Genomic DNA, 574,689 nt, shown 5'->3' with positions numbered 1-574,689 from the left:
TGATTTATAGTTCCCCAAGGAAGCTAGAATGCAAGCTGAATCTAAAGGGAGGAGTGAGTTTGCAGATGAAAAGAAAATAGAAAAAATGAAAAGGAAGAAGATGCCAGGCAGAAGAATTAGGATGGCACCTTTTCTTTACCTGTCATTTTTAATGTCACTTTCTGCTACCATCAGGACTCCTTCCTAGGGGATTAAGAGCAAAGAACTGACAATGCTTTAACAGTATCACAGTAATTTTTTTTTTTTTTGACAGGATCTCACTCTGTCTCTCAAGCTGGAGTGCAGTGGTGCTATCACGGCTCACTGCAGCCTCAACCTCCCCGGCTCAAGCGATCTCCCCCCACCTCAGCCTTTGGAGTAACTGAGATTAAAGCATGTGCCACCACACCCAGCTAATTTTTGTAGAAGTACTTTTATGTTCTATAGTGAAGATTTAGCAACTCTATTTTAATGGGCTATTGCTATTTGTATGAAAAAACATAATAGACTTTGAAATATAATAGACTACAATAGACTTTTAGGACTTACACCTTACTCAGAATTTCCTCCCTTCTGGATGTTTTGGTTTTGTTAACCTAGTTCAAACCCATCCCACAATCTTTTTTTCTACCTTGATTCTCATAGTCCCACCTTTTGGCCACCAAAGAGATAGACACGTTTCCCTACAAATCTGTTCTTTCCCGTCTCAGTGCATGGAATTAAAATTCTCCTAGTCACCCAAGCCAGAAGTGTGAGAGGACCTATGATTCCTCCCTCCCTCTCCCATCTCAACAGCCAATCTATCATCAGCTCCTAGAAATGGTGCATTTTAATTGTCTTGAACGCAGCTCTCTCATCTCTGTTCCCCATGCCAATGGAGTAATTTAGCTCTTCATGAATTCTTTCATGCTTGGATTATTGTAATAGCCTCTTCTGGTCTCCAGCTGACATCCTCTCAATCCATCCTTAATCCAGTGACCTCAGTAAACTTTTAAATATGCAAATCTCATTTTGGCTTCACTCAGGCTTAAAATTCTGCCCTCTACATGGAACCCAGTATCAATCCCATTGGATGCACATTCCCCAGTCATCTGGACTAAGGAAGTCACCCTGACCTTTAGTATGCAAATAAAAATGTCTCAAGCTCCCATCTCCCGGTGATGGAAAGCCAGTGTTCATCACCAGCTGACCCCACATTCTTCTCTCCAGGGCTTCCCAGAAGGCTGATGTCTCTCCTGGTCCCCAAGTGTTCTGATTTCCTGCTTCAACTGAGTCTCTATCTCATTTGTGTCTCTGTAGATATCTCTCTTATCCCCGCTGTAGATATCTCTCTTATCTCCATGGCCCTAGAGATTGGTGGAAAGAGAACAGTGCCTAAGAATTTGACCCAGATACAGAAAAGATAATTAATTTCAAGGTTTATATCACTGCTGTTACTAAAAGGTAGAGTCTCAAGTCAGAGACTGTTTACATAGGGAGGCTCTTCCTGCCTTTTGGGGCACCCAAAGTCAGACCTAAAGTAGTTTGGGGAAGGGGTAGAGAGAAAAACCTCTATGCATAAAAGATACACAAAGATGTTATTATTGGAAGCCCTCTTCTAGTAAAAAGAACAAGAGTTCCAATAAAATCATGGGAAAATGGAGACCAGGGATAAACACAACTCAGGAACAATTCCCTTGGTGGAAATGGTGGGGACTTTTAAGTGCAGACACGCTCCAAGTACAGCCTGAAGTCATTGCTGAGTATAAAACACACTCCCACTCTTTGACCTCTAGGTATCTCCAGCACAAGGCGTTAGTGTGTAGTAGAATTTTCCTGAAGGTTTGGGACAATGGAGGAAGATTGCATTACTCTTAAAGCAATGACTTCAATGATTCTTGTTCCTTCCCAATGTGGTGAATAACTCCTAATGCACCATTTCAGTCTTACTTCTGCAGGGTGTTTTAAGGTCAGTTCAAACCCTCAAAGGGCGAAGTGCAGAAGTTAACATTTTAACAGCTTTGAGTTTTCAAGTTCCTGTTACTGAAGTTGGCAATGTGTGTTGATGTCCAAATTGCCGTGATAGACATACAAACATAGAATGATTTTTTGGATTTTATTTTATTTTCTTTTTTAGACAAAGTTTGCTCTGTCACCCAGGCTAGAGTGCAGTGGTGCTATCTCACTGCAACCTCTGCCTCCTTGGATCAAGTGATCCTTCCACCTCAGCTTCTCCAGGAGCTGGGACTACAGGCACATACAGCCACACTCAGCAAATTGTTTTTGTATTTTTTGTAGAGATGGGGTTTCGCTATGTTGCCCAGGCCAGTCTCGAACTCCTGGGCTCAAGAGATCCACCCACCTTAGCCTTCTAAGTGCTGAGATTACAGACATGAGCTGTTGAAGTGCTGGGATTACAGGCATGCGCCACTATGCCCAACCCAGGATGATTTATATCATTCACTTTTATTTAAAAAACTAGGCATTTGAGCTGACAACATTTCACACAACATGGAAATTTTCCTGTTATACGTGTTTGAAAATAAAAAGTGAGAGCACTTTATACAATGTGGTTTTGACATACTTCAATGGAAGGCTCCATGTCCATTCTAAAAGCCTGGAAACATTTCTATTTTCCAGGCTTTTTTCATCCATGATCCTCCTGGATGGTTCCTTCGCTATTCTGGGAGCAGCTTGAGGGCAAGTAGAACATCCTGGTCAGCTCTGGACTCCATAGATAGTAAATTCCCTTCCCTGTCAGTGCCTCTCAACCTACGCATGTAGATTTTCCAGAAATCTCCCCCAACTTCTGAGCTTCAAACTCCAAATATCTTGTTCTTTATTTCCCTTCTATACCTCCTCTGCTTTCTTTTGTTCATCTTCTTCATCCTAGAAACATAACTCAGACCTGGATTCAACCTCACCTTAAATAATCTATTTCTTCTTTGGTCCAGATGCCTTTGATCTAATTGTATATTATGTTAAATTGGAAGTTTTGACTGAGGCGCCCAGATACAATCGAGACCAAGTTCCGAGTGAAATAGACAACCTGGGAAGACTTGCAAAAATCATGAACCAAACTGGCTGCAGGACTCTCAAGTCCCTTCCTCACACCGAAGCCATAAAATAAGTCAGAAGTGGATTTGGTGAGGAAGGATTTGTGAGACCAGTTTCTCTGGAGAGAGCTGTTTTAGGAGGACCTCCCCGCCAAGCAGGAAAATGGGAGATGTACTTGCATCAGCTTGAGTCAAGAGAAGGTGGCTTCAGGTGACCCCTTGGAGGCTTTAAAAGGTGTCCCTGGATATAGGAGGGTGGCAGACATAGCTGACTAAACTAGTGTTTGACTCTCTATTGAGAAATCTAAATGAGAGTGACAGTCTGGCCAGCTACAGTTGGACAGATCGAAACAAAGGAAGAGGCCCTGGGACCTGTCTGCTAGTCTAGAGTTTGTTGGAGCAAATGAAACGACACACTTGCCAGGGCTCTGAGCCAGTGAAGTCACCCTAGAACATGTGAATCAAGCTGCCAGAGGGGTGCGCTGGCCTCGCTTTAGAGGCTATGGAAGGAGTAAATGACCAGTTAAGCCAGAGGACGACCCACCCAGGTGAGAGATCTCTGGAACTTGGGGGAGGTGGGGAAATAGGGCCTCCAAATAACTCACAAAAGTGTGCCACAAGATAAAGAACTTTGAACAACTGCCCAAATTCAGAAAGCCCAAAGCTGTATGATGACCCTGTTGGTAAAGTAATAACTTTCTTGCTTCTCTGACCTGTTCTCCACACTCCCACCCCTGACCCCACACCAACCCCAGAATGACAAAAACCAGAGTTAGCAAGCTGGGGAAGAAAGACAGAAGAAACCATTTCCCAAGAGGCAGGAAACCAGCAGGCCCTAGTTTTCAGGGGAGAAAGGAATTATGACTTGGAATGAAGTTGAAATTTTTTGCTATTACATGAGTTTGGACTTCTAGAATGGAGACCGTATTTTATAACTTACTGTGAATATAGGAATTTTATTATTTAAGAATAATCTTTAAAAAGTCATGAGATAGCTCAAGTTTTAATCCAGCAATTGAACATATTTTAAAATTCTATGGTGGTTATATGCCATAATCCTATTTGTTTTATATCTAGTTACATAATATGCCCATTACATAATCCTTCTCATAGGACCTCCCCCTAGAATGGTGGTTGGCAAAGTTTCTTGGTAAGAGGCCAAATCAAAAATATGTTAGGTTTTGGGGACCCTAGACTGTCTTTTGCTACTACTCAACACTGCCATTTTAGTGCAAACACAGCCACAGACAGTAATTCAATGAATGGGTGTGGCTGTGTTCTAATAAAACTTTATTTACAAAAACGGGTAGAGGGCCAGATGGGCCACAGCTGGCTGACACCTTCTCTGGACTCTAGGCTTCTGGAAGGCGGGAGCTCTGTACCGTATCTGAAACACTCTACACATTGTAAAATAATGACTAGATAAAATATTGTAGCTTCTCCCTCACCCATAGTGCAAATTCAGTTCATTTCAAAAAATGCTTTTTGTTGTCTTGTCATGAACTCCCAAGAGAAAAGAACTGGTATCCTTAGGGAGAATAACCTGAACAAAAAGGCATTTGACTGAAGTTAGAGGAGCTTATTTCTACGTGAGTGAGCTGCGGAGAACAGTAGCACCTCAGGGTATCTAAGCTTATATAGGTTGCCAAGAAGGCATATTCCAGTACATTAAATTCTATGCATATGCATTTGCAACTAGATCATTAAAATGCAAGTTTTGATTGGATATGCCTTCTCCTCTTTATCATTTTATGATTGATTTGATATGATGTCCTGGACATAGGGGATATAGTTAAATGTTTCTTAAATAAAGGAAGGGCAATTTTATTCAGTAAACAGCTAAGGGGATACTCAAAAATGCATATTTAATGGAAGACATATCTTTACTCAGAAGATTCTGTTAATTAGATGATATACTATAGGGGGCCAAGGGATACAGAAGTTGTGATCAAACTAGGAGAAAGAAACCCCTGATGCTCAAAAAGCAGTTTTATCTTTGATAGTTTATCGTGAATTTATTTTCGTCTAGGTGTGACAGCATGACATTTTGTCAATGTTGTATACATTTTATTGCAATTTTGTTGAATCTTAACAGCACAGGTATTACTGATATTGAGCCGCTAAGGCCTCAGGGCTATACAGAAATGCTGGGTTTGTGCTTGAATTGGACAGATCCAGTGAAAACTAATCAAATACCTACTATGTGCCAAGCATTGTGTCAGATGCTCTCACATGCATTATCTTGGAAGAAAGTACATGATAGTGAATTGGAGCACAGTCCTGAAGCCACACTGCCCAGATCTGGCCATTGGTTCCGTCACTCGCTAACTATGAGACCTTGAGCAAGAAACTTAACCTCTCTATGCCTCAGTCTCTGTATCTGTAAGATGATGAAGAGTAATAGTTCCTACATTAGAGGATTGTTGTGAGGATTAAATGCTAGAATATATTTTAAGCCCTCAACACAGTGCCTAGCACATACTAAGCTCTCAAAAAATATTAGCTATTATTATAATCCTATTGAATGTATCCTTACAGCACTGTGGTGAGTTTGGCCTGATTACCTTCTCCTACCAAAGAGAAAACTCATGTCATAACTTCCCCCAGGTCACTCAGGGCCAGAACTCAAGTGAGCCAAGCTCCTGACTGTATATCCAACGTTCTGTTCATCTCACCATGAGGCCTTCTCAAGGAGCACTGGGTCGAGGTGCCTTCCTTCAAGCACTTACTCATAGCTTTAGCTCCAAATATGCTTTAGAAAAAAAAAAATCTAATCCTTAGACTGCACCATTTCCACTTCCAAAAGCTAAAATTATGTTTATGATGAGAACCTCTGAGTAGAGGTTCCATAAAAATATTACATTTTTCTTCATCATAAAAAAGGTGTTTTGTAAAAATAGTATTACTTTGTTAGGAAGTGTAATAATAGCTGTCTTTTTGTGTAGTGTCCCTGGCTATTATTCAAAGCCAAGCCCACGATCCCTTCATTGTTGTTTTTTTTTCCTTTAAATCAGGAAAGACCTAAAATTTGGCTCTGAAAATGTCCTCAATTTGGAAGAAGAAATAATCCCCTGGAAGTCCAGTTGGTATGACCAGAGGAAAAACAAAGCTCTAACAAGAAATGAGCAAAATTGAAACCACGGGGTTTTCAGAATTAAATTGTTGAATTTATGTCACATCCTTTCTTGGCCATCCTCTAGATATATCTGCCAAAAGTAACAAAAATTGTTGCTGCAAGCAGAAATCTTTGGTAGTGACACTGATCATACCTCCCCCTGCGGAGCCTCGGGAAGCATCTGGAGGGAGCTTAGGGGCAGGCATGCACTGAGTCATTCCCCGGGGGAGGGGGATTTCTTTAAAGCCATTTCAGACAGAAGAATGGTCACTCTCTGACCGCCGAACAGCTTTCTTTGGCAATTTCCAGAAAATCTGCTTCCAGAAACAATTTTTTCTTTGTTTCCTCTCCACCACCAAGCATTTATAGGACACCTACTCACCTCTGGGGAGGCATCCAAGATGCGTGGGGAAAAATAATACATAAGATACCTATAGCCTTGAGAACTTACAATCTAAGATGCGGACATACAGAAAAGGTGCATAGGGCCCGGCGCGGTGGCTCACACCTGTAATCCCAGCACTTTGGGAGGCCGAGGCAGGGGATCAGGAGTTTGAGACCAGCCTGGCCAATATGGTGAAACCCGGTCTCTACTGAAAATACAAAAATTAGCCGGGCGTGGTGGCGCGCACCTATAATCCCAGCTACTCAGGAGGCTGAGGTAAGAGAATCACTTGAACCCGGGAGGCGGAGGTTGCAGTTAGCCAGGACTGCACCACTGCACTCCAGCCTGGGCGACACAGTGAGACTATCTCAAAAATGAATAAATGAATAAAAAGATAAAAATAAAAAAAAGAAAAGGTACGTAGGTAGGAAGAATCATTATGTCAATACATGGCCAGACGTAAGTGACAATATTTATATCATCACTGCCTGAACCACTTACACTCTTCCAGCCTCAGTTTCCTCTTTATTACTGGGCAGAAATAAATAAAATAGAAGCTAAAAAAAAAAATACAAATGACCACAAAACTAAGAATTGTTTTAAAATCTAAATAAAATGGACAAATCCTTAGCTAGACTAACAAGAAAAACAGATGACTCAAATAAATAAAATCAAAACCAAAAGAGGAGACATTACAGCCGACAGCACAAAATACGATACTATGAACAACTATATGCTAACAAATTGGATAACCTAGAAAAAGTAAATAAATTCCTAGACACGTACAACCTACCAAGACTGAATCAGGAAGAAATCGAAAATCTAAGCAGACCAAAAATGAGTTAAGGAGATTGAATCAGCAATAAGAAGTCTCCCATCAAGGAAAACTCCAAGACCAGATGAATTCACTGCTGAATTCTATCAAACACTTAAGGAAGAGCAAATACCAATTCTTCTAAAACTCTTCTAAAAATGTGAAGGGGAGGAAATACTTTCAAACTCATTTTATGAGGCTGGAATTACCCTGATGCCAAAGCAAGACAATGACACTACAAGATAAGAAAATTACAGGCCAATATTCCTGATGAACATAGACACAAAAATCCTCAACAAAACACTAGCAAACTTTATTGAAAAATACGTTAAAAGGATCATTCACTATGATCAAGTTGTATTTATTCCAACTCAAGGATGATTCAACACATGTAAATCAATAAATGTGATACACCACATTAACAGAATGAAAGACAAAAACTATGTGATCATCTCAATAGATGCAGAAAAAGCATTGACAAAATTCAACATTCTTTCATGATAAAAACTTCAACAAATTAGGAATAGAAGAAATGATTCCCCAACACAACAACATCCATGTGTGACAAGTCCATAGCTAACATTACACTCAACAGTTAGCAAAAAGTTGAAGGTCCTTCCTCTAAGATCAGGAATAAGATAAGAATCCCCACTCTCACCATTTCTATTCAGTATTATACAAGAAGTCCTGTCCAAAGCAATTTGAGAAGAAAAAGAAATAAAAGACATTCAAATAAGAAAGGAAGAAGTGAAATTTTCTCTGCTTCCTGAAAACATGATCTTACATGTAGAAAACCCTAAAGATTTTACCCAAAATTGTTCAAATTTATAGATAAATTCAGTAAAATTATAGCATACAAAATTAACACAAAAATTATAGTGTATCTATACACTAGCACCAAACAATCTGAAAAACAAATTAAGGAAACAATACCTTTTACAAAAACATTTTAAAAGTAGGATAAATTTAATCTCTTTATAACTGAGGAAGATGGGGATTCCACTGAGCTCTAAGGTTGTATGAGAGGAGGCTGAGTGAATCTCGAAATTGGTACAAGCCACATAAACTCAAGTTTTCTCTGTCCGGGCAGGTAAAGGAAATCTACAACCTTCACTGATCATGGAAGAGGCAAGGCTGTCCAAATTGTCAAAATGATGTGGGGAGAAGATGACCTCTGGACTTGAAATAAGAGACAGAGAAAAAATTTTTTCCAAATATCACAGTAAACGGCCAGGTGCAGTAGCTCACATCTGTAATCCCAGCACTTTGGGAGGCTGATGCAGAAGGATTGCTTGACCCCAGGACTTTGAGACCAGCCTAAGGAACATAGCAAGACCCCATATCTACCAAAAGATTTTAAAAATGAGTCAGGTGTGGTGGCATGCGCCTGTAGTCTCAGCTACTCAGGAGGCTGAGGTAGGAGGATTGCTTGAGTCCAGGGGGTTGATGTTGCAGTGAGCTGTGATAGCACCACTGCACTCCAGGCTGGGCGACAGAGCAAGGCCCTGTCTCAAGAAAAAAATAAATTTACAATAAACATATGTCAAAGCTTTGCTTAACTCATTAATGAGGGAATCAATAAGAAAGTAAAAGCTAGTTCAAATAATATTTAAGGAACTGAGTATAGAACTGAAGGAAGAAGTTTGGAATCAGATTACTTAGATTAGATTCAAAAGTGGTTTTTCCTACAAGGTAATCAAATTATGGTATTTAGACTTATTTTTCCTATTGTATAAAAATAACTTACATCTTTATCAAGCAAAAATCTGCAAGTTAACACTTCAGAATTTAGGGCCAAATCAATAATAAATAGTGAACCAAACATAGGGAAATCCCAAAGGAAATTAATCTTTGAGTGATGTCTTAGTCCATTTGGGCTGCTGTAACAGAATGCCATAGACTAGATGGCTTTGAGATACCATAGACCTCAAAGTTCAGGAGGCTGGAAAGTCCAAAATCATGATGCTGGCAGATTCAGTGTCTGGTGAGGACCCACTTTCTGGTTTCATGAAAAGCCATCTTCCTCACATGGTGGAAGAGAAAACGGAGGTCCCCAGGGCTTCTTATGAGCAGTCATCCCATCCATGAGGGCTTTGCCCTCATGACCTAATCATCTCCCAGTGGCCCCACCTCCAAATACCATCGCACTGGGGATTAGGATTTCAACATATGAATCTTGGAGGGACACAGTGGAAGCACATGTGGACTTTCTTTGCTCATTCCCAAGTTTTGGCTAGAGCTGGTAATCACAAATAATCTATAAGGATGATTTTTGATCACCCTTACCAAAAAACCCCAAAACCTTCTGTCCTTATATTTTTGGTTTGATTAATTTACATAAGTGCCATAAGAGATGTCAATTAAATTTATTGAGTATGGTCAGCAAATATAGTTATAGAGTACTGAGCAATTACTACAGACAAAAATTGGCATATGTCTAGCAATGGCAAACAGAAGCTAGAATTGCATTGTGAATAGCCTCTGGTATTCCAGTAATTTTCTTTTGTTCTTTTTCTTCTTATGGGTTATTCTATTCCAAGCTAGGAAATCAAACCTAAGAAATTGATCTCTGCCAGTTTCACATGCAGTGCCTCCACGTTTGGGTGAAATCCTCTCTCTAGATCCGTCAAATCTCTTAATGTTTCTGGCTGCCATGCAGTGACTTTCTTTACAGGTGACGACCTTGCAGGCTGTAGTACAGGTACCAGCGAGTGTCCTAGAAAGGTATTGTGTGGGATCTCCTGGCTGGAGGCTAGCTGGCTACAGCGTCAGGAAGAGCCTAAAGATTAGATTGTAAGAGAGAAAATAGAGGCCAGGCGTGGTGGCTCATGCCTGTAATTCCAGCACTTTGGGAGGCTAAGGTGGGTGGATCACTTGAGGTCAGGAGTTCGAGACCAGCCCGGCCAACATGGCGAAACCCCATCTCTACTGAAAATACAAAAATTAGCCAGGCATGGTGGTGCATGCCAGTAGTCCCAGCTACTCTACTTGGGAGGCTGAGGCAGGAGAATCCCTTGAACCAAGAGGCAGAGGTTGCAGTGAGCTGAGATCATGCCACTGCACTCCAAGCCTGGGCAACAGAGAAAGACTCTGTCTCCAAAAAAAAAAAAAAAAGAAGAAGAAGAAAAATAAAAGAAAATAGAAGCCATTTTCAAAGACCTACAGGTTTGGAAGACCTGGGTCTGAAACAGCTAGCCATTTGGTTCTTTAAAGATCCCTGAATGATGTGAGTTACTTGGGCGAGTGGGTCAGGACCCTGTTATGAGGCAGGTGATGGAAAAAATCCATTCACAATATTTTCTCTAGCAACAAGCCAGATATGGTGATCAGGGGACTGTGAAGTTTACCAAATGGGGGATGTCAGTCAAAAGAAAACATGGCATAGATTATCAGTATTCTGGCCAGGCCTCAGAGATGTGGCATAGCAGTATGTGAAAAAGGGATCTTGAGTTTATGTGGAAGGGCAAGTAGACTATGGTGAATATATGGATAAAAATAATGTGAGGTGGCAAGCAATGACTATCATAGCTGATAATATTATACTTCTAAGAGACCAGGCAAAAGAGAAGGCGTGGAATGGATGATTCTTCTTTGGCCATCATTTGGTACAGCCTCATTTCCAAATCATATATAATCTTTATAGTTCCCAATGACAAGAATTAAAATACTCTTATACATTAAAAGAAAAAAGGTTTGTGTGCATTAATCCCCACATGAGAAGCACAATCCTTATTCCTTAATGGTGAATTTGGCATACTTGATTAAATGACATTTATTTTTAAAGATGATAGTCCAGGTATGACTTTAGTTGTATAATTATTTTGTCTGATTATATTCTGGTTAAAAAAAGAAGAGGTCAGATTCTTATCTGACCTATGTAGCTCAGATAAGATTATGTAACCTATGTAAACCAAAGAAGCTCAATAAACTTAGGGGTAACTAATTGAAAATTCTGTCATATCCAGATATTTTAGCAGGTCAGGTCAGCAAACCTTGTAAGCACAAATAATAGAATCCCCTGGAGCCTCATACATCCCTCTCACACTCTTATAAACAGCAGAAAGTGAACATGTGTGATAACAAAACCCAAAGGACTAGCTTCTCTATAATGTATAATAATAAGCAAAGATATGTCTACACATACACATACATTTAGGACTGGCTACATAGTTTGCAGGACTCAGCACAAAATAAAAATGCTAGCCCCTTGCTTAAAAGTTACATATATATGATTAAATAAAATGTATTTTTTAAAATGACATTTCATGTATAACCTTGGCTAAATAATTATTTTGTCTCATTATATCCTAGTAAAAAAGTCATTCTAAAATGTAGTTGGATGAATATTTCAGCAGTCTACTTTTTTTTATCTAAAAATTGTTGAGGTATCTGAAAATTGTCCATTAATTACCATGATTTAATATTAATTTTAAGTGAACTCAGATTTTGGGAAATTATATTTAAGCTGATACACTACAAAGAATTATTGTTGATATAAAAATTATCAGAACTCTATAGGATACAAAATAGTTGAAGACATAATTTTACATTTTCTTAATTTTAAACATTACATAGAAGTAATGAATGTTATTTTGTCTGATTAGTAAACGAGTAAAAAATATATATAGCTTGGAAAGTTTAGATTATAATTAGTCTCTTTATGAGAAAACAAATTCTAGTCTTCAAATAAGGTAAAATGTATGTTTGTATTATAATGTATTCCACTCTTATAAAATCTGGGAAAAGACATGTAGCTGTTTTTTTTTAGACCAGTTTGATTTGTTAAACAAATCTCCTTGCTTATATGAACTTGGATTCTTGTTTGTTTGTTTGTTGAGACAGAGTCTGGCTCTGTTGCCCAGGCTGGAATGCAGTGGTGTAATCATGGCTCGCTGCAATCTCCGCCTCCCAGGCTCAAGCAATCCTCCCACCTCAGCCTCCTGAGTAGCTGGAATTATAGGCATGCACCACCACACCTGGCTAATTTTTGTATTTTTAGTAGAGACAGGGTTTCGCCATGTTGGCCAAGCTGGTCTCAAACTCGAGGCCTTAAGCCATCTGCCCAGTGTGGCCTCCCGAAGTGCTGGGATTACAGGTGTGAGCCACTGCCCGGCCTGAAATTGGATTCTTAATTAAAGACTTCTGAACTTGCGGTTTATGTAAGACGGCCTTTTCATTTCTTTTTTATGCTTTGATTTAACTTTTCTTTTTTTATGTATATAAATTTATGGAGTGCAAGTACGATTTTGTTACATGTGCTATGGTCAATTAGGGGCTTTTCGGAAGTCGATCACCTGAATAATGTACATTGTAGCCATTAAGTAATTTTTCATCGTCCTTCCCCCCAACCCCTTCACCCTTCCCAATTTCCATTGTTCTTTTCCTTAGAAGACAAACAAAGTATTAAAATTTCCGTTTATTTATTTTCTAGAATTTCAGGGAATGTTAGGTATAGCTAAGCACTTAAAATTCTCTATAAACCCAGTGGAATAAATTCTGTAAGATAATTTATCATCTAAATTATTCATATCCTCCAGAATACATTTCACATGGACACAATGAAAGAGGTTGGTCTCATTTCCAGACCCACAGACCCACTGAGATCTTTTAATTGCTATTCCGCAGTCTGAGCTGAAGGTCCTAAGTAAGCACAAAAATAATAAAACTCAGTCTTCGAGATTTCGAAGAGCCATTCTCCTCTCTAGCAGGCATGAAATGCTTTCTTAATCTATGCGACTCCAAATAAACAAACAACAAAAAAGACTAACAATCAGATTCTCGCGTCATCCACCTAACTCAACAGACATCAAGTAGTTAAACCATAAAGCCAGACTCCCAGTCCCTGCTCTCAGTGAGGGGCATTCACTCAGCAAGCTGTGCACAAACTAGATTCACATCTAGTTTACAAAGGGGCTCCCTCAACTGTGCAGTAGAGACCAGACCACTGGCCAGATACCTATTCTTCCTGGACACAGCATGGCCCACACCATCAGTTTCTAATACACAGGGGGAATCTCAACTCTCAGTCAAGGTGGCTTTCCATCCAAGATGAGAAACAGACCTTTCAATCCCTGGAACCAGCTGCAGAAAGAGACTGCAAGTTATATGGACTGATGGACTTGGCCAAGGACCAGAAGCAAGAGCAAAAGCACAGCATCAGAATTTGAAACAGATCAACCCACAAAAAACCCAGAGAAACCAAGAGACAGCAAAGGTAGTGTTCTGTTAGTGCTTGGGACTCATTCTGGAACCAGGAAATGTTGTACCTGGATATCTGTAGCACGTGGGGCTGTTCTTGGGCAACACAATTTAATCAGCTCCGACAAGTGAACCTGTTTGGATCTTTCTGTGAGACAACAAGTTTCTGAAGTGTTAAAAACATGAATGCAGAAAAACAGAATAAACATCTGCCAAAGATTTATTTAACCCATTAATGAGGGAACAGCAGATGGAAAAGCTCAATCAGGAGCACTGAAAGTGCAAGTATTTGCAGCCATTGAGGAAAGAATATAGAATGACACAGCTACCAGGTTACATGTGAAAAGTTGGCTTATGTCCTGCCATAATCATACCTTTTGAAGTTATCTTTTTCTCCCAAACAGAAGTAATGTACATCTCTCTCTCCAGCACAAATCTCCAAGTAACTTCTGACTCTAGGTCTTTTTTTGTTATTTTCATTATTTTTTAATTGACACATAATAATTGTACATATTTACAGGGCACAATGTGATATTTTGAAATGTATTGTCGTAGTCTGTTTTGCATTTCTATAAAGGACTACCTGAGGCTGGGCAATTTGTAAAGAAAAGAGGTTTATTTGGTTTATGCTTCTTCTGGCTGTACAAGAACCATGGAGTCAGCATCTGCTTCTGGGGAGGCCTCAGGAAGCTTCCACTCATGGTGGAAGGTGAAGGGGAGCAGGCATCACACAGCAACCCAGAAAGGAAGCAAGAGAAAGAAGGAGGTGCAAAGCTCTTCTCAACAACCAGTTCTTGCGGGACTGCTTGAGAACTCACTCACTCCTACGAGAATGGCACCGAACCATTCATAAGGGATCTGCCCCCACGACCCAAACACCTCCACCAGGCCCTACCTCCAACATAGGGATCAAATTTCGCCATGATATTTGGAGGGGACAGACATCCAAACTGCATCACATGTATACAATGTGTAATAATCAAATCAGGATCTTTAGCACATCCAGAACCTCAAAACATGTATCATATTTTTGTGCTGGGAACATTCAGATCAGCTCTTCTAGCTATTTGAAAATATGCAATATGTTGTTAACCCCACTATGTAGTGCTGTAGAACACTAGAACTTATTACTCCAGGTCCTGATCAGTAGTAAATGGTGAGTCAAGCAAAGGCACAGGTAATGGAAGGATCCTTGGATGAGCGTTTTAGATCAAATCCAGCGTGACATTGAAGGGACATACATTTCTCCTTTTGCCTTGTTTTTGCATTTTTGGATAGCTACTCTTAGCAACATAGGCAGATGGTACAATTGGGAACATGGGGGATTTGAGCAGGTGAGTCTCTTATGGGAAGCAAGATGGCCGAGAAGGTACAGAAAGAATACTGGTGTCCTCATGTGAGTTCACATGGAAAAGGGGATCTGCATGGCCAAGAGCAATGAGGATTCCTTGAAGAGGAGTTGGGCTGTCAGGACTGGTGGAAAAGGTCGTAGCTGATTAGCACAGGGTTCCTCAGTCAGGTCATTCTTAACTGCCTGTGGAGTTTTCCTACCCCCATCTCCTTCCTCTCTGGTCTGAGCCGTTGGTGCAGCTCCCCACTCTTGGTGGAGACCCTGTGAGCCTTCCCATCTTTGAGGAGTGCTGTCCCCAGGATCTTTTCCCTGTGCATCTCTGCTTCCTGATTCTGTCCACACCTCTACCCTCACCACAGTACCTGGCCTCACCAACACAAGGTGACCATTCTGCAGTTCAAATTCACCAGCTCTGCAGTGGAGAGGTGACTCTCTCTCCTCCCCGACCCCATACCAGCTCACCCCCTGGCCTCCGCTATGCTATCTGCCTGCCTGTCTAACACTTTCTGTCTCAACTCAGGCCACAGCTCTCCATAAGGCTCTCTTTCTAACAATGCAAGGTCTGTTTCTTCCTCTTCCGAGCAAGGCCAGCTGCATTCCTCCACCAGCTGAGGCCTCTGGATTGTGGGTACCTCCCCTCTTAATAACTCCCTACATGGTGTGACCTTGTCCCATCTCTTCTCAGCTGTATCCCACTGCCCTGAAGTACTTTGCTTCCAGCTTCCCTGGGTTCTAAATCTTCCTTGGCTCTAAGCCTTGAGGCTGCCCCTCCACTCTGCTTTAAGACCACATCCCACTTTCTCAGAGCATTCTGACACATCCCAGATGGCCTGTGGGTTAGACCCCTTGTTCCCTGGGGTTATCTAGGACTTTGGACCACAGTGAGATTATCTTTGCAGCTGTAGCCTCCCCAGGTTTACTTCAAGGTCCCCCATGGCCCAAGGCTGGGGTGAGATTAAATGTAGAACACCCCCCTCCATGGGCCCCACATCCACCTGCATCTCAGGGCCCTCAGCCTCGATCCCTGGAATCAACTCCTCTTTGGACATTCTCCGAATCCCAGAACAGCCCCGCATGAGCCTCAAAACAGCCTTAAAATAAATCCAGGGTTTTTTCAATTTGCCTTTCTGATTTTTGGAATAGCCTGAGATATAATTAGTGGAGGTATTTGTGCCTATCCTTCAAAGCCTTTAGAAGAACCTATGTGAGCCAGAGCTCTGTTACCTGCTTTAACTTGCTTAGCAGGAACCAAAGAGGCAAATGTGAGAAGAAGGAGATGCCCTCTGGTTCCCTTCTGCCCTCCCAGGCATCCCCAGCTCTGCAGGCTCCTAGGGGCACTCTCAAGGACTGAGCTCTCACCAGCCTCATTAGCTCTAGCTCTGGGCAACATGGAAAGCCCAAGTGCCTAGTCAAGGGCCTGTGAGTCTTTCCTCTGACCTTTCCCTAAAGAATCCAGAGGCCCTGACCCTCTTCTTCCAGACGTAGAACCATGGAGCTGCTGCCTCCTCCTAAAGATAGAGCCGCTGCCTCCTCCTAAAGATAGAGCCAAAGACATAGAGCCAGGTACCCAGGGTTTGAGTCCAGGGCCCATTATCTACTGGCTGTAGGAATTTGAGCAAGTCACTCTCTTAGCTTTTTATCTCATCTACAGTTGTTAATACTACTATTCACTAGCAAAGACATGGAATCAACCTAAATGCCCATCAGTGATAGACTGGATAAAGAAAATGTGGTACATACACATCATGGAATACTATGCACCCATAAAAAAAGAACAAGATCATGTCCTTTGCAGGGACATGGATGGAGCTGGAGGCCATTATCCTTAGCGAACTAATACAGGAACAGAAAACCAAATACCGCATGTTCTCATTTATAAGTGGGAGATAAATGATGAGAACACATGGACACATAGAGGAGAACAAGACACAGTGGGGTTTACTGGAGGGTGGAGGGCAGGAGGAGGGAGAGAATCAGGAAAAATAACTAATGGGTACTAGACTTAATACCTGGGTGAGGAAATAATCTGTACAACAAACTCCCATGACACAAGTTTACCCATGTAACAAACCTGCACATGTACCCCTGAATTTAAAATAAAAGTCAAAAAAGACCCGTCATCTCACAGAGCTTTTCGGAGGACCAAAAGAGATCTAAATAATTTTCCCAACAATGAAACATCAAATAAAAGAATAAATGTTGCTGTTACCATCTATAGTAATAATATAGCAAAAAGTAATAGTAAAATTTCAGATGTGTGATTAATACACCTAACCGTAATAACACCTGTCATCATACACCTATCATAATAATAGATCTTTCTTAATGGCGTTTCCCAGTCTCCCTATAGACTATCTTTTCTTAACCTCATAGAGTAGGACACCATTTCCCCCATTTCTCTTGCCCAGGCAACGCATACATTACTACCTAAGGATTTTTTTTTTTTTTTTTTACCATCTTTTTCACCTTCTTCCAAAATTTCCTCCAAAGACTCACACCTTGAATTGCAGGGCAGTGTTGTGTACAATGGAGGCACACTTCACCGTCTGTCCATCTGTTCTGTCCAGCAAGCGGCAGACTAGCTAATCCTGCAGCTTTGATAGCTCCTTCCTAAGCCAGCTGGGCATTAATTCAGTTCCATAAACACCAGTGGCACATCCAAGGACACAGGCATTCTATGAGCAGTGGTTTCTGTGACATTTGCTAAGTGCTTGACAAAATTAAAATGATTTTGTTTCCCTTTTTCTTTTTCTTTTTTCTTTTTTCTTTTTGACAGGGTCTCGTTCTGCCACCCAGGCTGGAGTGCAGTGGTGCCATCTCGGCTCATTGCAACCTCTGCCTCCTGGATTCAAGCAATTCTTGTGCCTCAACCTCCCTAATAGCTGGGATTACAGGTGCCCACCACCACGCCTGGCTCATTTTTTTTGTATTTTTAGTAGAGACAGGGTTTCACCATGTTGGCCAGGCTGGTCTCCAATTCCTGACCTAAAATGATCTGCCTGCCTCTGCCTTCCAAAGTGCTGGGATTACAGGCGTGAGCCACCGTGCCCGGCCAGTTCCCTTTTTCAAGTGTAAGATTTTTCAGACTTTATTCCTTTAACACGCATTATAAATTTCCAAGTGGCAGATGTAGCATGCTGTTTCCCAAATTTAGCTAGCCATGGAACCCTTATTTCCCGCATGGCACCTCCTTGGGTTAGTGCCCTGTAGAGTGCCTTGTCTTCACCTAGCATGTGGAATCCGCACACAAAAACCCTTTCTCAAGGCATCCCAGCCCTGGGACAAGAGAAGAGCCCTTCCTGAAGCTTCTGTTATGGACAGCTCCTTCACTCCCTTCTCAGCCTTCTCCACATCAATCTTAAGCACTTTTCTGATCTTCTACTGGACAGCATTTCATCCCATAGAGGTTTCCTTCTACACACTGACTCCCTGGAGCCACTCAACGTGGTAGTGCTGTTAGCTCATAGAACCAAGGCCTTTGTCTTTCTCCCTCTCAGCATGGAACATACCTGGTCTACACGCAAGAGTGAGGGACTCAGCATGGGAGAGGCCTTCTTGGCCAATTTCAGCAAAACAGCCAGGGACGATGTGGCTAGAGCAGATGAATGGCCATGATTAAACCTGGCTGGGTGTGGTGGCTCACACCTGTCATCTCAGCATTTGGGAGGCTGAGGCTGGAGAATTGCTTGAGGCCAGGAGTGTGAAACCAGCTGGGCAATGTAGCAAGACCTTGTCTCTACTTTCAAAAAAAAAAAAAAAACAAGAAAAAAGATTAAGTCTACAAGTGTCTTCAGTACAAACTTCTCTAGAGAGAAGAAGTACAGGCCTCCAGGCCAGAGGCCCCCAAGTAACTCCCGAGACCAACCCAGAGGGGCCCCTCTTTGTTGACAAAAAAGGAGCGACTTATTATTCCTACTCCAGGCAAAGCAGGAATATACTCATGTCCTAGGTACAGGAAGGGAATTCCCCTTTGCCTTTGAGCCCACTTTAGGAATTTCAGATTCACTTGGGGATCTGTTTTTTGCCTTCAGTTTCATTCTTCACTTCAGCATTCATTTCAGCATGGGCTGGCTGTGGGCCACAAGCTTCACCAGAACCCAAGGCAAGGCTGCGAGGAAAACGTCCCTGGGGGAGCATGGTCGCGTGCTTGGAGGACCATGCTTGGAGGACTGTTGGAGGACATGGGACACATGCCTTCTTTGTTTTGTTTCCTGTAGGACACGTTCTAGGAGGACTGTTAGTTGGTGGGGGAAACAAAGCCCACTCAGGCCACCAAGGGCCGTTGTCCCTGCCTGAAGTATGCTAGGACCCCATGCCCAAAGGGCAGGCTTGCTGTGAACAGCCTGACTACCCTCTGCTGATAACCCGTGGTGGGGACAGAGACAATTCACTACTGTGAAGTTAAAAGAGCTTAAGTTTCAAGGCCTCTGCCCTGCACAGCCTCTTTCCTGTGCAGGGCCCTGTCCCTGGTTTCGCACTTGTAATTTAGTATTCTTTTCCAGATTCTCAGGTGGAATAAGGTTTGGCCCCAGAAATCCTGGATCCAGTCTTGGTGGATAAGAGGCACATGCCTCTCCAATGACATCACATTCTGTGGAAATTTACAGGACCAGAAGTGGGTTCTGAACTCAATGGAGTGCAAGAAAAGCTCCTAAGACCAGCTCTCAGGCTTGGTGCATTTGCAGAGAAAATGGCTTCCTAGGCAGATGCTGGAGTTTCTGGATCTGAATTGCTGAGATGGCCTCAGAGAAACTCCTGTAGACACCTGACAATGCACAGAGCCCAGGGGCCTTGAACCAAGCTGGGGGATGAGCCATTCTTTTTCTACTACGGTTCTTTTTCAGGAAAACTCTAGGGAACATCACGAGGCTTCTAGCCTTCTCAGTTTGTTACTAGACTGGCTATCTCCCCACCATGTTTGATTAATTTTTGTCTTTAAATCAGAGCAACTCCTCGTGGAGCTACTACATCAAGGCAAGTAGCAGATCGAGATGGAAGTCATAACCAATGTTCCCAACAACAAGACTTCCCAGCCCAGCAGCTGCTCTGTCTCAGGGCGGACTCAAGCCCTTCGGTTCCAACATTCCCATCAGTTTCAGGACCCCTTCTGTGTCCTGAAACTTCAAAGCAAAATGCTTCCTTTTCTCAGGATGGTCAGAAGTCACTGGATTCCCTTTAAAGTCCTCTAGAATCCCATTCTCCCACTTATTGCTTCTAAGATAAAACAGAGTGTTCCATTCTTTTGCTGTAAAGCATGTTGGACAAGAAAATCCAACTGAAGGCTTCATGGCTGTAATTTATTTGTGCTTTTTTTCTATCCCCTTGAGAAAAAAGAGAAAAAAAAAAAAGCACAGGCATTGCCCAACCGTGGACACAGCCTCATAAGAGTGCGATGTGTGTGCGGAGTAACAGTGCCTGGGAGACAGGCTGCGCACAGATAAGCCAAGCCAACACCCATAAAATAAAAGGGCAGCCCTAATGAAAGGGCAGACTTTGAAAGAGAAAACCTGAGGCCAAGCCCACTTGGTGGGAAACAGATGTGCCTATGACCTAAGATGAGATTTGTGAGCCTGACTTTCTCCCCCGCAGTTGCTGGCCACGTTCAAGGTAAGCCCCTTCTGGAGCCAGACAGCCGTGGGCTCGCTGCAACGGAGGGCTGTTCAGTCCAGCTTTCAGTCATCACTGGGTTGATCAGAAATTCCCTGCACTTGAGACACTAATACAAATGTTCTTCATTAAAAAAAAATACTAAACAGTGAACATGGAAGTGACCTCAGAGCCAGAACTTTGAGGGAACATTAAGATAAAGTATTTTACAAATGGGTCCTCCTCTGCCTTGGAGAAAAAGGAATTGATAACATTCTCGTTACCATTCAAGTTCTCTCCTTACAGAAAAGTACAAGGTTTATTGTATGACTTCTTCCCACACCCATCTGTCTCCTGTCCACTCCTTATCTAAGCAATGGGCCACATTCATCCCTCAGCTGTTCTCAGGCCACTAAGAGATGTAGGCTTCTTACTAAGTCAGTCCTGAAGGGTCTGGGACTTCCCTGCACACTGGTGAATGCGTGCCACTGCTGGCAGCTGTGACTGTATTTGAAAAGCGTAATTCTGGTTCATGTTCTCTTTACGACAGACTTTGTTTCCTTTTTTATTCCTTTTTTTTTTAGTGATAAGGTCTCACTCGGTCACCTAAGCTGAAGTGCAGTGGCACAATCACAGCTCACTGCAGCCTCGAACTCCTGGGCTCCATTGACTCTCCTGCCTCAGCCTCCCAAGTAGCTGGGACTGCAGGCATGAGTCACAATGCCCAGTTAATTTTTTCATTTTTTGTTGAGATGGGGTCTCACTATGTTGCCCAGGCTTGCCTTGAACTTCTGAGCTCAAGCAACCCTCCCATGTCAGCCAAAGTGCTAGGATTACAGGCAAGAGACATCGCACCTGGCCAAAATTATCTTTTGATAAGAATGCTGACATTCGCCTTGTTTTCTCCTGATATTGCATCGCTGAGATAAAGTCTGGGTCTCCATCTTGTCTCTATCCATGAGACAACAACATGTATGCTGAGTCTGCTGAAGTGGGGCTTGGTACATAGTCTGGGGTTGGCCTAAGCCCCCTTCCCTTTTTTCCTACTTTTTACCTTTGACCTTTTGTTTTCTTTGGACTAACATATTGTAGGTGCATGCTCTGAGGCAAGCACTGTGCTAAGTATTTCACATGCATTAGCTCATTGGGTGCTCCCACTGCCTTCCATGAGAGAAGCAGCCTTCTGAGGTCAGAGCGGGCCGAAGATGTGCAGCCTGACTTCTCACCCAGGTCTTTCCAAAGTCTAGGGCAAAGCTCTAAGTACTTCCTGCCCCTTGCTCAGCAATCGCCCTGCTTATAGCAGAAGAGAATAGAGTGTCTAGAAAGCATCACACAAGTCTCTTCTCTGGAGAGAATCTCACAATGTGAGTCCTGGAAGAGATTGCCAAGCCCCCAGAAGAGCACCACCCTCATTACACAACTGGAAAGAGTGAATGCCAAATTGCCTAGCTCGAGGTCAGCCAACTCATTAATTGAAGACAGAAAGATAATGTGGAAATCAAGCAATGTTACCATTTTGTGATGGCTTCAGACAAAGATTTTACAAGGAAGATGTTGGAAACCGCGAGTGAAGTTTGGGACTGGGCATTATATATGAATTGAGTTTTTCCCTGCATTCGACAGGGTGGAACACTTGACAGGTGACTATGGGTAAGCGAGAAATACCAAGAATAAAATAATTTACACATTTGGGATGCAAGAGGCTTTGTAAAGGGACCACAGAACATCATCCATTCCAGACCTTTGAGATGAAGTGGAGCCAGCCACTGTGTAGGAGGCTTTGGAGTGGGGGTGTAGACATAGATGTCACCTTTCAGGTCCAGGCTGATGGACATAAAGAGACTCGTACTTTCTGTCTTAAAATATAATCAACAGGCCTAGTAGAAGGAAGCAGGGCTCTTGGAAGGAATGGCTGCTTCCAAATCTAGGTGATTCCTGCTGTGATGGTGAATCAGGAGGGAAGGCTGCTATTGGTTAGCCTGGTGGCTTTTCCCATCTTGTCTCCTGTCCTACCTTGTGAACAGCTGAGGTGACAGTAGTCCCATCTTAACTCAAGGTTTGGATGCTTATTCACAGGACCTGACCTTTGACTTCTGGGTAACCCCATAGCATGGTTGACTGTGGCCAGAAACCAAAGGTATGTGTTGAGACCAGAATCAGCCTGGATCCTTTCTGTGGCATCATCAGATGGGACCACTCAGATCCCATCTTCTGTAATCCTGGCACCTCACAGCAAGGTTGCTTAAAGCCAAAGGAAGTTCTCTAGACACCCACAGAAGAAATCCATGAAGTCTAGAAGCCAGTTAGGTCATGGTCCTAATTCTGGGCATGGTGTCTTGATTTCAGTCAGGACTCCTCTCCTCCCTAGCTGATCCATGGATGGATCATTCCTTAAGATCAAGCTCAAGTTCTTCCCATCCTGGCTCCTGGACCTTTTGCTGATAAGCCAGCCACATACATCTGCCAGTCTTCAGCTCCTACAACAAACACTGTCTCCCTGAATTGCACTGGCCTCTAGCCTGAGCTAGCTGAAAACATAACTTATTTATTTATTATTATTTATTATTATTATTATTATTATTATTATTATTATTGGCCGATCTCATTCCTCTGCTTAAACTTGAAGCTCCCTGAGGACTGGGACTTGATGCACGTAATTCCTGGTGTGTCTTATGTTAATACCTAGCAATGCTGTGAAAGGTCCCTGAGGATGATTTGTCAATGGCAACGAAGCCATCTGTGCCGTGGTTCCTGCGTCTTGCAAGAGGAAGCTCATGAAACGGGTTGTAAAGTGTCTGTCTCTCCCTAGAACATTAGCACCTGCAAGGCAGAGAAGGCTTTTTATAGATGATGTGGCATCTGTGAGAAGAGCCACGCCTTGGTGGCAGTGCTGTTTGGGGCTGGCAAGTGGGGCCTGGGCTAAGGGAGGAACAGGAAGCGCTTTGACTCTACCGCAGGTCCCGAAATTCCTCTTGTCCTTCTTGCCTGTGGTTAGGAGAAGTCATTTACAGCCATGTCAGGCCATCTCCTTCTGGCTTCCGACTGGAACACGCAGGCCGACTGTCCCCAGGGGAAACCGAGATTGCTGCTGGGGCTGTCAGGGCAAAGCTTTTGTTCCTTTAATAAACCGTGTGGTGGATCTCAATCCTGCTGACATTTGTCGGGAAAACATTTCTTAAAAAGTCCCAGTCAAGAAGGAATGCCGGCTGGACTCGAGCCACTTCTGAAAACACAAGCATCTACACAAAGCCCTTGTATTGTTCCTGTCCTGTGACCTCATGGGTTGGTCACAGGCTGGTCTGGGGAGACCAGGCGCTGAGGGAATGGACTGGGCAGGTCACCAGTGGCCTCTGGCCTTGAAGGATGGCCTAAGTGGGTGCTCCAGTTTGGGAGGAAAAACATCTGAAATGTTCCCAGTACAGCTACATTAACATTATTTGGGTTTGTGGATGTGCAGTGAGCTCAGCGCTATGTTAGGTGACACAACTAAAAAAAATACTGATTAGTGCCAGGATAAGTATTTATGTGGCAGGGTTCCTTGGAGCATTCCTATGGAAAGAGACAGATGTAACCAAACATGGTCAAAAAAGGCTTGCGGAGTGTGTGAAGTCCACTAGGATAGTAAACTAAGTACAGGTGTGTGTGTGGTGGGGGAGAGGATGCATCCTAGGACCCGAGGATGGCATGAAATGTACAGGAGAAAATAGAGGCACTGTGTTGGGAGTACCGAGTCCTGTAAGAAGGTTTCACCAGCTGGGAACAGATGTGAGACCGGTAGCAGATGGGACTAGGAAGGCAGATTGTCTTCATAATGGGGCCTTGAATGCTAAGCAAAAGAGTGTGGTTCATAATCCCACAACCAAAAATGAACCGCTAGACGTTTTGGCAAGTGGGATGGAATGACAAGATTTTGGAGAGCTGACCCCCATGGAGGGGCCAGAGTTTCACAGCAGAGGGTTAGGGGCCTGCTGCCATGGTTCAGGCAGGACATTGGGAGAGCAGAGACACGCTGCCGGCCATGAGGAGGCTTAGCAAGGGAGAGGGACAGTAGAGGGGATCCATCTCGTAGTGGCCCTTCCTGCCTGGCAAATGTGTTTGCTCCTCATTCCAGGCAAATGAATTATCGGAAGAATGGTTCTAACAAAGCGTCACTTTAGTCTTGTTACTCTTCCATCAGGATCTGCCCCCACCCCCGGCTTCCCCGCTGCTGGCCGTAGAAAGCTCATATGCCTCAGCTTGCCTTCAAGGCCCACACGACAATGCTCATGCTTTGATAAAGCAGCAGAACTCTTGCTTCAAAGGAGATCTCACACAGAAACCCGAGATGCGGAGCAGATCACAGGAGAGCCACTATACTTGCCTCTAAACACAGCCCGGCAATCCTCCCGCTCCAATCGGCCCACCCTGCACACTTTGGTTTCCAATCCTTCACCCACCCTACCTCAGCCCCACCCGAGTAGCCTTAGAGACCCGTTGAAGAAAACCCCATGGCCTTAGGGAGCACAGTTTGAACCATTTCCCTACGAGGTCAGTTTCAGTCTGCCTTCTCTCCTGCTATTTTTCATCCCCATCAGAGCTCTCAACCCTCCACCCCAAACACACCTTGAACCTTGGCCTTCTGTTGTTATTGCTTGTCCTGAAGCCCTGACAAGATGTCCTGATAGCATCTCAAGGGCTTCCAGATGTCACTGGTCACCAGGCCAGCCCATGCCTCTCCCCTGCCACCATGTGCAGCAGCAGCAACCATGATTTACTGAACACTTAATATATCCATTTTATAGAGATCATCTCATTTAATCCTCAAACCAACGCACCCAGATAAGTATTATTATTTTCTCACTTTACAGAGCAAGAACTTAAGTATCAAGAGGTTAAGTAACATACTCCAGGTCACGCAGGTAGGAAGCTGCTGAACCAAGATCCAAACCCAGGCAGTCTGACTCAAGAAGCTCCATTCTCAGTCAGTTCCCTTTACAGCCTCCCCAAACATATACGTGTAGACTGGCTGATGGATTCATGAACTTTATGCCTGAGGGAATGCGGGTAACGAAAGAGAACCTTCACTCGTTCATCCAGCATACACGTATTGCATTCTTAGTATGCGACAAGCCCTGGGCCAGGCCCTGTGGAGATGGTGGTTGAGAGCGGTGGACACTACCCCTGTTCCTTTGGACCTTGAAGTTCAGGAAAAGAGGGCAAAGATGACTCTGAGTTCGCCAGTGTGAGTAATTCAGAGATGAAATGATAGCTCCATGGGGACAGACGTCAGGAGAGGGAGTCAACGTGGAGGCAGGAAATTGATCTTGGCAGGTGGTCTGTGGAGCTTCAGGTGCCAGGTTGAAGCAAATTTAACAAGTGGAATTGTTCAGAAGGTGATGGAAATACTGGCTGGGAACTGAGAGAGAGACAGTGTGGGAGATGTGGACTGGGGAATTGCATAAATAATGTTGACAGCTGAAGATAGGAGAATAAGCCAAGATTAACATGGAGAAAATTAAGTCTAGAGACAAGAGCCAAGCCTTGGAGAACACCCCAGAGAGAATGGACCCCCCTCGAGAGAAGACATGGCCACAGGGAGTGCAGGAAGCCCAGGCACTCGGGGGTCTGAAGGAGAGAAGGCGCTAACAGGGCCAAGGGTCTTGGGAAGAGCAACGAAAAAGAATACTGGAGAAGTTTCTTTGGTTGGCCTAAAGGAAGTTCTTGTGATTTCCAAGAGCACAGTTTCAGTAGAGGGGTGAGGGTAAATTACAGATTATAGGAGATTTAGGGAGAAAACGGGTGATGAGGAAAAGCCATTTACTAAATACACTTCACATGGAAAAGCTGGCATTACTAGGGAGCGAGAATGGGCAGTTAATGGAAAAAAAATGCCGAACAAAACCAGTTTTATGGATTATGTGACCTGGACCAAATATAAATATGTTCAAATGCGACAGTCCCTGGACTTAAAATAGAGTGGTAAAGCCAAGCCAGCTGAAAGAAGACCTCCAGAGGTGACCTCCCTGAATCCCAGAAGATCCACCCCAGATGAATGGTGGTCTCGTCTCTCTGTTTCCTGTTTGGGATCACGACTTCATTTGGTTCAGCAGATTCTTTCTTATTTTTATAATTAAAATTTTTTGAAATAAAAGAAACTACCCAGTTAATCCCCCAAATGTATTTTTTTCCTTGGGGAAACATTTACATTCTTAGGACCCCAAATGCTAAGCCAATAAAAGCAGCAGCAGAAACCATTTTTCATTATTATCCACAAAAAAGCAGAAGGAAGTGAAAGCCTCAAAGAATTTCAGTGTTTCGGGGGGAGAAAAAATGACTTTTTTGCCTTTGGATTTTTATCTTTTCTGCCACCATAATTTAGATAGACAAAGAACAGGCCTGGCAGTGAGGCCAGTCTCCATAAGGTCAAATAGCTGATTTCCCAGAGGACTTGAAGAAAAGATTATCAAGAGTATCTTTGTAAAAGCACAGCGAGCTCAGATCTGAGATCATGGGAGATCATAGGAGTGAGCTGTTTCTTGTTGAAAGCAATTGTTAAATTCAGCACCAGAGCGCATTAATTTGTGAATCATAGAGATACCGTTCTTCCTAGAAAACTCATCACCTACTGACCTCGGGTGCAATTCACGCCCAAATACTAAAGCAAAGGGCAAATCAGAAGAAGTGAAATAAGAAAAGCCTCAGGTCACAGCTACTCCGAGGAGAGGCTAAGGCAACTGGGTCATGCTGGCTTGAGAAAGAGGAAAGGGAAATGGAGAAAAGATAGGAATCACAGGAGTTAACTGCCGGCTCTTTGTGTTAGGAACAAGACAAGAAGGAATGGTTTAAACTCCCACATGAGGACTTTAGTTTGAGAATAAGAAAGAACTGTTGACCAATTGGTTTGTAAAACATGAAGTGTGTTCCTAAGGATCATTGAGATCATTTAGTTCAAATCCTACATCCTCCTACCTGAGCTTCAGCAAGTTAACTTAACTTTTCTGTGCCTCTGGGTTGGCTCATATCTATAATCCCAGCATTTTGGGAGGCAGAAGCAGGAAGATCACTTGAACCTAGGAGTTCAAGTCTAGCCAGGGCAACGTAGTGAGATCCCATCTCTACCAAAAATATAAAAAATTAGCAAGCATAGTACTGCATGCCTGTGGTCCCAGCTACTCAGGAAGCTGAGATAGGAGGATTACTTGAGCCTGGGAAGTTGAGGATGCAGTGAGCTTTGATCATGCTACTGCACTCCAGCCTGGGAGACAGAGCAAGTAACTTTCTTAAAAAAAAAAAGAGAGAGAGATTTCATAGTATCTCTCTGTTGTAAGAATTTTGAGTTTGTTCATATAAAGTGCTTAGCAGAGAAGCAGACATGACAAATGCTCAATGAATGTGAGCTCTTATCATCTGCATTGTGGTCATTGGTGGCATCATTACACCCAACAAGCACTCACCTCAACCCACACAGCCAAGTGTGAAAGAAATGTCACATATTTATTCTAAAACTGCATTCATTGTCTGTTTTGAGCCCCCCATTTGGAGGCATATTTATCCCAAGCAATTCAGAGTCACTTCCTTTCCTTGAGTGGGGGAGAGTTGGCTTCTGTAAGCCAAGGTGGTGGGGACGAGGAGAGTGGGCAGGTCTGGTCCTGGGGACATTGTCAGTCCATGTCAGCATCCTCTAAGAGCTGAATGCAGCCTCAGGCCTCAGTCTGCACAGATAGCTACCACTCTCCAGGGTTCCTCAGCCAAGCTCTCTCTCCCCTGCTTTCAGAGCCAGCTTGGGTTATGGCCATGGGACCCCTGAGAGGCTGGATAAACCCTGATGCGACTCAGGGCCTGAGCAGCCATTTCTGTCCGGGGATCTTGTTACCGCCCAGAGCTGGGCCGAGGAGTGGGAGACCCAGGATTCCTCTGTTGATTGATTTCCCCAGAACTTTTTTCCCCCTACCGGAGGCTTTGGCCCAGAGAGAGCAACACATGGGACCTCCCTTGGTTGAATCCTCAAAATCTATGAATACTCCTGACTTCTTTTCTGGCTGTCTATCCACTGTCAATTACAAGGACAGATGAGGGACTAAATGTTTGGTTAGTTCACAACATTATCCCACTGCACCCTGAATAAGTTACTCTTCCACTTCAGCCCCCGATGGAAGGCTCCTATTGGGCATGGTGGTCTTGCTGCTTCTCTCAAATAACTTCCTTCTGCCCGCACAGAAAAGCTGCAAGAGCTCCTCAAAAGAGCCCGTGGCTGTCATCTGTGTCCTTCTGCAAGGGCCCGCACAAAGGTTTGTGAAGCCAGCCATTTACCTTCGAGAGAGGGAATTTTGAGAGGCTTTCACGGGCAAACAAGCAAAGCATTCCACTCCCATCAAGTCTCACAACTAGGGTAACTTAGGGCTCAAAACATAGCTTAGTTTCATCCTATTAATATGTCTAAATAGCTTACAGAAAATACGGGTAGGAAAATAAGACGAAGCAGGAAGAGTTTACTCCACGTGCCAGGGATCCATACTTGCTACAAGACAACCCCAAAGGGGACCCACCTTTCTAATAGCCCAGGCAAAGGAAGTCACATCTCTCCCCAGCAGGGAGAGAAATTCCCACCATGGGTCTCAGGAGGGGGACACTGTGTAAGGCAGTGAATGAAATTTCAACCGTGTCCTTCCAGGAACAGATACAGTGAACTTCCCACATATAACACCCTGGGGGGAGTTGGACAGTTGGGGGAGGGGGTGAAAAAACCACCCTGGGTACAGACTGAGAGCATCTTGACAAAGGGAATTCATGTAAAAATCATTCCACAAGGGTCGGTATTGTCAACCCTGGCACACATCTCGCTGCTACTTAAATACATAATAAATAATCTAAATACACCTAAAAGAAAGTTTAGTAGATAGAGAAGAGAATAGACTACCTATTATTAGGGCAGTTCTTCCCAGATTGTTCCTTTCCAGTATCCAGTGAGTTCAGGTCAGAGTGACCAACTGTCCCATTTGCCCGGGACTGAAGACCTTCCCAGAATGTGGAATTTTCAGAGTTAAAGCCAGGATAGTCCCAGGGACACCAGGATGGTTGTTCACCCTAATTCAGGATGACAATGCATGGTACCTGGATCATAGCTCTTCTGTGTTGCTGGGTTTTTGTTTGTTTTGTTTGTTTGTTTGTTTGTTTGTTTGTTTGTTTTTAAGAGACTGGTGTTACTCTGTAGCCCAGGCTGGAGTGCAGTGGTACAATCACAGCTCACTGCAGCCTCCAATTCCTGGGCTCAAGTGTTCCTCCCACCTCAGCCTCCTGAGTTGCTGGGACCACACCCAGTACAGAAGGAGTCTTGCTATATTTCCCAGGCTGGTCTTGAACTCCTGGCTTCAAGTGGTCCTCCCGCCTCCTCCTGAAGTGCTGGGATTACAGGGGTAAATCACCCTGGCCAGCCCTGTGTTGCTGACTTTAAAAGTCGGACAAACCGAGGTAGGGAGGAACCCAAGAGGAAGTAGAGAGCTGCCAGATCTGTGCAGGGAAGGGGACTGAGAGAGTATGTGGCAGGGCCTGGATTCTCCTCCCGAAGTCTTCTCTCCTATAATGCACAGGTCAAGGCCCACAATATGCCTGGCCTGGTGCTTTGTCTGTTCCAGGTGCTCAGTCAATGCGAGGGTTCAAGTTGAATGGAAGTGACTTAGGGGAAAGCGTTCCTCAGCCTGTCCCAGCTCCTTTTGCTTCATCTTACCTTGAATCTTCAGCTTCTGTTCAGGGCTGAGCTGTGTGTCCTGGAGGCTGGGCCCCTAGAGATGGAGAAGCACAGTCCTCTTCTACAGGGACTGATGCTCTTCACCTGGCTGCCCAGATACTGAACTAAGTAACCTGCCCCCCCGCATCCTGCTCTGGGTAATGTTCTCACTGGGGCTCCCCTTTCCTGAGAAGAGACTGTGACCGGCATCTGGGGCTCTTTTCTTCTTAACATTATCACCTGTTTCGCATCTCAGCCACCTCAAGGACCCAGGGTGCCAGACTTATGGCACTGGGATTTTAGACAGAAATAACATCATCTTTGCCCATGGGGGTCTTGTGATGTAGTTGATCAAACAAATAGGTAAATTGGGAAATGTAGTCTTGTCAACTTTATTTTGGAGGCTTTAGAATTGATATACAAATTAAAGCAAAAATAAACAAACAAACCCACTCCCAGAACTCAGCTCTTAGACCAAAATTAAATCAAAATAATTTAGGCCTCTGAAAATTATCTCCCACTTCCTACCTCTGGCTCTCCTCCTTCACTTTCTGGGAAAGAGAAGCAAACAATCAAAGAAATAGATTCTCTAACTCCTGATTTATTTATCCTAAACCTATAGGTGGATCACTTACCTTTTCTGGGGCTGAGTTACTTTATCGATAAATACAAATAGTAATAACAACAGCAACAGATGGATTGATGAATGGATGGATGGGTGGTGGATGGATGAATGATAATAGATAAATGGATGGATGGTAGATGGGTGGATGGATGGTGGTAGATGGATGGATGAATAAATGGATGAATGGTAGGTGGATAGATGGTTATGGATGGATGTGTGGTGAATGGATGATTGGATAGTAGATGAATGGATGGATGGTAGATGGGTGGATAGATGAATGGATGGATGATAGATGAATGAATAGATGGAGGGATGGGTGGTAGATGGATGGGTGGTGAATGGATGATAGATGAATGGATGGATGGTAAATGGGAGGATAGATGTGAGTGGATGAATGATGAACAGATGGATGAATGGGTGATGGATGGTGGATGGTAGATGGATGGATGGGTGGATGGATTGGTGGTGGATGATAATTGGGTAGATAGATGGTTGGATGGGTGGTGGGTGGATGTGGATGGTAGATGAATGGATCGATGGTAGATGGGTGGTGGATGGATGAATGATGGACAGATGAATGAATGAGTGGATGGTAGATGGATGGACGGATGGATGGGTGGTGGATGGTAATTGGGTAGATAAATGGTGTTGGATGGGGGGTGGATGGATGTAGATGGTAGATGAATGGATAGATGGGAGATGGGTGGATGGATAGTGGATCGATGACGAATAGGTGTATGAATGGGTGGTGGGTGGATGATGGATGGATGGATGGATGGATGGATGGATGGATGGATGGATGGATGGTGGATGGTGGATGGTTAGACAGATGGTGGTTGGATGGGTGATGGATACATGAATGGGTGGTGGATGGTCAGATGAAGACACTGGGCCCAGCTATTACTCAGATACCTCTCTGAGGTAGATACAGCACTAACATTTGAAATGCATGCTATTGGCATAAATTGTGGTTGCTATTCTTCCAAATTAAACAGAGGGGTATCCACTGGGAGCAAAACAGACAAAAAATGGGTCCTCCAGGACCCTTTTAAATATCTGTGGAATGGAAGCAATGAAGTTATGTTTCTCCAAAATGAATTAATCTGTGAAGAGTTCCTTGAGAATCTTGGATTAAAATTGCTCTTTTAGAGCCAAGACTAACACATATCTTACATAAAAGTGAAAAGAATCTTTTCAGCTCCCCCCTCCCCAAATAGATTACTGTATCCAGTCAACAAAATCTTATCTTAAACCTCCAAAGAATTACATGAGCTCTCCTTAAATTTTACTCTTTAATTAAGAGACCAGTTTGAGGTTAGCCAGATCTGGGGCTTTGACGTAGCAGTCGCCAAACCTCAGCGACAGGCCTGGTTTCCATCTCTGTGATATTAATCTTTTGAAGGCCAAACATTCTCCTTAATAAAAGCATTTCATGTGCCTTACTCTTAGCAGATGCCTAATGACTGCTTAGAGAAGGAAAGAAGGAAAACCCAATGAATCTAAAGAATCGAGATAGACTGAGTTCCCTACACCAAATGGCTCACGTACGAAAGGAACCATTGTCTTCTAAAAACTGACCCTTGGTAAGATTTTGAAAGACTTGGGTTTTTCTTGTGATTTTGCTCAGAAGATGATTGTCTTATTTTCTTTTTAGTTGTTCAATTGGTAGGTCTAATTAATGCCATTCACTTTTTCCATGAGATCTGGGATTTAAATGTGCCTATGTGAATTTCATCCTTATGCCTCCATTTGAGTTAGTTCATGTTGTTGGGAATTCTGCAAAGTGAAAAGCTCTGGACAGGAGATTGGTATATTACTTGGGCTCTACTATTCTGAGCCATGAAATTCTATGCAAGATACTGAACTCTTCTTGGCCTCAGTTTCTCAGCCTCATCTCCCTTACCTGTAAAATGGAGATAATCCTATCCACCATACCCTCTAGGCATTGTAAAGAATGCATCTTGACCAAAGCTAATCGCAAGTGTAGCAGTCAATTATAGTTGGGGAAACAATAAGAAAAGTTATCTTGTTAAGAAGAAGAAATCATGATAAAGTAACATTTGCATTATTATATGAACATGGCTTTGAATGTCCAAAGTTAGTTTATAACCAAACTTCCCGTACTTAACAAATCCCTCTGATATTACCAGTGAGGCAAACATCAAGATAACTTACCCTCATATAAAAAATAAGACCAAAGCGGGGATACAGAGTTTGATAGAGAGTTTGTCTAAGGGGTGGACTCAGAGACCTTTGAGGTCCTTTTGAATGGGGACACTGAGATTCCAAGTTTTTGTTTTTTGTTTTGTTTTGTTTTTTGAGACAGAGTCTCGCTGTCTCCCAGGCTGGAGTTCAGTGGCGCAATCTCGGCTCACTGCAAGCTCCACTTCCCGGGTTCTCGCCATTCTCCTGCCTCGGCCTCCTGGGTAGCTGGGACTACAGGTGCCCGCCACCACACCTGGCTGATTTTTTGTGTTTTTAGTAGAGACGGGGTTTTACCATGTTAGCCAGGATGGTCTCGATCTCCTGACCTCGTGATACGCCCGCCTCAGCCTCCCAAAGTGCTGGGATTACAGGCGTGAGCTACCGCGCCTGGCCTGAGATTCCAAGTTTATTAATGAGTTTCCTCAGATCTGGGAATTCCTCATAATTTTTCAGTGCCCTATCTCTCCCTTTGGTCTTTGGTCTTTTTAGCATTATTTATATTATAAATTTAGCATTCTTTATGTTATAAATAAGGCTAAAAGTATAAGTTTCCAGTAACAGAAATGCTAGGGTCACATTAGTAGTCTTTTCTCAATTTCAGTTCTTTACAAAATATAGGGAAAAAAATAATTTATGACAATGAACGAACTAAGATTTATGGTGGTTGTTTTCATGAGAGTTGAGAGCATTAAAGAATCCATAAGCTTTGCTGCGGGAATGGTGGCTTACACCTGTCATCTCAGCACACTGGGAGGCCAAGGTGGGAGGATCATTTGAGGCCAGGAGTTTGAGGTCAGTTTGGGCAACACAGTGAGATCCTATCTCTACAAAAAAAGAAAAAAGAAAGAAAAGAAAAGAAAAAAAAATTACGTAGCTTCCAAAAAACAAGCTACTTTTGGGGAACATGAATGGAGCTGGAGGCTATTATCCTTAACAAGTTAAATGCAGAAACAGAAAACCAAATCCCACACGTTCTCATTTATAGGTGGGAGCTGAATGATGAGAACTTATGAACACAAAGAAGGGAACAGCAGAAACTGGGGCCTACTTGAGGGTAGAGGATGGGAGGAAGGAGAGGAGCAGAAAAAAATTAACTACTGGGTACTACACTTAGTACCTGTACCTGGGAAATGAAATAATTTATACAGCAAATCCCAGTGACACGAGTTTACCTATATAACAAACTTCACATGTCCCCCGAACCTAAAATAAAACTGAAAATAAAATAAATTAATTAATAAAATACAACAAAATAAAATGAAAAGGGAGCTTGCTGCTTTGAAAAAAACACCATGATAACCTCGAAGTCTATGTTCAAATTTAGAATTCTCGACTGTCTGGAATTCCGCAGTGGAGTATGGTGGTGTGGGGAGAGAAGGCCCTGGCTCCAGGCCTTTGTACCATAACTCACCCTCTGTTCTCTCATTCCCTCCATGTTGCGGGGAGACTCATACTCACCTATGTGGACATCCCAGCACACACATCCAAACTCCAGTCACCAGCACATGCAGGGGTGTGATCCAGAAAAAGGAAAGCTATGGCCCCTTAGCTCTGGGGACACCTTGTCCCAGGGGGAGGCACAAAATTGGATAAAGAGGCTTGGTGCAATGGCTCACACCTGTAATCCCAGCACTCTGGGAGGCTGAGGCAGGTGGATCATTTGAGGTCAGGAGTTCAAGACCAGCCTGGCCAACATGGTGAAACCCTGTCTCCACTAAAAATACAAAAATTAGCTGGGTGTGGTGGTGGCCGCCTGTAATCCCAGCTACTCAGGAGGCTGAGGCAGGAGAATCACTTGAACCCGAGAAGCGGAGGTTGCAGTGAGCCGAGATCATGACACTGCACTCCAGCCTGGGTGATAGAAGACTCCATATCAAAAAAAAAAAAAAAAAACCTCGATAAAGAGTCAGAGTTTATTTCCCTAGAGTGAAGGGCTGTAACAGAGTTTAGCAAACTGCAAAGTCTAATGGAACAGTCCCTTACTTCAGACAATAGTTGCAAGTTTGGGGGTCTTCAGGATCACCCTCAGATTCCACAAATCAGCCAGGCATGGTGGTGTGCACCTGTAGTTCCAGCTACTTGGGAGGCTAAGGTGGGAGGATCACTTGAGCCTGAGAGGTCAAGCCTTCAGTGACCTGTGATTGCACCACTGCACTCCAGCCTGGGCAACAGAGCAAAACTCTGTCTCAAATAATAAAAATGAAATTCTCCCCAGAGATGGCTGTGTACATTGCCTAGGTCAAGCATGCTACTTAGAGCAATTATATTTGCTTCCCAGGTACTTCTTCAGACACCACAGCCTGGCCTTAAAAAGACTGTTCTGAGTGTCACAAGCGCTATATAGGGACTCAAATACCAGCCAGATGATCCCTGACCCCAGAAACCTCTTCCATTCCAAAGACGCTTTGTCCACATCCTAATGGCCACAGGAGAGGCCCCAGCCCCTCTTTCAAAGTTTCTTGTGACTTCAGTGTGTGTTTATTAATAATGGCTCCTCTGAGCAAGCCTCCAGTGTCTCCAGCTCATTCATTCACAGTTCCCCTTGCTCCAGCTAGGATAGTAAAGCATTTGGAATCATGACATGTAAGGGAAGCTGAAGGAGCAAGACAAGAAAGTCTTAGTGGAAACAAGGTTTCTGATTTTAGAGATGAATGCTCCTATGAAAGAAATACCAGATTTATTGTTCATGACTTATTATTCCTGACCGGATTAGTATTCATGACATCCAAGGACTGATCTGGGACCCATGAGTGGACATAGAGGTAGATTCCTGGCTTGGTATGAGGAAGAACAGTCTGTTTAGCACCAGAATCGGCTGCCTCATGAGAGAGAGAGTTCCCCTGCATTCAAAGTGTGTGCAGGCAGAAGTAGTCTGTTTAACAAATTAACATTTGTTAATAGGACATCTTGCTTCCAATAGAGAGCTTGTCTAAGGGATGGACTCAGAGACGTCCGAGGCCCTTTCAAACGGGGGCACCAGGATTCCAAGTTTATTAACGAGTTTTCTCAGATCTGGGAATTCCCCATCATTTTTCAGGCCCTATCTCTCCCTTTGGTCTTTGCAGAAAGCCTGCAGTAAAAACACTTCACATTCCCCAGATATCATTCTCCCCACCCAGTTGAAAAGGTGAAAGTGACATACTTCAACCTGAGAGACTGCATTCTTATCAATACTGCTCAGGGCAGAAGTGTGTGAAGCCACTGAAGTCTGAAGTTCACATTTCCCTCTTTTCTCAGAAGCCCCTGCTTTTACAGAAACTTCTTTCTTCTCTTAGAACAAAGCAGTTTATTGAGCTCATGACATCTTCATCAATATATGAGAATATATAAAGATTAAATAGGGCCTGGGACATAATAAGTGCTCAATAAATCTTTGTTGAAAGAATCAATAAATACATTTTAAAAGCAAGAGAAGAAACAGGACAACGCTCAACCCAAAAGGCAACTATCTTAGCTGTCCCAGGCCCATCTGTACGATAGGATGAATATACTAACGGTGCTTTGCTCTTGGGTTAGTCTGTGGATTGGATAATATAATGAATGTAACATGCTTAGCAGAGTGTTTGGCACATATTCAAGGCTTACCAAATGCTGAGGCTGGGTGTGGTGGCTCACGCCTGTAATCCCAGCACTTTGGGAGGCCGAGGCAGGCACATAGCTTGAGCCCAGGAGTTCAAGACCAGCATGGGCAACATGGCGAAACTCTGTCTTTACAAAAAAATTTTAAAAAATTAGCCAGGTGTGGTGGCAGATGCCTGTGGTCCTAGCTACTCAGGAGGCTAAGGTGGGAGGATCACCTGAGCCCAGGAGGAAGAGGTTGCAGTGAGCTGTGATCACGTCACTACATTCCAGCCGGGGTGACAGAGCAAGATGCTGTCTTAGAAAAAATAAAATAAAAGTAAATTCGCGCAAGTTCTCTTCTCTGTTGTTATAATTATTATTATTATTGTTGCTTTAAACAATGTGATCTGAAACAGGGTGGACAAGGGAAAGAGCTGTTCGGGATTAGAACAGGGCTTCTTCCTGGCTATCCCCCCCACCTTTTTTTTTTTTTTTTTTTGAAATGGAGTTTTTCCCTTGTTGCCCAGGCTGGAGTACAACGGAGTAATCTCGGCTCACTGCAACCTCCACCTCCCAGGTTCAAGTGATTCTCCTGCCTCAGCCTCCCAAGTAGCTGGGATCACAGGTGGCAGCCACCATGCCCAGCTAATTTTTGTATTTTTACTAGACACGGGTTTTCACCATGTTGGCCAGGCTGGCCTTGAACTCCTGACCTCAGGTGTTCCTCCTGCCTCGGCCTCCCAAAGTGCTGGTTACCCCTTTTATCGCATCACACCACGTCTTATCACATCATCTGGGATTGGCAAACTATTTCATGCAGATTTTAAGGAGAGAAAAACAGACCCTCACTTGGCAGAGGGGTGCATTTTCTTGCTTCAGAGGGTTGGATTGCCGAGAGAACCAGGGACTTGTGCTCATTGCCTTGGTAATTACAGAACCCTCTGTAAGATGGTAGATGTCAGAATTACAGATGCAAATGAGCCCTGGGCTTCAGAGGAAGTTAAGGGTAGTCTGAGATTTTATATTGGGAACGTCTGTTGGAAAATGTCATAAAAGAATGAGTCTATGATTTAAATTTTCAAAAGTACTTACCAACAGGTGGGAGAATTTGTGAAAACCAAAACATATATGTTTTTTTAAAATCTTGTCGATTCAGGCTATGTGTGCTGCCAGTCACTCCTGGGGGTTGGGGCAGACCAGGCCCACTGCTACCTCATCTTCCTTCTAGCCTGAGCTTCTGTTGATGTCATCCCTGTCGGACCCTGGATGAGAAAGAAAACGGGAACAACACGAGGAAGACGAGACATCTTCCCCAGTGAGAAATCTGCAAGTGTGCCATTTTAGAGTTCGTGGTAACATCTTTTCTTTGTTCTTTTTTTTAATTTAATTTAATTAATTTTTTTTTTTTTTTTGAGACGGAGTCTCACTCTTGTTGCCCAGACTGGAGTGCAATACCATAATCTCGGCTCACTGCAACCTCCGCCTCCTGGATTAAAGCAATTCTCCTGTCTCAGCCTCCTGAGTAGCTGGGATTACAGGCACCCACCACCACGCCTGGCTAATTTTTGTATTTTTAGTAGAGACGGGGTTTCACCATATGGGCCAGGCTGGTCTTGAACTCCTGACCTCAGATGATCCGCCCACCTCAGACTCCCAAAGTGCTGGGATTGCAGGCATGAGCCACCGCACCCAGTCATCTTTTCTTTGTTCTAACAGTTCTAGCAAAGCACTGTTCCTCTCTGCAAGCAGGGAAACTCCTAGAGTACTAGGCTATGTTTGGGAGGCCAAGGTGGGAGGATCAATCTGGGTCAGGAGTTTGAGACCAGTCTGAGCAACAGAGAGAGATCCTCCCCATCTCTTCAAAAAATACAAAATTATCTGGGCATGGTGTTGCACACCTGTAGTGCCAGCTGAAGGAGGGACTAAGGCAGGAGGCAGGAGGATCACCTGAGCCCAGGAGCTCAAGACTGCAGTGAGCCACGATTGCACCACACTCCAGCCTGGGCAACAGAGCAAGACCCTGTCGAGAAGGAAAGGAGAGGAGAGGAGAGGAGAAGATTTAATGTAGGGTCGAATGATTTATTATCATTTAATTTTTAAAAAGACAAAGGTTAAAAGAGATTCTATTGTTCAGTATGATTCACTTGCTAAGTGTTGTGAAGGGCCTGTAATTCAGGTCCCTAATGACCCATGAAACCAAATGCCCTGGTGAGTCAACCTCAAAAATTACCTAGTCATCTGATAAGTATTAAGCACAAACAAAAAACACTTGTTAAAAGCTGCAGACAGTATCAATGTGTATTATTAGCCAGTTATAACTCAAGCCTTTAAAACCAGGCAAGTCACAATAGGCTCTTCAAACACCTTTCTGACATAACTAAGGCAATCAGCCCATTGCGCCATAACCAGAAGACAATATCTAATGGCAATTGCCATGTATAGTGTGAAGGCCTTTCCTTGTGGATTCAGAATGGAGCATGGACCACAATTCTCAGAAGCGACTTCTAGAGAGGTAAACTATGTTCTTCCCATTCCTCAGATAGAGAAAGATCAAAGCATGTATATAAGTAATTTGCTTATTTTCAGACTATGTTACATAATTAAACTATATCCCAGGGCAGATCCTGCATGATAACTTTTGTGGGGGGAGTGGGGGACAGAGTCTCACTGTCATCTAGGCTTGAGTGCAGTGGTGCGATCTCTACTCACTGCAACCTCCACCTCCCGGGTTCAAGCGATTCTCATTCCTCAGCCTTCTGAGTAGCTGGAATTACAGGCGCGTGCCACCACGCCTGGCTATATAGTCACCTTTTATTAGGTGTAGGAAGTCATAACCTTATTGTTCCAGAAGACAGAAGTTGTCTTTTTTTACCTGAATTTCCCAAAGATTGCTTCTCAGAAACGACTGCTTTAATAGTCCCCAATTGGTGTGAATGGAATAGTTAATTAAAATTCTATGATGAAGTGCATTAGAATTTGCAATAAGCCTCTTGCCTTTTATTCACTCCAGATGACTGCCTTCTGACATCATTGTTTTTTTTCTTCTAGATGTTGGGTGTAATGCCAGCCATTGTTACAATAGGACATTGCATTTTATACCTGAGATCACTGACTGGTTGTCATCAGATAGAATCATGTAGTCCCCTGTTGTACAAACAGAACATTCTGATGACTATTCATTAAGTGAAATATAATGGAACACTTAAAGTGACCCCAAGATTAAACCCTTATTTGGGGTTTGTCTAATGACTAATGGTCACTACCACCAGTTTGGAGACATTACAACAAAACTCTGCTGCTGACAAAAATATTAACCATAAATGATGAGAAATTTTCAGTTGGGACCAAAAGAACATCTGGAGGCCATTAAAGCAGGAGAATTTTCCCTCTATGTCCTGATTGCCAAACTTAGAACCAACCACCCAGAAACTGTGGCCCTCATGCTAACTCAATGTTTATATTTCATTAAAAACGATTTCAAGGGTTTGCGTCTTGCACTTCATGGCCCAACTCCCATGCATACAGCTTTTCATCTCACTGAGCATGTCCTGGAGCAGACGAGCATTCCTCACCTCTTGGTTTCAGAAGAAGGAGCTTCTTGGGGAATAATTCCAGGTTCTTTTTTTGCATCTATAATCTAATCAAGAATCTGTAGGTCCTACCATCCTAGGATAAATGAGGAGAAGAAAACAAGGATGCAAGACCCAACAATAAAAATATTAGAATTTTAAAAATACTATACTAGAGTTTGCTTTTAAATACCTAGTAAAGCTACAATAAGTCATGAAATTGATGAATGGAAAGTTATATAATTTCAGCTGTATATTAGTTGCTTTTTGCTGCTATAACAAATCACCACAAACTTTGTGACTTAAGACAGATGTAGCCAGGCACGGTGGCTCATGCCTGTAATCCCAGCACTTTAGAAGGCTGAGGCAGGCGGATCACCTGAGGTCAGGCATTCAAGACCAGCCTGGCCAAGATGATGAAACCTCATCTCTACTATAAATACAAAAATTAGCTGGGCATGGTGGCACCTATAATTCCAGCTACTCGGGCGGCTAAGGCAGGAGAATCAGTGAGTCGAGATCACACCACTGCACTCCAGCCTGGGCAACAGAGCAAGACTCCATCTCAAAAAAGGAAAAAACAAAACAAGACGGATATATTACCTTACAGTTCTTGAAGTTAGAAGTCCAACACAGGTTGCACTGGACTAAAATCAGGGCATCAGCTGGGCTGCATTCCTTTCTGGAGGTTCTAGGGGGAAATCTATTTCTTTGTCTTTTAGCTCCTTGCAGCTGCTCCATTCCTTTGTTTATGGCCTATTCTCCATTTTCAAAGCCAGCAAAGTTGCATCTTTTTAACTTTTCTTCTGCAGGAATATCGCCTTCCAACTATGGCAAGAAAAGGTTGTCTGATTTTGAAGATTTGTGTGATTCATTTAGGCCCACTAAAATAATCCAAGATAATCTTCCCATCTCAAGATTCTTAATTTAATCACATCTGCAAAGTTCCTTACAAAAGCAACATATTCACAAATTGCAGGGATTAGGACGTGGACATCTTTGGGGGATCCATATTCTGCCTATCACAAGCTATTTCCAGACTCCAAGTAGTAAAGAGAGTTGAAATTCAAAAGCTCATCAGTCACCTTTTTTCACTGTCATTCCTTTTAGCATTGAGTTTTACCTTAGGAAATAGGACAGATGTTTTCAATACCTAAAACCTTAAACATAGAACAATTTTACAAATGTCATGAAACCAGAATGAATCTCTTGGCTGAAAGTTTTTCAATTTTCAAAGAACTAATTTTAATTTTACTAGTAAATTTGAAATGGATCCAGCTTGCCTGCTGTACTTTTATATGAGACACTAAATCACGGTTCTTTGGAAACGGCAACATTGAAAGCATAAACTGTCATTTTCCCAGAATGTGTGGAAGGGCGGATGTGGTTGATATAATGTGTTTCTTAACACATCTTTTCACCCTGAGCTCACTCCCACCATGTGTTTATATGCACTGCAGGGCATACAGCAGCCTTGGTCGGTGCACGTGTTCGCAAGTAGTTTCGCCTATTTCTCAAGCATATATTCCTACGGGTGCCTAGCAAATGCCTTAGCTGAGGACAAGGTGTCCAAGGAATAAGTACTTGCTGCTGTTTTCCAACACACACCACAATTTCGGCTGATTCTCAGCAAAGGGCATTTCTTCTACTCTGGGATCTGTGAATTTGCTCATGGTTTTTAACAACCTGCAGCCCGGCTCAAGTCATAGTCTGGATCCCAATTTGAAATTAGCTACATTTTATTAGTAAGTGTCCAGAAATGGCTTGGCGGGTCATTTTCTGTCTTGTAAAATGTGGTTCTTATTGGCAGTAACATGCTTTTTGGGCACTGACTCATGTTCTCTCTTCAAGCAAATGATTCCTTCAGGAGGCACACGCTATATCTAGGTTTGCTGTGTGCAACACATCAGATCCTGGCCATAGGGTGACTTAGCAAAGGTACAGGCAGTTTATTGCACACCTATGTACACTTCAGGTCCCGTGCTAAGAGTTTTAAGGGCATTATCTCATTTAACTTTACAAAACCCTGTAAGATAGAATCTGTTAATCATCCCATTTTCAGACGATGAAAGCAAGATTTAAAATGACTTGCACAACCTCATGAAACCGACATGCTTGGGCTGGACTATATTGAGACTAGGTGAGGTGAGTGAGCACTCAGTTTGGTGCAAAATGTAAAGGAAAGCCAAAAGGCTCAGTAAGCAAGGTAAAGGATATTTCAGTGCAATTTTTTAAAAATGCAAAATTAGTGAAAACATTCCATAGTAAAATATTAAAATGTGAAAAAAAGACAGACTCTGACCTTATACTGGGACTCAGCCTTAATCACCTGACTCTAATCCTGGCCCTGCTGAATCCTGTCCCTTCCCTGGCTGGAATTTGAACCCAAGGCTGGCTGAGGCTGAAGCCCATGTTTGTACCCACTACTCTATAGGATGCATCTGCCTCCTCTGCCAGCAGGGCAGCTGGGAGGTACTTAAAATGCTTTTCAACAATGATGACAGGCTGGGTGCAGTGGTTCATGCCTGTAATCCCAGCACTTTGGGAGGCCGAGGTGGGAGGATTATTTCAGGCCAGAAATTTGAGACCAGCCTGGGCAACATAGCAAGACCCAGTTTCTAAAAAAAAAAAAAAAAAAAAAAAATGTAATTAGCCAGGCACGGGGGCATGCACCAGTAGTCCCAGCTACTCAGGAGGCTGAGGTGGGAGGATACTTGGAGCTCAAGAGCTGGAGGCTCCAGTGAGCTCCACTGCACTCCAGCAGTGATTGCTCCACTGCACTCCAGCCTGGGCAACACAGCAAGACCCTGTCTCTAAAAGAAAACAAACAAAAAAAACAAAACCAAAAAAATAATGATGAAAACAGAGCTGATCCTCTCTGCTACCCATCCCTGTGAAAGGTACATTGCAGCAGGACTAAGAGTGGCATCAGTGATGGTGAGAAGTCATGTGAAGTAGCCTCTGATCCTTATATCAGCCAAGGAAACTCTTGGTAGAGTGAGTCCTAGTTTAGGGAGAGGGACTTTTCCCTGAGCAAATCAGTAGTAATCAGTCTGTGAGTAGATTTGCTTTAGTGCAAGTGCCGTGACTCAGTTCAGATGGACCCAGGGCCCCCTGGCAACTAAACTATTCCCGAGTGATTTTGTGACTTCTTCCTCCCTGCCCAGCTGGCCCCCTGCAGGTGGCACTGTGGACTCAAGGCCTCTGTTCCTCCTAAAATAGAAATTCCTTTGCACAAGTCGATTGGAAAGCCAGCGTCCTGTTTAACTTCTTGTCTCCTGCAATTTGAGCAGCTGTCGAGCCGCTGCCAAACAATGCCCACAGCTCTTTTGAGTGCATCTCTCACTGCAGCCCTGCCTGTCCAGCTTCCACGGCTGTGGAGGGGACGCACGAACCACACTTCTGTCAAAGAGGGTACTCCATAAAGTTGTCATTCCTCCTGCCTCTTTCTCCTTTCCCAGCCAGATCTGAACTTCATATTATATTACTTCTTGTAGCATCTTCTTGTATATCTCAGTTTAAACTTTTGGCCATAACTTCGGTACCCAAGCTTTAAAAAACATGTTGCTTTCCTTAAATGTCATCTTGAAATTGAGCAGGATGCTTTGCTCTGAGGAAGCCGTCCTTTTCCTGGGATCCACAGTGATATCTGTCTACCCTCTGAGCTCTCCCTGGGCTCAGGGTACTTGCTCTACTTCATGTTCAACTCAAAGTCACTTTCTCTGTTGGACATTTTAGTTGTTCCAGTTCACAAATGGATTGTGCAATTTTTTTTACTTTTTAAGAATTCTTGCTTTTTCTTCCTCTACTTTTTAAAAATTTTCTTTAGAGACTAGGTCTTGCAATATTTCCCAGGCTGGTCTTGAACTCCTGGCCTCAAGCGATCCTCCCACCTTAGCCTCCCAAAGTGCTGGGGTTACAGGTGTGAGCCACTGAGCCTGGATTTCCTCTTTCTTCTTAAGACACAAACATAATTTTCTCTATGTTTTCTTCTGCTAAGAGTATTAACAAATATATTCTTCCTTTATCAACAACAAATACATGTCTGTCACAGCCCAGGCTCCATATCATCTCATGGATTTTCCTTACTCTCTGAGAGTTCGGCTGAGACTCTTCCCAAAAATTCCTCTGAACTTAGCTATTTGCTCTAGTCAAGGGGGATCTGGGTAGTTGAAAAAAAGAATGTCTTAATCTGTCCTGGAGACAGCTGAGTTTAATAACAACAATCAAAAAGGAGAATATTCTTCTCTGAAGACAACTGAACAATCGTTCCAGCAAATACCATTATATTTTATTAAAAAATAAGACATGAAATGTAGGTAAGGAATGGAGGTACTCATATTTCCAGACTGCATTTTCAATTAGCGTTTTCTTTTTTTCTTCTTTTTTTTTTTTTTTTTTTGAGACAGAGTCTTGCTCTGTCACCCAGGCTGGAGTGCAGTGGCACAATCTCAGCTCACTGCAACCTCTGCCTTCCAGGTTCAAGCAATTGTCCTGTCTCAGCCTCCCAAGTAGCTGGGACTATAGGTGCATGCCACCACGTCCAGCTAAGTTTTATATTTTTAGTAGAGACAGGGTTTCACCATATTAGTCAGGCTGGTCTTGAACTCCTGCCTTGGCCTCCCAAAGTGCTGGGATTATAGGCATGAGCCACAGTGCCTGGCCTCAATTAGCATTTTCTGAAGACTACTTTATTGATGTTTCTAATGAAACAATAATAATACTCAAACAGAACATCTGAAAAACTCAGAAGAGCATTCTAAAAAAACAGTTACAAAACCAACCATCCAAGGTAACAACTGACAACATATGTTTTTTGGTTTTTTTTTTTTGAGACGGAGTCTTGCTCTGTCGCCTAGGCAGTGGTGCGATCTCGGCTCACTGCAAGCTCCGCCTCCCACATTTAAGCAATTCTCCTGCCTCAGCCTCCTGAGTAGCTGAAACTACAGGCACGTGACACCATACCCGGCTAATTTTTGTATTTTTAGTAGAGACTGGGTTTCACCATGTTGGCCAGGATGGTCTCGATCTCCTGACCTCGTGATCCACCTGCCTCGGCCTCCCGAAGTGCTGGGATTATAGGCGTGAGCCACCCCGCCCAGCCAACAACATATGTTTTAAAGTAAACTCTTTCAGTATTTTTCCCTACACATCTGAAAAATGTATGTATTTTTAATCTGAAATTAACTCTTACTTTTCCTACTACAGTATTTTCTGTTCTGGTTAACATGAACGTAAATGTAAGTTAATGATTACATTCTCTCATATGAATACACTTTCTCAAATATTTGCCAAGTTGCCTCCAAATTTTGCTGTCGTAAGCAATGCTTTCATGAACTTCCATATATACGTCTTTGAGCACAGTTTTTAATTCCTCTGGAATAAAGTCCTAAGAATCAAAATGCTGGCCAAATAAATATGCAGTTTATAAAGTTTTTAATAATATAGTAACAAGTTGTCCTAAAAAGAAAATTATGCTAATCAACACTTTCACACTATGGTGTAAAATCACCAGAGAAATGAGCCTTCCACCAAAGGAACCTCAGTTAAGAATGAGAAAATTTGGCCAGGCACAGTGGTTCATGGCTATAATCTTAGCACTTTGAGAGACCAAGGTGGGCAGACTACTTGAGCTCAGGAGTTTGAGACCAGCCTGGGCAACATGGTGAAACCCAGTCTCTACAAAAAATACAAAAAATTAGCCGGGTGTGGTGGCATGCACCTGTAGTCCCAGCTACTCAGGAGGCTGAGGCAGGAGAATCGCTTGAACCTGGGAGGTGGAGGTTGCAGTGAGCTGAGATTGTGCCACTGCACTCCAGCCTGGGTGACAGATTGAGACTCAGTCTCAAAAAAAAAAAAAAAAATTACCCAGGCATGGGGCATACGCCTGTGGTCCCAGCTACTTGGGAGGCTGAGGTGGGAGGATCACTTGAGCCCAGCAAAAGGTGGAGGCTTCAGTGAGCCGTGATCACACCACTGCACTCCAGCCTGGGCAACAGAGTGAGACCTTGCCTCAAAAAAAAAAAAAAAAAAAAAAAAGTCCAGGCACAGTGGCTCATGTTTGCAATCCCAGCACTTTAGGAGGCCAAGGCAGGAGGATCACCTGAAGTCAGGAGTTTGAGAACAGCCTTGCCAACATGGTGAAACCCCATCTCTACTAAAAATACAGAAACGTTATCCAGGCGTGGTGGTGCACGCCTGTAGTCTCAGCTACTCGGAAGGCTGAGACATGAGAATCACTTGAATCCAGGCGACAGAGGTTTCAGTGAGCCAAGATTGCGCCACTGCACTCCAGCCTGGGTGACAGAGCAAGACTGTGTCTCAGTTAAAAAAAAAAAGAAAGAGAGAGAGAGAGAAATTTTTTTCTGAGAGCATCAGAAGAAATTCATCAGTGAAAAGGATTATTGAGAAAGGCCATCTAATCTTTATCTTTATCCAGCCTTAGTGATTATACACCAGGATCCTCTGGTGAGCTTTTAAAACCCCCCACCCCTGGAGATTCTGATTTTATTAGTCTTGGGTGTGGCCTGAGCATGGTACTATCTTAGAGCTTCCCAGATAGTTTTAATGTCAGCCAAGGTTGAAAGCCACCAAGCAAAAGCATGTTTTAAGTGGAAGAAATTTCCAGAAGTTTGGTGAGGTTCAGGTGTGTGTCTGCTCAAGGGATGACCTGAACAAGTTCTTGTTTTTTCCCTTAATTCTTTGACTTTATGAAAAATATTTCTGAGAAAACTTTGACAATTTATAAACCTCTGAAAATAAATCATAAAAATGTCCAAGTTAGGTTCTTTTCGTGGTGTTCAGATGACCGAAAAATGAGAGACTTAGAGGCATCAGTAAGTTTGCAGTCAGAGAGAAGAAAGTCACACTGCAGGGATGGCTTCACAGTTGTAACTTGGCCAAAGGTGGAGAAAGTCCCTTTCTGGACACAGACGAAGACAGGGCAGTATGGAAGAAGGAGAAAGGGCGTGGCTTTGGGGTCACACAGACCTATGGTTGAATTCAAGTTCTGTTATTTATTAATGTGTGGCCTGGAACAAATTCTTAACTTTTCTGGGTCTCAGTATTTTAGTTTTTTAATCTATAAAATAGCAACTATATAGCAACTTTCTCATAGGGTGGTCATGAAGGTTATAGTGGGATAATGTATGTATGATTCCTAAACACTGGTCAAAGATAACTGCATTTTTTAAAACTGATACCAGCAGTTCTTCATACATGGCCTTTGCAGCATACTTACTTCTTGATTTGCTTTCACTATAAGGGACCCACCTATCCTAACTATACTCCAAGTTAGGGCAGGTGGATTCTAAGACCAGCCCTGCCACTCCCCAGAGGCATGACTTTGGGCAAGTCACAGCTTTGCAGAGCCACAATTTAAGCCTTGTTTAAACACTTGGAAGCCTCTCCTAACTTCAAAAATCTCTAAAGGAGATCTTTTTCCTTGCTTGGAATTTTTGATATTCAAATTAAATACATCACGAGAACATCTCATATCATGATTTTTAAGAGCTGTAATTTATAGTGCCTATTATGTGCATATGCATGTGATAGCATTTAAAGTTCCCAACAACTATGGGTAGTACAGGGTAGTCGATATTCCTATCCTCAGTAATGCGTGAGGGAACAGATTCAAAGGAAAATAATTTATCCAAAGGTACACAGTTGATACATTGCACAACTGAAATTTGAACTTGATTCCAAAGCTCTTGGTCTCAACATGCCTGATTCCAGAGCACTGCTGGTTGTTAAAACAGCCCCGATTATGCAAAGGTAAACCCTTCCATTTGAGGACCATGCAAGCTTTTTCATTTTCCTCTTCTTTCCCACTTCCCAAATTCTCGCAATTGTTTTGACTCAATAACTCCCCACCCAGAGTTTTGGCAGGAATGGGAAAATCCTACACTCTTAATTTTCTAGAGTCCTTTGAGTGAACCACATCAATATAAGCTACCAAACCCAAAGTAAATGCATCCCCAACTCCTCTTTTATTAACTGGATCTTATAAACACCCACAATCATCCCAACACTACCCAAGAGAATGGGAAACATGAATGAAAGGAGATGGCAATCGTAACAGATTACAGCTACAATAGCATACGTTTTAAGATTATGAAATATATGAACATATAACCGCACTGCTAAAGTCCATCCCAGGCCCTTGGAAGGGGCACATTCTTGAGGGATACCAAAGTGTTAGCTTCATCAGTTACAGGTAAATTCACCTCTAGCCCTGCCTCGCTCAATTTTATTTTTTTATATGAGACTTGTTTACAAATAGCTACAGAGGCATTATGAGTTTTAAAGAAAAATAATGAAGGCTGTTAAATATGGTCTATTTTTTCTATTGCTATCATACATGATGGATTTCCCTTTTTAACCTTAAAATAGAGAATTATTTGATTCTAATTATTTTCATCCGTCACATAATTACAGAACTTCAGAGCTAGAAAGAACAGAGTTAGAAAGATACAGAGCTCATCTATCCACAGATATCTGGGTTTTCAGGATGAGAAAACAGGCCTGCAAAGGCTGCATGACCCAGGCATACTCTACAAACAGAGACAGGCTCTTGTTCATAAAACAGCAGCGACAATCACTCCAGCCTGCATCTGTTGAGAGTTTATTCTGCCCAAGACAGGTAGAAGCACAAGGCACGCTCTCTGTTCCCAGAGAATTTTGCTCTAGTTGGGAAATTTATATATAATTAATAATGAGATAGTAGCTGATAATAATAAATAATGATATTATTATTAATATCATAAATAATAATGATAGTATCCGATAAAGTGAGATTACTGTCAGAGGAAAGAAGTGTGATCTCAACCCATTTAACACTTATAACGCTCAATATGAGAAGTTTAGCAACTTCGATCAAATGTGGGGTTCTATCACCTTGCCAGTCAGCCTCTCCTGAACCAATGGGGTTGTCAATTCCGTTAAGAAGCCCCTTGGGGGCTGGGGATTCTATGGCCGAAAGAAACTACCAAAGACTCCATTTTTATCCACATTTTATTGGTTTTGGCTAGATGCACCATAAAACTCTCTGCAATAGACAGGTACAGTGTATTCTATAAAGTACGTATGTGTGTGGGTGGGTGTGGGTGTGGTGTGTATGTTTCAATGGAAAAGAATACAATGTTTCTGGGAATATAAATACAAAATAGTTGAGTTAATCCTAAACCTAATATACTATGTTTCAAATTAACTGCTTCCTCTGAAATAATATTTGGATCAAGTTTTTGAAGAAATCTTCACAAATACAGGAACTCCAGATGGTAAGTCCAGGTCAATATTCAAGCACAAATGACTTCTTGCTTCTAGTTGTGGTCTTAAGTGAGAAGGAATCTTGTCCAAATGACTTCCAGGAGATGTGCTTCCCTCACCCCTCCATGTTTTTGTTCCTGCAGCCCCTAAAGTACAGTTAATCCCTAGGAGCCCCTAAAGTACAGTTTTTAAAACCTAGCTAATGAGTACAGCAAGTAAATACAAGTTCCAGAGCTAAAAGTGTCCAGTAATACCCACCTGCACTCATAGCCATGGCCAAGATGTGGGACAATATTTTGCAAAAGCTTACTTAAAATTAGGAAAGGAACCAAGCATAGTGGCTCATACCTGTAATCCAACACTTTGGGAGGCTAAGGCAGGAGGATTGCTTGAGGCCAGGAGTTCAAGACCAGGACTGGCAACCAATCAAGACCACATCTCAAAACAACAACAACAACAAATTAATCAGCTAGATGTGGTGGTGCCTACCTGTAGTCCCAGCTACTCAGGAGACTGAGGTGGGAGGATTCCTTGAGCCTAGGAGCTGAAGGCTGCAGCTCAAGTCTGATCACACCACTGCACTCCAGCCTGGGTAACAGAGCAAGACCCAAATGCTAAAAAAAAAAAAAAAGAAAAAAAAGAAAAAGAAAAAATTAGGAAAGAGCAAAGACTAAAGCAGCACTATCTAATGTAACTTTTTTTAAGGGTGGAAATTCCCTATATCTGGGCTGCTCAATGCATTAGCCACTCACCTTATTAGCTATGGAGCCCTTGAAAAGTGGCTGGTGAGACTGGGAACTGAATTTTTAATTTGAAATAGTTTTGATTCCTCATATGGCTACTGGCACCATTCTAGAGCATTTTGCTTCTGCAAGTAAAATTACAAGTACAGAATCTGCAATGAAATGGATGTCTACCCTTTTGGTGGAAACATCTAAGGAAGCAGACCATCCCCTCCTCTTACTCTTCTCCCTCTTCCACCAAAAGGAAAGTTCAAACAAGAACACTTTTGTATTAATTTCCTGTTCCTGCTGTAACAAATTACCATAGACTCAGGGGCCTAAAACAACACACATGTATTATCTGACAGTTCCGGAGCTCTGAAGTCGAGAATAGGTCAGCCTGGCTGCGTTATTTCTGGTGATTCTCAGGGTGATTCTGTGGTCTCGACTTTTCCAGCTTCTAGGGCTTGGCTGTATTCCTTGGCTCATGGCCCCTTCCTCCATCTAACTCCTGTCTCTCTTTTATGAAAATCCTTTCTGATTAACTGGAGCCCGACTGGATAATCCAGGTTAATATCCCACCTCAAGATACTTAACTTAATCACATTTGCAAAGTCCCTTTTGTCATGTCAGGTGACATAGTCAAAGGTTTCTGGGATTAGGACATGGACATTGTGGGGGCGTGGGGGATCATTCTGCCTACTGTACCTTTGCTATAGATGAACTTGAAGTAAGGCCATTATCTCTCAGTGGATTCATGAAAACTCAGCTTCTAGATTCTAGAAGGTAGCCCTGGCTGGTGAGGCTTCACTACAAGTGAGTTGAGGTTTTCTTAGTGTCCTTTTGTCCAACCTGGTCGTTCCCCAACTTTAGCCAGCACCAAAATCACCCAGAGGGCTTGTGAAAACAGACTGATGGACCCAGCCCCACAGTGTCTGATTCAGTAGGTCTGGAGTGTGGCCCAAGAAAGTGCATTTCTTGGCCAGGTGTGTAATTTTTAGAATATGTCCACAACCTTTTTCACATTCCTGCCTTCAAAAGGTGGAGACTTCTTTTCCTCCCCTTAAGTGTGATCTAGATTAAATGACTTGTTTCTAACTATGTTTGATGTTAATAGATGGCCATGTGATTTTAAGACAAGGCTCTAAAAGGCACAGCAGTTTCCACACCCTCTCTCTTGGATCACACCCTCTGGGAAAGGCAGACCTTCGTGTCTGGAGGACACGTGAGCAACCTAGGGAGGAAATGAGGCATCTCACCAACACCTGGCACAAATTTGCCAGCCGCCTGTGTGTGCCACCTTGGAAACTGATTTCATAGAGCCTTCAGATGAGACCACAGCTCTGGGTAACATCTTGTCTGTAATCTCATGGGACCCCAGCCAGTTAAGCTAAATTCCTGACCCACAGAAACTGTGAGAAATAATAAATGTTGACTGGTGTTTAACACCACTGAGTTTTGGGATACATGCGATGCAGCAATAGATAACAATATGCCAGGTGACACTGATGCCACTGTCTAAGGATTGCATTTTGAGAACCGCTGGTCTAGCCTTTATACTGTGTAAGGCAAAGGATATTTCCTTGCCACCTGCACTATATACTCCAGGAAGCCAGAGGAGGGAAAATGTTCTCATATTGAAATGTACTGCATATTTATTTTCTTTTTTTCTGCAGACATATTCAGTTACCACCAGTTGCTCTTTTGTGGAAGTGTTTTTACTGGGAAGAATAACAACAATATGTCAAATGATAGCTGGGCTCCAGAAGCCCATTTCTGTCTACTCAGTCATAAAAAATGTTCCGCATATGGATGAAGAACCAGACAGGTTTAGCGAGAAGAAGAAATGATGAAAAGACTAGACCATCATTCTCTCTCACACTTTCTTAAATCTGAAGGTGAACCAGATGAAGAAAGAAAACAAAACCCTTGAAAAAAGAGGGAAAGATAGCCCTAGGATCCAAGAGAGCAAGTGGGTGTCCAACTGTTAAATAATGAGAAACTGAAGCTTCCTTCATTGTGTCAGAGAGGCCAATTCCTGAGCCAGCTGTACAGGAAGTGGGGAGTTTACATTATCTGGGATGTCAGTGAGAACTGAGGGGACATGCTTCCTGTGTGGTTCTCCACAAAGATTAGCAGACTCTCCAGGAAAGATGCCTTTCCAGCGGTTTCATTTTCTGTTTTCTTTTCCAGTTGGTAGATGTGGGCCAAGAAGGGAAAGGCAGCTCCAAAAGCGAGGGAGAAATCGCCGTGAGTACAGAGTGCCACAGAGAGAAGCCTGAGCTAGAGTGTGGTGGGACCGTGAGCCAGGGAAGAGCAAGAGCTGTGCCTATAGGATAGTCTATCTCCAATTTGAGCAGTGCCAAGAAAAGCTGGCCAAGCATATCCAGATCCACACTGGTAGACCCCATTCCAATGGATGGGGTTTCTCTGGCTTTTCCATTTGTTTTACAGAAGCTTAAAATATGACATATGATTCCATTTATAGGAAATTCTTGAAAAGGCAAAACTAATCTGGAGTGACAGAAAACAGAAAAGTGGTTGCCTGGGGCCAGTATGGGTGGGGAGGTGATTGTAGAGGGACATGTGAGTGTTCTGCTTTATTTATTTATTTATTTATTCATTTTTTGAGACGGAGTTTCGCTCTTGTTGCCCAGGCTGGAGTGCAATGGTGCGATCTCAGCTCGCTGCAACCTCCACCTCCCAGGTTGGAACAATTCTCCTGCCTCAGCCTCCCAAGTAGCAGGGATTACAGGCATCCGCCACCACACCTGCCTTTTTTTTTTTTTTCCAAGATGGAGTTTCACTTTTGTTGCCCAGACTGGAGTGCAATAGCTCAATCTCAGCTCACCGCAACCTCTGCCCCCTGGGTTCAAGTGATTCTCCTGCCTCAGCCTCCTGAGTAGCTGGGATTACAGGCATGCACCACCACACCTGGGTAAATTTTTTTTGTTTTTTTTTTTTTTAGTAGAGACAGAGTTTCTCCATGTTGGTCAGGCTGGTCTCGAACTGCTGACCTCAGGTGATCCACCCGTGTCCACCTCCCAAAGTGCTGGGATTACAGGTGTGAGCCACTTCACCTGGCCTAATTTTTGTATTTTTAGTAGAGACAGGGTTTTGCCATGTTGGCCAGACTGGTCTCGAACTCCTGACCTCAGGTGATCCGTCCACCTCAGTCTCCCAAAGTGCTGGGATTACAGGTGTGAGCCACCATGCCCAGCCATGTTCTGCATTTTGATTGTGGTAGTGGTTACACAAGTGGAGATGTTTGCCAAGATTCATTGAACTGTACACTTATAATGGGTACATGTTATTGTATATGAATTATATCTCAGTGCAGTTGATCTTCAAAAAATATACATGACATATGAGGAGCCCTTCGATGGGGTTGTCAACGACTGGTTTGCAAAAAAAAACAAGAGTTATCTGGTAGAAGAAGGATCCGACTTATTCATTGCAGCCCAAGAAGTGGAACTAGAACAAATGCACATACACTATAGGAAGTGGATTTCTACTCAATGGATTTTTTTATGAATAGTCTTGCTCTGTCTGCCCTTGAATTTGTTTCGAGCCAGTGATCTGAAGGTTTTTTGTCTTTGTTTTTGTTTTTCTGCTGTCCTGGAAATTTTGCAAAGGTGTAGCCTTCAGCCTGAAAGCAGCAGGAGCTCTGCTTCCATGTGAGCTCCTTGGTGAATTATAATATCTCAAACAATTCAGAGAGGAAAGCGATCTTATTCCGAGTGTCATTTACCAATGAGGAGACTAAGGTTAAAAAGTTGATAGTTTTGACTCTTCCTGAAAGGTAGATGGGGTATATCAGGTACCAATTACGATGCTTCAGGTTGGAAATAATAGAAATTCTAACTCAAAAATGGCCTAAAATGGGAGGCTGAGGCAGGAGGATCGCTTGATGCCAGGAGTTCGAGACCAGCCTGGGCAACATAGCAAGACTCTGTCCCTGCAAATAATAAAAAAAATAGCCAGGCATGGTGGTTTGCACCTGTAGTCAGCACCTGGGGAGGCTGAAGCGGGAGGATCGTTTGAGCCCAGGAGTTCAAGCCTGCAAGGAGCTATGATCACATCACAGGACTCCAGCCTGGGTTACAGAGGAAGATCCTAACTCTATTTTTTTAAAAAAATGTTTGAGAAAATGAAAGAGCTTATCAAGCTCAGAGGTCCAATGGGCTTCCAGTTTGTATTGATCACGGCTCTGGCCCCATTTTTCTGCAATTCTCTGGTCCTCTTCTCTTCCATATGTTGCCTTATCCCTTAGGTTGGTTTCCTTTCTGGTAGCAAATGGCTGCAGTTAACCTAAGTCTCATATCCTTATACTTACCATACCACACAGAAGAAGAGAAATCTTTTTTTACCCCAAGAACTAGAAAAGAGTTCTGAGTTGCAGTCTGATTGGAACAATTCAAGCCACATGTCTTCCCCTGAACTGATTGGTAGGATTATCCTGATTGGCATTAGATCAGTCAAGGCCCACCCTGGAGCACAGATGGGGTCCAATCACCAAACTAAATGTGGCTCCACCCAAAAGGGGAGAGATGGAATTTTTGCAGAGGAGGCCACCGTGTCTCACTACTACCCCCTCAACCAAAGCAACCGATGTTCCTCCTTGGTGAGAATTTCTTCCTCTAGGTGTGCATGAGTATTTTTACTATCTTCAAAGGTATGAAAGGAAAATAAATATTGGGCCCCCAAATCACTAAGCTAAAGAAAAGTCAAGCTGGGAACTGCTTAGGGCAAACGTGCCTCCCATTCTTCAAAGTCACCCCTCTGCTCACTGAGATAAACCCATATCTGATTGCCTCCTTTGGAAAGGCTAATCAGAAACTCAAAAGAGTGCAACTATTTGTCTCTTATCTACCTATGACCTGGAAGCTCCCTCCCTCTTGGAGTCTTCCTGCCTTTGCTACCAGTTGTCCCACCTTCCAGACAGAAACAGTGCTCATCTTGCATATGTTGATTGATGTCTCATGTCTCCCTAGGATGTGTAAAAGCAAACTGTGTTCTGACCACCTTGGCCCCATGTCATCAGGACCTCCTGGGACTGTGTCATTGGGCACGTGTCCTCAACTTTGGCCAAATAAAGTTTCTAAATTAACTGAGATGTGTCTCAGATTTTTGGGGTTCACAATGGATATTTACTTAAGGTGTCTACAAGAAAATTACATAGTCACACAGTAAATGTCCTAAGAATTTACTGTTGAAATTTTTAAAAATTACATGATCCAATAACCTGTGATCCTTTCAAAATTACTTTCCTCTGATCTGTGGCACAGAATAATGAAGTCCCAGAGCCTCAGCGTGTTTAAGAACATGCTTTTGGTTTCTGTGAATTTTGCCCATAAGAGTAAACATCTTGCTAAAGTTGCCTGTAAGAGGTAATAAGGTGAAAGAACAACACAAAATTAAACAAAATTAAAATTAACCCAGTGGGAAAAACTGAGGCTCAGAGGAATTAGGTTGGCTGATGATGATGTTAGTGGCAGTAGCTGGATTAAAATGCAAGTCTCTTTATTCTCTAGTCTGGTTCTCTCTTCAAAAATCAAATACTGACTTCTGAGTGAAATCAAAGAAAACCTATTTTCTGCCAATGGATGGTGTGAAGGTTAATTTTATGTCAACTTGTCTGGGCTGCAGTGCCCAGATATGTAGTCCAAACATTGTTCTGGATGCTTCTGTGAGGATGTTTTTGGATGAGATTTGCATTTAAATCTGTGAACTTTTAGTAACATACATTGTCCACACTATGGGTGGACCTCCTCCTATCAGTTAAAGTCTAGAACAAAAGGCTGACCTCCAGAGTTTGAGACCAGCCTGGGCAACAAAGCAAGACCCCTATGTCTACCAAAAAAAAAAAATTAAAAATTAGCCAAGTAGCACAAGCCTATATTCCCAGTTACTGGGGAGGCAGAGGCAGGAGGGTCACTCGAGTCCAGGAGTTTGATTGCGCCACTGCACTCCAACTTGGGCAACAGAGGAGACCCTGTCTCAAAAAAAATAAAATAAAAAAAAAATTGCTGAACTCTCTCAAGCAAGAGCAAATTCCCCATCAGACTGCCTGCCTTCAGACTTCGTCTGCAACACTGGCCCTTCCTGATTTTTCACCAGACTGTCCTTGGACTCAAACTGTAATTTTTTCCTGAGCCCCCAGCCTGATGGCCTCCCGCATCAGATGTTGGACTCACCAAGCCTCCACAATTATATGAGCCCATTCTCTAAAGTAAGTATCTTTTATACACACACACATTCTATTGTTTCTCTTTCTCTGGAAAACTCAGACTTATACAGATGGTCATATATGCAAATGTCCATGTTAGAGGTGAAGCTACAATATTTGTCCTGAGAACTGGGTTGTTTTGTCATAACAAACTACACCAAAACTCAGTGACTTAAAATAACAGTTCTGTTACTATTTCTTGTAATTCTTCCATTGTGGCTGGGCTTAGCTGAATGGTTGTTCTGCTGATCTTACCAGAGGTCACTTGTATCGGTGCATTCAGCTGAACAGTCTGCTAGGGCCTGGGCTCAGTTGGGGTGCTGGGATGGTTGGTCTTTCCATCCATTTTGTCTCAGGGCCTCTCCCTTCCTTCTGACCTCCCTGACTGCCCCTCTAGGGGTCTCTCCATGTGATCCCTTCATCAGGGTAGGTGAACTTCTTACATAGAAGCTCAGGGTATCAAAGTGCAAAAGCAGAAGCTGCAAGGCTTTCTTAAGGCTAAAGCCCAGAATTGGTATAGTGTAACTTCCATCACAGTTTATCGGTTAAAACAAATCACAGAACCAGCCCAGATTCAGGATGCATCCAAGAACATGCATACTGCAAGGCATGGTTTATCAAGGGCCATGGCCTTATTTAACAACAACACAGCCTGAGTGTACCCTTATGCAATGGCATCCTTCAGTTCTATCACCACAGAAGGTAAATTGAGGTCCACTGACTTTAAAATGATGCCATATGGTAGCCAATGGAAAACCAGTGTGGTGAGATGGATTTCCTCACTGGACACAGACTCAGTCTCACAAAATCCTAGTGGCATTGTGAATGGTGTTTTCTCATTAGCTCTCATCAGCACCTAGCATCTGTATATTTATCATTTTACTCTCCCTGCTCAGATTGGTCTGTTGACTCTCATTTCATGATTGACGATAACCAGATTCTCACCAATAATGGGGCATAGAGGATTAAAGCAATTAACCTGATAGTTCATTCCAACAGCATATTTCCTATAGTATCTATTAATGTCTTCATTTTATCACTCAAATAATCAAGTGCAAGTTGGAACTCTGGATAACTTATCGTAAGACAGACTTGATGCTCCATTGGCTTTAGTAACCCGGCTCCCTTGCCTGGTGTTGTCTGTGGAACCCCATGTACTTTGCAATTTCCAAAAAGGTGAAGCACTTTTGAGCCACTGTGAATGTCATCAGCAGTCCCTAAGAAGAGCATCTGGGAGCTGCTGAAGGCAAGAACAGTGCAGGAGAGCCAGGCAGGGGAGCACATAGCGTGGAGCATCCCAGGCCAGGCTCTGTGGGATGTTTTGGGCACTAGACCCTCTGGGTAGCTGGCTTGGCAAGGCAAGAAACATGGCAACCAGAACCTTCTCCAAGACTCCAAGCCAAAACCTGCCCCAGACTTGGCTACTTGGTTGTACCTGTAAGAGCCCAGGAGTACATTTGATATAGTTTGGATTTGTGTCCCCACCCAAACCTCATGTTGAGATATAATCCCCAGTGTTGCTGGTGGGGCCTGGTGGGAGGTGACTGGATCATGGGGCTGAATTTTCCTCTTTGGTGCTATTCTCATAATAGAGTTCTCACAAGATCCAGTTGTTTAGAAGTGTGTGGGACCTGCCCCCTCACTCCCTTCCTCCTGCTCCAGCCATGTGACATGCGTGTGCTTCCCCTTCACATTCCACCATGATTGTAAGTTTCCTGAGGCCTCCCTAGAAGCAGAAGCCATCGTGCTTCCTGTAAAGCCTGTGGAACCATTTGCCAATTAAACCTCTTTTTTTAATTACCCAGTCTCAGGTATTTCTTTATTGCAGTGTGAGAACTGACTAATACAACATCTCTTTTTTTTTTTTTTTTTTAATTTGTGACAGGGTCTTGCTGTCCACTCCAGGCTGGAGTGCAGTGGTGCAATCTCAGCTTACTACGGCCTCCACCTCCTGGGCTCAAGCAATCCTCCCACCTCAGCCTCCTGAGTAGCTGAGACTACAGACATGTCCTGCCATACCCAGTCTTTTTTTTTTTCCATTTTTTGTAGCGACAGGATCTTGCTGTTTCCCGAACTCATCTAGAACACCTGGGCTGAAGCAACCCTCCCTCCTCAGCCTCCCAAAGCACTTGGATTACAGGCTTGAGCCACTGTGCCTGGCCAGGAATAAATTTCTAACCCATCCCATGACTCCCAGCAGAAGGAAAGTCTAAATTTAGCCATAGTTTCAGAAACAATGCCCTTACATGACGTGAAATAAACAGGTCTTTAAGAGAGAGGTGCCAGCTCCTCGTTCGTGGATGCATTTGTCCACCTAGGAATAGACACACGCTGCACATTTCCTGCATGCTGGGCTCTGTAAGGAGGAAGGGAGAGGCCCCTGCTTGGAGAAGCTTTCCATCCAACAGATGTGGATGCTACCTATGCCACCAGTGTCAAACATAACTTCAGGATCACAGAAGAGGCCGAGAGTGCTAAAAGGTCACGCTGGAATGAAGCATATGAGGTAATATTAAGAGAAGTAGCGAGAGTCGGTGCTAGGGTCTGAATGTCTGTGTCTCTCCCGAAATTCAGACATTGAAACCTAATCCTCAAGGTGATGGTATTAGGAAGTGGGGAATTTGGGAGGTGATTAAGTCATGAGGGCAGGGGTCTTGTGAATGGGATGAGCATCCTTATAAAAGAGACCCCAGAGAGCTGCCTGGTCCCTTCCACCAGGTGAGAACATAGCAAGAAGCTACCATCTGTGCACCAGGAAATGGGCCCTCACAAGACATCAAATCTGCCAGCCACCTCAATGGTGGGCTTTCCAGCCTCCAGAACTGTGAGAAATAAATTTCTGTTTTTATAAGCCACCTGGTTTATGGTATTTTGTTACAGCAACCTAAACAGACTAAGACAATTGGCAAGATCAGATGTATTTGGCAAAGATTTGCATAGACTAGAGTCCCGCTGTGTGGCTGGAGCAAGGGAAGCTTGCGCTGTGCCTCAGGTTGATCCAGTCCTTACCTTGTGGCCTTGCCCGATCCTCACAGCACCCCTCGGTGGTGAGAATGATTATCTCCATTCTATGGATGAGGATATGGATAACCAGAGAGGTTAAGTGAACAGCCTCAGATCACACAGCCAATTCAAGTCAGGGCTGCTGCAGAGAGCCTGAAACAGGGGGATCCTGGGAGGGAAGGAAGAGCATGCATCCTCTCACCCAAAACAGATGTCTGGCTGAGTTCCAAAAGCAAAAGTACTCTGAGTGGGTCCCACCCCTGATGGGGAAGGCAGCCCCCTGGCCACCAGCCTGGGGAGGCCACACAGTTGCTGCTATCCCATGGGCAGCTGGCCCCTTCCTCCCACAAACAGCAGCACCTGCTCACCAGATCACCAGGCAGAGGCAAGATGAATGTTCGCAGCACCACGTCCTGCTGAAGCTCTACACAAACACAGCACCCATGGCAACCAAACAGAGGGCAAACACAGGAGCAGGAATGCCGCTGTGAGAACAAGGCCCAGGAGTGACAGCCACGAGCCACCCACTTTATGGGCACTTACTAAGTGCCAGGCGCCACATCAAGGATTAAATACCTTATTTAATCATCGATGCAGCCTGATGAGGAATGTGCCATTGCTGCCCGCTTTAACAACAACGAAACAGACATGAGCAGAGTTGATGGAAGCTGTGTAAGGAGAGAACCAAAGGCTCTGTCTGAGCCCGGGTGTCTGATGCCACAACCCAGCCACAATCTCCATGCTACCATTTCCCCTGACAGACACCGAAGTAACACAGCCCCTCGGGAGAGCTGGGCCCCCAAGTTAGGGACAGGTAAATGGCGACACAGAATATAAGCTCCTCCAAGGCAGGAATTTTGTGTTTTGCTCATTGATGGGAAGCAAGCTTCTACAATAGTGCCAGGCAGGTGGATGACTTTGAATAAGTATTTGTTGGCCAGGGGCGGTGGCTCACACTTGAAATCCTTGCACTTTGGGAGGCTGAGGCAGGTGGGTTGCTTGAGCCCAGGGGATTGAGACCAGCCTGGGCAGCATGGTGAAACCCTGTCTCTACAAAAAATACACACAAAAAAATTAACCAAGCATGGTGGCGGTTGCCTGTAGTCCCAGCTGCTTGGGAGTCTGAGGTGGGAGATCTCCTGAGCCCGGGAGGTCATGGATGTGGTGGGCCATGATCACGTCACTGCACTCCAGCCTAGGTGACAAAGACCCTGTCTTAAAACAAAATTGTATTTGCTAAGGAAAATCAAGATCCAGAAAGCCACCCTGAGATGTAAACGCTCAATTGGTCAAGTGACTTGATCTCACACATTAGCCTCGCAGTTTGAAATTCAGATTTTTCCTTACTAAGGCCTAATAGTAAAGTCCCTTAAAAATGTCATTTTAAATATAGTATAATTGGTCAAGGAACCACATCTTTAGCTCTGTTCTTATTCCACACGGGAGAAGGTTAGGGGAGGAAAGTGACACATTTATTGTCCTAGAAAGCCGCTGGCCCGAGAAGGACTTTGACCCCAGCACCTTCCTCAGCCAGCCACACAGGCTCACCCTGGGTCATCTCATTTAATATTCAATAATGCAACCCCTGCTTTAATGACATGGAATTTTGGGTTCTCATTTACTGTATGATGGTGGGATTTTCCATGTCGCCATGTGTCGCAGATGTTTCGTTTCCATGTAAACAATCACCCACATATTGCATCTACTCATGACAAAGCCAGTGGCCCTCAGAGGCTTTCCATGGTTTCTGCCCACAGCCCCAGGGGTCAGCCCTGACCTCCCCTGCTCAGGTATGTCCTGGTGACAGCAAGTGTAGAATCTGCTGGAAATAATAAATACTATGAAGCAGCAGAGAGGGTTTCTGCCACACTGGCGTTTTATTAGACCTGCAGGATCTGTCAAGTGCGTCTGTTTTGCTCTCTAGATAAATGTGGAGCCAAAGGGTGTTTTTCTGACCGTGAATTCTTGGCATTTGTTCAGGCTTCTAAATAAGCAAAGTGAACACTGCCAGTCTCCTCTGGCACTGCTCGGGACCATTTAATGAATAATAGGATCATGGATGGGACCTGATGCAGGGGCTTCCAAACTTTGCAGGCAGTGGAACCCTTCTTTCCCTTACCCTGAAGTCCATCATTGTATTATAGTATCACATCATATGTATTACATCATCTTATAGAGCTGGCAGTTCTGTGGATGAAGCCAGGTGGCATCTGGAGATTCTCCGTCTGAGCCCTCCTTAGCCTTCCTTCCTCTAGCCCTGGGCCACGGCTTCTCTGGAATATCCGGGGCCTCAGTGAGCACATTTCCAGAAAACTGGTCTAATCCAACCCCTTCATTACAATGGTGGTAAACAAAGGGCCCCAGAGGCCAAGAAACTCAGCCAGGATCACACAGTGAATTCATGACCAAGCTGGGGCCAGCACCACGTCCCCGACTCAGGAGACAGTGCTCTCTGTATAGTCCATCACCAGTCCAAACCTGCTTTGTTTCTAACCTGCGGCGCTGGGAAACACACCTGCCTGGGACAAGTGCCTGGAAAGAATGCAGCTTGCCCTGGCCAGAAGGCTCCCGGCAGGTCTTGTGCAAGTGGGTACATGCAAATGATCGCACCTGGCTTACCTGTGAAATGTGTAGATTGTCAGAAAGACAGCTTGCATGTAAAACCTGAATTCCAGGGTTGACTGCCCCACCCCCAAACCCATCCTGGTTTAGATGTAAGAACCTCTCACAGGCAACAAAGCTCTCCCTGGCTGGCCTGACTTCCCACCTCTCAGTGAACATTTTTTCTTCCAAATGTGTTCTTTAATGCTCTCCTTCCTTTCCTCCGCAAAAAACAAACTCAAAACCTTCTGTTTCAGCCGTTTATTTACTGGAGGCAGATCAGAGATGCACCTCGCAAAAATGACACCATGAAAGTCGAGTTAGAACCGGGAAGAGCTTATTCAGTACCAGGGCCTGTGTTCACCAGGGCAGCCCCTCATGGAGGCCCTGGCGTCCTCATCATCTCGAAGCTCCCTCCCAGCTTCAGCATGCTAAGAGCCTAAAAGAAATTGGAAACAAACCAGTTGCCCTCTGTCCAGGTGGAGGAGTCCCTCTCTGGCCAGGAAACAGGTGCCACCCATGAGCCCCCAGCCCTGCTGCAGGGGCAAATGAGCTCTTGGAAGAATAAGTGCTATGACTGATACAAAAACACAACAGAAATGCCTCCAATCCCCACAGAGTTTGTGGTTTATCCTCTGCCTCCTACACTAAAATGTCAACTCTTTGAGGAAGGCATTGTGTCCCACAGAGCACACCTATTTCAGTAGTCTTTTATTTTCTTCACCTTCTCAGTTACCTTTCTCGTTAGCTTTAACTACTTTAGGAAAGCTGGCCAGATACAGCTGGGCCCTAGCATTTGTTCTGATCCCCCTCTCCTGTCCACCTTGTCTCAGCTGATAGCCTGGTGCCAAGGCCTGAAATGGGAAGCTCCTTCTCCCTCCCTACACCCTCCTTCTCCCTCCCTCCCACACCCTTCCCTTTCTCTCCCTGCACCCCTTCTCTTCCCTTTTGCAATCTTCTCCTCCCTCCTGTATGCCTCTCCCTCCCTCCCTCACCCCTATCCGCTCCCCATTCCTCCAGCACCATTACCTCTCCCCCTTCCTCCTTGCACCCTTCTTCTCCCTCCAGCACCCCTCCCCTCCTCCCTCCTGCACTCCTCCCCATCTCTGTATCTCCCCCCTCCCTCCCCCCTTCCCCCTTCACCCCTCTCCCTCCCTTCCTTCCTGCACCCCTCACCCGTGCTTGGAGGAAAGTCACATGGGGTCTTTGGCTGGAACACTCAGTGGCGCTCAGAAATCCTAAACACTGTGGGCTCTGCAGCGCCTGCCAGAGAGAACAGGGAGTCCTCTCGGAGGCCAGACTCAAAGCAAGCAAGATGGAAGAAGCCTTATTAGGTCATCCAGCTAGAGCAAGGGATGAGCCTCTTTCTTCTGCTCCCCAGCCCACAAGAAACGCCTGATCTGGCCATCTTTGTCCCTCTATTTGCTACTAACTCCCCTTTGGGAATGTGCCCTCCTCCCAGTGACCCACAGTCCTTCTCTGGCTGCATCTTGTCCTTCTCCAGACCTGGAAAGGAAACCCAGGGAATGACTTCTGCCCCAGAGCCTGAATCCTCTTTGTTCCCATCCTCCTGACCTCCCTTGCGTTATCTCCAGCACTTAGCACCTTTTACCTTCCATGTGGCTACTTTATTTGTTAGGTTTGTGGTTTATCCCCTGCCTCCTATGCTAAAAAGTAAACTCCTTGAGGAAGGCATTGTGTCCATTTGGGTCAGGCGTGTATCTTAAGTGCAGTTTCCATAAATATTTATTGAATGAACTTCTTAGGCACTAAGATAACCTTCAATGCATATTCTCTCACCCCCTACCCTGTGCTGCTGCTTCTCAGCTCTTCCTGCACATAGAGCCATTTATATGACATGCCGTGTGGAAGGACGGTATCCTTGTCATTTCCTAACTCATTCTATCTGGAGGGCAACAGCTCCCTTCATCTTCTTGGAGCAGGTGAACTGATCTGAGCAAACCCTGCACTCAATTTCCCCATGCCATGAGCAGGTGAATTTCCAAAGGCTACTAACAACTGTCAGAACTCAAGGGGCTAAGAAAGCATCAGCAAGCCAGCAATGAACAATACAGCCCAGCAATTCTGACAGCCCCCAGTGCCGCTGTGACCCTGGCCTTGCCTTGACCTCTTCACCCAGCTTCCTTGACCCATCACCTCCCATCTACTGTAATTGCTCTCAAGGAAGAATCTTCCAACCTCTGCCACACTCATGCATGAACACTCAGTTAGACTTGGCATGCTCCCTCTGTGAGAGCAGTTGTACTTTCAACAGTCAAGCTCAAGGTCAAGAATGGACCCCTGCCAGTAAAATGTGAACATCTATTGGTGGGCTGGGTCTGGCTGATCAGACAGCTTAGATTTTTGGTCCTTGAGTCCACAAACCTCCAGGGATTGAACCTACTCTTTCAAAATATTAATTTGTGATTTCTTATTATGAAAATAATATATCCTTATTGAAAGTGTTGTTACAATTTTTTTTTTTTTAGAGTCTCTGCCAGTAACTATTCATCGATAACCCTGTGTATTAGTTCGTTTTCATGCTGCTGATAAAGACGTACTTGAGAATGGGCAATTTATAAAAGAAAGAGGCTTAATGACTCACAGTTCCACGTGGCTTGGGAGGCCTCACAATCATGGCGGAAGGTGAAAGGAAAGGCACATCTCACATGGTAGCAGACAAGAGAAGAGAACTTGTATGGGGAAACTCCCCATTATAAAACGATCAGATCTCATGAGACTTATTCACTATCATGAGAATAGCATGAGAAAGACCCGCCCCCATGATTCAATTATCTCCCACTGGGTCCCTCCCACGACATGTGGGAATTATGGGAGCTACAATTCAAAATGAGATTTGGATGGGGACACAGCCAAGCCATATCACCCTGTAACATTTTATAATTTTTTTTTCTCCCTGTTGCACAATCATTACCATTTTTCTTGTTTTCTCCTTCAGGGAAAAAGAAATTTTTTAGCCTATCTTTTTTAATGGTGGTGGCTCACAGCTAACTCTGATTCCTAGGAAGTGTGGAAGAGCTTATAATGGTGGAATAGCCTGAAGGCTAGCATGAACCCCTGAGGACAGGGCCTTGACGTGGTTTCCTTAATGACATAGAACAGGCCCTAAATCAATGCTGTGGACTAAACACATCTTTGGACAAGTCCACAGCAAAGTGCAGCAGCATGGGTCACTCTGTATGATTTCAAGGGATATGAAAGTTATCTTCCTTGGGTTAGAATTCCTCCTCTACCCATTTGCTAATACCTACGATTCCACCGTGAGAACCGTATTTTGGAAAGGCCAACTCTATTTACAAGTGATAAGACTGAAATCCCAGAAAGGTGAAGTGACTTGATAAGCTTTGACATATGTTTAAATATCCAGGGAAGGGAAGTACTTGAAGCTGTCATTCATTAGTCAACACAGTAGTCACAATGATGGTGAATGGGTCTTTCTTAAACACTAAAGGGCAATGGGAAGAGGAGGAACCTGGAGGGCTCAGCACTGGAAGATTAGGGTGGGAGTGGGAATTCAACCAAAGAAGTAAATGCGGATGACTGGAAAGGCAGGTGACACCAACAACTAACTTTATCCTCTTCCCTTCTGGGTTAGTTGTATTTAAAAAGGACACACCTGAAGATTCTACCGCCAATCTGGCCCTAGTTAACTAGTCGACCTCAATACGTAAGATAAAGGGATTGGACCAGAGCAGTGATTCTTTGATCTTAATGTACAACAGCATTACCTGGGTAGCTTAGAAAATACAGATGCATGGACCCTACTCCCAGAAATTCATATTCAAATGGTCTGGTTTACAGCTCAGGTATTGTTTTTTGTTTGTCTTTTGTAATGCTCCCCAGCAGATTCTGACATGCAAGAAGGTCATTTCTGAAGTCGCTTTTTAATTCTAAATTCAGATGACATAGAATTTGAGAACCAAAAAGCCTTGTGTTTGGTTAATTTTCACTGCCAGGGGGGCCACCCAGTCCACCTACACATATCTCTAGCCTTCACAGATGCACACATGTGCACACACATGTATCTGCACACAGTGGGGCTGTGCTCATAGAGAGCTGGAAGTTTCTGTGATGCCACATTACAAGACAACTTCCAATGGCAATACCTGCATGCTATCCTTATTCTCTCTTCATCTAAGGGTTGAACAAACAAAGTGGAGACAAGGGAGTCCCTCATGGGTAAACTCTTGATTGACCTTTTGAGAAGATACAGTACATTTCCCTCCTAGTACCCACCAAGAGTTCATTGATTTAGTAAAACACTCTATGTGTCATCTATGAGGCTGTCTCTTTCTCAGATGACTAGAAATTTGTAAAACATTGAAAGGACATTTTTAAATGTAAAAAACAAAACAAAAAAGAGTTGGAGGGGGTGATAACAGTAAATGCAATCATAATTTATCATATTGCCAACACCATAAACCTCATTTTGATGCAGTAATGTCAGCTAATGAAGAGAGTAGGCTCTGTCTTCATCTGAGTTTGGAAACAGCATTATCAGCACGAGCATAATCTACTGATTTTTCTGTTGACCTCTGAGGATTTTCTGTGCATATGTCTACCAGAACCCTAACAGAGCACATGCATTTATACAGTTAGGGAAAAATGAGTCACATTCTCAGAGAAGTCAGCCTTGTAAGTATTTGGGAAATACTTTATCCATCCCTGCAGGCCCTAAAACACCCAAGAGCTTTCTTAAGTTTATGCAAATTTATATATTCTCATGTTGCCTCTGAAAGTGTCCATTTCACAATAATTAGCATCTTAGCCTGAAGGCACAGGCATCTATTGTTGTTATTTTCCCATCTCTTAAGTAAAACTCTATTGGCAAACTACCACTTATGACCTCAAACTCCATCTGATTCTCATCAAATGTACCCTTTGCAGTGAAAAGAAAAGCCAAGCTGAACTTTTACAAAGTCAGCACAGATATATCTTTGCAGGTGCCACATCTTGTATATGGAAAATAATAGAGGCACAATTTCTAGAAAATAGCTGGTTTTTATAGCTGCTATGAGTTTTATAGAGGAATGAGTAAAAGAAGGCAGCCCCTGGGCCATCTCAACATCTCATCAGCCACAAATAGGAGACCATGAGCAGTGCAGATGTTTGAAACATACAAAAAAATTCCAATCCAGGAAAAAGGAAGAAGGACGTGGGCTTTCTGCACACCTGACCATATGGAAAGTGAGTTAATTTTATTCCAATTGCATTACAGTCAAATGAGAGTGTGTTTTTGCCAATGTGAAAAGCCAGAATCTCAGTCCGGGTGCAACAAAGCTATTGATTTATTACAAACCTTTAAGACTAAAGGGGAAAAGTAATCTAGTTCTGGGACCAGAGCCATCCCTTCGTTACTGCAGGGGCAGCCGACAGTTGCCTTCGTGGTCTAGTTTGATGAGCACTGCAGCCTGCCACCATGCTTGAAGCTTCCACCATTAGGAATCCTCCATCGTATTCAGATATTGTATCTCCCTGGATTCCAAAAACCTTCTCTGCAATATCCCTGGTGGACACTTCCAGGGATGGGAAGCTAACTGCTATATAAGGCATGAATTTTGGAGACTTCTTCCCTGTATTGAGTTGAACTCTCCCTGTAGTCTTCATTCATACATCCTAATCTTGCCACTCCAGAGTTCCATAGAATAAATCTACTACCCTCTCCCTGTGACAGCCCTTCAAATATTACAGGGCAGCCTGCAAGTCTCCTCTAAGCCTTCTCTTTCCAGACTCAAAACCTTGAGCTTTTTCAGTCCTAAATGATGCCATTTCCAAAGTCATTATCATTTGAACCACCTCTCTCTGGACCTGATGGTTAAAATACAAAGCCAAAATGCTAGTCTTCCAGAAGGTGTCTGACTATAGTAGGACTGCTAGTACTTTCATTGATTTATTGGCTTTATTTCTCTCAATGCATTCTAAGGTCCTGTTTATACTTTGGAGTAACTATATTGTGGGTTCACACAGAGCTTAAAGTTAACTAAAAACCCCTCAAGGTTCTTCACACAAATTCCTATTAAGCCAGGTCTCCCTGCTTGCATGTATAACCTAAACTTGTATGTACATAACATATATATATGTTTATGCAAATTTATATATTCTCATGTTGCCTCTGAAAGTGTCCATTTCATAATAATTAGCATCTTACTTTAAAATCCATTTTAAATTAGCCATTTGAATTTAGAATTTTATGTATGTATATATACATATATATACATATATATACACATATATATACATATATATACACATATATATACATATATATACACATATATATACATATATATATATATATATATATATATACAAACACACATACACTAATGACAATTAAATTCCCTTTGTTGTTGTATTACATTCTGCCAAGATCCATCTTTTTTTCCTTTTTTGAGATGGGGATCTCACTCTGTCACCCAGGCTGGAGTGCAGTGGCACATGCCATCACGGCTCACTGCAGCCTCCCATTCCTGGGCTCAAGAGATTCTCTCGCCTCAGCCTCCCAAGTAGCTGGGACTAAAATTGCATGCCAACACATCCGGCTAAATTTTTAAAATTTTTTGTAGAAATGGGGTCTTGCTATGTTGCCCAGGTTAGTCTCAAACTCTTGGGCTCAAGTGATCCTCCCACCTCGGCCTCCCAAAGTGCTGGGGTTCCAGGTGTGAGCCACTGAACTCAGCCTATGATCTTCTTGAATCTTGATTCTTCTACCCGGGTATCAGTGATCCTTCCCAGCTTCATGTCATCTGTGCAGTGATAAGGATAGTTTCAATTTCTTGATCCAAGTTGACAATAAAATAAGGAATTTAAACAACCAACAGAGGAGCCCTCCAGGTGGACACCTTTGAGCATGGTGCTCTACAACCAGATGTGACTCTCCTGCCAATTCTCTCTCCTACTTTACGTTTCCCCGTCTTACTCTGAAAAGATGCAATAAGGGAGCTTTGCAGATTCCCAGCCAAATTCAGATGGGCTGCAAACATTTGACCTTCCCTCCTTAGCCTCTTGCTCTCTTTGGCTCTGATTTTCTCATAGCTTTGTTGCTTTTCTAACTGGGTAAGTGACCAGATACCTCTACTTCGTGGAGCTTTCTGGGGCAAGAGAGCCAATTTCCCACAGTGCTGCATCACACCATCACCCAGAGAAGACCTTTCTTGGTGTTTCTTCTTGGAATGTTGCTAAAAAGCCCATTTTGGGCCAGGCCTGGTGGCTCACACCTGTAATCCCAGCACTTTGGGAGGCCAAGGCAAGAGGATCACTTGAGTCCAGGAGTTCGAGACCAACCTAGACAACATAGCAAGACTCCATCTGTACAAAAATTAAAATTAAAAAAAATAGCCGGGCATGGTGGCATGCACTTGTAATCCCAGCTTGTAGTCCCAGTTACTCAGGAGGCTGAGGTAGGGAGGATCACTTGAGCCTGGGAAGTTGAGGCTGCAGTGAGCCATGATCATGCGGCTGCACTCTAGCCTGGGTGACAGAGCCAGACACTGTCTTTCCCCCTCCCCGCTAAAAAAAGCCCATTTGGGCTGGTGCTTTTCACAAGCCTTAGCTCATCCTGGCTTTCCCAATATTCTCCCTGCTAAGCACTGCCATTTTTTGCATCTCTTCTTGGACTGGGGTTCTCCTTCCATTTCTTCCATCTATTTAAATGTAGACTCCTTGGAGAGTTCAATATGCAGCCACATCATTTCTTCTGTTGTCTTGCTCACTTTGGGTTTATGTCAATCATTGAGAGTATTTCTGATCAATATCATTCTAGAGCTAGGCAGGAGGGGCGCAACCCTGGGCCCTGGGGAAGTGAAGGATTAGCCTTCCTGAAAGAGAAGTTTGGCCTTTGCTCTCGGCTACTGAGTGGTGATCTCCAAGCCCCTGGAATGTCCTGCCCAATAAGAGGGACTTTGTTTGCCTGGGGACTTTAGCCACTGGATAGTCTAATGATATGATTTATGATGGGGTTTTGGAGACACATCATATCAGTTCCAACTTCCAGAATTATTAGCCTGAGCCTCTTAAAAGGGGCTGCAGACTGAAGGTCACCCACATGAGCAGTATGCGATAGACCCCAAGCAAAAACTGTGGACAGCCAAGGCTCAGGTGAGCATCCTCGGTTGGCTGTACCCTGTGTACATTGTCCTGGCCAGGAGGAGGCAATGCTATCTGATATGGTGTGGAGCTGCCCAATTACAATTCATGTCAAATTGTAATTCCCAGTGTTGGAGGTGAGGCCTGGTGGGAGGTGATTGGATCATAGGGGTGGTTTCTCATAGTTTAACGCCATGCTCCTTGGTGTTATTGTGGCAATAATGAGTGAGTTCCTGTGAGATCTGGTTGTTTAAAAGTGTGTTGCACCTCCCCTCTCTCTCTTCCTCCTGCTCTGGCCATGTGAAGTGCTGGCTCCTTCTTTGCCTTCCGCCATGACTGTAAGTTTCCTGAGGCCTTCTCAGAAGCTAAGCAGAAGCCAGCATCATGCTTCCTGTACAGCCTGCAGAACTGTGAGCTAATTAAACCTCTTGCCCTTATAAATTACCCAGTCTCAGGTATTTCTTTATAGCAATGTGAGAATGGACCAATACACTGATCATAAATGCATGGGAAGAGAACCAAAGGATCTTCTTCCTTTGGATCCCAACTGGACTTTGTCCTGTGTGTCTCTTCCCTTGATTGATTTTCTTGTGTAACTTTCAACTGTTAAAACAAACACACACACACATTCTCATGCTATGTATAATGCTTTCTTGGGTTCTCTGAACCATTCTAGAGAATTATTGAACTTGAGGGTGGTCCTGGGGACCCCTAAACTTGCAACTATTGTCTGAAGTAAGGGACTATTCCATCAGACTTTGCAGTTTGCTAAACTGTACTACAACCCCTAACTCTAGGGAAATAAATGCTGACTCTTATCCAGTTTTGTGCCTCCCTCCAGGACAAGGCATCCCCAGAGCTAGAGGGACATAGCTTTCCTCTTTCTGGATCATACCCCTGAGTGTGCTGGTGACTGGAGTTTGGTTGTTTGTGCTGGGGTGTCCACGTGGATGAGAATGAGTCCTCCCACAGCACAGAAGGAATGAGAGAAGAGAGGGTGAGCTATGGAACAAAGGCCTGGAGCCAGGGTTAGCTCTCCCCACACCACCATATTCCACTGCGGAATTCCAGACAGTTGAGAATTCTAAATTTGAACTTGGACTTCAAGGTCATCATGACAGTATTTTTTTCAAAGCAGCAAGCTACAGCATATTTTGTTTAATAGGTTGTTAGCTTGATTTACAGCCTTTAAGTATCTAAACATGTGGTATGTAGGTCTCTATTCGTACTCTTGCCTCATCCCCCGAAGTGTCAGGAGCCAGCCTGTTGCTGATTGTAAAGATTCTGTTTTTAGAGGCTTCTGCTCGACGATAGTGTCTTTTAAGACAGGCTGTTAAAGGTTAACAAAGCATCACATGTACATTTTCACAGATGATCTTGAAATATATGTAACAGGATGTTAAAATGGGATTTTACTTGTCTCATTTTCTGCTGAGGTTTCAAAAGGCTAAGAATAAAGCAGTAAACTAAGTACTCCCACATTCCAAAATGAAGTGCTAGACCACTGCTCTAGGTTATCTATTGCTACATAACAGCATGCACCAAAACTTCACAGTATAAAATAGGTCTTTTATTTTCTCAAAATTATTTGGCTCAGAAATTTGTACAAGGCACAGAGGGAATGGCTCACCTCCATGACTAAATTCTGGGACCTTACCTGGAATACCACATAGCAGGGAACCTTACCTGGAATACCACATAGCTAAGGTGGCTTAACTGGGTCATATGGCTGGGGACCTGATGCTTCTGTTGGTTTCGTTCCTCAGCTTTCCTTTGTGTGCCATTTCCATGTGGCTAGCTTGGGCTTCCTCATAATATGGTGGTCTGATTCATCAGCCTTCTTACATGCCTGCTGCATTCTCTCCTGAGAGAGAGCTGAAGATGCCAGGCCTCTCAAAGGCCAGGCTAAGCACTGGCACAGTATCACTTCCTCCATGTCCAATTGGTCAAGGCAAATCACAGGACTGGCCCAAGTTCAAAGAGGAAGAGCAGGAATCGCCTCTACTTCTTGATGAATGGAGCCAATAGAGAAGGAAATCACATATAGGGAGAGAAGGAAATGATGGTGGCCACCTTTGGAGATAACATACAACTATCCACACAGACTTGCAAAGGAGGGAAGTGACAATGTTCTCCAACCCTTAGCTCTATGCCAATCAAAGTTTTAAAAGGTTTAAAGTTGGAAATGAGAAAGAGGGCTTCTTTGGAAAAAGTTGTTGGAGCACTGAGGCACTTTTCTTCCTGTGCTTCTCCTTCACCTCAAGCCTAGTAGGAGGGGCTTCAGGGAGACATCACGCTTTGATCCATCTTTCCAGTTTTGACTTTACTGTTTCTCATAATGCAGCTTTTGGCATTTTCCCTCCAGCTACATACACCATGGTTGAGGAGAACTAGCCTTTTGTCCACCCATGTTTGTAGCAGTGTTGATGTTGTCCACAACACCCTAAAGGTGGAAGCAATCCAAGTGCCTGTCAATGGGTGAATGGATAAATCAGTTATGATAGGAATCTCTCCAGCCCATGTGAAGAGTGTGAACCTTGAAAGGCCGGCTCTCTCAAGGTTCACACTCTGGCTAACAGGGCCTAAATTCAATTTAGAGCCAAGCGGCAACTTGCTGACTAGAAGTCACACATGTTTTTGAGTTCCCAGAAAACCCACATCTGCTTAACTTTGGGACTTTCATAGCTTCCTGTTCTTGTTTATGTTGCCGGAACCAACCAATAGACTATGACCTGTGTCAACAAATCAGAACTCAGCAAGCATCAACCAATCAGATTAAGCAAGTTTGAATCCTTTATTTGCATAAGTGGACCTGAGTGGGAACAGGGCAGGAACTTTCTCTATAAAAGCCCAGCCCCTCCTTTGTTGTCTGGAAAGCACCTTCATTTTACACTGAAAGCTGCATTCCCCTAGTTTGAAAACTGTTTACAGGAATAAAGTCTCTTTCCTCCAAATACCTTTTCAGAGAATTATTGTTCACAAGGGTTATCCACCAAATCAGAGGATCCCAGATCTGTGTGCTCGGAGCCTTCAATACTAACAAGGCTGAGAGCTGGGGCACTCCCCTATGCACTCCAGGTCTTATTTATGTAACATGAATTTCCTGCTGGACCTCAGTTCCCTAATTGTGTTTTTATTTCTTGTTGCACAATTAGGCCTCTGGGAAATATCAGTGTAAAAAGTTGGGTTTTTCATGAGGGTTCTGAGTCAGACAGCAGTAGGAAGTGGGGAGGTTAGGGACAAAGGAGAGAAAGGACCCGTCCTCCCCCATTTCACTTTTGGCCCAGGCCCAGCACCATCTGGATCCCTTCCCACTGGGGCTCCCCCAGGCCTTGCAGAGCACAGAATGGCATCCTTCATTAGGTTACGATACTTATCAAGTCCAACAAGGTATGGATGAGCCAGCATGGCAGTCTTGAGAACACCGCATTCTGCCCTGGCTGCCTGCAAGGAAACACAAGGCAGTCTTTGTTTTTTGTTTGTTTGTTTGTTTTGTTTTTTGTTTCATTTTTTTGAGATGGAGTCTCACTCTGTCACCCAGGCTGGAATGCAGTGGTGGTAATCTCTGCTGACTGCAACCTCTGTCTCCTGGGTTCAAGCAATTCTCCTGCCTCAGCCTCCCAAATAGCTGGGATTACAGGTGTGCACCACCACACCCAGCTAATTTTTGTATTTGTAGTAGAGATGGGGTTTCACCGTTTTTGCCAGGCTGGTCTCGAACTCCTGACCTCAGCTGATCCATCCGCCTTAGCCTCTAAAAGTGCTAGGATTATAGGTATAAGCCACTGTGCCCAGCCTCTTGAAGAGCAGTCATCTGAGAGCTGTATTTGAAACCCAGATGATAGATCCATTTGTGACAAACGCTTAGAATGACTGAATCTGGGCTTCTTCAAGACTCTCCTCCTCCCTTCACCCATAAATCTCCCAGAAAGCCATTCACTAGCCTGTCATGGTTTTAAATGTGGCCCACAGTTCCCTGTTACTGACTCCACCTTGGGAGGTGAGGTCTATACCCCTCATTTGAATCTAGGACGGCTAGGGACTGCTCCCTCCAATAACATATAGCGGAAAGTAAGTCAAGGTGATGGTAGGGATACGGTCTATAAGGCAGGCAGTGGGCACCGCCTCCCCCAAGGACTGCCCCTCTGGGCTCTTTAGCTGTCAGTTTGAGCTTGGCCCTCTGGCTGTCCCTGTTCCTGCCCGGTGCATAACCACGTGCATGAACAAGCAAGCCATCTGGAAGTGTGTCCTCCTTCCTCCACTCTCTCAGCCCCCAGCCCTTTGAGTTATCCAAGAACCATAGAGCAGGGACAAGCCACTCTTGCTTTGGCCCTTCTGAATGCCCCAGCCCCGATCAGCCAGCATCTTAAGATAGTTGTTTCACCTACGACCTTCTGGGGTGCTTTCTCACACAGCATTAGCAACTAGAACACTGTCTCTGCATCTCCCCTTCAACTAGAATTAATAGAGCACTTAGTTGGCTAAATAAATGTTTAAAATCGAGAACAAGGACTTACCCCTAGTGAAGATCCAGGTACAAGTATTCTCCTGAGAGAGAGCTGAAGATGCCAGGCCTCTAAAAGGCCGGGCTAAGCACCGGCACAGTATCACTTCCTCCATGTCCAGTTGGTCAAGGCAAATCACAAGGCTGGCCCAAGTTCAAAGAGGAAGAGCAGGAATCACCTCTACTTCTTGATGAATGGAGCCAATAGAGAAGGAAATCACATATAGGGAGAGAAGGAAATGATGGTGGCCACCTTTGGAGATAATGTACCACCTTTGGAGACAGGCCAGGTACAAAGGCAGGATCCCTTGTTTTGTTTTGGGGTTTGTTTGCATGAGAACATGTGTTTCTCCAGTCCTTACATAGCTTCCACAAAGGCAGCCTGGCCCTGGAAAATTTCCTGAGCCTGGTTTGGATGGGGGTGATGGCAGCAGATTCCCCCACCTTTTTTTTTTTTTTTTCTTTTGCTTCCTGGAGCTGCCGGGAGATGAAAGAGTCAGCAAGAGTCAGGTCTGACAGGCTTCCTGCTACTAGGACACAGATCACAGCCCATCATTTTTGTCAAAGGCTTGGGGCGGGAGAGGGGGAAGGAAAGCAACAATATGAGGAAATTTACATGGCAGCCTTGGGATTTAGCTCAGATTTCCTTTACAGGAAGGAGGGGACAATATTATTACTGATTCATTGATTTTTCCAATGGGAGAGAGTTGAAGACACACGGGCAGGAGCTGATGGTGCCTGTCAGCATTCATTCTGCAGTTGGAATTGATTCTTTATACAACATACATCTTTAAGGAGTCTCCAGAGAGTGTGTGAAGCAGCGTAAACTCAATCCATCTCGCTCGCCAGATTGGGAATTTCCTATTTGCCAATTTGTGTGATCAACTCCATAGGACAGGTTGTGTCCTGTTTGTTTTAGGGTTGAGTGAAGTGAGTTTTCAAGACCACTCAGCTAAGGCGTGGCAGCCCCAGGGTTTAGGCTTCAAGTTCTTTGATGGCAAGTAATAGACAGAGAGTCTAGCTAAGTTAACCACAAAGTCACAGGGGAATTTATTGGAAGAGTTTGAGGGGGCTCCTAGGATTTTAGAACCAGGCTTACAGAGGACAGGGACCGGGTGCTTTCTTGGGGTTTTAGGATATGGGGGCAGTCTTATCCAAGAACCACCACTCGAATGAATGAACTCTGATGGCTTTCTGTCTTTTCATCACTCTGTTTCTTGTCTTCCTCCACACAAGGAGGGATTGTGATTCAAATCCCAGAGAGGCTCCTGGGTTAGGAAGAGCTCACTTGGTCTTGCTTGTGTCAAGTGAATATCCCTTAACCAGAGAAAGGCATGGAGCCTTGAGTAAAAATCTCCTCCAAACTCATCTCATAAGGGAGGAATAATTCTATCCTCCGTCCCCCAAATTGGAATGCAACTACCAAAGAAGGAGGAGTGGATGCTGAATGACCACAAGAACAAAACCTGCCCACTCCGTCAGCACTATCCAATGCCCAGTCCAGTCTTCTCACTGCCTTAGCTCCATAGGGTACTTTGTACTCCTACAGAGCTCTGTACCTAAGATGATATTACCCTGCCCCTCCTTGAAATGTATTCCAAGAGGGAAGAATGCCTAAGGGAACAAACAGAGGGGCTTCTTCTCTGGGTTACATGTGGACTCAGCTGGAATAAACTTTCGAACCCCAGGCAGATTAGAAGTGCATCTTATTTATTACCTTCTAGGCTGCTCTTTGTAAGGCATTTTTGCCTGAGCCACAGGCTTGATAACAAATGCAGTAAAAGTGGGGAAAATGCTGATTTAATGTAACAATATGGGATGGTGATGTATTCTATGTAGTAAACAAGAGTAGCTATTGAGTTATAAATAATCATTTTATAGCAATCTTGAATATCTCTGATACCAGATGTGTAGTAAATACAATCACTTTATAGAACTTCCTTTCCTTTGAAAATATGAGGAAATGATTTATAATATAAAGTTACATGTGTGCCGTGTGCCGCTCACATGGGCTTTATTTTGTGCTTGTGGTTGGATTTGTTTAACTCTTCTTTGATCACCCCAGTAGAATAGGCCTGGTTAAGTGTTCCCTGGTTTTGTGTCCCTAAACCATGGTATAGAAAATTGGGGTCATTTTGCTACATCTAGTCAGTCCCAATGCTGGCCTATTGCTTTGGGAATCTAAGTTGCATATCCACTGAATGAAGTGTCACCCTAAAAACTAGCTTTGTGAATCTAGATTGCATACTCAGTGAATGAAGTATACGAAGCATATTGTCCAAAAAGTTCATTGTTTTTTTTTTGTTTTTTTGTTTTTTGTTTTTTTTGAGACAGAGTCTTGCCTTATCACCCTGGCTGGAGAGCAGTGGTGCCATCTCGGCTCACTGCAACTTCCACCTCCCGGGTTCAAATGGTTCTCCTGCCTCAGCCTCCCAAGTAGCTGTGATTACTGGCGTGCACCACAGCCCCCAGCTAATTTTTGTATTTTTAGTAGAGACAGGGTTTCACCATGTTGCACGGGCTGGTCTCGAACTCCTGACCTCGGGTGATCTGCCCGCCTTGGCCTCCCAAAGTGCTGGGATTACAGAAATGAGCCACTGCGCCAGGCCTCATTGTCTTTTCTTAGACCTGTGATTTTTGAAGAGCTCAAGAATTTTCCCCACCTGGGCTTTAAGTCTTTTAGAGGAAGCCTTCATAGAATTTTGAAGGCAGAATTTCTAACAGATTTTGATTCATGACACCCTCTAAGAAGGCTAAATCCTGGACATTCCCTCTAGCTCTGTGATCCTTTTTTGTTTCCTTGCTTTTCCACTCAGCATAACCACCATCCTGAAGTCTGTGTTCAGGATTCTCTTACTTTCCTTTTTATGTATTGTTATTTCATCAAAATGCCTTCCAGGAATTTTTTTTTTTTTTTTTTTTTGAGACAGGGTCACACTCTGCTGCCCAGGCTGGAGTGCGGTGGAGCAATCGATCATGGCTCACTGCAGCCTCCACCTCCTGAGTGCAAGCCATCTTCCCACCTCAGCCTCCCGACTAGCTGGGGCTGCAGGTGTGTGCCACCACACCTGGCAACTTCTAAATTTTTTGTAGAGATGGGGTCTCCCTATGTCACCCGCCGGTCTTAAACTCCTGGACTCAAGTGATCTGCCTGCCTCGGCCTCCCAAAGTGTTGTGATTACAGGCATAAACCACCTCGCCCAGCCTGAAAAATATGTTTATATTTATTGTTTTTAACCCTATAAAATTAAACTGGTTAACAGCTACATGGGTGTATTCATTATATTATTTTGGCTCCTTTTGAGTATCTTAAATATTTGATACATTTTTACCATTTGCATATTTCTAAAAAAATTGTTTCTAAAAATTCTTCTAAATATTTCTATGGTTTAAGAAAGAGAAACAGTGGTTTTGAAAGTTGATGTCCAGGAATATCTGTGGACATATGTTTTTCAAGATAGCATCACATGGTGAAAATTTGGCTCCTTGTAAAACTGGGATTTCCACTGAGATCATTTAGAAAGTCTTTATAAAGTATAACGGCCAGTGTGGGAAGAGATTCCACTATAAATGTATCAGGTTTATCATCCACCAAACAAATGGTGTGACATCAGAGAACAAAGCCACGCCAACTTTCCGAGGCCTGTGCCTCGCTTTTCTGACTTCTTGTCTTTCCCCATCTCCTCTCTCATCCATCAGCATTTTATCCCTAGCTCCGCTCAGTCTTCTCAGGAAGTCAGGCACTTCCAGGGATTAGAAAAGCACATCCCAGACATGCATCCCTATGTGGCGCCGGGAACTCAACATTCTTTTTCTCCTAGGAGAATTTGCACTTCTGAAAGAAGACCTAATTCCATTAGGGAGGTTAGTGCTCATAGCCATGATTTTCACAAAGCTGGATAAGGACTTGGGAAAGCATGTCTCATTACCCGGCTTGAGGCACTTGGGAAGTTGGGAGGACAGTTAGGTAGGTTTAAAAAAAAGTCATTGCGAAGGGCCGGGCGCAGTAGCTCACACCTGCAATCCTAGCACTGTGGGAGGCCGAGGTGGGCGGATCACTTGAGGTCAGGAGTTCGAGACCAGCCTGCCCAACATGGTGAAACTCTGTCTCTACCAAAAAATACAAAAAAAAAGTTAGCTGGGAGTGGTGGCATGCACCTGTAATCCCAGCTACTCGGGAGGCTGAGGCACGGGAATCACTTGAACCCTGGAGGTGGAGGTTGCAGTGAGCCGAAATTGGGCCATTGCACTCCAGCCTGGGTGACAGAGTGAGACCTTGTCTCAAAAAAAATGGTGAAGCCCTCCTTTCTCTTGCACATCTCCGTGGAGAATCTTTGATGCCAATAAAGAGAGAATACTTCCCAGCACCCAACACCATGGCAGGCACAGAATTAGGAGCTTTTCGGATGTTCCCATATGAAATCAACAAACTTTTGCAGTGGACTTTGCTATTTCCGTTTTACAACTACAGAGGCTGGGATTCAGAAAGGATAACTTCCTTACCCAATCTCACAGCTTGCAGGTGGCAGCATTAAAATGCCCACTTAGCTGTCCCTGTCTCCCAAACCCACGTCCCTGCCAGTATGCTGGGATATACTGCATTTCCTTTGTCTAGAGGTTGCGTGAAAAACACCTTGCTCTGCTTCCAAAATAAAGAGAGAGATGCTTATCGCTTCTGGCCAGAATAGCCTTCTTAACAGTGAGGGGCGGAGTAATCTTTGCTTTGCCCTTCAGAGAACCATTGAGTTCAGTTTTTGCCAGTTATCAAGGTTCTGCCAGCAGGTGAGTGAATGACAGGTAGCAAGTTGAAATACTTAGCGGCTCAAGCCAGTAGCTTCTGGGCCCATTAATCTATCTTGGTCTGGACCTGGAATGATGTGTCCACACTTTGTAGGACCCTTTCTTCAAGAAAGCAGCTAGAGGCCGGGCACGGTGGTTCACACCTGTAATCCCAGCACTTTGGGAGGCTGAGGTGGGTGGATCACTTGAGGTGAGGAGTTCGAGACCAGCCTGGCTAACATGGTGAAACCCTGTCTCTACTAAAAATACAAAAATCACCCAGACATGGTGGCGCATGCTTGTAGTCCCAGGTACTTGGGAGGCTGAGGCATAAGAATTGCTAGAATCAGGGAGGCGGAGGTTGCAGTGAGTTGAGATCATGCCACTGCACTCCAGCCTGGCTACAGAGCAAAAGAAAAGAGAAAGAGAAAAAGAAAGAAAGAGGGAGAGGGAGGAGAGAGAAAGAGAGAGAGAGAGAGAGAGAGAAAGCTAGAACTTGCCTATTATTCATTTAGAATACACCTCTGAACCTCCAGAAATGTTTCCCTCGTTGCAATAGTATTTTACCTCTTCATCAAATCCAACTGTACTCAACAACCTTGGATACAATTAAAATTGGATGACAACAAAGGAGTTCAGGAAATGCCACCCCAAAACATGATGCTTTGGTATGCTGAGTACTTTCAACTGAGGGCTCTTGGGGAACAGCAGATGCCGGCAGACGTTTCCCTGAGCTCCCCTTATCTGCCAAGAGACAGATCCTCCCAAAGGAACTCGAAGGTCATGAATCCCCTCTGGGAATCTTACCAACTAGAGAAGAAAAACTCAAATCATGAGAAAGGAGAATGAAGGTTGTGTTACCACCACCCTTAAGAAGCCCCAAGCCCCTATTCCTTTCAGTCGCTCAGGATGCTAAATAAAAGCTTCAATCATCTGACCCTTTTTGGAAGCTCCTAACTTTGGGGACTCCCAGGCATAATTAACTATGGTTTTTCCCTGTTCATCTGGCTTACGTCAATTGAACTCATAGCCCAGCCAGGGAACCTAGAAGGGTAGAGAAAGGCATTTTCTGCTGTTCTACAATACTTACCTCTGTTATTTTAGACAGACTGGCAGAAGTCTGTTGGATAAATTTAAGGTGCTGGAGAGGCTGTATCCTTGGAAGCTTTGTCTTGACAGCACTGTCTGTCCCAGTTAAAGAGTCAAGTTTCTGCAGCTCAAGACAGACACACTGTAGCCCAGCTCGGCCCTGCTTCAGGCTAGATGGGATGAGGACTGCAGAAGTAGGGGGTGGAGAGACAAGGAGAGCAGAGCTACTCCCTGAGCCCTTCAAGTGACAGAGTCGTCGCGCCCCTATGACTCACTGTGGCCCTGCCTCCCTGTGGGCATTGGGGGCACCACCCCAAGGAGACACTGCCCTGGGCCCTGCCCGGGAAGATTGGCCCAGCTCAGAACCCTGGCCGAGGACAGTGTGCATTCGCGCTCCATTGGAAAGCGGCAAGGAGCTTACAAGCATGACTCGGGCTTGGAATCAAGGCCTTGTTTTCCACTCCTCCCTGCCAGGGCCCCTCAATCATGATCCTGGACACCCCTGCACAGCCCGTCCCAGCCCGTCTGTGAAGAGCTGGCAGGCAGCGGCCGATTTCATGGGGCTCTAGGAGTGTGGCCAGCAGAGAGGAGGGAGAGATGGCAGCCTTCTTTGTCCCTGGAAGCCGAACTGTGCTCTAAGCTACTTCCCAAATGGAAAACACCCCCAACCAGGTGGCTTCTCAGGGCCACCCAGCCTTGCTCAGGTGCAGGGTATGAAGGGTTAACGGCCTAAAGAGGAGGCCTTCTTGCATTAATCCTGACCATCCCAGTAGAGGCTGAAACCAGGCAAAGCAAAAGGAGAAAACGGAGGATCAGTCACAACATGAAAACTCAGATATTTTATCCTTGATTTAAAAAAAAAAAAAAAAAAAAAAAAAAGACAGCAAAAACCCTCCAAAAAATCTCTCCTTGCTGGCAAAATTTTGCTTTTGCTCAGAATGTCCTCTTCTGGTCCATTCTCAAGCAAAACCTCGAAATCCTGTAATTAGGTACCAAAGAGGTAGAAAAAAGCATTAAACCCAGAAGTTACAAAAAAAAAAAAAAATAGCAAGGCTGGACGCGGTGGCTCACTCCTGTAATCCCAGCACTTTGGGAGGCCAAGGTGGGCAGATCGCTTGAGGTCAGGAGTTCGAGACCAGCCTGGCCAACATGGTGAAACCCCATCTCTACTAAAAATACAAAAATTAGCCAGGTATGGTGGCGTGTGCTTGTAATCCCAGCTACTTAGGAGACTGAGGCAGGAGAATCGCTTGAATCCAGGAAGTGGAGGTTGCAGCAAGCCGAGATCATGCAACCGCACTCTAGCCTGGGCAACAAAGTGAGACTCCATTTAAAAAAAAAAAAACGGCAGCCAAGTACTTCCCTCTGAAGCAGTGCCTTCTCACACTTTCCCATGCATAAGAATTCCTAGGGGTCAGAGACGAGTACTGATCTGATTCAGCAGCTGAGGCTGAGGGTGACATGGGTACAGTCATAACAAGATCCTGCCTTTCTAAGGAGCTCTTGCATGAGACCATTGCTGCTGGTCCTCAGACCACACTTGGATAGAAGGGTCTAACATATGATGGTTTTGAATGTAGAACATTTTAGCAAACACAAGTGTTTTGAAAGATATATGGATATTTACTCATTAGTTCATTCATCCATTCATCCAATATTTACTGACTATGTGCAACATGACTTCTGCGCTAAGCACCAAGGAAATAGATGACCCAAATATAGACCTCAAGATGCCCAGAGTTCTGCTGTGAACCCTTCCACTAACTTACCTTGAGCACTCAGGTGTCTTAAGCTCTCCTAATTAATAGGTAAAGCGGGCACAGAACAAGTGTTGTTAATCAAACAAATGGCGCAGTCCAAAGCAGGTGTGTTAGCAAGCATCGCTGGAGCAACTTCTCAGTCAGTTAACTGCTATTTGATACTCCATTCTTGATGTTATGCTGGGAACTCTGCAGGATAAAGAATACCTATGGGGCAGGCACAATGGCTCACATCTGTAATCCCAGCAATTTGGGAGGCCAAGGTGGGAGGATCATTTGAGGCCAGGAGTTTGAGACCAGCCTGGGCAATGGAGCAAGACTCCATCTCTATAAAAAATAAAAAATTAGCTAAGCATGGTGGTATATGTGTGTAGTCCCAGCTACTTGGGAGGCTGAGGCAGGAGGTCTCTTAATTTTAATTATATGAAATTTTATTTTATGACTATAAAAATAAAGTATATTCAGTGCAAAATAACTTAAACAATGGCACATAGAAAATAAAAGTAAAAGCCCCCCAAAATCCCATATACCAAAGAACAGTAAGTTTTGTGTATATTATTCTATAATTTTTATATACATATGTGTATATATGTGTATATTATAGATGCTAAATACTCTACATACTGAGTGAACTTACTTTATTCTCTAAACAAGATACAGTAGACTTTTTCAAAGTCAATTTTTTGCTCCTTATATTTTAGTCCATTTGTGCTTCTTTAACAAAATGCCTGAACTAGGTAATTTGTAAATAATAAAAATGTATTTATCACAGTTCTGGAGGCTGGGAAGTCCAAGGTCAACGGCCAATAGGTTTGGTGTCTGGTGAGGGCTGCTCTCCACTTCCAAGATGGCACCTTGAATGCTGTGTGTTCTCACCTGGCGGAAGGGACAGAAAGACAAAGAGGCCTATCTGGTTCTCTCCAGCCATTTTTAAGTGACCAATCCCATCCTGAGGACAGAGTCCTCATGGTCTAACCACCTCCTAAAGGCTCTACCTCTTAATACTATCACACTGGCCATTACGTTTCAATATATGAATTTTGGGCACACATTCAGACACACAGCAGTCTCTATATGTTTAACATTTTGCATTGAGTTTCATTTTGTAGTTTATATAATTTGTCACCAGTGCCTTATTGGTGGACATTTGGACAGTTTCCTTTTTTCTATAATAAGGAATGTGATGACAAAACCTTTGAATGTATATCTCTGCATGTTTCATTTCCATTAAATACATTTTAAAGAGGAATTATTGGGTAAAAGGAGATGACCTCAAATATTGCCAAATTGCTCATTACAAAAGCTATAGCAGTTTTAGCCAGGCATGGTGGTGGGCACCTGTAGTCCCAGCTACTCAGGAGGCTGAGTGAGGCAGGAGAATCGCTTGAACCCGGGAGGCAGAGGTTTCAGTGAGCAAAGATCAGATCGTGCCACTGCACTCCAGCCTGGGCAACAGAGCAAGACTCAGTCAGAAAAAAAAAAAAAAGGTGTACCAATTTAAACTCTGACAAAGTGTATGACAGCAGCAACTCTCAGTACGTTTTTAATCTTCATGAATCAAATAGGATTTTATTATTTTTGTAATTTGCATTTCTTACATCCTAGTGATGCTGAGAATCATAGTTTTAGCCATTTGTATTTCCTTCTTTAGCGCCTTCCCTGTTTGTAGCTTCTTGCTTATTATTCTGTTAGGTTCTTCCTTTCCTTATTGATTTATAGGAGCTTTTAATAATCCGTGCATATTCAGTCTTTTAAAATTGCCACATATGTTGTAAATATTCTTTCCAAGTTGGAAGAAGCATTATAACTTAGTAAAAAATATGAACTTTTAAGTTCAAATCTTGTACCTATAGTAAAGTACTATACAGAGGATTAAATCAAAATAATGCTTATAAATTTCTTACTGCAGGGCTTGAACTTAGTAAGTGCTTTGAAAAGTCATTTATAAAATAAGTGTTTGCTTGCAATTTCCTTACAGTATCTTTGGCGTGTGTGTGCATATACACATATGTATTTAGTTTAGCTGAATAGCTCTCTTAATACTTCCTCCCACTGTGACTTAGTTAAGAAAGGTTTTGTTTGCCCAAAAATTGTAATTATACTCTGGTATGTTTACATCAGACTTTTCTCTTTTTTGTTTTGTTTTGTTTGTTTTTGTTTTTAAGAGCCTGTGCCCTTTGCTCTAATTATTTCCCTACATATTCCATGCAGTCCCTTGCCTTCTCGGCCTCCTTTCTAGTTGGGTCAGCTGTGTCTGCAGCTGCAGGTGGTTGGGGACACATGCCACCCTGCAGTGGCTGCAGATCTGCAGGGAGCCCACACCAGCCCACACAATCCCACATTTCACTTCCCACTCTATAGATCGCTACGTCATCCTTTCTCTTCTTTCCCACCTCACGCTTCCCACTCTCAACTAATAACCTGGCTCTACAAGAAGCAAGCGGTGGAGAGCCACGCCCTTCCCACCATTCACCAGCCTCCTGGCCAGTGACCCTCTCTCCTCTCCTTCCTGGCAACTCGGCACCTGGGATCTGCCCTCCCTCCTGAGCCATCCATTTCTCCCTCACTACTGGATCATTTCCGCATATAAGAAGCTGTATCTTTTTAAAGATTGCCTGTCCCAACCAGGGACAGCTAACCCAAATCCAACTCCTCCTTTTCTCTCTTACCCTTTTGATCCCAACATCTGAAAACGGCTGCCTCTGTTTTCTTCTCTCTCCCCAGCCCTCTCTGCTCAGCCACCCACTCCGTTTCCAGCACCCTGCGCCCCAGCATCTCCGTCTTGCCAAAAGCTCTGCGCATCCTCATCTTACTCCAACTCTCACCAACATCCCACGGAGCCCATCTCTACTGCTTAACACATTTTCTCCACTGATTTCTAGGTTGTTACTTTCCAGGTTATCCTCCTATTTCACCAACAGCTCTTTCTGGGTCTCTGTAGCATTTTCTGCCTCCTCCTACTTACTAAATAGCGAAGTGTCTCAAGCTTCATTGTCAGCCCCACATGCGTCCTCATCCACACTCACAAAAAGATCACCTCCGCCAGGCGCGGTGGCTCCTGCCTGTAATTCCAGCACTTTGGGAGGCCGAGGCTGGTGGATCATGAGGTCAGGAGATCAAGACAATCCTGGCCAACATGGTGAAACCCTGTCTCTACTAAAAATACAAAAATTAGCCTGGCATGGTGGTGTGGGCCTGTAGTCCCAGCTACTTGGGAGGCTGAGGCAGGAAAATCGCTTGAACCCAGGAGGCAGCAGCTGCAGTGAGCCAAGATTATACCACTGCACTCCAGCCTGGGTGACAGAGCAAGACTCTGTCTCAAAAAAAAAAAAAAAAAAAACTCAAAAAACAAAGAGTACCTCATCCAGTCACCTGTTAAGCTCCACATGCTGTTAGGATTCCTAAATTTATATCTCTAGCCCCATTTCTCCCTGACATCCAGACCCATATACTCAGCTATCTAATTAACATCCTCATGTGGATGCCAAGTAGGCATCTCAGACTTAATATAGCCCAGACCAGGGGCACCACGTCTTGTTGTCCAACCTGTGCACTGCCTAAAGGCGGCAGCCATCCATGGAAGGAAGAGGGGCTGAGATCCAGCCCATATTAGGTTTGCAAAGCCATGAGCTCTGGTGTGGGGCTTTATCCACACTGTGGAAAAGGTACCTTTTGATATAGGGAGTGCCTTCTCTAATTTTCAGGAAGGTGCCATAAAGGCTTGCTGTAGTCCTGGCCAAAATACATCTTTTGATTTTCTTTTTTCCCTACCCTGTATCTGCTACGGTCAGAATATGGCACCATTCCATTGTGAGGAGGAAAAGAGACAGAAAAGGAGAAGAAGAAAGAGGAGAGAAAGCGGAGGGGAAGGGGGACATGGGGGAAGAAGAGAAGGGAGAAGGGAAGGGAAGGGGAGGGAAGGGTGGAAGAGGGGACAGGAAGGAAATTTAGCTTCTTTATTTTCATTACATCCAATGTGATTCTCAAAGGTAGACTGGGTCTGATTCTTCCCCCATCTTCTGCTACACTAATGGTTTAAGCCACCCTCACCTCTCCCCTGCAAAGTCTCCCTCTCTGCAATTCTTCTTCCACTACACAGACAGATGCTTGCCATTTTTTTTTTTTTTTTCTGAGATGGAGTCTTGCTCTGTTGCCCAGGCTGGAATGCAGTGGCATGATCTTGGCTCACTGCAACCTCCACTTCTTGAGTTCAAGTGATTCTCCTTCCTCAGTCTCCCAAGTAGCTGGGTTTACAGGCATGTGCCACCACACCCAGCTAATTTTTCACAATGTTGGCCAGGCTGGACTCAAACTCCTGACCTCAGGTGATCCACCCGCCTCGGCCTCCCAAAGTGCTGAGATTACAAGTGTGAGCCATGGCACCTGGCCTTTTTTTTCTTTCTTTTTGAAACAGGGGTCTGCTGTGTCACCCAGGCTGGAGTGCAGTGGTGTAATCATAGCTCACTGCAGCCTCAACCTTCTGGGCTCAAGCAATCTTCCCATCTCAACCTCTCTAATAGCTGGAACTATAGGTGCTTGCCAGCACGCCCTGCTAATTTTTAAATATTTTTTGTAGAGACAGGGTCTCTTGGTTGCACAGGCTGGTCGGGTCTGGAACTGCTGGCCTCAAGCAGTCCTCTCACCTTGGCCTCCCAAAGTGCTGGGATGACAGACATGAACTACCATGTCTGTCTCACATGCTTTCTCAGATGCAAATAATAGCTTACCATTCATCTGCTTGAAAACCCTCAATGTCTTCCATTTAAACCAAACCAAACCCAAGCCCTTTCCTACAGATTATAACTTATCCAACTGAATCTTCTACCACTGTACCCTAGGCCATCTGAGCTCCAGCCACACCAGCCTCCTTCCTGTCTCAAATGTGACAAGCCGTCACTGCCTCAGGACCTTTGCACTTGCCACACCTTCTCCCACATCTTCACAGCCACCTTCTTTTCAATATTCAAGTCTGAAGTTAAAAATAAACACTTTGGCCAGGCACGATGGCACACGCCTGTAATCCCAGCACTTTGGGAGGCCGAGGCGGGTGGATTGTCCGAGGTCAGGAGTTCGAGACCAGTCTGGCCAACATGGTGAAACCCCGTATCTACTAAAAATACAAACAAATTAGCTGGATGTGGTGGCATGTGCCTATAATCCCAGCTGCTCGGTAGGCTGAGGCAGAGGAATTGCTTGAACTAGGGAGGTGGAGGTTGCAGTGAGCCGAGATCGCGCCACTGCACTCCAGCCTGGGCGACAGAGCAAGACTCCGTCAAAAAAAAAGAAAAAAAAAGCCTTATTGACCAAACTGGCTAAAACAGTGATTCCCTCTCCACCATCACTTTCTGCCCCATTTCTCCATTTTATCTTCCCTACTGCACTACCCAGCTCTGAAATTACCGTATCTACCTCTTTGCCTCCTTATGAGCAGTCTGTCCCAACATCTCACCACATCAGTGGAAGTCCACGATCTCTTTGCCCTGTTCCCATTCCGTCCTCCAATGTTGGGAACAGGGTCTGGAGCTAGGTGAGTTGATTGAGTCAGTGGCCTGGGAGGCAGAGATGGTGCCGGCTAGAATGATCCCAAGTACACAGAGGGAAGGAGGAAAGAGAAGGGGAAGGGAAGGAGACAGGAAAATGAAGACATGGAGCAGGTTGCAAGGAGCCTGTGGTGGGGCAGGACCAGAAGACAGAAAACCCAAGCAGAGGAAATGAGCTTGCACCTTGGCACCAGACGGTGAGATCCACTGAGCCTACATCTGATGCCCTTCTGCCAAGGCCCTGCCACCCATGTTTACAGAGCTAGGGGCTCTCGGCTCTACCGCTATGGGGTACAGTCTTAAAGCCCTGGAAGGCAAGTGGTTGGATGCACCTATGATCGCTAATTCTTTTATTTATTTATTTATTTATTTATTTATTTATTTATTTATTTATTTTTGAGATGGAGCCTCACTCTGTCACCTAGGCTAGAGTGCAGTGGCACGATCTTGGCTCACTGCAACCTCTACCTCCTGGGTTCAAGCAATTCTTATGCCTCAGCCTCCCAAGTAGCTGAGATTACATGCGAATGCCACGACACTCGGCTAATTTTTGTATTTTTAGTAGAGATGGGGTTTCACCATATTGGCCAGGCTGGTCTCGAATTCCTGACCTCAGGTGATCCGCCCACCTCGGCCTCCCAAAGTGCTGGGATTACAGGCGTGAGTCACTGCGCCCGGCCCTATGACCACTAATTCTTAATGCTGCCTCCAGTCCAGGTGAGGGGCTGCTAACAAGCTCAATGAAGTCAGCAGAAAGCAAGCTATGAAGGGCTGAGTTGCTGCTGGGCCTCATGACCTCACCCCACCTGATGCTCTGGGGGTGTTGGAAGCAAGCCTCAGTCTCTCCTTCCTTTCATGTTTCCCTGGGCCCCTGAGACCTACCAAGAGCTTGGATAATAGATGTCAATGGCAATTTGAGCATTTGCGATGCAAGACGATTGTGAAGGCTGCCACGGCTAGAACTTACCTCTTGCAGGAGGACAAAGGTAGGGCAAAAAGTCTAACTGTGAAGTCTCCTGACAGCTGTTTTTCTCAAGATTTTCATACCTTCTTCTTATCAGTTCAGGAGTGGAGGCTTTTTGCCGGCTGAATGTGCATCTTCTGCTTTCAAAACAAAAACCCTTTCCCAGTAATCTTCAAAAGTATTATATTCCCGACTGGACAAAGGAGGGGATGGGGCCTCTCCCTAAAGAGACCCCCAAGGCCTGGCGTGGTGGCTCATGCCTGTAATCCCAGCGCTTTGGGAAGCCAAGGTGGGTGGATCACCTGAGGTCAAGAGTTTGAGACCAGCCTGACCAATATGATGAAACTCCGTCTCTACTAAAAAAAATTAAAAAATATAAAAATAAAAAAATTAGCTGGGCGTGGTGTCATGTGCCTATAATTCCAGCTACTCAGGAGGCTGAGACAGGAGAACCGCTTGAACCCAGGAGGCAGAGGTTGCAGTGAGCTGAGATCGCACCATTGCACTCCAGCCTGGGCAACGAGAGAAAAAAATTCCGTCTCAAAAAACAAACAAAACAAAAAAAGATACCCCCGAGGTAAGGTCTGTGCCACCCTGGCTATCATTGCTATCTCTGCAGTGACTTCAGCTCTGACATTTGACCAGTTATAACCTATTCCACCCTGCCAGTGCTCACATTTGGGCATTTATTTTGATGAAGGGGGACCCAGAAGGGAAGGAGAAAAGAGACAGATACAGGTCGCAGAAACAAAACTGCTCGAGTGATGCTCGAAATTCATCCTACCCCCACCCAGGGAACTTTTCTAGGTGCTGTTTTCTCCCTAGGTTTCCACACATCCCTCCCCACCTCTGTGGCATCATGATCACACACACACACACTGCTTGCAAGTCAGCACGCCCTGAATGTGCTTATCTTCAAAGCCATCTCAGACTTGTTTTTGCACCCTCAGAAGATAGATGGTTGTGGCAGGTGTAAAATGACATCAGCAGCACAGTCATTCAGGGAGGCTCCCAGCCAACTTTCTGTCTGTTTAAAATATCAGGGCTTGGCCTGAACACAGGATTTTGGAGCAAAGTATGTTGTAAAGCCCACCTGAGTAAACTCACAGAGATTCTCACTGTTTGTCTCTTCTGCACGTCAACCAGGGGTTTTATTTCCCCACGTTTCTTCTCCTGGGAACATCAGAACTCTGGGTTCCTTTGAATTGTCTGTGAAATCCTGCAGCAGTAAGTTAGCTGAACCTTGAAAAGAAGTAGACAAAACTCTAACCTTGTATGGTCTTAAGCAAGAGGAATGACTTGCAGAACACTGAGCAGTGACAGCCCGTATAAAAATTATTTTGTTGGCAGAGACTCAAACAAACTGTGCAGTCAACCACATGGTTTACAAAGGAAAGATCTGCTAATTGAACAGCATTGCTCAGCACATGGACGACAGCCCAGAGCTTAAATTTAGCTAGATGCTCAATCCTCAGTCTACACTAGTACCCAGCTGCATAGTGGAGGATTCTTTCCATCCCAATGGGAAGATGAGGAGAAAAAGAGATGAAAGTTGCGTGAAAGGTAATCTGCTGTGCTGAGTGAGGGTCTGAACGGTGAAATCAAACCTTCATCTTCCCTTACCCATCTAGAAAGTCCATGTCGCATCTCAGAAGAGCTCTGCTTCCCTGGATTCCTAGTATTCATTGATTCAAAAACTCCATTGGCAATTGGTTTATTGACATTTATAGTTTGTACGGATTTCTTCTTGCTCACATTCAGGGGAACTTGGCGTGAACATTTCCTGGTTCATTCATTGAACCAGTTCATCTGTCTTTCCAAAGGGCAGGAGATTGAAGTCACAGACATCAGGGGACCTGTCTGTGGTGTCTGTCCCCACATTGATGGTGTGGGTGTTCTCAGCTGATCTTAGCCAGGGGATCCCCTCCTCTCTCTCTGCTGAGAATCCTTCTAGAAGCTGTGTTCTCCTCTAAGAGGGTGACATTCCCAGAGAAAAGGGGACAGTCTTTCAGGGCTGACATCCACATTTTGATCCTTGCCCATGAGTCTCACTGCTCCTTGGCCTCTGTGCCCTGTGAGCTTGCACTCCCACATCTCTCTTTGACTAGCTCGTGCCTTGGTTTACATCTCACTGCATCTGTCAGTTCTCAGACTCACAGCTGTGTTAGGGAAATACTAAGAATAAAATCATTTACACATTTGGAATGCAAGAGGCTTTATAAGGGGACCACAGAACCTCATTCATTCCAGATCTTTGGGATGAAGTGGAGACAGCCACCATGTAGGAGGCTTTGGAGTGGAGTTGTAGACATAGGTGTCACCTTTCAGGTCAATGCTGATGCACATAAAGAGACACGTACTTCATATTTTAAAATATAATCAACAGGCCTAGTAGAAGCAATCAGGGCTCTTGGAAGGAATGACTGCTTTCAAGTCTAGGAAAAAAAATACAAGAGGAGCTGAGACATCTTGTTGGGCCGTGAAGCAAGGAAGCCACTGGAGACTGACGGGTCGTGTGAAACCGACACAGACACCAACATGAAAGGACCCCCATGGGTCAAAGAAGAAACACTGTAAACATGAAAAGGATTGTGAATGCAGTTGACTGAAACACACTGAGGACATAAAAACCATGAGTTCATCATTGTATTAGTCTCTTCTTACATTGCTATCAGGAAATACCTGAGACTGGGTAATTCATAAAGGAAAGAGGTTTAATTGACTCACAGTTTAGCATGGCTGGGGAGGACTCAGGAAACTTACAATCATGGCAGAAGGTGAAGGGGAAGCAAGGCGCCTTCTTCACAAGGTGGCAGGAAGAAGAAGTGCTGAGAAAAGTGGGGGAAAGTCCCTTATAAAACCATCAGATCTCCCGAGAACTCACTCACTATCACAAGAAGAGCATGGGAGAAACCGCCCCTGTGATCCAATTACCTTCACCTGGTGTCTCCCTTGACACTTGGGGATTACAATTATAATTCAAGGATTATAACTCAAGATGAGATTTGGGTGGAGACACAAAGCCTAACCATATCAATCATCATCATCATCATCATTTGAGAGATAGTCTTTATCCCCCACCAAAAAAGAGCAAAAAAAAAAAAGCAAATAAACAAGAAACCTCTCTGGACACTACTGCAATTAACTAAGGCCTGAATCCCTACTCTGAAAATGAGCAGTTAAGAGGAAAGAATTAAGCACCTCCCTGGCCCTTCCTGGATGAACTGTATTTGAGAGTATCCAAATAGCCCTCACTGATGCGGACACATTCACTGTGTGGGAGGCATCTAACCTAATAAATGTGAAAGGGTAATGAATTTCTAAAAGCAACCTTTTACAACCTCTAAGAAAATAATTCGTTCGAGCCACATCATCAATGATAGACAGGTGAGGAATTTTACAACAGAAGACTCAGGCTGTCACTACCTGTCCCCGAAGCTTGATTGAGCTTCGAGCGTTGTGGGCGAGAGGACGTCGTGCACGTGTTCATGGAATGGGATAGGAAGGATTCTGCACCACCCATGAAATCTCTTTGCTTAAACAGTTGAATCTAAACTAAATCAAGCATCTAGAGCTAACTTCTGTGGACAGGAAAGACAGAGGGAAAGGAGAACGTAAATGCCACAGCAAAGAAGGAAATAGACCAGTTAAGAATGTGGGACATTCTCTAGAGCAAATGACCCAGTTTCTGCTATCAATCAAAGGCGTAGGGGAGATATGGGGCTTCTCTAGTTTGAATGAGAATTAAGAGACACAACAACCAAAAGCAATTTGTAGACCTTATTTGGATCCTACTTAGAACAAACCAACTTCAAAAAATTTTTTTAACACAATTGAGCAAATTTTATAACAGACTGGCTATCAAAGGACAACAAGCCCCACATGTATAGTTTTTAGAGCATCACACAGCTAGTAAGTGGCACAGCTGGGATTCATACTCAGGCGGTCTGGCTTCAGAGCCTGAGCTCTGACCTCCACTACATCGTCTCTCCTCCTGGCTGAAAAATGGAAAGAATAATAGTACCAGAGAGGGCTGCTGTGAGAATTAAATTATTATTATTAGTCCTCCGGAGTAGGGTAATCATTTTCTGACCAGTGAGCTGTGTGGAGAGTGCATTTTGCAAAGTAAGTTCCAGACATGATCCTCAAGCTGAAACAAGCATTTCCATTTATTTTAATACATTCAAAGTGAAGATCTACATACACAGAGTGCCCTAATAATGCATTTCAGTGGAAAGAAGCTCTCTTAACGTGGTTACATTTAATGAAACACAAGAAGGGTCACTCTGACCTCATTTCCATAGCTGACTCCGAAATGGGACCTATAGGCTCTCAGCAAAGCTTACAGATTCACCTAATAGCATTTGGAATAGGTTATACACGCGAATGTGTGCATACCTTGTTCCAAAGTGCCCTTCACCCTTCTTTAGTGGTGTCAGTATTAGCCAACACAGATTTGCTGGCTGATTGTTCTCTAAGGTGTGTTGGTCTGCCGTGTTCCATCTCAACTCAGTAGGCTCCATGTGGGAGAGAAGAAATCTAGGGGAACCAATTCACTGCAATAAGCAATGTTCTCCTACACAATGCCAGGAGCATGGAGCTATCAGAAGAGCTGCAGTAAGTTCCAGCCATCTTGTTTTATGGGAATCGATGCTGCCCAAATAAGCGTTCTACTCACTCACACAAAAAAGATGACAATAGAAATTATTATGTGTGATAACAGCATTGTGGCTATGTAAGAAAATATCCATGCTTTTTAGAGATGGATAAAGAAGAATGCAGCAGTGAAATATCAAGTCTTCATAAAAAGGGATTTCACTGCACTATCATCTCTGCTTTTCAGTATGTTTGACATATTCATTCTATTAAAAAATTTAAAGCTGCTCATGTTGGCTCACAACTGTAACCCAGCACTTTGGGAGGCTGAGGTAGGAGGATTGCTTGAGCACAGAAATTCGATAACAGCCTTGGCAACATGGAAGACCTTATCCCTACTGAAAATAATTTTAAAATTAACCAGGCTTGGTGGTGGCCACCTGTAGTTCTAGCTACTTGGGAGGGTCAGACAGGAGGATTGCTTGAGCTCAGGAAGTTGAGGCTGCAGTGAGCTATGATCACTTCGCTGCATTTCAGTTTCGGTGACAGAGCAAGACCCTGTCTAAAAAGAAATAAAATAACAATAAAAATTGAGGGGATTTAAGATGAATCTTAAAAGGTAAAAATTAGCGAGCCCTGGTTACTAGAGTGCCTAGCTTTTCCTTTGCTTTAAATGTTACATTAGAAATTGTTGATCAGCTCCTCAGCATTTCTTCTATGAATTCCAATGGTGAGGACCTCATTGCGGTCAAAATTACAGCAAAAAATTAGAATTCAAGAATATCACTAAACATACTGCTTATTGAACAGTATTACTGTATAGTCATCAGTAACTTAAAAAAAAATCTTCCAAAACCACCCAGATTACAGGCAGGACAGAAAATAGGGATGGCCCTAAGAGGTCATTAGTAGAGGGTGTGTCCTTTGTCTGAGAGGGAGACTCACTTCTCACTTATGTGCTGAGACGCAAAAATTGCCTGAGGAAATTCCAGAGAGGTTGATCTGTGTTTCTGGGTGTGTGCTTCTCATTGTTACTGTCCAATGTCTGATTCCCATACTTCTAGGCAGAGGGTGAATTTCATATCCCCACTTCCCTGAAGTTTGACATGACCATATGACTTGTTCTGGCTGGTGCACTATGAACAGAAGCCATGTGTTTTTCCACCTCCTTTTTCCTCTCTGCAACTGTGGCTGGAGAAGGTAACCGGTGTCCACCCAGCAATGTGTGCTCAACATGGTTTATGAAGGAGAAATCTCTCTCTCCCTCTCTCTCTCATTCTCTATCTGTCTCTATCTCTTCTCCTTTCTCTCTCTCCATCTCTTTTCTCTCTTCTCCTTTCTCTCTCTCTCTTCTCTCTATCTTTATCTCTTTATCTCTCCTCCCTTCTACCTCTTCTCTTTTCTCTCTCCTCCTCTCTCTTTCTTCCTCTCTCTCTCTTTCTTTCTCTTTCTCTCTCTCTATAACTCTTCTCCTTTCTCTCTCTCTCTCTCTCTCTCTCTCTGTCTCTGTCTCACATAAGCCACTGAGATTTGGAGGGTTTTGTAAGTGAAGCATAGCCTACCTAATAGTTTCTACTATAGGGTGCAAATGCAGTGAACACTGTGTGTGTGTGTGTGTGCACATGCTTTCTTTATCATACCTTATATTTTACTCTGCATTCTGTGTATCACTATATAGTACTAATTAATGAGGGTTTGCTGTGACTTTACCTACATTGTCTGCTTCCAGTCTCACCATAAGTCATGTGTAAAGTTCTAGTATTATCATCTCCATTTCATATTTGAGACAAACAGAGGCTCGGAGAGGTTAAGTAACTTGCCCAAGATCACACAGCTGGTGTGAGGCAGAGCTAGGACCAGAACCCAGGTAGTTGGATTCTGGTGAACAGCGTTAACTATTAAGCTAGGCTATCTTTGTACTGCAGGAGTGACCCACCTCTGACATTTCAGGAGTTCTATTCCCACTTAAATTGGTTTACTAAACGTTGCTTAAAAATAACCTTTGTTTCAGAGGGCAATTCAATAAAACAGGAATTTCAAGGCTGAGTCTGTGAGGTTTACAAATTAGTGTGTTGATTCAGAGTATGGGTCATTGTTTCTCTGTAGCATTAGTAACAATATTGATGTTTTAGAGTTTTTTCTCCAGAACCAAAAACCCTTCACAAATTGCTCTGTTTATTAGAGCAAAATTTGCCTTCTGAATCACTTCTAATTGGCTAAACAATTACATAGAACCATCTGAGAGCTTCCCAGAATGTTTCTGTTTGAGGCTGAACCCATGAGCAGCTCTCTTCCAATGAAGTTGGCTCCGTGGGGAAGGAACTGGCCTTGTCTCAACCCCCAGACTCAGGGGATCCTTCCTTCTTGCTCCCATTCTTGTAGCCACAGCTCCTGAGTGCAGTGCGGGTCAGGCCCTCTTCAAGGGATTCGTGTGAGTTCATCCTGGCAGGAGCCCTCTGAGGTTGGTACTATCAATCCTAATTTCTCAGATGGGGAAACTGAGGCATGGAACAATTAAGGAACTTTCCCACAGCTGCAGACCTCATGGGCAGCAAGGCCAGGGGTTGACCGAGTGGTCTGGCCTGGGATCTAGGGCTCCCCACCCTGCCTCACCCCTGTCCCCTGCCCCTGTTTCCAGGGACCTGCTGGAGGTCTCCTGGGATAAGGTGACATTGCCTCTCTCTTCCACGGCCCCCAATCATCTTCCTTCTTGTGTTTCGCACGGACCTTCCTCCCCTGAGGCTGAATATGGGATTCCTGTGAGATTTTCTCAGCATGAGGGCCTCGGAGAAGATATGGACCACAAAAAGTGTGGACAGTAAACTGATGTCCCTGCAGAATGCACCCAGCAAGCTTCTTCCCTTCCTAGACCTTTCAGAGAGTCCCAAAATGTTTCTTTTGGCATTATGCTTAATTTGGGGTCAAAATTGAGAGACACTAGGGTAAAAGCGGCTTTCTCTGATTATCATGGTTAGGCAATGCCTATGGCATTGACAGTAGGGTGATTTTTTTATCCTGCCCCTCAAATCTTGGCATGCTGTAGAACTCTGATGAAATTTAATATCAAGGGAAGCCTTGAAGCAGAAAACTAGGTTATTAAAGGGCAGCCTTGGGGTGGTGTGGCAGACACTGTGACATGCCTTCTATATCTCCCTTCATGGACAGACTTGTTGCCCCCACCACTGGGCATGCTGGTGGCTGGGTGTCAGCTGTCAGCTGCCCCAACTCAGGACTCATCTTAGCTGAAGAGCGGCTTTACCCTAAACCACAGAGGGATACAGGCCTGACCAGCTTGGTCCAACACTGGAGAACATTCTAGCTCCAGGGCTCCCCACAGGGCTGCCCAAGGCCATCATCAGATTTCATCACAGTTTGACTTCTCCCTCGCACTCTCCTGCCTTCTGTCTCCCTGCCACGGGAGTTGATCTCAAGCACACGCCTCAGACACATGCTACACACTAAACTCTGCTTCAGAGGCCACCACTCCAAGGGCATGAAGCATTGGGACAGCCCCAGTGGTGACAGGCAGTGTATTAGTCCGTTTTCACGCTGTTGATAAAGACATATCTGAGAGTGGGTAATTTATAAAGAAAAAGAGGTTTAATTGACTCACAGTCCCACATGGCTGGGGAGGCCTCACAATCATGGCAGAAGGTGAAAGGCACATCTTACATGGTGGCAGACAAGGGAGAAAATGAGACCCAAGCAAAAGGGGAAACCTCTTATAAAAATCAGATCTCAAGAGACTTACTCACTACCACAAGAACAGTATGGGGGAAACTGCCCCCATATTCAATTATCTCCCACTGGGTCCCTCCCACAACACTTGGGAATTATGGAAGTTACAATTCAAGGTGAGATTTGGGTGAGGACGCAGCCAAACCTTATCAGGCAGGATGTGTGAAGTAGGTAGCAGCCAGCGCTACCACAGGTGGGTGGGTGTGTGGGTTTTTCTCTCTGCAGGGATGCTCTGCTGAGAGGGAGGATGGGGACCTAAATCCAGCCTGTTCTCCACTAACCACATGCTGAGCCCTGTGTGGGGGCTGCACCTGCCAGGAGAAAGCACGCCTTTTGCAATTGCACCACAATACTGTACAAACTCTCACAGTCCTGGCAGCAGCCCTCCTGTCTTTGCTTTGGAGAAATAGTGAGAAGCTTAAGAGAAGTGAATTTTCTCAGATTCCCTGTGGCCTTTCTGGTTCCAGCCCCTGCAGCATGCAGCACAGGGAAGTGCAGCTGTAGCCTAGTTGTTTTTGCTTCACTGGATACCCTGGGCCCCAGGGCAAAGAGCCAACATATTATGCCCTCTGAGTCACAGAATCAAAACAGGATTCTCTGTTTCCAGAACTTAGTCATGGTGGCACTGAGGACATTTAAGGAAGACAAACATTAAGCGTCACATTGTATATCCTCAAAAGCTCTCTGCTTCTTGCATTTTTATTTGACTCCAGAGTATTTCCTCACTTTTCTGTACCCAACTGTACCCTCTGGCACCAACCAGAGACTTTGAAACCCTCAGTTTCAGCCATCATCAGTGAGGACAGAGGACGTCTGAAACCCAGACCATTTCCTGAGCTGCAATCACAAAGTTCTTTATATAATTACATATGTGGCACTGACTTCAGTTTCTATCATTGAGAGCTTCTTCCATGAGACTCAAACCACTGGTCACAGGTAAGCAAAAAGAAATGCATTTCCTTTGCCAACAACAGCTGCCTATGCCCACCTAATAATCACTTCTAGTTGAAGATTACCTTCTGGTAACTCTCCAGACAGACCCCAGGAAGCAGTTGGTTGGAGAGGAACCCTTCAAGTTGAAACTGGGTTTCAGCGTGTCCAGATGACTCATGTAAATACACAAGCTCTGAGGCATCTCCCCGACCCCCAACAAAAATCTCCTCAATCACTCAGTTTGCTTTCCACTCATTTCCTGCCCCTTTCCCTTCCTCTACTTCCTCTTTTTCTACTTCTTTCGCCTTCTTTCCCCATTCTGACAGAGGAAGACTGATCAAAGCTTTGTTTGTTATTTATTTATACACAGTCGTGTTCTAGAAGGGCTTCTTGAAAGAGTGCATAAAACTCAACTAGGTTGTATAAGGGTAAAGTAGGTCAAAAGGAAAAGGACAAACACGTGCTATAAAAATGCATGGCCCAGGAATAAGACAAAGAATGACCAATACAAGCCAAGCCAAGCTCTGGTGCTCCATGTTTCTGTGAGCCAGAGGCACGTTACAGCTGTGGATGAGCACCTCTGTGATTGGTTTCCCTTCCTCTGCCGATCACGTCATCGTCCAATGCCATGGCTGTAAACACTGTTTGCACTGATGACTCTTATAGCCAAGACTGTACCCATTATTTAGAAATCTAATGACAGATGTTATTAAGGGCTGCAAGGCACCCTATGAAAAGGCTACACTTACCACATTCCCTTGCAACCGTGTAATTAAGTTCTGAACAATGACATGTCAGACAGCATGTAAAGAAGGCTCCTCACTCACACCTGTAAGCCCTGCACTTTGAGAGGCCAAGGCAGGCAAATCTCTTGAGCTCAGGAGTTCGAGACCAGCCTGGGCAACATAGCAAAACCTCATCTCTACAAAAAATACAAGAATTAGCCAGGTGTGGTGGTGTGCACCTGTAGTCTTGGCTACTTAGGGGGCTGAGGCAGCAGGATCACTTGAGCCCATGAGGTCAAGGCTGCAGTGAGCTGTGTTCACAACACTGCACTCCAGCCTGGGCAACAGAGGAAAACCCTGTCTTCAAAAAAAAAAAAGAAAAAAAAAGAAGGCTCTTCAAAGGGACCTGCAGCTGCAGCTTTGATCCTTGCCACAGTCTTCCTACTACCTGGGATGTGGAATTAATGATAAAAGCTCCATAGTCCCTACTTACTGGACCATGGGTAACCTTAAGGGTGGCAGACACATGCTGAGGATGATAAAGCTAAAAGACAAGTGCCTGCTTCCTTGCCAATACTGGACCCCCCCCCCCACCCCATATCAGCCCCTACTTGCCTAGCTCCAGATTTTCATTAAGTGGAAAAGAAGAAAAACCTGGGCTTATGTAAATCACTGATATTTAGGATTGTTTGTTATGTGTAGCCATCTGTATTAATCTGTTTTCACCCTGCTGATAAAGACATAACTGAGACTGGGAAGAAAAAGAGGTTTAATTGGACTTACAGTTCCACTTGGCTGGGGAGGCCTCAGAATCATGGTGGGAGGCAAAAGGCACTTCTTGCATGGCAGTGGCAAGAGAAAATGAGGAAGCAAAAGCAGAAAGCCCTGATAAACCCTTCAGACCTCATGAGACTTATTCACTATCGTGAGAATAGCATGGGAAAGACCGGCCTCCACAATTTAATTTGCTCCTCCTGGGTCCCTACTAAAACACGTGAGAATTTAGAGATACACTACAATTCAAGTTGAGATTTGGGTAGGGACACAACCAAACCATGTCACCATCTAATTCTAAATCATTCTTTCTCAAATTTTCATCTGTAACAATAACCTTTTCAGCTACATATTTGAAGTTTCTACTTGAGTGTTGAATTGGAGTCTTAAACTGAACAGGATCCAGACAGAACACTTGATCTTTTTCTCCCCTTTCTTCCCCAAACTTGGTCCTTCCAGAATCTTCCCCCTCTGAACTAAATGGTACCCCCATATGCCCAGTTGCTCAGGACAAACACCAAGGAGTCATTCTTGATTCTGTTTTACTTCATTCCCACACATCAGCAAGTCCTATGGGCTCCACCTCCAAAATACACCCCACACCCATCACCTCTCACCATTTCCCAGGATCTCACCATTGTAGCCGCTGTCATCTTTCACCTGGGGTATCTCAGCAGCCTTCCAGCTGCTCTGATTACACTCATCTCACTGAAATCCTCCCCCCACAGTGGCCAGAGTGATCTTCCAGAAAATGTAAATCAGATCATATCACTCGTCTGCTTAAATCCTCCAATGCCTCCCACTGAAGTGAGGATAAAATCCAAACTACTATGGCTCACAAAACTCCAAGTGAGCCAGTCCCTACTACCCATTACCCTACTTTTTCATGAGCTAGACTCCTAGCCCTTCTTGCCTTTCTTACTTGATATAGTTTGGATGTTTGTTGCCTCCAAATCTCATGTTGAAATGTAATCCCTGGCCACATGTGGTGGCTCATGCCTGTAATCCTAGCACTTTGGGAGGCAGGAGTGGAAGGATCCCCTGAGCCCAGGAGTTTGAGACCAGCTTGGACAACATGGCAAAACCCCATATCTACAAAAAAAAAAAAAATTATCCAGGTGTGGTGATGCATGCCTATAGTCCCAGTAACTCAAGAGGCTAAGGTGGGAGGATTGCTTGAGCCTAGAGTTTCCAGGCTACAGTGAGCTTTGATCGCACCATTGCACTCCAGCATGGATGACAGAATGAGACCTATCTCAAAAAAAGAAAAAAAAAGAATGTAATCCCCAGCTTGGAGGTGGGGCCTAGTGGGAGGTTTTAGGGGAAGATGCCTCATGAATGTCTTGGTGTTGGTGCTGTCCTCATGATAGTGAGTGAGTTCTCATGAGATCTGGTTATCTAAAATGCTGTGGCACCTTCTGCCTCCCTCTTGCTCCTGCTCTTGCCATGTGATGTTCCTGCTCCAGTTTCACCTTCTGCCATGATTGTAAGCTTCCTGAGGGCCTCCCCAGAAGCTAAGCAAATGCTGGTGCCATGCTAGCACAGCCTGCAAAACCATGAGTCAATGAAACCTCCTTTCTCCACAAATTACCCAGCTTCAGTTATTTCTTTTTAGCAATGCAAAATGACCTAACAAAGAAAATTGGTACCAAGAAGTGGGGTGTTGCTAGAAAGATACCTGGAAATGTCGAAGCAACTTTGGAACTGGATAATGATCAGAGGCTAGAAGAGTTTGGAGGGCTCAGGAAAAGACAGGAAGATGAGGGAAAGTTTGGAACTTCTTAGAGACTAGTTAAAATGGTTGTGACCAAAATACTGATAGAAATATGGCCAGCAAAGGCCAGGCTGACAAGGCCTCAGATGGAAATGAGAAACTTATGGGAAACTGGAATAAAGGTCCCCCACATATGGACATTTAGGTTATTTCTATTATTTTGTAATTATAAAAAAATACTACAATGCATCCTTTTACATGTATTTGGTACATACTTGGAAGTATATCAGTTGGACAAATTCCTTGGAGTTGAATTGCTGCACCAAGGCTGTATGCATTTTACATTTTGATAGATATGATGGAATTACCCTTTGGTCCATTTTCCATGGGGTCACCCCTTAGGATAGTTGAGATGGATCATCTAGTGACACAAGCAAAGACTTCCCACGCAGGGAGCTGTTCATCTCCTATCAGGCCAGGGCCTTCCAGAGAGTTCTTAAAATCACACTTTACACTCCTGGTAAGCGAGGCTTCTAATTTCTGCCCTATCTTACCTGGAGCAGGTATCTTCTTGTCTTTTCTGCCCATTTGTATATAATTCATTTCTAATTCTTTTCAACACTTCCATTGTAACGAGAGACTTAAACGTATGCTATTCGGGTCTAGCACGAACATTCTTTACCTACCTTGCATCTATTTTCAAATCTCATCCTTCCTAACCAACTTTATGCTGTATTTATTTGGCCAGTATTCTATGATTTATAAGGCTTAGAGAGCCTGTCATCTTTTTTCATCAATGGATGACTTAAAAAACAAACAAACAAACAAAACCATGATTTAAATTAGTGTTTCAAAAAGTCCCTGTAGGAGTTTTTTTGTTTTTTGAAAAAAAGTCTTGCTCTATCACCCAGGCTGGACTGCAGTAGCGTGATCTCCACTCACTGCAACCTCCACCTCCCGGGTTCAAGCGCTTCTCTCCTGCCTCAGCCTCCCGAGTAGCTGGGATTACAGACGCGTGCCACCATGCCCAGCTAATGTTTTTCTTTTATTTTTTATTTTTTTTTTTTCAGTAGAAACGGAGCTTCACTGTGTTGGCCAGGCTGGTCTTGAGCTCCCAACCTCAGGTGATCCACCTGCCTCAGCCTCCTAAAGTGCTGGGATTACAGGTGTGAGCCACCATATCCAGCCAAGAGTTATTTATTTATTTATTTTTAGCTCATGTGCTGTCCCATTCCTGGCTTCACTTCTGTGCCTCTTCCTCTCCATTTCCTGCCATTCAACAACGCACATGCTTATAAAGTAGATTTATTATCTAGGATATTTTTTGACAAAGAATCTCCATAGTGTAGGAGTTTTCCTAAACCAATGATTTCCTTCAAAGTCACGATAAACAAGCAGAGCTACTCTGCGAGGCCACGGCACTGTCAGCAGGCCCACTGGACTGGGCACTGGGAAACCTGGATGGGATCCCCCACTCTGCCTGCATCTGGCATCTCCTCTGCAAGACCCCTGAGAGGTCTCAGTTTCCTCATCTGAAAAGGTCGGACCAGACCATCAACCCCTGTTAAGACAAAAAGTCTATGATTCTTAAACACTTTTCCAGATGGACTCCATCTGCCAGTAATATTCTTGACTATTCTTTAGCAAAAAAAAAAAAAAAAGTCCCTTTCCAGAAACACATACAGAAACAATTACGAAAATATTTAAAGCACACATTGGATTTGCTCATCTCTTCTCCTCCAGGACTGTATCTTTTGAAGTAAATGAGAAATAAATAAATGGGCCACAGAGTCATTTCCACCTAAAAGCAACAGCAACAACAAACTCCCACCCAAATTTTGAGACCATCTCTGGGGAGTGAGGGGTTTCTAAGGGGTAATAGATTAAGTTGGGGCCCTATAAGAAAATCTTATTCCGAAGTCTCCTTTTAAATGACATTAAGTGGAAAATAAGAATTACTTTAAATAAATGTTTAAGCCTTTAAAAAAAGAAAATAAGGAATCTATTATTGTTTAAACATTTCCTCTGTGGTTTTGCCTAACTTTTCAAGATTTTTATCTGTAGATTGTGAGAAGTTTTTTTCCATGGCCAGAAATCTCAATACATTGCATTCTGTAGAACTATTTGAAAGTAACTGGACAAAGAGACAATAAAGAAAGTATGTTTATCTTTGTAGACTGTTGGAAGCATTTTCTTTCTTGATTTTTTTTTCTTTTTGGAGATGAGATCTTGCTATGTTGCCCAACCTGGTCTCGAACTGCCACACCTGGCTATCTTTCTTGAAATTTAGCAGAAAAAATAGTCAATGGCATGAATGCATCAAAGTGGTTTTGGCTTAATGTAAACAGTACAATCTCAAGAGGAAAATAAAATTTGGAGACAGATTTCTCATTGCATGAAACATCGATTAATGCTACACTCATAAGTCTCTTCTCCTAATCTAAAGGACCGTATTCCACCCTGGCACGGTGGCTCACACCAGTAATCCCAGCACTTTGGGAGGCTGAGGCAGGTGGATCACGAGGTCAGGAGTTCAAGACCAGCCCGGCCAAGATGGTGAAACCCTGTCTCTACTAAAAATACAAGAATTAGCCGGGCGTGGTGGCAGGCACCTGTAATCCCAGCTACTTAGGAGGCTGAGGCAGAGAATTGCTTGAACCCAAGAGGCAGAGGTTGCAGTGAGCCGAGATCGTGCCACTGCACTCCAGCCTGGGTGAAAAAGTGAGACTCTGTCTCGAAAAAAAAAAACACAATATTCCTTGTGCAACATTTTAGTTGCTCTTTGTTCCTGAAACAATGTCCTCATTTTTCACTATCCACCATTTCAAGCTCATTGGTTACCTCTGTGGATATTATCCCCCAAATTGGGTGTTTCTCCTGATAACTGGATCAAAGTTTCCGTTTTACTTATTTTATGTCAAAGCCTTTCCAGAAAGTACTTGTTTATTTACTCAACCACCTAATAAATATTTACTTAGCATCAGCAATGCTCCCAGCTCTAGGACATGTACTGTAGAGGATTTATGTTTGCCTTCCAAGGATTTATGATCTAAAATTTGACTTGGGAAGGCATGTAAATCCAAGACTACATAGTAATATAATTCAATTCGGCAAATATTTATTGAAAGCCCACTATGCTCAAGACACTGGGAAGACAAAAATATATAAGATCCAGTGCAGCTCCCAGTCCAGTGGGGAAACAGATAGGACACAAGCAGGCAGTTCTAGTACTAGGAGGTCAGACCTGTAACAGAGAGGTGGTTGAATGGAGAGAATGTGGGGAAACATGGGAAGAAGCGCTTCCTTCTGCCTGGAGGAATCCGAAAAGTCTACCTAGAAGGGTGTCTGGCTCCATTCCTGCTGCTATAGCAAAATACCACCAACTGGATAATTTATAAATAATGGAAATTTATTTCTCACAGTTCTGAAAGCTGAGAAGTCCAAGATGAAGGCACTGACAGATTTTGTGTCTGGTAAGGGCTCATTCTATGTTTCCAAGATGGTGCTTTGTTGCCGTGTCCCCCAGAGGGGACAAATGCTATGTCCTCACATACCGAAATGGACAGAGGGCAAAATGGCAAAAAAGGGGTAACCGCTCTTCCTCAAGCCCCAGCATAAGGGCACTAATCCTTCCCATGAGGGCAGAGCTCTCGTAGTTTAATCACCTCCAAGGGCCCCACCGCTAATACCATGACCTTGGGAGTTAATTTCCAACATGCAAATTTGGAGGGACACATGTATTCAAACCATAGAAAAGACCTGTGCAGGACCCAAAGACTGGGCAGGGATTTGCCAGGTGGACATGGAGGTGGGTTGGTTACTAGGCAAGAAAAACAGGGCAGGGAGGGAGCATGATCCAGTCAGAGGATGCTCCTTACCAAGGGGTTGGCTTTTATCTTTTAATCGAGGTGACATGGAGCCACTGAAGAGTTGAAGCAGAGATGCAATACAAGACGACAAAAAGAGATGTCACAAAGTAGTATATAAACAGGAATGGTGTTGACTGCAATTGCTTGATGGAGAGCAAATTACAGCCCCACAGCTGAATAGCTGCCTGACCTAACTCAAGTTACCCAAGCTTTTCATGTCTTGATGTCTTCATCTGTAAAACTGAAGACAAAAGTTGTAGAGAGGATAAATGACTTAATACCTGTAAAGTGCTTAGAAAGGGGCTCATCTGATAGTAAGTGTTCATCAAGTGTTATCTCTGGTTATCAGTAGTAATACCATCATCATCACCATCATTTTAATAGTTACATCACTTCAGCATGGTGCTGCTAAGCAAGTGGGATAGGGGTTGGATTTCACACCACAGAAGAAGAGCCTGTCTCTTCCATCTGGGCTTTCAATGCAAAAGTCAAAGCCAAGGCTGCTATTGAGCCTTGACCTCCTGCAGCTTCAGTTGGGTTTCATGATGTTTGGAAGAACCTCAATGTCTCCCATTTCACAGCAGTGGGATGTGGTCCTTGAGCAGGATTCTGGGAGGAACAGCACCTTCCTTTTGCTGGGCTGGGTCTTCACCATGACCAGAGTCATGGAATGTGGATTCAAGAAGAATCCTAGATCGTTGGGTACAACTCCCTCATTTTACAGGTGGAGAAACTGAGTCACAGAGTCCTCAAATCATTTTTCTGTGGCCACACCTCCAGTTTATCTCAAAACTCAACTCTCAGTCATCCCCATGCCCAAGTCAGTTTCCTTCGTGACATTCCATGCTGATCAGATCACAGAGATTTCTTAGTCTCCGTTAGCAAGTTTATTACTTCCTTCTGGGCGATCTTCCACCTGGCCTAACAAATGAATATTCTTTGTGTGATTGAGAATTAGCAAAAGACTTTATTCCCAGACCAAAGTCTTCCTAAGACACCTATCTCTTTTAAGGAAAAGAAAGACAGATGTATTCTTTGCCCAGAGTCTTTGGATCAGAAAAATCTCTCTCAAATCTTTCCAGTAACTCCTACGGAAAGACATTCCCTGCCTGCTGCCTTCTCCAGCATTAATGTCTTACCTTTTCTTCTCTCTTCCTATCCCCAACTACTTTTCCCCTGTCTTGCTCCCTGAGTTCTCTGAGACAGTTGTCCCTTGAGAATTCATCAAACTGCATCACCAAATCACCCCTCTCCACTCGGAGAATGCAGGGAAGGAAAGGGATGGATCTGCATCCTTGAACAACTCCTGGTTTTCATACATATCAACAATGACTCTGGCTTTTTCTTTCTCCTCCAGAAAGACTTTTGACTATAACACTGCAATATATTACCAGCAGGCCCAGCCCCAGTTTTATTATCAAGCAAGCTGGGTTCTGTTTGTACTGGAGTGCATTCCATACTCAATTTAGTTTGGGACAAACCAGAAAGAGAATGCACCTCGAACATAATAAAATGCCACTCGAAGGAGAAAAGAGATTTCGTTCCAGGCCCGTGGCCAGAATAAACTCATTCTTCTGCTACCACCACCTCCAGATGAATGCCTCGCTCATTAACTATTTGTTATCTTCAGCTTTAAAATGGCAAAAATAGGCCCATTTGGAAAGCGTGCTATAACTTTAGACAGCATTGGTGGTAACTTTTGAGTTCCCATGTTTGGTTGGGAGAAATTCAGGCCAGGATCATTACCAAGAGCAGAGCCTTTTTTTGTAAGATGTAAGAGAAGTGATTGAATGGTAGATAAACACTGTTATCACTAAACACATAAATAGATGTTTGTCATTTTGGTGTCGGACATTCCGTGGCATAGAGAACTTGAATAGCTGCACAGCATTATGTGGCTAATTCTGTCTGAGAGTGTGGACGGCCTTATTAGGAAAAGATAGTGCATTGTTGTGGAAGGATAATTTCAGAGAAGTGCAGGCCTCTCTCTGTCTCCCTCTCTCTCTCTCTCCTCTCTCTCTGCCAGAAGAACTGCGGTAAGTTAAAAGGATATTGTTCAGTGAAACGTTTCTAACAATCCAGTGTGGGAGTAGGCTATCACCTATTTTATGGTTTCTTTTTTTTTTTTTTTTTTGAGACGGAGTCTCACTCTGTCGCCCAGGCTGGCGTGCAGGGCACGATCTTGGCCCACTGCAGCCTCTGCCTCCCAGGTCCAAGAGATTCTTTTGCCTAAGCCTCCCGAGTAGCTGGGACTACAGGCCTGCGCCACCACGCCTGGCTAGTTTTTGTGTTTTTAGTAGAGATGGGGTTTCACCATATTGGCCAGGCTGTTCTCAAACTCCTGAGCTCATGATCCACCCGCCTCAGCCTCCCAAAGTGCTGGGATTACAGACGTGAGCCACCACGCCTGGCCTATTTTATGGTTTCTAAACCAGGCCCTGGTTTGAAATAACTAGCTAAGTTTCCCGACTCGAAGCTCTAAAGGAAGACCATGACTGTGAGGGTCATAGGCAGAGACCCAGGAGACCCTCACTCACCTCCTCTTGAGGGAAGATTCCCTTGGCTCTCATAGGTGCTCTTTGAAATTGCTCTCATATCCACAATTGCTGGAATTCCCTGGGAGCATAATATCTTACCCTCTTACTTACTATGTAATGCACAGTGGGATCATCATTAACCATCACGGAGCTTATCATCACTATGACTAAGAATGATCTTTACAGAAAATGTACTAAATAATAATGCATCTTATTTAAGAAAATGCATTTTGTAACCAGAACCTTATTCCCTAGAATTTACTTTGATTATTTGGTTAGGTATTTTTCCATATGAAGATATTTTGATGCCTAGCATTTCTAAAATTCCTAGGGGCTTCTTTACCTGCTATCTTACAATAGAAGGTACAACATTGATAGTTTTCTTGTTTTACCAATATCATTAGTTTCTAGGAAGACTCAATGTCTGCCTTTAGAGGTTCTAACACTGGGTTTGATCATTTCCAAAAAGTCTTAAATAAACTGGAAGAACTGGGTGAGCACAGTGGCTCATGCTTGTAATCCCAACATTTTGGGAGGCTGAGGTGGAGGACCACTTGAGGCCAGGGGTTTGACATCAGCCTAGACAACATAGCAAGACTTTGTCTCTATAAAAATAAAAAATAAATAGCCTGGCACAGTGGTGTGCATCTGTAGTCCCAGATACTCACAAGGCTGAGGCAGGAGGATCACTTGAGCTCAGTAAGTTGAAGCTGCAGTCAGCTGCGATTGCACCATTGCACTCCAGCCTGGGCAACAGAGTGAGACCCTGTCTCAAAAAAAAAGGAAGAAATTTGCATATTTTTTTACTTACATGTTTCTCCTATCCCCAGCCCACTTTCAGTATTCTACTCCATAATGTAACCAATGTATACAATATATCTTTATCTGTAAGTCAACATGTGTATGTATAAAATATCCCAGAGGACCTAGAAAGACACCAACACCTGCTACAAGGTATAACGGCCATACAGACAAAATTTCAACCACAATTTCAAATATGCTTTCTTTTTGAATCATGTGCCAGCTTTTCCCCTCCAAAAATGTAATTTTAAACATGGAAGAAGGGTGAAGGACATGTGAGATTCTCCTTTATTAGGGAGCTATAGAGGTAGTTAAACAGAAAACTGAAAAAGTAGGGACCAATGTGGGACAAGCAGTCATGAAGAAAAGGAGTATGAACCGACCAGTGAAACCTGATCAAACTAGGAACAGTGCGGGCTGCGGGGCAGGAAGAGTTCATAGAAACAGAGCCCAACCCAGAAGGAGACACCACAAAATCAGAGCTGGTCAAGGTGAAGTTGCAAAGAGAATAGCCACGGGCATCCTCTGGGTCCAGGTGGAACTCGGCTAGATTTCTGGCTGAGGCTTCTGCTGACTTTTGTTTTTTCTTCTCTGACTTTTTGTCCCCAAACACACATACTCATGTTAAAGGTATATCTTCAAAATAAAATATCCTGGACTTAGGGGAAGAAGAGAAAATTTATTTATTTATTTATTTATTTATTTATTCACTGAGACAGGGTCTTGCTCTGTGGCCCAGGCTGGAGTGCAGTGGTGCAATCATGGCTCACTCCCGCCTCAACCTCCCTGGCTCAATGGATCTTCCTACCTCAGCCTCCTGAGTAGCTGGGACTACAGGCACACACCATCAAATCTGGTTAAATTTTTGTATTTTTTATAGAGACAAGGTCTCACCATGTTGCCCAGGCTGGTCTGGAACTCCTGAGCCCAAGTGATCCACCCGCCTTGGCCTCCCAAAATGCTGAGATTACAGGCGTGAACCATTTCACCCTGCCAGAAAATGTTATTTTTTATTTCTTTTCTTCTTTTTTTTTTTGTTTTTGTTTTTTATTCAGGATCTTGCTCTGTTGCCCAGGCTGGAGTGCAATGGCACCATCTCGGCTCACTGCAACCTCTGCCTCTCGGGTTCAAGCGATTCTCCTGCCTCAGCCTCCTGAGTATCTGGGATTACAGGCATCCACCACCATGTGCAGATAATTTTTTGTATTTTTAGTAGAGACAAGGTTTCACCATGTTGGCCTCAAACTCCTGACCTCAGGTGATCTGCCTGCCTTGGCCTTGCAAAATGCTGGGATTACAGGCGTGAGCCACCATGCCCGGCCTTTTATTTCTTGTTGACTAAGCAGTGAGGCCAACCAAACTAGAGTCCAGGGAAACACAAATCACAGGGCCATTGAAGCGCTGTGGATGATTATCTCACATGGAAGGGACGGTCTGTCTAGCTTCTTACAGCCAAAGGGGGAATCTGAAGTTTTGTAACCTTGAGTGCAGTTATTATTAAAGGAGATCAAAGTCAGATATTAGGGGAGAGACAACATGGGAAGTGCCTGCTGGTACAGATAAGCACCTCTTTATAGGATTTTGAGAAGAACCCTGAAGTACCTTGGCTTGGACTCTATTGGTAGCTCAAGATAATATCATCAGACTTGCCTAACTCCTCTGGAGGAAGTAAGAGTTTGTTTAGTTCAGGTCAATAGACACATTGTAAGTGGAGCGCCTGTTCAGTCCAGGCATTGTACTAAGCCAGTGGTTCTTAAACCTGAATGTGCATTAGAATCACCTGGAAGGCTAGACCCTACCTCGAGAATCCCTAGTTTAGGAGGTATGGGTAAAGAACTTTCAGTAAGTTCCCACATGATACTAAAGCTGTGGTCTGGGGAACACACTTTGACAACCACAGCTAGAAACATGGTAGCTGCTGCGTGGTCTTAAAGGAAGAGACCTTTAAGCAGTCACTGCACTGCAGTGTAACACGCACAGCAAGCAAGGTGAAATTCTGGCACCATCGTGGCAAGAGGAAGAGGACTCAACTTTGCTTGAGTAAATCAAGGATAGTTTTATAAAGAAGAACATGATTGAGCTGACTATTGAAGAAGTAAGAGTTTGCCAGCCATTCTGAGAAGAGCCTGGAGGATGAGTGAAATAGATGGGCTTGGAACCTCAGAAGAGTTCAGTTCAGTACAGCTGGAGTGAGAAATGTACCTGGGAGGTTGACCAGGGAAGGAGGGTAGAGACCAGGTCATGGAAGGCCTGTCATACCAAGGGGTTAGACTCTGTCCTGTGGGCTCTAGAAAGTCACTGCGAAGTTTTACTAGTGGTGGAGGTATCACTTATTTTGTGGTTTCTGAGCCAGGCCCTGGTTTGCAATATCTAAACAGGTTTCCTGACTCTCGGCCCTAAAGGAAGGCCATGCCTGTGAGAGTCCCAGGAGACCCTCACTCACCTCCTATTGAGGGAAGATTCCCTTGGCTCTCTGAAATTGCTCCCATATCCACAATTGCTGGATTCCCTGGGAGCATAATTCGTCACCCTGTTACTTAGTATGTCATATAGAATGGAAGCATCTTTAATCATCATGGAGCTTATCATCACTATGACTAAGAATGATTTTTACAGAAAATGTATTAAATAATAATCCATCTTATTTAGCAAAATACATTTTGAAACCAGAACATTAAATTCTGAGCAATAACTTGGTTCAACATGCCTAAATGTCTAGGGTACTTTTGTAGAGAAAGAGACTAGAAATCTGTTTTGGAAAATTATGATTTAAACAAGCAGAGATACATCTATCTTCCTCCCTACTGTTTCCCAAGTGTTCGTCCCAAGGTCTGGCACATAATAAATATGTGTCAAATGAATGAATGAGTGAGTGAACCAATGAATGAATGAATGAATGGGCTGCAGTCATCTTTCAAAGGCAAAGCACAGTGGGAGAAACCACTGGATTGTAAATTAGGAGACCTGGATCCAATCAAAAACTAGCTATGTGATGGAGAGGAAGTCTCTCTGTCTCTCCAAATCTCTGCTTCCTGAGCTTTAACCTGTGGGCTTGGATTAGGATTAGGATAATAGATTTCAACCACGAGTGTATATTAGAGTCACTTGAGGAGCTTTTAAAATGTCACTGCTGAAGAACAAGTTAAACAGCCTCGTGGAAGCAGTAAGGCAAGTTTAGAAGATGGAATATTCTATAAACAAATGACCTGATTTCTTCCACAAATGAATGGGAAAAATACAAGAAGGGACTGGCACAGATTAAAAGAGCTTTAGAGGGCTCTCATCCAAATAAAATGTGTGGATCTTGTTTGAATCATGGTTCTAACTCAATCAGTCAAACAATCCAATTGTAAAAAGGCATTTTTGAGCCAGTCAGGGACATCTGAACTTGCAGTTGGGTTATCAGATATTATTAAGAAATTATTCTCCAGCCTGGGCAACAGAGCGAGACTCTGTCTCAAAAAAAAAAAAAAGGAAATTATTGTTCATTTCTTTAGGTGTGATAACAGCATTATATGCGTGCATATACACACATGCACACACAGGCGTAGTCCTTATCTGTTAGAGACGCATACTGAAGTATTAGAGTCAAAATTATAATCATGTTTGAGACTTGCTTTAAAATCCTAAAACTCTAACAACCACCACCAAAAAAGCTGAGGGCAGTAAGCAACATAATGGATTGGAGAAATGTTGACAGTGATTGAGGCTGAATGATGGGTGGCTACGTGGGGGCTCATCACATGTTTCTCTTTACCTCTGTGTATTTTTGAAATTTGATTTTTAAAATTACTTTAAAGATACTAACACTTGGCTTTACAGCAGACTAAATAAATTAATATTCTGATTGAGGAAGAGAGAATAAAGCCCTTGGTGTCAGTATTCTTTAACCTTTCCCCCAATTCTGGTGATTCTAATATTGCAGCTAGGATTGAGAACAACTAGATTATTACAGGATACCTTTGATTCTACCAGAATAATTCATCCGTGATAAAGCTGGCATCCATATAGTTTATCTTGGGCACTTAAAAAGACTGCCTGAAGAAAGGGACGGATCTCTGGATCTCAGATATCAGCACCCCATGAGGTTTATTTTCCCCTTTATCTATCTATCTATCTATCTATCTATCTATCTATCTATCTATCTATCTGTGTAAATCTATCTATTTACATTTATATTAGCTGGATATATGTTCATATATATTATATTTTCCAAAACAGATACATCTTCCAATATGCTTATACCCATCCAATATAAATATATATATGATGGATATATATATATGATGGATATATATATGATGGATATATATATATATGATGGATATATATATATGATGGATATATATATATGATGGATATATATATGATGGATATATATATATATGATGGATATATATATATGTTTGGAAAATATAACATATATGGATATATATATCCACCCAACATAAATATAAATATATATATATACACATACGTTTATATTGGATGGATAAATATATCTGTTTTGGAAAAAGTAACATATATGGATACATATATATCCATCCAATATAAATGTAAATAGATAGGGTATATTAGATGGATACATATATCTGTTTTGGAAAATGTAACATAAACATATATATATATGTTTATATATTAATATATAATTATATATGTTTAGAGACAGGATCTTGCTTTGTTGCCCAGGCTGGAGTGCAGTGGATATTCACAGGCATGATCATATCACACTACAGTTTGGAACTCCTGGACTCCAGTGATCCTCCTGCCTCAGCCTCCCAGTACCTGGGACTATAGGAGCATGGCATATTTTTAAAAATCAAACTTGTTATTTGGAGATAATTTTAGATTCACATGTGATTGTAAAAAATGATAGAGAGATTCCCTATACTCTCTAGCCAGATTCCCCTGATAAAAACATCTTGCAAAACTATAGTAGAATATCTTATGATACAGTACAATGTCATAGCTGGCATATTGACATTGATACCATCGAGATAGAGAGCATTTTTACCACCACATGAAAATTTCATGTTGTACTTTGATAGCCATGCCCACTTCTCTTCCACTGCCACCCCCTCATTAGCCTCTGGTAACAACTAATTTGTTCTTCATCTCTATAATTTTGTCCTTTTCAGGAACATTATATAAATGGAATTATAAAGCATGAAACCTTTCAAGATTGGCTTTTTCACTCAACATAATTCCCTGGAAATTCATCCAGGTTTTTGCAAGTGTCAAGAGTTCAGTACTTTTTGTTGCTGAATAATATTCCATAGTATGGATGTACCACAGTTTCTTTCACCATTTGCCTGTGGAAAAACAGAGCAATATCCAAAGTGAGTATAACGTTTCAAAATTTGTGGGACACAATTAAAGCACTCCTGAGAGGGAAATGTTTAGATCTAAATTTTACCTTTAAAAGAGGAAATGTCTCAAGTCACTAATCTAAGCTCTTATGTTAAGAGCTTCTTGTTGAGGAAGGAGTATTGAAGACTCCAACTATTCTTATGGATTTATCTACCTTCATTTCACTTCTATCCATTATATCAAATGTTTTGCAGCACTGTTGTTTTGTGTGTATACATGAAGGATTGCTCTGTCTTCTTTGTGGATTGACCCTTTTATTATAATTTTCTTCGCTGTGAAGTCTTTTTTATCTGAAGTTGATATAGTCACTCCTGCTTTCTCTTGAATAATATTTGCATGATATATCTTTTTATATCTTTTAAAACCTGCCTATATCTTTATGATTGAAGTAAGTTTCTTATCAACAACATATAGTTAGTTCATGCTTTTTGATTCACTCTGCCAATTTCTGTATTTTAATTGCTGTATTTAGACCATGGGCATTTAATATAATTATTGGTATATTAAAATTAAGACTACCAGTTTATTTTTTGGTTTTTGTTTGTTCTCTGTTTTTCCTTTATCTATTTTCTTTTTTCTTTCTTCTTACGGGTTCCTTCAACACTTTTTAGAATTCCATTTTGATTTTGATTTATGTATGGTGTTTTGGGTATATCTCTTTTGATAGTTTTAAGTGGTTGCTCTAGGTATTATGTTCTATATATATTTATATCTATATAAAATAAATTGCCAGTCTACTAGTGTCATCATTTTACCTGATTGAATGAACTGTAGAATCCTAACTTCCCTTGACGCCCCTTTTACCTTCTCTTTTTGCAGTTGTCTGGTTTTATTTTGTTTTGTTTTTCTCTAGAGACAGAGTTTTGCTCTGTCACTCAGGCTGGAATGCAGTGGCACAATCATAACTCACTGTAGCCTCGAACTCCTGGGCTCAAGTAATCTCTCGCCTCAGTCTCCTAAGGAGCTAGGACTATAAATGTGTGCATCACCACCCTTAGCTTTTTTTTTTTTTTTTTTTTTTTTCTAGAGACAGGAGCCTTCCTATGTTGCCCAGGCTGGTCTTTAACTCTTGGCCTCAAGTGATTTTCCTGCCTTGGCTTCCCAATGCAATGGGATTATAGGCATGAGCCACTGCACCTGGCAAGTATAATTGTCTTAAATATTTCCTCTACCTAACAAATCAGCCGACTATAATTTTTGCTTCAACCATCAAAAATAATTTAGAAAACTCAAGAGGAGAAGGAAAACCTATATAATAACTCATATTTTTGCTTACCATGTTCTTTGTTCCTTCCCCCGCTCTAAAATTCTTTCTTGTATTATTGCCTTTCTGTTTAGAGCATTTCCTTCAGCCATTCTTTTCAAGTACCTCTGCTTGTAACAAATTCTCTTGAATTTCCTTCATCTGATTTGTCTTGATTTCCCTTTTATTCCCGAATATTTTTGCTGGATGTAGGATCCTGTGTTGACCAGTATTCTCTTTCGACATTTGAAAAATGTGCCATTTTCTTCTGGCTTTGATGGTTTCTTATGAGAAATCTATCATTCAATTGTCTTCCCCTATAGGTAAGCTGTTATTTCTTTCTCATTGCTTTCAAGAGTTTTCCATTGTCTTCAATTTTCAGAAGTTTAATTATGATGTGACTTGTTCATTTCTTTGAATGTTTCCTGTTTGGAGTCATTCAGCATCTTCTATCTGTCACTTTATGTCTCTTGCCAAATTCAGGACATTTTCAGTCATTATTTCTTCAAGTATATTTTCAGCCCTTCCCTCATGATATGATACAGATGCTAGATCTTTTGCTGTAGTCCCACAGGTCTCTATGACTCTGTTCATATTTTTCAGTGAATTTTTTCTCTTTTGCTCAGCTTGTATAGTTTCTATTGCTCTGTCTACAAATTCACCAATTCTTTTTCTCCTCCATTCTGCCATTGAACTCATCCATTGAATTTTTTTTTAATTTTGGTTATTGTATTTTTTCATGCAACATTTTTCATTTGGTTTTTCTTTATATCTTCTATTTCTTTGCTGAGATTTTGTATTTCTTTGCTAGACTTTCTATTTGTTCACTTGCTTTGAGTGTGTTTGTAACTGCCCATTGAAGCACTTTTATGATGGCTGCTTTACAGTCTTTGTTGGATCATCCTAACATTTCTCTCTTCTTGATGTTGCATCTATAGATTGTTGATTGCCAATTTTTTTTCATTCAGCTTGCTATCTTCCTGGTTCTTGATATGACAAGTGACTTTCTGTTGAAACTTGGATTTTCAGGAGTACCATGTGATGAGTCTCTGAATCTTACTTAACCCTCTGTGTTAGACGACTTCCTCTGACATCTTGTGGCAGAGAAAGGGGAGGATGCCACCTCATTATTGACAGGTAGAAGAAGTCCACACTTCCCATTCAGCTCCCATTGACACCCAAGGTGGGGGAAGTCCTCATTATTACCTGGTGGGTGGGAGAGTCCGGGATCCTCACTGGCCCTCCACTGATTCCTCCCTGGCTGGAGGGTGTAAGAGCCCCTCATTATTCCTCTCCATGTGACCTCCACTGATACCACAGGGTGGTGGCTTTGTGACCTCTGGGCTGAAGCGACAGTCCTGATTTTCCGTTAGGCCTCCTTTGATGTCTCCTCAGTGGTGTGTGGAAGGGGCACCTCATTGCTTCCAGGTGGGGGTTGGGGTGGAAATTCAGGCCTCCCATTTGATCTTTGCTAGCATGGACATGGCTGGCAGTAGGAACATAGTCTTTCCTGAAGTGTTTGACTGGAGCAAAAAGTAATTATTGTCTAAAGGGCTTCTGCCTCTTTCTTGGTCCTTTGGCTAGTGAGAGTAAACTTTTGTTGGTTTATTTATTAATATTTATTTATTTTTATTCTTTTAAATAGAGACAGGAGTCTTGCTATGTTACCCAGGCTAGTCTTGAACTCCTGGCCTCAAGCGATCCTCCCACCTCAGCCTCCTAAAGTGCTGGGATTACAGGCATAAGCCATTGCACCCACCTATTTATTTTAATTTTCTTATTTTTATCTGTGCCCTTTGGCATTTTCAGGTTGCCAGGTTCTTTAGCTCCAAGTCTGGGACATATGAGATTGACAGAAAACCCAGAGAGCTCATCACTGTGTTATTCCTTGGATCCCGAAATCCCTAACCTGTCTACTTTCTACCACCTTTTAGGTTTTTCTTACGTTTGTTTTATATGTAGTATCCAGGATTTTTAACTGGACTTGGAAGAATAGGGAAAAGTATGGCTACTTTAGCTTCCCAGCAGCACATAATTTTTTGATATATTTGATACATACCAAAGAATGTATGTAAGTATATATGTGTATTATAAAGTAATAGCACTAACACTAAACCTTTTAAAATGGCAAATATATAATAGACTTTTTCCTAATGAAAAATGAAAACTACACTACTCAATCCCACACTAAACCACTTGAGGTATCAATGTAAGTTTGGCCTTCTAGGACTCTGAAATAAACATCCTTTGCCTCGAGAACCTGCCAATGAATGAGTCTTGATCCCATGACTGGGTTAGCATACCACTGTTGGTGGTTGTTGTTATTTAAAAGCCACCTTTCCTCTATTCTGAAGTTTCCTGCCTCCGGGCTACATGTCAACATCAGGAATGACGCAGCCTTACAGCTGGCAAGACTGTGAAGCCGGTGACTCAGGATAACGAAAATAAACACTCTCATTGCTGAGGAGTCCCACAGTCTCTGGCTACTTTGCCCTATTTTCTGCCCCATCCTGTGCCTTCTTTCCTTTTGTCCTTCTCCTGGATGCTTTCTGCATCTCTTTTGCTGCAGGATGTGGTGGCCATCCCCATTCTCTGCGATTTTAATGAACATCAGCTGTCTGGGAGAAGACTCCCAACATCTGTCTTTTTTTTTTTTTTTTTTTTTTTTTGAGACTGGGTCCAGGCTGGAGTGCAGTGCTGCGCCCTGCAACCTCTGCCTCCTGGGTTCAAGTGATTCTCCTGCTTCAGCCTCCTGAGTAGCTGGGATTACAGGCACCCACCACCACACCCAGCTAATTTTTGTATTTTTAATAGAGACGGGGTTTCACCATGTTGACCAGGCTGGTCTTGAACTCCTGACCTCGAGTGATCCACCCACCTCGGCCTCCCAAAGTGCTGGGATTGCAGCCATGAGCCTCCATGCCCGGCCCCCAACATCTGTCTTGTTCAAAAAAGAGCCAGCATGTAGACAGGGACGGACCACACCAGGCAGGGCTGGGGATGCTGGCCAGGAGATGGGATCTGATCATCAACTGAAATGTTACCTGGGAGGTCTTCAGATTGGCTGCCTCATCTCCTTTCTCTCCAGGGGATGCTTGCTAGCACATGGATCTTACTTCACCTCTTCTGGACAGTTTCCCTTCCCCCTGGCAGCCCTCACCAGGCTTCTGGGAAGTGAGGGGACATAGGAAATGGACTTCACACTATTACTGAACAGATGAGAGTCCCTGAAGTCATGGATTCATTTCCTTCCTGAGTAGCCTTGTCACCCTTGTTGTTTCTCTCCACAGGTTTCAAGTTGCCCTAGCATGCAGGATGAGATGGCTTCAGAGAGGATGGGCAGCCCGGTTTGTATGTTCTGTCTATAATATGCTGTTTGGGTTGGTTCTGGAAAAAGATCTAAGCAAGTCTCACAAAGAACAAAGGATTGCAGCTCAGTTACCTGCTGAGAAGCACCCCAACTGGATCTTGCCTCTAAGGCTCATTGACTTTACTCTCCATTTCTTCTGCTTCTCCAGCATCAGAGTGACAGTGGAAAGTACCTTGGGCTTTGTGGTCAGAAGAGCCCAGCTCCAGGGCAGTGTGTTTCCTGAAGCCATGTGACCTTGAGCAAATCGCTTTTGTCTTTGACCCTCTGTTTTCTTCTGGGTTAATGAAAATAGGGTAAGGATACCTTTTCTACAATCGACTATTTATTAAATGATATGATGAAATGAATTATGACATTGCTGGAGATGATAATAGCATTGTGGAAACCATATGTTATCTAGGGCTTGCTTTAGAATATCCTAGCAAAAAATAAAAAGGAGGAAGAGACAGGATAAATGAAACAGGCTTGGCAAAATATTGATAACTATTAAAGGAGGATGCTAGGTTTGGGGGGTCTAGTCTAGTATGCGGTCTATTTTTGTGTCTGTTTGAAATTTTCCACAATAAAATTTTTTTTTAAATTAACCATTTTGTATCCCAATAGGATCAATAAAATAATGGATAGAAATACCCTTTATAAATATGAATACCCTACAGAAAAACAGTGTCTTGCTGTAGAAAAGATTATCACACACTGGTTCTCTAACTAAATAACTGCAAGGATGCGCCTCTCTCATTGACTGAATTTGTCTGTAATCGCTGTAATGCATCCGACTGGCAAATACATGGAGAAGCCCATTCTCTCTGCCCTCATCCCCAGCTCTCCAAATACAGGGAAGATCCAGAGCCTCTTGTGGGGCAGAAGGCAGAGTTGCTTGACCGCCCCAAACAGGTTTGAATTGCCTCTCCCTCTTTTTCAGGGCGATGCTTCTTTGCCACAGGTTCATGACTGCCTGCCACTTCCTCTCTGTTCTCCTGCCTCCTCTGTCTGGAAGACATGTCCAGTTTCCTCCACTCCTGGATTCTCCTTGCTTTTGTCCTCAGACCATCAGATTCAAGAGAGGCAGTGCAGGTGGATGGCAAAGGGACCCGGATACAAAAAGCTGAGTCAGGCCCCGGGCCAGGGCTAACCATGCGCAGGGCAGAGTCCCTGGGGCTGCAGTTGGTTATCATTACTGTTTTCTTTTTCTTTTCTTTTCTTTTTTTTTTTTTTTTTTTTTTTGAGACGGAGTCTCGCTCTGTCGCCCAGGCTGGAGTGCTGTGGCACGATCTCTGCTCACTGCAAGCTCCGCCTCCCGGGTTCACGCCATTCTCCTGCCTCAGCCTCCCGAGTAGCTGGGACTACAGGCGCCCGCCACTACGCCCAGCTAATTTTTTGTGTTTTTAGTAGAGATGGGGTTTCACCGCGTTAGCCAGGATGGTCTCAATCTCCTGACCTCATGATCCGCCCGCCTCGGCCTCCCAAAGTGCTGGGATTACAGATGTGAGCCACCGCACCCGGCCTTAATTTCTGTTTTTAAAGACAGTGTCTCACTCTGTCACCCAGGCTGGAGCATAGTGCTGCGATCACAGTGACACAGGAAAATAGGGTCTGAAGGCAGGGAACATAAGGCCGATTCACACTTCAGCTATAACAGGAAATAACCTCTCCATAGGGCGTACGAGGTGAATGACTTTGTAATTTTACTTCATCGTCTCCGTTTTACATAGGACATACCTGAAGTAAGCAATGGAGTCCTCTAGGGGATATTTAAACTCCCAAAAATTCTGTAAAGGGGCCTCTGAGCCCCTATGCTCAAGCCTGCTCCCACACTGGAATATGCTTTCATTTTCAATAAAACCCTTCATTCCTTCCTTGCTTTGTTTGTGCATTTTGTCCAATTCTTTGTTTAAGACGCCAAGAACCTGGACACCCTCCACCGTTAATAATAGTTCACTGCAGCCTCAAACTCCTGGGCTCAAGTGACGCTCCAGCCTCAGCCTCCCAAGTAGCTGATACTACAAGCGCCTGCCGCCATGCCCAGCTCATTTTTCAGTTTTTGTACGGAGTCTGGCCATGTTGCCCAGGCTGGTTTCAAACTCCTGGGCTTAAGCCATCCTCCTTCCTAGGCCTCCTAAAGTGCTGGGATGACTGATGTGAGCCACTGTGCCTGGCTAGCCCAGCATTACTGTTTTTGAGCTCTGGGAGCAGTGGATGTTAGGTACTGGTTCTGCAAATATGACAAACACTGATTGCTGTCCCAAGGAACTCATTTGTGTCTGATAGTAGAGAAATGCAGATAAACAAAGAGTTGTGAAATGAATTAAGTTCCGGGGATAGACACATGTAGAGAAAATGAATACAATCTCAGCCAGTGCAGTGGCCCACCCCTGTAATCCCAGCAATTTGGGAAACTGAGGCAGGCGTATCGCTTGAGGTCAACATGGTGAAACTCCATCTCCACTACAAGTACAAAAATTAGCCAGATGTGATGGTTTGTAGCTGTAATTCCAGCTACTCAGGAGGCTGAGGCAGGAGAATCGCTTGAACTCAGTGGAGGTTGCAGGCAGAGATCGCTCCACTGCACTCCAGCCTGGGTGACAGAGTGAGACCCTGTAAGAAAGAAAGAAAGAAAGAGAGAAATTGAGAAAGAGAGAGAGAGGGAGGGAGGAAGAGAGAGAGGGAGGAGGGGGGGGAAGGGAAGGTAATGGAAGCGAAGGGAAGGGAGAAAGAAAAGAGAAAGAGAGAAAAGAGAGAGAGAAGGAAAGAGGGAAAGGAAAGAAAGGAAAGGAAAAGAAAAAGGAAAAAGGAAAGGAGGAAAGAAATTAGGACCTCAGAGGAGATGCCCCACCCTGCCTCTGGGTATTTAAATGGTGGATGGAGTGAAGGCTGTGTCGCAGTCACAGAGTGACCTGAACTCCTGAACTCAGCATTAAAAGATGAGTAGGTGGCATGAAAAAAGGAATTGCAAGTCTGTGCCACAGCACAGAGAGGTGAGGGAGTGGATGGAAAGACACACGCCCTTCCTCCTCCTCTGTTTGTGAAATCCTTCTCTTGGAAGAATTCTATGATAGAATCGTGAATCCCTACATCAGAGAGCAAGAGGACTAACTCACTTGCTTCCTCCAGATGAAACACTTAATAAGAGCTTATTAACAAGTGACAAATGATTGTGGAACCACAAAGGGACCCGGGTAGATTTGCAGAAAGAGGAAAGAATACTTTTTTTCCTATGCTGATCAGGAAAGAACCAAACAGCCCTGGGACCATACCCTGGCTGTCATCCAGGAGAAAGGATATTTTTCAAACATTGAGAAGTTCTTTTTGTTACTGTCTTCCATTAACAGGAAACCCTGTTTGTTTTCTAGGTCAAATTCAGTGCCTGCTCCTCATGATTCCTGTGTTGAGTTTGGATGATTAAGGCTAATGTTTCTCCTCATTCTAATGATCTATTTTTCATTGTGGAGTCTATATTGTCCACAATTAGTCATATTAGTTTATTTTGCATTTTGCATAAGCTTTTTTTTTTTTTTTTTTTTGAGACGAGTTTTGCTCTTGTCTCCTAGGCTGGAGTGCAGTGGCGCAATCTTGGCTTAGTGCAACCTCCGCCTCCCAGGTTCAAGCAATTCTCCTCCCTCAGCCTCACAAACAGCTGGGATTACAGGTGACCGCCACCACATCTGGCTAATTTTTTTGTATTTTTAGTACAGATGAGGTTTCGCCATGTTGGCCATGCTGGTCTCGAACTCCTGACCTCAGGTGATCCACCCGCCTCGGCCTCCCAAAGGGCTGGGATGACAGGCGTGAGCCACTGCACCCGGCCTGCATAAGCTTTTTAAGAGACAAATAGAACAGTGTCATTACAAGTATTAACACTTAATACCAAAAGACGGCACTTCTCTAAAGAATCGTAAGCATTTTAAACGTGCTTTTTATCATGCAGCAGAATGCAACGTGCTCACAGCTAATGGCTTCACTTTCACTCCTCTTCCCAAGAGGTCTGTCCGTGGACCTCTTTCTTTCTATGTTCAACGGGGGTGGCCTCATCCACCCTCCTGCCTTCATGTTCATTGATGTCTCCCAGTGACGTGTCCTTGGCTTTTACCCCTCTCCCGAGCGGCAGACCTTTCTGTCCAACCAATACTGGGCATCTCCATTGGAATGTTCTGTGGGATCCCCAAACTTAAGGTTTTCCACCTCCAACTTGCTCCATTTCTTATATTTTCCAGCACCAGGGGCTCAGCCCCATGTAAGAGACCAGAGAGCCACGCTGAGCTGTGCCTGTGGCTTTCTAATCTCTCTACCCCTACCCAGTTCTTCACCAGTGCTGTCCAGTGTTTCAGAGGGAAGCAGCTTTCCCTCAGGTCCTTCTCTCACTTGCTTCAGAGGCACCTCTCACTTCTTGAGTCAAGCACTGCCACTGTTTCCAAAGCAATTCCTTTAACATTTTGTAAAATTCTTTTGCTTTAAATAAACCCATTGGCTTTCCACTGCCTCAGAATCCAACCAAATTCTTTTTTTTTTTTTTTTAGACGGAGTCTTTCTCTATCACCAGGCTGGAGTGCAGTGGCGCCATCTCGGCTCACTGCAACCTCTGCCTCCCAGGTTCAAGCAATTCTCCTGCCTCAGCCTCCCGAGTAGGAGTAGCTAGGACTACAGACACACGCCACCACGCCCAGCTAATTTTTGTATTTTTTGTAGAGGTGGGGTTTCACCATGTTGGCCTGGATGGTCTCAATCTCTTGACCTCGTCATCTGCCGCCTCCACCTCCTAAAGTGCTGGGATTGCAGGCATGAGCCACCGGGCCCAGCCGCAACCGACTTCTTTACCAATACGCAAGGCCTCTCACACTCAGGCCCGAATGCATCATTCCAGATTCACATTCTTCCTTCCCACCCCAGGCAGCAAATGCCGCCATCTGCCATTGTCCCAACAGCTTTCCTCTTTGTGACTCTCGGCCTTTGCACACCTTTATTGGTTCCTCGCCTTGGAACGCCCTCATCTTTCCTCTCAGTTTTGTCCCTTCTAAGAAAAGTTATATGAGACAATCCCCAGAACTCCTGCCTATTTCATTCTTTCATTTATTCATAAATTCAGAAAATATTTACGGAGCATCTACTGTATATATGCCAGGCATCATTCTAGGCAGCAGAATGCAGCAGTGAGCAGGACAGAAAGTCCCTGCCCTCAAAGAGCTTACACTCTAGCAGGAGGAGAGACAGAAAACAAGCAAAAGGAAAAATAATTCGTGTTTGATTATGATTGTGATGAGTTCTATGCAGGAAGTTAAAGCAGAGGAGACCTACACAGAGTGAAGGAGGGCAGGAGTGTTCCTTACTTCTCCCCTTTCCATAAAGGGCAGACAGGTTGTATTTTCCTGTCTCTATCAGTTTCCCAGGGCTGCCATCACAGAGTACTACAAACTGGGTGGCTTATAACAAAAGAGATTTATTCTCTCACGGTTCTAGAGGCCAGAGTACAAAATCAAAGTGTCGGTGGACCCTGCTCCCTCTGAAGGCTCTAGAGTAGGTTATTTTCTTGCCGCTTCCAGCTTCTGATGGCCTTGGGTGCCCCTTGATGTGTGTCAGTGTAACTCCAATCTCTGCTTCCATCTTCACAGCTCCTTCTCTCTGTGTCCCTCTGTGTTTTCTCCTTGTCTTATAAGGATCCCAGTCATTGGATTTAGGGATGATTCTAAAATACAGGATGATTGCATCTCAGAATCCTTAACTAAGTACATCTGCAATCACCTTATGTCCTACTAAGATCACATCCTGAGGTTCCAGGTGAATGTGAATTTGGGAGAACACTATCCAATCCCCAAGACTAAGCAGCAAATGGAAAGTGGCTTGCTCTTACCTATGTAAAGCAAATCCTTTTTTTTTGAGACAGAGTCTGGCTCTGTTGTCCAAGCTGGAGTGCGTGGTGTGACCTTGGCTCATTGCAACCTCCGCCTCCTGGGTTCAAGCGATTCTCCCACCTCAGCCTCCGGAGTAGCTGGGATTATAGGTGCCCGCCACCACACCCGGCTAATTTTTGTATTTTTGCTAGAGATGGGGTTTTGCCATGTTGGCCAGGGTGATCTCGAACTCCTGACCTCAGGGGATGCGCCTACCTCGGCAGCCCAAAGTGCTGAGATTATAGGCATGAGCCACTGCACCTGGCCTATAAAGCAAATCTTAACTTTAAAACTAAATAAAGCATAGAGATTGTGAAGTGAAACTCATTCCTGCCTCTATGTTTGATCTTTTCTTCTTATTTCTAGAGGTCAAAGGGAGAAGAGAGAATCAGCTCAACAGCAAGAGTGGCTGGCGGGACATCATCATTACACGGCCCCAGAAAGGCCCTGAGTTCTCCGGCTTCCTTCAATATCACCAGAAGGAGCACATCTGTCACGACATCAGCACTTTCCAGAGCAGTTGGAGCAGAGGGTTTATGGTGACTTGAAGCTCATTTTTTAAAACATCTCTTCAATTTTTCTTGGCTCACACCTGTAACCCCAACACTTTGGGAGGTGAGGTAAGAGGATCACTTGAGCCCAGGAGTTTGAGACCAGCCTGGGAAACATGCTGAGACCTCGTCTCTACATAAATTTTTTTAAAACTTAGCCAAATATGGTGGTGCATGCCTGAAGTTCCAGCTACTCAGGAGGCCAAGGGAGGAGGATCACTTGAGTCCAGGAGTTCAAAGCTATAGTGAGCCATGATTGTGCCACTGCACTCCAGCCTGGTAACAGAGCAAGAGTGAGAAGAAAGAAAGAAAGAAAGAAAGAAAGCAAGAAAGAAAGAAAGAAAGAAAGAAAGAAAGAAAGAAAGAAAGAAAGAAAGAAAGAAAGGAAGGAAGGAAGGAAGGAAGGAAGGGAGAGAGAGAAAGAAAGAAGGAGAGAGAAAGAGAGAAAGAAAAGAAAGGAAGAAAGGAAGAAAACTTTTATTCCAAACAAGAGTAAAATATCGTACACAATAATAGTTAGCTGATTGAGCACACTGACTGATCACAGTGCTAAGAGTTTTTATACACATTATCTTATTTAATCCCCACAACACACTTCTGAGGGAGGTACTATTAATATTTCTATTTTATAGATGTAAAAATATACTGAGGCTCAGACAAGAGGTCATGTGATCACCCTTACCAATGAATATGCAAGTATCCAGGGACCACCATGGCTGCTAATTTACAAACTGCTGACACGTGGGTAATAATTCTTTAGAGGAATTGCATATATCGCAAGGCATTTGTTTATTTCATCTTCTTAAAATTAAGTTTAAAATTTCTACAACACCTATTTTCAACATAATGAGGCTCATGAAAGTGTTTATAAGACTTTTACTTGTTTCTGAGCACTTAATTACTACATTGATGACTTTTACACATTTTTCCAGTAGTTGTTGGCTTAAACGTTTAAAAGTTTTTAAAAAACATTAACATGACTAAATGAAGTGTAAGACTTTGAAGAACCGTAGAGGAAATGCTTATGAAATAATAGCGAAGCAAAAAATAGAGACCCAAACCAACAGAGGACACTGAAGAATGAAAAGAAAAACCAGAAATGAAGGAAGAAGAACAGAACGAGGTGACACTTATCACAGACAAGTTCCAGCCAGTAAGGAAGAAGCAGGCAGGAAAAGCTCATACTCAGGGAATATGGAATCTACATGTGAGACCGCAGCGTGATACATTAAGGTCAGGAGATCAAGACCATCCTGGCTAACATGGTGAAACCCCATCTCTACTAAAAATACAAAAAATTAGCCGGGCATGGTGGCGGGCGCCTGTAGTCCCAGTTACTCGGGAGGCTGAGGCAGGAGAATGGCGTGAACCCGGGAGGCAGAGCTTGAAGTGAGCCGAGATTGCGCCACTGCACTCCAGCCTGGGTGACAGAGCGAGACTGTCTCAAAAAAAAAAAAAAAACAGAAGTCAAATCTGGCCAGGTGGAGTGACTCCTGCCTATGATCCCAGCACTTTAGGAGAATGGGGCAGGAGTATTTCTTGAGGCTAGGAGTTCTAGACCAGCCTGGGCAACACAGTGAGATCCCATATCTGCAAAAAAAATTAGAAAATTAGGTGGGCATGGTGGTGTGCACCTGTAGTCCTAGCCACCTGAGAGCCACCTGGGAGGATTGCTTGCACCCAGGAGTTTGAGGCTGCAGTGAGCCATGATTGTGCTACCGCACTCCAGCCTGGGCTACAGAGCAAGAGCCTATCTCTGAATAAATACATAAGTAAGTAAATAAATAAATACACGTTTTAAAAAAGAACAGGAGTCAACTCTGTTTCAGACACTCATTAGAGTGTCATGATGGAAAGGTTGAGCCCAATCCCAGTGTGACAACTCCCACGAGAGCTGTGTAAGCAACAAAACTGCAGCATTCTGTGGGAGAGTCCACTGAGCACTGGCTTCTGCACCAAAGACACCACTTTTGGTCCCTGTAGTATTTCAGTGTTTTATTTGAGAAAAACATAACTGCTTACTGTGCTTGCAATTAAAACATGAACATAAATAAGGAGCACTAATACCTTTTTTTTGAGACACGGTCTTGCTCTCTTGCCCAGGCTGGAGCGCAGTAGTGCAATCATGGCCCACTGCAGCCTCTAACTCCTGGGCTCAAGGGATCCTCCCACCTTAGCCTCCTAAGTAGCTGGAACTACAGACATGCACCATCACACCCAGCCATTAAAAAAAATTTTTTTATAGAGATGGGGTCTCACTATGCTGCCCAGGGGCTGGTCTGAAACTCCTAACCTCAAGCAATCCTCCCACTTCAGCCTCCCAAAGCTCTGGGATTACAGGCATAAGCCATGGTGCCCAGATGGCATTAATACTTTATTAATACCTGCTCCACCATCCTATGCTAATGTAGAGTGGCTAAGAGTTTCCATTTGCCTTTGACCGGGATGGCTTGAACATTTGGGGTGACGTCTGCTGACACTGAAGCTGGGAATCCTCTGTTGCTGTGTCTATTTTTGATGTTCTGTTAAGTCTGTTTCCCTTCCTAGTTAAATGCAGTCAGCTTGATTAAATAATCTCCAACCTCCACAATTCAGATACCTGGCAAGATTTTCTTAACTCCTGAAAGTATTTAAGTTTTTTTGTAGGAGTGTTTCTGTGGCAGAATAAAAAAAAAGAAAAGAAAAGAAAGAAAAAGAAAATGCACAAATTTCCCCAGAGCGAAGCTTCCTGATTTTAGCTACCTATGCTAATCTACTTTTTCTTTTCTTTTTTTTTTTTTTTTTTTTTTTGAGACAAAATCTCACTCTGTTACCCAGGCTGGAGTGCAGTGACACCATCTCGGCTCACTGCAACCTCTGCCCCTCTGGTTCAAGCGATTCTCCTGCCTCAGCCTCCTGAGTAGCTGGGATTATAGGTGCCTGCCACCATGCTCGGTTAATTTTTATATTTTTAGTAGAGATGGGGTTTCACTGTGTTGGCTAGACTGGTCTTGAACTCCTGACCTCAAGTGATCCGGCTGCCTTGGGTTTCCAAAGTGCTGGGATTACAAGGGCGAGCCACCATGCCTGGCCAGTAATCTATTTTTTAAGTTTCATTTTGCAAAGAAGAAAGCATTCTACATGATAGGTTGTATTAGAATGCATCCAAAGCCATATAAAATAAAGCATCCACTTACTACAAGAAGAAAGAAATACTGAGTTAGCAATATCAAACATTTTTTTAAAATTTCACACTATCATAATATCACAATATTTGAAGGATTCTGCTGAGTCACCTCATTCTGAGAGGAGACAGGGTAGCAAAAGACATACATGTAGTCCACTTTCTCTGTTCTGCCCATACCTCCCTTCTAGTGCACATGCTTGACTTCCAGTTGGAAGCATCTGCATCACTTTGCCTGAGGGCTTCTCTGACAGCTGGAGCCCTCGCTATCAATCTACAAAGCACCTGGAAGTTCTGGAGACTTAACACTCCCTGGTACCAGCTCTCACCCAACCACTGTTAGGAATGGGGGTATAAATACCCCAGCTCCCTTGCCCCTTGGGTGCAATTAATCTGAGGAGTGTGTCTAACGTTGCTCCCAGAGCCCCAGCAGTGTTATGTCCAGGTATCCACAGTGATAATTTGCCCAGTAACATACCCTTTCCTGCCTTCTCTCATTCCTTATTCTCCACTGGTCTCTTATTCACCTTGTAAATAAACTACTTGCGCTCAAATCCTTGTATTACGGTCAGCTTCTGGAGAGATCCAAAAACTAAGACAATGTAAATGTCACTGATGATTCATATTTAAGCTTGAATCCAAAAAAGCTTAATTCCTGCAGATCTGTAAACCTAAGTAATTTTCAGTATCCTCAATCCTTGGCAAAATTCTTGACTTAAAACAGTCACTTGTGGCTCTTACTAAAATTTAACTGTATCTGTAATGGAAGTATAAACATTTCCATGTTGTCTTGCTGACCGATTCCTTCACTAAGTATCTCTGGGCGCTGGATATTATCATCATGCTACCTGATGTTTTAACTGGTACTGCACAAACCAATAGGACAAAATCTTGCAGTTCAGAAAGTGGTTTAGTAATAACCAGGAAATGAGAGTTAATGATTGTTTGGGACACAAACTTCTTGAGATTTGCTCACTTCTCTCTCTCTCTCTCTCTCTCTCTCTCTCTCTCTCTCTCTCACTCCCTCTCTCTCTCTCTTTCTCCCAAGCACCTCTACTTACTTTTAGACTTAGACAAAATACCACAACACAGGGCCTGGAATCTGACTTCTTGAGTAGCCACCAACACATGGGAAAAGTGGGGAAGTAAGCTCCCTGTAGGGTGAAATTGTCCAATAGGAGGGAGGGGATAGAAGCGAGCCAGCCCTCCTCTGCCTCTCTTCCACGGACCCCTTGGAGATGTGGCTTGTCTGCAGAACACTTCCCCAGGAGTCCCCTGTGCCCCACGAAATGGCTCCTGAGCCACCTCTGTGTCCTGGAGGTGTTGTGAAGCCAGCTCCACCATGCATCACATCTCTTTGTAATGTACGTTTCCTGTCTCACTTCCCTTTCATCCCCCCTTGAAACATTTCCGTTTGCACCTCCAAAAAAGTGTCAACACTTTATTAACCCTCAGGCTCTGCTTTCCACAGCAAGGGTCTCCAACCTCCCAGTACCACTAGCAGTCCACAGCCTGTTAGGAACCAGGCTGCACAGCAGGAGGCAAATGAGCATTGCCTCCTGAGCTCTGCCTCCTGTCATATCAGTGGCAGCATTAGTTAGATTCTCACAGGAGCACGGACCCTACTGTGAACTGCACATGTGAGGGATCTAGGTTGAGTGTTCCTTAGGAGAATCTAATGCCTGAAGATCTGAGGTGGAACAGTTGCATCCCAAAACTGGCCCCTCACCCCAGTCCATGATGCCAAAAAGATTGGGAACTGCTGTTCTAGAGGTTTCAGACAGGCTCTGAGGATGGTCCAATCCTTTTGCATGGCTGTTTCATGTCTGTTTTAGGCATGTATTGTCTCCAGAATTAACTTGCAGCAGGCCCACTTTTTCTTCTGGAATATTTCCTTGGGAACACATGTTTACTTGGTTTGATGTATGGTTGGAAGGTCCTTTAGACACTTTAAGAAGGTTAGTAGTAATTCCGATTTTTTTTTTTTTTTTTTTTTTGAGACGGAGCCTCACTCTGTCATCCGGCCTGGAGTGCAGTGGCACCATCTCGGCTCCCTGCAACCTCCACGTCCCAGGTTAAAGTGACTCTCCTGCCTCAGCCTCCCAAGTAGCTGGGACTACAGGCATGTGCCACCACATCCAGCTAATTTTTGTATTTTTAGAAGAGACGGGGTTTCATCATGTTGGCCAGGATGGTCTCGATCTCTTGACCTTGAGATCCTCCTGCCTTAGCCTCCCAAAGTGGTGGGATTACAGGCATGAGCCACTGCACCTGGCCATGATTCTGATTTTTAAATCTGACTTCCCTTGCTCAAGTGTTGCCTAGGAGGTTCGGATTGGGACTGATTTCCTAATGGACTCTATTGACAATGGTTTGGATTTTTGCTGAGTCAGCAGGAATCCAGTAGCAGCTTCAGTTTCAGATGTAAAGTGAGAAAGGGGATGATCAAATGTATTGCGGCAACCTCATGTGGTGAAGTTTAAATAAAGTGAGTTACCAAACAGCAATTTCAAAAACATAAAATGACTCACGCCTCCCTCCACACCTGGGGTGTTATTGGCATCATGAAATGGACGGCATAATTTTTTTCTAACGCAGAGTAAATCTTTACACTTTATTATTAAATCTCAGCAACCTAAGATTCAGAAACGTTGGTATCATTACCTTGATAATAGCTAATCATCTCCTCCTGCATCCTTTAGATGCTGTTTTCCTCTGCTCTGCCCTGCTGATCCAGTTCTCACTGGGAGGCTAACACTTGCACCTCCCTGCCCTTTGTGATCATTCTGCAGCCCCAAGCCCTCTCTGTCCCATGGCCCAGCAATTTTTACCTTCCAATCATGCCCTTACTACTTGCTTGGAATTAAAGTGTACCTTATTTCATAAAATGATAAGAATAGCAGATAATAGGTTTTGTTCCTTTCTTTCTTTAATAAAAATTAAGTTAGTCTAGGCAAGGTGCCTCAGACCTATAACTCCAACACTTTGGGAGGATGAAGTGGGAGGATTGCTTGAAGCCAGGAGTCTAAAACCAGCCTGGGCAACCACATTGAGACCCCATGTCTATAAAAATGTTTCTTAAAAAATTAGCCAGGCATGGTGGCATGTGTTTGTAGCCCTAGCTACTTGGGAGGCTGAGGCTGAAGGATCACTTCAGCCCAGGAGTTTGAGGCTGTGGTGAGCTATGATTGTGCCACTGCACTGCAGCCTGGGTGAGAGAGCAAGACTGTGTCTCAAAAGAAAAAAAAAATAAAAGTTACCAACCCTACTCTGTCGTCTTCTTCTTCTTCTTCTTCTTCTTCTTCTTCTTCTTCTTCTTCTTCTTCTTCTTCTTCTTCTTCTTTTGAGATGGAGCCTCACTTTGTTGTGCAGGATGGAGTGTAGTGGCATGATCTTGGCTCACTGCAACCTCTGCCTCCTGAGTTCAAGCGATTCTCCTGCCTCAGCTTCCTGAGTAGCTGAGATTACAAGCACATGCCACCATGCCCAGCTAAATTTTTTTGTATTTTTAGTAGAGGTGGGGTTTTGCCATGTTGTCCAGGCTGGTCTCGAGCTCCTGATCTCAAGTGATCTGCCCGCCTCAGCCTCCCAAAGTGCTGGGGTTACAGGCGTGAGCCACTGTGCCCAGCTTGCCTTCCTTTTTTAAATGAACATTTTATGAGACATTAAAGTCTGACAATTGCACTTCCCACTTTCTTCTTCAAACGATGTCTCAGGCATAGGTTTCCACTGCTATGAACATGCTGGGCTGCTTGTACCCACTGAAGGTTGTTAACTTTGTGACATGCAGGCTTCCTACAGCTGGTTCAAAATTTATCTTTTGTTGAGGGGCACAGTGTGAATCCCTGTCGCTCAGAATGGTTTTCTGTCTCTCATCAAGGAAGGTGTACGTGAGTTTGAAAACTGAATTATTCTGCTAAAAGATCTTCTCACCAAAAAGGTTGCAGAAGTATTGCTGCTGTGAATCCACCCATCTGACAAAGGGCTGATATCCAGAATCTACAAAGAACTCAAACAAATTTACAAGAAAAAAACAAACAACTCCATCAAAAAGTGGGCAAAGGACATGAACAGACACTTCTCAAAAGAAGACATTTGTGCAGCCAACAGACACATGAACAAATGCTCATCATCACTGGCCATCAGAGAAATGCAAATCAAAACCACAATGAGATACCATCTCACACCAGTTAGAATGGCGATCATTAAAAAGTCAGGAAACAACAGGTGCTGGAGAGGATGTGGAGAAATAGGAACACTTTTACGCTGTTGGTGGGACTGTAAACTAGTTCAACCATTGTGGAAGACAGTGCGGTGATTGCTCAAGGATCTAGAACTAGAAATACCATTTGACCCAGCCATCCCATTACTGGGTATATACCCAAAGGAATATACATCATGCTGCTATAAAGACACATGCACACGTATGTTTATTGCGGCATTATTCACAATAGCAAGACTTGGAACCAACCCAAATGTCCACCAATGATAGACTGGATTAAGAAAATGTGGCCCATATACACCATGGAATACTATGCAGCCATAAAAAATGATGAGTTCATGTCCTTTGTAGGGACATGGATGAAGCTGGAAACCATCATTCTCAGCAAACTATCGCAAGGACAAAAAACCAAACACTGCATGTTCTCACTCACAGGTGGGAATTGAACAATGAGAACACTTGGACAGAGGAAGGGGAACATCACACACTGGGGCCTGTTGCGGGGTGGGGGGAGGGGGGAGGGATAGCATTAGGAGATATACCTAATGTAAATGACAAGTTACTGGGTGCAGTACACCAACATGGCACATGTATACATATGTAACGAACCTGCACATTGTGCACATGTACCCCAGAACTTAAAGTATAATAAAAAAAATTTTTTTTAAATATTGCTGCTATGCCTAAAAGACATGCTATTAGAGAATTCTCCCTTACAATTAAATTATACTGGTTTATGGAGTCCAACTATTAGATACAACAGCAATACAGTATTCAATCTACCTCTTAAAAATTTGGGATGAACTTGAACTTTGAATGATGGCCATAACATGAGCAAAGCATATGACAACTGAGCAATTACAAAAAGGTTTTACATTGTAAGTAAACAAAATTTGACATTTAATTCTTGCACAATCATATTTTCCACATGGCAGTGGAGAAAGAAGAATAGACACTAGTCTTGTATTTTGTACTGTCAACCTAAATAACAGACAGAGAGAGGCTCTCTAAAAGAAAATTATATTTATTTGGGAATGGGCATTGCAACAGGGATATACGTGCCACAGTAAATTTTGTGTGTATTCAGGGAAGTGAAAGAAGACAAAGTTGTTTTCTGGTTTTTTTTTATTTTTTGTTTTGTTTTTTGTTTTGTTTGAGACAGAGTCTCACTCTATCATCCAGGCTGGAGTGCAGTGGCACGATCTCGGCTCACTGCAACGTCTGCCTCCTGGTTTCAAGTGATTCTCCTGACTCAGCCTCCTGAGTAGCTGGGATTACAGGTGGGCACCACCATGCCTGGCTAATTTTTTGCATATTTAGTAAAGATGGGGTTTCACCATGCTGGCCAGGCTGGTCTCAAACTCCTGACCTCATGATCCGCCTGCCTCAGCCTCCCAAAGTGCTGGGATTACAGGAGAAGACAAAGTTTTTTAAAGAAAAAATAAGAATGATTACATAATTGTTTTGAGATAATTATCCTTGGCCACCAGGGTTTATAGCAAGGGTGGCGCCAGTCTGAGGTCGGACAGGCAGTTGCTGGGCAGATGTCCTTGCAGAAGTATTTTTTTGTGTGAGGTTGGCCTTTGTGCAAAGTTGTGGTTTTTGCTATCTTTTCTGAGAGTTCTTGTTATCAGGCATTCATGCATGAGTACCCTCCCTTTATGGCCTTCCCAGGCTCTATCTGTCAGGGTTTTTAGCACACATCACTCCATTTTGATTCTGACAACTTTCACAGCAGCCGGCGAGGCTGGAAGGAAGAAAGAGTGCTATCAAGGGAAGCAATCCTGGACAGACTCTTGGACTTCTGCAGCATGGTGGACTTCAGACCACCTGGGCCTGGAGATGCTGGGGACTCAGGAAGGTGTCCTCTTGGTCCAGCCTCAGGCGATAGGTCACCCACAGCAGGACAGTCCTCAAATCAAGGAGGGACAGGATATCAAGAGACTTCCAAAAGGCACCAAAGACTCACACGAGTTCCCAGGTTCATCAACTCTCCTTTCTCCCTACTTCTTACTTTGCAAATTTTCAAACTTAAAAGTTGAAAAACGTACTACAATTAATACTCATAAACCCTCTACCTAGATTCAACTTAGAGCCATCACCCGCACCTATAATAAATCTCCACCTAGATTCAACGATTGCTAACAGGTTCGCCACATTTACTTTCTCTCTCAGGCTTGTTATCCCTCTCTCCGTCTCTCTCACACATTATTGGAAAATTAGCTGCATGCATCATAATATTGGACTTCTAGTTACTTCAGCAAACATCCCCTAAGAAAAAGAACATTCTCTTGATAACTACAATGGCATTATCATGCCCAGAAGAATTAACACTAATTATATTATGCTACCTAAGAATCACTCCATACTTCAATATTCCAATAATCCCCAAATGTCTTTTATGGCTGTGTCTGTTTTCCATTTTTGAACAAGGATCTGATGGAAGTTAGCACCTTGCTTCTGGGTTTTGTGTCTTCTTGGTCTCTTTTTATTTAAGACAGCCTCCCATTTTTTCCTATAAATGTTGACTTTTTGAAGAATCCAGGCCAGTTTTCCTGCAGAACGCTTCGTCTCCAGGAAGTATCTAGTGATATAACTTGGTGTAATTTAACTTCTCTGTTCCCTATGTTTCCCGTAAACTGTAAATGAGGTCTCAGGCATAGACTCTGCTTACCCTTCAATGGCATTGAATCTGCTCTCTCTGTAGAACAGTCTCCCACCGTTGCATTCCCAAATTACACAACTCTTTTGAATTTATGATTTGTTATCTAAACAGCACACATTTTAGCTCTCTCTTTGTCATTCCCTGTCTCTGTGAGTGGATTAACTGCATACACTGTGCTGCAAGTCAGGAACACTTTAGGAATTACTGGGAAACATCATCGATCTTTGCCTCCTCTCACACATTCCACTAACACAAATTAACATGTGGGACTTGGAAGCAAAGGGGAAGATGAGATCCTAGAGAAGTGCTTCTCTGGTCCTTTGTCTTTTGATCTGATCCTGCCCAGTGAGTAGAGAACTTTCCCCACACTTAGGTCCCACATCTAACACAATCAAGTCCAAGCTCCTTCATGGGCGTGGTTGTCCTGAGTCCACAGCCACTTTTGGTGGGCAATGTAGAAGGAACTGCAGCTGCACGTACTGTGTGTAGCTCTACAACACTGCTAAACCAAGCCTGGGCACCTTGCTTCAAGTCCTGATGCTGAAAGAGTGAGTCTTCCCATGAAAAACAAGTAAGGTAGTAAATCAGATTAAGTAGGTCAAGCTGGTGACAAAAAGAGCTGATTTCAGATGAATCCTGGAGTTAGTAATTCACTGTCACTCAGATGTGGAAGTGAAATATAGATTTTTCACACTAGTATAGCTGGTGTGTCACATGCCAGTTGCAATAACACCAGCCCAATATTGATTGAACACATGCTATAGGCCAAGCAGTGGTCTGGTACATTATGGTCCCACATGAACCCTCATAGCCTGTGAGTTAGGTATGATGATCATCCCTAAAACTGAGGAGCTGAGAGGTTATGTAGCTTTCTCTAGGCCACACAGCAATTAATGGGATCAGCTGAGATTTGAACCCCAGCATATCAGGTTATAAGCCTGAGGATTAACCAATATGTTACATGGTGCCTTTTCCGTGTGGCCCAAGGAAAAATATCTGGGAAGGAAGAGGCTGCCACTGAGCTGCTCTGGGCCCAGCCCCGTGCAGGTGCAAGACTCCCAACCTGCCTGTTTTCTAGTGGCCTTATCTGATGCTCTCTGGGATCCCTGATGGCCACCTTTAAACTCCAGGTAGAGCTGGAGGCATGGGGTTGAGAAGTCATTTGCCTGGGAATTTCCGCCATGTGAAAGGAAGCAAATGAGGCCTCTAAAGATGACTAAGGCATATGGTGAGCAGCTGGAAATCTGTGCACGGATTGACAGATCCACTGCTCTTCCCTCTTCGTCCCGTGCCCTAGATCTGCTGCTAAGTCTATACCTGCTGTGATACCCAATAGGATCATTTAAGGGGCAGATGAGCTGAGATAAAGAGAATGAGCTGACTCTTAATCCATGCCTTAACTATAAACCTCTAAACAGCTGTTAGCCCTGCCAACCCCAAAAAAGTAAAAACAAAAGATTGCTTTAGGAAGTTGCTCCTCACATGAGCCTGGCTTTGCTCAGGTTGCAATGCCAGGTTAGCATAGGGATGGCAGAGTGTCCCTGCTGTCACCACGTCTATGTAATCAGTGTCCTGTGGACAGAGCCAGCAAGAGCAGTGAGAGTCTGAGCTGTGTCTGGATGCCAACATCAATGCTTTTTCATCAGCACACTGGTTTATAAATAAGCCATCTTCTGGTCTACCCTGTTGGATTTTTTTCTCCAAAGCCACTTGGTTCGTGAAACTACCTGGATGGTGGAAATGGTGAGATTGAGGGACACTTCAATCCACAAAACGTTGCTGAATTCCAGTCCTCTTTTTGTAGTTGCAGGTATCTTTACACAATGTGATTTGCATTATTTTTGCAAAAAGACTGAGATGGGAACGCTTATGAAAGAAATGCATATTGAAACAAAAAAGGGCGGGGCGAGGTGGCTCATGTCTATAATCCCAGCACTTTGGGAAGCCAAGGGGAGCCGATCACTTGAGGTCAGGAGTTCGAGAGCATCCTGACCAACATGGTGAAACCTCGTCTCTACTAAAAATACAAAAATTAGCTGGGCATGGTGGCGCGTGCCTGTAATCCCAGCTACCTGGGAGGCTGAGGCATGACAGTTGCTTGAATCTGGGAGGCAGAGGTTGCAGTGAGCCAAGATTGTGTCACTACACTCCAGCCTGGGCAAAAAGAGCAAAATTCTGTCTCAAAAAAAAAAGAAAGAAAAGAAAAGAAACAAAAAAGACTTTTCTAAACACAACAATTGTCAAAGACTTAAAAATTTAATAAAACCTCGGGTACATGAGGATGTAGAGAAATAGTCCTTTTGCACAGATTGCTGATAAAATATAAACACCTCTGTGAGGCTGAGCCTGGTGACTGGCACCTGTAATCCCAGCTCTTTGGGAGGCAAAGGTGGGTGGATTGCTTGAATCCAGGAGTTCAAGATCAGCCTGGGCAACACGGTGAAACCCCACCTGTACAAACAATACAAAAATTAGCCAGGCGTGGTGGCATGTGCCTGTAGTCCCAACTACTTGGGAGGCTGACTTGAGAGGATCACTTGATCCTGGGGAGGTCAAGGCTGCAGTGAGCCATGATCATGCCACTGCACTCCAGTCTGGGGACAGAGTGAGACCCTGCCTCAGAAAACCTCTATGAAAAGCATTAGGAAATATCTATTATTTGCATAAGTGTGCAAAAATATATGCATCAAGAATTTTTACTGCAACACTGGCAATTTTTAAAAATCTGGATATAACTTAAATATCTATCAATAGAAACTTATATATAAAGTACATCTATAAAGACAATACTATGCAGCTATTAAAAAGAATCAAGCTGGCTGGGTGCCATGGCTCACGGCTGTAATCCCAGCACTTTGGGAGGCCTGGAGGAGGGTGGATCACTTAGGTCAGGAGTTTGAGATCAGCATGGCCAACATGGTGAAACCCCATCTCTACTAAAAATACAAAAATTAGAGGGGGGTGGTGGTGGGTGCCTGTATTCCAAGCTACTCGGGAGGCTAAGGCAGGAAATCACTTGAACTCAGGAAGGCAGAGGTTGCAGTGAGCCAAGATCATGCCACTGCACTACAGCCTGGATGACAGAGCGAGACTCCATCTCAAAAAATAATAATAAAAAAAAGAATAAAGCTAATCTATATGTGTTGAAATAAAATATGCCAAGATATGTTACTAAATACTAAATGATTATTTAAAGGAACATATAATAGTGAATACATATATAAGGCTATGTTGAAATATGTATTTTCAACATTTGTGTACGTGGAAAACTCTGGAAGGACATGCAAGAAACTATTAACAGTGGTTATTTAGGTCACGGGAGGTATAAGAGAAAAAACTTTTATTTTTTATCTTTTGCATCCTTCTATTTGAAGTGTTTACATGGGCATGTACTTCATTTATAATTTTTTAAAGCTGACTTCAATTTTTTAGAAAGAGGAACAGTGACAATTCCTGGGTCATACTCAGAATTTCCACACATCTCTTTTCTGGAGAACAAACCACAGATGGTTCCCAAGGCTGAAGACAAATAGTTGCACAGAAGAGGAAAGAACTTAAGTCATGTTATCCACTAGGGCTTGTTTTCCTACTGTCCTCAAAAGTCCTTCTAGTCTTTTTCATTTGTTGCAGAAAGTTTTATCATGCATTTATAATTGCCGGTTTCCACGGAATTTCTCACGTGTCAAGTGAATCTAATTGGGAGTTCCATTCCGCCATGGCCCTGGCTCAGCTCCAAGCACCATCAATAATGGGTAGTGGAGGTTGGGGCTGCTGGGCCTCCCTGGACCTCCCCTTTCGAAGGGTTGAAGAACTCTGACACTCAGAAAAGAAGCCCCACTAGTCCCCAAATTGTGCTTCCTGGAGGCCTGTTCATATTGGTTCAAAGGAAAAGCAAGTTTACAACTGAATGTGTCTGAGAGACAGCAGAGCGTGGTGCAGTGGCCCGAAACATCTCCTGGTTTCCTCTCTGTGAGCGGGTAATTGCCTGATTATGTAGCCTGGATGCGCACGGCTCAGTGCATGGCTCAGAGCAGAACGTATCATGGGGTGCGAGTGATGTGTTCTCAACCTCTCTTCAAAAAAACTCTAGGCCAGGCACAGTAGCTCACACCTGTAATCCCAGCACTTGGGGAGGTCGAGGCAGGAGGATCACCTGAGGTCAGGAGTTCAAGACCAGCCTGGCCAACGTGGGGAAACCCCATCTCTACTAAAAATACAAAAATTAGCTGGGCATGGTGGCGGGCGCCTGTAATCCCAGCTACTTGGGAGGCTTAGGCAAGAGAATCGCTTGAACCCAGAAGGCTGCAGTGACCCAAGATCACACCACTGCACTCCAGCCTGGGCAACAAGAGCGAAACTATGTCTTGAAAAAAAAAAAAAAACCTCTAGCAGGAGAAATCACTTTTGCATTAAATTTTGCATTTCAGATATATTCTCTAGTGACCACTGAAACAATTACATATCTTCTTCTTTTTTTTTTTTTTTTTTGAGACGGCATCTTGCTCTATTGCCCAGGCTGGGCACGATCTCGGCTTACTGTAACATCCACCTCTTGGGTTCAAGCAATTCTTCTGCCTGCTTCAGTTTCCCAAGTAGCTGAGACTACAGGTGCTTGCCACCATGCCCAGCTAATTTTTGTATTATTAGTAGAGACGGGGTTTCACCATATTGGCCAGGCTGGTCTCGAACGCCTGACCTCATGATCCACCTGCCTCAGCCTCCCAAAGTGCTGGGATTACAGGCATGAGCCACCGCACCAGGCCTGAAACTATTACATTTCTAAGAGAGGGTTTAATGTTTGCCTTTTCATAGGATTTAACATAATAGTTATAAGTACTAGACAGTGTAATCACATCAGACCAATCTGGTTCAATTTTTATGTAACAAAGTTGTTTTTCAGTTGTCATGGCCCCCAGGTCGAAGGTCACATAACCTGAGCATGCCCAGATGAACCGACTGTGCAACCACAGGAGGAACCTAAGTGCTCAGAGGAGCGGAGACTGAATTAAGAAGCGCACACCACATGGCAGGATCCACAGTCCAATCAGATAGAGCTCTAGTGTCACCGCCTGCCAGATCCAGTCAGATTGTGCCTCCTGGCATCAACACATTGCAAGATCCAATCAGATTGCACCTCCCCACCCTATGTTTATAAAACCTGACCCAGCCACCAGCTGGAGAGACAGATTTGGGAGTTTCCTCCTGTCTCCTTGCCAGTCAACTTTCTTTTCTCAAAAGCCAGTGCCCTGGTATTGGTCTCTATGCACATTGGGCAGAGAACCTATTGATTGCCCAGCAATAATAGCATTTATGTATGTATGTATATATATATGTATTTATTGTTTTTGAGACAGAGTCTTGCCCTGTAACCCAGGCAAGAGTGCAGTGTCAGGATCTTGGTTCACTGCGACCTCTGCCTCCCAGGTTCAAGTGATTCTCATGCCTCAGCCTCCCGAGTAACGGGGATTACAGGTGCACGCCACCATGCACTGCTGATTTTTTGTATTTTTATTTGAGATGGGGTTTCACCATGTTGTCCCGGCTGGTCTCGAACTCATGAATTCAAATGATCCACCCACCTCGGCCTCTCAAAGTGCTGCGATTACAGGTATGAGGCACTATGCCTGGCCAATAATAGTATTTATATAAGTGATAAGTCACCTAGGTGACTTTCCAACTCAGGAAAAGGACCAGTTGGAGAAAACAAGGTAATGAGACCAGAGATCTTCGGACAGGGAAGGGGGACCCTCTGTCACTGGGAAAAGCTCCTTAACCAGGTCCAACACCCTTCCTGCCTACTTCCTCCTGTCCAGCCCTCACCCATCCACCCATGGTCGGTAGATGTGGGAGAATCAGAATTGAGGTGAGGTTGGGGAGGTGAGTTTTAAAAGCTCTAGGCCAGGTGTGGCAGCTCAGGCCTATAATCCCAGCAATTTGGGAGGCCGAGGAAGGTGGATCACTTGAGGTCAGGAGTTCGAGACCAGCCTGGCCAACATGGTGAAACCCTATCTCTACCAAAAATACAAAAATTAGCCTGGCATTGTGGCAGGCACCTGTGATCCCAGCTATTCAGGAGGCTGAGGCAGGAGAATCGCTGAACCCGGGAGGCAGAGGTTGCAGTGAGCTGAGATCGTGCCACTGTACTCCAGCCTGGGTGACAGAGCAAGACTAGGTCTCAAAAAATATTAGCCCGGCGTGGTGGTGGGCACCTGTAATCCTGGCCACTTGAGAGGCTGAGGCAGAAGAATCACTTGAACCTGGGAGGTGGAGGCTGCAGTGAGCTGAGATCCCACCACTGCATTCCAGCCTGGGCCACAAGAGGGAAACTCCATCTCAATAAATAAATAAATAAATAAAAGCTCCTGAGGGCCTCATCCTGGGATTCCTTCCCCTCCTCAGAGCCTGCGGTGAAAGCAACTGACAAAACCACTCCCTGTGGGGCTTGGCACTCTGCTTCCTTTTCTTCCTCATAAATATCTCAAAGACTATTCCTTTCCCCGGACACAGACAGACCAGACGATGTCTCTAAATTCATAGAGCTGGAAGAGAAACCAGGTGACCCTTTCCCCTTCCATTTGCAAAGCTGTATATGCACTTATGATATTCCAATTTTACTTTGCATGAAACCCCCCAGGTATTACTATGAAAAATGTAAATCCCTGAGCATTTTTCTCAGAGATGCTGACTCCATTGACATTGTGAAGGGTTCAGAAGTCCACATTTAAAATAAGCAGGTCAGGGTATTCAGCAGCACACTCAGGAAAATGCTGACCTCAGCACAAAGGAGTTGCTTAAACGACAACAAATTCATGAATGAACTGATAAACTAACATGGATGCTTATGTTGTTAATATTCTTTAATTTGTACACTTATTTTACACATACTATTTTAAATAAATGATATAGTTCACAATTTGTAAAAGCTTTGTAAAAGTTTTTTTTTTTTTTTTTGACTCAAAGTTATGCTCTGTCACCAGTCTGGAGTGCAGTGGCCTGATCTCAGCTCACGGCAACCTCTGCCTCCAGGTTTAAGCAATTCTTGTGCCTCAGCTCCCCAATAGCTGGGACTACAGGCACCTACCACCACACCTGGCTAATTTTTTTTTTTTTTTTTTTTTTTTTTGTATTTTAGTAGAGACAGGGTTTCACCATGTTGCCCAGGGTGGTCTCAAACTCCTGAGCTCAGGCAATCCGCCTGCCTTTGCCTCCAAAGTGCTAGGATTACAGGTGTGAGCCACCGAGCCTGGCCATTTGTAAAAGTTCTTAAGAGTGGTAGATCACAGTGGATAACCTTATAAAACCATCTAACATCAGAATTTCTGGCACTTCCTGACATGTTACCCTGAGCAAACATTAAGCTCTCTGCATTTCCGTTTATTTATGTATAAAATGGGGATGATTATTGCATCTAGTTGTGATGTATATTAAATCAGATTATGCATGCGGAGTGGGTTAGTGTTCACCCCAAATTCATGTCCTTCCAGAAACTCAAACTATTACCTTATGTGGAAATAAGGTCTTGATAGACTTACTTTCTTAAGATGTGATCCTATCAGATTAGGGTTGGCCCTAAACTTAATGACTGGTGTCCTCATAAGAAGAGGGGAGGACACACACAGAGATGTCCACATACACAAAGAAGAAGGTCATGTGATGAAGGAGGCAGCAGACTGGAGTGAACCAGCCACAAGCTAAAGAATACCAAGCAGGGTGGCCACCACCAGAAGCTGGAAGAGATGAGGAAGGATTCTTCTCTAGAGCCCTCAGAAGGGCCATGGCCCTGCTGACACCTGGACTTAATTTGGTTTTCACTCATTTTTATTTAGTGATTAATTGATTGATACAGGGTCTTGCTCTGTCACCCAAGCTGGAGTGCAGTGACATGATCACAGCTCACAGTAGCTTTTAACTTGGGCTCAGGTAATCCTCCCATCTCAGCCTCCTGAGTAGCTGGGACTACAGGTGCATACCATCATGCCTGGCTCATTTTTTATTTTTTATTTTTATTTATTTATTTATTTATTTATTTATTTATTTATTTATTTTGTGATGGAGTCTCGCTCTGTTGCCAGGCTGGAGTGCAGTGGCACGATCTCGGCTCACTGCAACCTCCGCCTCCCGGGTTCAAGCGATTCTCCTGCCTCAGCCTCCCCAGTAGCTGGGATTACAGGCGTGTGCCACCACGCCCAGCTAATTTTTGTATTTTTAGTAGAGATGGGTTTTCACCATGTTAGCCAGGATGATCTCGATCTCTTGATCTCGTGATCTGCCTGCCTCAGCCTCCCAAAGTGCTGGGATTACAGGCGTGAGACAGGTTCTCTCTCTGTTGACCAGGCTGGTCTTGAACTCCCAGCCTCAAGCAATTGTCCCACATTGGCCTCCCAAAGTGCTGGGATTACAGGTGTGAGCCACTGTGCCCGGCCTGACACCTTGACTTTATATTCTAGCCTCCAGAACTATAAGAGAACAAATTTCTCTGTTTAAAGCCACCTAATTTGTGACACTTTCTTACAGCAGTCACAGGGAACTAGTACAGGAGGTAAATATTTAACCTGGTCCTAAAAGAAAAAAAAAATGTTTAACCTGGTCCTTGGCACAGAGAAGACACTCACTAATAATTAGCAATTTTGTTAGGTAAATGCAAACTTCTGTGCCAGTTATTCTAACTTGAATCTTTCTCCCTTGCAGTTCTAGTTCTACCCAATATTCAAACTAGTGCCTCCTACATCCCATTTTACCTTGCATTACACTTATATGAGTGTTTTAGCTCTCCTTCTGGCCTGCAAGTTCCAGGCGATGGAAACACGAAGCCTTATTCAGTTTCTGTGTTTATGACAGTCCCAAGCACTGCAGTAAGAAATATTTGAATGCTTACTAGGGATTGGGAGTAGCACTAGGCACGGGAGTTATAAAAGATGATTATGATGCTGTCTCTGCCCTTCAGAAGCTGGAAGGTTTGTCGGGAGGGTGATGGACAAATGAGTCACTGTGGGACTCCGGTAAATGCTATAACAGCCGCGGTGAGAGCCAGGGGAGCAGAGCTGACTCACCCTCAGGTGGGTGCACAGGTGAGACTTCACCCAGGAGACCACTTTTCAGCTGAGGCTTAAAGTGTTACAAGCAGAGTTCCCTTGGTGGAGAAACAAGAGATCGCCGGGGTTCCAGGCATGTGCAAAGACCAGAGTGTGATGGCCCAGTGGGCACCACTGAGGAGTTTCAACTCTGTCCTGCAGAAATAAGAAGAAACCACAAGTGTAATCACATTTAAATAGATTCTTTTGGGGCAAGGCCAACTGTCATTCCTTGAAGGAAGTGCTTACTGAAAAGCCTTAACACACCAGGCATTGTCTGGTTGGCTGCTGGTTCATTTGGGGTCATCCCCTCTTTCCTGAGTCCTTGAGTCACTCTGAAATCAAAGGGTAGCTCCTGAAACTTCTCATGAGCTGTGCCACGGTGACATTAGGACAGGAATTGGGGGTGGAAGTGAAGAACTGAGTGGGCAGGAAGGTCTGGAAGAGCCCAGCAGAAATAGGACATGACTAGGGGGCCTAGACAGAAAAAGTAGTGAGCAGAAGAGAAAAAGAGGGCAAATGAAGGTAAAAGTTCACTTCTCTCTCCGTGAACTTGGAAAAGACCTGGCCCTCCAGTGAGAAGTGGGCTGGGCAAGAATGAGCTGCTCAAATCCCTAGGAGTTCTGGAAAGGTGGGGGAAAAAGAGATGACAGCCTGAGAAATCATACCAGGGCTGAGAAGAGGAGGGAAAGTCTCTCAACTAAGAGCTGAAACAGAATTCCTAGCTTGTCTCATGACTTAGCACTAACAATGAGGTCTCAAGATGGGTGAGAGAGTGGATGCCGGCCAGGTCTCCCACCAAGTCCACAGGGCATCGGCAGAGGAAAGCCTGTTTTGCAGATTGAGATTTCCCATAAATTGTTACTCCTTATATGTATTTTACTCACAATTTGTCTCATCAACTTTATCAAAGTAAAATTTTAGTGCAATAAAATACCACCATTTAAAATGTATGCTTGTAATCCCGGCACTTTGGGAGACTGAGGTAGGAGGATTGCTTGCAGCCAGGAGTTCAAGACCAACTTGGGCAACATAGCGAGACACCATCTCTACAAAAAAAAAACAAAAATTGTTTTAAATTATCCCTGCATGGTTGTGCACCCCTGTAGTCTTAGCTACTCAGGAGGCTGAGACAGGAGGCTCCCTTGAGCCAAAAAGTTCAAGGTTGCAGTAAGCCACGCGTGACAAAGTAAGACTCTGTCTCAAAAAAAAAAATGTACATCTGATGAGTTCTGACAAGTGTATATACTCAAGTAAGCAACCGCTACAGTCAAGATGCAGAACAGTTCCTTCACCCCAGAAAATTCCCTTGTGTTGCTTCCCAGCCAATTCCCCTCCCACTCTCAGCTTCAGGCAACCCCTGATCTGCTTTCTGTCCATGTAGATTAGATTTGTCTTTTAGAGAATTTCATGTAAATGAAATCATACATTACATAGTCTTTTGTCAGCTTGGCTTCTTTCACTCAGCATAATGTTTTCGAGATCCACCCATGTCACTGTGTACATCAGTAGTTTGTTCTGTTTTTGAAGGCTAACATTTCATTGTATGAATATAGCTCAGTCTGTTTATTCACCTGCTGATGAAATTAGGGTTGTTTCCACTTTTTGGCTATTATGAATTAAGCTTCTATGAACATTTGTCTACACGTCTCTCTGTGGACATGTTTTCATCTCTTTGGTGAACATCAGGAGTAGAATTGCTGGATGTATTTCTTAAAGTGCATCATTAACTTTTCCACAGTATTTCACAATGTGAGTTTCCCACCACCAACGTCCACGAGGTCCATTACTCTGCATTCTTGCCAACACTGGCTTTGAACTTGATATGTCCTTTTAATTTTAAACATTTTAACGGGATGTATCGATGAAAAGAGTCAAACTCTGTAAAATATTCAAAGAGATTTATTCTGAGCCAAATATGAGTGACCATGGCCCCTGACATAGCCCTCAGGAGGTCCTGAGAACATGTGCTCAAGGTGGCCAGGGTACAGCTTGGTTTTATATATTTTGGGGAGGCATGAGACATCAATCAAATAACTCAGAAATAATGTTGGTTTGGTTCAGAAAGGTGGGACAACTCAAAGCAGGGGGTGGCTTCCAGGCTATAGGTAAATTTAAACATTTTCTGATTGACAATTGGTTGAGTTTGTCTAAAGACCTGGGATCAATAGAAAGGAAATGTTCAGATTAAGAAAAAAGATTGTGGAGACCTGAGGTTCCTTCAAAGTCTCATAGTGGCTGCCCTTAAAGACAATAGATAACAAATGTTTCCTATTCAGATCTTTAAAAGGTGCTAGACATTTAGTTAACATCTCAGGATTGGGAGGGCCTGGAAGAAAAAGATCTAGCTATGTTAATAGAGATTCTTTACAGATGCAGATTTTCCCCTACAAAGGACGGCTTTGCAGGGCCATTTCAAGACATGGCAGAAAAACATGGTTTGGGATTAAATATTTTGATTTTTTTCCTTGTCTTATAACGTTATGCCAGAGTCAGATTGGAAAGTAAGTCACTATGTATAGGGTCAAATAAAACCCATCTGATGAGAATTATGGCTTGTGGGGGATGACTCTCCAGACCCCTTAGATAGGAATTTGGGCAAGATAAAAACATCAGAGCTTAGTCGTCAGATGTAATGTGTACCAGTTTCTCTTGTACTTTTAATTTGCGTTTTCCTGAAGATAATATTGAGCGTCTTCTCATGTGCTAATTCGTCATTCACATGCATCTTATATGGAGTATCTGTTCAAATCTTTTGCTTTTTTTTTTTTTTTTTTTGAGACGTCTTGCTGTCACCCAGGCTAGAGTGCAGTGGTGCAATCTCGGCTCACTGCAATCTCTGCCTCCCAGGTTCAAGCGATTCACCTGCCTCAGCCTCCTGAGTAGCTGGGATTACAGGTACTCGCCACCACGCCCAGCTAATTTTTTGTATTTTTAGTAGAAATGGGGTTTCACCATCTTGGCCAGGCTGGTCTTGAACTCCTGACCTCGTGATCCACCCGCCTCGGCCTCCCAAAGTGCTGGGATTACAGGCGTGAGCCACTGCACCAGGCCTCTTTTGCTCATTTTTATTGGATTGTTTGCTATTATTAAATTCCACAAGTTCTTAAATATTCTAGATACAAATACTTTTGTCATACCTATTACAAATACATCCACATGAGCAGCACCATGAAAAGACTATCATTTCCCCAATTACCTTGGCATCTTTGTAAAAACTCAATTATCTTCATATGTGTGGGTCTATTTCTGGGCTCTCTAATCTGTTTCTTTAATCTGCATATCTAGTTATACATCAATACCAGATATCTTAATCCCTATAGCTTTATAGTAAGTCTTATATAATTAGGTAGTATAAATCCTCCAACTTTGCTCTTTCATTTCAAAATTGTTTCTCTCAGCAACATCTTGTAGTTTTCATTGTTTGAGTGTTGCATAAATTTTTATCTTGTTTAATTTGGCCCAGAGTACTTCATGGATTTTAATGCTACTGTAAATGGTGCTGTTTATTGTAATTTCAATGACAACTGCTTCTTGGGAATTCATTAAATGTTTTAATATGACTGTCTCATTTTTTAGTCATTAGCAAAAGTGCTGGGCAAAGGGCATATGCTATCCAGAAGTTCTCTTGAAACTACGTGGAAAAATTCAAGAAAAGTAGGCGCCAATGGAAATTCTACCTAAGAAATGGCTTCCTCTAAGAGGGAGCCCTCAAAGAGATCTTGGCTAAAATCAGAGAAGACCCTACCTGGTAATTTAGTTGAGTTAAGAGACCCCAAAGTCAGTTAGTCTACCTCTTTGGAAGAGGTATTAAGAGTCTTGGAATAGTGGTTCCCAAAGCTGGGAAGTGAGGAAAGAAAGAAAGAAGAAAGAAAAAAAAAAGAAAGAAAAAAAGAAAGAAGTCTGACCCTGATCTCTAAGCTTCTCAGAACCCGCTGTGTGATTTCTTGACTCTCCAGAGATTCTGATACTCAATCCTCAGGCATTTATCCTCCCTCCTTATTCTGCTCTGATGACCACTGTGATCTAGAGCCAACTTATTGATGGGAGAACAGTGTATTTCTCAGCGTGTGAGGGTGGAAAACAGTTCTGAATGACGCGAGCTCATTTGGAAGATGAGTACTTAGTATGGAGCCCTGAAGAAAAGTCAGTCTGAACCTGTAATTCCTGCCCCAAAGCCATCATTCTACAATTTGCAACTGGTTCTGGTGGGAATACTTCATTTCCTCATTTAAATGGAAATGCTCCCAGAGGTGGTGCTCTAAGTAAGTCATTATGAAATAGTTAACTCATGAAACAACAAGTAATTTTTGAAAGAGCCATCACCTTAGACACAGCTTACAGTGCCCTTGTGAATATGGTTTGGGGACTTTCGATAGGAGGGGAACTAAAGAAGAGGGAGATGAAGGTAAACTCTACAGTATTCATGCAACCCTGATATGGCTAAGAATATTCCCAATAGGGAACAAAGCACAGAAAGACCAGTTGGAAAATTGAAAACACACTGCCTCCTTCCCACGCATGGTGGCATTGACGCCGACCTTGTATGACCCCAGAGCTTACATAGTTGGCTAAGAGCTCCCACCTGTTGGCTGGACCTGCCTACCAACTAATGAGATAAAGGAATATTCATGCAGACTCTCTGAAGATTCCTCCACATTAGCCTAACGAGAAAGAAAAGAAACTTTTTTATTTGAGGAACGAGAGCCCCCTTTAATAATCAGGACCTGAGAGGCGTTAAAACAAGATAGCTGGCTACAGCATGGTGGCTCATGCCTGTAATCCCGGCACTTGGAAGGCCCAGGTGGAAAGACTGCTTGAGGCCAGGAGTTTGAAACCAACATGAGCAACATAGCAAAATCCTGTCTCTACAAAAAGTTTTTTTTGTTTCTTTGTTTTTTGTTTTGTTTTGTTTTGTTTTGTTTGAGATAGCAGTAACATCTTACTCCCCACCTTGAGCTAAGTTCAAAACCACCTGCTGTATGGACTCTAGACTAAGTTTTGCCACCAAGTAGCCATAAATTACCCTAACAACGCCACATGCTGGACACCATAGCTCTTACCTTATAAACAATGTATAGCCTATCACTTATCAATATTATTTCTTAAACCAATGAGAATTCTTCACAACTTTTGTAATCACCTTGTCCCCTGATTTGTCCTTTTAAAAAAAAAATTAAGCCTCTTCATTTTTAGAAAAGTGTTTAATGTTTTCTAGGTGAATATATTATCCTTATCAGTTGTCCTGTTATTGCTAATTTTTAATACCATAAAGTTGAAAATATCAATCTGTTCTCTATTATTATACTTCAGCAGATGTTTGAAATTTTCACAGATGCCCTTTAGGACATTGAGGAAGTTGTTTCTATTTCTAGATTTCTGGAAGATTTATCATGAATGAATGTTCAATTTTGTCAAATGCTTTTGCATGTCAATTGAAATAATCATCGTTTTGTCCTTATTCTATTAATATGTATTACATTGATTGATTTTTGATTGTTAACAGGCATTTGCATTTGCAAGATTTTAAAAAATTAAGCCTCTTTTTTGTTTTCTGGAGCACTTCCCAGTATTTTCAGGGCTGCAGTCCTCAATATTGGCCCAAATAAACTCTCTGTATTAATTTTGCTTTAGTTTCCTTCTTCAGATGGACACCAACAAACTTCTACCCGTCCTTCTAAGCTCATCTCAAACAGCACTTCCTTTGTGAAATCCAGTCTCAGCTACCTACATTCATAGCTACTCCTCCTCTCTGCTTACACAGAACTTTATTTGTAACTCAAGTTTTGTATTTTCCAGGATAAATCATAACTATTTAGTTTACGTGTCTTTCTTTCCCCCTCGCTCTGGAGACAATTTGCTACAATAATCGATTTTCATTTCTACTTTGAGCTTTGCCTCTGAGCTTCGTTCTCCTAAAATCCACCTGCCTTTTCTGCCACTGCTATTTGAATCCATCAAAGGGACTTCGAACTCAAAGTATCCAAGGGTGAACTTGAAACATCTCTCCCTTTTCCAGTGTTGGTTCTCTCTCGGTGAATAGCTTCTGTTTCTCTAGTCGGGTAAGCCAGAAATGTATAGTCATCCTCAGCACCCATGCCCCACTATTCTCCATGCCCACGTCACTCAATAACTGTACTTCCTAAATACAGAATGTCTAGAATCTCTCCATGCCCATCCATTCTCCCTCTCATCACCCTACACCATGCTTGCAACTTCCTCTCTCCTGTACTCTTGCAATATCCTCTCACTGATCTCCCCACATGTATTCCAGCCTACCTCCAATGCATTCCCCCACTGCAGCCAGCATTATCTCTGGAAAATGCAAATCTGATCTGTTGCTGCCCCATCTATAACCTTTCAATGTCTTCCTTTACTCTTGGGATAAGGACCCAAGGCTCCAACATCCCTTACAAATCCCCGCATGGTCACCAGCTGCCCACCTGACCTGCCTCTTTTCCTCTCTGTACTCTGTAATTGTCCCTTTTCTTTTTCTTCCTTCTTTCTTTAACTTATTTTGAAATAGCTTTAGACATACAAAACAGTTGCAAAAATAGCACAAAGATCTCTCATATACCCTTTGTCCAGCTTCGCTAAATGTGAACATCTTACATAACCATAGTACTATGACCAAAACCAGGAAATTAGTAGTAATATGCAATACTGTTAACTAATCTACAGACTTATTTGAATTGCTCCAGTTGGCTCAGGATCCAGTCTATGACTTCTCATTGCATGTGGGTGTCATGTCTCCTTAAAATCTTCTCCAACCTGAAGCAGTTCCTGTCTCCTTGACCATCACTGTTTATCTAGTTGGTCTGATCTGGGTTGGTCTGATGTTTTTTCACATTTAAGTTCAGGCTACACAATCTAGGGCAAGAATATCACCAAAGTAACGTTGTGTTCTTCTCATGCATCATATCAGGAAGTGTAGGATATTAATGTGTCTCATTACTGGTGATGTTAAATTAACTTTGAGCCCTTGGTTAGGATGGTGTCTGCAAATTTCTCCACTGTAACAGTTACTCTTGTGTGTGTGTTGGGGTTGGAGGGTGAGACAGATATTTTGAGTCTATGTAATTATTCTGTTTCTCATTATACTTTTGCCTACTAATTTTAGCATCAACTGATGATTTTCTCATGAAATAAGTATTACTGGTGCTTGCCAAATGGTGATTTTCTATTTTTATCATTTCTTCTACATTTATTCACTAGAATTCTACTGTAATGAATAGCCTTCCTTCTCCATTAATTGATTTATTCAAGTGTCTAATATCACTGTGGACTCATGGATATTTATTTTAGTCTATGATTTATAATCTACTCCTATCATTACATATTTTGTTCCTCAATCCTTCCCAAATTTTGGACTTGTCCCTTTTTATTATCCTAAAAGCAATTTGCCACATGGCCTTTGAACATGCTGTTCTTGTAGCCTGAAGTAACTAACTTCCCCCATCACCCTCATTCTACCCCCAACTTCTTTGTGCAGTGAATCCCTTCACAGTTTTGAGATTTCAGCTCCAGTGCCGAATTTTCAGGGAATCCTTCCCTGAGCCTCCTAGAAGTGGTTAGGGACTCTATTATAAGCTTTCACAGCATTATTTACTTTTTCTTCATACCACTTAAGATATTTTGAAATAAAACACTTCACTTTTAAGGGTAGGGATTACATCTGTTTTAGATTAGCACATTAATAAGAATCCAATAAATTTTTCAAATTGAATTAATGAATAGATAAACAACACTTAAAAGTGGATGGGCTGAGATCTTTGCAGAATCCTGTCATACTGACAATTCATTTTTTCTCCAAGAGAAGGTTTTCCCCCACGCATCTCTTAAATTCAGATAATATATGGTTGACAGGCAGTTGAATATGGTGAAGACTCATTTTTAAAAATTCACTGATATCTCATTCAGTGACCTGGACTGGTCTAATGATTATTTCCTGGATGGTCTCAATTCCATGCAGGTTGTTTTAATTTGCCTTTGTTTCTTGCAAGGGGAAAAAAAATTGCACCCATATCTCATGAATGACTTCTTATAACTCCACAGTGTTTTATACAAAATGATTTAAACATCTGATACTGAACTATGTGGGAAAATGTGTAACTCCTCGCAAAGAGCTCTGCAAACACCCTTGTTCTCCAATTGCTGATTGTCTGCAGTGTTTTCTTCATTCAGAACCTGGCAGGTGAAATATTTAGAAGTTAGAAGTTAAAGCTTATCCTAAACTCCTAGGATCAATTCCACGCTCTGTTAGAATAGGATTCTTACTGAGCAGATTTCATTTTCAATTTGGAAACTTTGAGTGCCAAGATTTTCTGATATTTGAAGACAGGAAGGCGGGACCACAAGGACAGCAGACCTTCATTGAGGCAGTTTGAAAATCATGCCCCCTGGGTAGCATTCTGATTTATGCTCTCAAACTGGTCACTAGGATTCTCAGGTGGATGTGAAGATTCCAAAGAAAACTTCTTCTTCTGGGTGAGAGCGGCCCAGCCTGTCTGCAACCCAGGACAAAGGCCATGCCTGATCTTCAGGTTTTCAATCATCTGAGTGTGCCAGAGTTAAGAAAGAACTATAAGAAATAGATGACTTGGAAAAAGATAGTTTTCTCTGGGAAAAGTCCTGACATAAGCACAATTTCTCAACCTCCTCTCTCTCAACTGTATTTGGAACGTGACCTCTCCGTAAACAACCACATGTGTTACAAATTATGAAGGGTCTGAGATTTTTACCCTTCTTGCAAGCTAACAAGGTAGCCTGCCACAGTTTCATGTAGCTGGCAGGAGACACAAAACTCCTGGGTCAGAGTCAAAGAACAATTTATTACTCACAGCAATGGCAGTAGTGAGAATATCAGAACTTTTGCACTACAAGCATCAATTCCTACAGGGCAATGACAGCCACACACACAGTGGATTGCATTACAGGAGAGCTACCCTGGTTTAATAAGGGACCCAAATATTTTATAATGGGCACTGAGCATGTCTGCTTTGCTCTGGAGAGAGACACTGTCTTTACTATACTGGACAGTTAGTATGCCTGCCTTTGCTTCAGAGACAGGTACTATGTACACCTTCTAAAGTGGTGGGCATACCTGCTGTTTGTTCTGGAAGACAAACTATCTCTATCCTCCAAGGCTACCTGCTATATAAACATCTTGGAAAAGGTAGTTTGGCACAAAAGACAGTTGGTGTGGTGATCACAAGATGTGCAGAAACATAGGAGAACCACGGGGAATTTCATTCCCAAAGCATGCTTTTCCCTTTCTCCTCTTACTGAAGTCACACTGCATGTGTACACTTGAATGTTCCTGTATTATTTCTGATACCCCCTACATACACACCCACACAGACGCACACCCCAAAACTCACTTGGTTGCTGCTCCAAAATCCTTAGGACATTTATCTATTGTGTCATTGGGCAATCTGCACTTAGATACATACTTAGGCAAACTAATTTGTACAAATTACCAGGGATAAAGTCATTCTGTGGCTGTGGGTAGATGAGAGGAGCCTCTACAGCTTTTGGTTTCTCATATCTATAGGGAATGGTGATAATGTGTGACCACATGCCTGGAGCACAGCAAACACTCAACAGATGTTAGCTATTGTATCAGTCAAAAGATACTAGGCTTTCACTACCGTAACAAATTATCAAAACATCAAAGTGTATTGTTTCTTTACCATGCTACTTGCTCATTACTCTTCATTGTCTCCCCTCCAGGGCCCAGGGTGACAGGGAGAATTGCTGGCCCCTGTGATAGGGGAAAGAAACTCTCTCTGAAGAAACCAGCACAGGTTATCAAATGCTCTGGCTCAGAAGTCACATACATCGCTTCTGTTCACAGCCCATTGGCCAGACCCAATGATAGGGCTCCACAAGGGAGCCAAGAAGTACAATGCCACCACGTGCCCAGAGAGACAGAAAATGTGGGGAACAGCATAAAGACAGCCATAGCTCTTGTGATTATCATTAAGAATAATCATAGAGGCTCGCACCTGTAATCCCAGCATTTTGGGAGGCTGAGGCAAGAGGATTGCTTGAGTTCAGGAGTTTAAGACCAGCCAGGGCAAAATGGTGAAACTCCATCTCTACAAAAAACACAAACATTTGCTGGGCATGCTTGCATGTGTCTTTAGTTCCAGATACTCGGAAGGCTAAGGTGGGAGGCTGGCTTGAGCCCCACAGGTCGAGCCTGCAGTGAGTCATGATCATGTCATTGCACTCCAGCCTCGGTGATGGAGTAAGACTCTCTCTCTCTCTCAAAAAAAAAAAAAAATATATATATATATATATACATATATATATAAAATAGTGATATGTCCTGTGGACATATCAAGAGGACATCACAACTGCCTCCTTCGTCGACTTTCTATCTTCTTTTCTTTCTTTTTTCTTTGGTAACAGAACCCCAATTTTGCTCATGTTTTCCCTTTCTCCACTCCCCCGCCTCGACCCCTCCCCCCAACTCCCCACCACCACCACCCTCATGGGCCTCAATAGAACACAGTCAAAGTCCTCAACTCCAGGGTGGGGCTGACTGGTCAAGAGGTACTGCCCCCTCCCTTTCTAGTGATTCATTTAGGGAGCAACACATGTAACTAAAGCTAATGGCACACACACACACACACACACACACACACACACACACACACAAAAGCTCTAAGTTTCTGAGGGCTTCGGGGAAAGTTATTTTTCTGTCTCCTTTAAACAAAACTTCCAGGCTGGGCGCGGTGGCTCACACCTGTAATCCCAGCACTTTGGGAGGCAGAGGCAGGCGGATCACCTGAAGTCAGGAGTTCAAGACCAGCCTGGCCAACATGGTGAAACCCCCATCTCTACTAAAAATACAAAAAAAAAAAAAATTTAGCTGGGTGTGGTGGCAGGAGCCTGTAATCCTAGCTACTTGGGAGGTCAAGGTAGGAGAATTGCTTGAACCTGGGAGGCGGAGGTCGCAGTGAGCTGAGATTGCACCACTGCACTCCAGGCTGGGCAACAGAGTGAAACTCTGTCTCAAAAAAAAAAAAAAAAAAAAAAGACTTCCAGAAGTGACTTTTTCTTTCTTCTTATGGACATTCTCAAGCACAGACAGAGGCCTAGGACCAGCAGCCACCAGCCTGGGGGTGAAGCTCACAAAAACAACCTACAGGGAAACAGACCTAGTATCACCGGACTAAGACTATCCTAAAAGGCCCTGGACTTCCCATTAGCTGAAAGGAACCTAACTAATCCTACTGTCTTGCTATTAACTTTGGGAAGAAGAGCAGACTGGAGTGGAGGAGGGGCTGAGTTGGGGACGACAAGGGAGTGGCAAGAACACAGCAGCAGCAATGATCAGAAAGTGCACATGATGTCTAAGATTCACTGCCAAACCTGCCCACCACCCTGGAAAACTGAGCCTGCAGCCCTGGCAACATGGGCATTTTGCTGGCCAGCTCAGCAGCTGTAGTCTTAATCTCTTAGGAAAGATCTATTACACTGTCTGGAGGAAAGCACTATTCTTAAGACCTATGATTACCCCCAGATTTTGATCTTCGGCACAGATTTCCTGCTGATTCTCTTTGAGCCCTCTTGAAGGATGTGCCTGTAGGGTTTAAGTGCAACTTTTAGGTCAAGGTCATGAGCTATTCCTGTAACTTGTCTGCAAATCTCCTGGTTGTATCAACTGAGCTATTGCAGATAGACTTCCTCCAAGCATGACGTGTCAGCCCTGTTGATTTTTATAGGATTCCCTTGGATGGATTCTGATGAGCTTTATGTCATGGCTAAGCAAGTCCTTTGGCTTTAATTTTCTGGAGTTAGTTTTCTTTAAGCCTTTTCTTATGTCATCCGCTCCAAAGCATATCAGGTTAGAGTCAGAAGGCACGTCTTGGATCAGTATCCACAGCAGGAAAAAACTCAGCCAGCCTCTGACTTTTTGCTGGCCTTTTATTTCCTGTGTTATTCTAGTTTCTACTGAAAGGCAGAATGACTTATTTTTTATCCTGCCACATTAAATAAAATCCTGGTTTATAGTTAGGCAAGTTTTTTTGTTTTTTTTTTTTTTTTTTTTTTTTGAGACGGAGTCTCGCTCTGTCGCCCAGGCTGGAGTGCAGTGGCGCGATCTCGGCTCACTGCAAGCTCCGCCTCCCGGATTCACGCCATTCTCCTGCCTCAGCCTCCCAAGTAGCTGGGACTACAGGCGCCCGCTACCACGCCCGGCTAATTTTTTGTATTTTTAGTAGAGACGGGGTTTCACCGTTTTAGCCGGGATGGTCTCGATCTCCTGACCTCGTGATCCGCCCGCCTCGGCCTCCCAAAGTGCTGGGATTACAGGCGTGAGCCACCGCGCCCGGCCGCAAGTTTTTGTAAGGAAGATAAAAGGGCTGTTTTTAATAAACAGGGGTGAACTGATAAGAAAAGTCTTCTCTCTGCAGTAGCTGAGGGACACAAGAAAAGCAGGAGCATCCTCAGCTCCATGAAGGATTATTAGCCTTGGTGTGATCAACAAGCAGCGGTTTGCTGTCTCACCCAGGAACAGAGGAGGAAACGGGCTTCAATTGTTGCATATGGCTTTAACTTACATGAGTCTTTAAAGAATGTCAGGAAACTTTCAAAACAGCATGGATTGTTGTCTGGTAGTAATATGTTCACCACTGTCTGTAATGAGCGCCAAGGAAGGGGAGTATACTGTTCGAGGGGTCACTAGAAGGGGATAAAGCTGGCTCTCCTCTGTCCTATGAAAACAGGGATAAACTTACTGGACCAACGCTGCAGCAGGTAGGGGTGGTACTTTCAAGGTCACTCAGGTGGCTGAGTGCTGGCATAAAAATGAATGTCTGCTATGTGAAGCAAATAATGAATAGAACAAGACCCTTGACATGCTGGGAGAAACTCTTCCTGGAGTTTTTTATTTTTCTTTCTTTTTTTTTTTTTTTTTTTTTTTTTGAGACAGAGTCTCACTCTGTGACCCAGGCTGGAATGCAGTGGCGCGATCTTGGCTCACTGCAAGCTCCGCCTTGCGGGTTCAAGCGATTCTCCTGCCTCAGCCTCCCAAGTAGCTTGGACTACAGGTGCACGCCACCACGCCTGGCTAATTTTTGTATTTTTAGTAGAGATAGGGTTTTGCCTTATTGGCCAGGCTGGGCTTGAGCTCCTGTCCTCAGGTGACCTGCCTGCCTGGGCCTCCCAAAGTGTTAGGATTACAGGTGTGAGCCACTGCACCCGGCCAGGAGTTTTCTTTCTACCTTTCCACCCTTCTTCACCAGCTCACTTCTACTCAGCTGTCACAACTGAGCTCTTTGCAGGGGTCCCCAGACATGTCTCTGTTTGAACTCTTGGCACAAGATCCTGAAGGTCACCTTTGAGGAGCACTCCTGAGGCATTCTGCTGATGGTGTGTGGCAGAATATTAGCTAAGAAACTCTGGGGATTTTGGACACTGCTTAGAAAGGAAATCCAGGGGCCAGGCACAGTGGGTCATGCCTATAATCCCAGCACTTTGGGAGGCTGAGGCAGGCGGTTCACCTGAGGTCAGGAGTTCTAGAGCAGCCTGACCAACATGGTGAAACCCCATCTCTACTGAAAATACAAATATTAGCTGGGCATGGTGACGGGCATCTGTAATCCCAGCTACTTGGGAGGCTGAGGCAGGAGAATTGCTTGAACCCGGGAGGTGGAGTTTGCAGTGAGCTGAGATCGCACCATTGCAATCCAGCCTGGGTGACAAAGCAAGACTCCATCTCAAAAAAAAAAAAAAAAAAAGAAAGAAAGAAAGAAAAAGAGAAAGGAAACCAAGGGCAAAGGGTGAATAATTTCTTCTCAGTCAAAGCACTGGTGGTTGGCTGTTGAGGAACTGACAGTCTATTGGGAAAGGCAATATATAAATATAATGTGGACGTCCTCAGACTTCATCTGGTAGTGACTACAAATGATGTCTATTTCCTTTCTTATCTCAAATCCAAAGAGGCTGATCTATAACTTTCTATTTAGCATCTTGTATAGGCCTAAAGTTCTCAGTAAGAATTTTCCACAACAAACAAGTGAAATGCATGTGACAATGCATGAAAGTCTTGTCCCAGCATCCTCACACTGCTGACAACACTGAAAAAGCCTCAAGTGACTTTCATTCAAATAGGTGACTCCATGAAGGAACAGTGGCTGGAATTTTAATTTACAATAACTAAGAAAAGTCAGTATTTATTAACCACTTGCTATGTTTAAGATATTATCGGAAGTTCTTCACAGCTGTCCTTAGAACGGGGTACTATTATAATCCCCAGTTTGTAACTGATCAATAGATATTATAGATTAAATAACTGGCCCAAAGTGACACAGCTTTGAACCCAAGCTGGCTGGCTCTGTAACCCTTGGAGGATGGAGAAGCAGATAAACTACGGTGCTCAACTAGAAAAGAAATGACAGCCAACAGGAGGCTGGAAGGAGGGAGTGGCAGGTGAGGTAGAGAGCAGGCAAAAGCCAAGTGGGCTGGGCATGATGGCTCAAGCCTGTAATCCCAGCACTTTGGGAGGCCAAGGTGGAAGAATTGCTTGAGGCCAGGAATTCAAGACCAGCTTGGGAAATATAGTGAGACTGTCGCTACAAAAATTAGCTGAGCATGGTGGTGTACGCCTGCAGTCCCAGCTACTTGGGAGGCTGAGGTGGGAGGGTTGCTTAAGCCCAGGAGTTCGAGGCTGCAGTGAGCTATGATTGCATCACTGCACTCCAGCCTGGGTGACAGAGCAAGACTCTAACTCTGAAAGAAAAGCAATGTACTGGTGCAGGGAGATGTCGCATCCTAATGAATGCTACGTATTGTTGGGTTAAGCTGATAAATCCCTTTTCATGGATTTTTGGCCATCTCTTACCATGAGGGCCTAAAAGAGCCTTCTGTGACTTGTGGTATGCTTTTTACAACCCCTTTGGCCAAAGATGGCATTGTTCCCCAATGTAGCTGACTCTGATCCACATTCAGTCATTTCCCTCAGAGGACAAAGGTTTGCCATTAATTTTAATAGCCAAAAGATAGTTGATAGTGCCCGAAGAGGCAGCAGCATAAAGAAATAACTACATGACCTCTAGCTATGACAGCTGCTTTGAAAAGGAGGAGCAACTCCTGCTAAATTAGTTCTGCCCCACCTATACTGTTAATTTTAATTAAAACCTTTGTTTATGTATTCCTCTTACTACCCAAACTCTTGTGAATTTTTAAGATATTAAAGAAGCGTTTATTAATTATACAATTAGAAATCAGGCTGGGTGCAGTGACTCACGCCTGTAATCCCAGCACTTTAGGAAGCCAAAGTGGGTGGATCACCTGAGGTCAGGAGTTGAAGACCAGCCTGGCCAACATGGTGATATCCCATCTCTACTAAAAACACAAAAATTAGCTGAGCATGGTGGCAGGAACCTGTACTTCCAGCTACTTGGGAGGCTGAGGCAGGAGAATCACTTGAACCTGGGAGGCAGAGGTTGCGGTGAGCCAAGATCATGCCATTGCACTCCAGCCTGGGCAGCAAGAGCAAAACTCTGTCTCAAAAAAAAAAAAAAGAAAAAGAAAAAAAAAAGAACAAAAAAAGAAATATAGCTGTTTTAGTCCATTTTGTGTTAGTTTAACAGAATACCTTAGACTGGCTAATTTATAAAGAAAAGAGGTTTACTTGGCCCATGATTTTGATGGCTGTCAAGTCCAAGATTATGCAGCTGCATCTGGTGAGGGTTTTGGGCTGCTTCCACACCTGGCAGAAAGTAGAAGAGGAGTGGATGTGTGCAAAAAGATGACATGGTGAGAGAAGAAGCAACAGAGAGAAACCAAGGAAGCTGGACTCTTTTTTAACAACCAGCTCTCTTGGGAATGAATGCATTCCAGTGAGAGTGAGAACTCAAACTTATGGGAGTCTATTATTCATGAGGGATCTGCCCCCATCATCCAGACATCTCCCACTAGGATCTCCCTCTCAACACTGCCACATTGGAGATCAAATTTCAGCAGGAGTTTTGGTGTGGTCAAACTATATTTAAAGTATAGTAATAGTTAAAAAGTCTTCTCTGTATTTAGAAAAAGAAATTCAACTGACACCCATCTAGTTTAGTTTCAATGGCTGAAACATGGCTGATATTAGAAATAATATCAAAGAATAAGAATATTTCAGCCTCCAGAAATTTTTCAAAACCACTTTTTTTTTTTTGCCAAAGCATCCTGTTTATTTCCCATCCCGAAAACTAAAGAAGTTGAATAATCTGGAACCCATTTTAAAGTTTTGTTAAAATTCATGCTTGTCACAGTCTGATTTCTTTCAGATTTTGTCCATCTTCCAAATTCAAAATATAATTCCATAATAATATTCATGGCTAAGTGTATTTCTTTTTAAAAGTAGGAGAATAGAGAAGCTGTCTTCCAGAATTTTTTTTTATTATAATTTTGGCTGTCTCTGGCCCACGCTATTTGTCTCCCTTTAAAAAAAAAAATTTTTTTTTAAGTCCACATTCCCCTGGCCCAAGTTTCAATTTTTCTAATCTGCCCAGACCAGAATAACTAAAGCAACAACAACAAATGAGGAGCAATAATATGTATTCTTTATTTACATGGCAACCTTCTTTTACAGATTCTAAACTTTAGACTAGGGAGTGAGAACCTTCCCTTCTAAATATTTGTGGGCTGGATCTAGGTTCCTTGGTTAAAGGCTTTTAATATGGATGGAAATACTTGGCATAACTATCAAGGTTATAGTTTTCTAAGGACTGCTTGTTATTTTTCTTTGTTATATAACCCTATCTCATCTCTGCCCCTCTCAATAGGCCTTCCAGACTAGCGGACTATCAGAGATTAGAAAGCTCTGCTGGTTAACAGAACACATTGTTTTGAGTGCTGCAGGCCGCCCTGGGCTTCTTAGATCTCCGACTCTTAACACAGAGAAAGCAGTACTTTTATTTCAGTGAAGGTTAGCTTCATAACAGACTTTTAATCTTGGAAGATTCGTGCTGAAAACTGGATTAGGAAATCCCACGTCCCTGTACCTCTTGCCTTTGTTTGGGAACCTTGGAGAACAACGGCTGCATCTAGCAGCAAACCAGTCTCTCTTCCCTTCTCTGTGTCACTAGCATCATTTCTGCCTACTCCCCAATAGACTCCAGCCAAGGGGACTTCCCACACCCAACTTGTACATTTTTACCCACCTCCAGGCCATACAAGCCTTTACAGAGCACCTACTGTTTGCAGAGGGAGCACTGTGTTTCACTCTCCAAGCTTTGCTTAACTGTACCCCTCTCCAAGAGCTCCATAAATCTGGGCTCTCTGGTGAGCACAGCTCCAGCACTGCCTCAGGCAGTTGTCACTTCAGCTTTTTAACTGTGACCCACAGGGAGGAATACATTTGACAACACAACAACCCTGCACACACATAAATACAATAAATACATACAACTCATAAATACAGTGAACTGAAACAAAAGATTTCATGAAAACAATACTTCCTTTTTTTTGGAGCCAGGGTCTCGCTATGTTGCCCAGGCTGGTTTCTAACTCCCGGTCTCTCGCCTTGGCCTCAGTAGCTAAGGCTACAGGCGTGAGCCACCATACCTGGGTTCAATGCTTTTTCTTACTATGTAGGATGTACTTTCGTGTTTTTACTTCTACTTCTGTTTTATCAAAAAGTAATAATAATAAAGCTGGTCTTTATCCACAAAATTGATTCCAGGACCCACAGTTTGAAAAGCTCTGTGTAAGGAACCCAGAATATTTAGAAGGCATAGAAGCTAATTAGGGATTCTAAAAGATGAAACTATATTTTCACTAGGAGGTGACTTAAGGGAGAATGTTCACAAGTATTATCAAGGAAGTGAGGATTGCCCCAAATAAGGTATTTGCAACAAAAGCTATGTTTGAACAAATCCTCTGACTTTCTAAGAATTCATTCATTCATTAAAGCAAACACACACACACACATAATTTTTTTGGAGCATCAAGTTTAATCTAGACTTCAAACTTGCAAAAATGGGTAAGACCTTTGCCCTCCCCCAACTCACAGGTTAATGAAGGACACAGAGAAGTGACCTGGTGATTACAGTCCAACATTTGATGGCTATGACTGCAACTTAATTGGGTGCTGTGGGAGCAGAAGGGGGTCCTTAGTTCAGAAAGAAGCAGGCAGGCTTCTTGAAGTTGGTGACTCCTGGAGGAGGCTGGAAAGGAGGTGACACCTTCTCTCTAGACCAAGCAAGTGTGTTCAGAGAGCATGGAACCTCTTGAATATGCAGGGCATTGGGCACAAGTGGTCCCTATGGTTGGAGTGAAGGGTGCAGATGAGGCCATAGCCAGAGATGGGCCACGGAGCTTGCGTATTTCTCCTGGAACATCCAGGGAATCCATTGAGAGAGTTTAAGAAGGCCTGCAGGGTCATCAGGTTTCTGTTTTTGAAAGATCACTGAAGATATGGTGTGGGGGATGCTGGCTCAGAAGCCAGGCTGGAGCAGGGATCAGGAGGCTGGCGTCAAAAGCCAGAGGGGAAATAGTAGAAGGGCCTGGACTGAGGCAATAGTGGTGGGAGTGGGAAAGAAGGAGGCCTCTGGGAGGCATCAGGGACGCTGTATGAAACCAATTGAAGCTGGTGAGGTGTAAAGGGTGTGGCAGAGGGTCTTCTCTCAGATGATGCCCGGGTTTCTAGCAGGCACGACTATGGTGGAGCTGGTGCCATCCACTCAGATGGGTAATACAGGGAAAACAAAGTGTGGGGAAGAGTTCAATTATGGCCACACATTACTGTGCTTGGAGTGTCTGTGGTGATCCAGCAGCCACTGGATCTGGAGCTTGGGGAGGGCCTGGCTTGGTGTTAAGAAGTCAAGGGTTCAGCTGGGCACAGTGGCTCATGCCTATAATCCCAGCACTTGGGGAGGCCAAGGCGGGCGGATTACTTGAGGCCAGGAGTTCGAGACCAGCCTGGCTAACATGGTGAAATCCTGTCTCGAAAAAAAAAAAAAAAAAAAAAAGAATAAATCAAGGGTTGGATGAAGCCACAAAGAAAAGTTACAAAGTAGGATCAGTAAGTGCGCTTAATTTGGGGCAATGACCAATTTGTGGAAGATGACTTTTTTCAGATGTCTCTAGGTAGTGTGGGGTCAGCATCGAAGTCCTCATCCTCACATCCTTCCTGTCTACCCCAGCTGTAAATGTGTCAGAGCTCCCATAGATGGCAGGCGGAATGAGGCGTCTTAGGCATATTTATTCACCACAGTCTCTAATTATGGAGCCCATGGGGGATGACAATGACATGGGGAGTAGGCAGAGGGCAGACTGGGCAAGGGTGACTCTGGATTGAATCGCTAACAAAGGCTAAGAGGCCGGTTCTGAAATGTTTGCTGGTAAAGGGTCTCAAATTCCTGATAGATCCCCTATATTCTTTTCCACACTGGAGTGTCGCTGCTACTGCTGTGACCACAAATCGAGTTGAGAGGGCTGTTTCCTTACTGCATTTTCAATCCTCCCAGCTTCCCTTCACAGCACTTGACAATGTGTGAGTCCACAGGTCAGCTTGTCGTGGAGGGCATGAGATGGAGTAGGGGATAGGGGAGGCTGAAGTCCAACTTTTCTTTTCTTTTCTTTTTTTTTTTTTTTTTGAGAAGGAGTCTCACTCTGTCGCCCAGGCTCGAGTGCAGTGGCGCGATCTCTGCTCACTGCAAGCTCCACCTTCCGGGTTCACGCCATTCTCTTGCCTCAGCCTCCCGAGTAGCTGGGACTTCAGGCGCCCGCCACCTCGACCGGCTAATTTTTTGTATTTTTAGTAGAGACAGGGTTTCACCATGTTAGCCAGGATGGTCTCGATCTCCTGACCTCGTGATCCACCCGCCTCAGCCTCCCAAAGTGCTGGGATTACAGACGTGAGCCACCGCGCCCGGCCCTGAAGTCCAATTTTTATTCTAGCATCTTAGGAGCAATGGAGCTCACAGTTATGGACTGAATTGTGCACCCTCCCCGCTCCCCCAATCCCAATTCATATGTTGAGGTCCTAACCCTCACTACTTAAAAATGTGATGTAGGTGACACACATCTTGGTGACAGAGCAAGACTCTGTCTCAGAAAAAAAAAAGGCATGCAATTGGAGACAGGGTCTTTAAAGGGGTGATTAAGTTAAAATGAAGTCATATAGTGTCTTTAGGAGAAAAGATTAAGACACAGACACAGAGGGAAGGCCTTGTGAAGACGCCACAAAAAGCCATTTACAAGCCTAGGAGACTGGCCTCAGAAGAAACCAACCCTGACCACATCTTGATCTCCAGAACAGTCTTCCAGACTCCAAGACTGTGAGAAAATCAATTTCTGTTGCTTAGGCCACCCAATCTGTGGTCTTTTAGAGCAAACAAAAACACTCGCTTTTCTTTTTTGTCTGATGGTGCATATTCAGGAGGAAACATAAAGTAGTCTAACACTCAGAGGAGCACAACTACCTCTACCTACTGAAACAGACAAGTAACATACTTAACAGGTTGAAATTTATCTACTTATCTACTGTTCTGCCGTTTACCAAGCACTTTTACAAGCCCTAACTCTCAATCTTCGCGGCTGCCTCAGCATCACCTGGGAATCTGTTCGAAGTGCAAATTCTCGGGCCCCACAGAAGTCTTACAGAATCAGACACTGGAGGGGGCACGAAGAGGGGCAGTCATGGTGTTTTCACAAACGTTGGAGGACTCTGGTGTAGCTAAAGTGCGAGAACCACCGAGGCAGGGTTCGGTCCAGGTGGAGGGGATTGGGGGGTCCCGCGACTTTTTCACAGGTGCGCGTGGCCAGCAAGGACGGTCTCCTTTGCAACTGGCCCACAGCGTTGGCACAGGTCGCCAGATTTTATTTATCCCTGGAAGGTCTGGAGACTCAAAGGGGCCTCTCAGGGCTCCAGGGTAAGCGGCTGCCTCCGGGCAGCAGAGCCGGTGAGAGCCAGGGAGCCCTGAGCCGCTGGGCGCGTGCGCGTGGGCGCGTCCCTGGGCCGGGCGCGCGCCGAGGGGGTGGGTGGCGCCGGCCCCGCCGGCCTGGCGCGCGGTCCGAGCCACTCAGAGCGCCTGGCGGCCGACACCCGGGGGCCCTACAATTAATACCGGGCGCCTGCCCGCTGGCCGGGACTCGCGCGCCGGCTCTCGGGGACGGAGGCGCCCGGTCCGCCCTGACGAGCTCGCCACTGGCTCTGCTCCGGCGGCGACGGCGACAGTGGCCCTGGCCGACTTTCCCGGGGCCCACACCTCCTCGAGAGCCAGCTTGGGCAGGGGACGGTGCCGCACCACCAAGGCCCCGCGCTAGTGTGCACCCCCGGCCCGGGCCCGGCAGGTGGGCGAGGAGGGCGGGCGCAGTCGGGCTCTGCAGGAGCGCGCGGAGGTGAGACGGGGGGGAAGGTGGGGACGCGAGTGTGGGCGCGTGAGTGTGGGCGCACCCCCGGGAAGGTCTCGGAGATGTCCTCTCTCCCTTCTTCCTGGTCCCCTCCAGAGTTTCGCTCAGGTCCTCAGGGGACAGCCTGAGAGGCCAACCTGCTGGAAGAGTTCACTCGGGCGACAGAGCGAGTTGGACAGCCACACCCCCGGCCGGGAGAGCGATAGGGCGGCCCTGGCCTCCAGCCCCTGGGATCCTAAAGCCCCGCATCTCCGGGGCTGCAGCGGGGGCTAGCCCAAGCATCTTCCCAGCCCTGGGACCGGGGGGGCGTGACTGCCACCACCCTGAGAGCTACTGAGACACAGGACACAAACTTAGTTTCCAAACAAAGTAAAATCTGCCTTTCCGGTGTTTTAAGATAGGACGTGCTTATGCCGATTCATCGCGGTTTCCTTGGGCCACCTCCGAGGACGCGGCTGGACCCGCTGGCCGTGGAGGGGGTCGGCTCCGGGCGCGAGTTCGTGTCCTGGGGCGTGGGGACAGCTCTGGTGCTTCCCCCGAGAGTCGTCCCAGCGTGGTCCCCGCGCACTGGCCCCTGTTTTGGGAAGGGGTGCCCGCGTTGAGAGAGGCAGGGGTGCTTGTGCTTGGCCCCCCTCTGTGTCCCCACCCTCTCCGCCCGATCCTTGCCCAGTCCGAGGGTGCTCCCGCCTGGTGGCCCAGCAGAGGGCGCCAGCTCCCGGCCGCCGCGCGGGTCGCAAGGGGTGGGGACGCGCGAGCCTCCAGGTAAGGAGCGAAGTGAATCATCCCGAGCGGGGACCCGCTCCCCGCGCGGTGGGAACGAGGCGGGGCGTGGCCGCGGCGCTGCTGAGAAGTCGGGGCCGCCGAGCCGCTGTCGGCGGGAAGCGGCGATCCTGCCACCGGGAGGTGTGGAAGAGCCGGGTAGGTGAGCAAAGTCCCTCCGCGCGGTGGCCGAGGGGCGCGCGGAGCCGGGGCCGGCAGACGCCAGGACGCGCCGCTGCGCTCTGCTCCGGGGCGGGAGGCGCGGGTCAGTCTCGCTCTGGCTGCGGGAGGCCCTGCCGGGGACCGAAGCGGGAACGGGGGCGCCTCCCGGGGGTGGAGGCCGGCGGGTGCCCGGGCCGCTGCGACGGGGCGCTGCGCTCGGCCCGCGGGGTCCCCGAGCCGTAACAAAGGCGCGGCGCGGCCGCGGCTCCCACCCACTTCCGTCCCCGGAGCGCGCCTCGGGGAGGAGCGGGCCGGGGCAGGGTTTCTCTCCGCGGAGTTTCGGGAAGTTAGCGCGGCTGCCCGTTACGCTGAGAGCATGGCGGGGAGGCGGGTGGCCCGGGGAGTGGCGCGCCAGTGATCAGAACTACGACATCGCCCGGTTCCTTTCCCGACACCAGCCGCAAGTGGCCGGAGCTGCGGTGGCTCCCGCGCCCCAGCCCGGGGTCCCAGACCGGCGCCTCCGCAGGGCCCGCGCGGGTTTGAACCCGATGCGTGGTGCGCCAGGCCACCCCAGCTGCCCACGTTTCTGCGCGCGTGCGGGCTCCCCGAAGGGAGTGGTTTAGTCCCCGGGTGACAGCCAGCAGTCCCTGGCACCCCGAGTGGAGCTCCAGAAGGCGGTAATTGCATTACAGTGAGTGAGCGGCGGGGAGGCTCCAGTCCAGGCCGCAATCTGGGTCAGGTGCGGGATTAAGAGCTTCAGGCGTTGGCATGAGAGATCTTGTGAAGTCTGACAGTTTATTGCAATGAGAAGTTCCTCACAAGGGGAGAGGCCAGCTGGGGAAATTAAAGGAGCTCCTGTCCGCCATCCCCAGCCCCATCCCGAGGTTGTGATAACTTGTGCCTGTGCAAACCCTAGCACAGGCACGCGTTTTGTCATAGAAATGTCAGAGGCAGCATCTCTACTGCGCCAGATGTTTCTCAGCATCTGAACAGGAGAGGAGGAGGTGGTATTGAAGAGAAACCCAGGACGTTCTGCTTGCTGTGAACCCTAGCCCCTCGCAGTCAATCGATGGAATTCACGTTTTCGTGTCTTGTCTTATCTGCCTCCACCCCCTTCTTCTGTTGGAAGGAAAGGGCAGGCACTGGTTTTTATGAAGGGCTAATGGACCAGGGACTCTCCCCTACACAATGTGGAAGGCTCTTCATTTTCTCTTTAAACCTTACAACCTCTTCCCAGGAGGTTATTTCTGTTTCACAGATGAGGAAACTGAGGCTTAAAGAGGTTAACAGATCCAAGAGTCTGCCCTGTTCCAAAGAGGACTGTTTATTCTTCCAGGTTATTTTTTTATTTTTGACAAAGTCGGTTACTGAAGAGCGCTTTATGGACTGCTGGGTGTGTGCTGTACCCCGGGGTTCAGGTTTGATTATGCTAGGCTATAGGGCTTGATGGACTTTCCACCTATCTCTGGCTTGTGTTAATGCCAGTGCCATAGCTAAACCAACTCATATTTAAAACTTAATGTATATGAAGAGAACTAAGGTTTCCTCCCCAAACCTTTAGAATTATGACAGTTCCAAAGAGAGGTGGAAATAGCTGTCCTTTGCTTTTTGCAGTGTTTCATCAGGCAGGTGGGCCTGGAGTCAGGAATTCTACACAGCACGGAGCTCTGTTTGCCTTTTCTTTTGCAAGGAGCTGCAGTTCCCACCTTGTTTAAGCTGTGTGTGACTTTGCCACTGTGCTGAATGTGCGTTTAAAATTGAGTGAAGTATGCTTTGGAAATAATGGCCCACCTTACTGACTGATAAGTTAAAACCTCAGAATTTCTTTGAGGGATCCAAGGATATGGTTGTATCCACAACTTTTATACAACATTTGAGCTCAAGTTTACAAAATAGGACTTTGGCATTGTCCTGAATGTACTTAAAATGTATTGCCTTCAAGAAAGATGTTTGCAACTCTGGCGTGACAGTCAGGGACTTGGAACGTCCTAGGTAGAGGCAGCCAGGCACGCTGATGAGGGCAAGCCTGGAAAGTCTGGGAAGAATGGCTGGGTTCGGTTGCTGCCTTCACCATTTAGAGGTCTGCAGCCTTGGACAATTTGCCTAGCCTCTGAGCTTCACTTTCTTCTCTTAAAACATAAATCAAAGGCCAGGTGCCGTGCCTCACACATGTAGTACCAAGGCTTTGGGAGGCCGAGGTGGGAGGATGGCTTGGGGCCAGGAGTTTGAGACCAGCCTGGACAACATAGTGAGACCCTGTTTCTACAAAATATTTAAAAATTACCTGTGGTCTTAGCTACTTGGGATGCTGAGGTGGGAGGATCGCTTGAGCCCAAGAGTTCGAGCCTGCAGTGAGCTATGATCGCATCACTGCACTCCAGCCTGGGCAACAGAGCTAGACAGCTGTCTGTAAAAAAACTAAACAAAACAAGCTAGGAATAATAATAGTGCCTCCTGGTTTCAAACCATGAGGACTAAATTAGATAATTCATGAGATACTCGGCACAGTGCCTAGCACATAGTTGCTATTCAACAAATGTTAACTAATAATGATGATGTTTAAGAACAGAATCCTTCCCTTCCTCCCCTCATCCAGAGAGGTAAAGTAGTTCTTAGTTGCCCTGAACTGACTGTTCTTAGTGAATATGGCAATATAGTACAGTTAGTGATTCCTCCTTCTCTCAGCAAGTTGGGGCTAGGGAAAGGTTGGTAGTGATGGAAAACTTGGTCCAGTCGCCCAAGGAGTTTACAAGGAGCTCCAGAACTGTAGAGCTTTTCTCCTGGTTTTGCCACTGTGTAATTTTGTGGTGGGCCTTTCAGCCATTTCCCTTTCTCTTAAATTTAAAGCCCAGTATTCTAATGGCCAAGATGGTAGGAATTAAAAAAAAAAAAACAAAAACCCAAACCAAATGAACTGGTGAAAAGGAAATATGTATTCTCCTTTCTCATTCACTAGCCATCAATGGCACTAAAGAAATGTATCTGCTTCTGTGAAAATGGTGCTGGCCTAATCCTGGGAAGAGGGACCATTTCCTTGGAAAATGTAGTATTTTCTGATAGTCTGTTTAAAGGTGAACCACCAAGTTGATAGAAGAGGAAGGAGAGTTTGAGACATAACATTTCAAAAATATTTCCTTAAACATGGTCAACTATGTATGATCTGAAAATTGCTAAACTAACTTTTAGATGACAGCATGAAGCATAGGTCAGTTAAACTGAACAATTAATGAGCAACCAGTATAGCTATTTCATATGTTAAAAAAACTTGAAAGTTTTTCAAATGAGCAAATATACTCTATATTGTATATACATGCAAGAAATATAAAATCGTATATTGTATCTATATGTATATAGTATATATAATGGATATAATTTCTTATAATACATCTGATCATTTTTTGCTATTTTATACCTCTTGATTTGGGTTTTGCTCTTTTAAACAATTGATATGGACTAAAGCAACATAAAGAAACGTTATAATGTCATTATACACCACCCGATGTGTAGTTACCATGAACATTATCTTCAAGAAAGTGCATGGACAGGAGGACAGAGAGGGATTGTCATTATGTAGGTTTTACATCTGGATATGATATGCAGCTTCTCCCACACTGGAAAATGAGCTGCGTGCATAACCAATTGGAGGCGTGTAAAGAGTTAGGAGCAAGATCCCTGCTTTTGTGCATTTCACTCCATTTGTAGCCACTTGTTGCACTCCATCTGGAAAGAAAGAAGCCGCTGCAGGGCATGCGCCAGACCTGCGCTGGGCCGTCGCTTCCATTGTACGGAAGATGAACAGGCGGCGTTATTTTGGATCACATAGCAGCTTGTTCAAAAGCATCTTGCATTCCCCAGCTGTTCCACAACTTCTTCGCATATGGGAGAGAACTTGCCAGCTGCTGGGGCAACTGTACTTACATTTGCTGCCTTTGTTCAGTAAACAAGGAAGGTAAAAAGACAGGCGCCTTTGTTAAACTGTAGTCATTGTAAAGAGACTTACTTGTTTCTGTTATGTCAATGTTATTCCAGATATAGTCTGTCAGGGGAGGCGGTTTAAAAGGAAATGTCAGAATTAACATTTTTTTTTAATCCAAATAAATGTTATTTTAGGGTAACCGGCATGTATAGTTTTTCCATATGTAAAACCTTAGGCTGCTTTTATATTTCATTGCCTAACAAAGGAATGGATCTAATACCTAAAAATAAGTGTTTATTTAAAAATTGACATATGAATCAGATTTAATTCTATACATTTTTCTATTGCATGAAATGCATAAAAGTTACAATGTGTCTCCAGACAGTGCTTTTGTGTTTTCAGAACATTCTGTTGTTTTTGCATTTGTTGGAGCTGGAGGGTACCTTGCCCACATCCTTTGTTTAATCAATGAGAAAACTTCAGTTTATAAGAAGTTGTTGCTTATCCAAGGTGGTATGGCTAGTGGATTTAATTCAGCAAATCTTCTGTTGAGTGTTTATAGTGTGACAGGCCTGGGAAACCTATAAAGATGAATAAGGGTTGGGCCCAGCCCTGGATGGACTCGCAGTTCAGAAACAACAGACGTAAACAAATACTTCAAGTATGAGGGCTAGAGCAGAGGCAGCACCTTTTTGTTTTCAGAACAGTGTTGTAATCATGTCAGCTCAAATAAAGCCAGAGTAGCAAGTTGATGTGCCAGTAAGAATCGAGGAGCAGAATCTTGGGTACAGGAAGATAGAAGAGGCGTTATATGGTTTATCAAATTTTACGTACATGTCCTTAAAAAAGATTTCGTATTGTGCCTCTACCTAGGCCTGCTTGTCTCCCAGTTCCTGGCCAGCACCCCAAAACATCTTGCCTTCCTAATTATTGTGAATTGTGAATAAATGGCCCTCTAGTAGCTCCAGCATCAATCACAATCCTTTTTGGGATATTCAGTGAGTTTCAATCGCCTTTGTTCTATAAAAGGTTGTAAAATAAGCCATAATTGCTTGGGCATGTATAAAACCCTCTGACTCCAAATCTCCTCGAAATCTTAGGGGTTCCTTGTACTGGAAACTGCTGTTGCTTCAGATCCCCTGATGATTCACGGTTGCTGAGTTGCACCCACAATTCTAAGCCCTTAATCCACTTCTGGCCTCCATTTACACATTCATGTATCTCTTACTTCATCCCTTTTGTGCAGTAATAACAGATGTTTACAGTCTTTCAGTTTTCACTTGGTTTACTGACGTTTTCACTTGAGATGCTCAAGAACCCCGTTGGGTTCTTAGGGCTGGTGACCCAGGGTTTCCATCTTGGAGATGAGGAAACTGAGGCTCCACGGTTGAGAACCTTGCCTGCGCTAAGATTAGAACTAAGATCTCCTGATTGAAAATTCAACACTCCCCTCTGACTGGAAGGGTCAACTTATACGAAGCTGGAGGTTGAGTCTCATCTTCTTCTACAGCTTCATTGTACATGCCCTGACTTCAGTGATCCTCACTGGGTTTTTCACCCAGGACTTTCACTGGGATAAATCTCCCTTCCTTAGTACATTTCTTTGCACATTACAGTTCTCTTAGCATCTTATTCTTCTTTTACTTTTTTCTTTTTTAGAGACAGGGTCTTGCTCTGTTGCCCAGGCTGGAGTACAGCGGTGTGATCATAGCTTACTACAGCCTTGAACTCCTGGGCTCAAGGAATCCTCCCTCCTCAGCCTCCCAAGTAGCTGGGACTACAGGTGTGCACCACCACGCCCAGCTAATTTAAAAAAAATTATAGAGAAATGTTGCCCAGGCTGGTCTCGAGCTCCCTGGGCTCAAGTGATCCTTCTGCCTCAGCCTCTCTAAATGCTGGGATTATAGGTGAGAGAAACAGTGCCCAGCCATCATGTTACGTTTCTAAGTCTTGTCTCTCAAGAGCAATTGCCACCTTTTTTTTTTTTTTTTTTTTTTTTTTTGAGATGGAGTCTCACTCTGCCACCCAGGCTGGAGTGCAACGGTGCAATCTCGGCTCACTGCAACCTCTGCCTCCTGGGTTCAAGCGGTTCTCCCGCCTCAGCCTCCCAAGTAGCTGGAACTACAGGTGCGTGCCACCACACCCAGCTACTTTTTGTGTTTTTAGTAGAGATGGGGTTTCACTATGTTGGCCAGGCTGGTCTTGAACTCCTGACCTCATGATCTGCCCACCTCGGCCTCCCAAAGTGCTGGGATTACAGGTGTGAGCCACCGCACCCGGCCAATTGCCAACTTTTAAACACATACATCCCTCTGTCTTGCTACACACACCACATACATACACACACACACACACACACACACACACACACACACACACACACACCTCCATAAACACAGAGGCCCAGCATGGCTACTGTACCCACTATCCTTTTTCACCCAGCCCAGCTCCTTTCAGAAGATGACTTCACCTTTATACCATCAAACTTTTTCCTCCTGCTTAATGTCTTGGGATGCTACAAAATTCTTGATGGATGTCAGATATAGGTGGGCGGTCAAAGTTAGCCTGTTTCCTCTTTTTCCACAGGGGTACTGTTGGAAAATGATCCAGTTCCCCTTGATAGTGGTGACTATGTTGTCCCCCCAACATCATGGTCCTTGGGGTTAGAAATAAGAGCCATTTCCCTTAGGAGGAAGAAGGTGATGAGCTTAGTTGGGGAGGGGGACCTCCTTTGCTCAGGACTTCTCTAGTATTCCTTATGCAGCCATAGTACCACTCCCCACAAACATCCTAACACCGCCCCTCACCCCCAGACTTTGGCAGCTTTCTCCTCCTTCTAGGACCCTTTGTTTGTTTCCCTCTTTGACATTCTGCCCCTCCTGTTCCTGGTCTGTTGCTGTCGCCCAGCCACCTCCCGGCAGGCCTGGGTTTCAAGTGTCTTAGGGACACATTTGCCTTGGACGTCCTTATCTCCATCTGTCATTGGTGTTTAATTGCTTTCCCTCCACTCCCCAGCCTGCTCTTTGACTTGGGGTAAGTTTCCCCCTTGCGATCCTTTCTGATTACTTCTTTCAGCTTTCCTCTGGCCAATTCAGCTGCCCGTTCAGCTCCTCCATGCTGCTAGCTCACCTTTTGTGTCTGCAGTTTCCCAGGGTTTCCAATACATGGCTTTGTTTCTATCCAAGGCTGCTCTACTCTTTTTCCCTTCCTTCCTTTCCTTCCTCCCCCTTTTTGACAGTGCTTCTTGATGCTTGCATTCCTTTCCCTTTCATTTTTTTCTTCTTAACAATTTGCAAACCCTTCTCCCTTTGTTCTGAGTCAATCTCATTTGGCTGTCACCTTTGTTTAGTATAATAATGATATTGAATACCCTATCAAAGTTTTTATGTACAGGAAATTTCTGCTTTTAAAAAGGGTTCTTTGGAACTGCAACTTGGAAATACCAGTTTTGAAACTGGTTTTGAAAAGGTCTGAACTTTGGGGAAAATTGTTTGAAATTTATTTTGGCTTTCCTTGCCCGTGGCAGTACCTTGAAAGTAACTGAAACATAAGCTTGTTTTGGATAACCTTTCCCTTGCAAATGGAAATTGTACATACACACAGCAGAATTCACGTTGGCTTTTTTTTTCTTTTTCAAATCATATTTCTGGAAAATCTTGGAAGGGAGTTTGTGCTTTGTGGCCAGTCCAGGGTGGGTGTAAGTCATGAATGATTGGTCATATTAAGACTGTGCTAGACCCTTTTGATCAAAAGCCTCGCTAGGGATGCTTTCTACTTATGATCCTCTGTCCATGAGAATATACCAGAGAGTAGGTATTAGGAAATCCTTGACAGATTGACTTGATTAAGGAATCTTTACTTTTCCCCCAAAGCTGTGAACATAAAGGTTTACTCAGGGTTGGTAATAGAGTAGGATGGTAGTTGGAGGTTCTCGCCCTGCCTTGAGGTAGAGCTGCAGGCTACCGTTGGTCCTGAGCAGCCAGGGGGTCTAGCACTGTTTGCAGTGCACCCAGAGCCCTCCCACCTGGCACTTGTTCCCTGCAAAAATATAAAAATATTGCTCTTTTTGTGACTTTTTCTTTTTTTTTTTTTTTTGTGTTCACGACTTAATTCACATTTCTCCTTTCTCTAAGTTCTGCAATAAGTGAAAAGATGTTTACCCATGCCGAAATAGTCTGGTACTTTAATTTCCCAATTAAAAGGGAGCACAATTTTCTTGCCCCAGTAGCAGTGTTACTTATCCCAGGTGGTTTGGCTATTGCATGTAATTCTGCAAAGCTTCTGTTGCGTGTTTACAGTTTGACCGGCCTGAGGAATCTGTAAAGATGAATAATGGTTGGACTCATGGCACCCAGGGAGTTTGAGTCCAGCCCGGACAACATTTCTCTATAATTTTTTTTTTTTAATTAGCTGGTGTGGAGGTCCCCACTTATAGTCCCAGCTACTTGGGAGGCTGAGGAGGCAGAATTCCTTGAGCCCAGGAGTTCGAGGCCACAGTGAGCTATGATCACACCACTATACTCCAGCTAATGTTAGTACAGACTGGAGCACACAGACCAAGGAATCTTTGTTTCAGCAATCTTCTTTAATTGGTGTTACTGGACATAGAATCTTGATGTAACCATCAACTTCAGTTAACCTAGTCAAGTTATCCACCTATATTATTATGTTATTATTAGCATCTGAAGAAAGGTCCTTGAAATTAGAATTGTATAGAAACAAGAAGTAAAAGTAATCAAACTGCTGATTTTGTCTTTCCTTTGTTCAGCTAACATTTGATAACCACGTGGTGTGTGTGTGTATGCTTGTGCACGTGGATGTGTGTACCCATTTAATGCTTGTTATTGAGAATATAGAGTGAATCCTGCCTTCACGGAGCTTACAGTGGCGGATACATTTGTAAATAAACAAGCATAGGTGTTGTGATGGAAGCACATTCTAGATGTCATGGAGACATGAGGGGATGCCATGATGGCGGTGCTGCCACTGGTAGCATCATCTGTTGACTGTCCACTGTTTGCCAGGCCCTGTGCTGAGGGCTTTGAGGGCTTGACATGCTGTTCTTATTTTAATTAGCACTTTTTTTTTTGAGTTAGAGTCTTTCTTTATCTCCCAGGCCAGAGTGCAGCAGCGTGATCTTGGCTCACCGCAACCTCCACCTCCCGAGTTCAAGCCATTCTCCTGCCTCAGCCTCCCGAGTAGCTGGGATTACAGGCACCTGCCACCACAGCTGGCTAATTTTTGTATTTTTAGTAGAGGCGGGGTTTCATCATGTTGGCCAGTCTGGTCTCGAACTCCTGACCTCAAGTGATCCGCCCGCCTCGGCCTCCCAAAGTGCTGGGATTGCAGGCATGAGCCACCGTGCCCGGCCACAGTTAGCACAGCTTTTTAAGTGGAAGCCTTGATAGGTTAAGTACCTCAAATGAGGTATGACAATAAGTAGTAGAGTCTGGGTTTGGATTCAGATCCAAGGTCCTAAAGCTTTTGCCATAAATGACAGGATGTATCAGTAGCTTCCTAGGTTTACTTTTCCTCCTCTAACCATCCCTATCTCTGCACATAAAGAAGGAATAGGAAGCCTGGAGAGCCATTTGATATAAAAGATATATGTGGGGGCCAGGTGCAGTGGTGCATGCCTGTAATCCCAGCATGTTGGGAGGCTGAGGCAGGAGGATCACTTGAGCTCAGGAGTTTGAGACCAGCCTGGGCAACTTAGTAAGACCCCATCTCTACAAAAAATTTAAAAATTAGTCATGCATGGTGGCACACACCTGTAGTCCTAGATACTTGGGTGGCTGAAGTGGGAGGATCACATAAGCCCATGATGTCGAGGCTGTAGTGAGCTATGATTGCACCACTGCACTCCAGCCTGGGCCACAGAGCAAGACCTTGTTTCTAAAATAATTTTTTTATTTTTTAAAAAAGGATGTAGGTGAGGAGTTAGCCCTAGCCCCACTCTCTCCTATAAAGGATGTACCATGGGGATCTAGTCTAGACGGTTCCTCAGTGTCTGTAATTATGCATTTTCTCTGAGTATTCTTCATATTCAATGTTTTGCCAACTCTGTTTCTAAAGAGGCTTTCTTTTCCCTCTGCTGAGCGTTGCGGAAACTGGCCATCAGCCTGACTGAGCCCCAGAGCCCTCTGCCTCCTTTCTCAGTGCTGTGCATCGCAACCAGCAGCCTCTGGTTTCTGCCTTGATCCCCTCAATGGTGCTTGGTGAGGCAAGCAGCTCTATTTCAGGCCTGCAGAAGGGGAGAGTCACTTCCTCTTTAGGATCTGTTCTTTAAATGAACCCCTCGTGGAGGGGAAGCCTGCCTGCTAGGACACATCTGTGTGCATGAATACAGGCTCTCGGAAATCTCATCCTCACTTCAGCAGCCTGCTGGTTACACTGCTCTTATCTCCCCTTTCCTGCCTTTTAAGGATTGCAAGGCTCTGTGGTTCTGATAAGACCCAGTTATGACCTGAAGAATACTGGCTGGACAGATTGGAGGAAACCTATCACTCTTGAAGGGAAGGAGAGGCTCAAAGGGGACACGAGATCCTGCCCTTTTCCAAAAGGAACCCTTGAGGACACAAGAGCGGTCCTCTGCAGGATGAATCACCCTGAGGCTCTAGGAGAAACTTTGATAAGCATGCTCTGCCTTAGGGCTGTGCCTGTCCTGTTTCCTGCTCTTGATAGCAGGCAAGTAGAAAGACGGACCTCTGACCCTGAACTGTGTGCCATAATGAGGAAATTCCACCCTGAAAATTTAGAAATTTAGAGGTGAGCATGCATGCTTTTTTTTTTTTTTTTTTTTTTTTTGAGACCGGGTCTCACTCTGTAGCCCAGGCTGGAGTGCAGTGACATGATCTTGGCTCACCGCAACCTCTGCCTCCTGCAGAGAACCTTCAAGTGATTCTCATGCCTCAGCCTCCTGAGTAGCTGGGATTACAGGCATGTGCCACCACACCCAGCTAATTTTTGTATTTTTGGTGGAGACGGGGTTTCACCATGTTGACCAGGCTGGTCTCGAACTCCTGACTTCAAGCGATCCACCCACCTCAGCCTCCCAAAGTGCCGGGATTACAGGCGTGAGCCACCTTGCCCAGCTGCTCATCAGTTTTTAAGTCCAAAAATAAGGCTAAGAACTTCCTGGAAAAATTGATAGAACATGAACTCAAATGAAGAGACAGCTTACTTCAACCAGTGTTAGATGATGTCCATCCACTTCCTAAAAATGAATTCGGTATTAGACTTTGAAATAGGATTTATATATTTTTTTTCATTCTGACCCCAGAATTATCCAATTATTTTTTAAAAAATAGTCACCATCATATATCCTGACACTGAGTTTCCAGGAAAAAGAAAAATCATATTATATGCTTGAGAAGAAAATTACATGGTTGGAAGATGTTTTGGTTGATTATTTGTATAAACCCAACATCTGTGTGTATGTGTGTGTGTGTGTGTGTGTGTGTGTTTTAAATCCTCATAAAAAAAGAATGAAAAGCTTTCATTGCATGGCTCTTTTTTTTTTCTATACACTTGCTTCTCACAGTGTTGGAAGAAGTCACAAGTTAGTTATAGCAGGCAGTGAAAGCAGTTTATGTTTTTCCATGAACAAATTGGTTCCATGTCTTGTATTTAGGCTTCTTGAAAAAAAAAAAAAGAGAGAAAACAAAAAACTCAGAAGAAACTGCAAGCTTATTGTGGAAAACTCACTTTCATTTTGAGCACAGATACTGGTTCTAGGTTCAAATAGTAGCATCCTTTATCTGTTTGCAGAACTTGGTAGTTCTACAATTTATAAACCCGTTCATACTTCCCTTGCCCCATACCCAAGTCTCTCTAAACACAATGTCTTCTCCATTATTTTCCATTTCAGCTAGAAGTTGGTTTTGAAAAGTTAAGTGCTGTGTTTGCATAATCTTCACCCAACCCTTTTTCTCCTCCAAACTTTTTATCTTGTTTGGTTGCCAAATTCACACGCATTGCTTGTAGTTACCCAACAATGGCTTTTGTTTCATTTTTTCATATGTTCTCAATGGTTTTCCCACAATTTTTGATTCTAGGGACAACTAGGGAGAGTTCATGAGTTGCAGAAACAAGGAAAGTTGCCTCCATTAATTGTAGGCTTACTGAATTAGTTACCATCACCAAGTATAGGTAAATAGGAGAATGACTATTTAAAAGATGAAAAGAATAGATTTCATAGTAAGAGAGAAGTTTCCTCTCTCAAGATATTCCTTCTTCTTCCTCATTTTCCTCCTCCTATTATATAATAATAATTATTATTATTCCCTGAAGCATTGTTCATAGTCTGGTGGGACAAACAGTTGTTGCTAAGAGTAATGCCTTCTTAACAGTGAATACCGAAAGTTTCAGTTCAAGTACTAGAAAGTGACTTGTCATGAATAATCACAGTTTAAATTTAAGTGATGCTTAGTTATACATTTATTTTTTATGTTTTTGAGACAGGATCTCACTCCGTAACCCAGGCTAGAGTGCAATAGCACGATCCCAGCTCACTGCAACCTCTGCCTCCTGGGCTCAAGTAATCCTTTCATCTTAGCCTCCCAGTAACTGAGATACATTTTTAATTTTTTGTTTTTTAACTTTTTGGCCAGTGGCTGGCTAATTTTTTGAAGAGACAAGGTCTCACTATATTGCTCAGGCTGGTCTCAAATTCCTGGGCTCAGCCAATCCTTCTGCCTCAGCCTTTCAAAGTGTTGAGATTATAGGCATGAGCCACCACGCCTACATTTATAAATATTTATGGAGGACTTTTATGTACAGGGCAGTCTGCCGGGATTTTCACTTATCTAATGTCATTTAATCACAAGTACCACGTGAAGTAGGTAGTATTACTCCCATTTCACAGATGAGCAACATCAAGGCTTGAGAGGAAAAATGATTGGCCAGAGTCATGTATCTAGGAGTGACAGGATTGAGATTTAAATCAAGATCTTCTGATTCCAGGGTCACATTCACTTCCCAGCCAATAAGTAAACGGCAGTGATGTCACCATGGAGGTCCTATGTGTGTGTAACAGTGGATTCTGGAACTCAGCTTGAAAGCTCATGCAGTAGAATTTTAAGAACAAAACTGTCCAATTAGGGTTGGAGTTTTTAGTGCCCCTACATTGGATTTAGAGGCTAGAATTCAAGCATCTGCCTGCTTTTTGCTAAAAATGTTTATTGTACAAATAAATCTGTACCCAACTCCTGAAAACACCAGGTTTTTATTTTTAAATGTGCACAACTTCCAAAGGCCGGTTTGGTGCTGAATTGGAAAGGATTCTAGTTCGCAAAACCTGGAAAATGACCATTACTCTTGTTTTCTTTCTTTCGTTCTTTTTCTTTAAACAGTTGTATTGAGGTATAATATTGCCATGTTTTCTTAACCTAGCTTTTTGGAAGAAAGTTTGGGTCAATGTTAAGCCAAAATTTCTTAACTTCTAGGGCTTTTTGATATGGTCTTGCATAAGTTTCTCAAACTCTCACTTTTTTATTACTCCCAGATAAATCTTTTCAGTAGAAATTTGGGAAATTTTTGCATTTTAAAAACTCGTACTTGCTGATGCAGTTTTTTTTCTTTCTTTTCTTTCTTTCTTTTTTTTTTTTTTTTTAAGACAGAGTCTCACTCTGTCACCCAGGCTGGAGTGCAGTCACTGCAACCTCCACCTCCTGGGTTCAAACGATTCTCTGGCCTCAGCCTCCCCAGTAGCTGGAATTACAGATGCGCACCACCACGTCTGGCTAATTTTTGTATTTTTAGCAGAGACAGGGTTCTGCTATGTTGGCCAAGCTGGTCTCGAACTCCTGACCAAAGGTCATCCGCCTGCCTCGGCCTCCCAAAGTGCTGAGATTATAAGCGTGAGCCACCAGCACCCGGCCTGATTTATTTTTAAGGTTAGCTTTCCTGAAAATGCCTTCTTCTCTAACTCCTGGTTAGCCTGCAAGCCAGACAAAATAGCACTAGTTACGATGATACCAGTAAGATGTCAAAATAAAACTTTGCCACAAGTCAACATGGATATGGACTGCTTATTAGTATAAAGCAGGGATCCCCAGCAGTATTGAAATATGTGGCTTTGTAAATTTGTCTGTTTCCTTGTGCAGTTCTGTCAGTTTTTGCTTCATGTATTTGGATGCATAGCTATTATTAAGGTGAATAAACCCTTAGGATCCTTATGTCCCCTTGAAGAACTGGTGACTTTATCATTATGAAATGACCTTCTTTAGACCAGCTGATATTCTTTGCTGTAAATTCTACTTGTTATTTATAAAGCCACTTCAGCTTTTTTTTTTTTGGATTGGTGTTAGCATAGTATAACTTTTTCCATCCTTTTAACCCTTTTGTGGCTTTATTTAAAGTGCTTTTTTTTTGTAGGCAGTATACAGTTGTATCTTTTTTCCCCAATATGAAAATTAGTCTTTTAATTGGTATATTTAGATTACTTACGTTTAATGTAACTATCAATATAGTAATTTTAAATCTGTCATCTTACTGTATGTGTTCTATGTATCTTGTCTATTCTTTATTCCCTTTTCCCTGGTTTCTCTGCCTTCTTTTGGATTGAGGTGTTTTTTTGTTTGTTTGTTTGTTTGTTTTTGTAATGATTCCATTTGTCTCCTTTGTTGGCTAATTAGCTATATGTCTTTGTTTTGTTATTTTGTGGTTGCTTTAAGATTTACAGTATAATCTGGGCATAGGGGCTCACACTTGTAATCTTAGCACTTTGGGAGGCTGAGGCGGGTGGATTGCTTGAGGCCAGGAGTTTGAGACCAACCTGGCCAACATGGCAAAAACCCCATCTCTTCTAAAAATACAAAAATTAGTGGGTTGTGGTGGCACATGCCTGTAGTCCCAGCTACTCAGGAGGCCGAGGCATGAGAATCACCTGAATCCAGGAGGCAGAGGTTGCAGTGAGACGAGATCACACCACTACACTCCAGCCTGGGCACAGAGCAAGACTGTGTCTCAAAAAACAAACCAACAAACTATTTAGAGTATACATCTTTAAGTTATCATAGTCTACCTTTAAGTGATATTATATCACTTCACATATCATATAAGAACATTACAATAGGATACTTCCATCTTGGCCTTTGTATTGTTGTACAGTTTACTTTTACATATGTGATTAACTCCATATAAGTTATTATTGTTTGAGAAGTCACTTCTCTTTTAAAAGCTTAAATAATAAGGAGAAAGCTCTTATGTATTTACCCAGGTAGTAACTATTTCCACTGTTCTTTATTCCTTTGTGTATATCCATATTTCTACCTGATTATTTTTTCTACTTAAAATAATTTACTTTAGCATTTTTTGTTATGTAGGACTTCTGGTGATGAATTCATTCCATTTTTATATGTCTGATAAATCCTTATTTTGCCTTTATTTTTATAAGTACCATGTGCTAACTAGTTGTATAATTGGAGCTACAGTTTTATTTTTGGAAGCTATTTTTGCTGGGTATAGAATTATAGATTGACAATTTTTTCTTCTTAGTTTATGAAAGATTTTGCTTCACTATTTTACACTTGCCTTGCTTTTGACATAAAATCTGCTATCATTCTTACCTTCTTTTGTTTATGTGATATGTCCTTTTTTTCTAATTGCATTTAGTATTTTTATTTTTTAAAAAGTGAAGTCTCACTGTGTCATCCAGGGCAGAGTGCAGTGGTGCAGTCATAGCCCACTGTAGCCTCAAACTCTTGGGCTCAGTCTTCCTGCCTCAGCCTCCCGAGCAACTGGGACTACAGGCACATGCCACCACGCCCAGCTGCTTTTAAGATGTTTTGTTTGTTCCTGGTTTTAAGCAATTTGCAATGTGCTTTGATATACGTTAGTTTATATTTCTTGTGCTTGGAATTAAATGAGCTCCTTGGATCTTTGGGTTTATATTTTTATTAGGTTTGGCATAATTTTTCAGCCATTATTTCTTTAAATATCATTTTCTATCCCTCTGTGCCCCCCATGTGGAATCCAATTACATGTGTTTAGGCTGCTTAAAGTTGTCTCCACAGCTCACTCATGCTTTGTTCATTTTTTTTAAACTTTCTTTTCTGTTTTTCATTTTGGATATTTCTATTGCTATGTCTTCAAGTTCAATAGTCTTTTCTTCTGAAATGTCTACCTGCTATTAATCCTATCCAGTCTACTGTTCATCTCGCACATTGTAGATATTATTTCTAGAAATTTGATTTGTGTTTTTATATATTCATATCTCTGCCTAAAATCTTGAATATTTGTCCTTGTCTGCTAATTCTAATACCTTTCTTAACTCTTGGTCAGTTTCAGTTGATTGACATTGCTCCTCGTTGTGGGTTGTATTTTCCTGCCTTTTTGCATGCCTGGTAATTTTTGACAGGATGCCAGACATTGCAATGTTATCTTCTGGGGGGATGGAAATATTGTTGAGCTTTGTTTTGGGATGTAGATAAATTACTTGGAGACAGTTGATTCTTTTGTCTTACTTTCAAGATTTATTAGGTAGGAGCAGTGCTAATTAGACAGGGATAATTATTTCTTAACCCGTTTATACCGAGTGTTCCATAATTGGAACACTAAGCTTGTGGGAGTTATTTATATCCTATTGCTTAAGGTCATCACCAAGGTCTGATTTCTCACACACAAAAAATTTGCAACCTCCAGCATAAATGGGTTAAGCAACATCTTTCTGAGTACCCAGTGCTTGTGAATTATGAGTTTTTCCATTCTTTTTGTTTGTTTGTTTTGAGACAGAGTCACACTCTGTCATCCAGGCTGGAGTGCAGTGGCACGATCTCAGCTCACCGCAACCTCCACCTCCTGGGTTTAAGCAATTCTCCTGCCAGCCTCCCAAGTAGCTGGGATGACAGGCACTTTCTACCATGCCTGGCTAATTTTTGTATTTTTAGTAGAGACAGGGTTTCACCATGTTGGCCAGGCTGGTCTTAAACTCTCGACCTCAGGTAAACTGCCCACCTCGGCCTCCCAAAGTGCTGGGATTACAAGCATGAGCCACCATGGCTGGCTGAGTTTTTCCATTCTATCAGGTGGAAACAGACACTGTTTTGCATCAGTACCAGACACTGTTATCTCCAATCTTTTCTAGTGTTCCCCCACCCCCTCAGGCACATGTAGTTTGCTCAGAAACATGCACTGACTACTCAAAGATAAATCTCTGGACTTCTCTGTGTAGTTCTCTCCTATTTGGTACTTGGTCCTGCAAATTCTAATGGCCTGGGTCTACCCCAGATTCTCGGCTCTGGGAGTCTGCTGGGTGATAACCTAGGGCGGTCATATTGCCTAGAATCTGAAAATTCAGATTCTGTTCAGTAGGTTTTTGCTAGGGTCTGAGACTCTACATTTCTAAGAAACTTTTAGATGCTGTCAATGCTCTGGAAAGACTACTTCGAGTAGCCAGGGTCCCTAGATATTCAACAGATATGTAATGTAAACCACATATGTAATTTTACATTTCCTAGTAATCGCATTAAGAAAATTAAAAAGAAACAGGCGAATTTTTTTTTTTTTTGAGACGGAGTCTTGCTCTGTTGCCCAGGCTGGAGTGCAGTGGCGCGATCTCGGCTCACTGCAACCTCCACCTCCTGGGTTCAAGCGATTCTCCTGCCTCAGCCTCCCGAGCAGCTGGATCTACAGCGATGTGCCACCACGCCTGGCTAATTTTTGTATTTTTAGTAGAAACGGGATTTCACCATGTTAGCCAGGATGGTCTCCATCTCCTGACCTCATGATCCACCCGCCTCGGCCTCCCAAAGTGCTGGGATTACAGGTGTGAGCCACTGCGCCTGGCCACGAAACAGGTGAAATTAATTTAATTATATATTTTCTTTAACTCAGTCTACCCAAAATGTTATTTCAACATGTAATCAATGTAAAAATATTAATGAGACATTTTTTCTTAAATTTTATAGTAAGTCTTAAAATTTGATATGTATGTTATAGCTATCAGATACTACATTTTTATCTGAAATACTTGGTCTATATTTAGCTTTTATAAAATTTATAGTTGAAAAAGTATATTTGTTAACCAAACCCCAAATATACAAGTTCTCCAGCAACTGAACTCAGCATCAAAAAATCATTCTCCACGATATTCGCATTCAACTTGACAAAACTGGTTCATCTTTTTTAGAATAATTAATTTGACTTTTTGAAACAAAAAATATCAGTTTCAAAGCTACATCTGTTCAACTTAGGCAAATTCACTAACTCTTATGCCAGCTCAGAATTGTTGACATTAAATTCAAAGGAATATTGCAAAAATGGAAAAACTAACTCTAAATTTATCAATATCAACAAAGTATTCCCCAACATTTTCTTATGGATTTTGAAGGCAATTTATATAATGCTTTTGATTTCAGTGAAGTCATCCACATATTGATTCAAGTTACAAAAATGTATGAAACCATTATTTTTTACTTCTCTTATGAAAAATGTCAATTTTGACATAAATTCTCCTGCCTCTCTAGCTAGGTCATAAGTAAGTTTTTCCTTTCCTTGAAACTTTAAATTTAGCTCTTTCATATATAGTGTGTGATATCTGTGAAAAAAAACATAAATCACACTGCCTATTTTTTTTTTTTTTTTTTTTTTTTTTTTTTTTTGAGAGAGAGTCTTGCTCTGTCGCCCAGGCTTGAGTGCAGTGGCGTGATCTCGGCTCACTGCAAGCTCCGCCTCCCGGGTTCACGCCATTCTCCTGCCTCAGCCTCCCGAGTAGCTGGGACCACAGGGGCCCCCCACCACGCCCGGCTAATTTTTGTTTTTTGCATTTTTAGTAGACAGAGTTTCACCATGTTAGCCAGGATGGTCTCGATCTCTGACCTTGTGATCCACCCGCCTTGGCCTCCCAAAGTGCTGGGATTACAGGCGTGAGCCACGGCTCCCAGCCCACAGTGCCTATTTTTGTCTTCATTTCTTGCTTCAGCAAGCATTCTTTTTTTGTAAAGAAAATCCTGCATTGTAGTTAACTGTACAGTGAATGTTTGTAAAAATTCTTCTATGATTCAACCAGAGATCATTGGCAAAGAACACATGATCAATCATTTCTGGTTTTCTATTTCTTTCAGCAGTTCCATAAACTGCTTCAAGAATCCAAGATGTTTTATAACTGGCCAGAGTTATGAGCTGAGATGTAAAAAATCATTAAAACAATTTTTTTGGCCATTCTTATTTTGAGTGACTAATTTCATTGATCTGTTTTTGACTGTCGAGGGGAGATGGCATCAAATTCATTATGTTTTTGCTGAAATTGTCTGTTAATATTTTCTGCTTTATTATCTTTGACTTTTTATGTAACACACAGCTTTCTCCTTTTGCTCTGCCACAGCAAGTTATAATTGCCATTGATTATGTTGCTTTTTGCTTACCTTCCTCTCCTGTCTCTTTTTTTCTTGACTGTTCTGATTGTATTATTAATTTCTGTGTCTCCACTGGATTTTGTATCAGTCCTAAGGCTTTGGAAAGTGTCTCTGTGTTAGGACTGCTACAAAATTTTCAAAGTGATAAATTAGAAAAATTGGCCATATTTATTTTATAAACTAGAGAAACAATGTAATTATATCTTAATTAAAACAAGTATTTTGATATAATTACCAATTATGATTTACATAGTTATCACCATAACTTGTGCTGTCTGTGTAAAATATTCATATGAACACATTACAGTGTTACATCAGTGTTTAGAAAAAAACATTTAAATGGAAACACTTTATTGACACCAAGTAGATCAGTGATGCTTTCCTTTGTAGACTCATCTGCTACAATGCACCAAATAATATTTTAAGCAATATAGTATTTAAAGTAAAATGTAGTTCTACCAAAGCAATGCATTAATGTTTAATGGAACATGTTTTACATTGCTTCAGTTTTTACATTTAAATAAAATCATGTGAAATTAATTAAAAGTTGACATTCAGTTCCTCAGTTGCACTCACCAACTTAAGTAGCCATGTGTGCCCATTGGTTCTTGTATTGGACAGCACAGGCCAGGGGCTACTTGCATTTGAACCTAGGAACCTTGTATCAATAACTAGATGGTTGCTCACTTTTCTTGCCCAGCAACTACATCTTCCTTGCCTTGTCCCATGGCACTCAGGAATTTTAGGAGTTTGGCAAATAAAGTCTTGTACAATTAAGTGGTCTCTGAAGGTCTCTTGATGACCATGACTCTTGGACAACTTCCCACTGTGCTAGGCCATTAGGACAAGTCTGGGGACAACTTCTGACTCCAGGGACAGTCTGTGGGATGTAATAGGGATTAGCTTGGGACAAGGCCAAGGCAGAGTTTATAGGTCAACTGCAGCTACTCTTCCTCTTCCCATGGGTTACTAACCAATGACTCAAGAGCAATCTGGCTTGATCTTAGTTGGATGGGAATGTTGTCGGCAGAGGTAGCATTCTCATTGTTCTGGAAGGAGCAGGTTTCATTTTCACACCAATCACGAGAGTGTTAGGGGAAAGCTGTCCCTTAGCTAAGTTGGCTAGGAAGGTTTTCAAAAATCCATCTCAATTAATCATCATAGGCTATGAAATGACACCTGAAAAATATGAAGAAAATGGAATGGGTGGTTTGTGTGTTGAATACAAAATAATGATATAAAGCATTCTAGAATTCAGAAACCAACTTATGAACCAAGATGTTATTTTCAGAGTGGATATACTCACCTTGCCTGGACCCTGATTAAACTCCTCCTCTTTTTTTGTTTAAAGTTCAATTTATATTCTGACCGTTTTCTTTGTTTAGAGTTATATTGCTTTGGTTCATATTTTTGTACTGCCTTCACAAAATATTAGGGGTGTTTACTTAGATCTTAGGTTTCTCAAGTCTTTTTCTTCCTTCCTTCCTTCTCTTTTTTCTTTTCTTTTTCTTCTTTTTTTTTTTTTTTTTTTAATTTCAGACAAGGTCTTTCTTTGTTACCCAGGCAGGAGTGCAGTGGTGCAGTCTCAACCTCCTAGGCTCAAGTGACCCTCCCACCTCAGCCTCCTGAGTAGCTGGGACCACAGCTGTGTGCCACCATGCCCAGCTAATTTTTAATTATTTTGTAGAGATGGGCTCTCACCATGTTCCCAAGGCTGGTCTTGAACTCCTGAGCTCAAGCGATCCTCCCACCTCAGCATCCCAAAGAGCTGGGATTACAGGCATGAGTCACCACGCCCGGCCAAGCCTTTTTCTTTTGTCTCTGATCCTCCTAAACTTTCTTTTATCTCCAAAACTCTTGCTCTGTGCTTTGTACACTGCTGCATGTTCAGATAGAGCTTAATCTGTACTTACTCATCACTGATGATTCATAAAATACAAAGTGTGCTTTAGTAACACTGAATAGTATAGTCTAGAATCCTAAAAAAGTTGAGAAAAAGACTTTGTTCTCCTTATTTTCTATTTTTTTCTATTGCTCCACCTTGTATTAGAAATTAGGAAAGACTCGTGGTGAATGTGTCCAATCAGTTCACCTCACCTCATGTTGTTTCTAAATAAAATAATAAAATCTGAACCCATAGTCTTCGCCTTTTTTGAGGTTTAAGTATTGGTTCATCTATGTCGTTATGTAATTTCAAAGTGCCTTCCGGAAAATCCCTCGGGATGGAGATGACTCAGGATAGCTTTGCACTGGTTTGTTATGGGGCCATCTAAATGAAGGAATGGCCCTCTGAAATGGCAGCAACAACCCTAAGCTGCCTGGGTTCCAGTCCCAGTTCTGACACCGTCTAGGTGAGTAGCCTCAGCCAAGTAACTTCCCACTCTCTAAACCTCATTTTTCTGTCTATACAAGGTAGGAATTAGATGATGACATTGCTTCCCAAGCCTTCCCACCCAACACTAGTGGCCCTTGAGATATCATTGATTGGGTGCTTCTCCAGTATATCCATGGAAATTGGAGAAATGCTGTGTGCTGAATTCTATTCCATATTTGGCTTCCAAAAGCTCATAAGCACATTAGAGACTGCAAGAAGCCTTGAAGTAAAGAAATCTGCTTAACATTTTTAAACCTAGCATTTTCTAAACTCTTTGAACTGGAAACTCTCCCTCTTTTGGAGGAAAAGCTTCAAGTATATTGGAGTATCCTGTAGTACATAGTTTGGGAAATGCTGGAATAGATCAGTGGTCGGCAAATAGCAGCCTGCAGGCCAAATCCCTCTTGCCACCTGTTGTGTAAATAAAGTTTTATTGGAACACAGCTACACTCATTCATTTATGAATTGTCTATTTGCCCCAGAATAGCCAAGTTGCAGAGTTGTGACAGAGACCTGTATGGCCCATACTGCCAAAAATATATTTACCATCTGGTTATTTACAGAAAAAAAAAATTTGCTGACTCCTACACACAGGATTATTTTCAAAGTGATTCATGAACATGGCTGAAAAAATCAGATCGTGGAGGAATGCTGTAAATGAAAAGCAATAGCTTTGTTCCAGAAGCAACACATTTTTAATGGTTCCTGTTAAAATTATTTTAGTGGTTATTACTAATAGTTGTATAACTCCTCACTCAGCCGTTTCTGATGTATGTGCTTTGGGTTGCCTCTGTTTGATAGACCACGTTCACATGCACACACACACACACACACACACACACAGAGGCATGTACAACTTCTTAGTTTTATCAGTACATGAATTCCTCTCTTGATTACCACTGCAGTTTTTTTTTTTCTTTTTTCTTTTTTGAGATGGACTGTCACTCTGTCGCTTAGGCTGGAGTGCAGTGGTGCCACCTTGGCTCACTGCAACTGCCTCCCAGATTCAAGCAATTCTCCTACCTCAGCTTCCTGAGTAGCTGGGATTATAGGTGCCCGCCACCACACCCAGCTAATTCTTTTGTATTTTTAGTAGAGACGGGGTTTCACCATGTTGGCCAGGCTGGTCTCGAACTCCTGATCTCAAGTGATCCACCTGCCTCAGCCTCCCAAAGTGCTGGGATTACAGGCCTGAGCCACCGTGCCCAGCCCTACCATTGCAGTTTTAATGTTCATAAACCTCTATATCTTGTTGCATTTATTTCCTACCTATTAGGTGCCAAATTTTATAAGATGAGGGGACTAGTACCACTAACCTTCCGCATTCCTCTCTTTTCCTGTTGTCCATCTTTCAGCTTTTCTCAGCTATGTCTTTATTTTTACAGTGTTGAGTCTGATAACATTTGCCTTCTCTATCTGGAAATATTTTCCTTGCATTGCCCATTGATTGAGTCTAAAGGTTGCAAGCTGTCTTAGTCCCTTTAGTGTTGCTATAAAGGAATACCTGAGGTTGGGTAATTTATAAAGAAGAGTTTTATTTGGCTCACGATTCTGCTGCTGGAAGATTGGGCATCTGGGGAAAGCCTCAGGCTGCTTCCACATATACTGAAAGGCAGAGAGGAGCTGGCATGTGCAGAGATCAGATAGCGAGAGAGAAGGCAAGAGAGAGAGGAAGAAGGTCCCAGGCTCTTTCTAACAACCAGCTAAGGTCGCAGGCTCTTTCTAACAACCAGCTCTCCTGGGAACTAATAGAGCAAAAATTCACTCACTGCCTCCCCGCCCCCCAGAAAGAGCATTAATCTATTCATGAGGAATCCACGCCCATGACCTAAACACCTGCCATTAGGCACCGCCTCCAACATAGAGGATCAGATTTCAACAATGTTCCAAAGGGTCGAATATCCAAACCGCAGCACAAGCCAATGAGCAGTGTTAATGTAAATACTGTCTGTAGAAGAGCCAAGCAGTGCTTGCTGTGATTATACTTCCCTCTCTATAATTCTAATATCACAACTGCAGCATCACTCAAAATAGATAGTTCTTAATATCTTTTTCTTTAAAATTTTTTAAATTTTTATATTTTTATTAAAATATATAAAAAATATTGAACACGTCATGAATTTGCATGTCATCCTTGCGCAGGGGCCATGCTGATCTTCCAATTTTAGTATATCATTCCAATTTTAGTACATGTACTGTAATCCACCTGCCTTGACCTCCCAAAGTGCTGGAATTACAGGCATGTGCCACCGTGCCCAGCTGCTCTAATATCTTTTCCAATTGAGTTCATTCTGCTAATTTTTACCAGTTGCTCTAAATCATGGCACTTTTTTTTTTTTTCCTTGAGACAGAGTCTCACTTTGTGTCACCCAGGCTGGAGTGTAATGGCGTGATCTCGGCTCACTGCAACCTCTACCTCCCGAGTTCAAGTGATTTTTGTGCCTCAGCCTCCTGAGTAGTTGGGATTACAGGGTGCACCACCACACTTGGCTAATTTTTGCATTTTTAGTATAAACGGAGTTTCACCATGTTGGCCAGGCTGGTCTGGAACCCCTGACCTCAGGTGATCTGCCCACCTTGGCCTCCCAAAGTGCTGGGATTACAGGCGTGAGTAGTGTCACCTGTCCAGTCATGGCGCATTTGAACCATGTCTCTCCTGCTTTTTGTTGGTGGCATTTGTTTTCCCTTGAGGTTTATTTATTTATTGAGACGTAGTCTTGCTCTGTCACCCAGGCTGGAGTGCAGTGGCACGATCTCACCACAGTACAATTTCCACCTCCCAGGTTCAAGTGGTTCTCCTGCCTCAGTCTCCACAGTAGCTGGGACCACCGGCGTGCGTCACCATGCCCAGCTAATTTTTGTATTTTTAGTAGAGACAGGGTTTCACCATGTTGTCCAGGCTTGTCTCGAACTCCTGACTTCAGGTGATCTGCCCTCCTCAGCCTCCCAAAGTGCTGGGATTACAGGCATGAGTCGCCATTCTGGCCCCCTTGAATTTTTTTATTGGTTTGTTTTTTTGGTGTGTGTGCCTTGTTGAGGGAAGAATTGTGCCTCCTTGACTATTTCCCTCAAATCCTCTAGTTTTTAACGCATTTGTCTATTGCCTGAAATAAATGCATTCTTTTTGAAGACATTCTTTGCGGATTCCACTCACTGATGTCCTCATGGCTTCCTAGACTTGCAGTTGTTAATTTTCCTTAAATTCAAGGCTTTGTTCTACCATGTGTTGGATGCCACATCTCTTTGCCTGTGTTTTACATTGATTTTTTTTGAAATATATTTAATAGTCTTAAGTGATTTATTCTGATTGAGGCTCACTTTCTGAGTCTTACGTGTTTGAAAATGTCTTTACTATGATTGGTATGGGTTTCTAGGCTTGAAATAAATTTTTCTTTAACCTTCAAAAATCTTGCTATATTGTTGCAGATTTGAAAAGGCACATGCTGGTCTGTGTTTGTTATTAACTGACTCTTTTTTCCTTTTTGAAAGCTACTAGAGTTTCTTTCTCTTTATTCCTCAATATTCTGCAATAATTATTAATACAATTATATAGTAATTTGACAGTGAGATGTCTAAATGTGAGTCTTTGCTCATTTATTGAGTTTGGTAGTCAGTGGGTGTATCAGTCAGGTTCTCTTCACACAAAAATCACACAGATTTGAACAGGGAAACTTTAAACAATCATTGATTTGTAGCAGGGGATTAACTACTAAAAGGAAAAGAGAGCTGTAAAGAATACAGGAATGGTTGGCTGGGCGTGGTGGCTCACGCCTATAATCCCGACACTTTGGGAGGAGGCCAAGGTGGGCAGATCAATTGAGCCCAGGTGTTTGAGACTAGCCTGGGCAATATAGTGAAACCCTGTCTCTACGAAAAATTAAAAAGGTAGCCGGGCATGGTGGCGCGCACCTGTAGTCCCACGTACTCAGGAAGCTGAGGTGGGAGGATTGCTTGAGCTCAGGAGTTTGAGGCTGCAGTGTGCCATGATCACACTCCAGCCTAGGCAACAGAGTGAGACCCTGCCTCAAAAAAAAAAAAAAATTAAGAAAGAATGTGAGTGACACATACATTGAGCAGCCCCTCCCTCTAGGGCTGAGGCAAGATCGAGTTCAGAAGTGGCTGCCTCTCGCGCACCCCCAAATCTGAAATTCAGATCTCAGGGCATGGTTCCGTGGCCCATTGAGGCAGCACAGTCTGGGGAGGAGCTGCATGCTAGCCCATGTGGGATACCGCCTGCTCTGGTGTTTAAAAAACTGCTAGAAACCACCCACCCACTGGGTGCCTGCAAGCCTTGCTGGGAGCCGGCTGGGTGCTGGGGGTACTCACTGGATACCTGCTCACAGGTTTGCTCTACTGAACCTTGTGAGGATGCTGCCTGCTGGGGTGTCTGCCAGACTTACCGGGAACCACCTGCAGGGTGCTGCCGAAACTCACTGGGGTGACGCCCCTGGGTATTCCACAGGCTGCTAGCTGCTGCAGGCACAAGCTGGTGAGAGCATACCCCATAGGAGAAAAGTCGCTTCCTCCTGCACGACTTCTCCAGCACTCTCAACCAGCAAAGCTTAACCTGATGTCAGCTGGCAAAGGAGAGACATTGACCACGTCCAGCTCCCGTAATTCAAAGGAAGGCAAAGAAGGGTATCTGCAGCTGAGAGGTAACACATGGATAAACAGCAAACATCTTGAAGTCTAAGCTTGTCACCTTAGCTCTGGGGAGTTTTCTTGTACAGGTTAAGCATCCCTAATTCAAACATTTGAAATGCTCTGAAATCCGAAACTTTTTGAGTGCCAACATGACACGACACTCAAAGGTTATGCTCATTGGAGCACTTAGGGTGTCAGAGTTTTGGATTAGAGATGCTCAGCTGGTAAGTACAATGTAAGTATTCCAGAATCCAAAAACGTCTGAAATCTGAAACACTTCTGGTCTCAAGCATTTTGGATAAGGGGTACTCAAGCTGTATTATTTCTTTGATAATTTCTTCCTTTTCCCCCTGCCCCATATTTTTCTGTGGTTTTTAGAACTCTGATTGGTCAAATGTTAGGCTTCTTCGGTTCCTTCTCTGGCTTTTTAATCTTTTCTTCAATTTTTTGTGTTTTTATTCTTTTGCTTTGTGTTCTGGGAGACTTCCCTAACATTATCTTTGTACTGTTCTATTGAACTTTTCATTGTGTAATCATCTTTTAAAATTCTTTCGGCAGGTTTTTTGTTTGATTTTTTTGTTGTTGTTGAGTTTGTTTTTGTTCTATTGGCTGTTTTGTTTTCTTTGCTTTTTCTTGTGTTTTTCTCAGTAGAGCAAACCTGTGAACAGATCTCCAGTGAGCTCCAGTGAGCTCCACCCACACCCAGCAGGCTTCCCAGCAAGGCATGCACACTGTATACTTTTTATAGCATTCTGCATTGTTTTTCTTTTATATTTGCATGTTTTATGGTTATATTCATCTTCCAGAAATGTCAAAATCTTTTGTTTTCTTTTTCTTTTCTTAAATTTTTTGAGACGGAGTTGCCCAGGCTGGAGTGTAGTGGCGCAATCTCGGCTCACTGCAACCTCTGCCTCCCAGGTTCAAGCAATTTTCCTGCCTTAGCCACCCAAGTAGCTGGGATTACAGGCGCCCGCCACCACGCCTGGCTAATTTTTGTATTTTTAGTAAAGACAGGGTTTCACCATGTTGGCCAGGCTGGTCTTGAACTCCTGACCTCAGGTGATCCGCCCACCTCGGCCTCCCAAAGTGCTGGGATTACAGGCGTGAGCTAACGCACGTGGCCAAAATCTTTTGTTTTCTGATGACTGATTATTTTCTCTTCGCTGATGTAAATTTGTACATTTTTTTTTTTTTTTTTTTTTTTGAGATGGAGTCTCACTCTGTCTCCCAGGCTGGAGTGCAGTGGCACAATATCGGCTCACTGCAAGCTCCGCCTCCCAGGTTCACGCCATTCTCCTGCCTCAGCCTCCCGAGTAGCTGGGACTACAGGCGCCCTCCACCATGCCTGGCTAATTTTTTCTATTTTTTAGTGGAGACGGGGTTTCACCGTGTTAGCCAGGATGGTCTCCATCTCCTGACCTCGTGATCCACCTGCCTCGGCCTCCCAAAGTGCTGGGATTACAGGCGTGAGCCACCGCGCATGGCCTGTACATTTTTTTTAAAGTTATTTTTACCATCATTTTAGCAGGCCAGACTACATGAGTTTAAATCACAGCCCTGATATTTACTAGCCATGTGACTGTTCTAAGCCTTCATTTTCTCATTTATGAAATGGGGATGATAATAGTGACCTAGGTTATAAATCATAAGAGTATAAATGAAATAATACACGAAAAGTCCTTAGCACAGTGCCTGGCATATACTCACTGTTTTAAAGATAGCTTCAGCTATTATTATTTGTAAACATACCACATTATTTTAAACTGATTATAATCCATTTAATCATTATTTTAAAAGCACTTCTAGTCTGTAAAATATAATTTCTTTGGTCTTATTAATTACCACTGCTACTGCTGTCACTATTACCACTGCTACCACAGATATCTTCAAGCAAGCAGATGTAGGAATTAATAGAAATTTGGTTTAAGGGCAAATTAATGGCATACAATTTGGAGACATTTACTTAGGATACAAAATCAATATGCAAAAATCACAAGCATTCGAATAAACCAACAATAGACAAGCAGAGAGCCAAATCATGAATGAACTCCCAATCACAATTGCTACAAAGACAATAAAATACCTAGGAATACAGCTAACAAGGAATGTGAAGGACCTCTTCAAGGAGAACTACAAACCACTGCTCAAGGAAATAAGAGAGTACACAAACAAATGGAAAAACTTTCCATCCTCATGGATAAGAAGAATCAATATCGTGAAAATGGCCATACTGCCCAAAGTAATTTGTAGATTCAATGCTATTCCCATCAAACTACCACTGACATTCTTCACAGAATTAGATAGAAACTACTTTAATTTTTACATGGAACCAAAAAAGAGCCCGTATAGGCAAGATAATCCTAAGCAAAAAGAACAAAGCTGGAGTCATCACCTACCTGACTTCAAGCTATATTACAATGCAACAGTAACCAAAACAGCATGGTACTGGTACCAAAGCAGACATATAAACCAATGGAACAGAACAGAGACCTCAGAAATAATACCACACATCTACAACCATCTGATCTTCGACAAACCAAACAACAAAAAAGCAGTGGGGAAGGATTCCCTATTTGTTAAACAGTGCTGGGAAAACTGGCTAGCCATATGCAGAAAACAGAAGCTAGACCCCTTCCTTACACCTTATACAAAGATTAATTCATGATGGATTGAAGACTTAAATATAAAACCCAAAACTATAAAAACCCCAGAAGAAAACCTAGGAAATACCATTCAGGACATAGACATGGGCAAAGAACTTCATGACAAAAACACCAAAAGCAATTGCAACAGAAACCAATCTAATTAAACTAAAGAGCTTCTGCACAGCAAAAGAAACTATCATCAGAGTGAACAGGCAACCCACAGAATGGGAGAAACTTTTTGCAATCTACCCATCTGACAGAGGTCTAATATCCAAAATCTGCAAGGAACTTAAACAAATTTACAAGGAAAAAAAAATACCCATCAAAATGTGGGCAAAGGATATGAACAGACACTTCTCAAAAGAAGACATGTATGCAGCCAACAAACATATGAAAAAAAGCTTGACATTACTGATCTGACATGCAAATTAAAACCACAATGAGATACCATCTCACACCAGTCAGCATGGTGATTATTAAAAAGTCAAGAAACAACAGATGCTGGAGAGGATGTGGAGAAATAGGAATGCTTTTACACTGTTGGTGGGAATGTAAATTACTTCAACCACTGTGGAAGACAGTATGGTGATTCCTCAAGGATCTAGAACCAGAAATACCATTTGACCCAGCAATCCCATTACTGAATATATACCCCAAGGAATATAAATCATTCTACTATAAAGACACATGCACACACATGTTTATTGCAGCACTATTTACAATAGCAAAGACATGGAACCAACCCAAATGCCCGTCAATCTACAGGCATGAGCTGCTATGCCCAGCCAAGTCGATTTATTAAAAGTAGCTCAGTATATACCCAAAGGAATATAAATCAATTATTCTATTATAAAGAAACATGCACACATATGTTCATTGCAGCACTATTTACAATAGCAAAGTCATGGAATCAGCCTAAATGCCCATCAGTGATAGCCTGGACAAAGAAAATGTGGCACATATACACCATGGAATACTATGCAGGCATAAAAAGGAATGAGATCATGTCCTTTGCAGGGACATGGATGAAGCCAGAAGCCATCGTCCTCAGCAAACTTATGCAGGAACAGAAAACCAAACACCACATGTTCTCACTCATAAGTAGGAGTTGAACAAGGAGAACACATGGACATAGGGAGGGGAACATGACACACTGGGGCCTTTCGGGGGTTGCGGGTCAAGGGGAGGGAAAGCATTAGGACAAATAGCTAATGCATACAGGGCTTAAAACCTAGATGATGGGTTGATAGGCACAGCAAACCACCATGGCACACGTTTACCTATCTAATAAACCTGCACATTCTGCACTTGTATCCCGAACTTAAAAAAAAAAAAGATTTGAAGTGGGAAGAACAGTCTATATTCTCCCTCCGCCTCCTTTCTGTATGGACCCTGATGGTTACATGGGGCCCTCCAGAATATCTAGGATCATTTCCTCATCTCAAGATCCTTCAATTTATCACATCTACAGAATCTTTGCCGTGTCAGGTAATATTCACAGTTTCCAGGAATTAGAATGTGGATATCTTTTGGGGATCCATTATTCAGCCAACCACACACACCTTTATCCTTTTGTCCGTGAATAAAGTTAATATTTACATTAACTTTGGCCATACCCAAAATCTCTTTGGGAAAGTTGCAAATTGGAGGAGAAAATGACCCCTTGCATTTTTCCTTTAATTTCCAATATCCAGGGATAAAGAACTTCCAATGCTACTTCAAGGTTTATATTACTATATTTTTAAAAATTGTGAGGCTCTCATTCCTAGTCTCATTACATTTCAAAGGCATTAATACCCTGCTTTAAAAATCAGCACCAAATGTACATGGTTTAGACAGATCCATTGCGTACATCTCAATCTGTTACATAAGCGAGAAGTAATTTTTTAAATTGCTTCTTTAAATGTAGTAGGAGTTAAAGGAGTTCCCTGTTCCCTTCCCCAACCCCCTGAAAATCCCCAGGACTCCTGAGAGGTGTCTGCATGTCTTTTGGTTTGGGAGATTAGGTAGGGCTTGAGTCACTCTGAGTTGTCCGCTAGGATGGAGGGGGCAGTGACGTTGAACAGGTACCTGAATGGCCAAGGAGGGGTCAAGTGTAGAATTCAGTTTCACCAATAAATGATGATCGTGGTTGTGAATGAAGGGAACAATTTGCGGGGGGAAATGATCAAATGATCAATAAACTGAGAAATTAAATTTTAAGCAGAATTTGGTGAAGAAATTATTGAGACCTACTCTACATGAGAACCCATGTTAGATGCTTTGGAGGATTAAAAAAGAAGAGGCCAGCACTTTGGGAGGCTGAAGTGGGAGAATCACTTGAGGCCAGGAGTTCCAGACCAGCCTGGGCAATGTAGTGAGAGCCTATCTCTACAGAAAAAAAGAGAGAGAGAGAGAAAGCATGAGAAAGTCATTTCTGCTAGTGAGAGAGACATGGTATAAACATTTCAAAATTATTTGTAAGACAACATATTTTGTGGCACAGTTTGGTGCATGCTCAGTTCCTCGGTGAACACACATACACACACACACGACACTGCAAGTTTAGGGAGTGGCGTGAGCTCTACAACTTGGAAAACTTATGAGAAAGCACAGACGTGGCTGAGGGAGGAGTGGTTACGATTTTGAGCATGGTAGGCTGAGGCGCCCAGCCCACTGGAGCAGGAAGTACCAGTGAACTAGGATATTAATGAACAGTTCAAGAACCCACCTGAGGCTAGGCACAGTGGCTCATGCCTGTAATCCTAGCACTTTGAGAGGCCGAGGCGGGAGAATTATTTGATGCCCGGAATTCGAGATCAGCCTGGCCAACATAGGGAGAGACCCCATCTCTACAAAAAATTAAAAAATTAGCTGGGGTGGTGTCATGTGGCTGTGGTCCTAGCTACTCAGGAGGCTGGGGTTGGAGGATCACTTGAGCCCAGGAGTTTGAGGCTGAAGTGAGCTGTGATCACACCAGTGCACCCCAGCCTGGGCGACTGATCTAGACCCTGGGCTCCTTCCCCCAAAAAAACAAGAGCCCACCTGACAGGGACTTTGGAGGAGAGACTTGGCCTTTACTGTTAACTTTCCCCAACTGTTTGTCAGGGCCACTGAGGAATCCCATTTGGGATGAGAAACACCCCACATTGCAGGGCACGGCTACCTGAAGGCAATCCTGAGAATCCCCCTGGACGTTGGTGTCTGGATCCTTCTGATGCCTGCCTGCTGGTTCCACGAGTCTGCTGGCCCCAGGCCAGGCCCTTTGTCGGAGCCCCCGCCACAGGGGCTGCTGGCGTGCATCTGGAGAACCAGCTGACAGAAGGCCTGTGTTCTATTCCCCTCCCCTTCTCTGCTTCACTTGCCATGAATGAGCAGAACATGAGTGGAAAAGAGTGATGCATTTGGGGTGGAAGATGCGATTGTCAAGAGCAGGGTTTCTGGCACCAGGTGGTGGAGAAGGAGAAAGGCCTGACATCTCTGGAGCAGTGGGGGGCTGGTCTGGGGAAGGGGAAGCGCAGAAATGCTCAGCATCTGGCGTTTCACCCTCACGGTGATCCAGGTTACCCTCAAATCCAGTGTTAAGAGGGAACGTTAAATAATGAACCCAGAGAAACTTTAAAAACAGCAGAGAAAAATTATGAAAATGGAGGAATAATCCTGCATCTGTTTCAAGGTTAGAATTTTGTTTTTGCTTTTACAGAAACTAAGCTCTCTCTTTTTTCTCTATTAAAAATAAATGCCTAGATCCTTTCACATTGCACCCTCGCTTACATGGGGCCCCTTCACATTTTTGAACTGTCTTGGACGAGAGCCTAAGATCCAAGATGCATTCTTTTTTTTTACAGCAAAGTGAAAGGAAATAAGACTCATTCATTTAACGAATATTTGTGAGGCAGCCTGTGAAGTTGCCTTAGAATCTGGGCCAGGTAGTGAGATCAGTACGATTCTACCCTTTTTCTCCTAAAGTCTGAAGTCAAAGGAGGCAACTTCAAAATAAATGAAGGTATCTATGATGGGCTGAGTGTTGAGAGTTTGCACCAGGGACAGCTCAGAGAACAGCTGCGTGGGGACAGGAACTATCTGGGTGAGCAGATTGTCCACAGATAATTCAAAGTCATCAAAGGTCAAAGGTCTGTGAGCTGTGCTTGTTTAGGGATTCATTTTCAGTGTCTCTGTAATAAGTTTTGAACTGATGGCTGTTAGGGTTTCCAAAGGACAGAACCTTGCCTTCTTTATGAAATGGAATAATTTTATTGATAATTTCTACATCTGATAAACCTCGTGAACGTGTGATCTGAGCTAACTTCCTGATACTGGCTGCAGCTTTGCTCAGTATCCAGGGAGTAGCTGAGTGAGCTCAGAAACACAGAGCCCGTGGCTGCTCTGTGGGTCCATGCAGTTGTTAATCTCACGCAGAACCCAGCGGGGAGGTCAGTGTGGATGGTTTTTGTCTTAGATCCAGTGAGACATATAAATGCTGTAAGACTCTGGTTGCACTGTTGAATGTGGATTTTTTTTCTTTGAATATTTTTTTCTTATTTTGATGGAACATTTATTCAAAATGTAGCACCTCCTCTGTCCTTTATGAAGTTATAGTATGGGACAGTTCATTGTGACACACTTTTAAAGCTCTTTACTTTTTTTTTTTTTTTTTTTTTTGGAGATGGAGTCTCGCTCTATTACCCAGGCTGGAGTGCAGTGGTGTGACCTCAGCTCACTGCAATCTCCACCTCCCGGGTTCAAGTGATTCTCCTGCCTCAGCCTCCCGAGTACCTGGGATTACAGGCACCTGCCACCACGCCCGGCTAATTTTTGTTTATTTTAGTAGAAATGGGGTTTCACCGTTTTGGCCAGGCTGGTCTCGAACTCCTGACCTCAGGTGATCCATCTGCCTCGGCCTCCCAAAGTGCTGGGATTACAGGCGTGAGCCACCGCGCCCAGCCTATAGCTCTTTACTTTTTAACATGCCACCATATCTTGTCTGACATGAGATTATTCATTTAGAAACATTTTATTTGGTCTTCCAAATACATTAGAATGTCAGCCACAAAAGATAGCTTGGGGCCTTATAATTGAACCATTTACTTATAAGATTTCAAGTGTCAAGTTGCAATAATTTTCTGCAAAACATAAGTAACTATTTTATGAATATGTATTTGTGATGAATGATTTCCTACACAAATGAAGAATCTATTTTAATAGAAAATGGTAACTGGATATATTACTAGATACAATTTTTTTTATTTCCCTATTTTCAGTTTCAATAGGGAAAATTAAAATTTTCCCTGTTACTTCCTTATTTTATTTCCCTATTTCAATGAATGAAATCATAGGCAACTCTAAGTCTCTTGAGGAAACTTGGGCGTTATACATCTCTCTCTTCTCCCAAACTCAAACTAGCTTAAGCAAAACATGGAATTTGTTGACATGAATAATAGGAAAATCCAATGATGAAGCTGGCTGCAGATGGAACTCAAGAGTTTTTTGGGTATTGGCCTTATTCTCTCTTGGAGTACAGGGGCCTGAGAGGTGGCCCCTGGAAGCTTTTCCAGCTTCAACCCAAAAAGAAAAAAGAGAGACCATCTTTCTTCTAGTGCTACTAAATCAGGTCTTGTGGAAGGAATCTCTTTGGCTGTGGACAGAGGAGTGGGTCTGTGCATGGTCTATTTTTGCAGTGAGGGGTGGGTGGGGTATGGTTATAAGGAGAGAGGAAGAATTTCCAGATGAATAGAGGGGTATAATGCAGGCAAAAGCCATACATGTCCACTGTAACATGCAAATATGATCCATACCTGTGTGCACACTTCAGCCCTGCATCAGCTCAAACACAGGCGGCAGGGCTGGAGCGTGGAGAGGAAGGTGGCCCTACCAGCTGGGTCTACAGCTTGTCTCCTTCCTTCTGAGAACAGTCAGGTGAGCCTTGAAGCGATGGGCTAAGGTGCAGTGCTTCTCAAGCTTGTTTTTGTTAATACTCAAATAACCAAGAGGACTGAAATCGTGATTGCAGGTGGGGGTAGGGGTGCCACAGGTAACTCCTGGCTCACATAAAGAATGGAAATAGTGGCCAGGCGCAGTGACTCACGCCTGTAATCCCAGCACTTTGGGAGGCCGAGGCAGGCGGATCATGAGGTCAGGAGATTGAGACCATCCTGGCTAACACAGTGGTGAAACCCCGTCTCTACTAAAAATACAAAAAACTAGTCGGGTGTGGTGGCGGGCGCCTGTAGTCCCAGCTACTCAGGAGGCTGAGGCAGGAGAATGGTGTGAACCCGGGAGGCGGAGCTTGCAGTGAGCTGAGATCGCACTACTGCACTCCAGGCTGGGCGACAGAGCATATCTCCATCTCCAAAAAAAAAAAAAAAAAAAGGAAATAGTAAGAATTTCTTCTCTGTGTTATAAGCTATGGGAGGGGAGTCACTGAGCAGTGTGCCCAAAATTTTTCCTGTGTGACATTTTCAGGCTGTAGTGGGTGGAAAGATTTTGTAAATGTATCTTCTTGGTGAGAGGGTGTCCTCTGAATCTGCTGGTAGGTTGGAGTGTTTGCAGGGAAATGTTCATCAAAGGGCTTGCTCTGTGAAGAATGTGACTTAGGATGATCTTTATTTTACGTGCATTCCATCATATGTAAACAAAGTTAGGGTCTCAACATTCCCACTAGCACCTTCAGCCAACTCCCAAGCTTCTGTCTCAGCAAAGCGTTTGCTGTAGAAGCCTACACTTTGAACCCATCCTTATTTTAGGTGAAATCATTTATTTCGTCTATGTTTTTACTCTCTAGTGTGTCATATCTTACTTTTTCACTTCTTGAAGAAAAAAACCAATTCTGTCCTGAGTTTGGAAACCTTTCCTTGGTAAGCCAGGGCCCATTTGTGTAGAGTAAGCTTTTCAAATCACTTTACAGTTCCTTCCACATTTGTTGAAAGGGAGAGTTTAGAATACAAATCACTGTTCAGTAGCCAACTGTGTTACCAGCCCATCAATGCCCTGAGGACACTGCATAGCAGACATTCTCCCGCTGGTGCCTTCAGGTGCCCGGAGGCCTGGGCCTGAACTGGCCTTCCACACTCTTGGCTGGAGATGTGGCTCCATCTGGCTTCACCTTCAGTGCCTCCTAACTCGTCAGTAACACTCAGTAAAGAATTGAGCAGAACTTACTGAAAAAGCAAAACGTCTTTGTGAGTTTTTATGGCTTCAGCGTGTCCTGAGCTATCTTTAAAAATAGAGCAACTTGGGCTGGGCATGGCGGCTCACACCTGTAATCCCAGCACTTTTGGAGGCCAAGGAGGGTGGATCATCTGAGGTCAGGAGTTGAAGACCAGCCTGGCCAACATGGCGAAACCCCATCTCTACTAAAAAATACAAAAATTAGCCTGGTGTGGTGGTGCACGCCTGTAATCCCAGCTACTCAGGAGGCTGAGGTGAGAGAATTGCTTGAACCCAGGGAGGCAGAGGTTGCAGTGAGCCAAGATTGCACTGCATTTCAGCCTGGGTGACAGAGCGAGACTCCATCTCAAAAAAACAAAACACAAGCAAACAAAAAGAGGTGGTCATGGTGATGCATGCCAGTAGTTCCAGCTACTTGAGAGGCTGAGGCAAGAGGATTGCTTGAACCCAGGAGTTGGAGGCTTCAGTGAGCTATGATCACACACTGCATTCTAGCCTGGGCAACAGAGCAAGACCCTGTCTCTAAAAAAAATAAAAAATAACATACAGCAACCAAACAGCAGTTCAGTTATTAAAATCTGTTCATGTATTCAGCTATTAGACAAAGACAAGGACCGAGTTAGATCCAGCCTGTGGACCAGTTGTTCCAATTTGTCTCTGAGCACACTGAAATACAGTTTTATAGTGTCATTCGATGAGGGTGCTTTATGCAGCCCGCCGGCTCCTTTTTGCTGGAAACAGGTGTAGTCACAGCCGGAGGGAGATTCACTGCAGAGTCACCAGTTGTGTAGTTTTTCCATTCATCTTGATTCTGAAAAGAGCTTAAAGACAACTTTAAGCAATTGTTACTTTGTTTGTATGCATCTGCTTCCTAAGGTCTATACCTAGCGCCTAGACTTCTTTTTAGATACAAAATGTGTGATTTATTTTCCTTCAAAATTTGCTTCTTTTTTTTTTTTTTCCTGGAGTAATATGACTCATGCAGCAGGGTTTTATTTTATTTTATTTTTATTTTTATTTTTTTTAGATTATAAAAACTTCCTCTTTAATCAAGGCTTTTAACATGAACAGATTTCTTGAATAAAATGGAAAGTTTCCAGTACACTGAAACATAAATCCACAAGTCACCATACATACAACACCCGGCAGGAAAAAACAAAAACAGCAAGTTTACATGATCCCTGTAACAGCCATGGTCTCAAACTCAGATGCTTCCTCCATCTGCCAAGTGTGTTCTGGATACAGAGCACATCGTGGCTTCTGGGGTCACACTCAGCTTAGGCTGTGGGTCCACAGAGCACTCATCTGGCTGGGCTATGGTGGTGGTGGCTCTACTCAAGAAGCAAAGCAGTTACCAGCACATTCAAACAGTGTATTGAACATCTTTTAAATATCAAAGTGAGAAACAAGAAGGCAACATAATAATGTTATCAGAAAGATGTTAGAAAGTAAGGACAGCTGTGTAAAGCTTGAGGCTGAAAAGTAGCTTGCCAGCTTCATTTCTTTGGTTTCTTGGGTAGTGGGCGCCGGAACAGCAAGATGTGAGGTTCTGGTTCATGGATCATATAATGGACCCATCCCTGACTCTGCTGAACGCCAAGATTCCTCCATTCAGATTCAGACATCAGATGGGTTTTAGGGACCAGCTTGGCTATGTCCTTGGGCAGCATGACATGTCGATACTCAAACTCCTTGTCATCGTATTTGTCCGAATAGTAAATTTGTTTGTGCGACATAAATGATTTAACTTTTATTCTGAAAAGCCTCCTGAATATTTATATCCCTAGAACGATACATAAGAATTGATCATCTTTCCTTATGGGAGGACTTTTTTTTGTTGTTGTTGTTGTTTTCTTTTTAATTTTATTTTTTTTTTAATTGATCATTCTTGGGTGTTTCTCACAGAGGGGGATTTGGCAGGGTCATAGGACACTAGTGGAGGGAAGGTCAGCAGACAAACAAGTGAACAAAGGTCTCTGGTTTTCCTAGGCAGAGTGTTTGTGTCCCTGGGTACTTGAGATTAGGGAGTGGTGATGACTCTTAAGGAGCCTGCTGCCTTCAAGCATCTGTTTAACAAAGCACATCTTGCACCGCCCTTAATCCATTTAACCCTGAGTGGACACAGCACATATTTCAGAGAGCACAGGGTTGGGGGTAAGGTCATAGATCAACAAGATCCCAAGGCAGAAGAATTTTTCTTAGTACAGAACAAAATGAAAAGTCTCCCATGTCTACTTCTTTCTACACAGACACGGCAACCATCTGATTTCTCAATCTTTTCCCCACCTTGCCCCCTTTTCTATTCCAGAAAACCGCCATCGTCATCATGGCCCATTCTCAATGAGCTGTTGGGTACACCTCCCAGACGGGGTGGTGGCCGGGCAGAGGGGCTCCTCACTTCCCAGTAGGGGCGGCCGGGCAGAGGCGCCCCTCAGCTCCCGGACCGGGTGGCTGGCCAGGCGGGGCGCTGACCCCCCCATCTCCCTCCCGGACGGGGCGGCTGGCCGGGAGGGGGCGCTGACCCCCCCCACCTCCCTCCCGGACGGAGCGGCTGGCCGGGCAGAGGGGCTCCTCACTTCCCAGTAGGGGTGGCCGGGCAGAGGCGCCCCTCACCTCCCGGACGGGGCGGCTGGCCGGGCGGGGGGCTGAGCCCCCCACCTCCCTCCCGGACGGGGCGGCTGGCTGGGCGAGGGGCTGACCCCCCCACCTCCCTCCCGGACGGGGCGTCTGGCTGGGCAGAGGGGCTCCTGGCTGGGCAGAGGGACTCCTCACTTCCCAGTAGGGGCGGCCGGGCAGAGGCGCCCCTCACCTCCCGGACAGGGCGGTTGGCCGGGCGGGGGGCTGAGCCCCACCTCCCTCCCGGACGGGGTGGCTGCCAGGCGGAGATGCTCCTCACTTCCCAGACGGGGTGGCAGCCAGGCGGAGGGGCTCCTCACTTCTCAGACGGGGCGGTTGCCAGGAGGAGGGTCTCCTCACTTCTCAGACGGGGCGGCCGGGCAGAGACACTCCTCACCTCCCAAACGGGGTCGCGGCCGGGCCGAGGCGCTCCTCACATCCCAGACGGGGCGGCGGGGCAGAGGCGCTCCCCACATCTCAGACGATGGGCTGCCGGGCAGAGATGCTCCTCACTTCCTAGATGGGATGGTGGCCGGGACGAGGCGCTCCTCACTTCCCAGGTGGGATGGCAGCCGGGCAGAGACGCTCCTCACTTTCCAGACTGGGCAGCCAGGCAGAGGGGCTCCTCACATCCCAGACGATGGGCAGCCAGGCAGAGACGCTCCTCACTTCCCAGACGGGGTGGCGGCCGGGCAGGGGCTGCAATCTCCGCACTTTGGGGGGCCAAGGCAGGCGGCTGGGAGGTGGAGGCCATAGCGAGCCGAGATCATGCCACTGCACTCCAGCCTGGGCACCATTGAGCACTAAGTGAATGAGACTCCGTCTGCAATCCTGGCACCTCGGGAGGCCGAGGCTGGCGGAACACTCGCGGCTAGGAGCTGGAGACCAGTCTGGCCAACACAGCGAAACCCCGTCCCCACCAAAAAAACACGAAAACCAGTCAGGCGTGGCGGCGCGCGCCTGCAATCGCAGGCACTCGGCAGGCTGAGGCAGGAGAATCAGGCAGGGAGGCTGCAGAGAGCCGAGATGGCAGCAGTACAGTCCAGCTTTGGCCCGGCATGAGAGGGAAACCGTGGAAAGGAGAGGGAGAGGGAGACGGGAGAGGGAGAGGGAGAGGGAGAGGGAGAGGGAGACGGGAGAGGGAGAGGGAGACGGGAGAGGGAGAGGGAGACGGGAGAGGGAGAGGGAGACGGGAGAGGGAGAGGGAGAGGGAGACGGGAGAGGGAGAGGGAGACGGGAGAGGGAGACGGGAGAGGGAGAGGGAGACGGGAGCTGTTTGTACATCTTATTTTTTATTTTATTTATTTTTTTGAGAGGGAGTCTTGCTCTGTCGCCCAGGCTGGAGTGCAGTGGTGCAATCTCGGTTCATTGCAACCTCTGCCTTCTGGGTTCAAGCAATTCTCCCACCTCAGCATCCTGAGTAGCTGGGATTGCAGGCTCATGCCACCACACCTGGCTAATTTTTGTATTTTAGTAGAGACGGGTTTCACCATGTTGGTCAGGCTGGTCTGAAACTCCTGACCTCAGGTGATCCACCCACCTTGACCTCCCAAAGTGCTGGGATTACAGGCGTGAGCCACCACGCCTGGGCTATTTTTTAAATTTTTTAAAATTTCAACAGCTTTAGGGATACAAATGGTTTTTGGTTACATGGATGAATTGTGTAGTGGTGAAGTCAGGGCACTTAGTGTACCCCTCATTTAGTGTACCTGCCCCCTGAATAGTGTACATTGTACCCAATAAGTACTTTTTCATCCCTCACTCCCACTACCCCTTCTCATAGGAGACGTCAAGGTGAGTCAACCTTCAAAATTACTAATTGGGAATCAATTAGTATTTTAAATAAGCAGCTCGTACATTCCATACTTTCTGGAGTGGCTGCTGCTTCCGGCTGCAGAAGCCCTAGTGTTGGTGGTGCCACATCTTCATTCCTAGTTTGTCTTCATTGCTTTGGGACCCGGAGGTCTCTCTTGACCTCAAGCAGAAATTGTTCTCCAAGGCTCTGGAACCCCAATTCACTAGAATTGCCGAATTTCTGCCCTCAGAAGTACCGTGCATTGTGCGAGGCATGCAGAATGGAGGAGCGCTCAACCCTGCAGAGAGAGATAACTCAGGCCCCTCCCTTCCTCTAGCTGCCTTTCCTTAGGAATTCACAGTTTCCTTATAATTCTGTCCCTCGGGCTGTTTAGGTCCAACGGCTTATAGCGTATGAATCTCTCACCTTGAGCTTTCCTATAAATTCCAAGTTCTTCCTTAGTTTTCCTTTTCCCCTTTGGTTATATTAAGAGAACGTTAAATTGTATTTTGGGGCCAGGCCCAGTGGCTCACGCACTTTGGGAGGCCGAGGTGGAAGGATTACTTGAGGTTAGGAGTTTGGGACCAACCCGGCCAACATAGCAAAACCTTTTCTCTACTGAAAATACAAAAATTAGCTGGATATGATGGCACACACCTGTAATCCCAGCTACTGGGGAGGCTGAGGCAGGAGAATCACTTGAACCCGGGAGGTGGAGGTTGCAGTGAGCCGAGATCATGCCACTGAACTCCAGCCCAGGTGACAGAGTAAAACTCGATCTCAGAAAAAAAAAATTGTATTTTGGGAAATGCTTGTAATGTAACCATGCTCACAATAACTGTATCAATTTATTTTTTTAAGAGACAGGTTGTACTCTGTCATCCAGGTTGGAGTGCAGTGGTGTGATCATAGCTCACTGCAGCCTCCAACTCCTGGGCTCAAGTGATCCTCCTGCTTCAGCTTGGACTATAGGCATGTGCTACCATGCCTGGCTAATTTAAGAAAAGATTTTTTTTTTTTTTTTTTTTGGTAGACACAGTGTCTTGCTCTGTTGCCCAGGCTGCTTCAAACTCCTAACCTCAAGCAATCCTCCGGCCTCGGCTTCCCAAAGCACTACCCTGCCAATATCAATTTTTGTTATTCCTTTCTTTGTTTACATCTTCTGACTTTGTTCGTTCATTACAATTCTGGGTAGGGGGGCTGTCTATGGGATGGGAGAGGACACTGGGCTCCTTAGCCCATCATAGGATCTAGAAGATGGAATTGCAATTTTATCTATGTATCTATCTATGTATCTATGTATGTATGTATGTATGTATATATGTATCTATCTATCTATCTCAATAACTATGTCTTAGGCCAAAACACTCCATTTTTTAGGCTTGCCTCTAAAATGAGGATAATGATCTAATGAAGAAAGAAGATTTGATTAATGTGGGTAAGGAACTTTTATAGGCCAAACACGTATTATTTTTCCACTGTTTTGGTAGTAGCTATTAGTATCCTGGCTTTTCTCACATTTGAGTAAGGCATTCCTATTTAAGAAGGTGCTTTGAAAGACGTTTTTTCGGGAGAAGGAAAGGGCTGGCACTTGCAGGTGTCTTGTGTGTGTGCAGTTGTGATGCACACAGCGGCTTGGCTCTGGAGTGCAGTGAGGTCTGGCGCCCACCTGGCTCTCCAGGGGCAGCTTAGTCCTGCTGGGTGCTCAGGCATCTATTCTCTCCCATTTTTCCAGGCATCTCTAGGAACTTACTGCCCTTTCAACGCAAAGTTTAAATTTTTTATTTGAAGAACCAGCCAATGAGAATGTATTTGGTGATGTCTTCATAGCTGCAACCTTTTCTATGTATGCGTGCCTGTGAAGGGGTAGGAGGGAGAAACCTTCTAGATTGTTTTCTTTTTTCCTTCCTCTTCTCTCCTTGCCTTTGCTCCTCTCCCCCACCCCCCATCCCCAAATAAATACACAAAACAGAGGTCCTATAGTGTCATGCTTGAGAATTATGGATTCGGGCCACCCTGCCTGGTTTGAATCCTGACTTGTCTCTAACACCTGGGCAAGTTGGTTAGCTGTTCTGAGTCTCAGTTTCCTGATCTGTAAAATGAGGATGAAGACAGTTCTTACCTCACAGGATTATGATGAGGGTTAGGTGAGTTAACATATGGAAAACACTCGGAGTGCCTGCCATTAACCCATTTATGCCTGAGGTTGCAGTCTTTTTGTGTGAAAAATCGGACCTTGGCGATGACCTTGAGGGGTGGGATATAAATAACTCCCACAAGCTTAGCGTTCCAATAATGGAACACTAGGCATATATGGTTAAGGACTATGTCAGCGTCAGTGACCATGAGACAAAAACCATATGGGTCATAGCTATTTGGGAGTAGTTGTTAGGAAAAAGAATTTTAGAATGGAGCATTCTGAAATACTAGTGTTTCTATATTTTTACAGTAATAGGAAAAAAGTCCCGCCTGGGCACAGCAGCTCACGCCTGTAATTCCAACACCTTGGGAGGCTGAGGCAGGAGGATTCCTTGAGCCCAGGAGTTTGAAACCAATCTGGGCAACATAGGGAGACCTTGCCCTTATATTAAAAAAATATATTTTTATATATATATCATATATACATATAAATAAGCATTTATATGTATTGTTATATATATATAAGGTTCAGAGAAAGTAGAATGTTATTGTATTCCGTGTGTAGCAGGAAAAATAATCATCACAGATCTCTCCTGAACATTTGGTGTATGCCAAGCACTATAATGAGTGCTTGACACTGATGATCTCATTGCAGGCTCTTATGAGTTTGTTCCTGTGCTTATTTTCCAGAAGAGGAAAGAGGTTTTGAGAGATTAAACTTGCCCAAGTTAGGAAGTGGCTGAATGCAATGGGATTCCTGAGCTCACCTGCTCATACGGGGTGGAATGTTCTGTCTCCATCCTTCTGCTGAGCAGAACCAGGGAGAGTTCATCGGCTTTGTCATGAAAATCACATCGTCTCATATGGTTGTTAGTGAGTCTAGTAATGCATTTCCTTTAAAAGGCAGTTTTCATGTTGACGAACCTCTACTTGCTTCTACTTGTAAGCCAGAATGCCAAAAACAAGAAACCAAGTTCACGATTCTTTGTTTTCTATGATTTGACGAAGGTTTCTGGCATGAGAACCTTCTTTTTGTAGCTGTAAAGCAACTGAGGTTCTTCACTGAGGTTGACAGTGTCTTAGCTGAGTGAGCTGCGGCAGGGATTCCCCTGTTTCCTGTGTTTCCAGTTGCTTATTGGCTGATCCAACTTCCAGATGGGTGCTAATTTCATTCCAGGAAGGGGACCAGAGCTGAGCAGCTCATCTGTTTTCCTTAGCGTGCTGCTCAGTTATTTGAAAGGGTGATTTGAGCTTATTTTTCTTCTTGTTTGTAGACAACAGTGGTGAGATAATTCGAGTGTCTACCTATAACAGAGTGTTACAGGGATTCCGTAATCTTTGCTCTCCAGCATCTGTTGGCCGGGGTAGATGGGGGGTTTGTTGTCCTTGGAAACCTGGAAGGAACTATTAGTCATGTCTTAATCCTGAGCCATAAATTTACACTCATTTGAGAGATAAGCAAATTTGGCAGAAAGACTGAGTCAAAAATCTTTGTCTTGATCTCTGAGACAGGATTAGTGGACAAACTAAATCATAAATTATTTATTATTTTGGTCACAGAAGCTGGAGCGTCGCCAAGAAAAGAATCTTTAAAAATTATTCATTATTGGGGCTGGGCGCGGTGGCTCACGCCTGTAATCCCAGCACTTTGGGAGGCCCAGGTGGGTGGATCACGAGGTCAGGAGATCGAGACCATCCTGCCTAACACGGTGAAACACCGTCTCTACTAAAAATACAAAAAATTAGCCGGGCGTGGTGGTGGGCGCCTGTAGTCCCAGCTACTCGGGAGGCTGAGGCTGGAGAATGGCGTGAACCTGGGAGGTGGAGCTTGCAGTGAGCCGAGATCGCACCACTGCACTCCAGCCTGGGCGACAGAGTGAGACTCCGTCTCAAAAAAAAAAAAAAAAATTATTCATTATCCAACATACTTTACATTGTTCATTATTGGTCATTTAGGCTCCAAATACTGTTACAGATTGAAAAGTAAGAGAAAAAAAAATCTTTCTACTATAGAACATTGCAGTTTTATTTAATGGGAAAAATATTCTTTTAGTCTTTTTACTCTTCCAGAAGAAAATGTTCCACTGAATAATTGATGCTTCTAAAATGAAGCTTTGCGTTTTATGATACTAGAATAGCTTTCATTATCTGAACGAATGAATGTTAGCCCTGAATATTAACTATCTTCATATAAAAAACATTTGAACGTAAGAAAAATCAGCCAACTTGATTGTTCTCAGGTAAAGTTCAGACCATGAATTATACAGAACCCCAGATAATTGCAGATGATGGAACTAATCACAATATGCAAATCAGCAATGATTAACAACCATATGCAGGTGTTCTCATGGGTTGTGTTCGAATGAAATAGGATATTAAAACTGGAAACTTAATTATGTAATTCAGGATGATAAATACATTATTATGCTTTCACCTTTTTTAAAAGAATTGAGACAAATGTAGTCATTTGTGATTTTGTAATCTTTGTTTTTATTTTATATAAATTAAAATATAAAATTCATTATTTTTTATGACAGACAGGTGAAATAAAAACATAGGGCCTTCTAGTATTGCATATTCTGATCTGAAGTTCTGCTTCTGAAATGTATGCTTGGTTCTAAATGATATAAATAGCCTCCATATTACTGACTTATACTTCTAAAACTTCTTTCTGAAGATTCAACAGCAGATCCTTGTTATCCAAGGATAATGAGAACCAGAAAAAAGGCCATTTAAGGTCAATCCACTTAAATGGGGACCAACATTTCATATAATGAAAAAAAGCTTTGGGACTTTATCATGAAAAAAATTAACTGAAAACTATGAAAATAAGTTATTTTAGCATACATTTATCAAAATTTAGGTGATCATTGTGACTATGGCTAGCTCTTAGAATGAGCAGTGTGAAAGTCAAGTGTTGATTATTTTGAAAGGAGTAAATTTTTTGTATAAAATGAGGCGATTCTACATTTTGGTACTTTTTATATCACAATTGACATTTACATCACAGCATAAAGATGACCAGTGTTACAAAGATATTCAAGGTCTTGGTCATTTTCCTCTGGAGCCGTTTAGATTTTTAAATACTAAAATCACTGTAGAAAGTTCTATCTTGTCACCAACGTTAGATTTTTCTCTGAAGTGATTGTTTCCTAATCAAACTGCTCAGCTCCCACTGGCCATTGTTTTACCTGTTATTGGGGAAATTCTCTAATGCCATTTTGATTAGCCTCATGAAATTCTGTATTTGGGGGAAAGTTTTGCAGTGTTGCTCTGCAGTGGACATACATCTGTGGGAGGTACGAGACAGTCACTAACAGAATTAGGGATAGAGGCTGACTTTGAACAATGATGGATTTTTAAGAGGGACTCAAGTCAAAAAAATGGCTATTTGGAAATATTTTAGTATTTTGAAGGTGTGCTTCCCTGAACAAGCCCATCATTTGTAGGGATTTGGGTCATGAATACTCCAATAACAAGGGCTCCCTGACCTGTGTGTATGAATGCATTGCAGTATGCAGTATGAAAAAGAGACTCGGCTGGGCGCGGTGGCTCGCGCCTGTAATCCCAGCACTTTGGGAGGCCGAGATGGGCAGATCACGAGGTCAGGAGTTCGAGACCAGCCTGGCCAATATAGTGAAACCCCATCTCTACTAAAAATACAAAAAGTTAGCCGGATGTGTTGGTGTGTGCCTGTAATCCCCACTACTCGGGAAGCTGAGGCAGGAGAATCACATGAACCCGGGAGGCGGAGGTTGCAGAGAGCTGAGATCGCGCCAGGGCACTCCAGCCTGGGTGATAGTGCGAGACTCTGTCTCAAAAAAAAAAGAAAACAAAGAAAAGAGACTCATGAGTCGGGGAGATACCAGTTCTAGCCTCAGTTCTGCCAGTGGGTAGCTGTATACGCATGGATGAATCACTTCCTTTTGGCATAAATTTACTTATCTGTGAAAAGAAAAAGTTGAGCTAAGGTCCCTTCTACTCATTCTGTGATTCTAAATTGGATATTTTGAGTTGGGGAAGAGCTATATCACTGTTTGCATAATTCCTAGAGCTTAGCAAATATCAACAACTCCTTCTTTTAGTTTATTTGCACTGTATATATATGTGCCTTTTATGATTTCAGTATCTTCATCCATATGTAATTATGCTCTGGGTAAAGTTGTAAACAGCACTTTGGTAAAATTTTAAATTCTGCTCTTTTCACTAGTCTTATCTCATAAATGTTTGCATATATATTGTAAACTTAACATTTTTCTCTGTTTTCACATTTACCTTTCCTAATAGCTGATAGCACATAATAAGTGTATTAAAACATATACTTAAAACATATTTAAATATATTAAAACATACTGATACACATCCTGATCACTGGGCAACTGAGCATCTCCATACTTCAGAGATTTTTTTATGTTTTTTTGGGCCGTGTTACCCTAGACATTTTTGTAGATAGATAATTTTTTAAAAAGAGCTCCTCACACTTGTAGCTCAGTTCTGTGTGCATTTCAGTGCTCAAATGACTTTTGCCACTGCTGTAAACAGGAAGAAACAAACTAAGGCAAAGAGCCCAGCTAAGTGAAACAGAGAGGAACAAAAGAAAATTAGAACTTGGCTTTTGCTGCTGCCAAGCTGGGCAAATAGCGATCCCAGGGAGCCTGGTGTTAAATAACAAAGAAAGCAGGGAACGAGGCAGAAATCCCAGTGGGATCTGAACGGCATCTTCAGATGCTTGGCTGCCCCTGCCACACTCTAGGGAGCATCTGATCACCTGGGAGGTATGGTGACCTTTGGCTTCTGACGTTGCACTGGTCAGACCAACCGTCTCCAGAGAGCTAAGCCATCAATCATCCCCTGAGGGGAGACAGTCAGGCTCACTGCCTCACCGCCTCGAAGCATCCACAAACTGAATTAGCTAATGCTACATTATTAGACATTTCTGCACTTTTCATTTATATTCAGAAGCTTGGAAATTTTCAATGTGTCTTTGGGGGAAAATAGTTTGTTCAACCATTATAATTAGATTTTCTACCCCTTATCTAGATAAATGAAGCGTAATTGACACTTTCCCCTTCTACCGGGGAAAGTGTCATTGCTGCTTCTGCATATGTGTGTGAACTATTTGCAATGCTTGTTTCTCATGGCTTACCCCAGAACTAGGGCGGTTATTGGGCAAGAAAGGGAACTATCCATTGCTGAAACTGGGAGTAACTTGTGATAACCAAATTAGTGACTGAGGCAAAAGTCTCAGTCGATGAGTTTATTAAGCCATCTTAAGGGCATAATCCAGGGGAAAAACAAATGCCATAGACAGACCTGTGGCTGTTATTCCAAAGAAGTTTTCAGGAGGTTTAGTATTTATACCTTTTCTTAAAGGGGGAAGGCATTGTAGAAAAAGGGGCAGGTAGGTGGTAAAGCAAATTTACGGGGTTTTTGTTTGTTTGTTTATTGAGAAAGAGTCTCAACTCTGTCACCCAGGCTGGAGTGCGGTGGCGCGATCTTGGCTAACTGCAACCTCCCTTCCCAGATTGAAGCAATCCTCCTGCCTCAGCACAAGTGTGCACTACCACGGCTGCCTAATTTTTGTATTTTTGGTAGAGACGGGGGTTTTGCCATGTTGGCAAGGCTGGTTTGAAACTGCTGACCTCAGGTGATTCACCTGCCTCAGCCTCCCAAAGTGTTGGGATTACAGGCATGAACCACCTCACCTGGCCAAACTTGACATTTTTGGGAGATTTTATTTAGTGCCCAGTAAATCTACATTTTGCATACGGTAAGGTGAATGTTTGAAGAGAAAAAAGGGAATAAAGGAAGAATCAATTATGCAGAGTTTTTGGGTAGGTGGAGGAATGATTGATCTGGTCTTGTCTTTGTTCTATACCAGGGAAGATAAGCTTGTAATTGACATTATCAGTGCGGAATCGAATAGACTTTAGTTTTAAGAGCTAGACTTAGATTGTAAACATAAAATTACAATTGGCATGTCCTTGTTTATGGGAGGGCAGCAAAAAGTTTACTTACCTATGGAGGCAGTCCTGAGGCCTTCTCCTCTGGATAATGCTAGTAACAGCTCTTCATTTGAAAGAGGGTGTTGCATGACTCAGCCTCCAGGCTTAATCTTTTATTTTGCGTAAGGAGTTTGGGGGTCTTGAGATTTTTTTAAATATTCCCTTGCACGTGGTTGTTTGCAAGAAGTAATGGCAAAGCCTGGTTAAAGTGGATTCAATCAAAACAATTTTAGTCATGATTTAAATTACCAAGTAGGAAAAATCTAGAGGATTCTAGAAATTGTGTGTCAGTTTCAAATCCTACTGTGCTGGTCATATGGAAGTGAGGAATATTGATAAAGTAAGAAGCAGTGCGGTATTTCCAGAGGTTAAATGCAAACCGATTCATTCCATTTCATTTAAGTATATATTTCTAGGCTTTGGAAATTACATCCTATGATTTTTTTAAAACTTTTCTCCCCCAGATTCTGGCTACATTGGAGATTGGTTGCTTTCTAAAACTGAAGGAGAAGCCCATGAAGAGATGGTGGATTCTCACTGAGTTTTGACTAGCGGAAGAAAAGGTAATTATTGATGATTTCGGAATATGTTTGCAGTATCATGTGGAGTTCAGCTGCAGTAGCAGCAAAGACAAAACTGAGAGTTTTAGACATTTTCTGTTATAATAACAACTGGTACCACTCTAATTTCATTGTGTGAGATGGACTTTTTAAAAACAAAACTTAAAATGTTCTTCTTAAATAAGCTTTTCCAGGTAGGTCTACCTGAGGATTAAGGTGTTACCATCAAAGCAGTTGACTCCTTTCCTTAGACCATGTTCCTGGGCCTGATTCCCAGCTTGTTCTGTGTGACAGCCTCACATTTATAGGGATTATGAAAGAATTTCCAAGATAGAGGTTACAGGAAGACCACTAAAGTGTAGGAACTCATTTTAATCACAGGTTCCTTGCTTGTCCATTCTGAAAGTATCAGTTTATTTTTTCTCTCTACTTCAAGTTGCTCTGCCTAATGATTGGATTTATAGTTAAAAATAAACCATATTTAAATTCATATTGATCTACTTTGTTAGGCAAATTGGTCCTAGGGCCAATGGGTGGAAGATATAAAGAAACAGATTTGAATTCAGTATAAGGAGGATTTTTTGAACATCTGACTGACTAATGAATGGGTTGCCTGGCCTGGACGAAGCTCTCCATTGATGGAGATATTTCTATTGTAAACCAAAGATTAAATTCTAAGCCAAGTGACTGAATGGAACATCCTCTCAGCCAAGGGACCCAACAAAACCTGAAAAATTAGTTCAGATCATGATGGAAAGGGAGGGTCAGGCATGCCTCATTACACTCTCCTCCCTTTGGAGTTCAGGCAAACAACTGACCAGCATTAACTTTTCAAAAGAAGACATACACGTGGCCAACAAGCATGTAAAAAAATGCTCAGCATCACTAATCATTAGAGAAATGCAAGTCAAAACCACAGTGAGATACCATTTCACACCAGTCAGAATGGCTACTGTTAAAAAGTCAGAAAATAACAGATGCCGGCGAGGTTGTGGAGAAAAGGAAATGCTTATACATTGTTGGTGAGAGTGTAAATTAGTTCATCGTGGAAAGCAGTGTGACAATTCCTTGAAGAACTTAAAGCAGAATTAACATTTGACCCAGCAATCCCATTACTGGCTATAGACCCAAACGTGTATACATTGTTCTGCCATAAGGGCACATGTACACATATGTTCATCACAACACCATTCTCAATAGCAAGACATGGAATCAACCTAAATGCCCATCAATGGTAGTAGACTAGATAAAGAACATGTGGTGCATATACACTATGGAATACTACACAGACATGAGAAAGAACGAGATCATGTCCTTTGCAGCAACATGGATAGAGCTGGAGGCCATTATCCTTAGCAAACTAATGCAGGAACAGAAAACCAAATACCGTATGTACTCATGCATAAGTGGAAGCTAAACAATGGGAACACCTGGATACTAGGAGGGGAACAACAGATACTGGGGCCTACTTGAGAGTGGAGGCTTGGGGGAGAGAAAAGATCAGAAAAAATACTCATTGGGTACTACGCTTCCTACCTGGGTGATGATCTGTACACCAAACCCCTGTGACACACAGTTTTACCTACGTAATAAACCTGCACGTGTAATACCCCTGAACCTAAAATAAAAGTTAAAAAAAAATAAAGGTCCTAAGACTGACAGAACAGTAAGATACCAAATTCCAACCTGACTCTACTGTAGCATCATATGGTCCATAGCAGGCACTGAAAACAAATCACAGTATTTTATCCCTTTGACATATTTTGAAATAGCTTTGTAAAGCTGTTTCTTTTGGGAGAAATTTACATTCCATAGAGAATCCTTTCCCTTTCCAGGTCTTTTCCTAATACTGAAGAGATTGGCTGAGAGTCTAGCACCTTTTAACGGTCTGCATAGGAAGCATTGACCATCTATTGCGTTTGGGGGCAGCCACCTATGAGACTATGAGACTTCATCTACATAAGAACTTTTGCCTCCACAACCCCCATATTAACCCAAACACTCCTCTCCTTTCTGTTTATTCCAGGTCTTTAGACAATAACTTAACTCTTTCAACCAATTTCCAGACAGAAAATCTTTGACTCCACCTATGACCTGTAAGCCCCCACCCCCCAAGTTGTCCCGCCTTTCTGGATCGAACCAGTGTATACCTTCCATGTATTGATTAATGTCTTCTGTCTCTGTAAAGCACATAAAACCAAGCTGTAACCCAACCGCCTTGGGTACATGTTCTCAGGAGCTCTTGAGTCTGTGTCACAGGTCATGATCCATAACCTTGGCAAAATAAACTTCTAAATTGACTGAGACCTGTCTCAGATACTTTTTGGTTCACACTATAGAAACTCTGTGTTTGTCTGACAAGGATGTTGCTGCAGAAGAGCCTCCCTGAACTGGAGTTGGTCAAACTGAATCTTCCTAGGTCTATTTTAACCAAAAGGAATTCTACAGTTTCTCTATTGATGGCCCAAAGGAAGCAGAGTTTTTTGGAGTTTTTTTCGGTGGGGGTGGTTGGCTTTTTGTTTTCACACATTAAAAAAATTACGCAAAGATGTTCAACTCAATTATGGCACTTGTAATTTCTGGTGCTTCTGTCATGATTTGGGGTGACTTTCATGAAATGCTTATTCTCAAGCATATTTCCTGACCAGTGTGCCATGAGGTTAGAGAGGCTATTCAGAGTGAGGATGATTTTGTGCTTCCATGGTGAAGTGCAGCACAGAGGGGTTCTCTGGGGCAAGTTGGGGGAGCCCAGAGTGCATGGAGAGTGAGGGCCTGGCACAGGCTGTGTTTGGATCCTAAGGAACCTCTTAGTGCAGGTGAATCAGGGTAAATGACAATGAAAATCTGCCCGAGGGAGAAGATGTGATCAAAGTATGTGCAAAGCAAGTGTGTGTGTTTTGCTAGGTTGGGAGGGAGAAGATTGCTGTAAGTTGATTATAATAAGCCTGTGTAAACCAAAAATAAAATTCTAAGCCCCTCAGCCATCTGAATGAACCCCTCCTCTTGGCCAAGGCCATTCCAAAATTAACCTGAATAACTAGTTCAGGCCCTGATGGGAAGGGCGAATCAGACATGCCTCATGATACCCTCCTCCCTTTTGGAATTCAGACCCAGCTGACCAGCATTAAGATGAACACAGACCTTAAGACTGATAGAACAGACTCTTTAAGTCTAATAAGAAACCTTTACAATCAGTTTTCTGAAGCCTGAAGCCTGCTACCTGGAGGCTTCATTTGCATACTAACACCCTGGTCTCCACAATCCCTTATCTTAACCAGACATCCCTTCTTATTGATTCTAAGTCTTCAGACAGTAATTTAACTCTTTCAGCCAATTTCCAATAAGAAAATCTTTGACTCCATCTATGACCTGGAAGCCCTCACCCCCACTCCCAGCTTCCAGTTGTCCCACTTTTCTGGACCAAACCATTGTACATCTTACAAGTACTGATTGAAGTCTTATGTCTTTCTCAAATCTATAAAGCCAAGTTGTAGCCCAGTCACCTTAAGCACATGTTCTCAGGATCCCCTGAGCCTTTGTCATGGGCCCTTGGCCACTCATATTTGGCTCAGAATAAATCTCTTCAAATGTTACAGAGTCTGACTCTTTTTATCAACACCTGACTTAGAATCTCAGCACCATCTTTGGACCCACCTGCTCTGCTACCTTTGAGCCCTTAGTTTCTGCCTCCCTTGGCCAACTCTCCCCATTAACCATTCTATGAGGACAGGTGAATAGTCATTAAACATGAGGTGAAGCACAGTGTTTTTTGAGAACATCTGAATGTCCTGTGACCATTCCTGTAGCTAACATACACTTGAACCTAGAAAAGCATATCTGAATTGTAACAGAATTTGTATACTCCTCTTTCTTCACCAAGCCTGTCTAATTCCAGGCAGAAATGTTTCTCCTTCTTCCTTCTAAATGCAACATCATTTTGTCCTTTGCATGTTTCATTGGTTTGGTTCCTTTTATTAATTATGTAATAATTATGGTTTGGTTCCTTTTATTAATTGTGTGTAAAGGGTATCTCCTCACTGATCACTAGACGATAAGCTCCAGGAGGAAAAGGATTTCTTTCTGTTTTGGTTGCTACTTTATGCCAGGAACCTAGAGCAGTGTCTGGAACTTAGTAGGTGCTTCATAAACATTTACTTAATGAGATAACAAATGTGTCTCTCTGGCTAAACTGAAAGCTTCTTGGGGACAAGAAGAGTCTCTTCGTCTGTGACTTCATCATTGGGCTGACGCAGCAGCTGCCTTCTCCTCTGGCTATGGGACTGTGGGCTGAGATACCTACACGTGGGCTACTCTCTCAAAAGGGCTGAGGAGGGGGCGTGGTATTGGAGCTGTGTTGGTGACTAGAGGTTAAGATCTGCCAACCTGCTGCTTAAGGCGTAGAAGATTCTTTCCAAGATGCATACAAATGAGATTTGGAAGAGATGCAAAGCCCAGAGCCAGCATGGGTGTCCATGCTAGGACCTTTTACTAGCTAGGATCACCAGCCCCTCCCAGGAAACTCTCTGATGGGCTGAGGGAGTGGGGACAGGAAGGGCGTGTGCTGGGTGTCACAACAGAGCCTTCCCTTCAAGACAGGTCTGAGCGGAAGTGTGTGGTAAGTCACATGGAGGCAGAAGGTCTGTTCCTGATCAGGGTTAAGGTGCCCCTTTGGTCTCCCTTCCTAGCCTGTGTAAGAAGCCCTGCATCTGTTGAAATAAACAAATGCGACAAGGAAGCGCAGAAGCAGCAAGCCTTATTGCAATGTGCCTAGTGTGGTTTGTAGCAAGGAGGAAGTCCTGCTGGTGGGAGCATCCAGCCCAGCTCTGATGATCTGAAACCATCTTTGAGTAACTGGTGCCCAGAGGGAATGTTTTACTTTTTGGCTGCTTTTCTGACGTGATCATTAGGAAAGAGATAGGCACACTTTTGCACAACTTCTATGCTAAGCTTCTTTGTCTGGAAAGGAAATTTTAGTTGCAAGGACTTAAAATTTCCTTCTTGTGAGCTGATACTTTTGAGACAGTCAAGAGGATGTTAATTTAATGAAATCATGAACTTATGCTTCTTATCTCCTCCTCCTCCTCCTCATTCTTCTCTCTCTCTCAACACACGTACACACACACACACACACACACACACACACACACACCATTCCATCTTTAGAGGTCATCATGCCTTTGCATGTCATGCTTTGTGCTGTGGTGGCTGGAGACTCTCTTTCCATCACCAGCTATTCCCTGGGCTGTCATTCTGTGTAAAATCCTTTCTGCTGACTTCTCATCCTTCCTTGCCTGCACGTGCCCTAAATCTCACTTTTCTGCCCATCCTCTTTGGCTCATCCTCTTCTCTTCCCACACAATTCCCTTCTCCCAGTGCCATCCTCCTTCCCAGTTGTACCAGTCACAGCCCCATTCCCTACCATGCCAATTACAAATGCAACCCCTTTATGACAGCTTCCTGCCCCACCTCCACAGGGAACTCACCTCTCTTCCGCCCTGCAGTGCTCTGAGCTTCTCCCATGGACTTTCCGTCTCCTGCCCCTGAGCCAGTTGTTTGTGAGGCAAGCCCAGCAGGTAGTGTCCATGCCTGCTGGTTGCCTTCTCCTTCCCTCCCACTTTCTTTGCTATTTTTTTTTTTGAGATGGAGTCTCACTCTGTCGCCCAGGCTGGAGTGCAGTGGTATGATCTCAGCTCACTGCAGTCTCTGCTTCCTGGGTTCAAGATATTCTCCTGCCTCAGCCTCCTGAGTAGCTGGGATTATAGGCACACACCACTACGCCCAGCTAATTTTTGTATTTTTAGTAGAGACAGGGTTTTACTATGTTGGCCAGGCTGATCTTGAACTCCTGACCTCAAGTGATCCACCCGCCTCGGCCTCCCAAAGTGCTGGGATTACAGGCGTGAGCCACTGTGCCCAGCCTCTCTTGCTATTTTTGATTTGCCCTAAACTCCATCACCCTTCTTAAATGCATGGTACACTTTTTACAGCATAAATATTTGGTGATAGCCCTGAGGCTAAAGTGCAAGATCACAGCACGCATCGGGGCCCATTTGGTGCAGGCTCCCATCCCACGGCCCCCTGCCCATGCGCCATGCTGTAGCATGTGTAATTCCTATCAACTTTCTGAAAATAGCAGGCTCCAGGCCTCGTGTTGCATACTACCTGGAACACCTTCCCTCTTCCTTCTCAACTGGCTGCATCTGACTGATCACTAAAGATGCCATTCAGGTGCCTCCTCCAAGAAGCTAGCTGGGTCATATGCACCTCCACTGGTGGGACGGGGAGAGTGGACAGAACGCCTATGAGAACATGTGCCAGTCTGTATGTTTCTGGTGCTGATCTCCTTGACTAAACAGACTTTTATTATTACTGAGATAGGATCTTATTCTGTCACCCAGGCTGGAATGCAGTAGCACAGTCACGGCTCACTGCAGCCTCAACCCCTTGGACTTAAGAGATCCTCCCACCTAAGCCCCCCAAGTGGCTGGGATGACAGGCACATGCAACTATGCCGGGTAATTTTTAATTTTTTATTTTTAGGAGAGATAGGATCTCGCTATATTGCCGAGGGTCTCGAACTCCTGGGCTCAAGCAATCCTCCTGCCTCAGCCTCCCAAAGTGCTGGGATTACAGGTGTGAGCCACTGAGCCTGACCTGGACTTTTTTTTTTTTCTAATTTTAGATTCAGGGGGTACATGTACAGGTTTGTGACATGGATATTCTGTGCAATGGTGTAGCTCGGGCTTCTGTAAACGAACTTCTGTAAAGGTGGAACTGGATCCCTGACCTCTAGCAGTGCCACCCAACAGAAAGGTATTTAGAAAGTGGCTGGCTTGGCGGGGCATGGTGGTGTGTGCCTGCGGTCCCAGCTGCTCAGGAGGCTGAGGTAGGAGAATCTCTAGAGCTTGGGCAGACGAGGCTGCAGTGAGCCGTGATCAGCGCCACTGCACTCCAGCCAGGGCAACAGAGTGGGACCCCCATCTCAAAAAAAAAAAAGGAAAAGAAAAAAGAAAAAAAAGTGGCTGGCTTTCTAATCATTCATCTTCAGACTTTCCAATCTGTACTCAATGCTTTTGGTTTTAGGTTTTTGTTTTTCTAATAACATATTTGATGAAGAAGTCCCATCTGATGCAGAGGAGACTTGCATGTGGAAAGGAGTTGTCACTATTTCTTAAATTGTGGCTTCACTGGCTTCATTACCTGCACCTTCTCTTCTCACAAATATATGTCATTTTTATTTACCATGACATTTGAGAATTTAGTAAAAGTTAGTGGAGCAAGTTAGTCCCCTTAGTTGCCTACAAGCAGCTCTAAACCCAGGTGTTTTTTTGTTTTGTTTGTTTGTTTGTTTGTGACGGAGTCTCTCTCTGTTGCCCAGGCTGGATTGCAGTGGCACAATCTCTGCTCACTGCAGCCTCTGCCTTTCAGGTTCAAGTGATTCTCCTGCCTCAGCCACCCAAGTAGCTGGGATTACAGGCGTGCGCCACCATGCCAGGCTAATTTTGCATTTTTAGTAGAGATGGGGTTTCACCATATTGGCCAGGCTGGTCTCGAACTCCTGACCTCTGTTGATCCACCTACCTCAGCTTCCCAAAGTACTGGGATTACAGGCATGAGCCACTGTGCCTGGCCACCCAGGTGTTTTTAATTTTATACACAGGCTGCTACAAGCAAACCAATGCTGGGAGATGGTCATGCAGCTCAGGTCAACTCAGGGTACCCTCAACCTAAAATGTGAGAGGAGAGCTGCAGAAGCAATGGACGAGAAGGGAGCAGGGGTTTTAATATCCCCCACACATCTTCCAGCTTCTACTCTGCTCACTAATTTCATTTTGGACAAAAGCTTGTTGATTCTTCTTACTCAGGCTAGTTACCTGCATTATACTGAACAGAATTCCTCCAGGGAACAGCCTCTTGGCTAAATCAACATACACCTGCCATTCACAGATGCAGGGTTTCTAGCAAGATTCTAGAGCAGGGTCCCCAACCCCTGGGCCATGGATCAGTACTGGTTTGTGGCCTGTTTGGAACCTGCACAGCAGGAGGTGAGCGGCAGGTGAACGAGTGAAACTTCATCTGTATTTGCAGTTGCTCCCCATTGCTTGCATTTCCCCCTGAGTTCCGCCTCCTGTCGGATCAGCAGTAGCATTAGATTCCATAGGAGCATGAACCCTATTGTGAACTGCGCATTTGAGGGAGCTAGGTTGCATGCTCCTTATGAGAATCTAATGCCTGATGATCTGTCACTATCTCTCATCACCCTTAGATGGGACTATCTAGTTGCAGGAAAACAAGCTCAGGGCTTCCACTGATTCTACATTATGGTGAGTTGTATAATTATTTCTTATATATTACAATGTAATAATAATAAATTGCACAATAAATGTAATGCACTTGAATCATCCTGAAACCATCCCCCTCAACCCCTGGTTCATGGAAAAATTGTCTTCCACAAAACTGGTCCCCAGTGCCAAAAAGGCTGGGGATTGCTGTTCTAGAGCCTTTGTCTTTCAGATAAGGTAGACCCTGGCTTCACTTCTAAAAGGAAGATAAATGACTTTCTAGTGATATTTGCCCATTTTAGACAAATGTTTCTGCACCTTAGACTGAGGGCAGGTAGGCAGGATCATTGCTGGGGTGGCTTCCTGCTTGAACATTGTAGTTTCTTTGAGTTGAAGGTAGAACATTAAGATGTGATCACTGAAGGAGGAGCATCAAGCACAAATGAGCTCCTGATGTAGTTTACACAGCACTTGGGTGGAAAGGGCCATCCCTTTCCCTCTTTCCTTATGGAATTGGGAATCCGACAGTAAGTGGCCAATGAAAATGTATCCTCGCTGGTCACAGTGGCTCGTGCCTGTAATCCTAGCACTTTGGGAGGCTGAGGATGGAGGATCGCTTGAACCCAGGGGTTGAGAGAAGCCTAGGCAATATAGTGAGACCTGTTTCTATAAAAAAATAAAAATTAGCTGAGCATAGTGCTGCACAGCTATAGTCCCAGCTACTTAGGAGGCTGAGGCAGGAGGATTACGTGGGCTCCATTGCATGGAGTCCAGGAGTTTGAAGCTGCAGAGAGCTATGATTGTGCCACTGCACTCCAGCCTGGGCAAGAGTGAGACCCTGTCATTCTGACCCAGGTGTTATTCCGAGCAGCACTGACAGCATTCAGGGCTAGGTCATGCTTGGTTCTCTTGGCAGAATTTTTTCTTTGGTTTGGGGATATCGCCTGTACATGACAAGACAAAGGGGCAGGAGGAATGGAAGCCTTCCAGCATCGTTCACATTGCATGCTTGGAAACACTACTTGGGGGTGGAAAGTGAATGCATCTTTGTGGCATCTGAGTTCCCAGCAAAGGGTGTCTGCTGAGCTGAAGGCAAAAAGGGAAGGGGGAGAATTTTATAGAATAGGACATCTGGGGCACTCACATGGAGGGAGATTTAATACTATTTAGTCCCTGGCATTATTTCTCTTTCCTTAAGTTTACACTTTTTAAATTTGAAATTGAGAAATGATCACATTTAAATAGCAATGATTAAACATGTAGTTGATCCAGTTACTTTGTCATCCTTTATTTAGAAATGTCCGTAAGTAAGTGATCTCTAGTCTAGGAGGCAGATGGGTTCTGATGACCTGGGAAGAACTCTGTTGTTACCAAGGCTAAATCTCCACAGGTGTTTCCAAGACCCAAGGGTCACAGCTGTGTGCCAGTAGGAAAAGAGGGGTGGAAAATCGACTCCAAACGGCCAAATGGGCGTTACATCCTAGGCAAATGCCAACCTAAATGTAGCCCTTTGTGTGGTCAAGGCTGTTGTCAAAAGCAGAAAAAGCTAGCTCTAATTTCTCCAAACCAATGTCCAGCTCAGTGTTCCAACTGCCAGCTGCTCCGGCCCCTTAAGGTGATAACTCAGGGCCCAGAGTGACCTCTCTTGCTCCATTGGAGCCAGCCAAACCCTTGTGGATTTTTTTGTACTTACCTTTGACAAGAGGAAATCTCTGCAAACCTCTGTGTGCAGTTCCAGAAACATGTTTTACTTTATCATCATGCTCAAAGACTGCTTTGTAAGCTCTCTGCATTGGGGGTAAGCTGGTTAGCATTTACCTAGTATTTGTGTTTATTAAGTTAGTCTTTGCTCTCAAAGAGTTTATATTGTGCGTGTGCGCACACACACACACACACTCTTTTTTTTCCACTTAAAAACAGAAGAATGAATGAGTGTGTATGTGTTTAGGTGACACTGAGAGGTAATGTTACCAAAACACCAGTGGTTCGGTCTTGATCCTGCTGCTGTTCACCACACAGAAAGCCAATCACTGAGATAATCAGTACTGCCAGGGAAGAAGGCTTTATTCAGGTGCTGCAGGTGAGGAGATGGGAGATCAGTCTCAAATCCATCTCTCTGACTGACTAAAATTAGGGGTTTATATAGCAGGGAAGAAATGTAACCATGCATGGGAAACAGGAATTAGAGAGAGGTAAGGATGAGGAATTGGTCAACAGGAAGCAGGGGGTCAGTAGTTATCATGATGGGTGAGGGGTCTGGTGTTTTATTGCCCAGATGCAGTAATCTGGTAAGTTTCAGCTCTGTGATACTATCTCAGAGGACTGATGGTTGGTTTCCTGAGAAAGGAGCTCAGATAAGACAAATGTAACTTTCTTATGTTTCAAGACTGGGAAGGGTCAATTTCTATGTTTATTCAAAAGAAACCATAAACATCAGTTCTATGGGCAATTGGACTGATCAGTCATGTAGCAATAAGATACCCATGAATACATCTTTACTATCATGAACAAGTCTTTGTGTAACACTTGGGCGAAGACTGGAGGAAACGGTATGGTTTTTCTATTGGGAGGGTGGATAAGGGGGAAAAAATCATTAGTTTTATTCTTAGAACAGATGAGGGTGAAGATGTAACACGGTTTGATGGACAGGAAATGGAAACTTGCTACAGTGGGACTGGTGGAAGAGCAGAGGTGTGCTTTGTGAGGTTCTGGGGGTCTGTGTGGGTGGGAGTAACATCCTAGCCTGGAGAGGGCTGGTTTCTTCTTGTTCTTTTTGTTTTGTTTTGTTTTAGAGACAATTGCAGTGCAGTGGCACAATTGTAGCTCACTGTAACCTTTAATTCCTGGGCTCAAATGATCCTCCAGCCTCAGTCTCCTGAGAAGCTAGGACCACAGGCATGCACCACCATGTCCAGCTAATTGGTTAACTTTTTCTTTGCAGAAATGGGGTCTTACTGTGTTGCCTAAGCTGATCTCAAACTCCTAACCTCAAGTGATCCTCCCACCTTGGCCCTGCAAAATTCTGGGATTACAAACATGAGCCATTGTGCCCAGCTGAGGGCTGGTTTCTAGAAATGGTGGTATGCCAGGCTTCATACTGGGGTCATGCATGTGGACTGGGCTCATTGGCCTGATTGCTCTAGCAATATGTGGGGTAGGAAGAATCATGCCCCCTCTCTCCTCCTCTTCGAAAAATGTCCACATCCCAATCCCTGGAAGCTGTGAATATGTTCAGTTATATGGCAGTTGGGAATTAAGGTTGCGAGTCAGCTGTCCTTGAGATGGGGAGATTATCCTGGACTATCCAGGTGGGACTTTTGTAATCGCAAAGGTCCTCGGAAGTGAAGAAGGAAGTCAGGAGAGTCAGTGTCAGAGTGATGCCGTGGGACACAGTCTTCAGGGCTGTTGCTGCCTTGAAGATGCAGGAAGGGGCCGTGAGCCAAGGAATGCAGGTGGCCTCTAGAAGCTGGAAAAGGCAAGAAAATGGATTCTCCTTGAGAGCCTCCAGCAGAAATGAGGCCCTGCCAACACCTTGACTTGTAGCCCAGTGAGACCCAAACATCTAACATCTAAAACTATAAATAAGAATTTGTGTTGTTTTAAGTCACCACGTACATAGTCATTTGTTACAGCAAGCTATAGCAAACAATCCAAATGGAGACCTGTCTCTGGTTTGGAAATGCGAGACATTCTTATTTATTTGTGGAATATAATATAATGGAAAATTTATGGAATATAAGTAACTCCAAGAAGATTCTTGTCAACATTAATTCTGAGATTTTTCTAAGCTAATTTATTTTACTACAGTAAGGCCAGGAACTTTATTGCTTTGCTGTTGTCTCCTCACTGCCTCGATCAGTGCCTAATTCATTCCTTTTTGAATGAATGAATCTTTTCTAACCAAACTCATGAAAAACCCTAAGAAACACCCCCCACTTTTTTTGAGACAGAATCTCATTTTGTCACCCAGGCTGGAGTGCAGTGGATCACAGCTCACTGCAGCCTCAACCTCCCAAGTTCAAGTGATCCTCCCCACTTGGCTTCCCAAGTAGCTGGGACCACAGGTGCACACCACCACGTCTGGCTAATTTTTTAATTTTTTTTTTGTAGAAATCAGGTCTTGCTATGTTGCCTAGACTGGTCTCAAACTCCTGGGCTCAAGTGAACCTCCCGCCTTGGCCTTCCAAAATGCTCTCATTACAGGTGTGATCCACTGTGCTTGGCCCCACCTTTTCAAAAAAAAATTTATGCTAAATTGTAAATGTTAAATTGAGGCTCTTGTTATAGACAAGGCATATCATACTTCGCATTATCATTCAAAGATGAGAGGCTTAATTAGAGAATTTTCTACAGTTGGGTTTTAACAAGAGCCATTCTTAACTTCCTTGGGGTCTAAGAACTTCTTGGTACCTACACATGGTTGAAATGTTAACCCTGTACTTTGCTGCTTAGCAAGACTGCTGTAATGCTGATATGGTTTGGCTCTGTGCCCCCACCCAAATCTCATCTCGAAATTGTAATCCCCACACATCGAGGGAGGGACCTGATGGGAGATGATTGGATCATGGAGGCGGTTTCCCCCATGCTGTTCTCGTGATAGTGAGTTCTCGCGATAGTGAGTTCTCGCAAGATCTGATGGTTTAAAAGTGTTTGGCAGTTCCCCCCTAGCTCTCTCTCTCTCTCTCTCTCTCTCCCCCCTAATGCCATGTAAGACGTGCCTTGCTTCCCCTTTGCCTTCCGCCATGATTTTAAGTTTCCTGGGGCCTCCCACACTATGCAGAACTGTGAGTCAATTAACCCTCTTTTCTGTATAAATTACTCAGTCTCAGGTAGTTCTTTATAGCAATGTAAAAATGGACTAATACAAATACATAGCAAGTTAGGACCTTAAGTCAGTGATTAAAAAAAAAAAGTATTCATTATTTGTGAAACTCAGCTTGGAATATCTGATATTATTTACTAACATATAATTAATAATCATTGCATGGCATCTTTTAGAATAAGAATATTTCTAGTGTAGATTTATTTCTTTACTCATTCTCTAAAGAAATCTTTGCTAAGGCAGGTCACAGTAGCTCACGCCTGTAATCCCCGCACTTTGAGAGGCCAAGGTGGGTGAATCACCTGAGGTCAGGAATTCAAGACAAGCCTGGCCAACATGGTGAAACCCCATCTCTACTGAAAATACAAAAATTAGCTGGGTGTGGCGGTGGGTGCCTGTAATCCCAGCTACTCGGGAGGCTGAGGCAGGAGAATTGCTTTAACCTGGGAGGCTGCAGTTGCAATGAGCCAATATCACACCACTGCACTCCAGCCTGGGCAACAGAGTGAGACTCTGTCTCAAAACAACAACAACAACAAAACAAAACAAAAACTTTGCTAAGATCCTGCTGTGTGCCAGGCACTGGAGAAACAAAGATAAATAAACAAGATATGGAATTTTTTCCAGAGGAAGCCACATTCTAGATGCAAAGAAAGATAAGTGAGTAGCTCAAGAGAACATGGAATAGCAGTGCTAAAATAATTTAGGGTGCCAAGAGGAAGGAACTTCCCACTCTGCAGGAAGAGTGCAGCAGAGAGGAGGAGATATTTGAACCTAGTACTGAAGCACAAGGAGGAGCATAGCAAATGAAAGAAATAAACATTATTAATTGCCTACTGAATACCAGGCACCATGCTGGGCACTTATGTGCGTAATTTTATTATTTAATTTTTACCCTAAGGAAAATTGGATTTAGTTAAGTAACTTTGCAAAGCCACCCAGAGTGGCATTTCTATTTTTTTCTTTTTTCTTTTTTTAGAGACAGGATCTTGCTCTGTCGCCCAGGCTGAAGCACAGCGGTGTGATCACGGCTCACTGCAGCCTCAACCTCCTATGCTTAGGTGATCCAGGATGGCATTTCTGGTTATTGTCTTAGAAATCATTGGTTTTAACACTCTAGAGGAGAGACTGGCAGACTTTTCTGTAAAGGGCCATATTATAAATGTTTCAGGTTTTGTGGACCATACAGTCTTTGCTCTAATTATTCAACATTGCCACTGGAACATGAAAACAGCCATAGATAATACAGAAATGAATAAGCATGGCTGTGTTCGAATAAAATTTTATTGGCAAAAATTGGCAGTGATGTGGCCCACAGGTTACAGTTTGCTGACCCCTGGTCTAGAAGAGCAATTACAGGTACCATTTTGTTTGGAGATATTTCTGGAGAGGGAGCCTATAGGTTTCATTAGCTTCTTAAGTGGGTCAGCGACTACTGGGATTTCTGGTCAGTGACAGTTTCAGAATGTATTATAGAACCTCACAGAGAAATGATAGCAGGCTGGATTAATAATAGAGATTCAGACTGACCCAATTTTCTAGCATTTTACATCATAAGGATTAATATTTTACAGACCTCTGAGAATCCAGATATAATACATCTTTAGGTCATTAGAGAGGAGTCCAAAGAGAAAACCACACTAGTTCAGTGTTGGCAGAGGATTTGACATTGTGTGGCCATGTGTATATTTTAACTTGGAGATTTAAAAAAATAGGAATAGAGATGATATGTCTGGAGCCATTGGAAAGAAATAAGGTAAATATCTGAATGGATGACCTAGGAGAAGCCTAGAGTATACAGCCTCAATCCTGCTGTCTTCTGGAAAGACGCAGAAACAGCTGGTTAGTGTAGCAAGGAAGGGGATATGTGATCGGAAGTCCCAGCTTCAGTTTGGAAAAGCAGAATGCATCCTTGACATCTTAAAACAATAAGCCAGAAAAATCTGTCTTGAATAGTTGATACTGTGGGAAAAGTCACTAAGTTCAGAGATTCGAGTAAGGAATACTTTAGAGCAACACAGCGAATTTTCTTTTAAGAACGGATCTTTCCAAAGCATATCCTAAGAGATGTAGTGTGGTGGGAAAACACCTGGGAAAACCAATAAAGGACTTCCAAAATGTTATTGAAAGGAAACATTGGGAAGCTGTTGAAGGCATCTATCCCGGGGCTACGTGACTAAGAGGAGATTTTTCTCTTGGCTGATAATGGAAGGGTGGATAAGTAAGGTTACTTTGGGGAGCTAATTTCTTTTGAGTAAAACTTCTCAAAAATGAAAAGCAGATGAAGTTTTAAAGGTGGGTTCAAGGTTTGGACGGTTCCAGCTGGATTGAAACATTTTCTCTCCAACAGAGGAAATAGATGAAAAGTGAAGTCGGTGCCTGCAGTCTCTGGGGTCTCTGCGCCTGGTGTTCCAAGGAGGATTTTGATCTGGTCCCTCATCAGACTCTGTTGTTGCTCTTAGGGTTGGATGGGAGGAAAGAGGAGGAAAAGATGGAAAATAGAGGAGTTGTTGGACTCCTGGAAGAAGCACATGTTAGCCAGCCACAGTTACTCCAATCAAAACAATTTAAACTTTCCCTTCCATTTTGAATCCTGGGCACGATTCCTGTCTTGGCTGAAACAGATGTGATTTTGGGACATGTACAAAATCTTATAATATGGAGGCTGAGCCTTGCTGGCTTTCCTGCCACTGCACTTCACTCTAACTTGCAGGGATCAATTCCATACCGTTTTACATTCTCTTGTTGTTTCTGGCCTCTTTCTAGATGAAATGCAGCTTCATAAAAACTCAGAGTTTCCTGAACCTATAAATCTTAGAGCAGCTGAAGAAAATAATCTATAAAGCCGATAAATGCTTTGATATGGATTATGTCAAACAAACGATGTTTACACAAAAGACTTTAACATGTAGACCAATTAAAGATTCTTGTAATTTGACTTCTCTTTCCCATCAGACTAAGCCTTTGTATCACAGAAATGTGACAGAAAATACCCACACTCTGCAACCTGGCTGACATACTTTTGTTTTAGCAAGGGTTAAATAAAGGGGCTCTTCAAAGCATTGTTGATCTATTTTATAAAGCTTTGAAGCTTTTATTAGCTTTGCTGGAAATCTTTGTTTCCTGGAAAGTTCTCTAATGGAATATATCGCTTCTCACAGAAATCCATTTCTTAGGTGTATATAGTCAGTGGCCTAGTTGGTGGAGATGCTATTACAAGATTAAATTAATATCTAAACTGGTCCTGAGTCAACTATTTCCATTCTAAAATGTTTAAAGTCTTAAGGTTTAAAACTATTGGGGTCAAATTAACCTTTTCTTTATCTTTTTTTTTTTTGAGATGGAGTCTCACCCTGTCTCCCAGGCTGGAGTGCAGTGGTGCAATCATGGCTCACTGCAACCTTGACCTTTTGGGCTCAAGTGATCCTCCCTGCTCAGCCTCCCAGGTGGCTGGGACTACAGGTGCACACCACCATGCCCAGCTAATTTTTAAATTTTTTTGTAGAGATAAGGTCTCCCTGAGTTGCCTAGGCTGGTCTTGAACTCTTGGACTAAAGTGATCCTCTCATCTCAGCCTCCCAAACTGCTGAGATTATAGGCGTTGCCACCACAGCCGGCAACTTTCCTTTATCTTAAATCATGTCACTAACTCCCAGACAGCAATATCAATACATTTTCCAGCAATTCAGGTGGCTGCTAACCTGCTTCGTCCCAACATCTCGATCTCCATCTCCATCAACGGCACCTTCGTTCACTCAGCGGCCCAGTCTGGCCACTTCTCAGTGCCTCCACTGTGACCTCCCAGCCCAGGGCCATCATCTCTGTCAGGATGGCTGTGGGGGCCTCCTATAGAGCTCCATGCTTCTTCTCATCCACCTCCCTGTCTACCCATTCCCCAAAGTCTGTTTTCCTCAGAGCAACTACAGTGAGTCTTTAAAACTAAATTGAGATCATGTCACTCTCTTGTTTTTATCCAACTGGGGCTTCTAGAAACTCTCAGAATAAACTCCAAAGTCCTGGCCCAGAGCCTGTGTGGCCAGCACTCAGCCATCACTGAACAGCACTTCCTGCTGGTTATCCGGGCTCTCTTCCTTTCACTCACTGCACGCCAGCCAAACTGGCCACTTTGCAAGTTTCGTGCACAGACCAGTCATACTCCCATCTCAAGAGATGGGAGTTGATGCTTGTTCTTTCCTCCAGCAAAACTCTCCCTGCAGATGTGCCCCAGCCTTCTTCCCCAATTCTTCTGGGGCTCTGCTCAAATGGTAGCTCCTCAGAGACACAGACCACTTTATCTAAAACAGAATCCCCCATCCTCTTAATCTACTTCCCCTTCCCTGCTCTTATCAGCTGACATTCAGTCTCTTAGGGATCAATACATGTATTTGTCCATTCATTTATTTATTTGTCAGTTACTCCCAAAAGAATGTGAGCTCCATAGAGACAGGGACATTGGTTTATCATTGTACCTATAGTGCCTAGAACAGTACTCAGCACACATGGGCAACCAGGAGTATTGACTCTAGAAAAAAACTGGAATCCTTCACATTGTTTTTGGTCTGGGTGTGTAGGCTGAATCATAGTGCAGTTATGTTTTTTCAATAGTACAGTAATTTGAAAAAATCTTTCTGCTCCACTAAAGGTTTGCCATTTGACGGTCAAGATTTATCTTAGATTTGGCTGGGCGCAGTGACTCACACCTGTAATCCCAACCCTCAGGGAGGCCAAGGTGGGTGGATCACCTGAGGTCAGGAGTTCAAGACCAGCCTGGCCAACATGGTGAAACTCCGTCTCTACTAAAAATACAAAAATTAGCCGGGTGTGGTAGCACGTGCCTGTAGTCCCAGCTACTTGGGAGGCTGAGACAGGAGAATTGCTTGAACCCAGAAGACAGTGGTTGCAGTGAGCTGAGATGGCGCCATTGCACTCCAGCCTGGGCAACAGAGTGAGACTTCATCTCAAAGAAAAAAAAATTATCTTAGATTTTACTTCTTGCCTGAAGATTTTAGCAGTAACCTTGGCTTACTTTCAACATAATTAAACATTTGGATTGCAGTAGCTGAGTATTTCAGTGAGTTAGTGGTTTTGTAGGCCTCATCTGTGTAGACAGACAGCTACTGGATCCTTTCTGCCTTCTTTCCTTGGTGATGAGCAGGTGCATACTTAGCATGAGGAGAAAAAGCCCCATATTCCTCTGTTTTTTCTTTTTTTGAGACAGGGTCTCACTCTGGTGCCCAGGCTACAGTACAGTGCTCCTCTATTTTTAATACAAGAGAGTTCCCATTATTATCTAAACACTCAGAGGTAGCTTTAAGAAATTTTATATGGCTAAGGGAGCTTTATTCTCTAAAAATAAGCTATTAATAGTCGTCCTGTAAATATAGGGTGAGAATAAATTGGACCTGGGAGTTAGTAAAGGAAGTTAGACACATGGTTTGTAGAACCTTGTAGAAGATGACAATAGCCCTATTCCATGAGATAATTTTATTGGCATCATTTCTCTGAGCTGCTTTTAGAAAGTCAGATTTATTGGTATATAACTCATATATAATAACGTTGCCTCTTTTTAGTGTACAGCTTATTTTTTTTTTTTTTGAGAGACAGGGTCTTGCTGTGTCACCCAAGCTACAGTACAGTGGCACAGGCATGGTTCCCTGCATCTTTAAAGTCCTGGGCTCAAGCAGTCCTCCTGCCTCAGCCTCCTGAGTAGCTAGGACAGTAGGCGCACACTGCACCACCACACCTGGCTTATTTTTATTCTTTGTAGAGACATGGTCTTGCTATGTTTCCCAGGCTTGTCTTGAACTCCTGATCTCAAATGATCCTTCCCTCTCAACCTCCCAAAGTGTTGAGATTACAGGTGTGAGCCACTACACCTGGCCCAGGTGTGTTTTGAGAAGACCATACCATTGTGTAGCCACCGACATAATCAAGATGTAAATATCCATCATCCTGAAAAAGTTCCTTGTTGCCCCGTGTCATCAGTTCCCACACTCAGCCCCCAAATTCTGGCAACGACTGCTGTTTTCTATCCCTACAGTTTTGCCTTTTCCAGAATGTTATGCAAATGGAGTCACACAGGATGTCTTTTGAGTCTGGCTTCTCTTAAGCTGATCCACATTGTTGTGTGTCAATAGCAGTTCCTTTTTGTTGCTGAGTTGTGTTCTATTGTATTGTTGTAGAGTTTGCTTATTCACTCACCAAAGGACTTTGAGATTGTTTCCATATTTTAGTGATTATGAATAAAACACCAGTTCCATTTATGAGCAGATTTTTATGGAAACATAAGTTTTCACTTTTTCTTGAGTAAATACATAGGGTGTGGAGTTGCTGGTTCATAAGGTAAGTTTAACTTGATGAAAAAAAGAAGAAACACCTGCTAGGCTGTTTCCCAAAGTACCTGTGCCACTTTTTTGCATTCCAACCAGCAAAATGTGAGCGCTCCTACCTCCTTCAGAGCCTTCAAGCACTAACACCCTGTATTAGTCTTTTCTCATGCTGCTAATAAAGACATACCCAAAACTGGGTAATTTATAAAGGAAAGAAGTTTAATGGACTCTATGGGAGCTACAATTCAAGATGAGGTTTGGGTGGAGACACAGCCAAACCATATTATGCCCAGTGTGATTTTCCTCCTTGAAGAGAAACCTCGGAATATGACTTTCCCTTTTCTTCCCCTCAATTTTGTGTTCCAATCCCTTCTACTTAGAACTTTAAATTACTTTTATTTAGAAGTCCTTCTAGCTTCACTATTGCCGGAGTTTCTTTTTTCCTTCTCTGCACATAACACAGTGTGTTGTACTCAGGAGATGCTAAGTGCACATCTGTTTCTCTTGGGTGTAGTAAACTAAGTAAAACTGAGCTCAAGGGTAATACCCACCCTTAGTGAGACCTTGGCGTAAGTGTACCAGGCTCACGGGTCGTCTGTACGAGGCAGTGGACTCCTATCCCAAGATCTAGGGAGAGATCCCTATCACGTCTTTCCAGGCAAAAAGGTATCCTTAGGTGTGGGATATAAAACTATGTTGGGACTTTTGCAGTGACAAAGATCCTTTTTGCCCCAGGCAGAGAAGTCAGATGCAAATCTCTATGGTTATTAAAAGGCATATAGATTTATCTTGGAGATACTACTTAGGATGTCGTGAAATCTTGTGAAAACCTTTTTACCTCTCTCAAAGCTGTTGTATTATTTTTTTAAAGAGTGGAACATCAGAGCATAATGGTTAGGAGTAGGCCAGGTACACGGTGGCTCACGCTTGTAATCCTAGCACTTTGAAAGGCTGAGGCAGGAGGATCACTTGAGGCCAGGAGTTTGAGACCAGCCTGGGCCACATAGTGAAACCCTGTCTTTATAAAAAATAAAAAAATTAGCCAGGCATGATGGCATGTGCCTACAGGGCTAGCTACTGTTGAGACGCTAAGGAGGGAGGATCCCTTGGTAACATGCATCCAGAAGGCATCACTTAAACCTTGAGAAAGGAGGTGAAAGTCATCCAGGATCAATCAGGACCCATCCCCTTTTTTCCCCCGTTATGGGGGTTGATAGGCAGAGAGTATGAAGAGTGAACTGGAGCCCTTAGTGTATGTTTGTCTTACCAAACATAGTTTGCATAGCAGTAGGGTTTTTTGTTTGTTTGTTTGTTTGTTTGTTTGTTTTTGAGATGGAGTCTCACTCTGTTGTCCAGGCTGGAGTGCAGTGGCGCAATCTTGGCTCACTGCAAGCTCCGCCCCCTGGGTTCACACCATTGTCCTGCCTCAGCCTCCTGAGTAGCTGGGACTACAGGCGTCCGCCACCATGCCTGGCTAATTTTTGTATTTTTAGTAGAGATGGGGTTTCATTTTGTTAGCCAGGATGGTCTCGATCTCCTGACCTCGTGATCCACCAGCCTCGGCCTCCCAAAGTGCTGGGATTACAGACGTGAGCCACTGTGCCTGGCCAGCAGTAGGTTTTTAAGTCTGGTATTAGTTGTCCACCTAGACAAAAAAGAGCAAGGCCTAGCATAATAATTTATTTTCATGAAAATGTGCACCTATGAAGTCAGTAGAGAGCAACAGAAAATATTTGCCTTCGCCAGGTGCTGAATTGCATGGATTGCAACTGTATGGGATTCAGGAGTCCAGAGAGGGATCAACATATCTTGAGACACCACGATTGCTTTGACTCTACTGCAAGCTCCTGGGAAGACCATCGTTTGCCTCCTTTTTTTTTTTTTTTTTTTTTTTTGAGACAAGATCTTGCTCTGTCACCCAGGCTGGAGTGCAGTGGTGGCAATCACAGCTCACTGCAGCCTCGAACTCCTGAGCTCAAGTGATCCTCCCATCTCAGCCTCCTGAGTAGCTGGCACTACAGGCTTACTTAAAAAAATTTTGTAGAGATATACATAGGGTCTCACTATGTTGCTCCAGCTGGTCTTGAACTCCTGGCCTCAAGCAATTCTCCCACCTCAACCTTCTAAAGTGCTGGGATTACAGGCATAAGCCCTTGCCTCTTTCTTAGTTCTCTTTTTATTGAGGTGCCTACATGAATAGTGTCTCCTGGACCTTTCTGTAAAAATACACTTATATGATTGTATGATTTGCAAACTTCTTCAGGTTTGAGGACAGTTGGAGGAAATCATGGTGTTCTTTGAGGCACACTGAAATGTTGAAATGTTGCATTCTGTTTTTCTGTTTTACGACTTAGCTCATTATATGCTTTATCATCATATATACAAATGTATGCATCCATATATGTATGTGTGCATGTGTGTGTGTGTGTGTATATATATATATATAAAATTACGAAATATAAAATTGACTCTTCTCTAATGGGTAGATGGTTTTGTTGATTTGACATTTTATTTATTTACTTTTTACAAATGTTCAAATAACAACAGTTATTATTATTGTTATTCCTGTGGCTAAACCAACCCTGGATGGCTGAGAATTAATTAGCTGTAATTGTTATTTATAATCAAGATCAGGCATTTGGCATGAATTAAGGAGACAGGGAGAGGTCGCTGAGCTTGAATCCAGGCAGCCAGAGGTCTCCTGCTATAGACAATATTACATCATATTCACACATGCATGTATCTGTCACACACCAACCTGAGTTTTTCTTCAATGTTTGCTACTTATTTATTCATTTTGTGTTTGCTATTAAGCAAGTGGTAGGAGCCATCAAAAAAAACATACATTTAAAAAAAATTATGAATATACATTTTGAAAAAGTGTATGAGAGATTCTTAAAGTTGAGAATTCTGCCCATTAACTCAATTTTTCCACTTGTGATTTTGGTTAATACCATATCCTTGAATCAGAACATCTCCCAGGGTTTTGCAGGAGTGTACTAAAAAATGTATGAGGACCTGATGTGTCCTTTTAAGAACCTGTGCTGTCATGGGATACACGGGAAGGTCATCCAATGGCAGCATAAAGACCATCAAATGGGGAACGTGTCCCGTAGGAAGATATCCCCAAGGACAGAGGGGTAGTGGAGTTTCTGGATCTCACCAGGGAGGATTGTGGTTCTTATTTTAGCTCCCTCTCCTTGATGTGCCCTTGGCGTCAGTTGCTATTTTGACTGTGAGCATCTTCTTGCAGTTGCCGATGTGCTGATTGCCAGCAGCACTCACCGGGAGAACCAGCGGCTGCTCTGCCCACTGCCTCCCTGTCAGTCTTTCCGCATCTCTTTGTTGAGCATGGGGCTCATGCCCATGAAACACTGAAAACATACAGTGCAGGAGAAGAGTCCCGCTGATAAAAAATGAGTCTGATTTTAGAGGGAAAAGTCCATATGGAATATAGGCGTCTCTCAACCAGGGCATGGTGGCTCACGCCTGTAATCCCAGCACTTTGGGAGGCCAAGCAGGGCAGATCACTTGAGGTCAGGAGTTCAAGACCAGCCTGGCCAACATGGTGAAACCCCGTCTCTACTAAAATACAAAAATTAGCTGGGCATTGTGGTGCACACCTGTAATTCCATGGACCTGGGAGGCGGAGGTTGCAGTGAGCTGAGATTGTGCCACTGCACTCCAGCCTGGGCAACAGAGGGAGACTGTGTCTCAAAAGAAAAAAACAAAAAAAAGAAATATAAGTATCTGTTGATTGAGAGGTAAAGTACAGAAAAGTTGTCACCATCAAATCTAATATGTTCTTCATAGTGGAAACTACCGATGTTTACTTACTGAAAAATCCAGTATTTGGAACAATATTCACCATTCTATAGATACTGTCTTACTGTGTAAAAATATTACAAGTCTAGGATCACAAAGTCTTCTATAGTTTTCTTGACAAATAAAATGGGCCATTGGTTAGTGCTCTTAAAATGGTCTATTCTTTTATTATTACTATTATTTAAGAGACAGAGTCTTATTCTGTTGCCCAGGCTGGAGTGCAGTGGTGTGATCATAGCTCACTGCAGCCTCAAATCCCTGGCCTCAAGCAATCCTCCAGCCTCAGCCTTCCAAGTAGCTAGGGCTACAGGTGCATGCCACCACACCCAGTTAATTTTCTTTACTTTTTTGTAGAGATGGGGTCTTGCTTTGCTGCCCAGGTGGGTCTCAAACTTCTGGCCTCAAGTGATCCTCCCGCCTTGGGCTCCCAGAGTGCTGGGATTACAGGCATGAGCCACTGCACCTGGCCTATTATTTGTCCTTCGTCCAAGTGTTCCGTGTGTGTGTGTGTGTGTGTGTACGCGCGCACATACATCCCTGCTGCCCTGTCTTCTAATGCCAGCTTCCCACTTTAATTGTTGCTCATTGCTTCTAACTTGCCTCACACATGTGACAGTCCAGTCACTTACTAGTGGCTTTCCCATCCATGTGTTTGCTTCTGGAATTATTGCTGTCAGAATGGCAAGCCTTGGGCACTAATGTGGTAGGCAGCTATCTGAGGGGTGATGGATGCCTGGAACTACTCCAGACACAGTGATGTCTGCAGGTCACTGTGCAGTTCCAATCAATGGGGACCTTCTCTAATGGGGAGATGGTCTTGTTGATTTGGCATTTTATTTATTTACTTTTTACAAATGTTCAAATAACAATAATGATTATTATGCTTATTGGTATTATTATTCCTGTGGCTAATCCAACCCTTGATGGTTGAGAATTAGCCATATTGTTATTTATAATCAGCATCAGGTGTTTGGCATGAATTCAGGAGACAGGGAGGTCTCTGAGGATGGATGAAGGCAGTCAGAGAAGCTCTCCTGGAAACTGGGGGCATCCAGGCTGAATCCTGAAAGATTTGTATGAGACCGGGGAGGAAGTGCCTAAGGCTCTGTGAAAATGTCTGGAAGAACCAGGTTTCCTTGCTAAAGGCATCTAGGGAAAAAGGTTGGAGAAAGAAGCCAGAATAAAAGTTGGGTCTCATGGCAGCATCATCCCTGAGGTCTGCAGTGGGGGTTGTTGGCTGCTTGGTGAAGAGGGATAAGTTGCTGCTCAATGCCCCAGAACTAGAGGCACTTGCTACTCTAGTAGTTTGGTAGTATGTGAATAAAACTCACTGGGGCCGGGCATGGTGGCTCACTCCTGTAACCTCAGCCCTTTGGGAGGCCAAAGACGGAAGGATCACTTTAAGCCAGGAGTTTAAGACCAGCCTGAGCAACATAATGAGACTCCATCTCAAAAAAAAAGAAAGAAAGTTTATTTGATTTTCAGTTCTAGAATTTGGAAAATGAAAATAAAAACTCACCAGAAACATCCATTCACTGTGAGCACCTCCATGGGCACCATCTGTCAAAGCACAGGCTTGAAACATTAACCTAAAAGGATGCCTTTGTCTGGCATATCTCTCTTCCAGATGCAATTGGTCTAGATTTAGTCCCAGAGTCTAGTCAGAGTTTTTGCACAGGGGGTTGGTAACCTGGTGAAAGTCAGTAACAGTTTGTTTTGTCCGGAAAGAAATGCCTTGGAAAGGTCAAGAGAGCCCCGGAGAGAAGAGACAAGCCCTCCTGGTCTGGCTCCAGCTTAGCTAGCATCTCCTCCTGCTGCATTAATCATGCTCATTCTCCTTTCTCCGGTGCCCTGTTTTCCTCTGGAATTCTTTTCTGCTTTTATTCCGGTTTGACTCGTTTCTCGAACTTCAACCTGTCCCTAAATTTGGACCTTTTCCTGTTTGTATTCTTGCTTTTTTATTTTTCCTAAATGATCCTGACTGCATGAAAGCTGGTTGATGGTGGGGTTTTCCTGTCAATATATTCTGAAGTTTTACTCTCTAGTGACTGAGGTTTTCCCTTTGTCTTTAAGCAAACCAGATTTCTAGGACTCAAGTGTTTCAGGCACAGGCTTTTTTTTTTTTTTCTTGTGAGACGGTGTCTTGCTCTGTCGCCAAGCTAGAGTGCAGTGGCGCAATCTCGGCTCACTGCAACCTCCGACTCCCTGGTTCAAGCGATTCTCCTGCCTCAGCCTTCCGAATAGCTGGGACTACAGGCATGTGCCACCACACCTGGCTAATTTTTGTATTTTTAGTAGAGACGGGGTTTCACCATGTTGGCCAGGATGGTCTTGATCTCTTGACCTCATGATCCTCCCATCTCAGCCTCGCAGAGTGCTGGGATTACAGGCGTGAGGCACCACACCCGGCCCAGGCACAGGCTTTTTAAACTCCTTCTTTGTCCCTGAGCTCATGATTTCACTGCAGATTTTCTTCTATCTGGACTCACAGTTGTAGAGCCCCAAGGCGATTGCTGTGCACACTATGAGTTTGAGAGCCCATGCTCCAGAGGTCAGGAGGGGAATGAGCCAGGGGAAGACGTGAGCGTCTGGGCAGAGATTAGCACTCTCTTTAAGAAGAGGGAGGGATGAGAATGTTTCTATTCTGCCCTTTCTTCTTGGCTTCTTGTGATTCTCTTGGCCCGTTCCCCCCACCAGAATTTTGCTCTGTGGCCTAGGCTGGAGTGCAGTGGTGAGACCATGGCTCACTGCAGCCTCCACCTCCCAGGCTCAAGCGATCCTCCCACCTCAGCCTCCCTAGTAGCTGGGAGGTGTGCAACACCATGCCTGGCTAATTTTTTATATTTTTTGTAAACACAGGGTCTTGCTATGTTGCCCAGGCTGGTCTCAAATTCCTGGGCTCAATTGATCCTCTCACTTTGGCCTCCTAAAGTGCTGGAACAATAGGTATGAGCCACCCCACCCTGCCTTTTTAATTTTTTTTTTGAGTCAAGCAAGGTGTTGCTTTGTTGCCCGAGCTGGAGCGCAGTGGTACAATCGTAGCTCACTGTAACCTGCAACTCCTGGGCCCAAACAATCTTTCTTCCTCAGCCTGTTGGGTAGCTGGGACCATAGGCAGGCCCAGCTAATTTTTAATTTTTTTGTAGAGACAAGGTCTCACTGTATTGCCCAGCTTAGTCTTGAACTCCTGGCCTCAAGCCATCCTCCTGCCTCAGCCTCCCAAAGTGCTGGGATTACAGACATGAGCCACTGTGCCCAGCCCCTGTTTTCTTTTTGAGTAGTTTTCTTTTTCTTTCTTTTGTGGCTGGTTCAATAAGAGGGTCTCCTTTTCCTAAGCAGGCAAAGGATTTTTTAAACCAGTTTGGAGCCCTAAGGAGGAGTCCCAGGGGAAAAAGAGAGGCTTACATTGATCTAGCCCAGTTCTCAAGGCATCAAAGCTTTTTAGTAATAAAGAGATTTGTGGAGGAAAGGGAAAATGATTTTTTTTATTGTTGGAACAAAAAACGGTCTGCTTAAACCCAATAATTTGTCTGTGTTTACCGCAACCATCTCTGTGGCTTACAAGAATGAGTTCATGACTGTCTGAATTCCACCAGGCAGTGGTGACAATAATTTATTTTTTAACCTTGTGGGAACTTCACATGGGCTGACTCCCCTTTGACCCCGCACCCATCACAAGATGATTTTTTCCTAGAAGTTGCCTCTGGGGCTGGGCTTCTGGAGATGAACCCCATTCTCTCTATGCTGGATAAACCAGGCTTCTGACATCCTTCCTGTGGAATATTTATAAAAATGAGCGCCAAGGAATTCAGCTGTGGTTTCTTGCAATGCCTGGTGTGGTGCCAGCTGTTGCCCAGTTCAGAGCCCTCTGTGCTTGAGTGAATTCTTTTCTGACTTTTTCCGGCGGTAAGAATACAAGGAAGTGCTGAGTAGACAACAGAGAGGAGATGAGAAGATGGAACTCAATAGCCTAAGACAAAAGACTTCCCAAAGCCACGCTTGTTAACCACTAACCAGCTGATAAACGAGGGGCTTTCCTCTGTAGTCTGGGATTGCAGGGCTGGAGCCTTCTGTGTTGGGGACCTCTCCCAGGCTGAGTCATTAAGAACCACACAGAGTGTCAACCCTCGAGTCTAAAGAATGACTCTGTAACCTTGTGAGTCATCTTTCATACAAATTGCACCTCGTCAGGCAAACCACAAGGGGAAATGCATGTTTGCCTTAATTCTACTCTGGTACATTCTAGCATAGGTGGGGTTTCCCCTCACTCTTTGAGGAAAATAAATGCAGAGATTGTCTCTGCCTGGAATGCTTGACATAGACCAAGTCATAGCCAAATCACTCACCCTGATGCCTTCGGTGAGTTATTCCAGTCTCCTAACTCTCCACCCAGCATGTCTTTTTCTGTGGAATTGGGTCTTTGTTAGTTCCATCCAACTTCGTGATGAATTTCAACCCATTTCTTATTTTCTCAGTTGTCCCTTTGTGGCAAGGCTGCTGTTCCCAAGCCTCCATATTTGTTCTTTTGTTTTTAATTTTTTTAAAGACAGGGTCTTCCTTGTTGCCCAGGCTGAAGTACAGTGATCCAAACATGGCTCACTGCAGCCTTAACCTCCTGGACTCAAGTGATCCTCCTGCCTTGGCCTCCCATGTAGCTGGGAGCACAGGAGCACACCTCCACGCTCAGCTAATTTGTTCAATTTTTTGTATAGACAGGGTTTCACTTTGTTGCAGACTGGTCTTGAACTCCTGGCCTCAAGCAGTCCTCCCACTTCAACCTTCCAAAGTGCCAGGATTACAGGTGGGAGCCACCATGCCTGGCCATCCCTATATTTGGATCTGATTTTAAATTTGAATTTAGAAAGTACTCATATTTACCAAAAATGATTCTTGCTTATAGACCAAATAATACAATTTTAGTCCTCCCAGAAAAATAAGAGCTTTGGAGAACCATTGCATAGAAATGACTTTATTCACTGAGTTTACGATGAATGGGAAAAATGCATTCTTTTATTGAGCACTTTTTATAAGAGGTTTAAAAAGATACTTTAACCACTGCCTGTAATCTGTAGTTGCTGATGTTGATGAGTATTTGAAAGGGAAAAAGCTCTTTGGAGGCAGCAGATTAATCACAGCAGAGTATCCAGTTTCATTCGTACGTGTGGTTGTCTTGTATTGTTTGCTATTTTCTTTCTCAGATTTTTCAGTAGAGACTTTGTCCTTTTTCAGAGAGAGTTCAAGTGGATGGCCTTGAGGACTTGAAAAGCTGAGATATGATGATTTTGAAGTCATTTCACATCGAAGCCATGATTTAAATATCGGCGTTAAGGTAAGTATTGAGGAAAGAAATATGACACTTTTGTGGTTAACACATTATTGGCTTTGCTTGCACTGTTAGAAGAGATTAAAGCACATTGTGAAGGGTGATTTTGTTTGAATCATGTTCAACAAACCAGAGCTCGAAGAAGATTAAAGCGGCCTCTGTGATGCGGTGTGGAACCATAGACATACAGGAGAGCTGAGCCACTGTGATGGTTGGAAATGTCTTCATTTTTCCTCGATGGTCATGTGTCCCAGTGTGCCCTTTATGAACTTCAGGAAAGAACAGGAAAGCTTACAGCTGTGGTTTTCTTTCTGAGCTGAGCCGTGGCTATTAGGGAGCTTTCGGGGAGTGTGAATTAGATAGGACCTTTACATAGGAGCAGAGCCAGCCAAAGGAGTGAGAACAGGAGCACCCTTCTGGAAACTGTGCTATTTGACCTGCCTCTCTGGAGCAGGAGTTCTCAAAGTGTGTTCCCTGGAACACAGCTCCCTACACCACTAATACAGTGGGGACCTGGGTCAGAGGATGGGTCTATGCCTAAGTGCGTTTGGAAAGCATTGGATTAAAGTTAAATGACCTTCTTCAAAACTAATGAGCTTTGTGAATCTTGATGGGTGTGAGTAGTGGGCAGTGCTCACCAGAGTTCCATGGAACTATTTTCTTGTGAGGCATCTTAAGACCAGTGTTCCATTTGTTCATTAAATATTGATTGCGCACCAGCCATGGATGGTGTTAGATGCTAGGGATGCAGCAAAAACTGAGGTTGACAGTGCTCATGTTTAGATAATAAATACATTAACAATTAAGGAAAGGTAATCATTGAGAGACACAATAGCAAATGTTTAAGAGCCTGGTATCTGCAGCTCAGTGGCTTGGGTTTTAATCCTGGGTTTGACACTTAATAAACTGCATGATCTTGGAAAAGACATGTAACCTCTCTTTCAATTTCCTTATGTGTAAGATGCTTATAATAGTATTCACTTTGTAGATACTATTATTGCAAGGACTAAAATTATGAATATGTGCTGGCAAATACCAAACTTTATATTAATACAAGTGTCATCAGAATATGTACATATATTAATAGTAATTGTTACCAAAACACCAGGGGTTCAATCTGGGTCCTGCTGCTCACTGCACAGAAAGCCAATGCCTGAGACAACAAGTGTTGCCAAGGAAGAAGGCTTTAATTGGGTGCTGCAGCCGAGGAGATGGGAGCTCAGTCTCAAATCCATCTCTCTGACTGACCAAAACTGGCTATATAGCAGGGAAGAAATGTAATCATGTGTGGGAAAACAGGAACTCAGAAGGGGCTTGGAAGCAATCATGTTGAATCAGCGTCCACATTTTATTGTCTGGATGTGATCTGGTGAGTTTCATTTCTTTGATACTTTTTTTGAGAGGCCTGAAGGTCATTTCCTGAGGAAGGATCTCAGATAAAACAAATATAAGTTTCAAATGTTAAGACCAGAAAGTTCAATTTCTATGTTTATTTATTCTTTTTTTTAAAAAAAAAAGCTATATGGGACTGTTGGGTTGGTTTCATAATGGCTGAGTACTTTGAAGGTTCTGTGGTTGCATGAATGGAGAAGATAGAGTGATGGGTGGGGACTTTAAAATAGGATGATCCAGGAATGCCCTGAAGTAGAGACTTGTAAGAATGAGAAATAGCAAGTTATGCGGGTGGCATAGAAAAAGCTTCCAGATTGAAAAGCAAAGGCAAAGAGGATGTCTTGTGCAGAGAAAGCATTTGACAAAATCGAATGCCTCTTCATGTTTTTAAAAAAAAAAAAAACACTCACACTCGGCCAGGCACGGTGGCTCACACCTGTAATACCAGCACTTTGGGAGGCCGAGGCAGGCAGATCATGAGGTCAGGAGATCGAGATCATCCTGGCCAACATGGTGAAACCCCATCTCTACTAAAAATACAAAAATTAGCTGGGCGTGGTGCCACATACCTGTAGTCCCAGCTACTCGGGAGGCTGAGGCAGGAGAAGCACCTGAACAGAAGTCTAAGGTTGCAGTGAGCCAAGATCATGCCACTGCACTCCAGTGACAGAGCAAAACTCCAAAAGAAACAGAAAAAAAAAAAAAAAACCCACACATACACACTCAACAGACTAGGAATAGAAGGGAACTTCTTCAACCTGAAAAAGACATCTATGAAGAACCCACAGCTAACATGACACTGAATGGTGAAGGGCTGAAAGCTTTTCTCCTAAGCTCAGAGACAAGACAAGGATATCCATTCTCACCACTTCTGTTCAGTATTTGTGAACAGTAAATTTTAGGTGCTGTGATGGTTAATATTAGGTGTCAACTTGATTGGACTAAGGGAGGCTTAGATGCCTGGTAAAGTATTTTTTCTGGGTGTGTCTCTGAGGGGCTTGCCAGAGGAGATTGACATTTGAGTTGGTGGAGTGGGAGAGGAAGACCCACCCTTGCTGTGGGTGGGCACCATCCAGTCAGCTGCCCAGCATGGCAAGAGCGAAGCAGTAGAAGAAGGTGGGATAAGCAGCTTGCTGGGTCTTCTGGCTCTGTTTCCTCTTCCTGTGCTGGATGCTTCCTTCTACTCCTCCTGCCCTTGGACATCAAATTCCAGGTTCTTCGGCCTTTAGACTCTGGGACTTGCACCAGTGGCTTGCCGGGGGGTCTAGGGCCTTTGGCCACAGACTGAAGGCTGCACTATTGACTTCCCCAGTTTTGAGGCTTTAGGACTTGGACTGACCACTACCAGCTTCTCTCTTCCCCAGCTTGCAGACAGCCTATCATGGGACTTACCTTGTAATTGTGTGAGGCAGTTCTCCCTAATAAATTCCCTTTCACATGTATATGTATCCTGTTGGTTCTGCCCCTCTGGAGAACCCTAATACATTTGTCAACCTGGCTGGATTAAAAAACACCTAGATAGCTAATAACACATTATTTCTGCGTGTGTCTGTGAGGGTGTTTCTGGACGAGATTGGTGTATGAGTGGTAGACTAAGTGAGGAAGATCCACCCTCCATGTGGGTGATCACTGTCCAATTGACTCCGGGCCTGGATAGAAAAAAAGACAGGGGAAAGGTCTTTGCTGGAGCTGCAACACTTCTTCTACTGCCCTTGGACATCAGAGCTCCAGGTCCTCTGTCCTTTGGACTCTGGCATGTGCACCAGTGGCCCCAGGATTCTCAGATCTTGGGCCTTAGATTGATAGAGTGATGCCATTGGCTACCCTGATTCTGAGGCCTTTGGACTTAGATGGAGACAGGCTGCCAGTCTTCCTGGTTGTCCAACTTGAGGACAACCGGTTGTGGGACTTCTCAGCCCCCATTATCCTGTGAGCCAATTCCTCTAATACATTTCCTGCCTACTTCTATATATCTATCCTATTCATTCTGTCTCTCTGGAGAACCCTGACTAATACAGTATTGTGCTGGAGGTTCTAGCCAGAGCAGTTATACAAGAAAATGAAATAAGAGGCTTCCAGATTGGAAAAGAAAAGGTAAAACTATCTTTACTTGCAGATGGCGTGATCTTGTTTATAGAAAATTTTTAGGAACTCACCATACTATTAAAACTAATAAGTTCAGCAAGATTGCAGGACATAAGATTAATATACAAAATCAATTTTGTTATATATACTTGTAATGAATAATATGAAATAAAATAGAAACAATAATTTGTTTTCTAATAGCATGAAAAAGATAAAAAACTTAGGAATAAGTTTAACAAAAGAAGTGTAAAACATATACCTTAAAACTATAAAACATCATTGAAAGAAACTAAAGAAGACCTAAATAACTGGAAAAACATTCCATGTGCATGGATCAGAAAACAATATTTTAAAAATGACAGTACTCTTCAAATTGATCTACAGATTTAATGCAATCTCTGTCAAAAATCTCAAATGAATTTTTTTAATTGACAAGTAGATACTAAAACTAATATGGAAATTCAAGGGACCCAGAATAGCCATGACAATCCTGAAACAGAAGCACAAAATAGGAGACTCAGCTTCAAAACGTATTACAAAACTACAGTAATTAAGATAGTGTGGTACTGGTATTCTATTCTATTCTATAGAATAGAATTGAGTCTAGAAATAAACTCATACATTATTTGTGGTCAATTAATTTTCAGTAAATCAGTGGAAACAATACAAAACAATGCCAAAACAATTCAATGGGGAAAAATAATCTCTTCAACAAATTGTACTGGGGAAACTGTATATCCATCTGCCAAAGAAAAGCTGGACTCCTACCTCATATCATAAACAAAAATTAACTCAAAATTAATAAGAGGCTTAAAGGTAAGCCTTAAAACTCTCAGAAAAAGCATAGATACAAATTTAATGGCCTTGGATTGGATTTTTTTAAGATATGATACCAAAAGGACAAGTGACAAAATAAAAATAGATAAATGTATCAAAATTAGAAAACTTTGTGCAGCAAAGGACAATATCAAGAAAGTGAAAAGGGCTATGCATTAGTCCATTCTCGCATTGCTATAAAGAACTACCTGAGACTGGGTAATTCATAAAGAAAATAGGCTTAATTGGCTGATGGATCTTCAGGTCATATAGGAAGCATGGTTGCAGAGGCCTCAGGAAACTTACAATCATGGCAGAAGGTGAATGGGAAGCAGACACAGCCTGCATGGCTGAAGCAGGAGGAAGAGAGAGAAGGGGGAGGTGCTACACACTTTTAAACAACCAGATCTCATGAGAACTCACCATCACAAGAACAGCAAGGGGGAAGTTTGCCCCCACGATCCAATCACTTCCCACCAGGCCTGTCCTCCAACATTGGGGGTTATAATTCAACATGAGATTGGGGCAAGAACACAAATCCAAACCATATCAGGCTGGGCACAGGGACTCATGCCTGTAATCCTGGCACTTTGGGAGGCCAAAGCAGAGGATTGTTTGAGTCCAGGAGTTTGAGACCAGCTTGGTCAACATAGCGAGAACGACTCAGAAAAAAAAAAAAAAGGAAAAGGAAAAAGGCGATTCACAGAATGGGAGAAAATAGTTGCAAATTATATATGTCATAAAGGACAGTATCTAGAATACATAAAGAACTGTTAAGACTCAATAATAAAAAGATAATTTGATTAAAAAAGGGCAAAGGATTGGAATGGATAGTCCTCCAAAGAAGATATGCTAATAACTATTAAGCACATGAGAAGGTTTTTACTATCATTAGCCATTAGGGAAATGCAAATTATAACCACAATAAAAAACACTTCATACCCACAAAGACGGATAATGACAGTTGTTTGTGAGGATGTGAAGAAATTGGAATGCCCGTGTTTCCAAAGCAACTGTTTTGGAAAACAGTCCAGCAGTTCTTCAAACAATTAAACACAGATTTACCTTTTATAACCCAATATATCCACTCCTAGGCATATCCCCAAGAGAAATAGGATACATACCTATACATATACCTATACCTGTAGTCCCAGCTGTACAAAAATAATAATATTTCTAGCAGCATTATTCATAATACCTAAAGAATGGAAACAACCCAAATGTTTGTCAACTGAAGAAGAGACAAATAAAATGTGGTATATCCATACAGTAAAACACTATTCAGCTTTAAAAAGGATTGTAGTGCTGACATATGCTAAAACATGGATGAACCCTGAAAACATGCTAAGTGAAAGAAGCCAGACACCAAAGAACACAAACTGTATAATTCCTTTTATGTGAAATTTCTAGAACAGGCAAATCCATAGACACAAAGTAGATTAATGGTTGCCTACGACAGGGGGTGTATGGTGGCAAATTACGAGTGACTGCTATGGGTCTGTGGTTTCTTCCGGGAATGATGAAAGTGACTAGAATTGAGTTTCTAATGGTCGTACAATTCCGTGAATATATTAAAAACCATTGAATGATACATTTTACATTAGTGAATTGTATGGTATGTGAATTTTATATCAGTAAGCCTGGTGTGTGTGTGTGTGTGTGTTTGTGTGTGTGTCTTACATATATTGGACGGTTAACTGTCAGCACTTCATGATAGATGAGACTTAGGGAGTGAGGACAAGTGAGGAATTAAGAATGACCTCTAAATTTTGGTCTTGAGCAATTTCTCAGAAGGAGATGAAAGACTGAGATTAGGAGGGTTTCTTTTTGCTTTGTTTTGTTTTTGTTTTATGGAGAGGGCCAGCTTTGAGAATCAAGAGTTCTATTGTGGACATATTAAGTTTGAGGTGTCTATTAAATATCCAAACAAATCTTAGGCAGACAGTTGAACGTGTGTCTAGAACTCCGAGGAGTAATCTAGACTGGAGATAACATTTAGATGATAGGTGAATCTGCAGGAAAGGATGAAAACAGAGAGAGAGAGAGAGAGAGAGAGAGAGAGAATGCATGTGGCACAGGATGAGGTAGAATAGGAGAGGGGAGTTACAAAGCAAACTGAGAAGGAATGGCCAGCCAGGGAGGAAGGAGAAGTAAGAGAGTGAGCACAAGGTCACTGAACTCAGGCACAAAGTAAGTCCTACCGAGAGGTAGTCATAGGAGGACAGAAGGATCTATTGGAATTGCCAAGATGGATGTTGCCCATGACCATGATAAGAGAAGTTCAGATTGGAAACTCCAGATCCGAATGGTTTGAAGAGGGAATGTGAAGTGCTACAGTGGAGACAATTTGGCACCTGTTTTCAGAAGTGTTGCTGTCACCAGATTCTGATGAAAAATTGCTCTTGGATCTTTACCTGCTCTGCTGAAATGCCCAAAAAGGTGCTGGTTGGGTTTGGAGGTCGTGTCTTCCTGGGAGCCAGCCCTTCTGGGTATGAATGTTGCATCTGTGTAGGGAGTTGCTAACTTGTAGGCAGGGTTGGGGCGCGAGGGTGGTGTGAGGCTGGGGTTCGGAGAAGAGTGCCATTCTTTGCCTTGTTCTCTGATGGTTTTGATTTTGTTTAGTTATTTTGATTGGGAGAAAATGTAAAGAAGGGGTTTACTAATGTGCTTTTTCAAAGTCTAGGTCAAATTGATAAAAAGAAATCTCTGTTTGAAATCAGAATAAAGAGAAAAGACATTCCATGCTCTTGTTTTGGAGACAGGGTCTCCTGTTGCTGCCCAGACTAGAGTGAAGTAGCACAAACTACTGGCCTCAAGTGATCATCATGCCTCAGCCTCCCATGTGGCTGGGATTACAGGCGTGTGCCACCATGGCCAACTTATGATTTTTATTTTTGTAGAGACAAAGTCTTGCTATGTTGCCCAGTTGTTCTCCAACTCCTGACCTCAATGATCCTCCCAGCTTGGGCCTCCCAATGTGTTGACATTACTGGTATGAGCCTGTGCACAAACTTCATTCCAGGCTTTTTTTTGTAGTGAAAGTCTTTATGAAACACAGTCCTAACTGTTCATATATAATTTATTATATATGCATTTATTAATACATCACTTGGTTGTATTAAATACAACCATATTTATGGTAATAAATGTGGTAATAAATACATATTATATATGCATTTATTAATACATCAGCCTTGCATTTATTAATACATCAGTTGGTTGGGGTTTGGACCCTGAGACTGTAGCAGTTCCTGGAGTGAACTGAAAGGCAAAGTGGTAACTTTCTCAAAATGCACACACACAGATGCTTTTCAGAAACCTCAAAAGTGCATTGCCCACGGCTCTTACCATTTGCATCAGTACATTCTTTCCCCACGCTTCTTTACTAATTTAGATTATGTGAAAACAACTTTTTAAGACAGATGTTCCTTCAAGTAACAACCCACTCTTTCTCTTCTCTTGAGAAAATATTAGTTGGAAATGGACTGTTACTTAGGCTAGAAAGTCCATTTGAAATGTTTTGAGCAAACATCATTGTCTAAGTCCACTTCGTGCTGCCATAACAGAATACCACAGACTGGGTAGTTTAGAAACAATAAAAGTTTATTTGGCTCATGGTTCTGATGGCTGAGAAGTCCATGATCCAGGGGCTGCATCTGGTGAGGGCCTTCATGCTGTGTCATCCCCTGGCAGAAGGCATCACATGGTGAGAGCAAGCAACAGAGAAATGTACGCACTTTTATAGCAAATCCACTCTCGTGATAAAGAACCCACTTCTGTGATAATGATATTAATCCATTCACAAGGACAGAGCACTCATGACTTAATCACCTCTCAAGGGTCCTACCTCTCAACAGTGTAGCATTTGGGATTAAGTTCCCAGCACATGAACTCTGGGGGACGCATTCAAACCATAGCAATCATATTTTGAGCACATGACTAGGGACTGCTCATCTTGGATGAATCCAAGCTGTGTTTGTTTTTCTTTTACCAGATGTGTGTGTGTGTGTGTACGCCCATGCACTTGCATATTTTGGTAAGTCAATTGTTTGAAGTTATATTTGAGCTTCAATTTTTTTGAAGCTAAAATTTTTTTCTTATATGGAATACAGATGGCCTACCATAACACAATATTTTTAAAATGTAGTGTTTTCTAGCTGGCTTGGCATGAAATTAGAGAATGCCCTTATTTCTCTAACCTTAGGTAAAGTCTTCTTGTAGCAATTTTCTTATGTGTGTGGTTTAAAAAACAAAACTTTGTGGTTGTAATTGCTTGGTTGTGTTTTATTGTATATGAAAGAGGCATGCCGTGGGGGTTCAGAAGAAAGAATTGTTCAGTATTACTTTCATAAAACATTGAAAGAAGCATCTTCATTTGTTCTAGAGTGCAGATTCACAGGATTTTTAAATTTATTATTCTGAGAAGATGATATTAGTAGTGTGTCCTATGTGATTAGAAGGTAGAATATCACCCATGAAAAAATTTCTGGCTTAAAAGAAACCCTGCTTTTATTTATTTATTTAGACAGGGCCTCGCTCTGTCACCCAGCCTGGAGTGCAGTGGTGTAATCACAGCTCACTGCAGCCTTGACCTCTTGGGCTTAAAGGATCCTCCTACCTCAGCCACCCAAGTAGCTGGGACCATGGGTGTGAGTCACAATGCCTGGCTAATTTTTAATGTGTTTTTTGTTTTTTGTTTTTTTTGTGTGTAGACGGGTGCCTTAGTGTGTTGTCCAGGCTGGTCTCAAACTCCTGGGCTGAAGCAATCCTCCCCACTTGGCCTCCTAAAGTGCTTGGAATATAGGCATGAGCCTCTATGCCCAGCCCAAGAAACAAACCCTGCTTTTAGAATCTTTTTTTTTTTTTCCCAGCTGTCCTGTGTCCTAGGTTTATAACTTTGACTAACTTCTAGCAACTTCCAATCATGGGAGAATTAGAGTGGTTATCTGGGATGAATTGTTTGAACTTCAACCTGTTATCTTGGCTGCAGGGCTTTCTTGGCCACAGGGCCGTGCTAAAGGGCACTTTGATTTCTTGATTTTAAAAGAGCAAGAGAAAGTGATTGCCAAGAGGAGAGGTTTGGTTGGCTTTTCTTAGAACTAACTGCCTCTCCAGAGAAGCCTGCATTGGCTGCTCATCATGATGAGGGTCGGGCAAGGTCAGTTTCCACTGTCTTCTAATTGTTTTCAGAGAATTGGACGGTACAAAGCAGGTGCCACTGACAACATTTCCCATCATTTTATGGAAGAGTACTGATTCCGTCTTTTCTGCTCAGAGTGGATCTGTGCAAATAACTTTTGTTTCTCAAAAATTTCTGGTTTGTCTTGGGATGCAGCCAGGCCTCTAATGTGGTGGTGTGTGCTGTGTCACAAACCTCGGCCCCAAAAGCCTGAGCTTGGCTTTGTCAGATCTGATGAGTGTGCATGAGCAGGAAGCCACCCTTCGGGAGAATTCAGGGGCAAACGTACAAGTAACGTTTGTGAACCTGTGCAGACAAAGGCTTTGGGTAGATGCCTGTGAGATGTGGGGATCCAGGTGACATGAAGGGAGAAGAACAGAAGACAGGTAAGGGACTTGTGGGTTTTCTTAACTCCATGTGGCTGCATTGAGAAAACTAGTTAACATTTCATGGGCTGGTGGGAGCGTCATCTTATCATTCTCTCTTTTTTTTTTTTTTCTGGTAATGATTTTTTTTGTTTTTTTTTTTTTTGATATTGACAAAAGTTTAATCATTTCAATTAAAAATGCCACTAATTTGACTTTTTAAGTAAAAAATGTAGGGGGTTTTAAAACTACTTTCCTACTACCAAAAAATCAGAAAGTATCTAGCTTTCTAAATTGGGAAAGCAAGCAATGTTATAAAAACACTGAAGGAATCTCTTTCTTCGTGACCTTTTGTTAAACTCGGTTTAAGCTGTAGACCTTATTTAAAATAAAATTTACCACAGAACAGGAAATAGAAGCTGTGGAAGACTCGAAATACACCTTTGTACTTCTCTGTTCTTCACCTGCTCTCTCACTGTCTCTACACACACACACACACAAACACACACACACCTATATTTGCATTAAAAATGGGTAGTAAAAGCAGTGAAGGGCAAACAGAAGGTACAATACAATCAAGTAAGAGGTTGAATATAAACTGGAACAAGTCTTAATTTTTTATTTCACTTTCATTCGGATACGTTTACTAATTTTCTTTGCTAGCTTTAAGACTTTTAAAACATTCTTTGGCCCTGGGAGGGAGTTGTATAACCATAAAACTTGAGAATCCTGGCCCTAGAATAAATGTTCCTTTTAAAACCCCAAGGACAGAAAATTGAATACAGCTGTGCAAAAAAGAAAAAAAAGAAAAAGAAAGCAAGAAAAGAAAAAAAAGCCAAGTGATGGTTTAGGCTTGCAGGCACCCTGACCAACTTTCCCAGTGCACTTGGGCTGTGGTTTCCTGGAGATGGGAGATCGGGAGCTTTGGTGTACTTCTTGAAGGTTTCAGAAAAAGGCCAAGACTTCTTCAGAACTGTATGTTCCTGGGATATGGTTAAGAGCGCATTCTTTTTGGCATGGTTATCTATCATCTTGCTTGTCCTAAGCATGTCCTCTTGTTTTCCCCTGCAGAGGATTGGGGTTTCTAGGTCATTCTCTGTGATGCCGTGATTCTGCAAACCTTATAGTTCCTACCTAAAAGTAAGCTTCAGAGTTTAAGCAGTTTCCACCAGTCAGAAGGTGGAACGGATGAGTTTTTAAGACGCAATCTTGCTCTTCTCCCTCAGTCACTGAATTTGCCTCAGTATGGCCAGTTTTCAGACATGGTCCTGAGAATACGGCATTGCTACTCCCTGCTTCTCCTCTCCCTGGATGGAGACCAGGATGTTGCTTCTCTGATGTTTGCCTCGTGGGTTCCCATGTTAGGTTTGTGACCCACGGGGAGCTGTCACTGGGGACCCTACTGCAGCCTGGCATTAATCACTTTGCTCTTTGTCAGGCAGTGTCATGATGATTCATACTTCTTCCTCTACAAGATTAGATTACTGTAATTTTCATATCCTGGACTGCCCACGAGGGATTTGAATTAATACTTGTTGGTATAGAAAGCAGGATCATGTTTCTGGGGAGAAAGGACTGAACTTGCCCACTTGGCCATCATCAGAAAACATTAGGCAGGGCCTGGCTGAAAAATAATCCTGCCTTCAGGGCTTACCACATCAATTAGCTTACCATACGGGCCAGTAAGCCGTGTCTTTGTGAACACATGGTCCCTGGGCAGCGGATTTGTGAAAGTGATGCCAAGCCCAGGAGATCAGAATGCACGGAAGATTTTGCAAGGGAGTCCTATATTGAAATCAGACACTGCTTAATGAGGAAAATCTTTCCCAAAGAGGTATTTGAGAAGGAGGTAAACCAATTCAGGCATGTGGAACAGCCTGCACAAAGCCAGCAGAAATTACGATCACAGATTGCAGGGCAGGGGGGTGTCTGTGAGGGATAAAGTTGCCTTTGGAAAAGAACTCATTGCCTTGTCATTTTCCCTGGAGCATACGCATTATTTGCCTTATTCGTTCAAGAAATATTTATCGAGCACTTAATATATCCTAGGCACTGAAGATGAACAGCAGTTCACAAACCAGACAAAAGTCTCTGTCCTCACACAAGTCACATTTTAGGGGGCCCATGTCACTAGGGGTACAAGCGTAAGCTGAAGGGAGCTGTAGCAAGGAGTTAGGAGTACCTGGAAGAACTCCTGAATAACTATAGTTGTTTGAAAACGTATTTGCTTATTTATTTTCTCTCTTCCCTTTGATGCAACTTGCACCCACTATCCCACTAACGAGATTACCAGCCATCTTTCGATAAATCCTTGGGAGGGAATTACTTGTACTTGCTAATGAATAATCCACTTTAGTAGTCCAACAGATAATAACTTCAGGGTCTTCAAAGGGTTATCTGATCTGCTTTGGCCTGAGTCTCTATGGGAGGGAAGTTGAGGCATGATCAAAGGATTTTATCTTTGCTTGCTCTCCTACTGTCTAATAATTTTTTATTTCAGAATGCTTTGCTTTAACATATTTTATCTCGCTTGGAGCGCTTTATTCCTTCCTTATTTATTTATTTTTTGAGACGGAGTTTCACTCTATCGCCCAGGCTGGAGTTCAGTGGCACAATCCCGGCTCACTGCAAACTCCACCTCCCGGGTTCAAGCAACCCTCCTGCCTCAGCCTCCCGAGTAGTTTGGACTACAAGAGCCCGCCACCACACCTGACTAATTTTTGTATTTTTAGTAGAGACATGGTTTCACCATGTTGGCCAGGCTGGTCTTGAACTCCTGACCTCAAGTGATCCTCTCGCCTCGGCCTCCCAAAATGCTGGACTTACAGGCATGACCCACCACACCTGGCCCCTTCCTTCTTTTTTTCCCCCTCATTGTTGAGGCTTTTCTTTGGAGAAGGTGAGATGGTGCTATGCCTCAGAATTGTAGAATTTCAAGTTTTTAGAATTTGATGGCACTGTAGGAATCTTAATCCAGACCAGCGATTTTCAGTCCCCAGACTAAAACCAAGCCCTTACCTGAGGGCAGTGCGATGAGAAACCTAAGAAAATGAAGTGAATGTTGTATTAAATATAAAGCTAAATTTATTCAGTTGATTTCTGCATCATTCTGTTATTTTCTTTTCTTGAATTTTTCAGGTTTTTTTTTTTAGTGTCCTCCACCTACCCCAGAAATCAGTCTTCCTGATCTCAGCCTCCCACCTCCCACCATTCTGTCCCCACAGGCTGACTCCTGTCAGACCCCATCCTCCCACGCCCCAGTTTTCAGATGGGACCCTCCTCCTCAGTCTTGTAGCCCCTGCCCTCAATACAGAAGTCACTGGCTAAACCTTAGGGTAGGAAGTTCCCACTCGTGCTGTCAAGGAGACATGGCCCAGGATCCACAGTTGGAGCCAAAGATACATTGTAAGATACAACACATAGTGTTTCTGGTTTCTTTCTTTCCCTCTTTCTTTCTTTCTTTCTTTCAGGTGGAATCTTGCTCTGCCGCCCAGGCTGGAGTGCAGTGGCATGATCTCGGCTCACTGCAAGCTCCGCCTCCTGGGTTCAAGTGGTTCCGTTTTATAGAATTATTGGGACTGTGGTTCCACTCTATTACAAGCTTATCGGGCTTCTGTGGGTTGGCCGAGTGCATAGCCATTACGTAGAGCTCTGTTTCTGGAGGAAGATGAGAATGGAACCTTCACTGGGCTACAGAGTGCTTGGCCCAGGGGATGTGGGGTTTCTCGGTCCTTGGGGCTGGGAGAACATGCTCAGAGAAGGCTCCTCGCTCCTGTGTGTCTCTAAGGTATAGATGATGCTCCCTGAGGAGCACAGTCTCCTGGAGTTTTTCTTTCAGGAATAAGAATGATCCATTCCCTCTTGGTATTTGGAATCAGCCAAACAAACCACATGTGGTGCTGAGCTTTGTGATGTCAACAACAGCAGGGAAGGGAAGAGCCTCCCAGGTCCTCACTCCACTGGTCACATCACCGTCAGCTCATGTCCCCATTTGAGCAGCAGCCTCCATGGTTCTGTTCGTGCAGTGAGCTGCTGCTTGACAGCAGACAGAAATCCCATATTTTTAGATATCTAGTGGCCCAAACGGAGCATGTCACACTTTGTACATCTCTGATTACTCTCAAGACTCTGAGCCTGGTGTCCAGGAACGCGATGTTGCTCCAGCCGTGTGAGAGGCTGGGTCTCTGGAGCCAGGACTCATAAACCACGGTCCAGGCTCACCCCTGGCAAGTTCACATCTCATTTTGACCACGAGGCCAGCAGTTCTCTTTGTGTTGAGCTCTGCTACACACCCATTGCTCTGAAGCTACAGCCCGGGAGAGAAAAGTTGGCTGGCTCATCAGTGGTTCAAGCCAGTGACTTACAGATGACCTTGGAGCTCAAAGATTTTCAGCTAAAGCCAGTAAAGTTCTCCAAAAGCTTTGAGAAAAAGCGAGACCAGACAGACAGAAAGACAGACTCAATTGATTGAATTATTGATTGATTCAGATTTCCGGCAGGGGTGGGGGGTTGTTGGTTGAAAAATATTAACTGAAAATAATATCCCCTTTTTGTCTTTAAAAAGAAATTTATGCACAAACAAAATGACTTGCCCATGGTACAGAAGGCCACAAGCTCGATTCATACAGGTGTATCGGTGTACATATCAGTAGACTACAGCATGTCTCTGTCTTCTCCCATAGAGGTCAAAATCCTAAGCTTTTTGGGAAAAGGAAATGATTCCAAGTCTGGTTCCATCGTGGCAGAAAATAGGGCAAAATACAGGTCCTGGTTGCCTAGCCTTTTCATCTCCTGGAAATGAGCTGCTTAAAAAATACCTCCAGTGATTGATCAAGTTCATTGCCCTGTGGAAAGCAGAACTTTTCAGAAGGCAGAAGCAAGGAGACAGAGAGTGTTGTTGTCTTACTTTCCTGCACTGACAGTCCTGGCCAATGCTCTGACATCATCTTGAGTCCAGAAATAGGAGTGAGAAATGGACAGTGAGGCCACTACACAGAAACATTTGAGCTGGTGATGCATGTTTTCTTTTCTGCCTGTGAGCTGAGGATCCAACTTGTGACTGTTTCTCCAGCTCTGGAGGGATATTGCAAATTGATTAATCCACCCTGACAAAAGGGAGAATGTTGTAGCTGCATTAAAATGAGAAGAGAGCGGCCGGGTGCAGTGGCTCACGCCTGTAATCCCAGCATTTTGAGAGGCTGAGGTGGGCGGATCATTTGAGGTCAGGAGTTCAAGACCAGCCTGGCCAACATGGTGAAACCCAGTCTCTACTAAAAATACGAAAACATTATTCAGGCATGGTGGTATGTGCCTGAGGTCCCAGCTACTTGGGAGGCTGAGGCAGGAGAATGGCTTGAACCCAGCAGGTGGAGGCTGCAGTGAGCTGAGATCATGTCATTGCACTCCAGCCTGGGCGACAGAGTGAGACTCTGTCTCCAAAAAAAAGAGAGAGAGAAGAGATCTAACTGCAGACTATTTTGATATTTTCAGTCCACATCACAAACATTTATTAAATTTACTGAGTGGCACATGTTGCTAGGTCCTGGTAATATGAAAATGTCATGGAGTCTCTGCTAACAGCCTAGAGATTGGGAATCAGAGACCATGTCTAGGAGAGATTTGTAGGGGAAATATTCTCAACTAAGGCTTGAAGTATGATTAGGGGTCGGTCTTTCTTTCTTTCTTTCTTTCTTTCTTTCTTTCTTTCTTTCTTTCTTTCTCACTCTCTCTCTTTCTTTCTGTTTTTGAGGCAGAGTCTCACTCTGTTGTCTAGGCTGGAGTGCAGTGGCACAATCTCAGCTCACTGCAACCTCTGCCTCCCAGGTTCAAGCGCTTCTCAGCCTCGGGAGTAGCTGGGATTACAGGCTCGAGCCACCATACCTGACTAATTTTTGTATTTTTAGTAGAGACAGAGTTTCACTGTGTTGGCCAGGCTGGTCTTGAACTCCTGACCTCAGGTGAGCCATCTGCCTCAGCCTCCCAAAGTCCTGGGATTATAGGCATGAGCCACCGCACCTGGCCAGATTAGGGGTTTTCTAAGTGAGAAGGGTGGAAAGGCATTCTGAGCAGAGAGAACAAACTAGACAGGAATAGGAAGGATGGCCAGGGTGGCTGGTGTCTCATGGTTGGGCACAGGTCACCTGCTGGTGGGAGGGAGGATAGGAGGTTCCAGCTCAGAGAAGTGGGACTTTGGAATGTACCCAACAGGCTGGACATCCTTGAGTTTTTTGTTTTCTTTTGTTTTCTGTTTTCCACCAACACAAGTAATCGCATCCCTCCTGGGTTTATCTAAATGTGGTGCTGGTAATGAAGCTAAGGCATCACAGTCCTTGTAAGCCTCACAGCTTGTAGGAATACACCTGCACAAGTAAGTCACTGCAGGTCTTAGTCTGTATGAGATAACCTAAGGGTTAAGTGTCATTTCCAAACTATTTATTTGTAACTGGATACCTTTTTTCTCCTACTGATGAGTATCTAAATGCAAGAGAGTGACAATGATTCTAAGTATAGTCTTACATTTGTCCTTTAACAAATTTATTTTTATTTTTTATTTTTTATTTATTTATTTTGAGATGGAGTTTCGTTCTTGTCACCCAGGCAGGAGTGCAGTGGCGCGATCTCGGCTCATTGAAACCTCTGCTTCCTGGGTTCAAGCGATTCTCTTGCCTCGGCCTCTGCAGTAGCTGGGATTACAGGCTCGCACCACCATGCCGCTAATTTTTGTATTTTCAGTAGAGATGGGTTTCACCATGTTGGCCAGGCTGGTCACAAACTCCTGACCTCAGGTGATCCTCCCACCTCCGCCTTCCAAAGTGCTGGGATTACAGGCGAGACCTACCACGCCCAGCCTATTGTTTTAAACTTTATTTTTTATTATATTCATTTTACTATTTTTTTAAAGAGATGGGGTCTCACTATGTTGCCCAGGCTGGTCTCAAACTCCTTGCTTCGGTCCTTCCACCTCGACCTCCCAAAGTGCTAGGATTACAGGCATGAGCCACTGCACCCAGCCCCCTTTAACAAATTTAATTTTATAAGTTTGCCATATGGGCCAGGATCTGGGACGATTTGCTAGATTAAAAAATAAAAACATAAAATATAAAAAAGACAAAAAGTTTGCCATGTGGGCTTCCATGGGTAAGAAGCAAGCGCTATCCACCTGTCTGTTGGAGGCAGCACCTGCCAGGCCTATGCTTGAGAACTGCTGGGGGACTCTCCAGGAGGGTTTTTATTGGGAGTGAGCAGGCAGGGTGGGGCCGTTTAAAGGCCATTCTGGAAGTGGCGGAGAGGATGGGTTTAGAGAGGTGGAAGTGAAGTTTGGAGGCTCCAGGCATAAGCCTGACTCAGGCCCATGAGAACATCAATGGGGTGGAAGGAGAGAGGAAGGTTAAAGGCAGGAACCGAGGCTTAGTGACTGCTGAGATCTGAATGATCACTCAAGTGAGGCAGGGCCCTGATTTCTGGTTTGGGTGGCCAAGTTGCCGATGGGGAGGTTGCGGTCAGGTAGGAAACCAGGTACAAGTTTCCTGATGGGAGATGGGAGATGACGGGTGTAGCTTGATTTCTCTTGAGTTCCATGTTCCCGTGAGATGCTCCTGGTTTGCTGAACTTCAGGGAATCAATCACCAGTCTTCTGACTTCTGCTTTAGGTGTGGCAGACGGAGCTCACTCTGGGAGAAGGTAGGATGATACCAGCAGGCTCGGAGTCCTGGGAAACATATGGACATTTGAGGGAGGCAGAGGTGGACACTCAGTGAAACAACTGAGGAGTGATCAGAAAGGCATGGGAGAGCTGAGGAAAGGAGTGTTGGAGACATTTTACGAAGAGGACATTCCATGGAGGCGGAAGTGGTCAGAAAGTGCCAGATACCATACAGGCCACATCTAGATGAAGCCTCAGGAGAGTGTGTTGTTGGGAGAGCAGTTTCTGGGTTGTAGGGGAGCCAGAATCCAATGACAAAACTTGCTGGGAAGCACATGGGGCTGGGGGAGAGGAGACAGTGGTTCTGGAACATTCAGGGTGATAAAAAGAAGAGAAGGTAGGCAAGAGCTTGAAGACAGAGGTGGGGCCCAAGGGACTTTGGGGGCAGAAGATGAGTCGCTGGAGCATATTCTGGGCTTGTGCTGCCTCGTCAACGAACTGAAAAGAAGCCTCATCTCTTCTGTGCATGACCTGGCATTCCCCAAAGCGCCAGAAAAGTCCAGCATAAGTTAGACTGGCCTCCAAAGTGGGAATTCAGGGAGTTTGGATCTAGGTTTTATGTTATGGAAACTGAGAAGATAAAGGGCCCTGAAACCTCCATCTGCCCATTCCACTTCTGGGAAGGCTGAACTGTTATATCATCTATTTATTTTCAAGAATAAAGAGTTCAGCTGGGTGTGGTGGCTCACGCCTGTAATCTCAGCACTTTGGGAGGCCAAGGCGGGCAGATCACGCGAGGTTAGAAGTTCGAGACCAGCTTGGCCAACATGGTGAAACCCTGTCTACTAAAAATACAAAAATTAGCCAGATGTGGTGGCATCTGCCTGTGATCCCAGCTACTTGGGAGGCTGAGGTAGGAGAATCGCTTGAACTTGGGAGGTGAAGGTTGCAGTGAGCCGAGATCGTGCATTACACTCCAGCCTAGGCAGCAAGAGTGAAACTCCATCTCAAAAAAAAAAAAAAAAAGGGCCAGGCGCAGTGGCTCATGCCTGTAATCTCATCACTTTGGGAGGCTGAGGTGAGCAGATCACGAAATCGAGAGATCGAGACCATCCTGGCCAACATGGTGAAACCCCGTCGTACTAAAAATACAAAACTTAGCTGAGTGTGCTAGCGCACACCTGTAGTCCCAGCTACTCCGGAGGCTGAGGCAGGAGAATCACTTGAACTCGGGAGGAGGAAATTGCAGTGAGCCAAGATCGCGCCACTGCACTCCAGCCTGGTGACAGAGTGAGATTCTGTCTCAAGAAAAAGAAAAACAAAAAAGAAAGGGGAAGAGTTCTAGAGAACAGATTTCAAAAACTTGTTTTCTATTATATTTATAGCAGTATTCACATTGGAAGACCAGTGCAGTGACACACTTTCGTTATCCCAGCTACTCAGGTGGCTGAGGCAGGAGGATCACATAAGCCCAAGAGTTCAAGACCAGCCTGAGCCAAATAGTGAGAACCTGTCTCTAAAAATGAAATATAATCAAAAATTGAGATGACCCGATCTCCTCCCTTTCCAAAAAGTTGTTTTCTTGCTATTTCTCCAGAGTTGGTCAGGTTTTAAAAATTAATAATCTGGGGCAGTAGATGAAATTTCTGAAAATTATGTGCAGGTTTCCTTTTTTATTTTTGGATGGGCCCTAGGTATTAGAGGTGCTCTTTTTAAGTATCTACACAGCCTGCTAAATAAACACATTCAATTGGAAAGCAATGCTTTCCATTTCTTATTCTGTATCAAATATTTTACTTTCGGATTAACTTTCATTCTTATAGGGAAAAATAAATATTTCCAGTTTGAAATTCGTAAGATGGCATTGATAATAAGTAAATCTCTATAGATTTATGTGAAGTACAGTTACAGTAAGTCACCCATTTACAAATGGATTATATTTGAAAGTTTCATTTGAAGTAGGTTTGTTTTTTGGGGTTGGGATGCTTTTTCCTTGGAAAAAATACTTAATTAAACTTTTTTTTTTTTTGAGACAGAGTTTCACCCTTGTCACCCAGGCTGGAGTGCAATGGCATGATCTCAGCTCACTGCAACCTCCGCCTCCCGGGTTCAAGCAATTCTCCTGCCTCAGCCTCCCGAGAAGCTGGGATTACAGGCACATGCCAGCCACCATGCCTGGCTAATTTTTGTATTTTTAGTAGAGACAGGGTTTCACCACGTTGGCTAGGATGTTCTCAATCTCCTGACCTCAGGTAATCCATCCGCCACAGCCTCCCAAAGTTCTGGGATTACAGGTGTGAGCCACCCCGCCCTGCTTAAACTTTTAATTTTGAGATAATTATAGATTCAGATGTAGTTGTAAGAAATAGTACAAAGTGATCATGAGGGCTTTTTACCCAGTTTCTCCAGTGATAACATCTTGCAAAGCTATACAATAGTATCACAACCAGGATATTGACACTGATGTGGTCAATCCAATAGAAGAGTTCCAGAACAGGGGTCTCTCATGTGGCCCTGTTAAACCACCTCATCCCCATCCCTAACCTCTAACAACTCCCATCTCTTCTCCATTTCTATAATGTTGTCATCTGGGAAATGCTATGTAAGTGTACTCGTATAGTATCTAACATTTTGGGATTGGCTTTCTGTCACTCAGCATAATTTAATTCCCTGGATTCTTATCCAGGTCGTGGAACGTACTAATAATTTGTTCCTTTTTATTGTTGAGTAGTATTCCATGGTATGGATGTACCACAATGAGGATTGGGTAGAAGCTCATTGCTTTTGCCTAGGGGTGTCTAATTGCTCTAGCACTGTTTGTTGAATGGCACAGAAATCAGTTTGGCATATTCATGTGGGCCTGTCTCTGGGTTCTCCAGTCTGTTCCACTGATCTATGTTATGTGTCTCTCTTTTTGCCAATGCTGTGTTGTCTTGATTACTGTAGTTATCCAGTAGGCCTTAATATGGGATAGATTCATTGCTCTAACTTTTTTCTTCTTTTGAGACGGAGTCTCACTCTGTGGCCCAGGCTGGAGTGCAGTGGCATGATCTTGGCTCACTGCAACCTCTGCCTCCCAGGATTGGGTTCAAGCGATGCTCCTGCCTTAGCCTCCCTAGTAACTGGGATTACAGGTGTGCACCACCACGCCTGGCTAATTTTTCTGTATTTTTGATAGAGACAGTGTTTCACCATGTTCATTAGGCTGGTCTCGAACTCCTGACCTCAGGTGATCCACCCGCCTCGGCCTACCAAAGTGCTGGGATTACAGGCATGAGCCACCACGCCCAGACTAACTTTTTTCTTCTTTTTCAAGATGGTTTTTAGCTATTCTAGGGCCTGTACCTTTACTATAAATTTTAGAATATCTGCCAAAAATCACTGTGAGGCCAGGCAGGGTGGCTCACACCTGTAATCCTAGCACTTAAGAAGGCCGAAGTGGGAGGACAGCTGGAGCCCAGGAGTTCAAGACAAGCCTGGCCAACCTAATGAGACTCCATCTCTACAAAAACTAAGAAATTAAAAAATTAGCCCAGTGTGGTGGTGCACATCTGTAGCCCCAGATATTCAGGAGGCTGAGGCAGGAGGACTGCCTCCTGGGGAGGTTGAGGCTGCAGTGAGCCATGATTGCACACCTCTACTCCAGCCTGGACAACAGAGCAAGACCATGTCTCAAAAAAACAAAACAAAACAAAACAAAACAAAAAAACCTTGCAAGATTTTGATAGGAATTTTGTTAATCTGTAGATCAGTTTGGGGACAATTGACATCTTTTGTGTGTTGATTTTTCTTCCAATTCATGATTATCATCATTGGAAAGAAGTGAGTATGATGAGTCTTCTAAGCCAGGCAGATAGCAAAAAAATTAGGAAAGTAAATGGATTGCACAGGAAGAATTAACTGGGATTTAAATAATCAAAGACAGAAAGGATATATAAAAGAAGTGACGAAGGAGATTTACCCTATTAGACTCCAGTGTATTAATCTAGGACAGTTTGGTTGCTATGGGGAAGCAGTGTGCAAAAACTTAAGAGGCACACAAAAGACTGATGTTTATTTTGTGGGAGTGAATCTTTTTTTAGGAAGGAAATAGCACTATTGTGGTAACAGTGATTCATTTTCTCCTCCTATCTTCTCTTTACAGAGAAGACCCAAATAGTGAACTGTTTCATGTAAGTTTTTATTTATTTTTGCCCTACTTTTCTCTAGGGAGGGGCTTACCACAGCTTATAAAAATACGTAAAACAAGATCAAATAAACTTTAAAATGAGGAAAAAGCCAATATGGTCCAAGGGAAAAGAAGATCAGGGTCAGGACTGAGATTAGGATGCAAAAGCCATGCTATGAAATTTTGTTTGTTTGTTATCTTGAGATGGGTAAAAAAAAAAAAAAACAGTTGACTGGGACAAATACCCCTAGCACAAAACAGTCATGAAGCCAATGTTTAATTATTATACCTGTCATCTTTTCACCTGGCCTCAGGACTGTCCTCTTAGGGAGAGGCATTGTTCTGTAGGGTTAATTAGTAACAGGAATTTAGATCCTGCTTTGAGAGGCCTCCTGTGCTGGCCGAAGCAGCTGGTGGTCTGAGAACCCTGACACCCAGAGGCATACCACTGGGAGGCCCCGCGCAGCACACAGCTTTTGCTGTACTCCAGCCCAAGTCTTATGGGGTTTGTGGTTTATACTGAAGTTGGTGCAGACAATTAAGACTCTCTGTTCTTGGTACCGACAGGGACAGAGACCTACAATTGTAAGTATTTTGTAAACAGGGTTGTGATATTTGTTTGAGTGTATTCAACATGTCAGTGGCCTTTTAATGTTTAAAAAAATGCATATGGCCATTTAAGAAGTGGTTGTGCTTCATAGTTAATATTTTTTTCATTAGGTTAGGTTCATCTGGTTTTTCAGTGAGGTGAGCTACCTGAGAGCCATAGGAAGATAGATCTTGCCAGTTCAGAGGACTGACTTTGGCTTTAAGAGAAAATATTTGTGTCATTTTCGAGAAAGTACTTCCAGCACAATGCTTTCTTCTGATGATTCATTTTCTACAGTTATTGGAAGTGGGAAGAAATCCACAGAGGTTACAGAATTTGTAAACTTGTAGAGACATGTGCCATTATATCATGCTGTTTCATAGATGTGTATGTCTGTTAGTTACTTTTCGGGCATTCATTGTATATATGTCTGTTACTTACTTTTGGGGTGTTCAGTGTCTGAGCTTTGTCAACGATTGTGTGCTCTTTTTTTAGCCTAAAAAAACTAAGTTAGAGAAATGTTTGCTCATCCAAATCTGTATTGTTGTAGCTTATTCAGTAGACTGCTGTTGTATTTTTAATTTCTCTATACAACAAGCTGAAAGACAGTGTGGACAACCTAATTGCATTTGAAGTAGCTGCTGGCCAGGCCTGCTGCAACAGCTGATGGGCTCCTCTGAATTTCCAGGGCTATTTCTGGTAGATGAGCTGGTATCAAGGCTCTCGAGTTCAGGCCATAAAAGGCCCGTCCCATGTGAAGTTGCTTCACTGCTCTGACTGCGTCCTCCCCAGGCTGAAGTGTCCTCAGGTTTCATGTGGATTTGCCCAGTAATGGATGGCTCCACCGAGGCCAGGTTGGGGAAGTTCAGCCTCGAGGACACTAGGGGACGAAAAACTTCAAAAAGAAGACTCTTTTTATTAATATTTTGGCGTTCTTTTTGGAGAGGAACTTTTGGGATGTAGCCTTTACCTGTTTCCTGAATTTGACATCCAAAAAGCCTTTTGGAAAACACCATTCTAAATTTATCCTGTTCTGAATCATCATCGCTTCTGATAGATGCAGTTGCTTGCTGACATCGTGATCTTTGATTTTGTACAACGCTATTTGGGCTAACTTTTGGGATTTTACTTTGTGCTTAGAATTTGAAAGTAGTATTCATTGGAAAGAGACTCCAAGAAAATACTCGAAGACATCAAAAGCTGGATTCGAGGGTATAACGTGTTTTGTTTTGTTTTTTAAATTAGAAAAATAAGGAATTGCAGTGTGATTTTCTTTCCCCCTTTAACTTAGAGGAACGAGGATTATACAGAAATTTGAAGTAAGTGAAAAATCTTCCTATAAATCTAAATGCAGTAGGTTTTTTTTTGTTGTTTTTGTTTTTGCTTTTTTTTAAGTGCCATCTGTCTGAGCATGTTTCCTGAGGATTTGTTGACTTCAGTCATTGGAAAATTCCTGCCAGCGTTTGCCAGTTACTGCAGCCATTCCTGTAGATACCCTTGGGCATATTTCTTGGGTTGAGAAGGATTGGACTTTTTTTTTTTTTTAAAGGATTTACTTTATGGTAGAGAAAGGTTTAATACTAAAAATTTGATTAATATAACTTAGTACATTCTGTCTAAATGTTAGCACTTAAAGTCTTGGAATTAAAGTATATTCACAATGCAACGTACTTTAATAATCGTAGCACAAGTATGGGGGTGGAGTTCAGAAGGGCAAGTTTTATTTCACTGCCATTATAATTCATGTAAAAATAGAAAATCACCAGTGATCCTTTTGCATAATCTTTGTTCTGAGGGTTCTTTGCCTTGGTACTCTCATTCTTCAGGGCTTGATTTCTAGAACTTGCGATGTTCCAGAATTTATGAGAAAAACCTCACTGTAGGTTCTAGAGTTTGAACTGCATTTTATTTTTAAATTCTCCAAGAAAAAATACTGCATCAGCCTTTTAAAGCCCTGGAGATTGCTATGGTCTCTTTGTAATTTAGCTCAGTGATTTGTTTCTGCTGAAAAACAGCAGTGAACTCTAGAACATAGAAGGCTTATTTGACGTGTTGCTTCTTTGAAAAAAAAAAAAGATTATTTCTTTATACCACATCAGATGGACAAGTACGGGCAGTCATTATTTTTACCAGGTAGGAAAACAGAGTATTTATAGAGAAGAACTTCATCGGTGAATACTGCGAGGGTTCTTCACCGGAGATAGTGTGGCAACCCTAGGGGGCGTTTGAAAATGCATGGGGGTGTTTCAGGTTTTCTCAATGACTCACTGGCATTTGGGAGGATGTGGTTAAGAATTGTAAATGCCCAATTTACATGGTGTAGGGGACAGTCCCATACAGCATTACCCTGGCCAAACTGCTGGTGGTATCCCCTGTTGAGTAAAACTGCAGGATATAAATTGTACCCTCTGTCTCCAAAGAAGAGCAGCCCAGTGCCAGGCAGATGTGTGCTGTCTCTTCTCACCAAAACCAGTGATGTCTTTTTTTTTTTTTTTTTTTTTTGAGATGGAGTCTCGTGCTGTCACCCAGGCTGGAGTGCAGTGGCACGATCTCGGCTCACTGCAACCTCCACCTCCCAGGTTCAAGTGACTCTCCTTGCCTCAACCTCCCAAGTAACTGGGATTACAGGCACCTGGCACCATATCCAGCTAATTTTTTTTTGTATTTTTAGTAGAGACGGGGTTTCACTATGTTGGCCAGGCTGATCTTGAACTCCTGACCTCGTGATCCGCCCACCTTGGGCTCCCAAAGTGCTGGGATTATAGGCGTGAGCCCCTGCACCCGGCACCCGGTGATGTCTTGAGGATCCAGGGCATCAAGTGTGCACTAGTGTCAGAGAATTTGTCTTACAATGGAAACTTTGGAGTCTATACTCTGTGTGTGTGTGTGTGTGTGTGTTAAAGATAATTTATTTGGTCACCTTGATCACTGGATGAGGCTGATGTTATACAAGCTATTGTAGTACATTAGGTGCCTTCCTGCCTACCTTTATTTAGTACTATTGGTGCATTTAATTTTGCCACATGCATAGTCTTCCAAGTGAAATTTGGTTAATGCGCTCAGCTTGCAGTGGACATCAGTCAGCCATTCAACAAACAGTTCTTTATCTTTGCTTCTACTTTGGAGACAGACTGTTTTGTGATAAACAGACTTCTGGAAGACTTTGGAGTTCAATTCAGAGTGAACATCTTTGGCAACACCTGGGGTTATATAGTATTCTTTTTTTCTTTTTTCTTTTTTTTTTTTTTGAGATGGAGTCTTGCTCTGTTGCCCAGGCTGGAGTGCAATGACACAATCTCAGCTCACTGCAACCTCCACCTCTTGGGCTGAAGTGATTCTCCTGCCTCAGCCTCCCTACTAGCTGGGATTACAGGCATATGCCACTGCGCCCAGCTAATTTTTGTATTTTTAGTAGAGACAGGGTTTCATCATGTTGCCCAGGTTGGTCTTGAACTCCTGACCTCAGGTGATCTACCAGCGCTCGGCCTCCCAAAGTTCTGGGATTACAGGCATGAGCCACCACACCCGGCGAGTTATTTAATATTCTACAGTTGAGGAATTGCATCCAAAGGAAAGGGCCCTTGGGATTTTTATAAGGATGTCTGGTGAGCTCCAGCATGCAGGGCTCTCGGGCTACATGGAGCGTTATGGAGAGTAAGCTGCTAGGAGCCTTGTGATTGTTAGGGTACAAAGGCAGCCTTGGAATCATCTCCTGAATCTGCAGCTGCCTGGGATTTTAGGACACTCATTGCAATTTTATGTTAAAGCGCTGATCTCAGGGTGCCTTGCTGTGACTGGGAGTATCCGTAGGTCTAGAACTTTCCAGCAGTTCTGGGCTTCATTGATTTGTGACTCAACTAGGAATCTTCTGGTCACCCTTGACTCCTCTCCCTTTAGGTCCCCGAGGCCTCTGCCCCACCACCTCCTCTTAAGCCTCGCCATCTTTTTTATTTTTTATTTTTTTGAGATGGAGTCTCACTCTGTCAGCCAAGCTGGAGTGCAATGGCACAATCTCGGCTCACTGCAATCCCTGCCTCCCGGGTTCAAGGGATTCTCCTGCCACAGCCTCCTGAGTAGCTGGGATTACAGGTGTCCGCCACCACGCCCGGCTAATTCTTGTATATTTAGTAAAGATGGGGTTTCACCATGTTGGTCAGGCTGGTCTCGAAATCCTGACCTCATGATCTGCCCACCTCGGCCTCCCAAAGTGCTGGGATTACAGGTGTCCGCCACCACGCCCGGCTAATTCTTGTATATTTAGTAAAGATGGGGTTTCACCATGTTGGTCAGGCTGGTCTCGAAATCCTGACCTCATGATCTGCCCACCTCGGCCTCCCAAAGTGCTGGGATTACAGGCATGAGCCACCGCGCCTGGCCTCGCCTCGCCATCTCTTACCTGGGCTACTGCTTTGCCCTTAATGGATCCCTTGGCCCTCGGTTTCTCCTCCGTCTGGTCTAGCCACAGAATGACCTTCCTAAACAAAGATCTCATCTTGCACTCGGCCAGGGCCAAACCCTCATCGTTCCTCACTGCTTACATGCAAAAGCCTGGGCTCTGTAGCCTCCCCTTCAGGGTCTTTCATGCCCCTGGAGTTCTGTTGGCAAGTCTCCCCAAAATGTTGTCTTCTCTTGCCTGCCAGGGAAGCAATATCAAAGGAGATGTGCCAGAAGCTTCCTCTGACATGCCTCTGGCCTCCTGGGCCTCGACTCCAGCCTGTACTCTAGGGCTGCAGTCACTAGGTCCTGGTGGCCCTTTCCTTGGCAGCAGGGTACCCAGTGAGGTGCTTGGGTCTCACTTCTCTTACCACCCCCAGGGTCTAGCCCAGTGGGCAATCCAGAAATGTGAGTTGTTTGAACGGATTGAATTGTAACGACTTGTGGGTTCTTCATATCGAAATTTGGCTGTGATCCATCCAGTACTTTTGCCCTCATCCTATATTACTCACAGTAGAAGCTGGTGTTCTGTGTTATAAGTTCTCCTTTTTTTTCCTTCATCTATGACAATGCAAGCAGAAACGTTCGTGTTGCGGTAACAAGTCCGATGGGGTTTCTGTATATGGGGTTTCTGTACACGTGCTTTTGCCAACCGGGAAATTAAGGTGTGCCGCATGAAGTCAGTCACTTCATTATTGGAACTTTGCCTAAAATGAAGAAACTCATCTAGTGGTGCAATTTGACCTAAGTGTTTTACCCATACAGTCAACTTCAACTTGGGTCACACATCTCAGGAGCAGTTTGCACTGTTGATCTCAGGGGCTCTTTAGTATTGGTTCAGAGAGATCTCTGTCCCTCTTAGAGACACTCCCTATTGTAGGAGGTTTTGAAAGAGGCATTCTTTTTCCTCCTAATGTGCTTGTCCCCTTCTGAAAGTTGATCCTTTAATCCCAAACAAGTTTATAACCTATGTCTAACTGGTTTTTGTGTAAATATAGTAAAAGAAATAGTTTCCATATTTGCTTTGGGATCATTGGTCTGCCCATGTCACAGCCCTGGGTACATTCATTTCAGTCCATATTTTTGGGGCACTTTCCCTGTGCAGAGCTCCGGGTGGGTCCTGTGGGATGCAGAAGCCTATAGCGTATTCCCTCTCATTGGCAGCCTCTTTCCCAGAGTGTCTCGGACAGGGATGTAATGGAGCTATTTTACCAGTCAGAGTAGAAGGGATGAACAATAATAACATGCCATCCATTATTACTGTGTGCCAGACTTAATGCCACACTCTTTACCTCTACAATATATCACTTAATTATTTTTATTTTTTGAGACAGTCTTGCCTGGTCACCCAGGTTGGAATGCAATGGCATGACCATGGTTCACTGCAGCCTCGAACTCCTGGGCTCAAGCATTCCTCCTTCCTCAGCCTCCCGAGTAGCTGGGACTATAGGCAATCACTACTATGCCCAGCTAATTAAAAAAAAAAATTCTAGAGGCAGGGGTCTCACTATGTTGCTCAGGCTGGTCTTGAGCTCCTGGCCTCAAGCTATCCTCCCATTAAGGCCTCTCAAGGCACTGGGATTACAGGTGTGAGCCACCACGCCCGGACTCTAATTTTTACAGTAGCCCCCAAGAAATATTAGTGCAATTGTCTTCATTCTACTGAGGAAAAAACTGAGGGTTAGAAATGCTTGCCCAAGCTTGGGCACATACCATGTGCCCAAATCCAGCTGGATTTGAACCCAGATCTAGTTGACTTCAGTGCCTGTATTCATAACCGCTGCTTTAGCCAGTGCAGCCCAAACTTTAATAGGAATCACCTGCAGTCTTGTTACTGCAGCGTCTGATTCAGTAGGTCTGCACTGGACTTAGAGATTCAACAAACAGGATCCAGGTGATGCTAATTCCTGTCTGAGGACCTGCTTTGAGCCGCCTTAGGTTAATTCTTTGCCACGTGCCTGAGATGGAAGCAACCAGCTGGGGTGCGGGACTCGAAGGGGGCTTCCGAGGAGGAGAAGGAGTCTTTCAAGGCTCCTCTGTTCCTCTAGGCTTTTCATGCCACCCCTTCCCGCTCTCTACCTACACCATTCTCTCCCGTTTGTCTTATTTTCCACTCTGCTCTTCTCCTGGCTTCTCCTTGTGTTGAAAACATCCTCAGGTTTCATCCATTCTAAATAAAGCTCCCCTTGACCTCAAGCGATCACTTCTTTCTTTCCTGCCCACTCACTCCTCAGCACTGATCAGGAGCTCTTCTGTCTTCTCCTCTTGGACACCTTTCAAGACCTCCTGGTTACTTTGATGTCCCCGCAGCCTCCCTGGGATGGAACCCCTCTCCGTGAGAATCCCATCTCAGGTCTAGTGAGGGTGATGGGGCTCTGACCTCCATACTCAGCATCCACACCCTGCTGTGATCTTGAGGTCTCCTGGCGGCCTTATTTTAAAAATCATTTTCTGTCTCTTTGCTTGCTCAGCTTTCCTTCTTAAGGTCCATTTAAGATTTTTTAAAAAATCCTGGTGTTCCTCTTTATAAGGTGAATTGTTCAACATGTCCATTTCAGGTGGAATGCATTCATTTGGCTTTTAGAACTGATTTTCTGTTTGTAAGTAGAAATTAACTCCCAATTAGCTGTGTGAGAATTTGTATCCTCTGTATCTGCTATCAATAGAAAAGAACAATTCGGTTCTGGGCGAAGACCCAAAGGGCTTTTTATTAATAATGCACCTACGATTTGTGAACTGTGTTTAGGTTCATCAGAGGCCTCTCGTTTCTTTCTGGACTTTCAATTACGTTCTGAGCATGGAAAGTTGGCAAATAACTTAGGCTTGGATGGATAGATACAGTCATTGAATAGAAAAACCATATTGATATTTTTAGGTTTTTAAGATCTCACATACTTTAAATATTTCAAAATTTTAAGTAAATACTCTTTCATACATTCTGAAACATTATATCTAATTTATCTCAGCCAAAAATTTAAGACATATACATGTTGCAGTTGCACACCTGTTACTCCAAAACAAACAAACCGCTCCAGCCAAAACCCAAATGGGAAAGCACTTGATTTTCAGTAGCTTAAAATATGTTGAATTAAGAGGTAGGTTATGAAAGTGAAAATGACATCTGAATGTTTTAGTGGTTTTGGATATAAATTTTCTTAGGAATTTTTTGTTTGAGTTAAGCTGATAGTTTAGTTTACTGTGTGCTATGTTGGTTGCAAAATTCAGCTACATTTGTTTATTTTGCAATTAATTCAATTTGTTTGCAAATATTGCATCAGACATCTAAACCAGCTAATAACTCTATAGGTTTGAGCCAGGTTAGAAAAAAAGGCTTGGCTGTACCGTTAAGAAGCAGCTAGCTCTCTAAATTGTGCTGATAGTCTTAATTTCCCCCGGATGTTCATTTTAGCCACACACACATAACCATTTGGATTTATGATTTCATACATTTTTTATTGGAAGTGCTGAATATTTTAAAATTCTGTGATTAGATAAAATTGGTCATTGTGCTTCAGAATAGGGTGACTCAGCTTCATGGGATGTACTTTACCCAACACAGGATTCTCCCATTTGAGATGGAATTTATTAATTTGGATTTGTATCAGGTCTTCACTCCAGAGGCATCAGAGAGCTTTCAGGCAGCCAACTATTCTTAAATATTTCAAAAGGAAGTTGCAGTGGGCACGTGGCGTGGAGAACACAGCAGAGCAAAGTGATGTAGGGGCCATAACAGCCAACATGCTTTGTTTCCTTCATTCATTCACCTACCTCCCCAAAAGTCCAAAGAAGTGTTTTCCCTGCTCTCGGTGCAGGAGGAAGATTTTATCTGGAAATTGAAGGTGTCAATGGCCAGAGAAAGAAGGAGGAACATTGATTTTCATGAATAACCAGCTGTGTGACCTTGGGTAAATTCTTAACCTCTCTGAGCCTCAGTGGCCTCATTCATTCAAACAAGGGTTGGACTAGAGGATTTTTAAGACCCCTTTTACGTATTGGGATTCTGTAATCCAAAGGTTTCAGAGATCGAGAATAATCTGTCTTCCTTGGAAAGGCAACACCTTGTATCTGGAAGGTAGTAGTTCAAGGTGGGAGAGCAGGAACAAATTAGAAATGTGTTGAGAAAGAAGATCTTTTTTAAAAAGTCCTCTCACTGTCCTTGCTTGTTTCTGTTGAAATACACAGACTGTTTCTCCCTTCTCTGATGGCTTCATAATCATTCTTTGTCTTTGATTCTTATTATTTATTTTATTTTATTTTATTTTATTTTCATTTTATTTTTTTGAGATGGAGTCTCGCTCAGTCTCCCAGGCTGGAGCTCAGTGGCGCAATCTCGGCTCACTGCAAGCTCCGCCTCCCGGGTTCACACCATTCTCCTGCCTCAGCCTCCTGACTAGCTGGAACTACAGGCGCCCGCCACCACGCCCAGCTAACTTTTTGTATTTTTAGTAGAGACGGGGTTTCACCGTATTAGCCAGGATGGTCTTGATCTCCTGACCTCGTGATCCACCCGCCTCCGCTTCCCAACGTGCTAGGATTACAGGCCTGAGCCACCGCGCCCAGCCTGATTCTTTATTTTGGAAAGTTTCTGACACCTCTTTAAATTAAGCTCTCATAGTTTCTTTTGTGTTCATTTAAGTATGTCTATTTTCTTTTCTCTAACCTAATTTATTTTTATCTTCTTTTGGACATTTGTTTTTTCTCCTGATGTGAAACCCCAAAGTGGTCACAGCAGACTCGCTCAGGGATGCCTGAGACCGTCAGAATCTTCGTGTTCACAACAAGATGGGATGTGCTTGGCTTTCGTTTCCCTTTGAGTTTATTAGTTCACTGCCAGGTATTCATTTATTCTCAACAGTTGTTTTCTGAGCACTTACTGTGTGTCAGGGACTGGTATAGGTGTTGGGGAAAGAGCGGTGGGAAACAAAATTCCTGCCCTCGTAGCGTTTAAGTTCCAATGGAATGGTACTAAAGTACCCTGAGCGATTCTCTTGATCTTCAGCCCTACATCTGTTGTTCAAGTGCTTAGGTTAATAACAAAATGTAAAATACCTACCATGGTTTCACATAGTTATGTGTGTCTGATGTAGGGGCCATAACCGTGTGTGTGTGCCTTGAGAAAACTTAAGATCTACTTCTTGGCAAATTTTAAATATATAATACATTGTTAGCAACTATAGTCACCATGCTATACCTTAGGTTTCCAGAACTTACTCGTAACTACAAGTTTGCATCCTTTGACCAATGTCTTTCCAATTTCTCCTACCTCCAGCCCCTGGTTACCACCTTTCCATTTTGTTTCTGTGAGTTCAGCTTTTATATCAAAACATCATGCTGCACACCTTGAGTATATACAATTTGCATTTGTGAATTATACCTCAAAGCTGAAAAAAGACCCCAAAAAACCCGGCATGGTTCCTAACCAAAGGAGACACTTGTAAGGCTTTGTATCCTCCTACAGTTTGCATTTTGTATCTTCTGAAATTCTCTCTTCCCCTAGAATTCATACTGATAAAGCTTATACGCATTTCAAAATATATGTTTGAGGCTGGGCGTGGTGGCTCATGCCTGTAGTCCCAGCACTTTGGGAGGCCAAGGCGGGTGGATCACGAGATCAGGAGATCGAGACCATCCTGGATAACATGGTGAAACCTCGTCTCTACTAAAAATACAAAAAATTATCGGGCATGGTGGTGGGCACCTGTAGTCCCAGCTACTCGGGAGGCTGAGGCAGGAGAATGGCGTGAACCCAGGAGGCAGAGCTTGCAGTGAGCAGAGATCGCGCCGCTGCACTCCAGCCTGGGCAACAGAGTGAGACTCCGTCTCAAAAAAAAGGAAAAAAAATATATATATATGTATACTTGAGGCAAGTACAAGTCAAGTACCCATCTCTCTCTATTTTTAAAATTCATGCTTTCTCTGCTATCATAACATTCGGTCTATAAAACGTTGATTTCATTACCAAGGCAAAGGTTGATGTTGATATCAAGCAGGATGTTACAGAAATAAATCATTGGATCCACTTTACTTCTTTCTTACTTTCAGACTTTGTCTCAGAACTTTATTAAACTTAGCAAAAGTTAAAAAGAAAGGTAGTCTTAACTGAAGACTTTGAGATGATTTTAGAAGGAGTTTAGTAACATTGGATGAACTATTGTGTGTCACTAATCATGTCAGAGAATGTAACTTACAACTGAAACTTTGGAGTCTGTAATCTTTCTGTGTGTTTTTTTTTTCTTTTTAAGACGATTCACCTGGTCACTTCTATCACTGGGTGAAGCTGATTGTATATAAGCTAGATCTGCCTTCTGCCTACCTTTATGTTAGTACTATTTTTACGTTTAATTTTGCCCAAGTTGAAAGAGATTGCTTGGTTCATGGGGCCTTAAACATTTCAACATTTGTCCTTCACAAGATAATTATTTCATTAAAAGTAAATTACAATTTATTCAGTAGCTCTCCACATGAAAATAATAATCAGATGGTAAATGGATGCCCTAAGATATGTGGAGAACAAATTACCGTGGTATTTTAAAGGAGAGAGTTTTCTAAGCTAACTTTTATGCATGCAGCATCTCCCTGGCTAACATGAGCATTGATGATAATTTCTACCATTAATGAGCTCATTTTTTTTTTTAATGAGACTTTGTTTTTACTTTTAAAAAACAGTAACCTAAGGCAGGTGAAGTCAAATTGTTATTGCTGGGAAGTTGTGTTTCAAATGAGCACTGTAAATGATTTTGTTGAGCAGGCGTTTTTTGTTTTGTTTTGTTTTTGAGACGAAGTCTCACTCTGTCGCCCAGGCTGACATGATCGATCTCAGCTCACTGCAACCTCTGCCTCCCACATTCAGGTGATTCTTCTGCCTCAGCCTCCTGAGTAGCTGGGATTACAGGTGTGTGCCACCACACCCGGCTAATTTTTGTATTTTTAGTAGAGATGGGGTTTCGCCATGTTGGCCAGGCTGGTCTTGAACTCCTGACCTCAGGTGATCCACCCACCTCGGCCTCCCAGAGGGTTGGGATTACATGTGTGAGCCAAGCAGATGGTTTTTAAACTGGGGTCCAAGAACAAGCTTTAGAATGTTAGAATATCTCCCCAAAACCATATGGAAAATGCTAGGGGTTTTTTTTTTTTTTTTGAAAGCTCATTTAATAAAGGAGAGCATCCATTGTTTTCATTACTCTTCTTAAAGGGGCTGTGACTCCCAAAAAGTGAAGAACAAATGCATGTGAGGAAAAGTCACATTCTGATTAGTCATATGTTGCTTAACAACAGGAGTACCTGCTGAGAAATATGTCCTTGGGTGATTTCGTCATTCTGCAACCATCATGGAGTGCATTTCCACAAACCTAGATGGTACAGCCCACTACATACTACGGTTGATGGTGTAGCCATTGTAATCTTAAGGGACCACCATGGCAAATGACTGTGTTTCTTTTGTTGTTGTTGTTTTTGAGATGGAGTCTTGCTCTGTGGCCCGGGCTGGAGTGCAGTGGTGTGATCTCGGCTCACTGCAACCTCCCCCTCCTGGGTTCAAGCCATTCTCCTGCCTCAGCCTCCCGAGTAGCTGGACTACAGGCGCGTGCCACCATGCCTGGCTAATTTTTTTTGTATTTTTAGTAGAGATGGGGTTTCCCCGTGTTAGCCAGGATGGTCTCAATCTCCTGACCTCATGATCCACCCGCCTTGGCCTCCTAAAGTGCTGGGATTACAGGCGTGAGCCTCCGCGCCTGCCTGGCAAATGACTGTGTTTCTATAGAAATGAAGAGCTTAGACGTGCCTGGATGGCTCCAGATAACACCCAGCTGAGCCTTACGGCTCCTAATGGGTCCCATCCTCCACTGAAATGAGATCAGAACAACCCATGGGGCCTGACTTAGTACTGGCCAGTAGAACTGGACAATCTGTTGATGGGTGTATTCTCAAACTGGTACTGTTCTGTTGGGTAGCCCCTAGCCACTGGTAGCAAGTGCCACTGAGGAATTAGACCTTAACCTTGACTTCATGTTAATTAGTCAGAATTGCAGTGGCCCCTTTTGTTGGACAGCACAGGACCAGAGGAAGTGGATTTGCACTTTGCATCTGCTGATAGGAACTGAAAAACTGCCATGCATTGCCTATTGACCTATCCATGTAATTTGTCATACTTGGATAGCAGAGGAAAAATCTAAAATACTGTGTTTTTCAAAAGAAATGGAAGCTTATTGTATTAGGGGAAAATTTCCTGGGGATTCCTTATTTCTTTCACATATACACACACCCAGTGCAAGCATGCACACACACACACTCGCACACACACTGGATACAGTTTTGTAGGTTCTTTGTGTCCCGAAAACATAAAATGTTCATTTCTGCATTTTGAATTATGGATTTGAAGATCCATGCTGTGCAATCTCAGCATCACTAATAACGCTTGAGTTGAATGCTCCAAGCTCACTTCACAAGGCAGCTCTCGCTTAGGGAGCGGTTTGCATGGAGGTGCTTTGAATTCCGGGACAGAGTGGTTTGGGGAACTAGGGGGATTGCAGTCTCTGTTGACAACGTGTCCTTTGGCTGCTTGGTTGTTCTTTCCTACGTTTGTGTTTCGGTTTAAGGTCATGGTGTTGTTCTGGGAGACATTAGCTTAAATAGCGTTTTGTTTGTTTTTGCTTTCGACGTGTTTAAACGTATGGATGGAAACTAAAGTTGTCCTCTGGGAACCAGGGCTGTGATGTGCATGATTAGATCTTTCTGTGTTGATGGCTTGTGTGAGATCTTGTGATTACCCAGCGAACTGTGCCAAAGTTTCATTATTTATTCATTCCTTCCAATGATTTTGGAGTACCTGCTGTGGCTACTAAGGATATCATGTATTTTCCTCCCAAATGTCTGCAACTCATAAACCTCTGACAGTTTAGAATGTGTGTGGAGCCGGGCGGGATGATCATAAGAAGAGATGGTGCGCTTGTCACCTGTACAAGCCACTTAGATTCCCAGGCAGTTTTCTCACCTGAAAAACGAGAGATTGACCTTCAGTGTTTCCAAGGTTCTTTTTTTTTTTTTTTTTTTTTTTTTTGAGACGGAGTCTCACTCTGTCGCCCAGGCTGGAGTGCAGTGGCGCGATCTCGGCTCACTGCAAGCTCCGCCTCCCGGGTTCACGCCATTCTCCTGCCTCAGCCTCCCGAGTAGCTGGGACTACAGGCGCCCGCCACCACGCCCGGCTAATTTTTTGTATTTTTAGTAGAGACGGGGTTTCACCGTGTTAGCCAGGATGGTCTCGATCTCCTGACCTCGTGATCCGCCCGCCTCGGCCTCCCAAAGTGCTGGGATTACAGGCGTGAGCCACCGCGCCCGGCCAGTGTTTCCAAGGTTCTTTGCTGCTCCCAAGTCACTGATGTTTGTGTATGTCTACGTGTATGTGTGCTTGTGTGTGTGTTTCTGTATGTATGCATATTTGTGTCTGTGATTGTGTGTGTTTGTATGTGTGTGTGCGTGCGCATATATTTAGCTTTTCCTCATAAATCTTTATTATTAAAATGAGCTCACAACAGAAGAGGATGAGAACTCTTGGGCTATGTAGGAAATGCAGGGCCAGAGGGTGTATTAGGATCAAGAAGAGGCCAGACCCCCAGGTCGTGGACCTCCTCCTGCCATGGGCCCACAGCCCATGTGGTTTTGTGAGGTAGCTTGAAAACCTGGTTAACCTGGAATGTAATTTTTAAACATGATTGTACTTTGAGGAAAGAGGCTGTTATTTCTTGTTAGAGGGATCTGGTCATCTTTTCTGCTCTGTTGTCTTTGTTTATGCTCTCTTGAGAGTCATGGTTCCCTCTGCACCTTGGGCTTGGCCCGCTGCGGGGTAGCCCCTGTTTCCCAAGCATGGTGGGACCCCTGCTGTGCCTCCACATCTGTGTTCTCCATCTGCTCTGGAATGCCCTCCCTGCCAACGCACAGAGCTCTCCAGCCTCGGGGAACTTGCTGCTTTGGTTGGGAAATTCCCCTTGGGATTAAGCGTTCCTGCCTTCCCGCAGCACTTTCCTAGCTCAGAGCAGGCTCACAGACCGTGTGAGTGTCCTTGGGTACAGAATACCACAGGCAAGTGAGATCATTCTCCATTGCATTTCTTTTCAACTACAATTTGAGTGATTTTTCAGAAGTACAAGATTTACCTGATTCTTACATGGAGGTAGTGATGTATTATTAAATACACAGAATACAAAGGCAAGGATGGGTGGGGCGTGCACCTGTAATCCCAGCACTTTGGGAGGCCAAGGTGGGAGAATTGCTTGAGGCCAAGAGTTCGAGACCAGCCTGGGAAATATAGTGAGACGCCATATCTACAAAAAAAAAAAAAAAATTTTAAGAATAAAAAATCAAATTTAAAAAGTTTATTTAAAAAGTCAGGGATAGCCCGGGCGTGGTGGCTCACACCTGTAATCCCAGCACTTTGGGAGGCTGAGGTGGGTGGATCACGAGGTCAGGAGTTTGAGACCGGCCTGGCCAACATGGTGAAACCCCATCTCTGCTAAAAATACAAAAAATAGCTTGGTGTGGTAGTGGGCGCCTGTAGTCCCAGCTACTCAGGAGGCTGAGGCAGGAGAATCATTTGAACCCGGGAGGTGGAGTTTGCAGTGAGCTGAGATCGTGCCATTGTACTCCAGCCTGGGTGAGACTCCGTCTCAAAAAAATAAAAATAAAAAGCAGGGATAATACCTCACTTCCCCTGCTTAACCCTAGCATCAAGAGTAGATGAATACACAAGTTGAATTGGATTAGGTGACTATATATCAAAAACAATTCAGCTCAGCTGTTGCACTGAATGAACGTTTTTAAAATAACCGCACAGTTGACTATCCGAGTTGCCACCTGCCCTTATTTGGTTTGTCAGAGGGTGGGTGAATATTTAGGGACACTATAAGGGGAGTCCTCTCCTTTCTCTCCCACCTCTTTCCTTTTGCTCTCTCTCCCCCTTTCCCTTCCTCTCTTTTCCCTTCTTTTCTTTCTTTTCTTTTCCTTCCTTTTCCTTCTCTTTTCCTCTCCTCTTTCCTCTTCATCTCTTCCTATATTCTCTTTTCTCTTATTCTCTTTCTGTTTCTCCCCTTTCATCTTCAAGACATAACAACATGGCTATGGATATCTGTAAGTTTGACTGATTTTAATGTGTGCAATGATAATTTTTAAAACATGCATAGTATATACATAATATGTCTCCATTTACACGGTTCTGATGGCTTTCTTAATATTGCTAATACTAAAAAAACTTTAAAAATTATTATAATTTGAAACATGAATTCTGATTTCTAGGCTTCATGATACCTTGTGGAAAGAAGCTGTTATTTCTTCTTAGGATTGGTCATTTTTTCTTCTCTGTTATCTTTGTGTATGTATGTATTATACATGTATGTGTACCTATGTATGCGTAACATCCAAAAAAATCCACATTTAAAAAAAATGTAGTTTGCAATAATCTTTTTAAAAATGTAGTTTGTCATAATATTTTTTAAAATGTAGTTTGTAATGAGGAGAAAATGAGTACATGACAATCGAGTTTGATTTTAGTAGAGCAAAAATTAAAATCAACCCTCAGCTTATGCTTTGGTGTTTGTTAACTCAAATTTAAAATTAGAAATGTGGTAATTATTTGGCAGTTGTGGCTTTCTCAGGGAAACCATATCATATTGTATGTGTGTGCTGGCCTTTAAAAATAGATATTGCCACGAAGCTCATCATCTGAATTCATGGCCGACTCCTGGAAGTGGTGGGCTTTGGAAAGCAGGGCTGTGAGTTTGGCTCTTACACTTCCAGGGAGCTCTCCATTCCAGCTTTGGTTCCCTTCAGTCCATCTGTGGTCAAAGCTCTTTTGTTTTCAAAGCTAACTGCTGAAGAGTAAACACTCTTGACCCTGACTGTAAATATGTGTCATACGTCTGGTTAGTTTTAGTTTTAACTGAACAAAATCATTTTGGCAGAAGAGTCATTAAAGTTTGCACAAAATCCTGACCTTCACATCCCTGGTTTTCCTCACATACGCATCCGCAGGGAGTCACAATCCATTTGAAAATATTTCTTCTCTGGGACTGAAAATCTCCTAAAACGTGTATTCTTCAGCAAACAAAGTATCTCATAAAATGTAAACGTGGATGACTGGGGGAATACAATTTTTTTTGCGCATAATGACTTCTGTCAGTCCTCTAAGAAATTCAAAGAATTTTCACGGCTTCCAGTTTAAATTCTAGCGCCTCTGGCCATGGCCATGGTTTGTTCTGTGTTTGATTATCTTTCCGTTCAGGGGTTCGATTGTTACTGGGCTACTTTAGACAAAGCTACCTGGATCTTGAGTTGCCACTTTTAGCCCAAAATCCCCTTCCTACCTGTTTAAGGGGCAGTGGAGCACTTGGTGGCCACACTGGCTCTCTGTGTTAAGGTGTTTGCTGAAAATTAGCTGTCTACGGTGGCCTATGCCCGTAGTCCCAGCTACTCAGGAGGCTGAGGGGGCGGGAATTCCCTGAGTCCAGGAGTTTGAGGCTACAGTGAGCTCTGATTGCGCCACCGCACTCCAGCCTGGATGACAAAGCGACACCTTGTCTCAAAAAAAAAAAAAAATCTGCTGCAAGAGCTTATTTGTAACCTGGAAGGAAAGGAGTAGTCCAGGGTTTGGGGCAGAGCCTATTGCCTCTGAAAAGACCCAGTAAATTCTCTGGGGACTGCTTGTATCCTTGTAACTAGATAGTCGTCACACATGAGTGAAAAGAAGGCATTTGGGCTTTGAAGGTGGTCAAGAGCGTCCAGGCTGGGCCAGGCATGGTGGGTCTGTGTGAGAAGCAGAGCTTAGGAAGGCTGGGGTCTGAACATGCTTTGACTTTTGCTTTGTGCAACCAGTAATCCAGAAAAATCCTACCTGAAGCCCCAGAGGCTGTGCTTCTTCAGCAGGGTGTCATATTGTCAGGGAGCTGCAAACAGCCTGTTGTAGTCAGAAAAGACGGTGTTTTCCTTTCCACAGCTTTATGGACATAAAATAAAACTTGAATTTGACAAACAATACAATAAATCCTCCTTTCCCAAAAATTACGAGTTGAGGTCATGGTTCCTAATCGGAACTGTGTGCAGCTGTTGGATTTTTGGCGCTTTCTAGAGCTTTCACTAAAATCAAATGCATTTAAACACCCTCCCTCCTCAAGAGGACAGGATTAGCCCGCCTCCCCAGGAGAACAGTGCTCTGCTGCCTGCGTCAGCAAGCTCCTTACACAGTGGTCTCCTGCCTGTGTCAGCGAGCTCCTTACAACAGTCTCTGTGCACGTCCCATCACTTTATCATGGATTAGAGGCTGCAGGATGTTTTCATATGGCCCATGATAATGTAATGATGGCTGGTACTTTAGGACTTGAAAACCTCTTAACGTCTTGGCCAGACTGTGGACTGTTCTTTCAGGCATCTGTCTTTTAAATCAGTTATCTCCATTTGCTGTCAAATTTGGCCTGCATTGGCCGGCTTTATTATTTCTATTGTTCCATAGAGAGCCACACTGAAACTAATTTGAGAAAAGTGTAATCTCTATTGAAAACTTGGAGTCCACCAGCAAGTAGACTGTATATTTTGGAGTGTCCACCAAAAGCTCATAGTCACTGTCACCTCGTAAGGATGCTTCCAATGAATCTCCAAAAAGTAGTTTACATCTGCATCCTTGGTGGAGATTTTCTTAAGTAGACAGAATTTCTCTTTTTTTTTCTTTCTTTCTTTTTTTTTTTTTAGATTAGTTTTCCTTTTTCGCCCAGGCTGGAGTGCAGTGGCACGATCTCGGCTCACCGCAACCTCTGCCTTCCGGGTTCAAGCGATTCTCCTGCCTCAGCCTCCCAAGTAGCTGGGACTACAGGTGCGCACCACCACGCCTGGCTAATTTTTTGTATTTTTAGTACAAAATACAAAATAGAGAAATACATTAGAAATACAAGTACGATGCTCTTGTCAGGGAAGAAAAACTCTTTCTTTATCCTCTCTTGTGCAATGACCAGGGGCCTGCAAATGTAACTGACAAAAGTCAGGTTCACAGCAGAAAAGAATACAAATGTTATTAATAATTTATATGTATGGGAGTTCACAGAAAAGAAGTAACACTCAACAGATCAGACTTGGGAGCTTATATACCTTTCTTCATAAAGGAAAAGAGCTTTGGGCTTCAAGGGATGAACAATTGTGCGGAAGCAACTGGGAAATACACGGGGGAAACTAGGGGAAGATAAGCGTTATTTTAGTGAGGTTTGTTTGTGCAGACTCATCTCCATCTCTGGTGTTAAGAGTTGCACTTCAGCCAGGTGCGGTGTCTCATGCCTGTAATCCCAGCACTTTGGGAGGCTGAGGTGGGTGGTTCACCTGAGGTTGGGAGTTCAAGACTAGCTTGGCCAACATGGCGAAACCCTGTCTCTACTAAAAATATAAAAATTAGCCATGCTTCGTGGCGTGGGCCTATAGTCCCAGCTACCCAAGAGGCTGAGGCAGGAGAACTACTTGAACTTGGGAGGCAGAGGTTGCAGTGAGCAGAGATCACGCCACTGCACTCCAGCATGGGTGTGACAGAGCCAGACTCCATCTCAAACAAAATAAAAAAGAGTTGCACTTCCCCTTCCTGGTACAGGAGTGGGAGACACCTGAACAAAGGGAAGTTTATGCCTGGCTTTTAGGCAGAAAAAGTGGGCGCAGAGATCCTCCGTTGCCTTCAACTCAGAATAATCCTTATGCCAGAGTGGCATATTTTGAAATGGTATATTCCAGACCCTGCTTCATGCTTTACATAAAAAATATCAGTGCAGTACAATAAATCCTAATATCAGATTACTGTGTTTTCAGTGTGACATTTTGTTTATTGGAATCTGTCTTGTATGTCAGTTTATTGTATATTTTACTTGATTTTGGACTAACTTGCATGTATTATATATCACAATTGCCCGAACCTCAGAACGAGTTTACACGCTTTTGTCTTAAAAATGGAAATACAGGCTGGGTGCGATGGCTTATGCCTGTGATCCTAACACTTTGGGAGGCCGAAGTGGGTGGATTGCCTGAGTTCAGGAGTTTAAGACCAGCCCGTGCAACATGGTGAAACCCTGCCTCTACTAAAATACAAAAATTAGCTGGGCAAGGTGGCACACACCTGTAGTCCCAGCTACTTGGGATGCTGAGGCACGAGAATCGCTTGAACCCAGGAGGAAAATAAAAAGGAAATGCAATTTCTCAAATAGTAAAGGTTTAATAAGCCACCCACCTATGTGCTGAAATAACCTTGAATTGATAAAGATTTAAACAAAAACTAAATTTGGTCATCTGTATAAGCATATTATTTAGATATGGGGTATCATGCCATGTCATTGCAAATTGTGTAGGAAAAGCATCAACTTCTGTTTAAATTTGCTTGGCTGAAATAAATGTGAGGAAGTCAGTGTGGGAGTTTATGGCAAACTCTGAATTATTCTGAAAATAGTATATTTCAAAGAGGCAGATATCTCTAAACAAATCTGAACAGGATTTGGAAAACATTTTTGTACTTAAATTTGATATTATGCCTGATATTTAGGACTTCTAACCATTACTGCCCAATGCTTGATATATAGCAATAAATATTTGTGAAATGAAGAAATTAATGAATGGAACACACATACTTGAATGAGCAGAAAGACTGAAAGTACACAGAGCTGAAAGCCTGTTTGATTTCTTCATCTGTCAAGCTCCCTAGTGAAAATTTGCTTTGTGACACTTCTGATTCATTCAAACCTTCTCCAGAAGGAAAGTAATTAAGTGTTTTTGTTTTAGATAGTTCCATTTTTATACTGCAGGTGACAAGCGAGGAATAACCAGCTTTAGCTTTTAACACAATGAGTAATTAAACACAGAAGTTACTGCCAACAAAATTGAAATCAAATCTGTCATTTGATCCAGTGCTGTGTTGCATTTGCTTTGTGAATTGGTGGGGAAAATATGGTAAATAATAATACACCATTGTATGTTAAGAAACAGCTGGGAGAAGTAGGATCATTTTAAAAGGCTAAGAAACAAGGTGGCAAACATCTAGAAAATTCTTTAATTAAAGCTAAAGCAAATGAGATAAGATCAATCCTTCGATTGTGATATGATAGTTTTTTAAAAAATAGCAATTGTTTGGTCTGTTTCTTAAATAGATGCTGTCATTTACCTTAAAAGCTTTGCTAACCTCAAGTCTGACTGTGGGCCTTCTCTGTGGCCGCTGAAGCTACTAGTGTTGGTTCAAATTCCAACACTTTTTGTTATGATTTGTATTAGCATGGGGGGATAACTTAACTTCTGCCTCAATTTCCTCATCTGTAAAATGGGAATGATAGTAGTACATATCACATAGAGTTGTTATGAGGATCAGATAGGTTTATGCCTGTAGAACACCAAAAGCGCCACTTGCAGCATGGGCATGTTTATTGAATGATGATGATTAATCTTCATTAGGACCCAAATGATTCGTGGATTTCATTTTAACCATAAGCTGCAAGGATTTTTTTTATACTTTAAGTTCTGGGATACATGTGCAGAACATGCAGGTTTGTTACATAGGTATACATGTGCCATGTTGGTTTGCTGAACCCATTAACTCATCATTTACATTAGGTATTTCTCCTAATGCTGTCCCTCCCCTATGCCCCCATCCTCTGACAGGCCCCGGTGTATGATGTTTCCCTCCCTGTGTCCATGTGTTCTCATTGTTCAGCTCCCACTTTGGAGTGAGAACATGTGGTGTTTGGTTTTCTGTTCCTGTGTTAGTTTGCTGAGAATGATGGTTTCCAGCTTCATCCATGTCCCTGCAAAGGACATGAACTCATCCTTTTTTAGGGCTGCATAGTATTCCATGGTGTATATGTGCCATATTTTCTTTATCCAGTCTATCATTGATGGGCATTTGGGTTGGTTCCAAGTCTTTGCTATTGTGAACAGTGCTGCAGTAATCATATGTGTGCATGTGTCTTTATAGTAGAATGATTTATAATCCTTTGTGTATATATCCAGTAATGGGATTGCTGGGTCAAATGGTATTTCTGGTCCTAGATCATGCTGCAATTATATTTTTTTTAACTAAAATGTTATTGTAATTCTTTTTGTAACTTCAGTGATAAAAGTAAATGATTTGAGCCTATGATTTCCACAAAATCTAGGGAAATGATTTAATATCCTTTAATTTTTTAAAAAAAATGGCTTTAAAAGGTTCTGTTGTGGTATAGTTAGTGATAATAGAAAGCTCCTATTTCTGGTGCCTCAGTGGCCATTCCAGAGCCAGTTTCCTGAGGAGGCTGAGCTCAGTGCCTAAGACTTAGCCAGGATTCTGCAGCTGATTCACCGAGGAAACCTTGACCACAGTGGTCTCATACATTCCATAAGGGGAAAGGAAAACTTTCTTACTGATGAGTTCGTTGGGCTTTTGGAATTCATATGTAAGGTGATTATCTGGATTTTAGTACCCTTAGGTCAATCCTTTAAAAAATACGTAAAAGAAGAGAATATTCTTCCGGTTGCAATGTCAAATTATAGGTGAGTATCTGCATATTTATTCATCCAGGGAAAATTCTGGATTCACTGAAATAAAATATTTCAACTAGAACCATATCACCATGGGTTTGGAACAGATCATCATTCATCAAGGTTATTGTTTTCCAAATTGGATGATCATTAGAACTCCTTGATAAATGGCCAGGCCCCACGCCTGTAATCCCAGCACTTTGAGAGGCCTACGCAGGAGGATCACTTGAGCCCAGGAGTTCAAGACAAGCCCTGGCAACATAGTGAGACCTCCATCTTTACAAAAAAAAATTTTTTTAAGTGGCTGGGCATGGTAATATGCACTTGTAATCCCAGCACTTTGCAAGGCTGAGGCAGAAGCATTGCTTGAGCCCAGGAGTTCGAGGTTGCAGTGAGCCTTGATTGCGCCACTGCACTCCGGCCTGAGCAACAGAGCAACACCCCACTCTAAATAAATAAATAAATAAAATACTTGATAAAGATCTTGAAAAATATGGCTTTCTGGTCCCCACCCAGACCTATTTACTCAAAACCAGAGGGTAGGGATTATCAACCTCTCCACTGCACCAGAGCATCACTCATTCGGCCCGCATCCCTCCTCCTTCTTCTTTTTTTTTTTTTTTTTTTGAGATGGAGTCTCTCTGTCACCAGGCTGGAGGGCAATGGCACAATCTCAGCTCACTGCAACTTCTGCCTCCTGGGTTCAAGCAATTCCCCTTCTCAGCCTCCCGAGTAGCTGGTACTACAGGCACGTGCCACCACACCCAGCTAGTTTTTTGTATTTTTAGTAGAGACCAGGTTTCACCATGTTGGCCGGGATGGTCTCAATCTCTTGACCTTGTGATCCGCCCACCTCAGCCTCCCAAAGCGCTGGGATTACAAGCGTGAACCACCACGCCCAGCCTCATCCCTCCTTCTATAGCATCTTGGCCCAGTGCCATCCAGCCATCAGCTTGAGTGAACCCACCAGCATGGGGCTTTGTGAACATTGTCCTAATTGTCCTGTACAGATTGGACGTTTGTGACTAGGAAAAGCACATTTACTAAGGATCTACGTTTTTTAAACTTTTTGAAATCTTTTTTCCTTTGCTATGTTTTTTCTTTTCTTAACTGCATAACATAAATCTCTTAGAAAATCACATTTAACATCCAAGAGAACTCATGATGTCCTCTTCTTGTGTTTTCTGGGTGCAGAGCTCCAGAGCTGTTTCTTTGAAATACAAGTTATCTGTTGAACTTAAGCATATTTGGCAGAGCACCCTGGGAGGACAGCACTGCCCCCAAACTCTGAGTCTCACAAGGAGGGAGGTCCTTTATCAGCGTGCAAGTGATTCCCCTATAATTCCACCCAACCCACCAAAAAGCCTCACTTCCAACTCCATCCCTGATACCATGGATGATGTAAAGAATGGTCAGTCATTTCACTGCCTGATGTCACTACCAATACACAAGAAGCTAGAAAGGAGATAAACAGAGAGCAGGGAACTCTAAAATATTTTCCCTGAGAATCACTGGAACAAGGGGTCTGATTACTTCTCTGTTGGCTGTTGAGGATCCATAGTCAACCGACTGTCCATGCTCCTCCTATTCCCTGGGACCCTTGCTCGAATGACCTCACCACCTGGCTGGCACATGCTACCCTGGGGTGGAAGCACATTCTCTTATGACTTGCAATGGGAAAAAGGGCTGAGGATCGATTTTTTTTTTCCTGAGATAGCTGAGGAGGTGAGTCCTGCCAACATCTGAGCTACCCCCTAGGGCAGGCAGAATATTTCTGGAGAAAAACGAGCCAGCATATTGCTAACAGATTCCATGGCATTCCAAACCCCACCCTCCCACTGGGCCATTTGGTATCTCCTGGAGCGTAAAGTCCATGGAATGAGAGATTCTCCCCCTGGTTCTGGCGTGGCCCCATTTTCTAATAATACCCATCTGCAGTCTTAAGCCTTTAAGCTGTCCCAAGGGTAGGGGGTCTCAGGGAACCAGTTGGCTCCAGTCACCTTGAAGGATTCACTCTGAGTTCTGACTGGTTGAGACCAGAAGTTCTCGTAAGTAGCAGCTTCGCTTCTGAGATGCTCCTTTGCCTCACCTGCACGATTCTGCAGAGCTGGGGTCCTGCCTACCTTTTAACCACATCTGACAATAACTATCCTTACCTTTTGCTACCCCTTAAATTCAGACTTCTTTACCTTTGGCATTGGTTTGCTCCTGATTCCTCTCCAAAATATTCTAGAATGCTAAAAAATGTCAAATGCTCTTTATCTTAAACAAGGGCCAGTGTTTGAACCATCATATGTCATAGTGACACGCCTGTCAGAGCTAAAATGAGACTTATTACATGCCGTCCTGCTTGGGAGTAGTTGGGGATGAGTAACCACTTGACACGTTCCAGCAGTCCCCCCACCTCGGTCCCTATTCTAGACAGGCTAGAGCTGTGGCCATACCAGCATCCAGTCCTTATGTTTAAAACAGATCAAGCCTCTAAAATGAGGGACTTTTAAGTGCTTTTTTTGAAAGTGTGAAGGAGCAGTGTACTGAAGATAATGAACAAGCTTCCTTCTCACTAAACAAGAGTTAACCAAGAATTGCATTCACAGGGATATAGGCAAGGCAGGAATAGACGGCGGGACTGTAGATCATGCTCCAGTGAGGATACTTGACTGAGGAAGGAGGGGGCGACATTCCTCTCAGGCACTTAGTGAGTTGGGTATAAGTGTTACTTATTGGTATCCAAAAAGGCAACTAGAAATCAAGGTGATTCATGTGGAAAGAGCAGAAGAGTATCCATGGTAATTATGAAGTAGCTGATGGCTCTGGGCACAAAAGTGAGCTGAACACAGTTACGGGGCCAGTGTGCTTTGGGTAGCGAAGAGCCTCCTTCAGCAGCTCAGAAATGCATGAGCGAGAGTGCACCTAAAGAATCACAAGTGATGCACTGCACAGGAATTACAGGAAATGAGGAGCCAGGGGCTGAGGGAGTCTGGGAAGGTTTCATAGGCCCAAAGGGTGGGTGGGATTTTTGATTCATGAAAAGATGGAGGTTGGTGGGCAGGAGGAAAGGACACATGAAGGTAGAATGGGCAGGGTGCAGTGGCTCACGCCTGTAATCCCAACACTTTGGGAGGTTGAGGCAGGAGGATCATTTGAGGCCAAGAGTTTGAGATCAGCCTGGGCAACATGGTGAAACCTCGTCTCTACTAAAAATACAAAAGTTAGCCAGGCATAGTGGAGCATGCCTGGAGAACTGCTTAAACCCAGGAAGTGGAGGTTGCAGTGAGCTGAGGACCATGCTACTGCACTCCAGCCTGGGTGACAGAGCGAGACCCTGTCTCAAAAAAAAAAAAAAAAAAATGCAGAGTGAATGGAGCTTGTTTGGGCAGGGGAGAGCCTTGATTGACAAAACAAGTGGTGTGTGTTTATGGACAATGGCAAACCTTGGGAGTCTGGAAGGAACAGATGCTGTGGCCCTATGGAGGATGGAGAGGAGGAGGAGACACCACCAGAGGTAATTCAGAGGCTGTTGTGATTGTACAAGTCTCAGATTCTGCAATGATGGCAGCGAGGAGGGAAAGGAAGGGACGAGGGTGGGGCGTGAGGGAAGAATTGCCCAGGTTGAGGAACTGATTGGAGATAGAGATCTGCAAGAACTCAGAGATAAAATTGGGACAAACTACCCAGATTGGCAGGGAGCCCGCCACAGTGTGGAAATGAGAAAAGGGTGAGGGGTTGCTCTGACTTCACGGTGATGAGCCTGTCCAGTCCTTACCAGTCTCTCAGGGGGAGGGAGGTCACAGTGTCACAGGATCCTTAGGGTGTCGCTTTACCAGCTGGAAACCTCTGTTGCTGGTGGCACCTCTGCCTGAGTTTTGCTCATGCCTGCTGGACTTGTTCTGTCCACTCAGCCCAGTAAGATGTGCTCAGCTTGTGCTACCAGCCTGGATCCCATGCCTGCCAAGGGCAAGCCAGGCATGGAGCAGCAAGTGGGTATGTGAGTGAGTGAACACAGGGTCTGGCCACTGCACAGCCAGGCACGCTGGCTGCTGTGGCAGGGTGGGAAGCTCCATATGCCAGCTCCCTTTGAGGCTGTGGCTGGACCAGATGTGCCACAAGTGGCTTCCACTGTGGGCACCAGCGTCTGGATGAGGGGAATGTGGTGGTGCCCGAAAGCTCAGAGACACCAGGAACTGCAGAGTCCCCAAATAGGTGTTACAGCATGTCACAGCCATGGCTCAGGGAGCACCAAGGTCTGGGCTTCCAGAAGGGCTGCAGCTCTTCTCTACTTCTTGTTACCTACAGTGTGGTGAGTGGGGGGACATGTTTCAGCCCATTTGTGTTACAGCTCTTTCAGTCCCACCACCTTGCTCTGGCCCGTGGCTCATGGGCTGGACCAGCCCCACTGCTGTTTCCCATCATGTGGGGTGGCCACTCAGCACCAGCAGAGGGTGGGAGGGCTATAGTGTTAACAGCAGCTCCAGCTCTGAGGTCTGGGCCCCCAGAAGGGTTGCCATCCTTTACTCCCATAGCCCAGGAGCATGTCACCACCCACAGCTCAGCGAGCTGGTCAAGAACATGTTACAGCTCCTTTCACTTCCGCCATTCAGCAGGTCCTGAGTTCTTGTCCTGTGTCTAGGAAGAATGAGGTTATGCAGACAACTGGGTGAACAAGGCAGGCAGGAGCTTTATTGAGTGACAGAACAGCTGTCAGGAGACCCAAAGTGGGTAGCTCCTTTCTACAGGTGGTCCAGACAAGTGTCTTAGGCTGGCTGAGTCTGGGGTTTTTATGGGCTCAGAAGGGAGGAAGTGCATGCTGATTGGTCCATAGGTGGTCATAGGCAGGCCTGGAAAAAGCACCGTCTGATTGGCCAAAAGGCATCAGTGAAGTTCTCACTCCAGGTTGCGGACTCCACCTGGAACGGACAGCTGAGCCCCCAGGCTTCAGGCCATCCCTGGCTTAAAGGTAGGGTTTCACTAGAGACCCACCCCTTCCTGCCTAGGAACCTGTCTGCCTCCCACTGCCATCAACATGCCATCCATGGCACGCAGGCTATCTGCACTGAGGGGCACCCACATGCCCACGCTCAGCTGCCCTCAATGCCCCCAGCCTCCCTCCCACACTCATCACTGCCCGAAGTCCAGAAAGGGCTGAGGCAGCAGGGTGCTGGGTCTGCCACAACTTTGCTTCGCACTGGAGCGGGCACTTGGAGAGAGGAGAGGCCAGAGAGTGGGAACAGGCACCTCTGCCTGAAGGAATAGGAGGCTTCCCAGGCCCTGGAGAGTGCAGGGATGCCCAGGTCCACGGCTGGGCAGCTGCAACTGCCTGGGAGAACAGGCTCCCATCCTGCCAGCTTGGTAGGGTGCAGGGCTCCTGCTGGGATCACCTATTCCTGGCCCCTGCCAGCTCCACAGAGTGCACAATCCCAGCCATGGCTTCCCCACTGCAGCTGGCGTCCTCACAGCAGCCACCCCAGATGGGCCACTGCTGCCGTCAACAGTTGGCAGGAAGGCAGGCTAAGCCTGGTGTCTCAACCAGAGGACTTTGCAGCAGAGGTAATTGCCAACCCCACTTCCACTGCCTTGACGTCCCTCTTGCAGCAGAGAAGCTAATCCTGCCCAGCCTGGCCATGAGTGAGGGCACCTGAAGGGGTGAGGAGGCGGGGGTAATGTTGTGTAGGTGGGAGGGGGCAGTAGAGAGTCCCATACTCAAAGTGACTGCCAAATCCAGGGCTGTGCATAGAGTGACTGCTGACAGCGTTTGATAAGCTTTGCTGTGAGTCCAAAAGAATGATCGGATAGATGCCTGTCTTGCAGCGCATCTACATTAATCTCATAACAAATTATTCGTCTCATATTAGAGAAAGTTTAGCTTTCTTAGAAGCTTGATGGGAAAGAGCCTCCCAGCTCTTAGAGTTTGATTTTCGCAACTCAGTTCACATCTTCTTCTTACTCCAGGTTCCCAGCTCCTTGAGCCTTGCCCGTGAAGGGGTTGGAGTCAGGATGGGAAGCCTTGAGCTGCCTTGACCTGCTCCATCTCTGACTCAGGGATGTGCCCTGCTTGTCACAGCATGGGTGTGCTGGGCCTTGGGGCATCTTTTCAGGCAGAGAGCAAGACGTTGGCATTGTGGAAAGCTGTACCTCCAAACAGCAGCCCATTCACAGACTACAGAGGAAGAAAAGACCACACTTGCTACAGTAACAATGCAATTCAGTACCAGGGAATAACTTAACATGAAACATGTCAAATCTATGTAAACAACTGGAAGGCACTCCTAAAAAATACAAAAAAGAATTTGAAAAAAAAAATCATGTTCTAAATTAGGGAAGTTTGAGGTTCTAAATATATCAATTCTTCCTAAGTTAATTTATTACATTTTACACATTCTCAATTTATAAAATACCAACCATTAAGAAAAAAAATAAACTAGGCAAGGAGATTCCGAAGTTCACATGGACAAATAAGCAAGAGCTGCCAGTTATTGAATGCATTACACAGCCTCAGTAATTAAAATAATGTGGTACTGGCAAGTGAATAAACAAGACAGCAGAACATATTAGAAAGCCAGAAGTAGTCCCAGATATATATGAGAATACATAAATTTTGAAACGTGTCATTTAAAGTCAACGAAGAAAACTAGATTGCCCAATAAACATAATGGCAACTGGGTAACCATAAGGAAGAATGAATAAATCATGCCCCACACCAGGATAAATTTCTAATGGATCAAATATTTAAATAGTTCAATGTGTAGGCCAGGCATAGTGGCTCATGCCTGTAATTTCAGCACTTTGGGAGGTCGAAGTGGATGGATCACCTGAGGTCAGGAGTTTGAGGCCAGCCTGGCCAGCGTGGTGAAACCTCGTCTCTACTAAAAATACAAAAATTAGCCGGGTGTGGTGGCACGTGGCTGTAATCCCAGCTGCTTGGGAGGCTGAGGCAGGAGAACTGCTTGAACACAGGAGGCAGAGGTTGCCATGAGCTGAGATCCTGCCACTGCACTCCAGCCTGGGCGACAGAACAAGACTCTGACTCAAATAAACAAATAAAAAAATAGTTAAATGTTTTTAAAAATGAAACCACAAATGCATTATTATTTGGAAAAACCAACCGTAAAAATACATTTTTGAGGCAACTGGAGAAAATCAATTATAGATCAAGTATTAGATGATACCAAATAATATTGTTAATTTTGTTACATATAATAGCATTATAGTTATACAAGGAAATATTCATAATTTTAAAATGCATATTGAAGTATATAGAGGTAAAATGAGTTGATATTTTGGGTGTACTTTAAAATAATTTTGTTGAGAGACAGAGTCAGAGAGAGAGAAGAGATAGAAGAAAGAAGTATAACAAAACCTTGATAGCAGTTGAATTTAGGTGGGGGTATATGCCAGTTTATTATAGCATTGTCTCTACTTTGTACAGGCTTAAATTTTTTCAAAATCAAAAATATTGGCTGGTTGCAGTGGCCAGTGTCTGTAATCCCAGCACTTTGGGAGGCTGAGGCGGGAGGACTGCTTGAGACCAGGAGTTTAAGACAAGCCTGGGCAAAACAGCAAGACTCCATCTCTACAGAAATTTTTAAAAATAGGCCGGGAGCTGTGGCGCACGCCTGTAATCCCAGCACTTAGGGGCCAAGGCAGGTGGATCACTTGAGTTCAGGAGTTTGAGACCAGCCTGGCCAACGTGACAGAAGCCCATCTCTACCAAAAATACAAAAATTAACTGCGCGTGGTGGCAGATGCCTGTAATCCCAGCTACTCGGGAGGCTGAGGCAGGAGAACTGCTTGAACCCAGGAGGCGGAGGTTGCAGTGAGCTGAGATGGCACTACTGCACTCCAGCCTGGGCGACAGAGCAAGACTCCATCTCAAAATAAATAAAAATAAAAACTAATAAGTACTAGAAGAAAACAGGAGAATTTCTTCATAGCTGTGGATTTGGCAAACCTTTCCAACTGATTTAAAATTAAGAAACCATGAAAGAAAAGATTGATAAAAATCAACTATCTCTCTCTACACAAACACACACATATACATTTATTTATATAAAATATATATTATGTAAATAATATATATATATATTTGAATATATATTTTTTAAAGCCACTTTTCCACTAAGGGGAAAAAACCCACTAAAGAGAAAAAAAAAACTAGGAAAACTATTTGCCACTCACATCACAAACAAATGGCTAATATATTAATATAGACATTTCTGGAAATCCTTTTAAAAAGTTAAAACTATCAAAATAGACAAAAGATCTGAACAGACAGCTCACAAAAAAGGGAAAAGGAATTTAAGGAGTCTAAAACATATGGAAAGATGCTCAGCCTCATTTTTAGTAAGAGGAAAGAAATGTACCATATCTGGGAAACCTCAGAGCAGCAAAACTCTAGAGCTGCTCTTGCACTCTGCTGAGGCTGGGGGGAGACGGGAACCGTGGCTGATGGGAATGTAAACTGGTGCGATTTGACAGTTTTTGTCAGAGTTCTTTCAGATACACTTAGATTCAAGGTGATGTAGCTTTGTTTGAAAACAGCAAAAGAATAGAAACCTTAAGGCCCATCCGTAGAGGACTAAGTAAATCACAGACCCTGCGTACAGTAAAATACTATGCACCTGTAAGAAAATGAGGCTAATGCCTGTGTGCCTATATGGGAAGATCTCCAAAGCACATTGCTAAGAGTACTTTGCACACTTCTGCTTATATATGAAAGGGAAACTAAGTGTCTATTTGTATTTGCTTGCATAAAGAAACTCCATAAGGACAAACAAGAAACAAATAACAGTATTCCCGCCCTTATCCTGGGGGATGCATTTGAAGACCCTCAGTGGATTCCTGAAATCGCAGATAGAACCTAATCCTGTATATACTGTTTTTTCCCCATACTGTACACACATAAACCTATGATAATGTTTAATTTATAAATTAGGCCAGGTGCAGTGGCTCGGGGCTATAACCCCAGCATTTTGGGAGGCCCAGGTGGGAGGATCGTTTAATCTCAGGGGTTCAAGACCAGCCTGGGCAACACAGCAAGACCCTATCTTTACAAAAATTTTTTTAAAAGATTAGCTGGGCATAGTGACATGCACCTGTAGACCTAGCTACTTCAGATGTCAAGGCGGGAGGATCACTTGAGAGCAGGAGATCGAGGCTGCAGTGACGTATGATTGTGCCACTGCACTCCAGCCTGGGCAACAGAGCAGGACCCTATCAATCCATCAATGAGTAAGTAAGTAAATAAATAAATAAAGGCACAATGAAAGATCAACAATATGGCCAGGCGCAATGGCTCACGCCTGTAATCCCAACACTTTGGGAAGGCCGAGGTGGGCAGGTCACTTGAGTCCAGGAGTTTGAGACCAGCCTGGCCAACGTGGCAAAACCCTGTCTCTTACTAAAAATACCAAAAAAAAAAAAAAAAAAAAAAAAAAAAGCCAGACATGGTGGCACATGCCTGTAATCCCAGCTACTTAGGTGTCTGAGGCATGAGAATTGCTTGAACCCGGGAGGTGGAGGTTGCAGTGAGCCAAGATGGCACCACTGCACTCCAGCCTGGGTGACAGAGCAAAACTCTGTCTCAAAAAAAAAAAAAAAGAGGAACAATAATAAATAATAAAATACAATTCTAGTAAGATACTGTAATAAAAGGTATGTGAATGTGGTGCCTCTCTTTCTCTCAAAATATCTTATTGTACTGCACCATGGATAACTGCAACCTTGAAAAAGGAAGCGATGGACATGGGGCGACTACTGTAACTGGCACCTCAGAAATGGGGAAGGGGGCGGAAATATTTCACTGTGAAATATTCTTCTGCCACTTTTTAACTTTATTCAATCACATGAGTCAAAAAATTACAAATGTAAATTGGATTTTTAAAGACTGTACTGTGGGCTTATTACATAGTCACCTTTGCGGATCAAGTCCTGACTTTATGTATGACATCTATTAGCAGCCTAATTTTATATGAATTGAATGCAATTCCAAAAATAACAGTTAGGTCATTTGAAAACATATGCCTTAGGTGCCCATTAAATGCTCTTTTCAATATCTGTTTTGTTCAGAATGTAGTCTGGCCGGCCCTGGGTGAGTAGTTCCATGAAGTAAGATACTGTGATCACTTTGAGAGGGCAGGGTCCCTTTGCTCATTCCTATATCATTTCATCACCTTCCTCATGATCCAGCCAGCTGCTCTATTAAATTTGAAAACCAAGTATGCTTTCAACCTACAGGTGAAGAAATTAGATGAACTGTCTGGCCATAAATTATAATTCTTGGGAGCCAGAGCTGTTTCACTGTGGTTGAGACCAAATTTCAAGCATCTGCTCACTGAATGCTTTTCCATTTTTGCTTTAAAAGCTTCATATGAGTACATACAGCATTTTATTTGCTTCACAGCATGCCCCACAGAACTCTTTCTTGGAAATACAGAGATTCCTATTTTTAGTCTTTCAGGAAACAAAATTACTAACTTCTCCCCCTGCTTCTCTTTTTCTTCTTTATAAAGAAGAAAGGGTTGGAAATCTTATTTGCATTTTCATTCTCTGTGATACGAGGATGAGGGGGGAGGGCAGGGTTTGTGGGGGATCTTTCACATCGTTTCTCCCAGCTGGGACTAAATACCATGCATGGCCACAGCCTTGTCCTGTTCTGCACTTGCTTTTATTTATTTACCTCCAAAGCAAAACACATCCAGCAAGGGGAAGGAGTCTCGAGTTTCAGTCGTCAGGATGGTAAGAAGTCCTTCATTATCATCTTCCTGGGCATGAAACGATTTTAAAACAACTGATATACCTCTCCCTTTCTTTTTTTGAGATGGAGTTTCTCTCTTGTTGCCCAGGCTGGAATGCAATGGTGTGATCATGGCTCACTGAAACCTCTGCCTCCCAGGTTCAAGCAATTCTCCTGCCTCAGCCTCCCAAGTAGCTGGAATTACAGGTGCCTGCCACCACGCCTGGCTGATTTTTGTATTTTTAGTAGAGACAGGGTTTCACCATGTTGACCAGGCTGGTCTCAAACTCCTGACCTCAGGTGATCCAACTGCCTCGGCCCCCCGAAGTGCTGGGATTACAGGCGTGAGCCACAGCGCCCGGCCTCTCCCTTTCTTTTTTAAAAAAATTATATTTAGTCTTCTTTCAGGCTTGACCATTTGCATCTTTAAACATTATATTGCAAAGCCACTTGAAAGCTGCAGTTTACAAATGTACATGATTGATAGGTCTATAGATTTTCATAGAAGGCCTGACTTCATAAGAATTTATAATCATGAATAAAAACATTTGCATTCTCTTTCTTCCCCCAAATCATTCTGGCAGTGAACACTTCACCTGCCCAGGCCTTTTATGGAAGAGTGTATGTAATACCTCTGAGCCTTTGGGGCCTGGGATCCAGGTTGTCCCACAGCAGAGAAGGGAGGGTGAGACAAGGCAGGTTAAGCAGGTACGGCATGTTGGAAGGTGTACCATGTGCCCTTAAAGGTGAACCCAGTGCACCTTCATGAACCGTGGTACACCTTTAAGAACTTGGTATGCCTTCATGAACACTTAAAGTACCAGGGGGCACTTCATGAAACATCATTAAGTTTCTCCTAAGTCATTGCAAAATGATCAGAACTCTTTTGTCGTGGACAGCATTTCTTTTGTAGGTGTTTAGAGTTGCCAATAGCTCCATAAATTGTTAAAAGCAAAATATTGAAATATAACCTAATAATCCAGGGCCCCATGTTTTGAAAGATCACTGCCAAATCTTTCACGTAGATACCAAATACTGTGTCAACATTTAGCTAAATCGAACTGGTGGTGATCCCAACAAGCAATGAACTGGTACAAAGAGAAACAATTAGGAGAATAAAGGACTCAGCCATCAACAAACTGAATAATGATCAAATGGACAAAAGTACAGATAATGAGGAAGAGAAGAAAGAGAGAGGGAGAGGAAAGAGGTAACCGGTGCTGAGCAGGAGATGATGCCACCTGGTAGCAGAATCAGAAGCCTGCATGGTGCGGAGTGCACTATTACAAATGTGAATGTCATCAATCCTTAGAACAACCTTAAAGTCATTGTCATTAGAAGAGGAGATAATTAGCCTGAGTCACATGGCTAAAAAGCACTAGAGCTGGGCTTTGAACTCATGTCTGATGAGCCCAGGCTCTTACTCTCCAGGCTGTTCTTTGCATTTATGGTAGGCCGTCAGTCACCTGTTTCTCTCTGCATCAGAGCTGAAAGCCACAGGTTCAATCCTGAAATGCGCCTATGGCAAGAACCTCATTCTATATAGTAGTTGCAAATTGTGCCTCAGGCTTAAACCTCTCCTAGAACTGGGGACAAAAGTGGCTAGATGCTATGGTGAAAGAATATGGATAGTTCAGTTTAAACACATTTCTACTTTTAAAGAAAGAATGCATTAATGCATTATTCTCCCTAATAACGATTTAGAAGCATCTTGTTGATAGATACAGAGGAGCACATTTTAAGCTTTATAATTTTCAGTTTCAGCTCTGGAATTGGGTAAAACTGATGTGTACATTGGTTTTAGGTTAAAATGTGGCATGTAGCATTTTGGAAAGCAAAGTGAATAAATAAAAATCCAGGGGGAAATTTTTTTTCAATGCTTTTGCTCTAGGAACTTATTTATGCTGGTATCATTAGCTGTTTTTCTTGGATGACCAATGTCTATAATTGTAGTCACATATTTCTGAGATAGGATGAAAACCACAACAAAATACAAACCTTTCAAGTCAGCACATAAGTTATGTATATTAATGACAGGGAGAAATGGAGCCAGGAAAAGTGGTTTTAAAACCGCGCGGACACCAGGGAGTGTCTATGTATGTGGTTTTATTAAATCTGACTTCTAGAAGCGAGTTGTTCACCACTGAGTGTGAGAAAGAACCCGGAACTTCATAATCATATGTATTGACTATACTTCAGATCAGATAAGTGGTCCCATAGCACGGGTCCCTTGAAGAGAGATGCCATTGTGGGGTTTTAGTTAGAACAGTCTTTCGGTCCTTCTCCTGGTTCACAGGATTTGTTTGAATGTTGTTCTCATCACAATTCTACCCCTTCGTTTTTGCATAGGGTCCTTTTGTGCCCCAATATTTCATGTTCTGGGACTAAGAAAATGTTAATTGCCTATTCTCTAATAATATGTGTATAAAATGCATCCCCAAGTGACAAACTTTACTATGTAAATGATGCTGCTGTTTATAAAAGAAAATGGTGAGTTCTTACAGTCCTGATTTTGCCACTGACAGCACCTTAGCCAACCTGTGTGTTTCTCCATCTGATGTGGAGGTGCAACAGGCCTGGGCTGCACGCTGATTCACCTGGGGAACTTTAAAAAAATTCCCATGCCTGGGTCCCACCCAGAGATTCTGGTGCCGTATGTCTGGGTGTGGTGAGGGGCATGGGAAGGTTAAGACTCCTTAGGAGGGTCTAACAATGCTCAGCTCCAGTTGGCAATGACTAAACCAGAGGACTTCTAAAGACACCTCCAACCTTCCCCTTTGTGATTTCTAGTCTGTGTCATACATAACTAATGGCCAAAATTCAGAGTAAAAATTTTTCAGTGATTCATGTAACGAGCTCATCCAGCCAGACATGGTGGCTCATACCTGTAGCCCAAGCTATTGGGAGGTTGAAGTGGGGAAATTGGTTGAGCCCAGGAGTTTGAAGCTGCAGTGAGTCATGACTGCACCATTGTACTCCAGCCTGGGCAACAGAGTGAGACCCTATCTCTTAAGAAAAAAAAAGAATCAAAAAAATCTCATCCAGCCCAAAGCACTCAATAGTAGAGTACCTCTTTTGCCACATGTAGTGGATTTTATTGGTTCTTTTGTGGGATGCATTTACCAGATTACCCTACTCCTACCTCTAACTCTTCCATTAGGATAGCAAACCAAACAGAAGAGGGCTGTCATTAATAACGTTCTACTTAATAGGCACTTGATGAACATCTTCCACATTTGGTGTAAATTCCATTCACCCTGCGAGCCACCCATATCCTGTCTATCTGACCGTTGGGAAATTGATTTTGTTATTTTTGCTTCTCCCTGGAGGACTGCACAAAGTTTTAAGACAGGCTTGGCATGGTGGCTCATGCCTGTAATCCCAGCACTTGGGGAGGCCAAGGTGGGCGGATCATCTGAGGTCAGGAGTTCGAGACCAGCCTGGCTAACATGGCGAAACCCCGTCTCTACTAAAAATACAAAAGATTAGCTGGCTGTGGTGGCACATACCCGTAGTCCCAGCTACTCAGGAGGCTGAGGCACAAGAACCACTTGAACCCGGGAAGCAGAGGTTGCAGTGAGCTGAGATCATGCCTCTGCACTCCAGCCTGGGCGAGAGAGCGAGACTCTGTCTCAAAAAAAAAAGTTTTAAAACAAAAAGGCAAGACTGAACAAAAAAAAATGGAGGGCAAATAAAAGAAAGAAAACAACATTCTCACGATGTTGAATGTGTTCTAAATTTTCCAGGCAAGAGAAAAGAACAGCTGTGATTCTGCGAGTTTGCCTGAGTGTCAAGGTCAGACTTAGGAGTTGAGTGTTGTCCTGCGTGTCAGGCTGAGGTTCCTCGCTCTCATCTCTTACTTGCCCAGACTCGTGATTGCAGGGATGAGATAGTCCTGCTATAGGAAACATTTTTTTTTCTTTGCCAGATCAGCATGATCAAATGTTTCTAAAGCTAAACCAAATGACATATTGGCTTGCAAGGATTACCCACACCCTTGCATCAGTAAAAAAAGAAACAAACTGAACTGCCTGGAGGGAGTGGAGAGAGGCTATTTTGTGCTCTGAAAGATGCCCAAGGCAGCTGTAGATAGCATTGTTTTCATGAAACGTTGGCTGGGCTGGCCTGTGCATTAGCTCATGTTCCAAATCTGTCACCAGAAGAATGTAGTGAGAATCTTGTTTCAATCTTCTTTTCTTTCTCGCTTCACTCTTTCCTCAACCAGAGTCCAGCATCTACACAGCCGCTGTGGCCAAGGTTTGAAAACAGCAGTTTTGAATAAAACCTAACAGGCTTTTCACATTATTCTAAAAAGGAATGGAGGCCCTTTGATGCCCATTTCCAGGCCTTATTTCCCCACTCACCCCAGAGACAGTTGCTGCTGAGTTTTCAAACATATGGATTATCCTTTCTCTGAGGAATCTCCACTGAAACTAGAGATGGCAGAGGGAAAACTGGGGGCAGCCGTAACTGCATGCTGGCATTTGCAGCTCAGGTTGGTCATTTCTGTCCACAGGGGCACAGGCAGCAATCCAGGGATTTTGTACAACCTTCAGGGACCAAACAACCTTTTGGTCCTCAGTCCCACACCCACAGGTTCAGAACCCACCTGTTAACCCTTCATGTTTTCCTCTCACTAGCCCTATGGGGCTTTTTCCCTCAAATTTTTTTTATTGTGGTAAAATACACACACCATAAAATGTACTATCTTAACCATTTGAAGTGTACAGTTTGGTGGTATTAAATATCAGTATATCCACATTGTCGTGCAACCATCCCCATCCATCTCCCAAATTCTTCTCATCTTGGAAAACTGAAACTCTATACGTATTAAACTTCCCATTCCCCCAGCCCCTGACAATCACCATTCTACCTTCTAGCTCTGTGAATGTCACAAGTACATCATTATGTGGGATCATACAGTATTTTTTTGTGACTGGCTTATTATACTTAGCATGATCTACGTTGTAGCAGGTGTCAGAATTTCCTTCCTTTGAAAGGCTGAATAATATTCCACTGGGTTTAGATACACCACGTTTTGTTGACCCATTCACCCATCAAGGGACCCAAGTTGCTTCCACATTTTAGCTACAGTGAATAATGCTACTAGAAACATAAGGGCACAAAGCTGGGTCTGTGACACCCTGCTTTTAATTCTTTTGTCACAAGCCCTGTTGTTTTAACCTTGCTGTGTGAGCGGTGGCAGAGATGTGAGTTACCCTGAGTTACCGGCTGTGAATCTGTAAGGGTCCACAGCAACTTCAGTCCTTGCCTCCTAAAAAGAAATAATTCAACTGAGGGGCATCAAGCAGAAAGAGACTAAGGCAAGGTTCAGAGCAGGAGTGGAAGTGTATTTTAAAAGGTTTTAGGCCTGGCGTGGTGGTTCACGCCTGTAATCCCAGCACTTTGGGAGGCCGCGGCTGGTGGATCACTTGAGGTCAGGAGTTCGAGACCAGCCTGGCCAACATGGCAAAAACCCGTCTCTACTAAAAATACAAAAATTAGCCAGGCGTGGTGGTGGGCACCTGTAATCCCAGCTACTCGTGAGGCTGAACCCAGGAGGTGGAGGTTGCAGTGAGCCAAGATTGCCACTGCTCTCCAGCCTGTGCAACAGAGCAAGACTCCCTCTCAAAAATAAAAATAAAAGGATTTAGAACAGGAAAGAACTCTTAGAAGAGATCCAGGTGGGCGCCTGAAGGCCCAAGAGAAAAAAAAAGGAGGCATTTACCCTTGATCCTGGGACTTTATAGGCTGCCCTCTCTCCCATGATTCTTCCCTCAGGGCGGGCTTTCTGCATGCTCAGTGCCCTCTTTCCCCTTTGGAAGTGAGCAGTGCAGCCCGTTTAAGGAGTTATGCACATGCCCACAATATCATACTTCGCCATTTTGTCTCTTAACGCGTATGCCCAAGAGGTTGCTTCTCCCTGGGGTCTGCATTCAGTTAACACTTTTAATGTTAACAGGTGTGCAACCTCAGGAGCCGGTCTCTCCCTGGCTGCCGAATTACCGTTTTTAGAGAGGCAATGCGATAGTTGCTGGACCATCACCAGACATTCCTGGTAGGGGGGCGGGAGAGCCCTCTCCTGCCCTGCCCATGTCTAACTACCTGTAGCAGCTGGAGATCAGTCTCCTCATCGTAGCAATGGAGACAGCATACACTTAACTTCATGCTAGCGGGATCACACGAAGCTGCCTTGATTAAAGCCCTTTGTGAATTCTCAAACACTTTACCATTGTCCATTTATGCGGTGTGAAGATGAAACGAGATATGGAAAGCATTCTGCATGCAGTGAAATGCTGTACAAATGGACAGTATAGTGTGACTCATTTATGCTACCATGGGATGGGTTCTGTACTTGGCCCTTGGTGGGAACTTGGTTTCCATACATGAGAAAGTAACAAAAGGGAGGTGCAGGAGGGGATGGGGGTCCTCCCTCTAGCCCAATGCCCAGTGGCCCTGAAACTCCCTGAGTTGTGGCATCATCCCCCACCCCCACATTTTCCAAACCTCTTAATTCCTCTATTGCTGGATGGCTTACTGAAATGCTCTTCCCATGATCTCTGTGGGCAAAGGCAAATAATTTTTTTTTCTTTTACAGACAGGGCCTCGCTCTGTTGCCCAAGCTGGAGTGCAGTAGCACAATCACAGCTCACTGCAGCCTTGAACTCCTGGGCTTAAGTGATCTTCCTGCCACAGCCTCCTAAGTAGCTGGGACTGTAGGTGCATGCCACCATGCCCAGCTCATTTGTTTTTAGTCTTTATAGAGACGGGGTCTCACTATCTTGCTTACACTGGTCTCAAACTCCTGGCCTCAAGCAATCCTCCCACCTCGGCCTCCCAAAGGGCTGGGAATACAGGCAAGAGCCACTGCGCCCATCCAGGAAGGGAATTTTTAAAGGACAAATTATGGTGGTGCATAGCTACAGAGCCCACTAGACACAGCTCTCCCTGAAGAAGGAATCCTCGTGAAGGAGAAGGGGTGTGTGGTGCTTCTGTGCTCTCATATGTGACACCTGCTCACATGCACACAGGCTGGCCTCATCATGCATGACTGTAAAGACATTTTGGGTCACACTGCAGAAAAGAAAGTGTTGGGACTGGTCTCTAAGCTCGCCCTGCAGAAACAGCGAGCTGTCCTAGCTGTCCTGGGAATGATGGGGCCACAGACTACATGGCCAAGAGCAGGCAGAGCAGCTACTGTTTCCCTAGGGCCACGTGTGGAATGAGTCACTTCATCAGCTCACCACAACTGCTGGCCTGGCACCTGGGTCCTACGGAGAGGGCAATGGCAGGTAAAGTGCCATCACAGAACCACCAGGCACCGAAGACCGCGTTGCCTGCTTGGACGATATGGGCCTGGCTCACTGCAGAAGAGAGGCACTGATGCTAGAGACTTTCCCCTGGGCCATATGTATTTTTGTCTTGAAAGAGGAGTCGTAAGGGTTTGCCTACCCAAAAGCTATTTTGTTTCATATTTACATTTTTAGTTCTTTCTCCATTAAGAAAACGATTAGTGAAATGAATGGAATTCGCCTTCTTTGCTGCTATTGCTTATGTGTTCCTATTTCACCATCTTTTGTAAATAACAGTGTTGTTGCTGTCAGGGCACTTCTCCCTCACTGGGCACGTGCCTTTCTGTGCTGTGGCCAGCCCACCATCGCCTGTCCTCACCTGCCATCCATACCCTAGCAGAGCCGTGCTGCTCTGAGGGTGCCGGGTGGGGCTCCATTCTTACCCTAGCAAACTCACCAGAACAAAGCCCACCTGCCCAACCCTGTCCTTGTCTCATTTCTCAGCTTCCCGAGGCTCCCTTCCATACCCACAGAGGCAGGACTGCTAGAGCCCCACTCATGAGAATCACAGTCATTTCCCAGCTTCCTGGGGCTTCCTTCCATGCCCGCAGAACAGAGGCGGGACTGCTAGAGCCCCACTCATGAGAATCACAGTTTCCACAGAGAAGACCAGTCTAGCTTGGACTGTGGGTTCCTGGTTTTGCAGATGTAGAGTGGTGAAGGCCTAACCGAGGAGAGGAAACAGGAGTGTAACAGAGTCTCCATTCCAGGACCAGCATCTCTTCCCTCCCCTTCAGGGGTTTACCTTCCTGAACTTCTCAGTGTATGAAACACAGCAGGGGCTGGGGAACTATACAACCCAGAGGTGTGTTTGTTTCAAGTATTTTTTAGAGCAGTTTCAGGTTCAAAATTGAGCAGAGGCTGGGCGCAGTGGCTTACGCCTGTAATCCCAATGCTTTGGAAGGCTGAGGCAGGCTGACTGCTTGAGCCCAGGAGTTCAAGACTGGCCTAGGCAATATGGCGAAACCCTGTCTCTACTAAAAATACAAAAATTATCTGGGTGTGGTGGCACACACCTGTAGTCCCAGCTACTCGGGAGGCTGAGGTGGGAGGGTCACCTGAGCCCAGGAGGCAAAGATTGCGATGAGCCCAGACTGCACCACTGGACTTCAGCCTGGGTGACAGAGTGAGACCATGTTTCAAAAAAAAAAAAAAAGAAAAAAAATTAAGAAGGTACAGAGATTTCCCATAAACTCCTCGCCTCCCACTTGCACAGCCTCCCCTACTATCAACATCCCCCACTAGAGTGGTACATACGCTACAATTGATGAGCCTACACTGACACATCATTATCACCCAGAGTCCACAGTTTAATTAGGGTTTACTCTTGGTGTATAGCCTGTGGGTTTGAACAAATATATAATGATAATATGTATTATTATACAGGTTGAGTATCTCTCATCCGAAATGGTTGGGACCTAGGAGTGTTTCAGATCTTAGAATTTTTTTTTATTTTGGAATATTTGCATGTACATAATGAGATATCTTGGGGACAGGACTGATGTCTAAACACCAAATTCTTTTATGTTTCATGTATACCTTATATACATGGCCTTAAGTTTATTTTACATAACATTTTAAATAGTTTTGTGTATGAAACAGAGTTTGTGTCCATTGAACAATCAGAAATCAAAAGTGTCATTGTCTCATGTCGAAGCTCAAAAACCTTGTGATTTTGGAGCTGAACCAATTTTGGATTTTCTGATTAGGGATGCTCAACCTGTAGTACACTACGGGGTATTTTCACCGCCTTGAAAACTCCACTGTGCTCCACCTATGTATTCCTCCCTCCCCTCCCAACCCCAGAGAACCACTGATCTGCTTACTGTCTCCATAGTTTTGCCAAGTTTCTTAGAACTGGGTATAAATTAAGAATAAAAGGGCATTTCTCAGTCTCTAAGGATAAGGGCTTGGGCGCAGTCCATTTAATGACATTATTTTCCTTATGAAAAATTATAGGATTGATTTATTGACTATTTCTTAACATGTGTATGGTGTTAAATATTCTTAATAAGTTTTGGCACATTGTCCAAAATATTACATTGTAAATTTGGGAAGTTCCATAGTTCTTTTACTTAGAAGGTTTGAATTAGAGGTGAATTGCCCGAGATTTGAGAAGGAGGCCGGGAGGCAGAGAGTGGAAGGCATTTGATGTATCTGGGTTTTGATAACCACCCTGTTCATGTTTTAGTGAAGACCATCTTTGGCTTCTAAGGACTTGAGTCTGACAGATAGGCAACTGGGGGGCCCATGTGTGGATTTCCCTTGGTCTGGAATCTTCCTGATGGGCAGATGGGGAGTGAGAAATGCTCTCGAGTCCACAGTTGAAATATTTGGGGATCTTTAGTGACACCAGCCTATATCCTTTATGTGAAGGTCCAGGAGTGAGTTTCAGGCACTTAACAGTTAACATCCAACTGTCCGCTACTGTCAGAGCCTGCAGAGGACTGTGGGACAGGCTGTGTCTTGTGTGTACTTTTATAATAGTGTAAAATGTTAATGAAGTATTGCGTTATAATATGATTTTACTATAAAATGACAGAATATCTCTTTTTTTTTCAACAAGTATTCTCTAACTCTACAAATATCAATGTGGCTGCTATCAAAAAATTTTAAACATAGCGCAGATTAGGGCCACAGTCTTCAAGGTAATATTTAAACCTGGATCACCATATTTGATAGCTTTCAATGTGACCTTGAATATCCAAAGTCCTGCTTCTGTTTAAAACTTCCCTACAACAATTTAATAAATTAGAATTTTAGAGACTTTTTTTCCTTTAAATTTAGAAAGTGAGTTGAAATTCAACCTATTTCCACCACCCTTTTGCTAGCCCTAAAGAATGAGATAGAACATTAGTCATTAGAATGAACTTTAATCTAGGCCTTGATCATGAAGGAAATATTTAGATGAATGATTTGAATTTTGTTTAGACTCAGTGTAATTTTAGTCACACAGATTTTGCTTGAAAATCAGCTAGGCTTCTTTTACCCCAAGAGAAGATTTTTACCTAACGAAGTTCACCTTGCATGTTTTAACATTGATTTTTTATGCTTACTTTACTGTTAATTTGGATCAAATATTGGGTCTGGAAAATGCTCCTCCCCTTCCTACGTAACTGTCAGAGTCCATGCAACGATGGACACCTTGACATTGAAACCTCCATTACGGAGGTCTCACTGTTAACTGGAAGAATCGCAGCTGCAAGAAACTGAACAGCACCTGGCGACTTAGGTAGAATTTGAAACAGAAATGAGAAACCAACATGTATTCAGCTTTTGTGAAATTGTGTGCTTCTAGAAGCTTCTTCTTGCCCCTTGCCTTGTGAAATATCGAAGAGGCTTTATTTTCTTATTCGGAAATAGGTAACATGTTGGAAAATAGAATATGCAAATATTACACTTAGATGCTTAAAAGCAGTGACATTGTTTCAGAGAAATCCCCTTTTTTCTTTCTTTCTATTTTTGAGAAAGAGTCTCACTCTGTTGCCCAGGCTGGAGTGCAGTGGCACCATCTTGCCTCACTGCAACCTCCGCCTCCCAGGTTCAAGCAATTCTCCCACCTCAGCCTCCCAAGCAGCTGGGATTATAGGCATATACCACCATTCCTGGCTAATTGTTTGTATTCTTAGTAGAGATGTGGTTTTCCTATGTTGGCCAGGCTGGTCTCGAACTCCTGACCTCAAGTGATCCATCTGCCTCAGCCTCCCAAAGTGCTGGGATTACAGGCATGAGCCACAGCACCCAGCCCAGAGAAACCTCTTTATGTCCCATGAGCATTAGAGCAGTACCCAGAACCATGTAAGGTACTAGCAGTGGTAAATGCCTGGCAGGCTCTTTGCTCATCTTCCTCCTAAGCCAGGAACAGGCATCAGCCCTCACCCAGAGCACTTGGATCTCCCCACGTGTGCTAAGATCCCTTCGCAGCATGGAGCTTCATGCAGCAAGGCCGATGACATAAGCTGGCATGAGTTCTGTCTGCTGCCCTGGTATATCCTATAGCACCTAATGTGCTGGAAGGACTCACGTATTTAGGAACATGATAGTTCTCAGGCTGTCAGTTTTTTAAAAAGGTGCAGGGTGCAGGGGAGGAGAATCTGGAAGTTACTATTGCTTTGTCAGAGGTGAGATTCTGAGTAAAATGTTCGCACAGTAGCAATGCTTATGTACAAAATTTTTACTATGGCACAGGATTGCATCAGGTTTTATAGAGAGAGCTATTACTTTTTTATAAGACTGCCTCACTTTTATAACTGTCAGTATATTAGCTTATAATACAGACAATTGAAAATAGCAAAAGCACTTTTATATAGCTGACAATAAAGCCTCTTAGTTTGGATTCCCTGGGTTTCAATGCCATGGCCCACAGTCATTTTACTCAACAGGTTCTTCTTGAGGGCATGGGGTAGAAAGTTCTGGACCTGCCTGGGAGGTCAAGGTGAGAATGACAGCCAAGGAGCTGAAGAGAGAAACCAGCAATGCAGAAGCACAGGTGTTCCCAGAGTATTTGAGATTTCATGCATGTAAACACATTTCACTTCACATATATTAAAAAAGAAGGCCAATAAGTGTGTGAAACATTAATCTTTATTTGGTTATTACTAGAACATAAGTTTGTGTGGGCAGGGAGTTTGTCTCACTGTATCCACAGCCCCAGAACCGGGCTTGGCCTCTTGGGTGCTCCATAAATATTTGTTCAGTGGATGAATGAAATAATTTGCTAACATTTAATTTCTTGCATGTCTTGGAGATATTAAAACTACTTTAAACAAAGATGTCCTTGCTTCAGGGTTTCTATTTGGAGTGTTTTGTAAAATTGGCTTTGGGAGATGCATTGATTCTTTTCTGCCACCAGGGGGAGGTATAGTGCAGTTCAGGAATCAAGTTTTTAAGTTTTTTCAAAGAGGGGTTAGTACTTCAACTGATACTCTTAGATGTGGATAACTGTGACTAAGTTAAATCAGCACTGCAGGATGAGGTTTAAAGGTATTTCAGCATATTTCAAGCTTAACACAAGCATGTGTCCGGGTTAAAAATAATATCCATAAATACAGCCTGATAATGTGCTTAAATATAAAACATATAAATAGGTTGCAAAAGATGACTGAATCTTTCATCATTTTATGATCACTTTCTGCCACCCAACCAGATGGCATATGTGATCTACTAGCCAGAAGGTGTAAAGTACATGTTAAAGTGAACAAATACTCTTTTTTTCTTCAGAACAGGAAAAGATCTGATAAAAATCTATCATTCTGTCCATGCGGTTGGCACCGTTTTAATGTCGGGGGAAAATGCAGTGGTTCTAGTTCTGCTTCGTAGACAGTGACTAAATATATACCGTCAAGGCTGAGTGTCAGGGGCTGGCTCAGTACAATCAAGCATGTGAATAGCTCTTTTGTGCTGGGAACCTGTTGGGCAGCCTTACTTAATTGGGGAGCCACGGGACAGGAGGTCTGGTAATATCTTTATTATTAAGGAGAGAGTCCCAGGGGCTGGAAGGGAGGAATTTTCCTTTACAACTTTTTTTTTTTTTTTTTTTTTTTTTTTTTTGAGACGGAGTCTTGCTCTGTTGCCAAGGCTGGAGAGCAGTGGCGCAATCTTGGCTCACTGCAACCTCCGCCTCCCAGGTTCAAGCAATTCTCTGCCTCAGCCTCCTGAGTAGCTGGGATTACAGGCACATGCCACCACACCTGGCTAATTTTTTGCATTTTTAGTAGAGACGGGGTTTCACCATCTTGGCCAGGCTGGTCTTCACTCCTGACCTCGTGATCCACCCACCTCAGCCTCCCAAAGTGCTGGGATTACAGGCGTGAGCCACCACGCCTGGCCAACAACATTATTTTTAGTGAGAACAAACTTAATTTTAGTTCAGTAGACATTGCCTATTATGTGGGAAATTAATGTATTCTTTTATTACTATCTTCAGTTTGCAGTTCCTGAGGTCTTGAGGTTTGGCCATATAAGAACATCCAGGTAGATCAAGGTCTCTCGGCAACTCCAGACCCCCTGTTCCAGGAGTCTTGATTGACAGAGCTTGCTGCAAGTCAGTAGCCAGCAGCTAAATTGTCTCACCTCGTTTTCTTTTCTTGCCTGGTCTCTGGGTGGAAGTTCCAATTAGGGCTCAAACAGCCCCCAAAGCCGGCAGCTGAAGAGGAAAGGGGGAATACGGTGGTGCTTCAGTGCCATCTAATTTGGCCTTAAACAGTAGGAAATTAGCTGCTTGTCATTAAAATAAACAAATGCCAGCCTGTTCCGTGCTGCATGCTGCAGGGGACTTGCAAGGGGACTGGTGAAGTCCCCACAGTTTCTGGGGTTTACAGGGGGCCCAGAGCCGCTCTCCTCCCCTCCAGATTCCCACCACACTGTTGGCCAGCTGTGGATCCTCTCCTCCTTTGCCTAAGTTAGAGGAGACAAAGGTGAGTGTGAGCTGAGTGCTTCAGTGTCGAGGCCGTGCGGGCGATGATGTGATAGGGCGGCATGGGGTTGGTGTTACTTAAAACTCCGTTTCCCAACGCTGCTTTCCACAGAGCTGGAGGACAGGCTTTTGGTGTCGAGTGTCTCACATCCTTGTTTTTTTTCCCTTTGGCATGAATATCTAGACAGGAATTTCTGATAAACTCCTGTGAACCGAAAAGTCACCGAGGCATCTCAATCCACTTAAAGGTTTATTTTGCCAACATTCAGGATGCTCCTGGGGAAAAAGGGACACAAGTCCCAGTGGGATGAATGTCCTGTGCTTTTTCCAAACTGGGTTTGGGTTTGAGGACTTCAGTATTTTAAGGACAAGGAATAAAAGGGGGGGTGGGGGAGGTAGGAAGTGAGGCAAGTGGTCACATTCTTGTGAGGCTCTGATGAGCATTCTGTGAATCTACATTTTACATGTGAAAACAAAGGAGGGGGAAGTCAGTTACGCATTTATCTCTTGCACAGTAAATCTACATTTTACATAAGGTACCCTAAGCCTGTGAGGTCACAGCTATCTTTCTGGGGACAAAAGGCAGGCAGCTTTTGTGTGACTCGGTTCCTAAGCTTCACTTTCCGTTTGGCATAGTGAGTTTGGGGTTCCCAAGGTTCTATTTTCCTTTCACGCTCTGTCAGAGAATTTCCTAGGGACTATTTTGGTTTGGTAAATGCTGAATTAGTGTAAATTAAAAATCAATCGCTATTTACATCCCCAACATAATGGCCCTTAATAGGCAACCATTTTTCATGAGTCTTGTTTCAGACATCCCAGACTCCATTTCCCAGAGAAGCAGAGAATGAATGGGTGCTGTATGTTCACTGCTGGGTGTCCAAGAAACTGCACAGGAAGTGTCTTAACGTGAAGAGAGTCCGCACTGGACACCGGCACAAAGGGCAGAGTGAAGGGACGAAGTGTCAGATGCGTCTCTGCCACCAGCACACGTTTCAGCGGTGCTAGATTTGACTAGGCACAGGACTCTAAACTGGTGGTTTGCTGACTATTAACCTCCACGGTATTGCTATCTCATGCTCCTTGACCCCTTCCTAATTTTGCTGTGGTTCGGCAGCTCCAGTCCACTGTTGAAATGCTGGTAGATTTCAAAACTCCGTTGGGACATATTAAATTCTGGTGAGCCAGTGGGTGGGATGCCTTCTGAATGACAAAGGGGCCCCGTGGCTAAAAGCTGAAGGAAATTCATGCAATGATGAATGTGCTGCAATTAATCACCAGAGATCTGTTCTTTTCCTTGTATGCGTAGTACAGTGCAGGGGCCAGGGTGGGGGAGAGTCTCTGAGTCCAGATCTTCATAGAATTAAAAATAATGAATATTTGTAATCAGGCATCGCTTGACCAACAACTCCGCCTCCTTAGCTGGAAATACAGACGTCCACTTTTCGCTGGTGTGTAATCATTTTCTGGAATGCTAAGAATTGTTCCCCTGACCTATGGCTTCTTTTTAAGCATCCGGGATATGCAGTCAATTTGCAGGTTGCTGTTTTGAAGTCAGGGAGTCTCGGAGATTGAATATATGCCACCTAAGTTCCTGCAAGATGGACTTTCTGGGAGTCCTCTGATGAGGTTGGGAGAAGGCAAAGAGGAGACGTTTCCATGTAAAGGCTGAGCAAGCTCCAGGCCACTGCAGAAGTTCAGCTTTCTTCAGCTCTGTAAGCTGGACCCTGTGGCTGGAGTCTGGCCAACTGCAGGGACAAGTTTCTATTATTATGTAAATGGAGTCCCAGTGCGGCCTTGGAAGAGTTTTTGGCACAGGGTAACCCTTTGTCTGCCAAAAGGTAGCCTCTCCCTTTGCTTCAAGCCCAGAGCGTGCATTGTGCAGTGGTGACCTGTAAGCCACCCGTCAACCTGCAGATTGCCTTATTAGGCAGACTGCGGAGGCTGGTGGCTGGGGACTGGCTGGCAGAGGCGGTGGCAGTGAGCTTGTGTCCTGTACGAAGCCGGAGAACCCGAGCCCCGGAGACGTGGCCTAGTACTGTTCTATTAATGATAGTGCTCTGTGATGACAGGAATATGCACTCTCCTTGGCAGGCATACTTTATGGGTTGGTTGGAGAACAGGAGGTTTGCAGGGGGAGGTGACTGTCCGAAGGACAGAATGGTACGAGGCTTTCTTCACTGCGTAGCTTGTGTGTTCAGTTCTGTATCAGGGCTTATTCTACGGAGTATGGACTTTATCGGGAAAATTTGTTTTTAACTTTTAAGTTCAAGAGTACATGTGCAGATTTGTTATATAGGTAAACATGTGTTATGGGGGTTTGTTGTAGAGATTATTTCATCACCCAGGTACTAAGCTTAGTACCCATTAGTTATTTTTCATAATCTTCTCCCTCCTCCCACCCTCCACCCTGCGAAAGGCCCCAGTGTGTGTTGTTCCCTTCTATGTGTCCATGTGTTCTCATCATTTAGCTTCCACTTATAAGTGAGAACAAGTAGTATTTGGTTTTTCTGTTCCTACGTTAGTTTTCCAAGGATGGTAGCCTCCTGCTTCATCCATGTCCCTGCAGAGGACATAGTTTCGTTCTTTTTTATGGCTGCGTAGTATTCCATATTAGGAAATGTGGAATGTTTTCCTTTTAATGCAAGATGTTTTGTGGACTCTCAGAATCTTGTTTATGTTTTATAGTAAACTTTTTTGAATGGTGAGGTCATGTGTATAGTAGGGAGGAAATATAACTAGATAGTCAGGTGGTACAATGGAAATGGCAGAGTTTTAGGAGCCAAGGGACCTGCGTTCCACGGCTGCCACAAGTGAGCTAAGTGGAATAAGTCACTTGCATTAGGGAGGTGATTTCCCCAAGGACAGAATGGTATAGCTCATGTATCTAGGGCTTAGTGGGCAATCACTAGTGATCACTAGTGAATCTGTGATCACTATACATTATACATATCCAAACATCACTCCGTACCCCATAAATATGTACATTTATTATTTGTCAATTAAAAACTAAAATAAAAATGTAGAGTAGACTGAATGCACTCAATAACCTCTCCATCGTACATTTCTCTCCTCAAATTGCATTAACCAGCCTCCCCTCTCCTTTTTGTTCTCTTCAGTAAAGCTGTTTAATGAGTGTGTGTGGTTAATAGCCACAGCCGAGCATCCACGGGGACCGTTTTCCCAACGGAACCTGTAAGGCTGAATCCATCTTTTCTCGTTTGAGTTTCTTCCAAACTTGCTGCAGTAGCTGAAAGTTAGTGAAGACGGCACTTTCCTGCACTGAAATGCTCGTTCAGATGCCTCAGGTTCTATGGGTTATGGCTCATGGACCAAAGCTGCACATGAGGCAAACGAACACCTGGAGGAGCCTGCGTTCAGGATGGGGCAGTGACCGCGCTCAGAGCGCTCTGGCTCACATCCCTTGTCTAAGCGGCTTCTCATTCATTGAGCTGAGGCGTCGGACACCTGCCGGGAAGACAGACGCGAACCGCGGCTCACTCTGACTCCTGACTGCTCCGGACCCCGGCTTCAGTTCTCCCCTCCCTCCAGAGATCTTGGGGCACCAGGGCTCATAAGCTGCTGCATGAGAACAGGGACGCTCTTACTGCTGGAGTCAGATTCAGAGTGTGTGTGTGTGTGTATTTTTAGCACAGTTGGGAGATGACATCTGAGATGCTGCTGGCTCAGCTCTGCTGGTGTCTCTTTTGAGCATGGAGCGGTGTCCTCGTTGTCTTCTTTTCATTGCTTATATCTGCTGCTTGCTGTTCAGGGAAAGCACAAATTCACTTTCTCCTCTTGTTAAAAAAATAGTTTGGCGGGCGTGGTGGCTCATGCCTATAATCCCAGCATGTTAGGAGAATGAGGTGGAAGGATTCTTGAGGCCAGGAATTCAAGGCCAGCCTGGGCAACATAGTGAGGCCACTGTCTCTATAAGGAATAGGCTGGGCATGGTGACACACTCCTGTAATATCTGCACTTTGTGGGGCCAAGGCAGGTAGATCACTTGAGCCCAGGAATTCAAGACCAACCTGGGCAACATGGCAAAACTCTGTCTCTACAAAAATTAGCCAGGTGTGGTGGCACACACCTGTGGTCCCAGCTGAGGTGGGAGGGTCACTGGAGCTCAGGAGATCAAAGTTGCAATGTGCCATGATCATGCCATTGCACTCCAGCCTGGCCAACAGAGGGAGAACCTGTCTCAAAAAAAAAAAAAAGGAAGAAGAATAAAAATATTAGCTGAGCATGGTGATGTGCACCTATAGTCCCAGCTACTTGGGAGGCTGAGGTGGGAGAGGACTGCTCAAACCCGAAGTCGAGGCTTCAGTGAGCTGTGATTGCAGCACTGCACTCTCTAGCCTGGGTGATGGAGCAAGACCCTGTCTATTTCTTTAATGTATTTTCTCACCACCTGAAGACCAAGCAGCATGATGTATCCCAGCTTGATGTCTGGGTGTGACAAGTATCTGAATTTTCTTTTTCCACTTGGGCTACAGGGATGGCTCTGATGCTTCTTCACGGGCTGTCCACGGCCTCCCTTCCCACCTCAGAATGCCCTGGCTGGGCCCACAGCACGTTCCGTCTGAATGTGGGTGGCTGTCTTGCCGAACCCGTGTCGACTCCATGGGAAGGCCGCAGGTTAAAGAGGCCGAAGAGGAGACCCAGAGCCAGTGAACGAGGCACGGGGTTCTGTTGTGGGCTTGCATACAGGGGAGAGAGTCCAGTGGCAGCGGGCTGAGTGGGAGAACCACAACCGCTTTCAAAAGGCATGCAGTTTATATAGCAATAGCATGTCCACTTGGCACCTCCCCGACAATCTCCACCTGGCAGCCTTCACATACCCCAAAACAAACAGTCCAGACCCCCTGTGCATGCAGTGGTGGCAGCAGGGCAGGGAAGCTGCTCAGATGTTCCTCATAGATAAGGAACGAATCTCCAGTTGGCCTCTCCTGGATTCCTTAGCTTGGAACCCTGAACCCCATGCAGGTGCCGCTGCCATACAGGGCCATTCTCAGGGTGTGCCTAAGTGATTGCTGTCAGGCGCATTTACCATGCAGAGGGATGGGACCATTTAAGCCCACGCCCCGGTTAGGCCTCTTCCCAGTTCCAGCTCCCACACTGTCCGCTCTTCTTCCTGGCACGGAGGTGAGGGCCCATGGCCTCCCTGTTCACCTATTGCCATCATCTCCTCCACAAGTAAGCTCTCCAGTCTCGTCCTCCAGGAAGCCTTCCTTCGTCACACTCACCCCATCTGATTATGCTGTTTCCCTGTTTCTTCCCAGGCTTTATATCATCGGTGGCTTGTATTCATGGTTTTCTAATTCTGTGGGCGTATCCTAATCACCTGTGGTGGGAGGACTTTCATTTTAAACAAATACCGCAAGTGGTCTGAGGGCCACCCAAGTTTGATATCCTTTGCTTAATCAGATGTTACACCCACGCATAAACGTGTCTTGAGTCATTTCAACAGACAGTGTGGAATGTGCCTTTGATTTATTTTGTGTCATGACCTCCCCAAGGCACCTGCACTGTGAGCACGGGATCTGCTTTCCTGGTGCAATAATATGACCATGAAGAAAGCCAATCATGAAAGTGTGAAATATCACAAACACGCCCTCCCCTACCCCGCATCAATCAGCAAGGGGCTGGGGACCTGTTCTGAAAGACTGGTAGGTCTTGGGTACCAGTTAATACAACCCATGGAGGCCGGGTGCAGTGGTTCACACCTGTAATTCCAGCACTCTAGGAGGCCGAGGTGGGAGGATTGCTTGAGCCCAGGAGTTTGAGACCTGCCTGGGCAACATGTTGAGATCCCATCTCTACAACAAATACAAAAGTTAGCTAGGCGTGGTGGTGGGCCCCTGTAGTCCCAGCTACTCAGGAGGCAGAGGTGGGAGGAATTGGCTTGAGCTTAGGAGGTCGAGGCTGCAGTGAGCTGTGATTGTGCCACTGCACTGCAGCTTGGGCAACAGAGCCAGACCCTGTCTCAAAAAATAAAAAATAACCCATGGAAAACAAGGGTGACACTGGAGATCACAGGTTGATGAGCTTTTCTTGCATTTTCATACTGATTATTATTGCTGAGATTGTCATTGTTGTTACTTTATTAAGATGCCCTTCTGAGAACAAGGAGAGCCAGAAATTACTTTATTTGAAACTTTCCTTCAAATTATTGGAGTCTAGCTCTAGAACAGCTATGATCTATCTGGTACCAACAGACATTTTATATATGTGCTTGTCTGCTATCTGGACTTTTAGACTCACAGGAAATTCTCCTCTGTGACGACTCAGTGTTTCCCTGCTTTCTGTTCATGTGAAAACCATCAAGTAGTGAGCACTGAATGACTGGATTTGGCAGAGCCTTCTCCGCTCTCCCTGGACGATTGTAATCAAGTCAGCCCCTTCCCCTCTGCATGAGGTCTTCTTCTCACGAGAGGAGAGGCATGGGCCCCCGCAGCTCTGAAGGTGTGGCATGCTGCACCTTATGTCCTGGGATGCAGCCACAGACCCCATACAGTGAACACCTAGGTTTACTATTATTATTATTATTATTATTATTATTATTATTATTAGAGACAGGGTCTCACTCTGTCACCCAGGCTGGAGTGTAGTAGCATGATCAAAGCTCACCACAGCCTCAAATTTCTGGGCTTAAGTAATCCTCACTTCTCAGCCTTCTGAGTGGCTGGAACTACACCATCATTCCTGGCTAATTTTAAAATGTTTTTGGTAAAGATGGGGGTCTCACTATGTTGCCCAGGCTGGTCTCTAACTCCTGGTCTCAAGCAGTCCTCCTGCCTCAGCCTCCCAAAGTGCTGGGATTACAGGTGTGAGCCACCGTTCCTGGGAACAGCTAGTTTTATGTTTATTCGTCACATCATTGTTTAAGAGCCCTTTGTGGGTTGGGGCTTTGAACAGGTCAGAATCGTCCTTGGCGTCTCCTGGCCTCTGGCAAGTGGTGGGCCGGCCATGTGCCCCTCACAAGAGCTGTTCTCCAGGTGCTCAGCATGTGCCTGCATTGTATGTCAGCTGTGATTTGCCCTCAGTGTACATTTTATTGTAGATTGCACTGAAATATACACACCATGACATTTACCATTTCAACCACGTTTAAGTGAACAGTTCGGTGGCATTTAGGTGCATTCGCTCACAGTGTGCAGCCATCACCACCATCCCTCTCCAGAACTTTTTCATCATTCCAAATGGAAACTCTACCTATTCAACAACTCCCCAATTTTCCCTCTGCCCAGCCCCTGATAAACTCCCTTCTACTATCTGTCTCTGAATGTGACTGTTCTAGAAACCTCATATAAGTGGGATTGTACAGTATTTGTCCTTTGGTGACTGGCTTATTTCACTTAGCATAATGTCTTCAAGGTTCCTCTACATTGTAGCAAGCATCAGAATTTCCTTCCTTTTTAAGGCCGAATAATATTCCATCATATGTATATTCAGTGTGTAATTTAAACACAGAACTGACCTATGTCTTTCTTTTCTGACAATCAGCTGACCATTCTCTCTTCCTCTGAGGTACCTGAATTTTTCTTTCCAAGAGTCATTAGCCATAGATTTGGAATGAACCAGAAACTAAAACGATTGGAGATAATTTCATTACAAATGTTAACATTACTCTTTTGAACATTAACTTTAAAGACACTAATAAGTCTTTTAGGTGATTGCAATAAGCCTTTTCTTTAAAAAAGAATTCTGAAGTTTAGAAAGGCTGGCATGGTTTTCTTTCAACACATCCGATAAAGAAAAAATAGCTGTGACTTGCAACATTTCTTATTGAACGTACTTTGCCTTTTCATCTCCACCTATGTGGTCTGTTTCAAATTACCTTATGCAGTGATGTAATGCAACATTTTATTTGCACGCTTGTCCAAAATATTACCACTAACCAAAATTCACAGAGCATCTCACAGTGCACGCAGGAGGAGAATTAGACTAAAATGAGGAATCTGGAAAGTCTGACTGACCAGTGAGATGTGATCAAGGGGAAATGAAAGGGCCTAAGTGGGCTTTCCCTAGGGGCAATTTTCTCAGGTCAGGCAGTTCTGCCTCAGATTAAGGATCTGCACACATAAAGAAAATCCACCAAAGAAAATGAGAATACCATTTATGGCTGTTGCTAGCATACAAAATGCTCCTTTACTGGGCTATGAAAATATGTTCTTCACTTTGGAATTTCACTCCAGCCATCATCATTAGTAGCTTATAGTAGATTTCATTAAAATCATTTCCATAGCACTTCTTGATTTTGGAAATGTATTGATAAGTCATGTCAGTATGTATTCAGACAACTGCTAGTCATAATATCACACTCCCCTATACTGTACATTTAAATTCCAGCTCATGGTTGGTTTGATGGCTCACGCCTGTAATCCCAGCACTTCGGGAGGCCAAGGTGGAAGAATCACTTCAGGCCAGGAGTTTGAGACCAGCCTGGGCACATGGCAAGATCCCATGTCTACAAATTTCAAAAAATAGCCAGGCGTGGTCCCAGCTACTCGTGAGGCTGAGGTAGAAGGATGGCTTAAGCCCAGGAGGTTGAGGCTGCAATGAGCCGTGTTTGTACCACTGCACTCCAGCCTGGGCAACAGAGCCAGACCCTGTCTCAAATAAATACATACATACATACATACATTAATTAGTTAATTCATTCATTCCAGCTCATTTTCCTGTAGACTGGGAGTGCTTTCATTGATGTTCACTGAGCACAACAAGGTGACATGAGGTGACATCGTACGGACCTCTGGAGGAGCATGTAGTGCACCTGAATCCCTTTTCAATACGGAGTTCCTTGTGTGGATTAAATAATGCAGTCCATTTTTGGAGTGCTTCTATACGTGTTCTCTCATTTTATCCTGACCTCACCATCCTATTTCCCTCTTTGATTTTGTTGTGGCTGGCCAGGGAATGGCTGTTTTGCCTTTATTAAAACAATTTTTTTAGAGACAGGGTTTAATCTGTTGCCCACACTGGATGAGTGCAGTGGCGTGATCATAGCTCACTGCAGCCTTGGCCTCCAGGGTTCAAACGCTCCTCCCACTTCAGCCTCACAAGCAGCTGATTACAAGTAGGGATTGCAGGCATGTGCCACCATGCCCAGCTAAATTTTTTTTTTTTAAATTTTTTGTAGAGACAGAGTCTAACTTTGTTGCCCAGGCTGCTCTCGAACTCCTGGCTTCAAGCAATCCTCCTGACTTGGCCTCTCAAAGTGCTGGGATTACAGGCATAAGCCACCACCAGGCCCTGTTTTGCCTTCAGAGATGTATTTTAAGTTGTTGGTCTACGCTTGATGTATCTATCCTAGGTCAGGCACTATCCTGGTTTTCTCATCTGCATATGAGGATAAGTCACCGAGAAGACTAAAGGAATTAAATACTCCAGGACCCTCAGCCTTGCATCCGCCCCCCAGTGATGAGCCAGGGGAGGTCACAGGCACCATCCTGTTCGGCCCTGGTGGGAAATGGCTGGCTGCAGTGGAAGTGCTGGCTACTTCCCTTTCCCTTGGCTTTGCCCTCGTTTTCTCCCCCAGGATGATGGCCCCCAAAGGAGAGTTGCCTCAAAGGACAGCGTTGCAGGGGTGCTTGTGTGTCATCAGCCAGAACAAGTGACAGCGTCTGACTCCCCAAATAGCCTCCCTGTAAGTCTGAGCTGCCGCTGTGACCTGCGCTACACAGTCCCTGAAGGTTTAATACCGTGACTGTCATCTAACGCCTTAGCTTTTGACCTTGTCAATTTGGGAGGTGACACGTCTCACCTGGACTCATACTGAGACATTGTCAATAGTTGGACTGCAGGAATCATTGTCCCCGTTTTTGTTTTTTGTTTTTTGTTTTGTTTGTTTGTTTTGTTTTTTTGAGACGGAGTCTTGCTCTGTCACCCAGGCTGGAGTGCAGTGACGCAATCTCTGCTCACTGCAACCTCCACCTCTGGGGTTCATGCCATTCTCCTGTCTCAGCCTCCCGAGTAGCTGGGACTACAGGCGCCCGCCACCACACCCAGCTAATTTTTTTGTATTTTTAGTAGAGAGGGGGTTTCACCGCGTTAGCCAGGATAGTCTCGATCTCCTGACCTCATGATCCGCCCGCCTCGGCCTCCCAAAGTGCTGGGATTACAGGCGTGAGCCACTGTGCCTGGCCCATTGTCCCCGTTTTTACCTTTGCCTAGCTCAGAAATCCTGTTAGATGCCCAGGAACTCAGATGAACACATTGTTCTGAAGAAAACTAGGAATACACATAGTAACGAAGTAGGTGAAATAGAGCATAATAAGATACTTCCAGTTTCCCCAGCGAATCTTTAGCATGTTCTTCCTGATTCTCCCTACATGCAAATATTTCTGTTTCACATCATGGCTTCAGATTTTAGGAAAGACAAGAAGACTTTAAGTAATAGTCTCAGGCTGAGGAAAGAGAAGTAATACTTTTCCTCTCTGCAAACTATTCAAGAAATGTGGTTGGCTAAGAATGGGAGAAATTTAAGGATAGAAGTGATTTCAGTGCTTGCCTGCCCATTTGATTGATTGATCCATTCAAGCAGTATTGATAGTTTACTTGTTCTGAGCCAGGCTCTGTGCTAGAAATGCACCCGGAAGTGTGCATCACGTGCTGTCTCTCCAGTTTTTATAATCCTTTAGCTAGGAGACAATAAAGGCTTTTGAGCAGGAAAGGTGTGATTGGTAATAAAGAAGAACATTTAGGAAGGGGATTTAACAGGTGAATTCAATGTTGGTAGGCAGGGCAAGGTTCTTCTGTGCGCACCTGGTGTCAAGGTTAAGCAACACTGGTGCCTGTTATCAAGGATCTTGGTGACCATCTAGACCAACTCCTCAATTTACAGCCAAGAAAATGCATCTGCTGGAAGAAGTGAGCAGGCTGATTTTGAGCCATAGGCGCCATTCATTCATGCCAGGATTTTCTCCTGGATTTTTAGCCTATGTCTAAGCTTTGGGGATTTAAGAGGTCTTATTGCCTTCATCTTCATTTGTATTTAATTGTTTTGCAATTACAGAAGGAAATCGTGCATATGGTGGATACTTTGGAAAATAGAGAAGTTACTTTGGAAAACACATGAACAGAGTTATCTCTGAGTTGTGAGAGAATTAATGTCTTGGTTTATTTCCTGTCATTCTGATTAGGTGTGTGTGCATCTCTAATATAATATTTAAAATTTTTCAAATCAGTAATGGAGTTTCAACCCTGGTTTGCTCGTGTAATTGATTTACCCAGTCTTCTATATGCACCCCAGGTAGACTAATTCCCATTTTATACATTTATAAATGTATACACAAATACACATTTATAAATGTATACGCAACTGGGTCCATTAACTTTAACAATATTAATTATTCCAATTCACGGACCCATTTATTTGAGTCATCTATAATTTCTTTCATCGATGTTTTATAGTTTTCAGTATACAGATCTTTCATCTAATTGGTTAAATTTACAACTATTTTATTTTTTGATACAATTATGAATGGGATTGATTTCTTAATTTCTTTATTATATAGTTTGTTGTTGGTGTAAAGAAATGTTATTGGCATTCCTTAAGGAACCAAAAGTAGAACTACCATTTAATCCAGCAATCCCACTACTGGGTATCTACCCAAAGGAAAAGAAGTCATTATATAAAAAAGACACATGCACCCGCATATTTATAGCAGCACAATTCACAATTGCAAAGACATGGAACCAACCTAAGTGCCCACAGACCAACAAGTGGATAAAGAAAATGTGGTATATATACACTGTGGAATACTTCTCAGCCGTAAAAAAAGAATGAGATAATGTCTGTTGCAAGAACCTGGATGGAGCTGGAGACCATTATTCTAAGTGAAGTAACTCAGGAATGGAAAACCAAATATCATATGTTTTCATGTATAAGTGGGAGCTAAGCTATGAGGACTCAAAGGCGTAAGAGTTGTATAATAGACTTTGGGGACTCTAAGGGGAAGGTTGGGAGAGGAGTGAGGGATAAAAGACTACATATTAGGTACACTGTACACTGCTCAGGTAAGGGTGCACTAAAATCTCAGAAATCACCACTGAAAAACTTATCTGTTTAATCCAAAACCACCTGTACCCAAAAAACTATTAAAATTTAAAAAATCATTTGCAGTCAGGTGCGGTGGCTCACACCTGTAATCCCAGCACTTTGGGAAACCGAGGCAGGTGGATCATGAGGTCAGGAGATCGAGACCCTCCTGGTCAACATGGTGAAAACCCGTCTCTACTAAAAATACAAAAATTAACTGGGCATGGTGGAGCGTGCCTATAATCCCAGCTACTCGGGAGGCTGAGGCAGGGGAATCGCTTGAATCCAGGAGGCAGAGGTTGCAGTGAGCCTAGCTCGCGCCACTGCATTCCAGCCTGGTGACAGAGCAAGACTTCGTCTAAAAAAACAAAAAAAAATCATTTGCATTGTTAAAAAGAATAAAAGAAATACTACTAGCAGGGAGCGGTGGCTCATGCCTGTAATCCTAGCATTTTGTGAAGCCAAGGCAGGAGGATTACTTGAGGCCAGGAGCTGGAGATCAGCCTGGGAAACATAGTAAGACCCAATCTCTACCAAAAAATTCAAAAATTAACCAGGCATGTTGGCACATGCCTGTAGTTCTGGAGACTCAGGAGGATGAGGTGGGAGAATTTCTTGAGCCCAGGAGTTCAAGGCAACAGTGAACTATGGTCACACCACTGCACTTCAGCCTGGGTGACAGAAAAAGATATACTACTCATAATTTTATTTAATTTAATAAATGATGGGGTATGTATATATCAGAATTAGAACATGTCGCCATAATGCCATAGTCTTTATGTTCTGAGTCATCATCAATAAACCACAAACATTGTAAAAACATAGCAACCTGACATATAAATTAGAAGTTAATAGGTTAACTTCTATATGTAGACCAAATGAATATCACCTCTTAGAGATGATACCAATAATCACAAGCCTTGTCAACATTATATCAATGCAATTTTAGTAAAAAGTAAATTTTCCCTCTTGCAGATCCCATCAAGTATGCTAGTCACTCATTGAGAAGAAGAGTGCACAAGGGTAATCATGTTGCCTGAAGGAAAGGCCCTGATTGTCATTCTTATGAGTGTCCATAAAGGTCTTATTTACCATTGGCATCGTTCACAGCATACACTTTCATCATAACGAAAATGAAGCCAAACGTATTCGGGAGAGAAAAGTCAGGTACCAGATTGCTCATCAATTTATCCAATTTCAAGTTTCATGGGAAAACACATATTATTGTAACTCACATTTATACCCCAATTGCAAGGGTACTTCAGTCATAAAGATTCATCAGTGATCAAAACATATCCTAGCACTGTTAGAATACTATACTAATATTATAGAAAATTTAGTCTGTATTTAGACCTCAATGACTATAATGCATTGAGCAAAATTCCAATGTGTCATATTTCTCAACCCTTAAAAAAATCAATCCTAGGTAAAAAGTAAGGATTTTCTCATGAGGATTCCATCACATGTGTCTGTCAGTTATTGAGAAAACCGTGTCATGATATTCTTGTTGTCTGAATGAATAATTGTAATTATTATAGAGCTCAGTCTTCACTAGTTCAATTATCTATTTGGAATTTTTCAGCCGGCAAAGGTAGCCGCTCACTTCCACTCAATAGAATAGCACCAGTAGGGCTTACTAAATCATCCAGTGAGAGAAAGAGAGCAAGGGTCTTAGTGCCAAATACCCAAGAAAATTAGGAATTATAGGAAACTTAAACACTTAAAGAATCAGAATTTATAGTTTACTTAGAAGCACACAGATAGAAGTGTGCAAAACAAGTTTCACAGAAATATTTCATTGCCAGAATCCTGAAATAAAGTCTCCACAGAAGGAAACTAAGAAATCCAAACTTCTTGTCTCACAATTGTTACCTAGGCTGGGCCTCAGTGTAATCCTACTAAGCTTAATTTTTACGTCATCATTTCTCGTCAAGATAATAATTCAGCATTGGCCTAGCCCATGGCACTCATATGCATATGCACACTTAGATCAAATATGCTTAAGAGAGATGGTTTCCTTAAACACTGGTGGGAAAGTGGACTGGACACCACATCTTCAGTGCCAGACAATTGGGTGGTATCAGTATACAAATGGTAAACACCCTTGAGTTCATTCACAGTAATTTCATGTGCATTTTTAGAAATAGAATTAATGAGTCATTGCTTCCTACACACTTCAAAGTAGCCACATCCATATCTTATTCCTCTCCAGTAAGGTGGGAGAATTAGGAAGAAAAGGAAAAATAATAATCAATTGCTTCTTTTTATACACAACACCCACACCCCACCAGGGACACTGACTTCTCTCTGAGCCTTATGGCCTTAGCTATGCCCTAGTTACTCATATCTGGGGGTAGCCCTGGTTTCGAGCAAGGTCTGTGGGATCAAAACTAGACCTAGAAATCATAAGGTTTATGAAAGACAACTGCAGCTGGCCTGATGTCTCCTTCTGGGGTCAGGCTGGCCCCTTTACCAGCGACATCCATGTGGGCCAGGGCTGGGAGGCCCTATGACCTCAATCCAGGACAAGTTTACAACAGTGGCCCCGGTTCTCTTGTGCTCAGGCTGATCAGGAATGTGGGAGTTGTCCTGGGGAGAGTCAGAGCATGTGGATTTTCAGCCTGGCACTTCCACGCCACAAGCTTTGTGACCTTGAGTATTCTACAGGAGTCATCTAACATTTCATTACATGAAGACCAGGTGATCAGAAAGGCCCCTTCGTCTCCAGTCTTACCAGGGTCCACCAGGGCCTGATTCATTTGTTCCAGTGATATCACTGTGGGGTGTCAGCATCCCAATGGTTCACTCATAGATCCTTCAGGTCTCCTCCAGCCACCGCCCGTGTACCATGACATGACATGGCATGTACCATGGCCCGATGTCATATGTACCATGGTGTGGTGTGATGTGTACCATGACATGACCATGTTACATGACATGCTATGACAGTGACCTCCCTCAGCCTCTCCCAGGCACACAGTTTTACCCCTTCTCCTAAAGCAGGTTCGCACGCCCATCTAAAGGCAACTTCAGTATTTGCTTTTACTTCTCTTTAAAGATTACAGCCTTAAAAATATTCAGTAAAATATTGTACTTCCATAAAGCATTGCCCCTGAGTAAGATTAGTGCTTCTCAGTGGACACAGCAGCAGGGAACTTTGTGCGTTCATGCTGAGCTGGTGGCTGTGTGATGCTATTGAAAAGGGAATACACCACCATCAGCGCTCGGTTAAAACGTCTTCTCCCTGAAATTTAAGAAAGTCACAGGCTGGGCGCGGTGGCTCACACCTGTAATCCCAGCACTTTGGGAGGCCAAGGTGGGCGGATCACCTGAGGTCCGGAGTTCGAGAGCAGCCTGGCCAACATGGCGAAACCCCGTCTCTATTAAAAATACAAAAATTAGTTGGGCATGGTGGCGCGCGCCTGTAATCCCAGCTACTCAGGAGGCTGAGGCAGGAGAATCGCTTGAACCCGGGAGGTGGAGGTTGTAGTGACCCAAGAGACATGCCATTGCACTCCAGCCTGGGTGACAGAGCGGGAAAAAAAAAAAAGTCACAATCACAACTTAGAATTTCTCTGCAAATAAATATGTTAACCTACAGAATGACGTGAGGAAATGTTTGGGTATTTTGTAGCTCCCCTGTGTGAATAAGCTAGCCTAAAACAATAATGATAATAATAGTAGTAATAATTCTTGAATGTCAAGTGGAAAAATTAAAAATAATAATTCATTATAATTATTGGAGAGTAAATGAAAATTTTTCAAAGATACTTTCTATGAACATAAAATAGAGATTTTTCTTCACAGTCTTATTTGGTTTCCTATGGATAGGATACCTAAATAATAGATTAAATTTTATATCCATAATTTCATAAAGAATGTTGTGCCTTTTTCCTTTCAACAACTATGTCATATTTAAATCAGTTTGCTTTGTACCGTAATCCATGGGTGAGGCAAAGAATTCTGGTAAGACTCCGTTACCAACTTAAAGATAATACCCAACAATTAAAAAAAATGTGTACTGGAATTTTATTTTCAAATTTCGAATACGGGAAGGGGACAAGAGCTGAAAAACAAATGATTGGGTACTATGCTCAGTACCAGGGTGATGGGACCCATATACCCCAAACCTCAGCATCACTGAATGTACCCATGTAACAAACCTGCACACATACCCCTTAATCTAAAATAAATGTTGAAAAAAAAGGAGAAAAGGAAAAGCAAGCGACAGGAAAATTTGAAAAAAAATTAGAATAGACTTATTCCTTAATAATAATTCAAAATAAACATTTAGATTCTTTTAGATAACTGTAATTGAGTATTCTACAGGAAGAGTAATTTTCAGGCACAAAAAGGGTGATGAGCAGTGATACTGTGTTCCATAAACTGTTACATTCTTTATAAAGGATTATTTATCAACATGTCAACATGTATATTATTTCATCCTATCTCTCTATTCTTTTTTTCTTTTTCTTTTTCTTTTTTTTTTTTTTTTTTGAGATAGGATCTCACTCTGTTGCCTAGGCAGGAGTGCAGTGGTGCAACCATGGCTCACTGCAGCCTCGACCTCCCAGGCTCAAGCAATCCTCCCACCTCAGCCTCCCAAGTAGCTGGGACTATAGGTGTGTACCACCACATCCAGCTCATTTTTTATTTTTTGTAGAGACAGGGCCTCACCATGTTGCCCAGACCAGTCTTGAACTCCTGGCCTCAAGTGATCCTCCTGCCTTGGCCTCCCAAAGTTTTGAGATTATAGGCATCAGCCACCATGCCTGGTTCATCTCTTTATTTCCAGAATCAGTTGCTTTTACTATTTCCTCTCCTTCCTCTTCTCCTCCCAACACTCCCGTTTTTCTTTTTGTTGCTAATTATCTATGACCTTACCATCAAGTTTCTAATTTAGTTATCCAAGGTACTGACGTTGTTCCTCGCTGAGTTTTTTTTAACTATCCTATTTGCCATAGTTTTTCCTGATTTTATGACTATAATGTAATGAGTTTAGAGAAAAATGGCAAAAATGCCACCACTGACCCCTCTAGTACCCAGGGTTGATGTACCTTGTGTTTATGTGCCTTTATTAATTCAGCATATAATTCTTCATTTTCACCTTAAGTGTGTTTGTATTTTACAAATTAGTCTAAGTCCACCTGGTTTGAACACAGGATACTAACTCCACACACCCATTTTAGAAGGAGATCTCTAGCTTTTAGAAGAGATTATCTTGTGATTTCCTATGGTCATTCAGCAAACATTTCCTGCAGCCCTACTGTGCACCAGGTACAGTGTCCAGAACTAAAGATACAAAGAGTAACTCAGAGTCCCTGCTCCTAGGTGGGGTGTGGTGAATCACAATTTTGATCCCGCCTCCCCAAGATCCCATAGCTCCATCACCAAACAGTTGTCTATCCAGGAGCAAGCTACTCGTCTAGCCCTATTTCCTTAGCTTGCAAATGAGACCATTTCTCCTGGTTCTCTTGAATGTTCCGTTTTTCTGTACAATCAGTCTGTAATTATTGCGAATTTTTCTTGGAATTGCATGAGCATTGCTTGAGCTCATCAACTACATATTGTGGTTAAAATTAAGCGGGGGCAATCTAATAGGCAAAGCTTAACTTAATAGCTTCTACCTCAAATTAAAATTTTGAATCTCTAGTAATATCTGCCCTTTCTTTTCCCACAGTTTCACTCATATGTTGTTCATAAATCTTAAGTATGGGTTTTTGGCTCTCTGTTAGGTAAAATACTTCACTTAACTTAGCCAAAGCCAGACTTGCAGCAGCCTGGAAATACTCAAGCGTCCCTTCTTCCCAATACACGAGGGTCTCTGTAGGTTTTTCTTTGTATGTGTGTCCGTAGGGAGAGGAAGTTGTATCTGACTCCTCCGAGGATGGTTAGGTTGCAGCACTGTCTCCTTAACCAGAGCAAATGCTGGGATGCTCCATGGCTTTGCCTTGGTCATCTACATCACCCACGTCCCATCACTGGGCTCCAGTCTGTTGCAGCGCCTCCAGGCTTAATTTCTGTTCATAATCTGATTATGGGGTCTGAGCTATTCCAGCCAGTGGCCTCTTGCTTCTCCTGTACCATAGGCACAAAGATACAAGTGCCTGGTCGCTCTAGTCCTGCACTGTGAAAAATCTCAACCCAGTTTTGCTTAGACCAGACGAAGGTGGTTGCTGGCTGAGAATTAGCTGTAGAGCAGGCTGTGTGACCGAGCCGTCTGTGTGCAGCCATGTTCAGAAGCCCAGGGTTTTCCAGCTATTTGGGAGCTTTCAAATTCTCTGAGAAACAAGGTAAGGCAAGATAAATACGAAATGCACTTATGTATGGATTGTATAACACGATGAATGCCTGGGGTCCTCTATTTTGCCCTATGTATTCTCCTGTGTTCAGTTACTTATACACATTTCTCCAAAGACACTTTAAATATCTAATTGAGTTTATAAATGAGCTTATCTTGTGATTGCTGATAATGTGAATTTGTTTTCCCTTAATAAGTTAAAGTTACTACTAAACCACTGAAACCTTTTTGTAGGAAAAATTGCAAATGCAATTGGAATGCCCACACTTTGGATCAAATGCTAGATGTGCTGCACTTTAGCTAAAATATTTTTCTAAATCAAATGCTATACATACTAAATTATTTCCAGTAGGCAGTGGTGAGTAGCGTCTTTTTATTAACTCTTCATGTGAGACAGTTTGGAACAAGATACTGTCTTTTCAGTGGCTTTCTTCCAGCACAGAGGAAAATACATGCTTTCAATGTAACTACTGAAGTGGTGTGGCATGTTCAGTTCACTGATTGAACAAAACTGAAACGCTAAGGTTATTTTGAGTATCATATTTGAAACTCAGCCATTATACATCAGAACTGCTTTCCAGCTCAAATGCACTATTGGGAAGTGACTTGAACAATTCAGACCTCAGATTCAGGAATTTTCTCCTACAGCACTTGAAAGCTTTCTGAATTGATTTCTCTTTGGTTAATTACATAACAAGATACTTGCATAGTTAAGAGAAAAGCTTAGATGTTTTACTGGCATTATACCTTTCATTTTATTGTATTTCTTTAGTTGGCCACAGTTCCAAATTCCAGGACTGAGGATGTATTTTGATGGATAATGAAGTGTCAACATCTGATATATTTTGTACTTATTTTTCCTTGGGCTTCTGCCCCTAAATATTAAAGAGCAAAAGGCACTTCCTTAGGGGAAGAAGTTTCTGTAAATGGTCTATTTGTGGTTTTCTTAGTGGACAAATGCTGTAAGCCAAAGGCTGTAAAACAGATTACATGCCATTAGACTGGTTATAAATTTTGTCTGTGCCTGGTTTTGATTAACCTGTTCCTTTGGGATGTTTTTCCTGTATAGAATTGTTACCAGCTGTCTTTACATAATACCTATCTTGTCTTCAAAATACAAATAAATAGTTATTTTTATTGGTTGTTATTGTGTAGATTTTAATGAGAGCAAAAGACACAGCTGAGTTGTCCTTTGCTCTTCAGACCCCACCCCCATTCTTTAAAGGCATCTCAAACATTTCTAGTTGCCTGGACCAAAATTGCTTAGTTTCTCCTCTATTCCTGAGTATATAGCTGCCTTATTTAGCATTTAATTGCTTTGAGTTATTCTTGTTGCCATAACAAATTTAAATGGTAACATTGAACTGTGTTAGAAGTATTATTGTTATTATTGTTGTTATTATTTTCATTTACCCATGGAGTATGTTGGCTACTTTCCGGAAGAGAAAAGCAAAACTTGCCTATGTAAATTTCCATGTGGAATTTGATTCTTAGAAGGTGTCATTTTTGTATTTCTATTTTTTGTCTGGTTAATGGTTTTCTTTTTCTTAAATTATATGTTCAAAAGCAGTTTGGAGAGTTTTTTCTCACCGGATTTTTAACAATTTGCATAACTATTTCAATGTTACATTATTTCTTTTCCCTTAGATTTCAACAAGAAAAACTTAAGCTTCCTTGGATTCCCACGTCAAAGGAAAGTTTCAAGGTAAAGTGGCCTTGTCTCAACAACTGTGAAATTTTGAAGATTTGTTGTAGCTTTTAAAATTATTCTCTTGAATGTCTAACTCATGAGTTTAAATGTTTGGCAATATGTTTTCTCTCTAGAATTTGATTTATTAAAATGTATGAAGCAGAGGAATCTTTGTATTTAATTCTGCTTATGGAAACTATTTGGAGAACAGAATCTTGCTGTCTCTTGTCATTGCAAACTTTTAAAGGACTATTATCTTTTCTTTCTCACACCTGCCTCTAAGCAGGCACTGTCCTTTTGCAATCTGTCCATCAAAGAAGGGAGCTAGATTCTTTTTAGAAATGGTTTAAACTTGTTTCTCTTCCTTCTCCCTTCCTCCTTCCTTCCTCTGCTCCCTCCCTCCCTTTTTCCATAGACACACACACATACACAAACACACACACACACACATCCATCCATCCATCCATCCATCCATCCATCCACCCATCCACCCATCCATGTGAGTTATTCTTCCCTGGTCTTCTCAACTCTCTCTCTTAACCTTTCTGAACTTCCAGTCCCCTTGGCCACAGAATATTATGGGTGCTAATTTGATTGACCTAATGTGCTAAAACTCCATGACACATCATCATGGATGTAAGAGAAGTGGAAATGAATGCCTGTGCCATACACAGTAGCTGTATCTCAGGTGCTTTTTAGTAGATTGTTGTCTATATTAATAGAGTTTGATATTTTCAGATGGAGGCACAAAGTTGTCCCCTACGCAGTCAGGCAAAGATCTCAATCTGTGCTTCATTATAGCGGAAGGACCCAGCCCCCATTTCCACACAGTTGCTCTTGTGCCTAAGGTATTATGACATTGTTCCTTGACCAAAAAGGGTTTGCATTTCAACAACATTAGGATAGACAGGGGTCTAACTCCTGTCCTCCTCAGGCTGAGCCTGCTCTGCATTTGAAAATGGCAGTTGATCTTGTAAACACCCTGGATGGGACAAATCCTTGGTGTATTTCCTCCACATCTTTTAAGTGTTTATGCTTTAATTTTTACACACAATATCATCAAGCGGCACATCTAAGTACAAGGTTAATTAGAGCAATGATGATCCAGGGTCATCAGTGAGGTTGTCTTAACTGACTCACGAAACGTCACTTTTTTAATGGGATGCATCCGTATTTCTCATCTTGGCCATGTTTTAATAGGATCTGAGGCTTGGTTTCTTTCTGTTTTTGTTTTTTTTTTTGTTTTTTTTTTTGAGACGGAGTCTCTCTCTGTCACCCAGGCTGGAGTGCAGTGACGCGATCTCAGCTCACTGCAAGCTCCGCCTCCTGGGTTCACGCCATTCTCCTGCCTCAGCCTCCCGAGTGGCTGGGACTACAGGCACCCGCCACCAGGCCCAGCTAATTTTTTTGTATTTTTAGTAGAGACGGGGTTTCACCGTGTTAGCCAGGATGGTCTCGATCTCCTGACCTTGTGATCCACCCACCTCGGCCTCCCAAAGTGCTGGGATTACAGGCGTGAGTCACTGCGCCTGGCCTCGGCTTGGTCTCTAATATGTCCCTAGCAGGTTGGTTTAACTGTCATGGAGCTAATAAGTGACTAAGGAAAAAAGAGACAGGAAGGCATTCCTTATTCAAGGATAGGAAAAGCATGCAATATGAAAGTCACACACGTCAGTGGACAGAGACTCAAAGAGACACAGCTATTCTCAAATCATGGACATTATGTCATGCATACCTATTAAAATGACAGCCTGTGTGCCATGGTGCTAAGTGTGAAATGGGCTGGAGGTACAAGAGCCTGCTTCCTTAGAAGAAATCTGGTCAACCAGACACCAGCTAAAAGAGACGAAAATATGAGCTCATGGGGCTTCGTCTCCCATATCTTGTAATTTAAACTTCAGTAATGGAATGAACAGATTGTGGAGGAGACTTACACCGCATGGGTGCTGGACAGTCATTGTAATAGTAGCATATTCCACGTTGTGAAAAACAGAGATGATAACAGCGGAGCATCCTGCTCTCCCTTTAATAAAATTCCCCCGTGCTGCTATGGGCAGGCATTTAAGTAGGTTAACGGGACACGTTTAAAAGAAAAATTGTCACAGAAGCAGGGGGCATTCTCTTCTTAGAAGCAGAGGAAGGGGGGTGGCGGCACAAACAATCAGTCCTAAAGAACGAGCACTGTTTCAGGGGAGACAAAGAGAGTTGGAAAAAAATCCAAAAGGTGTTTCTCACTGTTAGAAAGTTAAAATCAAAATGCAGAAAATGAAGTGGACAGCACTAACTTTAGTATCTATGGAGAGATGCTTCCCTACTGAAACACAGGCTCTTACTTTTGGTTGAGCTCTAGTGAGACACCAAGGCCTGCAGAGGTTGACCCTGCAGACACCCCTTTGTCCCTGGGGAAGTTGGGGTTGAGGGGTGACTGAGGAGGAAGGGCAGGATCCAGCATCCGAGAGCTCCATGCTTTTGGGGTCACTGGTCATGTGCATTAGTAATGGGCCCTACCAGTCTCCCGCTGGGGGGCCTCTGAGTCAGAAGAAGCAGAGAGGAGAGAAGAGTCTGGACCCTCACAGGTGCTTGTGTTTCATCAGCGTCAGATGAGCCAAAAAAGGTGCTCACTGATGAACCGTCCTGAATTTTACAAGCATGTCTTACCTGTGTTTTCATTGATGATCGGTGCCCTCGGGTAGAGAAAGTTCAGGGAAGAAACATGATTTTTTTTAAAGAAAGAAACTCGATTTCACATGTTGATTTGAGGGGTCTTGCATTAATCACAGCTTGTGGCACTGCCTTGAGCCAGAGCCACACTTTCCAGCCCAGTCTGCCTGCTCCTGCTCCTCCTGTCTGCTCATCTGATTTCTCAGAAGCCCCCAGTCATTTAGCGGGAGCAGGGGAGAGAGGCAGCGGAGACAGGACCAGAGGGTGATGACAGCCGTGTGGACTCAGTAATAAATGTTTACCTGGAAGCTGCAGATTCTAAAATCAATACTTTATAAACACGTGCAATTATGCCAGTTTTTCACACATGTATGCAAGGTGAGCAAAGGTACTAAAGAATGATGTGTTCCAAATTATGCCCTGTCCAAAGATGAAAGAAGGAAAGAAAGGAAGAAAGGAAAGGAGGGAGGGTGATAAGGAAGGGAGGGAGGAGGGGCTTATGACTGATGTTATTGACCGTATGCTCTTATAGTTATTCTCAATGTTTGTAATGATGTTACCTCTGGCCATCACATCAACTTTGCATAAAAGGTACACAAAAAATACTTCAGCGTGAATTGTAGTATTCATTTGAAGTGTTTTGTAGTAATCATTCATTCATTCGACATATTTTAATTTTTTAAAATATTTTTAATTCAATCATTTAATTTTTTTAACAGACAGGGTCTCACTCTGTCTCCCAGGCTGGAGTACAGTGAAATGATCATAGCTCACTGCAACCTCAAACTCCTAGGCTCAATGGATCCTGCCACCTCAGCCTCCTGAGTGGCTGGGACTACAGGCTTGTGCCACTGTGCCTGGCTAATTTTCCTATTTTTTTTTTTAGAGATGGGATCTTGCTATGTTGCCCAAGCTGGTCTCAAACTCCTGGGTTCAAACAATCCTCCTGCCTCAGCCCCCACAAAGTGCTGGGGTTAACGAGGTGTGTAATATACTTTGGGTGATGGTCACAATAGGCAGTGGGTTTAGGTGCTTTGCCCTGAGGACATGACCAGTCAACTGAGGCCCAGACCAGAAGCGAAATGAAGCCACACGATGGCAGGAGGCTGGAGAGGAGAGAGCTCAGGGGGAGGAAACAGCATGTCAAGTGAACCACGTTAAGAAGCATCAGAGACTTTCCTCTTAGACCTTTGGTTTTCTTTGGTTTCTGACCTGCCATCAAAAGGCTGCACTTCACATGGGTGCTGGCACTATTTGTAGCGTGTTTCGAGAAAATAAGTGCCTGTGAAGCCAGGGAGTGTCCGGTGATGACTCGTAAAGCTCACTCTGTAAATTCAGCGGAGTATTTAACTCAGGGACAGTTTCTTGCTTTTTATTAGTGGCTCTATTGAGCTTTCTGAGAAACAGAAAGAAAGAGGAAAATAACGGCATACAGATGTTTATTTTTGAAAATAAGATATAGCATTTGTACCGCAAGGTAAGTGGCCTGAAAAGCTGAATATTTCAAGGATTGCATTATTTCACTTCAATGTAGAATTTTTTTTCCTGAAAAGATTTTAGTTTCCTAAAGAAAGTATAGAGCTTTGTCAAGATGTTTAAATTAGCAATTAAATAATCAATTAAAATAACACGCCATTCCTTAAGTCGGGTACATTTCTGCCATTATTTAATTTTTTTAGGTTTCTACACTGAAAGGAGTAGTTACTGCCTTACAATTCAGTGTTTAGAAGTCGGTGCTAATTCTAAGTTTCTGACTAGGCAGGTGTCCTAGGCTCTTCCAGCCAATCTGGAGTGTGGCTTATGAAGCATAATTATTCTCAAGACTTTTCATTAAATAATGTGAACACACTTACCTATGGAATGTAAGCTTTGCTACATTGTATATGGAAAGACGAAGATTTCAGATGGGCTTGGTTCTAGGAGGGCAGGATGGTGGCTGTGCTTTGGACTGTGTGGAAGTTCTTTCCCTGTAGTTTTTACAGGGGGTAGAGGTTATCAATTGTCCCACTTACACAGTATGCGCAGTGGCTTCCTCGGTCTCTTCCTTGGCCTCTATGGAAATGCACCCGAACAGGGGGAAGGTCAGCTTCACAGTGAGTCTTTTCCAAGCCCATCTTTTCCCCCTCTGGAGGTCACACTGACCTTGAGGAACTGCAGTTCCCTCTTTCCACAGGTTTGTTTTCTTCCTTCGAGGCAGCAGCACCCTCTGCCCTGCCCGCTCCGACCACATCAAAGACCATGGAGTTGGGTACACAGCAGTCTTGGGGTGACTGTGGCTAGTATGAAACTAGGAGATGGATTTGAATCTCATCTCCTCTTCTTGTCAAATACGAGTCTTTGGGCAAATCATGTAACAATTTCCGGATCTGTAAACTGAGGATGGTACTAGTTCCAGTGTTGTGCTGCGGCCAGACATGTGTGCCTCTCTCCCAACTTTGAGTTCAGTGAGTCCTGTGGGAGCCTGAGATCCGCCATGGTGGGAGTGTTGACACCACCAGTCAATATTACAAAGCAGGTGCTTTTTGCAGGGCCGTGTGGAGGGCCTGGGTGGGCGGGGCAAGAGGGCAGGGCCATTCGTACCTTTATCAGCACCTCGCTGAGTAGTTCGTACCTCTTAGGGTCTTGGAGAGATAATTAAGGAGATACCTGGGGGATACATGGGGAGATAAGGAGATACATGGGGGAAAGCAGATACATGGGGGAGATGTATTAAGATGTATTAAGATGCATTAAGGAGATACATGGGGGAAAGTCCACAGTAAGGGCTCACTTCCTTTATTATTCTCCTCTTTCATTTCCTCTTTTATTCCAACACGAGTCTTCATGAGGCTTTCCAAACTTTTGACCATGCTTTGATGCCTTGGTTGTTTGAAGGCATCTGTTACTTTAACATAATTTTAACACTGGAAGACAGAGTGTAGATCACCTAGACAAGTTACTGATTTTCTGAAGAAGAAATTGTAGCACAGAGAGGTTGAGTAATTAATGCAAGCTTGCACAGCTATTCTTAGGTCAAGAAGAGGTGGTCAGTCTGAGTTAAAGCTCACGACTCCCAGTTCAGCAATGTTTTCACACATCACACCACGCCACCCGCCAATCCTGCTGTAATTAGTTGCACAAAAAATCAAATATTTACAGAAATATAAATAAATGAAAAAAGTTACCAATTTACTCCCCAATATAAAACATTTTACCTGCAATCTATGTGTACATATTGAATGATGTGTAACAATATCATAATTTTTGTGTTCTGCATTTTTTCACTTATATATCTTTATTTAAATGGACTTAACTTTATTAATGGAGTAATTTTTAGCTTTCAGAAGGAGTTCTCACTCGAAGATAAAGAACAGCTCGCTAACCACGAAAGAGGAATCGATGCTCAGCTTTTAGTTGCACTTCCTAAAGGTAAGGCTGTTCCTAAGTGACCAACCATGTCTGGGTAGATGCGTATTGTGTTGTCCGAATTTCCTTGAGCAGAACTCTCTCCCTAACCTCCAGCTTACAGTCTCCTTTCGGCCCTTCCTGCCTCCTCCCAGAATTAGCTTCAATTCCCTTCCCCCTCTCTCCATGCATCCATGCATTTTTAATCCTCACCTTTCTACTCCTTCTTGCCCTTTAATTTTAGGCATCCTCAGGTTTTCGCCAGAGGCTGGGTGTGGCGGGTGAGACAGGGAACATAAAATCGCCCTGCCCTCATCTCTTTCTCCGTTTAACCTTCTCCAAGGGCAGTGAGTTCTGACCATACCCCCATTTCTTCTCTGTCCACCCACTCCTGCTGCCTCTGGAGGCTGCCCCAGGCCTTACGGCTCTTTTTTTTTTTTTTTTTTTTTTTTTTTCTTTTTTTTGAGACGGAGTCTCGCTCTGTCGCCCAGGCTGGAGTGCAATGGCACAATGTCGGCTCACCGCAACTTCCGCCTCCCAGGTTCAAGTGATTCTCCTTCCTCAGCCTCCCGAATAGCTGGGACTACAGGCGCCCACCACCACGCCCGGCTAATTTTTTGTATTTTTAGTAGAGACAGGGTTTCGCTATGTTGGCCAGGCTGGTTTCGACTCCCGATCTTAGGTGATCCGCCCGCCTCCGCCTTGCAAAGTGCTGCGATTACAGGCGTGAGCCACCGCGCCCAGCCAGGGCTTTTACATTTAACATCTTGTAGCTTCCTGCTGAGCGGCGAACAGCCCGTGCAGACTTTATCATGAGCATCTTTCTTCTTCCCCAAGGAGGCACTCACACGTGTTTGGTGAATTACTATTTCCACTGGTCAAGGCGCACATGCGGTAAAATGTCTGCACCAACTATAAACCAATTCCCCCTAGTGTTACCAGTGAAATGATGTAAACATTGATTGGTCTTTGTAACTGTAACACTAGCACAAGGAATGATCATTAGTCTCAGCTCACAAAATGTCTTCATCCTGACTGAGCTGTGGAAACCTTCCAGTGGAAGAAACAGATTTGATGGAAGGGCAGATTTTTTCTACTCTGAAAGAAAAAGCAAAAATCATGCCCCAAAGAAATTAGAACAAAAAACGTATTCTTTTAATAGAAAGTAAATCCAGTAAAAAAAAGTCCCACTGACGAATTGGAATATATCCTGAGGAACTGAACGGGTGATAGGCCGAGACACAGTCTGATGAGGGTGAATGTCTGAAAGACTCAGGGGATTTGGCCTGGTGAAGGAAACCCAGACAGAGACATGTGGCAATTTTCAAGAACTGACAACGCTGTCAGCCGGAATACAGGTTTATTCTATGTTGCTCCAGAGGCCAAAAGTAAGAATAACGTGTAGAATTACAAGGAGGCAGATGAGATTTCATATCAAAAAGAAAATTAATCGTTCACGGTACCTGGAAATGAGGTGGTCCACGCTGTGCTCGCATCGGCTCTCCCCCAGAGTTTTCAAGGGCAAGCCAGTGGCCTCGTGTCCAGTTAGGACGGGTGCAGATGGGGCATGGAACGGCTGTCAGATGGAATGGCTCTGCCAATGTTTAGGACTCTCTGTGAAAGACAAAAAAAAAAAAAAATTTCCTCTGAGCCAAACTAAAGTGCTTAATACCTATGCAGATGATCAAAACAAAGTATAAGAATGAACAAATCCATATTAGCAATAGCTGAGAAAAGTTTATTAGGCAAAGTTCTACATAGCAGAGGTTGTTTCCACCAGTCAGAAGCATCCCTCTTTCCCTTCCTCTATCCCAGTTCCTTTATTTGATGCATAATACCGCAGACAATATTATGAGCAGAAAAATCAAAAACAGGATGAAATGCTGGGTTCCTTAAGGTTCAACAAATGGTAACTTCATCTGTAATAAACTTTTAGAACACCTAAGCTTATTAGCCAGTTGTATTAAAAAATTTGTCATAAATGATTATAAAAAATAATTTTTACAAATCAAAGATGACGATTTTATGTGTTCACCAGATTGGTGTTTCTAAATTAACATGGTCCCTAAATCTTTAAAACATGCTTTAAAAGTGCCAGTGCCCCGGCTGGGCATGGTGGCTCGCATCTGTAATCCCAGCACTTTGGGAGGCCAAGGCAGGTGGATTACGAGGTCAGGAGATCGAGACCATCCTGGCTAACGTGGTGAAACCCCGTCTCTACTAAAAATACAAAAAATTAGCTGGGCAAGTCCCAGCTACTCGGGAGGCTGAGGCAGGAGAATCGCTTGAACCCGGGAGGCGGAGGTTGCCGTGAGCCAAGATCATGCCACTGCACTCCAGCCTGGGTGACAGAGCGAGACTCTGTCTAAAAAAAAAAAAAAGTGCCAGTGCCCCATGTCCCCTGAATTTCACCTAAATTCTCTACAGTCTTATTTCACATATCTTTGCTTTTTATGAAAAAAATAGGCAGATTTGGAAAGACCAGCAATTTCATTGTTTCTCTGATTTAACACATGTATCAATGATTTTGTGTGTCAGCTCTTAGCAATATTATGTTAAAAAAAGATTTGGTTATAATTTTATTTTAATGACATCAAGTTTTATGTGTGAGAAGTTTATGGAAGTCTCTTTCTGTTCATTTCCTGTGAAAATGGGCATTAAAGTGGTTGTTACTTTTTCTCTACGGGACTTCCTCTGTGTATCACAAACAAGTAATCAAGGGATTAAAAATCTTTACCTATGTAACGTTTATAATATTTAAAAAGATTTTTTATTTAGGAATTATGAAGTGGACCAAACGTATTACTCCACTTTCTTTAGCAGGTTTATTAAGATACAACACACATCCATGCAATCCTATCATTTAAAGTATGCGATTACGTTGGTTCTGGCAATTCAGAGTTCTGCCTCCATCGGCACAGCCAGTTTTAGAACATGTTCATGACTGCAAAAAGAAACCTACACCCTTCAGCTGTCACCTCTCCCCCTTATTCCTCTAGTTTGTAATTGCTTGGTTTATGAGCTGCTTGTCTTTATATTAGTGGCTGCCATCCAAGAGTAAAAGTTAAAGGGCTTTACTCCTGTGGGAAGTAAGATCAGAATATTCCAAATCTGGCCTGGGCTCTTGAGCTGTCGTGTGAAGGAGAGAAGTGTTCTTGGCAGTACCCCTGCCACTTATATTTCTTTGGAAGATTCTACTGTACTCAAGTTTGGAGGACTGAACTCAACAATGTCTTAACCAGAAACCTTCTGTTTCTTAGAGCTAATGGAAGAAACTATGTTTCCCAAGAAAAGCACCCTGCAGACCAAATTGTCTAGAATATTGGTGTTATATAGTCTTATTGCAAAGCCTATTAGGTGGTTGTAAATAACTTTATGAAGTATTATAGCTCTGCTATCAAATTTCCTTAAATCGCCTTACTTGAAAACTAACCTCCAGCTCCCATCAGAAATAACTAAAGAAATAGACTCACAGAGTCCAGATTGCCACAGTAGTACCACTCCGAATTACTCAAAGAAGAGTAACAGACCAACATAGCAGGTAAAATAAGGGACAGGTGGATATGTTTGGAAGTCCTAATGTATTTGAAAGCAAAATAGAAAATGTCTCATTAAAATGGAAATTAGACCATCGATGTTTATTTATATCTGGATTACATAATAACTACTATTACTAAACATGAACCATATATGAATTATAATTATGACACAGCATATAATCAATTGAATTGTAGCTGGTGAACCTAATTTTGAAAAGCATTCTTATTCTTTTTTGTTAAGAAATACACACTGAAGAATTTAGAGATGAAGGGGCCTCATGCTGCAATTGACTCAAATGGTTCAGAAAAAATACTATGTAAATATGTATGTGTATGTATGTACATAGACACATATGCACATGTAAATATACTTAAGAGAAAGAAGAATAAAAATAAACCCAATATAGTAAAATGTTAACATATTGTGAAGGATATCTCTTACATTTTCTGTACGTCTGATATTACAAAAAATTTTTTTGAAGTTTTAAAAGAACACAAACCTTCAAGATTTTCAACCAGAAGGCAACTTTGGTAGAACTGTAGGTAGGCTTTATAAATAAAACAACAGCGTTACAACATAGATTTCCACAGCAATGGTGACTTTCATGCATGATGTTTTTAGTATTGGCTTTATGCTATTAATAGTACAAAAACATGTTTTATATGATTAATAATATAAAATAATATAAAACATGGTTTATATAATAATATAAAATATATAATATAAACCATATTTTTTATATATATATATATATTTCGAGGCAGAATCACACTCTGTCACTCAGGCTGGAGTGTAGTGGCACAGCCTTGGCTCACTGCAACCTCTGTCTCCCGGGTTCAAGCAATTCTCCTGCCTCAGCCTCCCGTGTAGCTGGGATTACAGATACATGCTACCAGGCCTGGCTAATTTTTTGTATTTTTAGTTGAGACGGGGTTTCATCATGTTAGCCACACTAGTCTCAAACTCCTGACCTCAAGTGATCCACACACCTCAGCTTCCTAAAGTGCTGGGATTACAGGCAGGAGCCACCATGCCTGGCTATTATTATTAATAATAATATAAAACAGATATGTAATATAATACACATTAATTATATTACATGTTAGTACAGACATGGGGAAAAGAGGCAAAACTCAAAATGTCTCTCTGTTGCTTCTTTTTGTCTTGTACATCATTTCTTATAATCCCGTTTCTGTAGGAATGAGGCATATCTTGGTAATTAAAAATATATTTGCTAGAAAGAATAGACTGAGAGGTCATCATTTGTTTGCTGGGGAGACTTTTTTATTTTCCTTTTAAAATTCACTATAGATTTTCACTAGGAATTAATAAGCTCACCAATACATTTAAAGGACAATTTAATTTATAAGCTCATTTAATTCCTCAGTGAAATGATCAGAGAGGACCCTAAGGTGTCCCTTCAAGTACCCACTATGTTGATGGATTCTAGCTTCCAGGAGCAATAGGCTTGGCATAGCTTTGCGTTGAATCTAGGCTTGACTGAAAAGAGTGCAGTGCTGGGCTAGTGGCGTCTGTACTGTGTAACCTAGGGCCTGGGTGTCTAAGGCACAGGCTGTGTATTTGAAATTCTAGTACTGGGGAATCAGTGATTCTCAATGGTTCTCAATTTAGGGCAGTCCCTAAGGGGCTTTAGAAATATATGAGGATATTTTTGTGTCACAGCAAATGGGGGTGATTTAGCATCACTATAAGAACCTGGGACATTCAACATCCTGCGGCAGAGCTCACAGCAAAGCCACTTCCCATTCAGAAGCCATTAGCGCCCCCATAGTGATCTGGGAGCTCTCCAGAGCCAGCCTCCTGAGCCCATGACCCTGATGAGGTCCATCTGTGTGTCTGCTAGATCCTATCCTGAGAATTTCTCGTTTTATGCCCAGAAGTGGATGGCTATCAGAGGGCAGTGTTCACTGGAAGGGCAGTAGGAAAGTCTACCTTTCCTGTGGACAGGAGGCTTGCACAGTCTCCCAACTAGATCTTTCTTTCTGGAATATGGGAAATAGAAAATAGCAGGAAGCAACATGTTGCTTTGCTTTTCCATGCACTGTTGTAATCTTTTTTTAAAATGCCTTTAGTTGCATTTCTATAGAAAAATTTTAAAATTAATTAAAATTTGGATGAAATGAAAGTGATTTTCAGCAGTCTCTAATTAGAACCAAGAAAAGTCTATCTTAACTTTTTCCAGTGGAAGTTACATGATACTCGGTTTATTAACGGTTTTGATACTTATCCAGTTGAAATAATGTGGGGCAAGAAAAGGGACATGTTAGGCCAGGCGCGGTGGCTCACACCTGCAATCCCAGCACTTTGGGAGGCCAAGGCAAGCAGATCCCTTGAGCCTAGGAGTTCAAGACCATCCTGGATAACATAGCGAAACCCCGTCTCCACAAAAGACAACCAAAAGCTAGCCAGGCGTGGTGGCACATGCCTGTAATCTCACCTACTCGCGAGGCTGAGTTGGGAGGATCACTTGAGTCTGGGAAGTTGAGGCTGCAGTGAGTCGAGATCGTGCCTCTACACTCCAGCCTGGGTGACAGAATGAGACCCTGTCTCAAAAAGAAAGGGAGGGGGGAGAAAAGAAAAGAAAGGGAAGGGGAAGGCAGGGGAGGGGAGGGGATGTGATTATGCTACTCAGGACCCTATTAATATTTTCTATTTCTCAGTTAGGGTTTGAGGCATGGGTTCAAGTCGTACCTTTTAGGCACCCTTGGAATTTGGTTTTGATAGCTTCTTGAGTGGTCTTTTGAAAAATAGGGCTCCACTTTCCTCTTTGGGGTTTAAATAATTAAAACCCTTTGGTTTTTGTCATCCTTGAAAATATTTTCAAAATATGTCCTACCAGCCATTAAAGTTGTATCACCATAATCCCACTAGGGCTAATTTGTTGACAGGGAAGCTGTTGTTATTGACCAAGCCTCCTCTCCCAAGGCCGCATGGCGGGGTGCACCATTCTCATTATACCCCTGTCTTCTAAATAGGAACATGATTAGAACAAGGACTTCTCTGCCTCCAGCTACTCTGATTCCTGGGGAGGCCAACTGGGAGACCTTTTTGAAGTCAGAGGGAGAGAGGTTTTGTTTTTTTGAAGCCGGCTATCTCAACAAAAGCCAATTCAACTGAAGTTTTAAGGTGGCTATCACTTAAAAATAAATGAAGAAAAACAAGGCTTCTATCCCTGAACACAAAGGGCAATATAAAACTTTGTGTGTGTGTATGCGTGCATGTGTGTGTGTGTAGTTTTGACTCATTACTAAAAATTACCACTTAGAGAAAAGAAAATGGAAATTGAAGCAGTCAAACATCAAATTCCTTTGAGTTTCTCCTGTGACTCAGCCTTTCAAAACTTTTCATTGGCCCTGGCCCCAGGCTGTCCAGCCACCCCTCTCTCTTTCTCCCACCCCATTCTGAGTCCTTCATAGGAGTCACTCAGATGCGCCCTTATGAATTTAAGCTATTGAGGAGGAGGCAAAAAGAGAGACCTTTATTCTCCATGAACTTTGGCCATTTCTCCAAAGAAACAGTTGTCTGGCATCTCAGTAATATCCTTGTAGTCAGTATCATGTGAGAATCTCCCAACCTCAGCACAGCGTTTGTTCTGTTTCTCCAGTGCTGCCAGAAACATTGGGGTAATTACCTTACCCATCATCCACCTAAATTATAGCAAGGAAACCATTGTTAACATTTGCTTCCAGTGAAAGCCTGTGCAGGGAGGCGGAGGACCTGTGTTCATCTAAACTGTAGCTAATTGAAGCGGCCACTTTAGGCACTGCTGGAAACACAATCAGATAGTTACAGCCATTGACAAATTCCGTGACAGGGTGGAGGAGAAGCGGCTGTGAGTTCATGCTTGTAGCTTGCCGATGGCCCTGTGGGGTTCACACTCCTAGTCTATACTTCTGTAAATGATTTCCATAATAGAAGCTTAGAATACTTTGTTAAATCAAACAAAAGTTAGAAACAGTTGCTGAGATTTCTGCCTAAAATACTTTCCTAGAGAAAGCTTGCTCGTCAGGTCTCCCTTGATTCCCCTAGATGAAATAAAACCTTCTGCCTTACCCTGTAGGATTTTACTTCTTAGCCAACCTATATATGTGACATATACGTGAGTCACATAGCTAGGTGTTACAATATATATACAACAAAACATTCTATTTAAATTATTTTAATGTATGTGATTTTAAATATATTACATATATATTTCATATTAAACAGTATGTTGAGTGAGCATGTCTTAGCTTTGCCTTGATAACTCTGTCATTTTTATGGGCATCAAATATTCAGCTTGACCTTAGAAGAGGATGATGCGTCCTAGGGTGTGTCCATGTGTGTGTGTGTGTGTGTGTGTGTGTGTGTCTGCACACTCTTATTCATTTGGCATCTGCCTCCCCTACTAGGAAACAGTTTCCAAGAAAGCAGGAACTTGGTCAGTTTTGCATGTCACTGTGACATAGGAATCAAGAACTGAAATTTGCAGTTCAATAAACACGTTGCATGAGTGAATAAAATGAGCGCACGACTACTAAATACTATATTTTGTTCTTTTTTGGTTTTCTTCCAGTTGCAGAATTAAGACAAATCTTTGAACCAAAGAAGAAAGAATTCTTAGAAATGAAAAGGTAAGATCTTTATAGTGGGAGTTAGGAAGTAGAAGAGAGCTTGGCAAAGCAGTATTCCATTTTCCTTTAGATTCGATCGCTGTTGCTCACTCTGCCTCTTGTGGTGTATTTCACAGAAAAGAAAGAATTGCCAGGCGCCTGGAAGGGATTGAAAATGACACTCAGCCCATCCTCTTGCAGAGCTGCACAGGATTGGTGACTCACCGCCTGCTGGAGGAAGACACCCCTCGATACATGAGAGCCAGCGACCCTGCCAGCCCCCACATCGGTGAGCGTGGAGCTGGGTGGCCCATTTTCCAGCAGGCTGCCTGGCTGGTTACGAGTTGCCCTTTCCACCCAGTGGTATCAGAACATGAGATATTCCACAGAAGTGAATTGTGTGGATATAATTTTTTTAGCACAAGGTTTCACTCTGTCACACAGGCTGGAATGCAGGAGTATGATCATAGCTCGCTGCAGCCTTAACTCCTGGGCTCAAGCTCAAGGGTTCTCCCGCCCCAGCCTCCTGAGTTGCTGGGACTACAGGCTTACACCACCACACCAGGCTAATTTTTTTTTTTAAACATTTTTGTAGAGACAGAGTCTCACTGTTGCCCAGGCTGGTCTCGAACTTCTGGCTTTTAGTGATCCTCCCACCTTGGCCTTCCAAAGTGCTGAAAATACAAGCGTGAGCCAGTGGACTTGGCCTAATTTTTTGTTAAATGTATTTGTTTTTTGTTTATTTTTATTTTTATTTTTTTTAGAGACAGAGTCTCACTCTGTCACCTAGGCTGGAGTGCAGTGGCCTGATAAGCTCACTGAAGCCTCAACCTCCCAAGGTCAAGTGATCCTCCCACCTCAGCCTCCCAAGTACCTGGGACTATGAGCGCGTGCCACCATGCCTGGCTATTAAATAGATTTGCTAAAAACAGCAACAACATGTATGTCATCTCTGCCCCGCCTCACGGATCTGGCCTTCCATGTCACAGCAGTATGAAATGATTCCCCTCGCACATTGTTGGGTAACGGAGGCCAGTCATTTTCCTCCCTAGACTGGGGCCCTCAAAGGCAGAAGCTGTGTCTTTCTTCACCCTCAGGGCCCAGCACAGGATCTGTGCTCTAAGATAGGGGCCTCTCAAGGTTCTACCCCAGTACAGGGAGCGGCTGCTCTCAGCAGGGAGCGCTAGAGTCAAAGCTGCACCTTGAATGAGTACGGTTCTTACTCTGGAGATGCAAGAAAACTTTCTATCTAAGTTATCTTAATGTAGATAATTTTAAATACGTTGCATATTTATTTCATATTAAACAGTATGTTGAGTGCACGTGACTCAGCTTTTCCCTAATCACTCAGTCATTGTTGTCATCAAATATTCAACTTGACCTTAGGAGAGGAGAATGCACGCAGGGCTGCTCTTCCCACCACAGTCCCTGGCTCTGAGGAGCTGTGCTGCTGCTTTTTATTTTTTTTATTTAATTGTATTTTATTTTTGGAGATGGAGTTTTGCTCTTGTCGCCCAGGCTGGAGTGCGATGGCAAGATCTTGGCTCACTGCAGCCTCCACCTCCCAGGTTTAAGCGATTCTCCTGCCTCAGCCTCTGGAGTAGCTGGGATTACAGGTGCCCGCCACCATACCGGGCTAATTTTTTTGTATTTTTAGTACAGATGAGGTTTCACCATGTTGGCGAGGCTGGTCTCGAACTCCTGACCTCAGGTGATCCGCCTGCCTCGGCCACCCAAAGTGCTGTGATTACAAGCGTGAGCCACTGTGCCCGGCCATGCTGCTGCTTTTTATAGCCAGTGTTTTCTAGTTTCTAGCTCAGAGACAGCTGTTGATCTCATTTTATGATGTTATCAGTTTGCTTGTCTCTACAGTTTCCAATTTCCTGTGGCCAGAAAGCTAGAAAACTAAGATATTTTAAAATCACATGCAATTATTGAAAAAAAAAAAAAAAAGGCTGGGCTTGGTGGCTCAACACCAGTAATTCCAGCACTTTGGGAGGCTGAGGCAGGAGAATAGCTGGAGCTCAGGAGTGCAAGATTAGCCTGGACAACACGGCCAGACTCCACCTCTTAAAAAGTAATTACACGCTTGAAATATCAATACACAGATCAGAGTCCCAAAATTTATAGCCAGAAATAAACCGTAGTGTACCCGAAATGGTAATCTGTGTAGTATATGTGAAGTTTAAGCTTCACATAGTAGTGAGAAAAGGAGGAATTATTTAATAAAATCATAATGAAAAAAATGGGTTTGCCAGAGGGTGGGAAGAGGCATATCTCTCTTCTCAATTCATACCAAACTCCAAAATTAGTTCCAGTTACTCACCTGTTTAGTTTAAAGAAAATAATGGAAAAGATACATGAATATTTAATTCAGGTGGAATGAAAAAGGCCGTATGGGAAGGGTTAAGGTAATAATGGAATGCCTGTTAGATAGACTGTTAGGACCCTTAAATGATATCTTCAAAATAGATTTCCAAATATGGGAATTTTTTTTTTTTTTTTTTTTGAGACAGAGTCTCACTTTGTTGCCCAGGCTGGAGGGCAGTGGCATGATCTCGGCTCACTGCAACCTCTGCCTCCCGGGTTCAAGTGATTCTCCTGCCTCAGCCTCCTGAGTAGCTGGAATTACAAGCACGCACCACCATGCCTGGCTAATTTTTGCATTTTTAGTAGAGACGGGGTTACACCGTGTTGGTCAGGCTGGTCTCGAACTCCTGACCTCGTGATCTGCCTGCTTCGTGATCCGCCTGCCTCAGCCTCCCAAAGTGCTAGGATTACAGTTGTGAGCCAGCTGGGAAAACATTTTTATAGAATACGGAAAATATTTTTATAGAACATTAATAACTAACTATTTTATAAAGAAAAAATTATATTAACTAGAAGGAATATATAAAAATGTTATTAGTTTGTAGGGTGATGATTGATAGGTTTTTTTTTTTGTTTTGTTTTTTGAGACAAGGTCTTGCTCTCTTGCTCAGGTTAGAGTTCAGTGGCATGATCGATCATAGCTTACTGCAGCCTTGAACTCCTGGGCTGAAGCTATCTGCCCACCTCAGCCTCCTGAGTAGCTGGCACCATGGACATGTGCCATCATGCCCAGCTAATTTTTAAAATAATTTTTGTAGAGGCAGGGTCTCACTATGTTACCCAGGCTGGTCTCGAACTCCTGGCCTCCAGCCACCCTCCCACCTCAGTTTCCCAAAGCGCTGGGATTACAGGTGTGAGCCACTATGCCAGGCTCATATTAGATATTTCCTACACCAGGCATGTGTGTTATAACTGGGGAAAAAAAACACTTCTGTAAAAAAGAAAAGCCTGGTGAATAATGATATGGGCCATATCGTTATGGTTACTCTCAGATCCCCGGAAACCAGCATCCATCACTTGTCCAATGACGGCAGCTCACTTGTCTGCTGTCTTTCCCAGAGGACCCAACTCATCCTATGGCCTCCCACGTGAAATACTGAACTCCACAAAAAAGGGTAAATCAGTAAGGGGAAATAAGCACTGAACAAAGACTGAGGCGCTCTGGGGAGTGAAGGGGCTGAGCTGAAGTTAAAGCCACGCCTTACGGGGCTTGCAGAACGTGCACCATTCACAGCCTTTGTAGATTTCACTGCCGATCTCAGACTTCTTCAACAGCCCAGGTAAATAATCAGTTTAGGCAAACACACCTCGGTGAGAAACTGGTCCTTCACAGCATGGGCACCCAGGTGTGTGCTGTGTGCAGTAGAGTGTCATTCTGTGTGTAAATACATGTCTTTACTTGAAATCTGCACCTCTCATCCATGTGACCTTCTTGTAGGCCGATCAAATGAAGAGGAGGAAACTTCTGATTCTTCTCTAGAAAAGCAAACTCGATCCAAATACTGCACAGAAACCTCCGGTGTCCACGGTGACTCACCCTATGGTTCGGGTACCATGGACACCCACAGTCTGGAGTCCAAAGCCGAAAGAATTGCAAGGTACAAAGCAGAAAGAAGGCGACAGCTGGCAGAGAAGTATGGGCTGACTCTGGATCCCGAGGCCGACTCCGAGTATTTATCCCGCTATACCAAGTCCAGGAAGGAGCCTGATGCTGTCGAGAAGCGGGGAGGAAAAAGTGACAAACAGGAAGAGTCAAGCAGAGATGCTAGTTCTCTGTACCCCGGGACCGAGACGATGGGGCTCAGGACCTGTGCCGGTGAATCCAAGGACTATGCCCTCCATGTGGGTGACGGCTCTTCCGACCCGGAGGTGCTGCTGAACATAGAAAACCAAAGACGAGGTCAAGAGCTGAGTGCCACCCGGCAGGCCCATGACCTGTCCCCAGCAGCCGAGAGTTCCTCGACCTTCTCTTTCTCTGGGCGAGACTCCTCCTTCACTGAAGTGCCACGGTCCCCCAAGCACGCCCACAGCTCCTCCCTGCAGCAGGCAGCCTCCCGGAGCCCCTCCTTTGGTGACCCACAGCTATCCCCTGAGGCCCGACCCAGGTAAGCATCCAGTCCACGCTAAGCACCCTGAACGCAGGACAATACCTTCTTTTTGCCTCTCTGTGTGATAGGGTTTGGCTATTCTAAGCATTATGTGGAAGTCAAGGCTTATTGGAGAAATATCATAGTATATGATTCTTTTTTTTTTTTTTCTGAAGACAGGGTCCCACTCTGTTGCCCAGGCTGGAGGGCAGTGGCACTATCATAGCTCACTGCAGCCTGGAACTCCTGGGCTCAAGCAATCCTCCTGCCTCAGCCTCATAAGTAGCTGGAACCACAGGCACATGCCACCACGCCCGGCTAATTTTTACATTTTTTTTTTTGTAGAGACAGGGTCTCCCTCCATTGCCCAGGCTGATCACAAATTCCTGGCCACAAGAGATTCTCTTGTTTGACCTCCCAGTGCACTGGGATTACAGGCATGAGCCACCGTACCTGGCCTAAGATTCTTACATTTCAGCCATATCAAAACAGGTTCTACCAAAGCAGGAAGCCTCATGTTCTTTTTCTTTGTGCGTTTCTTATGTTTTTTTTTTTCTTTTTCTTTTCTTCGTAATTCTTTTTTTTTTTTTTTTTTATACTTTAAGTTTTAGGGTACATGTGCACAATGTGCAGGTTAGTTACATATGTATACATGTGCCATGCTGGTGCGTTGCACCCACTAACTCGTCATCTAGCATTAGGTATATCTCCCAATGCTATCCCTCCCCCCTCCCCCCACCCCACAACAGTCCCCAGAGTGTGATGTTCCCCTTCCTGTGTCCATGTGTTCTCATTGTTCAATTCCCACCTATGAGTGAGAATATGCGGTGTTTGGTTTTTTGTTTTTGCGATAGTTTACTGAGAATGATGGTTTCCAGCTTCATCCATGTCCCTGCAAAGGACATGAACTCATCCTTTTTTATGGCTGCATAGTATTCCATGGTGTATATGTGCCACATTTTCTTAATCCAGTCTATCATTGTTGGACATTTGGGTTGGTTCCAAGTCTTTGCTATTGTGAATAGTGCCACAATAAACATACGTGTGCATGTGTCTTTATAGCAGAATGATTTATAGTCCTTTGGGTATATACCCAGTAATGGGATGGCTGGGTCAAATGGTATTTCTAGTTCTAGATCCCTGAGGTTTCGCCACACTGACTTCCACAATGGTTGAACTAGTTTACAGTCCCACCAACAGTGTAAAAGTGTTCCTATTTCTCCACATCCTCTCCAGCACCTGTTGTTTCCTGACTTTTTAATGACTGCCATTCTAACTGGTGTGAGATGGTATCTCATTGTGGTTTTGATTTGCATTTCTCTGATGGCCAGTGATGGTGAGCATTTTTTCATGTGTTTTTTGGCTGCATAAATGTCTTCTTTTGAGAAGTGTCTGTTCATGTCCTTCACCCACTTTTTGATGGGGTTGTTTGTTTGTTTTTTTTTTTGTAAATTTGTTTGAGTTCATTGTAGATTCTGGATATTAGCCCTTTGTCAGATGAGTAGGTTGTGAAAATTTTCTCCCATTTTGTGGGTTGCCTGTTCACTCTGATGGTAGTTTCTTTTGCTGTGCAGAAGCTCTTTAGTTTAATTAGATCCCATTTGTCAATTTTGGCTTTTGTTGCCATTGCTTTTGGTGTTTTAGACATGAAGTCCTTGCCCATGCCTATGTCTTATGTTCGTTTTAAAAACAAACTGAACAGGTGTCATGGGGACACTTTCATGGACTCCTCACTTCAGGACCCTCTTACTGGGTTTCTCACACCCCTTTCATAGTTTATCTTTTCGCCGCTTTTCTGTAATCATATCAGAGACTGATGATTGTTGGTGACTGCTTTTGTTGCTGTGATTAGAATCACAGAGCAGAAGAAGCACCACTAACCAGTGGAAGCATCTCAGTGCAGAGCACAGAAGTATGACTGCAATATACACGAAATAGAACTAGAATGCCTAGTTCTGTAAGTATATCACACACTAGGACACAGGTATGTGTGAGAACCCCGCATTATGAAGATCAGCCATTAGAAAACCACTGTGTAAAAGGATCCACTCAAGATAAGAGCAGCTGCCATTTGGAGAAATTGAAAAAGGTATGAAATCAGAAAGTCAGATCACAGAAGAGAATATATGTTTACTTCCAAATTTAAATTTTAAAAGTGTGATGGCTATATTAAAAGTGCAATTTACTTAACTGTCCTGCTTAAAGCTTTGGGGTAATTGTCTAGGTGGATCTTAAGTGTATTTCTCAGTTCAAACAAGCAATAGTTTCCCAGGTGAATTGAGAAGGGATCAGAACCTAAGGTCAGGGAGATTCATTCTGAAAAAAAAGATTCATATGTGGGAAACACCCCTATTTTTTTCCCACTGGGACACAGGGGTGCACACCTGGTCATCTCTAAGTGGCAGTAACACATATGAAGCAGACCCTTGTGGTACTGAAATGTATTAACCCAAAGACCTGTCACCACATACTCGAGCATCCAGACTGAAATACTTAGAGAGATCAGCTTCCAACAGAATTAAAAGGTAGATCCCAAGGATCCATTTTGAGCACCTTTTTTCAGCCTTTAGTTTTAACTGGAAATGTAGGGACTGTGAGTTACTGTCTCATATTTTGAAATGAAGGTCTTTTGTTTGAGGAATTTGCATTTCATCGTAGAAACCACGTTCTTGGTTTAGTTACTTTCTACCAAAGGAAGTTCTTCCTGTGTTTTGCAAGTAGGATGAAGAACCTAACAGACTCCAATTTAAAAAGAATATCAGAGATATATAATTACACTGGTTTAAAAGAAATGGGGAATCTAATTTCAGATTGCCACATGATGAGAGCTGTTGAAGTCGTTATCACGGTATCTGAGTTAGTCACCTAGATCACATATAATAGATTCTCAAATAGATTTTAAATCAGTTATAATAGTAATTAAGACTTTGTTGAGCATCCCAAGTAAAGACAGGATACTTCATATTTCGTATGAGTTAAAATCTTAATATTAAAAAAATGTATATAACTTGTCTTAAGACCTAGAAAAAAGCATTGTTGACATATTTAGGCCTGTAATAAAATAAAGCCACTTCTTTGTAGGTTATTTTGAAGATGCATGTTACCTAGAAGTTTTCATAAGCCAAGCCTTAGCCTCACAGCACTTTACTTTCATGAAAAAGATTTAAAAGAATTAAGAAATTGTAAGGACTTCTAGAGAGGTGCATGCCTTATTTTCTAAGCCATTAAAGGTATACAATTCTATGATTCACAGGCAAAGAAACCCAAAGTAGTTTATATATTTATTAGGAAAATACCTGGGACATATTTACATAAAGAGGGATGGAAAATGTGTGACAAATTTGACATTTAAAAAAATTAAGATTTACATTGTAATGACAGCAGTGATTCAGGTTGTAAAGATTGATTTACAGTGGATTAAAATTCTGCTTAGATAGTCTTTATCTAGAACCAGGAAATTCAACTTTCAGAAAGTCATTTTCTGATTCCTATTTAGGGAGAAGTAAGATGAACCAAAAAAAATATGTGGTAACCCAAAACAGTAACAAAAGAAACCTCCTTGGTGACCTAAATAACTGTATATGAAAATAATAATGTCATCTGATATGGAAACATGTAACCGAAAACTTTAAAATCAACAAGTGAAGACAAATAGTACCCATGAATAATGTTTAATGCTGTGGTTTTTTGTGGATTTTTTTCTGTCACTAAAATGGAATATTTTTCTCACTGCTGCACTCTCTTGTCATCTAGCTCTGCCAAATTTTTGGCTATTAAATCTCTGAATCAACTCATTCCCATTTAATCATTTTGTTCTGTGCTCGCTAGCAAGAGGCTGTCTTATTATTTAAATACGAATACGATGACACTCATGAATATACCATCAAAAGACCACCAATAGTGTCCTAAATATTCAAATGTGAGCACCATCTCCAATGCTCAGTTTTTGAATGTGCTCACGTACATTAACACCTGTACACATCTGTGTATATATACAGAATAATCATTAATTCTTATACTTCACTATACTGTACTCATTAGCATTATAGGCAAAATAACAGTCTTTAGGACAATATTTACCTGAATAATACATTTATTTTACAATTCTTTAGTATTCAGTTTATATGATAAAGAAGATTTTTTAAAAAATAGTTAATTGATTAGTTGATATTACAGGATTTTTAACTCAGAAATCCTGTTAGATGCCCAGGAATTCAGTTGGACACATTGCTCTGAAGAAAACTAAGAATACACATAGTAACGAAATAGGTGAAGTAGAAAACAATAAGATACTTCCAGCCCCACCTCTCTAACTGTTACAAACCTGTAAACTTGAAATTTCAGAAATGGTATTATTTGCTGGAGAGGTAGTGTTACTGATTATGAACCATTCTTTATTAATTCCACCACTGTGAGTTTTAGAATAAAATTAAAAGGGATTTAGGTCCTATGGATTATTCAGATTTTTAAACACCTGAGCTTGAGCTTCTACTACTAGAAATTCCGAATCCAAAGCTCTTGTTGAATTTGTTACTTTATGCATCTCACGTATCTATATAAAGAAAATGTGCTGTATTTTTTACTTTTATGAGTGGAGAAACTCACTGTCTTCAGTCCTGCTGTTGCCTTTGCTGAGCATCCGGCCATCACTCTCTGTTCTCAGGGAACTATGTGACTGGCAAAGGGAATGAAATGAAAGGTAGACCTCATTTTCTTTCTTTCTTTTTTCTTTTTCTTTTTTTTTTTTTTTTTTTTTTTTTTGAGACAGAGTCTCACTCTGACTCCAAGCTGGAGTGCAGTGGTGCAATCTTGGCTCACTGCAACCTCCACCTCCTGGGTTCAAGCGATTCTCCTGCCTCAGCCTCCCAAGTAGCTGGGACTACAGGCATGCGCCACCACACCCAACTAATTTTTGTATTTTTAGTAGAGACGGAGTTTCACCATGTTGGCCAGGATGGTCTTGATCCCTTGACCTCATGATACGCCCACCTCGGCGTCCTAAAATGCTGGGATTACAGGCGTGAGCCACCACGCCCGGCTGGTAGACCTCATTTTCTAGTGGTGATCCACTCTAGAAAACCCTCGTTTATTAGTTTTGTTTGTCATTACTGTACTGCAGCCCCTCACCACTCTTTTCTCTTTAGCAAATTGTGTCCTTAGTAGTGAGAACATGATATGGAGGTTTCATGCAGAGCTGAGGCTGACATTGGACCCCTGGGAGAGTTGCCATTGGTGGATGATGGTTTGGGCAGGGCTCCCCATGGATGCCAGAGAGCCGCCGATCGGCTCAGGAAATAGACCAGGGCACCCTCTGGAATGCAGCTTCTGTAACAACTTGACACGGTGCAGCCTCAGCCACTAAGAAAGGAAGGGGCTTGTGCTGGGCACTTGGAGTTTATTTCTGATTGCATTTGCTCATCTCCTGATGAGAGATTTTAGTCTAAAAACCGTCTCCAGAGCCTCAAGCTCTCTTGGCTCAGTGGTCTGTTTCCATGCACTGAGAGAGGTGTCTGCAGGAGAGCATCGTGCTTGACCTTCCACGCTCTCGTGTCCACTAGCAGGCAGGTTTTCTGACACAGGCTGCGGAATTCAGGACAGTGCATCATGGAGAAACATACATCTTGGGGGCCATTCTAAAGAACAGACATCTGGGTCCTCCTCACAGCTTATTCTATTACTGGAATGGAATTGGCTTCACCTTTCAGTCCCTGTACCCCCAAACACCTGTGCTCCCTGCCATACTCTAGAATCCCAACTGTTAAAATAGATGGGTAAGTCATTCCCTCTTTTTTTTCATTTCATCCTGTTCTTATTGTCAAGTGACAATTCTTATTCTTTTTTTTTTTTTTTTTTTTTTTTTAGAAAAGGTCTCACTCTGTTGCCCAGGCTGGAGTGCAGCAGTAGCACAATCTCACTGCAGCCTTGACTTCCTGGGCTCGAGCGTTCCTCCTGCCTCAGCCTTCTGAGTAGTTGGGACTTAACAGATGCACGCCACTATGCCTGGCTAATTTTTGAATTTTTTGGAAGAGATGGGGTTTCACAATGTTGCCCAGGCTGGTCTGGAACTCCTGGTGTTAAGCGATCCACCCGTCTTGGCCTCCCAAAGTGCTGGGACTACACGTGTGAGCCACCGGGCCTGGCAGACTATTCCTATTCATTGGACTAAATGTAAATATATCTCCCCAAACCCTAGCTACTATGTACACTAGCTAAAAACTCAAAGGTGTGTGAGATTTTAAATGCAAAATTTTTCCTTGAGCCTGTGTCCTTGCAGATTTTGTACCTGTACCTATCTGCAGAACGGTCATTAGCAGTTTTTCCAAACAAGCGACTTTTAGCAAATTAACCGTTAATTTTAATGAGATTCAAAAGTTAATAGCCATTCTTAACGTTTTATAATTAGAAGCTGTTATATAATTAGAGCTGGACACCCACATGGAGAAACTAATTTGACTGTGCTGCATTTGACTTCACTTTGGTAACAGGAAGCACTTTTTAGTCTGTAGACCCTTGGGAGTTGTAGGGAGTTAAAGCTGATCATTATATACTATTATATACTTAGGGATACAACCCAAGGGCAACCCCTGGCCTTTATGAAAACCTGGAGTGAGTTATTATTTCCTGGTAATACAATTCTCTGCCAGCCAGTTGCTGCATCAAAACAGTTCTGATACACACACCTAAAGTCACCACTTCCTCATTCTGGTCCCCAATAACCCTATAAGCCTCTCCCCTTGTAGGTGACCTCTGCCCTGTGAAGGGTTGGCTCACCCCAAGATTCCATAAAATAAGTTGTCTGTTTGTTTATGAGAACAAGGCTTTTTAAGTACCATATGTAATACATGCATATAAATGCATGTATTTAGATCAGATTTCTGGAGGAGGGATTGTAAGTTTGATGACTAAAGGAGGCAGGGGAGAGGGGAGAGATGGAGGAGGAAGAGAGGTAAGAAGGAGGGGGAGAGAGTGCGAGAGAACAGGATCATGTAGGCAAGAGAGCACGTGTACCCGGAACAATGGTTAGAAACTAACAAGGTGAAATTTAATGAAGTCTTGAATTTAGATGGAAAAAAAATCAGTGCACAAGTTCAAGATTGTGGAAACCTGATTTAACAGCAGTTCGTGGGAAACAGACCTAAGGGTTTTAGTTGACAGCAAGTTCTTTATATGACTGCCAAAGTGATTAGTCCAATCTTGGGGGACATTAATGAAAGTGAGTTGCCAATAGCATAGGTAGGCAATGGTCCCCCTGCGTCCTGCAGTGGTCAGATTACATCTGGATATCTCTTTCTAATAGGGCCACTGACAAATGTGTCCAGAGAAGAGTCCACCTTCCCATCTGCCCTGCTTTCTTGACCTTTCCAGGTTGTTTTGTTGTGTTTTGGTAACTTCTCTCTCTCTTAACCCATGTATGCCCGAGGTTGCAATTTTTTGAATTTTTGCAATCAGACCTTGGTGCTGTCCTTGAGCAGTAGAATATAAATAACTCCCACTTGCTTAGCATTCCAATAATGGAACACTAGGCATAAATGGGCTAATAGAAACTGGGACCATTTTTGGAGTCACTTCCACTTTCTGTGGTGTTTAGACTCTCGCACCAGTCTGCTCTCATTATCATATCGTGAGTTTCCCAGAGACAGAGCTGGAGCTTGGCTCAGCTTGGCAAACAGAGCCCTGATGTTATTAGTTTGGCTTCTGGGTTGCTGATGATTGTACTGGAAGGGAAAAGAGGAGAAACAGGTCATGAGCCAAATGAGGAGTCCCACAGATGCCACTTCACAGGCACCCTATGTCATAGGAAGGATATTCAAATGTCCAGCACCTAACGGGTACAAAAAGTAGTTAGAAAAAATGAATAAGACCTGCTTTGTGTTAGCACAACAGGGCGACTATAGTCTAATAATCGTGCATTTTAAAATAACTAAAAGTATAATCAATTGTTTGTGACACAAAGAATAAATACTTAAGGGGATGGATACCCCATTCTCCATGACATGATTATTACGCATTGCATGCCTGTATCAAAACATCTCAGATACCCCATAAATACGTACACTTGCTATGTACCCACAGAAATTAAAAATTTAAAAAAAAAAGACAACAAATGGCAAGCACCCTAGATCATGGCTGTCATACCCAGAAGAGGATTTTAGCAATTTCGTAAGGATTTTTTCCAGACACGGCACTGTGAATTTGGTGTTAAGCTCTTCTGTAAGTCTGGTAAGGATGATTGCAGCGATAGCATTACTTTAGTAGAAGCTTTAAGAGATGAGTAGATACCTTGCTCTAGTCATTTTCATATCTCCTTCACTGCAACTGGAATATCCAACAATTTCAAGTGACCTAGAAAATCATTTTTGAATGAATGTTCTGCTATTTTCTGTGTTTGCTTAAAGTGTCACCAAACTATAGCAGTGCTGTTTGAAATAGCCAATCTGCAAACTGTTTATCAGCACACAACTATGAGACACTCGCACCCAAATGCAAATTGTGTTTGGTTTCCTTCATTGAGAAAATCAAGCTGTGAAGAAAACGTCAGCTGAACTACACAGCAGGCTTAGCGATGTTGTTAATTTCCCTTCTGGTGACAGCCTTTTGTCTAATCATGCAGAGGGACACCAATCAGTGGAACGCACTGTGAGCAGCACTTGTTTATACGACAAAGCTCTTTCTGCTTTGTCTGGGATTGGGGTTCTTGTATGTGGTCTTGAGTCAGGCTGCTCATAAATATCATTAAACAGTAAATGGGAATCGTGATAAGTGAGCAGAAAATCATCGGCCACTTGTGGAGCGTCGTGAACTGAGTCCACAGCCCCGCGAATGGCTGATTCTAGTCTAGTCTCATGATGAAAGCTGTCAAGTCCCCGATTACCTTATTCTAGGAGTGATGGTTCCAATCAGGAGATGAGGGGATGCCAATCCAGCCTCGCACCTTCCTCAGATTCCAGCATTTTCTGACAATTGTGCTTTCTGCACATACCTCCTCCCTCCCTCCTTTCTGGGCTGCGGTTACAGCATTCAGGCCTTCACTGAGATTAGCTCAAAGGGAGACTGGAAGAAATTGGTTATCTCACATGTTTATCCTGCTTCTGCCCCCAGAAAATGCTACATTTTCAGTACTCAAGAAGTCCTTACTCTGTAACCCAACGATGACATATTTTTTAAATGAGGTATAATTTACATCAAATACACAGATTTTAAGGATGCAGCTTGGTGAGTTTGGGTAAATGTATAATCATCATCCCAGTCAGGATAGGAAACATTTCCATCATCCCTTGTGCCTCTGTCCACCAGAATTGATTCTTGACCGCATGTGCAAAGACTGGTATAGCCTCACAGTAAGTATCCTGTGTTCAACTCATTATGTTGTATAAAGCAAATCTCCCACTGTTAATTTCTTAACCAAACCTTATTTATCAAAAATAATTAAGCGTAACATTTAGGAAGACTTCATGAAATAATGTCACACAAGATTAAAAGACATGAAGAGAAAATAAAAGAGGAAAATAACCACCATAATTCAGATGTGATCTCTCTTTTTGTTCATGTTTTTTAAAAAATCTCACCTGCTATTTTACTGTCTCTCCAAAACAATGCCCTGTGGGCCCCTGAAGTAAATTTTGTACTTTGATGGAATGAAATATTTTAAAATCTCAGTTGAGCATCGCTTTGCCAACCCCTCAGTATTATGATCAGGCTGCGCTGCTCCAAGGTGGAAAGCTCAGTCCACAACCTTCCACTGCCTGACTCCTTTGATTTGATATTGTTCATTGGAGAAACAAAGGAAGAAGGTAGTTAGGTTCTGCAGAATTCATAGGTAATCGGGTAACTCTTCTGACGGTGGAAACGGCACTAGAGAGAGATCCACATCCAGTCAGGGTTGTGGCTGTGACCAGGAAGTTCTTGGTGTCTTCCTTGCTTAACCTTAGAGTCCATGAACACTGGCATCCCAACCTCATTCTTACCCATTCAAGCCAAGGAAGCAGCCATTTTCCAGAATGTGGAAGCTTGTCACTCTGGAAGGCTGGAAGGAAGGTGCATGCTGGGGGGTCCTGCTGCACTGGGTCCAAGCCCCATCCTTCTGTTACCAGTCGTGTGATCGTGAGCAGTTAATGTCCTTTTTCCCTTGCACCTCACCATCTGCATCTATAAAATGGAGACGAGAAGACCTCTTAGAGTTGCTGTGGAGATTATCATTCATCAGTTAATCATTCCATGAGCATCTGAGACCTACTGTTCACCACACATAGTTCCGAGTGCCGAGGAGATGAATGTGAACGAAGTCTCTCTCTCTCCAGAGGCTGTCACATCCTAGCGAAGAGAGAGGGCTGTAGCAGAAGGGGCAGGTGGTAGGGATGATGTTAGTGAGACCACAGATCGGGGAGGGCCTTAGAACCACCGCAAGGGCTTTGGGGTTTGCCCTACTTGATATGTTGAGCCCTAGGAGGGTTTGAACAAGAGGAATGACTCATCTGCCTTACATTTCAAAGCATTATGCTGGCTGCTAAGCGGAAGATAGACTTTAGTGGGGCCAGGATGAAAACAGGTAGAATAATGAGGAGGTCATCTTGGTAACGCACGTGAGAGGCGGTGGTGGCTTGAACTAGAATGATGGCAGCACAGGTGGTAGAAAGAGGTTATATTTTGAAGGTACCCAAGAGAACTTGCTGATGAGGTAGGGGTGGGGTTTGAAAGAAACAGAGGAGTAAAAAGCGAGTCTCAATTTTTTGGCCAAGGCAACTCGAAGCAGGGATTTGGCATAGGGAAGACTCCAGTACAAGTTGGGACAGAGGGAAGTTAAGAGTTCATTTTCTGGGCATGTAAATTTAAGACGTCTATTAAATATCCAAGTTGAAATGTCAAGAGCACCCTGGGGCTGTGTATCGTGGGGGTGAGGAGGAGAACTCAGCTAAGAAGTCTGATGGGGGAGATGGGAGACAGAAGAGGGGAGTGTCGAAAGTGTAGATGCTGCTGCACAACTCAGAAGTGGCTGCATTCTGTGAGATCATTGCTACACAGCGCCCAGGACAGCGTGTTCACTGTTGGTGTCTGATTTAGGCGTCTCCTCATCCCTCTCTCATTTTCATTTCAGATGGCAGATAACCTCACCCAAATACATGTCATAGCCAACCTCAGGGATCCTGAAACCCTTACTTGGAGAAATGCTTTTCTAGATCACTCCTGCTTTAAATGTACTAAAGACAAAGTCAGGCCCTCCTGGTGAGGCTGGACTCACCCTGCTGAAAATCGCATGACTTCTGAATTGGGTCTCCATAAGTATTATGTCTTCAAAGCATAAAAAGAGAAATTCATAAACTTTCATTGCTGTGTTGACTGTGAAGAAGGAAAAAGATAAGAAAAGCATTTAAAAGGCTTATTATGTCCTAGGCATGATGCCTTCACATACTTTGTTTGTTTATTTATTTATTTATTTATTTATTTATTTATTAGAGGCCGAGTCTCACTCTGTCTCCCAGGCTGGAGTGCAGTGGTGCAATCATAGCTCACTGCAGCCTCAAACTCCTGGGCTCAAAGGATCCTACTGCCTCAGCCTCCTGAGTAGCTAGGTCTACAGACACATGCCACCATGCTTCACTAACTTTTTAATTTTTTAAATACAGACAGAGTCTTGCTATGTTGCTCAGGCTGGCTCGAACTCCTGGCCTCAAGGGATCCTCCTGCCTCAGCCTCCAAAAGGGCTGGGATTACAAGAGGCGTGAGCCACCACACCTGGCCTCTTTGTTTCTTATTACATACATTTGTATTTATTTTACAGATGTTCCTCAACTTAGAATGGGGTCGCATCCCAATAAATCCATCATAAGTTGAAAATATTGCAAGTCAGAAAAACAAAGGAAACATTAAGTCAAAAATTCACTTAATACACCCAACCTACCTTAGATATGCTCAGAACACTCACATTAGCTTGGATTTGGACAAAACCATCTGGCCATGCAGCACACTATGGAGATGGGTCGTTCCCCTCATGGTTGTATGGCTGGTGGCGATCTGGGAGCGGCGGCTCACTGCCTCTGCGAGCATCGCAGGGGAGCATCGCACCACACACCACCGGCCCAGGAGAAGAACAGAATTCACAATTCCAAGCACAGGCTCTCCTGAATGCCTATCACTTCCACAACATCTTAAAGTCAATAAATCTTACATTGAACCATTTTAAGTCGGAGACTGTCTATATACTCAGACTTTGAGTATTCACCACCCTGGTGGTAGTCCTTTGGTTTTTGGCTGGTTTCATATTTCAGGTGTAATAAGCAAATGGAGCCCAGTAAGTCCCCTGTGTCTGTGTGGGATTTCCATTTTATAAATGCTGAGCCAACATTCTTACACAAGCCCTTGATGGAGTTTGACGGTGATATTGATCAAATTTTATTCTTGTCAGTTAAGGTCATGTTCGAAAAGTTGTATTGCACTTCTTTTACAAAGCCCTCTGTTATACAGAAAGCATTCAGCCTAAACATAACCCTGTGAAGGCGGCAGATTCGTTATAGGAACTTGATGTCATTTCCAACAGCAGGCGTCTGCTGGCCCCTCTTGCCCTCTGCACACTGGACTGAGTTGCACTGCCTTCGTTCCTGGCTGCAGGCGATGCGCCAAACTCTTCCCATCAAATAAAAGTTGATGAATTGGACCCTTTATATTTGGAAATGAAATGACTTTACATACATCTTAACTTTTTATTTGCTGTGGGCAAAATTGATGTGATGCAGAGGATGGGGAGGTGGGGTGATAGTTTTAGGAGTAGCAAGGCTGAAGGATCTTACTGGAGAAACAGATCAGTCCAAGCCTAGACCGAGATAGAGGTCAGTGGTTACAGCAAGACGTACAATAGCGGTGCCAGGTACCTGCCTGTCCCCTCCAACCAAAACTCAAACCAAAATGATTTTAGAAAATTAAGTTGATTATAACTTTTATTTTCTTTTAGAAATTTCTTTTTGAGCTGCAATGTGTTTCCAGCCTGGTGTTGAAAAATTCTTGCAGATAGGCTCATAAAGTTTTGAGCTGGTAAACATTGTAACTAGCCTGTAGAATTTCCTTTTTTTCTTTCTACATTGTAAGAGGAGACAGGGCAGTAATCTGAGTGTTCCTCCTTTGACTTGCTTTATGTTGTTAAAACAAGGTTGTCCTTACCCATGATGTTTCTCTAAAATACCTTCAGCCTGGTATAATTACTCGTTCATATTCTGCTTGGCATCATACTCAGTCGTGTGTTGAGGAATGAATGTGTGGACTATATATTACCTAGCCTACCTGCGGTTTAAGGTTTTTAATGGCTATGTTGATTTATGATTCATTTTCGTCGTTCCTTAGCTCATTACTTGCACTTACTAGGAGCTCAATAAATATCAGCAGAATGGACCTGAATTAGTACTTGTAACTCTTGTGTTGGTCACATTATTCAGTGATAATTTTAAAAGGAAAATGTGTAATAGCAACTAAAAATGTGATCCCATTGACTTATTTTATTTTATTTTTATTTATTTTAATTATCTTCTTTATTTGAAATGTGTTGTTTTACATAGATGCTATTTTTATATTAGGCTATTTACCAACGTGCCACTGCAAAACTTATGGAAATTAAATTACCTTTTACTTTTAGTCAGCTGCTTACAAGAGAATTGCCTGGTATTTGTGGGCAGAGTGTGACTATAATAGACTCCGTTCTTTTTTTTTTTTTTTTTTTTGTGACAGAGTCGTGCTGTTATCGCCCGGGCTGGAGTGCAGTGGCATGATCTCGGCTCACTGCAACCTCCACCTCCCAGGTTCCAGCAACTCTCCTGCCTCAGCTTCCCGAGTAGCTGGAATTACTGGTGCCCACTACCACACCCGGCTAATTTTTTGTATTTTTAGTAGAGATGGGGTTTCACCATGTTGGCCAGGCTGGTCTTGGACTCCTAACCTCAGGTGATCCACCCACCCCGGCCTCCCAAAGTGCTGGGATTACAGGCGTGAGCCACTGCACCCGGCCAACAGACTCCTTTCTAATAATTTAAAATTACTTGGGAAAACACATGATTTGATGGCCTTAGATACATTTATTTTTACCTCTTGATTTTAGTAGTGAGCCACATGTCCTGGAAACTCCATGAAGTGAATATGAACTCTATAGCAAAATGTGCTTATACATTTTCAAAAGACAGAATTATTCTTTTTTTCCCTATAATATTCCTGTTTGTTTATTTTTTTAAGTTTTAATTTAGGTTCAGGGGTACATGTGCAGATTTGTTATGTAGGTAAATTGTCACAAGGCTTTGGTGTATTAAATATTTTGTCACCCAGGTAATAAGCACAGCAGCCCACAGGTTGTGTTTCCATCCCCGCCCTCCTGCCTCTCTCCTCCCTCAAGTGGGCCCTCATGTCTGCTGCTCCCTCTTTGTGACCATGTGTACTCCATGTTTAACTCCCACTTATAAGTGAGGATTATTCTTAATAAAAATCAGCCTTTAGGTTTTAAGTTATGGTAAAGTCTGTGTATATGTTGACGTTTTAATAGAGATTATCTGGTTTTGTTTTTTGTACACAATAGTACAGGGAAACCCAAACATGAGTGGTTTCTCCAGAAAGATTCCGAAGGGGACACACCTTCACTTATCAACTGGCCTTCCAGGTACCCGCACGCCGGCCCTCTGGGGCTTGTGTGCATGAGTGTTGCTTCCTCCTGCCTGACCACACATCAGCTAACACCCACTCTCCTCTTGCCTTCTTTAATACCAGTGCACTTGAAAATCACGTGGAAGTTACTTTCTAATCATTTGCTTTTCCCCTCCACATGCCCTAATCCATGCTAATAGTATCTCTCCTTCCCCCTCTTTTTCAATCTTTGTCAATCTTTCTTGATTGACAAACCTTTTACTTGACCTTTTGCTTTTCCCTTCTCACCAACTCACATAGGACTGGCCAGTGAGGGGCAGTAGTGAGCACCCAGCCAGGCCCTGGGCTCCTTTCCATAGCTGGACTCGCTAGCCGGCGTCCCATCTGCTCAGCTTCCCACTGCTCCCAGCCCTTCCAGCCTCCTTGCTTTCATATCTCCTCATCTCTAAACCAGTAGTTAATTTTCAACAGTTAAATTTAGGGCATGTGGTTTTAAAAGCAAACAAAACCCCCTATCATTTCATTTTTAAGACTGGGGGCAGGGAGAGGCGGAAGGAGTCAGAATGAGTAAGTCATGGAAGGACAAAGCTCCACACACAGAGTTTCTGACAGTCACTTTGTTCTTGGCTGAGGACAACATTCAGATTGTCTCTGATCAGGAGCACGCATTCCACAGGAGAACTGGAACCGCGCTTCAGTCTCCTTTTGATTAACAAACGTTTTAAGTATGAAAACCTCCAACACTGGCTCATCTCTGGGAAAAATAACAACTAAGAATGTTTTCTTTCCCTGAGTTGTTCATAGTTACCACCTCTATGTGCGTCTGTGTGGATTGTCCTTTAATGACACATATATAGATACACTGCCTCGTACGTTAAAAAAAATATATAGGAGTTTTTATCAAATTTAGCAGGGTGCACTTGTCATTAAATAAACTATTCTTTTCCATACAGTGCACATCATAAATAATTACTTTTGCCAATTAAGCTTAAGTAAACAGTCTAAATTCCTCTCCCCGCAAGAAATCCCTTTTCCCACTCCAAAAGCCCTCTTTGCTTTTTAAAGCTGAGCCCTAATCAGTTTTCCATTCTCAAGTAGTTGGAATTGTGTCTCCTTTCCCACTACATGGTACTTCAAAAACCAAAAATAAGAACTAGATAACACTATTAAACATTTACTCTTTGCTAAGCACTAAGCCACGTGCTTTGCAAATATCACATTACATTATGTCACTATTATTTCCATTTAAAAGGTAAAGCAACTGAGGCTTACTAAGGGCAGGTGAGTTGCCCAACACTACACAGCTCAACCTGACTGAGCCAGGATCTGAGCAGAGGTCTCTTCCAACCCCACAGCCAGAGCTCTTGGTTTCTTTGTTTTGCAGTAATGGAAAAAGGTCTGTAGCTTTTGAAAAGGATGTCAGTTTTGCTCTCAGATATTTGAATAACTTTAGAAACAACTGGAGCAATCTCTCTTTATTTTTATTTTATTTTTGTTTTTTAGGGACAGAGCCTCTCTCTGTTGCCTATGCTGGAGTGTAGCTGTACAATCATAGCTCACTGCAGCCTCAAACTCCTGGATTCAAGTGGGCCTCCTGCCTCAGCCTCCTAAGTAGCTGGGACTACAGGCACACGCCACTGCACCTAGATATTGTTTTTTACTTTTGTAGAGACAAGATCTCACTATGTTGCCCAAACTGGTCTCAAACTCCTGGCCTCAAATGATCCTCCTGCCCAGGCCTCCCAAAAGGTTGTGATCACAGGCATGAGCCCCAGGGCCCGGCCTCTCTTTTGGGATTCATTTTTAACTAAGAGCATAACAGCAGGACAGGGGGATGGTGGTGGGAAATGTTCACTTCATTAGTTCTGTCAGCAACTATCTTTTCTCTAACATTCTTTTGGTGCTAGAATTATTCATAATGATGCCCAGACTGGCCACATGCCTTCTGAATGAATGAATATACTCTGCATTGCATGAAAAAGCTTGTGAATGTCTAGTTGAGTGCTTTAAAAGAGAGGTGATTGTTGTATCTTGAACTAAATAAAAAGCATAAATAATCGTGAGTGCTCTTACATTTTCAGACGACAATGAAATTACAGCGTTTGGTCAATAGGTGTCTGTATGCCAGGAACCTTCCCCCACAGTCCGTGTTCTGGGCGTGTACATGAGGAAAGCTTACTGATTCAAGGGACCAGGCTCATTATGCCCTAATGCATGCTGGTGGTGGATATTAACGCATTTTTCTGTGGCTTCTGGGTATTTATTTAGTCAGAAGGGACCCATTCTCCCCCAGGATAGCATCTGACCCCTGCCAGCTTTTACAGGGGTAGAGTTAGTTTTGCACCTCCTGGGCATACATATGCAAATTGGAAACTCAACTCAGGATCATCTGACAAGTAGTTGACATTAGACACCAAAATGCTTTTTCACAAGTTATTCTCTCTCAGGTCAGTTTCCATTCACTGGTAATCTGTGATCTACGCATGCTTTCCTCCTGTGAGGCCGTTACTGCACTTTGCAACTTAAATCCTTTTTCTTTCTTAAAGAGTTAAAGTTAGAGAAAAATTGGTGAAAGAGGAAAGTGCTCGAAACAGCCCTGAACTCGCCTCAGAGTCCGTAACTCAGAGGAGACACCAGCCAGCGCCAGTCCATTACGTGTCATTTCAGTCTGAGCACTCAGCCTTTGATAGGGTCCCCAGCAAGGCAGCAGGCTCTACACGACAGCCAATCCGTGGCTATGTCCAACCCGCAGATACCGGTCACACCGCCAAGCTAGTGACGCCAGAAACCCCAGAAAATGCATCTGAGTGTAGCTGGGTAGCATCAGCCACCCAGAATGTCCCCAAACCTCCCAGCTTGACGGTTCTAGAAGGTGACGGAAGGGATAGCCCAGTTCTCCATGTCTGCGAGTCAAAAGCAGAAGAAGAAGAAGGGGAAGGAGAAGGAGAAGAAAAAGAAGAAGATGTGTGCTTCACTGAAGCTCTCGAGCAAAGCAAGAAAACCCTACTGGCTTTGGAGGGTGATGGGCTAGTGAGAAGCCCAGAAGATCCCTCTAGAAATGAGGACTTTGGTAAGCCTGCTGTGAGCACAGTCACCTTAGAGCATCAGAAGGAACTGGAAAACGTGGCACAACCCCCTCAAGCTCCGCACCAGCCCACTGAGAGGACAGGCAGGAGCGAGATGGTTCTCTACATTCAAAGTGAGCCTGTGTCCCAAGACGCCAAACCAACTGGTCACAACAGGGAAGCCTCGAAAAAGCGCAAGGTCCGTACCCGCTCTCTGTCAGATTTCACAGGCCCCCCTCAGCTCCAGGCCTTGAAGTATAAGGACCCAGCTTCCAGGAGAGAGCTGGAGCTGCCCAGCTCCAAGACCGAAGGGCCTTATGGGGAGATCAGCATGCTGGACACAAAAGTCTCTGTCGCCCAGCTCCGAAGTGCGTTCCTGGCATCTGCCAACGCCTGCAGGAGACCTGAACTGTAGGTGATGCTTCACACGCCCTCCAGCTGTGTCACTTGCACGTCCCTGGCAGAATGATTCACTCCTCGACCTGTGTTGTGTTCTGCATTGAATCATATTAGCTTAGCTCACAAGTGCGTGCAGGGCGACTATGCGGAAAATGGCTCAAAAACTACCACTCTGCTTCTGCCTACTAATGGGGAACTAGTGGATTGGGTGTCTGGAATGTCTCCTTCCTTACGTGCATGGTAGAGGCATGAAGAGGGGTTTGGTGGTGTCTGTCCCTTGACTCACGGAGATGCATAATCCTTTGCCATCTTCTCTTTCTCTGTCTTCGTTTGCCTTCCTTATACTCTCTGCCCTTTGATTCTCAAAGCAAATCACGGGTGGAGAGGTCGGCTGAAGGACCTGGCTTGCCCACCGGTGTGGAACGGGAGAGAGGGTCCCGGAAACCAAGACGCTATTTTTCTCCTGGTGAAAGTAGAAAAACTTCCGAGAGATTTAGAACCCAACCTATAACTTCAGCAGAACGAAAGGAATCGGATAGGTAGGCATGCGTATGCGCAGTTTCCTCATCCAGGAACGTGGCAATGACACAGGAGTTTTACCACACTGACGGTCTTGACGCTATTTATATAGGATGTTGGCGATTCCATAATTGTTCCATCTAACCTATAAGCGTTATTTATTTGGCTTATTTAAAAGTCTTTTTAAAGAATATTAGCCTTTACAGCGGTATTATGATACATACACAATTTTACATTGCATTCAGATGATAAGAAGTAAGAAACATTATTTTTCTTTATTTAATGGTTTTAATGTTTTTTACCCCTTGTTAAATTAGACTCCAGATTGCATATTCACCAGATTTTACAGTGAAAATAACTGAGGAATTTTATATTCATTTTATAAATGTCCATCTACTTGTTGTATTTGAGTTTTATACTGAAGTGTCATATACTATTGCATAGAAATGGTAAGATTTGTCTGGAAAATTGTCATCAGTGGTGTTTAACAAGTTGTTCTTGTGCCTGGTCTCTCTCCACGGGGTGTGTACTTGGCTGGGATTGTGTGCACACACGCTCCACAGTGTTGCTTCACAACTGTATGTGTGTTTTCACAACTAGAATTGCTACCAGGAGGTTATTTCTTAAAAGAATTTAATTGCATTTTTATTTTTACTTTCAGTATGATGTTTTATTTCGATCTTCTGCTCCCACCTGCTAATGTATTATTGTTATTTGCTAATGTCTTTCCTAGGTGCACTTCACATTCAGAAACGCCAACTGTCGATGGCAAGTACCTGTTTCCCTTTTTTTTCTTCTTTATTATCTCATCTAGACTGGATTTAATAATAAGGTTTTTGGCTTTTTGAGAGAGTAAGATGATGGAGCATAACAGTGTCTCCCTTTGCTGCAGGTTTTCGTTCTGTGGATATGATAAAATCTAGTTGAAATTTTCAGACAAGCTTTCCCTTCTTTTTGAGAGCAGTTAGAGAATCATACAGTGACCAATGTAAAAACAACTAATTCAAACCAAAGGAGCAGGTTCTTCTTGTTGTTGCTGCTGCTACTATTTAAAACTAAAAGAAATTCCCCCCATAAAATATATTCATGAAATCTCGATCAGACAAACGTTAGAGTAGAAATCCCTGGACAGAGTTTGCTTTGGTTTGGCTGGGTTGAATTGCAAGGGAAATTAGTACCTTTTCACTGAGCAGAAAGAATGGGCTCCCTGCAAGGGGAAACTACCACCAATTATTATTTTAGTGCACCTATTGTTGTATTCAAAGATTTCCAGGTCAGCCCTGAAAGACTTTTTGGAGACCGAACTTAACCTTCTCTAATGATGTCCAGTTTTTAATTTGTGGCTTTTTGCAGATGAAGAAAAGGTGGATGAACGAGCCAAGCTGAGCGTCGCCGCCAAGAGGTTGCTTTTCAGGGTAAGCTGTGCTGACGTGCTTGAATAGAGATCCCTACTGGGTGCAGTAATCCCAGCTATTTGAGAGGCCAAGGCAGGAGAATCACTTGAGGCCAGGAGTTTGAGACCAGCCTGGGCAACACAGTGAGACCCCCATCTCAAAAAAAATAAAAATTGTAAGCCTTAGGGAGGGGGAATCTTGTGGACCCAGCCTACTTCATGCACCTCTGGGCATGCTAAGGCCCTCCTGCCTCTGGCCCACCTGTTGTTCTCTTCCTAATCTTTGGCTGGTTGTGGCCACCTCATGGACACAGCATGAGTGTACACTTCTGACAACAATACGAGGTGCTCATTAGTGACCCCTCCTGTAGGTCCTGTAGGAGAACAAAGTGAAGAATTTTTACTACCCCCATTTCCTTTCCTTGAATTTCTTTGTTATTTTTAATTTTTTTTTAGAGATAGGGTCTCACTCTCTCACTCAGGGTTGAGTGCAGCAATGTGATCATAGCTCACTGCAGCCTCAACTTCCCAGGCTCAAGTGATGTTCCCACCTCAGCCTCCCAAGTAGCTGGGACTACAGGCCTGTGCCAGCATGCCTGGCTAATTTATGCATTTTTTGTAGAGATGAGGGGGTCTCACTTTGTTGCCCAGGCTGGTCTTGAACTCTTGGCCTCCAGCAATCTTCCCTCCTTAGCCTCCCAAAGTGCTGGGATTACAGGCGTGAGCCACCGTGCCCAGCTCTTTCCTTGAATTTATAAGGGTTCCACAATACTTCTAATCTTAGGAGATGGAAAAATCTTTTGATGAACAAAATGTTCCAAAGCGACGCTCAAGAAACACAGCTGTGGAGCAGAGGCTACGCCGTCTGCAGGACAGGTCCCTCACCCAGCCCATCACCACTGAAGAGGTGGTCATCGCAGCCACGTAAGTGCCCACAGGACTTCTCAGCCTTGTCTATAGTGTCTTTTTTTAAAAAAATACATTTAAAGAGTGTTCAATGAAAATGAGGCATTGGGGAGGTGATTTAGCTAGAAGCCACAGAGAAGTTAGTACTAAGGGATTTTGTTTACTGTGGTCTCTCTAAACTTTGTAATGGGATGTGTATCTTCTAGAAAAACTTGAAAGGAGTTTTTGTTCTATTTTGTTTCTGTCTCTGCATATTGATATTTTAAAAATCTCTTTGACAACGGAAAATAGAAACATGAAACTTGGTGGATTGCTGTGATGAAACCCCAGCTTCCACGGTCACCCGCTCCTGGCCGGTGATGCTCAGCCCGTGTGCCATTCATTTCCCCTTTCCTCCTGTGCTATTTTCAAGCAAACACTAGAGGTCTTACCATTTCATCCATAAATATCCCAGTACGCCCCTCTAAAAGATAAGGTTTGTTTTGTTCTTAATTGCCAGAAATCTCTTTTCTTTTTTTCTTTTTTTTTTTTTTTTTTTTTTTTTTTTGAGAGAGAGTCTTGCTCTGTCACCCAGAACGGAGTGCAGTGGCATGATCTCGGCTCACTGCAACCTCCGCCTCCTGGGTTCAAGCGATTCTCCTGCCTCCACCTCCCGAGTAGTTGGGATTACAGGCATGTGCCACCACACTCAGCTAATTTTTGTATTTTTAGTAGAGACGGGGTTTCACCATGTTGGCCAGGCTGGTCTCAAACTCCTGACCTCAGGTGATCCATGCCTCAGCCTCCCAAAGTGCTGGGATTAATTGCCAGAAATTTCTAAAAATTAAATTGCAGTTTGATAACTTTCCAAACAATAGGAAGTTTGTTTTGAATAATATGTTTCAATATATTCAGAATTAATTTCCCAGAGTAGTTCATTCAGAGATCATTGCTTCAATCAAGTGAAAAATTTTCTTATTTTTGCGGGGGGCATTGTTTGTTTTTTTGAGGCAGTGTCTCACTCTGTTACTCAGGCTGGAATGCAGTGCGCCATCTTGGCTCATTACAGCCTCAACCTCCTGGGCTCAATTGACCCTCCAACCTCAGCCTCCCAAGTAGTTGGGACTGTAGGCCCAACCACCACACCTGGCTAATTTTTGTATTTTTTGTGGTGATGGGGTTTTGCCATGTTGCCCAGTCTGATCTTAAACTCCTGGGCTCAAGCGATCCTCCCACCTCAGCCTCCCAAAGTGCTGGAGCTACAGGCGTGAGCCACTGTACCCAGCCTAGTTTTGTTGTTGTTGATGTTGTTAATTGGTTTTGTGCTTACCTTGGACACACAGACACCCTTCCTGGAAAAAAAAATAGTTCATCCCATTAGGTTATTGACATCCCAAAAGGCCTCTATGTCAGTGCCCCGTTCTGTAGACCTGCTGTTAGATCAGCTGCCTACAGTTCCTCCCCGAGTTGTTCCTCAGTTTCTTGGTGCATTTGTAGCTAAGTATATCCTTGCACTCATTAGGAACTCTTTGCAAATCAGTTTGTTTTTTAAAAAAAGAAATATTTGAATGGCTGGTGTAAAATAACAGGCAGATACCCATGGGAGCAAAACAGTAAATATAAGAAAAATTAATCCCATTTTAAGGCTCAATAAATCTACCTTGATGTGCCTATAGATTGTATAAGAACACTGATACTTTTAAAAAGTAGATTGAGGCCGGGTGCAGTGGCTCACACCTGTAATCCCAGCACTTAGGGAGGCAGAGGTGGGTGGATCACCTGAAGTCAGGAGTTCAAGACCAGCCTGGCCAACATGGTGAAACCCCGTCCCTACTAAAAAATACAAAAATATTGGCCAGGCATGGTGGCGCACGCCTGTAATCCCAGCTACTCGGGAGGCTGAGGCAGGAGAAATGCTTAAACCCAGGAGGTGGAGGCTGCAGTGAGCCGAGATCGCGCCACTGCATTCCAGCCTGGGCGACAGAGTGAGACTCTGTCAAAAAAAAAAAAAAAAAAAAAGGCTGGGCCCAGTGGCTTACACCTGTAATCCCAGCACTTTGGGAGGCTGAGGCAGGTGGATCACGAGGTCAAGAGATCAAGACCATCCTGGCCAACATGGTGAAACCTCATCTCTAATAAAAATACAAAAATTAACTGGGCGTGGTGGTGCGCGCCTGTAATCCCAGCTACTCAGGAGGCTGAGGCAGGAGAATCACTTGACCCCGGGAGGCGGAGTTTGCAGTGAGCCAAGATCATGCCACTGCACTCCAGCCTGGTGACAGAGACAGACTCCATCTCCAAAAAAGAAAAAGAAAGAAAAAAATTAGATTGGAAACAATATTCTAAAACACAGACATAATCTACTGATTTTTTGATAGCTAATATTTGCTTTTTTGAATTATTATTTTTTTTACACCAAGACATGTATTCTCAAGACAGAGTAAATCCTCCCAGCTCTGAACACCTATTCTTACCCCATTTGCTTTGGGTAGCCACTATCTCTTATTTCCTGAGTTTGTATTTGCTTTTGAAGTTCTTTCGTGATTTTTTCTCCCCAAAAATAATTAGCAAAATATTCTGTTAAAATTTTTGATTTAACGTTTCTGAATTTAAAACTATGCTGTCCTTAATGCTTCTTTTCTTCTCTCTCCTTATGAATGTTTCCTCTTTGGCAATTGCTTTTAAAGTGAACCTATCCCCGCTTCGTGTTCTGGGGGCACCCACCCTGTAATGGCGAGACTTCCTAGCCCCACTGTAGCTAGGAGCGCTGTGCAGCCTGCCAGGTACTGGACAGATACAGATGCATGCGGCACCCGGTGCAAAGGTGCCGAACAGCAGATGCATCCTAAAGTCTTGAATGTCTGTCGTTTGTTTGACAAACAAGTCAATGCCGTGAGTTGTTCCAGAATGCGTGGCATTTTGTTTTGTCATAGCACAAGGTGCTGATAACCACATGCTGGCGTGCGTGGGAAAACATTTTGTCTCTCTGCATATGTTATGTGTTAGAACTAGGATCACACTAACTCACGTATCCAGTTGCTTTGTTTGTTTTTCATAATAATGGTCATCCCTCAAAAATTTTGTTCTTCATCTAAATACTGTTATAGCACTTAATAAAGATTAATAGAAAAATGGGACATTGGCCAGGCGCGGTGGCTCATGCCTGTAATCCCAGCACTTTGAGAGGCCAAGGCAGGTGGATCACGAGGTCAGGAGATTGAGACCGTCCTGGCCAACATGGTGAAACCCTGTCTCTACTAAAAATACAAAAATTAGCTGGGCATGGTGGCATGTGCCAGTAATCCTAGCTACTTGGGAGACTGAGGCAGGAGAATCGCTTGAACCTGGGAGGCAGAGGTTGCAGTGAGTCAAGATCGTGCCACTGCACTCCCGCCTGGTGACAGAGCAAGACTCTGTCTCAAAAAAAAAAAAAAAAAAGAAAGAGAAAAAAAGAAAGAAAAAAAAAGAAAAATGAGACATTAACCTGAATGTTGAAATGCTGATAAGACCCAGTCTTTTTCAAACACCTGTAGACACAAATACAGACTGAAAACAATCCTCCCTCTTTCTAATTTATAGAGTCAATGCCATTATATTTTGGGACTGGGAAAATAACAATTTGTAGTGTCTAAACGTAGATGTTTTACTGTCGTGTTTCAGATTGTGGTGCTTTAAAATTATGTCCTCACATCAGGTCATATCCCTTCATTTTACTGTTATATGAGCCAAACCGCAAAAGCTAAAAATAATGGCAGTGCCGGGATAAAGCTGGTACACCCACAGCAGGGCCCTCCCGGAGAAGTGGGTTTCCCTGCCCTCCTGGTTACTGCACGAGGTCCACGGAGGACTCTGAGGCTCAGGTGGCTTTTTTGTCACTGGCCTCATTATACACCTGGAATATGGAAGCTGGCTACTCTTTGGCCTGGGATAGCCTGTGCATTGGGGATTCACTAGAATCAAGGCAGAATATCTCCTTTACTAGATCTGACAATTGGATCGGTCAGGGACAGAAGATATAGTGCATTACAAACCCCTAGAGATTCATATTGACCGTGAAGACTTCAGGCTTTCCTTCTCTTCTAGCTGGAAGTTGGAGGGAGCTATTTATTTATTTACTGATTTATGTATTCATTCATTTATTTTTGAGACAGAGTCTTGCTCTGTCGCCCAGGCTTCATCACTGCACACTGCAGCCTCTACCTCACAGGCTCAAGCGATCCTCCCACCTCAGCCTCCTGAGTAGCTGGGATCACAGGTGCACACCACCAAGCCTGGCTAATTTTTATATTTTTTGTAGAGATGGGGTTTCACGATGTTGCCCAGGCTAGTCTCCAACTCCTAAATTCAAGTGATCCTCTTGCCTTGGCCTTCCATAGATATGAGCCACCAGACCTGGCCAGTTGGAGGGATTTATAATCACCTGAAATTTTCTTTACTCCTCTGGTTACTGGAAATTGCAGATTTAAGTACCTTTTAGAAAACTGGTAGGAACCTATGAGAGTAAATGCTAAGCTGAAGCAGTGACTCTTTAAAAATTAAGCCATTTGTCTTTAGCAAGTAAAAATCAAGACCTTCTGTTATGTTGTTGACAGAGGACTATATCGTTTCCTAATTATTTAAAATGAAAGACCACCTTCTGAACCATATCTTTAGATAAGGTCTAAATACACCGTAGGTAATACTTTGTGACTCCCTTTCATTCTACTTATTACGATACTAACAATGCCGCCTCTCTGTCTAAGATAAGGTATAGCCAAGCTGACTTCAATGTCTTAAACAGGAAATTCGTTTTGTAGAAATAATTCGGAGCTCAAAGTCTGCTCTTTGTAGAAGTGATGATGCTAAGTGTCCTGTGCCGACTCTGCTTGTTGAGTAGCTGAACAGCTGCCTGCCTCTGTCCTAGACGTGCTTAGGGAAAAAGAAGCCCTTTGCAAAATGATGTGACACTTGGCAGAAAGTTAACGTAGAAACTTAGCGGTGTGCTTTTGTTTGTTGGTATATGTGTTGCTGACATTTTATTTTTTTCAGATTGCAGGCCTCTGCTCACCAAAAGGCCTTAGCCAAGGACCAGACAAATGAGGGCAAAGAGCTTGCTGAGCAAGGAGAACCTGATTCCTCCACTCTAAGCTTGGCCGAAAAGTTGGCCTTGTTTAACAAATTGTCCCAGCCAGTCTCAAAAGCGATTTCTACCCGGAACAGAATAGACACGAGACAGAGGAGAATGAACGCTCGCTATCAAACTCAGCCAGTCACACTGGGAGAGGTGGAGCAGGTGGGTGTGCTATAGTCCGATTGCAGTTTGTGTGTGTGTGTTCTTAAATTATAGCACTGCAGTATTCCTCTGAGGTCAATGATGTAATTAAGGTGCTCTACCAGGAAACTGCTACCTGTAGGTGATTTGGTAATAGCTTTCTTCCTAAAAATGAGAATTCTACCAAGTATGTTGCTCTTTTTTTGTTTTCATACCTTGCTTGCTGAAATATCTAGAATGAGTCCATTTTGGAGAGAAAAAAATAGTATGCCCAACTGTGTTTCACCCAGAGGATTTTGTTTAATGAGACGTATTATATAACTATGTCCAGGAATGGTTTTCCACTAAGAGAAACAGTGAAACTGCATCAAATCGAGTATTTCAGCTTCTGTCAATTCATAAACCAGGATTTATATAGATGATATTTTTCAAGCAGCTTTTTAATTTTTAACTGTGTCCTTCCAGGTGCAGAGTGGAAAGCTCATTCCTTTCTCACCTGCCGTGAACACATCAGTGTCTACCGTAGCATCCACGGTTGCTCCAATGTATGCCGGAGATCTTCGCACAAAGCCACCTCTTGACCACAATGCAAGTGCCACTGACTATAAGTTTTCTTCTTCAATAGAAAATTCGGACTCTCCAGTTAGAAGCATTCTGAAATCGCAAGCTTGGCAGCCTTTGGTAGAGGGTAGCGAGAACAAGGGAATGTTGAGAGAATATGGAGAGACAGAAAGCAAGAGAGCTTTGACAGGTCGAGACAGTGGGATGGAGAAGTATGGGTCCTTTGAGGAAGCAGAAGCATCCTACCCCATCCTGAACCGAGCCAGGGAAGGAGACAGCCATAAGGAATCTAAATATGCTGTTCCCAGAAGAGGAAGCCTGGAACGGGCGAACCCTCCCATCACCCACCTCGGGGATGAACCGAAGGAATTTTCCATGGCTAAAATGAATGCACAAGGAAACTTGGACTTGAGGGACAGGCTGCCCTTTGAAGAGAAGGTGGAGGTGGAGAATGTTATGAAAAGGAAGTTTTCACTAAGAGGTAAGTGACCAGTGCCCCTAAAGCTTTAGAAAGCCACTGGGTTTTAGTTTCTGCTTGATTTGTCCTGTGTCTATGATGGCTTTTAACAAAGTTCTATAGGCAGTTTACAGCTAGTATTGGTTAAAAGTTCAGCGGGAATCCTATTCTTCCCTGGATCTGACTAGAGGATACATCAAGTTTTCAGCAATAAAACTACTGGAAGAGCTTTCACACATCTTCATGGAGTTTCTGTTGACTTTGGTCACTCACACAATGGCCTTCTGAGCTGCTTAGTTCTGGTGGCCCCTTTTAGAAATTGATGACCCCAAAGGTCCAGGCTGGGTAAGCACAAGGAATTCAGGAAAGACTTGACCCCAGTCTCTGAATCGCTAGAGTGCTTCTTCCTGCATGCCTGTTTTGCAGGCTAGCAAGCTACACTGCGTGGGCCCTTCATCCTCTTTCTACGTTTGTATGAAACAGTACAGTGTAAGTTATAATAGGGGTTTGCGTTTGTGAGTATAGCACATTTGAATGTTAAGGTATTATTTTGGAGAATAGAACCATTCTGGAGTAAATAGTTAAAGCTGACTTCCTGTGTCTCGCACACAGGAGAGAAACCAATTGCCACGAAGCATTTTGCTGTGTGGGTAACCCTCCAGGAAGTTTGGTTTTCTCACAGAGTGTAGCGTGCTGCAGATTTGCATAAATCCCAGTGGATTGGGTCACCCGCCGTGTGCCCACGGATTGAACCCTGAGAGCTGCACTGTTGAGGGCGAATCGCTGGAAGAATGTTTGCCTGAGGAGTTCAGTGCTGATGTTGCTCTTTTCCTTCCCAGCGGCAGAGTTCGGGGAGCCCACTTCCGAGCAGACGGGGACAGCTGCTGGGAAAACTATTGCTCAAACCACAGCCCCCGTGTCCTGGAAGCCCCAGGATTCTTCGGAACAGCCACAGGAGAAGCTCTGCAAGAATCCATGTGCGATGTTTGCTGCTGGAGAGATCAAAACGCCGACAGGGGAGGGCCTTCTTGACTCACCCAGCAAAACCATGTCTATTAAAGAAAGGTAATGAGATTCGGTGAGCGAAAAGTAATTCTCTCGGGGAGGAGCTTACAGCTTGCTTTTAGAAAACAATCTCGGTGATGGGCAAAGAGATGAAATCATACATTCAGCTTCTAACAGGACTGTGCTGTTGTCCTGGAGTAATTCTAGGAAGCTGAGGTGTTTGAGAGTGAACTGCCTTTGCTCATGAGCCTGGTTTGGTAATGAGCCTGGTTTGGACAGGGCTGGTTCCAGACTCAGATGAGAAAACAAACAGAAACAGACTTCTGTTTTATTTATTTGTTTCCACTGTCCCAATATCTTTTATAATATTAAATTCTTGGACTATCTAATGACAGGAGCTGAAATCTTGGCTCTTCCCCTTTTAGATACACAGGGTTCATACTGAATGCACAAACCACTTGTGACTTTGTGTAAAATATGTGTAGAGGGAGTGAAGATAAATTTACATAGAGGGCATATATCTTTGGACTTAGAATCCAAGTTTTGTTTCTTTTACAGATTGTAAAATGGATGACTTTTCTGAACTGCATTTAGAAATTGTATGTCAGGTAATAGCTTGAAAGATTGCATTTCAGCATCAAATAACACAGTAGCCTAATTTCTTTCAAAAGAATGACGTAGGGTGCAGAGGAATATATTTAAATTAGACAGATACAGAGAACTGGAAGTAAATTACCTTGGGGATGTGTTTTCCTTGTTAACCCTTAACCACAGATGAATTAAGCAGCAAAAGATGCAATAGTGGGAATAAATTCAGAGTTTGATAGCAGAGTAGGGTGACTAAATAAAAACGTATTGTACTGAGGTGATGGACATTCTAAATAGAGGCTTGATCACTATGCATTTTATATGTGTAACAAAATTTCTCATGCACCACATAAATTTGTACAAAAAAAGGAGAAAGTATTCAGTAGGAAAAAAACATGATGGAATAGTTGATAGGAAAACTGGGTGAAGAAAAATCTTGTCAACTCCATATTAGGAGAACCATTTCCATCGCCTGTTCCCACAGTTCTGCCAACCTCCACCCTTCCTCAGCACCTCCCACCACACGGAAGTCTGCAGGCTTCACTGACCACTCTTATTTTTCTAGATACATTTCAAACTGCCTAAGACTATACTAAACCACAATGAAAAGTCTTCTTTCTTTCTTTTCCTTCTTTCCTTTTTTTTTTTTTTTTCTTTTTGAGACTAAGTCTTGCTTTGTCACCCAGGCTGGAGTGCAATGGGATGATCTTGGCTTACTGCAACCTCTGCCTCCCGGGTTCAAGCGATTCTCCTGCCTCAGCCTCCCAAGTGGCTGGGACTACAGACGCACACCACCACACCCAGCTAATTTTTTGTATTTTTAGTAGAGTTGGGGCTTCACCGTGTTAGCTAGGATGATCTCGATCTCCTGACCTCCTGATCCGCCTGCCTCGGCCTCCCAAAGTGCTGGGATTACAGGCGTGAGCCACCGTGCCTGGCCCCTTCTTTCTTTTTTTTTTTTTTTAGAGGAATGGTCTTCCTCTGTTGCCCAGACTAGAGTGCAATGGTGCTGTCACAGCTTCACTGCAGCCTCGAACTCCTGGACACAAGTGATCCTCCTGCCTCGGCCTCCCCAGTAGCTGGGACTGCAGACACGTACCACCATGCCTGGCTAATTTTTTCAAAAAGATTTTTTGTAGAGTTGGGAGGTCTCACCATGTTGCCCAGGCTGGTCTCGAACTCCTGGCCTCAAACAGTCCTCCCACCTCAGCCTTCCAAAGTGCGGGGATTACAGACATGCACCACCACACCTGGCCCTTCTTTCTAGTTTTAAGCCAAGCTTCTTGAACATTATTTGTAAAATAATAGATGCTATCTTTTTCAACTGACAAATTAATCACATTGTTAAATCTGACTTACTTTCTCCTTTACTTACTTAAAATTCATGATAAGTTAGACCTGGCAGGCTGAGGGGCATAGGGAAGGGGCAGAGGGGACAGTGCAATGAGGAGAGGGATGTCTTCAATCGGGGAAGCAGTTGGGCCTATTGAGGCTTGAAGTTCTCTTCCACGAAAATGGGGCTCAAAGAGAGTTTCATCCCAGAAACCCAAATATTGACAACTGGTTAGGTGAGGAAGAAGAGAGATCATTTAAGGAAATTAACAATAAATATCACTTATACACAAGTTCTGATGTTTTACACATGAGAAAATATCCCTGGGGTATTCCCCAGTGGGAAATACTAATATTATGCCCCCTTCTTTCAAAGGCTTTTAAAGGAGCCTTCCCATCTTTGGGAATATTCTGTCCATCTGGACTTAGGACTTTTGATGAAGAAGTCCTGTGTCTATCCACTAAGCAATAATTCCTGATTTACTTACCTGTTTTTTGGTAAATTTTAGTTGACCTGTATTTTTCTGAAAGCTTTAATCCTACTGTAAAATTCTCATTTTTAAAAGTGAGATACTGGAAAGACGTAGCTTCTTAGCTTGGGCTTTGTGGACATGTAAGGCGTTCAAGGATGGCTGTAAAGTTTCTGTGAACAGCCCGGAAGTGTATTCAGAATTGAATGGGTGAGCACACACACCTGCTGGCTAACAGAAGCCATAACTTATCATGGTCTCCAAGAGATCCCTGAGCCCAGTCTGTTCAGAATCATGATAGAAAGGAATGCTTGATTGATATTCAGCTATTCAGTTTGTTAAAATACATTTATGAAAGAACAAGGGACACTTTATTTAGCAGCTATGCTTGTAATAAATTACACTAATGCAAAATATATTGCCAGTGATCTTTTCCCCCTTACCTTCACAGTACTTTTATTTGTACTTTGCTGAAAGTGACTAAATTACATATATTTACAATTCATCCATGATAGCTTTTCCATGAGACTTTAATCCCTCCCTTTTGTGAAAATGAAATAATGAAGCTTAAACTATTTAAAATAAGAATGTTATTCCTCCATTTATTTGGGCTTTACTTTTCCTTCTTGAGAAAGAAATATATAAAATCATAGGACTTCCAAACTTTATTCTAACCGCCTCTGACTGCCTCATTTTACCAAAGGAGGGATTCGGCTCCGGTAGCCTCCAGGGCCACGTAGTGAATAGAGCTGACCCAGGGGCCACGTCTCCAACTCTCCCCTGGTCCATGGTGAGACCGCGGTGCGCTCAGATTAGTGTTAGAGCAGCCAACCCCGTGTGCTCTAACCAGGAGAATACGGTGAGAGGACAGAAATCCCAGCTAGACAGCAGTGTTAGAAAGACACACCTTCTTTCTTCATGAATTTTCTCAGTTCACATGCTCTTAACAGGGCTTATATTTCAAATTACACATCCAAGTTCACATTTCAGAGTCTCAGAAATAGAGTCTGGAATTTGCAGATTTCCTTCATCGTTTTTTATAAATGCCTGTCCCCACTAAGGAGGGCAGGTCTGTCTTCTTCAGCCTTGTTGTGTCAGTCTCTCCCCTGTCCAGGGCCTGACTATATTAAGTTCTCAGTGCTCAGTGCTACCCAGCGTCACAGACTGCCTTCCACATTTTGTACATGATCTCTCATTTAATTTTTGTCTGTTTGTTTGTTTTTTGAGATGGAGTCTCGCTCTGTCACCCAGGCTGGAGTGCAGAGGCACGATCGCGGCTCACTACAACCTCCGCCTCCCAGGTTCAAGTGATTCTCCTGCCTCACCCTCCTGAGTAGCTGGGATCACAGGAGCCCACCACCATAACCAGCTAATTTTTGCATTTTTAGTAGAGGCGGGGCTTCACCATGTTGGCTACGCTGGTGTCGAATGCCTGACCTCAGGTGATCTGCCTGCCTCAGCCTCCCAAAGTGTTGGGATTACAGGCGTGAGCCACTGCGCCCGGCTTTCATTTAATATTGAAGACAGCCTCCAGAAGAAAGCAATATTATCCCCATTTGTAGACAAAAAGCATAGAAACTAAGAAATTATAGGAAAACCTCCATACACTCCTTTTTTAGAATATGTTTGATGCTCAAGGAAACATATTAAAAAGTTATTTTTATATTTATTTATTTATTTGTTTATTTTCTGAGACAAGAGTCTCACTCTGTAGCCCACGCTGGAGTGCAGTGACACGATCTTGGCTCACTGAAGCCTCCCCCTCCTGGGTTCAAGCGATTCTCCTGCCTCAGCCTCCCAAGTAGCTGGAATTACAAGCACTTACTACCATGCCTGGCTAATTTTTGTATTTTTAGTAGAGACAAGGTTTCACCATATTGGCCAGGCTGGTGTCAAACTCCTGACCTCCAGTGATCCACCCGTCTAGGCCTCCCAACGTGCTGGGATTGCAGACGTGATCACCACACCCAGCCTTAAAAAAATTTTTTTTCATCTTTTCTGACATTGTGAATGTCAAATTTGAACCATAACCAGCAAAAAACTTAGGATGCAATCGACTTTTCCCACCGGATTAGTAAAATTGCTATTTTCTGACTGTCCAAATGATGTGTGTTTAAATTATCCCTGTTTGGGAACTTCTTTGAGAAACATTGCGAATTAAATAATTCTTATGTTATTTAGGGATAAAACCTTTGCTATTGCTTAAAGAGTATGTTAGGCCTTTAGAAATCTTATTTCCACAATGTCAGAAACAGTGGCATCTGAGCTTTCTTATTTAGGGAAAAAGACTATTGAAAAGAAAAAAAGAGCCATCCTTTCACTTTGGCAAATTGGTGGCATGTAAGGACTTAGTGGAACTCCCTGAACTGTTGCAGAATCCACCTCACGCCTCTATGGTGTTCTGCCCTAGAGGGACCGGCTGGAGGCTCCTGTGTTTCCCGCCTGCCGGCCCCCGCCCCAACCATCCACCCTTCGGTATCCCACCCAGCCAGAGGCTGTCTCCCTGTCTCCACAAACTCCAGGTTCTTACCCTGTAGCTGGGAGATTTCAGCCACTAGAGGGCCCCAGATTTATGTAGGAATAAGAATAGAGCGGCAGTTCCCCTTTACTCCCTCCTTTTCTTTTTCTTTTTCTTTTTTTCTTTTATTTTTCTAGACAGGGTCTTGGCACTGTTGTCCAGGCTGGAGTGCAGTGGTGCGATCATAGCTCACTGCAGCCTCCACCTCCTGGGACTCAAATGATCCTCCCACTTCAGCCTCCCAAGTAGCTGGGACTACAGGCACACACCACCATGCTCAGCTGGCTTTTTATTTTTTATTTTTATTTTTTTGTAGAGACGGGGTCTTGCTCTGCGGCCCAGGCTGGTCTCCCACCTCCTGGCCTCAAGCGATCCTCCCACCTCAGCCTTCCAAAGTGCTGGGATTACAGGTGTGAGCCACCACGCCTGGCCCTCCTTTTCCAAAGTGTGATTTGTCTCTCATTTAAAAGACACTTTAGTTCATTCACTTCTCCAACTTGTGAACCAGCCAAAACCAAGATCTAATATAAGTACTTAAGTGTGCTGTTCATCCCTATCAGAGATCTATGGGGTGCCTGTAATTCTCTAAAATGAAGGGAAAATTCTGAAAAAGAGAGAGAAAACACATCTTATTTAATATTAGGGGCACATGGTTGTCATGTCTCCTGTTTGACCCAGCCCTGACTGCTCTGAGCCTGATGTCCTTGTTCTCAACAAGCAGGGTTCTCAGGCCAGCATTCCCTGCTGGAACAGTGTGGGCTATGGAAGAGGAGGCACCGTTTCCCCGGGTGTCCTGGCAGGCACCTGTCACGGTGGCCCTGGGCCAGGCGTTGGGTGAGCGGGCCAGTGTCGTGCCTCTCTCTGGGTTCACACAGCCCAGGCCTAGCCACTGCCCAGGCTCCCAGCATCACAGTCCTGCAAACAGCACTTTGGCTTGGCAGTTGTTAGAAGCGCTGACAGTTGTTTGAATTGCACCGGCAGGAATTTATGTCCTGCGTAGGCCCAGACGTCGGCTCCTCGACCCTCTCAGAGCCTGGTGGTCTGCGGTGAGCCGGAGGGCTGTGAGCTCACAGGAGGAAGGGACACATTTGGGAAGATCTCCCTCCCTCCTCAGCGTGGTGGACACCAATGAGGAAATCTAAAGGGACAGGAAGAACACACTCAAGTTTTAGTGCGTGTTATTTTCAAGTTATTCGTCATGTGCTCCGTAGGCTGGAGCCGAGGGCTGGCTCCAAGTGCCAGGTGGGCTCCACGGAAGCACAGTTTCTTCCAGATTATTCTGGTTACTCTGTAGTCTTCGGAAGTCCCCAATGGTAACCCTGCCAGCACATGTAGAAGCAAAATTTCAGGGTTTTGGAATGGAGGAATTCTTTGGAGGCCATCCCATGGTGGGAAAAACCTTATAAGAAAGCCAGAATCCTATGCCTTTCCTAAAACGGTGTGGCAAAAATGTGTCCGGTCAGCTAATGTTCTACCGAAGTGAAACAAGCTACACACAGGCAGGCGAGGGCTGCAGTCACGTCTCTCTGCCCACTAACATCCAGTGTGACCTCAGTCAATGGAATTCTTGACCCGGATGTACCCACGTTCCTTGTCCGTCAGAATGGGAATAACAATTCCCAGTGTCTTAGGGGTCGCCGTGCAGATCAGCAGAGTATAAGATGGACGAGGAGGTGATCTCAGATGCCACAGCTTGTGTTTTTCTAAGTCAGTTTTAGATGCCACAAAGCAACCACCAGGGAAATCGTCCGATGACATAGGTGCTGGTGTCCTTGCCCCAGACTTTTGGGAGCTTCTTTTTGAGAAGGTCTTCAAAGACCAGAGCTCATGACTTTTAATGAACTCAACTCAGGAAGATGAATTTGATCTTTTAAAAATTCATCATTTGAATCCAATCTGATTAACAAGGTGGATGTTCAGGAGGAGTAGCTGCCAGCCTGGGTGGAAGGTGAAGTGAGAGAAGCTGGTTCTGAGGCCAGTTTACAGGGAGAATATCAGTGAGATGAGTGCTTGGTTCCACAAGATCATGAACTGGAAGGACTTCTCATTTGGGTATTAAAGTGCTGGCATGCTTACTTTTTGAAAGTCTCATTTATTGATGCTTTGAAAGCTCAAATACAGCATGCAAATATGAATTTCTTTTAATGATTTCATTTTGTGAGATTATTTTATTAGGATAAAACTGACTCATTCAAAATAATTGGAGAAAAGATGAATCATAGTCATTATATAGTATGAAATGGTGCGGATTAGAGCTCTTGAAGGAATTTCGACTTCGTGTCCAAGCCCATGAACTAGCTCTTGTAGCATGCAGGGTGTTGTTAAACATTCGAGAATTACAGGAGTTAGGACTAAATGAGACCTTGACCCAAAGGGATCTGCATGAGATTGACAAGGCAGCCTTACCCCAGTTCTAGAGATTGAGCACTTGAGATCTTATCTGCTGCCACTTAGCAGAAAGAGGAAAACAGAAATGAAGGGGGGAGAAGGAAGAGATTGAGGAAGGGGACAGGTCCAGAGTTCGAAGCTCCTGCCTCCTTTGGGGGATTCCTTTCTTCACGGCTTACTTCCCGTTATTTGACTGAGTGAATAGACAAATACAAGGTGTGATTATGTACACATACGTAGATGTCGCCGGATTCTTGTTTAAGTACTACAAAATTTGTTTTCTTATTAGCATAACAAAACTTTTATCATAGAATATATCTCATCCCATCTCCAAAACAAATATTTAATGGGAATCGGGAAGCTTGGAAGAAGGACCCTTAGAGATCATCTGACCAGTTCCTGATGTGACAGATATAGGAGGGAGAACCGAGATACCCAAAGGGAGTAGCCAAATTGGGACCAAAGCTGATGTTCTGCTTAAAAATACACTGTTGTCTAGGCGCGCTGTCTCATGCCTGTAATCCCAGCACTTTGGGAGGCTGAGGCAGGGGATCGCTTGAGGCCAGGAGTTCAAAACTGCCCTGGGCAACATAGCAAGCACCTGTCTCTACCAAATAAAAATTTTAAAAATTAGCCTAGTGTAGTGGTGCACAAGTGTAGTCCTAGCTACTCTGGAGGCTGACATGGAAGAATTGCTTGAGCCCGGGAGTTCAAAACCAGCCTGAGCAGCATAGCAAGACCTCGTCTCTACAAAATAAAAATTTTAAAAATTAACCAGGCGCAGTGATGCACACCTGTCATCCTAGCTACTCTGGAGGCCGAGGCAGGATTGTCGCTTGAGCCCAGGAATTCGAGGCTGCAGTGAACCGTGATTGTGCCGCTGCACTCCAGACCTGGTGACAAAGGAAGACCTTGTCTCTAAAACAAATTTATAACAATAAAAAATATTTATGGATTTAATATTTATGGATAAAAATATTTATGGATTTAATATTTATGGATTTAATATTTATGGATAAAAATATTTATACCATTTGTGGATTATGCATTAGTGATATCAATAAGACCTGGCCCATCAGGTCCAGCACAGAGGGAAAAGGATCTAATTATTTGGCTTTTCCCTACTCTTTAAATTGTTTGAGCATCGGCTCAAATGAGTTTAGTGATCACCACCTTTTTTTTTTTTTTTTACCTTTTATCTTTCCCATGTTTGTTTGTCCAGCGTAAATACCTAAGATTTCTTCATTCATGCAATACAGTTAGCTGAAATAGCCTCAAGTTTGTGAAAAATAACCTTTCAGGATTCCAGTATTCAAGCACTGCCTATCAAGTCACATCATCATTGAGCTAAAGTAGGTTAGTTAACAATATCAGTTAATTAGATTCTTTTTTTGTGTATATCCTTCCCCTGAGGAAAGTTGAAGTGATAATTTTAAAAAATGGGTTTATAGAAAATAGTTTCTGTCTAAAGAAGATGGATAAGAATGATCAAATTCATTTGTAGGAAAAGAATAGGGCTTAGAACACCTGAGGAGAAACAGTCATAAACATCAAATTTTACCTCTAATTGAAAGGGATGATATTAAGAGACTGTAAGTGCTTCATGGCTTTATGTTTTTGTTTGTTTGTTTGTTTTTTGAGACAGAGTCTCACTGTGTCACCCAGGCTGGAGTGCAGTGGCACAATCTCGGCTCACTGCAACCTCTGCCTCCCAGGTTCAAGCGATTCTTGTGCCTCAGCCTCCCGCTGGCTAATTTTTGTATTTTTAGTAGAGATGGGGTTTCACCGTATTGGCCAGGCTGGTCTCGAACTCCTGACCTCGTGATCCACCTGCCTCAGCTTCCCAAAGTGCTAGGATTACAGGCGGAAGCCACCGTGCCTGGCCAGCTTTATGTTTTTAAGCCCATGTCTGCATCATTTTCTGTAACACAGCTTTAGTCCTTTAATGTTATTTCACAAGTGACCAGAAGGCGTCGCTAAAAGACATTTTTCTCTGGGGACGGTTCTCTTGCTTTCAGCCCAAGGCCAAGGAACAGACATCCTTGGCTGGAATGATGGTGCATCTTTTATCTAGCAAGTCAGATTTCAGCTCTGTGTTTCAATCAACTGTAAAATCTTCGGGCCATCTTAGAAAAGGGACTTTATTATTTTTCCAGACATGCTGTCTTCCGAATAAATGAAATTCAAAATGTTAAAACGAGGCGGCTGTGGTCATATCTTGGCCCAAGCCGCCTCTCTTACCTAGATTATGGTTCCATCACAAGGAAGAGTTTGGTGCTGAACTCTTTGTGGCGGGCATGTTTTCCTCCTAGATTGGCACTGTTGAAGAAAAGCGGGGAGGAAGATTGGAGAAACAGACTCAGCAGGAGGCAGGAGGGCGGCAAGGCGCCGGCCAGCAGCCTGCACACCCAGGAAGCAGGGCGGTCCCTCATCAAGAAGGTAACATTCCCCATGTTAGGAAAAGCCTTCCGACTAACATCACTCTTGGAAGTGCATCAAAAAGACAAGCGTGTGCCACCTAATTCCTACTCTGTGAAGCATTTGTGCATTTTTGCCCTTAGGGTACACACTGAGAGTCTGTCACAGAGCAGCTAAAATTGGGCAGAAGGCTGTGCCTGGAGATGTTTTAAAACTGGGATCAGCAACACACACACACTATGTCAGCAAGCAAGTGCCTGAATTTTAAAGTGTGGACTTTTTCTTCAGTTTAAAAACCTTCTTAAATGAAGTCTGGCTTTCATGTGTTATTAAAGCCTTTATAATGAAAAAAATTGAATTCACCACTAATATCTTTAAGTTCCATGTAAAATACAGACTTGTGTTTCCCATGCAGAGATTTTAAACCTAAGTATAAAAAATAAGGACATAATTGTGGTTTATGAGTATTTAGTTCATCATTTAAGCGTGTTTCATGAGTAGCTATGCCTTTTATTGAGAATGTACAGTAATGTATAAGTTGAAACAAAATTAGGTAATGCATGGTGATCAATACTAGCAAGCATTTCATATGCGAAAGTATTGATGAATTGTTAAATCACAGATGTGATGATGACCAGCTTTTGACCAGGTAGTGCACACTTTTGAAACTGATGGTGACTTACTTGCTGGCTGGCCCTACAATTGCAAATGCACCTTCTGGCTGGAGGCGAAATGATGCACCGGTGACACACTCCCTGGTCACTTTCTAGGATCAGAAGTCTTCAAGTAGAAAAGAAAAAGAATGCTTTCAACCCGATGATCCCCAGGCCCCTTCTAGCTCTAAAATAAGTTAAGCATCTGTGGAAGGGAGAGATGATGAGTGTGACTTTCATGCATTAAGAAACGTACATAAAAATGAGATGTGCACATAGAAGTGTGAGTCAGGAGTTCTGACACTATTTCCTCTGATACTTCTGTGTCTTCTTAGGTTTCACTGGAATGGCAATTTGAATTCTCTTCTTTGAGACATACATGGTGTTAAAGATGATTTAACTAAAGACATTTAAGCCTTGGCCATTTGTAAAATTCTCAAATATAACTAGATATTTAGAAAGTATATGCATGTGCATATTTTTCACACACCGTGTGAAATTCAGATTTCAAAAATGTGATCCTGAAGTGAAAATCCATCTGTCAAATTATGTATCCCTGCTACCCGCAAACTTTATTTAAAAGAATCTTGAAATCATTGCTTCAAAAATGACTTTAACACATTCCTCATTAGCAAACCTGCCAACTACTATGTCCTGGCACCAAGCAGCGCCTGGCCCCTTGTCCATCATTTTGGAAGGTGCAGAGACTCCCCGGCCCATCAGGAACTGGGAGTCCCAGAGAGCCAGTGGAAATTTAAATGAAGCCAAAAAGCACGAAGCAAAAGAGGTTCCTGGTGAATAGTGAAATGGGTGCACTGCCCCCTTAGAAGAATGGAGGATCACCTTAGGTGTGGAAGCCAGAAGGCTTTGAGTGGAGGATGAGATCCGAACCACCTGAACGCTGGCTAAGGTTTTTAGAAGGCAAGAGAGGCCAGTTGACTGCAGTTGCCCTTGGGGTTGATAATCCAGTGACCTGAAGCCCCGGGACTTGCAAGCAGGCTAGGGCTGGAATGGGAAATGCTGCCTCTGGGCGCGTGGAGGCTGCTGTTTCTGCAGACGGTGAACTCTCCCACTCTTCTCAGTGGCCTGCTTCCCTTTGGCTGGAGACAATAAGCTCTTTGAAGCTAAAATAAGCGGATCTATTTTAGGCCTTTGTAGCCCACACTGGGCAATCTCAGGTTCTGTTGAGGTCAGGTGTTTCTCAGACAGCCTCTGACGACCCCTCGGTTCGTTCCTTCCCGAGGGCTGGCACTGTTTTCAGTCACCCGCCGGCTGTGCTCAGATGTGGTGGGTGAGGCGCCTTAAACCTGGTCTGTCTTGAGGGATTCCCCCAGTAGCTGAGGAGGCTTGACATGCCCACTGCTTGCGGGGTGTCTGAATGCTGCCTTGGAGAAGGACAGACAGTCATGACACGTGGGGCCTGAACAGGGGCGCTTGCTGCACGGAGTAGCTCTAGCCTTGCTGACGGAGAGGTACCCAGGAGAGCAGGTGCCGGAACCTTCCATCTTTAGCACCAAAGGCAGAAAGGAGCCGGCGTTATGGTCAGCTCATCACGCCCTTCACGGTTCCTACGTTCCTTTTGTGTGCTGAGAGGCTGCTGCCGTGAGTGTGCAGTCTGTGGAAATGTAGAAGAGGCAGGAAAGAGAGGGGACTCTAGAAGTTCCTTCCATTGCTCCTGTGAAAACACGTGCAACATAGAAGTCAGCACCATCCTGTAAAAATAGAATGTGTGCCACACAGGTCATTTTGAAATTTCCTTGGAGTCACATTAAAAAAGTACGATAAAGGATGTCTTGAAAAATCTGTAACTGTTTTGTTTCTGTCAATGGATTGGTCTCAAAAGAAAACATATTTGAGGGGCTCCAGCCAGCATCTCATTTTAGGTCTTTTATTATGTTAAGATTTACTTTGGAGCCAAGCTCAATGGCCGTGCCTGTAGTCCCAACACTGGGAGGCCAAGACAAGAGGATTACTTGAGCCCAGGAGTTTTAGACCAGCTTGGGCAACGTGGTAAAACCCCATGTTTACAAAAATTAACTGGGTGTGGTAGCGCACGACTGTGATCCCAGCTACTTGGGAGGCTGATGCAGGAGGATCGCTTGAGCTCGGGAAGTTGAGGCTGCAATGAGCAGTATTTGTGCCACTGCACTCCAGCTCGGGTGACAAAGCAAGACCCTGTCTCAAACAAAAACAAAAACAATTTTGGGCCTGTGAATAGATATTAAGCTGGAGTTTTCATTCCTTTTTTTTTTGAGACAAAGTTTCATTCTCGTTGCCCAGGCTGGAGTGCAATGGCACAATCTCGGCTCACCGCAACCTCCGCCTCCTGGGTTCAAGTGATTCTCCTGCCTCAGCCTCCCGAGTAGCTGCGATTACAGGCATGTGCCACCATGCCCAGCTAATTTTTTGTATTTTTAGTAGAGACGGGGTTTCTCCACGTAGGTCAGGCTGGTCTCAAACTCCCAACCTCAGGTGATCCACCTGCCTCGGCCTCCCAAAGTGCTGGAATTACAGGCATGAGCCACCATGCCCAGCCTGGAGTTTTCATTTCTATACTAAAAGATCAAGCACATCTCAGGGAATAGGAAACTTACCAGCAGTTCCTTCTTTCCCCATTTTACACACCCTCCCCCCAAAATGAGGATTGATGATCAAGAGCTTAAGAGCACTAATTGTTTACCTAGCTAGTTCTGTCATTTCCTGTGAAAAACTGTTTGGGTATTCTCTCTCTCTCTCTCTCTCTCTCTCTCTCTCTCTCTCTCTCTCTCTCTCCCTCCCCCTCCTTCTCCCTTTCTCTCTCCCCCTCTTTCTCTTTCTTTCTCTTCCTTGCTGCCCTTATTATCTTTCACCTGTTCTTGGTATAGTCTAGGCCAGGCTAACCTGACTTAAACATGTGTGAGTCTCGTAGCATATATACTTGGTCTAAAGACGGTAAAGCTGTCTGTTTTGTGGATTTGGTCTGGTCTGCACGGTGTGGTTTATGTGCACTTGAGCATGGCTTGTGTACACTTTCCTCCAGAGTAACTCATTCCACCAGAGAGAAATCAAACGAAGCAAAGTCTCAAAGAAGTGGTTTGGCAGCAGTCTCTGTTACAACTAACTTTCAGTTATGTATTTATTTTCACCAAATAGTTATTTTCAATTCCATCCCTATTTCGGTTTATTCGACGTTAAGGCACACACGGTGGCTCCCACGTCTTTTGTGAAGATAGTCATCCAGCGAATCAGACATTTTCCAAGAAGTGAAAACCCTTTATAGACTTGGCCATTAAAACCCTGTGTCTGTTTCTGAGTTCCAGAGGGAACTGGATATCCCACTGTGCTTCTGCAGCTGTGAGGTCAGTGTATCCAGCTCAGATCTATGACAGCCCCAGAACAAGTGCCCGAAATTTCAAGAAAGGTGAATCTGGCACATTTATATGCTCAGTGTCTGCTGCCATTGAAATTCCAGATCATAGTGCAGGAGAATGAAGTCACTTTAAAGTGCGAGGATGGGAGGGAGAGAAAGGCTGAGGGAATGCTCTCTAAACTCCAGATGATCATTCTGCGGTCACGGAATGAGTTGGCCTGAGGTTCACATCACCCTATTGTGTGAGCACGTGCATGCTGCTGTTTGAACCCAGGCATGAAATACTTGAAGGTGATTGCGATGCCCTGACCAGGCTCTTCTCTTCCAATACTCTGCCATGTTCCCTGTTTGTTTTAACCTGTAGGAAGAAGGAGGAGTTGCGGATGATAGTGCCATTTCTAATCTGCTTTGGGTAAGCCTGACTCTAACACAGGTGTCCTCTCGATGGTGGCCAGAATTACACTTCGCGTGGGTAATCCTGATCCTGGGTGGTTCCTTCGTGCACCCTCCCTGGTGCTTTTCTTATCTCCAGACCAGACACAGCCTTTGTCCGGAGTGGAGAGCTGAGCCCGTGCCCTTAAACTATTTTTTAATCATGTAATGAAGATACTTTAAAGAAGATGATATTTTCTGTTAAATGTTAAAACTGTCAATGAAAGTCATGGTTCCTCTCTCTGTAACTGACAATCTTCTATAAATTAACTCATTTAATTACTGCACAAAGCTGACTCAGGTATATTTACCGCGCTTGTGTGGATTTACTTTAGCATTAGCATTCAAGGGAGGACTCTCTTGAAAAGAGAACTGAAATTGCAATGAGTAAATTAACATTCTGTTAGAAAAATCATTGTTTTGTCTCTCCCTCCCCCATGTCCCTGCCCGGCCCCGCTCTGATAAATCTTCTCTTTTCACCTTAAACCCTCTTGCTTTGCTCTGTAGGAACCTGTATATGCTTCTACTTATTCTCCTGCTATTCCTGCTGCCCATAAATACCTGTCTTTTGTGTCGATTAATCAGGTGAGGAAAAGCCACTCATCTTAAGCCTCACTGCAATTTCTGAGCAATAGGAAAAGAACTTCTGTTTTAATTTTGGGAAATAACTTATTTGGTGCATTTCACTTTGAAAGAGAGGTGTGTGTGTGTGTGTGTGTGTGTGGCAGTACAATTGTGTGTGTGTCCATGAGAGTGTGTATCTATGAGTGTGTATCTGTGAGAATGTGAGTGTGTGTGTCTATAAGAGTCTGTGTGTGTGTCTTTAAGTGTGTACGTATGTGTGTGTTTAATTGGTTCTTCATATATTTAGGATCAGTCACACACACACTGATCCTTGGCTCAGATTTTCAGGTGGACTGGATGGCATTAATTCACCTCGTAGTCATGAAACTGGTTTAAGAGGAGAGTGTCCCCTTTCAGCCTCTGAGCTTCGATCCTGAGTCAGGAGCCCAGGAGATGCAGCCATGTTCTTCGCTCCAGCTCAGTGAGGATGTTGTCCTACTCAGTTCATAGAGGAGGAGGATATGGTGGAGGCAGTTTGGGGTGTGGAGGGACAGGGAGGAAGACTCAGCGAGGGGAGGCCCCTCCAGTGACCCTATTAAAGAACCAGGAGGAGCTGGTTCCAATGGCCCTATTAAAACTAGAGACCATGGGCCCCCTGCCTCTTCCCTCCATCCTCACTGTAGCCTCTCTGAACCCCACCCCAGAGAGCAGACCCCAGCCTGGGCTGAGCCACTGTGTGGGTGAATAACATGAAAAATAGGAATGGCTGGTTTCTTTTATTTCACCGTGGAATGTCCTTGGTGTCAAAACAACTCTGCAAAGTGGCACCATCCACTTTTCCATGAATGCCAGGCTCCCATCTCCTCCCTGCCGGGCTTTGCCCCATCACTTCCCTCCTAGGGCCTCTGTCCCTTCCCTCCTAGGGCCTCTGTCCCTTCCCTGTAGGCCCTCTGTCCCCTCCCTCATAGGGCCTCTGTCCTTTCCCTCTAGGGCCTCTGTCCCCTCCCTCTAGGGCCTCTGTCCCCTCCTTCGTAGAGTCTCTATCCCCTCCCTCGTAGGGCCTCTGTCCCCTCCCTCATAGGGCCTCTGTCCCCTCCCTCCAGGGCCTCTGTCCCCTCCCTCTAGGGCCTCTGTCCCCTCCCTCTAGGGCCTTGTCTCCCCAGCAGGACTGGGGCTTTCTTAGCTCTCAGGTGGCCTCTGACAGTGCCGCGATGGGCCTGCTCCAGCAGCACCAGCAGTTATTGAATGAGTGGCTCAGGGTTTCACATGCGAAGCTGACAGGGAAGGTGTCTGGGGTCCTCCCGTAGTCATCTCGCCTCTTCACAGATGGAAACTCCCCACTTCTTCTCCCTGGGGCGGCCTTTCCCTCACTCTCCTGGTTCCTTCCCCCGAAGCTGGAAATGCTGGTTGTAAGAGCCCAGGCCCCACGTACCCAGCCAGTGTCCACCCCAAGAAAGGGGCTGAAATGTGGAGCAAACTTCCCATTCCATCACGAACGGGGGAAATGAGCTTGTGTTTCTTTGAAATAAGCCAATATTAAACTTTAAAGGAAAAGATATATTACTGAAGTCTTTAAGTGTATACAGTCGGCCCTTCATCTCTTCCAGTTCCGCATCCAAGGATTCAACCAACTAGGGATACTTGGGAATAAAATCAATAAAAAAGAACAATACAACAGTTAAAAAATTAAAAACCAATACAGCAGAACAACTATTTACATAACATTACCTTGTATTAGGTATTATAAGTCATCACGAAATGATTTAAAGTACACAGCGGGGATGTGCACAGGCTGTGTGCAAATCCTACCCCATTTTACATCAGGGACTTGAGCATCTGTGGATTTTGGTATCTCTAGGAGGTCCTTGAACCAGTCCCCCATAGACGCTGAGGGACAACTAGATATATTTTTCAGAAGAATTTATTTTTTTGGAGCAGTTGTAGGTTCACAGCAGAAAGTACAGAGTTCCTGCATCATCCCTGCCCTCCCACACACAGCCACCCCAATTATCAACATCCCCCTCCAGAGTGGCACATTTGCTACCATTGATGAACCTACGTTGACGCGTCATTATCCCCAAAGTTAATAGATTACGTTAAAATTTACTTTTGGTGTGGTCCATTCTTTCGGTTTTGACAAATACTTAATGACATATGTCCACCGTTACACTATCATACAGAATCGTTTCCCTGCCCTGAAGATCCCCTGTGCTCTGCCTGCTCATCACTCTCACCGCCCAGTCCTTGGCAACCGGTCATTTTTTACTGTCACATGGTTTTGCCTTTTCCAGAATGTCATTGAATTGGAATCACACAGTATGTAGCCTTTTCAGATTGGCTTCTTTCATTTAGTAATATGCATTTACGATTCCTCTGTGTCTTTTTAAAATTTTATTTATTTTTAAATTATTATGATTATTATTATTATTTTTGAGATGGAGTTTCACTCTGTTACCCAGGCTGGAGTGCAGTGGTGCAATCTTAGCTCACCGCAACCTCCACCTCCCGGGTTCAAGCGATTCTCCTGCCTCAGCCTCCTGAGTAGCTGCGATTGCAGGCGCCCGCCACCACACCCCAGGTAATTGTTTTGTATTTTTAGTAGAGATGGGGTTTCGCCATGTTGGCCAGGCTGGTCTCAAACTCCTAACCTCAGGTGATCCGCCCACCTCAGCCTCTCAGAGTGTTGGGATTACAGGCGTGAGCCTCCACTGTGTCTTTTTATGGCTTGAAAGCTTTTTTCTTTGTATCGTCGAATAATATTTCATTATCTGAACGTGCCACAGTTTATTTGTCTATTAATCTACTGGAGGACAGCTTGGTTGCTTCCAAGTCTTGGCAATTATGAATAAAGTGCTAGAAGCATCCATGTGCAGGCTTTTATTTGGATGTAAGTTTTCAACTCATTTGAGTATCAAGGAGCATGATTGCTGTATCATACGGTAAGAGTATGTTTAGTTCTGTGAGAAACCTCCAAACTGTCTTCCAAAATGACTGTACCATTTTGCATTTCCATCAGCACTGAATGAGAGTTCCTGTCGCTCCATATCCTTGCCAGCATTTGGTGTTGTCAGTGTTTGCATTTTTGCCATCCTAATTGATGTGTAATAATGTCACCTTGTTTTAATTTGCAAGTCTCTAATGATGAGATTTGCAGATATGATGTTGAGCATATTTCCATGTGCTTATTTTCTGTCTTATATCTTCTTTGGTGAGGTATCTATTCAGATGTTTTTCCCATCTGTTAATCTGGTTGTTCATTTTCATATTGTTGAGTTTTAACAGTTCTTTGTATATTTGGGGTAGTAGTCCTTTATCAGATATGTCTTTTGCAAATATTTTCTCCCATTCTGTAGATTGTCTTCTCATTCTTTTAACAGTGTCTTTTACAGAAGTCTTTAATTTCAGTGAAGTTCAGCTTATCAGTTATTTCTTCTGTGGATATTGCCTTTGGTGTTATATCTAAAAACTAATCACCAAATCCAAGATAATCTAAATTTCTTCCTATGTAATATTCTAGGAGTTTTATAGTTTTAATTTTTACAGTTAGGCTTTTGTGATCCATTTTTAGTTAATTTTGGGGAATGGTGGAAAATTTGTATCTAGTTTTTTTTTACATATGAGTGTCCACTTATTCCAGCATCGTTTGTTGAAAAATACTATCTTTTCTTCATTCTAATGTTTTTGCTCCTTTCTCAAAGATCCGTTGACTAAATTTATATGAATCTATTATTGAGCTCTCTATTCCATTGATCTATTTGACTGTTCTTTCATCAATACCACACAATCTTGATTGCCGAGGCTTTATAGTAAGTCTTGAAGTTGACTGGTGTTGGTCCTCCAACTTTTTTCTTCCCCTTCAGTGTTGTGTTGGCTATTCTGGGTCTTTTGCCTCTCCATGTAAACTTTAAGATCAGTTTGTCAATATCTACAAAATCTCTTGCTGGGACTTTGGAACTGCATCGAATGTACAGCTCAAGTTGGGAAAACCTGCCATCTTAACAAAATTGAGTCTTCTTATCCATGAACATGGAATATATCTCCATATATTGTTAAGTTTAAAGGAAATTAACATTTGCCAAAGGCATTTCTGTTTCATCACTTCAAAATTAAAATTTCAAAAAATTATATACTTTTACCTCTGAACAATGTTTCCCAGCTAAATATAAATAGTTTATATACTGAGTATGTAGCACTAGCTCATCTGTGTTTTCAGAGGTCAAGTCACTCCTTTTCTTTCTTCCAGCAATACTGGTGTCTTAATATTTAATAATACAAAGGTTCAGAGAAGAAAAAAAGCACACAGGCTCTGTCTAAATGGACTGTTTGTCTCTGTGTCAGGCTTCAACCTGAATTCTTTCTCACATGCCTCAGGGCTGTACCAGAAAAAGATTTTACTTTATTCCCTTCCTTTCATCTTAGGAGCTGGTAGATGGTGACAGGACTGGAAAACACTTACTTTGAGGTCTGAGCCTTAACCTGTGATCTTTTCTTCATCTTTTATTCAGGGTACTTGAGGGTGTATGCAGTGACGAGGGACTGAAATTTCTCTTAAGGAAGGGGCAAAGCTAAATTTCTTTCATAGTGTGTAGAATTTGAAATGATCTTAGCATTTTTGAAAACTGAAAAGTACAACTTTGTTCCTTTCACCTTATTTCTATTACTTAATATGTGCTTTTATAATTTCTTCCTTTACAGTTTAACTACATGTGAATAAGATAAAAAAAATTTTAAAAGCCAGGTCACAATATTTTATTTCGATAAAGCTCTCTGGTTGTGGAAGAGTTTGACCCTTAAATCCGCCCTAATCCTTATAATACATCTTAGTTCTATGCTCTGTGTTGGATCACATCCCTGCGTGAGAAACATTGAGTGAGATTTGCTATGATTTTTCAGTCAGTGTATACAGAGAGAAAGAAACCCATCAGCAACATCAGGCAACCTAAAAGTATTCGTGCTGATTTGTCCTTTGCACAGTTTCAAGCTGTGACCTACCAATATCTGACCATCCCTAAGACAAGAACCTCCTTTCTACCTATTTCACTGCCTTCTACACACACACACCCACCCACCCACACACACACACACATGTGCATACACATACACAAATACTCAATTTCTCTTCCACCCTCTTTTTCTGCCTTTCCCCACCACATTCGTGGGATCTGTCTTTGAAAGAATGAAGGACAGATGGGGTAGGATTCTGTTTAGATTCTTCCTCAACTCTCTCTTACTATTCCAGCCAATCCCAAACATGTGTCAGCTAAACCTGGAAAAATGACACAATACTTATTACTATATATATAACATCCTTCTCTAAACAAGGAAAGAAAAATTTAGAAGGAAAAAAACAAGACAATAATGAAGTTTTAAGCTTAAAAAAATCAAATGAACAAATATATATATCTTCTTTGTTCTCACATTTTGAGTTCTAAATTGTGATAAATATTTATTAGATTATTTAGAGAATAAACAAACTGTATATGCTTTACACCCTTCTAGAGCCACGTAAAGTTGAATTGCAGCAATTAGGGGGTCCTAAGCTAACCCTACTAAGTAGCAAAGTTAAGTCAAAATTTCTAGAAAACAAAAACATTTATGTTTAATATTACTATTCAGAAGGGAGTAAAAATTATTTCTTCTTGCCCTAGGTCTGGCAAACGAATGGGAGCTTTAAATTCTAAAATGGTTGTATCATCCCAAAGTTTGTATCCATTGTGTGCATAAAGGGCTCTGAGGGAATCCCAGTGCTTTGAAAAACGAAATTTTGGATTTGAAGATACCATTTTTCTGAGTCATTATCCACACCCACTACCCCACCCTGGACTGTTGAGATGCCTGAGAGAATTCACCACAGAGTTGACTAAGTGAATAGTGAATCACCACAGTGATGGCTGGACCTTTGGAGACGCCAACTTTCTTGGCACTTGATGTTTCTTGGAAATATTTGAAGCCAAGCGCCATCTTGGTTTGATTAAAATTCACTCCTGAAACTTCGTTTTCAAAGAAAACGTATTCTCTTTGTTGAATTTTGATGAGGTCTTTCGGGCAAGTGAACCTCATCGTTTATTTAAAAAGGATACGTGATTCAGAGAGTTACTTGGAATTAGGGGCTTCTCGCCGATCACGAGGGGAAATGTTCAGGTTTTTAGGAAAAAATTTTAGTAACTTTGAATTTTGATAAAATGTTAAACTTACAGAAAAATTTCCATTATAGGCAGAGCACTTTCATACGCTTTACCAGAACCACTCATTGTTGACATTGGCCCCCCTCCTTCACTCTCGCTCCCTTCCTCCCTCCACTCCTCACCCCACTTTCTTGCCTTCTCTTCCCCCATCTCATTTTTCCCACCCCAACCATGTGCCAGTAGTTTGGAAACATTGTGCTCCTCTACCTTTCAATATTTGACTTTATTTCCTAAAGTCAAAGATATTTCCTCGCATAACCACAATATGGTGGCCAAGAGGAGGAAGTTAATGTTGATACAATATTTATCTGATCCACGTCCATCTTAAAATTGTCAGTTTCCTCCAATAATGCCCTTTGTAGCCCCCACCCCATCTAGGATTCAAGCCAGGATCATGCATCGCGTTTGGTTGTCATATCTCTTTAGGAAAAGGTTTTTAACCTAATTTAAGTTGGCAGGGACCTCGAAATCACTTCTGGCTATGAAGGCTTTATAGAAGAATCCTGTGAAAGACAGATTCATCACTTAGATGATGGAGAAGTCCACGTTCATAGCTTAAACCAAATCTTCCCAGTGCAGACCTGGTTTTGTGCTGCTGGAAAGGAAGGGAAGGCGCCTTTCCTCTGTCAACTCCCATCATTCCAGGGGTTAAGAAAATGAACTGTCCCCATCTCCACTCTCTTCCTGTCCCTCCTGAATCAGGAAGTTCTCTCTCGTGGGTCAGTGAAGGGAAGTGGTTTGCCATAGTGAGGAGGAAAGGCATCGGGGAAGAGAATCTCTAGGATGGTCTTGACTCGGGGCTCTCCGAGTCCTTCCCTGTGTCAGCGCGAGGCCTTAGGATCACATTGATCCATGGAGACTTCTTAGCCAAGGAAAATGCCTTAGGAAGGCAGAAAAGGTGGGGGACCTGCTAGAATAAGTTGAGTAGTGCTCAGAAGTAATTTGAAAGCAGATGCGCTAGCAGCAATCTGGGGAACCTCCTAGAAGAAGGTGTGGAGTGCTCAGATGTAGTTTGAAAGCGGATGCGCTAGCAGCAGCAGCCTTCCTCGGGTTCAAGAGACAGTGGAAAGTGAGAGGGCAAACCCAGGAGGCCATCACCGGCCTCCAGAGCCCCTTCCAGAAACCAGCAGGTGACAGCCAGGGACGTGCCTTCTGCTCTGGAGGGGGCACCTTTGCACTCTTCCTTCCTTGGCATTAGCTCCACACCTCCTGTGCTTCTCCCCCGCTCCCCACCCAGCCCAGTGCCTCGCCATAAACAGGGGTCTTGCGGTGCAGGGAGGGATGGCTTGAAGACAGAGGAAAAGCAAACTCTGCCGGCCAGCGTTTGAGGACCTCCTGCCCTGGTATCGCCCGCGACCACCACCTACACTCTTCTCCCCAATACACATCACTCAGTGGCATGAGCCCTGTCCTCTGCTTCCATCGCTGCTCCTGTCCCTCCCTCCTCAGCCCCATCTCCCCATCCCAGGCCTGTCCTGAGCCCCTCCTCCTTTCCTGATGCCCTTTGAGTCCCCTGTAGCTTCTTCCCCTTCCCCTCCTGCCACATCCCCAACCGCAAGCCTAATGAGCATCATCAATGGCTTGGAAATGGAAGAAGCAGATCTCTCCAGAAATATTCCAATTAGAAACTGCTGAGAGCATTTTCAGTAGAAATGTTACCGTGCATGTAGGTTTTGTCTACAGCATAGTTCACCCTCAACATCAGATGTCTCACAGTTTAAAGCCACTTCTGTGGGCTCTCCTGGTTGTCTACCTGCCCGCAGAACATCAGTGGCTGCAGGAAAAAGCAAGCAGAGTGCCAGAAAACCTTCTCCTGCCCCTTATTCCTAACCAGCCTTCCCTGTCTCTAACTGGGCAAGTTCCTTGTGTGCTCACATGGATAAAGTTTTCTAGATCAATCATGTTCTTTGTGAGTATATAGGGATAAAAATCTCCCAGTTAACTGAGTTTAACTAGATGGGTTAAGACAGAGAAACTTTAAAACCCTGTAGAGTCCAGGGCATGAAAACAATCTATTTTTAATTGTTTGTGCTTACAAAGGATTGTTCTGGTGCTCCAGTGCCCCAAACCAGTAAGTCACAGGACAGAGGCATTCATCTAAAGTTACAGCATCGCCAATGGTGATCTCCACCCAACCTGGACGTAAGGAAGCCAAGCCCATTTCAGATAGAACATTTTTGAACATCTTTGGACAATATACTTACTCCTCTTTGTCAACCTGCTTTTTTCACTCATGAAATGCTGCAGGCTGAGGTCCACACCGCTGTCATTTCTCTCTCCTGTTTTCTCTTCTGTACATTTATGAACAGCGGGTCACAGAAAGTCGAGAGAGCCAAATGACGATTGAGGAGAGGAAGCAGCTCATCACTGTGAGAGAGGAGGCCTGGAAGACGAGAGGCAGAGGAGCGGCCAACGACTCGACCCAGTTCACTGTGGCTGGCAGGATGGTGAAGAAAGGTCAGTGTGTGTGTGTCCATGTGTGTGGTGTGTGCACAATGCACACACGTGAGCACACTTACCCATGGAGGGCATGGTGGTACGTGATAGCTCAATTTAAAAGAAGAAACCATGGTCTTTTTAAGTTTTTTCTAAGAGACAGGGTCTTGCTCTTTTGCCTAGGCTGGGGTGCAGTGGCTCAGTCATGGCTCACTGCAGCCTCGAACTCATGGGCTGAAGCAATCTTCCCACCACAGCCTCTCTAGTAGCTGGGATTATAGGTGTGCAAAACCATGCTTGGCTTTTTAAAAATTTTTATGTAGAAATGGGGTGTCGCTGTGTTGCCCAGGCTGGTCTCAAACTCTTGGGCTTAAGTAATCCTCCCACCTCAGCCTCCTAAGTAGCTGGGACTACAGGCTTGAGACACCATGCCCAGCCTTCTTTTAAAATTTTTTAAACTTACTGACATTCTATAAATGTTTTTTGTGTAGGTTCTGTGAGATATTTCTACTGAATATCTTTTCTTCATAAATAGTATCTTCTTTAAACTTTATATGATTCTTGGAAGTATTTGAAGGTCATAAAACAGTGATGCATAATTCCATTTGTCACTATTTCAAAACTTACCCATTTGGAATTGAGTGCAAGTGTAGGTTTCAAAAGCAGTTCAAATCTGCTAACAAATTTTGGTCTTTTCCCATAATTACATTTATTTATTTAGACGGAGTTTCACTCTTGTTGCCCAGGCTGGAGTGCAATGGTGTGATCTCGGCTCACTGCATCCTCCACCTCCCGGGTTCAAGCAATTCTCTCGCCTCAGCCCCCCAAGTAGCTGGGATTACAGGCCGCCACCACCATGCCTGGCTAATTTTTCATCTTTTTAATACAGACGGAGTTTCACCATGTGGGCCAGGTGGTCTCAAACTGCTGACCTCAGGTGATCCACCCGCTTCGACCTCCCAAAGTGCTGGGATTACAGGCGTGAACCACTGTGCCCAGCCCCCATAATTACTTTTTTCTTTTTTTTTTTTTTTTTTTTTTTTTTTTTGGTGGAGGGGACAGAATCTCGCTCTGTCTCCCAGGCTGGAGTGCAGTGGCACAATCTCAGGTCACTGCAACCTCTGCCTCCCAGGTTCAAGCAATTTTCCTGCCTCAGACTCCCGAGTAGCTGGGATCACAGGCGCGCGCCACCATGCCCAGCTAATTTTTGTATTTTTAGTAGAGACGGGGTTTTGCCATGTTTGCCAGGCTGGTCTCGAACTCCTGACCTCAGGTGATTCACCTGCCTTGGACTCCCAAAGTGCTGGGATTACAGGCATGAGCCACCCCGCCAGCCCATAATTACTTTTAAATTGTTTCCATTTCCTTCTGACCTGGCAACCATGTACCCTAAGTCAGCCTTTCACAATAAAGAAGTTTATCCCCTCTTCCTTTTAGGTTAATTCCTAGGTCCTTCTCCATCAAACCTGATTTCTCTGACTGACCAAAGCCAAATCCGGATATGCTTTAATAGATGTCTAAAATATGTCCTCAGTTCCTAGGCAGTGGGATGTCCCTGCTGCAATCTTCTGCTGCTGAGCTCTTGGAACTGATTTGATGCCTATATTCAAAAATTTATGAAACTGACTTACATATCACTTGGTTAGTAAAGTTACTGGAGAGCTTTGAGGCTTCATAAGAGTGTTTGGGGCTTTATTTCATATCCTGCAGGAAATGATTAAAATTTGGGTTCCCTTTGTCACCTATATGCACATACCATCACTTTCTAAGCTATTATTTAAAAGCAGATTTCCCATCATAGTGGTATACGTTTTCACATTCACTTGTTCTTAACATCTTGTCATCAAATATAGAGGCTTAGCTTTTCTTTTTCTCAGAACCTTTAATCCACACTTTTATGAAGAGTACCTAACTCATTATAGGTATATAATGAATGTTTGTAGAAGGAAGGGAAGGAGCGAGACGTGGGAAATCCCTGAATGGTGATTAACTCAAATCTTAGTGGGGAATCCTTTCTAACAAATCTATTCTTACCTTATCTTGGAATGGTGAAAATATAATTTACTCTCACAGAATGAGGTACCATTTGCCAATTTTCTGCATCAGATCACAGAACTGGATACTCATGTTTAAACTCCTTTAACGTGAGCCCCAACCCTTCTTTAACAGAAGCACGTCGTTAGGTGCAGGGTGACTAAGTAGAACTGGAACTGAGAACTTGAACCAGACCTCAGGTTTTCCAGCTTCTAGCCCAGGCTTTTATCTTGATGACTTTCCGCTTTGGTTTCTTTTCTTTCTTCCACCTTAAAAACCCTAATTTATTTGTAAGTGGGTTCTTACTACCAAATGCCACTGCCCTTGTCCACATTGACATCTGTGAAAATGTTCCCGAAGAGAGTAGGTGACTGGTTGTTGTACCTAGAATTCATTGAAAAGAGCTATGGGGGAGATCTTTGTTTTGTTTTAACATTTTGTAATTTGCATCTCCCTGCCATGAGCCATTCATTCCCTAAGGATCCTTAGCTAGGTGGGGAGCACGTTTGCATAGTGCCACTGCCTGAACCGCCAGCAGGGGGAGCCATGGCAGCGGGGTTTGCCCGGCACCGGCCAGGACACGGATGGATTTCTCCGGTTGCTTTGGAAACCAGCCTTCAGAGTCAGTCCTGTTCATTAGCTGCGGAGTTAACGGCCTCTGTGCTAATGAACTCCTCTGATGTCTCTTCTCTTAAGCATCCTTCTAGTGAGTAAAGATTTCCCTCCCCACCCTGTGATACCAGATTTTATTTATCATCTTTCAAGAAAGTTTACTTTCTCATGGATGGAAACCCTTTGCAGTTCTGGCAATTGAAACAAATTTTAAAACTTTTATTGACACCATCAATCAAATATATGTATATAATGAGACGTACTTGTAGAATATTACTAAAACTTGAGTTTTAAACCATTTAATGGTTTTTTTTATTAAATTTTTTAATGCTATAATACTTCTCCCATTCACAGGAGGAAGGGGCAGAATCATTTATTCCCTTGGTTTTCCTTGTGATAGTGATTTGCATAACCTCTCGATGTTGTTCGTCCAGGGATGCATTGTCATCTAAGTGGCAATGTCATCTAAGGATTTCACATTTATTACAAATGAGTACAGAGAACATTCACATCTCATTTTGTTTTTTTGTAAATGCACTAATCAGTTTTCTTTCCAATGCCTTCCACTTAGATTAGGGAAGCGATACTCATCCTTCTGTTTACTAAGTTTTCTTCTTCCAGCTGGATACTTTCTCCATGCAGGAATTCCTCCCTTTCCCTTTCATGTGTCTCTCACCACTTGCCCTTTTAAAGATTCCCCACTCTGCTTCTCGGTAAATATACTAGGAAAAGCATTTCCTGTTTCTGCCCACACGGGAGATGGACAGGACTTCCAACACGCACAGTCGGTCCAGACCTGCCCTGGTCTGTAATTTCTTCTGAAAGGTTGGCCCTCCTTGGGTTACTGTCTGTGTCATGTCCCCAGGGCCACTGTCCCTCCCTCCCCTCAGCCTGGAGGAGAGCTCCACTGCGGGGGGCCACTTGCTGGCAAGTGTGACACAGCTCATTCTGCAGATGGCACCAATGCACTCTCAGCTGCCCCTGCCATCTCCGAAGGGCCTCAGAACTCACAGCTGCATTTGCCCAAGTTAACGTGTCATGGACATGTTTTCCCACGTCTCCACCGTTCATTTTGGAATATCGGCTTGTCAGCCACTACAGTCCTTGGAAATAATAAAATCCAGTCTACGTTTGCAGTTGGTTGTCCCACAGTCGTGGTACGTGTGAAATGTGTGTGTGTGTGCCTGCATGTGTGTAAATTCTTATATGTTGTGCCGTCTACCCTGGGATTTCTGGAGATCCACCAGGGTCCCGGAGATTTCCAGAAGTGACCCTGAGATGCTCAGTAGCTCGTCTGTGTGTTCCACAGGTTTGGCGTCACCTACTGCCATAACCCCAGTAGCCTCACCCATTTGCGGTAAAACAAGAGGCACCACACCCGTTTCCAAACCCCTGGAAGGTAAGTCGCCAAGGCCCCGGCCACGCCAAGCAGTTTCTGATCAGAAGAGGCCTTAGTGATGCTGTCTCACTGACGGTTTCTGCTTGCCTAGATATCGAAGCCAGACCAGATATGCAGTTAGAATCGGACCTGAAGTTGGACAGGCTGGAAACCTTTCTAAGAAGGCTGAATAACAAAGGTACCTACTGGAAGCCAGAAGGCTTTGCTCTCAGAATCTCTAAATCCTAATTCTGATTGCTTTTCTTCCTCAGCCAAAAAAAAGAAGTTTTGGTCAAGACTGATTAGAGAAACAAGCCCTGATTCACTTGATAACGTACTAAATTGGGGACTCCCAATAATACATTTTTTTCTTGAATCTAAGCCCTTGGGATGCCATCCAATTGGAATTGTGAACTGAGTGATTTTGCTTATAACTCTGAAAGCAGATTATTATGTGTCGGCAAAATCAACGTGACCTTGGGCCTGGTGAACTTTAAATTGTATGTTATCAATTTCCAATAAGGTAAAAGCTAATATTATTTCATATAATCACAAATGATTTCTAAAAGAAAATTATGGCAAATGAATATTGAAGTAAATGTTTCAATATAAAAGTCAATGCGGTATACCAAATAAAAGAGCAATATGCAAAAACAGCCTTTTATCTCTTGATTAAAATGCCCAATCCTGGAAACTTATCAAATACTAGGCGCTGGGAGTCCCTACTATTGACAGTGACCACTAAAAGGTTGAAAATAATACAACCACCACTGAACAGAAATATAAAAGTGTAATATAATAACTGAACTGGCTAGGCAGGGAATGCCAGTCAGCAACGCATTTATTACACACATGGAGCAGTGATCTAGCCCGTGGGTCAGCAAACGATGGCCATTGCCAAATCCAGCTGCCCACTTGCTTTTTTTTTTTCTTGTTTGTTTTTTAGAGACAGGGTCTTGCTCTGTCACCCAGGCTAAAGTGCAGTGGTGCCATCATAGCTCACTGTAGCCTTGAACTGGACTCAAGCAATCCTCCCACCTCAGCCTCCCAAGTAGGCGGGACTATGGGCGTGCACCACCAAGCCTGGCTAATTTTTTTTCTGTTTTTGTAGAGATGGGGACCCACTATGTTGCTCAGGCTGAAGTCCTGGGCTCAAGCGATCCCCCAGCCTCAGCCTCCCAAAGTGCTGGGATTATAAGCGTAAGCCACCATGCCCAGCCCTGTTTTTGTAAATAAAGTTTTATTGAAACATATCCATGCCCATTTGTGAACTATTGTCAATAGCTTTTGCATTAAGACAGCAGAACTGAGTTGTCGCAACACAGGCCCCATGTCACCCCTCCCCATGCAAAGCCTAAAATGTTTACTGGCTGGCCCTTTTTGGAAAAAGTTTGCCAACCCTTCACGTAGAATGAGGCTGAGGCTGGTTCACCTACCCTCAACAGAAGCAAGGGCAGGTTCAGAAGCGTTCAGTGGGCGCGTGTGTGCAGTATGGTCAGCCTCCCTCTCTCCCATTTTACTGCAGATTTGTTCAGGTGGGAAGTCCTTACGTCAGAGATTAAGTAAGGGCCTGGGAAGCAACCACAGGACCCTGTATATCACAACCGTGTTTCTTCCACTCCTGGAACTTAGGAGGCAATAGAATTTTTAAACTATTGTGAAGCATAATTGGAGTCCTTGTTTTTATAAAACTCTTATGTCTTTTGCTTGTTTGTTGATAGTTGGCGGGATGCACGAAACGGTGCTCACTGTCACCGGCAAATCTGTGAAGGAGGTGATGAAGCCAGATGATGATGAAACCTTTGCCAAATTTTACCGCAGCGTGGATTATAATATGCCAAGAAGTCCTGTGGAGATGGATGAGGACTTCGATGTCATTTTCGATCCTTATGCACCCAAGTGAGTTATTTGGGTCTCCGTCTTTCCTCCACTGAGAAGGGCTTCCTTCGCCTGCAGAGGGCACATCCATGAGGCTTTTCCCCCAGTGTGGCCTCCTTCTCCTTCTAACTCCATCACGGCGGCGTTAGTATTCTAGAGCCAGGGCAAGGTGTTGCAGGAGCCAGGGGCACGGAGCCTCGCAGCAGATAAAACATGCAGACGGCAGACCAGATGTGCATGCAGGCAGACCGCGTGGGCCACAGATGCTTGTCCTGTGCCATAAAGAGGGCGTCACTGGATTTTTCACATAATGTAAATATTGTTTTGCAGTTTTTAGGTTTACATCACTTAGCAGAGAGTTCAACGCCTGTCTTTCATTTGACATATTGAATTCTTGCTCATAATTTTGCAAAATATTTGGATGAGATGGGCTCAAACTAATACAGCTAACTAGAAAATCAGTAAGGCATGTTACTTAGCTTCCAATCATTTATAAAATCAATAGATCTGCGGGCTTTCTCATTGATGTCTAAGGGTTTCTCTTCCCAGGGGAACATGACTAAACCAACTAGGAAAAGTGATTATGGTATTAGGAGTCCGTCAATTTCAAGTGCCAAGAAAAAGATCCCAACTCAAACTGATTTCAGCAAAAAGAAAAGTGCGGAGGGCTTTGTCGGCTCACTGGCTGAACAGTGCGGAGGGGTTTGCCGGCTCAGCCACTGAACAGTGCGGAGGGGTTTACTGGCTCACGCGCTGAACAGTGCAGATGTGGCCTCGGGTTCTAGAGGCCCCTCAGAACACAGTCTGTCTTGGCTGTTTTCCTTTGGGCTGGCCTCACTCTCCGTCAGGCAGCGGCCTGGCGGCAGATGGACACCCCAGCTCTGGAGTCACAAGGCTGCCTCCCTGGCCAGCCCAGCACGGGTAGCTTTTCTTCCCAGTAGTCCAAGCAGAAGTTCCAGGTTTGATTTTCTTGGCTTCAACTTGAGCCCCCTGTCCATCCCTAAACCAGTCACTGTGGCCAATGGGATAGAAGATGCTGACTGGGTAAAGGCGGGGCTCTGGGTCTCCTTTAGAGCCACGATGGGGGTGCAGTGAGGTGGTTTCCCCAAAGGAAAATCCAGATGCTATTACCAGAAGCAGAGGGAGACACGCTAGACAGGCTCCACCCACGGCAATCCACCACATCCATCTGCTCTTAACTGCAAAATTGTCAGTGACATATACCATTTTCTACAAGCTGCTCCTGATAAATTCTTTGCATATTCCAGTTTGCTCAATTTGTTTCAGTTTGCATGTTTTAATTTCCTACCTTAAAAAATGAGCCCTTTGCCATTTTCTACTTCAAAATAGTATTTTGGGTATTTGCATACATAGCGGTTTAACCATTTCTCAATCTTCCGCCCACACAATGTCACTGTTTAAGTAGTTGTATATCATAATTTAAACATATTGATAGACACATATGACACCATGGTACGTAAAGACGCCTTTTGGGCACAGAGGCCCGCGCAGCTGGAGGTGGAGAGTGGCAGCAGGAGTCTGTTGGGAGATCGCTTCTCTCGGTCTGCTCACCTTCCCTAGTCTGGTTTTCCACCCCAAAGAATTGTGAGAATGTGGGGTGGTCACAGATGGTTGCGGGCCTATTTTATTTCAATATAGTCTTCCAAAAAGTGGTTATTTTTCAGAGGAGGCAGTGCGTTAAGTGGAAGCTAGTCATGGAGGGTCAGTAAGGGGACCGAAAGCTATTGCATAGGGAGAAAGTTTAGGCCGAGCGAAGAGGATTACGTCAAGGAGCCCGTGCAAATTCCCGAAGGGCTTGCCGGAAACAGACAAGTAGACATGGGTGTATGATTCCAAAGCGAGAATTAGGACGTGTGCATGGGCGTGGTAGGGGGGAGGGAAGAGCTCCCTAAACCCTAGAGCTGTCTAGCAGAGCCGTGAGCTGCCCGGAAGTACTCCACACCCTCCCAGGAGGAGACCAAGGGGCATGAGTGAGTGGGGGCATCCGGGTGTGGCTGAGATTTGAACTCAGTGGGCTTGCATCCCTCTTCCATCTCCAAGATTCTACGACTCCATGTCAGGGGAGTGGCGGTGGGAGGAAGAGTTGCAAGATTTGTAACAAAATCAGGAAATACTTTGTGGAGTCCAAGACCCCCAGGTCATCCAGGGGTGGTGGTGTCACAGACTGGGACCGCGGCTCTGCTTCCATCCGCAGATTGACGTCTTCCGTGGCCGAGCACAAGCGGGCAGTTAGGCCCAAGCGCCGGGTTCAGGCCTCCAAAAACCCCCTGAAAATGCTGGCGGCAAGAGAAGATCTCCTTCAGGAATACACTGAGCAGAGATTAAACGTTGCCTTCATGGAGTCAAAGCGGATGAAAGTAGAAAAGAGTGAGTATTTGAACCCCCACCCTGCTTCTGTGTTTGGGAATGGCTTCTTCCGATGCTCTACTCATTGCTTGGTTTTCTGCCTTGTGAAGGCCAATAATGGTGCTCAGAAGACCCTCATGAAGTAAAAAGGAGTAAGTTTGCACATACATGTGCACGCACCTAGACTTTAAAGATTTTTCATAGAAATTCTCAAAGTGTGTATCACCTGTTCAGTTAGTTAATTCAGATTATACTGGGGTTTGGTTTTTTTTTTTTTTTTTTAAAGACTGGGGGTTTCATCATATTGCCCAGGCTCATCTCAAACTCTCTGGCCTCAAACAATCCTCCCACCTTGATCTCCCAAAGTGCTGGGATTACAGGCACAAGCCACCGCACCCGGTTACAAATTACCCTGTTTTGTTGAGTTTTTTTCTGGAAGTTAGAAGAGATGGATATTTCTGAGTATGGTAATTCAGCCATTTTCAGCTCTGTAGATCCTGAACACACAATCATTCTTCATTTAATCTTATTAGTCGTTTGATCTCTTATAGTAAAAGAGTTATTTGATCTCTTATAGTAAAACACTTCAAATCACTGGAGTATCTAATCCTAGATTTTTATATTATTAATTAACACAAACGCCAGTGCTTTTCAGATCGTTCTTGGTAGGACCCTGAGCTTCTCGGAGTTGGGATGTGGGCTGGAGGGAGCAGGGGGAGCTGGCAGGGGCGATGAATGGAGGCGAGGAGATGGGCTCCAGACTCTCAGTCTCACTGTAGGCTGAGCCACACTGCTCTCATCTGCCCAGTAATGTGGGGTTCCATCATTCTGAAACAGTGATTTTCTTGGTTTGAGGTGATAGCATGCATAATCTTGATTTTTGGGATAATCTTGCTATAATTTTCATTTTCCCATAACACTCATAGACCTATTTCCTAATGTTTTTCTTAGAAATATAGTATTTAGATGAAGTGGTTGAGTCTTTTTGTTATAACTGGTTTACTATGAAAGTATATTTCAGACTGGGCATGGTGGCTCATGCCTGTAATCCCAGCACTTCAGGAGGCAGAGGCAGGAGGATCACTTGAGCCCAGGAGTCTGAGACCAGCCTGGGAAACATAGCAAGACTTCATCTCTACAAAAAATGAAAAAATTAGCCAGGTGTGGTGGCACTCACCTGGGGTCCCAGCTACTCAGGAGGCTGAGGTGGGAGGATCACTAAACCCCGGGAGGTCAAGGCTGCAGTGAGCCATGACTGCACCACTGCACTCCAGGCTGGGCGACAGAGCCACACCCTTTCTCAACAACAACAACAAAAAAAGTGTATTTAAAAAGCACAACACCATAATGAATTGACAAGTGGTATTATATGTCTTCAAACCTAATCCCAGTGAAATAAATTTCTGAATTTCTCTCTAGCATATACATTTTTAAAACAATAAGTTGGAGAAATAAATGTTGGCACAGATTTTACATATGTTTCCTCTGCCTCCACTTTTGGGGGCTCAGGGGTTGGATTAGTGATGACTGACCGGTCTATAGATGTTTGCTGTTTTGCAGTGAAAACCCATCTTATAACTACAGTCTTAACTCTAAGAGCAGAAGATCTCAAGATATCATCTGGCTGATCACTTTGCCTTCAGATAAAGATTAGAACCTAATCATCCCTTACAGAGTGTCTACTTTTTTGTTTTCTTTATGTATAAAGGCTTTTGGTGAAAGCGGTCTAACAGTCATCTGGCATCTATACATTTGGACATGTAAAAGTTGTTAGGATTTAGAACAGCTTTCAGTGGAATTGCAACAAGTGCATCCAGCTCCTGGTTTTGTACTAAAGTAGCTGGTCCACGTCATCACTCAGTTCTTGTCCCTCTGCACAGCATGGAGTGACACTTGTCAACAAGCAGTTTATATTTTCAATGCTGTACTTAATTCTTAACACAGTGGTTAAGCATTGAATTGCACATTTAATCAAACTTGAGTATGTTTTCCCTCTCGGGATTAACTTGAAAAGACAAAGGTGTTGAGTCAGTTATGAATAATTTCTGACTGTAAATATTGTCACTGTAACTGAACCTCCTGCGTTGTGTTTCCTTATTCAACGTGCCCAGTGTCTTCCAACTCCAACTTCTCAGAAGTCACCCTGGCGGGTTTAGCCAGTAAAGAAAACTTCAGCAACGTCAGCCTGCGGAGCGTCAACCTGACGGAACAGAACTCTAACAACAGCGCCGTGCCCTACAAGAGGCTGATGCTGTTGCAGATTAAAGGTATTTCAGAGCAGCCTGGCACGGTGACTCAGGGCCCGTGGTTTCTGTCTGGTCCCATACGGAGTCCTGACTCTGTAATTCATTGCCTGTGCCGGGAAAGGAACGCACACTTTTTGAGAACTTATTGTGTGTTCCTTGCTATGCAACCTCCTGTCTCTCAAGCTTCCCCAAATCCCATGACATAGGAAGTATTCTGCCCACCAGGGCTTCCAGAGGCAGGAACGTGTCTGGAGTCCCAGCAGCTACTGGGTGGCAGAGCTGGATTTGAACCCAGGTCCCCCCACTCCAGAATCCCAGCTTTTACTCCTGGCGCCCCGTGCCCCACGAAGCGGTCACACATCCATGCAGTTACCAGAGGTGCCCTACATCATCAGAGGGGCTCTCTGCTCTCTGCCCAGTTCTCCCCGAGTCAGTACAGAACTGGGGAGGAAGACACAGCTTGGAGAAGGAATCAAGGGAAGTTCGACGCAGATGAAGCCCACCTGCATTCCGCTCTAGTGCCCTTCCTGTCCGTAGCAAGGGAGATTCCAAAGATGAACCAGGGCGTCTCTGGGCCATGAGGAGGAGACTCGGCTGCCTCCTGGTGGCCACTGTATAGATGAATCCTTGAGATGAGAATGAAGGAAATATCCTCTCCCTCCAGGAGGGTTTCCCACATGTTTCTGTGTAACCACTATCCTATTGTGTGTATTTAAAAAGACTAGTGACAAGCTCAAATAACCAATCTCTGTCCTGAGTCCTAACCCAGAGACTACATGATCTGTTTAATTGTGGAAAGCTCAAAATCAACAAATATTTAGGAAAAGGTGTTGAAAGCCACAGAAGGTGGCGCCTCCATCCTTCCTGTTGAGAGGCCCCTAGGGTTCATAGTGGAAACTCCCCAGGGGAAGAGCCGACCCTTCCTGAAGGCGTGGCTTCCCTTGCCTGGGCCACAGATGTAATTGGGTGCAGGAGGTGGCCAGGGGAGAGAAAGGCCCCGGGAGAAGAGTGAAGGAGGGAAAAGGAGCCTGTGTGCTCATCTCCCTGGAAGGGGGAGCCTTCATTAACCCACGCACATGACACTGATAATGGTCCTGAGAAGTGGGTGACATTTGGGAAAGCACAAACCAGGAAAGCAGCCGCTAGTGCCATCATCATGCCCTTTCTAAATCCCCCTGCTGCCACCCTGGGCCATGGGCACTCTTATTAGCAGACAAGACTCTTTAGAAGTGAAAGCGTCCGCAGCAGGGATGCTTCCGATATGGGGTGCGTCCTATCCCCGTTCTGTCTGGAAAGACGGTGACTGTCTGCCTCGTGTTCAGGAAGAAGACATGTGCAGACCAGGCTGGTGGAACCTCGAGCTTCGGCGCTCAACAGTGGGGACTGCTTCCTCCTGCTCTCTCCCCACTGCTGCTTCCTGTGGGTAGGAGAGTTTGCAAACGTCATAGAAAAGGCGAAGGTTGGTACCTGAAAAATAAAAATGCTTTAGCTAACATCTCCTTTACGCACCGGAGGAGTGTTCTTCCTGACGTCAGTCACAAAGCTTCTCAAAAGCCAGGTGTTGCATTCAAGTGAGAAGGGATAGGTAGGATTTCTTTTCCTGAATGTCTCTCAAACAAGCTTTCATTACATGTTTAAATGGGATACTTTAGGACTATGACCTACACCCCAGTGTTTAGGTCCTGGGTTCCTTCCTACTCCTGTGTAAAAAAGGAAGCGGCCCCACTTTAAAGTCCTTTATCCCAGGTAGCTCTGAAGTTCTGCCATAGACCTGTTGAATGAGACTGTCATGGGGTAAAGCCCAAAGAATAGTGTTTTTTAAAAGCATCACATGTGACCTATTGAAGATGGAGAACTATTGCTCTAAAGAATTGATACTCCCTGGTCTTTCAGTTACATTTTCTTGAGGTCATTGAAAATACCCAGTAACCAGCATCCACCCACACCCGTGGTCACAAGGCTTTCCTTGCAGGCACACTGTTTCTCCTCTCTGGTTTTGACATGTGCCACTCTGTCTAGCCAAGGGCTTTTCTACCCAGGCAATTGTGTTCCTCTCTTTTTTAGGCCTCAGAACTTGCAACTTTAATTCAGACAAAGAGGGAACTTGGTTGTAGAGCTACTTATATCCAAACCATTGAAGAAGGAATTAATACACACACTCATGCAGCCAAAGACTTCTGGAAGCTTCTGGGTGGCCAAACCAGTTACCAATGTAAGACTTCATTGTACTTCAGAGATTGACGAGACTTGAATCTCCTTTCTTCTCCCTTAGCTCATTCTTCTATTTTACATTGTAAATAAAATTTTACAATGTGAAATTCATTCACATTTTACATTGCAGCTACTTTGCAATGTAAAATGTGATGCTCTCCTGTTCTTCTTATCCCCAAGCTGCTGGAGACCCAAAAGAAGATGAACTCTATGAAGCAGCCATAATAGAAACTAACTGCATTTACCGTCTCATGGATGACAAACTTGTTCCTGATGACGACTACTGGGGGAAAATTCCGAAGTGCTCCCTTCTGCAACCCAAAGAGGTACAGTCCGTGGGCTCTGCCCTTCAGTGAGAAACCACATTGAAAGCACTCAGCACAGGCTGCCCAATAGATTAGAGAGTAAGTTCCCAATAAAGGTTAGCCAGTGTCGGTATCCATTGTAGAACATTTACAGCTTTTTAAAGGATATTTGTGATTTCAAACCATTACTGGTATCTTAAATGCTAATATGGAATCCAGAATATCATTTAGAGTTGGCATGGATCATTGAAGGCTTTTATATCTTAGGCAAAATACAAATATTACTTAGCCCTATCTTTTGCATTTTGCATAAACATTATAATAAAATATTTTTAAATCCTTAAGTTTAAGGAACACTAGATGCATGCATATATAATTTATGGATTTCCCAATTAATGTGCTGTTTTTGTCCTGTCACAGCAGTAAATATTTATTAATTACATACATTTCCAGTATCATTAAGCATGCTAAGTGTTGAGAAAGTGGAAGACACGCAGGCCCTTAAGTTTAATTGGGTGGAAGAGTATTAGAAGGAATGTAATCTGGAGCAAGGTTGACTGTGTGACATGTATGGGCATTTACATGAGGGAAAAGTCACAGAAAAAGAAACCTTCAGGAATAATTTTACATAGAAAGTGAAATTGAGCCTAGTTTAGAGTTAAGCAAAATTTGAATTGCTGGAAGTGAAGGGAGAACTCATTCTAGGAGAAAGAATAAAATGAACCATGAACATAAGAAATAGCATTACATTCATGTATTCATTCAGCAAACACTTAGTAATCAACCCCTCCTGTATGTATCACCATGATCTGATCCCTGCCCTTAAGGATCTTGGAATTGTGTACTGGAGAGAAGACACCACTGGACCATGAGTGCCTGCGGTATATGAAGTGGCCTCTGTGTATATATTAAGTGAATGAATGAGCACATGAGAGGGGGAGGAATAGGGGAGAGAGGCAGGAAGTCGACAGGAAGATGTACCTAAAGAACTCTTGTGAATCGCAAGTTGTAAGCAGGTTGAGAGTTCAGAGGAGGGAACATTATCCTGGCCACTTAGGACACTGGGAGGAGGAATCGTGCCCGCAGGGCAGAGGCTGGCTCGGTGGGGCAGTGCCAGCTGAGATCTCCTGGCCTTTTTGTGTCTGTGTTGGTCGCCCCGTTAGGATTTCTGTCTTCCTCCGTTTGACTCACTGTCAACAAGAGACCCTGTTGCACCTGATTCAACTGTTGCATGTTCTTGAAGTTAACAAATTCTTTTGTGCCATTTCTCCCAGGTACTGGTGTTTGATTTTGGTAGTGAAGTTTACGTATGGCATGGGAAAGAAGTCACATTAGCACAACGAAAAATAGCATTTCAGCTGGCAAAGCACTTATGGAATGGAACCTTTGACTATGAGAACTGTGACATCAATCCCCTGGATCCTGGAGAATGCAATCCGCTTATCCCCAGGTACTCCTGCCGCCGCCCGGGGACAGCTCTTCAAGCGAGCTGATTCCCTTCGATCCCTCTGTTCTCACCACAGTCCTCTACTCTCGCTCTTTATAGGGTTCAGTTTTCATAAACGATTATATGCAGTGGACTGTGAATATTCACAAAAGGAACAGTTCTTTAACTTTTATCTAACTATTGCAGAAATATGGATGTCGTAGTCTTCTGGAAGAGGTTTGTTATAGTTGATTTCTTGAAGTGAGCAAGAAATGCTGCAAGTTCCTCCCTGCGGCATTACAAGTGCTGCTGTGGCAGATGAACAGCAATTGTTTAAACAAATTACATGCGGATCTGAAAGGCTTCCCCGGGTCTGGAATTCAGCCATTGATCTGAAAGTGCAAAAGCAACATGCCTCCCTCTAATTTCATACCTTCCCAGCATCGCCCTCGAATTTCAGGATTTATTTGGCAGCAGATGATGTTTATGTCTTTATATCTTTTGGGAAGGGAAGAGGGGGAGGAGATGGTGTTAAAATAATGATTGCAATTGTAATATTCCCTGCATGTACTAGACTCTTTAAAGTCATTTTGGCAATTCAATAGAATATGTGCAAAGTCAGAAATTATGATGTTGGAAAAAATAATTCCTACGTGCAAAGGATTGTTGTTTTTTCAACTATCAGACCAAAAAAAAACTAGTGCTTTTTAACTATGGGTGCCGTTATAATAGATTAGAAACCAGTGAACCACCAAACAGCATAGAATATTGGGCATCTCCCAATACATTTTAATGTTTTCCATTGAATTGGTCTATGAATTTCAACTTTCCTGCCTAGTTTCCTGCTTAAAATCCAATTATTGATTTTCTTATTAATTAATCATTATAGAAACCATTAAAAATTATGGCAGTGTGATAAGTTTTAAAGTCCTTGTTAAGCAAATGCACTAATGTTTAACCTCAGTATGGTAACAACCATTATTTTAAGGACTGGAACTACAGCTCAGAAGATTTTATTTGGTATAGCAAAGGAAAAAAGAACAAGCTAAAGCATAAAATCTATGTGATAGCCAACTGTATTTAATAGTGGCATAATCACAGATCTGAAAGTGGATGACTGAGCTCCTAACCCACTGGTTTTCAACATCTCTGAGACAGAATCACCTGAGGGGCCTTTTAAAAAATGCATTTGCTCAGCCCAGCCCCAGAGATGTGTTTTCGTTTCATGTGAGTTAGAGCTTATGTGTCAATATGTCTTAAAAGCTCCTAGGGATTTTAAGATGCAGCCAGGATTACATACCCAGACCTTCTTAGCAAATGAGGCTGAAACCACTGAGCCCAGTTCCAGCTGTAAGTCAGGGAAGGGGGTAGAGAAACCCCTGGCTCCTGGCCCAGGTTTGTCCCCCTCACCCTGCAATCTGCCACATCGCTTGCTCACAACGCTTCAAAACATAAATGCCAGATTCCAAAGCAGAAACCAAGAGCCCTTTCAATCATCATCTTAGCAAGCCTGCAGAGTAGGACTGACATAACAAACAGTCATTCAGATATTTTCTGATAAAGACCACAGCCTTTCAAGACCGCCGTGCATTTTCCATAGGTGCTTATGTTTGGTTCCTAAAGTCCCATAAGAGCATGAGGTAGAAGTGTCTGTGCTCTATGATTTATCCGGCAGCTTTCTTTGAATCAGGCAGCCTTTCTGATGTGCCTCAGCTGTGACATCAGCAGCTGTGGTCTTGACCAAGCAGGAAGTGACTGAGGCAGTAGCACAGCAGGGCACGAGCAGCAAGGGGGGTTGCTCTAAGGGGTGGCTGCATTCCGGGCCGGATTCACAACCGAAGATGGATCTGGAGGGATGAGAGATCGTGCATGTTATTCCAGGGCTACGCCCTCTGCAGCACGTGTATCTTCTCAGCTCTGCCTTTATCTAAAATACCTGTGTTCTTGGGGACAGTGTAAATTTTGAAATCCTAAGGCCACACAAGACCTCCGGGTGGAGCTATGCCGTTTTCTTTCCTATCTCTCTGTGCTCTCCTGTCTGCTGCCCTGGCCAGTGGCCTAGAAATAAGTGCACAAAAAGGCACTTCAAGATCTATGAAAGTGTGTTCATTTTAGTGACGGGAGAATCTCCATACTCTGGAGAGCTTTGTTGTAACATGACATAAAATAGTAGAGAATTGAGGAGGGAGCTACCTCTTCCCTATGTCTATTAATTAATTGGACGGGAAACTTGGTAAGCATCTGCAGGTGACTGGGCGGCTAAAGTAGACAAGGTTTTCCTGCGGCTCCTGCCTTTTCCAAAATCCCCACCCAGCGTGCCACCCCAGGGTATCCCAAAGACAAGAATTTGCTAGAATGTGGCCCACACCTGTAGTCCCAGCACTTTGGGAGACTGAGAAGGAAGGATCACTTAAGGCCAGGAGTTCAAGACCAGCCTGAGCAACATAGCGAGACCCCTGTCTCATATTTAAAAAAATACAAAAATTAGCTACGCATGGTGGCACACACCTGCAGTTCCAGCTATCTGCAAGGCTGAGGCAGGAGGATCACTGCAGCCCAGGAGTTCAAGGCTGCAGGGAGCTATGATTGTGCAACTGCACTTCAGCCTAGGCAACAGAACAAGACCTTATCTCTAAAAAAAAAAAAAAAAAAAAAAAAGAAAAGAAAAGAACTTGCTAGAATGTAAGAAAAGTCTAGTCCTGACATGGTTCATGTCACATTCAGGCACATCAAAAACTCCATGGACACAAAGCTTTGCAAGACTTCAGACTAAAATAACAAAATGTCATTATTTGGTAAAATGCAGGAAAATAAACCATTTACTTTATATGTACTCACGTACTTTGAGGTTTTTTCCAGCAGCCGCATGTGTTTTAGATTCCTTTGTTTAAGCTTGGCTTCATCTTGGTTCTTTTCCTGTCTGTTCTCCCAACCCCCCTCCCACCCTACAGAAAAGGACAGGGGCGGCCCGACTGGGCGATATTTGGGAGACTTACTGAACACAATGAGACGATTTTGTTCAAAGAGAAGTTTCTGGATTGGACGGAACTGAAGAGATCGAATGAGAAGAACCCCGGGGAACTTGCCCAGCACAAGGTATTCCGGCGACCAAGCCTCAAAACTCGGGGCTTGGTTCGGGTCCCAATAAAAGTGGCCTTCATGTAAAATGATCAAATCAGGATAGTTCGTATGGCTGTCACCCCAGATGTATCATTTCTTTGTGGTGAGAACATTCAAATCTTCTCCTCTAGCTATTTTGAAATATGCAATACAGTATTGGAAAACAGTCACCCCACTGTGCAGGAGAAAACCAGAGCTCATTCCTCCTCTCTGTCACTTTGTACCGGTTGGCCAACATCTCCCTATCTTCCCTGTCCCGTCTCCTTCCCACACCCCCTTCCCCATAAAACAGATGCATGTATCAACACATCGAATCATACCCATAATAATGTGTCAACTAAAATACTTTTTTAATTAAAAAAAAAACCATGGACACACAGACACACAAACAAACACACACACACACACACACACACACACACACACCCTTAAAGCTAGGAAGCCTTCCCAGGATTCACTAGTAGAACAGCAGACAGGCCTCCAATTCTAATCTGACTCTGGGAAGTGAAGAGTCTGATTTGTGCCTGTTCTCAGGCACCCATGTGCTGTTGTGGCGATGGGTGTTCAGACCTCCCAGAGTCTTTCTGGAAATGCAGCCTTTCCCTGACTGCAGTTAAACATCCTGAGACAGAGTGTGGAAGCTGTATTTTTATGCTGTCCCATGAACAGCTGAAGCAGCATTGAGCATGACAAGGAATAGCTGCAGAAACAGGCAACTGAACTGATGTCTTTGTGTTCCCCTGTAGGAAGACCCCAGGACTGATGTCAAGGCATACGATGTGACACGGATGGTGTCCATGCCCCAGACGACAGCAGGCACCATCCTGGACGGAGTGAACGTCGGCCGTGGCTATGGCCTGGTGGAAGGACACGACAGGAGGCAGTTTGAGATCACCAGCGTTTCCGTGGATGTCTGGCACATCCTGGAATTCGACTATAGCAGGCTCCCCAAACAAAGCATCGGGCAGTTCCATGAGGGGGATGCCTATGTGGTCAAGTGGAAGTTCATGGTGAGCACGGCAGGTTAGTGAGCGCTTGTGGTTTTTTCCAGCTGAAAGAGGCTGGCCCGGCAGCCCTGCGGGAGCCAGCTTCTCCAATGAACCCTGTCATGCCCTCTGCTGCGTCCGTGCAGTGGGGCACTGCAGTCATGCGCCTTTGAGAGCCACCTAGTAAACTACAGAGATGAAAAGAAGTAAGGCCGAATTCCTAACAACCTAGCATTGCCGAGGCCGCTGGTGTTCACCTGTAGAAATTGAACTTGCACATCAAGGCTTCTCAGCTCCCTCTCTCCCTCCCCTGCCCCTGTCCCCAGAGCTTTTCTGGGAAAGAGATGATTGGCCTCTAAATGATATTTCCCATGTGGCTGTGTGCTGCTTCAATTAAAGTCGTTAAGTACAGCATATCTTCGTGATTTAAAGCTGGAACCAAATGGTGCTGTAACATTATAGTAAATACACGCACAGAAGATTGATTTGAAAAGTGAAAGAGGCTGTTTCTCCCGAGACTGAGAGCACGGGTGGTGCTTTGTGGGTCTGGTGTAGTAAATGCAGAGTCTAAACTCTCCTCGGTTCCTGATGGTGACGGACCCCATTGCAAAACACTCACCTGGATGCTTGGTGCTGGGGAAAGGGGGAGTCCGGTGAACTCTGGAGAAATCATCCCTTTCATTGCCAAGGAGGAGCCTTTTCCACAGCGCTGCTCACCCCTTCCCATTTAGGAGAGCATGCAGGTCACAGGTTTGTGATTTCAACTCAGAAGAGAGTATTTTTGCCTCTTTACAGCCCCCTTGCTGTGCAGGTGCACCTGCCCCCGGGGCCACAGGAAGCACAGGCAGCTGTTTGCTGATCAGAAAACTGCAGGCTCAGAACCAGGATTTCTTTCCTGATTTATACAAGATGCATCTATTCATCAGCTGACAACATTTCCTGAGCACCTACTCTACGGAAGACACTTTGTAGGGACCAAGTAAATATTTCAGACCCTGTCTCAGTGACATAAAGCAGGTGCAGGAACAGCCAGCAGGTGGGCCTCGCTGAGCACACGGCCAGTGGGGCTGTGTGCTGTGCAGAGCCGGGCTGTGGCCCAGAGGTCCCCCTGCCCCCTCAGGGCACGATGCTGGGGGCTTTACTCTGCCTGTAGCTGAGGGCCTACTGGGCTCCCTGAGACATTTCTGTTGTGGTGCTAATTTTTCAGATAAGGACCAAGACAGTAAGATCAAGGAACCTGCCTGAAGCCACACAGCTAGCAGGGAGTGGAGCTGGACACTCAAGTCCAGACCTGCCTCTTTTCAAACCCAACTGTGCTATTAAACCGCTCTGCGGGCAGAGAGTCAGAGTGGGGCTCCAGCACAGGATGTGGGCAGCTGTGAGTCTGGCTACAAGGAGGGGCTGAAGATCCCAGTCACCAGACCTTGGAGCAGGTCAGCATTGAACCAGCAGCAAGGCGACTTGAGGTTGGGCCGCTGAACACACCAAACTTCAGGGGCTTCTTAAACAGCAGGAAGGGGATCTTCCAGGGCCCAGGCAGCTCCAGCCTCTCCTTCCAGGGAGTAGTGGGATGTCAGACAAGGACCCCCAATGGGAGGGACATTTCTTTCTCTCTTTTTGTTCTTTTTTTTTTTTTTTTTTTTTTTTTTGAGACAGGGTTTCACTCTGTCTTCCAAGCTGGAGTGCAATGGCAGAATCTCGGCTCACTGCAGCCTTGACCTCCCAGGCTCAAGCCATCCTCGTGCCTCAGCCTCCCAAGTAGCTGGGACTACAGGCATATGCCACCATTATCAAGCTAATTTTTTCTTTTTTTTTTTAAGAGATGAGGTCTCACTATGTTGCCCAGGCTGGTCTCAAACTCCTGGGCTCAAACCATCCTCCCACTTCAGCCTCCCAAAGGGAGCAGCATTCCTCATCTACTTAATTTCTTATGAGCAAGCAATTGGAACTGCTCCTTTCCTTTTTCATAAGGAGCTGTGTCCCTTGAGGGAAGGCCACAGGTGCTGGGACCCTACAGCCTGGGATTCAGAATCTCAGGCCCTCACTTACCAGCTGTGTGGGCTGGGTAAAGTTACTCTGTCTGAGCCTTGGTTTTCTCACCTGGAAAATAGGGATTATAGTACTCAGCTCACAGGACTTTATAATCAGGTATATATGACGTTTAGCAGGTGCCTGGCCTGTGTTCACATTGTAGGTGCAGGAAATACTCATCACTGACATTGTCAGCAGGAACAGCGTAATTACTGTTTTTAACTTGAAGACAAGATAATGTGGATCTCCCCAAAACAATAACAATAACAATTAATAACAAAGAGTCACTGTCGTGGACTTACGCTTTTGCTTTTGTGCAGAGGTGGCATGTACAGTGTTAATCTCTGATGCTGGTTGCCAAAGACAATAATAATAGGGAATTGAGTGTGTTTCGGGGCAGGCAGATCTCTTAACCTTTGGAGTAATGGAACTGGGAACTTTAAAGAACAAACTAAAGGCACTTGTAGTGCCCGTTCCTAAAATGCAAAAAGGGAAATCGTGTTTTATAAAACCAGACATAGTTTAATTTAGCCATTTTCTTACTTTAGCTGTTAGTTATGAGAAAAAAAAGTAATTGTGAGTGAATGAATGAGTAAAACTGTTAAAGTGAATTAATTAAAAATAAAGCGAAGAGTTCAGACTTTCATGGACTATTGACTTGGAGGCCCTTAGGAAATATGATTTGAGCCGGGTGATTCCTTTCTATATTTCTTCCCAATGAACACAATGGACATCTCACAGCCAGCTCCAACAACATCTTTTCCAGCAGACTTACAACTTAGAAAAAGCCCAGCTTTAGAGAATTAAGTTAAAGCAGGGAGCATTCAGATTCCAGACCATCCCTCCAGCAGGGGGGAAGCACAGCCCGATGGCACTTGCAGTCACTCCGTAACCAACGCGGAAGCTCTGGCCCCTTGGTGACACTAGTCCGGCTCCCCTATCACTTGTGCGCACAAGGGCCACACCTGCAAACAGGACTGAGTCAGAGCTCAGGGTGCACTTCTGGGAGAGGGTCAGCAAAAGCAGCAGCTGCACAGGTGGTACAGCCTCCGCTTGGCCAATGCTGGCCGGCCTGCTAGGGTCAATGTCCTGGCCCAGTGCCTGCAGGGTAGGGTTGCTCACTCCCCAGCAGGGTCGCGACAGCTGCTCAAGGTGCCCAGGGATCTGAGCCAGGCTCCTCCAGGGCCTGATAGATGTCTAGTTCCTATAAATAGGTGGCTCTGGTGCAAGAATGCTTGACCATGAACAGTCTTTATATTTGTGTTTTCTGTTATTCCTAAATAGAACTACTAGTACCAAACATTCTTGAAAGTGCCTTGGTGGCGTAACATGTCCACACTTTAAATTAGGTAACTAATCAAGGTTGTAAAGAGAATAGCTGGCTGGGCACGGTGGCTCATGCCTGTAATCCCAGCACTTCAGGAGGCCAAGGCAGGCAAATCACGAGGTCAGGAGTTCGAGACTATCCTGGCCAACATGGTGAAACCCCCTGTCTCTACTAAAATACAAAAAGTTAGCTGGGCATAGTGGCGGGCACCTATAATCCCAGCTACTCGGGAGGCTGAGGCAGGAGAATCGCTTGAACCCGGGAGGCGGAGGTGGCACTGAGCCAAGATCATGTCACTGCACTCCAGCCCGGGCAACAGGGTGAGACCCTGTCTCAAAAAAAAGAATAGCCCAGAAGTTCTTACTACTAAAAATTTAATCTTTATATTGCCAAAATTAAAAATGAATACACATACGAAAAATTAAGTTTCATGTAGGACTAAATTTGGGTATGTGCAGAAAAACTGTAAAGAAAACTAGTGAAATGTTTGCTTCATAAAATATCTTTAAAGAAATAAAATTCTAGACTCACACTTGTAACCCCAGAGTTTTGGGAAGCTGAGGTGGGAAAATCACTTAAGGCCACATGTTTCAGACTAACCTGGGCAACATAGTGAGAGACCTTGTTTATACAAAAAAATAAAAAATGAGCCCAGCATGGTGGCATGCACCTGTAATCCCAGCACTTTGGGAGGCCAAGGCAGGAGGATCACTTGAGCCCAGGTGCAGTGAGCTATGGTCATACCACTGCACTCCAACCTGGGCAACAGAGCAAGACCCTGTCTCTAAAATAAAAGTAATTTAAAAAAGAGACACAATTCTATTTTGTGTATATACACTCAAGTCTGTTTGCAATGTTAGGATGTGATGTTGGTTATTTAAGTGTGAATATGTATTTACACAATGTATTTGAGTGCTAACAGATTTCAAGATCTTTATAAACTGTTATGATCTATTTGAAACATATCTTTCCTCAATAATCTATTTAGTGCAACAAATGTTCACTATTTGAAGAATGGGATTGCTATTCAAAGGCAAAGTTTTGTTGCTAAGTTAGCAGAAATTTCAATTAAGTGGCTTCCAAATTAATTGTGGGATTTATAATCTAGTCATTGATGGTTCCTATTTTATTTTGCCCTCTCAAAAACACCCAAACTTAACCAGTTGAGATCCACAGTGGATGGTACAAAAGACTGTGCTTAGTCAAAATACTGTAAGAAATTATTAGAATCATTTACGAAACCTATGTTACAGATACTTTACCAAACAAAGGGCTAAAAATCAAATAAATATGACCCCCTACCTTTTAAGAACTTAAATGAGTTTTATTCTTCCCTTCAAACCTCAATACAGTTGCAATGTTGGAAATGGGATTGGAGCTGGGAAAACTGCAGTGATATAAAACCAGAGACTCCAGTTATTCTCATTCCTTTTAAACCTGTGTGGGTGTTCCCACCAACTGCTGCAGCCTCCCGTGTTGACCCTCACTCCCTGGGACACCTGGGCCTTTGGGTCAAGTGCTTGGTCTACTGGCCTCACTCAGCCTAGAAGCTTCTGCTTCCAGATTAGCATCATTCAGGTCTACACTCCCCACCTCCTCAGAAAGGCCCTCCCTCAGCAGGTGTCCCACGAGCCCTGACCCTGCCTGGCGTCACCTTCTTGTCTCTTGTCCTCATAGCACTTATCACTATCTGAAATTGTCTTGCTCGTCTCTTTGTTTATTAGAACAAAAGCACCCAGCATCGAGTTCATCATTGTCTTGTTCACCATTGTAGCCCAGAATCCTGAAGTCCCCGCTCATTGAATATTTGTTGAATGCATGAACGAATGAAGGGAATCTAGAGTGAGACATATTCTTACAGGTAGAGATTTGGATGTCTGTAGTAACATCTAAAATGCCCATTTGGCCTATAATTCCAGCACTTTTGGAGGCTGAGGTGGGAGGATCACTTGAGGCCAGGAGTTAGAGACTAGGCTGGGTAACATAGTGAGACCCTATCTCTACAAAATTTTAAAAATAAAAATTAGCCAGACATGGTGACGCATGCCTGTAGTCCCAGCTATTTGGGAGGCTGAGGCAGGAGGATCATTTGAGCCCAGGAGGCTAAGGCTGCAGTAAGCCATGATTGCACCATTGCACTCCAGCCTGGGTGACAGAGGGAGACCCTGTAACCTCCCTGTGACTGCTCTCCACACCAAGCAGTCTCATCTGCCTCCTGTGCTGCTCATGTTTACCGAGTGCCTGTGCAGTTCCAGCCATGGGGACCATCAGCACTTAATCCTGGCAGCAGCCCTGGTGACAGACATGAAATCCAGATTAGTTTATGCTCAAGTGATATGTCAGCAACCTATCTCCTCCTTTCTGACAGAACTTGAAAACTTCAAAGTTGTATTTTTTACTAGAATAGTTTTAACAGCCTGCATTTTTTCCTTTGTGCTTAAAGCTGGCCCTGCTATTGTTTTTAACATTTTTTCTCTACCAGCTATTCTTTTGCCAAAGAGTGGTGTAATATGGAAAATGAGTTTGTGTCTGTGTGAGCCCTTAGTCCTGCTCTGGCGGTCACCAAATACTTTATTTATTTATTTATTTATTTATTTATTTATTTATTTATTTATTTATTTGTAAGAGAGTCTCACTCTGTCACCCAGGCTGGAGTGCAGTGACACAATCATGGCTAACTGCGGTCTCAAACTCCTGGGCTCAAGTGATCCTCCTGCCTCAGTCTCCCAAGTAGCTGGGACTACAGGTGTGCAACACCACACCAGGCTAATTTCTTTAAATTATTTTAGAGGTGGGGTCTTGCTATGTTGCCCAGGCTGGTCTTGAAATCCTGACCTCAAACAGTCCTCCCAGAGTGTTGGGATTACAGGCATGAGCCATTCACCTGGCCTCACCAAATATTTTGAAGAAATTACTCTGTTGCACACTTGGAGTGATCTGCCACCCCCTCCAGATGACAGATCTTTTTCTCAGGGCACCAAGAGGGCCCCTCAGATCCCTTTTCTCCCTGTGGGAAGTTCTGGGTCAGGAGCTGGAAGGAAGGTGGTTTTTCTCTTCTCCTGGGCGTGACCAGCCTTCCCTCCAGGTGCCAACGGTTTCTCCCCTGCCCTAGGTCCGAGGCTCTTTGCCACTGGTCCTTGCAGGCCCGGGGAAAGTGAGCCAGACATTTGCTTCTCCTCGGGTGTCTCAGCTGCTGACCTGTCCCTCTGCCATTCTGTGTTTGCAGTGGGAAGTCGCCAGAAGGGAGAGCACTCGGTGAGGGCAGCCGGCAAAGAGAAGTGCGTCTACTTCTTCTGGCAAGGCCGGCACTCCACCGTGAGTGAGAAGGGCACGTCGGCGCTGATGACGGTGGAGCTGGACGAGGAAAGGGGGGCCCAGGTGAGTCCTGGGGAGCTCTGCACCCCGGGGACTGAGAGGAGCATCCTCTCCTGGGAGCCGATGGCACTCGGCCTGGTCCCTCCCAACATGATTCTGATAATGGAAGACCACGTCACCCAAAGCACTTCAGTCCTGGTCTGGCTTCTGCAGGTCTCAGGCTGTGCCTCCCATTTCTTTCCTCCTCCCACTTTTTGTAAGATGATCCTGGAGAAAATGTTGTATCTGCAAATAGGAAATCCACATGACAAGTGCAGATGGCCAATGGGTGGCTTTGAAAGGTTTCCACCTAACCAATCAAGGCACTGTAAGTAAAACAAAGAGATGCCATCATCCACTTCTCACAGTGGTAGTGATTTTTTAAAGAATGGATCCAGGGCCAGCTGGCAAGGCCTCGGTAGGATGAGGATGCTATGTTTTGGGTGAGAAGTGTAACTTGAACAGCCATCCTGAAATTTTGTCACGAGAACCTTAAAACTTTGATCACTTGTTCCATGTACACGAATCTACATGAAGGAAGTATCAGGTGAATGTAAGGATTGGGAACGCCCATCACCTGTATTCGTGGCAGCCTGAGTGGTTTTCTGGAACAGGTCAGATTGGGTCACTCCCTTACTGTCTGCCACACACACTGCAGTCTAAGCGGCTTCCCAGGGCTCCAGCACCTTCGTGATGGGCCCTGGGCACCTCTCCAAGCTCCCCCTGCTCCTCCCCTCCACCCAGGCCACTCCAGCCTCTCCCTGTTCCACGGCCACCTCCTTCCACTCACCTCCTGCCCTGTGACCCATTCCACTGTCTGGAAACTTCCCCTGCCTACTCCATACTGCCTCTACGTATGTACCCCTGTGTACAGCCTCTTATGAGGCAGGTTTCTGTTGAAATGTTACCCGCACCACTGCCCCCCGCACCCATTCTATCCAGAGCCTTCTCATTCTCCCATCCTTCTCAGTCCCTGCACTTTATCCCTTTATTTTCACAGCACTTCCCACCACCTAAAGCTACATGATCCCCCAGGAGCATGACAGAGACCCTGAGACCCTGGCCTTACAACCCCATGGCCTTATCATCCCAGGGCCTGCATCGTGCCTGGGAGGGACTGCTGCCCAGATCCAAGGCCACCTAAAGCTACTGGCCTCACAACCCCATGGCCTTATAACCCCAGGGCCTGCATCATGCTTGGCAGGGACTGCTGCCCAGATCCAAGGCTTGCAAACCTGTCTCTTTAACATTCAGATGAGCTCTGCCTGAGTCTCCTCTGCTCTGTAGAGTACCAGCAATTAAGAGTTAACTTGCTGAGTAGCAGCAATTAAGAATTAACTCTGGGATTCTTTGAAAACAGGACAATGCCATGTGCAAATCTCTTTATTCTCCTGGATGAATGATTAACGATAGCAGGAGGGAAGACAGCAGAGACATTCTTGCCAGAAATAGATCCACACTCACCCAGCCTTCCACAGTTCCAAGAACCAATCACATTTCCTAAAACAATATTTTCTACTATGGACTATATTTTAGAAATGGTACTGGCAAGAGTTGCATTTTAATTTATTCCTAATAGCCATTTCAACTACCCCTTTATTTTTTTGTAAAGGCCATGAATGAATATGCTTTTATCATGCCTTCAAAATCATCCTCAGAGTTTTGAGTCTTAATCTCTCTCATTTGAGCATTTTACCTGTTACCAATCCAGTGGATGGAAAATCATTTTATTTTTATTTGTATCATTTTTTTGAGACAGGGGTCTCACTCTGTCACCCAGGCTGGAGTGCAGTGGCACCATCACCACTCACTGCAGCCTTGACCTCCCAGGCTCAATCAGTCCTCCTTCCTCAGCCTCCTGGGTAGCTGGGACTTCAGGCATGCACCACTACAGGCATGAGCCATGGTCCAGCTCTGGAAAATCATTTTAGATATGAAATACTGCCACAAAATGGCAATTGGTTATGCAAAATGGGCACAGAGATTGATAACTCACAGTGAGAAATGCTTTCTCTCAGTGCTCCCTGACTACCAGCTCCAGGAAACATTTCCTCTTTAAGGAAAGGTGTCCTAGAGGGAGGTGACTCAAACCTAACATTATTCGTGGTGCAGATAACACCTGAAGGAAGAGCCTTCTCTAACAGGCCAGGAAGAGGCTGAGTGGACTGCTGGGGTGGCCACAAACCATATATTTTCCCTAGAATTATTACCAAGTCAGTGATGAGTCATTCTCATTGCTGAGAGCTATCTTGTTAAGAATGTATTTATATCAGTCTTGTGACATCAATAACCACAGAATACCATTAAAATATCAGGAGTTATGTTTTAAAAGAATATTCCTTGACAGAACAACATTAAGTAAAGAAAATGAGGCTGTACATCAATATAAAGCAAGGCTCCTATTTTGTTTAGGAAAAGAAGACCCTCCCTGAGTAACACCCTGAGAGGAGGCTGCACACGGCAGCGTTCGCAGAGCTTCTCTTTAGGTGGTAGTGTTAGCAATGGCTTTTGTTTGTACGTCTTGGTATTTTTCAGATTTTCTGCAAGAGGCATGTATTGTTTTTAGGACTTTGAAAGCCCCGCGCCCCTTACCTATTTACCTCTGTTTAAATCGGAAGGTCCAGGTTCTCCAGGGAAAGGAGCCCCCCTGTTTCCTGCAGTGTTTCCAGGGGGGGATGGTGGTGCACTCGGGGAGGCGGGAAGAGGAAGAAGAAAATGTGCAAAGTAAGTCACTTTTACTGCTGGAATTCGACTTTGCCTTTCCCTCTCTTGGAAAGAATTTTTATAAGCTGGGGGCTGAAAGTGAGTCTGTCTTCATCTAGCTGTGGCTCGACCTCTGAAAGCCTCCTGATGTTTGCCTGATAACTCAGCTCTATGGGTGCTCATGACCCGCCTCTCCCTGGAGAATTTACTCGGGGATTCACCTTTGCACGCAGGAGGCTGGAAGGTGGTCTCCCCTCCTCTGTCTGCTGTTTTTAGGAAGAAAGAAAAATCAGTGGCTCTTCTATGATAAATTATGAAATTTTGTGTTGACCAGCACCCCACCCCCCAAAAAAATCTTAGCTCTAGAGCCTTTTAAAATATGCCTGTTATAGAACTTGTTGTATAAATCTTGGGAAAATGGCTTTTCTACATTGTGGACTTCAGATCACCTGCTTCTAACTATGTAAGAACCCACTTTTTAGGCTGGCAGGAAGGCCTGATGCCTCAGTGCTCCACAGGGCTCCCTGTGCAGTGCCTCAGCCCCTCCAGTCCCCTAAGTCCCTGGCCCTGGACGGAGGTGGCTGCCTTGGACGACACAGCGGACACTAGGAAGGGCCGCGTTTGCTGCCACTCGCTCACGTGCTAACTCCTCCGCGCCGCCGGTGCCCCCTGCAGGTGAGTGGCGGCTGTACTGCGTGCGTGGAGAGGTGCCCGTGGAAGGGAATTTGCTGGAAGTGGCCTGTCACTGTAGCAGCCTGAGGTCCAGAACTTCCATGGTGGTGCTTAACGTCAACAAGGCCCTCATCTACCTGTGGCACGGATGCAAAGCCCAGGCCCACACGAAGGAGGTCGGAAGGACCGCTGCGAACAAGATCAAGGAACAGTGAGTGTTGTGTCTGCGGCGAGTCCCCCCACACACCGGGCTTCCCAGAGGGACGGGGCAGGCTCAGGGGTACCAAGACTCCCAGCAGATCCCAGGGTGCTGAAAGTGACTGCAGCAAAGGATGGCTGGGAACGTGGTCAGGGGCCTCTGACATTCCGAGCAGAGAGGACACACATCTCAGTCCAGACCTCCGACTTGGGGGCCGCTCTGAGGATTTATCTGGCTGGGTGAGAGGCTGGTGAGGAGCCAGGGAGTGACTCTTGGAAGCACTCTGGGTTCTTTCTTCATAGTTGCCGTTCAGCTTTTGGATGAGAAGCCTGGGGGCCTTTGATATTTAAAGGGAGCACATTTCAAATTTGTGGAGTTTTCGTTTGCCAGAACAGCAGAGTGTTAAAAAGCTAAAGAAGAGTGTGGGAAACCGCCATCTGTGTCAGACGATAAGATATCCCCCATTCTGGAGAGCAGCCCCCGATGGAGAGGGATCGGACTCTCCGGGCACTTCCCGGGTACAGCACTTCCGGGTTGGGTTTTGTTCCCCTCCCAGGCAGGCACCTGCCGTTGGCCACTTGCAAAGACTCAGCACACTGTGAGATAGCACTGAGTGGGGACCTTGGGGAAGAGGGGAACCGGAAGGGCAGTGAAGGCCACAGCCCAGGGAGGACGCTGTGGTGGCCGGCCCCCCCGGTAAGGTGGTCTGCCTCTGTGGCTCTGCACTTCCTAGCAGCCCAGGCAAAATAAGCATTGCAAGCTGCCAGAGAAGCCCAGTGTCGCCCAGGCATTCAGGAGGCAACTGAGACCTGTGAGGACCTCAGTGAGGAAAAGTGAAGAGCTTCCTAGGGTCACATGTCCCCAGAGTTTGATTTGGTGAACCCCATTCTCTGGGTTCTGGAACAGAGCAGTGGCCAGGGCCCCTGTGTCCACTCTGAAAACACACTACCCAGAGAGGGCAGAGAGGAGAACGGGGCAGGTGACCTCTCTACAGGGAGGCAGATGTGAAACAAGATGTTTCATCTCAAAACACCACCTGTGGGCTAGGGCACGGGGAGGGGTGAGAAATCACATGCCCTGAGGTGGCCCAAGGCATTTGAGGCCCATCAGAGGGTTTACTTGGACCACTGAGGAAAAGAAAAACAATGAAGAGCTCATTCACATATTCACTCAACAAACATTTATTGAGTACCTGATTGGCGCCAAGCAATCTGGAATTACAGGACTTATCCTATAAATCTCGGAAAAAATGGTTTTTCTGCATCATGAACTTTGGGCAACCTGCTTCTAACTCCAAAGGACTGGAGTTAGGAACTGGGGACTTGGTGGTGAATAAGCCCAAGTCTCTGTCCTCATGAAGTTCATGTTCTAGCAGGAGAGAAAGACAAGAAATAGTCAATATGTATTGTTCTGTATAAAAATGTGTGTAATTTTCATGACACATTAGATGTGATTAAACATCCCTCCCTAGGAGCAAGTCAACTTCCCCTCCTCCACCACACACACTTAGAGACTGCAGAGCATTTTTCCATTCATGAGTAAGAATTGCTTTTCCTTAGAAAGTAGAAGAGACGGTGAACTGATCTCCAGATTTAGTTTTGAATAATTTATGGCTGTACCCCATATATATATGTACATGTATATATATATGTATATATATATACACCTACTATTAGTATATACCCACAAATTTTAAATTTAAAAAAAGCAGACAATAACAAGTATTGGCAAGGATGTGAAAATTGGAACCCTTACACATTACTTGGAAAACAGTCTAGCAATTTCTCAAAAGATTTAACAATACAGTTACCATATGACTAGCAACTCTACTAGATATCTACCCAAGAGAAATGAAAACACTTGTACATGAAGGTTCATAGCCATATTAGTCATAGTGGCCAAAAGATGGAAATAACCCAAATATCTACCAACATATTAATGGATGAAAAAAATTAGTGGAATATTATTCTGCCATAAAAAAGAATTCAGTATTGATACATGCTACAACATGGATGCACCTTAAAAACATTACACTAAGTTTAAAAACTCAGTCACAAAGGAACATATATTATATAATTCCATCTGTATGAAATGTCCAAAACAGGCAAGTCCATAAATACAGGAGTAGATTAGTGGATTCTGAGGACTAAGGATGGGGGAAATGCGGAGTGACTGCTAACGGGTACAGGGCTTCTTCTTCCGGGAGATGAAAATGTTCTGAAATTAGTGATGACAGTTGCACAACTCTGTGAATAAACTGAAATCTGTACACATAAAAAGAGTGAATTTTATGACATGTGAATTATATCTCAATAAAGCTATTATAAAGCTGTTATCATAATAGTAATAATAATTTTGGGTCACCAGCACTCTCCAGACTTATAAAGAACTCTTGGAGTTTCTCCCTTGCAGATGTCCCCTGGAAGCAGGACTGCATAGTAGCAGCAAAGTCACAATACACGAGTGTGATGAAGGCTCCGAGCCACTCGGATTCTGGGATGCCTTAGGAAGGAGAGACAGGAAAGCCTACGATTGCATGCTTCAAGGTAATGTGGCATCCACAGTCTGCGATCTGGTTTTTTTGTTTGTTTTTGGAAACAAGAGTCTTGCTCTGTTATCCAGGCTGGAGTATAGTGGTATGATCACAGCTCACTGCAGCTTCAACCTCCTGGGCTCAAGTGATCAGCCTGCCTCAGCCTCTCAAAGTGCAGGCTTGAGCCACTGTGCCCCATTCATGTTTTATCTTAATTCTTCAGTGTGTCTTAAATCTAGTGTGATGAGTATTATGTCCAGCTGATTGAACAGTTTTTTTCTTCCCAGGGGTGAGTTTAACTTGGACACCAGGACTTCAAATTCTCACTGGCAAATCAGCTCCCAAGGCCTCCCGGGGACCAAGCCACCTTCCAGGGTCTTAGGGACTCAGGGCACCATTTTCTTTCTTTCCTCATAGCTGCCACCTGAGAAATAGCAGTCCTCTGGGTGTTGGAGTGCGATCTGGGGAAGGAAGCCGGCCTCTTATCCCCTTTCCAGAGCCCTTCAGTCATTAACCTATTTGGAAATACAAAGATCGTGTCTGTATAGAACAGGCACTCCCATTCACCAGAGTGAGGTTAGGTGTGTATATGTGTACTTTCCCAGCTGTTCTAAAAATACAGATGAACATTAGAAGGAAAGCGAACTTTTGTTAAGCAGTTCCAGTAAGCCAGACACCAGCCAGCACCTTACATATAGTAACTCCGTTAGTACAACCCAACACTCTGCCATTTTTACAGATGAGGAAACTGAGGCATACAGAAGTTAATCAACTTGCCCAAGGCTGGGCAGCAATGGAGTATCCTCATAACTGCTCCATAATACTCTGCCCCTCAATGTTTATAAACTTTTATATAGCTTTTTAAACATAATGCCTAGAAAACGTTTGAAATTATGGAGAAGTTAAAAAAAGAAATGAAGTCACTTATAACCACATTTCTCAGAACAGAATTCACATTTCTCTATGCTATATATAATATCTATTTTAAAAAATAATATGTGGATCTACTGTTTTGTAACCTTTTTTCCTTTATAATGAATAATTTCCCAAGTTATTAAAATTTAGATTTCTAATGGCTGTGAGATATTCTGTTATACTGTGAATATATGCCACTCTCTACCTGACAGTCTCTGACAGCTGGGGAGTTGAGTTGTTTCTTATTTCTGATTTTTCTCCCTTATACAATAATGCAGTTTGAATACTTTTTAAAATAATCCTATACATTCATTCCTAATTGAGAGGAATTCCTAGATGTGGAACCGCTGTGCTTGTCATAAAATCTGATAGCATGTATCAGCTCGGGCCAAGTTTCATTCTCACCTGCAATACACAGAAGCGTTCATTTCTCAGCACAATCATAAATTCAGCATATTATTTTTTCCTCTTTGCCAAATTGATGAAAGGAGACAGATAGCTAAGCATTGTTTTGTTTTACTTAGAAGTACATATAGATGTATATTTATATACATGTATAATGTATATAAAATACAATATATGTATATTTATGTTATATAACATATATGCATATTTATGTTACATATGTGTATGTGATATACACATACATATATCTGTGTATAGATATGCATATATACACAGTATCTATATATATTTTTTAGCCATTTTAATTTCTACTTTGGTGAGTGTTCTATTTGTGTCTTTTGCACATTTTATTGATATTTATTTTTTCCTTATGTATGTCCCTTCATGTATTAAGGATATTAACTAGTTGCTGTATTACAAATATTTCCCATTTGTTACTTGGTTTTTCTTTTCTTTTTAATTTTGCATTGTTTTTCATTTTTATATAATTAATGCATTATTTTCCCTTTTGATTGGTTCTTTTACTATTGCACTTGAAAAGGCTTTCTCCACCTTGAAGCTCAGATAAATCCTACCTGTGTTTCCACAGTGCTTTGAATTATTTCATATTTTACATTCATTCTTCATCTGGAATTTACTTTGATGCACATGATATCTTCAGCTTTGTTCTCTTTTCTTTCAAAGATCCTGGAAGTTTTAACTTCGCGCCCCGCCTGTTCATCCTCAGCAGCTCCTCTGGGGATTTTGCAGCCACAGAGTTTGTGTACCCTGCCCGAGCCCCCTCTGTGGTCAGTTCCATGCCCTTCCTGCAGGAAGATCTGTACAGCGCGCCCCAGCCAGGTAAGGCCTGCAGGGGGCAGCTATGCTGAGCAGTAGAAGGCACATCTTCCAGAAAGCCTTTTGATTTTACGTTGGTATTTATTAAGCAGCTTCTGTTTGCCAAGTACATTCCCAGAGCACCCAGAACATGTGCTTACACTCTTTTCATCCTCACCCCTACACCAAAAGGAAGGAGAGTGAAATCAGCCACACTTTATAGCATAAGGAACGAGACTCAAGTCACTTAACCCACCCAAAGACGTCAGCTAAGAACAGGTTGAGCACCACAGCGGCAGGCCTGGCGTCTCCGCTCTTTTCCCAGCCTTCCTCTCAGTCTTGTTGCTGCATGGTCACCCGTCGACTGCCATTGCTCCAGCCATTATGTTTGCATTCAAGATAGAAAGAGAAAGAAAGGGGAAGGAAAAAAGCCCACCTAATAGCCACTCTCTCTCTTTAATCAGATAAAGCACGTGTTTTCCCAGAAGCCCCCAGCAGACTTCTGCTTACATCCCATTGGCCGGAGCCTGTCACATGGCCAGCCCCAGCTGCAAGGGAGCCTGGGGAAGCAAATGGCAGAGGAGAAGGATGTTGGGGTATTGGCTAAGTTAGCCAGGGAACAGGGTCTGCCATACCAAGTCTCCACAGCAGAGCCAAGACTCCAGCCCAGGTCTTCTGATCCCAAGGTCAGGGCTCTGTGCCCTCATTCTGGTTGGGAAAGTAACAAGAGACTGGGCTTGACAACCCCTCCCACCCACCCTCCAATGAAGCCAAGGTCAGCTGCCTCTCAGTTTGTGTTTGTTGCTTCTCACATTACAAGAGCCTGGAGCTGCAGCCAGGGACCTCATCTTGCACCGGGATCTCAGGGCAGCACTGAAAGTTTGCCCAGTGCACATGTCATGCTTGGAAAATCAGCCACCAGTAAGAGAGGGTGTGCCCACGCCCTTCATCCTGGGGCTCAGGGCGGGTTATCAACCTCCACTGGGCTTTTAAAGTGTGGTTTTCACAGAATCCTGAAATGCATGTCAGGAAAGGACTTACAGTGAGCCGACTAGCAAGAGTGAGAGGCATTTTGCCACCTGGAGTAAGAGTCAGACTGACAATTTGAGGAGGAGAAAAAGGTAGGAGGAAAAGGCAGTAGAACAGTTTTGATTTTTATTTCCTTTTATTTTATTTTTTAGAGACAGGGTCTTACTCTGTCATCCAGGCTGGAGTGCAGTGGCGCAGTCATGGCTCACTGCAGCCTCTAACTCTTGGGCTCAAGCGATCCTCTCTCCTTAGCTTCCTGAGTAGTGGAGACTACATGCATGCAGCACCATGCCTCGCTAATTTTTTTTTTCTTTTTGTAGAGATAGGGTCTCATCATGTGGCCCAGGCTGGTCTTCAACCTCCGGGCTCAAGCAGTCCTTCCTCCTCAGCCTCCCAAAGCACTGGGATTACAGGCATGAGCCACCACTCCCGGTGGCAGTTTTGCTTTTTAAGGCCCATTTCTCTGTAAGAGAGCCATGAGCTCACCTCACTGCTAAGCAATCGCGTGCAGGGCAGGAACGCCACTGACCTGTCTGCAGTGAGATGTGCGCTCCAGTGTTGATTGTGCTCTTTGGAGATATGCGGTGCTAACAGCCCCTTGAGTGGCACATGCATTATCCCTTCCACTCTTAGCACAGCCCTGCCAGTATCCAGAAGGGCCAGGGCCTTGAGCTGGGGCAAAGGGAGGAGGACCTGGAGGACGAGGAATGAAAAAGACCAACTCCTTGACACCACTTCTCTCTGCCTACAGGCTTCTCCCCGTTGAACTGTCAAAGGGCTGGGGTATCCTGGGTTTCTCTGTTTGCCCCTTTGCCCCTGGTTTGATGGCCAAGGGGGTTTCCCCCTGTGACACTGCAGTCAAGAGGGACAACATCCACTAGGTTGGGGGAGGAGTGAGCTAGAAGTGTCCGTGAAGGAGCTCCTGATGGTCTGGCCCTGTCCCTGCCCTCACAGCACTTTTCCTTGTTGACAATCACCACGAGGTGTACCTCTGGCAAGGCTGGTGGCCCATCGAGAACAAGATCACTGGTTCCGCCCGCATCCGCTGGGCCTCCGACCGGAAGAGTGCGATGGAGACTGTGCTCCAGTACTGCAAAGGTGAGGCTCCCTCTAACATGCCTGCAGCACGGAACAGATGGGGAAGCCCCTCAGGCATGCGCAGCCAGGAGACCCCCTTCCCCTTCTGTGCATGTCAGCCAGCATCCATCCATAAAGCCTGGCAGGTGGTGATGAAACCAATTTTTTCCCCTTTAACTTTTTGAGATGTATTAAGTTTTAGATTAGCGCATTCTCAGCTGCCAGCATGAAGAAGAACTAGTTTTTCTCTCTGATATTATGAGGCTAACTTGTTACCCTCAAGGATAAAGGCTGTATTGTGGAATGCCCCAGGCAGATTAAAACCCCGCTGTACTCGGGGTTGATCATGCTGAGAGACAAGTTGGCCTCTGCCCTGTACATTATCTGCAAGCACTACCACGCTGTTGGAGAATGGAGGTCTCCCCCAAACAGTGAACGGCCATTGCCAACCTTTTTATTATTCATTATTATTTTTAGTATTATATCCAAAGAGAAATACCCATAGTAAGTTCATGGTTCTTTACTATACACATGAAATTTCTAGTCTTTTATATAAAATGAAAATGCCAGTAATTAATCTTATTTAATTTTTATGGTTTCATTGACACAACTAGTTTAATGTCACTGAGTATGTGCAATGGATTCTCTTCCTGAAAAACTCTTTAGCAATAAATAACATATGAAACCTTCCACTCAATGTTATAGTGAATGTGGATGTATAAGATGCTGTCGTTCGCCGTCAGTCATTATGGGAGTTAATCCTGTGCTAGGAAATGAGACGGATGACTCTACAGGTGAATTCAGGAGGAAGAAAATGCTCCACCCAGAAGCTGCAGACAGAGCCTCTCTCTCCCTTCCAGGAATACACAGCGTTTTGTTAGGTTCAAGAAGTATAGACTCAGGTTGATTATAGGTCACTATGGTAGTCACAGGCATGAAACTAACAAACATCTTATATAAACATTATCCATGTGTTGTTATGAACTACTGGTAACTTGCATTTTAAGCATGAAGTCATGAGTTCTGGCAAAGAAGAAAAGATTTCAAGGGAAATCAGAGAAAGACAGGGTCTCCCTGGGGTCTACTGACATTGCAATCTGTGTAACTACAGGAAAAAATCTCAAGAAACCAGCCCCCAAGTCTTACCTTATCCACGCTGGTCTGGAGCCCCTGACATTCACCAATATGTTTCCCAGCTGGGAGCACAGAGAGGACATCGCTGAGATCACAGAGATGGTGAGCACGCTTTCCTGCCCTATGAAGGTGGCTCCTGCGCCTTTTGGATTGTGGGTTAACTTTACTTTGGGGAGAGCATCCAATTGCACTTTCAGAGTGGGAAAATATTTTTCCTTTTGCAACATCTTAACAAACCTACATAGAATTTGCTTAGGAAGAAGAGAAGTCTAATGGAAAATCAATTAACTATTTTAGTAATTTTCTACACGATACCCAAATTTTAAAAACTTAAAAGCAAAGGTGAGTTGAATCATGTTGAGGACTATATATGTACATAAAAGCTGCGAACTCTTCATTCTGTTTGCTAAGAACCTGTTGCTTGGCATTGCTTGTCTCTCAGTGTCCATGTGACGCACAACCAAACCCTCATGTTTCAGATGTTAACCTTGTGTAGAGGAGACACAAACGAAATCTGATGAATTAGTATGTTCAGAAAACTGAATGAATGGAGGTGCTGCGACTCCCTTATGATAAGGGATCACTCAACATCTCATTAATATTGTCTTTTATGAGACCACCTGGTATTTCTGCATGAGGCATTTATCATAACTTCTATCCACCAAAATATATTATAATCTAGAATGTTTTCTTTTCCAACCACACAGGAAAGAATTTTATTATAGCTATGTTGAATTTCTTATATATGAGCTATTAACATTGCTAGGAATAGCAAATCCAAGGATTTGTTTTGATTTGGTGAGAGATAGGTTTTTTACCATTTTGATTTTTTTTTACCATGTGAGAGCTGCTTTGCTTGGGGAAACGACCCAAGTGTATTTTATAGGAAATTCGAGTAATTTTAAACAAACAGAATCTACTTCTGCTTAGCAATGGAGAGGGCCTGTTGGGTAGTACAGACATCACTGCTCACCCTAACCTGTCTCCCTGGAGCCAAATGGACTTGATGTACACAGGGAAGGGGCTGACTTCAGCTTGGTGTCTGCCGCAGCCGGAACGAGATGTTTCTGTTCACTGCAACTGTGGTTTCGTGAAACCAGAAGGCTCTAGGGATTACGAGCTCTATGGCTGCTGCATGCAGTCTAAGTTCAGGAGTTACCAAATTGCCAGGGGTTCAGTCCAGGGCTTATTGCTCACTACACAGAAGAAAGCCAATCACTGAGACAAGCATAGCCAAGGAAGAAAGTTTATTTGGGTGCTACAGCCAAGGGGAACAGGACATAAGTCTCAAATCTGTGTCTCTGGCCTACTAAAATTAGGGATTTTTATAGCAGGGAAGAAATGTAACCATGTGTGGGAAACAGGAATTAGGGAGGGGTGAGGAAGAGGAGCTGGTCAACAGGAAGCGGGGGGTTGGTTAGGCATCATGGTGGGTAAGGGGTCTGGTAAGCTTCAGGTTTTGTTTTTGTTTTTTGAGACAGGGTCTTGCTCTGTTGCCCAGGCTGGAGTGCAGTGGTGTAATCACAGCTCACTGCAGCCTCCAGCTCCAGGCTCAGACAATCCTCCCACATCAGCCTCCCAGGTAGCTGGGACTACAAGCACACACCATAATGCCTGGCTAATTTGTTTTGTATTTTCAATGAGGTTTTGCCATGTCTCTCAGTCTGGTCTTGAACTCCTGAGCTCAAGCCATCTGCCCACCTCAGCCTCTCAAAGTGCTGGGATTACAAGCATGAGCCACTGCTGGCTTTTTGATACTATTGGAGATGCCTGATGGTTGGTTTCCTGAGAAAGGAACTCAGATAAGACAAATATAACTTTCTCGAATTTCAAGACTAGGAGAGTTAATTTCGACGTTTATTCCAAAGAAATCATAAACATCAGTTCTGTGGCACAGTTGAGCCACTTTCAGAAGGATATAACTCACCATCCTCCCTGTGTATTCACTATAGATCTTGGGGGTTAGCAGCGGGGCCATTTACTGTTGTGCAGGCCTGTGGGATTCCAGCCGGAGAAGAGTCAGGCTTCCCACACCAGCAAGTTATACAAATAATTAACATTCAGCAAGTGCCCACTCTGCACTAGGCACATCTCCAAGCACTTTACACTGATTTTCTCATTTATCACAACAGTCCATCAAGATATCTTATTATTATTCCCATTTTACTGGTGTGGGAGCAGAGACACAAAAACACGAAGTCACTTGGCCAAAGTGACTTTCAGTGAGTGGAGGAGTCAGTACTCAGACGCAGGCAAGATCATCCAAAATTCGCCTCTTCTTTTTTTAGAGAAAGGATCTTGCTTTGTCACCCAGGCTGCAGTGTGGTGACTCAATCATGGCTCACACAAACCTTGAACCCCTGGGCTCAAACGACCCTACCACCTCAGCCACCCCAAGTAGGTAGGACTACAGGTGCACACTTCCATGCCTAGCCTATTTTTGTATTCTTTATAGAGACAGGGTCTCATCATATTGCCCAAGCTGGTCTCCAACTCCTGGATTCAAGGACTCTTCCCACCTCAGCCTCCTACAGTGTTGAGATTACAGGCACAAGTCACTGCACCCAGCCCAAAACCTGCCTCTTGACCACCAGTCTGTTCCATGTATTTCTAATATGAGCAACAGCTCTTAGTCATGCATTCCCACCATCCACCCACCCAAAAGGAGAGCAGCCAATCTGGGGTCCCAAGTTTAATGGAGGAAGAGAATTTACCCAGAATAGTTTGTTCATATTCACACAGTGGTTTTAAAAACAAAAAAATTGATTCTGCTCCAGAATATTCTAGGTGCATTTTCTGACCTTCTTTTTCTATTGCAGATTAAGAAATGGGGCCAGGGGAGGGAAGGGGGGTGTGATTTCTTTTCAGGTTATTTTTTAATATTTATTTTTAAACAAATTCCATTATTTGGAGGCTTCTGGTGTTTAGACTTCAAATCTACTAATCTTAGTCCATAATTCACTCATGGGACAGTCCCTAAACATTTTTCCAGAGACAGTTCTGAGACAGGGTTTGTTTAAAACTCTGTGACAAGGTGAGAAAAGATCTATAAGTCAGAGAAACAAGACTCCATCATCTCTACAAAAAAATTTTTTAAATTATTAGGTGCGCGTGGTGGCACATGCCAATAGTGCCAGCTACTCAGGAGGCTTGAGGTGGGAGGACTGCTTGAGTCCAGGAGTTTAAGGCTGCAGAGAGCTATGATTGAGCCACTGCCCTCCAGCCTGGGTTACAGTGAGACACTGTCTCTAAAAAATAACAAAATTTGGGGTCAAGTGTGGTGGTTCACACCTGTAATCCCAGCAGGAGGATCGCTTGAGGCCAGAAGTTTGAGACCAGCCTAAGCAGTATAGCAAGACCCAGTCTCTACAAAAAAAAAAAAAAAAATGGAAAAGGAAAAATAAATTAGCCAGGCCTGGTGATGCATACTCATAGTCCCAGTTACTCAGGAGGCTGAGGCAGGAGGATCACTTGAGCCCAGGAGCTGGAGGCTGCAGTGAGCTATGATTGCACCACTGCACTCCAGCCTGAGTAGCAGAGTGAGACCTTGTCTCAAAAAATACCATTTTTTAATTTAAAATTTAAAAATTTTAAAAATTAAAAGTCCAGACAACTGCAGGGCTTTGGGCGATCCCTTTTCTTTCAGAGCCATTTCCTCCTCAGTGATATGGAACTATGCATCCTCAGGCAGTATGCAGGTGGCACAGGGCTGTGTGTCTGTAAGCACTTAATAAAACAAGTTCAAATGTAGGACACGAGCTCTCCTCTCTGCCCCCTCCTCTTCTCTAGGACACGGAAGTTTCCAATCAGATCACCCTCGTGGAAGACGTCTTAGCCAAGCTCTGTAAAACCATTTACCCGCTGGCCGACCTCCTGGCCAGGCCACTCCCGGAGGGGGTCGATCCTCTGAAGCTTGAGATCTATCTCACCGACGAAGACTTCGAGGTAAGCGGTTCTTCCGGTGGGGTGGGGATGGGAGTAAAACAACACACGCACGCCCGGCTCCTTTCACTGAGCCGCGGGGCGCTTCTCCCAATGTTTCCAGTTTGCACTAGACATGACGAGGGATGAATACAACGCCCTGCCCGCCTGGAAGCAGGTGAACCTGAAGAAAGCAAAAGGCCTGTTCTGAGTGGGGAGACGCCAGAGGAGCCTCACGGTCACGTCCAACAACACCACTGCACCAGGGAAATGGATATATATTTTTGGACTGGTGTTTTTCACAAAGTATTTTTCAATCAGAGTTTTCAGAACCTGACATTGTTAAAGATACTGCTTGTCCCGGAGTTGTGTATTTTGTAAATGTTCAAGGGAACTGTTTGGAAACTTCTTTCCACCATTCAGGAGGTTATCAGAATTAATAAAAGTATCTGTTATGTGCACTTAAGCCGCAGCTGCTATAGATAGCACTGCCTTCTTGTTCCAGCTAGGCAATGCCTTTTTTTTTTTTTTTTGAAGCAGTTCTCTTTATAAAGTGTTATTTTGATAGTTTGTGGATTCTAAAATATATATATATTTATATAAACACCATATAAGTCAAATATGTATTTAACAAAGCAATATGTATTCATTCACTTTCAAGATTTGTTTTGGTGTCAAAATAACATGAAAAGGTAGATGGAGTTGCTTCTGTTGAATTAGCTCTGCCACCAATATGTATCTTCATACACGTTTGGAAATGTTTCCTGCAGCATTAGGTATGACTTGTTCTGAGTACTGCTTCCGGTGCTAAAATGAACAAAGAATTTGTACTTAATGGCATGGACTCTGGAGAATCTATGCGAATCAACCTTTCTACCTTAATATCTCCCCAAAAATGTATAGTGCCTTGTTTTTATGTACAGTTTATATACAGAAAAGTTTGCTCTGCATTTTTGATGATGGTTTGGAACATTATCTACAATTTTACTCTCAAATAGTCAAAATAAAAACATCTCAATTTCTAATACCGGTTGTAAACAGTACACATGTCATTTTGTGATATAGGACTCCCAAATAAAAGTATCAGAATAAACACAACAATTAACTGGTTCACATTGAATTCCAAGCATGTTCCTTTCTGGAATTTTTTTTTTTTTTGGTAAATATTAACATAGCACCAAATTTTGTAATTAAGTATAAATGACTATACATTTGAATTTAGTTTAGGGCAAGATTTTATACAAGGTCATAAGATTAAATACAGAGTTATTTGCCCCATAAAATTAGTACTCAGTACTATAATGAAGACATACTTTTGCAAATCATCATTCAGCAGAAGTTCTTTATCCCACAGCTATATCTATCTACAATTTCAATTTTAGGATCTCAATGCCCTTTAAAAAATTGTATGGGCCAGGCGAGGTGGCCCACACCTGTAATCCCGGCACTCTGGGAGGCTGAGGCAGGCGGATCACCTGAGACCAGGAGTTCAACAGCAGCCTGGCCAACATGTTGAAACCCAGTCTCTACTAAAAATACAAAAATTAGGCATGGTGGCACATGCCTGTAATCCCAGCTACTCAAGAGGCTGAAGAAGGAGAATCATTTGAAACTGGGAGGCGGAGGTTGCAGTGAGCCAAGATCGCGCCATTGCACTACAGCCTGGGTGACAAGAGTGGGACTCCATTTCAAAAAAAAAAAAATTATATGGATAAGACATCTAGAAAACTTAAAAAATGAGTTAGAAAACTCCTCACAAGCTCCCATGTTCTTAAATCCATGGTTTTGTGAACATATTCTACAGACCTACTCTGAATTGTCATAGCCCTTCCCCACTCCCTGTTAGTCTAATTTAACACATCCAGTCACAGCACATTTGCCTGAAACTTCAGGACTTACAGGCCCCATCCTGGGACCGCACCAGGGTAGAAACCTATAACCTGCTCCTGGTCTCACCATTTTATGATTTTTATGATATTGGGTCATCACTGAACTTTTCTACCTTGATTTCCTTTAAAAGGAGACACTCCTAGCTATCCTGCCTGCATCACAAGATTCCGAGCAAGGAACTAGTGGAAGCTCTTTGAAAATCGCCAAGTGCTAGATACCTGCCAGTATTAAGATTATTGTGATGGTAGTTAAAATGGGAAAGCAGGGGGGTTAAGTTAGGGAGTGTTGTCATGCACCTAGAAATGATGGATTAAATCAAAGCAAGGAGACGAAAAAGAAGAGAGGTTCAAAGTCCATGTTCCATAGATAACACGCAAGAGGTATGGAGAAAGGTTCCTAGAGTCACTAGGGCAACCTGAGGGTCAGAAAGAGGCAGGATTGCAACCTCTGCAGCAGGTTCCAGATATCACCTGAATCTTTAGATACCCAGGAAGGAGCTTGAGTTGCTACAGGAACTACCAGTGGAGAGCCGCTGTAATGAATAAATAAGACAGATGTCCTCATTAATATTCATTAACACCAGATTTTCCCAAAGTCCTTTAAAACTGTGTCTATCCACTTGTATTAAACATTGGCAACCAGGTGCGGTGGCTCATGCCTGTAATCCCAGCACTTTGGGAGGCCAAGGCAGGTGGATCACTTGAGGTCAGGAGTTTGAGACCAGCCTGACCAACATGGCAAAACCCTGTCTCTACTAAAAATACAAAAATTAGCTGGGTGTGGTGGCGCACACCTGTAATCCCAGCTACTTGGGAGGCTGAGGCATGAGAATCGCTTGAGCCTGGGAGGCCGATGTTGCAGTGAGCCGAGATTGCACCACTACACTCCAGCCTGGGCAATACAGTGAGACTCTGTCTCAAAAAAAACACAAAAAAACAAAAACCACTGTCCCCCGACAAAACGTGCTGTCTGTCTGCTTCTCGCCACTTCTTGGTGAATAAGACACCCCAGCTTGGAGAGCCAGTATACTTTTTGCCTCTTTTCCTCTAAATTGTTTCCTGCATCTCTTTCCTGCTTATAGAACCAGATCCTATTTTCCATGGTTTTTTCTGATCCTTTTCCTTCCATAACTGCAAACTTTGACCTTTGTACACTGGGAAGGGACCTAGCTGAAACACTTGAATTGCTAAACCTTAAAGTCTCAGCCCAGGAATTGACACTGGTGCTTGGGGCTTTTCTCCACAGTCATCCAAACTCAAACCCCCGCTCTCACTAAATGCATCAGGGGCAGGGAAGTGCGATGTCCTGAATTTGCTGTCCTTGAACTAAGAGACTCAAGAGAGGGGTGGGTGTTTGGATTGAGATCGATATCAGAGGTGCCGCGGGGCAGATGGGATGTTGAGCGTGTTCTGTAGCTTTGGATGAACTGTGCGAATATGAGCCACTTCTAGAGTGGGACAATCCTGCCTCTTTGTTCCCAAATCCGAGGAGGGGAAAGGCTGCTGTGAGCCCACTTCTTTCTCTCCTACTTTACATTTCCTGCCCTGCTATTAGAATTCCCATTTTGGTAAAAGGAAACGTATTCCAGAAACAGTTCCAGAATTCATTTTGGTCCTTTGGTTTTGTTTTTTTTATTATAAAATTAGCCGTGTGTGTCCACTCAGAAACCTGGACACAGATGTTCATAGTGGCATTATTCATAATAGCCCAGACCTGTAAACAATCCACATGACCGTCAACTGAGAAACAGAAAAACAAAATGCAGGACCTCCATGCGATGGCGTCCTCCCCGACAGCAAAGGGACAGATATTCCTGCGTATACATGACGTACACCTGATACTCACTACAACATGCATACGCCTCAAAAGCATTAAGTGAAAGAAGCCAGATGCAAAAGGCCACATATTGTTTGATTCTTTTTATATGAAACTTCCCATAAAGGCAAATCTGTGCAAACAGCAAGATCAACAGTAGCTGAGGTTGGAGATGGGAGTGGTGGTTAACTGCAAATGGCATGAATGATCTTTTTGGAGTAATGGAAATGTCTCAAAACTGGATTGTGGTGATGATTGCACAACTCTATAAAGGTATTAAAGATTTTTGAGGCCAGACACCATGGCTCACTCTTGGAATCCCAACACTTTAGAAGGCGAGGCTGGAGGATCGTTGGGCCTAGGTGTTCAAGACCAGCATAGGCAACATAGTGAGATCCCATTTGTACAAAAATTTTTAAATCAGCCAGGTGTGTTGGTGCGTGCTTGTAGTCCCAGCCACTTGGGAGGCTGAGGAGGGAGGATCCCTTGAGCCCAGGAGTTCGAGTCTGCAGTGAGTTGTGATCATACTACTGCACTCCAACCTGGTGACAAAGTGAGACCTTGTCTCTAAAAAATAAAAAAATAATAATTAAAGAAATTATTGTTCACTTACATGAGCGTATTTTATGGCATATATTATTATATACATACATACACAAACACATTTTATATATATATGTAAAATATCACAAAAAAGCAGTTTAAAAAATAGTAACACCTGATCTACGTAAAAAATGCAATCACTACAAAGATATATAATCTAGGAATCAAAAATCATAAATAATACCACTAACCAAATACAAGTACTTTAATAATCTGATTTATATTCTTCTGGATTTTTCTTTACATCTACTAGCATAGATGTGTATGCTCACATTAAAAAAGGAAAAAAACTGGCACATCCCTGTAGTTTCGGCTACTTGGGAGGCTGAGGCAGGAGGATTACTGGAGCCCAGGAGGTAGAGGCTGCAGTGAGCCATGATTGCACCACTACACTCCAGCCTGGGTGACGGAGCAAGACCCTATATTAAAAATATATAAACAAAAACTGTTTTTGTTCTGCATCTTAAATTTTTTGTTAGCAATAAGTTGCAGACACTGGTCCTTGGAGGTTTATTTATGGGTGTGTGATGTTCTGAGATCACAGAAGGCCCAGTGTGAAGACCTAAATCAGCGATGGTCCTGAGCCCCAATCCCACTGACCTCCCACCACCGTCCTCAGCCATCACAGGACTTTCTTGATCTGAGATCTAGGTAAGGCACAGAAGTCTCAAAACAGACCTCTGTGCAAAGCCTTTCTGAACTAGCGTAGCGACTAGTAACAGGCGACAATAACCAAGAAGTCAATAAAGAGTTTGGTGCGAGGCCAGGTGAGGTGGCTCACGCCTCTAATTCCAGTGCTTTGAGAGGCCAAGGAGGGAGGATCCCTTGAGGCCAAGAGGTCAAGATCAGCTTAGGCAACATAGTGACATCCTACCTGTACAAAAAATTTAAAAATCAGCTGATAATGGTGGGGACATGGCTTTAGTTTCAGCTACTCTGAAAGGTGAGATGGAAGGATCACTTGGACCCAGGAAGCAGAGGCTGCAGTGAGCTACTATCCTGCCATTGCACCCAGCAACAGAGCAATACCCTGTCTCTTAAAAAAAAAAAAAAAAAAAAGTACAGTGCTCTGTTTTCAGAAATATCAAGGTAATTCAAATGCAAATAACTGAAAATTAACTATATTGGTAGGGCATTTGGCCCAAAGAAGCCTTCCTCTTTTTGAAAAGAAAATACATTGCATTGCATGCATTTGCTCTTCTCCCCAGAGAAAGGATGTTGGGCTGCTTCAGACCTCTGACAATGGATGCACCCCCAGGATTAGATCAGAAAGATGGACCTGCCAGGGGAAAGCATCAGAGGCTTCTGTTCCTACCATCAGTACCATGGATGCGCTGCGAGTGTGGAGTCTGTATGGAAATGCCCCACTGATTTCACAGTGTCTAAAGCTGATCCTTGAGGACTAATAGAGAAGAAAGATGAACAGACCAGTATCCCTTGTTTCTAATACTGAACTGGCCTTTACTGAGCTTTTCTGTCGCGCAGCTGAGATTGAAAAGGAAGCCACAGGAGCAGAAGCGAATGCAAGCTAACAGAAAGAAAGGGAGCGCGGAGGATGCCACAGCCCCAGCGCCCTCCCAGCCTCAGCAGAGCTGTGGGGATTGTTCTTCACATCTGACGCCATGGGGTTCTGGAAGTCTCTTAAGGGATATATTGGAACTGACTTGTATTATTTGGAAATTGACATAAATTGTCTATTATTAAATCTCACTGAATTAAGCCCAAATTTACCATCTGAACACCGTTTTAGCATTCATCCTGAAATGGCTGGAACACGAGTTGTTAGCTCCATAAGGGTAAATAAATATTAGCTGGGCGCAGTGGCTCATGCCTGCAATTCCAGCACTCTGGGAGGCCAAAGTGGGAGGACAGATTGAGCCCAGGAGTTTCAGATCAGCCTGAGCAACATGATGAGACCCTGTTTCTACAAAAAATTAAACCATTAGCCAGGTGTGGTGGCATGTCCCTGTAGTCCCAGGTACTCAGGAGGCTGAGCTGGGAGGACTGCTGGAGCTCAGGAGGTTGAGGCTGCAGTGAGCTGTGATTGCACCACTGCATTCCAGCCTGGATGACAGTGAGACCCTGTCTCGAAAAAAAAAAGAAATATTGAGAAACGACTGACCAAGAGCCCATATGGAAGCAAAGAAAAATAAAACAAGCCCAATGTTTAGTAGTGGTTTCTGCAGATGGAAGACAGCAAACGGGGGAAGAGTGCATTTGGGATTGCAAGACTTGGTTAGTGTCAGAGCCCGTCCTAAAAGACAACGATGCAGCAGGACCCTACCTGTCCTTATGACTTCCTTTCATCCTCCAGGCTCACCCTCCATGCTTCCCTTCCTGAAGGAGGCCATTCATTATTAAAAACAGGAACTGCAAAGATCCAGCAGGGAGCATCGTTTGCCAATGACACTTGAGGTCCCAGTGGGGAAGACTTTTTTTTTTTGGTCAGATGGGGTCTTTCCCCAGATTCACATACAGTTATCACCACAGCCACAGCATCTGCTGAAGTCTATTTCTAGTATCATGTTGCACATTCCAGAGCCCTCATTATTTGCAGTGGTCCGCATTCATTCATGAATACTTATATTTACTACTTGTTCATTCAAATATTTATTGAGTGGGTGCTTAGCTTAAGGGTCAACAGAACACAAATACGCCTTATATCTAGGCTCTGATGCCCCAAGGGGCCTGCATTCCAGGAGAGGTGAAAATAATGATAATTCACCAAGAAGCACAAATAATGATGCAGGGTCAGACATGGTGGCTCACACTGTAATCCCAGCACTTTGGGAGGCCAACGCAAGAGGATGGCTTGAGCTCAGGAGTTTGAGACCAGTCTGGGCAACACAGTGAGACCCCATCTCTATAAAAATATTTAAAAATTAGCCAGTCATAGTGGGCACACCTGTAGTCCCAGCTACTTGGGAGACTGAGGTGGGAGGATCACTTGAGCCCAGGAATTCAAGACTGCAGTGAGCTATGATTGTACCACTGTACTCAAGCCTGGACCACACAGTGAGACCTTGTCTCTAAAAATAATAATAATAATAGCAGTGCAACAAGAATCTGTTCTGGGTGAAATTGTGCCCCACTTTTTCCTCCTCACCCACTCCCCCAAAAAGATTGGAGTTCTAACCCCTAGTACCTCAGAATGTGACCTTATTTGGAGATCCTTGGGTAATTAAGTTAAATGAGGTTTTCAGGGTAGGCCTAATCCAATCTGACTACTGTCTTTATATGAAGGGGAAATTGGGAAGTGGCGGCAGGCATGCACAGAGGGAAGACCGTGTGCAGATGCACGGGGAGAAGACGGCCCTCTGCAAGCCCAGAAGAGAGGCCTTAGAAGAAACCAACCCTACCCACACCTTGATCTCAGACTTCCGCCCTCCCGAGCTGCAAGACGATAAAGGTTCTGTTGTTTAAGCAGCCCAGTTTGTGGTACTTTGTCACAACAGCCCAAGGAAACTAATCATGTCCAAAGGAGGGACTTCTGGCTGGAGGTGGGAGGGAGGGGAAGGAATCAGGGTGGCTTCCGGGAGGAGGTGTCCTCTGAATCAGCCTCGAAGGACTGGCAGGATTTCTCACTGCAACTGGACATCAGTTCTCCAGCCATCAGCTCCAAAGAGAAGATCTGGAAGGAGGAGAGGGAAAGGAGAGGCACACCCAGTCTCCTACGTGTGGCACAGGCAGGATAAGGGCATAGCAAGTAGAGCCTCAAGGCTGAGGTGAGGGTGCACAGAAGGAAAGTGGACTTGGACATGGACGGGCCAGGGGAACCCGGCTAAGGGACTCTTCAGATGTGGGGATGACCCGGCAACAGCACCTGCGACTGATTCCTCTGGTCCGCAGGATCCCCAGGCCTAGTGCGTCCCTTTCTCATGGGGCCCGGGGTGTTTCCAGGGCTGGGGCTGGTTTCATAGTATCCTGCGCCCTGCGCTAGCACTTCTATCTTGGATCTTGATGTTGAAACCATTAGAGGTGCTGACTCTGTTACATTCTCCTCTCATCTGATCCTCATGTAAAGATATTTCTGAAATCTCCAGCAAGCAATATGGTACGTGGAAAATGGCGGACTTGCGTTTCCCACACAGTAATGCCGTTTCTCGGTAGACATCAGTGACCATGAGGCAGCTCTACCAAATGCTGCTCTGATCTTATAAGCTGCTCAGGAAAAGGAAATTGTTCTGTTGCATTGAAAATATCGAAAGTTTTGGAATCTTATCTTGCTATTTTAAAGTATTAATCTTTTTAGATTTTGACTCTTAAAAAATATTTGAATGGCCCTGGGAGATAGATTGGTCATGTCATAAACAAAAGACCAAGGCATACGAAAGTTACGGGACTCGGCTAAGATAACAGAGCTGGGTGGGGCAAGGCTCTTTAAGGACGGCACCCAGATGTGGTGGTCCGCATTCCCCTGTACCTGATTGTTGTTGAATAATGGAGGTAAACTGAGGCCCAAGGTCACCTCCTGCTTCAGGGAGGGCTTTAGGTAAGGGCGGGAGAGGAATCGCAGGCCCCGCCCGAACAGGCTGCTTTCTCTGCATGATTTCATCACATCCTCGCAGGCAGCCCCGAGAAGCACCTGCTGTGCCCTTTACTGAGGAGGGTCTCCAACATTCAGTTCTTCCTCATTCTCCCATCGCTGGTAAGAGACCCATTCCAGTGGAAGCTGAGGAACGAGACCTGCCTGGGAATGAGACCTTTCCTCATGAACACTAATTTTATCCAGGGGTGATAGGGTTAGGGGGAGATGTTTGCTGTTAATATCCGAATGTCTCTCTAACAGATTTCTATCAGGTTTGATATAACCTGTCAGCTGCCTCCCTCCAGCTGGAGAAGCCAGGAAAGGAAATGCAGGGACTGGCCAGGGAAGGAAATACGGAAGCGACAAAGGAGGAACCTTTGCATCTGGCGAGGGGCAGCCGCGCTGAGGGAAGGCTATGGCCAGCAGGTGGCGCTGTTGCTCACAGCAGAAGCCAAGGCTCCAACTCCAGCGCCGCCTCCGGCTTCACAGTCCTAGGATCTGCAGAGGAAGCCTCTGCTCTTAGGCACAGAACTGGGCCAAGACCTTCCCCTAAAGACCCCAGGGGCCAACTCCAGCTCCGTCCGGCTCATTTGTTTCCAGTTCAAGGAACCTGAACTCTACGATGGGCTGACCTGGGAATGTTCCCATTGCCCTGATGCAAGCAGTGATAAATTGTGCAGTGACATGAACGTGCCCAAGGGCTGGGGGAGTCTGCGAACCACAGTTCCTCTTAGCCAGGCTTCCCTCCGCCTGCATGCACACGCTTTTTAATTTTTGTTTTATTTTGTGGCTTCTTTAAAGCTCTTCCCTTTGCCAGTTTTGCCATCTGTAGAATGAAGGTGATACCTTCCTTTGGCTCAATTAGTTAATGTTAGGAAAGCTCTCTGCAGATGAAAAGCACTAAATTCTATTGATCAAATATTTAATTAGCCACACTTGCGGATGATTCATAATCATCTATTCAACTTCCTGAATTGCCAAGCAGAGAAAATGGCATGATTAGAAATATAATTTTAAATACCGGTTTTCAGAGATTTTGTACCTGTCAAGGCTATGAGAGAATTTCTGAATTAGCATACCAGTTCCTCCCCGATTTTCCAAGGGCCTGAAGAAACCAGCTCCCTTCCCACTCAGCCTGTGGCTGTGGCCATGACTGCCCTCCTCTACCCGCACCTGGCCTGGGGAGTAACTCAGCCGCAGGGCCTCAATGGCAGCGTGCAGAGGGTTGGACCGCAGTGCCAGGACCTCCCCAGCACGGGGCTGCCTCTCAGCCCTGGCAGGCCACAGCACCTCTTCTGCCTAGGGCAGTACCTTCATGGTCTGTCACATGCCTGCCCCTTTTCTGCCCTGGTAGGGACTCAGTGAGGAGAAACTAGGTCATGTAGGAGACACGGACACATTCAAAAGCAAGACACCCAAGCAGCTCGAGTGTAAGGAGATTTCCAGGCATTTCCAGTTGCTTTGAAGCACAGTCAGCAACATGGCCTGGTTTGTCTTCAGCTCTGGGTTCCAACCCAACCAAGACTGCAGGTTCTGGTTGTGCATGTGGCCTCTGAAAGCAAAATAGGCTTTTTCTTATTCATTCATTCTGCAAATATTAGTGTAAATGCTATGCTAGATATGCAGGCTAAACTGGTACAGACGATTATCTTTGACTTTCTGGCAAAACGTAATTTTCAAAAAGTGAAAAAAACAAAACCATCATACAGATAGATGGGAAGCACGTGTCATTTGGGGTCCTCAGGAAGCAGGTGTCAAGACAGAGCTAGACGTGAAAGACATTTATTGGGAGGAACACTTTTTGCAGATAAGAACAGTGGCAGCAGGAGGCAGGGAGGGTTTTGGGAGGGTGCTGCAAGGCTGACCCCTAGGAAAGGAGAGGGGAAGGAGGGAGAATGGGGAGGAAAGAGCCTCTGAGTGAGGGGCAGCTCTGAGAAGGTCTGACCAGCCCCCAGGGAGCCCCAGGGCAGAACTTGATCCTTAGAGGAAATAGGCAGAAATGGCCAGGTCCTAGGCCTCCCTCCTGGGCTCTGTCACTGGCTGGGCCTGACCTTGGCATGAAAGGTATACTGCAGTGGTCCCCATCTTTTTTGGCACCAGGGACCGGTTTCATGGAACACAATTTTTCCACGAACAGGGGCGGGTTAGGGGGATGGCTTGGGGATGAAATTGTTCCATCTCAGATCATTAGGCATTAGATTATCATAAGGAGTGTGCAACCTAGATCTCTGGAACGTGCAGTGCACAATAGCGTTTGCGCTCCTATGAGAATCTAATGCCACGGCTGACCTGACAAGAGGCGAGACTCAGGCAGTAATCCTGTTTCACCTATTGCTCACCTCCTGCCGTATGGCCCGGTTCCTAACAGGCCACAGGACAGTCACGTGGGACAAGCTGGGACTGGGGCACATGAACATCTTCATGTTAACAGGAAACCCAGGGCCCCTGTGTAACTCTGAAAAGACGAAAGGGTGCCTTCCACTCCTGATTAAGTCAGGTTCATCTGAAATAGAGGATCTGGGCATTTCTTGGTGGCTGGATAATCTTCTTTCCCTCTGGGCACCATCCTGGGGAAATGGATTATTAAATAATCTATCTCTTCTCAATATCTAAGACACTTAAAGGAGAGTTAAGCCGATTTGCCTCCCAAAAGGGAAAACCAGGCCAGAGAGTTCTTTTCACCATATTATGCGGGTTTCTAAAAACAGCATTAAAATTTCACTTCATTTAAAATTTCAAACAATGTAGGATTAAAATGTAGACATCTCCCAATTCTACATTATCCATTTCATTCCTTAAGAGCAAAGAGTATTTGCAGTTTGGGGTGAAACCTTCTATACATTTGCTATGTATGTACCACACATACACGCGGGTGCAATGATTTCCTCCCTTCTGTGATGCCATCAGATGCAAAATCCAGGAGTGAATTGGTGCCACTCCTCCAGGTTACTGTCCCCTCCCATTGCGTCCTCTCCCACTGTGCCCCAAGTGTAGGCACACCCCAATCCCTTTCTCCACAGCAAGGCTGATCAAGTAAGTGATGGTTTGCATAGAGATACTGACATTTTGAGAAATAACTGGCAGGAATTACATCACCTAACAAGCCAGAAAATGAAACTAGATATTACACATTATTGCTCTGGAACTGGACAGCCTAGATTCATATCCCAGCTTTTCTACTCACTAATGGTCTGACTTTGAGAAAATTACTGAGGTGTCTCAATTTTCTCATTTGTGAAATGAAGATAATAATGGTACCTGCCTTATAGGATTGTTTACAGAATTATATTACATACATGAGAAGAGCCCATAGCCATGCTGGGCAAGAAAGAGAGCTCAGCAAATGTTAAATTTGTTTAACTCTTCAAAAAAATCATACATTATACTATAAGGCAGGGGTTAGCAAGCTTTTTTGGTAAAGGATCACATAGTAAATACTTTAGGCTTTGGGAGCCATGTGGTCTCTGCCAAACTCTTCAACTCTGCACAGGGGAAAACAGCCCTAGACGATACATAAGTGCATGAGTCTGGCATCTTCCAATAAAGCTTTATTTATGGATACTGACATTTGAATTTTATATAATGTCACAAGTCATGAAATATTGTTCTTTTAAAAAATTTATTTCTCAATCATTTTAATGTAAAAAATCATTCTTCACTCCTGGGCCATGCAAAATCAGGCGGTGGGCTGGATTTGGCCTACGGGCTGTAGTTCACCAACAAATCTCCTCACCACCATCACCCCACTTAGCCACTTCTGCACCCTCTCTTCACCAGGTCTCCATCTCCCTGTTTTTGCTCATCTTTCCTCTATAGGAGAAAGCAAAACTCAGTAACTACATTTCTACCCAAGAAGAGTCCTTTCCCATTAGGACACAGGGAGCATGGTCCCTCTGTCTCAGGCTGTACACTCCAGGTTGAGCTCTGCCCTCAACCTCTGCAAACTAGAGGGACCGGGGAAAATGATCACATGTGTTGTAGGTAGAAGCCTGCCCTCTGCTGGGGACATATATTTTGTCTGCATAGCGGTCAACTGCTTGAGTCCACCAACTTCTTTAACTTGTCCCTTGGTAATTGACATGGTTTGGATGTGTGTTCCCACCCAAATCTCATGTTGAACTGTAATCCCCAGTATCAGAGGTGGGTCCTGGTGGGAGATGATCGGATTGTGGGGGTGGATTTCTCATGAGTAGTTTAGCATCATCCTCTTGGTGCTATCGCAATAATGAGTGACTTCTTGCAAGATCTGGCTATTTGAAGGCATGGCACCTCTTTCTCTCTCTCTCTCTCTCTCTCTCTCTCTCTCTCTCTCTCTCTCTGTCTGTCTCTGTCTCTCTCTCTCTCTTCCTCCTGTTCCCACCATGCGAGATACCTGCTCCCCCTTTACCTTCTACCACAATTGTAAGCCTCCTGAGGCCTCCCTGGAAGCAGATGCCTGTGTTATGCTTCCTGTATAGCCTGCAGAACTATAAACCAATTAAACCTTTTTCTTAATAAATTATCCAGTCTCAGATACTTCTTTATAGCAATGCATAAACAGCCTAATACAGTAATGAGTGTTTCTATTATATTGTTTCCAGGTTCCAGGTTTGCACTATTACAAAGAATGCTGCATTTTCTCATAAAATCCTCAAACAACTCTATGAAAGGGGAACAATTTAATCCCATTTTACGGATAAAGGAATGGAGGCACAGAAAAATGAAGTAATTTGGCTAATCTCACACATGGTTATAATGGTTAAGTGGTCTGTGATGGTTAATACTGAGTGTCAACTTGACTGGATACAAAGTATTGATCCTGGGTGTGTCTGTGACCGTGTTCCCAAAGGAGATTAACATTTGAGTCAGTGGGCTGGGAAAGGCAGACCCACCCTTAATCTGGGTGGGCACCATCTAATCAGCTGCCAGTGTGGCTAGAATATAAGCAGGCAGAAAAATGTGAAAAGAGAGACTGGCCTAGCCTCTCAGCCTACATCTTTTTCCCATGCTAGATGCTTCCTGCCTTCAAACACAGGACTCTGAATTCTTCAGTTTTGGAACTTGGACTGGCTCTCCTTGCTCTTCAGCCTGCAGATGGCCTATTGCAGGACCTTGTGATCATGTGAGTTAATACTTACTAAACTCCCCTTTATATATATATATATATTCCATTAGTTCTGTCTCTAGAGAACCCTGACTAATACAGGGACCCTGGAGAATCTCCGACCTGCCCCACAAGTGTTTACATTAGATACTTTTATGCAGATGAGGGAACTTGCCCAGGGCCTTGTCTGAGCATGCCCACATGTGCACTTGGGAAAAGGTGGGGGGGAGCCACAGGCAGTGGGAGGAGCCTGGCCTCTTCAGTTCCTGTGCAGTGGCCTGCGATTCAATCTGTGAGGTGGGAGGCCTGTTAGCAGGACTCCATTTTGCTTTGCTGAGTTTTTTTTTTTTCTTTTTTTCTCTTTTCACCCAATAAAATCCTGTTCTACTCACCCTTCAGTGTGTGTGCGTGCCTAAATTTTCCTGGTCGTGTGACAAGAACCCAGTTTTAGCTGAACTAAGGAGCAATATTCTGCAACACTATGACCCTACTTCCAGGATACAACTGACTGACCACCAGGAGTGGTCACCGGAGCCAAGATATTGTTACTGTTGTATTCATTTCCTTGTAGTACTTAATTGGTCTATAGGCAGGCACATGGCCCATGCTAAGCCAATCAGTGTCCTTTTCCTAGAATTTTAGAACTGGAATCAAGAAACTCTTATAATTCAAACTCAAGTCTACTAGCAGACTTTTGGAGAAAAATTCCTCTGTTTTCAAAGAAAAGGAAGCCAGGGCAGGCAGAAAAATGGATAAACCATGAGACTCCTGAGGGAACTCAAGGCTTGGTTCCAGGTGTTCCCAAGGCCCAGCTATACCCCTGACCTTCCAGAAGCTAAGTTGTTTTGTAAGACTCCACAATATATATTTAATCAATTACTTTTGAAAGTGCTTTTATTTAAAAAAGATTTCCTTTCACTTTTATCTGATAGAGTTCTAATTACCTTAAGTAAATTAATAATCTGGTGGTACTGTAAACATTATAAGAAGATAGCCATGAGGATGAGGACATTTCTCTGATGGCCACTGAAAGTTTAATAGGTTTGTAAACCAAAAATAAATTCCTAAGCACCCTCCAGCTGACAAAATGGATCCCTTGTTAGCCAAGAAGACCCCAGAGAAATCTGAAAGATTGAATTCCTGCCATGACAGGAAGAGAGTTTGGACATACCTGATTATGTCCCCTCCATTTTGGAGTTTAGGCAGAACCAACCAGCATCAACATTAAATAGAGATCACAAGACTGAAAAAACAGACTCTTTGTGGCAATAAGATACCAAATTCCCACCTGACTCTGGTATAGCATTGCATGATACATGGCAGACCGCGAGAGAAATCAAAGTATTTTACCCCAAAATATATTTATTTGACATATTTTGAAATTGCTCACAAAGCTGTCTTTTGTGGGGGAAATTTGCATCTGTAGAGAATCTCTATGAATGCAGCCAGGCCTTCCCTTTCCAAGCCTTTCCTGGATCTAGGAGAGATTAACTAAGAGTCTGATATATTTTAAGATCTGAAAAAAAGACATTTACCATGCATTCTCTCTGAAGGCTGCTACCTATGAGACTTCATCTTCAAAACAAGATCTTTGGTCTCCATAAGTCACCTTATCTTAACTCAAGCATTTTTTTCTACTGACTTCAAATCTTTAGACAAAGCTTAACTTTTTCAACCAATTGCCAACCAGAAAATCTTTGAATCCACCTAGGACCTGTAATCCCACCCCACCTCACCCCCACCTCACTGCCCACTTCAAGATATCCCACCTTTTTAGGCTGAACGAATATAGACTTTCCATATATTAATTTAGTATTTTACCTGCAATTCCTATCTCCCTAAAATGTATAAAACCAAACTGTAACCCAACTGCCTAGGCACGCTTTCTCAGAAGCTCTCAAGACTGTTCCCTGGGCCACAGCCACTCATATTAGTATAGAATAAACCTCTTTAAAATATTTTACAGTCTGGGGTTTGTTTGTTTGTTTTTTACATCAACAGGTTTTAGACTCAAGACAGGTATTTCTACTGAATAGTCAAAAGAAAGTACATTTAGCAAACCAAGATAAAAAATAGACCAAAATAAAGCCTCCAATGTTGTGAAACTTTCTTTGTTAAAAATAAAAAGGGGGAAAAAGTAGAGAAGTAAAGAAGGAATAACAGATCCCAATCAACAGGAATAAACCATTTAAACTCTTTTATGTAACCTCCTCAGTTTTAGGTAAAAAAAAATCTATTTCACTCTGATGTTAAAAAATGTCAACAGTAATTCACAAATTTTTTAAAGTCCTGAAAATATGACAAAGATTATTTTCATACTAAACACAACTGTCAAAAATGGAGATCTTGCAGCTTAGCTGCAACAATATAACCAGACTGAATACTTCAGAATATTCTTATTGGTTAATCAGTTTGTGTTTAGGATAAATTGCCACCAGCTCTCAGAAGTGACCTGTGAAGTCTAAGATATTGCCTGTGCTTTTTAGATACTAAAATATATAAAGCTGTTGTGTGACAATTAAAGAAAGCAAAATCAAATTGCTGTTATTTATTTCTGTATGGCTTTTAATTTAAACTTGCTACTCAGCTCAAGATCCAACTCATATTTATTTTAGTTTTAAAGTCTACTTCATTTCACACCAGTAGTTCACTTTATTAGGAATATTTTCTTTCCTGTGTGAAAGGAAAATATCTTGGGCCCCCAAATCACTAAGCTAAAGGGAAAAGTCAAGCTGGGAACTGCTTAGGGCAAACCTGCCTGCCATTCTATTCAAAGTCACCCCTCTGCTCACTGACATAAATGCATATCTGATGGCCTCCCTTGGAGAGGCTCATCAGAAACTCAAAAGAATGCAACCATTTGTCTCTTACCTACATATGACCTGGAAGCCCCCTCCCACTTCGATTTGTCCCGCCCTTCCAGACCAAATCAATGTTCATCTTACCTAAGTTGACTGAGGCCTCATGTCTCCCTAAAATGTGTAAAATCAAACTGTGCTCTGACCACTTGGGCACATGTCATTAGGACCTCGTGAGACTGTGTCACAGGTGTGCATTCTCAACCCTGGCAAAATATACTTTCTAAATTAACTGAGACCTGTCTCAGATTTTTGGGGTTCACAACTGTGATTTACTACAATATGCATATATGTGTGTGTGTGTATATACACACATACATATATAAAATCATATATGTACATGCATATAATTCGGGTAATGATTATAAAACATTTTTGACAGGTACAGAAAATGGTAATTAATGTTTTCCAGCTGCTACATGGTATGTCACCAAAAGAGCCACTGGCCCCACAGAATAAAGCAACACCTATGCAAGTAACCTAGCAGCCTTTCTGGACTGAGATTCTTTCAGTTTCATTAAAGCATATAAGCCCTGGCTTATGCCAACTCTTACTGTACATACAAATTCCATGCAATGAAAATGTTAAGAAAAAATAGGGCTTATGTCATGCAGCTCTCCCTTCTACAGTACCAGCAGAATAGGCACCAAAGAATCTGCTCTGCTCTCCCCTGACCAAACCCTTAAGTCAAGGATGCGCAGTGGGGTCTCATGAAAGCCATGAGCTTTATACACCCATGTTTATAGCAGCATTAGTCACAACAGCTAAAACATGGAGGCAACCCAAGGGTCCATCAATGTTTGAGGGATATGCAAAATGTGGTACAATAGAATGTCATTCAGCCTTATAAAGGAAGGAAATTCTGACATAGGCTAAAACATGGATGAACCTTGAGGATATCATGCTAGATGAAATAAGCCAATCACAAAAAGACAAATACTGTATGATTTCACTTATCTGAGATATTTATTTAGAGTAGTCAAAATCACAGAGATAGACAGGAGAATGATGGTTAGATGGGGGCTGGGGGCAGGGAGGAATGGGGAGTGGTTTAAGAGATACAAGGTTTCTGTTGTGCAAGATGAGTGGTCTGGAGATGGATGGTGGTGATGGTTGTACAACATTATGCCACTGGACAGTACACTTAGAAATGGTTGAGGTTGTACATTTTATGTTATGTATATTTTACCACCATTTTTTAAATTGGGAAAAACAAATATCCACCAATAACAGAATGATTAGATGAGCTATGCTATATCCTTATTTGTGTGACATTTTGTGACATTACGCAGCAGTTAAATATGCCATCTCTGAGACGCATTGTTAGTGAAAAAGCAAGCTACAGAAATATATATATATATATATATATATATCCGTCATAGTTCAACTAAAGAAACAAAACCAGTAGGAAATACATATTAAGAGACTTATTGCAAGGAATATGTGTATGCAATTGTCAGGCTGGCTAGGCAGTCTGAGAACCATAGAGCAGGCCATCAGGGAGAGAAGTCTGGAACTATCAGGCATGAACTGATGCTGCTATCCACAGGCAGAATTCCTTTTTCTTCAGGGAAGACTCAGCTCCGCTCTTAAGAACTCTCAAATGATTGATTCAGGCCCATCCAGATTATCTAGGATCGTCTCCCTTACTCAAAGTCAACAGAATATAGATTTTAATCACATCTACAAAAATGCTTTTACAGCAACACACCTAGGTTAGTGTTGATTGAACGATGGAAACTGTACCCTAGCCAAGTTGATGTGTAAAACTGACAATCATAATCATATATATATATATATATATATATAGTGATCCAGATGCACTGTGGGTGCACGTGTGTGTGTTTGTGTGTGTGTGTGTGTGTGTGTGTGTGTGGCTATACTGACAAACAGAGTTTGGGAAGGATTCACACTAAATAGCTAACAATGGTTACTATTGAGGAACAATGTGAAAATAGGAAAGTTCAGGAACAGAGTGAAAATTGAAAGGAGGAGTGGTCTAGGGCAAAGAGAAAATTCATGTTTTGCTCTTTATAGTTCCAATTTTTAAGCCTTTTATCCACCAGATCATATAATAAATTACATGTCTGTGTGTGTGTGTATTTTTTTTCAGAGACAGGGTCTCACCCAGGCTGGAGTGCAGTGGCATAATAATAGCTCACCACAGCCCCAAACTCCCAGGCTCAGCCTCCTGAGTTGCTAGGACTACAAATCCACACCACCATGCAGGTCACATGGGACCCATTTTTTAGCACTCCAATCTAATGGACTTGTTGGATATGAGTTCTAAATTTCTCTTCAAAGAATCAATGTCAGTATGTTCAATTCTTTGCCTTCTACTTTTAAACTTAACTTCCTTGTAAAGCAATCTTTTTTGATTACCTGCTCCACCCTGACTCATTCCGATTACCTACTCCACCCTGACTCATGTGGATTACCTGCTCCACCCTGACTCAATCCGATTACCTGCTCTACCCTGACTCATTCTGATTACCTGCTCCACCCTGACTCATTCCAATTACCTGCTCTGTCATAACCATTTTTCCTGCCAAACCACTCACCACCCCATCACTCTCTTTAAATTAGCCAATCAAAATTAGTTTAGCCTGTGCAGCCTAACCCTAGCCAACAGGGGAATGACACAGCAGCAGGGGCCACATGCGTCAGGGATAAGAACCCCTTCCCCTCCCTTGTCCAAGTGTGCTGCTCACCATTGCTCCATCTGTAAAGGCGCACCCTTCTATAGAAGTAACTTGCCTTGCTGATAATTAAAAAGAAAATTTTATATTTGAGAGCTATTTATTTTGCAGCACCGAAACTTTATTTATAACAATTTGGGGGCTCGCCCATGATTAAGTTCCCTTCCAGGGCCGGTCTCTGGTTCTCTCTCGTGAGGAGGCGCACCCTGCCCACTTGTGATGGCCTCAGGGGTGAGAAATCATGACCCACCCAGTGCCAGGAATAACCTGAGCTCTCAGCAACGTGGAAAGAAACTGGCCAGCAACCTAGCTTAAAGGATCCTCATATACTGCAGCCACGACTCTGTGCACAGACCAAGGAAGGAGAAGCTGCAGGAGCCGGTAAAGTATTTCCTTGGTGGTCGCGACTAAGGAAAAAGCCACGGGGTAGTAAAGCATTCCTTGATTAGGACATACCAAGGAAAGAGAAACCACAGAGGTGGTAAAGCATTCCTTAGGCTGGACTAGGGAAAGAAAGCAGTGGGGGGCGGTGAAGTACTCCTTAGTCGGGATGTCTTAGAGGTTAAAAAGAAGTGAGAAATCCCCATGGGGGGTGGGGGTTGAAACTCAAAAAGAGGTGAGAAATCCCCACGGAGGGGGTTGAACCTCACACAAACCTCTGGTAGCAAGAAAAATATTCAGAATCCCCCTTTCCTTTCTTCTCGAGGGAAGAAAGAGTAGCTCCTCTCCCGCCGGTCCCTCCCCTAGGGGAAGGGGAAGGAGAGGAGGGAACAGCAGCATAAGTGGCTAGCAGAGGCAGGGAAAGACCAGCAGAGAGGAAACAGAAAGAGAGAGAGAGTGAGAGAAAGAGAGAGTGAGAGAGAGAGAGAGACAGAGGGGGGGGGGAGAGAGAGGGGAGAGAGAGAGGAAAGAGAGAGAGAGAGGAAGAGACAGAAAGACAAAGAGGAATCAAAGAGAGAGAGAGAGACAGAGAGGCAGAGAGAGGAAGAGACAGAGGGACAAAGAGGGAGTCAGAGAGAGAGAGAGACAGAAAGTCAAAGAGAGAAAGAGAGAGATAGAAGTAGTAAAGAGAAGACAGTGTATCCTATTCCTTTAAAAGCCAGGGTAAATTTAAAACCTATAATTGATAATTGAAGGTCTTCTCCATGACCCTATAACACTCCAATGCCACCTTGTTGTCAGTGTGAACAAGGGCGTAGCCTGAAAGCACTGAGGCCACTGACAACCGGTAGCCCTCCTAATCAAAATCCTTAACCCAGTAACCAGCGAATGGCCCAAATGCATTCAATCTGTAGCGGCAACTGCTTTGCTAACAGAAAAAGTAGAAAAATAACTTTTAGAGGAAACCTCATTGTGAGCACACCTCATCAGGTCAGAACTATCCTAAGTCAAAAAAAAAAAAAAAGCAAAAATGTAGCTTAAGACTCAAGACTCAAGACTCAAGAACCTTAAAGTACAAGGCTATTCTGTTAGAAAAAGACGATGTAATATTAACCACTGAAAATTCCCTTAACCCAGCAGGTTTCCTAACAGGGAAATCTAAATCTTAATTACCATACAAAGGTCCAACCAAACCTAGGAGGAACTCCCTTCAGGACAGGACGATAGATGGTTCCTCCCAGGTGACTGAGGGAAAAAGACACAATGGGTATTCAGTAAGTGATAAGAAAACTCTTGTAGAAGCAGAGTCAGGAAAACTGCCTAATAATTGGTCTGCTCAAACTTATGAGCTGTTTGCACTCAGCCAAGCCTTAAAGTGCTTACAGAATCAGGGAAGAGCCATCTATACCAATTCTAAGTTAATGTGGACTGAACAAAGTCTTATTAATAGCAAAGAATAATTGAAATCCCAAACTTACAAGGTATTCAACAAAAGTAAATTTGCTAAAAGTTAACAGTGTAACATGTATTAGCCTAACTTCTAATCTTGTAGCCTTAGACAGTCTAGTCCACAGACATGAAGGAAGTTTGCTTTGGAAAAGAATGGTTATCATCTTTGAGAAAAAAAGGGGGGGGGGGGAGAATTTATGTAAAAAGGAATGTTATATGGTAAATCCTTATCCTAAAATAAATTAACTGGTTGTTTAAAGAAAGGGATGTTTGCAACAAGTAAGAAAGCTGAGGCATGCCAAAGAATTGTCTGTAAAAGTCGTGAAAAAAAGTTATAAAAGGGAATTTATGCAAGAAATGTTGTATAATTTAAAAGTAATTAGGCATCCTGAATGTGAAACTATTGAAAAAACAGTTTATGTGCAAGGTATATAATCTTGGACTTCCCAGCCACCAGACCCATGAACCAATAAATCTGTGCTCACTATAAATTGCTCAGTCTGTGGTATTTTTATAATAGCACAAAATGGACTAAGACAGGTGTGAACTAGAATTCAATTCTGACACAAACCACCCAGACTTAGCATCAAACTCTACAGGTTTTAAAATTCAGTTACAAGTAGGGTCCCCAGCCCCTGACATTTCTGACAAACTGGCTACAAATTCAGGGTTCTCACTATCTCCTCAGGTTTGATAACTTACTAGAATGACTCAAAGAACTCAAGAAAATGCTATACTTATTATTACAGTTTTATTTTAAAGGATACACATAGGGCAAAGTCTGGGAGAGTCCAGGACAAGAGCTTCTCCCAATACAGTCAGGCTATGACACGCTCTCGGCACATTGATGTATTCTCCGGCCAGGAAGCTCCCCCAAGTCTCCATGAGCAGAGTTTTTATTGGAGTTTTATTACTTAGGCATGATTGATTAAATCATTGGTCACATAACTGAACTCAATCTCCAAACTTTCCCGCCCTAGAGGGCAAGTGGCTGAAAGTTCTAACCCTCTAATCCTATTCCTGGTCTTTTTGGAGGGCAGTTCCCATCCTAAAGCTATCTAATGGCCCACAGTGAGTCATCTAATCAGTAAAACAAAACCATTCCCATCACACAGAAAACTCCAAGCGTTTTGAAGCTATTTTTAGGGAACCACAGACAACTACTTTTCGTTTTTCTTTTTTTTAAGAGACAGAGTCTTGCTCTGTTTTCCAGGCTGGAATGCAAGTAGTGCAATCATAGCTCACTGCAGCCTTGAACTTGTAGGCTCAACTTAATACATTAGTTAAAAATTAAAAATGGAAAGGTCACAGTGAAACATCAGAGTATCCAGAACACAGAGAAAAATCGTAAAGCCTTCATTTAAAAAACGACAGATTACTGGAACTCCTAGGTAGAGCAATCAGACAAGAGAAATAAATAAAGGACATCCAAATTGGAAAGGAGGAAGTCAAATTATCTTTGTAGATGATATAATGTTATATTTGGAAAAACCTAAAAACTCCACCAAAAAACTATCAGAACTGAAAAACAAATTCAGTAAAGTTTCAGGATACAACATCGACATACAAAAGCAGTAGCATTTCTATATGCCAACAACAATCAGAAAAAGAAACAAAATAAAAAGTAATCCCATTTATAATAGCTATGAATAAAATAGAATGCCAAGAATTAACCAAAAAAGTGAAAGATCTCTACAATGAAAACTATAAAACATTAATGAAAAAAATTGAAAGGGACACAAAAAATGGAAAGATAGTCCATGTTCATTGATTGGAAGAAACAATATTGTTAAACTGTCCATAATACCCAAAGCATTCTACAGACTCAACGCAATCCATATCAAAATAACTAATTACATTCTTCACAGAAATAGAGAAAACAATCCTAAAATTTATATGGAACCACAGAAGACCCAGAATAGCCAAAGCTATCCTGAGTGTGGTGGGGGGGCGGGATATAAACAACAACAACAACAAAAACTGGAGGAATCACATTACCTGACTTCAAATTCAATCACAGAGAGCTATAGTAGCCAAAACACCATAGTACTGGCATAAAAACAGTCGCAGACGAATAGAACAGAATAAAGAACCCGGAAACAAATCCATACATCTACATTGAACTCATTTTTCACAAAGGTGCCAAGAACATACACTGGGGAAAGGACAGTTTCTTCAATAAATACTGCTTGGAAAACTGGATATCCATATGCAGAAAAAGGAAACTAAACCCCCATCTCTTGCCAGATTCAAAAATCAAATCAAAATGGATTAAAGACATAAATCTAAGACCTCAAACTATGAAACCACTAAAAGAAAACTTTGGGGAAACTCTCCAGGGCATTGGACTGAGCAAAGATTTCTTGAGTGATACCCCCTAATCACAAGCAACCAAAGCAAAAATGGACAGATGGGATCACATCAAGTTAAAAAGCTTCTGCATGGCAATGGAAACAGAAGAGGCAACCCAAAAAATGGGAGCAAATATTTGCAAACTATCCATCTTACAAGGGACTAATAACAAGAATATATATGAGGAGCTCAATCAACTTAATCAGAAAAATCTAATAATCTGATTAGAAAATCAGCAAAAGATCTCAAGAGACATTCCTCAAAAGAAGACATACAAATGGCAAACAGGTTTATAAAAAGGTTCTCAATATCACCAATCATCAGAGAAATGTAAATCAAAAGTACACTGATATATCATCTCACCTTAGTTAAAATGGCATACATCCAAAAGACAGGCAATAAGAAATGCTGGCAAGGCTGTGGAGAAAAGGGAATCCTTGTACACTGTTGGTGGGAATGTAAATTAGTACTATGCAGAGCAGTTGGAAGTTCCTCAAAAAACTAAAAATAGAGTTACCATATGATTCAGAAATTCCACTGCTGGGTATATACACAAAAGAAAAGAAATTGATATATTGAAGAAATATATGCACTTGCATGTTTATTGAAGCACTACTCACAATAGCCAAGACTTGGAATTAACCTAAGTCTCCATCAACAGATGAATGGATAAAGAAAATGCAGTGCATATACAAAATGGAGTACTATTTGGCCATAAAAAAGAATGAGATCCTGTCATTTGCAACAACATGGATGGAACTGGAGGACATTTTATGTTAAGTGAAATAAGCCAGGCACAGAAAGAGAAACTTCACGTTCTCACATATTTGTGAGAGCTAAAAGTTAAAACAATTGAACTCATAGAGATAGAGGGTAGAATTATGATTACCAGAGGCTAGAAAGGGTAGTAGGGGTGGGGGGTGGGAATGGGGATGGTTAATGGGTACAAAAATATAGTTACGTAGAGTAAATAAGATCTAGTATTTGACAGCAAAACAGGGTGCCTACAGTCAATTTATTATACATTTTAAAATAAAAGAGCATAATTGGATTGTTTGTAACACAAAGAAAGGATAAATGCTTGAGGTGATGGATAACCCATTCACCCTCATATAATTATTATACATTATATGCCTCTATGAAAATATCTCATGTACTCCATAAATATATACACCTATTATGTATCCACAAAATTTCAAAATTTCAAAATTTAAATGACAGATTAACTGTAAAGAAATGGCTATCATGTGGGTAGCAGAGCACTCATAAAAATAAGCAAAAATGAATGCTAAAGGATCATGGGGAAATATCTTCAATGTACCCAAAGTAAAGAACTCTGAACCTAAACTTCTACACATAATAAACTACCATTGAAGAAAAAAGATAATTAAACACATATCCAGACATTTAAATAAAACAAGAGTTTCTGCCTCACTGACATTTGCAAAGAAGCTACTGAAGAATGGGCACCAGCAACAAAACTGATTCAAGCAGGGAGGGAAATACAATGGTGAGCAAATCAATTCAAAAACATATTGCTGAACTAAATCAAGTATTAACACTGAAAAAAATAAACAGTAACTTTCATGTAGTGTTTCAAAATCAAAGTGGAATTAAAATTCTATATAACAGTAACATGGAAGTTGGGTGTTCCAGCAAAAAATAAAAATATTATAAATATTTTTGTTCATTTTAGAATAGAATTTACTAAGTAGATTTAGAATTTGTTAGAGAAATACGAAGCTGACATACACGTTAAAAATTCAAGAGTAACTTTTTAAGCAAATCACAGAAATAAAGAAAACCACCCTAATCCAGCAAAAGGGGCAAAGAATAACAACAGAAAAAGCAGGTGGGGATAAAGTCATGGTAGACAACACAAAATAGGATAATAGAAATAAATCCAAAAATAAATCATAGGCTGGGCGCAATGGCCCATGCCTGTAATCCCAGCACTTTGGGAGGCTGAGGCAGGGGGGTCTCTTGAGCCCGAGTTCAAGACCAGCCCGGGCAAGATAGTGAGATCCTGTCTCTACAAAAACAAAAAATAAATAAAAATAAATTTTACATCTGTAGTTCCAGCTGCAGGGGAAGCTGAGGTGAGAAGATTGTTTGAGCCTGAGAGGTCAAGGCTGCAGTAAGCTATGATAGTACCACCGCACTCCAGCTTGAACAACAGCAAAACCCTGTCTCAAAAAGTTCAAATGGGTATAAAACACCGATTAGGAGACAAACTTTAAAATTAGGTGTTTTTAAAATTTTTTTAAATCCTGCTATAAGAGACATACCTAAAACAAACCAATACTAAATGTTTAAAAATCAAGGCATAGAAAAAGACACAAAAAGTAATAAATGGTGCTGATATTGTGATATTTTTCAGTACCAAATATTTAATGAGGTAAAGAGAGACATTTGATATTGAGAAAAGGACAGATTTCCAAGAAGATCATAAGCAAAATATCCTAGAATATAATGGAAACAAACAGAATTACAAAGATAAATTAACAAATTCACAATCGTGGTAAAAGATTTTACATCTCTCTCACTCAGAAATTGATAGGAAAAGCAGATAAAAGATACAGAAATGTGTAGCACATTTATGGAGAAAGGATCTTGTACACAAAGGAGTAAATATTATTTTCAAGTACATATGGATTTACATATATTAGACCAGAAAAGATATCTCAACAAATTCCAAAGAACTGACATTAAATAAACCATTTTCTGATAATAATATAATAAAATCATAAATAAAAATAAAATATAACCAAGAAAATTCAGTAGTTTTAGAAATCATTCTACTTTAAAATAAGCCATGTCGCTTCTAGGTCATGTTACAGCTGTACCCATAGCAGAGTCTAGAGCTCTGAAACAAGCAGGAAAGGGTTGCACAGTAACTCAAAGATAGCAGAGGAGCTCAGAACATTTGGCCTGATTTTATTTCCTAAAAGCTGAATCCCTTTTATAGAATGATACAGAAAAACTGAAAGGAGAGTAATGAATGGTAGCCTTTTTCAATTGACCTACTAAACCCACACAAGCATTAGTAATCTGGATATCTGAATTACTGAAATAAAATAATCAGAATAGATCATCTAGAATCAGGAGAGTAGATTAAACCAGATCCTGAAACACATACATGTTTTACTATAGAACTTAGTACTTTGTAGTGACTGATTTGTTGAGTAATTGTAAACATTTAATTGCTGTGCTTTAAGGAGGTAAAAAAATATCTGCTGATGTGTAATAAAGAAATACCCTCAGGCCGGGCACAGTGGCTGGGGTCTGTAATAGCAGCACTTTCAGAGGTCAGGGTGGCAGGATGGCTTGAGTCCAGGAGTTTGAGACCTGCCTGAACCACATGGCATGACCACATCTCTAAAACACTTTTTTTTTTTTAAAGCTAGCCAGGTGTAGTGGCATGCACCTTTAGTCCCAGCTACTTGGAAGGCTGAGGCGGGAGGATCACTTGAGCTCAGGAGTTGGAGGCTGCAATGAGACATGATCATGCCACTGCACTCCAGCTTGTGTGACAGAGTACAACCCTGTGAAAGAAGGAAGGAAGGAAGGAGAGAGAGGGAAAGAGAGAAAGAGAGACATAAGAAAGAGAAAGGAAGGAAGAAGGAAAAAAGGAAGGGAAGGAGGGAGGGAGGGAGGGAGGAAGGAAAGAAGGAAGGAAGGAAGGAAAGAAAGAAAGAAAGAAAGAAAGAAAGAAAGAAAGAAAGAAAGAAAGAAAGAAAGAAAGAAAGGAAGGAAGGAAGGAAGGAAGGAAGGAAGGAAATATCATATCATAGATACGGGCAGCGAGAGGGCCTGGATTTAGACTTGCTCTGTTGTATAACCCCCCAACTCTTGACATTTCAGGAAGGGAGGAAAGAAAGAAAAAGAGAAAAATAAAGAAAGAGAAAGAAAGAGAGAGAGAGAAGAAAGGAAGAAAGAAAGAAAGAAAGAAAGAAAGAAAGAAAGAAAGAAAGAAAGAAAGAAAGAAAGAAAGAAAGAAAGAAAGGAAAGAAAGAAAGAGAAAGAAAGGAAGGAAGGAAGGAAGGAAATATCCTAGATACGGGCAGCGAGAGGGCCTGGGTTTAGACTTGCTCTGTTGTATAACCCCCCAACTCTTGACATTTCAGGAAGGGAGGAAAGAAAGAAAAAGAGAAAAAAGAAAGAAAGAAAGAAAGAAAGAGAGAGAGAGAGAGAGAGAGAGGGAGGGAGGGAGGGAGGGAGGGAGGAAGGAAGGAAAGGAAGGAAGGAAGGAAGGAAGGAAGAACAGGAGGGAGGCAGGGGAAAGAGAAAGAGAGAAAGAAAGGAAGGAAGGAAGGAAGGAAGGAAGGAAGGAAGGAAGGAAGGAAGGAAGGAAAGAAATATCATAGATATAGACAGCGAGAGGGCCTGGGTTTAGGCTTGCTCCGTTGTATAAACCCCCAACTCTGACATTTCATCTAAAATGCTTAGGAGAGCAGCTGAGCTATTCTCTCCTTAATGTGGAAGTGGTCCAAGGAATGGAATTCCAAAATTGGTTACTCCATCTATCGACTTTAAATGTGATCCAGCTGCTACTAGGTTTATGGCTCATGAATGATAAACTCAAGAGGCAGCTATAACTAGGACTTGGAACATGCAAAAATGAAAGACAAAAGAAATCCTCAGTCCAATGTACCATATATATATGTATTTTTTTGAGATGGAGTCTCACTCTGTCGCCCAGGCTGGAGTGCAGTGGGGCGATCTCTGCTCACTGCAAGCTCCGCCTCTCGGGTTCACGCCATTCTCCTGCCTGAGACTCCCGAGTAGCTGGGACCACAGGCGCCCGCCACCACGCCCGGCTAATTTTTTGTATTTTTAGAAGAGACGGGGTTTCACCATGTTGGTGATGATCTCGATCTCCTGACCTCGTGATCCGCCCGCCTCGGCCTCCCAAAGTGCTGGGATTACAGGCGTGAGCCACCATGCCCGGCCACTACCATATTTCTTTAAAAATAGAAAACTGATGCCATCTTGTGGTTATTTTAATAAGGTCACTCTTAAACGACTAAAATTTCGGAAAGCTAACAAAATCTCTTCTTCCTTTCTCCTTTAAAATATTGTTAAATATATTTTCCTTGGACTTTAGATGCACTTTCCTTACAATCTGGAGATTTCATTAAAATGCTGCATCTACCCACATGGAAACACAATTACTATTAAAGTATTAATGCTAAGTGATTGCTAACCATGGAAAAGCACCAAGCAATTTTCGCAGTTCTAGAAAATGCATGACCTGGCTTTCAAGAACTGAGTTCAGTGCATGTTAAAAGGTAGGATTTTCATTAAAATGTCACCACCAAGGACCAGAACTGGTACATGGTGAGTTCATGGGCAGAGTGCGAGTCACACTCCAAATGACATTCCCCCATCTTGGGAACTGCAGGATAGACCAAAGAAATTGAACAAAAAAGAGACAAGCTTACAAAAATTCTGGAGACTCAAGGCAATACCATTCATATGTCACAAATTTTGGAGAGTTTCTTCCAGATAGAATTCAGAGGAAATCAGATTTTAACAATGATCCAGTGGACTACTCATAATTAATTGCTGTATAAATGGTGGAGGCAAGTCCTCTAAACATGACTAGATAGATGCATTTGTTTTATTCATAGATTCCCAATATCATTAAAATAATGTATATATCAGTCCTCAAAAGTATGCTGTCTTAGCCAAAATTACCAACACGAGTATGGTAATTAACATATATGAATACAAAATACATTAAGATGAAAAAGGATGCTGTTAATATATTCTTCTGAAATGAGAATAACAAAATATATCCATGTGACACCTGTAGACGTATGCATGGCTTGCATGTGGGAGTTGTGGATGAGGATAGAGAATGACTTGGGTATGAGATTGTTAAAATAGTTTGACTAAATCAAACAGCTCAGAACCACTCCCATGGAACACAGAAACTGAACAGACCTTTCATGATCCCAAAATATCACTGAACCACTCCCTACCCTGAGTCTCCCAGAGTATCACAAAACTTTCCTTTTTGTATGTTCATGACATTGAGGGATGCCTAAATAGCTGGTATTGTTTCTGGGTGTGTCTGTGAGGGGGTTGCCAGAGGAGACTGACATTTGAGTGGGTGGACTGGGAAAGGAAAACCCACCGTCGATATGCGTGGGCACCATCCAATCGGCTGCCAGCGCGGCTAGAACAAACCAGATGGAAGAAGGTGGGATAAGCAGTTTGCTGAGTCTTCTGGCTCTCTTTCTTCTTCCCAGGCCGGATGCTTGCTGCTGCTCCTCCTGCCCTTGGACATCAGACTCCATGTTCTTCGACCTTTGGACTCTGGGACTTGCCCCAATGGCTTGCAGGGGGCTCTTGGGCTACATGGTCAGCTTCCCTGGTTTCGAGGCTTTCAGACTTGGACTGAGCCACTACCAGCTTTTCTCTCTACCCAGCTTGCAGACGGCCTATCGTGGGACTTCACCTTGTAATCGTGAGCCAATTCTCCCTAATAAAGCCCCTTTTATATATACATATATTCTGTTGGTTCTGTCCCTCTGGAGAGCCCTAATAACCTATCCCTTGATCCAGTAACCTAGACTTATACTCTTCTTGCCTCAGAGCTGTTATCACTTCAGCTAAATTAGTTGAACATCTTCAGTTCTTGTACTGGGATGACCTTCAAATCTGAAGATAGCATATGCAGTACAATCTCCACTGATAACTAAAAGCACTGCAACTTCAACCCGTTGGTTAACTATGAAATATGATTTCTTTCTCCTCATATTTCTTAATACTTTTTATTTTTAAAAAGTAGAGACAGGGTCTCATGTATTGCCCAGGCTGGTCTCAAACTCCAGGCCTCAAGCAATCCAGGCTATGCTCCCTTCTCGCTCCAAACCACCTGGCACTCACTGGTAGGATGGTTTCTGCCAACCTTGAGGCCAATCTGGCAGCTACTATGAAGTCTGGGAGATTGCTTCTCATACACCTGGTTCCAGTTTCAGCCTTTCCCCACCAAGGACCAGAACTGGTGCATGGTGAGTTCATGTGCTCTGCCCTTGCTCCCAAGGGCAGTGAAGGGGTGGCCTGCCCTTCCACACCTGTGGGTATTTCTAGTCGGGTGGGATGAGAGACTGAGAAAAGAAATAAGACACAGAGACAAAGTATAGAGAAACAACAGTGGGCCCAGGGGACCGGCACACAGCACACCAAGGACCTGCACTGGCACCGGCCTCTGAGTTCCCTCAGTTTTTATTGATTATTATTTTCATTATTTCAGCAAAAAGGAATGTAGCAGGAGAGCAGGGTGATAATAAGGAGAAGGTCAGCAAAAAACATGTGAGCAAAAGAATCTATGTCATAATTAAGTTCAAGGGAAAGTACTATGACTGGATGTGCACGTAAGCCAGATTTATGTTTCTCTCCACCCAAACATCTCAGTGGAGTAAAGAATAACAAAGCAGCATTGCTGCAAACATGTCTCACCTCCCACCATAGGGCGGTTTTTCTCCTATCTCAGAATTGAACAAATGTACAATCGGGTTTTATACCGAGACATTCAGTTCCCAGGGGCAGACAGGAGACAGTGGCCTTCCTCTATCTCAACTGCAAGAGGCTTTCCTCTTTTACTAATCCACCTCAGCACAGACCCTTTAAGGGTGTCAGGCTGGGGGACGGTCAGGTCTTTCTCATCCCAGGAGCCCATATTTCAGGCTATGACATGGGGAGAAACCTTGGACAATATCCCGCTTTCAAGGGCAGAGGTCCCTGCGGCTTTCCACAGTGCATTGTTCCCCTGGTTTATTGAGACTAGAGAATGGCGATGACTTTTACCAAGTATACTACTTGTAAACATTTTGTTAACAAGGCACGTCCTGTACAGCCCTAGATTCCTTAAACCTTGATTTCATACAACACATGTTTTTGTGAGCTCCAGGTTGGGTCAAAGTGGCTGGGGCAAAGTGGCTGGGGCAAAGCTACAAATTAACAACATCTCAGCAAAGCAATTGTTTAAAGTGCAGGTCTTTTTCAAAATGCAGTCTCTTCTGTCTTCCCTTTCTACATAGACACAGTAACAGTCTGATCTCTCTTTTCTTCCCCTACAGGCAGAGTGTGAGTCACATTCCAAATTCAAGGACACTGCCTGCCATCTCTTGACCACAGGCTCATCCAGGCTCCAAGACCTTTATGTACCTTTATTCCCAAAGCCTCCTGGTCAACACAGGCACTGGGAATAAGTTAACAAACAAAAACACACCTTAGTGCTGCAGTCCCAAAGACACGGTCTGGCCAGGGTGTATGTGGGGAATGTGCTAATTCTTTATGAGAATGGAAGGTAAGAAAGACACATGCACAAACAGTTCCATCTACTCCAGGGTCACACCAGTGCCTCCTGGTCTAGTTCTCCTACTTTCAATGACAATGTAATTCATAAATTGATCAAACCAATTTTATATTATTAATTTCACTTTGTTTCTGGAATAGGCAAGATTGATGGGGTAGGTAGTCATGTATCTCTTAATGATGGAGACACATTCTGAGCATTGTGTCATCAGGCGATTTCGTTGTGTGCAAACATCACAGAGTGTACTTACACAAACCAAGGTGGGAGAGCCTGTGACACACCTATGCTGTATGGTATAGCCTATTGCTCCTAGGCTATAGATCTGTACAGCAGGTTACTATACTCAATACCATAGGCAATAGTAACATAATGTAAGTATTTGTGTATCTAAACACAGTGACAAAGGTACAGTAAAAACACAGTATTATCTTATGAAACCATCGTCATATGTGATCTGTACTTGACCAAGACATTATGTGGTGCATGATTTTATAATTCTTAATTGGGCATATGAGTAAACTGAGGCATCAAGTGATTCAGTGACTCCTAAATGTTGACTGGTGAGTTGTGGAACCAGGATTAGAACTTTCACTCTGGTCTATTTCTACTATGTTGCAAATTCTGCTTTTCTGGGTTATGTAAGTTTTTGACTTTTATATTATAGTGAGATAGAATTAACTTTGTATCAAGAGTTTAGGGATCCATGAAAATTGTATGCTCAATTTGATGTGCATGTAAGATCCTCCTTATGAGATGACTTACAATTTTCATGAAGTTTCTAAAAGGGTCTCTGTAACCAAAAAGGTTAAGAACGCTGGCGTGCTGTGTGTGTCACAATGAGACTGAGGTCAAGTCTAGGGTGACCTTTTTACGGACTGTAAGTAGGGGACGGTAAACCCAGAGAAGATGGATGTTCGGGTGGGAATAATCATTTCATTCTTTAGAGTCAGAGAGCATTGGAGCGGCCACCTTCCTGAGAAGGTGGTACACGTGCTTATAGCTCTACAAGTCCATTCGGACAAGCTTAGAACCTTAGATAGAGGATTCTTGAAGATCATTAAACCTGAGGGTCCACAAATCTGGCTACACATTAGAATCATCTGGGGAGCTTTGAAAGACACCATGTCTGGGACCAACCCCCAGGGATTTCTATTTTAATTGTCCTAAGATTCTGGCTTCTGTATTTGTTTTTAAAGCTCCTCAGATAGTTCCCATGTACCAGAGTTAGGATTACCAATCTTCTAAATGAGTAGTTATCAACCTTGGCTGAACAATGAAATCACTTGGGGAGCTGTTAAGAAGTCCTCTTGCCTGAATCTCACCCTCAGATCTTCTGATTTAATTTGTCAGGGGTGTGCTAGGCATCAGGAATTTTTCAAATGACCCCAGGTGATTTTCACAGGCACTCCAATTTGAGAACCATTGTTGGGATCTAATCCGACACTTCCTGATGCAAAGAAAACCAAGCCGAAGAGAAGTGGCCTAAGGTCATAGGGCTAAGACAGAACCAGGATTAAACCCAGGACCCAACTCTAGGCTTGGACTCTATGGTTCACCTAGTCAAGGTACATGGATTTAACTTAGGCAGTTCAGGGCGGATCTGAGAAAGGGAGCTCGTCAGGGACAGGCCTTGCTTCTCTCTTTGATTAGTGAGAAACATATAAACATATATATATGTTTCTGAATGAATGTTGTCCTGCTTAAGGGATGAAATCCCAGTGTTCTGGCCCAGATGCATGGGTCCCTGTGACCCCTCAGATTGGCAGCTAACTCTATGGGAGACGACCTCTAAGATGAGCCCCAACAATCCCTGTGTCTGTATTCACACCCTTGTGTGATCTCTGCAATAGAGTATGGCTAGACCCAGAGATTTACTTCTAATGAACAGAATATGGCAGAAGGGATATGATGCTACTTCTGAGATTAGATTATAAAGAGATAGTAGCTTTTGTCTTGCAAACCTCTCTTGCTTACTTCCTTATTGCTCACTTTGATAGAAGCCAGTTGCCATGTAGTGAGCTGTTCTATGGATCCCCATATGGCAAAGAACTGAGGAAAGTTCACTGACCAACAGTCAGTAGGGAACTGAGACCCTTAATCCAATAGCCTGAGAGGAATTGAATTGTGCCAGCAACCATGTGAGTGAGCTTAGAAGTGGATCCTCTCTCAATTGAACCTTCAGATGAAACAGCAGCTCTAGCCAATAACTGTATTACAGCCTAGTAAGACTTTGAGGCGGTTACCCAATAAGCCATGTCTGGACTCCTGACCCACAGAAACTGTGAGATAGTGTTTGTTGTTTCAAACGACGATTTAAGTTTTGAAGTAATTTGTATGCAGAAATAGATAACTATTACAAAGTCCATGCATAAAAGTTCTTAAGTCATGTTATAGTTGTTGAAACCAAGGTATCAAAAGACCAAATGTATTTTCCATAGTCAACCAGGGAAGCAGTGACAAAACAAGAAATGGAGTTTAGATGCCAGTTGATTCCCAGACTTATTCTCTCCTATATAAAGGTTAATGACATTTTGCATGAAATAATGCTAGTAGAACCCACGAGGTTGTTAGCCATGCTACCTTCCTTATCTTCCCTTGACTTTCTTTTTAAATCTCTTTATAGAGTAACCGTTGAGCACTGAGCCTTTTCCCCAGAAATATTATTTTTTTAACAATGCATCCCTGTCTTGTGCCAGTTTTCAATATACCCAAAGGACTATAAATCATGCTGCTATAAAGACACATGCACACGTATGTTTATTGCGGCACTATTCACAATAGCAAAGACTTGGAACCAACCCAAATGTCCAACAATGATAGACTGGATTAAGAAAATGTGGCACATATACACCATGGAATACTATGCAGCCATAAAAAATGATGAGTTCATGTCCTTTGTAGGGACATGGATGAAATTGGAAACCATCATTCTCAGTAAACTATCGCAAGAACAAAAAACCAAACACCGCATATTCTCACTCATAGGTGGGAATTGAACAATGAGATCACATGGACACAGGAAGGGGAATATCACACTCTGGGGACTGTGGTGGGGTCGGGGGAGGGGGGAGGGATAGCATTGGGAGATATACCTAATGCTAGATGACACGTTAGTGGGTGCAGCGCACCAGCATGGCACATGTATACATATGTAACTAACCTGCACAATGTGCATATGTACCCTAAAACTTAGAGTATAATAAAAAAAAAAAAAAAATTAAAAAAAAAAAAAAAAAAAAAAAAAAAACAATGCAACTTTGTCTTTTCTAAAACAAAGAGATTCCAGGCATTCAGTGTGCATTCTAAAAAGTGAGATGTTGAGGCATGGGAGGAAAGTGACTTTCAAATAAGCACATAATGATCAAGTAATCTTCTCTCTACCTTTCATGCTGAGAACAGTCACAAATATTTCATTCCTGAGAATCTTGTTCCCAAATTGACAATGCTTCAATAAGCACCTTTTTGTACTTTCTTCTTAATCAAGTAGAAAGAAAAAACATCATAAATACAAGAGGGGTATTTTCCCTTCTACTCAAAGTGTGTAGCCAGGAGCCCCAGCATTCTTTCCACAGAGAGATAGTATGGTTCTAAACTATCACTTAGGCGACTGAGCACAGTATTTGGATAGAAGGATGCTTTGTATCAACCATGCCAATTTAAAAAAATCATTGAAGAAATCTAACATGCACTTTAGTAAGAGTGAAGAACTAGTAATGTTAGGATATATTCTAATACCTAACATTAGGATAAAATCTAACCTAATGTTGGTAATATCAGGTTAGAGTACTCCCACTTTATAGGAATTGGATATGAGCAGAAGTTCTTTGACAGAAAACTGAGGATCAGAAGGGTAAATATTTGTCTAAGGCCATAAAGTGAGTTTCCACTGGAATCAGTACTTAATTCCACAATGCACTTTACCCTCTTAATTCTGGCTACTATTCTTATCTCAGAGAGAAGACTCATTGCCCTTGAAAAACTCCTCCTGAGGAGGTCAATGTGAGAAAGAGGAGGCATGCCACTTGAACAAATTGTCTGCCATATAGCCACAGACAGTAAACAAATCTCATAAAAGCTTTTGAAACAAAAGCAAGACTATGAAGAGATAAAACTTAGCTTTACTAAGTTAAATCAGAAGAGAAAAAGACAGATCTAGAAGATACTATTTCCAAAACATGTATTCTATAAACTGAAACGGAAATGCAAGTGGCCAGCTTTCTTTTATTCTTTCACCGGCCAAGGGGGAGCAACGTTTTGTGCAGGGCCACTTCACCACCAAGGACTCTGACCGCTTCTCCACCTCCAGGACAAGCACTGAGGCCAATTCCACCTCCAATCTGCTGGTCTTCCACATTCACACAGGGCCATTTCACCACCGACTCCTACTGCTTCTCTGCCTCCAAGAGGAGCACTGAGGCCAATTTCGCCTCGATTCTGAATGTCTCCCACTTTGGTGTAGGGCCATTTCACCACAGAGGACTCTGACCACTTCTCCACCTCCAGGATGAGCACTGAGGCCGATATCACCTCCATTCTGGTGGCCTCACACAGCAACTCGCTGCTGAACCCAGACATCTTTGCTGAAGTCAGTTGACTGGACAGTACAGTGCAGGATCTGCGTGTGGCACAGGGAAACGCAAGCCAGCTCCAGTACCAGCAGGTGTGCGCGAGGTACAAGATGCTCTGCGTGGTGCCCCCAACCCACTCCTGTACACCTGGCAGGTGGACAAAACGCTCGACCTGGGCAGCATCTCCTTCCCCATCTATAACCATAGTGGACACCCCCTCTACCTGACCAGCTTCTTCAGAGGACACATCTTTGGGGACAGCCTAGGAATGGGCCACTTACTCCTGCAGGCCAAAGCCATGCAGCTGCTGTACTGCCTGAAGACCGAGCACTCTGAGGACGATGTGCAGAGCAAGCAGTGGCTCACCCATTTCCTTGACCAATTTACCAACATTAAGAACAGCCTGGTCTTGAAGAAAATTGAGGTACCTGGCGGTTTGGGTTTACAAGGAGGCCAGGAGAAGGTGGGAGGGACGAGGAAGATTTGCACCCAGAACCCTAACAAAAGTACTGCATGACTACTTGATGGGGCCCTTGCCTCAAAGCCGGGTTTGCTCTGCTGTATTTGGTACTCAATCCAATTTTCTTAACCCTGACAGATGCTAGAAATCGTGAATCCTGGGTAACATTGCAGTCGATAACGCAAATCCTGTGTCCACCAGATGGGCCAGCTCAGTACAGACACTGATCTTCACATTTAATTTTGGGGTTTGGTTTCTAATACTTTGAAATTCTACTTTTAGTTAAAGTCTTCACTGGTTTTGGGGAGCCTCCTAAAACTTGTTTGGAGCTCACTGGGATTAAAAAAGAAAAACAAACTTTTAAGTAAAAGTTAATGGTGTTAAGGTAACTAGCTCAGCATTTTTCAAGTTAGATACATATGAAGCGCCTGGCTTAGTGTGAGGTACATATCAGCTGTTCAGTTATTGCTGGGTCAGCAACTCTACTAAGACTTATAAATAGAGGAGCAGTGGTGTTGGCAGCATCAGGGCATGGCCCAGGCAGGAGCAGCGGCCACAGCGTTCATCCATCTATGGAGGAAGAGGCTGCCTTGGCGGGTCAACTGTGTTGCTCCAAGTGACATAATGTCATGATTTTGATAGCTGAAGTGTTTTGCCTTGTGTACATACTAGAGTTTCTTGATGTCTTCATTTGTGGATGGACAGGTTCATCTGTGTTGCTCCAAACAACAAAATTTCATTATTTTGGTAGCCAAAAAGCATTTCCCTTCAGTATATATACCAGAGCTTCCTGATCCCTTCATCTGTGGATGGACAGGTTTCTCCACGTGGTTGCGGATGACAGGGTTTCCCGAAGCTTTATGGCTGAAGAGTATACCATCATGTATCTAATACGGCAGTTTCTTTACCACTTTATCTGTGGATGGACAGGTTCATGTGATTCCTGCATTGTCTGGAAGAAGCAAATACAGAACAGAGCTGGAAGATAAATGCCTAAATCAAATCATTGCAGATTCTCACTAAAGATGAGCTCATAATTCCAAATAATAAAACACATGATCAATGAGAGAGAACAGAAAATGTGAGCAACCAGATTTGATCAATCTGAACAAGACTATAAATAAGTGTAATTAAACAAATTAAGGACATAAAAGTATAAAGTAGAAATCAAGAAGTCGATTTGCAATAGAACCAAATAGAACTTCTAGAAGTAAAAATTACACACACAGAGAATCTAAGGCCCGTTGGTCATACTGAGCAGCAGACTGAATACGGCTGGAAAGAATTAATACACTGAAAGATAAAACCAAGGAAATTAACCAGGAGGCAGCACAGAGAGATAAAGCTCTTGTCTAAAAATGTCTTTATTTTGTCCTGTTGAATTACTAATTTAGATTGCTGGAAAGAGACTTGTAAGTTTACTGTTGTCTTCCCTTGGCACAGTTGATATATTATAGACTTTCTTTTACTGTAAAAAAAAAAAAAATAAAGGCTTATAAATAAGCCTGGTGAAAGAGACACCTGCTGGAAAGAGCCTTCAAAGACTAAGCCCACCTCAAATGATATTTATGCAACTGAAATAGTAGAAGACACCAACCTAATAAAAATTTACAAAAAGTTATAATTTTTTTTTCTTTTCTTTTTTCTTTTTTTTTTTTTTTTGAGACAGTCTTGCTCTGTCGCTCAGGCTGGAGTGCAGTGGTGCGATCTCAACTCACTGCAACCTCCACCTGCCAGGTTCAAGTGATTCTCGCACCTCAGCCTCCTGAGTAGCTGGGATTACAGGTGTGTACCACCACACCTGGTTTTTTGTATTTTTAGCAGAGACAGGGTTTCACCATGTTGGCCAGGCTGGTTTCGAACTCCTGACCTCAGGTGATCTGCCCACCTCGACCTCCCTAAGTGCTGGGATTATAGGAGTGAGCCACCGCACCCAGCCAAAAGTTATAATTTCTACAGCTATTAATGAGAACAAGATATCACAGTTTTAGACTGGGCACGGTGGTTCATGCCTGTAATTCCAGCATTTTGGCAGGCTGAGGCAGGTAGAGTGCTTGAGCCTAGGAGTTCGAGACCAGCTTGGGCAAACTGGTGAAACCCCATCTCTACTAAAAATACAAAAATTAGCCAGATGTGGGGGCACACACCTGTAGGTGTCTTGCTGTGTTTTCCAGGCTGGCCTCAAACTCCTTGGATCAACTGATCCTTCTGCCCCAGCTTCCCGAGTAGCTAGAAGTACATACATGTGAATCCAGAAGGAAACTACTAGAGTTAATAAATTCAGCACAGCTTCAGGATACAAGACCAACACACAAAAATTAGTTGTTTTTCTGTACATGTACAATGAACAATCTAAAAAGGAAATTAAGAAGGCTATTCCATTTAAATAGCGCTAAACAAATAAAATGCTTAGGAATAAATTTAACCAAGGAAGTGAAAGACCTGCATGCTGAATACTACCAAACATTGGTAAAAGAAACTTAAAAAGACCTAGGTAAATGGAAAGATCCTTAGTTCCTGGGTCGGCAGACTCAATATTGCTAAAATGCCAGTCCTATTCAAAACAATCTACAGATTCAACACAATCCCCATCAAAATTCTGACAACCATTTTTCCCCCCAGAAATAGAGAAGCCAATCCTTAAATTCAAATGGAATTGCAAGGAGTCTCAGATGACCAAAATAATCTTGAAAAAGACGAACAGAGTTGGAGGACTCAGTATTATTCAGCCATAAAAAGGAATGAAGTCTGATACATGCTACAAGGATGAACCTTGAAAACATTATGCCTAGTGAAATGAGCCAGTCACAAAAAGACAAATATACGGTTCCACTTATATGAAATCTTTAGAATAGGAAAGTTCACAGAGACAAAGCAGATTAAAGGTTAACTGGCAATGGGGGGCTGGTGGTGATGGGGAGTTACTGCAGAATGATAACAGAGTTCCTGTTTGGGGTGATGAAAAATATTTGGGAACAGATAGTTGTGATGGCTGCATGACAGTGTGGATGTAATTAATGCCACCAAATTATACATGTAAGAGTTGTTATAATAGCATATTTTATGTCATATATATTTTACCACAATAAAATATTTTTCACAAAGTAAGAGATTTAAAAACCAATCAAAGCTTTTTACCTGCAGCATGATATGACTGCAAGCAGTATGATGAGAACATATGCCAGGTGAAAACAAAGGGACTGCTGTCACAGACATTGTCTCAAATTCCAGTTGTCTGGAAAGTGATGTAAAGTGGACCACCTGCCACAAAAATATACTCAGGTATATAACTTTTAAATCCAGTATTTGTGTGTGAGTTACAAAAACTATTGAAACACTTTATGTTAGTGATGAAACAATGTGTTAAAATTCAGTAAAAGATCAAAATACATGGAATATGATTTTAGAAGAGAGAAAATAATGTAGATTTGCTTCTTCCCACAAATCTATGAGCTCCTCCTAAAGTTTCTTTCAGATTCAAAGTTTAAGTAAAACTCCTGAATATAAAGAATCCGAATTCACAAAAAAAGAAAAACAAAAAGGAGCTCTTGGTTGGGCGCAGTGGCTCACACCTGTAATCCCAGCACTTTGGGAGGTTGTGGTGGGCAGATTACTTGAAGCCAGGAGTTCGAGACCAGCCTGGCCAGCAGCATGGTGAAACCCCACCTCTGCTGAAAATACAAAAATTAGCCCGGCATGGTGGCACACGTTTGTAGTCCCAGCTGCTCTGGAGGCTGAGGTGGGAGAATTGCTTGAACCTGGGAAGTGGAGGCTGCAGTGAGCCTAGATGATGCCACTGCACTCCAACCTGAGTGACAGGGTGAGACTCTGTCTCAAATTTAAAAATAAAACAAAGAGCCCTTCCTTACAGAATTCCAAATAAGATATGTAGACAGAGTGATGGCATTTGAAAAAAATTGTCATTTGATAGCCACCACAGTTAGAACAGCAGGATCATATACTGTCCTTCTCGCTTGTCACAGGCAAAAAATATCAATGGATGCTAAAATAAGAGGGCAAAGAATACGATGAAAAGGAGGATATCTAATAAAGTTTCGATGTATCTCTCCAAAAGAAATATATTCATTACAAGAGGAAAAATAATAACTTCACAGAGGAAAAAGTTGGCATGTATCACCCAATAGTAACCAAAGTCCCAACACCAGTAAATGGGACAAACAGACATCATGTGCCTCCTGACACTGTGCTCTGAGAAACACTTCTGTGGAATTCCTGCCAAAAGTGCATAACCTGAATCCAACCATAAGGACACCGAATATATGTAAATTAAGCAGCATTCTACAAAATAATTATTTACTCTTCAAAAATGTCAAGGCCCTGGAAACACAAAGACTGAAGAACTGTTCAGATTAAAAGAGACTGAAGAGTGGCCAGGCGCAGTGGCTCATGCCTGTAATCCCAGCACTTTGGGAGGCCGAGGTGGGTGAATCATCTGCGGTCAGGAGTTCAAGACCAGCCTGGCCAACATGGTGATATCCCATCTCTACTAAAAATACAAAAATTAAAAAAAAAAAAATACAAAAATTAGCTGGGCGCAGTGGCATGTGCCTGTAATCTCAGCTACTTCGGAGGCTGAGGCAGGAGAATCGTTTGAACCCAGGAGGCGGAGGTTGCAGTGAGCTGAGATTGCACCATTGCACTCCAGCTTGGGTGACAGGGCGAGACTCCATCTCAAAAAAAAAAAAAAAGAGAGACTGAAGAGAAATAACCAAATTCAATGTATGATCCTGAACCCAAAACGATTATTTGTCTTTTGCTATGTAGGACATTAATGGGATAACTGATAAAATCTGTGTATAGACAATAGAGTTGTATCTATGTTGATTTAAGAAATATACAAAGTATGTAGACATTTTAAAGACATCATGTCTGCAATCCACTCTCAAATAATTCATTTTAAAAAACCAGAAAAAAATGCATTTTTTTAAAAGAATACTGTGTGTGTATACATAGAGAGAATGATAAAGCAAATGTGACAAATATTAACATTTGGATGGAGTAATTTAGTAGGATATACAAGAATTATTTTTGCTATTTTTACAGATATATGAGTCTGAAAAAATAGACATACAATAAATGTAAACAAATAAAGGCAGTTAAGATAAACTATTTGCTTTCCCTAATAATACTGCTAGGATCATCTTTACTATACTCTCATCAGATCATCAAATTTAAAATTTTATGATTTAAATTTTAAAGCTCAGGGAAAAAAAAGTATTCTCTCTCCCCAAAACCTCCCAATTTACAGATGAAGTTAGTAAGTCAAGATTACACCTAATTCAAGGCAAAGCCAAGACTATTATCTAGCTCTGACTCAGCTCAGCTACCTTTCAACTATTCCAAGCGGTCTTTTCATTCCTTTACGTTGTTGTCTATGGTCTAAACACATGACACCAAAATACTTATCTCTATCTTCTCATATATTTTCATAAGTTAGTGTGACTAACCACTTTCAGGCCATCTAAATTTTATCTTTAAAAGGCATTTAAGTATCATTGCTCCTAACAGTCCTTAATAACTAATATGAATACATATGTAAAGATCAGAATACATGTCAAACACTGTAGCAAATGCTGAACATACACAATTAATGTACTTTACTGTTAGGTCCATGATGACAGAGACCAAGTTTATGTTATTCACTATTATACCCCCACCTCTTAGTAACAGTGCCTGGTATACAGTAAGTACTCAAATAACTGTTGTATATTGCAAAATAAAAGACAATCCATAATAGAGGAAAGAAATGTGTGTATAGATAACCATAATATCAGTAGTTTTAATAAAGTCCCATGATACAACAGATAAGGAAATTATTTTCTCTTGGTAAGATCTAGAAAGGCTTCAAGAGATTTAACGATACCAAAGTTAAATCTTGAAGGACAAATAAAATGTCAACAGACATGGAGGTGGTGGCGTGGTAAGAGGAAGGTAGAAGGATTTAGATAAAAAAGCCCAAAGGCAAGAAAATATTAGACATTTCTATTGAATTTTTAAACACAGGCTCACCTATTGTTGCTGCAAGTTCTGGATCAAAGGTATCATCTGTGAACCTCAAGAGCAGGCTGAAAGAGATATTAAAAAGACAGGTTAGGAATTAGAATTTTTCTTTCTAATCATATGATAAGTGTGTTCATGATTATTATATCCAGTCACAAATTATTAAATGCAGATAAAAATAACTGATGGAGGCCTGCTCCTAGAAATACTGCCTCAGAGCAGGTATACACAGAAGAATTAAATTACTAGAAAGGCAATTTAAAAACTGCCAAGAGCAAAGTAGTTTACTATTAAATATATTCCCCATGCTCTCCTACCCAATCCCCCAAGTACAAAAGGTGGGGGTTTTTGTTGTTGTTTTTAACTGTTCCGGTATGTCCTGAGACACTGATATTAGCAACATGTCATGCTTTAATTGACATGGATGAAAAGAGAAAAAATAAAGTTTCTTGGAATGCAACAAAGTAAAGTAACTTAAAAAAATCTGATGTGTAATCCACTTTAAATTCAAGCACAAACAGAAAGATATCAAAGCCTAGCATTCTATAACAGGCAGTATGGCTACCACCTAAGTGGGAAGAAAAGATACAGTAAAAAGAGAGGTAAAAAAAAAAAAGATCACAGGACAGAGTAGGTATACTCAGGCAAACACCAGGTAGGGTTTACAAAACCAAGTAGGCAACTGGAAGCTATTGAAGGCTTTTAAACAAAGTTATGACAAGAACTGCTCTTTGTTTTGAAAAGTTAATGCCAACAAAAAATGGAAGAAAAATCAACAGAAGAAAACTGCCACGGTTATGGCAGGAGAGAACAAAGGACTAAACCTAGGAAATGGTAGGAAACTAGAAAGGAAGGATAAAAGCAAAAGACACCAGATTAGAAGGATACTCTAAGGTTTTTCATCTTCCAGAATTATTTTACTAACTATGAAGCAGAAGTGTCAGTTATTAGAAGCTCTTCAAAAATAAAAGCTAATGTTAAAGCCCTAAATTTTAAAATCACTCAACTTCACTTGTTAACTTCTAAAGTATAAGTCTGTCCTGTTGACCTGCTTGTATTAATAAAATCAAAGAAACAGTCATCAGATGTCTAAATTATAGAAAAATCTGATGAATATTCCTAATATTCTAATTTCTAATTAGATTCTAATATTCATAAGGTTGTGATTACTGCTGCTAGAGATATGTTTTGTCCACAGAGTATTCTGCAAAACATAATGACCTCCTGGTAGTTTCCAAACCCAGTGTCATTAATTATATTTGAAGGATTAACTCTGCCTTACTTGGTTTTGTTTTCTTGTGTTTACCATAAAACGAGCACCACAGAATCAAAGTAAAACAGGAGAGTCAAATTCAAGATTTCTCTATTTCACATCTTAACTATATTTACTTACTTCAAACATAAGTTAGGTGACAGCACTAATAAGACTCTAAAATAAAACTTACAAAAATTTTCTTCTCTCCCAACAGTTACCCATAATCTAAGAATAGAAAAGATACATATCTACACGTGGTCACCACAGAAAATATTATTACAAAAACATAAGTTAATATAACCTTGTAGAGTAGTTGTAATAATAATAATAATAATAATACAAGTAATAATAATGATATTGGGTATTATTTATTGAACATATGGCAATGTGCAGACAAAAAGCCAGAGGTTTTTCTCTCATGATTGCTAATCCTTACAACAGCCATTGTCATTAATGGTACTTTGTCAGGAGAGGCAGGGAATTGGTGGCATGGTGTGAAGCAACAAATTTTAATACAGGCTCTGGGTACACATCAGATCTTAGCCAGGGGTACCCTGGTAGCCCAAAATGTATTCTAAATTCCATGTGTGCATTTTTCTAGGCAGAGAGTCCATTTCTCTATTTATTAGACTTTGAAAGGGGCAGAGAGTCCATTTCTCTATTACATTTTGAAAGGAATGGGCAATCTCAAAATGATTAAGAAGGACCCTTTTTTTTTTTTTTTTTTAAAGAGACAGGGTCTCACTTTGTCACCCAGGCTGGAATGCAGTGGCACAATCACAGCTCACTAATCCTCCCACCTTAGCCCCCCAAGTAACTGGCACGACAGGTGTGCATCACCATGGCCGGCTAATTTTTTTATTTTTCAGTTTTTTAGAGGCATGGTCTTGCTATGTTGCCCAAGCTGGTCTCGATCTCCTGGCCTCAAGTGATCCTCCTGCCTCAGCCTCCTGAGTAGCTAGGATTACAGGATGAGCCACCGCACCTGGTAGAAGCACCATTCTTACAATATTGTATATTTACACCTTCATATTTCAAAGTTAAAGGAGCAAAATGCTTTCCATGCAGAGGTAGAGATGGAAGGAGTAACTACCACCATGGCACTTAGATGAGACCAAATTTACAACAAACAGAGTGTGATTATAACTAATCTGCATTTCTTTATCTACAAATGAAATTCACCAAAACGAATGGCAAGGCTAGGGTATGCATAGGAGGGACAGCAATTTACAAAATAGGTCTCTTTAATCCCTTCCAGTTCTTGATACACTCTGCTACCTCTACCTCACCGGGCCTAGCTACAGAATCGCAGTCTTATACATTTAACACTAGATAGGGTTTGAGAGGTTTCTATTCCAACCCCCTCACTTTTGAAATGAAGGCCTAGAGCATTCAAGGATCACACACAAGGCCACACAAGTGGCAGCCCCAGTTTCATAATCCTGATCTGCTGATTACTATCATATACCCTTTAGACTCCAACGCCATGAAATACACTAGAAAGTAATCCACTAATTCAGCTTAAAGATATCCTTTGTTGTGCAATAATTCCCCAACATGAGTGCTATTTCACTTCCACTAGCTCCAGCTCTATAAAGAAACAGAACAAACTTGGTAAAAACAACCCTTTAAGGTCACACCCATGACAAATGTTTCTGTACTAACTCACTTTAAAAAGTATAGGCTTCTATTTTAGTGGAGTCATTTATTCCCACCTTATCCAGAAAGATAAGTGTTTAAGGTTCTTTTCCATAGCATATCACATAGGCCAATAATGTATATCTAGCCAGACAAATAAGACAACTTTCTCACTAAATGCAGTCCTTTCACGAAAGAGGTAATACAGTGCCAAAATTTTGCAGTGAGCAGTTGATAATCCACCACTACACATTGAGGAAAAAGTTTAAAAAAGATTAGGCCTAAATACATTTGTTTCTGGGGAGTGAAGTAGAGAGACTGATAAATCCCACTTAACAGACCTTATTCTAAAAAGGGACTCTCAGCTGGGTGCCATGGCTCATGCCTGTAATCCCAGCACCCTGAGAGGCCAAGGCTGGAGGATGGCGTGAGCCCATGAGTTCCAGACTAGCTTGGGCAACATAGGGAAATCCCATCTACAAAAAAAATTTTAAAAGTAGAGCAGGGTATGGTGGCTTATGCCTATGATACCAGCATTTTGCGAAGATCCATTGAGGGCAGGAAGATCCACTGAGCTCAAGAGTTCAAGAACAGCCTAGGCAACACAGCAACACCTTGTCTCTATAAAAAACCCTAGCCAGGCATGGTGATTCGTCCCTGTAGTCCCAGCTACTCAGGAGGCTGAGGTGGGAGGATCGATTGAGCCAGGCAAGTCAAGGCTGCAGTGAACCGTGATCACACCACTGCACTCCAGCAGGTGACAGAACAAGACCCTGTCTCAAAAAAAAAAAAGCAGTGGTGCGGGGACGGGGGACGGGGAACGAATCTCATTTATATACTCCAGTTAACGTTCCAGAAAATTTTAACCACCCTAACTTGTCACCCATGCAATAAATTTACATAAAGTGCTAACCAATTTCAACCCAATTTCATGTATTGGGTTGAACTACAAGAAATGACAACCAACCATTCGTGACTTCAAAAATGCCAATTTCATATGCCTGAACTTACATGAGAACCAACATGTCAAGGAAAAAAAAGAGAAATGAAAAAGAAAGATCACAAGATTATAAAATTCCTATTAAGGCAATTTTTATTATATTAACTTTTTAACCCTCAAATATGTACATGCAATAACAGATGATCAGGTAAATAATTTTATTCATCCCTTTTATACACACACACAAATCATACTGGTTTGCTTACCCATAGTGTTTCATTATTCTATTCCTTGGTATGTGCAAACCCCTCTGACTACAGTAGACATAGAGTACATTAAGTGAGGAATACTGGAAAAATGTATTGTCAAACTTTAAAAATACAAAAAAAATTCAGAATATATTACATAGTAAGCTTTAAAATCCTGAAGTAGCTAAAAAAGTAGGACTTTGTAATCTTATTTATTTATTTATTATACTTTAAGTTCTGGGATACATGTGCAGAATGTGCAGGTTTGTAATTTTAAAAGTTACCTGAGGAAAGCTTTCATTCTACTTTGTATAAGGATACTTCCATTTATAAAATTTTACATGAATAACAAGTTATTTGAAAGATATGTATCAGCCAACCGCGGTGGCTCACGCCTGTAATCCCAGCACTTTGGGAGGCCGAGGCGGGTGGATCACTTGAGGTCAGGAGTTTGAGACCAGCCTGGCCAACATGGTGAAACCCCGTCTCTACTAAAGTACAAAAATTAGCCGGGTGTGGTGACACACACCTGAAATCCCTGCTACTCAGGAGGCTGAGGCAGGAGAATCGCTTGAACCCGGGAGGCGGAGATTGCACTGAGCTGAGATCTCGCCACTGCACTCCAGCCTCGGCAACAGAGCGAGACTCCGTCACAAAAAAAAAAAAAAAAAAAAAAAAAAAATATGTGTATCAGAAGGTATAGCTAAAATATGAAACTGATTACAGCCCCTGGAGTGTAAATGTGGTTTAAGGATTAGGACGGCCTTGAACATAACCTACTCATAATCAGATGGCAAGAATGACTTCACCTGAACTCTGTTCCAAGACCTCGATGAAATCACAACCCTCTAGCAACATCCACCTAGATCCATGTCTTACCTTATACTCAACTCCATTGTCAATATTATTTTCCCCAAGAAGAAAAATAAAAAATGAAAAGACACAACACTAATCTTTTGTCTCCACAGGATGTGGCAAAATGAGAAATAACAATTACACGTTATTTTCAAAGGTGGTCCGACTGCTTCAGCCGTGGACCACTTACACTAAAGAGAAAATTTCCAGCACTTCACAAGATCCAGCTGTTCTTTCACAGACGACTAATAAAAAAGTAAAAGAAGCGACATTAAGCTGCGCCCAAACAGGCCAGGAATGGGTCCTAAGGCATCACGAAACTTCCCGAGGACATTATGTATTTAGAGAAGGCCCCACAGAAACCCTCAAGCGGGAAAGTTACGTCTTCTGGGTCTCGGGGTGGCAGGCAGCCTGAACCCCGAGGGGCTCGAGGCGAGGCGCCCCCGGCCGGATTCGGGCCCAAACCAGCCCGCCACGCCCTGAGCTCCGCGCAGCAAACCGGCCGGCCGAGCGGCGGCCCTCGGAATGGTGTTTTCTCGGCGCCACAGGAGGGAGAGCGACCCAGAGAACTTGGGCGTGGCAGAGGCCGGGAACAGGCAGGCGCGGGTGGGGAGAGGAAAGCAAACGTCGCGGGAGAGCGCGGCCCAGAGGCCGAGGAGGGCGCGGGCGGAGCCGGCCCGAGCCCGGCCGCCATCGTGGACACTTGCAGCGGTTGACAGTTCCCACCGCGGCCCAAGAGACAGCGGCTACGGAGGCAGAAAGAGCCCAGCCACCCTCATCACAGCCCGCACGCCCGCCTCACCTGGACTTGCCCACCCCACTCTCACCGATGATGAGGCTCTTCAGGGTGCAACACGTCCTCGTCCATCCTAACCCCGCTGCACTCCGAGCCCAGCTGGCCGCCCGGGTGCGCCTCTCAGCTATTCAGCAGCGGGAGCTGCCGCGCATGTGCGCGCTCCAAGGCCGCGCACTCCCAGAATTCCCCCGCGTCTTTCCGGAGGGCGAGTTCCTTATGTGTCTTTGCTGACACGGTGGGCTCTGAATCCGCCCCGACCTCAACCCAGCTCTCTTTCTGTCTTGTCAGTGGGAGAGGACTGAGTCAGGAGAATATCAAGCTGTTTTATTTCAGCAAATGCTCATAACAGCTGTATTGCTGTGCGAAAAGCGCTGTGCTTTAATCCTGTTACCTTAAATTTAGGTCGAACTCTACCTTGTCACACTGCTCAGCCTTCTGAGCCTTTCTCCATCTCAGACAGAGACACGAAGGCTTCTTAGAACAACTGCTTCTTATTGTTATGAAGGTTAAATGAGTTACTTTGGGAAGGCAGATTGTTAACCACAGTGCTCTATAAAAGGTGTGATCAGGTATTAACTTGCTGGCTTCCCCTCTGTTAGAGTGGGGAGCACCCTTTACATGTTAATTCATCTTGAAAGGGAGGTGTAGACTTCAGGTAGGTCAGGTGCATATAAACTTCTTGTGGTGCAACCTCAGACCAACTCTTCCTCCTCGTAAGAACTGCTGCACTCCAACTGCAGGAGGTGTATGTCTACACCTTGCCTCTTGCATTAAGTTGTAAATATTAGTGAAGGTACCAAACCTCATTCATTAAACTTAGCACAGTGCCTGGTACATGGCAGGCACTCAATGAACACCCGTAATCTTGTCTTATCTCCTTATACCTGCAGTTAATGTCATATACAATAGATATTTGATTAAAGAATACATACACATAAAGCTTAGCTGGGTGCTGTGGCTCATGCCTGTAATCCCAGCACTTTTGGAGGCCTAAGCAGGTGGATTATTTGAGCTCAGAAGTTCGAGACCAGCCTGGCTAACATGTGAAACCCCGTCTCTATTAAAAATACAAAAATTAGCTGGGTGTGGTGGCGCACACCTGTAATCCTAGCTACTCAAGAGGTGGAGGCAGGAGAATTGCTGGAATCTTAAGAGGTGGAAGTTGCAGTGAGCAGAGATTGTACCACTGCACTCCAGCCTGGGCGACAGAGTGAGAGATACCGTGTCTCAAAAACAAAAAATAAAACGTAGAATAAGTTAGGAAATTATTTGTTAAATATCTGGAAAAGCTCTTTTACCAGATATCCAAATGGCTTCTTTGCCTACTTCAGATCTTTGCTCAAATGTTGCCTTCTTAAGGAGGCCTTCCCTGCACATCCTACTGAAAATATGCAGATTCCTCCAGCATCTCCGAGGAATCCAAAAGCCTGGCATACTGGCAAAAGGTAAGAATTTCTTACCAGACTTCTGGCCTCTCTCTTTCTCTGTGCAAATTAGTTGAATGAATAGTAAAAATCACTGTTTATCTCCTCTGTAAAGTTTTAGTTAATGAGATGAAGGATTCGTGAGGCTAATCTTAAGCTGTAGAGAATCTAGTGTGCTTTGTGTGTCTTTCTGTGTTCTATAATGGATAAGGGTAACTTAGGATAGAACACAGGCTTAGGATACCTGTAAGCCTGCTTTTTAAGATGGCCCAGCAAGCTGGTCAGTTACAAACTTTGCTGCAGGTCTCTAAAAAAAAACTGGATGAGTTTTCCCTCTTGTCTTGTATGTCCTTGGGAGCTTGATCTTGTAACCATGCTGCCATGCTTTTTCTTTTCACAATGCAGCCCAGGTTCAGGGTACAATTCCTGGCTTGGAAAATGAGTCCTTTTATCTTCTGTCTGTCTATGTATTTAAATGTATTATGTGAGTTATGTTTACATATGAAAGAGCTTTAATTAGTCAATATTTTCACACATAGAATTATGTTCACAAAGTTAATTTTTACAAACCTTCCATAACTTGTTTAAACCTTTAGCTTTATTTTATTTAATTTTAAACAATCCTTTAACCCTCTAAACTAGGCAAAAATTTACATTCCCATGCCTTCTTATAAACTCTTTCCAAAAACACATTTCCTTCTCCTCACACACCTTGCATGTAAGCCTATTTTTTAAGTAGTCTCAATTACATGTTATAATGGTAATTCTTAGCGACTGTCACTTTTGGTGCATAAATTTTCTTTTATAAATCTTTTCACAGCATACACAGACCATCTACAACATGTTTGGACTTTCTGACTTGTCGTAAGCATCCCTATTTTTAAACAACCAGTTATTTTACTTTAGGACAAGAATTTACCATAAAAGATCCTTTCTTATATAAAATCTCTTTTCTTTATAACCTCCTTTGAATAGCTAGGGGGCATGGCTAATTCCATATATCCCCAGGCCTTATTTAGAATTTAATGTCTCTAAAAGAAATTGAACAATTTTTTTTTTTTTTGAGACGGAGTCTCGCTCTGTCGCCCGGACTGGAGTGCAGTGGCGGGATCTTGGCTCACTGCAAGCTCCACCTCTCGGGTAAATTGAACAATTTTTAAAAGTCAAAGAAGCAGTTTATGACCTTAAAGCATTTAGCAAACTTAATATCTGACCTGCATAGTTTAGACCAAATGTTTGTATTTTTAAAGATATTTTTATTTTACCAATAATCTTCAAAACTGTCTTTATTTCCAAGAGATTACTTAAGTCACATGAACTAAAAGGCATTACACTTTTTACTTTCTAATAAAATATTTGATTTAAGCACTTATTATTTTTAAACTAATTATAATATGTCTAAGTATATGTTGTCAATCATAATTATGGTTATTAAGTTATTGTACACCACAGAAATAACCAAATTTCCCTGTATAAATGTGCTAACATAAGTAGAACAAAAAAATTAATTAAATACTAAGAAAATACTTTGCCAAATTTTCATGTTAAACCAGGCGATACGGAAATTGTTTACATGTACAATTTGAACTCCATGGTCCAAGTCAAATTATCTGTAATAACCCATTAGTTGTTGGTGCTATGCACCTAAATTGGAGAAACAACTGGTATTCAAGAGGACATAAAGTCCCATGTTAAGCATAGACTCATGGAGAACCAGGACAGCCACTTGGCCCTTCCTGAGTCCTTAAATGTGTTGTTATTAAAGGTTCTGCATTCCATGACTCATCATGGAACAGATAAAACAATCCAAATTGAATATATTGATGTGATGACTTATAAATTGTGAAAATAGTTTAAAACCAGTGTTTGGTTCCATATTCCTGGGAAGACAATCAAACCTTTACGTACATTTGGCTACCTGATGGGTCATTTAAACATAAAGAGATTTCATTCGATTGTTAGTTTCAATGCATGTCTTATGTTATAACAGTTAATTATCATCCCACAGTATATTTTCACCAGGTAAAGAAAGCTTTTTATGGTTCGCTGGGGACAATCAACCCCTTCACAATCTAGAACCTGAAGATTGGATATTCTCAGAACATCAGAGAAAGACTGTCCTTGCCATTCACACTGCAACAAAACTTTGGAAACTTGAACCTTGGGTTCATAAACTCACAACTGAGAAAGGTCCCTCCACACCCTTGGAACTGTACACCCATTAGAACCCTCAAGGTAAAACTAAACAGGAAAGTTTCTCCAGAAAAGAAGATGACATCCTTGATGTAAACAGGTTTTCCCAAGATCACAGATCAAGACTTCTACTATCATGAGATTCTTTTTTTATTTTTATGTTTTGAGACAGAGTTTCACTCTTGTTGCCCAGGCTGGAGTGCAATGGTGCCATCTGGGCTCACTGCAACCTCCACCTCCTCGGTCCAAGCAATTCTCCTGCCTCAGCCTCCCGAGTAGCTGGGATTACAGGCATGTACCACCACACCTGGCTAATTTTGTATTTTTAGTAGAGATAGGGTTTTGCCATGTTGGTCAGGCTGGTCTCAAACTCCCGACCTCAGGTGATCCGCCCACCTCAGCCTCCCAAAGTGCTGGGATTACAGGCATCAGCCACCGTGCCTGGCCTATCATGAGACTCTTATATCTTTGAATATTTTTTCCTTGTTTATGCCTCTATGAACAATAGAAATAAAAAGGGGGTCTATTATGTGCACTTATAGGGTGCACTTTTATTTGTGAAGGATTTTTTTAGCCAGCTTTCTACATAAATAACCTTATATGGTGATAGATAAAAGATAAAGTTCCAATGTAGGTGAGAAACTTTAATGGTACATTCATTGCCTCATAATTAGTCAAAAGTCCTCTTAATTCTCATCATGGGTTAAAGAGAACATTGCCAGAAGACCTTCACTCTTACAGAAGGACATCATTTGTTAGGTTCTTCTTCCATGGTTTAGAATAAAAGAGGCAATAATTAGAAATGTATCCCTTATGATAGGCTGTATAGTAGATTCTAAGTAAAGGCTATGTTTACACAACAGACTTTAAATTTTCTTGTGAAAGTTATGCTAAATAATAGAATTGGCTAAACAGAAAGGTACTTGTGCAGCTGCTGGCACTTTTGGCCTATGGAGAAATACATCAAATATAGATTATAAAAATTCAGTTGTAGGGGATTAATAAAAAGACCCCTTAAGCAAGCAGACTCTTCATCTAGCTTATTCTTTAATCTATTTAATTTTATGTGGTTTGGTTTATGGGGACCCTGGGTAAGGAGCATACTCCAAATTCTTGGTATTATGCTCCCAGTAGTTATAATAATAGTTTTCCTGATGTGCTATGTTCTCTCAAAGGTTTTAAATATTTGCATGCAGCCATCTCTAGAAAGTCAAATGGTATCTCTTCAACTGGAATGACAAGAGATGAAAGAAATGTGCAACCATGAGGATATTGTAACCTACGAATGATGTGCTGAGACCGGAAACCCAAAATGATGGTAACAGAGAGGGGTGCTGAGGCCCTAAGTTTTGGTCATACTCTCACCTAAGTGAGAACCTGACCAAAAAGGGGGAATTTTTTAAAACAAAATTATGAGAGGCCATTGTTTTGGACTAAGCTCATGCCCTAGGCCCCAATAGGCCAAACCAAACTAAAAAGGAGTAACTTGTGCTAAATGTGACATAATGAAACTAAGACTTTAAGGAAACATATAGATCCTAGAACAGACCAGGTTTTGTTTTTCTCCTGTAAACAGGACGTTCCAGCATAAAGAGGTACCCTCTACTCATTCCTCATTCCCTCCTTCCAAAACCCACTGTTCTACTGTTTCCCAGTGGGCTTCAACACCAAATAAGTACATTTACAAAGGTGATGGTGACATCAGTAACTACAGTTTTGGTCAATCTCTCAAAATTGAGAAAATGACCAAAAGGGAGGAATTGTTAAAGTGAATTAAATATGTCCTTAGAAGGACCCCACACTTCTATATTTGAGTCCTTGTGGATGAACTGCAACCTAGCTTAATAGGTAGACAGGATTCAAAACGTAACTTAGGAATATGTGCCTATAATAATAGCTGAGCCTTGGTCAATCCCAGTGGCCATACTTCAACAATTCATACACTGCTGAAGGTTCAAACTGTGTTCAAATAAGGCAAATGCCAAGCCGTAACCAATCCAGCTGTTCTGTACCTCACTTCCAATTTCCGTACGTTGTTTCCCTTTTTTTTGTCTATAAATCTTCTTCCACCACGTGGCTATGCTGGAGTCTCTGTGAATCTGCTGTGATTCTGGGGGCTGCCCGTTTCACGAATCATTCACTGCTCAATTAAACTCCTTTAAATTTAATTTGGCTGAAGTTTTTATTTTACCAGGTGGGAGGATCACTTGAACTCAGGAGTTTGAGACCAGCCTGGGCAACATAGCAAAACCCTGTCTCTACCAAAAAAATACAAAAATTAGCCAGGTGTGGTGGTGCAGGCCTATCATCCAAGCTACTCAGGAGACTGAGGTGGGAGGTTGGCTTGAGCCCAGGAGATCAAGGCTGCAGTGAGCCATGATTGCACCACAACATTCCAGCCTGGGCAAAAAAGGAGATCCTCTCTCAAAAAAAAAAGAGAATATTTAATTTTATTTAATAAAATACTCTTAAATAGTTTATTCTTTGTGATGCTACTATAAATGGGAGTTGCTGTTTAAGAGACTTTTGTTTTTAGAACAGTGTTAGATTTGCAGCAAAATTGAGCAGAAGGTATATAGATTTTCCATATGCCCTTATCCCCATGCACTCCCAGCTTCCTCTGTTGTCAACATCCTGGACCAGAGTGGCACATTTGTTACAATCAATGAGTCCATGTTGACACAGCATTTTCACCCAAAGCCCACAGCATACATTAGGGTTTATTGTTGGTGCTGTATATTCTATTGGCAAATATATAATGATATGTTTCCATCATTATAATTTCACACAGAGTATTTTCATTCACCTAAAAAATCTTCTGTGCTCCACTGATTCTTGCCTCCTCCCACCCTCAACCCTTGGCAACCACGGATTTTTTTACTGCCTCCATAGTTCTGCCTTTTCCACAGTGTCATATATTTGAAATCATACAGCATGGAGGCTTTTCATAATTGGTGTCTTTGTCTTACTAATATGCATTTCGAGTTCCTTTGTATTTTTTCATAGCTCTATTTTTAGTGCTAAATAATATTCCAGTGTGTGGATATACCACAGCTTATCTGCTCACCTACTGACAGCATCTTGGTTTCTTCCAAGTTTTGGCAATTATAAATAAAACTGCCACAAACATCTGTGTACAGGTATTTTTGTGGACATAAGTTTTCAATATATTTAAGTAAATAGCAAGAGTGTAATTCTGGTTCATATGATAATAGTGTGTTTAGTTTTGTAAGAAGCTGCCAAGCTGTCTTCTGAAATGGCTGTACCATTTTGCATTCCTTCCAGCAATGAATGAGAGTTCTTGTTGCTCCACAGCCTCTCCAGCATTTGATGCTCTCAGTGTTTTGGATTTTCATAATTCGAATAGGTGTGTAGTGGTATCTCATTGTCTTTTTAATTTGTAATCCTCTAATGACATATGATGTTGAGCATTTTTTCATATGCTTACTTGCCATCTGTACATCTTCTCTGGTAAGGTGTCTGTTCAGATATTTTCACCCACAAGTCAAGAATTATTTGTGTAAGAACTCTTTGTGTGTATGTATGTGTATATATGTATATATACACTATATATATATATTTTTTTTTTGAGACAAGGTCTTGCTTTGTCACTAAGGCTTGGGTGCAGTGGCATGAACATAGCTCATGCAGCCTCGACCTCCCAGGCTCAAGTGATCCTCCCAACTCAGCCTCTCAAGTAGCTGGGACCACAGGTGCACACTGACATGCTGGGCTAATTTTTTGTATTTTTTGTACCAACAGGGTTTCACCATATTGCACAGGATGGTTTCGAACTTCTGAACCCAAGCAATCCACCCTCCTTGGCATCCCAAAGTGTTGGGATTACAGAGGTGAGCCACCTCACCCAGCATGTATACTTTGGATAACAGTTCTTTACCAGATGTGTGTTTTGCAAATATATTCTCCCAGTTTGTGGCTTGTATTTTTATTCTATTGACATTGTCTTTAACAGAACAGACATTTTTAATTTTAAAGAAGTCCATCTTATAAATTATTTTCTTCATGAATTATGCCTTGATGTAGTATCCAAAAAGTCACCACCTACCCAAGATCAACTAGGTTTTCTCTTATGTTAATTTCTAAGAGTTTTATAGTTTTGCATTGTACACTTAGGTCTGTGATTCATTTGTAGTTAATACTTATGAAGGGCATGAGATCTGTGTCTGGATCTATCTTTTTGCATGTGGATATCCAGTTCTTCCAGCACCATTTGTTGAAAATACTATCTTTTCTTCATTATATTGCCTTTACTCTGTTGCCAAAGATGAGTTGACTATATTTATGTGGGTCTGTTTGGGGCTCTTTATTTTGTTTTGATTGGTCTACTTGTCCATTCTTTCACCAATATGATGCAATTTTGATTGCTGTAGCTTTACAGTAAATCTCAAAGTCAGGTAATGACGGTCCTCTAACTTTGTTTTTTTCTTTAATATTGTGTTGGCTATTCTGGGTCTTTTGCCTCTCCATATAAAGTTTAGAATCAGTTTGTCTATAATCACAATATAACTTGCTGAGATTCTGATTGGGATTCCATTGAGTCTGTAGATCAATTTGGGAAGAAATGACATCTTGACAATATTGAGTCTTCTTATCCATGAACATGTGTTATCTCTTTATTTATTTAGTTCTTCTCTGACATCTTTCATCAGAGTTTTGTAGTTTCCCTCATATAGGTCTTATACATATTTTCTATTAGGTTTATACCTACGTATCTCATTTTTTGTATGCTGAATGGTATTGTGTTTTTAATTTTAAATTCCACTTGTTTATTGCTATTGTACAGAAAAGCAATTGACTTTTGTATATTAACCTTGTAGCCTGCACCCTTACTATAGTTCCTTGTTAGTTCCAGGAGATTTTTAAAAATTATTTTTATTTTAGATTTTCTGCATAGATAATCATGTTATTTGCAAATAAAGATAGTCTTGTTTCTTTCTGCCCAATCTGTACACATTTTGTTTCATTTTCTTGTCTTATTGCATTAGCTAGGACTTCCAATAAGATGTTGAAAAGGAGTGATGAGGGGGACGTCCTTGCCTTTTTCCTGATGGAATTGTCTTTTAAATTTAATTTTTGAATTGTTCACTGCAAATGTATGGAAACAATTGATTTTTGTATATTGATCTGATATCCTGAGCATTCCATTTTTTACATGTAGTCTTCATATTTCTTCTTCTTTTTTTTTTTTTTTTTTTTTTGTGAGACAGAGCATCACTCTATCACCCAGGCTGGAGTGCAGTGGTGCAATCTCAGCTCACTGCAACCTTGACATCCTGGGTTCAAGTGATCATCCCACTTCAGCTTCCCAAGTAGCTGGGACTACAGACATGCACTGCTATGCCCAGTTAATTTTTAAAATTTTTTTGTGGAGACAGGGTTTGCCATGTTGCTCAGGCTGGTCTTGAACCCCTGGGCTCATGTGATCTGTCCACCTCGGCCTCCCAAAGTGTTATGATTACAGGCATGAACCACTATGCCCAGCTCCCCCTGTATTGTTATAGCATAATTTTTGTTTCATATTAATGTACTGATGTCTTCATGAAGTCTTCTAAAACTTAATAAATAAATGCTGCTCACTGGTAAGCCAAGTAGTAATGTCCTCTGATGATATCTGGTTAAACTACTTGACATGGTCAGTATCCATCTATTTTGACTTAGGAAGATGACAGTTTCATGTAGTTCAGCCTAACCTTTGGTATAAGTTTTGTTTTTCTTAACGTTAATAACTGATTCTTTTTTTTTTTTTTTTTGGCATGTGTTTCTTTGATGCTGAAACTTTTTAAACCTTTTAAAGACCTTTTCTAAGTTCCTGAGGGCCAGTTCTAATATCACAGTTAGAAGCCTGGAAAAAGTTCCCAGGCAGACTGTGGAGGAAGGCCCAGAGAACTGAGCCTGCCAGTTGGATCTGCTCTACCCAGCCTGATTCTCGGCAGGATCTGGAGGAGACTTGTATACCAAGATACTGAGGAGTGAGTTTTTGGGAGCTCCGGTACTGTTGAGAAGCTCAGAGTGGGGGACTGTTCCCTGGGTGCCAGAGCTGATGGGAGGAGATGCTGTTATAGAACTGGGGCCTCTAGCAGCAAGATGAGTGAAAGGATCCTTGAAAAGGAGAGGTCACCTGCAGTGCTGAACCATCAGATGCAAGTGACCTTAATGGGCAGAAAGGTTGAAAAGGTATCCAGGGAGTCTTGAACAGCAAAGGTCTATGGAGACAGCAGAAGAAAATGATATTCATAGGAGCAAGAGAGATGGGTAGCCAATGAGAGTATGGAATAAATGTATTATAATGTGTGTTATATTGATCTTAAAGAAGGTAAAGCATGGATGAGCAGAAGGATGAGGTCAGTTACCCCAGATGGAAAGTCATGATCCCTTGCTTTCTTTCCAGACCTAAGCCAGTTCTTACACCTAGAACCCATCAATTGAAGGAAAGGCTGGGTCCCTGTGGGGAAATACCTGCCATCCCATGGCAGATGTAGAAAGAGGTAATTTCCCCGGACTTTCCCCAAAGATGTCTATAGCCATGTACTCAGATCACCATGCAATGGGGAAAGAGGAATGTCCAAATTTCTCTAATGCTATTAGAATATCAAGATTGACACTCAAAGTGATAAAGGCCTTCCTGTTCGATTAGGGATATATGGGAACTATGTGATCAATAAAGTTCTGGCTCAGGTCCGTGGACCTACCTGTGGGTCACTTTGCGAGTTCCTGAATGTATAATTGGAATGGACATAATTACCATTCAGTGGAACTGTCATGTGGTCTCTTGATTGGTAAAGTAAGAACATAATGTTATAGTAGGAATGGTCCAGTGGATGGCGCTGAAACCACCCTCTCACCCAGGCCAAGACATTAAATCAAAACCAATATCACACTATATTGATGACATCACATTAATCAGACGGATGAGAAAGAAGTAGCAAGAATAAGGCATTCTGGCAAGGTGAGGTGGCTCACCCCTGTAGTCCCAGCTACTTGGGAGGCTGAGGCGGGAGAATCACTTGAGCCCAGGAGTTCAAGGTTGCATTGAGCTATGATTGCGCCACTGCACTACAGCCTGGGTGACAGAACAAGACCTTGTCACTAAAAAATAATATAAAAATTTAAAAAGCACACCTGTAATCCCAGCACTTTGGGAGGCTGAGGCAGGCAGATCACGAGGTAAGGAGATCGAGACCATCCTGGCTAACACAGTGAAACCCCCATCTCTACTAAAAATACAAAAAATTAGTCGGGCCTGGTGGCGGGTGCCTGTAGTCCCAGCTACTTGGGAGGCTGAGGCAGGAGAATGGCCTGAACCTGGGAGGCGGAGCTTGCAGTGAGCCAAGATCACACCACTGCACTCCACCCTGGGCAACAGAGTAAGACTCTGTCTCAAACAAACAAAGAAAAAAAAGAATTAGGCACTCTGATGCACCGTTCCTCAGCTGTACTTGGGTGGTCTGTTCCCAAAGAAGAAGGGCAGCTGGGATTAGGAGATGACCAGCAATCATCGCTTCACCACGTCAGTTCTGACTTATGTTGGTAACCCCTTTTAACCTGGACATAATTCTAGCACTTAGCTATTGAATTCAATTCTGCAGGCAGTTACTGAGAGGCTACTGCCTGCTAAGCCCAGTGCTAGGTGCTATGGCTGTCTGCAAGGCTGTTTGAAACACTCAGAGCACAGAAGGAGGACGGGTGTCTGCGCTTCCAAGCACTGGGATGCAGCCTCTTTTCTCAATAAGAGGGGCTTGGGCAGTGGAGAAAAAAGTATGTCAGCAAAAGAATAAGGCTGTACTTTAATTTTTTTTTCTTTTTAGATTTTTGATTCCTTGTTTCTTAATGCCTTCTCCTTCCATATTGACTTGGACACCCACCTGGTGTCCACCTAATCACTGACTTTACTGCCTTTGTCCCTCCCTTGTCCTCCCCTCATCCCTCTTGTTGCAATTGTAGGGTCGATGACCTTGTTGGCTGGGACAGACTCAGGAATAAGTGATTAGGGATGATTTTTTTTTTTAAATAAAGACAAGGTCTCGCTCTGCCACCCAGGCTGGAGTGCAGCGACATGATCATAGCTCAATGAAGCTTCAAACTCCTGGGCTCAAGGCATTCTCTTGCCTCAGCCTCCTGAGTAGCTGGGATTGTATAAGTAAGCCACCGTGCCAGGCCTGTCATTTTTTTCAACGTCCATTTCCCAATTTTTCAGCACCTATTAAAATGATCATGCGAAAGTGTTAGAGGTTAAGATGTCACCACACTATGAGGGCACATGAGCCTTTGGTGGCCTCCAGGACACAGATGACAAACAGTGAACAAAAATCCATCAGTGGAGGAGGGGAACAGACAGTGCCCTGAGTCCCCAAATGGGGATTTACGTTTGCTGATGTCTGTCTGTCTGTATACATGCATAGATATGTGTGTATCTGTGTGTGTATTCATATATACATAACTCCTTTTATAACAAGTATCCTTTGATTAAAAGTAATAAATCTCCCTTGGCTGAAGTGACAGGTATTATTATTTTGCTTTTGGCAACCCATAAAAGAAAAACCAAATCCACAAGATGTGCAGGGGAGGAACAGGTTAAATACTAAGTGCTGGGTCTAATCCTTCAGCAGCCAGGCAGGATTAGGGGCTGAGGCTTGTACTGCTGAGGAGAGACAGCAGAAGGCTGCATGGTAAGTGTCACGTCTTCTAATGAGTTGAAAGCAGCATGAAGGAGCCTTTTTTATCCTCTGGATCTAAGAGGTTGCCGTATCTTCTTAAGTGTCAATTTGTTAATATTTGAAGAGAAAACCAGAAAAGTTTTACTGATTCCTGCTTTCTCCTATGCTTTCTTTTGAGGAGGTCGCTCGTTTAGAAGCGCTTGGCCTGGGTGGGCATCCCTATGAGCTGGAGGGGCCCAGGCTGCAGAGGCTCTCATGGGAGTGCTGTGGCTGGAAGTGGGTTGTTGGAGCAACTTGAACCCGAAGTTGAGTTCATTCATTATCCCAGGAAAGCATCATCAATTAGAAAGGGAACATGTGAAACTGTCAAGACCAGCCTGCTTTCAAGGTGTCAACTGATCATGTAGACAATGGTCTTATTAGGAAAAGCAAAGACCTCTGTAAGGAACAATAAGCAAGGGCAGGAGTGTGGGTCTTGGGCACCAGGACCAGCCTGCCCAGCAGCTCATACCTCCGCAGGCTCAAGAAAGTGACCCAGTGCCTCTGTGCCTAAGTCTCAATCTCTAAAATGAGGATCATAATAATATATGTCCATAAGGTTATTGTGAGGATAAGATGAGGTAACAAGGCCATGTGCAGTGGCTCATGCCCATAATACCAGCTCTTTTGGAGATTGAGATGGAAGGATCATTTGAGGTCAGGAGTTTGAGATCAGCCTGGGCAACAGAGAAAGACCCCAAATCTAAAACAAAGAAAAGAAAATTAGCAGGGCATGGTGGCATGCACCTGTAGTCCCAGCTACTGGGGAGGCTGAGAGGATAAGATTGCATGAGCCCATGAGTTTGAGGTTACAGAGAGCTATGGTCCTGCCACTGCACTCCAGCCTGGGTGACAGAGTGAGACCTTGTCTCCAGAAAAAAAGAAAAAAACAGATGAGGTAACAAGTATATGCACCTAGAACAGTGCCTTGTCCATGGTATTAACTATTATCGTAACTTGCCTCATGGGACTTTATGTTGGAAAGAGATAAGATAATCAAATCCTAACCAGAATGATTTCAGAATTGCAAGGATTTGTTTGGCATATTTTCCTGCAAAGAAAAATTTGAAAAGAGTGGATAATAAGCAATAATATATGTTATGTGAGCACATAGATACCTATGTGCAATATTTTATAAATAAATCCATGTGAGAGATGCCTTTTGTAGGAGAAAGGGAATGAACTTGGATGGAGAAAAATAAACGGAACTTCAGTTTAACTGCAGTGTTATTTTACTTTACTTTGTTTTTAAATGGAAAAGAAAGATTGAAAAGAACTATCCTAGTAATTCAAGAGTAGTCAGTTATGGGTAGTAATCAGAGAGGTGTTTGTTATAAGAGTCTTTCAACTTTTCTGGCGTTTTCTAAATTTCTCAAAGTTACAAATATAAAGTGTTTAAAAGAAACAAAATCAACCATGACATTAATTCCAGAAAGAAAGGGATTGATCTGTGAGAAAGATAACAATGAAGACAAGCAGGAAAAGTACTGTCATGGGGTCCTTCGGGTGTCGCTTTTCCAGCTGGAAACCTCTGTGAGTAGTGGCACTTTTTCCTCAGTTTTGCTGGGCTCCACTGGGCTTGTTCTGTCCACTCGGCCTGGCAGGCTGCACTCAGCTTGTGCTATTGGTCTTGATCCCATGCCTACCAAGGTTGAGCCAGGCGCAGAGTGGCTAGGAGTGTGTGAGTGAGCAAGTATGGGGTCTGGCGACTGCACACATCCAGGCACACCAGCTGCTGCTGTGGGGCGGGCAGCTCCAGGTGCCAGCACATGTGCCAGCTCCATGCAAGAGCCTGCGGCTGGATCAGACGCACTGCCAACAGCTTCCACTGTGGGCATCTGTGTCTGGACAAGGGGAATGTGGTGGCACCTGGAAGCTTGGAGATGCCAGAAACCACAGAGCACCAAAGAGGGTGTCACAGCCCTGGCTCAGGAAGCCCCTAGGTCTGGGTTCCCTAAAGGGCCACAGTTCTTCTCTCTTTCTTGTCACCCAAAATGTGGGGAGCAGGGGGATGTGTTTCAGTCCTGTTTGTGTTACAGCTCTTTCAGTCTTGCTATTCAGCAGGTCCTGACTTCTTATCCTGCATCCAGAAAGAGTGAGATATGTGGACAACTGGAGGGTGAGCAAGGCAGAGAGGAGCTTCACTGAGTGATGGAACAGTTCTCCAATGACCCAAAGTTGACAGCTCCTTTCCTCAGGCAGGTCATCCTGATGACTGTCCAGTTCCTTTCCCCAGACAGGTCATCCTGGCAAGTTGAGGAGACCCAAAATAGGTAGCTCCTTCCAGCAGCTGGTAATCCTGATGTCTGTGTAAGTCTGGGGTTTTTATGGGCTCAGAAAGGAGAAAGGGGATGGCCCATGGGCGGCTATGGGTGGACCCAGAAAAAGCACCATAAATTCTCACTCCGGAGCATGGACTTCACCTAGAACTGGCAGCCTAGCCCCCAGGCTTCAGGCCGTGCCTGACTTAAAGGAGGGGCTTCACCAGGGACCTGCCCCTTTCCACTTAGGAACCTATTTGCCTCCTGCCATCATCAACATGCCATCTAGGGTGCCCAGGCTGTTCATGCAGAGAGGCATCTGCAGGCCTGTGCAGAGTCACCCTCAGTCCCTCCCCTGCCCAAAGTCCAGAGGGGGCCAAGGCGTCAGGGGACCAGCATGTCAGCACCACCCTGAGTGCTCACACACCTGGCAACAGTGTCCAGGCTTGGCTGCAAATTTTCTCCGCACTACAAACTTGCTCCTCTGGGAGCAAGGAGAGGCCAGGGAGCAGGAGCAAGCACTTCAGAGCCTGTGGGGGGAGCAGGGACTTCCCAGGCTCCTGAGAACGCAGGGATGCCCTGTCTGGAGCTGTGGCTGGGCAGCTGCAGCTGTGCCTGGGAGCACAGGGCTCCTGCCCCACTGACTTGGTAGTCGCATGGGGCTCTTGCCTGTTCCCAGCCCTTGCTGGTTCCGCAGAGCTGCAGCCCCAGCCGGGCCTCCCTCACTGCAGCAGGCATCTTTGCAGCAGCTGCTCCAGATGGGCCACTGCCGCCATCAGTACCCTATGAGGATGATTTTTCTACCAACTCCTTCAGGCACATTGTACCCAAAACAAAGAAACAGCAGAGAGGAACATCCCTGGGCTCCTGAGAGGAGAGATGGAGGGCCGTTTCTCTACTGCAGATGGTATTTGTCTCCCTGGCAATTCCCGATAGAAATACATCTCTGAAGCTTTTTACTCCTTTGCAATTGGCTTCATTAGCATTTCAGAAAAGATTCTGCTCACAAGTTTTACCTTTCTGATACTCGTTCTTTATTTTCAGGAAATTTATCAAAAGAAGTAGAATGATTCAGATTAAGTGTACCAATGAAATGGCATCAAAAAGCAATATTAACATGTTTTTCAGGCTTGGTATGGTGGCTCATGCCTGTAATCTCAGCACTTTGGGAGACCGAGGTGGGCAGATCATTTGTGCTCATGAGTTCCAGACCAGCCTGGGCAACATGGTAAAACCCCACCTCTACAAAAAAATACAAAAATTAGCTGGGTGTGGTGGAGCATGCCTGTAGTCCCAGCTACTCAGGAGGCTGAGATGGGAGGGTGGCTTGAGCCGGGGAGGCAGAGGTTGTAGTGAGCTGAGATCATGCCACTGCACCCCAGCCTGGGCGATAGGGCCAGATCTTGTCTCAAAAAAAACCAAAACAAAACAAAACAAAATTTCCTACTTCCTTGAGAATATTTTTCTTTGTGATGCAGGAGTTACCTGGCATTTTACAGGGATGGTGCAAGTGAGCTCAAGTGACGGGTCAGTGCGGTGGGACACTGGCCATGGTGCCAGCAGCGTGGGGTCACGTCCTGGCTCCGTTCTGTGGCCTTGGAAAAGTCATGTACCCTGTGGGTTGAGTGTGCTCATATGTTAATCAGGAGATGGCTTACACAGGAGATAGCTGCTTTGCGTCACAAAATTGCTGTGAGAAATAGCATAAAGCAAGATGATATTTGGGAAAGTCCTTTGGAAATAACACAGTTACCCACATGCCAAGTGGTTTTATTCCATGCTGCCCTGTTTCAGCTTGCTTGGGCAGCTGATTCAATCACCTGGAGCGCCAGGGGGAAGAGGACTTTGTTTAATTTGTTTTTCTGCTGTTTTCACTGGTTTAATTAAAAGTCCTTACTGATGCAACCCTTCTTATACATTTTTCTAAGCTCCACCTGGCCTTTTGCTCAGCTTATCACTGTACCATGCTGAACAATTTTCCTTTTGTGTAAAGATGGTGTCTGTTATTTTTTTATGAATAAAGTTACTATTTTTTCTTTATAATTAAAAGCAGGATGGATGTGGTGGCTCATGCCTGTAATCTCATTACTTTGGGAGGCCAAGGAAGGACGATTTACTTGAGACCAGGAAATCAAGGCTGCAGTGAGCTATGTTTGCCACTACATTTCAGCCTTGGTGACAGAGAGAGACCCATCTCAAAAAAAAATTAGAAAGTAACTTCTGGAGAGATACTTTGAGACTATGTAAATATCCTGTTCCTATCAAACCTTCACCCACTAGGTTCAGCATTTAACCTCAATACATTTCTAATTCCTTCATTCTTTCCATATTTCTTGGCCAGAACTCTGCTATACGGAAGAGTTTCCCTCTCCCTAATCAATTTATCATTTGTTTGTTGATATCAATATGAACTCATGGATTCTTTTTCTATTCAATGGGTTACAATCCATCACTATCTTTCTGTTTCACTGCTACATTATCCCCACATTTGCCAGTAGGGGGCCCCAGCTAGCTTCTACATCCTCCTGCTATAGCCCTTCACTCTGTTTTCCTGACTTTCCAGCACAAGTCGTTTGCCCTTCTGGGCTTAATCTAATGATCCATGTCATCTGTCCTACGAGCTTGGAATTCTACATAGAAGTCAACAGACAGGAGAGGAATTTTGCTCAAGATAAAAAAAAGACACAGTTTCTGAGTAAAATGATAGCCCAAGTCATCTCCTTTCTAGACCTCTGATGAACTGATGAAGAAATATGAAAAACAGAAAAGACTCCATAACAGTGCAGGAAATTAGAGAAGAGCTCCCCCTTCACATTAGAAATTCAATTTCCCTTCTTAAGAAACAACAGTGTCCTTGGGAGGTAGGCAGAAGACATTTTATTAGAACTCTTTAACCTGCAGCAGCAAGGGTTGAGATTCAAGCAGGATGTGTATTCATTTGACAAATATTCCTTGAGCGCTTACTATGTGTTAGGCAAGTCCCGTATAGTGAAGGAAAGAGACAAACATCTATTCCCTATAGAACTTGCATTCTTGTAGGAAAGAGAGACAAATGAAAGGGCGTCCAGCGTAGTCCTCACTGAAGCGGGAGGAGTTGAGGGGGAGCCTGGAGCTGCCTGGGGATGAGTGTTCCAGCAGGAGCAAGGAGCGGGCATCCCATGTGGTCAGAGCAGAGGGCAAAAGTATTAGAGGGTGAAGGCAGAGGGATGGCCAGGGGTGAGCAGGTAGGATCCATGGAGTCAGAAAGAAGGGCAGCCTGCCACTTATAATTCCTACTGCAATTAAGGTGTGAGATTAGCACTTGGGCCTTCAGGATGTGTATAGTGGCTGCACCACATTTAACTGACTTTTCTTTGTATCCAGATATAACCCAAGTAGGACCAATTCCAACTCCAAAGCATGTACAGGCATAAAGGTGGGATTGCGTACCCCAGGCAAAACACAGCCACATTTGGAAGGCCAATGGTGGTAGTAACTGAGGTAGACAGTTTCTTCCTGTGCTCAACCCACGTAAAGAAAGGAGGGTATCTGTGAAATCAAATAATTGTGGCTTTTCACTATCCACAATAGCAAAGACATAGAACCAACCTCAATGTCCACCAATGGATGATTGGATAAAGTAAATGTGGTATATATACACCCTGGAACACTACTCAGCCATAAAGGAATATGAAATCATGTCTTTTGCAGCAACGTGGATGGAACTGGAGGCCACTATTTTAAGTCAAAGAACTCAGAAACAGAGAAACAAATACCACATGTTCTCACTTATAAGTGGGAGCTAAGTAATGTGCACAAGCCTGGGCGCAGTGGCTCACGCCTGTAATCCTAGCATTTTGGGAAGACAAGGCAGTTGGATCACTTGAGCCCAGGAGTTCAAGACCAGCCTGGGCAACATGGCGAAACCCTGTCTCTACAAAAGGTAGCCAGGCATGGTGGTGCGCACCTGTGATCCCAGTTATTTAGGAGGCTGAGGTGGGAGGATTGAATGAGCCTGGGAGGTCAAGGTTTCAGTGAACTGTGATCGCACCACTGTGCTCCAGCCTGGACAACAGAGCAAGACCCCATCTCAAAAAAAATGTATACGCATGGACATAGAGAGTGAAATGATAGACATTGGAGACTCAGGAGGGAGGGGAGGGGGCGGGTGATGAGAAATTACTTAATAGGTACAGTGTACATTATTTGGGTGATGGATACACTAAAAGCCCTGATTTTACTACTATGCAATACATCCCTGTAATAAGTTGCATTCGTACCCCATACATTTATACAAATAAAACTTTTTTAAAGAAGAAAATGATTGTAGCCCTTGTTCCAGGGCCTCATGGCATCTCATGCCACCTGGGCAAGACAGCGTGTATTCTCATCAGGCAACCTGGCACTTTGGAATTCTGGTGAGTGACTGACTTTTGGAAGGTCCTCATCATCTGTCTTAGGTTACCCTGATTGTTAAAAAGAGAGTATACTTTGTATGGATCAGGAAGACCCTTTGTTCCCCACAAATAATTAAGTACACTAGCTTTGTAAAGACATCTTCAACCTCTATCAGGCTACAGAGATTCCACCTTTCTCCCACCACCTCCAACCTTGACATTGCTCCCACAGCCCATCTGGGGGCCACTGCCCCCTCCTCCCTGTGCCATCTGCTTCCACGCTGCTAATCTCTTTCTTTTATTTTTTTAAATTTATTTTTCTTGTTTAATTTTTGTCCTTCTAATCCTCGAAACTTGTGCATTGTTTTTCCTTATTTATTTATTTATTTAATTATGTATATCTTCTTATGTTGCTAATCTCAAAGGATGCTTTTCTCTGAGTAGCAGAGAAAATTGATTCGGCAAATGTGTAGTTTCCCACTGACACCTAAGGAAAAACGAAACAGGGCCTGGGAGACAGTTTACACCATATTCATCCAGGCCGTTTTCACTGATGGACTTTCCATGAAAGCTCTGCAAGTTTTCTTTCAGTTTCACTGTCCGTTGGCCGGTACTGGTTGCTTGACTAAGCTCTGTTAGCGTGGGTTACTGCTCACCCCGACCGGTCTCTGTGAAACACAAAACAATACAAGCATTCAAGTCACCTGCCTCAAACTTCAGCTAAAGGAAGCAAGAGCTGCCTTGTGGGGCTGGGTGCTCTCTTCATTCCCAGAACCAAACGGTGCCCTCAAGTTTTCCCCAGTCCTCCCTTCTCCTGAGTAAGGAGCATTATATTTATGGTCAGGAAAACACCAATATGAATTTTATACTGAAGATTTCCAAGATTTCATTTTAAGATGAGAAGGGGAGACACACAACCCTTGTGATCCCAGGAGAACAGTTGCATGAGTCCATACAGATTCCCTGATAATGCTATCTCAGAATCAGGGCACGACGGCGGGAGCTTAGGGATCATCCACTGTACCAGCCCATCTTACAGGTGAGCAAACCAAGGCCAGAAACACCAAGTGACTTTCTCTTGAGTCCCAGAACAGCATTCTTTCTAGGCTGTTATATAAACCAGACTGGTGGTTCTAGCTTACAGTCACAGTGGAAGAGGCAGTCAGCCCCTAGAATTCCTATGCAACTCTTAAGTCTCCCAAGGAAGTTATAAGTAGATGCATCACAAAGAAACTCTGTAGAGGAATAATCAGCTATCAGCAAATCTTGATGCCTTGAAGGTGAAACCCAGGGGCTGTGGGAATAAATGAGAATATTTTAATTTCAGACTTTCTTGAAGCCAAAAACTTTGTGAGACTTGCCAAAAATGTGTGACATGGAGTACATGCCCTCTGCTTTCAACAGCTAGGGTCCCTTCAACCTTGTACTAGACCCTAGAGGGGTTTAGCATCCTTCCGCCGGCTAACTTATGACATGGCATTTCTAGGCAGGTGTCTCAACCTGGTGCTGGATAGTTCTTTCTCACAGGGTGCTGGTAAGTCTGTGTCTTGTAAAATGTGTAGCAGCATCCCTGACCTCTGCCCATTAGATGCTGGCAGGATCCCCACTCAGTAACATTCAAAAATGTCTTCAAAACATCTGCATTAGTATGGCTATTGTTGGTGGCCAACCATCATGTATAGCCGTTTAAACACACACACACACACAGACACACACACACACACACACACGCATTTTTTTTTTCTTTTTTGAGACAGAGTCTCACTCTGTCACCCAGGCTGGAGTGCAGTGGTGTGATCTCGGCCCACTGCAACCTCAGCTTCCTGGGTTCAGGTGATTCTCATGCCTCAGCCTCCCGAGAAGCTGGAATTACAGGCATGCGCCACCACGCTTGGCAAATTTTTGTATTTTTATTGATTCATTTATTTCTTTATTTTTGAGATGGAGTCTTGCTCTGTCACCCAGGCTGGAGTGCAGTGGCACAATCTCAGCTCACTGCAACCTCTGCCTCCCGGGTTCAAGCGATTCTCCTTCCTCAGCCTCCTGAGTAGCTGGCATTACAGGTGCCCACCACCACGCCCAGCTAATTTTGGTATTTTTAGTAGAGATGGGGTTTCACCCATGTTGGCCAGGCTGGTCTTGAACTCCTAACCTCAGGTGATCCACCTGCCTCAGCCTCCCAAAGTGCTAGGATTACAGGTGTGAGCCACTGTGCCCTGCCTAATTTTTGTATTTTTAGTAGAGACAGAGTTTTGTCATGTTGACCAGGCTGGTCTTGAACTCCTGAGCTCAAGTGATCTGCCCACCTTGGCCTCCCAAAGTGCTGGGATTATAGGCATGAGCCACTGTGCCCAGCCTGTTTACACATTCTTTATTCAAGCCTTGCAGCACCTCTAATTGGTGCATATTCTGATATTCATTTTACAAATAGAGAAAGTGCGGCTCTGAGAGTTAGGCAGTGCTTAAGTGTGCATAGCCTGTACATGGAGAAGTATGAATTCTAATCCAGGTCTGTTTTAATCTACAGTCAGACATCAACAAAAATGTCCTAATGGTGAAGGGAAAAAAGCAGTGGTTCCTGGTTAAATCTCCTCTAGAAACTCGATGAAAAGGAAGGGGCAGGTGGTTTTGTTGGTCTTGTTTTGTTTTGCTTGGCATGGCTTAAGAGCTGCTCCTTCTGGAGGTAAGAATTAGACATTAGACCAGGTGATTTCTTGAGGTCCATTCTAACCCGATGAGTTTATGTTTTTACAAAAGATGCTAACTTAAAAAAATAATTTGCAAATGTAGACACTTTGTACTGTCAATCACCTTTTTTTTTTTCCGAGCTGCATATTTCTGATGTTTTCGGTGCACAAGTTGCCAGCAGGAATTCATCCCTCTGAATGTCTGTCATTTGGGTTTTGGCTTCTGCGTTTGTCAGATGCCCCTGGTGCTGTCGGGTGCTGGGTTGCGTCAGTGGTGACTGAACTGAGATGTGAGGTCTGCCTTCTTTTTGTTTGGGTATCAGTCCCAAGAGCCATTTGGCCTCAGTGCTCTGTCACCAAGTTCTGCACTTGAGGTCTCTCTCTCTGGTAAAGTGGCCTCGGGCAGCCCAAGCTCTGTGTTACTGGGCTGCAGGCTGGCACTTGGGAAGAAGTCCTCTGCAGTTTAGCATCCCACGACACATCTAGCAGATCTGCTGCCTCGTTTAAGGACTCAGGACACACAGGTCCCTCCACTGCAGTCAGCACAGCTCACCCACACCTGCCGCACACCTGCCGCACACCTGTCACTCCTGAAGCACCAACACTGCCCAGAGGAGCCTCCCAGGGGAGAAGATGGAACCACCAACAAGTTCTCCTATGAAAGCACAGATCCAGAGAATATCCCTGGTTTTATTTCAAATATTAGTTCCAAAGGGCTAGAACTGCAGGGCAGAGAACAATCAAAATAAAGATTGTGTTAAAATCTACTGGAAAATATGATTCAAGATGCAAAAACTGAATTTGCATATGTCACTTTTCAAGAGTATATTCAAGGCTGGGCACAGTGGCTCACGTCTGTAATCCCAGCACTTTGGGAGGCCAAGGCAGGTGGATCACCTGAGGTCAGGAGTTTGAGACCAGCCTGGCCAACATGGCGAAACCCCGCCTCTATTAAAACACAAAAATTAGCCAGGCCGGGTGGCAGGCACCTGTAATTCCAGCTACTCAGGAGGCTGAGGTAGGAGAATCACTTGAACCTGGTAAGCGGAGGTTGCAGTGAGCCGAAATAACGCTATTGCACTCCAGCCTGGGCAACATAGTGAGACTCCCTCTCAAAAAAAAAAAAAAAAGACTTTATTCAGGGACTCCTTAAAACTTAGAGGGACTTTAAAAAACAACCTAGTACAATAACATTTATTGCATAAATATTGACATTGTGACTGAACTATCAAAAACGTACCCAAGTAAGCTGTAAATTTGGTTTTAGAATTCTAAATTAAGTAGCTTTGAATGACATTTCTCCTAAAGCATTGGTTATGTATTATATGCAGAAGTCCTTGGTTAGTTTTCTTGGTTTACCCTTATGATTTTTTTTTAAAAATCATATTTGTTTCTGTACCTTTGTTCTAACCTTTACTGGTTTCTCTTTCTCTGTTTAATTTGAGTTTTATCTTTGTTTTTTTTCTGACTGCCATCTAGAGGCCGACAGGAGTAATTACAGACACTAGGCTTCCTAGGCGGGCGGGTAGGAAAGGGGGTTGGAGACCAAGTCATCAATTCATCTTTCCCCGCTCTGATGGCTAAGAAATGCTTTGCATGCCTGACTCTTCACAAATACTTTCTTTCTGAGGTTGCAAAGTCTAACTGGCCCTTCTACACTCTCCTTTGGCTTCTTTAGAAGAGCATAGCTTGCCGCTTTAGATATCCCATCTGTCTGAAGCCTCTGCCCAAAGATCTTATTTAATTCATAAAATAAAATAAATCCGTTCATTTCACTTCATGCTCCTAGGGAAGCAGCCTCACCTTGGGAGCCCACGCTGTAGTATTTCAGGTGACTTTAGCCCCTGGAGGAGGTAGGTGTCACTTTGTGGAATCTTAGACACTTAACAGGTGGAAGGAGCTTTGGAGACTGTCTAGCAAGTGATCCTCAGCCTAGAAAATGGGTTTTCTCTGGCTCCAGAATTGCAATCAATTAATGGCCTATCTTCCCCAAGTCACAGGAAGAAAGTTAATGAGAACGATTTTCTCAATTCTGAGTTTTCTCTCATGTATTTTTTTTTCTTTTCTTTTAATATTATTTTATTGAGACAAGGTCTTGCTCTGTCACCCAGGCTGGAGTGCAGTGGTGCTGTCACGGCTCACTGCAGCCTCGACCTCCCAGGCTCAAGCAGTCTTCCCACATCAGCCTCCTGAGTAGCTGGGACCACAGGCACACACCACCAAGCCCAGCTAATTTTGTTTTATTAATTTTTTTTTGTAGAAAGGAGGTCTCACTATGTTGCCCAGGCTGGTCTTGGACTCCTGGGCTCAAGTGATCCTCCCACATCAGCCTCCTGAGTAGCTGGGACCACAGGCATGTGCCACCATGCCCAGCTAATTTTTTTTTTTTTTTTAGACAGGAGGTCTCACTATGTTGCCCAGGCTGACCTCAAACTCCTGGGCTCAAGTGATCCTCCTGCCTCTGCCTCTCCAAGTGCTAGGATTACAGGTGTGACCCCCTGTGCCATATATTTTCTCCCATATATTTTTCTTAAATCATTGTACCTACTATGCCTCTCTAACCAAAAAGACTCTTACGTGAGACCCTGGGACAGATGAACTGTGGTCAACAGCTGCCCCTCTTCCCTTCCCATGGCTCAGGTCCCTTGTTTAGTATTAGACTATAAAGATAAGGCCTCTATTTCTCCCTTTTTTTTTGCTGGAAAAATTCTTTTTATTTCTTATTATAAAATTAAATTTGTTTAGAATTTAGAAATTATTGTATATTTATTTAGAAATCCACAATGTGCTGAATAGGCCACAGTGTTATGCATAGAGTGATGTGGGGGTTCTATCATCCAGACAGCATGAGAATCTGGCAACTGATCCCCTTATTCCACAGAGGAAGCAGATAAGGCCGAGAAGGGTGAGGTGAATGTGGGCAGAGAGCTGGGTCTGGAGTCCTAATTAGTAAAAAGGAGTCAGGCTGGTGGGAGGAGGGGAAAGCAAAAAGAGGAAACAGGTAAGCTGTAAGTCTGCCTTTCTTCATGGTCCAGACACACAGCCCTCCTGTGCAAATAACTCACAATCTTCCTGTGCCCAGGTATCACCAGACACCTGCAAGTTGGCTCACTGCAACCTTGGCGTTGTCAGTATCGCACACAGCCCTCTCCAGCACACAGCACAAGCACCATCCTATAAAATCCCCAGCAAGCCTCTGTCTGCTGGCTATCAGCTGCTCTTCTGCTGGCTGCCCGTTGCCTTCTTATCACATATTTTCATGCTTTTTTAAACAAATAAATCTGCCTTTCTTTATCTACAACTGTCTTGGTAAATTCTTTTACCCCCATGCCACCGGTCCAGATAGTTCTGGCTCGCCCACAACACTGGTCACTAGAAGAGCTGGGACCAGGGCCCTACTCCCATCACACTTGGCCCAGTGATTCTCCTTCTGAGACTCAAGACCTACTCTTTGGGGTGCAGTTCCAATCACTAGGACACTTTCCTTTGGTTGAGGAACACTGTCTCTGGAAACCACCTGGTAAAATGAGCAAGTGAAGCACTTTGCTCCCACGCTCACGTCAGCAGGGAGTGTGGCTCAGCACTCTGGCGGGCTGTACCCTCCCTCAAGGAGCAGAGACCAGGCTCAAAGGAGAATGTAGAGTGGGCAGAGCTGCTTCAGAAGGTGAGGGTCTCGGTCATCAGGGATGAGGTGGTCTGGAGTCTGCATCCCTGGGGATGAGGGCAGGACACCCACACGTGGAAGGGGTGGCCTCCCAGAGGAAAAGCAAGGCCCAGCATTTTCCTTAATGGTCACTAATGACCTCTGCACTGCTAGATCCAATGGCCATTCCTCCATCCTCATCGTGCCAGACTTCAGCAGCTAAGGCACGCTGATGGCCCCTCCTCTTTCATGCTCCTTCTCCCCTCAACTTCTGGATGCCACCTTCTCTTGGTTTTCCTCCTGCTCTCTGATCACCCTGCCTTCTCTGCTGGGTCATCTGTTGCACCTTAACCTCATAATGCCAAAATGTCTTCAGCCTCGTGAAAGGAAAATAAAATCCCGGGACTCCAAACTCACTATGCCAAAGGGAAAAGTGAAGCTTAGGAACTGAGTCATGAAAAAAAAAATCAACTTTTAACAACAACAACAAACAAATATAAAATAGCTGTAATTTCACATGCTTACTTTATCTTATGTAGAATGTAGATTTACTGAGCACAGATGAATGCATAATTGACCTCCCCTTTTCACATATAAAATGTGGATTCAGCATGTGCTAATCAAAACCTTATAAAAATGTAACCACTTGCCTCATTGCCTACCCTCCTTTTTTTTCTTTCCTCCTTCTCCTCCTGCCCGCTCTTTCCCCTTTAAACACTGAAGTTGTCAAAACCCTCTTTGGAAAAAGCGCAGGCCACAGATCCTCCTGTAACTTTTGTGTGTGTGTGTGTGTGTGTGTGTGTGTGTGTGTGTGTTTTCCTGGGCGCATCCTCAAGTGTGCAAAATAAACCTCTAAATGGATTGAGATTTGCAACAGTCACTTTTTGGTTTCCAGCCTCATCCCTTCCTTATCTCCCACACTCCCCGGAGGCCTCATCCTGTCCCTTGTCTTTAAACATCTGTTTATCTACACATAATAACCCCTATACGTCCATCGCCAGCCCTGAACTTTCTCCTAAACTGCACACGTTTGTCCAAGTCCCTCCTTGAGATGGTGGCTTGAATGTCTAGGAGACGTCATACTGACATGTCCAAATTTCTCCCAGATCTGCTCTGCCCACAGATTCCCCCATTCCAGGTGTTGGTGGCTCCATTGGTCTAGCTTCCTAGGCTGAACATCCGTGACTCCTCTTTCTCTCACACCACACATTTAATCCACCAGGAAATCCTGTTGGTTGTATCTTTAAAATACACCCAGAGTCAGACCACTTCTCACCACTTCCCTGCTGCCCCGGGTCACAGTGGCGTCATCATTTCCTGGCTGTGGCAGAACCTAGAACATTCCACCTGGTCTCCTGCTGTGACTCCTGCTTCTCCTAAGGGTTCTCTTCAAAACTGCGTCAGGACAATCCTTTCAGAGCAGCTCCCATGGCACTCCTTCTCTCTCTGAGCCCTGCAGTGCTGCCCTTTTCCTTCAGTGCAGAAGCTGGCATCCTTCCCTGGTGTGCCAACCCGGTCCCCTGAGATACAGATGCCCGGGGGGGATTCAGTGAGCGAGGCTTTTCTGAGAGCATCTTCCCATGAGAAGATATCAGGAAGGAGGGAGGAGGCTAAGGGAGGCATCAGGTTGGGATGCAGGTCAGATCTCCAATGCAGGAGAGAGAGGGAGAGTCAGGTGGGACGGTCCCAGGCTGCAGTGAAGCCTTAGGACGTAATCTCTGCAGAGCAGTCTGTGTCTCCCAGGAAAGGGCCTGCCTCATGGCCCCTCTGTGCTCTGCCGAACCTTTCCCATAAGACCCGTGCTAGCGCCATGCTGAATATTTCAATCTGCACCTCCTGCCCCTGCATTCCTAATGCCCCTTGACTGGCTCTTCCTTTCTTCTTCTTGTTATAGCACATCCTGCCTTCTAATGTGCTATACAATCTACTCATTTACTATGTCTGTTTTAATTGTCTGTGTCTCACCTCTGGCACATTAGCTGCATAAAGGCAAGGATCTTGATTTTGTTTATTAATATAGCCCAAGTAACCAGAACAGTGTCTGGAGCATACTACACACTCTATGAGTAAATATTTGTTGGATGAATGGATGTTGTTCTCATTTGGCTCTTCTGTATGTTAACCTAGCAGTTCTTTCTCAGCCTCACATTTTGAATTGGGATGCTTCGTACTGATGGGATAAATAGTGATAACTTTGGTTTATTTTATCGAGCCTCTACTGAGTGTCATTTGCTTACTTCACATGGACACACACTCATCTTCCTAACACCCCTCAAGGGAGATGTGGTCGGCAGCGTTGCATGGGCCTCTCCCGCGGTCCTTGGGATTGGTCTGTGTGGCCGTCAGAACACAGAAGTGAAGGTTTGTCACCGCCCAGGTTATGCTGCAAAAGCTATTGTGGCTTAATCCCTTGCTCTCTCTGGAATCACTCACTCTGGGGGAAGGAAGCCAGTTTCCACACCATGAGGATATTCAAGTGAGCTGTGGAGAAGCCCAGGAGGTGAGGATCGGGGGCTCCCTGTCTGCAGTCCTGTGAATGTACCATCGTGTAAGCAGATCCTCCAGCCCCAGTCATGCCTTCGAATAACTCTGGACTCAGCCTGCCCCTTCACTGCTGCCTCATGGAGGTCCTGGGCTGGAGCTAAGCTGTTCCCAGATTCCTACCCTGCAGAAAACTGTGTGAGGCTGCACGTGTTTATTGTTTTAAACTGCTAAGTTTTGGGTCATTTGTCAGGCAGCCATAGAAATTACATTCATTATTATTAGTACTATTATTCTTATTACTATTCATTTAATTTTAGAAATGACAAATCTGAAGTTCACAGAAACTAACCTGCCTGAGGTCACGCAGGTAAGAGGAGGCAGGGCAGGGTTGAACACCTCAGAGGGGCCGGAGCGCGCTAGGTCCCCCAAGCCACTTGAAGAGCAATTCTACATTCCATGTATACCCACGGTGATAGGCCATGGGAGAGGAGGAAAAGCCTATGTTCGTTAATTTCATCAGAAAGATGAGGCTTATTTGCAGAGAGCAGAGGCCGGGTCATTAGGTAAAAGGACCTCCAGCACAGCTTAAAAACCAAACCACACACTTGGTTTAATCCGAGTCCCTATCCTTGGGCTTGGAATGCCCAGCTATCCATCTCTGTAAAACGACATCAGGCAAAAAGAATTCAAAAGCTGCCCATCCCAATAAACCCATACCTCTACTCATTTGTAATAAAGCCAATCTTGCTTTTATTTCAACTTGGACAGAGTTGGGATCCAGGTTTGTGGCTGTGTTTGCTTGCAGTAACCAAGGATTTAAAATCTCAGTGATGCAATCTTTCCTGTTGCACCTCTCATTTCTAAATATGCCTCTATATGGCAAAGCAATTAAGTCATTTTGTTTCAGCTTCTGATTTTACTCTCTTGACTCCAACATTTTTGCAACGTTTATTTAATGGAATGAAAAATAAACCTCACCTGAATCACCTTTTAAATGAAAGAGTCGCTAACCCTTTGTGGTGCTTTATCTGCGCAGTGGGAGTGAGGGTAACGAGTAGCAGCAGGAGCTGGAAGGCCTCTTCCCTCCCTCCTCCCCAGGAGTCTGGGCTCTCAGCTGGAGGCCACTGTACCATGGCAACTTCCATTTCAATGACATTATTTCTAATAAATGACTGCCCGAGGGTTTATGGGGTGTTTCTGGCCCCAGCTCAGCGTAACCAGCAGGAGTTGGGGGCGGGTCGATTTCCTGTCCCCTCACCCAGTGGTTTCTGCTTCACCATGGAAGATCACAAGAGTATTTGATGTTGGTTCTTGGAACAGAAATCAGTTAATTAAAGTCGGTGAGTGTTTGAGCAAATTGAATGCAAGCCGCACATTGTTGGCAGAGCACGGGTACCAGAAAGGCAGGCAGAAGTCGGCCCCCAGAGAGCACAGATACAGGAAGCCCCTCTCTTCAGTCAGTCCCCCAGTTCATCAGTAATGAGAGCAAACGCAACAGGAGAGACAGAAACACAGCAACAAGCCATCTTTTCCTTCCGGCCAAACCTCCCTGACTCTCCTGGCGACTCATCTCTCAACCTGAAAGGCTCATCGCGGAGCCCAGATGACTGGTTTGATTTTTGCTCGTTCTCTTTCTGCACCAAAAGGTAGAGAGAGATTGAGAGAGGGAGAGAGAGAGAACAGAAAAGAGAGCAGGGGGTCTGAATAATCTTTAAAGTAGGTAATTATCAACACTCATCAAGAAACTTTATCATTGTCCCAAGAATGAAGGTGTTAATGATGTTTGAGTTGGGGGAATGTGGTCACCAAGTTTTGTCTTTTTGAGAGCCTCTTCTTTTGGAGGTCTGGCCTCCCTAATGGACTGACCTCTGTGTGCTACCAAGCCGAGGATGCATCTGGAAGAACCGGCCCCCGGCTACTTGTTAGATCATAGGAGGGAAATGGAAATTGCTCTCTGCTCATCAGTGTCACTCAGTCCGAAGACGTTTTATTAAGTGCCCCTGGGACTTAAAGTAGCCATTCTTCTAGATGCAGAGCAATCAAGATACCTTTTCATCAAGGAAATGAATGAGGTTAGCACTCACCTTCCATTGCTAGGGCACAGAAGAAGCGTGCCAAGGCCTTCTTGAGCTCATTTATGACATTCATGAATAAGAAAATTGTATCTTTCTGTGTTGAGTGCTATAGTGTCTTGGGAGGATCATAGTCAAAACATTCCTTATTAGAAAGGGCCTCTTAAACACAGCCGAGGCCTTCATAAAAAGTAATGTGAATATGTTTCCTGCAATTTGCAAGATGTATTTCAACATGTGTATAGACTGTTTATTTAATTTTCTGCATGCCTGAATATCTTCACTTGCATACAAATTCTCTATTGTAATTGGCCAGGGAGGCTGATTATAAACAATTTATAAGTCCAAGTGTTAACCACGTGTTTGGCACAGAGCTATGCCAGGACCACATTACCCAGTGCTCGAGAATGGAAATACCGACAGGCTGGATCTGAAGACTCAACTGTGGCATATATGGATGGTGGATCTCAAGGGCCAGCCTCTAGATTCACATGCAGAGGGAGACATGCCATTTACACAGTTAACCACACACCAACTATTTTGAGTGGGTTGCTTTGCATTTTACCACATGCATGCATTTAGTGACGTGAGATATTGTAATGTTGGCTTTCATTTCAAAGACAGTTATTTAAACATACTTAACCTGTATAATTCTTCCCTTTGCTGTTTAGATAGCTGAAAGATTGAAATTTGGAAATGGAATTTTCTTAGAGCTAGGAGAGATCTTACACACGATTCACCATTTTACTCTGTATGTTTTTCTAGGTGAGGTGCCTGAGGATGAGAGGGGGCAGGAAACCACCCAAGAGCACACAGCTTGTTTGGGACAAGGAGAAAAGTGGTGGGATGGGGTGTCAGCCCTTCTCATGTGTTCTAATCATCAGCCTGTCCTTCACTATTGGCTCCTTCCCTCCATCTGTAAATGCCATCAGATCCCTTTCTCCCAATGCAAATAAGTAAATAAGTAAACAGCCAAACACCAACCAAGCCCCCCAACCGACTCCCCCCTACCCTCAGTGCTCCTCTAGTAACTATCCTGACTCTCCTCTTCTCATCCACATTTTTTAAAAAGCAGCCGATATTGGGCTGTCTTCACATGCACTCTGTCCCCAGGCCACTCTCAGTGGGCCTCTTCCTGCTCCAAATCCAATGGGCTTTCTTCTCTCTTCTAGGGGACACTCGTCCTTTGTCCCTTCATACCCCCCGGTTTCTTTGACACCACCCTGCCCTGCTTCTGCCTGCGGCTCTCGGAACCCTCCTTCTGTCCTCCGCGAGCCTGTCTCCTCGCTGGCATGCCCACGTTCTGCAGGATTCTGTACCCGCTCATAGCCCCTCCCACTTTATGCTCTGTCCTGGGCCATGCTTTTCAAGCTCACGATCAACTACAGACAAAGTATGATGTCTCCCTGATTCTGAATGTCAATTCTGAGCTTCAAATCTAAATAGTCAACAGCTGGTTGGACATCTCCACCCGGAAGTACTACAGGAACTTCAAACTTAACGCATCCACAGTGGAATTCATGACCGGCCCAGGCACTGCATTTTCTTCATTTTTGTGTATCCAGCACCTAGCAGACAGCAGGCACTCAGGAATTGTTGGCTGAGTAAGCATCTTACTTGGAAGGCAGAGGGGCGGAAATGTTTGAGAATTATAGGAGTAGGTAAAAGTCCCAAAGTGATGCAAGGAATGTAGGTTGGAGTGTTCATCGAAACTGCGTTTCCTAGAAGTCATTATATGAAAAGGACACCACACGCGTATGTTTACCGCAGCACAATTCACAATTGCAGAGATGTGGAACCAACCTAAGTGCCCATCAACCAATGAGTGGGTAAGGAAAACGTGGTATATATACACCATGGAATACTACTCAGCCATTAAAATGGAGGAAATAATGTCTTTTGCAGCAACTTGGATGGAGCTGGAGGCCATTATTCTTCAGGAGTGGAAAACCAAAACCACATGTTCTCACTTATAAGTGGGAGCTAAGCTACAAGTATGCAAAGGCATACAGTGTGATATCATCGACTTTAGAGATGCAGAAAGGGGAAGAGCGCTAGGGATAAAAAACTACACATCAGGTACAATGTACACTATTCGGGTGCACTAGAATCTTGGAGTTCACCACTATATAATTCATGTTACAAAAGACACCCCAAAAACTATTGAAATAAAAAACAATTTTTAAAGAAAGAAACTGTTTCCTGATACACTCAAATAAAAGATTAAAATGCCAGGTCTTTGAAAATGAATGCTTCATGATTGGCCATTGTTTTCTAGCACCACCTAGTGGATATCCTGAGTCAGCCAGCGTGCCTTCTTTTTTTATTATTATTTTTTTATTTTTTGAGAAAGACTGTCACTCTGTTTCCCAGGCTGGAGTACAGCTGTGTGATCTTGGCTCACTGCAAACTCTGCCTCCCAGGCTCAAGCAATTCTCCTGCCTCAGTCTCTTGAGTAGCTGAGACTACAGGCGCGCGCCACGACGCCCGGCTATAGTTTTGTATTTTTAGTAGACACGGGGTTTCACCATGTTAACCAGGCTAGTCTCGAACTCCTGACCTCAGGTGATTCGCCGGCCACAGCCTCCCAAAGTGCTGGGATTACAGGGGTGAACCACCGAGTCCGGCTTTTTTTTTTTTTTTTTTTTTTTTGAGACAGGATCTCCCTGTGTTGCCCAGACTGGAGTACAGTGGTGCCATCTTGGCTCAACGCAACCTCTGCCTTCTGGGCTCAAGCGATCCTCCCACCTCAGCCTTCCTAGTAACTGGGACCACAGTCGCGAGCCACCATGCCGAGCTAATTTTTTTTTTTTGTATTTTTTGTAGACACTTGGTTTCGCCATATTGCCCAGGCTGGTCTCAAACTCCTGGACTCAAGCCGTCCACCTGCCTCAGTCTCCCAAAGTGTTGGAATTACAGGTGTGAGCCACTGTGCATGGCCATCTTCATCTTTTAATTAAAAATGATATCTCAATTAACGATTTGCACTGTAATAGCACCTACCAAACCTACTAATTTTACATACATTACCTCATCTCATCTCCAAAACAAGGCACTCATTATTCTCCCCATTTTACAGGTTAGAAAACAAAACTTTAGAAGGTTGAGGAACTTGCCTTTCTCATAATTGTTTCCAACACTAAGCCTTCGCCATTCTGCCATAGAACTTTGCACTTTTATTCTACTGTTTTATTTCGTTGTTGCTATTTTACGTTATCTTTTAAAGAACACTAGTAGTTAGTTTATAGGGCTCCTAGACTATGTATGAGATATCAGAGTTGCAAAAATTCATTATAGATATAGCATTAGGCCAGGCGCAGTGTCCCATGCCTGTAATCCCAGCACTTTGGGAGGCCGAGGAAGGAGGATTGCTTGAGCTCAGGAGTTCAAGACCAGCCTGGGCAACATAGTGAGACCCCATCTCTACTATATATATATATATATATATATACATATATGTATACACAATGTGTATATATAGTGTATATATATGCAATGTATATATAGTATATATACAATATATATACTATATATGAAAACTATTTTTTAGACAAAATATTTTTTCTAATAATATTTTAGAAAAAATTTTTCTTTTCTAAAGGAAAATTCTAAAATTTTCTTTTTCTAAGAGAAAAATGTATATAAACATAGAAACAGTATCAACAATAACAACAAAAACAAAGCACATGCTGCCTCCAGGCATTGTTACAGCTTCCTAGGTATCATCTCACTTAATCCTTGCTTCCTATATATCATCTCACTTAATTCCCGTGACCACTCCGTGAATAAGATATTCTTATTATCCCTATTTTGTTTTCCCAAGGACACCAGCTAGTAGTGGATCCTAAATACAACCAGGCAGTCTGACTCCAGAGTCAAGATCTTAACTCATATCAGAGCAAACAGCATCGGGAAGACACTGGAAGGGTCAAACGTACCTTGACACTTGTTCACTCATTTGATTTCCATGATAACAGAGATTTAAATATTTGGTCTACATCTAATGCACCCTTTTCAGTGCCAGGTATGGTGGCTTTCCAAAAGCAAAATTTCAGAGTCCACTTATTGAATGAATGATCTGTATTAAGAGAACATTGGATGATGATGGCTTAATGTGTCCATCATTGCATATAGCTTATTTCCTTTTTATTAAGAACTTACTGGAGGCCAGGCACTGTGGCTCATGCCTGTAATCCCAGGAAGACCAAAGTGAGTGGGTTGCTTGAGCTCAGGTGTTCAACACTAGCGAAACCCTGCAGGTACAAAAAATAAAAAATTAGCCAGGCATGGGAGTGTGACCTGTAGACCCAGCTACTAGGAGGGCTGAGGTGGGAGGATCACCTGAGCCCATGGAGGCTGAGGCTGCAGTGAACTGTGATCACACCACTGCACTTTAGCCTGGGCTAAAGTGAGACTTTGTCACACACACACACACACACACACACACACACACACACACAAAGAAAAAGAAAAAGAAAAGAAAAGAAGTTTCTGGAAACAAAATTTCTTCATTTAAAGGTGGTGATGTGTTAGAGAAAAGCACTCTTCTGTACCTTGGATGGACCTGGGGGTGGGGAGGTCTGTCCCCAGGGGACAACTTGGGATGTCCTCACATCTGCCCACAGTGGCCCATTTATTTATTTTTATGTTGAATATGGGCACAGTGCCACACCCCTATTGGGCTTCTGTTTCAGCCACTGAACTTAGTTTTGGGTGGCCTTTGGGCTTGGTTCTTGTGTTGAATTATTAACCCTGATTTGACACCCCTGCCATTCATACTGTAAGGTTTGGGTTTTGTGCAAAGGGCTTGCCCGCCTCCTGAGACCACATGACTACAAGCCAGGAATGCTTCCCTGGCCACTTCTGGATAATTGTTTTCTGCTGTACTTGGATTTGCTCTTATATTTAGCTATAAAGCAAGACAGTTTCCGTCAGAAACTCTACTTTTCCACAACTCCATATAAAGGGAAAACCTCAAAAAGAAAAAAAAGGGTATTTTTGGTGAAAGTTTTCCTTTATGACAGGGTCAATTGTGAAATAACTTATATGAAGGGGACTCCGATAATTGGTTGATCAACCTGTGAAACAAAACTTTGGGTGCAAATTTTAAATTTTTAGGCTAAAAAATTATTTTTAAAGCATATACTTGAATGCTTTCACTCATACATTGGCTAACCTATGAATTTCCCTCCCACCTTACCACCCGCAACTCAAAGAGGTTTATACTTTATATATATATATATATATATATATTCTGTATTTTTTTTCCTAGGAGTTATCCCCAGTTTCCCTCACCACAGATGCAATTTCCAGAGCCAATACTTAGATATAATTTGAATGTGTCTCATTTGATTCATTTACATTTTCTAAATGAGGCCCACGTACCTTCTTCTGTCACTCTCCCAGGCTTACAGCTGCAGGCTTCTTTGGCCTCCCATGGCAGCGGCGCAGCCGAATGGATGGGGCGTGTCTCTGGAATGTGTGTCCTTGCATAGCGTTTATATCAGAAAGAGCTCCTGAGAAGATCCAAAAATGTTTTTATCTCTTACTTCCCTGACAGGTAAAGATCTCTTTTTTGTAATTATCTTTAAAAAATGTATGAATGGCTGGGCACGGTGGCTTATGCCTGTAACCCCAGCACTTTGGGAGGCCAAGGTGGGCAGACCACTTGAGGTCAGGAGTTTGAGACCAGCCTGGCCAACATGGCAAAACCCCATCTCTACTAAAAATACCAAAATTAGCCTGGTGTGGCGGGGTGCACCTGCAATCCCAGCTACTTGGGAGTCTGAGACAGGAGAATTGCTTGAACCTGGGAGGCGGAGGTTGTAGTGAGCCAAGATGGTGCCATTGCACTCCAGCCTGGGTGACAGAGTGAGACTTTGTCAAACACAAAAAAATGTATGAATGATAAAAACAGAAATACTTAGAGGGATGGGAGTTTAAAGCTCAATGTCGTTCTGGTTTTTGATAGTAAATATATATATATTTACTATATATTTGTTATATGTGCTATAATACTATACTATAATATACTATTGCATTTATTATATACAGTAAATTTTTATATATTTGCTGTATATTTACTATATATAGTAAATACATATATATGAAATACATAAAATTTATTATATATAGTAAATATACATATACACACACACACATACACACACACATACATGTATATATATATATATATATTTTAGAGACAGGGTCTTCCTCTGTCACCCAGGCTGGAGTGCAGTGGTGTAATCACGGCCCACTGCAGTCTTGACCTCCTGGGCTCAAGCCATCCTCCCACCTCAGCCTCCCTAGAACCCGGGACTACAAGTGTGCCCCACCACACCCAGCTAATTTTTTGATTTTTTATAGAGTGGGGTCTTGTTATATTGCACAGGCTGGTCTTCAACTCCTGGGCTCAAGGGATCCTCCTACCTTTGCCTCCCAAAGTGCTGGGATTACAGGTGTGAGCCACCTCACCCAGTCCCTAAATATTCATTACAGTAAGAATTAGTCAAGAGAAGAACATTGTTATGGACTAAATTGTATCCCTTCAAAAATCCATAGGTTGAAGCCCCACCCCAATGTGGCTATTTGGAGATGAGGCCTTTGGGAGATAATTGGGGTTGGATGAGGTCATGAAGGTGGAACCCTCGTGATGGGATAATGGCTTGATAAGAAGAGGAAGAGGGAGAGGTCGCTGTCCCTTTCCGCCATGTAAGCACACAGCAGGAAAGCGACTGTCTACAAGCCAGGAAGAGGGCCCTTATCAGGAACCAAATCGGCCACCACTGTGATCTGGGACTTTGCAGCCTTCAGAACTATGGAAATAAATGCCTGTTGCTTAACCCACTCAGTCTATGGTGTTTTGTTATGGCAGCCTGAGCAGACTAATGATGAAGACAAATATGATTAAGATTAAATATGATTAAAAAGAGGGTTATTAATTACTTTTTTCTGTGATTTTAAACATGTGAGATAAAAATAACATTTTGGCTTTTTGAAAAATAATGAGATTTTTTCCCCCACTGTCTTCTTTTTTTTTTTTTTTTTTTTTTTTTGAGACGGAGTCTCGCTGTCGCCCAGGCTGGAGTGCAGTGGCGCAATCTCGGCTCACTGCAGCCTCCGCCCCCTGGGGTTCACGCCATTCTCCTGCCTCAGCCTCCCGAGTAGCTGGGACTACAGGCGCCCGCCACCTCGCCCGGCTAATTTTTTGTATTTTTAGTAGAGACGGGGTTTCACCGTGTTAGCCAGGATGGTCTCGATCTCCTGACCTCGTGATCCGCCCGCCTCGGCCTCCCAAAGTGCTGGGATTACAGGCGTGAGCCACCGCGCCCGGCCCACTGTCTTCTAATGATGAGGCAAAATGTCTTGCATTTCTACTAAGTCTTAGTTTGATTCGATAGAAACCTTCCATCATACCCGTGCTAATGGCAAACTGCAGTCTATCAATAAGGCAGGGCATGTTATAAGACAGGAAATAAGTAAGTAACAGAAGGTGAGAAAAACTGCCTTTGCTCCCCACTGAATCTCTAGCACCCAGATAAAGCAGAGTAACACGGTGGAAACTCAGGAACTATTTTATGAATGAGTGGATATAATTAAAGAATGAAAGCCCAGTGCGGATGATGGAAAGAACATGGGCTTGGGAACCAGAAACATTTGGGTCAAAGTCTGGCTCTTCCATGGAATTACAGTTACCTGACCCTGGGCAATGCAAGGAATTTTGTTTAGCCTCAATTTCCTCCACAGAAGGAAGATCATAATGCCAACATTGTAAGGTTGTTGGGAAGATCCAAGACAGTAGACATAAATTGTGCTGCAAGAGCCCAGATGCATGTAATACCCTCAATACTATTACATGTCTTGTTTCAAAAGAAGGAGAGCTGAAATTGGCAGAAAAACTTTCATGGAAGGGGCAGGGTTTGAGCAGGACTTTAAAGAAATAAAGAGAAATAGCGAGATGATGTCTATTATACACCATTATACACCATTAGAGAGATAAGTCACAGAATAATATGTCCATAGTATGATCCCAGCAATAGTTTTTTTAAAAACCCTATCACTATGGGCATGCACATAAACATACCTACATTTCTGATTGCACTGGCAAACCATCAGTGATAATTTAACTGTGGCTAATGGCAAGGGGTTAAGAAAAGAAATTAAGGTTTTTCAGTTTTATCTTCAGTTTTATTTCCTATATTATATTGCATAAATCTTTTCAAATAAGCATGGCTTACTTTTGTAAAATAATGCAAAAGAACAACTTACAAGAGGAAGGAGTGGGGTTCAGCTACATGGGAATGAAGAGGGGGCTCCAGTGAGAGGCATAAATTAAAGATCTACTGCAAAATATGTTATCTTACATCAGCAAGAATGTCCCAGTACACATAAAATCAGAAATGTTTCCCTGATTCTCAATCCTGTCTTTTTTCTCCCAAAATCAGTTAAAGGGAATTTCCCAAACTTCCTTTTCTCTGGACTTGTAGTTTAAATTGGTATAAATCTTATACCCTGAGATATCTCCTTGAATTGTGAGCGTCACCTCAAATACTTTATCTACAAAACAGAAGAGGGCAAAATTGTTTGGATATGTGGTTCCTGGTATTTCTTCTTCTACCTCCTCACCCTGGCCAATGAATCACTGGGGAAGGAAGGAAGGAACAGTGTCTTCTTCCCTGGGCAACACAGGCAGGACACAGAAAGCATGACATCCTTGGTCCTGTCAAGAGACTTTCTGCAATTTCCCAAACACTAACAAGTCTTCTTTCAGAAACTCAGAGAGTGCCCTGTGTACTTTACCAGCTTTTATCTATGAATCTCAACAACATTAGCTCATTCACCCTTAAAGCTCGCAGGAGACCTGTGTAGAGCCACATAGCAATTACCCCTGGGGCTGGGGAGTGAGTTGGCATGAAAAAGGGATGGAACCCAGACCTCCTAATGGTGGGTGAAAATCTCTCCTGTTCCTCCTCCCTGCCTTCCACCCCTGTGCTGAATAGGGGGTGATGTCACATTCCACTGCATGAAGCTAAGGCTTTTATGTCCCTTTAATATGTTGGTTTTCCTTTGGGTTTCCAATCTGCCTATTCCGTGAAAATACTCCCCTGGTAACGATCTGTCATCATCAGTAATCATAACTTGTAACATCGTGTGGAAGTGAGCTGGACATCAGTCAGAGCTGTCTCCTGGCAGCTTTGGGAGCGGCAGAGCCCTGATGTGTTAGTTTTGAACCAAGAATATGCTGTAATGTGAATGTAATGCTATTTCTGGAATATATACATCTCCAGGGACCCAGGGGGTGTACAGAGGGTAGACGAGCTTATTTTATTGGAATGTCAATCTATTTCATTTTTTATCACACTTGGCATTTCTCTGAGCTAATTTCCTCCACAAAGTGGGGAACTGCTGTGACTTATGTGGACAAGGGGCTCCTAAACCTTGGCTTGCCCAGCCCACAGAACCTCTCCGGAGCCTGCCATGCCTGCCCGGGCTTAACGCGTTAGGTTTGGCATCAAAGCTGCAAACATTCGGATGACGTGGAAAGCAAATGTTTTTGCTTCTGCAGAAGAGGTGTAAATCCTTGGTCTGATCTGGTTTCACTGGGAAATGTTCTCTTGCATACGTTTTCTTTCTGGTAGCTCCCTCTTCGTAACTGAGCCAGTCATTTCATACACAGTAGTTGCATATCTACTTGCCGCAATCGAAAACAATTTCCGAAAAATAAATGGATGCATGTCAGGGGTTCCTGGGAGAGTGAGAGAGTCCAGACTTGGCAGGCTATGAAACAGAGAGATGCCCACACTCTCTTTCCTCACCATGCCCCCAATGCCCAGATCATTCCCACTTCCATGCACTATCTCAAGCCTCATCACCATCTGTAAGGCATGCCCTCATTTCCTTCATCAAAGGTGGGGAAACTGAGGCTTGTAGAAGCAAAATACCAAAGCCACAGGGCTGAAAAGAGGCTGCATCATTCTGGCTCCAGCCATGAGCTCAAATGTCCTACAGATCCGATGTGGGCACCCCTCGTTGCTCCAGCCACTCATGAGAGGAAAAGCTATCCCATTCCTAAAACACATGATTAATAATGAAGACCCTTAGCGTCTAGTACTTGCTAACCACCAACATACTCAGTGATGTGGGCTCCATAACAATCATGATATTTTTATTACAGCTAACAGTAATTGAGGGCTTACTACGTCCCAGGCACTGTTAAGTACATTGCAGGGATTACCATATTCATTTACACAGCAGCTGCATGAAGTAGATATTAGTACTAGACTCGTTTTACAGATCACAAAACTGAAGTGTAGATTTGTTAAAGCACTTTCCCAAGGTCAAGGGTAGCACACAGCAGCCAGGCATAACTTCTCCCTCTTTTCGCTCATCTCTTGGTGGAAGAGTTTTGCTAGATAATTTCTTACAATGTCCTCTGACTTTTTCGAATATTCTGACTTGTTATCCTTGGCTTTGTTAATATTGATCTGGTTATTTTTTTTTTTTACTCCCTCTAATTAATCATATGTCTTTTCATATTGTTTGTGTTGAGGGAAACATGTTGTAAGATCACTGAGGCCAGGGTGTGTCACTAACCTGGCACGCTATCTGAAGCAGAATACAGATAATATTAACTGTGAATTAGAAATGGAAAGTGGTAGGTAGATACGAACATCAAGGGAAATAAAAATGGCTAAGAGTTTTAAGCTTATCTCTAGTATTTCTTTCTTTTAATGAAAGCTGCTAATAAATATTCCCAATTGACAGGATTGAGTTTTTTTTTTTTTTTCTTGCTTGCCATCTGGGGAAAGGATACACATAAAAAGTGAAATGGCAAAAGAAGATAGACCAGGAGAGGAACAGAATATGAAATAAGAACAAGGAACAGGGGGCAGTGGTTCATGCCTGTAATCCTAGCACTTTGGAAGGTGGAGGCGGGTGGATCACCTGAGGTCAGGAGTTCGACATCAGCCTGGCCAACCTGGTGAAATCCCATCTCCACTAAAAATACAAAAATTAGCTGGGCGTGGTGGCACATGCCTGTAATCCCAGCTACTTGGGAGGCTGAGGCAGGTGAATCGCCTGAACCCAGGAGGTGGAGGTTGCAGTGAGCCGAGATTGCGCCACTGCCCTCCAGCCTGGGCAACAGAGCGAGACTCTGTCTCAAAAGCAAAGCAAAACAAAACAAAAAACAAAAAGAACAAGGATGTGACATTTGCAGAAAACGTTCTGCTGCTTACAGTTATATATATTTTTAGAAATTTCTTTCTTTTGGGGAGAGGGAAATGTGTATGGAGAAAGGTTTAAAAGAGATATTAAATGAAAAGGCACCGAATTGAATCAAGAAGGTACAAAGAGTTAAGCCACGAGGATCATGGGGACAGGATCCTCGTGTATGGGGTGTTCTGAGATTCACACCTTTCCTAAGGGTACGGCTGGGCCCTGCAGTGGCTGCGGTGGCTGTCAACTTCAATGTGCACTGTTCCCTCCTATGAAGCCATATCTGGTGATAACATCAATGTGCCAGACTTCTCTACTTATATCACTTGTTTGATGAGTTTCCATTTTTCTCCACTCTTGTCTGTAAATGCTTGACCTGTTGGAAGAAAAAAAAGATGCAAGCTTTATTTTCTGTGTATATGCAAACCTGCCCTCATAAACAGTTTTCAACCACAGTCAACGAAGCATCTGAATCAAGCTGATTTTCAATTACATGCACCAATTTGTTCCTGTGCTTTACTTTTTGTCTTATATGTACATCTCTAAGACTTCGTGAAATTTTTTGAAGTCCAGGGTTATACTGTATCAAGAACTTTTAAAATTAAGAATGCATTATTTCACTGATTTTCACAATCCCCTTCGGTGATGATATCCTTGGAATATTTCACTGAATTTCTAATTTCAAAGTGATTGTAACAGGAGCTGGAGGAGAGAAGCAGAACATAGTGAAACCATTCATGGAATGTAATTTCTATTCCACTCATGTTAGGGAAGCCGAAGTCTAGGAGAGCCACGGTAACGCCATTTTAGGTTCAGCTCTGTCTTGAGACCAACAGGTAACCACATTCATTGTTACCCACTACCCATAGTCTTAAGATGCTTACGGTTAAAAGGAAACAGCTTAAACATACGTACAAGGACACACTTCTGCAACAGTAGTGTGTCCGGAATTGGTGGGTTCTTGGTCTCACTGACTTGAAGAATGAAGCCGCAGACCCTCACAGTGAGTGTTACAGCTCTTAAGGTGGCGCGTCTGGAGTCTGTCCCTTCTGATGTTCAGATGTGTTGGGAGTTTCTTCCTTCTGGTGGGTTCGTGGTCTCTCTGGCTCAGGAGTGAAGCTGCAGACCTTCGCGGTGAGTGTTACACCTCTTAAGGTAGCGCGTCTGGCGTTGTTCGTTCCTCCTGGTGGGCTCGGGGTCTTGCTGGGCTCAGGAGTGAAGCTGCAGATCTTCGTGGTGAGTGTTACAGCTCATAAAAGCAGCGTGGACCCAAAGAGTGAGCAGTAGCAAGATTCATTGCAAAGAGCGAAAAAACAAAGCTTCCACAGTGTGGAAGGGGACCCCAGCGGGTTGCCAATGCTGGCTCAGGCAGCCTGCTTTTCTTCTCTTATCTGGCCCCACCCACATCCTGCTGATTGGTAGAGCCCAGTGGTCTGTTTTGACAGGGCGCTGATTGGTGCATTTACAATCCCTGAGCTAGATACAAATGTTCTCCACGTCCCCATCAGATTAGTTAGATACGGAGTTTCGACACACACGTTCTCCAAGGCCCCACCAGAGCAGCTAGATACAGAGTGTCGATTGGTGCATTCACAAACCTTGAGCTAAACACAGGGTGCTGATTGGTGTGTTTACAAACCTTGAGCTAGATACAGAGTGCTGATTGGTGTATTTACAATCCCTGAGCTAGACATAAAGGTTCTCCAAGGCCCCACTAGAGCAGCTAGATGCAGAGTGTCGATTGGTGCATTCACAAACCTTGAGCTAAACACAGGGTGCTGATTGCTGTGTTTACAAACCTTGAGCTAGATACAGAGTGCCCACCGGTGTATTTACAATCCCTGAGCTAGACACAAAGGCTCTCCAAGGCCCCACCAGAGCAGCTAGATACAGAGTGTCGATTGGTGCACTCACAAACCTTGAGCTAAACACAGGGTGCTGATTGGTGTATTTACAATCCCTGAGCTAGACATAAAGGCTCTCCACGTCCCCACCAGCGGATCCCACACCAGGGCTGCAGGTGGAGCTGCCTGCCAGGCCTGCGCCGTGCGCTCGCATTCCTCAGCCCTTGGGTGGTCGATGGGACTGGGCGCTGTGGAGTAGGGGGTGGTGCTTGTTGGGGAGGCTCCGGCGGCACAGGAGCCCATGGAGTGGGTGGGAGGCTCAGGCATGGCGGGCTGCAGGTCCCCAGCCCTGCCCCGCGGGAAGGCAGCTAAGGCCCGGGCAGAAATCGAGCGCAGCACCGGTGGGCTGGCACTGCTGGGGGACCCAGTACACCCTCCGCAGCCACTGGCCCAGGTGCTAAGTCCCTCATTTCCCGGGGCCAGCAGGGCTGGCCGGCTGCTCCGAGTGCACGCCCACCCGGAACTCCAGCTGGCCCGCAAGCGCGGCACGCAGCCCCGGTTCCCGCTCGCGCCTCTCCCTCCACACCTCCCTGCAAGCTGAGGGAGTGGGCTCCAGCCTTGGCCAGCCCAGAAAGGGGCTCCCACAGTGCAGCGGCGGGCCGAAGGGCTCCTCAAGTGCCACCAAAGTGGGAGCCCAGGCAGAGGAGGCGCAGAGAGTGAGAGAGGGCTGTGAGGACTGCCAGCACGTTGTCACCTCTCAGTAGAAAGTCCAGATGTCCCAATACTAATAACAATATGTTTTCAAGATTAATTACTTGATGCTTTAGAGTACACACACACTAAAATGTCAAAGTTTTCTTTAAATCAACAGAATAATACACTTTGTCATGCTGTCTACCTACCTACACATAGATACAGCTTAGCTTAGCTTCTACATAGTCAAAACCCCTAGATAAGAAAAAAGATGAGGTGCGCCTCCGCTTGCCTTCTGAGGATGCCCTACTCTGCATCACAGTAGCTTTCAATAAACGATCTCTTTTCACTGCTCTCTGTGACTCTCCTCGAATTCCTTCCTACACGAGATCCAAGAACACTTTCTAGGGGCAGACCCAAGAAAGACCCCTTTTTTCGAGGAAATGGTCATGTGTCACTTAAAGGAGGGGGAAATTCATCGTTAGGTGATTTTGTCATTTGCAAACACCCTACAATGTACCTACAAAAACCTAGAGGTGGCCGGGCGCGGTGGCTCACGCCTGTAATCCCAGCACTTTGGGAGGCCGAGGTGGGTGGATCACAAGGTCAGAAGATCTAGACCATCCTGGCTAACATGGTGAAACTCAGTCTTTACTAAAAATACAAAAAATTAGCAGGGCGTGGTGGCGGGCGCCTGAAGTCCCAGCTACTCGGGAGGCTGAGGCAGGAGAATGGTGTGAACCTGGGAGGCGGAGCTTGCAGTGAGCCGAGATCGCACCGCTGCACTCCAGCCTGGGCGACAGAAAGAGACTCCGTCTCAAAAAACAAAACAAAACAAAACAAAGCTAAACTAAACCCTAGAGGCACAGCCGCCTACACATTCAGGCTCTATGGTGTAGCCTATTGCTTTTAGTCTATAAACCTGCACAGCATGTACTGTACTGAATACTGCGGGCAACTGGAACACAATGGTAAGTATCTGTCTATCTAACCATATCACTTTTTCACTTCGTGAAAAAAAAAGTTATAAAAAATTTTATGCAAAAAATGTTGCATAATTTAAAAGAATAAGGCCTCCTGAGTACTACTGAAGAAACAGTTTATGTGCAAGGTGTATAAAAAAGTAAAATATACCTTTAATAAAAAGATTATAAGGAGGCATAAGAATGTGGATTTTTACCTACATTAAAAGGTTAAGAAAATTATTGTTTTAAAAGTTTAAGCAAGTTTTAAAAGGTTAATTGTAAAGAAAATTCTGTGTGTAAACATATTAGCTAAAGTTAAAAAGGTATCATCCAGTTTCTCTGTGAACTGGACATGAAAGTAAAAATGCAACAGGTTTTTTTTCTTAAAGCATCAACCTGCTCTTTAACAAAAATTATAAAAGGTTAAAAAGAGTCTATAAAATCTTACCTTATGGTCAAATATAAAAAATTGGATAAATATGTCTACAAGGTTTTATTAAAATTAAGTTTAATATTAATAACACACTAATATAATGGTAAAATTTAGCTTATCTGGTATAAAAATCATACAAGAAACATTATTAAATATAAAATGGTGTTTAGCTTTCTTTGGTCTAAAAACTAATAAAAATTGGTACAAAAGAAAACATTCATTTTACTAGAGGATCATAAAAGTTAAAGACTTAAAACAAACTTTGGCAATTAAGACAGCATACCAAGATGCAAATGCCTAGTTGAAATGGATCAAATATTCCATCTGCACATTAAACAAAAGCAATTGTTATGCTTGTGCACATGGCAGGCCAGAGGCCCTTATTGTCCCCCTTCCACTAAGGTGGTCCTCCAGTCCACCAGGCGTGGGCTGCATAGTAGCTCTTTTGCAGGATTCTACAGCCTGGAGTAACAAGTCATGCCAAGCTCTCTCTGCTATATCCCGAAGTCTGGCACCCTGCGGGTCAGCCCCCGAGGGCCGTCCAGCTTCCGTCTCCCAACACTAAGTTCACTTCGTGTCTCTCACGGTAGGGAGGAGACTTAGATTCCTTGGAGACCTGAAGGGATGCAGTGAGCTTAAGAATTTTCAAGAGCTTATCAGTCAGCCCTTGTTCATCCCCGAGTGGATGTGTGGTGGTATTGTGGTGGACCTTTACTGGGCACTCTGCTGAATAACTAGAGTGGCACTTGTGCTTTAGTCCATTTGGCTATCCCTTTCACCCTGGCATTTCATCAATCAGAGGAAGGAAAAAAATAATAAAAATAATAAGACATAGTAAAGCGAGAGAAGCCCCTTATGGGTCTTTCAACTCTCACATCTATTTAGATGCAATTGAAGCCCCGCAAGGAATACCAGATCAATTTAAAGCTTAAAATCAAATAGTTAGAAGATTTAAGTCAATATTTTGGTAGATGACAGTCAATAAAAATGTAGATTAGATAAACTACATCTATTACAACCAACAGCAACAAGCTTTTCATGAGTTTAAAAAAAAAAAACAAACTCATGTCGGCCCCAGCCCTGAGGCTACCTGACCTGACAAAACTCTTTACACTCTATGTGTCAGAAAGAAAACAAATGGCAGTTAGAGTTAACCTAGACTGCAGGGCCCTGGCCAAGGCCAGTGGCCTATCTCTCAAAACAACTAGACAGGGTTTCCAAAGGCTGGCCCCCATGTCCAAGGGCCCTGGCAGCAATGGCCCTGTTAGCACAAGAAGCAAATAAGCTAACTCTTAGGCAAAACCTAAACATAAAGTCTCCCCATGCTGTGGTGATTTTAATAAATACCAAAGGACATCATTAGCTAATAAATGCTAGACTAACTAGATACCAAAGCTTGCTCTGTGAAAATCCCCGCATAACCATTAAAGTTTGCAACACCCTAACCCCGCCACCTTACTCCTGGTATCAGAGAGCTCAGTTAAACATAACTGTGTAAAAGTATTGGACTCAGTTTATTCTAGTGGGCCCAACCACCGAGACCATCAGTAGACTGGGAGCTGCACGTGGATAGGAGCAGCTTCGCCAACCCCTGCAAAGTGACTCTGAAGAAGACGACAAGCCCTGCTCCAGTCACACCTGGAAGCTAACTGGTCCACACACGGCCGAAACATGAGGAAACTCATCACAGGACTCATTTTCCTTAAAATTTGGACTTGTATAGTAAGGACTTCAACTGACCTTCCTCAGACTGAGAACTGTTTCCAGTATATTCATCAAGTCACTGAGGTAGGACAAAAGATTGCTACAGTCCTATTATTTTATGGTTATTATAAGTGTACCAGGACTCTAAAAGAAACTTGTTTGTATAATGCTATCCTACCAAGGTATGTAGCCCAGGAAATAACCAACCTGATGCATGTTATGACCCATTTTAAGCATCCCATAATCACAGTTTTTAAAATGAAATTAAGGAGTGGTCCTTTTCTAGGTGACACAAGTAAGGTAATAGCTAGAACATAAAAAAAGAGGGGTCCCCAAAAATGTAACCTTAAAATTTGATGCTTGTGCTGCTACTGATAGTAAGCAGCATGGGAGAGGATGCAGTTCTCTAGATTAGAAAAAAAAAGGTACACCATAAAAAAATAAGTATATCTGTCAAAAATCATATTTATGTGAGATGTGTCAATACTGGTCTTGTGTCATTTGGACTACTTAAAAGGAAAATAAAAAAGATCCTGTTTGACTCCAAAAAGGAAAAGTCAGCCCCTCCTGCATGAATGGGAGCTGCAACCTTTTAGAATTGATCATCACAAACCCCTCAGACCCAAAGTAAAATAAAAGAAAAATATGTATCATTAGACATTGATGGAAAGGGACTAGATCCTAGGGTGTAAGCATCCTAATAAAAGGAGACGTTCAAAAACGTTCTCCAGAACAAGTATTTCAGACTTTCTATGAGGAACTAAATGTGCCAGTACCTGAAATTCCAGGAAAAACTAAAAATTTGTTTTTGCAATTAGCCGAACATGTAACCCAATCTCTGCAAGTCACCTCATTTTATGTTTGTGGAGAAACCATTAACAGGAAATCAATGGCCATGGGAAGCCCAAGAATTAGTTCCTACAGACCCAGTTCCTGATAAATTCCCAGCCCAAAAGAATCACCCTGATCATCTCTACGTTCTAAAAGTCTCAATTATTAGACAGTATTGCATAGCTAAAGAAGGAAAAAGATTCACTCATCCTGTAGGGTGGCTTAGTTGTCTTGGGCAAAAGCTGTATAATGGTACCACAAAAACAGTTACCTGATGGAGTTCCAATTATACAGAAATAAATCCATTCAGTAAATTTTCAAAGTTGCAGACTGTTTGGGCCCATCCAGAATTCCACCGGGACTGGATGGCCCCACCGGGTTATACTGGATATGTGGACAGAAAGCTTATGCTAAGCTTCCTGATCAGTGGACAGGTAGCTGTGTAATTGGCACCATTAAGCCATCTTTCTTCTTACTGCCCATGAAAACAGGTGAACTTCTGGGCTTCCCAATCTATGCTTCCCAGAAAAAAAAAAAAAAACAAAAATACCAAAACGAAGCATAGCCATAGGTAATTAAAAAGATAATAAATGGCCCCTTGAAAAAAGTCATATAATACTATGGACCTACCACTTGGACACAAGATGGCTCATGGAGATATCGGACCCCCATCTACATGCTCAACTGAATCATACAATTACAAGCTGTTTTAGAAATTATTACTAATAAAACCAGTCAAGCCTTGACTGTTCTTACCCGGCAAGAGACTCAGATGAGAAATGCTATCTATCAAACTAGACTAGCTCTTGACTACTTGCTAGCAGCTGAAGGAGGAGTTTGCGAAAAGTTTAACCTTACTAATTACTGTCTACACATAGATAATCAAAGGCAAGTAGTTAAAGACATAGTTAAAAATATGACACAACTGGCACATGTTTCCGTGCAAGTGCAGCATGGATTCAACCCTGAAGCCATGTTTAGAAGGTGGTTCCCAGCACTAGAAAAATTTAAAACTCTTATAATAGGAATTATAATAATAAAAACCTGCTAACTGGTCCCTTGTTTGCTACCTGTACTTCTTCAAATGATAAAAAGCTTCATCGCTACCTTAGTTCACCAAAATGCTTCAGCACAAGTGTACTATATGAATCACTATTAATCTATTGCACAAAAAGACATAAGTAAAAATAAGAGTGAGAACTCCCACTAATAAAAAGTGAGAATCTCAAAAGGGGGGAATGAAGGAAGAGAAAGACCCTCTCATATTATTTTATATTCAGTACCTGTTTTAAGAAAAAACAACAAGGAAGTAAAACCAAAGACAGGCAGCCCGGCGCCAGGCCCGAAACCAGGCCTGGGCCCGCCTGGCCTAAACCCAGTAGTTAAAAATCAACTTATGATTTAGAAGCCGATGTTATTCATAGATTCCTAACACTGTATAGAAGAACACTGTGAAACTCCCTGCCCTGTTCTGTTCCTCCCTGACCACTGGTGCATGCAGCCCCTGTCACGTACCGCCTGCTTGCTCAAATCAATCATGACCCTTTCATGTGAAATCTTTAGTGTTGTGAGCCCTTAAAAGGGACGGAAATTGTGCACTCGGGGAGCTCGGATTTTAAGGCAGTAGCTTGCCGATGCTCCCAGCTGAATAAAGCCGTTCCTTCTACTACTCGGTGACTGAGAGGTTTTGTCTGCGGCTCGTCCTGCTACAGTGCCACTGCACTCCAGCATGGCGACAGAGCAAGACTCCATCTCAAAAAAAAAAAAAAAAGAAAGAAAGAAAAAAAAGTAATTGCACTATGATGTTATAATGGCTACAACATCACTAGGTGATTTTTCAGCGTCATGATAATCTTACGGGACTACTTGGTCACATAAATTGTTCTTCATTGACTTAAACATCCTTATGTGGTACATGACTGTAAGTATAATGATTTACTTGAGTTGATTTGCAGGGTAATGAAAAAAGATTAAAAACTTTTAAATGGAAATTAAATGATAGAATGATTGATTGACAGTCATGAAATTGACCTGACAAGACTCGTGGTGGAGTCGTTATACACCATTTACCTTATTAAAAATGGTGAATTTTCATCATCCTAAGGTGACCACATCAGCTTGATCATTTCTTTCCCATGAAGTCCCAACTCCCATATTTGCCATCTGCTTGACCTGGGACATAGAATTAAATGCCAGTAATGGCTGGGCATGGTGGCTTTTGCTTGTAATCCCAGAGATTTGGGAAGAAGAGGTAGGACGATTGCTTGAGGTCAGAAATTTGAGACTAGCCTAGGCAACATAGTGAGACCCGGACTCTACAAAAATAAAAAATAAAAATAAAATTAGGCCAGGTGTGGTGGCTCATGCCTGTAATACCAGCACTTTGGGAGGCCAAGGCTGGCAGATCACCTGAGGTCAGGAGTTCAAGACCAGCCTAGTATTGAAACCCCGTCTCTACTGAAAATACAAAAATTAGCCAGGCATGGTGGCAGGCACCTGTAATCCCAGCTACTGGGGAGGCTGAGGCAGGAGAATCTCTTGAACTCAGGAGGCGGAGGTTGCAGTGAGCTGACTTCATGCCACTGCACTCCAGCCTGGGTGACAGAGTGAGACCTTGTCTAAAAAAAAAAAATTGGCCAGTTGTGGTGGCCCAGGCCTGTAGTCCTGGCTACTGGGGAGGCTGACTCAGGAGGATGGCTTAAGCCCAGGAGTTGCAGGCCACAGTGAGCTATGATTGTGCCACTGAATTCTAACATGGGCCACAGAGTGAGACCCTCCCTGTCTCTGAAAAAATAATAGATAGATAAATAAATAAATGCCAGTAATTCCAAAGAGTCGTCAGTGCAATTAAAACAGCCTTTGTGAGGCTTCCCCATGGGACTAATGGCTCCAAAGACGCTGTTGTAATTGGTATGCCTAGGGCATAGCACAGTAGCTTGTTAATTTATAAAAATGTCATAGCTACCCTGTAACTATCCAAATCACGATAGACTTTGAGCCCCTGGAATGCAGCTTCCTTAAATAGCCTTGGCTGGTTTTTGCAGGTGGCTTGGGATGCTATGTGGGATGTGCTCTGGAATGAGTCAATCACCCTTCTTTGGCCTCCTGCTGGCAGGCACTATGCTGCCCCTGAAGCCGCTGGCCCTCTGGAGATCAGGGGACCACCCCACACAGCCAACACCTGCTCGCGTCCACCGCCACCACCCATGCTGGTCCTGGTGGTGGTGGAGAGGTTAATCTTTCCTTTGCATAAAAAAAGACAGGTATTTTCTAATTCCACATAAAACTTATAGATGACTGTGCATTTTTTGACATTTTATTGACAATTTGGTGATGACATAAGAGAAATACAATGGAGAGTGAAAGTTAGAATTGCTTTTACATTCTCTGCTCTCAAGATCTAGGCTGTCTTCATCTTCACCCCCTGCCCCCCAAACTTCCTGGCTCCCAATCTTCTTCCGTAAGGCAGTGGCCATCCTGTGCCCACCTCCCAGAGATCTCTGAGCCTGTGTCACTGATGCCGTGACAGTTAACTTAAAAATCACACCATTTATAAATTTGAAAAGGAGACTCTATTTTTTATAAAGGGTTACAGCCTGCAAGGGGGTCTTCCAGATAGGTTGGGGAGCTGGTCTCCAATGGAGGCAGAGACTGTTATCGAGAGCTTTGAGGGAGGAACTGGTAAGACAGGAATTTAAGCTGAACAGGTTGGACAAGTATACATATTTAACAGGTTACACCAGGAGCTACGAATATTCAAGAAGGTGGTCTTGACCCACGTGTACCGAACATGCATGTCACATATGCCCCATGTTCACTTTGGGGTGGACACTTAACATTTAAATGCGCTAGAATTAGGCCCTATACGTCAAAGCGGGAAGCAGGGACGTGAAGGCATTCTGTGCACAGCCTTTGTAAACTGGCCAGAACCAGTGCATGGTCTGTGGGCTCTTATCAGGAGAAAGTTACTGAAATCAGTCTCTTGTTCAATCAAAGCTGCGATAACGGCTGGTAGAACAGGGGGTCAGCTAGTCAGCTGCTGGCTGTGGACGAGCTGCAAGTCGTTTCAATATTGCTTATGTCCAGGCCAGTGCTTGTTTATCTGCTAGAGGAAAAGAAAACTCTTGTGGCAGTTAGAACAGAGCTTCTTCTTTAAGAGTAGGGGGTAGCTTAACCCCTGCCTGCCCTGGCCTTAGCTCCTGATTGTAATTTGGTATCTTATTGCCACAAAGAGCTCCTTCCGTCAGTCTTTTATCATCTCTGCTTTAACATGGATGCTGGCCAGTTGCGTCTAAACTGCAAGGGAGGAGTATAACCAGGTGTGTCTGACTTGATTCCCATCCTGGCTAGGAACTCAGTTTTTAAGGTTTCTCTGGGGTTCCCTTGGCCAAGAGAGAGTCCGTTCAATTGGTTGGGGGGCTTTGGATTTTATTTTTAGTTTATGGAACCTTTTTCTCCTTTCCCTTCCCTCTCTTCCCTTCCCTTCCCTCTCTCTTTCTCTCTCTCTCTCTCTTTCTTTCTCTCTTTCTCTCCTTTCTTTCTTTCCTTTTGACGGATTCTCGCTCTGTCACTCAGGCTGGAGTGCAATGGTGCAACCTCGGCTCACTGCAACCTCCGCCTCCCAGGTTCAAGCGATTCTCCTGCCTCAGCCTCCCAAGTTGCTGGGATTACAGGCACCTGACACCACACCGAGCTAATTTTTTGTATTTTTAGTAGAGACAGGATTCCACCGTGTTGGCCAGGGTGGTCTTGAACTGCTGACCTCAGGTGATCTACCCACCTTGGTCTCTCAAAGTGCTAGGATTACAGGTGTGAGCCACCACCGCTGACCTATAGAACCCTTTTCGTAGGACTTTTCCATTCCTGCTGGGAGAGTGGCTATTAAAACTCTCTGCAAGTTCTGTAGGCCTTGCCCTAGGGCAGTGGCTCTCAAACTTCATTTTGTATCATTTCCTGGAGGCTTTGTTAAATCACAGGTTACTCTTTGACCCACCCTCAGAGTTCCTGATTCAGAAGGTCTGGAATGGCACACAAGAATGCACATTTCTAACAAGTTCCTGAGAGACTCAGACCAGTGCAGTGACCACAGACTGGCCTCAGCTCAAGAGAGCTACTCTCCCAAGGTTCTGCCCTTCCCTGGGGCAGCCCACATCCAAAGACTGCTTCAGGCAGGGGTATAAGGCCTGGTCCCTGCTCCACAATTGGGAGTGACACTGAAGGGCATTCCAGCTCCAGGGCATGGCATGAGATCCGCGGAGTCTACCTTGTGATGACTGCAAGTTTGTCTACTTCTCCCTCTGCTGGGTCCTGCTTCCTGTACACACTTATGGCTGTTGATCTGAGAGTCCATCTCAATAAAACGCCAGTCTATACATCTTCATTTCAGAGTCACTTGGGGGTGGGGAAGGGGGCTGACAGCCCACCGGCCCCTTGGGAGCCAGACCCAGGGAGAAGAACAATGTTCAAAGCCCACTTCCCAAACCACAACTTCCTGTGCCAGGATTGGTGGCTCCGTGGGGTGGCCGCTGGTGGGATTGTCTTCTCTCAGGCCTTCACAAGGCAATTTCTCAAGAACATAGAATTCTACCTTGATTCCATCCTAGGTTGCTAAGTCTTAAATCACAGAGACATGAGGACATCAGCAAGCCAAACCAGTGTATTTTCACAGGCATTTTTCCAAGAGAAGGGATGGGGGTGATGCTTGTAGCTTCAGGCCATGCCTGCATTCAGCTCCTTTGCTCCTGGGAACAATTCACTGAACCCCACAAGAACAAGCAACACTGATTTCGCATAAAACCAATATAACTTCTCCTTCACTCCCAATGTTACAAAACCCAAATGGGGTCCTCTGGCCTGGAGTGATAAAGTCAAACATCCACACTGAGGCTTGCAGCAGGAGAAAGGAGGGCATTAATGTGCAGAGCGCCAATCAAGGAGAATTGGGCAGCTCATGCTTAAGACTCGACCTCCCCAGTGCCTTACAGGTAGGGGTTTTTAAAGACAGCATAAATTTTATGCTGTGTGTGGTGGCTCACGACTGTAACCCTAGCACTTTGGGAAGCCGAGGAGGGGGGATCACCTGAGGTCAGGACTTCAAGACCAACCCGACCAAAATGGCGAAACCCCATCTCTACTGAATTAGCTGGGTGTGGTGGCACATGCCTGTAATCCCAGCTACTCTGGAGGCTGAGGCAGGAGAATCACTTGAACTTGGCGGGTGGAGGTTGCAGTGAGCCGAGATCATGACACTGCACTCCAGCCTGGGTGACAAAGTGAAACTCCATCTCAAAAAAAAAAAAATAGGAAAGCAGAAGTTATAGGCAAAAGCATAAATCAACACATGGAGGCTACACACTGGTTGGGCCTAAAAAGGCGGGATATCTTGAAGCAGCAGCTTACAGATCACAGGTAGACTAAAAAATTTTCTGATTTGCAATTGGTTAGAAAGAGGAGCTTTGTTTAAAGACTTGGGGTCAGCAGAAAGGAATGTTAGCTCTGGCCCGTAGTTGTGACTTCCTCCCGGCCCCTCCGGAAGAAACTTAGAGCAAAGAACTTCAATCAGAGCTCAGTTCTCAGTTTCCCAACATCTGAGGTCTGCATGCCAGCAGAACCACTTGGTGGAGGATCTGAGTTTCTGAAAAACAACACAGGGACATATGTTAACATGTTATTATTAGCTCCTATAGGGAGGTGGGGGGCAAGGGGAGGGAGAGCATCAGGACAAATAGCTAATGCATGCGGGGTTTAATGCCTAGGTGATGGGTTGATAGATGCAGCAAACCACCATGGCACACCTATGTAACAAGCCTGCCCGGAACTTAAAGTAAATAAATTTTAAAAAGAAATTACCAGGCATACCAAGAGAAATAGAAAGAGCCAATATAAACATGCACGAGAATGTTTATAGCAGCACTATTCATAATAGAAAATGGAAACAACTCAAAAGTCTCTCAACAGTAGAATGGATAAATATTGGTGTGTGTATACATTGGAATCAATGCAGCAATGAAATAAATGGACTACTGTTTACGTGCAACAAGTGTGCATTAAATTCACCAACATAATGTTGAATGAAACCAGACACAAAAGATTATATAATATATACATATATATAAAGTTCAGAAGAAGAAAAAAACCAATCGATGGTGATAGATATCAGAATAGTGGTTAGCTTTGAGGAGGAACAGGGGAGGGAGTGAGAGGGTGCCCATAGGCAGCTTCTGGAGAACTGGTGATATTCTATTCATTGTCTGGGTAGTGATTACACAAATGTGCATATTTTGTAAAATTTCATTAATCCATACATTTATGATTTGTGTACTTTTCATTTTGCATGTTATGCTTCAGTTAAAAACTTTGCTTAAAAACCTGAAAAAAAAAAAACTAGTCTTCCTTCTTTCTGTATCAAGACAGCATTTTTTTTCTGAGCATCTCATTGACCTCTAGAATGGCTTATATTATTTATCAGCAAAATAATGAGCCATGCACATTAGCTATTAGAGTGCTAAAAATGTGGAATGTATTATCTAAAATGCAATTTTCTAGACTAAGAGTCCCATCAAGGTTTATAGACTGCATCTTAGTCCATTTGAGAGGTTATAACAAAATACCTTACAATGAGTTTTATAAGCAACAGAATTTATTGCTTACAGTTCTGGAGGCTGGGATTTCAAGATCAAAGCATCAGCAGATTTGGCGTCTGGCGAGGCCTCATTCCTCCTAGATTCACCTTCAATGTGTCCTCACACAAAGGACAGGCAAAGGAGCTAACAAGCTCCCTCAGGCTTCTTTTATAAGGGTGCTAATCTCATTTATGAAGTCTCTGCCCTCATGACTTAATCACCTCCCCTAAGCCTCATCTCTTAATACCACACTGCAGACTATGTTTCAGTATATGAATTTGGGGGAACACATTCAGACCATAGAGACTGAAATGTAGAGCCTACTGTCATTCTTGTTTTTCTACCCTTCAGTATGAAAAGCATTTTTTTTCCAGCAGCTATTTCTATTATTCAAGGTCACTCTCACACAGTCATGAAATAGCTGAACTTGGTTTCAGGGTCAACTGATCCATCATCTAGGTTTTGGTGTGAAAGGCTCTTTTCTTTTCCTGGTAGAATCAAAGAGCTGGGAAGGTTGAGAGAGCAAGGAAGGGTGAGAGGAGAGAGAGACAGAGACAGAGACAGAGAGAGGAACAATAGTGGCACATGATTTGGATTGCAATGTGGGTGTTTTCAACTAATGTACACTCGCTGGCTGCTGTTGTTTTATATTTTGTCCCACTGGGGAAAATTATCTTGAGGTGGAATTGTGTGGTTTGGCACAACTTATTTGTTACAAGTCTGAAAGTCAATGTACCCAATGTGTTTAGTTTCCTATTGGAACACCCCAAAATGTTGAAATAGGAATACCAAATAGCCTGTTGGATTAAGCAAAGATTCAGAGACATAATTAGATTTTGGCCTCTTCGATTCTTCTTTGGACTATATTGGACTTGGAATATTAAAATATCTTACTACTTTTAAGATTTACAATGTAATAGTTTCTCCAGGGCCTTGGTAGGATTCCTGCCACTTCGAGTATAGCCATATCTCAAAGGAAGAGTGTTTATTTCCTTTGTCTGCATAAACTTTCAGCAGAATGGGCTGCAATCCAGCAGAAAAATCTCTAACTTGAGAGTTGGAAGCTGGGACTCTTAGCTCTGTCTCCAACAAACCTACTGACCTAGGACAAGTGACTTCCCACCTCTGAACCTGAATGCCTTCATCTCTAAAATGAGGGGATTGAACCTTCGATCTCTAAGGTCCCATTCACTTTGAAGACTTTTTGGTGAAAGACCTGGCAAAATATTTTGTTTATTTTCAAAGGTGAAGAAATGTTTTCTGAAATGTCCACATTCAGACACACAGACCCTCGATGTCATTATAAATGCTGTTAGCAGGCCAGGGTGCATCACTAAAGAAGAGTACGTCTGACCAGGCGCGTTGGCTCTGCCTATAATCCCAGCACTTTGGGAGGCTGAGGTCAGGAGTTCAAGACCAGTCTGGCCAACATGGTGAAACCCTGTCTCTACTAAAAATACAAAAATTAGCAGGCGTGGTGGGGCAAGAGAATCGCTTGATCCCACAGGTGGAGGTTGCAGTGAGCCGAGATCATGCCACTGCGCTCCAGCCTGGGTGACAGAGTGAGACTTTGTCTCAAAACAAACAAACAAAAAATCAAAACCAAAAACAAGAAGAGTCATCTGCTTTGTAATCGATCATGAAATTTCAACACTTGGTATTGATTACTTTGCTAGGACTGCTGCAACAAGTACTGCGAACTAGGCGGCTCAAGCCACAGATAATTATTTTCTCCCAGTTCTGGAGGCTAGAAGTCTGAGACCACAGTGTTGGTACTGCTGCTTTCCTCTGAAGGCTATGAGAGAGGATCTGTTCCATGCCTCCTGACTGTCTTCTAGTGTTTTGCAGGGAATGAAGGCTCATTGCTTGAAGAATCATGGTCCCAGTGGTACTGTGTGTGTGTGTGTGTGTGTGTGTGTGTGTGTGTGTTTTCAAATTTCCCCTTTTTATATGAACACCAATTATATTAGATTAGGGGCCCATCATACACAAGTATGACCTCATTTTAACGAATACATCTGCAACAAACCTATTTCCAAATAACATCACATTCTGAGGTACTAGGGGTGAGGACTTTATATGTAAATTTGTGAGGAACGTAATTCAACCCATAACACTAGGAAATGAAATAAACTCTGGAAAGCTGAGGTTCCAGATAGGATGAAAGTTTAAGGTTTTGAACCAAATTTGGTGCACAATTTTGCAATGGGCTTCCAAGATTGGCTCAGGCGTGTGTTGTTCAACCCTCAATCATCCCTTGATTCATACTTGCAAACAGGAGTCAGGGGCTATAGTCTCCCTTTCCCATTTCTGCAGTCAGTCATTCCTCCTGAGAGGACAAAAGACACTCAGGCGATCAATTTCTCAGCTCCCTCCCCATCCAACCACCATCCAACCAGCAGCTTCTGCCTCAGCCTTGAATGCATCGTCTCCGATTTTAAAACTGAGGATGTCTCTGTAAATACGTTTAACCATAACGAAATAAAAAAAAATGACATTGATGTGCCTAGCACTCAAGGAGGACACAAAACAACCCCCTGTTCTTAATGAGCTTATAATCTAGTTGGAGAGCCTAGAGCTTCACCTGTTAAGAAAAAATTTAACAATGTAAAGCAGGCCAATAGGCCCTTAACATAAAACCTTAGCAGATTCTCTCATTTAAGAAGAAGGTCAAGTGTGGTGGCTCATGTCTGTAATCCCAGCACTTTGGAAGGCTGAGGCAGGCAGATTGCTTGAGGCTAGGGGTTGGAGACCAGCCTGGGCCACATGGTGAAACCCCATCTCTACAAAAAAAAAATACAAAAATTAGCCAAGCATGGTGGTGTGTGCCTGTAGTCCCAGCTACTTGGGAGGCTGCGGCTGGAGGATTGCTTGAGCTGGGGAGGCAGAGGTTGCAGTGAGCTGAGAGGAGCCACTGAGCCACTGCACTCCAGCCTGAGCAACAGAGTGAGATCTTGTCCCAGAAAAAAAAAAAAAAAAAGAATAAAACCTTAGCATGTGCTCTCTTCCATGAACTTTCTGTTTCCAGGTATCATTTCTTAGCTTTTCTCAGTTCTGAGCCAGTTCCAGAGCATCTGGGCCAGTTCCAGAGCAGCAGTGGCAGTTGGCTTTCTTTTGGGCATCATATTTTTCCTATTATACTTTACTAATCCATTAGTAGTGAAAACCACATGCCACTCTTCCATGCTTGCACACACACCCAAACTCTGTAGAACTGCCGAGTGGCCCATTTCTCCGATTCTTACATTATTCTACAAAATATATTCATGGCAGGCTTAAAGTGCACTGTATGTCTTGAATTACATGTCGACTTGGAAAGTTGATATATGTGCTTTTACTGTGTGTGGTGTCCACAAGAACAGAAGCAGGAGCAACAGTGGTATATAGGTTTTGTGGTACTTTTTATTGAAATGTAATATACATACGGAAATGAGCACACATCGTAGTCTCAATGAATTTTCACAAACTGAACACATCCATAAAACCAGAACCCAGAGCAAGAAATACAATGTTACCAGTTCTCTTTTGTGTTATCTCCCAGGCACTAATCCTAAGTGGGGTAATCATTATCCTGTCTGTTTGTGTACTTTATAGAAATGGAATCATGCAGTGTATACCAGACTTTTAATGTCTGGTTTCTTTTCCTCCATAGTATGGCTGTCATATTCATCCATATTTTTGTGAGTACGTGATTCTTTCTCACTGTTGTACAGTATAGGTTGAACATCCCAAATCTGAAAATCTGAAGTCCAAAATGCTGCAAAATCTGAAACTTGTTGAGCACCCACATGATGCTGAAAGGAAATGCTCATTGGAGCATTTAGATTGAGATTGAGATTTCAGATTTTTGGATTTGGCATGTTCCACCAGTGAGTTTAATGCAACTATTCCAAGACCTGAAAAATTAAAAATCTGAAACATTTCTGGTCCCAAGCACTTGGATAAGGGATACTCAACCTGTATTCCATTGTGTGAATATCGCGTAATGTATTCATTCATGCTACCATTGCCGTGCACCTGGGTAATTTTCAGTTTTTAGCTCCAATGAACAGCACTCCTAAAAAAATTCAGGTAAGTGTTTATTAGTGAACACATTTCTGTTGGGCATGAAAACCCAGAGTGGAGTTGCTGAGTCGAAGGGTATGTATATGTTAGCTTTAGTAATAATTTCCAAACCATTTTCCTAAGGGTTTGTACCAATTAGCACTCTAATGAATAGTGTGGGAGTGTTCAAGTTGTTACATATTCTTGCCAATATTTGGCAATTTTAATTTAAATTTTAGCCATTTTGGTAGTGTGGAATTGCATCTCTATGATTTCAATGTGCATTTCCTTGATTACAAACAAAATTGAGCATTTTTAATATGTTTACTAGCCATTTGAATATTACTCTCATTTATGAAGTGGCATTTCAAGCATTTTGTCCATTTTCTACTGGGCTGACTTTTTTTTTAACTTCAATCAACAATGATTTTATTTGATCTTATTCATCAGTTCCTTTTTTTGTCTTCCAATTTTTATTTTAAGTTCAGGGGTACGTGTGCAGGTAAATGTGTGCCATGGTGGTTTACTACACAGATCATCCCATCATCCAGGTATTAAGCCCTGCATCAATTGGTTATTCTTCCTGATGCTCTCCCTTCCTGCCCCTACAGATGCCCAGTGTGTGTTTTTCCCCACCACAGGTCCATGTGTTCTCATCAATCAGCTCCTACTTATAAGTGAGATCATGCAGTGTTTGGTTTTCTGTTCCTGCATTAGTTTGCTGAGAATAATGGCTTCCGACTCCATCCATGTCCCTGCAACATGATCTCATTCCTTTTTTTGGCTGCATAGTATTCCATGATGTATATGTACCACATTTTCTTTATCCAGTCTATCACTGATAGGCATTTAGGTTGATTCCATGACTTTGCTATTGTAAATAGTGCTATATGTGTGCATGTATCTTTATACTAGAAGGATTGATTTATATTCCTTTGGGTATATACTGAGCTGACTTTTAGTAAATTGACTTGGCTAGGCATGGTGGCTCATGCCTGTTATTCCAGCACTTTGGGAGGCCAGGGCAGGGAGGATTGCTTGAGGCCAGGAGTTTGAGAACAGCCTGGGCAACATAGTGAGACCTCATTTTTATAAAAGCAATTAAAAATTAACTTGTTCATATATTTTGTGTATTTTTTTTCTGAGACAGAGTCTCACTCTGTTGCCCAGGCTGGAATGCAGTGGCATGATCTTGGCTCACTGCAAGCTCCACCTCCTGGGTTCAAGCGATTCTCCTGCCTCAGCCTCCTGAATAGCTGGGATTACAGGTGCCCACCACCACACCCAATTAATTTTTATACTTTTAGTAGAGATGGGGTTTCACCATGTTGGCCAGGCTGGTCTTAAACTCCTGCCTGGCTCTACTGCAGTGTAGACTTTGTCTTAAGCAGATCATCATGTGGCAAAGCGGTGATTCCACATGCACTCTGGCCTTCTTCTGAATGGCTGTCGGTGGAGCCTGAGACCTTGTGAAATCAATAATGTGGCCAAGGTCCAAGGCGAGGAAAGTGAAGGCTGCTGGCAAAGATGTCTTGGTGCAAACAGATGGGGTCTGAGCGTCCACCCTTCTCTTCCTGGGTTTGCATCCTGAAACTTCCTGTGGTGAGCTCCCCAGCTTTCGTATTATGGAAGTAGATTCCTCAGATATAAACAAGTCCTTGTCTGGAAAGAAGTCACTTAGTGGGCCTGAGAATGGAGCACAAGTAGACCCATCAGCACAGAGCCACTCTACAGACCAAGAACGACCTCGCAAGGCACCGCACGACCGGCACTTGGCTTCCTAGTAAAAGCAGGACCCTGCATGTTCCTCTACATCTTATACCATTTATGCTTAAGGGGTTATATTTTTTTTCTGGGGTCAGTTAAATCACTTTCTCTTCCCACTGTGGTAAACCCCAAAGAGCCTCCTGATAATTAATTTTTGTTTTATTGCTAGATTGCTCTGCTCTGCTAGAATGTAAATTCTATAAGAGCAGGGACCTTGTCTGTCATAGTCACTCAGTAACTATCACAGCTAGTGAAGAATGAATGAATGAATGAAAACTAGGCTAGCCTGATGAGTAGATAAGAAGGAAGCATTGCTATGAGGAAGAGCCACGGAACAAAGAAGGAATTGAAGGATGATATTGACGCTCTCACGGAAAATTTTCTGCTAGAGAACCCCTAGGAGCTCATCTCACCTGAGAAGAGCCTAGGATAAGATGATCAATGTCAGCAAAAGTTGTATGGAAATGGGACCCAGATGGTTTACTCTTTAAACTGTCACAGCAATAGCATCACATACTTTAGGGGATGTTGGTAGGATAGCAATCTGGGTAGAGTGATTGGAAAAGTGGGATATGATTTATTTTTCTTTGTTTTAGCCTGTCTGTGATGATTACCCTGACAATTGTCTCAGAAACTCTTAAAACTCTCTTATAGCATTTCTGACTGAACACAGAGAACTCATTTGGTCAATCTAAGAACCAGAGAGTTAAATTGGGAACCAAGCTTGATACCAATAAGATTGTTGGAATTCAGGAGAGGCTCATATTTTGAGCTATTCTGACAAAAATACACCAAAAATTCCCCTTAGCATTTTAGCTACTAGAACAAAAGTTAATTATCAGAAAGAATCTCTTGCATTGTGGTCCAGCTTCCCATTTAGAAACAAAACATCTATGAGATTAAATTTCCTTGGAAACTTTTTGTAAAGGAAAGCAAAATGGCTTTTCTCAGGCCAAATTTTGAAGTTAAATAGATACACACACACATATATATGTAATATGTGCATATATAATATGTAAACTATATATTTATAATATATGTAAGGACATATATAAACAAATATTATGTGTGTGTGTGTGTGTGTGTGTGTGTGTTTGGGAGAATTCTCCTGGCCCACAGTAGCAATTCCAGGGAGGGTGCTTTGTTGTAGCCTCAACTGTCCTATCGAATTCTTCTCTCTCTTTTATTTTTTTTTTTTTTTTTTTTTTGAGACAGGGTCTCACTTTGTTGCCTAGGCTAGAATGCAGTGGTGCCATCTCTGCTCACTGCAGTCTCCACCTCCGGGGTTCAAGTGATTCTCCTGCCTCAACTTCCTGAGTAGCTGGGATTAAAGTCATGTGTCATGTGCCACCACATGTGGCTAAGTTTTGCATTTTTAGTAGGCATGGGGTTTCACCATGTTGGCCAGGGCTGGTCTTGAACTCCTGACCTCAAGTGATCTGCCCACCTTGGCCTCTCAAAGTGTTGGGATTACAGGCGTGAGCCACTGCACCAGGACTCAAATTCCTTTTTAAGTGTGTGACAGGTGGCTGCAAGCTCCCATCTCTAAGAAAGTGGATCTTTCCCCATCCTAAGCTAAGACGGTAGTTTGCATTTGAAAAGATTGTTGAGTAGACCAGACTGAAGGAACATTCTAGACTCCTACCTCCTTTGTCTGCTAGGCCTTTTCCCCAGAAATTCTGCCTCCGCATTTATCCTAACTTGAATCATTGTCTGCAGACATGCAGCACCTTCCTTTAATAATCTTCCAAGTTAAATCCACTGCATCTTCTCCCTGTTAGTACCTGCACATTCAGGAGCACCTCCCATGTTGTGTGTTTGTCCCAGGCATGAGTAGGGCACTGGGAATACAGGTTATGGAAGACATGGCCCTGCCCTTTGGAAAATGTGCTCTGTGGAGGGATGGTCATGTAAACATGCAGTGTCACTGCAGTCAGTGCTAGGACAGAGGCAGACACACAGAGATCCTGGAGGAGGGGTCCTCATCCTCTCTTTATATTTTACAAACAAAGTTTGGTTTCCTTTGTTGGATCTTTCCCAGTTTTCTCACATCTGCCAGTTTCATTTTTTCCTGTTTTAGTTCACCCATAGGAAGGGAGGGGGTGCAGTTTACCAAGAGGCTGCGATGATGTGCTCATTTCCTTCTGTAACAGAGAAAGCAAGCTTTAGAGCTTCCCTACCTCATGGGGCCATCTGAGGAGCAGATGATTTATAGGAGGTCGCTTTCAGAAGCACATACAGACCCATTACGTTCAAAATCAATCCCACGGTTTCCGCTGTGAAACGCCATCCAGGGAAATCCATCGCATTCTAGCAGGAGCCCTTGGGAAATCCCACCGAGGAGGTGGCCATCCTCCTTCTGGGAACGTGGGTGTCCCAGCTGATGGAGGCCAAAGGCCCTGGGGAGATGCTCTCCAAGATTCATTTCCTTGTAAATCTGATTTTGTTTGGGAGCAAGTTCTTTTCTGGGTTTAGGGGGCTCTCTGCAGTGGCCCAGGATGAAGACTCTGGTGCCTGTGTGCACAGCTACCTTCTGTGTTGCCCATTATGGATCCCCACTGGACCCTTCTCTTAGCTCCCTGCCCCACTGTGCAGTTCTTGTCACCACATTCCTGATTTGTGGGGCTCTACTCTCATGTCCTCACGCCAGCATTGCCCTTAAGACATAAGCTGGTGCTATGTGACACCAGGGAGTAACAAGGGCTTCATCGTCAGCCCACCCAGGAGGAATGGAGTTCCTAAATGGGGACCTAGCAGTTGATTCTGTGAATTGAAATGTCCACCCCAACTGAGTTCGGCCTGAAAGTGATTACGAAATGTAATGACCGCTGTACTACTTGTCTAAGGTTTAGAGCTAATCTTCGGGAATCAGTTATTTGATCAGATGTTAAGCATTTTAAATATTCATATAGTTTTAACACAAACTGGTGTCAAGGCTGTTTTCACTTTCTGGACACTTCATTTTATCCAAAGTAGGATATCCTCCTACTGGGACTGGTTGCTATGCAGCGGGGACAATAGGATTCTTTACTCAGTGGCCATTTAGGGTTTAGCATTTACTTTTCTCAGGAGTTCAAACCCTGACTCCTGCATCCTGGGATCTTCTGAAAATTGAAGTTAATCCACAGCTTGACACAATAGGAGGTCATTAAATTCTTTTATAGTCGCACTCAGAAAGCACAGTGCTGTTTGCATTATTAATTCACAGGAACTTTTTTTTTTAAACCTGACAGATTAAAGCTTATTTCACAGTATTCAAAGCAAATCTCTTTCCCAAACTATGCTTGTTGGGCATATAAGTCTCGTTATAATCACATTAAGCTTATCTTAACATTCTTCAGGTGGGGAGGAACATGGAAACGCTGGAGGTCCGTCAGCATTTCTGGAATTTGAAAATGTCTTCCTGCCTGCTAAAACAAACAAACAAACAAACAAAATCAGAACAAATTAAGTAACGTATTTCTACTTGGGCACAGGTTTGGGCACCCTAGACTTGGTGGAGTGGTTGACACCCCAGTACTGCTAAGCTATCCAAGTTGCTTAGGGCAGAATGAACTTCTGATTTCTCTTGGTGACTTCTGCCCAGAGTTTCCAACATTTTTGAGCACATGGAACCCCTTTTAAAAGTAAAAATAAAAATGTGCACACATTCCATATGATCAAGCTGGACTCTTAATAGCTTTCGATGGGAAAATTGTGTACAAACATGGACTCTTGGACCTTTTGTAATAATTCTGTTGCTCACCAGGGTTTTTGGTTTTTTGGTTCGAAAATCTGGCGTGGGAGATCAGGCAACCAAGTGCCTACTAGTTTAACTAATTCCGTGTTGGTCACCAGGAGGGATTTCAAAGGAAGTCAGAGTCCGACTTCTTGGCCTGAGGAATGCACCCCCCACCTCCCCCAGGAGGGCAGGAGCTTAGACTTCGGTAGGGCTTCTTTGCACGGCTGAAGTTTTCTTCCCTTCTTTGAAAGCCCCGGGTCCTCCATGCAGCCTGTGGGTGGCATTGTTGGTGGGAAGTGAATGATACACATGCAAATGATTCATGTCCGGCGTGGGTGGCCCCTGAAGGCCTTTTGCCGAAGACTTGCAATTGTTTTAAAGCTTCATAAATGAGCCGGCACAGGGCTCTCTGGAGGCCAATCAGGAGATTACCCTTTCAGACCACTGCAAGCCAAGTCCTCATTACCTAGGGTGAAGTGGAGGTTAGGTCGCTCTGGCTCACTTCTCAGCAGTAGAGGAAATGATTGGTTTTTCAAATGTAGACCTTCCTGTGGCCTTTTGGAAGGCTCTTCCCAGTTAACGGAGCCAAAGTTACAAAGGGAAGACGTGTCCGCATCCAGCACAGGGAGGGATCGTGGAGGTGAAGGGGAAATGCCAAGTGCCCTTCTGCTTTTTCTCGTCATCTGATTACTCACATCTGCATCCTTTGGACACGCTCTCTTCTTCCTCTAGTGGTATTCATAAAAGGACACTAGCTTTCCTTGCGGTCAGGCCCACCTACGTGGGTCCCGGAGGCAACCTTGCTCTGGAGATACACGGGACAGTGAACAAGTGGGGGATGTGTTTGGAAACCTTCTCCATGGTCCTGCCAATTTTCAGGGTGCAGGAAGAAGAGAGTAATTCTACTGCTAAGACCTGTGTCAGATGTGGGGCCTGGACCCTGCAAAAGGAGCCTGGCGATGGGTCCCAGGGTGTGGCTGTCCAAGCCAAACAAAGACTCCAGGGTTGGACGGATCAGGCCCTGATGGGCTTTACTTCCCCAGGTCTAGCCTCTAACCCACAGGGCGGTGTTTGCAGCCCCGAGCATGCCTCATTATGTAAAACCAGCCATTCCCATCACACTCCAGCTTCCTGTTTTCAAGCGGCCACATAAGGGACCCTCTGTAGTCCATTTGTTTTACTAAGCAATATAATTCTGCTGTGTGGCTCCCAGAGTGGAAAGATAAAATTCAGTCAGGAACTGTCAGTTTTTTTCAAACCACAGGAAGTGGGACTGAAACACACACACACACACGCACACACACATCTCTTTCAAGTCGAGTTTAAGCATAATTTCAAGTCAATGATCAGAAAGATTTTATGAGTAAGTGTGGACAAGGGAAGGTGGGAACATCCCTTGCTCTGTAAGGTAAGAAAGGGACTTCCCAGGAAATCTAGTTAGCTAACTTTGAGCTTAAGAACAAATTTCTCAGAGACGTCGACTTCTGCAAGACAGCTCAGAGTCTGTTATTGCTAAGTGGGAAATTGAACATTTGGGAAAAAGAAAAAAATTAGCCTTGGCACCACACGTTGACTTTTTCTACCCAGGTTGTAGAAAAAGTCTTGGTGAACAAGTCAAAGATTACAAAGTAGAATGGAATTGGGGAAAATAAAAGCCTTGGAAATGCAAAGATGGTAGTGTGGCCCAAGACCATCAACAGGTTTATAGTCACAACATCTCTATCAAGATAGTCACGAAGTCATCCTATCTCAATTATTCCCATATTTGCTCTTAATCTTAGTGGGATTAAAATTGGTTTGAAAGGAGACTCCAGAGAATATTCAGTGACATCTGCAGTTGGTGTTGGAAGCAGAGCTACATAAATAAGCACAGAAGAGTTAGATCACTACCCTGACTTTGTATCAAGCTCTAATTCTCAGACACGTGCTCCATGTTTCTGAAGATGCAAGTTATCATAAGAGAACTTACAGGAAGTTGTCGTAAAAGATGCCAAGCATCTTTGTAACCACGCAATGGGTTCGTCTTTCCCACTGCTCAGATAGAGTTGATTTATCAAGACAGGGGAATTGCAATAGAGAAAGAGTTTAATACAGGTAGAGTTGGCTAAACGGGAGAGCAGAGTTTTATTATTACTCAGTTCAGCCTCCCTGAAAATCCAGAGGCAAGGAGTTTTCAAGGATAGTTTGGTGGGCAGGGGTCTTGGGAATGGGTGCTGCTGATTGGTTGGGGATGTAGTCATAGGGGTGTGGAAAACGGTTTTTGTGCACTGAGTCTTCCTCTGAGTGGGGGCCACAGAGGAGTCACTGTTTTGGGCGGAGCCATCTGGTTGTCAGAAACACAAAAGCCTGAAAAGATATCTCAAAAGGCCAATCTTAGGTTCTACAGTAGTGGTGTTATTTATAGGAGTAATTGGAGAAGTTCCAAATCTTGCAACCTCCGGAATAAAGGCTGATGACCATTTAGCTACACCTATAGTCTTAGCAGAATTCAGGCCCCTCTCATCCTCCCAATCTTGTGGCCTTTTATAAGTTTTACAAAGGTGGTTTTGTTGTGGGAGGGGCTATTCTCATTTAAACTGTAAACTACATATCTCCCAAAGTTAGTTTGGCTCATGCCCACTAATGACTGGGGGCAGTTTGGAAGTTAAAAGCAAGATGAAGTTAGTTAGGTCAGATCTCTTTCATTGTCATAGTTTTCTCACTGTTACCATTTTTGCAAAGGTGATTTCATCTTTCAATGAGTGGTCTCCGGGAAATAGGGGAGCTGTGTCAAGGGGTGCTGAAGATGGCCCCTAGTGCTATGGTGTTCCAAGTCTCACCAATGTGCTGCCACTATCAGTGGATTTGCAAAGAAAAAACTTAGCTATTGTGGCACATGTGGACTAAAATGGGAGCTAATGGAGGAATACCCTTTATCTGGACAACTTTTCTCCCTTCTCCCTTTCTTCTCCAGGTTTTGGTTATAAAAATTTAGAGTCTGAAATTACAGAGAAATCAGATCCAGTCTGTCTCCTCTTTCCTATTCCCCCAAATCAAACAAAAATTTGTAGTTTTTTTCCTCCCTCACCTCCCTTGGAGATTGTCTTAGTCTGTTTTGGGTTGCTGTAACAGAATACAAGACTGAGTAATTCATAAAGAAAATAAATGTATTTCCTACAGTTCTGGAGACTGGGAAGTCCAAGGATGAGGGGCCTCCATCTGGTGAGGACCTTCTTGCTGTGTCATCTCATATTGGAAGGCAGAAGGCAAGAAGGCATAGGAGACAGAGACAGAGAGAGAGAGAGGAAGAAAGAGGGCCGAACTCATCCTTTTATCAAGAGCCCGTTTCTGAGATAACTAACCCATTCCTGTGATAATGGTATCAATCCATTGGTGAGGGCACAACTCTGGGGACCTAATCACCTCTTAAAGGTCCCACTTCTCAACACGATTGCATTGGGGATTAAGTTTTCAACACAAAAAGTTTCAGGAACACATTCAAACTATAGCAGATATTAACCCTCTTTCCAGGGGGTCAACAGTTCTAGCACTTTCACAAGCATAATGACTCATATTTCATCAGTAATTCATCAGTCTCAGTGATCTTCCAAGATCGCAGTGATAGTCTTATATACCTCTCCCAGAGTGGAAAAGCAACAAGCCATCCAATTGTTTCTTATTTTTCTTTGGGACACTGTAAACCCAAAGAAAAGTTGTGTAGGTCTGTCAGCAACATGAGACCAAAGAGCCCATCTCTCAAAACAGCCAAGCTGGTACACTGAGAAGCCTGTAAGGTCATCTGCTGCCTCTGTAGCTACCCTCCGCCATGGTGGGCAGCAAGATACACTGGCAATTGACTGCATTGGAGTCACAAAGGTCAGGTTTGGATCCCAGCCTTGATACTTACTAGCTGTATGGCTTGGAACAAGTCATTTGACATTTATAAACTCTCTGAGTTTCAGTTTTCTAATCTGTAACAGGGCGATGTATACCTCACTGAATTTACCAAGGTTGAAACGAGATCACTTATATGGAATGTTTTGTGAAGTGCTGCATAGATGTAAGCTGATATCAATACTCATAAGTTCAACATTGAAGACCCTTAATGCCTGGAACGAATAGTGTATATGTCACCATCTTCATCAACATTTACAGGATAAGCACATTCTACTGGTCTCTATATTAGAACATTTCCAGGATACGCACACCACAGTGGTCTCAGTATTAGAACATTTGCAGAATATGCACACTACACTGGTTTCTGTATTAGGATATAAGAAAAAAATGATTTAATATGACCAACACCAAGTCATTGTTACCCTTTCCATCCTTCCATTCTCAAACCTCCCCCACTTCCCAATCTTGATTAATGCATCCTCATCCAACTGCTAGCTAATTAGTTAGCTGATAACTAATTAGTTGTTAGTTAGTTACATTGGACTCCTTTCCATCACTTATCTTATTCAATTAGTTCCAAAGTGATTCAAGCAATTTTTCCAAAAAACAGATCTTGTACAAAACCTAGATGGCTTCCTCTTTTGGACAAATGGAAGCTTAAACCACTTTTCACTGAATTTTGGTCATTCGCATTCTAATTCTAATATAACCTGACTTCTTCGTCTCTCAAACTTCATTCATCTCCTCTTTGCTAGTAACATGTGATATGCTACCTTCCAAAACAGATGGCTCTTTCCAGCCTCCTGGAACATTTTTCTTGCTGTTGTATCTCCCTAGGAGTCTGTACGTCAGCTCCCTTCTGGGCCTGCTATCATATCATCATTTAGCCTTCAAAACCATGGATTGAATATTATATCATCTGAGAAGCATCTCTCTCCCTTAGATGTGATTGCTCCCTCCTCTGTGCTCCTGGAACATTTATTTAGTGTTATAGTAGAGCTGGAAGTTGGATGGTATTAAAGTTAATGGTATCTATATCAGTTCCTCCTAGGCTGGAAGCACTTGAGGGTAAAAGGCCCAGATCCTCTTAGCACCAAGTCTAGTAGTTGAATTTCACTCAAGTTCTCACACTCCAAAGCTTACGGGCTACTTGGGGAGCCTGGCATTAGTCATAAAAAGATACAGGATGATATGAGATAAACTCCCCTGATCCCCAAAATGAATGTTGTCCTGCCTGGACCTTGGTGTCCCAAAGCACTGATGCAAAACCAGGGCTACCTAGACATCTGTCTGCAAAAAAACACTGTTGAGCATCTGAGTGGCATTTTTTATCCTTAGAGTGCCAACTATCAAGGTCATCTGCTAAAAGTGCTATCATCATATGCAGCTCTTGACTTATTCATGAAATTTTATTGTGTGTCTACCACATGCTGGGCACTACACCAGGCACTGGGGAGTGAAACAAACACAGGTCCTACCTTCAAGGAGCTTACGGTTTAATGAGGTTCCAGAGCTGGGATCTGGAGTCACACTGACTAAATAATCTGACAAACAAATAAGTATATAGTTACCAACTATGATAAGTCCCTTGAAGGAAACTCCAGGGGGCAATGAGGGCATAGGATGAGGAACTCTGAGGGAAGAAGGGGAATCTCAGGACTCCATTTTGAGAGCCAGACCTAGAGGACTGTTTCTGTTCAAGAAGAAAAGAGCCCTGAATCCTTCGCCATGGAAGTTCTCAGTGAATGAGGTTGGGCTTTACAAGAGGAGGCTTTTCTTCATGGTGGGCTAACAGATGCACAGGGTGATAAGTAGATTTTCATGAGCATAAATCTTAAATGACAGTATTTATATTGAATCATGTTTTTCAATAACAATATTTTAAATGCAATGTACTGTGTTCGTAATCTGCCTTCCAACCACCAACACACACAAAACTGGCAAACCAAAGGGAATAATCCTCTTCAAGAACAGGAAGCATCTTTCCAAGTATTCTGTATAGAGAGACTAGTTTTGAATGAAACCTTTCCTTTCTTGTTTTTCCTACTCGAACATAATTTCATGTTCTCAAACCATGCTTTTCCTTATTGTTTGTTTGATTTTAATTAATAAATAAATTAATTTATTTTTTATTTTTAGAGACAGGGGTTCGCTATGTTGCCCAGGCTGGTCTCAAACTCCTGGCCTCCAGTGATCCTCCTGCCTCTGCCTCCCAAAACTCTGGGGTTACAGGCATAAGCCATCATACCCTGGCCATGCCGTTCCTTAAAAACTGTACAGATGATATTTAATAGTTTTCTAGAATTGAAATAATGCCTTTTTTCTTTCCCTCCTCTCCAATACCTACCAAATACAGACGACTAACTTTAAAGCCAGAAATTATTTATTTTCAAAACTCAGGTGATATTCAAGTCATTACTTTCCATAGACTTGTTTGAAAGTAAAAATGATGCCATTAGTCTTAAAGTTTAATTAGCAGTGAACATGAACCAAAGTTAAATTATGAGTGATAAAGTAAAAGCATGATTTCATGGCCTGAACAATTGCAATGAACATAAAACTACTGTACTAGTGAATATATTCCACTTATCTTAATTATTATGTTATTATTATATTTGTTCTTACAGTGGTAAGAATAGGGCAAAATGTTGACCCAATGTAGGTAGATATTAATTTTTATTTTCTTCTAAAGTTTAAGGTATTGAACTATTAAAGAAATGTAATTTATTTTAATTTTTTTCTGGTATTCTCCTAAATCTATCTTAAATTTATTATATTTTTAACTTATGGGAAGTTATTTCTTTTTGATATACACAGTAAAGATTTGATATCCTAATTAGAAATATAAAAAATTGATAAGAAAAATCTCAGAGGACAATAATTTTCTTTTCTTTTTTTTTGAGACAGAGTCTTGCTCTGTTGCCCAGGCTGGAGTGCTGTGGCATGATCTCAGCTCACTGCAACCTCTGCCTCCTGAGTTCCAGTGATTTTTGTGCCTCAGCCTCCCAAGTAGCTGGGACTACAGGCACACACCACCATGCCTAGCTAATTTTTAAATTTTTTAAAATTATACTTTAAGTTCTGGGGTACATGTGCACAACATGCAGGCTCATTACATAGTTACACATGTGCCATGCTGGCCTGCTGCACCCATCAACCTGTCATTTACATTAGGTATTTCTCCCAGTGCCATCCCTCCCTCCGCCCTTCACCCCATGACAGGCCTTGGTGTGTGATGTTCCCCACCTTGTGTCCGAGTGTTTTCATTGTTCAATTCCCACCTATGAGTAAGAACACGTGGTGTTTGGTTTTCTGTCCTTGTGATAGTTTGCTCAGAATGATGGTTTCCAGCTTCATCCATGTCCCTGCAAAGGACATGAACTCATCCTTTTTTATGGCTGCATAGTATTCCATGGTGTATATGTGCCACATTTTCTTGATCCAGTCTATCATTGATGGACATTTGGATTGGTTCCAAGTCTTTGCTATTGTGAATAGTGCCACAATAAATATACGTGTGCATGTGTCTTTATAGTAGCATGATTTATAATCCTTTGGGTATATACCCAGTAATGGGATCACTGGGTCAAATGGTATTTCTAGTTCTAGATCCTTGAGGAATCACCACACTGTCTTCCACAATGTTTGAACTAGTTGACACTCCCACCAACAGTGTAATAGCATTCCTATTTCTCCACATCCTCTCCAGCACCTGTTGTTTCCTGACTTTTTAATGATCGCCATTCTAACCGGTGTGAGATGGTATCTCATTGTGGTTTTGATTTGCATTTCTCTCATGGCCAGTGATGATGGGCATTTTTTCATGTGTCTGTTGGCTGCATAAATGTCTTCTTTTGAGAAATGTCTGTTTATATCCTTTGTTCACTTTTTGATGGGGTTGTTTGTCTTTTTCCTGTAAATTTGTTTAAGTTCTTTGTAGATTCTGGATATTAGCCCTTTGTCAGATGGGTAGATTGCAAAAATTTTTTCCCATTCTGTAGGTTGCCTGTTCACTCTGACGGTAGTTTCTTTTGCCATACAGAAGCTCTTTAGTTTAATTAGATCTCATTTGTCAATTTTGGCTTTTGTTGCCATTGCTTTTGGTGTTTTAGTCATGAAGTCCTTGCCCATGCCTGTGTCCTGAATGGTATTTCCTAGGTTTTCTTCTAGGGTTTTTATGGTTTAGGTCTGACATTTAAGTCTTTAATCCATCTTGAATTAATTTTTGTATAAGGTGTAAGGAAGGGATCCCGTTTCAGCTTTCTACGTATGACTAGCCAGTTTTCCCAGCACCATTTATTAAAGAGGGAATCCTTTCCCCATTGCTTGTTTTTCTCAGGTTTGTCAAAGATAAAATGGTTGTAGATGTGTGGTGTTATTTCTGAGGTCTCTGTTCTGTTCCATTGGTCTATATCTCTGTTTCGGTACCAGTACCACGCTGTTTTGGTTACTGTAGCCTTGTAGTATAGTTTGAAGTCAGGTAGCGTGATGCCTCCAGCTTTGCTTAGGATTGCCTTGGCAATGCGGGCTCTTTTTTGGTTCCATATGAACTTTAAAGTAGTTTTTTCCAATTCTGTGAAGAAAGTCATTGGTAGCTTGATGGGGATGGCATTGCATCTATAAATTACCTTGGCCAGTATGGCCATTTTCACGATACTGATTCTTCCTATCCATGAGCATGGAATGTTCTTCCATTTGTTTGTGTTCTCTTTTATTTCGTTGAGCAACGGTTTGTAGTTCTCCTTGAAGAGGTCCTTCACATCCCTTGTAAGTTGGATTCCTAGGTATTTTATTCTCTTTGAAGCAATTGTGAATGGGAGTTCACTCATGATTTGGCTCTCTGTTTGTCTGTTATTGGTGTATAGGAATGCTTGTGATTTTTGCACATTGATTTTGTATCCTGAGACGTTGCTGAAGTTGCTTATCAGCTTAAGGAGATTTGGGGCTGAGACAATGGGGTTTTCTAAGTATACAATCATGTCATCTGCAAACAGGGACAATTTGACTTCCTCTTTTCCTAATTGAATACCCTTTATTTCTTTCTCTTGCCTGATTGCCCTGGCCAGAACTTCCAACGCTATGTTGAATAAGAGTGGTGAGAGAGGGTATCCCTGTCTTGTTCCAGTTTTCAAAGGGAATGCTTCCAGTTTTTGCCCATTCAGTATGATATTGGCTGTGGGTTTGTCATAAGTAGCTCTTATTATTTTGAGATACGTTCCATCAATACCTAGTTTATTAAGAGTTTTTAGCATGAAGGGCTGTTGAATTTTGTTGAAAGCCTTTTCTTCATCTATTAAGATAATCATGTGGTTTTTGTCAATGGTTCTGTTTATGTGATGGATTACGTTTATTGACTTGTGTATGTTGAACCAGCCTTGCAACCCAGGGATGAAGCTGACTTGATCATGGTGGATAAGCTTTTTGATGTGCTGCTGGATTTGGTTTGCCAGTATTTTATTGAGGATTTTTGCATCAATGCTTGTGACCTACAGATGGGGTTTTGGTGTGAATGTCCTTTTTGCTGATATTTATGCTATTCCTTTCTTTTTGTTAGTTTTCCTTCTGACAGTCAGGTCCCTCAGCTGCAGGTCTGTTTGAGTTTGCTGAGTTCCACCCCAGACCCTGTTTGCCTGGGTATCACCAGCGGGGAGGCTGCAAAACAGCAAATATTGCTGGCTGATTCTTCCTCTGGAAGCTTCATCCCAGAGGGGCATCTGCCTGTATGAGATGTCAATTGGCCCCTACTGGAAGGCGTCTCCCATTTAGGCTACACGGGGGTCAGAGACCCACCTGAGGAAGCAGTCTGTCCTTTCTCAGAGCTCAAACACCATGCTGGGAGAACTCTGCTCTCTTCAGAGCTGTCAGACACGGACGTTTAAGTCTGCAGAAGTTTCTGCTGCCTTTTGTTCAGCTATGCCCTGCCCTAAGAAGTGGAATCTACAGAGGCAACAGGCCTTGCTGAGCTGTGGTGGGCTCCGCCCAGTTTGAACTTCCCCAGCCACTTTGTTTACCTGCTCAAGCCTCAGCAATGGCGGATGCCCCTCCCCCTGCCAGGCTGCTGCCTCTCAGGTCGATCTGAGACTGCTGCGCTAGCAGTGAGCAAGTCTCCATGGGTGTGAGACCTGCCGAGCCTGACACGGGATATAATCTCCTAGTGTGCCATTTGCTAAGACCATTGGAAAAGCGCAGTATTTGGGCATGAGTGTCCCGATTTTCCAGGTACAGTCTGTCATGGCTTCCCTTGGCTAGGAAAGGGAAATCCCCCAACCCCTTGCGCTTCCCAGGTGAGGTGATGCCCCGCCCTATTTCAGTTCACCCTCTGTGGGCTGCACCCACTGTCCAACCAGTCCAATGAGATGAACCAGGTACCTCAGTTGGAAATGCAGAAATCACCCATCTTCTGCATCAATAACGCTGGGAGCTGCAGACCAGAGCTGTTCCTATTCGACCATCTTAATTTTTGTATTTTTAATAGAGATGGGGTTTTGATATGTTGGTGTCAAACTCCTGCCCTCAAGCGATTCACCCACTTCAGCCTCCCAAAGTACTGGGATTACATGTGTGAGCCACCATGCCCAGCCTATATATATGTGTGTGTGTGTGTGTGTGTGTGTGTGTATATATGTGTGTGTGTATATATATAATGTATATATATGTGTGTGTATATATATATATGTATATGTGTGTGTGTGTGTGTGTGTGTATATATATATATATATATACACCATCCAACTTCCATTTCTGCTATAACACTAAATAGATGCCCCAGGAGAACAGAAGAAAGAGCAATCACATCTAAGGGACAGAGATGCTTCTCAGATGATATAATATTTGATCCATGGTTTTGAAGGCTAAATCTATCTATCTATCTATGTATCTATGTATCTATCTATCTATCATCTATCTATCTATATATATATATATATATATATTTTTTTTTTTTCTTAAGCAGATAGCTGGCTTTGCTTTTCTAGTATTTCCGTAAAGAACCAAGGGTCATCTTAATTTAGAGGATGTGATGTATATGAAATAGTTTCACAAAATTACAAAGCTGTAAAACCATAGAGATGAGTTAGTCAGAGTCCTTAATACTGTAGAGGTCTGGGTCCTCTGAGATTGTGCCTTGTCCAGAGCCATGTGACTAGTTAGTGGCAAAACCCAGGTTAGGTCTTGGGCCTCTCAACTCTTAGTCCAGTGCTTGTTATTCTTCTTGGAAAATATGATACCTTGGTAATTTTAACCTGCCATATAAATAAGGAAAATGTTCTGACAACAGTAAAACTTTAATTTCAGCATCGGAGGCCCTTAAATTACTGTGTTTCTGGTGTCCGTACAGGAAAGGAAGTAAGAACTATACTTGAATGTTTTTCTTCATCATCCTTAACCTTCACCTATTAATACTTGTCCAGTTACCAACAAATATCTGCTCTGTGCTGGCCCCTTTGCCAAGCATTGCAGGGGCAACTCTGATAAGCATCATCTTGCTTTCAAGGAGTTTATAACCTGGTTGAAAGTTTGACTCTTTTTAAAATAGCTTTTCCAAGCTGTGCACAGTGGCTCATGCCTGTAATCCCAGCACTTTGGGAGGCTGAGGCAGGTGTATTGTTTGAGCCCAGGAGTTCAAGACCAGTCTGGGCAACATGGTGAAACCCCATCTCTACAAAAAAAAATACAAAAATTAGCCAGATGTGGTTGTACGTGCCTGTGGTCCCAGCTACTTGGGAGGCTGAGGTGGGAGGATGGTTTGAGCCCAGGAGGCAGGGGTTGCAGTGAGCTATGATCACATCACTGCACTCCAGCCTGGGAAACAGAGCAAGAAACTGTCTCAAAAAAAAAAAAAAAACAGAATGAAAAAGAAAGAAAGAAAAAAAATATTCTGCTAATATCACAATCTGCTTTGCTCCTCCAAAGCAGATTGTGATAAGTGTAATCATAGAGGTAGAAACTAAATTCTCTGAGAAGTTCAAAGAGAGGAAGGATCACAGTTATAAGGATGAGGCTGGGGATGGAATCAAAAGTGGCTTTACAAAGAAGACTGTCTTTGACATGACCTTGAAGGATGGGTCGGATTTCAGTAGTTGGAGATGAGGGAGGGGGTTTGCTAGGTGGGCAGGGCGTGACCTAGACAATACTGCCTGTCATTACAGACTTCCAGAGTTTAGGTCTGTCTCAAACTCTTTTCATGCTGTAGACAGTCAATAAACATATGTTGATTGATTGGGGCTCTGTACTGGGGTCACTGTCGGTCACTTCTGCCTGGGGCAGGCAGGGCCCACCATGCTGTGAAGCTATAGACTAGGCAATGAGTTATGAACGTTACATCCTCGAAGACCTTCACTGCCACACTTGGCCTCCACAATGTACTAAAATGTTTGATCCAGAGATATTTGTCTTTTCTCCTTTTTCAGGACACAGTTAACTTCTGGCTCACACCATTTGTGGTTTACAATGATGGTGGTGTCCCATTTGTTTGAACAGAATCTAAATCCAAGTTCTGGAGGTTTTAGTGCCATCCTCTCCACCACCTGAGCCTCCCAATTCCCTGGTTCCTGCAGATGGCTGCAGAGCACTTGGGTTTAATCCAAGTCTCCCTGGAGTCGGCTGAGTGTTTACTTGGCCCCTCTATAATGGTACAGCCTGGTTGGTTTTCCTAACCTGGATGTACTGTGTCTGCTGTAGCTGCCTCTCCTGGCTTTTCCCCTGGAGTCTGTCCCATGAAACTATTAAGCCATAGTTTCCTCAATACAAGTGTCTTATCCTTCATAGAGCAAAATTGGCAGCTAACATGCTTCCCTTCCAAAGACCAGGTGCCTGTGCACCCTCATCTCAGAAGCTGAGAGCACAGCAGCCATTGCCCAGATCAGAGCTTTACAAACACAGGGTCAAGATTCTTGGGCGAGTCCTGTCAGTTGTGAGTTTTGACTGCAAGCGAAAGAGCACATACACTTAAAAATCACTCAGCTGAAACAGAACGGATTCAATGTTTTCCCCAAATAATGCCATGCTCCTTCCATGCAGCAGTGTGATTTCAGGCCTAGGGTAGAGAAGAGAAGACTTACAGGTTAGCAGGCTGAGAATACCACACCACCTCTACCCTGGCATGTGTGGGGTCTCAACAGTGAGGCGACTCATGAGTTCATTGGCCAGGAATTTCTCTGTGCAATAAAGGCTGAGAAATGCTGGCTTGTGGCATATGGCAACTAAGGTTGGGCCGGGTGACCTGTGTTGGTTTCAGGGCCTCTGCTGGTTGCCCTTCCACGGAAGACCTCCATATCCAGTCTGCCACATACCCAGCAAGCTAGGTTTAGGCATGGTGGCCTCACTTACTTACTTAATGATTAGTTTTTAAACACTGTGGTAGGGGCCAAGGATATAAGAGGGAAAAGTCCCAGTTCCTGCCTTTTGGAGCTGACCATCTACTATAGATCTGTGTGCTATAATGAATCACCAAAATTTTGGATCATGTGGGAATGTAGGTTATAGGAGGTAGCATTTCCATTTATAGATGACAATCAAAAGCCATTTATGACAGTATGAGTAGATACTTGAAATCATACTCTAGGTACCTCATACAAGTGAAATCATTCAGTATTTACCATTTTGTGACTGTCTTATTTCACTTAACGTAATATCCTCAAGTTTCATCCACGTCGTTGCGTGTGTCAGAAGGGGAAAGCCTTTCCTACAGCCTAATCATGAGGACACACCAGGCAAACCCAGAGGGAATGGCAGTCCCCAAAATATCTGGCCAATACTCTTCAAAAGTGTCAGGGTCCTGAAAAACAAGGAAACACAGAGAATCTGTCACAGATTAGGGGATACTAAAGAGACACAATGACTAAATCCAGTGGGGTATCCAGTGTGGTCCTGGAACAGAAAAAGGATTAGTGGAGAAACTGGTGAAACCCAAACTGAGTCTGTGGTTTATGAGTAGAGTTGTGCTTGGGATACTCCACGTTTTTTCCAAGGCAGCAGCTCTGCTGGTGATGTCAGACCCGTGCTTGGTCTTCAGGCCTCCTTGTAGTCTACTGCCCCCATCAGAGTAACAATGTGTCTCCGCCATGTGTTAAAACCAACTTCTTTGGTTTTCTCAGTCTGACCCCAGAGTAGGCCTTGTCCCTCTTCCTCTGGGGCCTTCCATCTTGTCCCACCTCAAAGGGGCTGGAGGGGGGCAACTGAGCCCAAAACTCCAAACCCAAAGGCTTAGCCATACTTGATGCGAGAAGGAAGGGGAAATTTCCTTCTTATTCTCTTTGATAATGAGAAGAAACACCAGATCAATTCTCCGTGACACTCATTAATCAATAGCAAAATCCATGGCTATTTTAAAATAACATTTAAAAATAGGCACAAATAATGTTGATGGAGGAAATACTGCCATCCCTTGTTGAGAGATCAGCTTTGAATGTCTTCTTCTCTCAGAAAAATCTTCACTCTCTCCAAAATTAGTATCATCCATTAGGATAGAGCTAGGAACTATAACTGAAAAAAAAAAAAAAACTGGAGCCAGTGTTCTAAACAAGTCTTCCATTTGTTCTTTATCTGAAGTCTAGGCTTTCCTGATGAACAGGCTAAGGTTTTGGTGTGTTATCTTTTCTGCCACTGGAAAAACCAGACAGGAATGAAATGTATGTTGAGTATTTATTGAACATCAGAAACTATGTTCATTTGTTCATATTCACATTTGTTTCTTTAATCCTAAGAATAATGCCATGAGTTAAGTATCTTACTTTACAGAGGAGTCAACTGCAGAGATTAAACTAATTTCCATCACACAGTTAGCAAGTGAATGAATCTAGAACTTGAAACCAAGTCTCTGATTCCGAAGTTCAGTGTTCATTCCATTAACCCATGGTGCTAACAGAGAGGAAGATATGGGACTTTCTTTTCACTTCATTGAATTATTTTATGTAAGGATGTGTGTATGTAGTGTTTGAGTGTTTGATAATTGACAAAACCTGGATGCTACAATAATAAGAGGGGAAGGAAGAGGGAGAAAGAGAAAGAAGAATATGGTGGAAAATACAGACAGGCATAGATACACACGCGCACTCCATGTTCCTTTGACCTCAGCCAGCCGGTGGGTGGAGGCATTGCAAAGAAGTGGGTCTTTTGAAAGACATTGACATTAGAAAGGTTGTCAACAAACCTTCTGACAGCTGTTTGCTAATTATTACTTCTAGGGGAAAAGTGTGAATGTAAGTTGTGTCTGAATGTTTTGTTGGAAAAAAATCTGGAATGCATAGTTCCATTCTCCTCTATAATCATAAATGGATTTTCTTGCAATTGTATTTTCTCTTGCTAATGAATAGTAAACAACACTGATTATAGGAGTTATCTAATTCTTGGTGCCCCCCTTGCTGTGGCCTCCCATCACTGCCAAATCCCCTTCTCTCTCTTCACACACACACACACACACACACACGCACACACACACACACACAGAGAGAGAGAGAGATCAACACATAAATCAGCAAGCCATGTTGACCCTTACGCAATGCCATGTGCTGTGAAAAGCACCGGGAATACAGTTCATACAATTAAGGGCCAATTATGTGCTTATTGGCTCTTGACCTAAGAGGAGACACAACGTCTTCAGGGCAGGAATTGTGTTAATGCTCTGTTGTTCTCAGGGGCCTCATAGAGAGCTCTGTTTCACTTGGGGAGAATTTAGAAAGCAGAGCGCCCTTAATATCTATTTCAAATAGAAGTAAATGCACTGAGTATAAAATTAACTTTCTCTCAAGTGGTGGTTACACAGCTAGGCAAGATTGGTTCAGAATAATGAGAGCCAATTGGCTTTGCAAAAATGGGAGGAGGTGGGGGAGACCAAAATGTGGGTGATGTTTGGGGCAGTAGATGGAAGGTGCTGCTGAGCTGCTGCAGAGATGACCTGGGGTAAGCAGTAGACCACGAGCATGCAGCTCACTCAGGAATGTGGGAAGTCATCCCAGGCATCTTCTCTGTTCTCATTTGGAAAGCACGCCAGGGCAATGGCAGTTGCCAGAGTTTTAGGTCATGACTGCTTCCATAAGAAATATTATGATTATCCATATTCCAAATTATCCTTCAGTACGAATGGTAGACATCAAACAAACCACCTCATTTTAAGGTGGAGTCACATAAGTTTCACAGCTGCTAACCAACTGTTTGAAGACTTTCAGGGATGGTTCCCTCTTTTTTTTTTTTTTTTTTGAAAAGAAGTCTCACTCTGTCACCCAGGCTGGAGGACAATGGCGCGATCTTGGCTCACTGCAACCTCTGCCTCCTAGGTTTAAGTGATTCTCCTGCCTCAGGCTCCTGAGTAAGTAGGATTAAAGGCATCTGCCATCATGCCTGGCTATTTTTTGTATTTTTGTAGAGACGGGGTTTCACCATGTTGATCAGGCTGGTCTTGAACTCCTGACCTCAGGTGATCTGCCTGCTTCGGCCTCCCAAAGTGCTGTGATCACAGGCGTGAGCCACTGTTCCCAGCTGTCTTTTTTAAAATATATTTTTTTTAAATAGAGAAGGAGATCTTGCTATGTTACCCAGTCTGGTCTTGAACTCTTGGCTTCAAGCAATCCTCCTGCTTCAACCTCCCAAAGTGTTGTGATTATAGATATGAGCCACTGACCCCCACCAGGGATGGTCCTCTCTTGATACTACCTCAGATCTTTGAGCTGAAGAATAAGAAAAGGAAGAGTGTGAGGAGGCGTGAAGAAGTGGATAGATGCTGGGCATCTTATCTCATCCCTGAGGTCCAGGGAAAAACAGGCTTCAAAGTCAAAAGGATACATGGATGCAAGTTCTGGTTCTGCCCTTTACCACCTGCAAGGTCTTTCCAAGCTTCCTGAATGTCTACAGCCTTAGACTCCTCCTATGTAGGGTGAGTTGTCTGAGAAATAAAGGTAATGTATGAAAGATTCCTGGTATAGTGAGTTCTTAGTTATATGTAGCTACTATTATTATTTTATAAATGTTTCAAACATTGATGTTGGTGGTCACTATAGCAATATCTCACCGCCTTAGGACTCTCAGAAGTTCCTGTAGCTCAGATGTCCCAACCCCCAATTACAGAAATGCTGGCATGGAGCAGGTCATTGGATAAAGACCTCAGTTTCTCCAGTTGCCTCTCCATAAGGGGAGGGCTGAGTATATACGTGGCCAATAAACGGCAACATCTATTACTAACCCAAAGAAGCAAACGATTCACATGACTGCATTGGAATGGAGGTTACAGAACTGAAATAGGAGAAAGCACAAGCAAATTTCTTATGCCCTCAGATTCAGCACGGAATATGCTGTCTCAACCCGCTTGTCCGTGGACAGCCTTGACTGTCTCCTGGGGAAGAATATGAAGAAGCTTTCCTTTAGAAGATGCCATCAGGGAAGACTGGACTAAATCAACAGTTGGAGAAATAATGATGTGTAAATCAGAGTGAGGCCATTTCACTGTGAGGTTCATGTTTGCTTTAGGATGCTTTGGACTTTGAAATGAGAAAGTTGACACACCATGGGGTGCTGTCTGTAAGGGTGGGAAACTACAGACTTCAGAGCGCCTGGGACCTGCAAATATTTGGCTTTATTTTTTTCAAAAATCAACTAGAAATAAACTTACACTGGTAAGTTCTAGCTTTAATTCCTTCACATACTTGTTCTGTTCCATTTTTATTACTGCCATTGCACTGGGTGCCCATTAAACGTAATGCATACACACACAACATCAACAACAATGACCAAAACTATTGCTTGTGCAGTTAATAGAAACCAAATTTCCCAGAAGCTTGCAACTCCACATGTCACATGTTTTGCTTTTTTCCCACTGATTTAAGAATCTCTCCCTAAGCTAATTTTCTTCTCCGTTCGCTCTACCCCAGGCCCC

General features: G+C 43.4%; 1 protein-coding gene, 11 long non-coding RNA genes, 2 other non-coding genes and 4 pseudogenes across 28 annotated transcripts, besides 37 other annotated features; 9 read left to right on the top strand and 9 right to left on the bottom strand.

The window, feature by feature from the left end:
* The first annotated feature begins 38,914 nt into the window (after window positions 1-38,914).
* Window positions 38,915-40,041, top strand: LOC124902402 (uncharacterized). The gene is made up of 2 exons (XR_007062100.1): window positions 38,915-39,069; window positions 39,606-40,041. It is a non-coding gene; the product is annotated as an uncharacterized LOC124902402 (long non-coding RNA).
* Window positions 39,228-40,427: an enhancer, noted in NCBI's record as "BRD4-independent group 4 enhancer chr10:30150443-30151642 (GRCh37/hg19 assembly coordinates)". NCBI's record gives its function as "activates an origin of replication core promoter dependent on BRD2, P300/CBP, MED14 and CDK7 cofactors, and independent of BRD4, by STARR-seq in HCT116 cells {active_cell/tissue: HCT116}" and the evidence as "EXISTENCE:reporter gene assay evidence [ECO:0000049][PMID:35650434]".
* Window positions 39,443-40,924, bottom strand: LOC107984173 (uncharacterized). Its single transcript, XR_001747288.1, has 3 exons — window positions 40,730-40,924; window positions 40,130-40,223; window positions 39,443-39,701 (listed from the first exon to the last, which is right to left on the bottom strand). It is a non-coding gene; the product is annotated as an uncharacterized LOC107984173 (long non-coding RNA).
* A 17,716-nt stretch (window positions 40,925-58,640) lies between these two features.
* Window positions 58,641-59,199, top strand: LOC107984172 (uncharacterized). The gene is made up of 2 exons (XR_001747287.2): window positions 58,641-58,850; window positions 59,063-59,199. It is a non-coding gene; the product is annotated as an uncharacterized LOC107984172 (long non-coding RNA).
* A 2,995-nt stretch (window positions 59,200-62,194) lies between these two features.
* On the bottom strand, window positions 62,195-63,201 carry LOC102724333 (uncharacterized). The gene is made up of 2 exons (XR_428684.2): window positions 63,125-63,201; window positions 62,195-62,387 (listed from the first exon to the last, which is right to left on the bottom strand). It is a non-coding gene; the product is annotated as an uncharacterized LOC102724333 (long non-coding RNA).
* A 9,628-nt stretch (window positions 63,202-72,829) lies between these two features.
* LOC105376476 (uncharacterized) lies at window positions 72,830-80,824 on the bottom strand. 2 transcript variants are annotated; one of them, XR_930790.2, is made up of 3 exons: window positions 80,428-80,824; window positions 74,572-74,745; window positions 72,830-73,498 (listed from the first exon to the last, which is right to left on the bottom strand). It is a non-coding gene; the product is annotated as an uncharacterized LOC105376476 (long non-coding RNA). The 2 variants fall into 2 exon arrangements; XR_930789.2 differs by lacking the exon at window positions 80,428-80,824 and having other exon boundaries at window positions 74,572-76,861.
* A 36,595-nt stretch (window positions 80,825-117,419) lies between these two features.
* Window positions 117,420-120,213, top strand: LOC105376475 (uncharacterized). The gene is made up of 3 exons (XR_930788.4): window positions 117,420-118,341; window positions 118,509-118,653; window positions 119,280-120,213. It is a non-coding gene; the product is annotated as an uncharacterized LOC105376475 (long non-coding RNA).
* On the top strand, window positions 165,005-444,603 carry SVIL (supervillin). 4 transcript variants are annotated; one of them, NM_001323599.2, is made up of 39 exons: window positions 165,005-165,256; window positions 215,290-215,388; window positions 243,873-243,972; window positions 332,629-332,686; window positions 338,649-338,740; window positions 346,833-346,890; window positions 347,007-347,158; window positions 350,678-351,344; window positions 365,872-365,952; window positions 369,769-369,939; window positions 370,653-370,687; window positions 371,273-371,334; window positions 372,097-372,236; window positions 374,885-374,980; window positions 377,226-377,469; window positions 377,914-378,490; window positions 379,306-379,531; window positions 389,080-389,206; window positions 402,678-402,825; window positions 406,760-406,849; window positions 406,941-407,027; window positions 408,550-408,727; window positions 410,922-411,094; window positions 413,185-413,340; window positions 414,642-414,778; window positions 415,384-415,531; window positions 415,711-415,856; window positions 417,110-417,285; window positions 420,213-420,357; window positions 421,128-421,404; window positions 427,952-428,103; window positions 430,698-430,803; window positions 431,458-431,665; window positions 434,066-434,199; window positions 436,191-436,346; window positions 438,306-438,449; window positions 439,540-439,664; window positions 443,352-443,507; window positions 443,608-444,603. In NM_001323599.2, exons 6-39 carry the CDS (start codon window positions 346,883-346,885, stop codon window positions 443,692-443,694), a joined length of 5,715 nt encoding a protein of 1,904 aa, NP_001310528.1. In that variant the 5' UTR covers window positions 165,005-165,256; window positions 215,290-215,388; window positions 243,873-243,972; window positions 332,629-332,686; window positions 338,649-338,740; window positions 346,833-346,882; the 3' UTR covers window positions 443,695-444,603. The 4 variants fall into 4 exon arrangements, with proteins under 4 accessions (NP_001310528.1, NP_001310529.1, NP_003165.2 ...); NM_021738.3 differs by lacking the exons at window positions 165,005-165,256; window positions 215,290-215,388; window positions 243,873-243,972 and adding exons at window positions 266,970-267,521; window positions 368,483-369,412; NM_001323600.1 differs by lacking the exons at window positions 165,005-165,256; window positions 365,872-365,952; window positions 369,769-369,939 and adding an exon at window positions 166,017-166,186 and having other exon boundaries at window positions 443,608-444,593.
* Window positions 165,327-165,621: a silencer, noted in NCBI's record as "tiled region #9997; HepG2 Repressive DNase matched - State 4:PromP, and K562 Repressive non-DNase unmatched - State 8:EnhW". NCBI's record gives its function as "represses a minimal TATA promoter and a strong SV40 promoter by Sharpr-MPRA in HepG2 and K562 cells {active_cell/tissue: HepG2 | K562}" and the evidence as "EXISTENCE:reporter gene assay evidence [ECO:0000049][PMID:27701403]".
* Window positions 165,876-166,105: a silencer, noted in NCBI's record as "silent region_2262". NCBI's record gives its function as "represses an Ori minimal core promoter by ATAC-STARR-seq in GM12878 lymphoblastoid cells {active_cell/tissue: GM12878}" and the evidence as "EXISTENCE:reporter gene assay evidence [ECO:0000049][PMID:35858748]".
* Window positions 165,876-166,555: a biological region, named in NCBI's record as "H3K27ac hESC enhancer GRCh37_chr10:30024395-30024895".
* Window positions 165,975-166,475: an enhancer, noted in NCBI's record as "H3K27ac hESC enhancer chr10:30024395-30024895 (GRCh37/hg19 assembly coordinates)". NCBI's record gives its function as "activates a minimal SCP1, AML or CMV promoter by ChIP-STARR-seq in naive H9 embryonic stem cells {active_cell/tissue: H9 hESC(naive)}" and the evidence as "EXISTENCE:reporter gene assay evidence [ECO:0000049][PMID:30033119]".
* Window positions 166,116-166,305: a silencer, noted in NCBI's record as "silent region_2261". NCBI's record gives its function as "represses an Ori minimal core promoter by ATAC-STARR-seq in GM12878 lymphoblastoid cells {active_cell/tissue: GM12878}" and the evidence as "EXISTENCE:reporter gene assay evidence [ECO:0000049][PMID:35858748]".
* Window positions 166,416-166,555: a silencer, noted in NCBI's record as "silent region_2260". NCBI's record gives its function as "represses an Ori minimal core promoter by ATAC-STARR-seq in GM12878 lymphoblastoid cells {active_cell/tissue: GM12878}" and the evidence as "EXISTENCE:reporter gene assay evidence [ECO:0000049][PMID:35858748]".
* On the bottom strand, window positions 189,933-190,026 carry RNU6-908P (RNA, U6 small nuclear 908, pseudogene; annotated as a pseudogene).
* CKS1BP2 (CDC28 protein kinase regulatory subunit 1B pseudogene 2) lies at window positions 203,295-204,006 on the bottom strand (annotated as a pseudogene).
* Window positions 213,163-213,781: an enhancer, noted in NCBI's record as "OCT4-NANOG hESC enhancer chr10:29977089-29977707 (GRCh37/hg19 assembly coordinates)". NCBI's record gives its function as "activates a minimal SCP1, AML or CMV promoter by ChIP-STARR-seq in naive H9 embryonic stem cells {active_cell/tissue: H9 hESC(naive)}" and the evidence as "EXISTENCE:reporter gene assay evidence [ECO:0000049][PMID:30033119]".
* Window positions 234,291-234,848: an enhancer, noted in NCBI's record as "OCT4-NANOG hESC enhancer chr10:29956022-29956579 (GRCh37/hg19 assembly coordinates)". NCBI's record gives its function as "activates a minimal SCP1, AML or CMV promoter by ChIP-STARR-seq in naive H9 embryonic stem cells {active_cell/tissue: H9 hESC(naive)}" and the evidence as "EXISTENCE:reporter gene assay evidence [ECO:0000049][PMID:30033119]".
* Window positions 242,206-243,405: an enhancer, noted in NCBI's record as "P300/CBP strongly-dependent group 1 enhancer chr10:29947465-29948664 (GRCh37/hg19 assembly coordinates)". NCBI's record gives its function as "activates an origin of replication core promoter dependent on BRD2, BRD4, P300/CBP, MED14 and CDK7 cofactors, with strong dependence on P300/CBP, by STARR-seq in HCT116 cells {active_cell/tissue: HCT116}" and the evidence as "EXISTENCE:reporter gene assay evidence [ECO:0000049][PMID:35650434]".
* Window positions 262,418-262,919: an enhancer, noted in NCBI's record as "H3K27ac hESC enhancer chr10:29927951-29928452 (GRCh37/hg19 assembly coordinates)". NCBI's record gives its function as "activates a minimal SCP1, AML or CMV promoter by ChIP-STARR-seq in naive H9 embryonic stem cells {active_cell/tissue: H9 hESC(naive)}" and the evidence as "EXISTENCE:reporter gene assay evidence [ECO:0000049][PMID:30033119]".
* Window positions 266,867-267,161: a silencer, noted in NCBI's record as "tiled region #354; K562 Repressive non-DNase unmatched - State 21:Repr". NCBI's record gives its function as "represses a minimal TATA promoter and a strong SV40 promoter by Sharpr-MPRA in K562 cells {active_cell/tissue: K562}" and the evidence as "EXISTENCE:reporter gene assay evidence [ECO:0000049][PMID:27701403]".
* Window positions 280,102-280,852: an enhancer, noted in NCBI's record as "H3K27ac-H3K4me1 hESC enhancer chr10:29910018-29910768 (GRCh37/hg19 assembly coordinates)". NCBI's record gives its function as "activates a minimal SCP1, AML or CMV promoter by ChIP-STARR-seq in primed H9 embryonic stem cells {active_cell/tissue: H9 hESC(primed)}" and the evidence as "EXISTENCE:reporter gene assay evidence [ECO:0000049][PMID:30033119]".
* Window positions 282,605-283,234: an enhancer, noted in NCBI's record as "H3K27ac hESC enhancer chr10:29907636-29908265 (GRCh37/hg19 assembly coordinates)". NCBI's record gives its function as "activates a minimal SCP1, AML or CMV promoter by ChIP-STARR-seq in primed H9 embryonic stem cells {active_cell/tissue: H9 hESC(primed)}" and the evidence as "EXISTENCE:reporter gene assay evidence [ECO:0000049][PMID:30033119]".
* Window positions 283,235-283,865: an enhancer, noted in NCBI's record as "H3K27ac hESC enhancer chr10:29907005-29907635 (GRCh37/hg19 assembly coordinates)". NCBI's record gives its function as "activates a minimal SCP1, AML or CMV promoter by ChIP-STARR-seq in primed H9 embryonic stem cells {active_cell/tissue: H9 hESC(primed)}" and the evidence as "EXISTENCE:reporter gene assay evidence [ECO:0000049][PMID:30033119]".
* MIR938 (microRNA 938) lies at window positions 299,595-299,677 on the top strand. The gene has a single exon (NR_030634.1). It is a non-coding gene; the product is annotated as a microRNA 938 (primary transcript).
* Window positions 315,631-316,131: an enhancer, noted in NCBI's record as "NANOG-H3K4me1 hESC enhancer chr10:29874739-29875239 (GRCh37/hg19 assembly coordinates)". NCBI's record gives its function as "activates a minimal SCP1, AML or CMV promoter by ChIP-STARR-seq in naive H9 embryonic stem cells {active_cell/tissue: H9 hESC(naive)}" and the evidence as "EXISTENCE:reporter gene assay evidence [ECO:0000049][PMID:30033119]".
* Window positions 316,132-316,632: an enhancer, noted in NCBI's record as "NANOG-H3K4me1 hESC enhancer chr10:29874238-29874738 (GRCh37/hg19 assembly coordinates)". NCBI's record gives its function as "activates a minimal SCP1, AML or CMV promoter by ChIP-STARR-seq in naive H9 embryonic stem cells {active_cell/tissue: H9 hESC(naive)}" and the evidence as "EXISTENCE:reporter gene assay evidence [ECO:0000049][PMID:30033119]".
* Window positions 316,910-317,409: an enhancer, noted in NCBI's record as "H3K4me1 hESC enhancer chr10:29873461-29873960 (GRCh37/hg19 assembly coordinates)". NCBI's record gives its function as "activates a minimal SCP1, AML or CMV promoter by ChIP-STARR-seq in naive H9 embryonic stem cells {active_cell/tissue: H9 hESC(naive)}" and the evidence as "EXISTENCE:reporter gene assay evidence [ECO:0000049][PMID:30033119]".
* Window positions 317,410-317,911: an enhancer, noted in NCBI's record as "H3K4me1 hESC enhancer chr10:29872959-29873460 (GRCh37/hg19 assembly coordinates)". NCBI's record gives its function as "activates a minimal SCP1, AML or CMV promoter by ChIP-STARR-seq in naive H9 embryonic stem cells {active_cell/tissue: H9 hESC(naive)}" and the evidence as "EXISTENCE:reporter gene assay evidence [ECO:0000049][PMID:30033119]".
* LOC124902571 (uncharacterized) lies at window positions 326,560-326,635 on the bottom strand (annotated as a pseudogene).
* Window positions 338,590-339,789: an enhancer, noted in NCBI's record as "BRD4-independent group 4 enhancer chr10:29851081-29852280 (GRCh37/hg19 assembly coordinates)". NCBI's record gives its function as "activates an origin of replication core promoter dependent on BRD2, P300/CBP, MED14 and CDK7 cofactors, and independent of BRD4, by STARR-seq in HCT116 cells {active_cell/tissue: HCT116}" and the evidence as "EXISTENCE:reporter gene assay evidence [ECO:0000049][PMID:35650434]".
* On the top strand, window positions 356,844-356,937 carry MIR604 (microRNA 604). Its single transcript, NR_030335.1, has one exon. It is a non-coding gene; the product is annotated as a microRNA 604 (primary transcript).
* Window positions 362,830-363,329: an enhancer, noted in NCBI's record as "H3K4me1 hESC enhancer chr10:29827541-29828040 (GRCh37/hg19 assembly coordinates)". NCBI's record gives its function as "activates a minimal SCP1, AML or CMV promoter by ChIP-STARR-seq in primed H9 embryonic stem cells {active_cell/tissue: H9 hESC(primed)}" and the evidence as "EXISTENCE:reporter gene assay evidence [ECO:0000049][PMID:30033119]".
* Window positions 363,330-363,831: an enhancer, noted in NCBI's record as "H3K4me1 hESC enhancer chr10:29827039-29827540 (GRCh37/hg19 assembly coordinates)". NCBI's record gives its function as "activates a minimal SCP1, AML or CMV promoter by ChIP-STARR-seq in primed H9 embryonic stem cells {active_cell/tissue: H9 hESC(primed)}" and the evidence as "EXISTENCE:reporter gene assay evidence [ECO:0000049][PMID:30033119]".
* Window positions 384,662-389,092, bottom strand: LOC124902401 (uncharacterized). The gene is made up of 2 exons (XR_007062099.1): window positions 389,009-389,092; window positions 384,662-386,960 (listed from the first exon to the last, which is right to left on the bottom strand). It is a non-coding gene; the product is annotated as an uncharacterized LOC124902401 (long non-coding RNA).
* Window positions 385,224-385,724: an enhancer, noted in NCBI's record as "H3K4me1 hESC enhancer chr10:29805146-29805646 (GRCh37/hg19 assembly coordinates)". NCBI's record gives its function as "activates a minimal SCP1, AML or CMV promoter by ChIP-STARR-seq in naive H9 embryonic stem cells {active_cell/tissue: H9 hESC(naive)}" and the evidence as "EXISTENCE:reporter gene assay evidence [ECO:0000049][PMID:30033119]".
* Window positions 399,386-400,585: an enhancer, noted in NCBI's record as "P300/CBP strongly-dependent group 1 enhancer chr10:29790285-29791484 (GRCh37/hg19 assembly coordinates)". NCBI's record gives its function as "activates an origin of replication core promoter dependent on BRD2, BRD4, P300/CBP, MED14 and CDK7 cofactors, with strong dependence on P300/CBP, by STARR-seq in HCT116 cells {active_cell/tissue: HCT116}" and the evidence as "EXISTENCE:reporter gene assay evidence [ECO:0000049][PMID:35650434]".
* Window positions 405,082-405,583: an enhancer, noted in NCBI's record as "NANOG hESC enhancer chr10:29785287-29785788 (GRCh37/hg19 assembly coordinates)". NCBI's record gives its function as "activates a minimal SCP1, AML or CMV promoter by ChIP-STARR-seq in primed H9 embryonic stem cells {active_cell/tissue: H9 hESC(primed)}" and the evidence as "EXISTENCE:reporter gene assay evidence [ECO:0000049][PMID:30033119]".
* SVIL-AS1 (SVIL antisense RNA 1) lies at window positions 414,085-492,407 on the bottom strand. Of its 11 annotated transcripts, NR_110920.1 has the most exons (4): window positions 492,258-492,407; window positions 486,529-486,584; window positions 443,421-443,667; window positions 416,234-419,108 (listed from the first exon to the last, which is right to left on the bottom strand). It is a non-coding gene; the product is annotated as an SVIL antisense RNA 1 (long non-coding RNA). The 11 variants fall into 11 exon arrangements; NR_110927.1 differs by lacking the exons at window positions 416,234-419,108; window positions 443,421-443,667 and adding an exon at window positions 414,085-414,786 and having other exon boundaries at window positions 492,283-492,407; NR_110921.1 differs by lacking the exon at window positions 443,421-443,667.
* Window positions 422,527-423,058: an enhancer, noted in NCBI's record as "H3K27ac-H3K4me1 hESC enhancer chr10:29767812-29768343 (GRCh37/hg19 assembly coordinates)". NCBI's record gives its function as "activates a minimal SCP1, AML or CMV promoter by ChIP-STARR-seq in naive H9 embryonic stem cells {active_cell/tissue: H9 hESC(naive)}" and the evidence as "EXISTENCE:reporter gene assay evidence [ECO:0000049][PMID:30033119]".
* Window positions 423,926-424,425: an enhancer, noted in NCBI's record as "H3K4me1 hESC enhancer chr10:29766445-29766944 (GRCh37/hg19 assembly coordinates)". NCBI's record gives its function as "activates a minimal SCP1, AML or CMV promoter by ChIP-STARR-seq in primed H9 embryonic stem cells {active_cell/tissue: H9 hESC(primed)}" and the evidence as "EXISTENCE:reporter gene assay evidence [ECO:0000049][PMID:30033119]".
* Window positions 427,953-428,516: an enhancer, noted in NCBI's record as "H3K27ac-H3K4me1 hESC enhancer chr10:29762354-29762917 (GRCh37/hg19 assembly coordinates)". NCBI's record gives its function as "activates a minimal SCP1, AML or CMV promoter by ChIP-STARR-seq in naive H9 embryonic stem cells {active_cell/tissue: H9 hESC(naive)}" and the evidence as "EXISTENCE:reporter gene assay evidence [ECO:0000049][PMID:30033119]".
* Window positions 428,517-429,079: an enhancer, noted in NCBI's record as "H3K27ac-H3K4me1 hESC enhancer chr10:29761791-29762353 (GRCh37/hg19 assembly coordinates)". NCBI's record gives its function as "activates a minimal SCP1, AML or CMV promoter by ChIP-STARR-seq in naive H9 embryonic stem cells {active_cell/tissue: H9 hESC(naive)}" and the evidence as "EXISTENCE:reporter gene assay evidence [ECO:0000049][PMID:30033119]".
* PTCHD3P1 (patched domain containing 3 pseudogene 1) lies at window positions 479,703-480,465 on the top strand (annotated as a pseudogene).
* Window positions 488,989-489,038: an enhancer, noted in NCBI's record as "active region_3195". NCBI's record gives its function as "activates an Ori minimal core promoter by ATAC-STARR-seq in GM12878 lymphoblastoid cells {active_cell/tissue: GM12878}" and the evidence as "EXISTENCE:reporter gene assay evidence [ECO:0000049][PMID:35858748]".
* Window positions 491,886-492,025: a silencer, noted in NCBI's record as "silent region_2259". NCBI's record gives its function as "represses an Ori minimal core promoter by ATAC-STARR-seq in GM12878 lymphoblastoid cells {active_cell/tissue: GM12878}" and the evidence as "EXISTENCE:reporter gene assay evidence [ECO:0000049][PMID:35858748]".
* An 80-nt stretch (window positions 492,408-492,487) lies between the features above and the next one.
* Window positions 492,488-496,050, top strand: LOC105376474 (uncharacterized). The gene is made up of 3 exons (XR_930787.3): window positions 492,488-493,696; window positions 494,496-494,539; window positions 495,684-496,050. It is a non-coding gene; the product is annotated as an uncharacterized LOC105376474 (long non-coding RNA).
* Window positions 506,831-507,345: an enhancer, noted in NCBI's record as "H3K27ac-H3K4me1 hESC enhancer chr10:29683525-29684039 (GRCh37/hg19 assembly coordinates)". NCBI's record gives its function as "activates a minimal SCP1, AML or CMV promoter by ChIP-STARR-seq in naive H9 embryonic stem cells {active_cell/tissue: H9 hESC(naive)}" and the evidence as "EXISTENCE:reporter gene assay evidence [ECO:0000049][PMID:30033119]".
* On the top strand, window positions 527,022-528,954 carry LOC105376473 (uncharacterized). The gene is made up of 3 exons (XR_930786.3): window positions 527,022-527,097; window positions 527,512-527,665; window positions 528,670-528,954. It is a non-coding gene; the product is annotated as an uncharacterized LOC105376473 (long non-coding RNA).
* LOC107984217 (uncharacterized) lies at window positions 527,571-534,329 on the bottom strand. The gene is made up of 3 exons (XR_001747402.3): window positions 534,241-534,329; window positions 533,524-533,701; window positions 527,571-527,621 (listed from the first exon to the last, which is right to left on the bottom strand). It is a non-coding gene; the product is annotated as an uncharacterized LOC107984217 (long non-coding RNA).
* Window positions 533,920-535,119: an enhancer, noted in NCBI's record as "BRD4-independent group 4 enhancer chr10:29655751-29656950 (GRCh37/hg19 assembly coordinates)". NCBI's record gives its function as "activates an origin of replication core promoter dependent on BRD2, P300/CBP, MED14 and CDK7 cofactors, and independent of BRD4, by STARR-seq in HCT116 cells {active_cell/tissue: HCT116}" and the evidence as "EXISTENCE:reporter gene assay evidence [ECO:0000049][PMID:35650434]".
* Window positions 533,920-535,335: a biological region, named in NCBI's record as "BRD4-independent group 4 enhancer GRCh37_chr10:29655751-29656950".
* Window positions 534,836-535,335: an enhancer, noted in NCBI's record as "H3K4me1 hESC enhancer chr10:29655535-29656034 (GRCh37/hg19 assembly coordinates)". NCBI's record gives its function as "activates a minimal SCP1, AML or CMV promoter by ChIP-STARR-seq in primed H9 embryonic stem cells {active_cell/tissue: H9 hESC(primed)}" and the evidence as "EXISTENCE:reporter gene assay evidence [ECO:0000049][PMID:30033119]".
* Window positions 535,336-535,837: an enhancer, noted in NCBI's record as "H3K4me1 hESC enhancer chr10:29655033-29655534 (GRCh37/hg19 assembly coordinates)". NCBI's record gives its function as "activates a minimal SCP1, AML or CMV promoter by ChIP-STARR-seq in primed H9 embryonic stem cells {active_cell/tissue: H9 hESC(primed)}" and the evidence as "EXISTENCE:reporter gene assay evidence [ECO:0000049][PMID:30033119]".
* Window positions 556,619-557,818: an enhancer, noted in NCBI's record as "P300/CBP strongly-dependent group 1 enhancer chr10:29633052-29634251 (GRCh37/hg19 assembly coordinates)". NCBI's record gives its function as "activates an origin of replication core promoter dependent on BRD2, BRD4, P300/CBP, MED14 and CDK7 cofactors, with strong dependence on P300/CBP, by STARR-seq in HCT116 cells {active_cell/tissue: HCT116}" and the evidence as "EXISTENCE:reporter gene assay evidence [ECO:0000049][PMID:35650434]".

The sequence above is a fragment of the Homo sapiens genome, chromosome 10 (genome assembly GCF_000001405.40).
Source record: "Homo sapiens chromosome 10, GRCh38.p14 Primary Assembly".
NCBI lineage: Eukaryota > Metazoa > Chordata > Mammalia > Primates > Hominidae > Homo > Homo sapiens.
The sequence above is the reverse complement of the archived record's forward strand: the minus strand, read 5'-3'. Positions and strand labels throughout refer to the sequence as shown.

What these genes read in the sequence shown, in the direction of transcription:
- SVIL (NM_021738.3), top strand. An exon ending in TGGCCAAACCAGTTACCAAT is followed by an intron (nt 415,532 to 415,710) that starts GTAAGACTTCAT and finishes CTTATCCCCAAG; the next exon opens with CTGCTGGAGACCCAAAAGAA. An exon ending in CTACGATTGCATGCTTCAAG is followed by an intron (nt 434,200 to 436,190) that starts GTAATGTGGCAT and finishes TTTCTTTCAAAG; the next exon opens with ATCCTGGAAGTTTTAACTTC.